Genomic DNA, 576,716 nt, shown 5'->3' with positions numbered 1-576,716 from the left:
CCAACACAAACAAAAGCCCATACAACAGACTACAATAAAGATTTCTGGTTCTATATTGAGGCATTAAAATCAATTTTTATTAATATTAATTACAAACATAGCACCTGGATATTCTTCTACAATCTTTGTGAACCTGGAGAGGAATTCTTATGCCTTGATAGCAAAATATCCTTTTATTTTATTTCTGGTAAGTCATAAGTGAGTCTGTGTAGGAAAAAATGCCATCTCACGACACAGCACTGGAGAACTGATCACGTCGTTTAATCCAGAGACTCTTTTTGCAGTAATTTTCCATACGATTTTTCCTTCTGGGAACATCTGGTAATAACTGTATGCTTTTCAAACCAGGAAACCATAAATGAAGAAGGCACTTGGCCAGACTGTTATGTATTATGATAAGTAATAGTCAGAACATGCCTCACGTTCATATAAATATGGTGTATGAGGGATGTTGACACAAAGCATCAGATTTGCTCTCTGTGTATCTAAAATGCGCCCTCGCAAATGAATGCAGAACCAATGAATTTGTTTTCGAAGACAAAAAGACTTCTTAAACATTCTAATTCCTCTCCATGCCAATAAAGGATTGTTTTTTGATACACTGTCACATGTGAGTTGTTGGTTTTTCCCTCCCTCCTTTTGTCTTACTTCACCTGTATGTTAAATATTTAATTAGCAGCAAGAAGCCTGTGAACCACAGCACAGTGGTACTGGAATGCAGCAGAAGCAACTCTGAATTTCCTGACTGTGCTGAAAGGAGCCCAGCTGGTCAGTCCCTCCTGTCCTCTTCCCTCCCGCCCCCTTCTCAAATCCAACCAGAAGATTCAGCCTTCACATGCCAAGATTTTAGTCTGTGAGCACACATAGGTTTCCAAGTAAAGCAATTCGAAGGAGAGACTGATGCAATTAACACAATTAACAGAAATCCATCAGAATGCTGACTCCCAGCCTGGGTCAAAGCCAATCTGTCCTTTCAGGAAAGGTCACCCCAGCTCCAGATGCAGCAGAGCAGTCCATGTGCTCCTGGGATTTGCCCTGTCACAGACAGCGTGGCTCACATTTCTGGATGCTGTGTGTGTCATGAGCAGGCTCACACTGGGAAATTGCCCAGAGCAATCAGTATCTTCCAGACACCTGACCAGAGCTGTTATAGCAACTCTGGTGGCAACGCCAGCAATGATCCTGTGTGTGAATGGGGAGTTTGGTCTTGCTGGGAAGCAGGAACCACCACGGGAATTACAAGGAGGGGCAGCATATCTCAACAGGAAAGTCATCCAGGAAGTCTCATTTCCAAGAACCAGCTGGTAAACAGTTCAGAGCACCCTGTTCACATCTGTAACACTCAGCAATTAATGAGGCACTCATGTACCTATAAAATAACCAATTCAATCCTGTTTATTTATATCACTGATTGTCACTGACTTTGACGAGGGAAAACTAGGCTGAGCCCCAGATATAAAATTAGGGAGTGCTGGCACTGTCTCTCCTGTTTAATAAGCAGTGGTTATGGTTTTAATTTAATGTCAAAGGTATTTGGAGTCGCCATTAACAGGTAATTAATAGCCTGAAATACCATAATCTATGAGATTGCTCAGGATTATACTGTAAAGTTAGTTTAGAGCTGCCAAAATATTTGTCAGACAAGCAATACACGTCAGAAGCCTTCTCCACCAGTTCTCCCGAGCCACGAGCTACGTGCACGGGGGGGAGCGAAGCTCCCACCCAAAGCACAACCCTGCACTGGGAAACCCTGTTCAGACTGTGAAATGAAATTTGCCTTTCCGTGCAGACCCGCAACCCTTGTAGTGTAGAGACAGGCAACCTTCTCAGGGGTCAGCGTAAGAAGAATACAGCTGCTCTTTTCTAACGGGGGGAAGAAGGAGGCTTTTATGGCTGTCCCTGAAGAGAGCCCTCTTACAATGCTTCGCAGTGTCTAAACAGACCTACGTGCTCTGATCCCACTTGGCAATAATGAGGAACTTGTATTCCTCCGGCTTCGGGGACCAGTTCGCCCATCGGGCTGCAGATGCCGGCTCCGGTTACAGCGGCGGCGCGTTACAAACCTGTGACATTTAAGCGGGGATGAAAATTAAAATTGTCTTTAGCCATTGTCCGTGTATTTACCCTTTGCTTTGCTCTGTTTCCATAGCAATGAGAAAAAAAAGGATCACATGCGTCCGTCTCGGACGGGGCGGGCGGGGGAGGGACGAGACGCCGTTCTGTGGGCAACCGCGCCCCGCCGTGGCTCCGCACAGAGCGCGGCCCCGCATCCCGCACACAGCTCCCCCCGCACCGAGAGCGCCCCGCATCTCCGCACACCGCCCCCTTCTCTCCCCCCGCATCCCCGCACACCGCACACCGCACCCCACCCGAACACCGCACACCGCTCCCTCTGCTCCGAGAGGGCTCCCCCATCCCCGCACACCGCACCCTACGCATTCCCGAACACCGCACACCGCTCCCTCTGCTCCGAGAGGGGCCCCGCGCCCCGTACACTGCTCCCTCTGCTCCCCCCTCATCTCCGCACATTTCTCCCTTCTCTTCCCCCGCACCCCCGCACCTCGTCCCCTCTGCTGCCCCCGCACCTCGCCCCCTCTGCTGCCCCCTCATCCCCGCACACCGCTGCCTCGTCTTCCCCCGAACCCCTGCACACCGCTCCCTCTGCTGCCCCGCATCCCCGCACACCTCACCCCCGCCCCGAGAGCGGCCCCGCGCCGTGCTGAACTGAGTGCACCGGGTACTGAGGATTCACTTTGAGCAAAGGGGCCAAAGGAATTTGCTCCGAGCATTGCCAGACAGCGAGGGAGTTTGTGTTGCACCATCAAATCACAGAATCATGGAATGGTTTGGGTTGGAAGTGGCCTTTAAAGGTCATGTAGTTCCAATCTCCCCCGCCATGGGCAAAGACACCTTCCACTAGACCAGGCTGCTCATATCTCTGTCCCACCCGACCACGAACACTTCCAGGGACAGGACATCCACAACTTCTCTGGCAATCTGTTGCACTGTGTCATCACCCTCTGAGTAAGGAATTTCTTCGTATTATCCAATCTAAACCTACCCTCTTTCTGTTTTAAGTCATTACCTTTTGTCCTATTACCATATGCCCTTGGTGCTTGGTGCCAGTGCTACATGATCTCCCTGGAGCCTTGTTCCAACCCTCTGATCATCTTTGGAGTCTTCCTCTGGACTCACTCCAACAGGTCCTTGTATTCCTTTTGTTGGGAGCCCCAGAGTGGGATGTAGTATCCCATAGGGTCTCACAAGAGAGGAGTAGAGGGGTAGAATCCCTTCCCTCAGCCTGCTGACCACAATATTGTTAACACAGCCCAGGACACTGTTGGCCTTCTGGGCTTCCCAAGAGCTCATTTCCAGGTCATGTTGAGCTTCACCCACCAGCACCGCCAAGTCCTTCTCCTCAGGGCTGCTCTCAATTTGTTCTCTGCCCAGCCTGTATTTGTACTTGGGATGGCCCTGACCCAGGTGCAGCACCTTGCACTTGGCCTTGTTGAATTTCATGGGGTTCCCACAGGCCCACCTCTCAAGGGTTTCTCTTTTTCCTGAGGGAGTTTCTGTAGCAATTTTGTACCTAGTGATTATTTACTATTATTTTTTGTCTGGGGCTGTTTCACTTGTTTGTAAACAGTTATTTTTTCACTTACATCTACTCATATTTAATTTCTCCTTATTGGTGGAAAGGGATTGGTTAAAACTTTAAGAGGAGGCAACTCATTCCACAGTGTCTACCTCTTGAATTGTCTTAAATGAAGACACTCCAGTGGGCCAAATTTAAAAAAAAGCTGTTGCCTGGCTATTAGTTCTGCCTTTGCCCTGAATATTTGAAGAACTCCAGGGAATTTCTACCTGTCTGAGGACAAACACAGCAGTTAGTCAAGACCAACAGAACATGGCAGCTGCTCCCCCATTATCTGTCTATATCCCATCAGGTATTTTATTGTAGCATCATAAAGGATAATATGTGGTTCCTACGACTTAGAAGTTAAACTTGATAGAGAAGTTAGAAAAAAGACTGTGAAACAAAGAAAAAATCTCCCCTGGAAATAGGAATTACAATTTTCAGAACTTGTTAGCATTAGTCATTTTCAAATTACTAATTAAGCTAATTTTACAACTTTGTTATTATAACTTCTTAGCAAAATTTACTTGGAAGAGACCTCAGGAGATCATCTAGGCCTGTACCCTCTCCAAAGCAGAGCTAATTTCCAGGCTCTGTCACATTGTCCAGGACCTAACATCCAGGACACCTCTGCAACCTCCAAGGGTGGGACTCTCAGGGCACCTGCTCCAGTGCCGAACCAGGCTCTTGCTGAAAAGCTTTCCCATTACATTCAGTTCAAATTTTCCTCTTGCAATTTGTGACTGTTGTCCCTCATCCTTTCACTTGCCCCATCTTTGCAAATCCCCTTTACGTCAGGAAAAGGAGCTCCTGGGATGCAATTCCTGGCATGCAGAACAGCAACAGGCATGGGCTGTCTTCCATTCCCTCAGTCCATGCTTTTAGACCAGATATTAGATAGACATAGGAAAGGAGGCAAACCAATTGCAGGTGTACCTCAGATCTGCCTTTTCAAACCCTTTACCAGACAAAATAATCAAGAAATAATGGTTTCTCCTAAATAAAAATGCTCCACGCATTGATGATCATTGCAAAGGAGTTGAGTGCTTTTATAGAAGAGAACAAAGACGCAGCTTTTCTCAAGATATGAAGGAGATTTAGCATAAGAATCAGAAAGCAAACTTTCCTAATGTAGAATTGTCTTTTGCCTTAGAGATATTCACATCATGGACAGCAACACAGTTGTCTCTGCTCACTTTTAAAAGTTTGTTTGGGTACCAGAATTGATAGACAACTGCCCTGATTTTGGCTAGGATAGAGTTATTTTTCTTCCTAGTAACTGGTTGTTGGGGTTTTAGTTTAGTCTTAGTTTTTTTTTCCTGTTAAAGGAATTTTCTCCCATATGCATGTTGCTAGGGGACAAATAGCTGTACTTAAGAAAGACAAAAAGGGGAGTGGGGCGGGCCTGGCTACTCCTTTGTCTACACCTGGGTGTGGGGTCAGTTCGCTCTGAGCGTCCGAAGAGAGAAGCTGCAGAGAAAGGAGCTGCTGCTTCTTTCTTTTTGGCCGTTCTTTCCTCCTGCTGGAAACAACGCCGGGACCCCAAAAGCCGCTTTCCCTGCCCTGCTGGAGACCGGGCTGTGGCTGCCCTGCCCCGCTGCTGCTTCGAGCTTTCGCTACGCTGTAGCCCTGCTCGCCCTGCCTGCCTGGGCCTCCGTGGGGTTCTCCCATCTGGATACATCTCGCCTGCCACCCGGGATTTGCGTCCGTCCCTGCCGTTCCAGCCTGCCGTTTCAGCCTGCTGTTCCTGAGAGCCCGGGATCAGCTGCCCAGGGGTTTGTGAAGCCTTTGTTCCATCCCTTCCCGGGATCCCAGGGCACCAGAGCCGCGGGTTTCCCGAGCTCGCTCCGGAGCGCCCCCTGCAGCCGCGGGGGAACCATCGCACCTGCCCTGCTCACCGGGAGCCGCCAGCGCCCCTGCCGGCTGCGAGCGGAACTGCACCCGAGGGGAAAGGGCCTGACAGCCGAGAAGGCTGGCACTGGGTTTGTGATTGCTGTTACTGCCATAGTTGTTGTTGTTTTGTTTGACTGGTTATATACATATATATATAGAGTAAAGAACTGTTATTCCTATTTCCCACATCTTCGCCTAAAGGCTCTTGATTTCAAAATATAATAACTTGGAGGGAAAAGGGGTTATATCTGCCACTTCAAGGGGGGCCTCTGCCTTCCTTAGCAGACACCTGTCTTTCAAAACCGAGACAGATCTTGGCGCCCAACGTGCGGCACGAGACTGAGGGGTGGATCTAACCATGGACAGTATCTCCCAGGTTATCCATGATTGTGAGACATGCGCTGCGATCAAGCAGGCCAAGCAGGTGAAGCCTCTGTGGTATGGTGGGCGATGGTCCAAATACAAGTATGGGGAGGCCTGGCAGATTGATTACATCACACTGCCTCAAACCCGCCAAGGCAAGCGCTATGTGCTCACAATGGTAGAAGCCACCACTGGATGGCTGGAGACCTACCCTGTGCCTCACGCTACTGCCCGGAACACCATCCTGGGCCTGGAAAAGCAAGTCCTTTGGAGGCATGGCACCCCTGAGAGAATCGAGTCTGACAATGGGACTCATTTCAAGAACAGCCTTATAAACACCTGGGCTAGAGAACATGGCATTGAGTGGGTGTACCACATCCCTTACCATGCACCAGCAGCTGGGAAGGTTGAGCGGTGTAATGGACTGCTTAAAACCACCTTGAAGGCACTGGGTGGGGGGACTTTCAAAAACTGGGAGATGCATTTAGCAAGAGCCACCTGGTTAGTTAACACTCGAGGTTCCACCAGCCGAGCAGGCCCTGCCCAATCTGAACCCCTACAAACAACAGACGGGGATAAGGTTCCAGTGGTGCACATGAGAGGTATGCTTGGAAAAACTGTTTGGGTAAAGTCTGCCTTGAGCAAAGACAAACCCATCCGTGGGGTTGTTTTTGCTCAGTGACCAGGTTGCACCTGGTGGGTGATGCAAAAGGATGGAGAGACCCGATGCTTACCTCAAGGGGACCTTGTTTTAGGGTGAACTACCCATGGCTCTGTACTTGTATCAGTATCAGCATGTATATTTGTATATAATTTGGGTAATGCATAGATTTATATGGTTAAAAAAGTTAAGTCTCATGTAACATGTTAGTATGGGAAAAAATTCGGGGTGGATAATGTTGGGGTTTTAGTTTAGTCTTAGTTTTTTTTTCCTGTTAAAGGAATTTTCTCCCATATGCATGTTGCTAGGGGACAAATAGCTGTACTTAAGAAAGACAAAAAGGGGAGTGGGGCGGGCCTGGCTACTCTTTTGTCTACACCTGGGTGTGGGGTCAGTTCGCTCTGAGCGTCCGAAGAGAGAAGCTGCAGAGAAAGGAGCTGCTGCTTCTTTCTTTTTGGCCGTTCTTTCTTCCTGCTGGAAACAACGCCGGGACCCCAAAAGCCGCTTTCCCTGCCCTGCTGGAGACCGGGCTGTGGCTGCCCTGCCCCGCTGCTGCTTCGAGCTTTCGCTACGCTGTAGCCCTGCTCACCCTGCCTGCCTGGGCCTCCGTGGGGTTCTCCCATCCGGATACATCTCGCCTGCCACCCGGGATTTGCGTCCGTCCCTGCCGTTCCAGCCTGCCGTTTCAGCCTGCTGTTCCTGAGAGCCCGGGATCAGCTGCCCAGGGGTTTGTGAAGCCTTTGTTCCATCCTTCCCGGGATCCCAGGGCACCAGAGCCGCGGGTTTCCCGAGCTCGCTCCGGAGCGCCCCCTTCAGCCGCGGGGGAACCATCGCACCTGCCCTGCTCACCGGGAGCCGCCAGCGCCCCTGCCGGCTGTGAGCAAAACTGCACCCGAGGGGAAATAGCCTGACAGCCGAGAAGGCTGGCACTGGGTTTGTGATTGCTGTTACTGCCATAGTTGTTGTTGTTTTGTTTGACTGGTTATATACATATATATATATAGTAAAAACCTGTTATTCCTATTTCCCACATCTTTACCTAAAGGCTCTTGATTTCAAAATATAATAACTTGGAGGGAAAAGGGATTATATCTGCCACTTCAAGGGGGGCCTCTGCCTTCCTTAGCAGACACCTGTCTTTCAAAACCGAGACACTGGTACAGTGTTGTATTTTGGATTTGGGGTGAGAATAATGTTGTTAACCCACTGATGTTTTAGTTATTGCTGAGCAGCTCTTAGACAGTGCCAAAGACTTGTCTGCTCTTCACCCACCTCAACAGCATAGAGTTTTGGGGGTGCACAAGCAGCTGGGAGGGGACAGCTGACCCCATCTGATCCAAGGGATATTCCATGACATAAAGTGTCATGCTGAACAATAGGACTGTGGGGAGTTGCCTAGGGGGTGGTGACACCATCAGGGGTGGGCTGGGCATCAGTCAGTGAGTGGTGAGCAAACTGCACTGTGCATCACTTGTTTTGCATATTCTTCTATCATTATTATTATTATTATTATTATTATTGTTATTATTATTGTTATCCCTTCCTTTTCTGTACCAAACTGTCTTTATCTCAACCCATAAGTTTTGCCTTTTTTCCAATTCTATACCCCATCATACTGGGGGGAGAGAGTAAACAGCTCTGGGGCGTTCAACTGCTTGCTAGGTTAAACCACAACAACAAAGCATCTGTAGTCATAAAATATTTTTTCTTGTTTCTTGGAGCATTAATTCAGCCTTCAGTGAGCTCTGTGCTGTCAGAGCTAGAGCACAGCTGGTTTCACAGCTGGCTTCTTCAAGGCTAATATGGGGATCTTTATAGTTCCTAACTTGTAGTATCCAATTTATGAAACATTCAATAAACCAAGTACATTAAGAACCAAACTTTGTATCTAATAGAAAAAACTTATAGAGACTGAATTTATAAGAAATTCTTGTTTGGAATGGGTAGAGAGTAATCTAGGTTTGGAGCATGTTTAAGAAATTTTTTGGTTTTAGAAGATACTTTCTGTAACAAACATAAAAATACTCTTCAAGAGCATTGTTCTCTGGTTTCAGATGCATTTCAAACAAACACCTTGTCAGCACTTATTTTAGTGAAGGGATATAGTGTAAGGGTATGAGGAACAGGGTATTTTCACTATTATTTTTCAAGTGGGGATCTAATAGAGGTATATTTGATAGTTGTGACTAGATCCAGAGCCCTTTATTAGCCAGAAGTCTTCCACAACTTAGAAGTGCCAGCAGTCATTTATTCGTCTGTATTTAAACAATAAAAAGAGATTCAAATTGCATAGAAAGCCCTTGACCTTCTTTTGAATAAATCAGTGGGGTTTTTTTTTTTTTCAGACAGCAAGAAATTTTGCTGCAGGACATGATAAAGAAGGGAATAAAGTTTATTGAAGCTAAAAATAAGTTTTATTAGTTGATCCAGTGTCTTTTTCCAAGGACTGAGAAAAGAAAAAAGCACATGGCATTCATAGTTCTGTGATTTATATGGTCATACATGAATGTAGACATCCTGAGGACCATATACACATTTTTTTGTCAACTCATGATGATATTTTCGCTTCTGCAGTCATATCTGATGCACACGCTGGCATCTCACATCAAGCTTATTGACTTGCTGTGCATGTCCTTTCAGGAAAATACCCAGTTCTGGTGAGGGCATTACAGATCTGTGACTGGGTCTTCTTCTGGGATGAGGGGAAACTCTTGAATTTCGTAAAACATCAACTCTAGATCGAGAGCTCAAAGAGAGATTGATGGAACAAGCAATACAATTTCAGAAAAAAAACAATGCAGGACCAAGGCAGTACTTGTTCCCCTGTACTCAGCACTGGTGAGGCCACACCTTGAATCCCATTGTCCACATTGAGGGGCTGAGACGAGTCCAGAAAATGGCAACGAAACTGGTGAAGGGTCTGGAGCACAAGTCCTACAAGGAGTGGCTGAGGGAGCTGGGGGTGTTTAGCCTGAAGAAAAGGAAGCTCGGGGGAGACCTTACCACTCTCTACAACTCTCTGAAAGGAGGCTGTCACCAGGTGGGGGTCGGTCTCTTCTCCCAGGTAACAAGTGCCAAGATGAGAGGAAATGGACTCAAGTTGTGCCAGGGGAGGTTTAGATTGGATATTAGGAGTGATGTCTTCACTGTTATGATGGCCAGGCACTGGGACAGGCTGCCCAGGGCAGTAGCGGAGTCACGATACCTGGAGCTGTTTAAAAGACATGTAGATGTGCCACTTGTGGACATGGTTTAGTGGTGGACTTGGCGGTGGTGGGTTAGTAGTTGGAATGAATGAACTTAAAGGTCTTTTGCACCCTAAACAATTCTATGATTCTACATTTTGAAGATGGTCAGTAACTGTTAGGTTTGGGACAGAAAAACCCCCACAACTGTCATGCCTACTCTGAAAATTTATATTGAGGAAAAAAAGACAGATAGACACACCAGGGTAGTCCAAAAAGTCTTTTGACTCTCGTGTTCAGGAGAAGGGAGAAGAACCTCAGCATTTTCTGCCACTTTTTCAGTTGGGAAATACCTAGTCAAGCTATTTCTGATCCATGCAAGACTGCACTTCCCATGACTGGGGACAAACCTACCTCTGTTTAGACGCTGCTGGCAATCAGAGGCCCTGGCACTGTGAGAACAGGCTGCCAGGAGTATTTAAGGGATTCTCCAGAGAAAAGGCGTTTCCTCAATGAAGGAAGCAGAAAGAGACCAAGACAGATAAGCCAGACAGCACGTCCAGCACTGTGGCCCATATAAACACCCTGCTAGACATGCAGCCAGATGCACTTTGATAATATGGCCTGCCTGTCTGTGTGCCTCCAGACCAGAGCACCCGTTTCTGAAGAGGGCCTCAAGTTTTTTCTCTTTTTGACATTTTTGTTCCTTAGGCCTTCTGCCATTTGTCTGAGGCTGAAAGATTCCTCTGCCTTGTCTGTATATGTGATGGAAACAGATGAGTCCCAAGGGAGAGTAGAGTGACCTTTGCACTCTGGCAGCTTAGCAGAAGCGCAGCAGAGCCCTTCAGATCCTCATCCAGAGTCTGGAGGAGCCCAAGGATGTTGACAAGGTTCACAGGGATTTTCTTTCCGGTCCTGCTTCCTGCAAAAAGAAAGTGCTGGTGATCAATTTAGAAAAAATTATGACACTCCCCATTTGCTGGCAAAACGCAATAGACAGATTAATAACTTGCTGGCACATTTTTCCTTCTTTATTTTCTTCCTTTTTGCTCATTCCTCAAACTTCAACACAATAGTAGAATGGAAGATAGGTGAAAAATTGTCTGACTGCATTTCTTTGCAAATAACTTGTTAAAAGCAATTTTTTCTTGAAAAATCCCAAAGATGATATAAAGTCCACAGCTGGTTAGGAAATGGGAGGGAAATTGCAGTAAATTCACTATAGTTTATTCCATCTGGGGTTCTTTTCTCCTTGGATATCAAATATATATGCACACTTCTGAAAAACTCCTGTTTCTTTAAGTTCATGGTCATTCCTGCGAGTTTAAGGCCATGTTTTTAAAACTGAAGACCAAAATGTCAGAAATGTGTCAGTAGAGTTAACAGAAGTTACTCCAAAAGCTCAATGTTCACACCCTATTTATTCTGTCACGAAGCACAATAAGTGCACTAACTTATACATGGAATAATTTTGGAAGAAGTTGTGAGACCCTTGATTCAATGGAAATAGTCCTGATTTTTGTGGAGAGTTGATCACATCCCTTCCTCAACTGTTCAATCAAATGTTCAGTGAAAAAAACTAAAGCAGATGGTTTAGGAGAGTTCTGGTACATCAGGATGTTGTCTGTGTAACAGAAAGCCTTGAAGAAAAGATAGAACAGAGCTCAGATTATTCTGTAATTGGAAGAAGTCATGACTGAAGCCAAGGTGCTCATGTATAGGTGTAGTGGGTTGAACCTGAGTTGATGGACAGACTTTTAGACTAATGACGCTTCTCACAATTTACATATTTAAACCACACGGAAAGGCGGGAATTGCCTTTGGTCCGAGCTCGCCTGCCGGAAGGTGGGGGGGGCTCCGAGCCTCCAGGCCCCGGCGGGCCGGGGCCCCTACCCCCCCTTTTCCAATGCCACGGCACGGACCCTGGGTCGCTGGGGTGGGAGAGGGAACTGTTCCAGAGCCGCAGGCCACTAAAACCAGCCATGGACTGCTGCACAACTGAACCCGTCTGGTGCAGTTTCCTGGGACCGGTGGGTCCCTCTCCTCTCCCTGCGGAGCCGGCGGAGCCAGCACACTTCGCACTGAACTGAAGAAGACAGCATGCAGCCAGCAGCACAAAGGGAGCAAGGCTTTCCCCACCGTAAAGCCTGAACAAGAGCACTCTTCAACATGGCGGCTTCAGAGTCAGAGAGAAAGAGAAGTGAGTCACGTGGGACGGAGCTGGAAATGGCGACGAGAGAAAAGAGGGCGGTGCCACGTTTTTCGCGCGCCACTTAAAAAACCTTCTTGCATGCTGTGGTAAGAAGCTGTAATATCACAAACTGTTTGTCTCTTTAATCCATTTGAAGTACATGGGGGATGAAAAGTTCACGTGAGGCCCGTGAAAATTGTGAAGAGTGCCTATACCAGGCTATGTAGAAGTATTGAGAGGCTTTTTAGAGACGTGTGGCGAAAAAAAATAAGCCTTTGTGTTCAGGCCAAAGTAACTCATCCTTAAAAAGATTAAGAACCCCATGAGATGGCCTGTGTTTGGCAGTGTGAAGGAACTGTGAGATTTTTCATGGAAAAGATGTTTTACACCACAGCAGATTGTTTCTTTCTAGGCAGGTCTGCTGTTGGTGGCAGTTTGGGAACCATGTGCAGCTGAAGAAAACTCTTTTTTCCTTAAGCACAAGAAAGAGACTTATCAAGAACTGCAACACTGACTAACATCCCATGTTCTGTTACCTTTTGTGTGAGTTGGGTAAAAGGAGGAAAGTGCTGGAAAGGGGGAGGGGGTTTGCTTTAATTTCTTGTTATTTCTCTTTACTTTTAATTCTAGTAGTAATAAAACTCTTTGTACTGCAACTGTTTAAGGCTTGTGCCTGCTTTGCTTTCTCCTAATTCTTATCTCACAGAAGGAAAATAAGTAAGTAATGGATATTTTGAACCAAACCACTACCTTAAATTGGTGTTTCCGCCCAGTTTATGAACTGAACCCACCACAATAGGTCCTCAAAGACTTGTGGAAACTCTGGCAGAAGTCAGTCATAAAAATAGGAGAATGTGTTTAATCATCTTTGAAGCTTTGAGTTAAGGCCTCTTAAAACTCCTCTTCCTCCAGTCCTGATCCTCACATTGTCAAGTAGCCTTGAAATAACATATAAAGCTGAACTTTATGGCCATTCATTTATGAATCACCAGCAGAGGGATGAATGGTGATGGAGAAAGTGCTCACATTAGAGGTAATGTAGGTCAGGATCCTCTTGTGTATTTGCAGCTTCTCTCTAATTCCTGTGCAGCCCAACTAAGATATTGATTCAATACATTGAAGTGTGGCTACTGTATCATGCACTAGATAAACATTGATCTACATGCTCCAGTTTTTCCTCCTGTCAGTCTTCTGCACCAGAGGAGGAGGGAAGGGGACAGGCTCTGAGTGTATATGAGCAAAGTCTCTGGTAGGTAAGAATCCAAGAGCACACGAGGAGACAACACAGGAGTAGAAGCAGCAATAAAGAATTACCATGTGAAGCCTCAAACTGTACTGAGTTTAGCTGGCATCCAGGCCACACAGACACAGCCAGCTTAGAGAAGCCCTTCAGCTCCCCCAGAAATTACAGTGGGCAGATCTTGTCAACAGCTTAATAGGAAATCCTGCCTGGAATGGAAATTCACTTTGCATTTGTTGGGAAGTCTGACAGAGCAGAGATAAGGTGATTTTAGCGTGTGGCAGCAGCTGGGCCAAGGCTGGACAAAAGCGAGGTTCCCGTTTCTGCAACAGGGAGATCTTTGGGACACTTTGGAGGACACTTCCTATGATATCCATGAAAGTCAATCCAGCTTTTCTTATTTAAAAACCAGAAGTCTCCATTGAGCTCTAAGAAGCCAGAAGTAGCTGTAACAACCAGGGTCACAAAAAGAAGGTCCTTCTTTTTCCTGGTGCTAAGAAGTTATGGGCTTTGTCTCAGCATCACCCATCTCTTTGTCCTGCCCCACCTGAATTCATGTCAAAAAAGAACCAAAAATAACTATTTGGTGAGAGCTTATGATACAGAAAAGAGGTCAAAGGGACTTGGATTTCTGCATTTGTAATCCAGTTTCTGTTAAGCCACTCAATGGAGTTGCCCTCCAGTTGCATCTATGGGCCAAGTGGTGACAGATGCCGTACAAATGGATTGAAAAGGACAATCCCTAACCAGTGCCACCACTACCCTTCCCAAAGTAAGACTGAATAAAGGGCAAGAGAGAACATCTGGGTACAGGCAAATTGCAAAGACAGCAAGACCTTCACACCACTCTGCTGAATGTGACATGGCCACCTTCTCCCATCTGTGCAACTACATTCAAGATTTAGGGAATTGGCTGGTTTGGGTGCAGGAGGGCTTCCTGATTTGCAAGAGGTGAGACTGAGACCAAGATGTCTGCTATTTTTAAATTCAAGCTAATCAAACATAGCATGGGGATTTTTTGGAAGCAGGAACGAAATTTAAAAATAATTTTAGAAACTTAGACTTCAACAGCTTTGCTAGTAATTCTTTTCGCCTTTTTTTGGAGAACAGGAGAATTGATGGAAACATCACAGTACAAAATCATGAGAGAGAAAAATTTATAACCTTAGAGGTGGGCAATAAAGGATGCTTATTTTCACTTATGCAGTGAATAGATAGAAGTAAAAATGTCCTGTGAGAGGAGTGATGAAGCAATGTGCTAGAAAGCCCAGGCTCTCTTTTGTCTAGTCCTGGGTGGTAGAAAAGTGATTTGCAAAGGTACAAACCATTGGTTTATTCTAGACAAATGGTTTATTCTGTGTTTATTCTAGCTGTCTAGATAGACAGCTGGTTTACTCTCTAGGAACAGCTGTTCCATATAAAATGTTATTAATTATGTCCTCTGGAAAAGGATGGCAACCTTTGGAAAAGGCAGGCAAGTGGTGTCGGGAGACCTCTGGGGTCGTGGCAGAGAGGGCTACTGAGGTACCACATGGAACAAAAGAGGGTAGATAGTGAAGGGAAGGGAAATGAGTGTGAAGAACACAGGGGCGGGTTAGCAGAGGTCTGGGAAGCTTACAATTTCATAACAAAAGGTGGGAGAAACATGAACCCTAATTTTCATAAACTGAACACAGTAATAATTCATCTCACTGACCTTTAGTTTGTGCTTCTGGGAGTGTTTGAAAATTTCTCACAGTGTTTCAGAACACAACAGATATCAGAGCACAAAACTGTACATAACAAATCCAGCTGAATCTTGAGGGAAAAGAAACAGACTCTTCAAAAAAATAAGAACAAAATCTAAACCATTACAGTAGTTTGAAAGTATTTGGAACAAATGAACCATTAGACCAGAGCTGAGGTATTAAAATGTGCATGGTAAATATAAACAAAATACACTATGTTGATGCTGCCTTGTATCAAGCCTATCTAATATCTGGCATATCTCTAAGACACTACACAGCTATGACAGAGAAGTTGCTCTGATGAACAGCTGAAAAGCTGAGAACTCCAACATGGGGTGCTGTTACAGCAACATAGCAGAGAGGACTGGTATAACTTAACACTGACCTTTTCACACTTTCTTACACTGAAGAATCCTACATAAAATACCACGAAGTGTCAAAAGATTGTTTGGCAAGTTTGCTTCAAGATGAAGGAAGCAGCTTGGTTTGAATGAAGCTTGTCAAATATTTCAGCAGTCCTTTTCAGAGAACATTGAGACCGTGTTTTCTGTGCAGTTTGTCAGTCGTCAGTGCATAGTAATATACGGAGAGTTAGGGCAAGATCAGTTTTGACACAGTAATTCCTGCTTTTAAGATGATGTTATTGCCCTACTTCTGGTGGTAGTTTGGAGAGAATCAATGAAGCAGCAATGAGCAATACCATAAACACCCAAGTTTTTTTACTAGAAGACAAATGACTGGACCACATGAAAAAACATACTCAGTTTCTATATCTTTTAAACCCCCATTTGTTTAACTAAGAGAAAGGAATTTGTCATGGCTATAACATGGTCCCTAGCAGCCATGTATCTGCATTACACAACCAGCAAGTTGGACACGTGGACTTTGTTACCTGAGGACAGATATTCACCTCCAGAGGCTGAGTAATTCCCAGTGAAGTCAACACATATCTCAACACATATCTGCTTATCTATCTTTCTCCAGCCATTGGAGAGACACGCATGAGTCTGACTGGTCTGAAAATGTACCACTGCCTGCTCTTACCACTGCCTGCTCTTAGCACTACTTCTTTCTCTCAGGATAAGTGACTCTCCCGGAAGTATTTATTTACTGACTATAGAATGGACAATGATCACCTTTGATTAGAAGACTAACTTTTAAACACTGAAAAAGGTCACGTGATTTCTAAGACTCATTAAATCTTCTGGATGTACCTGGAGACATCTTGTAACAAGCTTGAATGAGAATTGCCTAGCTTTTGACCACACAGACTTGAAACTAGTAGATTGGATCTATTGCACAAACAGCAACAAGGCCAAACAGTATTGGGAAATCCCATGTTGTACGGCATAAAATGTTCTCTCCATGTGGTTGTGTTCCTAATGGCTGTGTGCACATAACATGAATGGTCCTGGCTCAGGGTGTAGGATAGCTGATCCCATGCAGGAAGAAGGATGAGCATGTAGCATATTGAGATGTCATTTTAGCCCAGTCTTCCAAGAGAACAAGTCTTGTCTGATCAGACTCTGCGTGTGTCTGTCCCCACAGCTAATTTCTGAATGACTGGCCAATTTTAAAAAAACATGGCAGCAGAGTATTAGGTCAAAGAAAATTGACGTGTTGGTAGGATAATTCTAGGTGCAGAAAGGTTACAGCAGCACTTCAGCCCTTGTTAGTTATCAACAGATCCAGACAGAGAGCACACATTTTGTAGCAGACATGAACAGCTCAACTGTGAGAAAAAATCTGTAAAATATTTCCACTTCACTGGAGGAACAGAATAATCCAGCCATGAAACCAGTTGCATGTATGTGGACTAACTGGAGAGGAGTCAAATACAGGGCTCAGTATGAAAATACTCATGCCTTGAAGTTTGAAGGCATAGATGGCTCTTTAATCCATTGACAGTATGGTGGGAGTACAAAAGAAGAGGCTGTCATTGGACTTGTGAAGAGGAAGCTGTTATGGTTGATAGCTGCCAAACGCAGCTGATCATGCAGAGACTGCAGCACGCATCCTACATGATGCACACACATGCTTGCCTGCACATAGTGACTTTTCACAACTCTGCTGCAGAACCAACAAGGGAGTGACATGAGTGGTTATTTGAGATAAAGCACTTCTACCATCAGGCCTGAAAATTCCACTGGCATTTGGAAGTCATAGTGTATACTTGTATTATCCTGGTTCCTGCTGATGGACTGCTTCCAGAAGTGAAAAGTAAAAGATGGTTTGAGACAAATTCTAACTTCTGCAAGTCTTGCTTTGCTTTCTCATCTTTTGATCCGATCCCAAGAAACTTTCTGTCCTTGCAGAGGCCCAAGTCGGAAAAGTATTTGGCCTTGCATCTGCAACTCACTTAACAATTATTTGAACAACAAATGAGCCAAATCCACAATTTTCTTTTCTATAGTGTTATAAAGAGAGCTCTGAGGAGTTCACTCATGAGTACTAATTTCATAAGCAGAGTTGAGGAAATGCACATGCAGAGGAACATGCATTTTACATGGAAGTGTAACATTTCAAGCCACATTTTCCTTTAAACTCACAGCCTCCATTGTGTCCACAAAGAACTTCAAGAATCTGCAGAAAGCAAGGTGGAACAGGAAAATTACAGTTATCCCTACTTTACAGCAGCCAAAGGAAAAATCATTATTAACTTTGCCTTATTTCTTATTTTACACCTAAGACTAAACTGTCCATCCTGGACAACACTCAGAAAATGACAAATTATCCAGGAGTGGATTGTTGTAAACTCCTCAGCAGTGTAGAAATCACCTATCATTTGTTTTTGTCTAACAGCTTTTAATAGTAGCAACAACAACAATAAAATAAAAATCTCAGGTTTTAGTTTGATTTCTCTTACATCATAACGTTCCCTCAGAGACACCTTTGCCATTTAAGGTCAGTTGAACAGGAGAGAGTGGAGAAATGAGAGAGGTAATCAACGTCTGGTGCTTCAGATGAATTCAGTTTATCAGTATCCAGTTTGGCTGAGGCCATGGGGACAAATCCAGCCTAAGAATGTTTAAGTTAGGTCCCACATTTAAGATACTCCATAATAGTAGTAATAATAACAATAATAATGAGGATGATGTGTGGAAGCAAAATTCCACTTTCCCATTAGCACCTTCTTTCTTTTCTTTTTTCTTTTCTCTTCTTTTTCCTTTAAAGAGGGATGGAACCTACTGCTGCTCTGTTGTTTGTTGGTTGGTTGGTTGGTTGGTTTGGGGTTTTATTTGTTGTTGCTGTTTTACAAGTCAATCCACAAACACAACATCTGTTTCAGTTTCTCTAGGCCAGTAGTCTACACCAGTCCACATGTGCTAATAGTGCCAGACATTTATCACTGCTGCCTGGGACTGACTCAGGCTTTCAGTCCAGTGGGTTGGAGAGATCTGGGCTGAGATGCACCTCACCTTACTCTCCCTGCCAGCTTTGCCTCGACTTTTCTACTCCTTTGATGGACATGCAGTGTCAAGATGGTCTTACAGGAAAAGAATGGCTAGTATGTCAGGCTGGAGATTGCAGCTTTATACGAAAGCTGACCAATTATCTAGTTTTAACTTCTCCAACTAAGGGATTTTGTTGCATCCAAAATCTCCCTCTATATTCTTTCACTTTGTGGTTTATCATGTTTACAGAAATCAAATTTTAGATACAGAAACTTTCTATGAAAACATACACAGGCTTCAACATTGAATGTAACTCTTTTGGTGCCCTTTTGGTTTGGAGTCTTAACCAGAAAATTACATATCTTCATTCAACCATTCCCTCAGTTTTGTTCTATGATTTCACCATTATAAAACATTTTTGCAAAGGACCAAGAAAGTATTTTGCAGAAGTACCATTGTGATTTTTTGGACAGGTTTTCTGAGTTGCTCTGAGATTTTTTGGGGGGATATCAGATCAATTGTCTCTAGATTCAACTCATTAATATTTAAATATTTCAATTCTAGTGAGTTTGTCAGCTATGTAGGTCAGAATAAAATAAAAGTAAAATCAGGAAAACCACAGGCATTCTACCAATTTTGTCAGAAAAATTGTTTCTGATACTGTGGTTCTAGCTATCTACTTCAAGATAACTGTAGTCTCCACAGTTCTTTTTCTTTTGTGGAAAATTATTTTTAAATTAAATAAGCTTATTTCACAGTAGAGAAATTCTTTAAGACATGAACCACTTGTCAATCCTGTATTCATTTTTATTCAAAACAATGTTTTAGAAAGAAAATTGCACCACGCTCTGAATGGTTTCCTTCACTGTTTTTGCCATTATTTAGGTAATGACATTTAACAGGTGACACAGATGACCAGAAACTTTTACCTTTGGTGGAATGTTATCTGGTATATACACAAATTTTCCTTTGGAGGCAAGTCTTGGAACAAATTCCCAACATTTCTAAGTATTTAGTGAGACCCCAACGGAAGTTGTGATTCCTTCCTAAAGCACCACCTTCCCAAAACAGGAGATTAAACTGGAATTCCAGCATTCACTTACAAAAAGAATAAAAGAATACTTACATATCTAGATACTACAGTCACAGAGGAAAGCTGAAAATCTTGGCTCAAGGCAAGACAGACAAACAAGCACAACTGCTTGCTAATTAGTTCTTTTGTGTTGGCAATTCTTTGGAGCATAAACTCATAATTTTTAAGTAGCTGGGGCTGACAATACCAGTTTTGGGACACAATATAAACACGGCAAGTGTAAGGACTGTCTGCACCATGATGTTCTGGTTATGTTCATAGCAGCATAGGCAAAGAAAGGGGAAAGTATTTCAGTGTTGAGAGTTTTTGCATTATAGCCTGAAACATAGTTTGGGTGTGAATAATTGCAGTAGGAGGCACGAGCAGCCAGGGTAATAACCCAGAGGCCCACTGGGTTAAACTAGGGACATGCACAAGCATCTGCTGTGCAGATGGGAGAAAGGATGGGCCCATGCTCTGATCTTCCACAAATTTAAGACTATCTCTGGCCATTGAACAACAGCTGAAAGGATGTGCCTGTAGGTCTGAACCTCACTGCTTCCATAACCCATAATAAATCTTATCTGTAAAGCAAGTACAAGCAAGTAGTGTTTCCCAAAAACATCTATCTCCAAAAAGAGTAAAAGGAAAAGAGAGCAATCCAGCACAAGGTCATATGCCCGTTAGCCCAAAGATCTAGACTACCAGCCCCAGTTTACACCAGTAGAGAATCCAAGATGCCATTCCCAAGCCTTCTGTACCCATTCTGGAGCAAGCAGCAAATTTCTCCAACTCTGCAGACTTGAGTTTCCTGGTCTAAAATGAAGACTGTAATAGTGATATAACTTTTTTAGAGCCTCCTCTTTGAAAGAAACATGCTAAACACATCCATAAGAAAATCTCACCAACAGGGAAAACACTGATGAGAGAGCATGGCTGAAAACAAGGCAGAAAAATTACAAATGAGGATAATGCAGTAGGGAAATCTACAGCTGGGAGAGGGAGCAGGGTGTGAGAAGAGAAGATAGGTTTTATTTGAAACACATGTGTGCTGCTTAATCACGGCTGGAACCTGGGATCGGTTGAGACTCTGTAGTAGAGAGGGGGTGGCAGACACAGGGAAATTATTTTTTATTTCAAACAGATGTATTAACAATGGCCTTATGCTGATGAAACTCAATAAAGAAGATATTTAAAAAAGGGTATACAGTGATGGGAATTTGTAGCTGGGAGGCAGAAGGGAAAATGATCATTTGCAATAGACGTGTGTAATCACTGTGTGCTCTCAGTGGCAAGATGAGGGTGAGACTGCAGCTGCCAGAGCAAGTGAAAGGAAAAGCTTGGCTGCTGTCACAGCAGAAAATGGGAAGAAGGGATAGGCTGGTCCAGTTGTAAGGGAGGAGGAAACATGTGGTAAAGGATGTACGTATATATTTACAAATGACTCCTCACAAAGCTAAAATTCTTACTTTAATTTGCCACATTAAAGAAATGTTCTGCTCAGTCCTGTAACCATTTTCTCTCTCATTATGGGTTGTCTTATGCCTTAGCATTTATAAATTGATGCCTGAACATGATCCCTGTGTTTTCATAAATTCAGTATCTTTGTCATTCAATGTGAAGTTAGAATTTCACTTCCTCTTCACTTTTTTTTAATTTGCTTCCTTGTTTTTTTTAACACTGTGTTAGAAACTTATGTTCCTAATTTGGTTTAAGGTGAAAGCTGTTATCAGTTTTGCCTCCCTGGGGAATCTCCAATCACAAGCAGCAAGAGATAACATAAACACATATTACCATGAGCATATGAAAACTGAGTTCAGTACAGGCAAAACCTGAATAATATAACTATGACAGCAGTAGAAAATTGGTGAAAACCACAGTTATATAGGTAACATGTTCAAAACTAAATAAATATCTACACCTAATTTAAATTTTAACTTTAAGAATGCCAGCAGACGAAAGTGAAAAACTTTCCCCAAATTCAGAGGGTACCCAGAAGTAGATGTCCAGATGAGTGAGTACAAGGAGTCTCAGCTTTCATGACTGTCAGTGAAGATCTCAGCAACAATGTCACTGCAGACCAGGACAGGATGCCATGTTATCTGTAGGTGTTTAGGTTAGGATGAAATGAATCCCACTACATCCCCTTAACCCTGTTAACTTTTGCTTTCTCACAAAGTTGTATTTTGTGAGATAGGAAGACACACAACACTAACATTTTTAGGTACACAGGGTCTCAGATACACAGTCAAGTTTCAGTAACAAGGAGTACATGCTCAGCTACCATGGCTTGATGTATATGATGACTTGCTAGACCTACAAAAATCATTGCATCCCCAACTTTGTCATAAAAATAACTGAATTTTCAAAAACTTTCAGATAGGCCATAGCCTTAAAGCTGCACAAAAATAAAACCGTGATCCAATTAATGCTGCTTTATTCTCATCCAGGGGTGAAAAGTGCATTTTTTCTATGAATTGCCATCGACTCAATAAACAGAAGGAACAAGATGTGGTGCTGCCCTGGAACGGGAAATAGCTGCTCTGACCCTCCAGGGTGCAGACTCCCACTTTGGGGGCCCTCTGTTTTGCTCCATGCTCTAAAGAAAGATCTCTAAAGGCTTTTATAATGAAAATTTTTTCCCCATGCTTTTGGATGTCAGAGAGAAAGTACAGCTTATGAAAAAAAATCAGCATTTAAAGGAGATTTCTGTGATTGATTTTTGTCCTTTTTAAATAGTGCTGCCAGCTTGCAGCAGAAGGCAAAGTAGAAATCCATGGGAAAGCAAACCAAAATTACATTTGAGAAAAGCTGTTTGCTATCAGCTTCTGCTGGTTTCAATCCAGTGCATGACTAGAAAAAGGCCATTTTATGCTCTAGATTTTCCTTTCAAAATCCAGACACAAGGGAAGTGATTGTCAAAAAATTATTAACATCTTAAACAGGGTTTTCTATAGACAAAGACATTAAGATACATTCGAAAATGCCCATATACATTATAAAAGTTGGTGAAATGTGCTTTTTCCAGTGCTCTTTTAGGACAGAAATGAGAAGTGTGTTTTGCATGTTTCTCTTGGGACAGATTCACCAGCAGTGATTTGAACCAAAAGTCTCCTTCACTTCTGCAATCTATAATGTAGGAAAACTGAGCTGTAAGTTAAAGATGAAGGTAAAAGCTTGACCCCAATGAAATTCATGGGAATTCTGCCATTGATTTCAAAGTGGCCAGTGTTTCAACTAAGATATAAACTTGATTTTGTTCTGCCTCATTCTGGGAATTACTCAGGAGCAGTGCTATGCATGAAATTAATGATTTTTTTTTTTTGATGTTCTGCCCAAACTGAAAAAATTAAAAAGAAAATAATCTTCAGTCAACCAAAACCCATTGTTTATTTTGCTAAACCAACAGAAACTCACAATACATTTTTTGTCAGCAGAGGTATTTCTTCAGACACAAAATATATTGTTTGTGCAACTCAAATCTCTCAGTCTTCTGTCTTCATTTATTATCAAAAAACAGTTTTTCAAGCAAAACCAAATAAATGTCTTTGTTTAAAGAAGTCAAAACAAATTGTTTAGGGTTTTCTAAATCTTTTATCACCCAATGCTTTTGTCCAAAACCACTCACTAATGTCAAACGAGGTTCCTTTGAATTCTTCAGGAACTTTTTTGAATAAACCCCTTTTCTGGGACCAAACCAAACCAAACCAACACAAATCTCTTCAGGATTACAACACAGTCAGAACTGCAAAGAGAATCTAAATCAACTTTGAAAGAATGACCATATTAAAACTACTTACTTGATAATGAATTGCAAATAATATTTTCAGTATGAAAAGCTGGCATTTATTTTTTGTGTGGGTCACAAATAAGAGAGTGGATGAACATTTGATGCAAAAAACAGAATCAAGTACATTTGAGATCCTGGTGCCTCTAGTTCTGAAAATGTATTTACTTCTAGTTGTGTCAAAAACTTCCATAAAAAATCTCCCATTTCATTCAGTTATGGCCTTGAAGGAGCAATGTCACAGTAGCATGTGGACATGCACAGGGTCATAGCATCACTACATAACCCAACTGCGGACATGTGAACTGGCGTGGTTTCACTGACAGGGATTTTTGACCTTTTTTTCTTTTTTTTTTGGTTTGTATGTCAGTATAATGTAGGTTTGAGCAGTTCAAACTTTACACAGCTCTAGTAGAAATGGAAAGTCCTAACCACAGATTAAATCATCTGTATTGTATTATGAATAGTCAGCTCTGTTGAGAAAGGACATTTGACTTTGCAATGTGGTAGATATTAGCAAACACTTAAGAGAAACCACAAAACTTCATGTACTTGCCCGGAGTAAGCCTGCAACATCTGCTTGAACCCTTCTGGGTCTACACTGTTAAGAACATAAGTCAGCTTGTTGGTCATTCCTCTGAACTTGAAGCCAGATGAGCAAATCCAAGCCATTTCATGGTACAATCACTCTAATCATTTCAGCATGGTTACTAGGGTTTTTTGCAGAGGACATGAGCTTCAGAAAAATATTAGGCAGCATTTGCAACACTTCCCTTCCTTACGAAGTTTAAATTGTGTGAGTTGCAGGGCTCTGAGAAAAAAGCCCTCCTTATCTGTCTGGTTTATTATTCGTTTATTAGGTCACATTCCCAGGACTCGTAGTTCAGTTTCATGTATTTAGCACTACTGACTTTCTCCTTCATGACCTGAAATTGCCCATTTTGCATTTTCACTTGAAGGAATTGCTACTATACATGCATACAGATTACCATTTATAAGGATACTTTCTTATTGTATAACTGCTCTGGGTGTACAAGTGACTCTGCTGGGTGGAACTGGATATGTTCAGCTGGCAAGGTCAGTCCTGACAGGTGAATGAGAAATGTTTTCCTCAGCTGTTGGTATTTGTTGGATGCTGTTTCTAAAGTTGCATGGTAGACAGAGAAGCCAGAGACTACCACCCAAAACAACTGTGAACGTAGACAGCCACAATCATCTGGCCATATTTATACAGAATTACTGATATCCATGTCAGCCTGCAAAATTTTAAAGACAGGCTCCAGTTCTACATACCTCACAATCCAAAAAGGACACAGGGTGGTAAGGGATGATCATAGCCAGTGGTGTATGGCAGGAATGATAGAGAAGCATTACACTAGATAAAAAATGGCTTTGTTTTATATGGTTTCAGATGTCTTTTTAGCTATTGTTCAAATCTCCCCTTTTATTCTGCTAGTTTATTTTAGAACATTTATGTTTCTTCCTCACACACATATAAATTAATGGTAATGGAAACGAAGTTTGTTGTCCACTAAAGACACAAAAAGAAGTTCTCTAAGTGCAGAATGATAAGTTTTTCCAGTTCTGGGTCATTTTGGAAATAATATTTTCCATGTGTCTGCACACAACTTTCTGGTTCGAAGTAAGGTAGGCAAAGTGATGTTCTGTTTCTTGAAACCTGAGTATTAATGTATTGAAGATATATTCTTGGGGGAAATCTTAAAATCTGATCCAAACACTTTATATAGGAATTTGGTCAACGTTTCTACAGGTGCTGAAGTCAAATTAGAATTTGATTTGTAAAGAAAAATCTTTCTGTATTGATGCCATGATGATTTTTTGCCTTTTCTTTTATACCCCTGTTATACCTTTTTACAACTTCTGTATTCCTAGTGCTTTTTGCCTACATTCTTGGACTTCTTTGTTCAGCTAAGAGACTAAACATTTTAGAAGCTTCATAGGAAGGAGTTAGTGTGCCCCAGACCCCAAGGTCCTCTCCAGAACACATTCCGTAAACTAAGACAGAACCATCCAGGAGAAGGTTCCTTGGGGAGGGGGGCTCATTCAAGCCTCTCATTGGGGAATTTTTGATAGATATGCTAATTAGTAAGACCTATAATGTTATACCAAATCTTTTGGGAGGCATTGCAGTGTGCATTTCGGCGCATTCGACCTGGACGTGTGCACCTAAGGATCCTTAAAATAAATACCAAGGTAAAATCCCTTTTTCCCTTCTAACTGTGTTTGACTCTTGATTTTAAGACCAAGAAAAGGCATCAGTATGAAGTAAAAATTCCTAACCCTCCTTAAGTTTTCTTCTAGTATAGTAAAATTGAGAAAATTGGAAAAATTAAAAATACCTTTATTTTTCCCAAAAAGGAAAAATTGGGAGAGAAAAAAAGATGAAAACAAAAATTGAAAACTCCAGTATGTTTTAAAGATTCTCTTGTAACTAAAAGAATTAAGTTAATATACATTTCAAAAATGCTTTTCCTCACAATGACCACTTTTGGAGCTCTGCAAGCAAGTGGGTGTCTCATACAAACAATAGCAATGACTGGATATGAATGAAGTTGAATAAAAATTGTCTCTTCAATGTTCATCAAAATCAAAAGGAGTTCTTACTGTCGTACATGAAATCCCTATTTGTGCTTGGTCTTTGCATATTAAGTGCTTTAATTAATTGAGTTAAATATTTTTAAATTTAATCTTAAAATTAACCCATCAGCCCAGGTACAAAAATCAAGTTCCATTATCAGTGTTTTCAATTGTTCAAAGTAGTTTATTAAGAGAGTTGCACCCTTCCCAGTTAAAAATTCCCCAGTTAAAAATCACCAACTTGCTCCCTTTTCAAACTTCAAACCACCGGTACACCATAAGAGTTACCTTTCCTGTGTTTACTGTATACTTTTACAAGTGTTTTAAGATGTGTTGGATGTATTTGAATACTTTTTTTAGGTGTTTTTACTTGCACTTTGGTTCCAAGGCCAAAAACCCCAGTTCTAACAGCCAGCAGCTATTTTTAGCCCCATAGCCATTACTCTGTAGGCAAACTTCGTGGCAACCTGAATTTTAATGAAGGCACTTTAGCTCCCTTATCTCAACTAATACCACTCCTCTGACAACGATGAGCCATTGGTGGATGGTGATGATCTATCAAAGGGAAAGCACCAATCATTTTAAATGGAAGGGGCGGGCTGTGGGCAGACTAGGGTGGAGCAAAGACACTATAAAACAACGAGGCAGCGAGGCGGGCTCTCTTCCTCTCTCTCTCTCTGCAGGCTAGCTGTGGTAGATGTTGGTGCTGGGCATTCAAAGCCTGACTCCTTTTAAGGAGCCTTTAGTAATTTTTTTACTTTTGGACCAGCTAAAAGTCAGCCCAGCACTGCAAGTTCTTTTTCTCTACCTGAGGTCTTGTGCTGTCTCAGCCAGAAGATCTCAAATCCCTGCACTCCTGGGGCATACCATCTACCGAGCCATAGGATCCCAAATTTTTATATTTTTCTAATTTCTGTAATTTTTCAATTTTTCTGTTTTCAATAAATCAATTTTTTTTAAGAGTTGTCTCATTTCTCACACTTACAAAAAGTTCAATACCTTTCAGTAAAGTAAGAAATCTTATATTTTCCAATTATGTTTTGTCAAAAGGAGGCAATCAGGGCCATTTCTTTCAATGCTTTCCAGAAAAAAATAGTTTGGGCTCAAGTCTAAACAAATGGATTTTGCTGAAAAGAAATTGAGAGAAGCTGTGGTTAAATGAATATAAATTTGAGTTGAAACAAAAGAGATCTGGCAAACAATTATATCATTATACCACTGCAGTTAGTGACAAAAGTTGAAAATCTCAACAAGTACAAAATAAGGATCAGTATGATCAAATGGGAAGGTACATAAAGACAGCAAAGATCCAAATGCAGACAGTTTCCACATGTGCTGTAAAGCAACAGCAGCAGAACCATGTGCTGAAATGGTGGTGCTGAGTGACATCCTGCCAAGCACAAACCTTCAAGAGAATTTGCCCATTGTAGAGATTAAAATGGAGTGCACTGGTGGCTTCTGTACTGCAGCTGCCCTGGGGATGCGCTGAGGGCACCACAGGCGAAAAGCCCTCAGGAGGTGAGGCGGTGCAGGCTGTCCTTCAGTGCCCTCACCGATGGAGAGCTCCTGCCAGGCAGTGCGTGACTGTGCCAGAGAGGTGGCCAGGGCTTGCCTCATCCCATGGGCATTCATGCAATGTCAGGAATGGAGAGAATATTGATTTAAACTGTCAATCCTGTTGGTTTTGCAAGAGACTTGCATGATTTTTCCAGATGACCATCTGAAGAACTGAACACAAATACACATTCTGGTCAGTTTTGAGTTTGGTTAGATGTCTCCTTTTTTCACATCTCACACCCCATTTCTGTCAGCTGAGGGAGCGTATTTCGGCTATGACAGTTGTTCCTTGACCCTTCACAACTGTAGGAGGAGAAGAGGAGGCCATTTTATCCCCACATCATTCCCTGCAGAAGGTAATTCACCTGGATCATGCGGAAAGGTCCAGGGCTCCAAATCCTTTTGACAGTTTGCTGGAGACTCACACTGTTAACTTGTTTTTCTTCTGCATAGGAAAAGGATACAAAAATACAAGTGCAGTGAATCAAATGAACAGCTGTTTACTCTCCAGTTCTGAAGGCACCTCCCAGTTCATTGCTCATTGTTTCTGGACCACTTTTATCTGTTCTTATCACCCCTTCAACACCACAAGGGAATCATTGCAGACAGCGTCCACAACCCATACTTTCCATATTCCTCTCACAGCTTCAAATAAAGCCAATAGCTTACACAGAAACCTAATACATCTTCCTGCATGAAATAATCCTAAAATGCAGGTACTAGAGCTGGAGGTCTAAAACAAAAAGAAGTGAAAACTCCCCCCCCAGAAGGCAATGCAGAAAAAATGCTTGATGATAAAACAGGGTGGATGAGCAGTCTCCAAATTAGTGATTGGATCTGCTTGTTGATTGCAGATAGCCCCAGTATGATGTGATGCTGTGCTTGTGTGAGCAGCCCACAGCACAGCAGGTTATGAGGGAACATTGTGCACGTGTGTTGCATGCTGCAGAGTAAGTTACAGGCCATCTAATCATGCAATTGCTCTACAGTTAATGGCCCTCCTGGTCTCCTAAGGGCTCCCTCACTTTGGTTGCCAGCTACCACTTCACTCAAGAGCTGTTCCTTTAGCTCCAGGAGGGGTTTTAAGGGTACAGTTTCTTTCCAGTTCAACATGACTATCTCAGCAGGTCTCAGTTTAATTTGGCAGATCGGCTCTTTTTCAAAGAAAATAAGAAAGTTAACCACTGATGAACCGCTTTTCACAAAGCAGGCTATTCACTTAGAAAGAGACTGGAAATAGAGTTTATATGCATGAAGATCAGGCACCACCTTCAGCACAGGTCTCTCTCAAATATAGGACAAAATTTTGTAAGCACTTAGAGTCAATATAAGACATTACAGAAGTCTTTTATGCATTTTCACTTCTTCTTTTTTTTTTTAACCCAATAAAAATCAATCACTCAAACAGCCAAACAAAAACCTAAACAAAAACAAAACCACCATTTTGTTCTTCTTCCCCTCCTTCAGAATGAAGTTTCCACTGCCTGGTCACCAGTCACATGCGGCTTCCTACCTATGAGGCCAGGAATACAAATTGCCAGTTAAGGTTTTTACCATTGATACATTAATCTGCAAATGCTCTTTTGAAAAGTTTGCATTGCTTGTTACAGGAAACACGCCTTTAGACAGAACATGTTTTCTTCCATGCATACTTCTATATACTTTGCTTTGTTTGTGGGAAAAAATATAATTGGGAAGTCATAAAGACACTGCCCGAAAGGTTTCAAGGTCTTTTGCTGTAAATTTACCAGAAATCTGCTTCTCTCAGATATCTGAAAATTAGGTCTGAAGTTAGTGCCTGTGTGCCCTTTATAGCCAACAGAGGAGGAATGGCCTGCCAGTCTCCAGACAAGGACACATGCCAAACTTTGGTGCCTAAAATCATATATATTAAGGCCAGATTCCACTCTGGGCTTCTAGTTTGATTTTAGCCCAGCCCAGAGAGTTCATACATTTTTAGGATATAGTTAAAAATCAGAACTTATCCATTTTTTGCTTCATGTCCCATGTATCTTATCTTGCTGTAAAAGACCATTAACAAATGCATCAGCTTCCATTTATGTAGCATTAAAAGCCACCAGATTCTCAAGAAACTTAATGAACTTAAGCTTTAAGAGGAAAGGAAAAAACTTCTCTGGGGGATAGAGAGAACTTGTAAGCACTGAAAGTTTCTGTAACTTCATCCCTAAAGTTACATGTCTTACAGAAAACAATCAGAATCTTCTAAAATAGTCCAGTGCCATGAATAATTCATGGTAAGGAACTTGTCTGAACCCAAACTACCGTTTTCAACACACCCTAACTTTGGCTGATTTTGCAGTCCAACTGATCTCAATATCTGGTTTTGTCCTAATTCCAGTGGACTAAATCCAAACTTCCTTTTCTAAAAGGTTCCAGGTTACATTCTGAGGTTTAGGCTGCCTTTTACTTCCAATGCCTATGGCAGACTGAAAAATACCAGAGTACAAATCAGATTTCTTTAGAGGCAGACACGATGTAACCAAATGTTTAAAGAAACTGATACTCGAGCCAACAACATGGGCTTTACTTAGCGGTTTCATTTTGCTTCTAAACGTAAAAGAAATTAGGAGAAGGTCCTAAGTGAGACTTGGGTGTCTAAAGCAGAAGCCAGGTAGATTTTAGGTGCAAAAAGCCAAACTGTTTAGAAATTGCCTTTTCAGTTGGTGCTGTGTTAGCTACTGCCTTTGGCTGACCTGAGAGCATCAGGTCTGTGCTGCTCTGCACCACATAATTCCCCAAGATGTCTCTGCAAGCTGCCCCCAGGCTTGGGGAGACAGAGGGAAAAGCATCTAAAAATCAGGTTCCTCCAAACCACCCATCATACAGCTTTAGTCCCTCTCCAGGTGAAGACTGCAGTGAGGCAGAAAAAGCAGTAAGTATGCGTTTCTGAAATCAAGACAGTCCTCTGCATTTGGCCAGGAAAAGTGGGAATATTCTTATCTGCAGTGTAGTGCACTGAGCAGGCAAAGCACTTCAAATCCTTTACAAGTGTGTTCATTAAAAGCGCTGTCTGTAAAGTCCTGGTGCTCGCCAGTGCTGAGACTCAGCTTTTGAGATACTATTCATCTTCCAAACACAAAAGTCTCCAACCTTTTTTTAGTAAGTCCTGTGTCAGCAACTGAATTGGAGACACCTCTATGTGCTGGGAGCTGCAGCCAAGCCAGGCCTTTGTACCTAAAAAGATTTTCATTAGGAATTGAATTACTCTTGGACACATTTACTTGCACAGACTAAAGAGTCATGTTGTGCAATTTCCCCTTTCCAAATGGAGTTTCCACGCACAGCCTGTTATCAGAGAAGTGCTGACACAATTTCTGTTATCACAGATTCAGAGGAGGATTCAGTGTTGCATATGCATAAAAAAAGTAAGCAAATTACCAACTGGAGTGGCTGGGCTGTAATGTAACAGTTAATATTTAAAAAGTGGTTCTCTTTACCCAGTCACTTGTGAGTATCATAAGAGTCCTCCTAGATGAGTTTCATTATTTTAGATAGCCCTTTTCAGAAAGTAATTGGGTTACATGTATAAGCCCTGGGAGCATGGCAAGTACTAAGCATTAGTTCATTTGTTAAGGTTTTATACTTGCTTTAGAAGAACCAAGAGAATATCCACGTGAACTTCCTTGAGAAGGTTACTTTTTTTTTCCCCAGGCAAATGAAAATCTGCAAATGAAAATCTACAAATGTTCTGACACGCTTTTTGTGTGAGAGATTATTTGTTGAGATCCAGGCAAAGATAAAGCATTTGTTTATTGGGACCAATACCTGCAGTTTTGATAACCATAATAATCATTACAGGCTTAACAAACCTTCTGCTTTAGGGCTTAAATTAAGTGGCTCAGTAAAACCATCTCTTAATTCATTGAAAATATTTCCAGTATCTTCAGATGAAGTTGTTTAAGCTCCAAGCCAGGCAAAGACTTTTCTCCCCAAACTAAATTATTGCTGGGCTGAAGAGAAGCTTTACCACAAGAAAATGTTTCTTTATTTACAATTACCACTACTGATTACTTGGTAAGTGTCACAGGATTTTGATCTAGATGAAACAATGGCCATATTCAATACGATATATTTTCTAAATCAGAATAAAAAGATTTTATCTAAGGTAAATTAGGAAAATATATCAAGAAGTAAAGCCATTTTCTATTTCATAGCTTAACTTTTTTGGTAAAATATTTATTTCCCGTATATTAAGAAGAAATAATGAGTAAACAATAAATTTGCAACAAATTTTGAGCTGTGAACAATTTCTAGGGTAATCCAAAATTATAACCTTGTAAAAAAGATCAGCTATATTTTTTCATAGTAGTTGGACAGTATCATTGGACTATCAAATAATAGTATTTACAGGTCAAACCAGATAAAATAATTTCATTAGTACTCTCTGTATTTTTCAAACTACACTCTGAGCTCTGTTAATGGGAATGCCCCATACAAAGATGCTGAGGGTGTTGTTCATGGGAATCCAGGAGCTGATGTGGATAAACTGTGAGGTTACTGAAGAAATAAAAGCTCTTCAACACAGAGTCAGTTTCTGGCAGTGTCAATGTCTGGCTTGTCTCTGTTTCAAGCTGATTTAAAATTTCTGTGATTATAACACATGTTAATAATCCAAGCACTGCAGATATGTTTCCTGCCAAAATAGGAAAATGCTGCCTCTCTGCTGGGTATCAGAAGACCAGACCTTACCAGAACGCAGGAGGCAGGACCCAGGCCACCAGCCCCAGGCATCTCATCCTTCTTACCAATTTCTACATAGCCCTGTTATACTAAAATTAATCTTTGAAGACATTAAAATGGGATGTTTGCCTGGTTTTTGCTCTGCATTCAATACAGCAGGTTTTCATCGTTGTCTGATTAGGATCTGAATTCTTGATCACCTTAAATAGACATTTAATTTCCTTGTAGGCCACACTACGCTGTTAAAAAAGAAAAAGAAAAAAAAAGCAAAACCTAAGGAAATAAAAAATGAAAGCTGCAGATAAAACTTTTTACATTAATTAAGATTCATGTTCAGTTGCCCTGTAAAAATAATTTAATCATCATGGAATCATAGATTCATCAAATTTGGAAGAGACCTACAAGACCATCCAGTCCAACCATTCACCCAGCACTACCACTGTAACCCCTAAACCACTAAACCATCACCCAGCACCAGATCCAGACACCTTTTAAACACCTCCAGGGATGGTCCCTCAGCCACCTCCCTGGACAACCTATTCCAATGCCTGATCATGTTATATTATCCATAGAATGACAGAGATATTGCAGAGTCTGTAAAGTCCTCCTGGTAGAGTAGGTTTTGTCATTGATGTTTGACCAACAATTTTCTCTGGATTCTTTTAAGCAGAATGTAAAATGAAATGAGTAGCATAAACTATTAAGAAACTATTTATATTTAAATTTTTTTTCCATAATTTAAGACAGAGTAGCAAAAGAGATTCAGGATTTACCATGAAAGTGTTTGCAGGCACATCAGAAGCCAAAATAATCTATCTGGGTGAATCTGTGCATGTATGCAATTGATAAACCAGGATGTTTTCTGAAATTACAATTTTTGTAATCCCACAGTTTCTACCACAATGGAATGTGAGCACCTCCTAAAGTAGTTTTGCACCCAGAGAGGTGGAAAAAGGAAATCTTCATTCCCTGTGTGGCAAACCACAGAACAAACAGCTGTTTTCTGAAAGTGTCATCAAGCTGATACCCCCTTTTTAAATGTATATAATTGTAGGGCAATCACCTGAATATTTCCAAGAACATAGTGTATGTGACTTGCACCAGGAACAATAACAGCATAATACATATATTTTAATTCTTGACCCTTACCCTAGGAATTATCTTTGTGAGGTAAGTCTAAACTATGCTGTATTAACATCTCTTAACTCTCTGTTACAAGAAGTTACTGATTCAACATGATATTTTCAAATTATAAAATTACTCATTACTTTTATGATCCCAGATGATGGTATTTCCAGCCAAAACAAGTAAGATTTCTATCAGCACTTATACCTTAAGAAGCTCATGCCTGAACAAGATGAGTAGGAACCATTCATGTTCTCAGGAAGTGCTGTTAAAAACAACCTTCACCAACACAGACCCTTCTGCCTCCAGAATGGCTTCTTCTCTCTCCAGTCAGGAGGACACTTACAAAAAATTCTGAGATCCTAAATATTAAAAATATAATATTATTAAGAATTTAAATACTACAGCAATTACTGACATCCTAATTAAGAATAATTAATAGAAAATATTTAATATCTAAATTGAAGTTCTAGTCAATGATGCCAATGCACTGGGGACATTGGTCTCTGCATTTGAGTGCTCTAGACAGTTTGAGAAGAAACATCTCCAAATAGTTATGTACAACATGAACATATTTCAGTGCCTGACAGAGATTTGTGGTGCTGCTGCCCAGTCAAGGGTCAGACCCAGAGCAAAGTGTTCACTTACACAGAGTCTGAATTTGGTCCCAAGACTCTCTCAAGCACACATACAGAAATTGCAAAGCAGTTTACTAAAACAGAATCAACAACAACAAAAAAAACACACCAAAAAACCACAACCCTCAGCCCTGTAACTAATCAAATCAAGCAGAAATTCAAGAAGATGAATTACTTTCAGATTTAAAGAAAATGCAGGCAGAAAAAATCCAGACTCTTTAGCCTGAAGGCAGGGGGTTATTCATCCTCTGCATTTTAATGATAATTTCAATGAAAAGCCAAGGAAATTATTGGTTTTCAGTCTCTCTTCTATAGTACTTTGCAAAATTAGTATAAGTTTTAGAAATCCTTTAATAAAAACCTTCCTGCCACAGCCATAGTAACAGCCACTTTAACAGACTCACAGTTAGCCTGATTACTGTCAATTTACCAACTGGAAAAAAAGTTATCTAATATTAACTATGAATCACTCTCAAATATTTGTGGTGTGAAAACAGAAACACACTTATAGTCTGTGCTGGCTAATATCTGATTTTATGGTCAGAGAAAAAGAGTCAAGGGAGTTCCCCTTGTCCCTGCCCTCAAAAAGGCAATAAACTGCACCACAGCAGAACAATTATATGAAGTGATTTTTTTTCATTTTTAATTGATCTGTGAGGTCTACCTGGCTAGAGAGTGTGAAGATATTTTTGCAAAGGAAGTGTCTCACCTGGTAAGAGTTTTCAGAATGGAAATCTTTTGTGTTGTTCTGCTTCTGTTGCACTTGTCTGTAAAAATTCAAATTTTGTTTCAATTTTATACCACGGTGTAAACCCTCATCAGTTTCCTGCATAAGTAGAAAACCCACTGATTTGGGGTTTACAGAAACAGTGATCCACAGAGAGGACTGCCCATGCATTCTAAGGGTCACACCCTGAAAATCTTTGGAGAGAAACTTTTCCTTTTATATCTATGATATTTCAGTTTCCAAGTAACGGTGTTGCAACCTGTGGCTGATGCCACGGGGAAAGAAAATGACATATTTTGTCAGACCAGATGGAAGTGATATTTATCTGATTTAATATAATGTAGACTCTGTCCATCACCTTAAAATAACTAGATAATAATTTCTTACTATAGACAATGTCTCTCAGTTGACCTTTTCCATCCTCCTTCCATGTTGCCCATTATAACTCCATAGTTTGGAGTAATTAAAGTGTGTTTTCATTCCCCTTAGCCACTAGGATTTATTCTTACCTGTTTTAGGTGCCAAGGAGATCTTGGAAAATCACTGTAAAGAAGTGGAGATGATGGAGATGACAAACTGGAAGCAGTGGAGAGCTCCTCAGGTCACTGAAAAGGAAAGCTTGGCAATCCAAACATGGTGTGTGGAGAAAGTGCCATGCAGGGGACCTTCAGAGATACCAAACACAAGTATTAAAACCTTGGTTAGCTTTAACTGCTTAAGACTACAATTTCCTCTAGCAGGCATAGCCGAGGCAGTTCAACTTGAGCTCAGGTGTTTGTGCATTACAGTTTGCATTGTGCCACAGATAAAGCCACAAAAAGGCTTGGAGTTGGATTTTGAACCAGGACCAAAGTAAAGGTAAGTCTTAATTTCATGATAAATATTATTATTTTATTTATTTATTTATTTATTTATTTATTTTATTTAATTAATATTAATATTTCTGCATTAATTTGTCCAAAATTGTTGCTGGACTTGAGGAAATGGACACTGCCTATTTCTAAGCACTAGTAAGCTGCTCTGTAGGCACTGGCTATTGCTCCTTCTAGTTGTAGTTGTAACTTATGGAGACTTTACAAGGCCCAAGATATCCCCATCTTTGAGAGCACTCAGAAAAGAAGTGCCTTCACCTACCTGCACTGTGAGATCTGTCCTGAAGTTCAGGGAAACCATTTTCACTCCTTGGTGAAGGTTTTGAGCACTCCGATTATAGTCACCACTACATATTTTCTTTTTCAAGCAAGATGCAACTTCTCTGCTCCAGTTTTTTCAGCTTTGGTCATCCCTCCCACTCTTCAATCCTTTTTTCCTCAGGGTCAGTTAGTGAACTACATTAGACATAAAACTTTTTACTCTTCTTTCAGTGTATCAGTTCAGTGTTTTGTCCTCTCCTGGGTCCTCAGTCATAGAAGCAGTAAAGTCTTATTTTTGAGCCATATTAACACAAAAAACAAAAACAGGTGCCTTAAAACCAGCATGGTTTTGAGAATTGCAGAGAAGGTAGCTGCTTTCCACAGAATGTAGGCAATTGACATAATAATATAGCAGAACATGTTAAGTCTTGCTTATTTTCACAAGTATTGGTATTGAACAGCTAAGAGTATCTGTAAAAACCTTTCCAAACGTGCTGAGACAGCTGAACTTGCACAATGCTCTCTTTACTTGTCAGTAAACCCAACAAATGCGTAACATTCAATATGGAAAGGCAGGTCTCATCTTAACCAGCTGGCAAGCCAAAGCAGCAAACATGTCTGTTATTGCCCCAGGACATAATCTCAGCTTTCCCCCAAAACTGCGCTGAAGTCAGGAAAGCATTTGAGAAAACCCCTGTACTCACCCAAGGTCAGTTTACTGCGATCTCTTCAATCCATGACATATCTGAGATCTCTTTCAACTACCCTGTTAGGTAGAAGCCATGGACTTTCATTCAAACAGAGAGAAAATACAGTCATGAAAATACTAAGCTCGCATGAAATTTCCATTTCCTTACAGGAAAGACTCTGTGGGATCTGAACACTCTCCAAACCATGCAGCCATTCTGGAGTCACACTTGAACATTTGAGCTCAGACCTATCTGTCCTTGTTGAATATTTTATGTTGACACAAACCACATATGTTATGTATCTGCCTCCTCTTGCCCTTTTAAATTGGTTTCTCTGATCAGTGGAACAAAGATACGAGAGGAAATTAATCTGCTGCACATAAATGTCTTTCATGGTATTTAAAGTCTTTCCCAGGTCTTACTCTGAATGGGTATGAAGATAAGCCCAACATGAATTGCAGCATACAGATTTGGGAGGATAAATTTTGAGAAAAGGAAAACATTTCTTTTTTTGCCTTGTTTTCTGAAAATGAAGGTTATCAGCTCAGTTTACGAAGTTTAAGATATGTTCTTCACAATATCATTTATAGTCACAAATCTCAGATTAGAGGTAACATTTATTTTGATGGGGAACTAAAAATTCTGAACACTTTTATTTACAGTAAGGTGGTTGGGTTAATAATGCTTTATTAACTTCATATTTGTTAGGGTTTGAAACTTTTATGCTTAAGGTCTATTTTCACAAGTGATCCAAATCCAGAATAAAAAAAAATTCTGCTTTTCCCCAGGTTTTTGTGAAACTGATGGTCAAAATAATTATTTGCAAAATTGAATTGTTAGACAGAAATTATTAAAAATATAAGAAATGTATTATAATCCTTTTCTTAAGCATAGATTAGGGATGCCAGATGAAGAACTGAAGCTGTTCCTCTTACCTGTGTTCTCAATGAGCTGATATTAGAGAGTTTCAAGAACTGTTTTGATGATTCTTTGCTTAGAGTAAACATGGAGTTAAACACAGGAATGTGTGTACATGATATAGTCACTGGTTTGAGCAATTATTGAAGGATTTGTTAAAATGTCTGCAGGTAACAAAACACTTAAGAGATTGTTGAAATTTAGATGGAAGTTGTCACAGAGATCTTATAAATATGTAGAGTCACTAGATAAGCCAAAACAACATTCCATATTTACAGATACACATCAGTGACTGGAAAGAAGTGCTTTTCCTGTCGTTTCTGAAGCAATAATTTATTTGGAGACATTTCTCTTGGGGCACTCTACAAGTGCTTTGCAGCTAATTCGTCTTTCCTGTTTGTGAAAAATGAAGGATAAGATCAGATAATAAAGGCAGAAAAGAAGCACGAGTGTGATGAAATACCTGTTCTGTAATTTTCCACATTTTGTGGCAAAAAGCAAAGCTCCAATCTTTGGCAAGGGAGGCACAAATCACAGCACATAACTTTTATCCTAAGGTTTTAATCACAGAATCATAGAATTATTATGTTTGCAAAAGACCTCCAAGATCCTTGAGTCCAGCCTTTGAACACCACCATGCCAACTAAACCAGAGCCCTAAGTGCCATGTCCAGTCATTTCTAGAACACTTCCAGGGATGATGACTCCACCACCTCCCTGGGCAGCTGTTTGAATGCTTCATAACCTTTTCAGTGAAGAAATTCTTCCTGATGTCCAACCTGAATATCCTCTGACACAGCTTTGAGACCATTTCCTCTTTTCCTGGTGCTGTTGAAGAGGTTAATTGCCCAGGAGAAGATATGGACAATGCCGGGAGTGCTTTGATTTATTTACTATGCACGTGATAAATCTCGTTCCACCTCACATTTGCCAATTTCCCCATGTAGACAATCATTCCATAGCTTCACATAACTCTCTAGCTCCTGACTATCATGAGTGGATCTATGGAGATCCTGAAACTTTGGTCAGGCTACAGAAACAGGTTTTCAGGTAAACCACAAGCCCGGAAAACATCTTCCAGCTTCTGTTTTGTGACTACTGGATAATGAAGACCGAAGCCCTTGTTGAAACATCATGGCTCTTTCTGACCAAGGCAGGGCAGTGTCCTTGAGGCAAACCATGCACCTTGGCCAGAAAATGGAAGTGATGGCATTTGCTAACACATTATCTGAAATGTCTTCAGAAAATGATACAGAATAGTCTAAAGAAAGCATAAAGGTTATTCTAAAGCTGACATCATGGGCCATGCAGTAATGAATAAAGAGTATTAGCAGAACATAAAATAGACAGATACAGACACATTTGAGGTGTGAATGACACCAAGTATAGAGGCCTCAAAAATGTGGACTGATAACTAGACCTGTAAACGTAACTACTCTCTGTGGTTGGTTTTCTTGGCACATCTTCTAGAATTTGATTTTTTTACATTTAGTACTTAACACTTTGCAGATAATTCATCAGCATCAGCTATTTCTCCCCATCAGAGGCCCTACTAAATGAACTTGCTTGAAGTCAATAAAAAGCAATCTCTCCAGAATACAGAAAAACCAGTTTCTTGCTTATAAGGGACAAAATTATTTTTTACATTCCAAGTAGGCTGTCTTCCATTTTCAAATTGGCATGCATGAAGTTGAAATCATGTCTACATAGGTTATGTTCAGCTGCAGGAGTTTGGAAGTATTTTGTTAGGGAAAGGAAGACCAAAAGCAATTAAAAAATTATCAAATAGACGCTGTCCATGTCTACAACATTTGAGACAAGTGTGACATAAATAGCTGATTTGCAAATAAGCTCATATAGTGGGTTAAAAAAACACATGATCAGGAATCTCAGGCTATGAGCTTCGCTACATTCAGCTTTTCTTTATTCTTGCCTTACACTTAGGTACAAGCTCTGCTCACCTTTGTACTGAAAAAAAAAGATCTGTATTAAAACTGGACCAAGAACTAGCCCTGCAAAAAATAACCTTGCAGCACTTCTTAAAGGAAGGGTTTTTAGTTTTACACTAAGAATGGTGAACTCAGTCACCATGGCTAGGACACTAGGTACATAGAAAAGAATCATTTATGTTGCAAAACACCTGTAATATGATCCACTCCAATCCTTAAACCATTCATTGCCAAGTCCACCACTAAACCATGTCCCTAAGTGCCACATCTACATGTCTTTTGAACATTTGAAGGAATGGTGACTCTACCACTTCCTAGAGTGGCCTGTTCCAGTGCCTGACCACCCTAACAGTGAAGCCTTTTTTCCTAATATCCAGCCTAAACCATCCCTGGCACAGCTTGAAGCCATTTCCTCTTGTCCCATCACTTGTTACCTGGAAGAAGAGACCAACCTTCACCTGCCTACAGCCTCCTTTCCAGGAGTTGTAGAGAGCAAGAAGGTCCCTCTGAGCCTTCTTTTCTCCATGCTAAACACCCCCAGTTCCCTCAGTTGCTTCTCATCTGACTTGTGCTCCAGACCCTTCACCAGCTACACTGCTCTTCTCTGGACTCACTCCAGTCCCTTTCTATTAGTGAGGGGCCCAGAACTGAACATAGGATTTGAGGTGTGGCCTCACCAGTGCCGAGTCCAGGGCGTGGTCACTGCCCTGGTCCTGATGAACACAGTGTTTCTGACACAGGCAAGAATGCCACTGGGAATGGGAGGGAAGGGGAGGGGAAGGGAGGGGAGTTGTCACTGTACCTTCCAGTACCTTAGGGGAGATTTTGAAAAGGAGGGAGAGGGACTTTTTATACAGTCAGATAGTGACAGGACAAGGGGCAATGGTTTTAAACTGAAAGAGATCATGTTTAGATTAGGTGTTAGAAAGAAATTCTTTTCTCCAAGGGTGACAAAGCACTGGAACAACTTCCCCAGGGAGGTTGTGAGTGCCTCATCCCTGGAAGTGTTCAAGGCAAGGTTGGATGGGGCCCCGAGCAACCTGATCTAGCGGAAGGTGTCCCTGCCCATGGCAGGGGTGTTGGAAGCAGATGATCTTTAAAGTCCCTTTCAACCCAAACCTTTCTATGGGATTATTGTGACCCAATTGCAGGACCTGGCATTAGCCCCATAAAATTGACTTCAGCCCATCAACCCAGACTGTCCAGATTCCTCCACGGAACATTCCTACCCTCCAGCTGATCAGCTTGGTGCTGGCTGCAAATTCACTGAGGGTGCCCTTCATCCCCTCATGCAGATTGTTGATAAAGATATTATTTAAGACTGTCCCCAATACTAAGCCCTGGGGAACACCACTTGTGACCAGTTGCCAACTGGATTTAACTCCATTCACCACCATTCTCCGGGCTGGGTCATCCAGACAGGTTTTTACCCAGAAAACAGTGCACCCATCCAAGCCATGAGCAGCCAGTTTATCCAGGAAATGCTATGGGAAACAATGAAACACTACCAAGCAACATAAACAGCAAAAACAACTTCTGCAGATCTTGGGTTAGATGAATATCATGTCCTTTATCTGAGTATTTGTATACAGCAATTATTTTTCTTACTAGTCCTCCAACATGTTCATATTCTCTTTGACATTTACAGTCTTTTGTGTGTACAGGAAATGCCCATAAAGTGTGCATTTATAGATGCTGGATAGATGAGTACATTTCCACGCTATGCAGCTTTCCTTGAAATACGAGCAATTGCCATCAAGTAAAAGGACAACTGTTAAACTTTAACAGTGGAATTTGTCTGGTCAAAAATTGATGGTAACATTTGCATTACTCTGCCAGGCTGATTTTATTTAATACCAATAATATCCAATCCTAAGTAAGGGATAGTGGTTTTAAACTTAAGGAGAGTAGATTAAGGCTAGATATAAGGAAGAAATATTTTACTATGCAAATGGTGAAACACTGCAACAAGTTTCCCAGAGAGGTGGTAAATGCCCTACCCCTGGAACCATTTGTGGTCAGGCTAGACAGGGCTCTGAGCACTCTGATCTTCTTAAAGATTTCCCTGCTCATTGCAGAGTGTTGGACTAGATGAACTTTAAAGGTTCTTTTCAACCCAAATTCTTATTTGAGTCTATAATTCTAGAGCAGACACTACAGTAGGTCAGAAGAAATGTTTCCTAAGAGAGTGTTGTCCCTATATGGATCCCACCGGAGACAAGGCAGATGTGGAAAGGCACTTTGTAGGTAATCAAAATAAAGTGAGATTAATCCGGTACTGGTGAAAGTAAAATGGTGCATCTCGAGTCAAGATTTACATTAACAGAACTGTAAAGTTAAAATTTTGGACAAATATAGCTTCTAGAAAATCTTGGATGTGTCTTCCTGAGAAATCCAGCCAGCATTACTAGACACTCTTTAACAAGGATTTAATACAGCCGGCTCCTATAAACACTACAATGAGTTCTTAGTCCCTTGCGCACAAAAAAGAAAGAAAAGTACAATAACCTTTGTCAAACCTGGCCATGTTCTCTGCTTAAGGTCTCTTCAGGAAGTGATCCAAAGGATGACTTAAAATGTGGCAGTATGGCCATTGCCTGTTCCCTACCAGTATCCATGTGCAGAATTTCACAGAGCACCAGACTGATGTGTTGGTAAAGGTCAGCATGCAGGACTGACACAGAATTAGAATCTTTGTGGATGTGGTTTAGACTGTAAAATAAGATAAATACTTATATACTTATTTAGCAGTAGATCTTTCACAGTTTACAGTTCTGATTCAAGCGCAAAATCAGCAATTGTGGCAGTGACACCCTTTTCCTGGGGCAGAGAGGCCAAAGACCAGAGACTACTGGTCTTAGCCGTGAAAAGAACTTTCCACAACTATGTCCTCCATTACCCATTTTTCACACGTGTCAGGGGACAGAAGTTGGCCCTTGGGTACTGAAATACTGTCCTGAGGACAGGCAAAATTAAATCATGTTCTCTCAAGGAAGAGAGCCCAGAGGTGGCTGCTCCTGCCTAGGAAAGGGACCATAGCAGAGGGGAGTCATAAGGGGACAGCTTGCCCCTCTGAGGAGGGTGAAGACAACAACTGGTACTCTCAAGGACATGTCCCCTTCCACTGCAAAGTTCAGATTCAAAACAAAATGAGCTAAAAACCCAGCAGACTGTCATAACTTCACTGACGCATTTGGGTGCTGCACGGCTTTGTTCTGCCCCACTGAACTTGCCAGCTCATGTTCCCTCAGTTTAAAACTCTTCACTGTTATTGTATATAGTGCCTTTTGTCAAAGGATCATGAGTTACTTTGAAAATGCTAATTATGCCTTTCAGCCTTACCTGAAGAATAATCCTAGTCCAAAGTCATGAATTAGTCAATATGAGAGAGAGAAATGTTGTCTTGGTTCCCAGCCTCATGCATTAGACACTACTTAAGATCATAATTTTGTATATTCATCATTTAGACATGAAGGAGCTAATAAGAAAAAGTATTCTTGAACACAGCAAAGACTAATTAATGCTGACACTAGATAAGAGGAAACCATTTTTTAAAAAGAAAAAACCTGATTTACTAAAAGTCAAAATAATACCCTATTACAACATGTCAAATAAAGATAAATGAAGCAAATAAATGCATCTTAGTGGTTTTATTACTGTAGCCATATACTCATTACATATCAGAAGCTGAAAGAAATCAGTATGATTTAGAAAAGTAGATTAATGATGGTTTTGCCAATAGGCCACAGCAATAAATGGTGCTGGCAGTATAGCTGAGACAACATAGATCTCAATACATGCCAAATGTCTACCCTGTTTTTGCAATGTTTATGTTTAAATTAATGTATTTTAAACATATCTATGTACTATTTAAGATTTGTATTCTAAAAAGAATTATGAGCATGCCTACTTGGTGTGAATTATGTGATTTCTACTTTTCCAGAGGAAAAAAACTGTTGCTTATTGACTTTAGTGGGTGTCATTTTTCCCTTAAAGAATTAGAGGAAAGTAGGCCAGCATTAGAAAATGTAAAGATTTCTCTCTGAACTCCAGCAAACTTTTCATTCCTTGACTTTTGCTCCATAAATGAATCAAGTGTAAGTAATATGTACCAAGTCTTTAATCCCTTAATTTTAGCTTCTTACTTTCACAGGGCAGTCATTGCCCTTCAATTTACACCAAAACAACTTTTCATCACCATCAGGACTGCCTCTTGTGAAAAATTGAATGAAACTATTAATAAAACAAAAACTGAATTTTGGCCACCTTTCTATCAAAAATATCACTTCCTTACCGCATGCCACACAATGAGCCCACTCTTTTGGGTGAGCAGTTCCCATGCTACCCAAACTTTGTCAAAATTGGCAATTACGATGCCAATGGGGCAGATTCCAGCTGTATGTGGATTCCAGTTGTATGTGCCTCACGGCCAGATGTGAACTTTTGAATGTCCACTTTTGCACGTCCACTTTTGCACATCCATGATCTTTTGAGAACATATCTTCTGAATGCACTTGAAACACAGTTAAGGTGGGACAACTGATAAAGCAGCATGTTTGTGTTTTCACACTACGTTGCTAAGGAATGTCAGAACCAGGACTGTTATCTAAGCAGTCACTATGTTTACAAGAAGAAGAGCAAAATGATTGAGGTCTTTCTCCCAAGTACACTAAAAAGACGTGATAAGAAATAACAATGTCATTGTATGCTTTCAGTACATTAATCTCTCTAATGTTGCTGTTACGTAGACATTGAAAAGTTTATCTTTTCTGAAATTTACCATTTCAGTTCCAACAGTATGGACTTGATGAAAATTTGGTCATGAAATTGCCATTTGCTTTCAGTTACAACTACTTATTTAAAACAAATTAAAGCCTTGAACACATCTTTTTCAAATGCAGGTCACTTCAAAAAGATATATTGATTTGCAACCTGAAACATGATGGCCTGACATCAGTATTCAGCCACTTTGCATTCCAAAGCACTCCCTTTTGTGTTTAGAGACCTCATGATGTTATCCCAAACCACAGACCAAACACCCAATTTAAGATTTAAAAAATAATAACACATCAATTAATTTGGCAATTTTAACATATAAATCTACACATACAATCTGTAGTCCATAATGGAACAATAATCTTGTGATCTGTTGGACTAATTCCTAAAGGCAAAGGTTTTAGCTACAGATGAGAACAATAGAGAATACAGTTCAGAGGGATTAATGAAGTTATTGTTTTGTACAGATGTGAAATCTATTAAGATCTTCGTTACGGGCCAAAATATCAATTAGTGATTTTCCTTTTCACTGGCTCCTCTTTTCCTTCCCTTTACTGTACATAATACTTTCCCATGTTCTCACCAAGTTTTTGTCCAAGCAGAGCAAGAGAGAGGGTGGAGTACCCTCCGCAAGGAAACATCCAAATATTGTGTATACAACTCGCTGACCAGCTGGTAGCCCATAAACACTCGAGGTCATATCCAGTCCATGCATACATAACCTCAGAGCATCATCCAAAGCCTTTTCACTGATCCCAGGGCACTGGCTGGTGAACCGAAGCGTAGTATGTGTACATAAACCTCTGCCATCCACCCTCTGGCCAGATTTGACTCCTCAAGGCATATTCCCTCACCCAAGTCTCACCCAAAAGTCTGCAAGCCAAGAGAAGAAACAGTGTAATTAAACACACATCACACAAAGCTGATTTAGGTAATTTTCACATGGATTTTCAGGAGGGAAAAATTAAGAGTTGTATTTGCTGATTAGCTCGCACTGTGTACTTTACAAATAAAAGCTCAATCAAACTGGTCATTTCATAGAACAATACATAACACTGGTCAACAGGGCTCCTCTCTTGAGAAAAGCAGCACTGACTAGATGAATCTCTTCTTACACTGTGGAGACACAGCGTAGACAGGGAACACATGAGATCTTTAACCTTCCCTCCCAGACAACCACTGGAAAAAGGCACCAGGGACCTCAGTTAATAATAAACAACTCCTCCATATTACACTGCATCTAACAATGCACCACACACACTGCTGCTGCTGCTGCACTGAAATGTCATCATTGGTTACAAGCCCAAATCCCTCAGTGGGACCTGACCATCTGTTATGGAGATCAGGACACAGTTTGATGCACAGTGTTACCTACGGACAGGAAAGCAAAACCAGTAACAGCAGGATGAGGTGGTGCATAAACCATGCAGTGCCTATAAAGCAGGGATCTGCCATCTTGTTCTTTTATTTCATCACCTTTTAACTGCAAAGGCGAGATTCTTGCCCATATCCTCAAAAGGTGCCTGTGGCATCTTTCAACATTTGCACCCAAGTAATGTCAGCATATCCATATGTCCAAGTTTTTCACTTTCCCAGGCTGTTATCCAAATCCTTTGATGTGTAAGTGGTACTTTGAGAGGGCACATCCTCTTCCAGAGCTACTATAAACTCACGAAGCCAAATGAGGTAGAAAAAACTACGTAAGTTTCAGGCAAACTTGATAACTGCTTTCTTTGGATCTTTGGGGAGGAGGGAAAGGAGGTAAGGGTACAGCTAAGCTTGCTGAGTTACTGATTTGTTTTCTATGTTTAAATGTTTGTTTCTATGTTTTCTTTTTTTAAATCGGGAATTTTAAAAGCGACTTCGTAATAGTCATCTTTAACAGACTGGCAGCTTTTTAAAGACAAACAGGTAACATTAGAATAACTGCCAAGAAAATTTCTCTCTTGGAATAAGGAATGTTGACTTAAAGCAGTTTTTTCATGTAAGGAACAAGAAATCAGATTTCCTTGACCACATTTTCAAGGATATCTCCGTACAATTTTTCCAGCTCAGCTAAAGCCAAAATTGCAAAACCAGAAAAGTGTTATCCAGTGCAAAGCCAAGACAATGGGATGTGGAACTGCATCCAAATTTTGTGATGATTATGACACAGTAAATGTCAAATATGATGAAGTTTTACCACTTTACCATTAATTTGCATCCTGCAACATGAAAATAAAATACGCAGCTGGTTCATGTGGAATAAAGAAACAGCACTTAACCCTTATTTTTGTTTCATCAAGTTTGAAATAATTCTACTTTGTTCTTGGTCCATAGCCAGGGTGAATTCTCTTTTCAGCTGATTTGGGTTTTTAAATTCATTATTTTACTTGGACAGTAGCATGTTAGAGTTCATTTCTCAGCTATATTGCTGTATGTAAAAGCCATCACAGACTCTCTGACAGTGTATTTCTGAATAGGTCTTCTCTAGGCAGGCACCGAATGTTTATCAGCCCACCAAAAGCTATCTACTAGAAAACAGCATTCATTGGCCTGCTTTAGACATGATGTGCATGGGTTTTGAAATGTCTTTACTTCCTCTGCTTCAAATTTGCCCTTTTTAATCTTGCTTTTTCCTGTAGTAAACGGGCAAGAAATGTTCGAAGTCCCTGCCGGCCAAGGAAACTGCAGGACTCCAGCCTGTCATCCACCCCAGGAAACCCTTGCAAGGCTTAAAAACACATTCCATATCCCTCCAGCAGTGCCACAGGATTCATTCACAGTCTGGCAGGGGAAGGGGGGTGGGGCTGAGCTGATAGCAACAGCATAGTATTGTTCACACTGAGTATGCACTTTATTTATACAGACTGTCACAGAAGGGAAAGAGTCCTTGCTTGATCACAGTTCTGCTTACCTTAAATTTTTTCTTTATTCTGTTTCTTTCTTCACATTCATTCAATCAAATTATTAAAATACAAAATTGCAAAAAAATAAGGCAACGGTGCTGGCTTTCCTTCCCACATGATGTATTCAACTCAAACAGCAGACATTAGAGGGGAAAGACAAGTCTATTTTCTTTGCATTACTTCACTGAACACTTCAGAGTCTCCAAATTTTGTTTAGAGTCATCTGAAGTCCATCACCTCTGTGATATCCACCTTTTGTTCAAGTAGGTCAGGTCTTTTCAATCTTGATTTTTAATTCATAGAATCACAGAATCATAGAATGATTTATATTGGAGAAGACCTCTAAGATCACCAAGTCCAACCATAAACCTAGCGCTGCTCCACTAAATCATGTCTCTAAGTGCCACATCTATATATCTTTTAGAAGCCTTTAGGGCTGGTGACTGCACCACTTCCCTGGGCAGTCTATTCTAATGCCTGAACACCCATTCAGCAAAGAATTTCTTCCTAATATCCAACCTAAACTTCCCCTAGTGCAACTTGAGGAAATTTCCTCTGGTCCTGTCGCTTGTTACTTGGAGGAAGGGTTTTAAAACCAGCTTAAGATCAAAAGAGAATATTGATATATTAATGGCAGAAAACAGCAATCATTTGAGAGAATTATGGGCTAAGACTCAAGAGAGAAATCACAACACTGTGATTTGAACACAATCACATAACACCAGCTGTTAGCAACCTACACACTGCTAACCACTCATGTAACAAGCAGTAGCTGATGGCAGCAGAGACACACACCCACCTCTGCACACACCCCCTTTGGCCCTGGAGCAGCAGGAGGTGTGAGTGCTCCAGCCCTGTGCACACACTGATCCCACAACCTGGCAGGAGAGCCCCAGGAGGTCATGCACATGGGTCCCCATGTGCAGCCCCATCCCACAATCCCATCAGCTGGGTACAGGGTCCTGGCAGTGTCTCACAGGAGGATGCTGGGTCTGGCCGGGGCAGCACCGTGACACTGGTAGCCCATGCTGTGTCAAACCAACTGCTGCTGCTTCCTTTACAAGGACGCTCTGTCCATATCAAAAAAAGTTCATCCTTATTTCTTTTTGAGCTGACTTCTCTGTAAGGGTCCCTTCCCTCCTGCCGTGGGGTCCTGGGAGAGGGGCTCCAGGGGGGAGACACGGGGTTTCCCTGCCCCTGGTCAGCTTCGTTCCCCATTGGTTGTTTTGTGTTCCCCTGCGCGGGCAAGGACCCTCGGGTCCCATGATTGCAACAGTTCCTCAGCAGATCCTCAGCCATAGGGCTGGAGAAATAAACATCTCTCTGAAACATCTATCAAGAATCGGTCCATATATACTTCTTTTCCATGGGCCTCCTTGTTTGATACGCGTGTTACAGTATCCGCACTGCAACATAATGGTGGAGAATTGTGAGTAGAACGATCCCCGATCCCTAAGTGACTGATTTGTGAGTAAACTCTGGAAACTGGATTCTCTTCTTGTTTTTGTTTTGCTATTCCATATCTAAACTATGGAGGAACCGTGGAAAGACTCTTGGCTCTCAGAGCCACATATGGACATTTATCTTAAACTTGAAAAGATTCTGGAATAAAAATTTGTAAATTTTAGCTTAATTCAAGCTCAAAAGGAACAGAAACACTTCCTTTCATGGTTGCTTAAGAACTTTTTCTATGTTTCTTGGGATTTAATTCTTACCAAAGACTTTTGGAATACCGTTTGGACACAGTTAATTTCTGAGTCAAAATATATGCCGATGGAAGAATATTTTCGTGAATATTATTTAATTACCGAAACTGTTGAGCAATGTCAGCTGTGTCTTGGCAAAGGGGAGCCTGGCTCAGAGACCGTGCGGCCTCGGCCACGTGGACCAAGCCCTCTGCGAGCAGAAGCGAGGCAATTCCCGTGCGTGGGTGGAGCGATGCAAGCTGCAGTGTCGGCAGTGGAGCAACGCGCGGTGGGAGCGGGGTGACCCGGCGGTGCCTGCCCGACCCCATGCAGCGCGTGGTGGAGTGAGCCCCATGAACGCCCGACCAAGAGGGGTGGCGCGTGGGCGGCGGCTGGTGGTGGAATGGAGCCATGCCTAGCCGAGACGAGCTCTGGAGCAGGGCATGGGGGGGTCGTTGCTCGGGGGCCCGGCCGAGACTTAGGTGCGGCCCCAGTCAGCGGCACTGCAGCTGAGAGCAGAAGCGGCGACGCATGGAGAAATGAGCGGCGCAGCCCGGCCCGGCCCATGCGGCCCCGAATGCGACCCTGGAAAGAGTGTGCAGGCACGAGCAGCTCTGGCGGCCCTGGCAGCACTAGCAGCCCTGACAATTCCAACAAGGGAGCGAGTGAAAGTGAAAGAGAAAGCAAAATTGCAGCGAGACAGAAAACAGCAGCCACTCGGAAAAAGGAAAAAATCACCGTAGCTAAGGTTTTAGGAATAGTAAAATGGTATAATGTTAAACAAAATTATGGTTTTATAACGAGATGTGACAACCAGCAAGATGTATTAGTTCACAGAACTGCTATTAAAAAGAATAACCCTGAGAAATGCATCCCAAGCTTGGGAGATGGAGAGGTGGTGGAATTCAAAATTGTGCAAGGTAGAAAAGGGTTACAAGCAGCAGAGGTCACTGGGCCTGACGGTGTTTCTGTAAAAGGCAGTATACATGCTAAAAATCGTAGTCATGTTAGACAATATCTCCATTATAAGCCCCCCCTACAGTCTCCCTTTCCTAATCCCACCTTTCCCTTTTACCCTATATCCTATTACCCCCAGCGTATTCCAAATCTGTTTTTCACCCCATGGCTTCCCTATACAATTCCCTTTCCCTACAACTCCTCTCCGATGCCGAGGGGGGGATGAAAAGGGGGAGGGAAGAAATTAAACCTTCTCCTGCCTCAGTTTCCCCACAAAGCATGCCCAGAGAGTCCTGTCTCTCTTCTGTCAGCCTTAAGATGTTCCAGAGAATCTGTTTGGACATTTAAAGACTCAGGAGGGTGGCTTGTTTTGTTTTGAAACTGTTCTTGTTATGTTTATCCAGTTGTTTTCAATGTTAAGTTCTAAATCTCTTTTTGTTAAAAATAAACAGGTGAAGTGTTGGGGTTCATCCCCCCCTGCCATGTGGTCCTGGGAGAGGGGCCCCGGGGGGGGAGACACGGGGTTTCCCTGCCCCTGGTCAGCCTCGCTCCCCATTGGTTGTTTTGTGTTCCCCTGCGCGGGCAAGGACCCTCAGGTCCCATGATTGCAACAGTTCCTCGGCAGAGCCCCGGCCATGCGGCTGGAGAAATAAACATCTCTGTGAAACACCTATCACGAATCAGTCCATATATATTTCTTTTCCACGGAACTCGTTGTCTGATACGCGTGCTGCAGTATCTGCACTGTAACACTTCTCCTTCATTTAAAAAACAAAACAAAACGAACCCAAAAACCTCTTTGTATTTCCTGGTAAATCTTTTGCACACCACACAATCAGCTTCCTCTTGAGCACTATTGGGTTTGCAAGGTAAGGTTTTGGTAAGAGGAGGCTACAGGGGTGACTTACACGAAGAGCTGCTGGAAGCTTCACACGTGTCCCATGGAGCATATGCCAGCTGGCTCCAAGATGGGTCTGCCACTGGCCAAGGCCAAGCCCATCAGCAATAGTGGTAGCACCTCTGGGATAAGACATTTAAGGGGAAAAATCCCTGCACAATTGCAATCAAAGAGTGGAGAATGTGAGCAGAACAACTCTGCAAACACCAAGCTCAGAGAGGAAGGAGCAGGAGGTGCTCTAGATGCTGGAGCAGAGATTCCCCTGCAGCCCCTGGTGCAGCCCATGGTGAGGCAGCTGTGCCCCTGGAGCCCATAAAGGCCCACAGGGGAGCATTTTCTGCACCCCATGGAGAATCCACGCTAGATGTGGATGTCCAAAGGAGGCTCTGATCCACTGGAAACTTATGCTGAATCACGCTCCTGGCAGGACCTGTGGTGCTGTGGAGAGAGGAGTCATGTTGGAGCAGGTTTTCTGGCAGGACTTGTGACCCCATGGGTGACCCATGCTGGAGCAGTTTATGAAGATCTGCAGCCCATGGGAAGGACTCACATTGGAGAAGTTTGTGGAGAGCTGTCTCCCATGAGGGAGACTCCAGACTGGAACAAGGAAAAAAATGATGAGTCCTTCCACTGAGGAGGAAGGAGCTGCAGAGACAACATGTGATGAATTGACCATTGTCCCCATTGCCCATCCACCTGCACCACTGGAGAGAAGAAGGTAGAGAAAATCATGAACAAAGTGGAGCCTGGAAGGAAGGGAGGGTGGGGAGAAGGTGTTTTTAAAATTTGATTTTATTTTCTCAATACCCTACTCTGATTTGCTTGGCGAAAATGCAGTTAACTTTTCCCCAAGTCGAGTCTGTTTTGCCCATGATGGTAATTGCTGGTAATCCCTGCCCTTACGTCAACTCATGAGTCCTTTGTTATATTTCCTCTCCCCTGTGCAGCAGAGGAGAGGGGAGATAGAGTGGCTTCAGTGGGTGTTGGGGTCCCTCCCCCGCCGTGTAGCCCTGGGAGAGGGGCCCTGAGGGCACAGACACGGGGCTTCCCTGCCCCTGCTCAGCCTCGTTCCCATTGGTTGGTTTGTGTTCCCTGCGCGGGCAGAAGGACCCTTGGTCCCGTGACTGGGACAGTTCCTCGGCAGAGCTCCGGCCATGCGGCTGGAGAAATAAACATCTCTGAAACAGCTATCAAGAATCTGTCTGTCCACATATATTTCCTTTCCACGGGACTCCTGGTTTGATATATGCGTGTTGCAGGATCCCCACTGCAACAAATGGTGGAAAATTGAGAGCAGAACGATCCCCGATCCCTAAGCGACTGATTTGTGTGAGTAAACCCTGGAAACTTTGGATTCCTCTTCTTGGTTTTGCTTTGCTATTCCATATCTAAACTATGGAGGAACGGTGGGAAGACTCTTGGCTCTCAGAGCCGCATATGGACATTTATCTTAAACTTAAAATGATTCTTGAACAACGATTTGTAAATTTTAGCTTGATTCAAGCTCAAAAAGAACTGAAACGCTTCCTGGCATGGTTGTTTAAGAACTTTTTCTATGTTTCTTGGGATTTAATTCTTACGAAGGGCTTTTGGAAAACCGTTTGGACACAGTTAATACTGGAGTCAAAATATATGCCGATGGAAGAATATTTTCGTGAATATTATTTAGTTACCGAGACTGTTGAGCAATGTCAGCTGTGTCCTGGCGAAGGGAAGCCTGGCTCAGGGACCGTGCGGCCCAGGCCACGTGCACCGAGCGCTCTGCGAGCAGCAGCGAGGCAGTTCCCGCGCGCGGGCGGAGCCACGCGAGCCGCAGTGTCGGTGGCGGAGCGAGGAGCGGCGGGACCCGGCGGTGCCCGCCCGGTCCTGCGCAGCGCGTGGTGGAGCGAGCCCCGTGAACGCCCGGCCGAGAGGGGCGGCGCGCGGGCGGCGGCTGGCGGCGGTGGCGGTGGAACGGAGCCGCACCCAGCCGAGACGCGCGCTGGAGCCGGGCGCGGGGGAGTCATCGCTCGGGGGCCCGGCCGAGACGTGGGTACAGCGCCCGGCAGCGGCAGCGAAGCTGCGACCAGAGGAGGCGACGCACGGAGAACTGAGCGGCGCGGCCCAGCCCGGCCCGCACAGCCCCGAACGCGACCCCGGGAAGAGCGTGCAGGCACCAGCAGCCCCGACAATTCCAACACGGGAGCGAGTGAAAGTGAAAGAGAAAGCAAAATTGCAGCGAGACAGAAAACAGCAGCCACTCGGAAAAAGGAAAAAATCACCGTAGCTAAGGTTTTAGGAATAGTAAAATGGTATAATGTTAAACAAAATTATGGTTTTATAACAAGGTATGACAACCAGCAAGACATATTCGTGCATAGAACTGCTATTAAAAAGAATAACCCTGAAAAATGGATCCCAAGCTTGGGAGATGGAGAGGTGGTGGAATTTAATATTGTACTAGGGAGAAAAGGGTTACAAGCATCGCAGGTCACTGGGCCTGATGGTGTTTCTGTAAAAGGCAGTATATATGCAAAAAATCGTAGTCATGTTAGACAATATCTCCATTGTAAGCCCCCCCTACAGTTTCCCTTTCCTAATCCCACCTTTCCCTTTTACCCTATGTCCTATTACCCCCAGTGTATTCCTAATCCGTTTTTTCATCCATGGTTTCCCTCACAAAACCATGCTTTTGCCAATTGTTTCCCCAAAAATCCCTTTCCAATGCCGAGTGGGGGATGAAAAGGGGGAGGGAAGAAGTTAAACCCTCTCCTGCCTCAGTTTCCCCACAAAGCATGCTCAGAGTTCTGTCTCCCTTCTGTCAGCCCTAAGATGTTCCACAGAATCTGTTTGGACATTTAAAGACTCAGGAGGGTGGCTTGTTTTGTTTTGAAACTGTTCTTGTTATGTTTATCCAGTTGTTTTCATTCTCCTTTTATTAAAATAAAATGGGTGAGGTGTTGGGGTCCCTCCCCTGCCATGGAGCCCTGGGAGAGGGGCCCTGAGGGCACAGGCACGGGGTTTCCTGCCCCTGCTCAGCCTCGTTCCCATTGGTTGGTTTGTGTTCCCTGCGCGGGCAGAAGGACCCTTGGTCCCGTGACTGGAACAGTTCCTCGGCAGAGCTCCGGCCATGCGGCTGGAGAAATAAACATCTCTCTGAAACAGCTATCAAGAATCTGTCTGTCCACATATATTTCCTTTCCACGGGACTCCTGGTTTGATATATGTGTGTTGCAGTATCCCCACTGCAACAAGTGGGCACTGGGCGTCCAGCCCTGGTCAATCCACCACGCCAGCTTTGGACAGTTGTGGGTGTCCCGTTCACCTGTCACATCTACAAGCCCTCCTGCCTCAACAGCCACTGTTATCCAGGCTGTTTTGCCAAGGGCAGACCATAAGCCCATCCCTACAAGAAGCCCTAACTTCAGGAGCAGTATATTGCATTACACATACTCTTCCCAGGGCACTGCTAAAGCTAAGAGCACTGCTGTCATCCTCTAAAAAGCATTTAGAGGATGCTTTTTAGAAAAAAATGCAAAAAAGCATTTAGACCACTGTCAGAAAGCATTTTCTGTCACTTGGTCTCCAGAATAAGCTCAGCTAGCAGGAACAAAAGACAATTACCATGAGATTTAATGCAACAGATGCAGTTTTAGAAGTGTAGGAATATTTTTAACAAGAATAACCATTGGAACAGCTTACATACTGGTTGTGCATCATCCATCTGTTCATATCAAGACAAGCTGCTATTCTTAGAAGACACTGTAGGTCAAACCAAAATTAAAATGCAGGAAACTGACTTTTCTTGATCTTTGTTGAAGAAGTCAGATTAAAGGAGACTAAATATAATTGCCATATGTTTACATTTTCCAAATATGTGCTATAATCCACCTGTAATTTAAGTAAAATCATTTTTGTAATGAAAGGATCTGTGCCTCTTTTCTACCCTGCTGCACATGTAGAAGACTGATAACTTGAGCATGTCACATAAACCCAAAAGGCCCCATTGAATTACACAGCCCCAGGTCAGCAGTACCTTTTCTATACAGCCCTTCCCAGATGTGTCATGTTCACATGTGCTGTAGAATGCATATTTCTGCCTAGGAAATCCTAGCTAAAATTATGGGAACATTTATCATAACAGCTATTTCCACCTTAGGGTAACTGACACTTTAAAATTCAGTCCCATCCTTTTAGGATAAACTTTCCTGAGACTGCAGAAAGTGCTGTCAGACATAAGTGAGGGACTAAGAGGAAGTACGCTGTAAATTGAGTAGAAATTTGGAGGACAGCATGATGTCATTTATATAAGCATAAACCAGGGAAGTAAGATAACACTCAACAGTTTAAAAAACCCCGAACTGGACCACCTTCCTTTCAAGCCCCTTGCTCAGCAGACCACGTTTCACTTAATTTGCTTACTGATGAATCTTTCACCTGGCTCCATTTCCTCCTGGTTGGCCCTGGTCAGGAGAATGCAGAGCTCTCAAGAATAGGTGAGGGCACGCAGACAGCTCTGCTCCTCCAGAGTAAGTAGACATAGCTGTCTGACTGGGACTTCTTGTTTGCTTTTTGTGGGTTTTATTTATACTTTCAAGTTCTTCATTCCAGCTGTGCCTGAAAGTGGAGGGGACGGTTTAGTTCCATTTAAGCCAAGTTCATGTGTGGTATCCGCTCCTACTTTCTCTTCTCAAAATGGGAAGACAGCCAAGGGACATCCAATCAGTAGGAAAATGATCTTCAGGGATGCTTGAGTGAGGACCCATCAAAGTAAAGAGCCAACACAGCTGGAAAAAATAGGAGAGAGCAAGACCTCACTGAAAGCCAGATGTTCAGTGCACATTTTCCTTCCAATTTTTTTTTTGTTAATCAGAATTTTTTAACAACAACAGAAATATATCTTACTTTTTCATTAAAATACAGTCAGGAAAGGAGACTGCTTATGAGTTTAAATTCACGTGTTTTATTGCTCTAATTCCTTTGAAAAAAGTTTAGACATAAAATGATATTGATTGGAGAAGAAACATATGCTTCTTGGCTTGGCAATGCTCAACGCAGTCAATGTTGGATTTTTTTCTCTTTGTGTACTTTCACAAGATGTCTGTTGGTTTTGAATTAGTTGCATTGTAGAGTTAGATTTATATGATGGGATTTAGCAGACAAAACAAAGACCCTCTACAAAAAATGTTTTCATGCAGATTTTGATGGAAGAAGAGATATAAAATAATGGGCAAGAGTATAGTCGAAGAATAAGAAGTCTGTAGGGAATGTTTCCCTGCACAGCTTAAAAGCTTGGTAAATCCAGCACTGAACTAATTTACAAGGGACTGTGACTGAAGCAATGCCAAAAGAAAGAAGAAGGGCGGATCAAATGTCAAAAAACCCTAAGTCCTATTGAAGAAGTCAGTTTAGGGGTAGAATGGTAAAAGAACTTGGAATCAGAGATGCCTTGTTTGGGCCAGATGTCTCAGTGTCTCTGTACAGGTGTGACTAATATTTCCCCTGATGCACAACAAACTTGAGAAGAAAGAACACTCAGCAGGGATTTGAGAGTTCAACTCTTGTCTTCATTATTAACCTTTTCTGTGTATACATCAAGTCCTGACCCTCCCTCTCTATGTGAGCTGTCCTGGAAAGAAAGTGTGTCCTGTCATGTTTGCAGCTACTTGACCATAGTGTTCATGAGACATGTCTTCAGAAGCATTGTGAGCCGGTGAGCCTATGTTACAAGGGACAAAGAATCTGCTGGTGGGACAAGTCCCTAGTACCAAAAGAACCTCCTCAGGTTAGGGTGACCAGAAAGGCTTCTCCCAGGATGCATTGTTCTGTTATGTTAATCTATCCCAGTTCTGCTTCCCTGGTTGGCCTGTGGCCCCTCCACTGCCTTGCTACCTTATATATTTCCTGTCCTAGAAAGTTCTCCACTCCAGGTTCCGCTCATTGGCCCTTGCCCCATCGCCACTCCCCCAGAGCTCCCCTATGTGTCCCCATTCCCTAGTCCCGCCTTTGTACCGCCCCTGTGCCCTCAGATCATTGGTCCCTGGTGCTTGCCCCGCTCCTGTACTTAAACCTGGACCCTGCATTGTTTCTTGTCTTTGCCCCTGGGGCCATTCACAATGTGTCTGCAGTAAACCTCCATCCATGGAACTCCAAACGGAGACCCTTCCTGCCTCTTTGCCATCGACCCATATTGCTGAAGCTATCCGTGCGTTTGTGCGTGCACGCCTGTGTGAGTGTGTGGCTGCCCTGCCAAGCGGCTTACGAGACACTTTTGGAAGATCACAGCACCTCGCACTCCGGCAGAGAAGCCATGGAGCTCGGGATAGCAATAAAGCATGGCTAAACAGTTCTATTCAGAAGAAAATTGAAAATTTCACAGTTTTTCAGTCAAGATGCTGGCACAAAACTGGACATACTTCATCTACATGGATGTCAGTAAGCTGCTTTTAATGAGAAATTACTAGTGGCCATAGTAACTGAGGATTGTAGAGGAAAGAGCTGAGGGAGAGTGAGAAACAGTTTTGAAAGCTGGGAAAGGTAATCTGAAATGAGCATATTTTGAATTCAGCTACAAGTCTGCTTAATCACAGAATGAATTAATATCTTTAAAAATGCCAATTAGGAATTTTTTGTAAAATCTGCTGGTGAGACCTCAAAATTTTGTATAAACACAGTCATGACAAACATCACCCCAAAAGCTGGTTGAGAATCAGAATCCCAGATACAGACTGAAAGCAAATTAGGTAGCACAAAATGCATCATTTAGAAAGAGTTGAAGATGAGGAAATATGTACAGTTTTTTATCAGTGGATGACAGTGAGGTGGTGGGTCACTGCTGTGGAAAGGAGATGCAACCCTAGGACGAATGGATAAACTATTTTAGTCACACATAAGGGAGTATTAACAAAACTAATCTGCTAAAGACATCCCCTTTAGGAGACTAGAGGTATAGAATCATCAAGGTTGGAGGAGACCTTTAAGATCATCCAGTCCAACCATCAGCCCAGCACCACCGCTGTAACCTCTAAACTACGAAACCACATCACCCAGAGCCAGATCCAGATTCCTCTTAAACACCTCCAGGGATGGTCACTCCACCATGTCCCTGGGCAGTCTATTCCAGTGCCTGACCACCCTAACAGTGAACATTTCTTTTATAATATCTAACATGAATCTCCCCTGTCTTGGCTTAAGGCCATTTCCTCTTGTCCTCTCACTGCAGGCACAGCAGAAGAGACCGGCCCTCACCTCACTACTATCTCCTTTCAAATGGTTGTAGAGAGTGATGAGGTTCCCCCTGAGCCTCGTTTTCTCAAGACTTCTCAAACCCAGCTCCCTCAGCCATAAGACACATTTTCTAAACCTTTCACGAGCCTTGTTGCCCTTCCCTGGGTGTACTCCAGTGTCCTTAACTATCATCCACCTATTTAGAAAGAGATTTAGTGAAAAACAAAAGTAGAAGCAGGAACTTTAGGGATATAAGGAATATACAGCTTGCATGCCAAATGGCAGCTAAAGAGCTTAAGTTTGCTCTTATAAATGAAAAACCCAATTAACCAAATAACCCAATTAACACACACCACACACACACAGGGTGAAAAGACCTACTTGTATTCAAAGCAGTGTCATTTTAAGAGCAATGACATAGAGACTAGAAGAGAACTGGCAGCCAGAAATTGGAAGTCAGAAGAAATAGAAGTTAGAAGGTTCCCAACTGTTAGAAGAAGGAATTTCTAGCAAGCAATTAGATAGGTCATAGTGAAAATAAAAATTAAAAGTTATCATATATACATTATCTGCTTTTAAGATAGAATTCATTGGATTTATCAAATGGAATTAGGATGACTAGAGAAGAGAACCCAGGGGATCCCACCCCAGACTATCTTTCAGCTTCCTGTCACAGCTTCTTTTGTCTTCCAGGAAATGTTCCGCTATCTTTTTATCTTCAAATCATATCCAACTCTTAAATTATTATTGGCTTCCTTTCAGGATTTTTATAGCCCTTTCCTCAAGTTACACAATTACCATTCCAGTTTGTCCACCTTGAGATCTTCATAGCCCTCCTACTTTGGCTGAACATTTCCAAGTTCAACCCTTTAACCCCTTCACCAAGGAGAAGGAGCTTCTCGGCCCTTCCCCTGAGACTGGTATCCTGGCTGAGGCTTTTTTTTCCCCTACAGGGAGCTCTCAGACTAAGCTCAGATTTCCTTGAAGAAGCACCCATCCATTCCACACCTTCGGTCTGTCCCAGGTGATCCAGCTCCTCCAAAAAGCTTTTTTTTTTTTTTGGTTAAGAAGGAGGACTTTTTCAAGGCTTCAGGTCCTGAAGCCTTGAAAGTTTCTTCTACTTCTAAAACCCATCTTTCCTTTAGGAAAAAATTCTTCTTTCCCATGACTGCAGGTTTTTTTCTCCAAAGGCACTCCCAAAATAAGCAGTTTTGGGCTTTCATGCATTCTTCCATAACACAGGGAATGGCAACCATTGGTGTCAGACACCTCCACTAAGTTCAGAGAATCTGTGTATTTTTATGGCACATTAACTAGTTCATTTTATGTGAATGTTTGATTTAATGCTTACTAAACAATATTTTTATGTTTCAGCCTCTGAAAATGAAAATTTGAGGTATGTTTGATGAAGAATCACAAAAAATATTTTACCCCTCATCTCTTGATAAACACTTCTGGCAGATTCTAAGTGGCAACCCTACTAGAAATGAATGATATGGTTATCCTTAGAGTCTGGATTGTAATTATTTTAATTAAAATCAGTCATTTGTAGTAACTGGAATTCTGTTTTCTAGGGTAACACGCAACCAAAACTGTAACTTTAGAGAGCTTCTTTTATACATGCATTAAGGTGTGTACAGTGTTACAAGAGTTCTGAGATTATTCTGAACGAAGTTCTCCCTTTTAATCCCAAAAAATATTGTATGTGGTGGATACTGTGAGATTCCAGGCAAAAAAAAATAAGAAAAGACAGGAAAAAAATTACAGTGGGAAAAAATCTGAGGAAGAGCAATGGTTCTGCTGTCTCCTGCCTTGAGAAATAAACAGACTGTCCAAGGACTGACTGCAGATCTAACAGTGATGGAGAGTTTGCATAGATCACAGTCTCACATTCTCTGTACTGCATGTGCAATTTTGTAGATATTTGTCAGAAGTCTTCAGCATCCCCTTGCATAGCTCAGCCCTTTAATCAGACACTTTATGATATGCAAAGTATCACTGTCTTTACAAAGACTAATTTTGGTCTCAGAATCAATGTTCCCAGCCAATTTCTCCAAACCTTGTTTCTTGAAAACCTCTCAGTCATATTGGTGCTGCTGCCTTTTCATTACACTTGGCTCACCAGAGCTGGGATTCCATGTAGTGCTGTTATTTCTCTATGCTGTTCTTAAACTTTGTGTTTTAGTGAAAAGCATGTGCCTCACTCAGTGAAAAGCTAATTATCACCTAGAGTAAGAGAAAAGATAGAAAAGAAAGAACAAGATAATGGGATCAGGTCCACACCAGTAGGTAAGGCATGGCACAGGGATCCTTTTTGTCATCGCATGAAGGCTGGAACTTAGGGAAAGCCACCTCATTTCTCTGGATTTTATTGCTTCTAGTCTAGAAAACAAACATAATGTTATTCATAATGATACTACATTTTCATGACCCATTAGAGAAAAAGAAGGATTGTATAAGAGGTTATGATATACAGTTGTAAAAACTGAAAAATTGTTCATATTTTATTAGTATAACCAATGTAAAATCAACCATCCATACGCTACTCTGTAAAATATGGGACACAAAGGACTTTATCTTTTGCTTATGTAGCAGGTATAAGGCCTAGATTTGCTGTTTTAAGGAGAAAATAAATCTTCCCCTCAAGGGGATAGGATGAAAAGGGGGATGAGGAGGGAAAGGAATCAGTGGAGCCTTTAGCAAATATGACAAGCTTTACTAGAGACAAGGAGATTATGCAGGTGAAAGAGAGATAAACAAACCATCTGTCCCACCCAGCTAAGTGTTTCTAGAGTACCTGCCATTTTTCTTTGCTGGAAGATATGCAAAATGATAAATCTCTGCTGATAAATCCCTCTTGTGCTGAGTGGGTTCCAACCCTTGTAGGATTTGAAATTTCAGGGTTGTATAATTCAAGCACTTTACCAGACAGACTCAAATATATAGCTCATGTAAATTATTGTAAAATATAAGGGTGCGTGGAAGATATCAATAATTCTGTGCAACAATGCACACACGTGGCTTACCTGTGTGCTATCACTTTTAATGAGCAGGTCAGTCCTAGCACCTCCAACTACCCTGTATAACTCTGAAAGCTCAGACTGGCTTTTCCTACACCTCAGTCATCTTCTAAACCTGTTCTGGTTTTTTTTTCTTAATTAAAAAAATAAAACCAAAACCAAACAAAAACCCCACAAACAAACAGGTTTTTTAATATGTATTCACAAATCTCAATGTTCTGTGGGATTTCTGAGATGACTGATGGTTTCCCATATTAACATGTCTAGCACTGAACCATTTCTTCAATAATTCAATATATTCATACACTAGCATCGTAATAATCACGCCAGTTGGCACTAAGGGATCACAAGATAGCTCCAAATAGATTTCAAATGGTATAGAGATTTTTTTACTGGGGAAAAAATGCCAATGGTATCCTTTAAATGACAAAATATTTTAGTGTAGACAGGATAAATGTTTTCATCCTTCCCAAGCTACATGTAGTGCAATGTAGCATATGTGGGTAGTGCAATATTTCCAAAGTGCAAAATCATGAGTCACTGTATGGAGCACACCCCCATGGGTTGGCTCACTCATCCTGCTATAAAATTCTCCCTTCCAGCACTGAAAGTTGTCACTTACCATACAGATTTGGCTCTCTTCAGTGTGATCACACAAATGTCATCTGAATCATCACTTGAATGCCTGGAATCTCTGGTAAGAACTGCTGGTGATTGCCTTAGAAACCTCTCCTTGGATGGATAAGTGACCACAAATGATGAAAGAGAGGGCAAAGACAGATTTTCCTTTCAACAGGAGTACTTCCTGGCACATGTTTGAGGACATGGTAACATATTGTAAGCACTGCTCTGCTGAAGTTGGTGCTTTAAGCAATGGGAAAAAATTGCTCAGGCAAACAGCATGCTTCGTACTAGAATATCAGTTTCTCCCATAACCTGAGCTCGGCAAATCTGTACACGATCTAAGGTTCTTTGATGCCCACGATGGAGGTGAGGCACAACTGAACTGCAGGGACCTGTCAGGAATGAGGCCACATTCACTTTGAAGATTAAAAACTGATTTATTAAGCAAAACGGCCAAATTCCTTAATTGAAAAAATCTCACCCGGATCTGCAGCGATTGAAGGCACTTGTAGCCAAGAACAGGCTATAAACCCAAAGCAAAGACCCACAATGCTGGGTCTTGCCTGGGCTAGCCCCAAGCGAAACAGTTTTAACAAGTAGGCCTAAGATCCCCAGCACTGGGCTCTGCCTGGGCTAATCCCAAGAAAGGGGTTGCAGAGGCAATGGAGCAACCACCAATGCTGGCAAAAAGCAGGCAAAGAGCCCTCCTTGGTCTGTGTTCCAGGTTTTTATGCTCCCCTAACCCCTCCCATCACCACCTACCGTCCCGCCTCCAAAGTAGGAGATGATTGGTGGAGTTCTTTCAATGTCCAACTCATTGGTCCTGGTTCAGGGGATGATGTAAGGTCTTTCGACCAATGGCTCACTGGTTACTAGGGGTGCAGTCTCTGGGTGATGTCATCTGAGTTTCTGGTGGGAAACTTCTTCATTAAAATTCATGGTTACTATGGAGCTTGGTGACAGGTTAGTGGTCGGCTTCTAAATATAGCACCCTGGCTATGGGTGAGGGGCATTTTCTCTCTGGAATATAACTGAACTCAAAGATGAACACCATAGGATTTTTCAATGTAGTTTAAACTCTTAAACTCTGTTTAGAACTTAGAAGTCACATTTAACACCTAAACATCAAGGAACTTGAACTGCAAATTTTCTTAATTAACAACTTAATTAACAACATTCATATTTTGAGTTATTTACTTATTCTTTCATCAATGCAAAAGCCAAACTTTCTGTTTTATGTATAACAGACCATTTCACAGAATTCCTGCCCAACAGCTAGGACCTTAAAACTTCCCTGGAAAGCTTTATTGTGCTAAAAGTTATACTGTAGCACATTCCCAGAGATGCCATTATCTTGCTGAAGAGGTTTCACAAACTCATTAGACTCCCAAATCCCTGTATTTTTTGGACTTTCCATCCTCCCCACCAAGGAGCTCATCTTTGCCCACAAGAGGTGCCAGGAAGTCCTACACAATGATTTACAACACTACCGCATAGATCTGTGTTCCTCTTCTCATGAGACTGCAGCAGTTCTTTCAGCATAAGAGTGTAAAAATCAGTAGTCATTATTGTCTGCAAGTGTTCCTGCTGCCAAGGAATGGCTAATTAGCTTTAACTGCCAGCAGCAGCTCAGCGGTGTCACCAAAATTTACATTAAGAGTTAATCATTGTAGCTGAGTTTTGCCCTCTGCTACTCTGGAGGAACCAAAGTCTTCTAGTAATTATACTTGACCTGAGCTGTTTTTTAATTTAAACATGAAGATGTGAGGAAAATTGTGTGAAGATACATGAGCCAAAAGAGGGTAACACTTTAAAATTCTGGAAAGAAAACTTACGCCTTTGGTTCAGGATTGTAAAGTCCAATGCCAAAGCAAGACTGATGCAGCAGTGCTAAGGTTATTTTGTTCAAAACCCTTTATGAATCTGGATTTATGTGCCTAAGATTTGTCCGTAAACTATAAAACAGGATATTCTTCAGTAAAAGGTAGAGAAGTCTGAAGTTTCACCTTACTCTATACAAATGATGTTCTTCTAGTCCTCACAGAAAGGGCAACTCTTTCAGGCAATCTGATGTTAATGACCAAAATGTTTCATCATCCAAAGAAGAAAACCATAAGTGGATCATAATTAAGTAAAAATAGTCATTTACTACACCAGATCAATTCAGAGGTTACCACTTATAATTTTAAACTACAATTATCAATTTATAATGGAAAGTGAAGTATGTCTAAGTTACCACATGGGAGTATCTCTTTCACAGAGGACACATTTTTATAATTATTTTAATATGCAATAATGAAACGCGACTATGGTAAAAGATTCACAAAATAGAATATATATGCACAGCACTTTACAAATGGTATTTTAAACTCCATAAATTTCCTTGTTCTTCTTGATGCTCATTGTGTATCATATGCAGGGGACAATTTTGAATAAAATTACTAATGAGGAAAAAAAGACATACTGAGAGTTATTTTTGGCTAATATTTGAACAGGGCCATAAGGATACATTTGTCCTCATTTCCTAAGTAAAGTTTTAGTGGGTCATAATAATGAGGTTCATTACTCCAGGACTCATTTGTGCGCAGGGGGTCTCACATGCCCCAACTACAGCTGAGATCCTAATTGGACTACGTGCACAAACCAAGCTTCAGAAAGCTCCACAAAAAACGGAATTTCCTTTGCCCTTTATATTATTTTTCCCCTGCAATCTCCTCAGGCTTCCCCTCCTCTGGGCTCCTTGACTCTTGGCCTGGACTCAACTCGCTACCTGCCTCTGTTTTCAAATTTAAAAGCTGTAGGTATTATTTTCGGCTACTGCCTGTGTTGAGTATCACTGTTCTTTTTCCCACCTCTATCTGTAAAAGATTCTATACTTTCTGGGTTTGACCTCTACATTTTCTCTTGGGAGAGTTTCTGTCCCAGCAGGAGAGCTGGTGCAGAAATAACCTAACATTGCTAACACTGGTGTTCAGCTCTGTATTTGACTAAATAGTTCAATGATGATTATTTCAATCTGCATGAAATCCCTTTGGAAAAGCCCATTAACACTAATAAAGACTTGCTGTAGATTCAGTGGCCCATGATATAATTACTACAATTAGAGGGTATGAAATCTCTTCTTCAGGCTTAAAGATAAACTAGAAAACAGAAAATTTTCTAAATGATCACATACTCTCTCACAAACCTGATGAGGGCAGGGAGGATTTATCAAGTATTCATTGATATATATTTTTCCTGTATTTGGAGTCTAACTGCAGGTTCTTTTGATTTTTTTTTTCCTCTGGAATCCTGTGCAATTAACCAGTCTTGACATAAGGTGAAGCAGTGAATTGCACTGTGCTATGAAACATGCCAATGATAATTGCACTCCCTGTTAAGTGTTTCAAACCAAATTTACCCTTTTAAATACTTTCCTGAAAAAAAAAAATACAATAAAGACTCATTTGAAAAAGGGATGCAAACAACAGTGGTCACTTAAGTTTCTTTATTATCCCAAGCTAATTCCTCAGAGGCATTTTCACAAAAGAGTCAACAGACATAATTCATGAATGTGCAGCCACAGAACCACAACTGTACCAGAACTTTGAGAGCATCAATCTCTCTAAGTCAGGACCTAGCAGTCCTGGAGGAGCACCAAGAACACAACCTTTAATCATGACAAGAGATCACTTTTCTCCTCTTTCCTTGATTTTTCTTCTTTCAATGAAAAAGGCTGTAAAAACTCCACACTTAAGTGGAATTTTGGGAAAAGTCGCTCTTACCTTTTTTATTATTGTTGTTCCCAGTGCTTATTCTCCCACTATTAAAGGCAAAACAAATAAATAAATCAGTTAAAAAGTAATTTCAAATCAATCTTACAAACTTGGATATCTTTTGTCCTTCAAAACATAGTTCTCTCCATTGAGCAGAAATACTTATTAGCTATTTATACATATCTAGGCTGAAGAAAAGATAAAAGTAGATAACTTTTTCTCATTATTTTGCAACATATACAGAAAATTATTTAGTATTTGCCACTTTCCAAACAGTTATGTTTTCTGCTGTTTGTAAATCATTCCATTCTTATTCCTGGTTTTCTAGGGCTTTATGCTTAACTAATGCTGTTAGAAACAGGCAGCTAAATATAACTTGCCATATTGTTTCTCGCCATGAAGCAGATGACCTTGAAAGGCATCAGTAATTCCCTATTATAGAACTCATAACATTTTGATGCATCTTTAGGAAGCATCCGTTTATTAAACCAGAGTAACTTTTTTTTTAATATTATGTCTTTAAAAATATCAACTTTTGTCACGTACCATGATAGGATGTGTCTGTGTCATGGTTATAGGGCTAATAAATAACAATAACATACAATAAATCACATAGATATATGTGCTTAATAGCCTGTAGTTTCCAGTTTAGGGACTCTATTCCTGCCTGTTATTACTTCTGTTTCCAAAGGTTAGTAGAGAACATTAGTAACACTGCAAAAGGCTGATGGTTCAACTGCTGCATTGAATTGCACTTGATATTGTGTAGCTCCCCTGAGCACCTTTGGTGGCTTTGGAGCCATATGACTAAGATTAATTTGGCTCAGGTAATTTGGACCCTCACTTCTGTGCTGTCGTGTTAAAGGGCTATCTCAAAAGCGTGTAATGTGTGTGGTTAAACTAATATATATTATGTAAGGAAATGTTAAAATTTGTGCACTTTCTGAGAAATGTACTTTTGTCAAGCAGCCAACACCCAAATAGTGGAATAATAAAGTGTAATAGAAATGAATGTATATACAGTAGCTTAAACATGTTATTAGGTTTTTTTCCTTCTGAAATGATTAATCAAGGGCCAGTTCATTAAATGCAATTTAGTGTTAGTCATAATTTTGGTTAGCCATAAAAGCTAAAATATTTTCCTCTCAATACTTTGAACCAAACACATCAAATTCCCTGTTCCAACCTTATTAAAATAATTTTTGTCTGGAAAATTGAGGAGGCAACTAAATAATGAACACAAATGGTTGCAGCATGCTGAGTTATCATGGGGCACCTTGGCCTATTTTCACAGCCAAAGGAAAATCTACCTCTTGAAGAACAGGAAATGTATTGTAAAGAGAATTTGGGCACCAACACCTGCAAACATAATGCACAAAGGCCTCACTTACATTATAGGTCATTCAAAAAGGAATCTGTATCTAAAATTTTGCCTCCAAAATTGCATAGGCATTTAGCATATTGTAACAAAACTCTGTGCCTAAGCATGGATACAGCAGCTTGAAATTTGTCTTGGAAGTTTATCAGTGATGGCCTGAGCAAGGAGTGTCTTCTGATCAGTGATAAGATTAAGCAAGGAGGGTCTGCTCTTCTTTGTGCTGAAGAGTGCTGAGACCAGCTTGACCAAACCATCAGACCCCCCCATGGGGACATGCAAGACATGGTCCCTGACTGAGGCTGGGAGCAGCAAGGATATGCTGGCCCTGACACAGAACTGAGATCCAGGCATGTTGAGCAAAATAAACTAAAGAGCTCCTAACACCTTTTTCAGCACAAAGTGTATTTTTCTGATTAAATCTGATATCACATAATCTAAAAAAGGAATGTGACTGACAGTCAGTCATTTTATACTCCAAAAGGCCAGTCCCACTTTTGCACAGGGAGGACTTCAAACATATAACCCCAAGGTGTGTGAAGATCCTTTCCTGAGTGGGAACTCCCCTCAAGGTTACTCCTCAAGTCTGAGCAAAATATTTGCCCATGGTTGTTGGTATGGGGGGTGAGTAGCATCAAGCTCTCCTCAATAATTTTCTTGCTAGCTTTAATGTAATTGTTTCAATATTGCTTCAAAAATAGTGCATTATACTAGTAATTACAGCTATCAATACTGTGTATCAAATAATTCTGATTAAGCTCTTTTTTCCTAATCTTTATAATTACTGTTATCAATTAAAATAAATAATTTAATATATTTATACAAATAGATTAGGCTTGCCAACCTTAGTCCTGCGGACAAAATTGCACATAAAGGTTCAATTACACCTGTGTAACCCTTTTAGACATAAATGACAAGTGCAATTATGCCTAAGTTATCATTGACTCAAACTGGTCTTCTTGACATGAAGGCTGGTCTGAAACAAGAGGCAATAAAGTTCTGCATACTATCATCACAATTATATTATTTCACAAAGCATGATTTGCAAATTCTGCTTTTATATGCAATCTACAGTTTGCTGTGACTGAAAAAAATACTACCTTGGGATTTTCAAATTGCCCCACCTAAGAGAGGTTGACCCCACAACTAATTGACAAGCAATTTAGGTTGTAGCCAAAGAAGCAATCCTTAGCCAAAAGAACATTGCATTTCCAATGCTGAAGGTGGGAGACACAGAGCTTCAGGGCATTGTTAATATGCATTGGTAATAAATAAATGCTGAATAAGGAGGAGGAAATACATCCTGATTCTGAAGAGATCCCCAAACTTAAAGGAAAACATAATTTCAAGGTGACATCATCTTCTAAGAAAGCAAAGATGAAGGAGTTAGTTGAGGGGTAGCTCCACATATAGAAAGCTAAATAATATATTAATGCTTTTCAGCTGCAAAGAGACTTCTAAGGTACTTGAAGTGTTAGGGTGTGTAGGATACATAGTTTTCTCTTCATTCACTTTCAGTCCTCCCAAGACGTTTACAACAATGTCTTTTCTATTTCAATTTCCCTATTAAATACTTTCCCTATTTTATTTTACTCCAAGTTGCTCTGGGTTAAGGGTGCTTTTACGGTAATGAGGAAGTTGGGATAATGGAAATTCCTCACAGCTAGTCAGAAAAAAATCCCCTTAGGCAATAGGTAAAGAACAAAAGTTATTAAAAAGAAAGGGGCAAAACATGAAATAGAAATGGCAGGGTGGGTCTGATAAAATCTAAGGGCGAAGTAGGATTTCTGGAATTAAATAGACAAATTCAATGAATCTTATTCTAGCAGTCAATTAGGCAAAATGAAATTAGAATATTGGGAATGTTAAATGCAATTAGAGAGCTAATTAAAAATTAATGACGATAATAATTATTAGTAATTACCAGGATACAGTCAGCTAGATATTTACCTATCTCGTCTCTGGTTCTTTTACTTGTGAGTGACTCTTATTTTCCTGCACATATTCTTTTCCCACTTGTCTATTTCTGTCGTTTTGACTGAAAACCCTGGGCTATATTAGAGTAATGTAAAATGAATAATCCCACCAAATTAAACAAAAAAACCTGTTCCCTCTGTAGAAACAATATTTAAAAGGGCATTTAAACTATAAAAGGGAAGGAATTACTTTGTTCTGATTCCTTAGCTGTCAAGACAGAAATTGCCTTGTCTTTCAATAAAGCCAGAATTTCACTTCATTTACCTGAGCAGTAACTAGCTCTGGATTCACCCAAAGCATGGCCTTTTCATAAAACGATAGAACTGGGAAGCCTAGAAATAAGATCAGAAATCTCCTGTGTTTGTGTTTTCTGCAGACAGAAAGGCTGGATGAGGTTGCAGAGACCCCACAGTGTATCCTTGCAGAAATGTGGAAGCCGTTGGGGCAAAGGGCCGGGATTACTGACCTGTGCACTGCTGGAGTCTTGTATCTGCCGTGTTTCCAGGCTCCCAAATGAGGGTGAACTGGCCAAGAAGTTTCATAAGGGAGGGAATAGAAGTAGGATAATTTGGCCAACATAACTGTGATCTGTCTGTATTCATGTTCTAAATTACATTTTTATGTACGTGAGAAGACATAAAGGAATTACTGCTCCAGCAGTAGAAGTTACCCAGCTGGGTAACTTTTTCATCCCAATGTTATCCATTCAAGATTTTAAAACAGATTTGCTAAAAAAATTTGGAAGAAAAAGAAAAATCAAAATCCTAAAGAACTGGAAAACAGTAAAGACTAAAATATTAAGAGTAACAAACCCTAACATTAGCTCCTCCACCAGCTCACTTCTGATTTGCTGGCAGTCACCAATGCAGTAGAGACTGGTTGCAGAATGGTGATTTTTTATCTTACTGAACAAATTTCATTTGACGTGACAGTCAATTGTGAGCCATGAACACATCCAAAAAATCTGGATAATTTTTCCTTGTGACTAAATTAGTCATGATTTTTCCCTTGTTTTCAGTATTCAGCCAGTTTCCAGACCTATAAAACAAAAGGACATCATCAGCGAATTTCAAAGTTTACCTGCAGCTTGATTGTGGAAGGGATCCCAACAGGCCATCTAGTTCATTCCTCACTGCAATAAAGGCATCAGTTATCTCTTTGACTTTCCTGATACATCTAAGAACATGTCTAAGAACACTTAAAATCCTTGCATGATGGAAACTCCGCTATCTCTTTTTGTCAAGTAATCTCAGAGTGTATCTCAGAAATTGGAACTTTCTTTTCCTTGCTCCTCCTCAATCCTTTTTTCTTCATGTTTAATAGTATTTTTCTTCCCCATTTCTCACATAAAATATGGTTTTTTAGAGCTTTAATATCTCTGAACTGCTCAAATTATTAAAGTGAGGAGCTTCAAACTGAGCACAACATTCCAGCCACGGTCTTACCAGTGCTGAGTACAGCAGGATTACTTCATGAGCCTACAGGCGGTTCATGTTCTTTGCACAGCCCAAGCTAGTGTTTAATGTGCTTTGCAATAGCATGAAATTTTTTGATTGTAGAAAGTATGTGGCTTTCTGTAGCTTCAGATCATTTTCTTAAGACCCACCAGCTAATGAGTTGTTCCCATCAGCTTTTTATGTGCAAGAGACCATTTCAACAGAAATATACCACGTAGAAATTGCCCCTCAGTTTTTCATTATTTGGAGTTTTTGGATCATTGAAGCATTACGTCCTCTGCCGATTCATCAAGTTTCATCTCTGTTTTGTCACCTGTGTCATTAATGAAAATATCAAATAGACACAAAACAGATTCCTGCAGGTACCATTTTATATCAGGCTTGCATCCTAGCAGTGAACAATTTGCAATATTTTCTATGGTGCCATTTTGTAACCAGTTTGCCATCCACTTTGTAGCTGTTTCACAAAGAACACATTTTTATGTTGCTTTTGAAATAGCCAAAACTTTACAGAAGTCAACCAGGCCTGTTTGTTGAGGAAACAAAAGTGAAATACTGTCTTTAAAATCTTAGTTCCCAATGAACTTGTGTAGTCATCAATCATTCTTACTTCATATTTCCAAGTTTTTTACAAATGATTGGATCATTTTTTCCCAGAATTTTTCTAGGACATCAACTTCAGTTGACTGGTCAACAATTTCTTGGTCTATGTTCTTTTCTGTTTTAAAGATAAGCTCTATATTTGGCCACATGGCTTGGGCTGGGGCTTTTTTTGGTTTCTCCTAACCATTGTGATACCATTTCCAATCATCTCAAGGCCTAGAATTTTCTCTCCTCCTCCTGGTTTGCTATAGGCTCCAACATTTGCCATTGTTTGCTGTTCTCCCTTTCAGCTGACCTCTCAGTGGTGACCGTGTCCATACCTCCAGCTGTAGGATAATGGAATTACCCTTGCTTTGTTTTTCCTCTGCTCCCCATGGGCATATAGAATGATTCCTTACGCCCCTTGCTAGTCTTATCTCAGTTTTGTGCCTTTCTAGGTTTGTCCCTTCCTTCTCTTTTATTTTTTATTTTGTATCTTTTGCCTGATTAAGTTTTTAGGTTTTATATGCTTCTGTTTTGTAATTCAGGTCAACAAAGCACTCAGGAGTTAGCAAAACCGGTCACATAAGATGCTTTTGATACTCCCTTCAATTTGGGATGATTTCTGTTTATGTCCCTCACTTGGGGCATTACTGCCAATAATGGGAAAATATTAACAGTTGCTTGCTTTTATTTAACTTTCATGTTTGATCCAGTTTCTCTTATAAATGCAGCCTCTCCTCCTGAGCCCTCATTATGGAAGATCCAGTTAGTTATTATCTTTTAATGTATCCTTTTCCATATATATATATATTTGTGCGAGGGTTGGTTAACTAGTGAAGTGTCAGCCTGTTGATTTCCACTTTCCCATCTCTCCTTTCACTTCTTGAGAAAACATTTCAATCATCTCTTTTTTTATCAAGCAGTTAAGTACCCAGTGCCCTGTACCCCTCTGAAAAGTTGGTTTCAAGATACAGAAATGCATCCTGCTGGTATCTGGTGTTATCCTTGAACACTCAACAAGGCAGGAACAAACCTCAGTAATATTTTTAGATGTTTACAGGGTCTGACTCTGGTTCACTGTGACAGACTTGCTAATAATTTGGTTTCCCATGATCCAAGTGCACCAGCAAAATGCAGTCACCCACAGCCTGCCAGGCTGCACATAGCTCCGAAACCTTTGGGTGACACATGCAGTGGAAGAACCACACCACAGCAATTAGGTAGCTGAAACCACCCAAAATCACTGTCACCCTTCTCCCCAGGGAGCTTCTGAACTGCTCAGTAATAGAGTGTTGTTCTGCTTTGTTAAGGGATAGACATGGAGCCTCCTTCCTTTGACAAGCTGAGTCTTGAAGCGGGTACAGAAATGGATGCAAGATCAAGAACCTAGAAAGTATGGAGAAAAACATTTAAAAGAGAGGAGGATATAGAATGAGCAAATTCTGTGAGCCACAAACACACTATTTATAAAAGAGAAAACTTACAGGGCTTATGAATTTGTAGGTGTATTTCTAGCTGTAGATTATAAACAGGTTTTACTAAAACCGTAAGTATAGAAATAAATACAATAAATTGAACACTTTTGTATTTATGATAAAAACAGTGGAATTGACAGTACATTTCATTTGGATTCAAGAAAAATATTGGACCCTTGTGTCTCTAGAATGGGCACCAAGCACATAAAATGTCCAACCTTCTTCTCTTTGCTTCCCCAGCTTTTAAAGAGTGGACCAATTTCCACAGTCTTCAGCTGCCTGTTTCAGGACTCTCCCACAAAACTTGTCCTTGGTATAGTCATAGCAAACAAGCTCACAGATAGCAGTTATTCATTGATCAGTCCATCAAACACTAGGGAAGTGTCAGCCTGTTGATTTCCACTTTCCCATCTCTCCTTTCACTTCTTGAGAAAACATTTCAATCATCTCTTTTTTTATCAATGTCATACATGAAATCCCTATTTGTGCTTGGTCTTTGCATATTAAGTGCTTTAATTAATTAATTTCGAGTTAAATATTTTTAAATTGAATCTTAAAATTAACCCATCAGCCCAGGTACAAAAATCAAGTTCCATTATCAGTGTTTTCAATTGTTCAAAGTGGTTTATTAAGAAAGTTGCACCCTTCCCAGTTAAAAATTCCCCAGTTAAAAATCCCCAACTTAATGCTCTCTTTTCAAACTTCAAACCACCGGTACACCATAAGAGTTACCTTTCCTGTGTTTACTGTATACTTTTACAAGTGTTTTAAGATGTGTTGGATGTATTTTAATACCTTTTTTAGGTGTTTTCACTTGCATTCTGGTTCCAAGGCCAAAAACCCCAGTTCTAATAGCCAGCAGCTATTTTTAGCCACAGCCATTACTCTGTAGGCAAACTCCATGGCAACCTGAATACCTGAATTTTAATGAAGGCATTGTAGCTCCCTTATCTCAACTAATACCACCCCTCTGACAACGATGAGCCATTGGTGGACGGAGATGATCTATCAAAGGGAAAGAACCAATCACTTTGAACCGAAGGGGCGGGCTGTGGGCGGACTGGGGGGGGGGGGGGTGCGGAGCAAAGACGCTATAAAAAGAACAAAGCAGAGAAGCAGGGCCTCTTTCCTCTCTCTCTCTCTGCAGGCTAGCTGTGGTAGACGTCGGTGCTGGGCATTCAAAGCCTTACTCCTTTTAAGGAGCCTTTAGTAATTTTTTACTTTTGGACCAGCCAAAAGCCAGCCCAGCACTGCAAGTTCTTTTTCTCTACCTGAGGTCTTGTGCTGTCTCAGCCAAAAGATCTCAAATCCCTGCGCTCCTGGGGCATACCATCTACCGAGCCATAGGATCCCAAATTTTTATATTTTTCTAATTTCTGTAATTTTTCAATTTTTCTGTTTTCAATAAATTAATTTTTTTTTAAGAGTTGTCTCATTTCTCACAATCAAGCAGTTAAGTACCCAGTGCCCTGTACCCCTCTGAAAAGTTGATTTCAAGATACAGAAATGCATCCTGCTGGTATCTGGTGTTATCCTTGAACATTCAACAAGGCAGGCACAAACCTCAGTAATATTTTCAGCATTTCAATATATTCTTTTAGACAACTTCCTTAAGATGAATTACCATAGGAATATGCTTTTTAAACTGAGGGAGCTCTACTAATCCTATCTAAGCACCTAGTCCTTAAAACTCCTACCTTTGTGTTGCCAAAATTGTTACCAGCTTTATTACCAGCAATGTCATAGAACTGTCTTTCCTCAATAAGAAAGCCTTTTCTGGTCAAGCATTTTTAGAGTGCCTCTTCCTTTATTAGAGGGCAAGCTGTGAAACCATAGAATCTGCGAGTTAGGTTTTCATTGCCATCTTCTGCACTCGTGTCTTAATCAACGCACAGCCTGCTCATACTTGCCCATTAATACTCTGTATGCTAAACCTTTAAAAAACTCTTACCGTGTCCATATTGAGTACAATATGAAATTTGACATACTTCCTTGTATTTTCATGAGTTAAACTACCCTGCTATACTTCCCCATATTGCCTTTTAAAAACAATAGCTAAAATGGTGAATTTTCTCTTTTGTTTTCCCCAAGCAGTTAACCAAAACACACTTCCCAGCTAGAGAGAGTGCAGAATTTGCGCAGTTAAACTGCAGCTGTTTCTCATATGGGTGAGTTCCAGAGATGTTATGAGGGATTCAAACCCTGGGAGGAGTCAGGCACAGAAGGAGAAAGCTCTATCTTAAGTAACTTCCTGCCTTCCTAGTTATTAGAAAATCATATGAAAATTATAACAAAAATTCTTTAAGTTTTCTGTGAGGTTTTTTATCTGTGCTCTCATGTTTTTAATAGAAGAATTTTAAATACATGCTGATTTTTGGATTTTAGAAAAGAGGACAGAAAATGTCACACAAATATGTTAGCACATAATTTTGTTCACCTTATAAATTATATGTGCTTCATAAAATAAGAGACTTTTCAAACAATATGCAACAATTGCCATCTGTTTGCAACAGAACAAGCACTAGGAAAAAAACAAATTAGATGACTTCTCTTTTTTTCCATTGATTATGTTTTCCTAAGTACAGTTTTCTAAAATAAAAAGGCTGATACTATAACACTCCTTATCTCTCTCCTCAGTTTTGAACCCAGTGCCAATCTCAAATAAATTTAATAAAAAGAGAGAGGTTTCAAAGCTATCTAAGTTCCTTCAGGTTGAAGTGAAGACTAAAGTGAAAGAAGCAATGAAATGTATATAAAATTTGTGATGAGCTTTACCCTAGATTCCACTTCTGCAATCGAACACGAGGAAAGCTGCAAATCTGGGCTCAGAGGAGTGAAAAATAGCAAGAAGCTGAAGTGTCAAGCACAGCCCTTGTTCCTTGGGTTACAAGGAGGAAGGAAAAGGCATCCAGGTAGAGAGATGGGGTGAGAGTTGTTCTTCTTGGCTTATGCGTCATGCCCCAGCATAGGAAGGAAACATTCCTGGATGACACGTTATCGTGGCTTGACGCAGCTAAGTGTCGTTTAAATGTGTAAATTGAGAGAAGTGTTATTGGTCTAAAAGTCTGTCCATCATCTCAGGTTCAACCCACTACACACATCCAGCTTTCATCCTATAGCTATGAAATATTGGTTGAACTCTAACACAAAGCAATCAAGAATAGGACAGAAAAATCATCCCTTTGAGAGTGCATCACTTAGAATGGTTGGCTTTGTGAAGTTTTATTGTAAAATATTTGTCATCATACAAACTAATGATGGAAAAAGGCTCTTTTCCACCTCCTTCCTCTCCCATGACAGCTAGTAGAATTCTTTAATGAACACTTTACACACTTTTTTTGTTTGTAACAGGACCAAAAAACTGTTCTCCCTGAAGTAAACTAATGGCCAGTGGCACCACTCACCTGACCAAAGCAAATTTTGCACTGTTTTCAGCCTTCTTTCCTTATTTGTCTTCCATTAAAGTATGACAAATGTCTCATTTCCCATAACTTCAATTTAGCCCAAGGAATTAATTCGGGGAAAATAGGAGGAAATAAGTATTACTGATGTCAGAATCAGACTTATTTTAAAATTTATTTATTTAATATACAGCATAAATTATGCATGGAAGGCTGTCTGACCCTGGAGGTTACCAATATTTGAGACATCCCAGCAGAGCCCTGTTGAGGTCTATACTCTCTCAGTGCTTGCTGACCTACAAGAGATGCTTGAGGTGCTTTGCTGGCACCTACAACTTCCTTGGCATTTATCTCACATGCAAGCCCAAAGAACATCAGAAGAAGAATAATTCTTTCATCAGCCTCAGAGTGGAGGCAACTCAGATCCATAATCCATGTATTCAGCAGTTCATGCCCTTATCCAGAATATGGGAGTCAGCAAATCAAAAAGATGTGCTCTGACCAAAAAAAAAAAAAAAACCAAAAAAAAAAAACAAAACCAAACCAAAACAAAAAAAAAAAAAAAAACAAACAAAAAAAAAAAAAAACCAAAAAAAAGAAAAAAAATTGGCATGTCTTGATGTAAATGGCTAAATTGCTGTTGGAGCTTGATGTAGGACTTCCCTCTGCCCAGGCTGTTCCACTTGAACATTCATTTACTGGCGACTAAATATGCATCTAGGGGTAAGTAAGTTTATGTAGTGTTGCATTTGGCCCATTTACCAGGTGCTGTGGAAATAGTTTAGTCCCTTCTCCACTGACTTGGTATAATATTGTAAGATTTGTGCATGAACAGGGCCTCTGGCCCGTTCCTGGTGACTGTTCAGGAAAAAAATTAAGCAGAATCTTTTAGGAAAAATACAAAATCACAAAATCTCACCTTCTGGTTTCCAAAATAGCTAAGCAATCCATACAAGGCTGGAACAATTTTACCAGGATTACATGAGTGTCCGTAATCTCATATTTATGAAATATTTCAGAAAGATAGGAGAAAGTTTCCTAAAATGAGTCAGGTGGACAAAAGAAGGGGGAAGGAGACATTTCTACATCTAATGATTATTTAAGAAACTTGATCCTCTCTTCCAGTTGTCTGCATGCTTACAGAAATGGGGATTACCTTAGTAAGTCAGGTAGTCTACTTCCAGACAATGAAGGGATATCAGTGTTTTCCTTCTTGAAGAAAGGATTATTTGAGCTGATGGTTTATGGCAGGACTTGGCTGCTCATATTGTACTCCCTGTAAGTAAGAGGCCCCAGCACTGGACTGAGAAGGCACTGGAGAGCAAGCAAGGTTGAATTATGTCAGTCACCTCAACATGTTACATGCTAGCCGTTCTAACATTCTTCAAAAATCAACTAGGCTTCTGTACTCTCAGTTTTGGTCTTGGAAATTTTCCCATGCATATGTAGAAATCCCTGAAACTTCCTTTACTGTGTATTGCCCGCCTTAAATGTATTGAGGTACATAAAATTAAATGCTATTGAATTGCAATGCCAAAATCCTCCTTAGAGTCTATACCTATCTCTTTGAAACTTCTGCTACCAAATAATGAAGACACAAAACTGTACCTCTTATAAGTCAGACTGGTACTCTGTCAATTTTTTGGCCTTATGACAGCATGAAAAGCCCACAGGGAGAAGGCTTTTTTGTCAACTATTTCAGAAGCCTGAACAAAAAGCAACACATAATAGCAAAAAGCTGAAAAAAAAGAAAAAAAAAGGAAAAAGAAAAAACATGAAAAAAAAAAAAAGAGAAGAAAAACCAAGCCAAAATAACTCTGTAATTTAGCTATTATTTAAGACAAGGTAGAAGAAAACAGATATTATGAGGGAAGAGAATAATACGTGATGGGACCAAAGAGACAAAGGAGGGTGTCTTTGGGAGGGCAGAAGTTTCCCGGATGCAAAGTTGAAAGGCACTGGAGTGCTGGGCAACCACTGTCATTCCTTCCAATAGCATAAAGCATCCTTGGAAGAGAAAAATAAAATGGAAGCAGCAAGAGAGTGCAGGATTGAGACTATTCCATTATCAGTGAATTTGTAACACATTTTCATGAAGTTTGTTACTGCCACACTCTCCTGGAGAGAGTTTGTACATCAGGGATTCCTCTGAGCTCATGCCAGCACATGTGAGGACACAGCAGAGTCCCCCACAGCAGAATTGCCTCCCAGCCAGCAATGCAGCTGTTTGCTGGTTAACAGCTGTCTGTGCAACAATATGGTTGTTATTATTAATTAGCTACAAATTCAGTAGATGGCTTCCAAACAGAGTACAATAGTCTATGAAAATGCTGAATAGTCTCAGATCCACAACAGACAAAAGTCTGGAGCCTCACTGATGCACATTGACAGCAAGCTGTTGCCAATAATTTTCTGAGCAGATTTTTATCTAAAGACATACTATGGTTTTACCCAGACCAAATTTCTGCAGCTTGCTTGGCAGTGTATAATACAGGAGACCTGTCTTAAAAAAAGCAAAATGTTTAATATTAATTTCTTGGTTTTTTCCATCAAGCCTGATATTAAACCAATCTTAAGTCATGTGGAACAGTTTGACAAATCCATATGAAAGTATGTATCCCTTCCCTTCTTTCAGACAGGTTGTACATGGAATGTATGCAGAATGATTTGTGTTATCGACCAGTGCTGAAAGTGTGCTGGTTTACGCTCTGGTGGGGCTGTTTTGTGACAAGTGCCTTACACTCACCTTCACCTTGACAACGGCTCAGTTCTTTGACCCAAGGAAGGTTTTTGGGAACAAAAATCACCTTTGCACTTGAGATAAATTTTTAACCTAGACAATGAATAAAACAGATGACAAATTTCCCAGTAAATTAGAGCCTAGAGATCTTCAGTGCAGAAGTGCAGGAAGATTTGAATTGGTTAAAACTAACAAAAAAAAAAAAATTCTTCCTTCTTCTCTGGAGTACTTGCTTTGTGATAAAACAAAAGAGGAAGTGGTCTCATAAGGTTGCCACCACTGAAAGGGCACTGCCAGGGACACTTTAGGCATCTTCACTCTGAGGCTACGCAGAACCCTTGGGAGTTATTCAGCCCCTTAGACGGGAACAAACATAAGTAAGTAGCTGGTGACCTCAGCCAGTTTATGCCCCCTGACTGTCCTGTGCATGCATATATGTCTTACAGGGATCAGAAGTTCCCAGTGAAAAATTAAGCCAGTACCACTTCCATTGAGTCAGGTGGAGAAAGAAATATAGAAGTGCCCAGTTGGCTGATTCCTTAAATGCTTTGGTCAATTCGGTCAATTTTCAATTTTAAAAGTGTTTAAATGTATCTTGATACTTTCTCAAGTATCCTGTGTCCATTTATGGATATGTGAATACACCTGTAGGTCAAAATGTGAGTGGCTTAGAGGACACTTCAAAATGTAAAGACCCATCTAGCAAACGCATTTATCAGGCATCCTGGCCTGTATCAGAAACAGTGTGACCAGCAGGAGCAGGGAGGTCATTCTTCCCTTGTACTCGGCACTGGTGAGGCTGCACCTCGAGTACTGTGTCCAGTTCTGGGCCCCTCAGTTTAGGAAGGACGTTGAGATGCTTGAGCATGTCCAGAGGAGGGTAACAAGGTTGGTGAGGGGCTTGGAACACAGGCCCTATGAGGAACGATTGAGGGAGCTGGAGTTGTTTAGGCTGGAGAAAAGGAGACTCAGAGGTGACTTTATCGCTCTCTACAACTACCTGAAAGGTGGTTGTAGTCAGGTGGGGGTTGGTCTCTTTCTCCAGGCAGAACAACCAACAGAACAAGAAGACACAGTCTCAAGCTGTGCCAAGGGAAATTTAGGTTGGATGTTAGGAAAAAGTTTTTTACTGAACGAGTGATAAAGTTCTGGAATCATCTGCCCAGGGAGGTGGTGGAGTCACCATCCCTGAATGTGTTTAAAAAAAGATTGGATGTGGCACTCAGTGCCATGGTTTGCCTAACACCTAACATGGTGGTGTTAGGGCATGGGTTGGACTCAGTGATCTTGAAGGTCTCTTCCAACCTGGTGTTTCTGTGATTCTGTGACTCTCTTTCTTCCATTGCGTGATACTGCCTCTGCAATTCTGACCTTTGAAAGTTGCATTTCTTGGCTGGCTGGGATGAAATCCCCATGCCATTAGCCCTGCCCATACAATAGAGAGCATTGTACAGTCTAAATTATCTTAGGAATTTTGCTCCTGAGACAAGCAGGGAATATAGAAGATGTGATATTTATCTGTGCCTGGGCAGAGAGAAAGAATCAATAAGATTTTGCCATGTCTCATCATTTTGCCTTGTCTTACCATTTTGCACTTCCTTGCAGCTGCAGTCTGGAGCAGCCCCCTCTCCCTTGGGTAGTGTCAGCTTCTGCTGCATCCTCTGGGAGAAAAAGTGTTACATATAGAAAAATACAGTCCAGATCAGAGGAGGCAGAGACACCATAACTTCTGTTCTGATTTAATTTGTGATGAGTTACTACTTTGGGTTACAAAAGAGGTTTTTTGGCAGGAGCTTTGTGAGGGAGCAGGTGGGAGGATGTACGGGGTCAAACATGATCATTAGAATTCTCTGTCCTAAAAGGAAAAAAAAAAGGAAAGAAAAAAGGAAGAAGAAAATTAACAGGAAATAGAAAAATTCCTGTTCTTGAGATAGTTTAATTTACTTCTTCTAAAAGAAGAGGGGGAACAAAAAGAAAAAGAAGGAGCCCAGAGCAAATAGCCTACCATAGACTTGAAATGACAGCAAATAACCTCCATACGGATATAATATCATGTAATTGCTGGGGCAACAATTAGTGATTCTTTATGCAATACTTCAAAACCTTTTTTTAATTAAAAACATTTTTTTGTGCAAGTTATTTTGCTTTTCCATTTCCAATGACTTGGCTTCTCTGTGGCCCTTAGTGCGAGACCTGAATCCAATTTGTTTTCATCTGGCAACAAAGAGGAGCTGCAAAAAAGAAATCCTTTCTTCTGTGAGGAGATAGGAAGGTTGCTCCTGGATAAGTGTTGATGCAGAGAAGTGAACCAAATGCTTTAAAAACCCCAAAATACAGCAGAGATTACCATTTATTCCATTGGGGTTTAGTTCAGGATCCTAATGCTGTTGAAGTCTGCTCACCTGGAGTTTGGAGTTCCTACCCAAACCCCAACAAGGGCTCCATTCACGTGCTCTGTGAATGCTGTGGATGTGAATTCCTTCCACTGCTCTCTGCTATCTGTGACGTGTTCCTGCCTCCTGGGAGCACACTAGCCTGCCTTCAGGAGCTGTAGCAGGTTGGCTTGTAATCAGAGATATCCCCAGCACCAGGTACGAAGCATTCCAGGACCTAAGCTCCTACTGATGTGGGGAGATCTGCATGCTGGGAAACGTGTGTTAGAGACGTTCAGAAGGATGTGTGTCATCCCATACCATCTGGATTGTGCTTTGACCTGCTCAAGAGCAGCAATATATTCACAGTGGGAATGGGCATGAAGTGACACTGCTCTCAACTGGTCAGGGCAGAGTCCTAAAGGGAATTAGGGGGTTTGAGCACCAGAAGGGACAGTGTCCAGGTCATGATCACCACTGTGCAGTCTTTCCGTTTGCATAGGGGTGAATCCACAGTTTATGACTCCGAAAGTGTCAGTTGCAGAAGGAAGAGAAAAATGAGTACATCCAGGTGATCCGAACACTGCAGTGCTGGGACACATCACAGAAGGACCTGCAGATGGCTACTTACCTGGGTACCTGCAGTCTCAAGTCTGAAGAGCCAAAATCTTCCTGCTTTTGAAGATCTCCTGCCCTTTCCAAGATGTAGAGAAAGACAAGGATTATACTCCTGTTTGTAAAAAGTCTTCAATAAATATAAAATTGTGTTAGCTCCCTTACACTGTTTTTCCTTGGTTGTCCTATGTTTATTTCAGTGATAAAGAGCATGGCAAGGTGAGCTGTTAGAGCCCTGCAAGCACCAGCAAGCCACCCATGGCTCTGTCAGGGACCCTATGAGAACACCTGAAACAGCCTGACAGCTGCTTTGAATTGTATTTAGGCACAAATATCACTAGAAAAAAAGCAGTAGTCTCCTTTGCTGAACTTAGAGAGGTGTTAAAGTTGGGAAAGAATACGGCTTTTAGTTTTCAGCATAACTTAATAGTATGTAAGATAGGAACAAGCACAAAGTCAAGGTGATACTGCACTGAAATACAATGCTAAGACATGTCAGCTGTTTTCCTGATGTATGGTCAACAGGCCAGGACAGTTCTCATTTTAACTGTGTTAGAATGTAACTTTGTGGAAAAGGGTGCTTGGGTCCTGGTGAATAACAAGCTGTCCATGAGCCAGCATTGTGCTCAGGAAGGCCAGGAAGGCCAAGAAGGCCAATGGTATCCTGGGGTGCATCAGCAAGAACATTGCCAGTAGATCGACGCTGGTCCTCTACTCTGCCCTGGTGAGGCCACATCTGGAATGCTGTGTCCTGTTCTGGGCTCCTCAGGACAAGAGAGACATGGAGCTCATGGAGCAGGTCCAGCAGAGGCTACAGAGATTATTAAGGGACTGGAACATTTCTCCTACAAGGATAGGCTGAGAGGGCTGGGCCTGTTCAGCCATGAGAAGAGACAACCAAGACAGTCCCTTATCAGTGTAAGTACCTGAAGGGAGGGTACCAAGAGGATGGACCAGGCTCTGCTTGATGGTGCCCAGCAAAAGGACAAGAGGAACAGGTAGAATGTGATGCACAGGAAGTTCCATCTGAACATGTGGAAGAAATTCTCCACTGTGCAGTTGACCACACACCACAATAGATTGCCCAGAGAGGTTGTGGAGTCTCTCTCACTGGAAATATTCAAGAGCTGTGACCATAACTGGAGTGTGGCTATTGATGGCTGCAAGCTGCTCAGGAAAGACAGAAGAAGAAGTGGGAGGAGGGAACACCTGCATCAGGAGGTGGATTGAGTGTGGAGAGTTGTCTCTGAAGAACAGCCAAGAGTCAAAAGCCTGTGGGTAAGAATCAGAGACCAAAGCAACAAAGGGAATCTAGTGGTTGGTGTCTGCTGCAGGCCACCTGATCAGGAGGAGCCAACTGACAAATCCTTCTTGCTCCATCTACAGGGCTGCAGTGATCATGCATTTGTGGAGTTTGCATCCTGAGGGATATGAGTCAGGTCTAGAGTAAGGTTAAGCCACTGAGCCTTAGGAAAGCAAACTTCCAGCTCTTCAAAGACATAGTCAACGGGATCCCCCAGGAGACTGCCCTCAGGGACAAGGGAGCGGAACAGAGCTGGCAGATCTTTAAGAAAGTCTTCCATCACAAGAGCTGGCAATCCCCAGGAGCAAGAAATTGGGCAAGAAAGCCAAGAGATGGAATGTCTAAGTAGGGAACTGCTGGTCAAACTAAAGGGAAAGAAGCCAGTACACAGACAGTAATAACAAGGACAGATAACCTGGGAAGAGTGCAGGGATGAAATTCTGCTGTGTAGGGTTAAAGTCACAAGGTGAAGGCAAAGCTGGAACTGAACTTGGCAATGGATGCCAAAGAAGGGCTTCTACCGGTATGTTAACCAGAAAAGGAAGGTCAGAGGGGGTGTATCCCCTCTGACAAAAAAATGCTGAAAAATTGGTAACAACCCATGAGGAGAAGGCTAAGGCACTCAACAACATTTTTGCCTCAGTCTTCAATGGCAGCCTTTCTTCCCACACCTCTCAAGCGGATGGACAGCAGGATGGAGACTAGGGGAGAAAAGTGCTTCCCACTGTAAGAAAAGATCAGATTTGTGACCACCTGAGGAACTCGAACATACGTAAGTCTATGGGACCCAACAAGATGCATCCCAGAGTCCTGGGAGAATTAGCTGATGTAGTTGCCAAGCTACTCTCCATGATATCCAAAACATCATGGCAGTCAGCTGAAGTTCCATATGACTGGAAAAGGGGAAACATTGTACCCATCTCAAAAAACGGTAGAACTCCCAAGCCCTCAGCCTCATCTCTGTGCCCATAGAGGTTGTGGGTGCTTCTTCCCTGGAATGTTCAAGGCCAGGTTGGATGGGGCTCTGAACAACCTGGTCTAGTGGAAGGTGTCCCTGCCTATAGCATAGGGGCTGGAACTGGATGATCTTTAAAGTCCCTTCCAACCCAGACCATCTATGATGACCCACCTTGGTCCCTTCCAACCTTATCCATTCTGGGATTGTGTATTTTAATCCCTTTGGATTGTATATCATTGTGTCCCAAAGACATTTTTTTCTAACTTGGAAAAGCACTGTTTTTTCCAACTGTGGTAAGAGGATTTCTGGTACTATGGCATGGACTCTAGTGTCTTTGAAAGGAGTGAAAAGACAGACATCATATTAAAAAATGAGTGGAAAGATGCCACATTGAATATTCACAAGGTTAGGGTAATTAAAGCAAGAATTTAAAATCATGCCAGATGTTCAGTCACACCTGTGTATTCAGGGATTTGGGAGAGAGCAATAGGGAGTTAGGCACAATATATATAAATGTAATCCCTTATGTGGATATACTCCAGGTTTAGATATTTTGGAAGTATAAAGAATAGAACTGAGATTAAAGAATATGTGCAGAAGAGTCACATTGAAACTCAGCAGCCTCCTTATAAATTTTAGATCACAACTACAAACTTGTGTCAAGAGAAATGCTTGTCTGAGGTGTTGTTTGGACAGGATCTGAGGAATCACAGACTGTGATGTATGAACAAAGAAACAGATTACAGACTCACAACACTAATTGCCAAGGCCTCCGGTTACCATTCCCCATGTTTTGATGTATTCTGTAGATTTATAATGGCCAAGGGCCTGATTCCCATTTGCATCACCCAACAGGATAAAGTGAAATAACAACGGAATTAAAGGACGTGAATGCAAGTGAGAATCTGGCCAAATACCTATATCTTTTGAAGTTTTGGCTGGCACCCAGAAATAATCTGGAGACTGAATCTTCCTGGTTATTATCCAGTTGTTGTAACCCAGATGTGCTCAAATAAAGGGCACAAGCCTCCAGCTGGGGGAAGGACAGTCCCCAAAGGCATGACAAACCTGGCAGGAATTTATTGATTATGCTGGTGTTCAGCTGGTGAGCCAGAGAGATGGGGGTTAGTACCAGGAATGGGGGTGATCGGAAACAGCATGGTGCTTTGGTCCTTGGGCAGGTCTTCATCTCCCTTACAAGAAATCAGAAGTGATTTGAAAAACTGATCACCACATTTTCTCCCAGGACGACTGGCCTTCTGAGAGCACTGGAATCAAGCTGTACACATAAAAAATTTATCAAAAATACTATTACAAAAGCCAGTCTACAAAGTAGAAGCAAAGCTTTCTCCACATTTGTGAAATGCTTCCAAGCCAAATTGCTGCATATTATCCTATGCAACAACCTTTAAAATAATTGCCTGTTCAAAAGTTGCTTTTTCCCCATCTGTCCTGATGAATTCAAAAATTGAATCTTCCAATCTCAAATAGTAGCTGCATATACATAGTCCTGCTTACTTATCTCAGGAAAACAGAATATTTTCTTCAAGGTAAAGTTTTTATGAGTTAAAACCAACTCTGAGCTCATAACTATAATTGATAAAGTTCACATTACCCTTCTGGATGACCAGACAAATGCAGAAGATTTATATGCTCTACCTGGCTTGTATTTTATATCTGAAGAAGGGCCCACATATAGAAAAAAAATACTTTTGAGTTATATCCAATGTGGTGATGAAAGATCCTAGCTCTTTTTACAAACTTCTGAATTTTCAGATTGCTGCTGCAAAGTGGAAATTGAGGGCACCCTCAGTAAATTTGCAGACAACACCAAGCTGGGTGTGAGTGTTTATCTGCTGGAGGGTAGGAGAGCTCTGCAGAGGGACTGGGCAGGCTGGATCAATGGGCTGAAGCCAGTGGTATGAGGTTCAACAAGGCCAATTGCTGGGTCTGCACCCGGGTCACAGCAGCCCCGTGCGGTGCTATAGGCAGGGGACAGAGTGTCTGGAAAGCTGTTCAGCAGAAGGGACTTGGGAGTGCTGTTTGACAGCGACTGAACATGAGCCAACGTCTGCCCAAGTGGCCAGGAAGGCCAATGGCATCTTCACCTGTATCAAGAATAGTGTAGCCAGCAAGAATAGGGCAGTGATCAGCATCCTGTATGTGGCACTGCTGAGGCTGCACCTCAAGTGCTGTGTTCAGTTCTAGGCTACTCACTTCAGAAAGGTCATTGGGGTGCTGAGGCATGTCCAGTGAAGGGCACAAGACTCGTGAAGGGTCTAGAAAACAAGTCTTATGAGGAATGGCTGAGGGAGCTGGGATTGTTTAGTGTCAAGAAGGGGAAGCTCAGGGGGACCTCATCATTCTCTACAGCCATTTGAAAGGAGGATGTAGTGAGGTGGGGGCCAGTCTGTTCTGCCATGCCTGCAGTGAGAGGACAAGAGGAGATGGGCTTAGGCAAGACAGGGGAGATTCAGATTAGATATTAGAAAAAAAATTTCACTCTTAGGGTGGTCAAGCACTGGAAGAGGTTGCCCAGGCAGGTGGTGGAATGACCATTCCTGGAGGTGTTTGAGGCATTGAGATCTGGCTCTGGGTGATGTGGTTTAGTAGTTTAGGGATTACAGTGGTGGTGCTGGGCTGATGGTTGGACTGGATGATCTTAAAGGTCTCTTCCAACCTTGTGATTCTAGGAAAGCAAGACACTTATTAGTGTTTCTGAATGATCTGTGCTTTACCAGGAAGGAGTGCTCTAAGTCTTTCAAAATAAGCTACGTGATGTCTGCTAGACTATCTTAAGCACTTCAAGTCAGCTTTTTCCTGTTATGCAATGTTTGAGGATCACTTTCCGCTGCCTTCATCACATTCAGAGAGACTACAAGATGACACAGTTCTCTTTCCCCATGTAATGTCACAGGACAGAGACAGGAAGTGACCTTTCAAGAGCTGAACCCTGTCTAGATGCCCTAATCTGTCTGGGCCAGAGTCCCAGTCCCTGCTGGGACACATTAACACCAAACATCAGGCTACATATGTACACCAAAACTCATTCAAAATTAATTTACTGCTTAGTTAGTAACAAGTAAGAAAAACAGTGACCATAAGGATTTTTCAGGGAAAGTCTGGCTGATAGAGCATTTTTTTGCTCTCCTTGCACCCACTTCTGTGTTTACTTCTGTTATCATTTGCCATGGTGACACGTGCAAGCATGTGAAGCACTCCTTGTTGAGAACTTAGTTTCCAATTTGTCTATTTACTCATTTCCCAACTTTGGCCCTACTAATGATGAATTAATCTCAGCAGTCCCTGTAGGGCAGCAAGTATATAAATGTCTATGGACTGTATCAACCTTAATCCAGTGAAAAAACGTGTCAGAACCTTCATTCAGTGTCAGTGATGATAAAACTCTTTAATCTCATGTGGAAGGAGAGCATATTGTGGCCACAATCCTTAGCTTTGTTTAAACTAAAGGAAGAAATTAATATGTGTTTATGGGAGATTACAACAAATTGATGGGAATTCCTAGCACTAGTTGTAGTGACTCCTAATGTTCAGAAAAACTAAGTCATAGCTTTTGATAAGCAAAGGGCAGATGTTGTCCCTTAAAGTGGAGAATTTCTGAGACACTTTCCATGGTTTACACTGAAAAAACACTGTCTTAAAGGAAATACTGCCATACTTTTAGGAAACTAACCTGATATTCAGTAGACCTAATATAATGGAAGACCAGAAAAGAACTCTTCTTACAGTTCAGTAGGAGAAGGTGTATTGAGTAGTGTTTTGTAATTGCTACTAGAGCGTGACACATAACACCAAATGCTTTCCCATACCCTACAAGAGTATGGCCACAATTTCAAGTGTACTACAGTGCAGTGGGTGGACTGCATGGGACCCTACAGGCCATGTAACACCAGCTGCAGAGGAGAAGAAACATTCTGTTCTTGCTGCACTTGTCCAAGCAGAAATCTATAAAGAGAAAGCAGATGGCGATTGTGTTGAGAGTTCAACAACTTCTTCTACAACTAAACAAACATTAATAAGGTAAAGAGAGTGTATTTTCAAAACCTATTTCTTCATTTACATAAAAAAATATTTTTCATATGGAAACAAATGAAATTATGGAACATGGAATATATGAAACAGGACTTCCTTTTTGAAAATCCTGAGGATCTGAATGAAAGCCTTCTTTACTCTTTTGCAATCGCCTGACTGACTGTTGTGTTTAATAGATTTTATTTTGGGGATTGTTCTAGCATGGATTTCTGGTTTGACCAACTATACCTTATAAACAATGATGAATTGATTGGATACCATTGGGGTGGTAGACAAGTGAGTGCATATTCATATTTTATTTTTATGACTCAGGGACTCTTTACTAAATTCAAACATTCATAAATAACAGAGAAATTCAAATCTTGGGTTTTGACCACAGCCTAAGCCTTGTTTACAGGGAGCTATCACATTTGGAGAGCTGGACTCTGATCTCATGGTCAGAGGGGAAAAAGAGCAGCACTTCTTTTTGTTTTAAGGTAAGATCCATGTTCCTGACAAGAGTTGCAGCTTAGCCTTGACAGGAGGTGGGGTACCTTGAGTACTGTGTTCAGTTCTGGGCCCCTCAGTTCAGGAAGGATGTTGAGATCTGGAGCATGTCCAGAGAAGGGCAACAAGGCTAGTGAAGGGTCTGGAACACAAGACCTGTGAGGAGTGGCTGAGGGAGCTGAGGTTGTTCAGCTGGAGAAAGCTCAGGGGAGACCTTACTGTTCTCTACAACTCCCTGAAAGGTGGTTGCGGCCATGTGAGGGTTGGCCTCTTCTCCCAGGCAGCAGTGACAGGACAAGAGGACACAGTCTTAAGCTGCACCAGGGGAGGTTTAGGTTGGACATTAGGAAGTTCTTCACAGAAAGGATGATTGGGGTTTAGGTTGGACATTAGGAAGTTCTTCACAGAAAGGATGATTGGGTGTTGGATTGGGCTGCCCACAGAGGTGGTGGAGTCACTGTCCCTGGAGGTGTTTAAGGAAAGATTGGATGTGGCACTCAGTGCCATGGTCTGGTGAACAAGGTGGTGTTGGGTCATGGGTTGGTCTCGGTGACCTCACAGGTTTTTTTCAACCTAGCTGATTCTGTGACTCTGTGAACAGCAGTCAGTGTGCTGTCACTGAAGAAATATCTCCCTTGTCACAGCTGAATATCCTAACCACTGAATGTCAGCATATTGTTTCATCATGCTCTGCCACAGCATATTGTTTCATCCTTTATTAAAAGTGAGGTCTCCCATCTATCCATAAGTAGTTTTGAATAAAAAAATGTGGGCTAGGATGAACAGCTAGGGAGAGGCATGAGCTATTCAGAGTGCTCCAAATCCAGCAAGAAGGAGGAAGTGAATCCTTGTCCTTGCCCTTTGTCTTCCTCTAACCAGCAGGTCTTTGCACGGGCTGCACTGTGTTGTATGGATCACGCTCAGAGGCCCTCACAACACACTGCATCCAGACATAGTTCCAGGTTTTCCCATTACAACTAGATAGTAAAAAACTGGTGTAATCACACTCAGAGCAGAAGCATGTTCACAACACAACTGCAAAAAAATGCTCTCAGCCTGAAGGTCAGCCTTTCACATTCTCCTTTTCTTTTTAACTTCTCTGGTTCCCTCTGTTTCAGTCTTGAAAGAAGCTTTTACTTATGGTTAACCTGGCGCGCAGTTCTGTTCCATCATCCATCTCATTTTTTTCTCCACAACAGAAAGTAAAATCATGTTCAGTGTTCTCTCAGTGTTTATTAGCAGACCTCCCAGTCCTGTTTTTGACTCACATCCCTGATACAGAAGTTTTTCCTTGCAGACTTGCCCTGCACACATGGTGCTATTTTATTATTCCTGATGGGTTTGCTCTTTTCTTGCTCCTTACGAATGTCACAACATCCCTGTGCTCATTTCTTTCATGTGTGGACTGGGGCCAAGGCTGGCTCAGGTGCAGCCTCTCACAGGGCTTGCCCTTCCTCCTCCTCCAGCCTGATTCATTCAGATGTCACAATCCAATGTTTATGAAACATCGCCATGGCAGTGAGTCAAACGTCACTGACACTGCATCATGGAGTGAATCAGGCAGGAGAAGGATATAAAAAGGGAGAGCTACTATTTATACACAGGCATTATAGGAATTAGCAAAGATGAGAACGCACATGGAAGGCGCTCACTAGATGTCTTATACATCACCTTTGGGTGTTCTCCAGTGCTCCACTCCTGCTCATCAGACACCCCACACAGCCCTTTTTTAGGGAGTTAGTGAAAAAGTGGAAAAACAACTGACTCCAATACAAAAGCCACTGAGCATGGCTGAGCATAGGGAGCAGCTCAGATGGAGGCAAGTTGTGGGAGCACAAGGGAAGTGTTCTGCTGAACTCTTGGCTGCCTTGTTTCATGGTATCTATCTCTGAGACGTTTGCTTCAATTTGGAGTGCTTGCTGATTATGACAGAGGGACTTTTCTCTCTTTTGTCCTCAACATTGATGGTTAAAACATCAGAAGAGGAGGAAAACAAATGCCCCTTTCAGAATTTCCTTTTCTCACTTTAACTGGTGTCGTACTGGAGTAACGCCACCTGGCTCCGTAAAATTATTACCAAATTATACCAGGACAAGCCAGAACCAGGCCAGTTGCCAGTAAAAAGTGTTGTTTCAAATTTCATCCCTCATCTGTGATACACAACATGTTTCTCTCACAGTGTTTGTATGGAACACAGTGGAGTGGATGTGACAGCCCAGAGGCCCACCCTAGTTCCAGGTCTCCATGCTTGTTACCAGGTTTATTGATTAAAAAAGGAGATAAATAAAGAGAAGGAACAACAGTCAGCATCATACATAGCCAGTCTCATGTGCTCCTTTTGGAGCTCATCTTTAAGCTCAGAGTAGTCTCTCCTCCAAAGCAACTTTGACAGGGCTGATAAGTCATGCTTGTCAAACAAGTGTTGCTATTAGTTAAAAATATCAGTTAAATAGATGAAAGTTAACATTTTTTAAAAATCACATAGGAGGAGATTAAGACAGTCTTTTTGATGATTTGTCCTGATACAGACACTAAATTGAAATTACTTATTGAAATTAAGATATGACTTGATAATAGCGTAAATCAGAAAAGAATACACAATGTAATTATTCTTTGATTTTAAAAAATAAACCACATATGACCACAAACAAACAAGAAGAGTATAGAGCTTGAAAGGAAATAATTTTTCAACTCTGACATGTGCCAGTCAGCATAGGAGTGGTCCATTCTAAATTCAAATCCTCTATTTATTTAAACAAAATCTTTTTTGATAAGTAATGCAACATTCATGTGTTCAAGCAAACAACCTTTGTCCTGAATTCCAGGCAGAAGAGCTCATTGAGATACAGCACAAGCTGGGATTGTCTTGAATGGAGTTTTCTTTGTTTACAACAGGACTATAAGGCCTGTCCCCTCAAATTATATTAAATTATTTTAGGAAAAATAAGTCAGTTGGAATAAAAAGTCTTCCCTCAAAAAAGATAATGGAATTAGGCCTGTGGTCTTTAATGTCATTGGTTTCCCCCTTGCCCAGTCCCAACTATAATAAACTTCTGTTGTTCGTCCTGAAGTGGTACAGCAGAATGGATGCTAAATGGAAAGAAATCTGCCAGAAGGCAATTAAGTGCAAATGAAAGTGCCATGGAGAGTTACAAACACCCAGCTATGCCTCCTGCTGTGGACAGAGCAGGAACAAAGCCATGCTGGTTACCACTGAAAGTGCAGCACTAAGAAAGCCACAAGGTGCGGGCCAAACCAGCTCTGGCACCTCTGCAGAGGATGTGGGACATTCCCACCTGCACTCCCCATGCACCCCAGACTGCACCAGCCAGGAGCACTCCGGGGGGAGGGACCCTGAGGAGCCTCAGGCATGGGCAGGGTCTGCACTTTCAGCTTCACAGCTACACAGTGGAGCTGCAGAAGTTCCTGCCAAGGTGTGTTCAGCCAGAGGGCAATAACTGCATGAAAGCAGATATCATGCTGCTTTTTCATTCCATTATCTGACTCATGTAAGGCAGTGTGATGCTTCTACGAGCAGGTTTAGGATATATCCACATGGCAATTTGCGCTGTAGGTGAGTGTAAGCTCTGGCATGGAAGCCATGGGGCACAGCAGTGAGCCCGGTCAGTCTGCCCGACACTCACATGACCGGGGGACCACCACTACTCTGCTGTTGTTGGTAACGTTGCCGCAGCATGGCAGGGCATGGGAACTCGTGCTGTTGGTGGCTCTTTGTCTCAGTTCTTTAGGTTTTTCCCCCTAACACGGGACAGCCTTGCTAAAGCAAGTGGACAGGCAGCCAGAGAGAGTGAACCTGAGTCCATCCAGATATGGGTGAACACCTTGCTACAGGGTGTCCTTTTACCATCAGTATGTGTCAGTCAGGTCTCCAACCCAAAAAGGGACATCAGTGGAATTCATGTCCCCCACTTCTAACACTGTGGCTTGTGGGTGTGTTTCCAGGTACACACAAGAGCTTTCCTGTTTGCATTGCAGCACAAGGAATGTGTCTGGTGGAGACATCCTTCCTGGGAGCACTTCAGTGAAGGACATCCTATTTGACTGATTAGACAACAGAGGCTTGTAAACACTGGCAGAGATCTTGATCTTGAAGGAGGACTTGCAAGATCAGCTCCTGAGAAGGAAGTGAACTAACTCTCAAGCACTCAGGAGATAAGAGACTTCAGAGTCCTCAAAAAAAGTGAAAAGTGCACTCCAAAAAAGTAGATATGGATATTTAGATGTGTACAGTTCTTGTTCAGTGCTTGTCTTAATAAGGAAATTCCTACTGATATCAAACAACCTGAGACAACAAATTCTATCAGTAAAAATAAATCCATATTTAAAATATTTGCATGGGGGTTTCAACTTTCTAAAATAAAACGTCAAATGTTTCCATAGGAAATTAATCTCTCTCAGAAGCTGACAACAAAATGTAAGGTTTTTCTCAAATTCTGAGGCTTGGTCGCAGCTGAAGAGTATCTTCTACAGCATCTCTGTCTTTCCACAAATCAGCTTGCTCCACAAATAAAAACACAATCTGTCTTTTAGATCTCTGAAGGAAGATAACAATGAAGATTTTACTCAGATTTATATTACTATTTTACCAGGGTGCTTTCTACAGTGTTGGTCTCAAATTTTCAAGCTTTTTATTCCGCCATATTCTGGGTTTTTTTACATTGTTCAGTTTCACCAGTTCAGAGATTGTTCAGGTACATCAATTGAATCATCAGCACTTGGTCTGATGCTGGCTTCCCACTTTTCAGCAGCCAGAGAGAGGAAGTGCTCTGGAAACTATTGTTTTTCACTCTGTGTTTGCACTCCCAGAGATCAATTTCAAGACTCGATCTTCTGTAGCTGTCCTACACCTGATTCTAGAGTGAATCCTTCAAGCTCCCAGAAGGCCTTCCTTCTTCTACACCTTTTTCAAACCTAAGCTTTTTTTTTTCTTATGTGCTTTATATATAATTTTAGCACCATCTTGCTTTTATTTACCTGGAATAATTTTTCTCAGATATTGAAGAGAGGTGCAACTCTAAACCATTTTAACTAATTGTATAGGTTTTTCCCTTTTTTTCTCATGTAATAAATATTGTGATGGCTTCAATGAGAAACCATTTAAGTGTTCATCGCCATATTAATGAACAAGTTATCATAATACAAAAGCAGTGAATATTTTGCCTTACTGAATTTCTCACTAAAATTCAGAATTTTTAAAGACTTCTATGAAAACCACACCCATTATCTCTCTTCTAAGCTGAAGATTTCAACATCTTCCTATTTCAATTCTCCCAGCATGGAAAATAGTCTCTGCATCTGTACGTCTGCTATTACTTTTCTTAGTACCTTCTTTCCTGGGGACAGAATATTTACAACCATTCTCTGAATCCCAAATCCCAGTCTATTATAGACTTGAAAAACAATTTCAGGTTTTTTTGCCATTCATTCTTGAATGCTTTTGAAGTCTATTTGCCTTTATAATTGCTTATGCTTCCGGAAAATGACCAACAATCCCTTGTCAACTTCTTTGCCAAGCAATATTTGATGATCTCATGTTTGAATGTCAGTGGTATTTTTCTAAATGTAGTTTACTCTGTTTTGACATTCCCTCTGCTTGCAGACACTTATAATTGTAAGATTATTCTGCATCTTCTGACACTTTGCTTTTGGTTTGACTGTCCAAATCCACTTCCTAAAGTGTTTGTGTAATCATAAAACTGAGAATTAGTGGAAAGGCCTGCCACACCGCTTGAGACAAGAAGGTCTCAGAATTCACAGAGAGTGAGCACAACTGAGACACAGAAGTCACCTAAAAGCCAAACCATCAGCTTAAATTGCTACATAATAGCTATTAGTTAAATCTATTATGCTATGCCTGGTCTTTCTTAATTTGTTTATTTTATATAGTTGTTCTTCCTTTCTCTTTCAGGTAATTATTTTTGACTGCTTTTTGTTATATTAAATGCTTAACAGGTGTTACATAATTATGAATGTAATTTTCTATTAAAGATTTAATTATAACTGTTCTTCAGGAGTAATAGTGTAAACAAAAAGTAGTAAGGAAGTTTACATTTAAGAAAACAAAACAAAAGTGTTATATTCTACTCATATGTAGCAGATCATAACTTTACCCATAGAGCCTGATGTTCCAGTCAGATGTTTATGCCCATGTAGCATTATATTATCCTGAGAGTATTTTCATATAAACACAGTTCAGTGGATATCCACTGCCAAATTGCACACAGATAAATACAGTATGTAAAATATTGTCACAATAATTTGGTGATCAGATAGGCTCAGAATTTCTCCTACTGAGAAGCTCAGAAAAACCATGGCTGTAACAGTACAAACCATCCCTGTCCATCATAAAGCAGCGGAGGTTCTCCTGAAATTTTTCTATTTGCATGTTTTTCTCATTCTAAGAAACAAATGTCATGAGCAAAGTATGGGCATCTTCTATCAACCGATGAAGTTGATCTTTGTCTCCCTGGCTTTGCAACTTTGATTAGTCCAGTCATAGAGTTTCTGAGAACTGCAGGTTCAGAGTTAATTGGAGAAGCTGGTATAATCTGTTGTGCTTAATTTCTGCAAGGTTGGAGACATTTGCCAGACTATCAACCTTTTCTTTACTTGTTCACTGAGCAATTGCTCTCTTCCGTGATGAAGGATCTAGAATAGGCTGAAATTTTTTCTGTGCAGATCTGCACACAAATTGTATCCCTACAGGACTGGGGCAGGGAATATGCAGCACAAAAAGTTTGCTTCACAATGAACATGGACTGGCATGCACTTTCCTTGAACCTCACTCGGAGAAAGGAAGAATTTCAAAGCTAAGTTAACAACTCAGAGGAGGTGATGTAATTCGTTTTGGTGATATTTCTCAGTTACCACCTATTTAAGGCTGGCAGTTTTAGATGATTTGTGGTGAACAAATGGGCTTTAATCAAACTTCATTTTTAAAAAATAACAGAATCAGGTACAGCAAGATGACAGGGAAAATATATAAGTTTAATTCTCTGTGTATAATGCTGGCTGGAATACTAATTCACTTCTTAGGAAAAGACTATCATTTTTGTATAATGGTTCAGCATATAGAAAAGCTGCCAGAAAAAGCACATTTGAAAATGTTCATTTCGGAGAAAAAAAGATATAAACATATGTGTCCAAATCATTCAGCATTTACAAAACATAACTGAATTTTTTTTAAAGTTCAGAACCTACAAGGAACACCAGCTGGTGGACTCAGAGCCTCAGTTGTGCCATTTCCATATTTTAGTCAACTGTGAGGAAGACAAGGTTATGAAAACTAATTGCTGAAGTCAACCCCATTGCTGATCCAGTTGCTGAAAATCAGGGTGGTGGTCTGGAGCTCTCTGCTGTCTCTCCAAGGAGCTGCACTACTGGGTTCAGCTCAAAAGAAAGCTCCTTGCACGCTTCCTCACCTGCCCCCGTCTTGCTCTCAGTTGGCCCTTGCTCTCCTTTCTTGCCTGGGTTTAGGTCATTGTGGAACCCCACCACTGTTCCCTAGCCACCTTCCACTCCTGGCCCCTCTTTGGGACAGCTTCTTGGTCTTTTGGCAGGCTACATCTGACCACAGAAGAGGAACATTTTCTAACTGAAGAACTCATTACCTCCTTGCAACCTTTCAAGTCTCTGAAGAGGTGTATTCACAAAAGCACCTCTGTGTTCTATTATTTAAGACACAGTTGTGCAAGATTTAGATCCTCAGCCTCCAAATTTCCTTCCTCAACAGCTCCTCAATTCTGGAATTGCCTAAAATTTCATATGATTCTCCCAGTAAAATTCCCTGGATACTAAACTGTCTTTTGCCAGTCACACCCAGAATTGCTTAATTCTTGACAGTGCTGAGAATCCAGGCAGTGAATTAATGTCTGATTTTTGCCAGAATTTACAGTCTAAGCTTATCCCCCATGTCTAGCAGCACAGCATTACATTTTTTGGGTGCACACTGCCAGAGAGGTCCTAACACAATGCAGAGAGGTAGGAAGGTTCTACATCCCTTCTTCTGCCTGACCCCAGCAGTCAGGCCACTCAGCTAAGACATGGGAAGATTTCTCAGCAAACTACAGGAGCTGTAGTTTCTTCTACTCTGCAAAGAAATCCCCAGTGTTGTAGCACCACCCAGCACAGCGTAACAGCTTCAGCAACACGTGACGCTGTCAGAGCCAAGCAGCCACCCTGGTCACGCAGGCCACCTCTGACTCAGTGGTGCAATGCAAATCCTTAACCCCAGACAACTCACAAACTTCCCAAGTAACTGCAGCATATCAGAGCATAGGAAATTCTCCCACTGGCTGGCCTCAGCCTTTCATACCGAGTCACTAGCACAGTTCCCTGCCCTTATGCCTGACAGCCACAAGGTTCTGGACCACTTCTGCTCTTTTTCTGTCCCAATAAATATTTCATGGTTCTCCCTAAATTAAAACTGTGCGGGTCAGACAGTACTCTGACTTTAGCAGGGTAAGAAGTGCCTTGCAGCTAGGTTCTCCAAAGTCTTTGCCCTTTCATGGATCTAGGCCTCCATTCCACTGCATTAATGCATTTTGAAAATGATGTTTCTGTCTTCACAGGTGCAGTTTAGAAGTGGGAAATGGGGCTTAATCTCCTTAGCTGTTTTTGAAAACCTGACTAGGCTTGGACTTGGACTTGGACTTTTGCATTTTCACTCAGATTCTTCCAGGATCTGACTAAGGGGCATTTTTGAACATGTTGTCCATGCAACTTTTCACTCTGTAGACCAATTCCCAAGCATGGTGTGCCAGGAAAAAGATGTTCTTGTCCACCTAAGTGACTTAAAGTGCTTAAAGATTGCCATACCAGGCTGGCTTCAGCATGAAACCTCTGCTTTCTGACACCATTATCTTACCATGAAAGATACCGCACATCCATCTTTGCCATCAGTGCAGTTTCCTGCCTATTTCAGACAGATGTGATGTAAGCCTCAAAAGCAGTAATGCTTGCTCTTTGTTATGCAGATTTATGTGAAGACAAATGCATTAAATGCCAAATTAACACACTGAGTTTTATATACAAAGGCATGAAAATGAATGGAGGTGTTAAATTTTCACTACCAGGGCTGCTGTTCAAGCTAATCTGTGGACCTTCATGAGAGAAATGTTTCCTGCAGTGATAGTGATGTTCTTAATTAACTGATTTATTGGAAACTTTCCTCCTGTTTCATGTAGCTTGTTCTTCTGCCTTGTGTTTTATTTCTTTTATCTGCGTTTCTTAAGACTTCTCGTCAGCAGCCAGAGGGTATATTTGTCTGCAGTATGAATGAAATTCTAGTGTTAGATTTATCTATCTCTGTACTGCTGTGTATTTGGTCTGATTGTTTCTGGGGTTTAATATGTTTTTAGTTTGGTCTTGTTATCCAGTGCTTTATTATCCAGTGTTATGATATCTGTAGTCATCACATAATTATAGGAATGTTGTTTGGAAGAGGTGTTTGAAGTTCATGGTCCGACTTTCCCCTGGCAGCAGGAGTATCACCAATCTGATGAGGTCAGTTTTGCCTAACACAGCACTGAAGCCCTCCTAGAACAGATTTCACAACCTCCCTGGGTAGCCTGTTCCACCTCTGCTCTACCCACACAGCAGCAGAGGACAGTAGCTTCCCGTGATGTGCTGACCAAGATCCTCATCATGTACCTCAATAAGGAGTTTGCTGGGTTTGCAATGACAGCACAGCCGTGGCTCATGTTCAACCTGGCATCTGCCTCCTCGATCAGTCACTGAGCCAGAACTACAGCTGAGCAGGGGTTATTCCTCTGTGCTGAGCCTCACAGGGGCTTTGCTGGTGCAGCCAAATTTACTGAGGTGCGTGGGCTGAGGGGCCGTGTCCATCAGCCCCTCAGCCAGGTGCCAGCACAGGTTTGCTGAGGGTGTGCTCGCTGTCCAGGCTGCTGGTGACACTGAACAACCACATGCCTCAGTAGCACCCTGGCACTCTCTCCCCTTTCTGACACAACAAGATAGGCTGTGAGACTGCACCATGGTAACCCAATGAAAGATCCAAAGCCTAGTGAAGCAAAAGGGAATATTTTCAATGATTCTGCCAATGGCCCAGTGTTTGGAATTCCCAGATATAATTAAGCTTTGTCTTGTAGTTCCAAGCTTCCTGAGCGAAGGCAGAAGAAGTTTCAAGCAATTATTCTCATGATTGAGCCACAGACAAGAGTGTATAACATGTTGGGCCAGAAATTTTACTTCTCTGGGCTAAGGGCCAGGTATTTAGTGACTAGAGGCACCTTGTGCCAAAACACATCTCCACCTATTATGGAAGGTGATAGAACAAATATTACACTAGAGCTTTGCTATTCCTGAGTGAAGTGTGGAACATTGTAAGATTACATTTTGTTCATTACCAGATGAAGTTACAATCACCAGCGTCCATAAGAGTTTTTTCTACTCGGGTAAAAGAGCGAGCAAGATTGCACCATAAATTAATAAAGCAACAGCTAATGCATCATATTCCAAACTGTCCTACTTTATTATATAACTATATAATATATATAATATATATATAATATAACTATAACAGGTTTGTTTTGATTCTTCATATGTATAAATAAATCTGAATTAGTATATTTTGCTTGAAGTGATAAAATTTTACTATGAGCATATTGTTTAGACATTCCTTTACTTTTTCCTGAAAAGAAATTTTTTTTGTGTTGTGAAAAAATTCCTGCAGTAGGGACAGCTGTGTGCTGTTCTGGGGACCATGAGTTAGGTGTTGCACTTGAATATTCTCTACACTTAAGTTCATATGCTTTGACAAGATGTCTAAGTTTAAAAGAACAGGGCTCTGCTATTCTATACATGAAATAAATACTTACCTGTTACTCATTTGCCGTTAAATAGAACATGGAGTAGAGTGCAGCAACTCTGCACAAAATTGTGCACCTGCCCGCTTGCATTGTGAACTCCATTTTCTGTGGCAATTGCTTGATCTCAGTAACAGCAATTTTTCCTGTTCCCCTACAGGGGAACAGAAGAGAGGGGCACATCTGATAGTGGATCAGCAACATGGATCCTATCAGAGCCACCTTGAAACCAGGCCAGTTCTGAGGACAGTGATATGTTGGGATGAGTCCATCTGGTGGCTGAAATTCAGCTCTCTGAAAGTTCCGGAAAAAGATCAGCAAAACAGAGTTAAATTCAATAAGGGAATCTGCCTGATAAAACAGAGCAACTAGGCCACATGCCAGAGGACCAACCTGGAGGAAGAAAAAAGAGAAGCAAGGCCGCCAAGCCTAGGACACTCTCCAAGGAAAGACTCACAGGAAGAATGAGATCAGAATTGGAGCAGGATGTGCAGAGTCTAGGAAAGGGGTCTGCAATTTTTGTAGCACTTAAAAAAAAAATTATTAGTAAAAGTGAATGTGTTTCAGTATGGAATATGATGAAAATTGTGATTCTCAAGTTATTAATTGGAATAAAGAAAAAAGGGTAGCAGTCTCCCTACTTTTACCTTGGGTAGCCGCTGCTAAAGCCCTTGGTGAGCTAAATCACCCAGGGTGCTGGCTTAGCAAGCAGGCCAATGCAACATCTGCCGCCCTTAGCGATGTCCCCCGAGATGAAGAAACCACCAGACACGCGACGCCGCAAAACCAAGCAGCCATCGACTTCCTGCTCCTAGCCCGTAGACATGGCTATCAAGATTTTGAAGGCATGTGCTGTTTTGATTTAACATCACGTAGTGACTCCATCTCAAAGAACATTCAGCTGCTAAAAGATCAAGTCCACCAAATCAAGACAGAAGAAAAAAATCACATGAGGTCTCAACAACTTTGTCAGACAATGGGGACTCCAAGGGTGGGCACTTTCTTTAGTCAAGGGTGCTTTGTGGATTTTCATTGTAATTTTATTGTATTGCTTATGTTCTCATGTTTTTTACGCTGCTTTTAAAAGGCCATTGGGGAGGCATTCTTGGTAAAAAAAGAAGAGGGAGTTGTGGAGGGCTGTGAGCCCTTGGCACAAGAGCTCTCTGCACTCCCGGAGGAGAGAGGCCTGAGTGCAAAAAGAATCTCCCAGAGATAAGCAGCCTTCCTCTGGGTCATGGTGACAAAGTGAACCACCCCCAGCATGCCTTGTTTCTAGATGGTAATAGCCTGTACCCAGCTGGGTAATTGGTTTCTACCCCACCCCCTGCCTTTCTCATAAAAAGCCCCTGTTTCTGCCCCTGAGGAGGGAGTGTTTGTTTCTGGTCTTACCTTCACAGGGGCTGCTGGACAATTAAAGCTGCCTCTGTGGAACTGCCAAATGAGGCTCCTGTCTCTCTGTCCCTGAGTTTGCCTTGGGTGATTTCACAAAGAGCTGAATCACAAGAGCTGGAATCACTTGTAGCTGTGAAATTGCTACTCTTGCTAGAATCACTTGCTGAAATCACCTGCTGCTCAGGGAGGCCTGCCATTGCCCCTGGAAGAGCTGTTCTTTGCAGGACGCTCTCTGTAGGAAGGTTGTGGCACACTGGTGCTGACCAGCATCGGACCCCCCGCGGTATTTCAGTAACTATTCTGGTAGCTCTGTCTGCCTCGTATATCTGGCACACAACCACTGCTGATCAAGAACCAGGAGATAACCAACAAATCCTTGGCCTTAGGGTTTTAGAGTCACATTCCAAAAACACCTTAGAAACCTGGACTAAGCAAAACTGACCTGGCTTTTCCCAGGCCCACTTGGCTTACAAGTACATGGGATTCAGCAATGATTCAGAGCACTGATATTCATCCAGAGCCAAGCTGCAACTTCTGCACATCATGTTCCCTGGATGGATACACAATCTACTCCAGTCAGTTAACAAACTGAAAGCATCATTCAGCTCATTGTAACACTACAGCAAAGCTGGGTGAGGCTTCATGGACCCATGCCAGTTTACAGCCAATGCATTCTGGCCCCCCTAAGTTCACAAGGGTGAAAGATTTTATTCTATTGCTTCAAATCAACTAAATTAATGATTATTTTCTTATTAAAAATATTAATTACTGTGAACACTTGGGACTGAAGCTAAAAACTCTTGAAAAATATACCTAAACCAGAATATTTCAAATTGCTATATCAGCATCACAGACAACCAAGACTACACGAACATATATTCCTCTCTCTATGCTGTCTTTTCTTGGAATATATCTCAGCCTAAAGAACTCAGCATTTATCAAGGTTGCCCATAAACTGCTTCCTCAGTACTTTGGAACTTTTCATAGTGTGGTTCAAAGGGCCATGTTCTAAGTCATAACCAATATCATCACATCAGACTTTTTCATATACAGTAAGGTTGTCCATCCAGGAATGGATATTTCTCAGGAGCTGGTCCAGGCTTGCAGAATAAGTCTTGGGACATTCACTAAGCTGCAGGTACTCTAAAGTCCTATTCTATGGAGCCATTCACAGAGCAAAAAATTTGAAATTGGGTACAAGACTCACAGATCCACTTTATGAGAGATAGTGGGGTTGCTCAGAATAGTTTTATTGTGGTTTTCTTTTTCAGTTTTTATTTTGTCCACTTCCTTTGGAACATTGGCAAGGCTGCAAAATACTGCTTATATGCCACACAAGGAAAAATTATTCTGCTCTCTACATATTTTTTTCCCATTTTTAAACCCTCAGCGACATTAAAGTATGTCTGCAGCATCCAGGTGTTTCCTACAGCAACACATACCTGATACAGATCTCTGGTCCCACAGGCTGCCACTTTTATATCCGCAACGCAGAGGAAGGATCTGGACCAACAATACCATTTTGCACAATGCTAAAATCTATGCTCTGGAGAAAAAACAGCTGTAATATAAGCCTCAGCCTGGCTGCGCACTGGCTCTACTTGTTGAAACAAGAGCAAATCCTTTCCAGTGTAATCTTTACCTCAGGAAGGGTGGGAAAAAAAAGACACAACTAACATCAAACAGTGTGATGTATCCCTGTGTTGTACTTTTCAGCTAGCCAGGGAACAGCACTGTAAAGCTGGTTATCAACGTTTCAGATTTAAGTACACACTAAATTATAAGACTACAAGCATGGAAAACAAATACTTTTCCGTATTTCTTCTCTTGTCTCTCAAAGGATGACAGGAGTGATTGCCCTTTTCATTCAGAAGTAATCTACAATGGGCAATTCCTTACAGATAGCAAAAGCATCATGTTTCACAGGTGGTTTTGGAAGGATCTGAGGATGTTTATAACAGTGATGAGTAGCTGAAAATGGGGACATGAGTGCTGAATATATTTAATGGATTTCCATTCCAATCAGCTCCAGGCTGCCGGTAATAGCGGAAGCTCACCAGGTGTGCCCTCCATCGCCTCACACCCAGAGGCCACTCTGTGATGTGAAGCAGGGCTTGGTTTGCTGGGGCAGGCTGCAGATAACCCTCGAACCTGCACTCCTGACCCAAACTGGAATGCACTCAATGAGCAACTTCTGCTGTGGAATATGGCGCACAAACACTCTCATTTCCAGAGGAAGAATTTGCAAGAAAATTAGAAAGTGTATCTGTAGCAAATCAATGAAAATATTGATGAGAGGAAGCATTTCCTTGCTCCCCCCTTTATCATATTTTACTTCCACTGCTTTGTTTTCTTCCAATATGTCCTAACAGCAAAATCAAAGAATTATTTTTTTTTTACACAGGAAAGGACTGTGAAATAAAGTTTTGACAGATAGCTAGGTCTTCTTTTTGTACAAGGGAGACGCATGGCTAAGTGTGATTTTTAAACAAAAACTCATTTAAAAGATTGTACGCAAGGGGGAATGAAAATATTTTCTTCGAGTTAAATATTAACTATTTTTCTTTTCAGGCACTTAATTTTTATTTGTTTTTAGCAGGAAAAAACTATTAATGTCTTTGCAAGATCCTATACAAGCCATTTAGAGCTGACCAGAGATAGGTGGTGGCAACAGCAACTTTAATCTGTAATTGCTCAGGGTCTGACACCTCTCTGGCCCATTGTGGCAACCTGGCAGGAGGTCCAGGAATCCCTGAAAGCCCCAAGTCACAGATGATGGAGACAGGGCCAGAAATTCAGGCATTGATGAAACCAAAAAAGCAGCTGGCAGAAATCAGACCCTTAGGGGAATCTCGATTTGGAGTTATAGTTCTTCATATACCATATTTTGGGTTTGACAAATCCAAAAACCTCCAGGGAGAAAAAATGGATTTGTTTCCCTAGACCTATTACAATTGAAGAGCATTTTTAGCTATGGCATAGACACTTCTGCCGCAAGCAGAGAGAAGCAAAGAGAAGTCTGCTGCCTCTCTTCTGCTGCATTTTTGTGCTCTGATTTTCACCTTTTCAGGGCTTTTATTACCAGGAGGTTTCCTCCACCTTAGTGAGAATGAACACATAATATTTATCCCCGAATACTGAATGCAAATATAACAGAAGGTGACACTCATCAGTGATGCTCAAAATAAATTGAAGATTCATGTCTGATACCTATAGCTTGACAACATTTTCAGTGAATCCTCAGAATAATTTAAAAAGAGAAGACTCCTGACAAGGTTTTATTGCTGAATGGATTCAGCAGCAATGCCAGTTTAAGGAATTTCATTTTTCCTCCCACAAAGTTTCTCCCAACTCTTCTGATTTCAAAATAGTTTTGGAAGACATGGAAATGTCGGAAATAGATTTTGTTGCTAATTGTACCCCAAACACCTGTTAAAATTGATGAACTTACGTAATGTGAAATAGCCTGCCATGTGCAGTGCTGGATACTATTCCACTATATATTCATGCATGAACCCAGTTTCTTTTTGGAAAACAATTTTTCTCACAGTACTAACTGGTCAGTCAGCCACAGGGCTTGGGCAAAGAGTTTTTTTAATGTCTTTAAACAAAACTAAAAGTAGACTAACTCAATTTAAAAAAGAAAAGGGAAGGAAGAAAAATAGGAATTTGCCATCAATGCCTGAAAGATTTTGTTTTGTGCAACCTCATTGAGGTTATTGTATACTCTATTTTCATCGAGTTGCCTGACAGGGCTCTCTCCACAGTGTGGAGCTGGCTTTTAACAGGCCGTGTGATGCAGTTTCCCAAAATCTTAAATGCCATAACTATCATTAGTGCAATTGTGAGTTGGTAAGGTGGTAGTTATGAACTCGCAGCCCTTCCACCCTCTAACACAATTCAGATGTTCGTTTTATCAAGGGGATTCATTTCACCCTCTTGCAGCTTTATACGTATCTAAGCAGACAGAAGTATGGTCCTCTTTCCTTTAGCCTTTTAGTGCTGTTATACTGGCCAAAACCTAAAGTATCTTCTTGTTTTCAAAATACAATGGGAAAAAAATGGACAAAACATAAAATAAAATATAAAATAAATAAATAAACTTTGCAAGGCAGTACTCAGACTACATCCATCCCTTCATAATTCCTGGGCCACAGAACTGTATTGATTTCTTCTAGTCCACATGCTCACACCCAAAAATCTGCCTAGCTCAGTGAGGCTTCAGGTAGGTGTGGTCATGATATCTCCAACTGCTCCAGGAGAGCCCAAGATGACTCTGACCATCATAGATCATGACAAAGTAAACCTATGCCTTGGAATTAAAAGCAAATTTATAGTTTCTTATTTTTTCTTTTATTTTTTACTGGTTTTTTAGGATTTAGGGTCTACAGAGAAAAATGTCCTGCATTTAGGAAACGACGGGGGGTTATTCAACAGCTGTTTCCTACTGAGAACTTTAATCTGACTGAAAAAATGAAGCAATAAAAAAATAACATGCATCTATGGAAAAATGACAGAATCATGGAATTCGTGACTTTCCTGCTCGTCTGGTTGTGGCCACTGAAAAGCAATGGTACAAAGATGTCTTACTGGAAAAACATGATTATGACCTCAGTGTTCCTACAGAACACAGAATTGTTTAAGTTGGAAAAGACCCTGAGTCTCATCAAGTATAACCATTAACCCAGCACTGCCAAATCCACCACTAAACCCTGTCCCCAAGTGCCACATCTGCACGCTTTTTAAACACCTCCAGGGATGTGATTCCACTGCTTGCCTGAGCAGCCTGTTCCAGTACTTGGCAACACTTTCAGTGAAGAAATTTTCCCTAATATCCAATCTAAACCTTCCCTGGTGCAACTTGAGGACACTTCCTCTGATTCTGTCACTTGTTACTTGGGAGAAGGGACGAACCCCAACCTGGCTACAGCCTCCTGTCAGGGAGCTGTACAGAGCTCCCCTGAGCTTCCTTTTCTCCAGGCTAAACAATCCCAGCTCCCTCAGCCACTCCCCATCAGACTTGTGCTCCAGACCCTTCACCAGCCTTGTTGCCCTTCTCTGGACACACTCCAGCCTCTCAAAATAGCTGAGGCAACCAAGTCAGCTGGGCAGTTCCCCTCAGGCATAGCAGTGCTGTCTACTCCCATGGAGCCTTTGCACCTTTGCTTACAGAGATGCAAATGGATTTCAGATTTCAACATGAGCTGCTAAAATTTGACATGTTGTGACTTACAAGCACCAGAAAAAGATGCAAAAAAAGTTACATTTTAAGGGCATTTTTAAAAAAATTGATGTTGCAGGAAGAAAGAAGTACCAGAAAATCTGCACCTAGGAAGCTTATGTTCTCTAGTCCTGAGAGCTCTGGGGGAACGTCAGAAATTGTGAGCACATTTATGAATTCTTTTCTTGCATAATTTGGTTACATCTCAATTCTGCTTGCAAAGACTAGACTTCCTCTATCCCCCATGCCATACTCTTACACCTCCTGCAGCACCCATCTTCTAATGAGCACCTTCGACCCTGGGGTCATACACTGATGCAGAGCTGTGGTGTCACACACTGCCATGCACAGCCACCCTCAGAGCAGCCTGCTCCCTGCTCCTGAGTCAGCTACATGGACAGAAAATGGATGAAGCAAGTAGACAAAACGATGCTCACAGCTGCTCCAGGATCAACATGTGCACAGGTGGATGGTTGACTGCCGTAACATTGTGTTCCACAAGCACAGGAGAAAATATTGGTGAAACTCTCCAGCATGATACGTGCTATGTATGAGAAGACAGGGTCGCAAGCATCTTCTGACTTTTCAATGGCATCTGGGAGTCTTTTGGGTCAAATCAGCAGTGATTTCAAAGTTCCTAGTGGACTTCCCATAGTTGGAAAAATGGTCAGATTATCTAAGGTAGTAAAAAACTCTCATCTGTACAAACTTGATGCTCACTATCTTTCACTGGTGGGATACACTTTGGAATTTCAGGATGTGTGGTGTGATTTATGCTCTGCAAAAGCTGTAGGGGTATTCACTAGTCAACAACAATTTATTGTACTCCCATATGGAAAAATAAAATTTGGAAAGAGAAAAGAGAAGGATGACCTCAGAATGGAGCCTATTAGAAGATAAGGATCATAATTCCCCATTGTCCTCCTGAGGGATTTCATTCAGACCTGCATTTTGGACATAACTCACAGAATAAGCATGAAATTAGGGCCAGTGTGATTGGAGGAGAGGAAGAGGGAACTGGAGTTATATCCCTGGACTAAAATTCAGTCACTCTGGGCTTGTATAGCTACACTGTACGTGGCAGTCCCAGCCATCATTGATCCCAGCAGGAAGGGGAGGATGAGTATTTCAGAGCAAAAGGGGAAAGAAATCAAATCCAGATAGAACAAGATCACACATTTCAATTTGCATCTGTATCATCTTTGAAGTTGTGGTTGCAATTATTGAACGGAGATGACTGGAAATGTCTTTCATACCAAAATGTCTTGGTTGCACTGAGTTTCTCTTTTAGCATGTCAAATCAATTAGCTGGTGTTTGGACAATGCTTTGAAAAGAGGAAGCAAGATATTACATACACACACATGCACATGTGTAGCCCCACAATCTTCTGTGCAATTAGTATTTGTAAGGAATGGAAATTGATGTTTTAACTAGAAAGATACAAAACAGATATTTAAAGCTTAAGTTACTTTGCAGATTTTATTAAACTTAACAGGACAAAGAAATCAAGTCACTTGGGGAAAAAAAAAGAAAATAAAAACAACAAAAGGACTGAGAGCAATGTTCTGAAAAATAAAGAAATTTAAAAGTTTTCATTTTAAACCAAGTTTAAGACAGCACAGATACTGAACTAAATCTGCAGCTCACTGCAGAATTACAGGCATTGGAAAGTAGTGTTTCTGTATCTTATTTCATCATTCCATTGTGTTCCATCAATTTACTGGTTTGGTAGTACCAAGGCAAATGTATAATTCTCCTTTACTTACTATGTCATAATAAAAAATAAATGGCAGTGTGAATAGATATTAATCCATATTCAGCACAAGTCAAATAACAAAATAAGAAACATGTAACAGTTCTTGATGACACCTATATAGCTACATCTTTTTCCCCTTTCTGTTCTCCCCAGTTTCATCAACCATTCATGGCTGGCCATATAAGTGTCAGAATATAGCTAGGTGAAACCTGTGGTGAAATTTTGAAGGAATAAGATATTATAGTTCCAGATTGTGACAAAATACCCTATGATTCAAGAAGATTAAGCAAGTCTTTGAAATCTGTTTCATTCAAGGTGTTCTTGGATGGTACACTTTAATGTCTTCTACTGCAGGTTTAAACTAAACCTCTGATTCCAGTGTTGTTTTAAAAGTTTTTCCATAATGCTCCATTTTCTGGACTCCACAAAGCTACCTCCTGTCAGTGAGGTATACTGAAGGAAATAATTTGTCTCTTCTGACAAATTGCTCTTGACTGATGGACATAAATTTATAATTTGGATCTTAATCAGAAAAAAAAAAATTACCTTGGAGTAATATTTATTCATTTTGCTAATTTGATGTCATAATGAAAAAATTGTCCTAAAGGGTGTGCACAATGAGGGTGTGCCTACACAAGCGCTTTGGTTTAGCTCAGGGGACACATCTGATGTGAACAACCCAGTGCCCCCAACACCACTTGTGTTTCACATCACAGAGCAGTCTCAGAGAGCACACTGTGTTCCCCAAATGAAACAAAACCAGAAGGTGAGTTCCAGCTGCTAATGAGCTTCCAGATAATGGGGCCAGACTAGAGCTATCTGGAACCAGCCCTCCAGCTGGTACACGCCTCATGCAGCAGATCCTCAGCACCAATGCTCTGTTTATCAGCTCCTGCTAGGCACCACTACCAGTTAATGAGGAAAGCCCGAGGGTATTACTTTAATTCCTCTCACTTTCTCGTCCTTCTGCATAAGACTGTATTTACTAATTCATATTTTATTAATTTGTATTTTCAAAGAGCCTAGGATCCCCAGTGGAATCCAGTACATTTCTGCATTAACTGCCAACAGAGAAAACAAGAGCTTCTCCCTGGAGAGCTTCTAACCAGCTAAATAGAGGACATGGGATTAGATGGAGATGGATAGACCAGTGACTGTGAAGTGATAGTGCAAGAACATGTGTCAAACAGGGCTGATCAGAGAAAGACGACACTTTCTCAGCACTGAAAATCAGATAAGTGATGGAGATTAGGCCAAGAAAAACTCTGAGAAAAAAAAAAATTGCACTGGTGTGACAGAGAAGTTGCAGCAGAGAGGACAGAAAGAGGGGTCAAAGCCATGCTTTAGAAAAATGTGGTTTACACCACTAGTCCACATGGATATAAATGGTCCAAAGCTAAAAAAACCCCAACACTGTACCCAAAATGCTATCCAAGTTCTGCATGACCTGAGCTAAGGCACCAACCTTCAGCACATGATAACAATTCTTTCTTCTATCCACAATCACTTCAGAGATGGAAACATCCCCTTTAACACTTCCATTACCACATATATTCCATGTCAACAGTGGAAATATAATCTTAAAATAAAAATAGAAATTTCCCTTTTCACTTGAAATACTTGGACAGTGGTGCTTTCAGCTGGAGAAATCTTGTGACATAAAGGGACCTGTAAATACTCAAACAAAAAAGACTGTGTAGCAGACAAGTGAAAGAGGATATTGATAATGCTGTTATCACCACAGTGAAGTGATTTAGAAGGCATGAATTTAAAGTACCAGCTGTTCTATTTACTTTTCCTGCTTTCAACACAGCACACATAAGTGAGGACACTGGGGAGCTGTCTTCTGCCCAGAACAGGAATGTGTCCTGATCTATGAGAAGGGAAAACAAGAACTCCAAAGACACTGAGCTAGCTTGGGTTTCTTCTAGTGACTGAGCCTCCTTCAAATTCACAGCTATTCAGCTAAGGAGATCTTCAGCAAAATGAGCACTTGCTTCAAGTGCTTAGTATACTTTGAGACTCACACAAAAGAGCTTTAGTACGAACAAGAATCAGGACTGTAATTGCAAAGCACTTTACATGGTAGAGTATTTCTTATTTTCAGTGGGCATCAATGAAGAACCATATTATACTACACACATTCAGCACAGGAAACATTTGTCAAGTGGTCAGACAGCTGCCAAAAGGAAGTCACATCATTCCCCATTTTGAATCCAGACAATATATATGGTCTATCTTTTACATCTGCAGAACAAGATCATCAGCTTTATCAAATTGGGTTTATTGCTTTGGTTTTTGTTTAGGACTTTGTGGCAAGAACTATTGGATTTAATTTATGAGTTAAGGATGAAATTCAAGTTTGTCCTGTAGTGACAGTTGTGCTGCAGCTGGTGTCAGGATGCACACTTAGGCGTTAGTTCCCTGGATGGTCCCAGAACTAGATTCTGCAGAGGTGACATAAGGGACTGAACTGAGACACACTGATTGATCTCTCTGCCAGCCTCAAAGCAAAGCCTTTTCCTGATTTCTGCAGGAGGTGTCCAGGTGGGAATTTTGGACAGTCCCAGAGATTTCACCAGACTATTCCTGCTGTGTTTAGACCATTTGACACACACTACTTGTGTGCTGCAATGTGTTAGCATCCGGGATGGAGAATCTGGCCAGGCTGAGGGACTCCTCCAGGCAAATCCTGCTGTAGAATTAACAAAAGTGTACATAGATATTTGTAAATAGTCAATAGAAACCATTCCTGTTGCTGTAGAAAGGGTTCCCAGGGAAGTGGTCACAGCACCAAGCCTGACAGAGTTCAAGACACATGGTGTGATTCTTGGGGCTGTCCTGTGCAGGGCCAGGTGCTGGACTTCAATTATCCTTGTTGGTCCCTTCCAACTCAGGGTATTCTATGATCCTCTGTAGCCCAGCATGGTCACATGAGTGGAGCAAAAGAGGGGCAGAGAATCTCACGCTGTCTAGCTGAATGTACCCTTGCAAGGACCCTCTCAGCAGAGACTTCCATCATCATCTAGGCAGGGACTGGCCTTTCGGTTCAACAGATTTGACTTCTTGGGTGAGTGCTACCCTGGGCAAAGATCCCAGTGAATTAGTTTAGCAAATGTTTTGCCCATGGGTGTCTGTGTAACAACTTAGTCTCTCTGGCTGTGCCCACTCTCATCCTGGCAGCTCCAGTGATTCACAGGAAGTACTGCTTTCCCTGGCCTTCACCTTTACACAGACAGGCTCCACAAAACCTCTCTGGAGCACAGCAAAAAATATCAGATATCTTTCTTTTGATACACCCATAGGAATTTTCAATTCTTTTGTATGTACACAAAGTGTGCCACCCAATCCACTCGCTGACCCTAAATTCACATTGATGGCCATGGAAAGACACACATTGCCTGCAACCGAACTTTTAGCTCTAGTTCTGTGTTTTGGACAAAGATAATTATTGCTCTTACTGATATTTGATGAAGGTGTTTATCTACTTTATGTTGAAAAGGTACAGGACTATTAAGCAAGTTTCACCCAGTTCCATCACACAAATTCAATGAAAAATCCAATAGAGAATTTCTTGGCCAAGGTCTAATTAACATTATGCTGATTTACATCACTGCATTATTATAATTGACAAAGGATAATGGATCAAGTTTAAAAATTAAAGAGTAATCCTGACTTTCCTTGGCAGCTTTAGCCGGAACATAACAAACGTGTTTGTTGTAAACATTAGGATCACTATGGATTGTTAGTCAGGTTAGGTACAGATTAATTCATTGACTATTTTATAGGATATGATTGTCCAAAACAGTATTTTAGCTAAACTAATGCAGTAAGAGCCTGTTTGCCTGTGGAATTTTCCGTAGAGCAATAGCGTAAAAGAAATTATTTTGTGAAGCTGTCTGTGTATGGGAGGATTAGGTTTACTGCACCCATCTCTGCCACAAAATAAAGGCTCCCTGTCCAAAAATCTATCCTTCTCCAAAGCTCCCATCAGCCCTCAGAGTCTGAAGAACATAAAGCTTTCCCAGAAATGTCTTTTTGCCATCACCCTTGTTAATTACAGCAGTAGTATCACAGTAGGAGTTTCACAGTTAATAGCTGTATGTCTATTGTCCTGGCAGCTCTCATCAGCAGAAGTGGTTCTGGTTTCATGTTACACTGTCCAGCATGAGAAATCACCATTTTTAAATGCCAGTGTCATTAAAAACAAAACAAAACAACCCAAAACAAACAAAACACAAAAAACAACCCACAAGTTTCTCCGTTGTTGTCTTAAAGCACAAATATATGAAAACACACTCTACAAACATGATACAAGCAGCACAGAAATTCCACACCAATGGCTGAATTCCTTCTGAAATAAGGTTCACAAAACCTTTATTTACCATCTGATATAAAAATGACAGGCTTAATTTTTCTCTTGGGAGCCATCAAATTTGTCCCTGTGTTATTTTACATTTTAGAGGGTAGTCACACAAAAAATTGTCATTTAATAAGATGCAACATAAGCTTTTTTTGATATCTCTATACAGCATATCTTATCTTTCTGAGCTCTGTGCATTTATTATAGAAGGAGAAAATCCATATACTTCTAGAAGATCCTTTCCTATGTCAGTGTAAAGTTGCAATCTATTCGAATAAGAAAGTAAAAAGAACTGGGATCTGGTAGAAAAGCAGGAACCAAACGAGACCTTAAGCTCTGTCCTGTGAAAAAGACAGGATTGATATCAGCACAACTGCCACCACCACCCATGTACTAAGGGAGCGTACATACTTTTGTAACAATACCACTAATCACTGGAACAGCCAGTTGACCAACAATACTGTAATTAATAACAGATGATCTCACAAAATGACTATCACAAACAAACAAAAACTCCAGGGTGCTTGATACATGTAGCTTTAAAAAGAAGCTTTAGAATAACTACTAGCATGTCACAGTTTGTTTACCACTGAGTTTTTAACCCTTAAAAGATACCAAGTACTAAGCCAAAATAAAAGCTCAGAGTCATCTGATTTTTCTTATTACATTTCTGTAGGAAATAATTTTATCACTTTGAAAAACTAGTCAAATTTTTAATAAAAAATTTATGCACTCTGCAATGCGATAAAACCAGGATCTTCCACTGTGTTTAATGAAAACATAGGTATCTGCCCAAATAGCAGGTTACAAAGGAATTCACACTGGATTTAAATTAGCAGAAAATTCAAAACACAAACTTTCTTCAATTTTTCATATTTTCCTCAGGGTGCTATCTTCACTGGACCATGCTCTGTCCTATTGTCCTTATGTTACAGTCATCTCTGGTCTGGACCAGAAATTTCATCCTGAAAACAAGCACCTTTTCTCCCAAAATCATGTCTACATATTGGTCTATTCCCACACACAGAGGGGGAAAAAAGGAAAAGAGTATTGACTTTATTGATTTCACATTGCAAAGCAATTTCCTCAGAAAAATCTGACTAGTTCCTAGAATTAGTTCACAGCAGGTGATAAAATAGCGTCATCATCATTAACTCAGGGTCTTCCTCTGGGCTTAGCAAGCAGTCTGGCAGAAGTACACCCTTTTATAACTAAGCTATAAATCACCAAGGCAGGCAGCTTAGTAATTGTTTACAGCTGGTCATAGAAACTAGCTATTGCTCTGAAGAAATAGCAATTTTGTATTACTAGAGAAACAAGGAAAATGGATTTTTTTTCTACACATAAGACACATGGTGTGATCCTCTGAGACTTTAGAACAGTTTCATATTGGCCTAACAGTTTATGTCAGCTAGCTGACAGTGGTATAAAACTGGTGTGCTCAAAGTATGGCCTGATGGAAAAATCAACAGTAAATATGAGAGAAATTATATTTCTGTTTCTATAAATCAGCAAGAAAACTGTGGCATTCAACAGGTAAGGGAGCTGATGTGGGCTCAGAAATCACATGATTATTTACTGCAGTCAGATTTTATTATGGATACATTGGTAGAAGGAGGGAAAGGAGAACTTCTTTCACTTTGTGCCCCAGGGCACAACGTGTTCTTGTTGCTGATGGTCACTTCCAGGCTAGAGTGTAGGGTGTTGTCATTCTGGCCACTGTAACAGAGGATGGCAGCACAGTAATGAGCTTGAAGCACAGGCAACCCTGCTTATGGTGCAATTCCAAGCATCACTCAGGCCCTGGTGGCCAGATGCCCCTGCATGGTCTTCATCTTCCTATTTCTCCAGACCAGGGGGATGCATCTCCTCTTTAAAGGTGCCTTCCACACCTTCATGCTCCGTCACTGTTTATTGCAAGTGAAGGTTCAGAGGTGTTGGCCTGGGAAGTGCTCTCAGTCAGACATGCCTGAGTGTGTATCCTTGGAGTCCATTTCTCAGCGATCACATTTCTTCACTGCAGGGGAAATACAAAACAAACAGCTCTCAGGAGCCAAACAATAAGCTTTAAGGAGCTCATCAGCCACTCCACCAACTCTTACCTTCTTTCCAAATACGGTTCATGGTCTTGTGCAAAGATTGTGTTGTTTGCAACACAATCTCATTTAAGTAAGAGAGGGAACGCAGAGTGATATCTGCACTATGAATGTAAGTTGATGAAGAAAAGGTGTTAGATTAACTCACTGAAGACTCAAACATTCCCAGTCTCCAGTATGAGGTACTGCTAATACAAAAAAAATTAAATTGGCAAGGCTCAGAAGTTCTAGATAATTTGTTAAATAAAGGATGTGAAAGACAATCAGCCAATCTTTCTTGCTCATTGTGTCCCTGCATGGTAGATCCTTTACTTGTCTTTGCTCTGCACCCCATCATTTTTTGGTGATATTTTAGCTTGGATAAGAGTGACACAATCCTATCTGTGTCCCTAAGAAAATTTTCTCTACACAATCCATTTGGCTCAGTATGTTCTGGGCCCTTGTCCTGAAGGGTTTCCACTGCTCTAGGCAGATTAAGCAAAGAGGTAAAAGAGAACCCCACCAATGCATCTTTATAAGAGCATCCAGAACAGGGTACCTGTACAGCAGGCTGCAAAACAAGCCATAAAACAGCTACAGCAAACCTTCTATCTAATGTCTCCTTCATGTCATTTTAAAAGACTATAACCAAATACTTCAGTGGTAGCTGAAGGAATGCTTTCCTGGATCCAGGGTGGAAACTGAGATAATCTTACATTTTACACAAAGATGAAGCTCAGGTATGTTGCCCATTTGCAGTGATTTAGCGGTCATTGCAAATGACACCAATGGAAACCACTTAGATGTGCATGTCCAGGCTTGTTGTATACAAAATAATTTGATAAAAGCTTGCATTTAGGGAAAGAGAGTAATCTAAATCACATGACTTCATAGTAGTTTGTGCTACCTATGCAGGAATTATTACTTCTCAGCTGACCGGTAGTAACTTGTTTAGACCTGGTAACTTGAACACGTATCTAGGTTTCTACACAGCATAAGAAGTATGCAGAAGCTTGTAGTCCATGCTGATAAAAGTGTGAGGAAAACTACAGAAGTCACTAATACAAACACTCAGGAGTCATACTGAAATTTTACTCACTCTCCCATTGTTCTCCAAGCAGAAGCATGGCAATGACTACATCAGGATGAAATTAGGAATTTGGAATTCATACAGTAAGCTTTTCAGGGTAAAAATTAGATGACGAGAGAGATAGATAAGATCCAGTGTTAGTAGACAGTAAAATAGGATCTGCAAACATATAGGTCTGTAAAATAAACATTAAGAGTGTCTGCAAATATATGTAGCCAAATTAGACCCATTGGCTAAGCACTGGAGGAAGTTTAATACAGATAAGTTATTCTTTTAGAAGACAGGCTTTAGTAAACATATATTTACAATGAGTTCAAAATTCAGTTATGCAAGACCAAAAAAACAAATTAAGCCCTCACACACACACACACACAAACTATTCACCCAGGCAGGCTTTGCACTGCCGAAAAGATGTCCATTTTGGAGACTATCTGAATGCTGTCAGTGTAAGCAGTGTAAGCGTGTCTGTGTCCTAGAACAGATCCTATTGCTCCTCAGTTCCTCCTGCTTTCCAGATGTTTCCCTGGCTGTTCCTTCTGGCAAACTCCAAAGCAACACTCACTCTTTGCACTCTGTCTTGTGTGCAGCACCCCAGGCACTCCTTCACACAGCTTCCTGCCCAGCTCCTCCTGATAACCCAGCTAGCAGGGCAGTGGGCTGTAAGATCAGCTTGCCTAGAGGAGACTCTGTGGGCAGGAGGCTTAGGTGAAGCAGCACTGTGTCAGTAGAATAATATTGCTCCTGGTACATAGGCTGGTAGGGAATTCAGAGTTGTTTGGGGTATTTATGTGTGACACTGCAGTGGGCCATGTCACTCAGGGGTCACAGCATGCCTCAGGTTCATTGCCATCTCTAAAGAGCTCTTTCTCTGAACAAGGCTAAATGAAAGTGGTAATGTCCAAGCTGAAAAGTTGACATGGATGTAGAAAAAGTGCCTACCTTTTCAGTTGACTCTTTTCTTCAGCTCTGAAGCAAAAATGAAAACATCTACTTGTAGCAGGTTGGAAACCACTTACAGACAAGTTATCAAATAGAATGGACATATTTTAACAGCAAGGACAGCTAACAGCTGCTACAACATAGCAAGGCTGCTGGTGTAATGTGTAATTACATCACATATATAATGTTCTTAAATCTAGGTTTTATGAAGGCAGACAAGAATTCAAAGGAGGATTCATTCAGAGTAGCCTGGACCCTACTGTCCTCACTGTTCCTTGTGGCATCTCCTGGCCATCAAAATCCAAGATGTTGATTAGCATACTAATGGCAGAAGCTTCAAGACTCTGGCTTGAGTGTGGTGCCAGAGGAGAGGGAGAGCAGTTTAGAAAAGGGCAATGTGGAGTTTTCAAGGCACTCCCTGTAGAAAGGCAGGTAGGCTCAGGCTGACAAGGGGAGTGGCATGCAGAAATATTTCTTTGACCCCCCCAAAACTCCATGCAAAAGTTCAAGCCTTTAATCCAGTCCTTCCAGCAACTCACATGATTCTGGCGTTTGAGACACAGTTTTTGCTTTTCCAGGGATATTATGAAGTTAACCTTCTCCACTCCTTTCCTAGTTTTCTCTCTCTTTTTTTTTTAAATTTTTTATTTAAAGTTCCACTTTGAGATTTTCTTTTCTTCAGGACAACCGATGACTCCATCTGGCTGTGCCTTTTGACTACACTTCAAAATGAAACATAGTAGGCTGAAAATTACTTTCAGGCTCTCCAAGAATCAGGTGGCTCCAGTGCATTCAGGGGATTCTGGCTAGGACTGAGTCAGCAGAAGCACCCACATGTCTTCCTGAGGGGAATGCAGCTGCAAAGCAGAACACAAAAACAAAAACACCAACAAACAAGAGCTTCCATGTCAGCCAGCTGAGTAAGAGGAACAATTCCATAGCACACAGGACACTGCTCTTATTTACAGTGTCCAAGAAACACAAAATTCAACAGGTCTCTGTAATTACCATGTAGTATTTTTGCTGCTTGATGCCATTTTAAAGTCAAAGCAGAAAGTTTCTGCTGTTAGAATTAAAAAGAGTTCCTTAAAAGTGTGGGGGAAATTGTATCTTTTTCTTTAACATGTTAAGACCCTGATAAGCCAACCTCTGAAAGTTACAAGCAGCTCCTTTTTTAGTTAAGTTTAACTCAGATACCTTGATAAGTCTTTAAGGAACTTCTCAGTCCCAGAGAGGAATAATGTGATGAAGAACAAACACTAGTGAACAGCATTTGGGCCTGAAGCCTTGAGCTTAGGGAAGCCTATGTGAAACTTCTTTCTTCCCCCTGAGCCCTGCCACTCTTGCCAGCAGAAGTATTCTTTCCAGACTTGCCACAGGACAGCCCCTGCCTCCAGAGGCTTCAAATCAAACCTAGAAGTGCCTCCAAACTAAATCTATACTGAAGTGTGAATAGCTTGATTTTTTTTGACAAAGGCCAACCTTGTTTCTTTGTCCTCATATTTTTTGCTTGTCGTCTTATTGCCCCTTTTATTTTCTTGAGGAATTTTGGGAGAAATGTGTATACTCAGCTGTTTGTTTCTTTCCAGAAGCAGAGTAACTCCCCTAAGACATGCCCATTTCCTTCCTCTTTCTTGGTCTTCACAAAGTGGGCTGGCCAGCCAGCCGATGTCCAAGCACACAGATTCACCTGGGACCACCGCATGGGTCAGTATTTCATTCTCCAATGACAGTAGTCAGTAAATATTCATATAAATCCAATTATTTTTCCTCTAAAGCATCTGAAACTCCCATGACTTATTCATCAGACTAAAATTTCATATATATTTCATTATTTCTCCCATGAGAAAAAAAATTGCTGTCCTAAGTCCTTTAACTCCCAGTGAAGATCATCAGTAAGTCAGTGAAATTTATGACAAATTACCTGTTAATAAAATAATTTGTCTGACCAGGCTGTCAGCTTTTTCTGCCTAGACAAAAAGAGATTTCTCTGTCTGTCTCCTCACAAAAGAAGTTTGGTTCATCTAATGTTATAAAGCACAAGGTAAAGCCACTGCAGTGATGAGAATAAAAAGCAGTTGATCCAAAGGACTTACAACTGCAAATATTTTGACTGTCCCGTGTATTGCTAAAACCAAAGCAATTTCTGAAATCATCAGTTCTTTTATTGTGTCATTATCTAAACTAATATTTATTGACTGTCATAGGAGTATCTGCTATTCTGCATGTTCTGTGCAATAGAACTGAAAGTAGTTAAATATATGTGGATTAAATTCCTTGTAAAGTATTTCAGTGAGAATATTGAAACATTTACTGTTTGTACCATATTCTTGATGATGTTGGCAGAATAACGGCATACATTCAGGCTCCCATGAGCTATATGCATCCCTAAACTCCACTGATATCCCTGTGTGTTCTTTGGTGACAGAACTGTACAATAAATTACTTGGTTGTAGAGATGAAGCAAGTTAACCTTCCATGTAAGTTTGAAGTGCCTGAGAATAAACAAGGCTGCAGCACAAATGTTTGTTCAGCTCCCATGGTTTTCAAAAACATTGACCTAAAAATGAGGCGTTTGTGCTGGAAACAGCAGCCAAACCCCATAACAGAGCACAGCATACGCAGCGGTCGGACTGCGTGCTGCCCTTTGCATAACTGCAGGCTGGGGAAGCCAACATCTGCGATGCAAGATAGATCCCTGGAAACACAAATGGCTTTGGTGTATTTTAGGAAGAGAGAGACATCTCCTGGACAAACTGTAAATTCACTACTCACTCTTCTTTATGCTTAATAACAAGTGAAGAAAAGTTACAACTATGTGCAATAAAATTATATACCAGATAAGAGTTCTCCTGATTCCGTATTTTATGATTTCAAATTATTTCAAAGCACTGTGTATTTGATATCAAGGGGAAAATAACAGTGTGTCCACAAAGAAAAGGGAAATGGGTTTTAGGATCCCATATGGCTTCCTTGGAAGGAAACACTAGGTCCATGCCCTTTCTGAATTACCTTGTCTCATGGCCAGCATTACTGCAGAACATGAGGGTAATATTAATATTGGGTCTGGAGTCAACTAAGGAGCAACCATGAGAAGTTATTCTGCTGCGTGTGGCAATTACAGCAGAATTTCTACAGATTTACAATTTTTAAAAATGAACAGGCAAAGACATATGGACAACGAATGCAGAGTCATTGCTAATCAGTTGTGGATATCAAGGACCTGCACCCAGATCCCTCCCACCAGGGTTTAACAGAATTAAGTTACTTCGCTTTAAGGACCCTCAAAATTCAAGCTATCAAGGGAGACAGAGAGGCACGTCAGCCTACCTATGTATTAGCTTGTTTCCCTGCGGTGCACCAGTGTGCTCAATCATACTCCACTGACACCACGTCCTCTTCACTAGGGCTGTAGCCTGGGAATCCTCCCTCTGCATTAAGATATTTGGTTAAGCATCTAAATCATAATGTGAAAAATCTCAGCTTTTGCTGTCAGTCCAGAAACAAATACACAATACAGCTGCAGAGGGCAAGTTATTGCATTTTCTTTGATGTTTAGGTTGATAATGATGTTTATTTATATTCCCTAAAGCCAATGATTAGATAAAAACACAGTAAGACTAATGCAGTGGTATTCACACCACTCATCTGACCCAAGAAAATCTGGATTGTAGATGAAACTGTTTGCGGTGAGTTCAGAATATTATAGTGGGAATAATTTATTAAGTAACAACTTATTTTTCCAAGGACTTTCAAATTCATGTGTGCTCTCAAGATTGTTTTGAAATGCCCTGTCCCTCATCAAACTTCCAATCAGGCTTCATGGCCTTGATTTGTTACAATGTTTTTCAATGGATTTCCAAGATACTTCATCGGCTCAGTGCATTGGATACCAGTTGTCTACTTGTGGCTCAAATCTCTCCAGTTTAGTCACCCACTGTGCTTTGATCTTGGCACACACTGATACTTGTCAAAAGACTACTTAAAAAGTCACAAATGTATTGGCTGCAGAAGACGGCTTTCTAGTATCTCTTGCCACAAAATGACATGAGAGAATCAAGGCAATTTGTGAGGGACTGATCTCAAGGTGGTGTGCTGCAGCCTCTGAAAATTATATCCGTGTGTTGACAGGGCAATTCCTGCCCTGCCTGTACAGCAGCCTTGAAAATTCTACTTCTGAATACCACTTAGGTGGTACACCCAAGCAAGGGACTTTGGCGAGACCCTGCTGCCTGGTTGTAACTCATGAAAACCCCATTTCTTATGGCCTTTTATGCAAAACCAGGCTTCAGCATAACCAGGCTATGCTGGGGAACACAAATGAGACACATAATTTTCAAGAATCAGTCAGAATATGGCTGGGCACTGGAACAGGTTTTCCAGGGAAGTAGTCACAGCACCAAGCCTGACAGAGCTCAAGTGTTTGGACAATATCCTTAGACACATGGTGTGACTCTTGGGGATGGTCCTGTACAAGGAGTAGGACTGGATGATCCTTGTGGGTCCCTTCCAAGTCAGCTTATTTGGTGATTCTGTGGTTCTGTGACAGACAGTGCGGGACAGTTCTGTGTGGGCACAAGCTATGTATATATGTATCCTACAGGACAGAGAGGGCACTCCCTACTACCAGAACTCCTTGCCTTCCACTTTAGCATACCTCCAACCCTTCCCAAGGCCAAGATTCATACCTCTGCAGTGCTCATTTTCTTCCTACTATCGAGCTCCCCATTCCTAATACTTCTGCACAAATCTTCCAGAACCTTTCTTGTTGCTGTTACTTATCAGTCAGTAGAGAAAAATAAAGGTGTCATTCCTTATCCCTAGGACTTCAGTACTTTTAGATCTGTTTAATAGTAACAGTCCTAACAGCAGGTTTGCTAACTGCAGTAATTGTCAGTTTAGGGTTCTTTTGCTAGAAGAGTAGAAGTGTGAAGGATATTGTAGTGATGCTTGTGGTTTGCTTTCTTGCATAACCATTTATCATTTGCACTTTATGATCTTTTTGATTAATGATTTATTCTACTTGGCTTGTAAAAAGTTGCAGCAGTTTCCAGATTTCATTCTCTATGTTTCATTAAATGTCATGCTGGCTTTCCATTTCTCTGCCTGATAATGATGGATTATTATAGCAAAGCCTCACAGTGAATTAATGCATTGGCCATATTGGTTTGTAATTCTTAACAGGCCTGTAAATGCAACAGTCTTGGGTTTCAAGGCTTTATGAGTGACAGGATATTTTAAAACATCATGTAGTCTGTGAGACAGTGAGTTTAATAAAGCTGTTACACTGGACTGCAACATTTTCCTGATAGGTCCCTTCCAACTCAGCATATTCAATAATTCTATGATCCTGGTTCTGAATAGTCAATTCCTTTTCTTCTCTTTGGGAACGTACAATAAAAACTCATGTTCTGAAGATTTCATGGTCAGTCCTCAATAGCAGAGGAACTGCTGCTTTCAGTGATCAAGAAGGATATTTGGTATTGCACAGAATGGGGAGCAGCAAGCAGATCTCTTCTCTCAAAGCACTGTCAGATCTCATCCAGATGTGACAGAAGTTCAGTCACCTGAAAGCTGCAGTCCTTACCACCTAGGAACAGTAATGGCCTCACAACATTTTTCTGCAATGAGCTACGTTAATCTCACAGTGTGGCTGTGACCCCAGTCTTTTACTCAGCTCTGTACACTGGACTGACTGGTTTCCCGTGCACAGCTCGGCATACTGGGTACAGGACCAAGTAGCTGGGTAAGGCATTCTCAGTGTTTTCTCATTTTAATCCATTTCCCACGGAAGCCTCTTTGTCCAAGGGTCCTCTTGGAGAGCAGGTAGACTGCTAATTACTTTTAAACTCAGAGTTTAGATTTCCCACTAGCTCTCTCATAAACACTCACTGTACATACACTGTTGGGGTTCATCCCCCCTGCCATGTAGCCCTGGGAGAGGGGCCCTGGGGGGAGACACGGGGTTTCCCTGCCCCTGGTCAGCCTCGTTCCCCATTGGTTGTTTTGTGTTCCCCTGCGTGGGCAAGGACCCTCGGGTCCCGGGATTGAGCAGTTCCTCGGCAGAGCCCCGGCCATGCGGCTGGAGAAATAAACATCTCTCTGAAACATCTACCAAGAATCAGCCTATATATATTTCCTTTCTACGGCCCTCCTTGTTTGATATGCGTGTTACAGTAATCCCTACTGTAGCAAATGGTGGAGAATTGCGAGCAGAACGATCCCAGATCCCCAAGGACAGAAAATTCGTGAGTAAAAATCACTCTAGATCTCTCTCTTCTCGCCTTGGTTTGGATATTATCTCTGGACTATGGAAGAATTGTGGGAAATGTGGCTCTCTGAACCACAGAAAGAAATGTATCTAGAAGTTAAAGGAATCCTTGAACAGCAAAACAAGACAGTATTTGTTCTGGGAGATCTAGAACATTTTTTTAACTGGCATTTCAAAAATTTCTTCTGTATTTCTTGAGACTTACTTTTTGATATTAATCCTCCTGGAATTACTGGAATTAATCACGGGTGTTTTTGGCACGAGATCTGGGATGAGATAAGGGATCAAACAAAACATGCATTAGTGATAGAACCCCTCTGTGGATCAATTGTAATCAGTGAAGCTCTTGAAGAGCATTTGTATGGCCCCATTACCCCTAGAGCAGAGGATGGCCATAATCCCATGGCTGAGACCACATGGCCGCCATCCCAGGAGCACATGACTGCAGCCGTGCCAGTGGAGGTGCCTGCGCTGGATGTGCCCGGCACCCTCGGGAGCGTGCACCTTATCGCAGACCCCATCCCTGTCTCGGGGTCCCCGGCCGCACGACCGTGAGTGAGGGAGCGATGCCGCAGGCGCCGTGGGTGCCGTGGGCCACGTGCAGCAGAGAGGCGGCCCCACGAGCAGCCAGGAACTGGGGGTTGGCGTGGAAGCCCGCTCTGAGCACACGGCTCGGAGAGCTTTGTAGAGTGAGAAGCAGCGGTTTCCAAAGCGACACGAGAAGCCGCGCAGCTCAGCGCCGAGCCGAAACGAGGCTGCTCTCAAAGCAGCGTGGAGTTGGTGGAGCGGAACCGCTCGCAGGGCGCGGGGCCGGCAGCGATGGCAACGCAGGGCCGCGCAGAGCCCAGACACGCGCCGGAGCAGCGCTGCTCGGAGGGCGCGGAGCAGCCGCAATGCGGGGGCCCAGCCGAGACATTGGAGTCGGTGAGGCAGCAGCCACGCGGGACCAGCAGCTATGACAAACACACAAGCACGTGATAGGAGAAGTTGTAGCAACGAAAATCACAGGAACTGTGAAATGGTACAATGTCAAAAACAACTATGGATTTATAACACGAGATGATACAGGGGAAGATCTATTCATCCATAGAACTGCCATTAAAAGGAATAACCCTAAAAATTACCTGCAAAGTGTAGGAGATGGGGAAGTTGTACAGTTTGATATAGTGCAAGGAAAGAAGGGTTTACAAGCAGCGAATGTTACTGGGCCTGGAGGTATCTCAGTCAAAGGCAGCTGTTATGCACAAAATGATAAACAATATCCATCCCAGCAGCTTCCCTACCCACAACCTACTTTCCCCTTTTACCCTATACCCAATATGAGCCCTTCCCTAAATTTACCCCATCCCCAGTTTATTCCTAATCCATTTTTCACCCCATGGCTTCCCTATACAATTCCCTTTCCCTACAACTCCTCTCCGATGCCGAGGGGGGGATGAAAAGGGGGAGGGAAGAAATTAAACCCTCTCCTGCCTCAGTTTCCCCACAAAGCATGCCCAGAGAGTCCTGTCTCCCTTCTGTCAGCCTTAAGATGTTCCAGAGAATCTGTTTGGATATTTAAAGACTCAGGAGGGTGGCTTATTTTGTTTTGAAACTGTTCTTGTTATGTTTATCCAGTTGTTTTCAATGTTAAGTTCTAAATCTCTTTTTGTTAAAAATAAACGGGTGAAGTGTTGGGGTTCATCCCCCCCTGCCATGTGGTCCTGGGAGAGGGGCCCTGGAGGGGAGGCATGGGGTTTCCCTGCCCCTGATCAGCCTCGTTCCCCATTGGTTGTTTTGTGTTCCCCTGCACGGGCAAGGACCCTCGGGCCCCGGGATTGAGCAGTTCCTTGGCAGAGCCCCGGCCATGCGGCTGGAGAAATAAACATCTCTGAAACATCTATCAAGAATCAGCCTATATATATTTCCTTTCTACGGCCCTCCTTGTTTGGTACATCGTGTTACAGTAATCCCCACTGTAGCAATACACCTGGAGCCATCAGTCATTTTGTCTGGCAGACAAGGACAAGAGTAGGCCCACTAAGAGACACAGGCTGTACAGGATGGTGGCTGTTTTTGCAGGTACAGGCTGGTGACACTCCTGAGGCACTGATGTAATTTCTGTCATCCACCCAGCAGCGGCAGGAACAGCAATGCTGTTAGACCCTCCTGTCTCCCTGGTGGGAGTGGCTGGCCCCAGCCCCTCGTCCTTGTTAAACTCAGGAGTCTGAAGCCAGCTTCATTCTCCCCACAGGCAAGCCCTGACTCATTATGTATAATTGAAACCATTCTAAGAACTATAGAGTTGCAATGAGAAGTAGCCTGAAATATTTTACCAGTCACACTGAATACACTTTTTTGAAGTGGTCCACCCAGTAATTTTACAACGGTGTTTGCTCTAACTGAGCTGATTCTTGGTTGTTCTCAAGGCTTGGCTCATTAATTTAATTTCATGAAAAAAAATGGCATATCACATATCATAGAAAGAGAAAATCTCTTTCAAATCTACTTTTGAACCTATTGCTTAGCTAAGGAAATATTTTGTGGGAAAGTATTTCTTGAGACTTAGCATTTTCCCTCTAGGCCCAGCAAAATCCCATCAGAGCTGATGTCACTCTGAACTGATAAAGTGCATGTTCAATCATGCAGTTACAGACCCATCACTGAAGCCTCCCTACTGCTGGGTAAATCTCTGCACCATCTTCTTTAATCGTGCCTCATTGCAGTGAAATCTGCTTTCCAGGGCACACTTCATTTCTGATGGCTCTTTTTTGCTTGGTGTTAGATACAAAGGATAAAGAACAAGGGAGACCATGAAGGAATACTGCCCAAATCCTGCTCTGGCCCAGATCTGAGAATTTGACAGGTTTTCTAATAGATGTTAACTACTCCTATTCATTGCAAACTCAGAGAAACTAAATAGCACCTTCTACTTTTAAAATGCTCTCAGAGGAAAGTGAAGAACAGTGTCCATCTCTGTGTGTCAGTCAGTGGCTCTCTATAATGCCTCTCTAATATCAGAATCAATGTGCTATTTCACAGCTGCAGAACCACACTCATCTAACAGCCCAGATCCGTGCTCACATTTCCCCAGCTACTGTGCCACAGGCAATCTTGAATTTCAGGCACAATGTATCAAGATCTTTTTTCTGAAGTTGAAAAGTCTTAGTTATTTTTTATAACTTAACATCACCTTGGAACAGGAGTTTCTGGATACCCTTGACAAAATGTAAATAAAACCATGTGATGAAATATAGAAGAACAAATGTGATAGAAAGAAAAAGAGAAATTACCACAACCTTGAATTTGATACACAGAAACAACGCCAGACAATACTTAATACATCACCAGGAGTAAGAAATAAGAAGATTTTTTTTTATATATTTGACATATTTCCATATATATTTATGTCTATGTTATACATAAAAGGATCCAAGATGTCCAAGTCATGCAAGAACCAAGAATACAGCAGTTACAAAAACATGCACTGAGAATCATATTGCAGAGTTGTATTTGTTTCTATACTGTGATCCCCAGTGCTCCAGGCTTTTGACTGGCGTTCTAGTTCAGTTGAATGCTATATCCACACTCAGCCAAAGCAAATAAATCAAGCTGGGCCCAAGCTGCCTGTACAGAACCATCTGGAAGTCTCTTGAAGGTGTTCCCTTGTGGTTCTTTTCTTCTCTGGCTGTGTGCCAGGATATAAAGAATTACTGGGCAGATCACCTGCAATTCATGACATGGCACCTGAGCACACACCTCCTGCAGACCACACCTGACCCTGCACAAAGCCAATTTATGTTTTTTCATCTGCAGAAAATTGAGCCAAAGACTGGATAAACTGTCTGTTAGTAATCATATCTGAACTGTATGACAAAATACAATTACATCTTCTCTATTGATAGCCACCAGAGGCAGAGATGGAGCTATTTAGAGGGTTTAGGTTTCAAAAATGTTGGTACTTGCTAATAACAATTTTATTACTTACTTTCCCATGCTTGCCTCTGTCAATACAAAAGTCGAAAAATAACTTTGAACTCCTGGTAGCCTGTCTTTTTCAAGGATATTGAATATAAAAAAGCACATTAACTCTCAGATGTAATGTAGCTCTAGCCCAGGTCCTAATCTTCCAAAGAATCAAATAGTTTTGAGATGAGAAATGCCACTTTCTAACTGAGCATGAAACTGCAGGTTTGAGTCCTTGATAAAATGTGACTATCCAGGTGTGTCAACATCTCCCCTCTGCCCGAGGCAGGACCTATCAGTTCACAGTATCACAGCTGCCTGACTCACTTGCCTAGACAATAATATGTGTCATATCTGATTTAGTTGACATTCACAGTCACATTTCTGCTTCACTGCTTTGGACAGGCAACAGGATACCTCTGAGTAGAAATTATGACATTTAGTAATATATCTTTGCAGTTATTTGGCAATTTTAATACACAGTGTCAACAAAATTCTGTAGTGTACTGGAGAGAAAAAATAATTTTTTGTTTTCTCAAAGTTTTAACCACATGAAATGAATCTTTCATGAGAGTTTCTAAGGTATCTCTCACCATGGTGTGTCAGTATAATTTAGGAATTATGACTTAGGAATGAACTAAACTAAAATCATCTCAAACCAACAACTAATGCCTTCACATTGGCAATAACAGCCCCATCAGACATGTCAAACATTTAATATTATCACCAGAATAGTCTCAACCAAGTTTAGTAGAAACATTGCAAACTCTCCATCCCGCCATCTGGAGCTTCTCAATAAAAAAAAAAAAAAGAACTGAGCAAGCAATAATTCAGTAGGATGAATTTACATCTCATTATGGGTCAAATCTGGGTGTATTTTAGCAGTTTTCTTTAAAGGAGGCACTGGTATTAGTGTCCACACAGTGAAAGACTTGTTCCCTCTATCCCTTATAGAAAGAATTATGTCCACCAGATATTAGGAACTCTGACCACTACAGAAACCTGTCAAATAACCTTATTTACCAAATGATAAAAAAGATGGCAAAGATTTTCCATTTCCTTTTCAGGTGAACACAAATCTGGGAGCCCAGGAATACTGAGATAAGATTGATCTCAAGATGTCTTAGAGCACTTGGGTTAGAAATTTTATTTGTCATAGAATGGTTTGGATTGGTGTCTTGGGGTGACCTTAAGGAGCACCTAGCTCCAACTCCCCTGCCATGAGCAGGGACACCTTCCAGTAGACCAGGTTTCTCAAAGCCCCATCCAACCTGGCCTTGAACACTGACAGGGATGGGGTATCCACAACTTCTCTGGACAACTTGTTCCAGTGGCTCATCACGCTCAAGGTAAAGAATTTCTTCCTAATATCTAATGTAAATCTACTTTATTTCAGTGTGAAGACATTACTTCTTGTCTTAATACTACATGTCCCTTAAAAAAGTCCCTCTCCATCTTCCTTGTAGGCTTCTTTGGGTACTGGAAGGTGCTCTAAGGTATCCTTGGAGCCTTCTCTTCTCCAGGCTGAACAGTCCCAACTTTCTCAGCCTGTCCTCATAGGAGAGGTGTTCCATCCCTCTGGTCATCTTCATGGCCTCCTCTGGACCTGCTCCAACAGGTCCATGTTCTTCCTGTGCTGGGGACCCCACAGCTGGACACAGCACTGCAGATGGAGTCTCACAAGAGCAGAGTAGAGGGGCAGAATCGCCTCCCTTGACCTGCTGCTCACGCTGCTTGTGATGCAGCCCAGGACACATTTGGCTGTCTGGACTGCAGGAGCACACTGCCAGCTCATGTTGTGCTTCTAATCCGCCAACACCCCAAGTCCTTCTCCTCAGGGTTCCTTTCAATCCATGCTCCACCCAGCATGTATTTGTACTCGGGGTTGCCCCAACCCAGGTGCAGGACCTTGCACATGGCCTTTTTGAAATTCATGAAGTCTGCACAGGCTCACATCTCAGGTGGTGGTGGCGGCGGCTTGGTGTCGATGGCGAACTTGCTAAGGGTGCACTGGATCCCACCGTCCACGTCACCCACAAAGATGCTGAACAGTGCCAGTCTCAATACCACCCCCTGAGGAAGAGCACTTGTCACTATCTCTACTCGGACATTTAGTAGCTTCTCTCTTGTTTTTAATGCTAAGTGAACAAAACAGTCTGAGGAGCAAGGATTGGAATGAAGGTCTCTTTGGCATGAACCTGATGCTGTTGGCAGCATTTCAGCATGACTCAAGCAAGAGTCTAAGATGCTTATTTGAATTTAGATGATATCTGTGTATTTAAACTTCTAAAGGTTGAACAAAGAAAAAAGACAAGTCCTCCTCCTCTGGAGTATGCACCACTAGGTCAGTGTATCAGTGTCAGGCACAGCCCAACATTTTAAAAACAGTGAGTTATTCATCTAAATTCAGATCCCTGATTTAGACCCCAAAGTGCAGGAAATGCATTGGACTTACCAATGACAGTCTCCTTGAGACACCTAAACCATAATCCAGGGAACAGATGGACAACCTCTTTCCTGTCTGTGGTCAGTTAAGATATCTGTCCACCAACTGAATCCACTGAGACTGTTTCCGACAATTAATTTCCTTGCTGTGACAGCAACATAGTCAGCACTGCACAATTCTGCTGTGAAAGCAGGACAGATAAAATTCAGGGAGATCTTAGTTAAGCCAACAAACATTAGCAGAAAAAAAGATTAAAGCTGCTTGGCCACTCCTACACAGATCTTAATGCTAAGGTTCCTTCAACCAGAAGTCACACCTAGGCCCCCGGAACACATCTCTCAAACTTATTGTCAAGATATATGTGGCCTTTTTGATTCTCCCCATACTTCTGCTCAGCATCCAAACTTGGATGAAGATGTGTTTTCATTACGTTGGACTCCTTTCCATTTGCTTTCCAACCTTTGTCTTCTTTTTTGCATTGAGTTCAGCCAAAATCCACCATAAGCTACAGTGTTATCAGCTGGGGAAAAGTCATGTGGTGTAAATGTGTTGATGGTTCTGATGACTGTATCACATTACAAATCAATTTGCTTCACTCATGGAGTTGAAAAATTATGGCATCAAGTCTAAAACCACTACTGTCAAACACATCCTTGAGAGGCATGTAAATTTGCTATGCACTTTTACAGTGTTCTTAGTCACAAAATTATTTTAAACAATGGTAAGTACATTTTGCATCTTACATGGTACTTAAGTAAGATGCTAATTATTTGTCACAAACTAAGCCTTCAGACTTTTGCGCCATTTTTTCTTCACAACTGTAAATCTGATCACAGTCTACCAGCAGTGGGGCTGTGGCAGAGAACGTCACTGCAGTAAATTCATTATTTGCTCTTTTCCTTCAGTCTCTGTGAGGCAGTTACCTATCATCTCCCACTATAATCTGTACACTGTCTACTGTGTGCTTTGGGATCATTTTTTTGGTTTCATTACTTTGCATTTCTTCACAGTGCCTAAATTTGCTCTTGGTTGTAGATTAGGTCCTTCTCATTTTCCCACATTCTACCCAAGTTTCAGTGTCAAAAACAAATGTGTACAGTGGTTTTTCTGTTTCTTTGAATTTAAGTACATTCTGAACAAAAACACTCACACTGTGCCTTAGAAAGTTTTGTGCCTGGCATTTCCAATTGGCTTCCTTTACAAGTTTCAGTGGCACCTAGGGCTGCTGGGGCTGCAGAACCAGGAAAAGGCAATGTGCATATAGTCTGGTGTGGCTACAGAGCTGAGTAGGAGAGCTAAACAAGCTGTTTCAGATAGCTGCCACTACACTTGACACTAATACATGAAGGCAATTATCTTTGCTAAAACTGTGCCTTTGTGTCCCTACCACCATGCAGTAAAGGAACATGAACCTTCTGAAATACCAACAATGAAAGTTTCTAGGTCTCTCCTTGCATTCCCATGGTAAATGGGGGACAGGGAATTATATGACAGATTTCCAATGATTTGTTTTACCAAAATCTTTTACATGCTTCTCTTTCCACCATGGACGACATGACAAACTGACTGAAGTTTACTTCTCTCTGTTCCTATTTCTCTGCCAAATTTAAGCTGTGTGATATGCACTTAGGACATCTGAGAAATGCTTAGCAATATTATAATATGTTTGCATGATCCCTTAGAAAAAACAGGAATATATGTTATAATGTAGTCCTTTACAATTTCAGCATATTCTTCGCAGAAAATACACATCAGTATATTCATTCATTTCACTTCTTTTCTTCCAACACCATTTAACACAGTTAAAAGCACCAACGGTTTTTGCAGCAACTCCAGTAGGACATATATACAAATTTATCCCCAGTGTTCCCCACAACACAAGTGGTGAAACAGCCATAACAAAATTTTGCTCCTTTCCAGCGATGTCTATAGTAGTTCTCTACAGGCAGGATTAACAGAACTGACTCGGGTTCTCCCACTTAAATCTGCCCTTTGTGCTTTGGCATACCCTTGCAATTTGGGTCTGGGGTTGTCAGACAAAGGAGTTGTACATGTTCTGGCCCTTTATGTGAGCCTGGTGTGCCTGGACTGAAAATCACATGGGAAATGAATGCCTATATTCTTATGAAGAAATTGTGAAATTCTGGGCAAAGTTTTTCTCCCATCCTGTCTTGTCAGTTTATCTGGTGTTACCAAATGAAGAAGAACTGCAAAAAGAAGCTTGTATAACTTTCCAAATGAGGGGAAAAAGTCTCAAAGTCCAGGATGAATTTGGAACATCTGCAACAATCCAAACAGGCCAGGCATAAGCTGAAAGGAAGGCCATAGAATGGTTTATACTTCACATTGTTGCTACAGAGGACAAAGAAGGCATGTCCCAGCAGCTGGCATTGTGAAAAAACGAGGTCACAGATTTCTGCTCATATTCTGGTAGACTCCAGGAAAGGACTTTCCTCAGTCCATGTCAAACAGGAGATCCCAGGCAGGTCACAGAGCCTGAAATGGAAGCTTAGCAGCATGCCTGCACTTTCAGGAATCACAATAAAAGCACAGTCTTTTATAAAAGCTCTGCCCCAGCTGGGCAGTGAGTTAGCTGGACTCAGAATTTGTTATTCCTGCCGATAGCAGCTGTTCTCCAAGCAGCAGTGGGTAGCACGTGGGAGGCCACTCATGCTTCCCAGGTGGCCTCTGAGCTGTTTCTGGTGCAGTGGTGAAGCATCAGCTAATCTTCAAGCTGTGGCACTTCCTGCTGGTGGAAGCTCAGGTGGGGAATATTTTGGGGGATTCAGAAAGCCGTTTGCTAACTACATTTGTCAGGAATTTCTAGGGTGTAAATTTCCCTCGAGACATGCTTTTTAAAAATGCCACAACTTTACAAGAAGTGATAAAGTTATCATAGAACAGAACCCAGCTGCAATGGTACGCTCAGAGGTGTAGCACAGCATGGGCTGTAGGCACCAAACACAAGCAAAATACTTGGACCTGTATTCTAGCCATATAGTCAATAGTATATGTGAATATAAATTAACAGCTGCAGCCATTTGTCCTAAACAAATTGTCCTAAACAAATGAATTATTAGCTGTCCAAGTGCAAAAGCTACAGCAGCTAAAAGGACAAGATGAGAGTGATAGAAGAAATAGGCTGGAAGAAGAAGACTAACAGGATGTGGATTTTATCCTTTCCTTTATAAACCTAGGCGTGTTAGAGCAGGAAAAGTGAGAATTGCACCTTCATATAGGGAGTTTCCACTTAGTATGTGTGAGATGGCAGTGGTGTTTTTTTATAGCAGTACTGCAAGGCAAAACTTTAATTTGGTGGGGAAATTACAGGAAATGACTAGAAGTTTTCATTCTTTATGGGTAATTATGTTTTAGTTCTAACTTCATGATTTGGAGTAGATTTTACTTTTCACAGGAATCTCTGCAGTTAATGTTCCCACTCTGATGAAAAAAAATTACACTAGAAAGTAAATAAATAAGTGGAGTTTTGTTTAACTATACACTGAAGTATCATAGGGAGACTGTTCCCTGTGATTAATGGGTTTTGGCCTGCTGAATAATTCCATTAAACCACTTATCAGCACAACTCACTGTCACTTTTCTCAGCACTGGTTTCAGATGCATATGCAAACTAATTGCCATGTAGAACAACAGCTTGTGGTGCAGAAACTGAGCCTGTCTATCCCAATTCAGAAATTTCCATTTAATTTTTACATCTAATTTTTAAGGAAAAATCTCACTGTCATGAAGACCCTTAAGGTCCTACAGAAAATATGTTTAGAGAACTATAAAGAACATTTAAACCCATTTTTTGCACAAAAATTAAAAAAGTTTTAAAAGTATCCTCTACCCACTATATGGAAAACAGGAAATTAAATATTGGCCACAAGACATTTTTTAGGGTTTTACTGAAGTAAGAGTTTTAACAATGTGTTTAACTATGTAACACGTTCAGCAATTGTTAGCATGAAGCTCCTGCTTTTCTGCACAGCATTTGCTACCCCCACTTTAGAAGTCTCCACATCACAGGGGGTGTAAATGTTCTTTTTAAATTTAAATTAGGCTTATTAAAAGCTTCAGAATTGCCAGGAGAGCCACTGTGATGAAAACCTTCTTATATATTTTTCCAATAAGATTTACAACCTGCATTAGACACAGCACTCAACCATAAAATCAAGAGAAATGTGCAGACCCGACACACTTCCTCTGTGCAACAGAAATTAAAATATATATCCCATGAATGTTGTCATAGTAACATGTGGGAAACATTAAACAAAGTCAACATGATGAACAGGTATAATTTATATTTCTCTAAAATCTTACCCCACGCATTGCTCATAAATCATCCAGTGTGAGTCTGTATTACAGAGATGTTCAACTTTCCATCCTCTAATCATATTGTTCCAACTCACAAAATAAGTGCTGGAAAAAATGGCTCAGTATCAACTGGGTCTTACAATCTGCTCAGTAATAGAGATGTACAAACTTAAAAGCAAAACCAAAAAGGCTGATAGGAGTTTTATGGCATTCACATGTATGTGCAAGGGAGCTCCTGCAACAGGGGAACTCAAAACCTGCAGCACTTGAAGCCTAGGTGAGCAAATCTTTCCCAAATGGCTCAGCTAAACGATTGGTTCTCTTAGAAAGCCTTGGTCTAACTAGCTGTTCAAGAATTTCCTATTTTATGAAAGCCCTGTGGTTTACCCACCTGGAAAATGAAAATAAAAAATTAGTCAAATGACCTGTAGCCTCACCTTATAGGGAGTTCCATATAGTCCTATAAGTTCAAAATCAGTACACTGACAGGATCAAGCCGGGGTCTGTAATGGTCCCCCCTGAAATTAAAAGTCTACTACCTATTTTTGTGCCCAAAATAATTTAGTCCAATTTAATTTCAATGTATTTTATAGTCTATATTGACAGTAAAATAACTCTATACAGTATTTTACATAAAGACTACTTCCTAGACTATTGAGTGAATAAAAGATTTAAAAATATCCAGCCATTATTTCCCAGGCTGTAACAGTTCTTAAAAAACAGTCAAGCACTTGACACATATACAGAAGTAATTGAGCCGCTTTGTAGAGAGTACTTTGGGTATTATGTGATGTTTAATAACAACTATGACTATTTTTTTCAGTTTTTAAACCACTATGGGGCTTTAAAAAAGAAGAAAATAATACCACCACAGATACAGGGAAGTATTATAAGAGGTCTTCCTTAATCCAGCTGAAGTCTGGCAGTTCAAAGCTGAGCATGAGTCTCCAAATTCAACTCAACCCGTTTGAGTTAAGGTCATTTTTCAGAAACAGAAGGTATGTGGGCAGTGGGAAAGGCTCTGGGCTAACCTCCATTGGAGCAAGTGGCACAGCTATGGAGTATCTGCAACATGGAAATGTTGTGGAGCTCCTGACCAGGCACCGGGCCAAGGGAAGGTGAGGACAGCCCAGGCAGATATGGGGTCAGGAGAGGTTGGTAGTGGAGTCGTATCAGTTTTGGCCCAGTGGTATCTGGGGGATTCACACCAAGCTGTACAGTGAGCTCAGGTATGATTTTGCAAGGAAAGGACACACCCCTGAATTTTCTTTAAAATGGGAGAAGACAGGGAAATCCTACAAATTTGTCCAGAGCAACACAGGTTATGCTGCTGCTTACTTGTGGTGCCCATGGCACTCAGTGTATTCTGAATGCACAGACACCCCAAAAGCCATACCACAATTTTCTGAGGGTTCATCTGATTTGGGTGGGAATTTAAACACTGACCTCAGCAGGACCAGGAGGTCTCTTGTGCGGAAATCCACAGTAGTCAGATCAAGACCTATTTCATGTAATATCCTTTCTACAATAGTGGCCATCAGCAAACTTTAAGAAATGTTTATGGATATAAGAGTTTAGGAGTGTAAGAAGGGTATTCATAAAGATACTTCCTACATTGCAGTGATCAATTTTTTGAGTAAAACCTAAGTATTCTTGAAGAAGTTTTAGCTTAAGGTTGTAATATTTAATGTGACTATATCTTTAGATTACCTTAAAGGCCATTTTCTCATACAATATAAGGATTGCAAGAAGAAGTCAAGGAATATTTTTGAAAAAGTCTTGAGCAAGGTATCTCAGGCTTTTAAACATAAGTTTAACATAACTTTGGTCTTTCCAAAAAAAGCCTATACTAAATTAATCTGTCAAGTAATTTTGTCATTAAATTGTTACACTTCTCAACAGAGAGACCTATATTTCTCTTCACTACATTCTTTCAAAGTTTACAATATAAATTACTTCTACTGGCTCAGTGTATTAAAAAAAAAAGTAACTATAAGGTTTTCTCATGCTTTTCCGTAGCATCTATTAATATGACTTTAATGTTGTGGACAGTCTTTCATAAAGGATTACTTGTTCTGTGGAAGCACACAGTTCTGCTAGGTTTTTGTCATTTTTTTAAATGAGTTCTTATGCAAATGTCTCTGAAGAATATAGTTCTTCACACAGTGTTTTATACAAAAGTACAAGTTTTTCAAGTGCTGCTTGACCTATGCTCTCCAAAAGACCCACCTTTTCCTGGCAAACCATACTGAAATAAAATTTTTTCCTGTGAATTTAATTATGTTGAAAGCAATTAACCACAGCAATTTTCTCCCTATAAAGATGAAAATCCTAGAAGACCACATAACATATACATGATGCAAACCGTTAAGCTATAGTGATTTATATCATCTAAACTGCTTTGCTCTGTTTTGAATGCTTGTGTCCATTTTCAACAGGTTTACAATACTCTTTTGTTTTTCCATCAGAAAGAAACAGAATTATGAAATTCTAATTGCAATTCAACTAGATATATTAGAAAAAATAGTGAAATGCAAGGCATCTAATCACTGGGATCTTACCCCTTGTTGCAAAGAAACCACAGAATCTGGAGAATGTCCAGCCTTAAAATTAATGACTGAGTGTGATCCACAGAGAAATAACTTTAACCACAATTTGGCTAAACCTTAAAGTCTGCATATTTATTGGTTTTGGCATCTGGAACCTTATTTCTAATGGATTCACATCCCTTGAGATAAGCAGTGAAAGAAAGGTGGCTAGTCTTAAACTTGAATATTTTGTGCTTTCTTGGCTTTCTTTTCTGAGATTTCAATAGCATTAATTACAGTGTAAGCAGAAAAGTCAATTGTCTTACAGTCTGACAGGACTTGGGTTTGTTCCCAAGATGTGAGTCCTTGTGCTAAGAAGAAATTACATTCAAATGGGACTTGTTCCAACATTGACAACAGCCTTGGGATCAACGCTGTAATGGCTTTTGGCTCTCACTTCCCTTGAACGTGGCTTGTGTAGGCTCAAAGGACCTGTTGAACACAAGACAATCAGTACCTTCAGCAGCCATTGAAATGAATCAGAAGCAAATGAAGAAATCAGAGTAGTGTAGAATAACTAATATGGTCAAGCCTTGACCTTCTCCTCCAGATAGACAGCAACGCTGAGAAGGTGATAACTGCAGGTAACCTCCATGCTTTGTTTTCTACATCATTTTATGTAGCAACATGACCATGAAAAGGTCAAGGAGAGCTTTGAGCCAGTACCTCACCCATGAGAAATGGACTGCAACCACTGAGCCAACACACAGGGAGATCAGTGGACATCTGCACCAAACTTGGCACTGGATGGATGAAGTTCTTTCTTTCTCTACAGCAAACAGAGACATGCAAAACACAAGGCTTGGTGGTAATGGGACTCTTCCTCCAGGCATATGTGTGTCATTCTCACTCTTAAGTTGGGAATTCCTAAGATTCCTAGATATTTGTGGTCAAAAGGAATGACAAAAGTCAGAGGGTCAACAAAAGCTTTCAAAGTTTTATTAGTAAATTGTACACTTGGCACAGAAATTGGGATGTTAGTCCTTTATCTCCTAATATAAGGAAATAATATAAAGAACTAGCAACCCATGGCTTGCCTCGTACTCTCTGATGAGAAAAGCACACTTTTAGAGCATCATTCATTGATTCAGATGCCAGTTTAGGATGGCATGCAAAAAAAAATTACTATTTACAAGTGCTGCTCACTACAAATTCATGTTTAATACTGCCTTAAATACATAAATCCATAAAGAAATCAGACCATGATCTCTGCTTGCATTCATTTACTCACGTACATCTCTGTTGGGTTTGAGGAATCTCCCCCAGACTTCCCAGCAGGTGTTGTGGGTAAATTTTAGAAAATACGTCTGGAAAACAGGCTTGTTTAGATCTGCTTTTCACCAGCAGAGAAGTCATGAAAGTTGTAGGCAGGGGATTAGAGTGACTAGGAAGGGTTAGGGGGTCTCTTGTAGAAGATATATAGAATAAAATACTTCAGGAAAAGTCAGCAAATAATTTCAGGAAGCTGGCAGTTAACATTCTGTAGGAATACATGTAAAGGAAAGAGAAAATTAGAAGCATTGGACTGAAGTATCCTAAAGCAAAGACAAAAGCAGAAAAGGAACTAAAAGAGACACCTAGTTGAATCAGAGGTTTTCAATAACTTGAAGTATAAAGAGGAACCAAACAGCAAAGCATAGCTCAAACAGCTACAGACAAGAACAAAGCAGAAGCACACAAAGACATGAAAATCGACACAGATGCAATTAGCAAGTAGGGTAAGAAGAAAACTGTATCTATTACATAGTCCAAGGAAGGTCATGGAAATGGTATTTCTACCTTCAGTAAAAAGGAAAAGCCAGGAACAGAAGGTATCAAGAAACAATATCTGTATGGTTTGGCCTGCACAGCAAACCCATGGTCAACCACTGCAACTGACCTGGTGAAAGATCAAAGAAAGACCAAATCAGAGGGAACTCAGATAATTGAAGATTACATAGATAAATTAGGTTCACATAAATTATGAGTGATTAGGGAGGAACACACATCTGCCTCATCTGTTCTCTGAGCTGACTCATCACACAGCACCTGCAGTCTCAGAGACTCCATGGGGAGATCAGCTTGAGCTGTGAGCCCAAAACCACAGAGACCTAACCTGAGAAACACACCAACCCTCCTCCTTCTTCTTATCAAATATCCAGGAGGAAAAGTATGAATACCTCTCCTCTGGTTAGTTTTACCTTGGTTCAAAAATTCAAAGTCTAATAGTGCTTAGAAACACAAAATCTCTCTAAATATCTTAAATTTCTAGAACACTAATAAACTATTTACACCATCATATACATTCTAGAAAAGCTGTATTCAAGACATTTGTGTTAACCATCAACTTGAATATTGTTTATTGTTTAGAAATGCTTGGTCTTTGTGAATGTTGTCTTTAAACAGGAAACATTTTGTTGCCTGTAACCAGTTCCTATTAAAAAACCACCAAAACACAATACTTCACCCTTGCTAATTAAATACCTTGGGGTTTTTTAAAATCATATTCTTTTCTTTTTTCTAGAGTGCATTTTCTGAGTCTGCACTAGCCTTCTATCACATGCCCTGGCTAGAATAGGTAAGAAAAGTTTTGTTGAAATTCATTTAAAAAGCCGAGGTTTGACTGAAATCCTTCAAGTGAAACACCTCGAGTTTCTTAGGCTCTTGGTAGCCCTCAGGCATCTCTCCCACAGAAACTTGCATGACTTCAGAGAGTAATGGCAAGGACTCAAGGCTTCTACAAGAAGCTGGAGAGACTGAGGCACATATGTCTCCCCAGCCCTGCCCTCCAGAGCCAAGGCAGGGACTGTTTGCCCTTGGAGACCCTGGGCCCCCTTGGGTCTCCAGGGCAGGTGGGAGCCCCTTGGCCGTGGGTCCCTTGAGTAGTTCCTCTGGGATGAGAGAGGACAGTGCTGTGAATTTGGCATGGTTCTCAGGCCTGAACCATGAAGTCCTGGCTCCAGCCACAAGTCTCCACATGTTCAGAGGGCAGAACCAGGCTGCCGAAGCTGGAAGTAGCTGCACAAGCTCTGCTGGTCCATTCCAGGAAAGGAAATCAATTTCTTGATCTTTAAAGCTTCACAGTCTACCATACCAGCCTTAAAATCAGAAGACGGTGATCCAGGAACCAAGGAGCTTTTTCTTCTGCCCAGGGAATGTGGAGGACAGTCCATCTGGAGACCTCTGGAGCCTGTGCATTCAACCAACACTTCTCTCTGGGCAGTGGGAAAAGAAGCAGAAACGCCACTTTCTTTCACACCACGGGACTTCTGTGAGCAATTTTTGGTTCCAAAGTTCCAGCTCATTTGATATTTTCGAGCAATGATTATTATTGTCTGCCAACTTGAAATTCTGTAACTTGTCCAACTCTGGATAAACCTGAATTGATGTAATACAAGATGACTGAAGACATGTAAGTGACAAAATCTATCTAGACTGGCAACGTTAGAGTCATTCTGAAGGAAATGAATGGTGCATATGGTGAGAATCATGTCTACTAATTTTCTTAAAGCAATGGAAGGCTGGTAACAATAAATTGGGGTCTTCAAAGGGCACTGAAATTATTTAGAGGCCTTTTTTTCCACCCCTCTTTCACTTTTAACATCTATTCACAATATTAAGTGTCTAAATGGATGCAGAAACCAAATTATGTGCCAGAGTTCATCTACATCACAAGCAGCAGGCAATTTAGATCACCAGTTTGGTTATTATTAACAGTGCAAAATTGCTGTAAATGAGGCAAAGTAAAAATACTTTCACAGACTTTTCCATTTTATTCCATTTCCTGCATTTATTTTGGAGATGAATTCTGCTGTGTTTATAGCTGAATCTTATGGATAATTATATGCTGCCAGCATTTAGTTTCATTATTTAGGCACAAATCCTTCTAGCACTTATGCATAAGCATAACTTTATTCATTTTGAAGTTCCGTGGGATAACCCATTGTACATGAAAGCAAGCATATGAATAAATCTTCACAGGATCAGAGACTTAAGTTGTACAAGAAGAATTAGATGTTAGAGTAATCTATTGCTGGTTTAGTGAATTTTAAGTTCTTCCCAAAATACCATATGTGAGGAAGAATGCCCAAAGAACAAAGCAGACATGACATCACCTAACTGTCACTGCAGAAATAACAGCACGCAGGGAGAGTAATCCAACACGTGGCAGATATGGACAATTTGATTTAAACTTTCTGCAAAACCAAAGTAAAATGAATGTAAACTGTAGCTAAATAGACAACTCATTAGCCAGTGCACCAAGTCCATTCTTAAACAATGGCAGATTGTTTAAGATCAAAATTTCTTCTCTTAAAAGTGAGTTTCAATTTTCCAAATAAAACCAGTTTATTTCAAACCAGGATGCTGATCTTGCCCAGAGCCAGTCACACATGTTTTAGTGATCTGGCAGCCCAATTGCCCCCAGACAGCACCCCTTCACCCTCCTGGCTAGGAGCAAAGGAAAATGCTCCTGTTTAGAAGTCATGGGGCCACCTTGAACCCCTCTACAATCAGCCTCAAGTCCTTCTTCATAATTTTTCCCCTCCCAGTAATCATTGGAAGCATTCACTTTTCCTGAAGACTAAGCTGACCCCAGCACAGGGGCTGAGCCCTGTATGCCTGAGAGGGTTAGTCACGCTGCAAGTTCACCTCTCTGGACAAAAGTACTGGAAAATGCTTAATCTATTTCTAAATCCTAACTGGAATGAAAATATTTTTATTTGACATTAGCTTAGGATTTCAGAGGAGCCTGATGAGGTTTCATCCTATTTGCACTGAACAAATGGTAAAGTTGCCACTGATTTTGTGAGTGCAGGACTTAGCCTGAGGAACCTCTGTGCTGTAAATTACAAAGGAACAATGTAGCTATTACCCTGCATTTCTTTTCCAATGCTTTTTTATTTCCCATTTTAATTAATGGGTTGACCAACCTGTCTGATGTACTTTCCTTAAATCCATTATTTGCTCACTTGATTATATACCAAAAAGGTGAATAGTGACTGGTATTTCCCAGCTGAGATTTCAGCTAAACTTTCTTCTTTTTACATTTTGCATAATTTGGCAATATTTCATAGCATTTTGGAATTAAGAAATAAAAAAGACTGTATTGTTGTGATAAGAAAAATATCTGTTGAAGCCTTCCAGGCATCCAAAGTTGTTTGTAGCTCTTTTAAATCTTAAATAACAGGCCTCAGTAAAAGTAGAGATTTAAATTATTAACATAGTCAAGGCACCAAGGGTTTACTATTAGTCAGAATAAATTCCTGTGAGCAATGCAAAAGAGGTTTAAAGCTTTTTTTTAAAAGATGCATTTTAAGACTTATTTATACCTGAAAGTTTAACCTGTATCATAATGATGTTGTTATTTTTTTTTCAGTTTGGAAAAACATTTATTTATTAAATTATCTGTTGTGTTCTTTTCTTTCTCTGCCTCTGTCTTTTGGTTCCTTTACTCAGAGTTCGGATTGAAATGCAGGAGATGCTGAGTTTTTCTTTGGATTCAGGTGTTTATCATTTCTTGTCTATAGTACAGCTGCACAGAATGTGCCTCTAAGTTAACAAGGTGAAAATGACCCCAGAGTTCTACCTTCCAAGGTCTTTTAAAGCCCAAATTACCCAATTATGGAATGCCAACTAATTTATTTTTACTTGTAATCCAGTAACTAATCATTCATGTTCTGCACTGCGGGTTTTTTGTACCAGTACCAGATCACCCAGGCTTGTGAAGAAGAAGGAAGAAGAAGAACAATTAACCTACACCCAAAATCCTCCATCTTGTTACATGTATATTACTATATCCCAGAAACCTAAATGTTTTACATCTCTACATATTCCACCCAGTGATATAACAAACTTCTTTTTTAATTACACAGCAACAATCTCAGTGCTATCACATAATTTGGGAAGCCTTTCTCAAGGCCGCAGGTCAAATGCAGTGTGCTTTTGAGGATCACTGCCTGTCAGCACTGAAAGAATGAAATTCTCTGAACCCAGGGTTCCAACATTTATTCACTACAATAAAAAGTTAGAGGTCTGTATGTATATTGTGTATGTGATTACATTGAGGGCAAAGAAAACATGGCTGGAGTTGGAATTACAGTTCCAGCCTATAACCTACTGGGCAGATCTGCAGGGAGTTTGTGGTGGAAGTTTATTATAATTCTGGCTGGGGGATTGCGCCTGGATCAAGAGAAATATTTCTTCCCGAAGAGGTACAGATAACCCAGGGACACCATAGCAAAACCTGGTCCCAGTATGCACCCTCCTTGGACACCTGGCTGCCTGAGCGCTCAGTTCTGATGGTCACCCTTCCCGCAGAAAACACAAGTGAGTCTCAGGCAAACTTCTTCTCAATGTAAAAGTCAAATTTTGTCCAGTTTTCTCATTCTTTAACTTTATGTCATCCCAGATGAGTATTTTGCTGTTTAGCAATGCTTCCCTCCTCTGAGCACATACCTGGCCATAGGCAAGGGGGTGCAGTAGACACATCTGAGAGCACCATCCCCACAAAAAAAATGTTGCAATAAACAGCTTTCACAGAGTTCCTGTGCTGTCTGTGCTAGTCAAGGGCTGCCTAAAATAGCAGCCTCCCATTCTGAGAATCATCTTCATTTCTTTTTGGCTTGTTTTTTAATTTCCAAATACTTACGGAGATGTTCCTGTCCTTTGGGGAGGAGGCCTGTGCACATGCAGCTGCTGTGAACGTATTACACCTGTAAGAGATATGCTACCTCTGTTTAAATCAGCAATTTGACAAAGTGATTCTTTTGGGGGTTCTCTGAAGGTAATGGGTGATTTATTAGTTACTTCAGCAGCAGTAGGATCAGGCCTTTTGTCTTCATCAGGCATGTCATCCATCTTCACATGAACAGGCTGACAGCACAGGAATTGAAATTTCACCGTCTGCGATATATTTAGAGATTGTTTAGATTGCATTAGGCTATGGAAAATACTGTGCTGACCAAGATAATCATCCTTCAGATACTGATCTAACCCTTGTCTGCTCAAATTTGTTCTTCCAAATCACACTGCCTGCAGCTACCTACCACTATCTGAGAGTAATATTGCAGTGACACTGCTGGGATCCTTGGTTTTTCCTCAGTGGAAATCAACACTGAAACACGAGCTAATTTCAATAGTGAAGGATTGTGTGCTCTGGATATAATTTTCAGCACCACCTTTCCCATTAAAATGGGTGCATGTTTTCAGCAGCAATGCTGAAAAGCAGATGGTAATATCTCACCTTAGCCCAATAATACATTGTTTCGGTTTGGGGTGTAGGAAGGGGAATACATTCACAGAAGTCATACCTGCAAGGCTATATAGCACTACCTAGACTAGCTCTGAACAAATTAGTGGGAATGATGATGGAATGTGCCAGATTCCAAAAACATTGTCACAAGGGTAACATGCACGTCTGCAACAGAGCTAAGATGTCCCCAGGAGACCACTGTACTGCCATGGCTATCCTGCTTCCAGCACAGCATTTGCTTCTTCCAAGACAGCTCCAGTACCTCTGGGTGGTGCTGTCTTGCCACATTTTGATTTAGACACACTTTTAGTCCTTTGCTGTATTAGCTCTAAATATATACTTGTGAAACAGCTCCATAACCTGGATATCCATTACAACCATGCATTTGGAATGCAACTCTAAACACTTGGGATGGCTGAAAAGGGCACACAAAGTGAATGACTAACTACCAGCAGCCTGGAAAACTGGGGATTTTGCCAGCAAGGCATAAGGTGGAATAAGACCAACAGGACTCTTAAAGCTTTGCCGTTGCCTGTTAGGTATAAGGCAGGCCTAGAAAAGAACTAATTGCAGAAAGAAATAACAAAATATTTTGTCAGCTCTGTAAGAGCACTCCTTCAGCAACAAAGAGATACAGATCACAAGACATGGAGCTAACACAGGACCTCAGTGAACAGTTCAAAGGATGCTTTGAAAATTAAATTGTTTGATTTCCACAGTGTGCTTTGACTAAAATTTTATGTGAATTCAAAGCACCATTTGTCCTGAAGGGACAGAATGGAATTAAGGTGAACTGAGTTTCTTCTTTTGATACCTTACACATTGCACAAAATAAATGTAAGACTCTACAAAAGCTATACAGATTTGGGATTTTTCAGTATTGTAAATTACTGCCCCCAGATCAGAGCAACAGGTGGCCTGATCCTTCTTCCTACTTGCTGCTAATTCAAATAGCACTAGTCTCCTGAGTCATGTTACGTTTTTTAGAATCCAAAACTTCATGTTTAGCAGACCACATAAGAAACTAAAGATTCTTTTTTTTTTAAATTTAGTTTGTGCCAATCTCACAAACAAGACAATTCAGAGAGGCAACCAGGCAGTAACAGCTTTTGATGTAATATTTCTAGGTCTTTCCTGAGGTACTGTGCTTGCTCCAGATCTTGTGACCTGCATCTCTTTGTTGCTGGAGGTGACGAAGGGTTTGCTCTCTTTTGGCCTCTTATTCCACTTTGTGAGGTTCAGGGTCTATGTCAGCAGCACACACAGTGCAGTTCAGTACTCTGAGTTCAACAGGCTTCATCAACAGCTCATCAATACCTTTTGTTCCAAAAGCAGCAATATTCCCCTCAAAACTCCCAGCATACTCCTACCCAGCATTACTCTAAACTAAAAAACCTCATGTTCACAATTTCTGCTTTCATGGATTCCATGGCAAGGGTAACATATTCTGTTGCAGTGGGGATACTGCAACACGCATATACCAAACCAGGAGTCCCGTGGAAAGGAAATATATATGGACAGACAGATTCTTGATAGCTGTTTCAGAGATGTTTATTTCCCCAGCCGCATGGCCGGAGCTCTGCCCAGGAACTGTTCCAGTCACGGGACCAAGGGTCCTTCTGCCCGCGCAGGGAACACAAACCAACCAACGGGAACGAGGCTGAGCAGGGGCAGGGAAACCCCGTGCCTGTGCCCTCAGGGCCCCTCTCCCAGGGCTACACGGCAGGGGAGGGACCCCAACAATATTCCACCAAAACACAAGATTTTCTCCTAAAAGCCTTGTAAATCCATACAAAGCTACTACATTTTCTTATAATAAATAACCTCCTCTCTTGAATGATTCCTCTCCAAATTACTGATGGCTTGCCAATTTTCATCAACTCTTTTAAGACACGTCTCTTTAGCTTCTACATCCTCCTAAAGCAGTGGCAAGGAGGGAATATTCAGACAATCCTTTATCTAGAAAAAGCAGCAAACTGTCTATGTTAGGGTGAAGTAGATTTTAGAACACATTAATAACATTTTAAATAAACCAATAAAAGATCTATGATACTGGCCCACACTCATTTATGAGTTTGACTATTTCTGCATGAAAAATTAATCCAAATCAGTCATTTTGACATCAGAAAAAATTAAAATGGAAGTCCAGAAAGCAATCTCAGAAGGATAAAAACTCATATTGTATCAATTATTCTGAAACTGGGGTTTAAATACGTGTTATACTTTCCAAGTATACTCACAGTATCTCACTTCTGATATTTTTGGTTCTTAGATTCTGCAGTAATGTAACTAATTCCAAGAATTTTCTTCATTGGTTTATGTATTATTAAGTTACAAATTTGAGATAAGTGTAGCATAAAGTTTTAATTGTATGTATTAAAGAAAATGTTTTATTGGAATGTAATGTAGGAGTTTGCTACTGCTAAATAGATGGGAATCCTGAGGTCATAAAGCTGTGACAGGAGAGGCAGATACAGACTGAGATGAGAAGAGAAGCCAAAAATACGTAAACACCTATCAAATTAGCAATAAAAATGACATAATAATGACAATTATCTTTCTCCTAACTTGAGCTTTAGATGGGTTGGTTGTTGTTTTGTTTTGTTCTTGTACCATTCAGCTGTCAGAGTGCTGAATAGCAAATAGGCATCATCCTTCCTCAAAGAAGAGTGTTTGATGTCAGAAATGGATCTTGGTCTGTAGGAAAAGGTCCAGAGCTCCTGAGTGTGATGAAGAGAGACAGAGTGAGGTAATCAAATACTCTTGGGATGATCAGCATGAGAAGTTTTGTGCTGCAGAGCTCAGCAAGGCTTAGGTCAAAGATTTTGGAATTGCTGTCACGCCTTGCCTGTCACTGCTCCATCAGCCACGTTAATGTGGTCCCATACAAAGGATCCAACATCCAGCTCCTGCCACAGCCTGCCCAGAGTGAAACCAGACAGAGCTCCTCTCATTGGCTTTTCAGGCATGTTCAGGAGCTAAAAACTGACATCTCCTGTCCGCAGATCTGACAGAAAGCAGGTGGCTGTGTAATTCTGCCTCCCTCTGGGCCTCAGCTCCAGCATCCTTCACTGTTCACAGCCAGCTCACAGCTCCTCTAAACACACGGATAACTGTGCCAAGGTGAGGCCTCTCTTTCCTTGAAGCAGACACTAAGATGCAAAAAGTGTTTGAAGCCTCCAAGTAGTCATGCCAGAGTCTTTCTGAGCCAGGACCTAAGTGGCAGAGAGGCGAGGGCATTGCAATAGGTGAGGCATAGAGCCACACTGGTCCTTGGTGGAAGCACAGCTGGGCCTGGGGGGTGAGGAACTGTGAGCAGAAGCTGGAGGAGAGAAGGGGATGTGGCAAGTCCCCAGGTCATGGCATGACCACGTCATAACTCATCCACACATGGGTAAAGTGCCACCCCACAAAGCCTAGCTGAATGGGGAAGAGAGGTTGGGTTTAGGAGCTGTCATCCCTGACTAGGGTAAAGAAAAAAGCACTCTGAAAATTCAGGGACAGAGCTGAAGACTTCAGCAGGCACGGTCTGAAGTTTATAAATACAACCTTATCTCGTTTCCAGGCTCGAAGGTAGGAGTCAGATTTGAGCACTGACGAAGTTGCTCATGCTGTCACACAACATGTGTCCCAGCACCACTCTCCAAAAGGCGACACACACGTGCCCCGCAGGCGTTCACCACAGAACAGACATTTCACAACAAACAGGACTGCGGTTTTCTTCCCACAAGAGGGCCCTACAGCCTTACTTTCCAGGCTAAGGAATCTGGGCTGTGTAAGGCTGGTGCATAACTCATCCCACTCTGCCTGTAAGAGGCCACCGTGGGCTATGGATTGTCACACACTCAGCACGAGGACAGTCCTGCCTGCTGTGAGTGTGTAAGTAATCTCTGTGACTCCTTCTAAGCCATAGGAGCAGTACTGGAGCCACAGCAGGAAAGTAAGCCTTGAGTAAAGAGAAAGAAACTGTTTTCAGGAACCCCCATTAGAGTTGAAGGGTGCAATTACACAGCAGCCATTCCCCACGTGCCACGATGTGAAAGAGATCTGTCCCAGCTTGTTTTGTAGAGTTACAAACACAAGCAACCACAAGCTGGAAATAAAACACACAGCATAAGCAGGATTAATGTCAGCAAGGTGTGTTGCAGAAAGGCATCCACTGGTGGGATGAAAACCAGAAATGTCAGCCATGTGAAACAGATGGTGGCAGCCAGGCTCACGGGCAGGTTTCCTCAGCTGACAGTGCTGATGCTGTCACTGAATGAAAAATGACTGGAAGAAGCACAGACTCTGGCTGTCCCTCTCAGTTTCTCAGGGCTCCCTGTGGGAGACCTTGGCTATGAGGACTCCTGACAAGGGTTTACAGAGAAGAGCAGCCAGGCAGGGTGAGACACCCAGAGGAGACACCAGCCCCCTAGGAAAATTCAGTCCCAGGTCCTTGCAAAATACCGACATAAAACTTGGCTCCTGCTGCAGATCCTAGAGAGACCATAGAGGAGCAATGTCTTAAGCAGTGTAGTGCTGGTGAAAGCTTTCTGTTCCCCCAAGTGTTTCTTCAAACCAAGAGCTGGGTCCATGCCTTCCCACAGAGAGCTGTAAGTGAAAACCAGCACGACATATTTTCACCCTGTCACTTCTCATTGGTGTGTTCTGGTCTTGCTTTATCTAAAAGGAAGCAGGATCAAACTTCAAAAATAAGCTTCAAACCATGGAAATAAACTTATTTTTTTCCTCCCTAAGTGCACTATTTATATTACTTTTAATACCAACCAAGCGATTCTCCTACAATTACTTTTTTCTGTGCTGCAAGGAAATGATTTTTGACAGAAAATGTGTCAAAAACACATTTCATACTTTATATGTCAGATTCTTCAGCTACATCCTTAGTTTTTCTCCTTTAACTTCAGTAAACCATTAAAAATAATTTTAAGGATGACTGCCACAAGTGTAGTCATATGCAATCACCGGACATAAACCACCAAACACAGGTACACCATTAACTCCCTGAGCCCTCTTGAACTTCAGTAACTCCCTTCCAGAAAACCAATGGGATGGCACAGCCTCAATCACACTATTGAATTTCTCTTTTTGTCGTAACAATTACAAGGAAGATATAAAGGGAGCAATGATGTGCAGTGGAGAGCTTTGGGGAGTTGCAGCAACTCTTAGGAGCACAGATCAGAACAGATACTTAAGAGTGTTTGCACAACAGATGAACAAGAGACTCTTGAGGATTAAAACAAGCAAGAGAGCAGAACAATCAGCCACGTTCAATACCCATCAGTCCCTGGAAAAATAAATGTTTGTACAAAGCTGCACAACCAGCATGGCCAGTGGGGAGGTTTTTCCATCAAGTGTTTCGATTATTGACTAATTCCAAACATATTTTTCTTGGGTTCACTTCCAGGTGCAAGAATGAACATTAACTTACCTCAAAAACAACCAAGGACTCACCTAGGCATGGTTGAAAATGATCCCAATTATTAGCTTTTTCAAAGCTTGCAGAAGTAATATTGTTGCCAGACTATTTATGCAGTGCATTTGCCAACCATTTTCTGCTGCATTGCTGCATATCAAGTATTTATTTTGATTCTAAATATTTTTTGCTTATCAATCATTGAAATGTGTTTGTGGAGACACACTCTGGAAAGAAGTGGGCTAACAACAGCTTATAATGAAGTTATTTTAATGCACCATTTCCTTCAGACTCAGGTTCCTGTTTCTATATAGTTCCTTTTACATCAGCTACCCTCACAAGTCCTTGCTAAAGGCAAATAAAAAAAAAAAGTGGCAGCTCCCTCTTAGCATTATAGTCCAAATTTAGGAAGTCATGTCTGAACTACCTCTAACCAGTAATGAATTTAAGACATTTGATTCTAAATGCTTATTAATGTCCCACTGAAAGAAAAAAAAACATGTAGTTATGCACTGAAGTGGATTGACTATATGGCTACAGAGGGATTTGGCCACTTAAAATAGAATGTCAAATTTAAATTAGAGATTTCCTCAGTCATGAGGGGAGAGACAGTAAACAGTTCCCTTGACCACTCATCTGATCCACCTGCATGAGGCAGTCTGAGGGCTCCCTTGGATGTCCCTGTGTCCCTGGGAGACAGGCAAGCCAAGGCTGTCACTTCTCCCAGCTCTTGTCTCCAGTGTGGGGTTATGCAGTGGCACACATCTCTGCCCAATGCCTGCACAGGGTTATATTACACTCAAGACACTCCTTCTGTTAAAAACCAGAGGAGCCATAATAGAAAAAGAGCAGAAGTAACAGCTTGTTCCGTGAACTTCTCAAAGTGATTGTTATGCCAGGTTTTGCCACTCTTAGTGTCCTCTGGAGTTTGGATGCAGGGTCATTCCCACATAGGCAGTGCCTGCCACAGCCACTTCCAGCTCTCCTTCTCTTTTTATAGAAAGGACACGGTACAAGTGATATTACATTTGCCAGTACCAAACTGAAAATACAACAGGTCAGTTTTGAGACCACAATTTTAGTTCAGAGTTTTCTTCCACTTCCAATTTTGTCTTCAGCTCCTACTATTTTGACTAAGGTTCAGAATCCTACTGGAATAAATGTGTGGTAAAGACAGATTTCCCTGGCCCATGCTGATAGATTCAGAAGGCTATTAGAAGAAGTGGAATTGATTGGTATTTAGAATAAGTTTGCAAGCACTTCTGCCTACTTTGTTACCCCCCTGACACTTTCTGTCTACTCTAAGGTTCGCTGTTGGTTATTTAGGTCAGGTTTATAAGCTAGTCTCATTTAGTGCTTCTCTCAAGCATCCTGTGAATCTTGTGTAGGATTCAATTTGTTAAAGATTTATGAGTCCTTCTCGTTCCAGAGTCATATACATCATATGGAAAATATTGTGCAATGGAGAGCTTTGAGGAAGTCCCTCCCTGGCTGTCTCCAGAACGGTGTTCCAAACTAACAGCTTCTGAAAAGAACCACTATAACAGTACCATAATATTTGTTCTTGTGGATTTTTTAAAAGTTAATTTAGGCTCATTTTGTCTTTGTTTTTGAATGTTTTCTAACCAAGTCATTGAACATTAACAGGGAAGAAGGAGAGGGGAAAAAAAGATAGAAACTGTTCCTTGTTTTCAGCACTGGCTCCCAGTTAGAGTAAATGGACTGAAATGTCCAAAAATTGAACCCCCTGAGGTGGTAGTCAGGATACCAGGATGTGTGTATTCTAGCACATTGTCTCTTCAAAAAGGCACAGTACAAACATGGTTTTCAATTATCTAACTTCTTGTAACCAAGTTGTTACCTTGTCTGTAAAGATTATACAGTGCCAGGAAAGCAGCAGATGAACTGCATTCATGTGGAGTTTGTCCAGCACACAGGTATAAATACACACAAGTGTACACAGGTATAAATGCACACAAGTGGGAGACCCCCTGTACTCAGACAACAGACCCACCTGGTTCAGCAGCCAGCAGTGCTCACAAGCAGAAAGCACATTAGAAAACAGGACACATGTAAAGTGGTTATTGCCTGCTCTGCATTACAGTTTAAAGCATTCAAAAGGGTGATACCCAAACCATTATTTTTAGTAACTGAAGACTGGTGTTCAGTAACAGTGTTTAACCCTGCTTAAATTTGTCTTTACTCATCATCAGCGTTCATAAACATGTGACCTAAAGAAATGCATTTTCAAAACACTGTAAAATGTACATAGAATTCCATACTAAGTTATAGTTAAAAGTCTCTTAGATCAGGGATTTGTAGCTGAAATGTTGATTTTTCACAATATCTGAGTTACTTTGTGTAATAAGTACAACTATGACTCTTGTAGGGTTTGTTTTTCTTTTAAAGCACAACAATATCTCCTTGCAGTATTTTACCAGAATATTTCAAAACCTGTTTTAAAAGCAGAATTAAACCTTGTGAAATCACTGCATCTTTTTTATGTAGATAAAATTGGTTTTTCTCATTGCCATCTGATTCAGAGGTAAAGCAATGACTCATGCAAGAGCACAAGAGTCAGTGTCAGAGCCAGGAATAAATACAGATATCCCATCACTCAGGACCTTGCACTAGACGTAAGGCTGCAATTTCTTTCCCAGTTTATTACACTGCAAGATTGAAAAAAACTGGAAAGCCTTTAAGTGCATCCCTGTTTTAGAACACAGAGTCCTATGAGCTCTTCCTCATATTCATGGCTGTGGTCATGATAACTACACAAAAAAAACCCAACTACTTTAATTCCATGTGCACAGGACAGTCTTAATGAAATAAGCCCCCATCTAGGAATTGCTTTCTTTCCTAATACCTAACATTTTTTAGTTAGGCTGACCAAAGTTTACCTCCAGTGCTATCCTTACATATAGTTAATACTTCCAGCAAAGTTGCTTTCTGACTGAGACAGGATATGAGGTATTTTTGACCCAGACAAAAAAAGGGTGATATGTACCTAATGTGAAAAGTCTGGGACAAAATGGGAGACTCCCTGAGAATTAATAAATGGACTAGCAGCTCTGATTCTAATCTCGGTGCAAGAAGGGTTCTGATTAATCTCTCCCTTAACCTGGTCAGAAATGTGTTCTTACATGTGTTTGATGTACAAAGCTTATAACAAGAATTCCGTATTTGCTGAACAAGGATATTTGGCATTCTCTTGGTAATGATGCAGAACATGTGGAACAAGAAGTAGATCAGACTGTGCATTTTTTATTGGATTCTTCTCAATTTGACATCAATGAACTATTTACAAAATCTCCTTTGGTTTTCTTCATATGTAATTTACCCTGGAATTTCCAGATGCCCTCTCTTTTGTGACAGAAAGCTACAGGTGCTCTGCTGAGTGCTCTGCTCTTTTAATCAAGCAGTAGGTATTTACAACACATAGTCAAAATGGATGTATCATGGTAACTTCATACCAGAATTTCCAATTTAACATGCTGGCCCTTTTCCAAATGGTGCAGCAGAACAAATAAATTTCATATCAGATTTAGGGTTTGCCCACTCTTTACATTATTAACTGTCGAAATATTTTTGCCAGGAATAACAGACTGCAAGTAGCACTTGCACAACATTTCACATGCAATAACTTGATCCAGTACTCTGTATGGGTTTGGATATTTTCTTACTGTTCAGAGTACCAGAGGAGCTATTGCTTTTCTAATTATTACTACTGAAACCCTTTCTCACCAAGAGAAGTGAGGGAAAGGTGGGCAAGAGCACAAAAAAGGAAATTATTATTAAAATAGCTCTGCCTGTGTACATGCTGTACCCTGCTCCTAAAGGCTTATATTTGAAGGTCAAGAGCTGGTATGTCAAAACCTTTTTGCTTTTTCAATACTTGTAAACACTGCTCTGGTATCCCTGTAATATATGCACACAAAAGTTGCCAACTTGTGCAATTCTGTATCCAGTCTCATCCTATTCTGTAATTTCCTGCCCAAATGCCCCAGTGATAGAACAGAGATCTTCTCCAAGGCTTCAGCTTGGTAAATTTCCATCCCCCATGACTAGAGAAAAAACCCTTTAAGAGGAAAAAGAAGTGCCACCAAAGAATGGGGTCAGATTGGCAACTAAACAGAATTCAGAATATGCTATTATAAAATAATTGTGTGATTCTGCCAGGCTGGGTTTGCTCATGCACATGTGCAGAGCCCACTTGGCACCTGTCAGTCAGAGTGTGCCTCAAAACGTAAACAGTCCAGAGGTGTCCATACTGTCCTTTTCAGCAGAGAACATCTGTCTCTAAATTTATAGGGAGATAAACAGATTATCTAAAATATCATGTAACCAGTCAAAATTTGAAGAGCATTCAAGTTACTGGAGATAGATAAGGAACTACCTTCAAATGCCCCTTCTCACTTTAGGATTTTGGTTCATGTCTGTCATGTAGGTGGAAAGCAAACTTTTCAATCACCCCTATTTACTGCCTGTGGCTCAGTTGTTTTGGTGCACATGAACAAGACTCCTTCCAGGACAGGTTAAACCACACATACACCAGAGTTCTCCAGGCCCTCTTGGAGGTGGGAGGTGTGACCAGCTCTGCAGGCAGAACCAATTCCTGCACAGAGGACACCAGTCAGGCCAGACCACAAGACTGAGCCTAGTCCCAAGCAAAAGCCCAGAACCACAAGAAGTGCAGATGAAAAGCTTCAGCATCCACTGCTTTATACACTGAACCCCTCTCACTGCTCTCAATTATTCTCCACCACTAAGAATTACTGATTTAAAAATCCAACATATTTTGCCATTGACCATTTAACTCAAGGAAGGCAAATAAGCTAACCAAAAAACCCACAAAACCATGCTGATCCCAAACAAGCTTGCTCCCTTGTCCACCTGCTCCGGCCCTGGGGTCAGCAGTCTGGCAAGGGCTGCACTGTGGCACTCTCAGAAAATTGTCCAAGAAACACAACTTCACCACTTGGGAACCTCCAATGACTTCAGACATCTGTCTTTTGATAGCTAAGCCAGCCCTACCTGACTACTGTGACAACATTACAGCCATCTGGAAAGAAATACAGCTGAGATCTTCCTTCCTCACTTGGGGCTATTAAAAGAGTGGTTAATATTTTGTTACAAAGCTCTTACAGCACATGTAGTTGCCTGTCCCTCTGTGCCGTATGTCTCCAATAGTCCCACTCTGCCCTCCTGCTGCTTTATCCCTGCACTGTGTAGATGCACCAGGTGCAAAGTGGGGGATATTAGAGAACCAGACAGGAGAGAATCTGAGCCATTAACTCAGATTTTCTCTTCCAACATCGGAAGATTCAGCCAAATAATTACACCACACAGCTGGTGCCTGCTAATACACTTTAAATTTGATAATCTGTCCAGAAGCAAAGAACATTTTTATTCAGCGCAGGTTGGAAAGACAAGGCAGGAGAATTGAATGAGACAAGGTATTTTCAACATGATCTTTTTCATTACTGTGCTTCAGCTCTTTTGACTGTAAGACTAGAGCACCAACTAGGAACACAAAAGACTTCTCTCTCTTCTTCAGAAGTTACATAATTTAGCAATAGTGTCTCTTTTTTTTCTCCAGACTGGCAGAGTCTTAGCAACTCTTCTTTGTCAAAACAGTGTCTGCTCTCAAAACCAAATTTTCTTAATTGCCCCACCTGAAGCAGAAATGTGCCAATTACATTCTTGTCCTGATTATCAGACAACTCACTGGAATATGTTGTATCAAGAGAAACTGACTTCTGAAGACAAGCCTATGTGATGAACCTTTTAAAGATATATAGATATATAGATATAGACATATACATCTATATAGAAGAAAAAGTGTAAAATCAACAGTCATAGGAGAAGCTGGGAAACAGAAGACAAAGCAGCTCTGTTCTGGCATGGAGCTTGGTGCTCAAGGAGGATGATAAGGGCCTCCATGCCCTTCTGGAACCCCACCAGATCCATACCCTGCCCTCACAGCTACCAGAGGCTTCAGCCCTTAGAGAGGATACACGAAACAGAGATCCCAAAAGCCTTTGTACAAGCATTTATCCAGTGTCCTGCCATTGCTGAGAGATACAAGTGGGTGCCATGTTGCCCGCTGTACTGATGGGCAAGCAGCAGTCAGAGAAACAGAACCAAGAAATAGAAAAGGCAGCATTTCCCATGAAAGCAAAGACTCACACCTGCACAGTGTCCCTCTTTCTGTGTGACACACCCCACAGGATGGAGGTGCCCAGTGCTGAGAACCCCTGGTGGGGCTGAGAGGATCTCCTTGTCCTGAGGTTTCACACTGTTTGAAGGAATGCTGCAAAGAGAGTTTTGACATCAACTGGCAAACTTTAAAATTCTTTAGTAAACTGTGTGAATAAACCTTCTGGGACCATTTCCCCTATAAAATCAGCCATCATGTAGCTGTAGTTGCATGCATAGAGAGTGAACTATGTGTGTAGAGAGCAGAATTTACTATCCCGTTATTAAGGCAGTGCTGTTAAACACCAGAGTCCATATGAGAACACTGTCTTAAACTATGGAGAAGAACTAACCTTTATTTTGATACCCAGATGCAAATTAAATGTATTAATATCTCCACTTTATGTGAAGTGTCATGGGGTCATGTTGGGAACAGCCCAGTGCAGAGTCACTCTCATGGGAGGAACATTAACCGGCAACAAACCAGTGTTTCCTGGTGCTGATCCTCCCCAGACTGACCTGCCATGACTTCAGCTGCTCCTGCCCAAAATGCTACAGGATGAGACAAAGGTGAGGGTGAAGGCCATCCCCAGAAAGGGTGGGCAGGAGGTGCTGTCATGCCATCTGAGGCATCTGAGGGTCCGGCAGACACGCACAGGAGACAGGCGGCCTCTGCCAGCGAGGCAGAGGATCTGATGATACTGAGCATTGCCTTGCGTGGTAAGATGTTCATTCACTGGGAATAGTGAAGGAGCATTGTAAAGTATTAGCCTTTGTGTTCAGCCTTAGGAAATGTTTTAAAATAGATCAACAGGATATTAAATGAAAGTAGAAAAGCCTACTAAAATATATGTAATAAAATTGAATCTTTGCATGAGAAAAAGATTTGCAAAGTTGCAGTTATTTAAAAATGGACAATTTTATAGCTGCATGAAAAAGCTTAATCTACTAAGGAAAAATAAAATAAAGATATCTGACTTCATTATATGATATATTTAAAGGTTGATTATTAAACAGTCATTTAACTAGCCGTGCAAAAACACAGGATAGCAGATGTTACCACGTACAGACAATCTGTAGAGAGGTAAAAGACATCTCAAAGCTGCCTGGTTTTTGTTGTAATTGTTGAAGCCTCAGAACTGCTCCTGGCTCGAGAGAGCTGCTGACCCAGTGTTCCCCATCTTTGGAGGGTGGACCCCTCCTTAATGAGACAGTTTTTTTCCAAACACTTTTTATCATTCTTCTCTTCAGCACTTATGTTTTAAACCCCCAACTGCCAGAGATAGCCCATGTAAGGGGGCACGAGCCAGCTGAGAATGTTTGTGGCACAAACCAGCTGCGATGTGAAGCAGTTCAAGCCTCTATTGCTCTGGTCAGGGATATGAAGCTCAGTGTAGCACAAACACTCCCTGTTCTTCCTATAGCATTTCTGTACTTGAACCCAAGGAACCTGGCCCTGCACTTTGCCATGTACCTCCCCCACCATACAAGCCCCCAGACACACACACACACAGAATCCTCATTCTTCTTGCATTACAGAACTTCCATTAACAGAAGGAGCCCACAGAAAAAAAAGGAAAACTTACGATAGCAAACACATAAGCAAAAAAAAGGGATGAGCAGATGATGGCATGGAAAAATATTTTCCACAGAGGAGTGGTGACACCATTTGAAACCTGGGGTAAAAATGTAGTTAAAAAAATGTGACGCAAAATTGGGGAAGTCATCTTTGCAAGGAAGGAGAAGTCAAGCTAACTCCTCTGATCCTACGTGGCATGCAGGGACTAGCAAACCCCAGAAGAAATAAATATATTTTAAAAACAACTTATTTCAGATCACTTTTTCTTTTGCTTATCCATCATGATCAGAGAATGGACCAAAGGCTATCTATCATAGTACATAATGTGGTACATGTCTGAAGTAACGCCACAGGCTCTGGAAGAGCGCGCTGTACCGCTTTAAGTGTCAGTGATGGGCATGACACAGGTCTTGGCAACTAACAAAAATTTTCATTTGCTTTCCAGACATGCTTAGAAGTGAAGTCAAATGCCATTTATCCAACTATACAAGCTTCAGCTCTCTTGCTAGTTTCTCTGCTCCACTTTCATTATTTATTAGTATATATTACTGGGATATAAGAATGCTTAGCAGCTTGAACCAAGAAGGAATTCTCATTATAAGAGGCTGTACAAGCACAGAGCAACAGACAGTTCCTGCTCAGAGAGTTCCTGATCTGACCAGAAAAACTGGCATGTGCTGGGAAAGGCAAATTGACACAGGGTTGGAAAGAAGTTTGTTTTGCAGCAAAGCCAGGAATGGTGACTGAACAGTAAACATCGTTTTTACATTTAGGCACAGGGTTTTCAAGTATTTTCTGCCTTTCTGAGGCAATTTTAATGCAAAAGATCCCACCTGAGAACAACCGTGATTACGAACATCATTAGTGAGTTGGCTAAATGTTTCATCATTCCTCAGTGCATTTTTGGCCCAATATCCAGCTGAATTATGTCATAAATTTGTGTTTGTTGAACAGTCAGATCCTCCCAAATAGTTTTTGAATCCTTTGGCTCACAGCAGTCAAATTTAATAGAGGGATAAAGGTCTCAATATTATTAAACTTCTGACAAGTTCTGTAAAAGTAGTAAGTAATCAGATAGAGGGGAGAGACCTCATTAATACCCCACCAAGGGAAAGACAATACTGTGACCTCAGTTACTTTCAGAAACTGGGTAATTCCCAAAGAAGTTCAGCCTCAGAAGACAAACCCTTAGAAAATGTTTTGCCATTAGTTCTGCTGGTCTTGGGAAAATCTGGCTATGCACATGCTGATATTTGGATGATTGGGCTGACAAAAGCATAAGAACAGAAAAACCATGTCATGGTCATTGCAAAGATATGTCATATTGCCTTCTCTCCTAAGGGCCCCACCCTTTCTCAAAGAAGATACCATAATAAACCCTTCTTCTGGCTGCACAGGGACAATCAGAGCTTTCCAGCCATGTATCAATAGTTGATTTTTCCCAGCCATAAGAATAAATATATACAGTCCATATCCTCAGGAAAGCCCTCCAATTCCCAGGCTCTGAAGGGAAAGGGAAACTATGGAGAAAGTAGCTCTGCTGGGTATTGCAAAGCTGGAGTGGTTTGAGGTGCCCCCTGGGACAGGTCCATCCTTCCCTCCTCCCCAGTAGCTCTTCCTCATCCAGTCCCTCCATCAGGAGCCAGCCCCACTGCCCCACATGCCTCCCACCAAAGCTGGCCCCCTTTGCCTGCTGTGTAGGGGTGCTGGTGGGACAGCTGTTCCTTCCCACATTCCTTGTCTCATGCCTGCCACCATTTCCCTTGGCTGGGCTTGCTTTGCTGGAGACTGAACTGGTCCTGGGTGCAATCCCTGTAGGAACCAATCAAAGTATTTCAAAGTATAATTCAGCCTGATGTGGGAATACCTGCTCACATGGAGTTACAACCTGTACTTTGACTATTAAATGCCATATCTTGCTGCCTTACAGAGCACCCCAAAACACATCCTCCACAGTGACAGTGGATGCATCCCTGAAAGAATGATGTAAACACCACATGCAAACCACCTGCCTCCTCCTCCACAGCCAGAAGCGCTGGATACTGATGGTAGGCTGATGAACATCTGTTCAGTGCTTCCACTATTTTCTCATATGCTTCATGTGCAATGGTGAAGAAGAAGAGGAATGTTCTAAAGATGAGCCAGCTACAGATGGAAACTCCTGAGGGTCACAGAGTTTTCAGCATTTCTTCTCACGGATGACTGCACAAAGCATTTGGTGCAGGAAAGCAACAGCTGCTCTTATCCAGAAAAAGTCATGCCTTGTGGGTGAGGTACAGAAAAACTTTGTATATGGGAGCCTTTGGGAGGAAAACTGAAGGGTTGGTGTGGCTCAGCAGAGCAACAGAGACAAACAACATGATCAAAACATGCTGATTTGCTTAAAGCTACAGCCTTAATGATAAAGAAAACTTCAGAATAAAGGTATGTTCTCGTTGTTTCACTGTTCCGCAGTGCTCATTCCTCTCCCATCTGTGCAACTGGGAACCTGAAATCTCTGTGACACCAGGAAGATTTTGTGCCAGTGTTTCAGGAGAGTGGGACATATTCTGCACAATTTTGAGTGCAAAATTCAGTACACAGCACCAGCTTCTCAGCTCAGTTGACCTTCCTTAGCAGAGCATTGTCCTCAGCAAGCAAACAACAAGTTTCATTTCTGAAAAATAATGGATTACAGGTAGGGAAAGGATTATGAAAAAATGAAAGGTGGATGGATTTACTTGTACAAAATCTGCTCAGATGGGTATTATTTTTACTCTTTTTTTTTTTTTTTTTGACAGAGTTTACTTTAGCTCCAGTGTTTGGGCCAATCAGAGGGGCACTCTGGTAACTGAGGGATTTGGTGTGAGAAGTTCCAGCACTGACCTTTCTGCCAAAGGCAGCCAACAGCAAGTGAATCAGCCACTATACCAACAAAAATGACCAAGAATAGAAAGTAGATTTCCAGCCTTCCTGCTTTGCAGCAGTTTTGTTTTTCCTTGCAGAGGCAGTGGTGATTACCTTATCTGTACATACCAGCCAGCCGCACAATACAGGAAAAGCCACCATCCAAGAAATATCCATTTAATAAGCCTTGGCATCTTACATGCAGACCTGGGAAGGCAGGATGCTGCACAAGAGTATCTCCCTTCAGACAGGCTGCACGGTGACAAATACAAATCTGCAGATATGAGGTAAACCACATTCCCAGGAAGGGAACATAATGTAGGATATCTATCCTCTCTGGGAGTGCTTTACAAAAGTCCTATTTCTCCAGTGGTGGAAGTTTCTTTCCAGCCACTGTCATAGGATTTTTGTCTCCAAATCCACATCCCAAGGTTGTGGGTTTGAGTACCCATGGAGGCTCAGTAGATGGGTGTGTGAGCTGTGTCCTCCTTTCCATGTCCCAGCTCATCAGGTGTTCCCATGGCTATTAGTGAGCTGAGCGATGTCTTCCCCTATAGGATCTCCAGCTATTTTATGTATTTGGTAACCAAAATTTAACAGTACCAAGGGACCTAGAAAAGCTTGGCCAAATAGAGACAGATATTACATGATTGTGCTGTATAAATACATCAGCAAGTCAATTGCCAGTGGAGGGAAAAACCTATTTAATTAAAATAATATGTTGGCAGGAGAGGAAATGGTTATGAGCTATCTGTCCATTAATAGATTTAGGCTGGAACTTAGATGAAGGATTCCACTCATTAAGGAAGTAGGGATCCGAAACAACCCCAAAAAGGGAAGACAGAGATGAAAATCCCAAGACAGGACTTGATCCATTAAGGACGGGATTACATTAAATGACATCCTGAAAAGGACTTGTCCAGGAGCACACAAGGTCCCTCCCTTTCCTATGCTATTATGCTCTTGATTCCATTTTGCAGAGAAAAACATACACTCCTAACTTTCTAATCTCAGTTCTATGGATGTGCCCTGAAATGCACATACAGGACTTGCGTCTCAACAAGGAAAGCAGAGAAACACAGAGAAGTGCTGTCACAATCTAAAGATGTGCTGAACCTTCTCCTTCTGCTGGTTGCATCCCAAATGCACTTTGTAGTGACCAAAGATGACTGTGAAAACACACTAGAATGAGCACTCTCATTCCTGATTACTCTGTTTTACAAGTGACTACTTATTTATTGAGCTACAATGCCTGTATGTCACAAAGTGCTATTATCATATCATTGAAGTAGTCATTTTCCTTCTACTCCATTACTATTAATCTTGGTAGGATATTGCATTTCTATCACTTACCCTTTATATTGCAGTGGTATCTAGATATTCCCATTAGGTCAGGATCCCCTGTGCTGAGCTCTACATAAACACGAGTAAAAATTTTCCCACTTCTCACAAATGTCTAAAGCCTCTAGGATTTCCCATCCCTAACATTGTACCAGTTAAAGCTCAACCCTTGAAAACAGCTCTGCAACTGTGAAAATAGAAATATATCTATTTCTATTTCACAGAACTGCAGAATGGCTTGGGTTGGAAGAGACCTTAATCTAATGTATTTCACTGTGGTATGGCCAAGCAGTCACTGCTGCTCAGACAGTACACTGCTGAACAACTTTTGTGTTTCCCATCTTTGGAGCTGCTGGTCCCAGCAAAGCCTTCAGCAAAGACACTTTATTCTGCAGTGGCTTAGCTGTGTCATGTTGTCACTCAGCAGAGCACAGCACACAGGCAGCACCATCACGCTTCCAGACTGTTCATCTGACCTCACCATTGGATCTGGAGCCTTCCTGAGCTCAGGCACCATGTACCTCACAACTCAGTGCATGCACAGGGCTCCCACCTCTGCAGTTACATGTGTTTGCACTGATTAGAGCTGAACTAGCACAACTTTAATTTCTGGTTAGATCAGAAAAGACAAAATCAACGAATGCACAAATGCTGAGAGAACAGTGTAAAGGTACTGCTGGAAGTGAGATTCTCTGTCACCTTGTATCTTGCTGAATGTCTCAGTTGAAGAATGTCTGTCTCCCATTAGGCAGTGTTATGTACAGAATTTTGCCCTGGAGAAAATGACTGCATGAGTGGAGATCTGAACCCACAATGCTTTGTCCTAGCAGAGTGTGCCTGAAGCCTTTAATGCAGCCACTTAATCCCACCTGCTATCTGCTAGCAGCAGGTTTCCTCCCCACTTACTACAGAGGTGAACTTTAAATCCAAGCTAAAGCTTTACTGTATTTTTACCAGTGGTGATTATACCAGGAGCCACTGTCATCAGAAACTGCCTGCCTAAAGAGAGCATCTTTGAGGAACAGTGTCTGAGACTGAAACAAAAAGCACAGATTTCTTAGTGGAAAAAAAACTTAATGCAGCTCGTCAGGGAGACAGATGGCAGCTTCCCTCCCGACAGGCACCGTGGGGGCTGAGTTTGCTCAACTCCCTCTTGCTGCACTTTGATGTATTCCAGCAGCTGTATGAAATTAATTCCAACAAATTAAACCTCTTTCAGGGACAAATGATCTGGATGAAAACTATAGTGCTAGGGGCAATCAGCCATTTGAAACTTGGTGATCTCAGAGACAGAGAAGCAGCACCCTTGTTGGCTGTATCATAGGCATTTGCTGAGGCAGCCAGAAAAGGCTCTTTCAGCATAAAAAAGCAAATCAGGATCCAAAGCTCCTGCTCTATAGCCACAGTAGTGTCAAGTCACTCATTTATGGTGATAAAAAATTAGCCCAGCACATGCAGGCCCTGAAGGCTGACCTTCCTTAAGCACTTTGGGATGGCTCCATGCCATAAATTCACCCAGCCCTTCAAAAGCCACTCCATGACGAACCTCAGCAAGAGGAAGAGCAGCTCAACCTATTTGAAACACACACATCTAAGGCTGACACTCAGCTTAATTATTGCTAGTTTAACTTGGAGTGCACCATTGCCTTTATTGGGCTTATCCAGCTGGTTATGTCAGTTGTTTGCTCTGGTTTAGGACCACTCCAGTGAATATGACAATGTGCAAAGGCTCAAGGTGTTGAACAATGAAGGAAGAGCATCTGGAGCAGGTACCCATGTGCTGAAATGTCTGTGCTGTCAGCACCAATCTTTCCTCAGCCATGCAGCAGGCAACCCTTACACTCTGTAGGGATGTTGCTGGACGGCTTTGAGGAGTAGGACAATTTTTCAAGAATCTTGTGCCCACTAATTTCAAACTTGTTTTTTGTGAATATCATAGTAATGTGCCTAAGGATACCAAATCTTTAAAACAGGAAAGACTTTCTATAGATTTTTTTCCTAGTATTACTTAATATCTATCTGCATATTTAAACATCCTTTCATTTTTCACCTAGATGACCCTTTACAACAATAGAATTTTTTATATTTTATTGTATGAAATGCCTCAAATGGAGAATATATTAATTTCTCAGAGCAAAACCACTAATATAGTGATAGCACAGAAGGAAAGGATTGGAAAACTTGGGTACTGGCTGTCTTTCACCCCCCAGCTCTGCTTCAGTTTGCCTGACTATTAACTGGGTGCAAAAGATTTGAGCATCCGCTGATGGTATGATCTGTTCCTGATTATATGATATCTTAAGGTTCCTTGACTCCTACTGAGAATTTATTACTCTTTCCTGTTCCTTTCCAGGAAAAGTGAGTCAAATATGCAAATTACTTCTCCTTATATCCTCTCCTATATGGAGGAGATTTTAACTCTTTCCTTTCCTGTAAGAACTAAAACATAGAGTTGCTGGGAAAGCACGAGAGATGTGCTTCTCAGGGCCAAATGGCCAAATAAAGTAACCTGCCAGAGACAAATTTAGCCTTTACAGGAGTACCTAAATATAAACTCATAGGCTATTTTTGTTATAATTTATCACCAACAAACATGGCAGGAATCATAAACACGAACCTTTAAGAGGTAGAAAATGGGAGTTTGTGTATGTTAATATGAAAAAGCATTTGAACCCAAGACCCCGATGGGATCTATCTCTACTTATGGTACCCTGACCCACAATTTTCCAAAAGTCTAGACAGCAAATTACCAAAGTTTTTAAATGGGTCATAATTTTAAGCACCAAAGCCTAGGTTTCCTATATGGGTATGAATGATGTGCTTTTAATCATCTGTTCCTGTAACTCACTCAACTACTAATGGAAGATTTTATTTATTGGTATAAAGTGAATGTAACAGTCTTGTTCTCATTCAAGTGGTCAGACATGTCACCCTGAAATTACCATCTGAACAAGTATCGGAATAGTCTAACTGTGTGAGAAATGAGGCCCCTGGATTTTGAAACTCAACTATAATCTATTTGAAACTCCCCAGGCTGATAATTCAGCCCAGCTGCTCACTGGAGTAGATTCCTCTGGTACCAAAGGAAATGACTGCCCTTGGTGTTGCAGAGTCATACAGTGGCTGCAGACACAGTGGAAGAAATATGAATCAGAGGGACAGCAAAGATGACACATGATGGGAAATAGCCCTGTCTGATGACGTCCATGAACAATGAGTGTGCAGAGACCAGTGGGTAGAGTGTGCTTGTGCAAACAGCCACAAATTACACAACTAATTGCAGTGCCAGACAGGAAAGCTCTTGGCAGCACCTAGTCCCGTTCTGCAGCTCGTCCCCTGCTCAGCAGAGAAGTGGTACCAAGCTGCAAGGGATCACGTGCCTGTGTCCCAAAAGCAATGAGGTGTGGGCAAGACTTCCTTTCAAATCTTACCTATCATCTCACCATTCCTCTCCAAAAAGAACAGGAAAAGGTATAACTCTCCTTTTTTCCTTTACTTTCTATTTCTTTGTTTTATCCAAGGAGCCACTAGAACAGCACCATCCCAGCAGCAGGAGATTTGCTTAGTGTGGGACATGTTTAGGGAAACATTGTTTCTGGCAGGCAAATCTGAAATTTGGAATTCTCCTCAACTCCTCTCTCTGAGAATATGAGTGCCCCCCAGAAGTTATTTGACAGCACATATCCCCTATCAATGCTGAGATGATACCTTAAAAATCCGGGTATTTCATATCCTTGACATGGAGTGGGATCACCTGGTGTGCCAATATGGGCTGTATTTGACCCTAAGTCTTAAAGGATTTTCTACTCCACCAAATCTTGACCAAGCCAGGGTCTTTTAATGTTGTCACTAACACCTACTTGTGTATGGACAGTAAATCAACCCTGAATGCTGATGTTCATTTTTTCATCACTTCAAACACCATTGATGTGATGCACTTTCCCATAGATGTTCATAAAACTTTTTAAATCTCCTGTAATTTGTAACTGCTTTTACAAATAATCCATCTTCTTAGGACCCTGGTAGGACCAAGTTCAATAACTGAGTCTACAGGAATGAGATGTGAAGAGAAATTCAGAGATGGGATCCAGAGCACTATTCCCAAAGGCCCAGCTGGTATCTCCTCTTAAGTCTGCACATGGATGGGATTTCACTGTCCTGGCCAGCCTGCTCTCATCATCAACCAGGAATTTCTCCTAAAAAGCACCACTGGGTGTTGTTCTGCCATTTCTCAGTCTGAATGGATACAAAGCTGGCAGTCACTGCACTGTTCTAAAAGCTGGACACTGGAAGAGGCGGTGTCCCCTGTAACTCATAGCAGCCAGGTGGGCAGAGAGCTCACCAGAAAAATAGGATGTCACACAACAGTCACATTACCCATGAAACCTATCTGCATCCTGGTTATCAGATAAACACCAATGTGAGACCTAAATTATTTTATGAAATGTGACTTTTGAATAAAGGTACTGTGAAGAGTCTGGCACCAACACCTGTGTAATTCATCCTCTGACAAACTTTGCTACCAATAATTCCAGCTCGGTCTGAGGGGAGAGGTCTGAGAAAGAAATTGAAATGTTTGATAGGTTAATCACACATGAAAACAGGGAGATAGGTGGATATTGAGCAAGAAAAATTAAATCTGTAATTGCCTTTATTCCATTTAATTAATTCTGGGTTGCAGGGATATGAATATCCTTAATTTGATCTCAATTTGCTGAATTAAGTTAGACAATGAATACCCACTCAGAGAGGTATTGTGAATGATGAAGAAGAGAGAGAAAGATGGGGGAATGGAGGAGAAAAAAAGTCACCGTTTTCAAAAACTTACAAGGGTTCTGTAAATCTACTATTAATCCTCCTGACTCTTTCTTGTGTTTTGGTACCCAAATTCACCAAACCCTAAGCACTGAGTGCTGGGTGGAATTTAGGGCTAAGCAAGCCCCAGTGATGGATGTGGGGGAGGCGGAGGCAGAGAGCAAGACAGAATAAATACAGAAGGGTGGAGTCCAATTATCTTTAAAAGCCAAGTGAAGTACAAACAGGAAACTTTAGCCAAGTAAATATTTGATACAAGATTCCAGGATCTATCATTGAGATGCAGGGAAAAAATACAGAATGTATCAAATTCAGTATTTTAAAAAAATTAACAATAACCATTAAAATTATGGAACAATAAGTGTGGTCAAAGGTTCATAAAAGAACACAAATTCAAGATCCTTTTATTTCTAACAGCTTGTCATTGACCCTGTGAAAATTGCAAAATATGATTCAATTTACCAGCCTCTTAAATTAATTTTTTACTCATGCCTCATTCCCATACCTATATTATTTTGTCCCCCCTACTGGAAATACTACGATATTCAACTTACTGACGCAAACACAGACAATTTAGTGCAAATTCTACCGGAATAAAATCCTCAGGATTTAGCCATTTTGACAGCCTGACTATGGCATTGTAAGTTTGAGATAAAAGCTAAAATTATGTGGATGTAATCCATATAAATGATGTAATAACAGATGCAGGGAAAATAAAGGCAGAAGAAGAAACAGAAAAATCTCTGGGCTGTTCTCCAAGAGAATTCACTGTGAATGAAGCTATTACAGGAAAACAGAATTAAATGTGACAAATACATACTTTAAAACACTAGGAAACTGGAAGAACAGAAGTGTCAAGAAAAATAACTGAGATGAAAACATCGAAAAGGAGCTGTTAAAACCACCTCTGCTTTGCTGCAAGGGTGTCTATTTGGTCTTCCTGTACCTATTGCAACATGGATGATAATGTTTGCTCCCTGGATGGGAGTTGCAGAAGACAGACATGTGGAATTTCCCAGCCATCTTCAGGGCATCAGCCTGCCTCACTGCTTCTTTTTATTTTTTATAGACAAAGTGTGGATTAGTAACTTTGCATGCTTGAAATTGCCAAATTTAATCCACAGGGCCCTAAATCCATACATATTACACAGCATTACAAAGCCCTTCTTCTTTACAAGAGTATGGTGGTGTTTTCATTCCAGATGACTTACAGTAAGTAATTAAAGGGATCATTAGCAAAGAAGTGTACCAAAATCCTTAAGCCTCTCGTGAGCAGTCTGCTTTCTTATCAAGTGAAACTGACGCTGCCACTGCCCCATTTAATGTAGATTGTTTTGAGCATGTGCCATATTTTCTTCCTAGACTCAAAACCAAAACATCTGATTAGATCTGAGTGTCTCCATCTTGCTTGAGTAATGAGACTGTACTTAAAAAAATTGACAGCTTCATCAAGGACTTCCTGAGTTACAACTTTGGGTACACCACACATTTTTTCATTGTGGCAGTGAAGTACGATCAGCTTTGTCTGCTCAGAAGCTCTTCAAGGCAGGAACGGGCTCCCTAAAAGTACATCCTGTACATAGCAAATAGGAGTTTCAACATAGTTTGGGCCTCCGGATGCTCCTGCAATGCAAACAGTAATAACTGAACAATCTGCTGATGTGATAATAACAGCGTCTGCCATTTGCCTTAAAATAGAAAATTACGGCCTTGTCCTGTGTTCGTGAGAAAGGAATGAACAATCACACTATCCTTGTCCTGCAACAGTACTGCCATGTGTCCCCATGCAATGTCTCACAGCAGTTTCTCTGACTTCTAAGGACCTCAAAACCAATAATCTTAGTCTACTGAAGTTACAAACCCCCTACTATTAGTAGTTTCTTCAGGGTAGCCTCTTTCAAGTGGTTGAACTGTGGAAGTAGCCCTACCACATCTCTCCACCCTCTCAGCTGGTGACAACCACGTTGTTGCCAAGGAGGGGCCATGGAATATTGACAGTGGTTGTGAATTTTCCAAATTCTTTTATGTCTCAGAGTTTTTACTTCCAAAGCAAAGACAAGTTATTCACTCCTCTACAAGTGTGATCAATAACTAGGCTGCATGAAGGTTTCTGGGCACAGTCCTGATCACAGCAAGGTGCCTGTTCAGGATTTATCCCTCTCTTTGAGACAGAGCAGCCCTAGCCTTGCTTTCATTCCTGTCCTCTTCTCTAGAATTATCTCTAGTGATCCTGTCTGATCCCCTTGCCCCCTCAAATTTAGTTTAAAGTCTCTCAACCAGCCCTGTCAAGCCATGGGGCTAGAATCCATTTGCCCCAATTAGACAGGTGACCCCCATCTGTCTCCAGCATGCCTGATGCCATATAGATCACCCTATGATTGCAAACCCCAAAATTCCACCAATGGTGCCAGTCTTGGGTTTTCCAGGTTTTTTTGGCATTCATTACTGCTTACCAAAGGAATTAAGAACACTACCTGTCTGTCCAACCAGGCAACCCAGGGCCTTGAAGTTCCTGGGGCTATCCTGGTACTTCTCTCATCAACCTCATCGCTGCCAACCTGGACAACAAGTAGGGGGTAATAAACAGAACAGGGGAGCTGAAAGTCAAACCCGTTTTCCAAGGTGGACTCTCCTACGCAGAGGGGATCTTCAGTGGAGAGGGTGAAAAGGAAGGAAGGTCTGCTGCTGACTGCATGACAGAAGGGACATTTTGCCCATGGAAATTGCCCTGTAGGGTTATAATCTAGTGCTCATTCGGACAATTTCAATGGCCACACTGCAAAATCTCCCTGCAGCAGCAAGGTCTGACTGATGGGATTTTGTACAGTGTTGAGGGGAAGTGAAAACTTTGAACCGTGACAAAATGCATTTATTTCTTAACTCAGGCAAAACACCCACCCGCTCCCACTCGACCCTGTCTGACAAAGTCCATGTTGTCCTCACTGAGGGTTTCAGCTGAGTAAAGACCCCGTGCAAGCTTTAGCTCCCAAAGAGGGAGGAATTAATGACAGGCACTTTTCAATGATTAACTCATACAGTTGATAGTCATCTCCCATTCCTGTAATTAAAGAGATAAAGGTGATATGGTTAATGAGTGCTTTAGCATGAGCTTAATTGCAAATCCTCTCATCAATGAAGTGATTTATTGAAACACTTGTGGAGGAGTGAATAACTTGTCTTTGTTTGGAAGTGAAAACTCTGAGACATAAAAGAGTTTGGAAATTCACAACCACTGTCAATATTCCTATGCAGCCCCTCCATATCCTAGATCTTGCACAGATACCCATTGGGTACCGAATATATTTCTGCAATTATCAGGCTTTGCATAATGAGGTGAAGGAGAAAAAAGAAAAGAACTGATATTAAATTACTAGTGTTATTTCATTCCTATTACTGTCTTTCTACTCTTCAGTCTGAAAAAACATGGTTCAAACAAATTCAGAGCAAACCTTTGAAAAATCAGTATTAGCTGTGTATAAGCCTTTGGGAGAAAAACTAATTTTTTTCCCGGTTCTCACAGAACATACGAGATTCACTAGCTGTCACATTATATCTTCAGAATATCTTCTAGAAGCCTTAAAAGGTCATTTGAACAATCTCTGGTCTGATGTACATTTGAAGTGACCAATAAAGCATATATTTTTCATAAAGAAAGCAATCTGGAAATGAAGGAAAAGTATCTCCAGGTGACCACCTCACAATAAAAAACTAAGCAGGAAAGTTTAGACAGATTTCTTTTCTGGAAACAGGCAGCGGTATTTATATTTGTTTTCTACCAAAGGCTATTCAAATAGCTTGGCTAAGAAAATTTGTGTCCTGGGGTGATGTTATGAAGTCCCTTCATTCCTTAACCATCCGCTCAATGCCCAAGGACGCTGTGCCTTCAGGATGGACCCGGGGGCGGGGCCGGAGCCGCAGGACCCGAGTGCGGGGCGGTTCAGCGGCTCAGCCCAGCGGCTCGGGGGCTTGGGGAGCTCGGTGGGGCTCGGGAGGGAGCGCTGGGAGCACTGTGCTGCTTTTCTGGGTTTCCTGCGTGTTCCAGCTAGCTGGGAAAAGGTTCTGTTGGTTTTTCTTGTTCTTTTTCCCCTTCCCTCCCCTTGCCTCACTGCCTCCCTTCCCTCCTCGCCGGTCCAGGGAGCCTGCGGGGGTGGCCCCGGCTGGTCCGAGCCTGCGTGTCTGTTCCCTCTCTGGGAATTTGTTGTATTTTGAGGGGTTTTTTTCCTGTTCTACCCTGTTTTGTTTGGTGTTAATAAACAGTTTGGTTTTTTCCACTTTCGCTGCTGTGACCCACTTGTCTTACGTGGAGGAAAAGGGGAGGCCCTTTTCCCTTTGGAGGAGACACTCACTCCAGAGTGTTTCCTCCTGAAGTTTTGTCTCCAAAACCGAGACAATTTGTTTGAACACATTCAACCTGTGAGCTGCTTGCAGACTGAACATTTATTTCTGGTATTCAAGCTCTGTCCTTGGTCCACTAAGATACATGATATTGATTCCTTTTCCTGACTGGAAAACTTAAAATCTGCAAACTTTTACTATTTCTATTCAAAACAGATTTGATTTTTGTCACCAAAATGAATAAGAGCCATGATTAAACAAGTCCTGTCTGTGAGCTCAGGCTGCAGGCTTTGTCACGCACCTGTCCACACACAAAAGTCTCTTCACAGAAATGGCCATGAAAAGTAGGTGGTCTGAGTGAGAGCAGCCACCTGGAGCCTCCCAATTAACCCTGGCCAAAGACAGGCTTCCAAAAGCCTACTGAGAAATGGCAAAAATGCCAGTGGTTAAACTTGTATCCCTCGTACGGGAAATCAGGACAGCACTTACATGGAGGAGTTCAATTCAATCCAGACTGGAATTTTTGAGAAAAAATGAGAATATATCCAGCACAGATACTGGAGCAGTTTAAGGCTATTGCACATAAACTGCAATACAAAACTCTGTACAAAACTCCAACTGAGCCAGTATCCTTAAACCCCCTGAAATCATTATAGGAGATACATATGACCAATGCCTTTTTTTCTAAAGAGAAAGAAAAGGGAACATGACTGAACTGAGCAGTGGATGCTGATCTGAAATGGAAGAAAAAAAAGGGGAAAAGTTTAAAAAAAAGCAAGGGGATGTTTCACCAAAACCTTTCATCTATTGCAAGCAGCAGAAGCAGAGCCTACTGCCTTCAGCATCAGGGGATGTGGTTGGCCTTGACCTGATTTAACACTGAACCCAGTGCACCAGCTGCAAAACCAAGGCTCAGAGCTGGGGCTGCAAGTGGAGTTTGGGGAGGCACTGACTCCAGCCCAGCACCTCCATATTCCCGCAGGACATCTGCTTGTGGAAGACCACTAGTAACCTCCTCTGTCCCATCTTTGTCTTTCCCTTCTCTTCAACTTCTTGTGAAAGTTAGAGCCTTTCCTGGTTTAATAATGCGAGAAACAACCCTTTCAAAGCATTTAATTAAATGCTTTTAATCACTTGGAGGTTGCAGGATTTTCTGACCTGTAAAAGTATGAAAAAGGGGAAAAGAAGCATGTGACTGTCCTTTGACTAACATACACAGTAGTCTGGGACAGATGTCTCAGCAAAAAAAGGTCGAGCGATACTCCTTTCACTTCACTAAAAGGCATTTCACTAACCATGGCATCCACCACTGCAAAATGTCACCAGCCACAGTGCCCAGGGCTGAGCTGCTAGGTACAGCACAAGCTGTAACAATAACCAGAAAACAATAAACCAGGGGAAAAAAAGCCCTCTACTTTTTTTCTCTGGAGCCCATGGTCCCAGCCAGAAGCTGCTTGCTATAGAAACAGCAGCTGACAGCTCCTACTTCTTGATCCTGCCTCCACAGATGCTTCACTGCACAGACCTTAGCAAGCTGCTCAGCCTTTCTGCACCTGTCATTTTTCTTCATTTCTTAAATTTTAATTTTATTTCATGCCCGTGCTCCCCACTGTAAAAGCCCTGCACTACCCTGCTCATCCTCATCAGAATGCCCCTCCATGGCAGATGAATATCAGTGTTCCTGTTTCAATACGATGGAGAAATTGAAGCATGGAAATTAAATTACTACTCCACAGTCTCAGACCTCTCTGAATCAAAGCAATATCTTTTTGGTTTGTAGAAGTGTCCTCTGGCTACAAGATCATTTCTTTCCATCTAGTTCAGAGATAATAATATCTCTGTAACTAATCCTCATGGTTGTTGTTGTGAGAATCCTCTGTTCATTGTGTTGAAAATCTAAAGCAGTATAAAATATATTACTGATTAAAGATATATTACTGGTTAAAGTCACAGTGAAGGTGGAAAATGGGAGTTATTCCTCTTAATTTTTAGGTTTTCATCAGCAGCAACATGACATGCCTCCTGGACCCTTGCCCTCCATTTTGTTATTGCTATAATGCTTTTCCAGAGGAACTGCACAGGTGGACACTGCTCAAGGAGAAGACATTAAAAGATAAAGTGTTATTCAGAACAGGAGTGGACCATCACAACGATGTAAATGTTTAAGATACAGACAGAAGAAATGCATGTGATCAACTGGAAGGGACAGTGGAAAATTTCCATTGATTTGAAGTAATTCAAGAACAATGTTTCCATAGTCAAGAAAATCCTTTCCTGTCCTTCCCTGCTGAGTCCTTCAAGGGTTAAACCATCAGCACAGTTCTGCCAATAGGACCAAATTCCAGGGACCTTGTGTAAAACCCTGGGGATCCAAAATATTAGAGGCAATGGTTTCAAAATCAAGGAGGGCTGAGCTGTACCAAAATGAAGAGATGAGGGAAGAGACTGGAGCTCTGATTGGTGATTTTTAGATCCCAGACTAGAAATGACCCAGTGTTTTTCCAGATGTCAGCCAGCACCTGGACCTGCTTACAGCAGCCTGCTGTCCCTGTGGCCAGGGAGGGGCCGATTTTTGCATAAAATGTGGAGAAAATCAGGCAACTTGGTGTACAGATAGCAAGCAAACAAACACACAGGAGGTAATGTGAATTTGCTTTTCTTGTCAAATGGTGTAAAAATTGGCCTTTAAGACAGAGAGGTGTGTTAAACTTGGCTCAGAGTTCAAGACAGAGGTTTGTCATGTTTATGGCTAAAGTTTTTGCTGGCAAGAACTATGTTGTTTAAAAGCATGAAGAATTCATACCCCCAAACAGCATTCTATATTTGTATAGAATGTCCTTTAATAACACAAGTAATAAGTTATTTCACGGGAGATTGGACTTCTTTTTTTTGTTCTTCTCACTCCCCTCCCTTATTTCCCAAGTATTTCATTATGGCCAAGTACTGTCTTAGAATAAGAAAGTGTACAGGGACCTTGTATGCACCAGGGGAAGTTTGCCAATCAGTTGAACCATGTAGACATGCAAATCCTCTTAGTGGAGACACAGTTTATAAAGGCAAAGGAGATGTATATCTAAATGGCCTGCTCAAAACAGCAAACTCCTTCTAATGTAGACAAAACTACTGTTTATTTTGTTATTCTGATAAGCACTAGTGATAAAATACTGAAGTATTAAATTTGAAGATAATAAAGTTTGGCCTCTGGTTGCTCTGCCACTTGACAGAAAAAATCTAAGAGATGCCAATTAGGACGAAAAAAAATCAGGCACCAAAATGAGTTAGATTCCAAACAGTTGCATCATGGATGAGATAAAGCCTTTCATCATTTTTGGAAACTTCCCTTTTCCAATTAGAGAATACAGCTGCTCGAATAGTGTCGTGTCTGTTCAGCAAGCAGCAGGCACAATGTGTAAGCACTTGTAGCATCAATAGGGACCATTGTTCAGAAAATATTGCCATTGAAATCTTGTAAATGTGAATATAATTAACTTACCATTCATCTCTTGCTGTCACACTCTGTTTATTTTACTGCATTGTCTGAATGAACGCGCAGCCTCTCATACGCTCATAGGTCCCATTTCACCTAACAAATGTCTGATTGTATTCGCTGATCTTCCCTTCCTCCCCGCCAGGCTTCCTGCAGAGATCAGGGCATTAATGAAACCCCTCCCCAAGCTGTCCTTTTCCTGCCAAGAATGTAATGTAAGGCATAATTCTTCTTTTTGTTATTCTGTGCAAAGCCCTTTATATTACTCTTCTACTCAAGGAACAAAAGACACAGCAGAGGAGAATCAAAGGATCACATTCTTTCAGGTAATGGCACGTTTCTGCTGATTGGTTAGTTGGTTCTTGCTACCAAACATAGTAACCTGTCAGATCCCTGAAGAAGTTAATCACCGCTGACTAACTACACTCTGTTCTGAATTAGGAGTATCATGAAACAACACAGGTTGACACAACCAATATTCTTTAATCACTTCGTATCTTTTATAGCCTCAACCTTCCAGCTTTCCCATGGTGTTCTTGAAGATTTAAAACATTTTTGTCTGTAATGAAGAGAGTCTCATTCTCTTATTGACAGTACATATGCATCTCCCTTTTAATTAATTTTAGCACTGTAGGATTTACAGTACAGAACTACAGATACCACAAAGAAGGTTGCATGTGTGTGGGAACAAGTGTGTGTGTATCTGATGGAACGCTGGGAAAGGTCAGGAGAAAGTTCTGTATGAGCTACTATGACTTCTGCCTCTAATGCTGCAGCTTTTTTTAATCCTACTGTTTTTATGGGACCCTTATCAAATCCCATTATATGAGTGGGAATCTTACAATGCACTTCAGTGGGACGTCAGTTAGATCCACGTCACTAAACAGCGTTGACAGGCAATCAGTGTGGTTGTATCTATCACTTACTCATTTTCCAGTATTTGCTAAAAATAGGAGAGACACAGCGGAAGTGCACTGGAGTGTGCTCTGCTGTCCTGCTGTCTGCAGAGAACAAGCTGACATGGCTAGGAAAGCACAGGTCTTTCCTGGCTCTATCTTCCCTTCAGCTAAGTCAGAGTCACAAAATCACAGAACTGCTGGAGGTGTCTAGTCCAGCCTTCTGTTCAGAGCAGGGCTAGGGCCAGTGCAGCTCGCTCAGGGCTCTGTCCAGTTGATATCTACAGTATCTACAAGGATGTAGATTCACAATCTTTCTGGATCACTGTTTAAATATTTGACCATCCTTGCTGGGTTTCCACCCTGCCCCTTAGGAATCCTTACATCAATTTCCCACATTTCAAGTTGTGCCCATCACTTCCATGGGCACCCCAAGAGGAGTCTGTATGTGTCTACTCTACATCCTCCTATCGGGGGGCTGTAAACTGCATTAAGAACTCCCTGAGCCTTCTCCAGGCTGAACAAGCCCAACTCTCTCATTTTCTCCTCCTTACAACAAATGCTTCAGCCCCTGACCATCTCAGTGAATCTCTGTGGGACTTACTCTGGTTTGTTAATGTTTTGCTTGCTCTGGGGAGCCCAAAACTGGTCACAATGCTCCAGATGCAGTGTTAAAGATGCTAATTAAAGAGGCTAGAAATCACTTTCCTCCTGCTGGCTACTGTTTTGGTAACACAGCCCATGATGACATGGTTACAAGGACACACTCCAGCTAGACTCCCAGGTCTTTCCTGCAAAGCTTCTCCCTAGTCGGCCCCCAGCCTGTCCCGGTGCAGTGGGTTATTCTGGTCCAGTTGCGGGAAAGTGCACTGACATTTGCTGAACCTCACGAGCACCTGTCAGCTCACCTCTCCAGCCTGTCCAGCTCCCTCTGAATAGCAGCCCTGCTCTCCAGGTTATTGACTGCTTGTCCACAAACTCACTGAGAGTGCACTTTATCCCCACGTGCCATTAATAAAGACATTAAACAACGTTGGCTTCAACATCAATGCTTGAGATACACCACTAGTAACTGGCTGACAGATATTCCAGGTCATGGATCACTAATAATCTAATTTTCCACCCCCCTTGTCATCCATTCATCCAGTCTGTATCTCAGCACTTAGGCAATTTTAATGAATAAGTGATCATGGGCAACACAGGGAAACCTGCTGTATACAAAGATGTATGGGGAAAAAAATTATGGTGTTGTAGGCCAGGAAAGCACAGAAAGGGAATTTTCTTTATTTAAGATTTTATACTCCCTTTTGCTACACTCATCTGTTGGACAGTGGTGTTCCCTTCAAAGCCCCTCGGAAGTCAAAGTATTATTTCAAGAAAATTAGTATGAACCTTGAATTTTCTTTTTCTACTGGGGAAAACCTTCTAAGACTAATTCCAAGGATCAGAAGAGAAGCATAAATCCTCCGTGTTTCTTAATTACTGAGTTTCAACAAAAGCTGGCACATTTCTTATTCAAACATGTTAATGCACTGAGCCCAGATGCAAGGGCAGTTCACCACAACCAAAGTTGGACTTCAAAGAGAATTGAAAAGTGGTACAGTGACCAGGACAGATGCATTTATAGTCTCCCTGCCTTTCCTAACTCATTCTTAAACACACTGAATGGGTTGTCTTAAAAACAACCCCCAAGAAACTCTTGCAGCAAAATGATGGAAACAGAGATTTTTGTCTTGAGTTTGCCACTAAAACTGACCTAAAAGAGAGTGCAGAGACAGATTCTCGCTTCCAGAATCTCTGGTTCTTGTCCTAGGGTTTCATTTGTGACTTGGAAGCAATTTAAAATGCCAGATTTCCAGACCTCCTGCAATGGAGCCAGAAGCCCCATGTGCTTGTGAGCAATGGAATTTAAGTTATAGACATTCAAGTGTGTCCTATAGCTACTACTATGGTGCTGCTGGTGTCAGGGCTGCATCTGGGTGCACACCCTGCACATTTAGACCTTGGTTCCCTGGGTGGTCCCAGAGGTCTCAGGTAGTCTCTGCAGAGGTGACACAAGGGACTGATCTCAGACCAGGCGATTGCCTGAGCTCCTGGACATCCTCACAGTAAAGTCTTTGGCTAATTCCTTCAGGAGGAATTAGATGGGATTACTTATGGGAATTTTGAACAGACCCAGAGATTCCCTCTGGCAGATGCTGCTGTACCTAGATCATTTTATAGACACTATTGAATGTGTTGATGTGTTCTTATATGGGATGGCAAATTTGGCTGTGCTAGGGACTTCCCCAAGCAGTACCTGCTGCAGAACTGACAAACTTACACATTGATGAGATACTTCTAACTACTCACTAGAAATTTTTCCTGCAGTAGCAGAAAAGGTCATGCAGAACAGCCTTCTGCACACAGTAAAGGTAAACAGGGGATGTTTTGCTTACGGTTTAAGAAAATCTGTAGTAGATTGTATAGGACTGCAACACAGCTGGACTAAAGGAACTGAGCAGGATGGTGATTCAGGAAGAAGACCTGATCCAGGAGAAGACACTGTTGCAGGGACCCTCACAACAACCACTTCATTTGCCATGTGGATAGTGAGCCACACAACCCATCCAAGAGACGTGATTTCCCACGCGAGCATTACCCTAAGCCAAGAGCCCAGTAAGATAGAGATTTTCTTAAGGAAACAAACACTCTCCATGAGACAACAGATGTCTCACATTTGTTGTGCAGATGTTCAAGGCTTGAAGCCTTAGAGCTCTACGGTTATCCCCATCCAGACCTTCTGGTCCATTACTGCCCCAGGGACCATGGGAGCCCTGCAAATGTCAGTGAGACATGAACGCTCAAAGCTGCTGGCCTGTCTGCAGAAGGGCATGCAAAATTATGTGAGTCTTGGGTCTTTAGGAGCTGGGGGTGTCTGGTTTGTAAGAGAGCATTTACAGCTGTTTAGATCTATAAATGTTCACACTGATTTCACAACTGCTGCCACAACAGGGGGCCCAGAGATTTTCCTGGCAGTGAACGGAACTGGAATGCAGTATTGTACGAACAAAATGCTAAAAAAAAAAAAATTCTGCCACCAAATAATGTTGGTTTTCAGTAAGCTGTAGCTGTCACCCTCAGACTGAGCAGGGGAGAGCTTGAAAGACTAGCAGGAGTCAGACATTTGACTACTGACCAACAAGTGGATCTTCACTCTGCAGAATGTGGTGCATGTCCCCATTCAAGTGCTTCTCCAGGCCCTAACACTAAACCTCAGGACTCACCCTCCACTGCCTTGGACTAGTGGTATTGATCACCACATGGGCTCTTCCATGAGGCTAGAGTTGTTTTTCCACACTGCTCCCAGCTCTGCTTGTTGCAATTCCCTACATTTATTCTAACCCAGCCTTAAAACAACATGAAAGAGTCTGGATTAAAAAAATAAATTCATTCCCATAGGCTCAAAACAGCACTATCTTTAGGAATTTTGTGTTCTCTGGCCAAGTATATACTACAATTATACAAGCTTATCACTGTTATCATGAATTCATTTTTACTTTTATAGTAAATGTACAGCAATCTTGCTTTTACTGTTATGTTTTAATAATGGATTGCCACCCAGAAAAAATCAGAGTTGCTGTAGGCAACTGGGAAGCAGTCCAGAGTTACCCTCCTGTGTGTTCTTGGTGCTGGATTTCAGAGGCTCATGCTTATTTGTCTCAGTTCAAATCTAGTGAGAAAGTTATTCTGTATTTGCATTAGCATAAAAAAGCATATTTTGCTAAAATCACCCCCTTCTCCCCACTGTTCTTCGTCTAATTATATGTGGTAGAACCAGATTCCCAGAGGAAGTATACTTGGCTAAATAACTGTGCTGACTATCCCACCAATTGTTAAACACATTGTGCAATTTCTGTTACTACCTTCATTTTAACAACCTATTTTTAATTTATACTATATACATGCTAAATAAAACCCCAATATTTCAAAACCCACCCAGTCTTTGAAATTAAGTTTTCCATTAAGTGTGTTTCAGCACAGTCTAACCAATATCACCTACCAAAAGACCAAACTCCTTATAAAAAGATGCAAAAAATTCGCTTTCATTATAATACCAATTTTAAAAAGGATTCAGTCTATTCCAGAAGATTAGTCAATGTGTTCCAAACTAAATATGGGTTTTAATTCTGGAGTAGATATTAGTTCTGGGTTAAAAATACAAAAATAAATCTGGTTAGTATGTCACATCTATTAGTCATGTACTAAAAAGCTCCAACCACCAAGAGCTTTCCAGCTAGCTAGACTCTTTGGGCAGAAGCAGTGGCAGTGGCCACAGTGACGGGTCCACAGTATGGATAGGGTGGGGTAGGGTAGGGTAGGGTAGGGTGGGGCAGGGCAGTCTGTTCCCTCATCACACCACTGAGAGTGTGCACAGTGTGGAAGACGTAAAGGGGATGTGGTTTGGCAGTACTGGGTGGTGAAGAAGATACTACATCTAGAGGTTCCTGCATCCTCTGTGACTTTTTCACCCTTTAATTTCATCTTGAATATTGAGAAGTGCCATTGTGTAGCTCATATGATAATTTCCATTAAAGAAAGTTAAGGTACTTTAAAAAGAAATTCAGTATTATTGTATCCATTAATGGATAGAGAGCTAGGATAAAAAACAAGGATTTGTCCATCAACAGTGGCTGTCGGAGCTTGCAGGCCAGGGCTTATACACAGGAAAATACTGACATAAAGACAATCCACAACCAACCAACCAAAAACCTTTCTTGATGAATCTTTCAGAAGGATGGGAAAAGGGCTCAAACATCTGTCCTAGAATGCACTGTACACCAGGTGGGATTAACAAAGGATGCTTAAATGTCACATAAGCAGTGCCACTTAGTTTTCAGTGTCAAATACCTTCACAGATTCTTAAAATGGAACTTGAAGCAACTTTGTCTGTGATTTGTAAATATGGTGGGTTTACCTCCAATAGAAGTATCTGGTTTTACAAAGAACTGTGGTCCACTTTACAGTCATGGCAGCAAATGTGTGTAAAGGATCTGCTCCTGCCCTGCCTTGCTTGAGTCTGCCCCTACATTTCTTTCAGGTGATTCCTGACAATGGAAAGCTAACTCAGTCAGATTACACTAAAATAAGAACACACTTCCAACATTTTCCTCCTAGACCTGCCTTATAATTTGGTCTGTCATTAATGCCCCAAATGTGATGGTTCCTTCCCATCTTGATTACCTGTAGATCCTTTGTGTCTTATTTCTAGAGCACGAGAGAACCATCCAAGAATGAAAAATATAGTGAGGCTGATTCTCATTTCTCTGAGATCAGTGTTCCCTTGCCCTCCCTAGACTTACACCTGATTTACAATGCTGTGAGAAGACAACTAGCACAGATATCACCTGAAGCAAGAGATGCAACTAAGCCATTGCAGAGCTCAAAACTGAAACAAACAAACAAACAAACAAACAAAGGCAATGCCACACACACATGCAAAATAATATAACAGTATTACAGAAGACTTGGAGGTGAGCATTCCACTGACAGTTCAGTACTCTCTTGTCCCTTGGTGAAGCACGCTTTCTGTGCAGCACAAGGTGTTTCTTGGGAAATCCATTACTTCCCCTCTGAACAAGTCTGCCCTGCCATGGGAGGGAGCAAGACCCCAGTTTCTGGTTTGCAGCTCACACTCACTGCCACGGTGCAGGGCTTGAAGGGGCTGCCTGAGCTCCTTGCCATCTCTGGTGATGGCAGTGAGAAAGCCAGGTGCTTCTGCAGCACAGAGAATCTCTCCTACTTGGAGTATCAAATTGCTACTCCCACGAGGACAGGCAGGTAGGGGAGCCTTGCTGAGGTCCTGGAGGGCTCCTAGAGAGCTCTTCTTTGGTAACCAGGAGGGCCATGACACTTTCCTCTCTTGGGCTTGGGGATGCCCCTTGGAGACAAACTTCTGCTGAAGTCACAGTGTGAGCTCAGCATCATCTCTGCAGGACCAATCTTGGAGAACAGCCTGTTTCCAAATTGCAGACTCCTCTCTTCATTTCCCTTCCGTCCGAACAAACCATCTCTGTTTCTCACCACTGTAATAGGTTGATTTACGGCCTTGGGAGTTGCATGGAAAGGGGGACAATGACCTTATTTCACCTGTGACAGGGTACCGCTGGAGCAAACTAGCTTTCCTAGCTGAACTACTTTCCACAAAGGAAACAAACACTTCTGGCACCTGCACAGCAGCCAGGCTCTCTCCTTCTGTGGGCAGCAGGCTTCAGGCACAGATGTCTGGTGAATACTGCAGGAGAAGTAAATATCACAGGGGATCCCAGGGCAGGAAAAGTCCAAAGACCTTGTGGACAGTGTGTTTCACAGGCACCATGGCAGGAGAGGAGTGGAAGGTGGGGCACCACCAAGTGAGACTTGCAGAAACGTACAGGATTGGTCAGGTTGAGGTCATGGGCATGAAATCATTGGGCTGTCAGGTCAGGATCACAAGGTTGTACCACACGGAACATCTCACTTCTACAACATTAAAAAAACACTAGGTTAAGACCAGGAAAGAACAAGATGGTAAAAAATGCTTTTGTGGTTTTGACACCCAGCCAGATTAACCTGTTTCTGATGAAAATGAAAACCAGAGCTCATACATGTTGCATGATATCTGGAGTTCCAGCACCTTTTTGATTATTTATTATATGTTCAAGAATTACTGCAATGCAAACCTCTGATCTTGGCATTTAAAACATCCTGTCCTTAGCTTGCAGAGTGAAGGGAGATCAGTATGCAAGAGCTAAGAAACTAATTCAAGAAACTGCAGGATCAAAGTAACTTGGAATGAAAAAGTTAAGAAACTAATGCACTGAAAGAGATCTGCAAAGCAAGTGAAGGACATAAAACCAGGAAAAACTCTGCTATAGTGTAAACAATGTAGCTATGAAACTTTATTTTCAGAGTCTTTTGAATTTAGTTCTTTCATAACATTTCTTAAAGTCAAGGCAAAAGTTTCTAGAGTTCTGAGCTTGATCCTGTCTATTTTAAAGTAATTTTAATGGTAGAAGGAACTAGACTCAGATCTGTGTGCACAAGAGACCTGAACACTTCTGGCACCCTCTTCTGCATTAACTTGTGCCAGAGCTGTATTTGCAGAAGGGAGACGTTCATTTGCATCCTGGCCCGTAACTCCATGGCTGTGGGAACATTTGCTCAGTTTGCCTAGTTAACATGTGACTCAGGTAGGTGCACATACAGATTTCACACACATACTTCGTTCATGTACACACAAGTAGCTTTCTGCTTTGAAAGACTGAATGCATAAAGCATTTGCTGGAAAACAGTTATGCATTCATTTTATTTTCAAATGCCATAATGTGTGGAAAAACCTGGATAACTTCAAACTAGGAAAAGAAAAACAAATGCTCTTGTAATTTGGAAAACAAACCATAAAGCAACCTCCAGGTTATAAAGATCTTCAGGCATTCTTGACATCTTCATAACCCCCACCAGCACCAATGAGCAATGATTACTGAATGCTGACTTTAAAGCAAGCAGGCTCCCTCAGCACTGAGGAAGGGAGGATTACTCCTGGGGATTAGGTGGGCTGCCTGCCCTCCACCAGCAACGCCTGTTGGAAGGCGTGACACAGGCCATGTGTGATGTCCCCCCACCATGAAACAGGGACATCTGCATCAGCACTGGAGCTTGCCCTGCTGCATCCCATCAGGCATAGACATAGGAGGGGCTGCCATGGGGGAATGAGTAGTTCAGGCATATTCCTCAGAAAGGAACTTAAACTTGGCTGCTGCAGTGTCTGGGATCACTCAAGGAGCTGAACTCCCTTCCAACTTTCTCATTACTTGTCGGGTTTCCAGCACTGGCCGTCCGACACTGGACTTCCTTCCTATCCAGATCCGTCTGCTGAGCTGGTCGGTGTCAGGGTAACAAGATGGGAATGTCATTATCCAGACCTGACTTTGTCCAACCTCCACCATCTGAAACATGTTCAAGGATCACAGTCCTGTTGTTTCCAATCTAAAGGAGTTTTGGCTGAGCTGGCTTTGAGCTGTTGTAACACTGATAATGCAAAAAAGGAAGAAGAATGAGATACTATAAGGGTTTGAGCATGTCCCAAAAGTCCTTCAAAAATTACACCTCTGCTATAGAAAAGCACAGACAGTCATAAAGAAGCCAGAGCTGTGGAAAAGTTCTCTTGTGTCCTTACCTTCTCTGTCTGTGAGGGGAGTGGGAGCTATGTTCCCCTGTCTGAGTGGTGAGCTTGCATATGTGGCCTTGCAATGATTTTGCTATCAGAAGGACAGTTTACTTACATAAGATGTGAACACTGACCTCTTTGCCTTAAAAGAGGGGGCAAACCCCCCAATAACAGGCAGCGTCCTCATTCTGTCTCCCGTAGCCTCTGTAGTGAAGCTGAGCCTCAAGAACATCCCCAGTGCCATACCCACAACCCTTTCTGCACAGTTTTTCTTGTATTTTTGTTCTTGCACGCACAGACCCCAAATCCCTTGATCTTGCTTGGACACCCAGGCAGTTCTTGCTGCACTTTATGACCTGGACATGCTTTGGTGCTCCTTGTCCTGGGAAGCAGCTTCTGTGTTTTTCAATGCCCTGACTTTTTCCAGTTCACTGAACTGCTTCTTCCATTTAGGCCCTTGACTTTAGCTGAGCCCATAGGCCCCTGCAGGTCAACAGCAGCTATTAGCATTATCTTGCCTAGCAATTTGTTTATACAGCAGGAGTGAAAGGGACACTAATCTAATTCAAGCATTTAAGCACTGCTAAAATACAAAAATCGAAAAATTATTTTTTGGCTTGTTTGAAAGACTCCTTTTTTCACAGCAAACTCTTTCAGAAGGACAGCTGATGGAGAGAGAGTTTTGCTAAGCTTTGTCTGTGCTGAAAGCCTTTCTGGTGATTAGAGATGGAAGCTTGGAAGTATTGAGTTCTTTGCCCATCCCACCACACATCCCAGCTTCCTTGCAGAGAGTCACACTGAACCCTGCAACTGCAGTGTGGGCATTTACAGATCATGTCAGAAACAACACTGTCAGGAAAAGTTTGTAGTTGAAATTAGGAATTTGCTTTCTACTATGCCCTGGAAACCATTAGGGACCAGCAGCTGACATTGGCAAAACTGAGCATCCAACAGCTGAACACCCAAATAAAACACCTTTTTTATCTTCTGTTTCTGCTCCTGCTGCATAAACCCAAATTTCAGATACTACCCCTGGAGGTGTGATTGGCAGACCTGAGGCAGGACTGAGGACAATAATGTTGGCAGGGGTACAAGCAGAGAAGTCTCAAGACACCTTTTCTTTCTCATCCTCAATTCAGCAGCCTAAAGTTGCTCTTGGGGTACAAAAAGACTCAGGGTACAGAAACCCAATTACAAGCCTGCGCTCCCAGGACAGGGAACACAGACATCAGGTATCAACTGCAGTGTCTCCAAGAGAAAAGACAATCTGGGACACTGCTTGCCTTGGGCCTCTGCCTTAGCATCTCTTACACTATCTTTAACTTTATTTTCAAGACTAAAACACCACCTCAGTTTTCTTTACAGATCCAAGGTGGGCAGAAAGGGGAAGGAAGAAGCAGTGAAGGCTGCTATAAAGTCTTTTTTGTACCAGGGATCCATATCTCAGATGCTGGCCCTCGAAAACTTTATTATTTACCTCTGTTGGAATGGGAAAGGAAAATAGCTGGAACAAGCACAGCTCTCAGAAGCATAAAGTGCAAGTGTCTAAATGAGCGAGTTCCATGGGAATCCCACTGGAGCACCAGACACACTCAGCAAATGTGGCCCAAACACACAGCGTGTTGAAGAAGTGTGAGGCATTAAACATTTACTTTCCTTTCTCTATTACTTTTGCACAACAGGACAGAAACCACCTGTATATCTCTTCCTTGTAAATTTTCTGAAACTACTTTAAAAAGATACATTTCCATTAGCAGCAGCACTGATCCTTTATTAATTCATGAAGAAGAAACATGAAATAATTGGTAAGAGCTGATCGCTTGGGAAACAGATGTCTGATTTTATAACTTGGCATGGTCACTTGGGCTTGAAGCTACACAGGAATGTGAGCACTATGACAACTGGCACTGTGATACCTGATTTTTGCAAGCCCATCCTTTCCCTTCCATCCTTCTCTCACCTACCTGAAGCTGCTGGAACTGAAGGAGCACATTCATTAACTATGCTTTGTACCTGGGAATGGGACCTACAAAAACCCACCAACCCAAACATCCAGGGTATTGTACCTGAGCTACCGAAATCAGCAAGGCAGGAATCAGCTGGAGAAAAGGGTGTGTTGCAGCCTACTCCTGTATATGGATTAGGTGCCTTGTTCAGGTTTAGCGGGACATGCTTCTTTTCACTCTGGATTCACAGCCCTGAAAACTTAATTATAGCTTTTTACCTTGCATTGATTAACATGAGAAATGAAGAGATCTCTCTTCCGTCTGCTTTTTCTCCACCCACCCATTATCCTTAAATAACCCATTGCCTGTGGATTCCCACTCTCTGTAGGTGCAGGGCTGCATTCCTACTGGGGAGGAGGGACCTGAGTGCAGCCTGGGTGAGGCTGCAGATGAACCAGGGTTGAGGCCTCCTTCTGCTGCCTTTTGGAGGGAAGGGAAAGTGCAGCTTAATGTAGCTTAGTGCAAGCAGCATGGTCTGAGAGACCTACTAGACCAAGACAAACTTGTCTGAGGATGATCCCATATGTAGGTCCCATCCCACGCTGAGGAGGTGAGTCCCAAGTTGCCCAGCCCACATTAACCTGGGACATGTAGGTGTAGCTGGAAGCAAACCCCCAGTGTCAGAAATGAATGGCATCACTTTAAAAAGGAACAAGATGCGGCACTTAGGGGCCCACATGACTCACATGTCTGAAATGATTGGGACTTAATAACTTCTACAGCTATCCCAGCCTCCACAAAGTGTTGTTCATACATACACCAAACGGTCCGGAATCACTGGAGCTTTCATTCCAGCTTAGGAAGGAGGCAGAGCTGCTCTGCAAGGAGCAGAAACAAAGGCAGTCCTGGAGGTGCTTTGTGTCTGTACATGCTGTGGGGCAGCACCTCCAGGCCTGCTGGGGACACCTCCAAAAGGCAATGTGAAAGCGTTGCCTCCTCTGATGCCCGAGCTGGAGCTTCGAGCCCCTTGTCAGGCACCCATTGTTTCCTCGGGGGGAAGGGAGCATGGGAAAAACTGCAAAATGGGAAATGTAGCCTCCACAAGCCTTTAAAATTTGTAACCAAATGGCATAGAAAACAATTACAATATGTGCAAAAGTATCCGTTACAAGCACTTAATACCTCCATCCTACAAAGTAGAGAAATAACTCGTATTCTACTTCCATACAGCTGAACTGTAAGTACCTTGGGGCCACCCGTTAGTTTTAATTCACTTTATAGAAAAAATCCCTGGGGAAAAAAAAAAAAAACAGAGCTGGGTTTTCCTTCTCTTCCCTGCCGTTGGTTTCCTTCAGCTCCCCGCTACACCCCGCTGCAGACGGCAGCTGCCGGGGCTGGCACCGCCAGATGCCGTCGCAGCCCGGGCTCGAGGGGAGCCGCGGCTCAGCGAGGGGCGTCCCGCGCCGTGTCCCCGCGGGAGGGGCGGGACACCCCCGTCCCACTCCGCCCGCGGGCGGCGCCGCCAGGTGCGCCCGCCCCGGCGCGGCCCCGGGGGGGCGGCCGCGGCTCCTCGCCCCACCCCGCCGCGCCGGGAGCTGCCGCCCCCCGGCTGAAGTCCGGTGCCGCCGCGCTGTGCCGTGCCGGGGGTGCCGTCACTCGGCGCTTCCAGCATGCTCCTAAGATGGCGGTAGCGGCGGCGGGCGGCGGCGGGGGCGGCCGGGCGCAGCGCAGCGGCTGGCTGGAAGTTTTGGTGCGGGAGCGCTGGCACAAAGTGCTGGCCAACTTGGGCGGCGAGGCGCTGGTGCTGAGCGGCGAGGAGCGCCCCGACGGCGCGGCCCACAACGGGCTGGGCGGCGATGGGACGGCGTGCCGCGGGGCCGAGGGCGGCGGGGGGCCGGCGGCGGTGCGCACCGCCTTCACCGACCCCCCCGAGCAGGTGCCCGAGGCCATCTCCAACAAGAAGCGGTGCGTGAAGGTGCTGAAGCAGGAGCTGGGCGGACTGGGCATCAGCATCAAGGGGGGCAAGGAGAACAAGATGCCCATCCTCATCAGCAAAATCTTCAAGGGGCTGGCGGCCGACCAGACCCAGGCCCTCTACGTGGGTGATGCCATCCTGGCCGTGAACGGCACCGACCTGCGGGATGCCACTCACGACGAGGCGGTGCAGGCGCTCAAACGGGCCGGCAAGGAGGTGCTGCTGGAAGGTAGGGGGAGGTCCGGCTGTGCGCGCCCCGGAGCGGGAGGCTGTGGGGCGGGGCGGCTCGGCAGCCCGAGAGGCGGCGGAGCCCAGCTTGGAGGCGAGGGGTGACCCCGCGCGTCCCGTGCTGCTCCTCCGGGCGTCTTTCCAGCGGACAGAGTTCACACCCCGTACCCCGCGCCGGGACGCCTGACGGCATGTGTTGTGGACACAGCCCCTCAGGAAGGGGCAAGCGGGATGCCGGGGAGACGGGCTTGAACTTTCGGCCCTTCTGTCTCCCCACAGCCCCGTCCGTGCGCGGTCGGTGGAGCCTCCGCAGGGGTCCACTCCTGGGCTGAGGCTCCCGGTGGGAGCCTGACCGAGCCTCCTCCAGGGTGAGGGGTCTTCTGGATCTGCCATCAGGACGTATTTGCATCTTTTCAGCCCAAGGAAAGTGGGGAGAGTTTGGTACTGTGAGAGGATGGGTTAAAGAGGTAAAGGACCCCCCCCCCCCCCCCGGCATTAGAGGAATGGCTTGGGTGACTTTGCCCTCGTCATCTCGAAACGCCCGACACCACCGTCTCTTCAGTTCCTCCTTCCACCACCCTACTCCCGACCAGGGATGGGGGGTGGGGGCAGAAGGGTTTAAATGAAGCGGGCGGTGCCTCACGGACTCATTGGCCATCCCTGCAAAGCAGCGCCTTTTCCTTTCTCAAAGGTGACTGAAACAGTTTCGTAAAAACTAGCCTTAGAAATTGAGCCCAGAGAAAGGAGCAGACGCTGGTGTGCGTGGAGGAGACGTAGAGGGAGGGTGTCTCCCCCGAACGGGACGGATGTTGGGGGGAACAAGTAGAAGCAGAGCCAGGTTCCCCCAGACCGCGAGTTCATGAGGAGAGAGGAGTGCACAGGCGTTCAGTCCCTGTCTTCTCACAAGGACTAATTTACTCGCTCCACCTGAGAGAATGAACAGCTTCAGAAATGCCCTTGGCGTGTGTTTGATAAAGTGATTACATATTTGCCCAGAAGTTAATTTAACCGGAGGTCAATGGCATCTGAGGCATGCTGCAGCGCTGCCTTCCCCTGTGCCATCGCTTTCCTGCGAGCCACGGGCACTCCCACCTCGCTGTACCTGTAGCCCTCTCGGTACCGCACCTTCACGTGTGTCTTTTTGGTGGTTATTTTGAGGAGCAAAGGAGGTGCTGCTGCCGGCTGGGAGGTGCAGCCAAGGATCAGCCGTGAGCAACCAACTATGGCATAAAGTTACAGAAAAAGTTTGAAAGGGAGAGAAGGTGAGAAATGTATTCCGCAGTAGTGTGTGCTGAGAAACTCTTGTTGTCCACGTGACAGTGAAAACTGGAGGAGTTAGTGCTCCATGAGGATTTAAGAAACTGAGGACGGTTGTGTCTCCTCTCCCTCTGTGCCCTGCAATACCTGCAGGACCGAAGTGCATCTTGTCTTCCCTCACTGCAGCTGACTTGATTACAGATATACCTCTGAAGCATTAGTATGAACTTCTCCGGGCAGTCTGAAGTGAGACTGTTGCATCTAATTTTTATCACTGATTTTTTTATGGAGTTTAAGGGCTTTCCGGGGTGCAGGCCAGGTAATGGCTGAGCTGTGCTGTGACCCAATGAGTAATGTATATAGTGCTTGCAACAGCCTCCCTCCCTCTGTGTAGTGCCTGCAGCAACAGCACCTGAGCCACGGTGCTGCTGCACGAGCCTTTAAAACCCCTCGGTTTTCTTCCTGGCTAGGAGTGAAGATGAAGCGGTTTTGGTGGGGACTCTAAGCACCCTCCTTCACTCCTGACATCACAGCTACCTGGCATTTCTTTGCTCCGTGCTGAGGTGCCTCAGTAGCTGTTTCTGCAATTGAATTTGTAATTTGTAAAACGAGAGTCTATTTCAATAGTCATCCCTATGTAAAGTTAGAATATTCTGACACTGCACTCAGTATTTTGTCCTGCCTTTCTCTTGCTATTTCAGCAGAGTAACCAAACCAAGCGTTGGCTCCAGCATTGCCCGGGAGGGCTGCTCCCTTCAGCGGGGACCCACTCTACATGAATGGCTTATGTAAACAGGCAGCTTAAAACAATTCTCTGTGATTCTATTGCCCACTTTGAAGCTCATTCTTCAGCAGCAGTCTAAAATGGTATTTTTATTACTAAAGGAAGGAAAATCCAAAAGTTCTTTTTACCCTTTAAAGTATAGAAGGGCAACACTTGATTTCCCTTTCTTTCCAGACAAAAGGTATTTGCCATTTCCTGACTTCTTAGAGAGCTACATATGACAAAAAGCAGTCAGTGGTGGGGCAGGGCAAGACCCTTGCGCAGCTTCTCTCTGGACTCTTTCTCCAACTCACAGAACAAAGCCAGCATGTGTTTCCAGGGTCAAAACGTAAGATTTACATTTTGAGGGAGATTTGTTTGTGACTTCCAGCCCAGGAAAGCCGAATTTGCAAGGGCATGGTAAGGTGTAAAGCACAAGAAACACCTTTCATGGTGCAGCAGGGCTCTGAGTATTGCCCAATGCATTGTGCATTCCTGGAAAGGGTCTTACTATTGAGTATTTCCTAGAGGTTATGGCAGGGAAGATACGGCTCAATACTCCCAACATCAGAGTGCCAGAGCCTGCTTGTTATATAGTGTCCTGCCTAAAACTGCTTGCTCAGTGAAATGAGGCATTTACCAGCTCAGCACTAAACTGTAGTCTCTCCTGCATTCCTGTGCAGGGAGGAAGGGAGTGGAAAATCCCTCCCCTGGCCTCTTCACCCTGTGTAGGAGGCAGGGCTGGCACCCGGGTGGGTGCCCAGAGGAGGAAGGTCTGTGAAGAGAAGGGATCATGCAGTGCTTCATTTTAACACTTGCGCCTTTTGCTGCATTGATCACTGTCTCTGAGCTGGTGGAAAGAGATTCGCTGAAGGGTTAGGGGTGGCGTAGCTGCAGTAGCTGTGTGGGTGTGGGGGGGCACAGCTGTAAAGCTCAGTAGGAGAGGTGCTATTTTAACAAATTTAATAGCCGTGCTGCGTTGTTCTGTCTTCTCATTTTCCATCTCTGAAGGACATCAGTCTTCACTTGTATAATTCACCTACTAAGCTGAAGTTCCTTCTTATAGGTGTGGTCTGTGGAGCTGGCCAGGGTGCCTTAAATCCAGTAGAATTTGATAAATGTAAAGGAAACAAGGCGACAGGTGATACTGCATAGGGGGAGCTGTAAGGCAGAAGATTCAAGAGGAGATGGAGGTGATGGTGAGGAAGGACTTGAGACCATAGAAATCATTCTGTCTCCTCATCTGCAGGGATGGACCACTTCTGCCTGCAGGGTTTAATTTCCTGTGAGCTTTCTATCACGGTGTGGGTGTGGGGAGCAAAGCAGGTAGAGGGAGCAGGGGTGGGGGTGGCCCTGATGTTGGGCTTGTCATCCCTGGGTGGCTTCTCAGTTGTTCAGAACAGCAGGATGGGGCTTCTCACCAGCGTTCACGAGCAGAGAGAATTTCCCTATGTGAGAGACAAGGCAGCCTCCTTGTACAATACATATTTGCAGGTGTGGAAGGAAGCTAAAATTTTCCTGATAGCTATTGTTTGTACATATAATTTCCCTGTGGTTGTGTTAAATTTGGGCTTCTTAAATAAGCACTTTGGAAATACAAGCAGCCCCTCTCATGCTGTGTAAAGCACATTACATTCAAGTGACTCTCAAGACACAAAAGGTGTTTGTTTTTATCAAAGCATCCTGGATAAGAGCAGTCACTTGGCATGCTCTGTAACCAAGCTGGTTGTGCTTTACTTGTATTCTCTATGTGTTCAGTGAAAAAAATGAAAAATTGAAGTAGCCTGTGCTAATGTCAAACAGGACCCCCCTGCATGATGCTGTATTGGGATGTGAAGAAAAAAAAAACTGCATTAGTGACTTTTGCTATCTGTCTGCAGGGTATTTTTCCCTTACTTGTTTAATGTGTGTGGGTGAGCTACTGATGATGGTGGTGGAAGGTAGGTAGTGGGAAAAGGAGCATCTTCTTAGTGCTGTTAGAGTTTTATTGGTTTTGAATGATTCCCAGTTAACACAATTGCAAGGTCCATGGAGAAGTGGCTTTGGCAGCCTTCCTGGGTTTGTATAAATTTCCCACAGTGAGGCAGCCCCCTGCACAGTGAATTTCAGCGTATGGACAGTAGACTATAGTCATCTTCTGTGGCTCCCTTGAGACTAATACACAGCTTTAAAGCAATGTAAGAATAAGCACGAAGCAGTGTGTACTGTAGTAACGTGTATTATTTTCCAAACAGTATTTCTGTAAGAATTGTAAGGATTCTCCCCTTCCTACCCTTTTTAAATTTTCTCTAGGTGAAGCAAAGCAATCCTATCTGTGTAAATTACATGTTGAAATAGTGTAAAATTAGGTATGGGCTTCTTGTTGGCAGTAATTTTCGATCTTATCTTTGTTTTCATGTTTCTCTCAGTAAAGTAGTGATAACAGGAGATTTCTGAGGGATAACAAAATACAGTATGTATCCAAAAAGTGTGTCTCCTGCAAGTATAGAGGAAAAATGAGGCGCAGGGCACTTAATAAGTGTGTATGTGACATAACTACTTACTACAGTCAGGTCAGGGCTGTAAATCTCAGTGATTGCAAATTGTATGCATAGCTATTCTTTACACTTCCGGTATATGAATGGACAAAACACTTTATCTTTTTTTGAGGGGGGCAGGGAGGAGGTTGGGGTTTTTTTTTGTGCCAGCAAATATGCAGTTAGGGAAATGCTTTGTATTTAGAAGCTGTACGTTTCATGACTCGTGTCATGGCACACAAAAGTTTGAAAGTGAAATTGAAAGGGAAAGGTGCAGGTAATCTTACTCTAAGAGTTCCATGTCTAAGCAATTCCTGAGAATCTCAGTTTTGATTATTTCAGATGCCTGCAGCTGATGGGGAAGGTTGAGTGGCAACACTTGATGTGTTTTTCATTGATTAGATTACACGCTAATTTAGCAGTCCAGACAGCCTGTATCACCTTTCACAGATAAAAATCAGTACATCCTCTTTGCAGTAATTCTTGTATGAGTCCTCTTTCTCAGTTACACTGAGGAAAATAGGGCAGTTGTGGGCAACACATTGGTGAGTTTATTTGGACCCAGTGCAGGGTGCCCTGTCAACCCACACACCCTGGAAATCATATACTAAGCCCTATAGAAGCAATTGACTACCATCTCCTTAAGGATGCTTAGAAGATTAAATATGTCTAGAGACCTGGGATTCAATTGCACATAGAGATTATACAAGTATCATTAGAAAAGAAAAAAACATGTTTTAAAATCCCAGTAGTAATTTCTTTGTGAAAATTAAATTGAAATCTTGATATAACTCCTTGAAGAATCTTTAAACCGTGAGAGTAAAACTGAAAGCTGAAGGCTTCTGCTATGGTTAATAAAACAATGTTTGTGTCTTAATTTTGCTAGGGCAGGTGCCTGTTCACTGAAGGCCAATTCCACCCTCCCAGGAAGGCATTTTCACACAGGTGATGTGAAATGGCACTGGCCTCTTTCCACCCCTGCTGCCCACTGAGTTTGGGTCAGAAATACTCACTGCATGTCTGTTCTGAGGGAGCTGATGAGGAGTGTCTGTAATTCAAACAGTTTGGATTTGGGATAGCCCAGCTCAGGTGCTGATCCCAAAAGATGGATGGTTTTAGGTATAAGCTGGAAACGATTTTTAGCTTTTTTTTAGTCTCTTAATCTCACTGTTTTTATAATACATGGTGTGGAACTTGCCCTGCTAGTAATTTATCTGTAAATTTGGCTGTAAGTATAGCATCTATTTGTGTTCATTCAGAGTTTGTAAGTATTGGAGAGTTTGCTCCATCTGTTTGTAACCTGTACCAGTAGTCACTCTGCTTCCAGGCTTTAAGAACACATTATTTCCATTCCATTTCTCTAATTTAGATTTCTGATCATAGGATTATTTTTTCCTTTATTCTGCAAGATTATGTTGCCATGGCTACTTGTTAGAATTGATACAGCTACTTTAGTAGAAGGGAAATTGAAGGAAACAGTGGTTCAAGAGACCAATAGCATAAGTGAACAAAATGTGATGGGAACAAAGCTGTCCCAGTACAGCATGGAAGACTCTGGTTTTCCAAGTCTGAAACAATTCTACAAGCATCTCAGAAAAATACTTGGTGAAGAAGGGGTGGTAGCAGTATTTCTAGAATGTGCAAAAATTCTTTTAGCTGCTTATCATATAGAGTTTCTGAGTAGCCCATAGAACACAGCTTTGCTGACCTTGACATGGTGGGGGAAGGTGAGCCAGGGTCCTCTTTTAGCCCCTTCCAGCCCCACGATGGTGTCCCTACAGCAGCTGTAGCTGCTGTGAGGTGGGCTTCACTTGGCTCAACTGTGTCACCTCTTCAAACCTTAAACTATCGAGCAGAGAAGAATACTTCTGCCAGCATAAGGTGTGCCTGTGCTAAGGGTCTTTGCCAGGACATCTGTTCTTGGAGCAATCAGGGAGAGCACTGTACTGTTATGGCAGATTGGGAAAGAGCTAGGGCTCAGAATAGGAGGAATAAATTGTCTTGTTTTGGCAGAGGCACAAAGTTTGTTGTAGAGATGGGAAAGAACATCAGGGGAGTGGCAGCATTTGGTACATGCCTTGAGGAGTGTCACTGCTAGCAAGGAGGCAGTTTGAAGATGTTCAAGGTGAGACATGGCAGATTTGGGCTTGAGAAGTCTGTGAGAGACTACAAAGTATGTAGAAAGCATGGAGTGCTGCTTGTCATTCATGCTACGTGTTGGAAGGTGTGTTGTGAGCCTCCTTCATGCTCTTAAATAACTGTGTCAGCTGCTATTTTGCAGGACCAGGAAAGCTGCTCTATGAGACATATGTCTGGGCTTTGAAAGATGGTTAATAGCTCAGCCTTCTTTACCTTACGCTTCTGGGAGAGAGGATTAATTGAAATTATGACGTCCAGCATCTTGCAACATCTCAGAGTTCAGCAACACTGAGTAATGAACTAGGACACAAAAGTTTGCTTGCAGGGGAAGTTGGGAAAAGACAGAATTGGTTTGTTCATCATTCAGTTAGCAATCAAAACATAATTTTTTCCAGAACGTAAGTTAACAAACTTGCTTAAAAAAGGTTTAATCAGCTGTGACTAGTTCATCAGATTGCTTCAACACTAGATATTGCCTTGCTCTTAGGTTAAGTTTGTTCCTTCACATAAATTCAATTAAAGGACATAATTTCCACATAACTCTTTGGCAGATACGGGTTTCTGACTGCTGCTACTGTATACTTCTGTTCAGTCTGGCTTTAATTTTGTCTGTCTAGAGCTTGAACTACTGAACTGGTTATGGCTTTGCTGCACGTATGCGAAAGGCACAACAAAGTAGGTCACTGCCAAAGCAGCACATCTGTATTGTACTGTTGGGTAAAATGGAGTTTTTAATCGTAAGGAAGTGAGCCAGAAAAGTAGATGTGGAAAAACTGTCTCTGATTAGAAATAATTAACATACAGCACACTCCTTCTAAAAATGGTACACAGGTTTTTGCTGAACTGTTGTAAGCTGTGCTTGTTGGCGCAGCTCTAGAAGTCACCAGAACTAAAGCTGTGGCTGTTTATTCCTCTCTGCTCTGGGATATTTCCTTCTGAAGATGACATGTATTTGAACAGTGAGGCAACTTCAAGGCAGCACACAGGTGAGTAATGTGTGTGTGTGCATCTGTATGAACAGCTTCTGGTCACTTTAATGGCAGACTGAAAAATGGTATGGTGTAAGTACCTGAGAAACAGAATTTTTTCCCAAGTGTCGGAAAGCTAGAAATATAACAAAAAAATAAAATGTAAAAAGCCAGGATCAGATTCTGGCAAAGGAGACACAACTTACCTGATTTGCTTCAACAGATAACATGACCTCTTGGGAATATTTATCAGCCTCATGTGCCCTTTCAGAGAAATGGGACCATTAGTTAAGCTTTATGTTCCTTTTGCCATAGGCATATACAGCTGGTGCAGTACCTATTTTGGCTTAATTTAACATAATCAAGAAGTTATGAGAGAGCATGGAAAGCTACACCATGGAAATAACATATCTCCACTTTAGTCTGAATTATTTCAAGAATAGCTATTTCCAGGATGATTTACTATACTGACGTGTTTAAACTGCCGTTGGCTTTGATTCTGCAAGGGGAGCAAGAGACAGCTGTGTGAAGATGCTGGAGAGGTTTAGAGTTATCCAGCATGTATCTTATGAGGCTGCTTTAAGCTAATAGTTTTAACTGAGACAGTGAAAGTTTAATCTGTTTATCCTGGGCTTTGGGCTTTAGTCCCCATGAAACAGCCTGGAAAGACAAAGCTAGTAGAGGGAGTGGCAGGATTGTCGTGGCAGATGGGACTTCTCTCATAGCAGGCAGATTCCCTTTGGTCTTACTCTTCCCAGGTAGAAGCCAGAAGGATCCTGCTCTTGCTGATGTGAAGCCAAACAAGGTATTTAATTATTGGATGTTCAGAAGTATTTTTCAGGAATAAAGTGAGCAGGCTTTGCCTTGAGTACCTGCTGCTTGATTTCTTCGTGAGTTTTTTTGTTTGATTTATTTTGTCTGGTTTGGGGGATTATTATTTGGTTGGTTTGTTTGTTTGTGTGGGTTTTTTCGATTTTTGTTTATTTCGATGGGGTTTTTTTGTGGAGGATGCTGTGAACAGAAAAAGGTTTCTAAATTACAATTATTTTCCAAAGAACATATTCTTCCTGGTAACTACCTGTCCCTTTTAACCTACTTGTCCTGTCTCATGCAGTGATAGAACTTTCCTCATACCCAGCTTCCTTCCCCATGAGTGATGGGTGGCTGGGATGGAGAAGTGTCTGTAGAGACCCAGCAGGATTCCTACCACATAAATACATACTTGGGCAGAGAGACACAGATACAGACCATAAGATGTATTTATATACATACTTCTGTAATGAACAGTCCCATCAACAGGTATTCCTTGTCTGGTGCTTGACCTTCATGTGTGCTTAGGGCCAGTATGGAAACTTTAGGCTGCTGGGGCTTTGCCAGGTCTGGAGAGGCTGACCTGATGCCTGTTGTCCATTGGGTGTCTCTGTTTTCAGCATGTCATGGTGGGCTGTTCCAGCTCAACACTGGCAAGGTTGTGGAGTCTCCCTCACTGGAGATATTCAGGAACAGTCCGGATGTAACCCTGTGCAATGTGCTCTGGGAAGATCCTGCTTAAGGAGGAAGGTTGGACCAGATGACCCCACCAGTGGTCTCTTCCAGCCTTAACAGTTCTGTGATTCTGACTCTGTATCTCACCGCTGGGAAGACTTTTCCAGAGCTGGGGATGTGGCTGTTTGTGAGCTCTGTCATATTAAAGTCAGGAAGATGTGCTTACTCCAAGAGAAGGGAAGCAAGCTTCAAACTGGAATGACTTCAGTGATGATGACAACAGGCTCTTCTTTAAGAGCTCCAGGTGTTATTACTGTGTTTTGCCCAAATTAAATTCATCTAGATTTTAGAAGCTCAGGTAAATGGCCAGTCAAACAGTTAACATAGCCCAAATTTTTGAAGTCCTGAGCACAGTGGTGAGGAGTGACACAAGCAACACTTAAACCTGATGAAAGCCCAAAAGGTGCTGCAGATGCTTTAGCTAATAAGCTTGAAGCCACTGTTGCTCTTGTGGCTTTTGTCACCCTTTTCTTTGCAGGAGTAGTGGTTGGGTTGCAGGCTGATGCACTTGGGATGTTTTTTAAGACACAGCTCTCATCTAGCTCTGGGGAGGAAATCTCTATTCCTGCCTTGAAAGAGGTAGAAAACGTCGTGGTAACTTCAGTCTTTTTTATGTTTGTGAAATGGTGGAGAAGTGTCAGGCCAAAAAAGGCCATAAAAGCAAATAACATTTTAATACAGGAAGAATGCAAGTGAAAGCAGCTAGTTTTAAGAAGCTCCCTGTCGTTCAGCGAACAGCTGCCTGTATAAATAAACCAGACCTAGGTGATGTGTGAGGACAGGTTATAAAGAAAGCATTGCAGTAACAAACCAGTTGAATTTCCACTTAACACATTAAAATCAACCCTGAAAGCCTCCATTAAGGAGAGCCATAAATTGAAGTTCTAAGAGATGGCATGTAAAATATCCCTGAAACTAAAAATGATCCTCTGTTAGTTTTATGTTTCCCTTTCACTCTGTTATATCTATTTTAATAAACGTGTGGGTTAGACTATCAAAAGAGCAGCACTTTGTTTATGAAGTTTTGAGGAAATAAATAGTGAGTCTGAACATACTATAAATTACACCCAATAAAAATAACCCAAAATTGATTCTGGGCTTTGCCAGTGTAAGGACTTCATTGCTAGGATCATTCTGTGTTGATCTTGTTTTATATATGTATTGAGCTTTTCTTCTAGGCATACTGAGAAATGTTAGTATTTAATGCTTGAGTTTTTGTTCAAAGTACTGCCAGAGCTTTTCGTCTATGTGCATAAATAGTATTAAGACCTTAGAGAAGTTTCAGGGTTCACTCTCTTAACAAAAGACTGAGGAGCAAATACCTTCTGGTTTTTGAGGGAGGAAAGGAAGGGCTAACTTGAAAACACACAGGTTTCTGTGGGAATTTTTATGATGTTTTACTTTGAAATGGCATTTTATATCTAAAAATTAAGCAAATTTCTTTCAAAAGGCTGATTTGAACTTGCATTTAAACTTTTTATAAGTAGAATTTTCTGTGTGGAATAGCAGAGAGCTACCCAATGTTCCATCTCCTCATAGAAAATCTTTGCAGTCACATCATGTTTATCACAGGAAATTTTCATAGCCAAAAAGTTTTGACCAACTCAATGTAGTACTTTGTTCCCATTTTGTTAAAATAAATAGTTCGTTTGAGTAAGTGCACGTATTTATTCAGTTCTTTGGAAAATTGAGATATGCTGTTCTCCTTAATCACTTTGTTCTATTACTTTTTTATCAATATGCACACTGTATGAAGTGGATAAGGATGTATGTTTGGTATGAGCCAAGACAGATACGCTTCCAGTAGAGAAGTCACAAGTGATACATTATATGGATTCCTGTAAGACATTTACATTTGATCTTTTCAGTTAGTCATACTTCTGGGGGAATGCTTCCTTATTTCTCTGAAACTCACAGTGGAAACCTTGAATACAGGAGGAAATGAAGAGACTCCTCAAATCTCTAAAACTTGCATAAAATAGCTCTTCTAGGTGTAATTTTAATATCTTCTCAATGCAGCTGTAAATTAGGTTGGCTTCACTACCTTTTTAGCTTTTGCTGTATTAAAGACTTCATGTAGCACTCTGTATGTGAAGGAATGAAGAAGTGTTCAGGAAACCATAAAGGCTAGAAGGTTATTTCTATGGGGGAATATGCAATATATTACTTAGTTTCTTTATTTCCTCTCTGCTTTCTTTCTGTTCACTATTGCATTGGCTGATGTTGGTTTAGGAATGCCTTAAAGTGTAGCTGTTAAATCCAGAGCTGACCTAGCCCTGGTGGGGGCACAGCTATAAATGTCTGTCAGCAGTGTTACATAGACACAAGGTGCAAGTGGGCACACACAGCTTGCATGCATGTTGTACATGCACTTGCTCATATCTAAGACAGAACTTGTTTGTTGTCAGTTATGTGTAGATTAAGTTAATTGTTCTTTGAAAACAGAAATAAATAGAGTCTTGTTTATACCTGCAACTGAAGGAGTCTTAGGGTTGATTCATTTGCTGAAATGCTTTACAGGAGGCTGCACCTCCAATTTTGGTTTTTCTCAGGGTCTGTGTTCCCCGCCCAGACCCTGCTGTTCCTGTCTCGTTGTCTGTGGCCGAGTCTCTGATGTGAGCTGGTGATGGCCAGGCTGGTGGGGACAACCTGCCCTCTGCCAGAGAGTGCCAGGAAAGAGAGTGAACGTGGAGCAAGAGGTGGGAGAGTGAAAGCCACCTCCTCTTCAAGATGGCATGGATTTTCCCATTAATTTCCATGGGATTAGGGTATTTTTTAGCAAGCAATAATGGCATAAATCACTGATGGGGGAAAAAAAAGGTGCTGATACAGCTTTATCCTTTCCCCAACACCTACTGTATTAATTCCCCTTTAAAATAGTGCAGACAGATCTTTGGTCCTGACTGGGTGACTCCCTTGGCTGGCTTTCTGCATGGCTGGCAAGATCTGCTCCGAGCTTTCCATGGAGTCTCCGTTACTGTGGTGCTTTAGTGTGCTTAGCAAACCTTGCTCCATGCTCTGCTTCCCCAACCCTGTTGGCTTGTCCTTCCTCCCTTCCCTCTCCCTCAAAGACCGCTGAGCAAAGGCTTTGTAAAATAGATGTGGCAGCAGTTCTGTCTCCGAGTTCAGTCATTTTGTGCAATAATAATTGATTAAACAATTGTTGTTTATCTTCGGTTCTGTGCTAATCACGAAAGTTGAATAACTCTGCACAGTCACATCTGTTCTCAAGTTGTGGGTACTTGTATCAAATTAGAAAGTATCAAAATGTTTCTGCTACAAACCTCCCTGGTTTCTCTTAAATTCTGGGGTGACAGATACTGTATGGGCAGCTTTTCAAAGGACGTTTCAGGTCTTCATTCTTGTTCACAGCTAAGCTCTTCAAGAGCAGAAACACACTAAAAATAATGTTTCATTGGAGCAGAAAGCAGTCACTGTTTGTGGAGACAACAAAAATGTAGTTTCAGGTGGAGGCTGGTTTATGAAGTTATGTTTTTCCCAAAAAGCTGCATCCAGCAGAAAATTGACCCCTTTCCATTTTAACAGGAGATTTGTAAGTGCCCTCACGCCCTCTTTAAAGAACTGTCCATGCATGGATAATTTTCCAGGAGAAATTTGAGTTTGTTACTGCCTTGGTGCCATTGCAGTGTATAGTGCTAGACTGTGACAGTCATCAGAGGTGTTCTGGGTTTGCAGAGTACCCCAAACCCAAAGTGTCTGCATGGCTTGCCCCTTACCCAACAACACAATGCTTCTCTCCCCACTGGGTTTTCTGGGTATCATTTGCCTTCTTTCTGACTTCTGACTACATCATTTAGGATTAGAGGCAACACCAGAAAAAATTTGATGTTTATCAGCCTGATTATGCAGGAAAACCTGCAGTTGTAGCTGAACAAGTAATTGCATAATCAAACCTTGGCTTGCTGACTTTATCCTGGCCGGCTGCTTTGTGTATCTGAGCGCTGGCAGATTCCTGCTGGGGATGAGCTCTGCTTCCGGGCAGGCTCCATCAGCTGCTGATGGCTACCTGGCTAACAGCCAGACCTGATGGTTTTCCTTGTCTCTAAAGAGGTGCAAAGTTGTGACCACAGTTTACAGTGATTGCAAAGTGACAGAATTGGTATCCTCACGAGAAGTTTGAAGCTGCAAGTCTGCTGTATTTTGTGTTTGAGGTCTAAGGGGAATTTGGGTTAGCTCAGAAACCCTGAGGTCTCCAGGCATGGAATGCAGCACAATTACCTTGTGAGTTTTTTTCTTTTAAATTTAGGCGTCATTAGAAAACATGGAGGGTTGAAGCTAAGTTGTAATGTTAAACCTGTAATCATAGCTTTGGAGAGTGATGCAAAGAAAACTCTTACAGTATTTCCCAGAGAGTACCCAGTTAAAGTATAATAAGTGATTCTGAGAAGTCAAGTGAGACACAGCTCTGCAATAATAATGCCATATGTTTAGAATGTTATTTCCTTTATAAATGATAGAGTAACAAAAAGTAAATCTGATTCAACAGCACTTCAGCTACAGTGCCCCTGGCATTGACTCCTTTGGGGATCAGTTCTGGTGGAAAGGTCCCTGTGGTACAGCTTAAGCCCTCTGAATAGTCCTGCTGAAGGACACTTATGTATGAGCCACCATGGCCAAGGAGGCTGTAGAAAGGAGGTCTTGTTTGTCTGCTTGCTCTGGGGACGGGAGTGGTTTACAGAGTCACAGAACTGTTCAGGTTGGAAAAGACCCTTAAGATCATCAAGTCCAGCTGTTAAACTAGCGATGCAATATTCACCACTAAGCCATGTCCCTACATTCCACATCCACGCATCTTTAAATATGGCCAGGGATGGTGACTCCACCACTTGCCTGGCAGCCTGTTCCAATGCTTGATGACCCCCTTGCTGTGGAGAAATTTTTCATACTATCCAATCTAAACCTCTCCTGGCACAACTTCAAGCCACCTCTTCTTGTCCTCTCACTTGTTACTTGGGATAATAGATCGTCCCCTATCTTGCTGCAACTCCTTTTAGGGAGCTGTAGAGAGAAATAAGGTCTCCCCTCAGCCTCCTTTTCTCCAGGCTAAGCACCCCCGGCTCCCTCAGTTGCTCATCATAAGACTCCTGCTTCAGACCCTTTACCAGCTCCTTTGCCTTTCTTTGGACATGCTTCTGTCCCAGAACCACCTTCCATCATGTCCTTGTTTAGTATAGTCAGTGGGTTTAGTATAGTAGCTAGTGAAGGGGATGGAGCCTGGGAGGCACTGTCAGCCCCTCTCAGACCAGCTTTCCTTCCAGCTGCTTTGTGCTGTGGCTGGATCCATGGTTTCTACGCACAGGTACTTCCTGAAAATGAGGGAGTCCCTGCAAAGCAAAAGTGAACATACTCTGCTTTGTAGGCTGAAGCAGGGTGGGCAGGCAGCACGGCTGGGCAGAATGCTGTGACCTGCTCTGCAGTGTATGTGTTGGCTGAGGTTTAGTTTGTATAGGTTCCTCTATCCATGTCCTGATCCTGTAACTACATAGATGAGGATGACCTTTGCATATATAATGTCTTTCATATTGATTTCATTAAAGCTAAATTTGGGTATGGCTATGCAAGAAGAAGAGCCATGACTTTGTTTTCTTTCTCCAGTGGGCATGCAAGTGCTGATTGTACTATATAAAGCTGCTGGCTGTTGAGCCTGTCCCCGTTCAAGGTGAGGAGAAAAAGTGTTCATGTTTTTATTATCATCTCTCCCTACACTGCACCAAAACAAACAAGCAAATGGTAGCAATTTCCAAGGAGAGAAGCAGCGTTTTGGAGATCATAGCTTTTTCTGCTAGGAAACATGTAGCCATGTTTAGATTCGTTTTAAAGAGTGGCAATGTTGAATATACAAATTAAACTCCAATTTACACAGCTGAGATTTCCATGAGCACTTCGCACAAGTATTCTCAAAGTGCAATGTTTTGAAATAATGACATTTGCTAGGAACAGTCTTTGGGGAAATGGGACAAGCCTTGTGTTTGTACCCTTCCCCCTTCGACGCCAGCCTGTGTCAGCTAGTGCTGCGGCCAGCTCCGAACAGATCGGCCTTTGTGTCCCCAGCACAAACATCCCTCTTCTTTCTGAGGGAATGGGCAAAATGTGTTCTGGCCAGCACAACCAGCTGTTTGCAGCTTGTTGGGCAGCGGAAGAGAGACAAGTGGCTCCTCTGTGTCCCCGTTAAAATGCTGCTACAGAGAGAACTGTCAAGCAGGCAGTGAAACAGCTCAAATCTTTACAAGCCAAAGTTTAATATCGGCCATTACGTACTTCAGCTGTGTCACAAGACTCCCCAGCTTGGTCTGCAGAAGTTTGCTGCTCTGGTTAGAGGCTTGGAGCTGTTTTACCGCCCTGGTGCTCTGAGTGGTGCAGAGGTGCATTGGTGCCCAGCAAAGCCGCTGCTGGTTGTTTCTTTTCTTGGCAACTTAAATCTTCAAGTGTTCAGTGAGAATGCCTCCTGTGGGAGCAACTTAAAAAAGCCAGTACCAACCTCTGCCCTTGTTACTTCAGATGGTGTGCCTTTGTGAATTTCAGAGGAGATCTGGAATGATGTGAAGAGTCTAATTCTGCCCTTTTAATTTATGTGTTGCCTTACACTGATACTATTCAAGTGCTTGGTATTTTTACTATTCTTAAGTAAACTCAGACTTGAGTTACTTCCCCCAGCCCAAGACCTATTCACCATTCTTCCTGAGTATGATGCAGCTTGCAGCACCTTTTACCATCAGCAGCAGAGAGGTGGAGTGTGTGGGACTGTAGTTTCAGCCTTGCCAGTGTCATTTGCGTGGCTCCTTTGGCTTTATCTCAGTAATGCATCAGAAGAAGAGAAGGAAGAGGAAGATGCTTAAAAGCCATTGCTATCCAGAGCACTGCTCAGATGCTGCACAGGGTGGGATTCCCGCTGCCTGTCCTTGCCACTCAGCCTGGCACTTTGTAAGCTGCTGAGGTTAATGGGGCTGAGCCTCTGTAGCAAACTGTGGAGTGCTCCCATCACCAGGGCCAATGCTTTTCACACCCTACCTGTCATGTAGGGAGCGTGGTCTGATTTCTGTGTTCACTAGTTGTGTTCCAGTTCCTTCTAACACAGTGCATGACATGGAGGCAGGCTTGGGATGTGGGTAGCCATGAAGCTGGATTCTACAGAAAATGTGTGCATCACCTCCAAATGTCTGTGTTTTTATTTGCAGCAGGGATGATGGACTGTGAGGGGTGGGCCCAGCATCCGGCTCCCAGGGTAGGCAGTATTATTAACGTCCAGTAACTGAGTGCTGAAGAAGTTTGTGCTGGAGCCACGGTCCATTCTTTGTTCCTCTAGCTCCCTTATGCTGATCCTTCTCTGCTTCTCTGTGGTTTTGGGCTGGGCTGGGCTGGGCTGGGCTTCAGCAAATAAAGCCAAGTGAAACCTGTCTTTTTAGGCCTGGTGTGGCATATTTGCTTTTGGGTCATGGTTTTTGTTGTTCATGCTGTAGGGGTAACAACAGATCTTGATGCCTTGATGTGTGGGCTCCTGGCATGGTCTTCCCTCTGGGACAGAGGATCACTGAGCCAGCACAGTACAAGGCTGGATTGTGGCTGGGATGCTATCCTTATCCACTGGTGTTTTTATATCCTGTGGGGCAGGAGGGAAAATGCCCCACTGATACCATCCCTGTAGCACAACTTCCTGGAAGTCTGTCTCCTGGGTAGTTTCAGACCTTGTTGGGCAGCCAGACTGCAGCCCAAGCTTCTGGGTAGACTTTAATTTGAGGGGTAATGTATAGTATACAGCCTTTGCTTTTAAAGGAATGTTATGTAATTGCTTTAGGCTTTTGGTTGAAAGGATAAATCATTCTCCCTTTTCCTCCTTTCTTTTATTCCTTTTATTTATAAAATAAATATTTTATAAATAAATAACTTGTGTCTTTGAGTGTTTCCTTTATACTGTGATTTTTTTTATTGTTTGTGTAGTGACCTTTGCCACCCCCAAAATCTTAATTTCTAATTCTGAGCATTAGAGGTAATAGGCAGAGAAAGGTGCTTGTGATTCTGGTTTTGTTTTCCCCTTCCTCAGGTGTGTTGAGACCTTTAGAGAGGATTCTTCTTGCATTAGGTATTTAGGCTGTGCTAAGCATCTCATCTCTCAGGATCAGCAGCACAGAGAAAGACTGAGTGATGTTTAGGAAATGGCACTCTCCTTCCTCACTTACTACAGGGATACTGGCTTGGCTGTCAGTTACACATCTTGAGTGATTAAAGCTGTGTGACGTATATTCCCTCCCTTATGGTGTTTTCCAAGTTTTTCCTTTGCAACCCAAGGACAGTTCTGTATCTCTCAGTACTCATTCAGTTACATGGTTCTCCAGAACTGGAATTTTGTGTAAGGCAGGATATAATCCAAAGAGAATAAAGTTCTATATATCTTTATTACAATAATAATATGAAAAAAGCATACATACTGTTAGAGAATATTAGCATGTAATTGTGTTGTGTGTTGGCCTTGGCAAGAGACTTGCATGAGCAAAGCCCATCCCTGTGCTGCAGTGCTTCAGCTGCACTGAAGTGAGTGTGTGATGCTGTGCCAGAAACAGATTAAACTTACATGGGTTAAATGTATGCTCCAGAAAAGATGTCATCTCAAATGCTTCCTTTCTCCACGATGGAGCTTACAGAGCAGACTGGAAAGCAGTTGTGTCTGCAGAAGGGAGTCGTGAACTCCAGCACAAGGCAGAAGTGCTGATGCTGGAGGAAGAACCCAGCAGGATGGTTTTGTCACTGAAGCCAATGTGTTGTGAAACTGTAGCTGAGCTGTTCAGAACTTTCCTGCCATCCTCCTGGCCTTGGCAGCTCATTCCTGCTTCTCCACCTGAGCTCTGCCAACTGCTTTCCTGTGGCTGTGCTGCATGTTGTGTGTTCTAGGTCCCCAGGTCAGCTCTCTGGGTGGCAGCAAGGCCATGAGAAGTTTGAGTCATTGGAGGTCCCTTTTGTGGGACTCTCATATTTGAGATCCATGTAAAGCCATTGTGAAACTGCACTCATCATGCCGAGGCTTGTCTTGTTACTTTCAACATGCAGTGGATGAAATCCGGCCCCAGTGAAACCAACTTCAAATACTCATTGATGGAGCAGGGCCAGGATCTCTCTTAGTGTTGCAAGTTGTGCTGCAGCTGAGAAAAATGCCACCTTTATTTTTTTGGAGCGCTAGACTTCTGAGTGATAACCTTGACTTTTCAGTGTTAATTGTGTCACCTTAGGAGTTGAAGTGTTCTTCTCACCTGCTTTGTATTCTGCATATCCCAGCTTTTGTATAACCTTGTGTTGCTGTACAAAGGATGGATATAAATCTTTTATACAGAATGTCCCCTGGATTGTGTGTGGGAGTGGGAAATTCTGCAGTTAAAAGTACCTGTCCTGAACAAAAGCTGTGTTGATTTGATAGCAAGAGCAATGACCTTACAGTTGGAGTGAGGAGCAAGATCTAGAAAATCAGACACCCTCAAGAACCTTCAATGGGCAGGAAGAGAGACAACTGAGCCTTGTGCCCAGGAGCAAAGCACAGACTCAGCTGAGCCTCTGGAGTTGGATATGTTTAAGTGTTGATTTGCATCAACACAGGAGGGAAGACTGTATGCAGCTTTACTTGCATACACCTTGCTTAGGTGAGGATATAAAAATGCATCTTATTCTTGAATGGGTTTATTTGCCAGTAATCCCCTTGTTTCATGTTCTCACTAGCCATACATAGACATGTCTTAAAAACTGGGGGTTCGTTATGTTTCTGGGCATGCTAAATTTGGTTCACACTGTGAAGCTGGCCACACTTTTAAGTGTGGGAATCCTGTGATTTTTTTTTTTTTAGTGTTTTCATGGATGTCAATTCTGGATGACTTGTCCTGTGCTATACCCAGCCGAGCTGTATTTACTGTGCCTGGAGGCCATTTAAATACATTGACTTTTCTACCCATTTCAAAGCTGTTGGAGTTGTTTTTTGAGTTCTGCAGCCTTTCCCAATGCTCTAGTTTATTTATGTAAGGTTTTTTTACAACACTATTTCCTTCTGTATTCAGCCCCTGTCCATTTGTATCTAATCAAATTAGTAACAAATTCGATTTTTAAAACTTGTTACTTGTCACTTCTGTTGCTTATGCATTCTTATTTCTGAGTTTTGGTGACTCCAACCTGAATGTTCTGGTTCTTTGCACCTTCACCAGTAGTTTGCTGTATTGCATGCTCTTCCAACATACTAAATTAATCTGGCAACACTACCCATAATACCAGGTGTTTTAATGTTTAAAGACTTCCTTTCTTGAAAAAATATTTTTTTAACAACGAAAAAATCAGGAAGCGTCCCCAGATTTGAAAGACGCTTATCTTTAGTAGCTAAATTAGGAAATTGTGAAGGTTCCAAAGATCTGTGAAAAAAAACCCACAAAACACAACAAAAAGAAACCTAGAAAAAAAATAGGATTAGTAGGTTTGGAAAGCTCTGAAATGATCTTGGGAACTTTACTCACTGCTTGGATTGTGCAAAAGGGTAGTGACCCTTGGGTTTGGTTGCAAGACCGACTGCCTCATGCCCTCAGGATGGCTTTGAAGTTCCTTATTCAGGAGTTACAACTTACTTCTTAGCACGAGGCTGCTTTCCAGGTCCTTGGCATGGCTCTTCCAGAAGACTGAGTGCTGCAATGTGGAAATACAATTTTGCATGCTCTAAAGACTTCAGTGTATTGATCTGGTGTGAGTTAATGCACCTGTTAGAACTTGAGGTGTGGTTGCATTGCTCTTGAAACTTCTCAAATGGTTGCTACTGTTGCACTGATCTCCTTCCGCCCCCAGCTGTGCGTTCCTGACTGCTCTTTGCGTGGCACAGGCCTTTATCTGAGTTTCTAGGGGCCTAGCTTGGAGAATTAAACCAGCAATAATTTGGTATCTTTCTTGAAAAAAACAAAGACAGCAGGAGGTGCAAAATGTGAGGCTGACTCAAATTTTTACTTTATATTGAAATTAAGCATACTGAATCTGGAAAGGAACTAAAATATTAGTCTGTCTTAAATTGTTTTGGCAAAAATGTGAGCCCTCTGTAAACCAGTAATGGTCCTTGAGGAGCAGCATGGGCATCAGGAAGTGTGGTTTCACGTGCCATAGCAATTTAACCTTTTAAATTTGGGGCGAGCAAACTTAGCAGAAATGCTAATAAATGTGTTCAGTATTGAAGTCTTTGTAAGTACTGATGTTTACTTTTGCTGATAAGGCTACAAATCTCCTGAAATGGAGGTGCAAGTGGAGAGGTGGTAAATGTATCCTTCATACAAAGATGCATTTCTGAAAAAGTAAAAAACACATCTCCAAACACAATAAAAGTTGGAGATGAAGAGTCATCTGTCATCTAATCCCAAGGACCTGCCATAGCAGTGAAGCTAACAGCCCTCACTTCACTTCAGGATATTCCTGATGATATAGCTTGAAAATACCATTCTTAATTTCCATGACAGAAGAATGCTGAGTTTCACATATGTTTCCAGTTCACACATAAAAATAGATAAATGGAAATTTTTACCATCTATTAAAGTTTCAAAGGAAGTAGTTCTGTTTAGTTAATTATCTTTGCTGTTTAAATATCTACAACCCATCCTTTACTGGCACACAGATTTAGTAAAGAATCCATTACAGAAATGATAGCCCAGGGGGAGTATGTCTGTCCTGTAAACCCTTTTAGCTGATGGGTATTATGAATGTATGTGAAATGTCAGCTTTGTTCAAATGCAGGAATAAAGAATGCTTTTGTAATGTGCCTTCTTTTTAATCTGGTGCTTCATCAGAGGTTTTGGCTTCACAAACCAAAACAGCAGAGAGAGTGAAGAGGAAATAGTGTAGAAAACAAAGAGGAACCAAAACATGTTCTTTGCAGGAAGTTTGAGGCTGATGCCTGGAGAATTTGGCGGTGAGGGCATGTGGTCAGCTTAGCACACTGTTGTCTTCATGTGGTCTGTCTGCACCTGAAGTAATGAATACATAGAAGTATTCTATGAAGTGAACCTTCATCCATGTTGACAAGGAGCCCAACAATTCTCTGTTTGCCTTTTCTCTCTACTTCTGTGTCTTCTGGGTCACCATTCCTTGTATATTTTTTTCTGGTCCCTCCTCCTGCGTGTCACCTGGTGCAGTGTCCTCATTGCCACAAGCCCTCGTCGCCTCTTCCACCCTCAGACGTGATTACGCAGCTGCTGGAGTGTGGGGAAGCTGCTTGCACAAATGCGCTGGAGCTGTTGGCTTTGGGTTTTTTACTCAGAAGTTGAACTGATTAAAACACTTGTTATTTTGGCCCTACAGTTTAAGTTATGAATCTTCTTGCTATTTCTGTTCTGTGTTTGCTTCACAGTAAATACGTAGTTATCTCTCCCTTTTGCAAACCTACAGAAAGTGCAATTATGGATGCAGTCTGTGTTTAGGGATTGGGTCTTTTACAGGCTGGCTAAGATAGCTGTCCTCTTATTCAGAGCAGTGGTATTTTTCTTCCCCTGAGTGTCTCGGCTGCTGAAAACAATGGGGAGAATGCCTCCATTAAAGCAGCATATGACAAAGTCAGTATTAATTGAAGGCTGAAGTCGTGCATACAGGTGTTTGTGCATTTCTGTGCATAGCTTAATGTCTTTGAAGATGAGCAACAGAAATTTTCCCACTTTTAAAATCAGCAGTCGCTTTCAAAAATGTCCAATTTTAATGGGACTAAAGCACATTGGGGGAGAACAAATAGTGGAAAATGAAAGCAAGAAATGAAGTCTGAAGAAGTTGTTCTGGCAAAGCCTTGCATCCACTGTGTTTTTAATATTGAAACTATTCTTTCTTAAATGGCAAGGGAACAAATATGGTTCATTTCAATGGGATCTTTAAATATGGTTAGTGTTAATGTACTCTATTTGCTGTAAGAATGATTTTTTTTATTGCATCATTAGCAGAAGATCAGTTAGGTTCCTTTGAATGTGCTATGTCTGTAGGAGATTAAAAATGAAAGAGACCATATGTGTTTTCTTGAGTCTCCATCACATATTGGAACCTAATCCAAAGCCTTCTTAAGTTGCTAAGTAGAAAGGAATCTTTTCGTTGACTTCAGGTTTCTTTGGACAAGTCTTCAGAAGAAAAATTCATTTGGACAATTTCATTCTTGTTACAAATATGCAAACATAAGTACTGTATGGAATTGGATTTGTGCCTACATGTTTTTAAACATTTTGGTTGTTGTTTGAATGGTTAGGAGATGAGTAAGATTTTGCTTGTGTAAAACCTGTTTGTTCTTCAGGTGGGTACCTTTGCTGGTGAGTAGGATTTTGTACATTTTTTTGTGGCTTCCTAATAGACTCTTGGAATGGGACACTCTTGGCAGATTCAGTGCTCTGAACTTGTAACTCAAAGACCTAGTGAGACTGTTCCCTTATTTGTGCAGTTCTTAAACTGAAGCAAGTTTTGCAAACTTCCTCTATTTATTCAAGAGAAAGTTGTTTGAAAGTAGCCCATCTTTATGTGGGACTACTAAGGGTATTGGTATTTCAATCACTATTATAGTGGCTAGGAGAATACTAATAGCAGGGCCAATTTGATTGATTTTTTTCAGTACTTTTTTACCGCTTGAAGTAACAAAGGCTTATTTAGAGCTGTAGGAGAACTAAGAGAAAAATGTTCTGCCTTGCAATAGTTTTCAATGCTTCTGGGAGATGGAAAGTGTTTTGTTGACCCCCCAGCAGACAGGCCCGAGATGTATTTTGTCTTGATCTTGTTATTGTGAAGGTATGAGATTACCTCTGAGAGGAGGAGAGCTAGAGAGAAAATTAGTCTTGGGGCTTACTGAGAGTCATTTATATTTGTCAGTACAGTGTTGCCTTGGGGATTTTTTTGCACTTGTTAAAAATAAAGACAAACCTCCGGGGGGTGGGGAGTCTGGACAGCATCTCATCTGGGTGTGGGAACAGCGTGGGCATTTGGCTCCTTACAACATCCTGTTTCCCCAAGTTATCACAGCAAGTCTTTACTCTTTTTCCAGCCAGGCTTTGTGAGTCCCTCCTCTCACCATGCCCTCCCATCTTTAACTCTTTTTCTTCCTACCTTGGCTGGGAAGGAGGAGGACTTGACTGCTGTGTTCAAGCTGCTGTTCTGTGTGGAGCTGGATGATGGAGGTTGAGGAGCTTTCCTGGTGTGAATCCAGAAAATGGTGCCTGGGTCAGGCCGCTACCAAAGTGTGGATCCTTGGGAGAAGAGAGATCTCCTGCAACTTTGCTGGCTGTTGGAATCACACCTTTCTATAGGGCCAGCAGCTGGTGAGCATCCCTGGAGTGCATCAGTGAGTGAAGGCTTCACCCCTGGCCTGGGATAGGGTGGTGAGCACACCTCCAGCCACTGGAATGCTCTCTGAAGGATTTGTATTGGCAATGTGTAGGAAGCAGACAGGGCTGCTGCTCACGAGCTACTTTCCAAAGCTGTGGTGAAGATGTCCTCATTCTGCAGCTCCCCCTGGGCTGGGACCACCCTTTGATAAACTGTGTAGGTTTGGTCCTGTGCCTGTATGTAAACATCTGTATGGGTATGGCTGGATGCCTGCTGCCCCAGGATTCGCTCTTACACTGGCCAGTGACCTGGCATTTAGGGGTGTCATGGTCTAATCCCAGCCAGCAGCTCATTCTCACACAGTGCTCACTTATCCCTATGGGATGGGGGAGAGAATCAGAAGAGTAAATTGAGTAAACTCATGGGTTGAGACAAAGACAGTTTAATAGGTAAAGCAAAAGCCACACATGCAAGCAAAGCAAAACAAAACAAGGAATTAATTCACCACTTCCCATGGACAGTCAGGTGTTCCTCCATCCTGAGCAAAGCAGGTCTCCATCATGCATAGTGGTGACTTGGGAAGACAAATGCCATCATTCTGAATGTCTCCCCCTTCCTCCTTTTTCCCCCCAGCTGTATATACTGCGTGTGATGCCACATGCTACAGGATGTCCCTTGGGTCGGTTGGGGTCAGCTGTCCTGGCTGTGTCCCCTCCCAGCTCCTTGTGCACCCCCACCCTTCTCATGGGTGGGGAGGTGTGAGGGGCAGAAAAGGCCTTGACTCTGTGTAAGCCCTGCTCAGCAATGACAAAAACATCCCTGTGTCATCAACACTGTTTTCAGCAAAAACCTAAAACACAGTCCTCATAGTTCCTCTGGAGAAAATTAACTCTATTCCAGCCAAAACCACCATGGTGGGGAATGTATAAAAATCTGCCTGAGGGTGAGGTGCTATTCCCTTTGTATCCCCTTCTGCTCTGGACTGCTGGATCCAGGCATTGCGCTGCTGGACTCCAGCCACTGCACATCATAGCCATCACTGACCTAACCCCCATGGATTTGTTTGAAGTATTTTTTAAGCTCTGGAATACCCAAAGCTATTCCTGCAGTATCTTGCAGCATGCAAATGTATTACATGGAAGAAATACTTCTCTTTTAAGATGTCTAGCTGGTAATTTTACAGCATGATCATTAGTTCTCTGGTAGGAAAAAATGATGAATAGTTGTTATTTTCTCTGTCATTTCTATCATCAAATAGATTTTTTTGAACATGTCTTGGTATCCTCAGTCTTCTGATATGTCTGGAAGCTGGTACTTACAGCCATCTTTTTAATCCTCACTGCCCTCTCTTGTTTTTCTAAATCCTTCTTGAGATGGAGTGACCAACAGCGAAGGCTGTATTGGAGATGTACGTGTATTGTCAATGTATTTCTCTTTCTTGCAGTCCCCGATTTTGATGTTCCCTGAGCCTCTTTCACTGTCACCTTTAGATTTCTTCACTGACTTGTAACAGCTAATGTTAATCTCATCAGTAATGCCTTATGGGAGTATCCTGATGACTGTCCAGATTGGTTTAAAGTAACCTTGGAAGACTTCTTGTCTGGCATAGGACTGGGAGACTGATAGAATCTCCACAAAGAACTGAAACCACAGAGTCCGCAGCAGAGCGAAAGCAGAGGGATTAAGGTTGATGAGTGAATTTAACTGTCTTGTGAAGAATTGCTGCCAGCTCTGTTTGATAGACAGGCTACAAATAAAAAATTTTTTTCACTTCAACCCTGGAATAACTTCAGTGGCCATGGCATAAAGCACATGGAGAAGTTTTATCATTTCTCTGAGACTCCCTGAAGTACTTCTGTCAGTGATTCCCCAACTCAGCCCTTTTGCCTCTGACCAGATCCTTAAACCGTGACACAGACCCTTTCCCTGGTCATGTGGCAGCTCATTTGTCCTTCACCTGTATTTGAACACCTAAATTACACCAAGAAGAAACTGCTCTTGATTCATTGAGTTGCATGGCACAATTTCACCTTCTGTGTCTGAATTTCTAGAGGGACAAGGATAGAGTTAGATCTGAGATGAGGTGAAGTCCTTCGGCAGACATGGAAACCCTCTGAGCTGGTGGCCAGGTTGTGAGGGCTGCTGTCTGCTTTAACCTTCCAGCTGATTTCCAGCTACAACCCCAAGTCCAACGGCTTTAAGAGTGTTTACTTCAAACCTCCAATAAACTAAGTTTTTAAATTAATCAATCTAACTGGAGGGAGTTGAAGGGGAGAAGCAGGGCAGCCTCTGTGGAGGCCCAGGTGAAAGTGTTCTTTAATTGGAACAGGATTTTTTTCTTGTCTCTGGGTCCTCAATGTCATCCAAGCCAAGAGTGATACAAATAATTAATTTTAGTAATTAGAATATTTATGCTGTATCTATTTATCTGCTGACAAAGAGATAGGTACCAAATGTCACAGTATATAGCTGCATGCAAATATATTTTAATAATTCATCCTCACTGTTAGATAACTTTCTTTAAGAAAGTTCTAAATTTAAGATTTAACTTTATGAAAAAATGCAAAATAGGATAAAAAATGTTATGTTTATTTAAATCAAGGCTTCCCACTGCCTTCATTGCACCAGCCAACCTCTTCCCATCTTCTCAGCCAGTTGAGTGAAATAATCTTTAAGCTTGTGAACAAACTGTACTTAATTATTTGCAAGCTCTCCCTGGCCTGTACTGGTTTGTTTTGTAACATCTCTTAATTAATGAGTAAACCCTTTGTAGAGTCTCACTGGCTTATCCATTGACAAGCATCTGACCTTGTCTGACAGCACAGCCTGCCCTGGTTGGGTTATGGTGCATGGTGAAATTTGGTGTGTCAACATCCAAATATAGGGAGAAGTGTCCCTTCGTCAAAGTGCCCATAGTCTAAATAAACAATACCAGTGAGGCAGAGGGGGAAGGGGAACTGAAACAGTATGTGCTAACATACTGTGTGTTAGCTCCACAATTTTTATTTTTTAATCCTCATTTTATGTCTTTGCCCTTGAAGTCACAGACATCAGGAGCCCACACAGCAGCCAGTGCTCCAGCTGCAGCTTTTACTGGAGCAGGTAAGGCCACAGATGGTGCAGTGCCTGCAAACTGTGAGGCAGTCACCCTTCTTCTCTTCAGCCTGATGCATGCAGCACATACCTGCTTGCAGTGCCTGGGACTTTGCAGAAGAACCAGATGCTTCCTTTTCTGTTCAAGGCACATGAGTTTATTACTGGGCAGACTGAATGCCAGTGGTGGAAATATGTCTGGTTTGGTTTTTCTCCCCCCCTTTTCCCTTTCTAGTGATCTCAAAGTAATGGTTTGAAAATTGCATCTCCTTAAAACAGCCCTTTTCCTGGTAGCAGTGCTATTGAAAAAAACTTGAAAATAAGCACTCAAATCCTTGCCCCCAGACTTTCTGCAGTTGATGCAGGTAAATGCACTCATTAAATGCATCTTAGGCACTGCATAAGGTAAAACTCACAACTCCATTCCACTTACATTTCTGTCTATATGAATCCATCTAATCTTGCTTTTACTCGCAACTGGCAATTAGTTTTTTCTTCATGGGAGTTCTGCTGTGCTGGTGACTGTGGCTGTTTTGGGGGTGTCTGTCAAAATAAAGATATTTGAGTGTTCTCAGAATGGTGCATTGCCCCAGCCTCATTCCCAGAAGACTTGTGAGGATGAGTGCAAAGCCTGGTTGAGCAGAGGACTTGGATTAAAAGGTACTTGAGCGTCTGTGCTGGCAAACAGTTCTGATTTGACTGTCCAGGAAGATGAAAACTTTCACCCCAAAAACATTCACCTGGGACTGACATGGTACAGTCTTTAGATTTTTCCCTTTAGCATACTGCAGACTTCGTGTTCCCTAACCTGTTCAGTTCCTGGTATGCCAGCAGCCTTGACAGCATTTGGTGGCTTGTTCATGAAACTGAGAATACAAAAATAAGGCCTTCCACTGGTGTTTGAAATTCAGTTCATGTCAGGAATGACTGAATCCTGTTATCTGATGGTTGTTCAGTGACCTTTGCAAATTAATAGCTTGTTGGCTCTCCTTGTAGTTCTCAGTAGATAAATACTTATGTTACAGGACATGCTCATTTATGATACTTTTCTGATTTGTCTCAGGGTTTTGGGTTTTCTTTCTTCTCCCTGAGGGATTTCTCCTCTTTTACACTTCTAGAGAGAAATGTTCATTGAATCCCGTTTTAGGAATGGCTTCTCTGTGTGTGCTGAGAAGGCTTCCTGAAGTGCTGGTTAGATTAGTAGGGAGATGCAGCTATTTATTGAGGATGTGAAAGCTAATGAAAAAATATCATCCTGCTGAGCACAGAAGGCATCAGTGGGACAGTACCAAAACTCAAGTCTTAGACTAAGGAGTGCTTAAAGTTATGGTCAAATATGCTGTGCTAGGTTAGAGGCAGTTGTGGACTGTGTCACACAATGGGGTTTTTTTTGTTTCTTGGGATTTTTGGAGAAGACTACACTGTGGGTTTGAATCTGATGCATTTTTTCCCGCCAGTTGCAGACATGCTGCTTTTTTCCTGTCTTTTGAATACAAGAGGCACCCAGATGTTGAGTTCCTCTTCCAGTCCTGTTTGCAGCCTGTCTGCTGCCTGTACCAGCTCCTGGCCCCTAGACTGCTTGCTGGATTATTTGGAGCAGAGAAAAGCCCTGTTGTCAAAGTGTAACAGGTTACATAAGCATTTTGAAAGCATACCCTCTAGCACTTAAAGTCTTTTAAGTGTTTCAGAAAAAAAATTAAAATTACAGGCTTGCTGTATTTTCTGCCCTGGCCTTTTGTACATGGAAAGGTAGGATCCTTGGTAACAAGTTCTGCCCTCCCAAAAGGTAAGAGGTCTCACTCTGTCTGCTGCATTCGTCAGTGGCTTTATATTGAAAAAACAGAGATCAGGTGAACCACTTAGAACTGGAGTGGGTTGACAGATCATAGGCTTTTTAGCATTTCCTTTTTGAAGACAGAACTGGAAATATGAAAATTAATAAGAACTAAGTATTCTTTCCTTTTGCCTGTAAAGTTTTGTAGGAAGTTTTCACCTGAATAGAATTTAGAGTGTAGAATTTAAAATGTAGTTTAATTCAGCCTTGCGGCACAAGAACTGCACGTTGTATTTCCAACTGAGGAAAGTTTAGGAGCAGATAGACTACTTTGGTACCACCTGCCAAAAATAATAATAATGATAATAATAATAAAGCCCTTCAAAACTGCTTTAGTCATTTGATTACCTGCTGTGTATTTAATGTTTTATTCATTTTTTATGCAGTCTTCCTGTCTCAAGTACCAGACAATTCTACTCTTGTCTTGGCTGCAGATAAAACTGTGTTGGATTTTGGGGTCTTTTTCAGGGTTTTTCATGAGCTGTTAATATTAAGAGCATAAAGCTATCTGGTCCAATTCCTGCAGGCTGCATTACAGGCATTGTTTTGTGAGCAGTGTGAGGCCAGAAGGGCATGATGAACAGTAATCACAAAGTCAGAGTGTCTGTGGTGGCCATAGGTTTTCAAAATCCCAGCTGTGCCCTGAAAATTTGTAGGTCTCAGTGGATGACGAAATGCAGTTGTTAATGTGACTGAGAAACAAAGAAATGTCACGTGGAAGTCATGTTTTGCCTGTATCACTTGGGCATGCTTATTTCTCCCACTTTCCTGCTTTTCCCTTCATGCTGATGAAATGTATGTTCTCAGAAGAACTTTACCTGAATAGATTCACTGCATGTTCTGGCAGTTTTATCCTTATTCAGTTTAGTACTTTCGTCATACTACCACCTAATGATTGTTCTAGACCTACCATAACTTTTTTGAGTGCTCAATAATCTGATATCCCAAGGTTTATTATTCATGAGGATTAGAACAACAAGTCCAAAATCCATGGTTCCTGTCTCCTAACAGTCTTGACCCCAAAATATTCAGTTGTCCTTCTTGTAATCTACTTTGTTAATTTGTCTTGAGGTAAAGATGCATCAAGATAAATGTAATTAAGTTGATATCAGGAAGAGCAGTTCAGGAGATCCCAAGAATTTGTCCACCAAAAGCCAACATTTTGCATGTTTTTCATCCTAAAGAATGTGTTCTGCTGTTCGTATTTGCCTTATATCAAAAACTAAGAAGTTTTCTGGAAGATTTTCATGTCACTTTCATTTCTTGGTTGTAAAATTTTCAAGAAAGGTCTTCAGTGTGTCAGTTTATTTTGCACATTCTTCTGTACTTCAGTTTCACCTTAGGGTTGAACTTGTTGACTTGTCAGCATTTATAATCACGTTTTTTTACATGCACATCTTAATCAGAAGAAGAATCTAGACTTAGACAGTGATACCTTTGCAGACCAAAACCAGCTTGGTAGTGTTGTGCTAGTATTGTTGGAGTCTCCTGATGCAACAAATGGCAGGATGTGCATAAACCAGCAAGTGACTTTCCTGTGGAAGAGGGAACATCCCTATGCTGGTATGGAAAAGAGACTGTGGCCACCACTGAACTGAGTAAGAACTGGACAGGCAGCTTTTGGCTTTTAATTTTTTGTTTTGTAGGTGAATGTAGTTGTCATTTTTGCTTCAATAGGCAAATAGGATGACAGAGCTGACTGATCTATTAAAGGTTATTCTAAAATGACCCTCTGGTCTGACTGATCTCTGTCAGAGACAACTGAAAGAAAAAAGTAAGATCCTATCACATGCAACCTAAACGTGTGATACACAACTTGTGCTAGAACTTCCTGATGAAAATAAGGAAAGGGACCAACTGTCTACATCTGATTTATACAAACTGGCATATACAGTTTATATATTTGACGTTCTCCCTTCTTTGGGCTATAGCTTCTAATACTGTCTTTTAATGTTGCTTTCTTGCTTATTTTTGTGCTTACTGCAATGAAGACAAACATTTCCTTTTTTTTTTTAAGAAATGGTATTGTCAATTGGTACTGTCCTGAGATTTAAATATACATATATGTCATGTTTTACTTGAGTCAATATATCAGAAATTACCATCAAGTTGTACCTCTGACGTACAGGCTTGCAGCCTGCATAATTCAACAAAACTTTTGAACATGTTCATACCAACTCAAACATTTGTTCTGTCTGTTGTGCTCTTGACCAGGGTTTATTTGCTTTCTTTTTAAGTCTGACTTTTTAAAAAAAGAAATAGTTCTGCAGATGGAAAGAGAAACATCAGGGACAAATTTAACGGTGCAAGCAATTCAGAAATATTTCCTGAGCATTTTCACTGCGTCTGGTAATTCTCTTTGCATAATCTTCTCTTCAGAAATCTTATCTAACCAATTGTATCCAGGCAACATATTTTGAGCCTTTAATCTTCAAAATACACAGTGTGTGAAACTTGAAAATTTCCTAAAGAGTTGATTAGTGGTAGAATTGGATACAAATACAAACAAAACAGATGCTCCTCATGGCACTGACCTAGGCTCCAGGTTGGAGCCATGGTCAAAATCTCCTTGGGCCCTCGGCCTAAATACCTGGACCAGCTTTGGGAAAAGAGGGAATGACCGTGTGTGTGTGTCTCTACTAAACTTAGTTGATGCATACATTTTTTCTTCCACTTTCCTGTCTTGGTGCTGAGGAGTTGCAATTTGCCAACACTTGCAGTTCTTAAGGCTTCAGATAGCCATAGTTGATATTTTTTTAATTTTGCAGGTTGAAGCAAGGGAAATTCCAATTCAATATAGGGCAGAAATTCTTCAGAATGTGAGGTCAAACACTGGGACAGCCCTGAAAGTCTATGTAATCACCATCCCTGAAGGAATTCAGAACTTGCCTGGGCAAGGCCCTGCGCAGCTGGCTCTTAACCAGAGGTTGGTCCTGCTCTGAGCAGGGGCTGGACCGGGCAACCTCCAGAGATCCCTTCCAACCTCTACAGCTTTGTAGCTTTTGTTCAGTGATTAATTAAATTCTTCTGAAGGCTTTCAAAATGAGTCCAAGGTAAATGTAGATTCTTCGTAGGAAGGTAAATGTAGATTCTTTGGATTCATTTATCACTACTTTCATCAAAAACTGAGCATCTTACGGCCAGTCAGAGAAGATGTTTTCAAAGAAATATGCATGAAACATGAAAAGGGCGGAAATTGGTAGAAGGCAAAGTTTTTCTTTTGGTAATTTGCTGGTAACCACAGAATATTAGTGTAAATATTTAAAAGGGAAAAAGACTACTTTGTCTTCCTAAAAGAAATTGAATTTGCTGGCTTTATTCAGCCTTTTCTTGGGATTGGAAGTGTTTCTGTAAATAGATTGTGTATGTCCAGACTGGTTTTTATGTCTCTGATTTTGGTAAGCAAACCCATGCCTGGCAGCAGCCTGCCCATGGTACGCACTAGCAAAGCCTGTATCAAGAGGATATTCAAAGTCTTTAATCTTGTAAAGAAGTAGCTTACAAATGTATGCCCAAGAATTCCTGCATGCAACAGCAGCATTTCCCTGCAGACTTGTTTGTTGGTGGCAGCTAAGCCAAGTTCTACTTTCAGCTCAGGCTGTGACAAAGTTCTTCGTATTAGAAATGTATATGGGTACTTGTGACTTTCTCTGGGATTAGTGGTTTTTTTCCTCTGTGTACACCAGTTTCATGTTATTGCCTTTCAGAATTACAGAATCAAGGTTGGCAGAGATTTTCAATGTTTGTCTACTCCAACCATCAACCCAGCACCACCATAATCACCCCTGAACCTGGCAACCCAAGTGCCTCCTGAACAGTTCCAGAGATGGTGACTCCACCACCTCCCTGGGCAACATTCCAATGCCTGACCTTTCAGTGAGAAATCAAACAAAAAAATCTAATATCTAATCTGAACCTCTCCACATGCAACTTAAGGCCATTTCCGACTGACCCCCATCTCACTACAACCTGCTTTCTAAATGACAGAGGTGAAGGAAGGAAGGGGGTCAACAAAACTTCTGTCTTGGACTTGCAGAGGATGAACTTTGGACTGTTCAGGACACTGGTTCAGAGAGTCCCTTGGGAAACAGTGCCAAATAACAAAGGAGTCCAGGAAGGCTGGACATCCTTTAAGAAGGAAATCTTTAAGGTATGGAAGCTGGCTGTTTCTATGTGCTGAAAGATGAGCTGGCAGGGAAGAAGACCAGCCTGGCTGAACAGGGAGCTTTCTCTAGAACTCAGGGAAAAAAAAGAGAGTTTATAACCTTTGGAAGAAGGGTCAGTCAATTCAGGAAGAAGACAAGGATGTCATTAGGTCATATAGAGAGAAAATCAGAAAGGTGAAAACTCATGTAGAACTCAGTCTGGCCACTGCAGTAGAAGATAAAGAGTGTTTTTATAAATACATTGACAACAAAAGGAAGGCCAAAGAAAACCCCCATTCTTTACTGAGCAGGGAGGGGGAACATTGTCACCAAGGATGAGAAAAAGACTGAGGTACTTAATGCCTTCTTTGCTTCTGTTATGCTCAGGGAAACCAGCTTCCTGAGCTGGTAGACAGGGATGGGGAGCAGAATAGACTCCCTGCAATACAGGAGGAAGTTGTTAGTGACCTTCTGTGCCACTTAGATGCTCACAAATCTAGGACTGGATCAGATTCACCTGAGGGTACTGAGGGAGCTGGCAGAAGAGCTCGCCAAGCAACTCCCCATCATTTATCTTTAGTCCTGGTTAACCAGGAAGCCACAGATGACTGAAGGTTGGCCTGTGATGTCCATCTACGTGAAGGGTTGGAAGGAGGATCCAGGGAACTACAGGCTTGTCAGCCAGGGAAGGAACAGATCATCTTGAGTGCAATCACATGGCACATATGGGACAACCAGGGGATCCGGCCCATCCAGCACGGCTTTGGGAAAGGAAGATCCTGATCTTCTATGGCCAGGTGACTCGCCTACTGGATGAGGAAAAGGATGTGGATGTTGTCTACCTGGACTTTAGTAAAACCTTCAATACTGTCTTCCGCAGCATTTTCCTGGAGAGGCTGGCAGCCCATGGCTTGGACAGGTGCATGCTTTGCTGGGTTAAAAACTGGCCAAATAGCCAGGCCCAGAGCAGGGGGGTGAAGTTTCTAGAGAGTAAGTCATATGAGGAGTAGCTGAGGGAGCTGGGAATGTTTAGCCTGGAGAAAAGGAGACTCAGGGAAGACCTTATCACTCTCTACAACTACCAGAAAGGAGGCTGTAGCCAGGTGGGGATTGGTACCTTCTCCCAGGTAACAAGCAATAGGACAAGAGCAAATGGCCTCAGGCTGTGCCAGGGAGGTCCAGGCTGGAAACCAGAACAAATTTCTTCGCTGAAAGATTGGTTAAGCACTAGAATGGGTTGCCCAGGGAGGTGATGGAGTCACCATCCCCGGACATGTTCAAGAAATGACTGGACATGGCACTTAGTGCCATGGTTCAGCTAACAGGATTGTGTTTGGTCAAAGCTTGGACTTGATGGTCTTGAAAGGTCTTTCCCAACCTTAGTGATTCTATCTGATTTGCATTCATGAACAAAAAGGCTAAAAAGCCCAGAGAGGATGAATTAGTTTTGATTAAACCTTAGCAGCCATACTGGGTCCTCCTAACTACTGCTTGGTCAGCTCTGCTGTTGTCAGCAGGGCTTTTGGAGGGAGCACCAGGAAGGGGTACACGTTGTGGTTTGGCCAAGGCATGTAGCTCTCTGTTGGAGATTAACTGTGATCTTGTTTCTATTGTAACCAAGAGACTGTCTCAACAGAAGGGCTGTCTGGGCATGGAGAGGATTTACTTCATTGTTGAAATAACTTTTGGCCCCTCAGTGTCTCCCCTACAGCTACCAGATAAATTCCATGGAGCTCTGTGTTTCTGACCATTATTTTTACCACCCATCCTTGACTGAGATTGTGGCAGAGAGATCAGAGTCCTGGTTTTATTGCAAAGGAAATAAAAAATATTTTCTATGCAAACTAAAATATGTTTCTTCAGTTTAGACTTCTTTATGTATTTGGGTAAGGGACCTGGAAAACTTTGGATTTTCTTTTGGTTTTATTTCTACTGATACCTTAGGTTTTAACTTTTATATTTTTCAAATCCTATACTGCCTAGTGTGTAACTCTGAAGTTTCTTGTAGCCTGTTAATTTCTGCTCTCTCATGCCAGGTAGACATAACAAAGCCTCTCCAGGCCTGCTCTCCAAGGACACCCAGACCGTCCTAGGCCCAAAAAGTATAAGCCAAAATGCCTCTAAGGGGGGGCAAGCTGAGGGGAACTACATCATTAAACTGAAGCTTTAATTGAAGAATTAACCCTGAAATGCAAATGAACCAAACCTATAAACCAAATGAACCTATGAACCAAACCTATAAAAGTGTGAAGGACTCATGACCTGTCATCCATCTTGGGGTCCATCTTGGCGAAAGACTCTGGCTCCCCAGGGGGTACCTTTGAAGGCTTTTCAAATAAATACCTACCTTTATTCCCTGTCTAGTCTCTGTTTCTAGGAGGCCTCTTAAGGCATCACTACCTTGCCTGATTTAAGGTTGATTTCCTGTGTATTTTTTTTCCATAGCTTTGAATTTCTTAGTTGTTGTACATCCATGTAACTCTACTATTTGAAAAGTCAAGTCCTGTACTCTCCCCTTCTACATACCCATTTTTAGCATTTGGAAATGAAGGTCCCCAAAAAGCTATTGGTCAACAATACATATTAATGTGCCTTACATGCAGAAAACAAGTCCTGAAAGACCTCCACAGACAGCTTTAACTTCTAACTTGCACCTTAAAACTGTGCATATGAGACTGGAAAACATGCAGTAAAGTGAGCCAGGACAAAGACCTTGGGCATAGGGGCCAGTTGTTTAAAGTGGGTGTTCAGAACAAGGTTCCCATGTGGGCACATTTTAGTTTTTCAGAGGGTGAGTGAGTTGACCATGCTTTGAGGGTACTAGTCATTATGCTTGAATACCAATCCAGTCTAAATTCCTAAATAATTGTGTTTCAGATTAGTGCTTGCATTAGAGAAAATTAATTTATGGTTGCTGAAATGTTTTTGAATATGGAATACAGTGGTTCAGTTTCAGTTTCTCCTGTCCAGTTAAGACTAATTATTGTAATTTTGCCATAAAAATAGAATAAAGTAGTAGTTGATTCAGTGGTGAAAGAGGGTTTGGGATGCAGTTCAGATTTTAGTTGTATAAATAAAATATCTCTATTCTTTCAAACAGAAGAAAATATTAATTAAAACATAGGTAATACATTATCTAATTCCTGCAACCTTTTTTTTCCTTTTCTTGTTTTTTGGTAGTATTAGATTCTGAGTTTAATTCTTCCCTACAAATGGTCCTCACTGTTCAATGCAAATACATGAGTTCTTCAGTTTCAACAGTAAAAATCTTCACAATAAATATTGGTGGTAATAGTAAGATAAATTAACAGTCAAATTTGCAGGACTGTGTGTAATTGCATCGTGTTTTGACAGCTTGGCCTTTAGTTTTAATTCTTGTTAATGTCATTGGGAACCATCACTGAGCAGAGCAGTGGAGTGAAGGAAGTCAGAGGCTGAAAATCTGATATCCCCCAGGGGACTGGGGAGAATGCCTAGCAGCAGAGTTTTGCCTGTTCAGCTCATATATTATTAGGTGTAAATAGTACATTTCTAGTGCCTCACTTATGATCTTGGATTTATGAAGACAAAAAGCAGGACATTTGAAAACCCTCAGGCTTCCATGAGAGATTTCCGGGGAGAAGAAGGCATTGCTGCAGGGGCTGTGTGTGACAGCTGGTTCCTGAACTGTCAAGATGAATATTGAGTTGTGTAATATATTGCTTGGTGACAGGGATGTGTAGTTGTGTAACTCTATATGAAAAAGGACAATACTTAGTTTATTCTTTGATTGTCATGATCTTTTAAATTTATATTTCTATTTAGTTTTGCCTCACACAGTTACTTTAAAAGATTACTCAATTTCACACCTGCTGAGAACAGTCTTTTTTTATCACCCATTCCTCACTGTCTGTGCAAGATGCCATCCAAATAAACCTTCCCAGAAGAATTCCTGAATGTCTCTGTTCTATCTCTGTCAATCTAAGCTTCGTGTTGGAAACAGGATAATCCATACCTTTGATTTGGAATAGGTTTTGGAAGGAATGGGAAAAGGAGGGATGGATGGATTTGAGCTTCCTTTTTTTTTCAAGATCCATTAGTTGGGACTTGCAAAACTTAATGAACTGCCTTGCCATCTCTGATTATGGTGTGCAGTTAAAAGAATAATGTATATGCATGTGATTTGGGTATGGTAATGTAATCAAAAAAACCTTATGGAAACTCCAGAGCATTTAATTTACCCTTATTTTCCTGTCTCCCAGGTCTTTGCAGTACCACTTCAGCATTCACAAATTATAATTGGATGATATGACCTTGGATTTAGAATACTGGATTCGATGCAAAATCAAATATGGATTGATCAAGCGGAGTCTCTTGGTCTTTAGGGTGAAGTTCATCCCTCTGAACTTTAGCTAAGTGCTTGACATCTAGCTAAAACGATATACAGACTCTTCATGTTTGTTAACAAAGAAAAGGATAAAACCTGGCAGCTCCAAAAGCTGATTTCTTCCCACTTTACAATAACTGCTGCATGAATTGCCCTCTTGAGAGGACTGTTCATCTCTGTGAGCTATTGAGATTTCCAGTTTCTAACATAGAAATTTTAACTCAGTGGATACCTCCCATTATGCCACACTGTTGGCTGTTTTCATTTTAGATTTTAAGTTGCGTTAGATCACATTAAAGGCCTCCTTCTCCCCCCAGACTTCTCATTTTTAGTCATTTGATTTTGCTAACTTGATCACCAAGGGAATAGAAGCAGCATGTGTCTAAGCTAACTGTGCCAAAGCAGCAGAGACAAATCATCTCCTGAAGTCTTGGGAGCTCAGCCAGGCCTGGTTTCTGTTCTGCAAGAAGATTTCCTTGTCTTTTTCATCTTAAAAGACCAATGTCACCATGCTTGGTTAAGCAAGGGGATTGATGGCATTGGTGACTCAAATCCTCAGTAGGGCCAGGCTGCTGCACTGGATGCTCATGGTGCCCAGCTAGTGCCATGCCTCTGAGCTGAAGAACATGGGTAGAAAGAAGGGTTTATGGCTCTTCAGGCCTCAGTTCTCCACTCAGCTTCCATCAAGGGCTCCATCTGGCCCAGTCTGGAGCATTGCTAAGTGGGGATGACTCTTTGTTTATGGGTACTTTTGGTGAGGACTTGACACAAGCTGAAGGCAGCTGCGTGTCTTCTGCCATTCAGGCTCTTCCCATTGCAGGGGAACAGGTTCCTGCTCAGACAGACTGTTGTTTTGGGCTTGGATTCTCTCTGTAAATTCTTTGAGGAATCTAATGTTCTGGGTGCTTTGCTGTGCATGTAATTGGACTTTCTGGTTATTTGCAAAAAACATGAAGTCTGACAGCCCCAGAATTAAGAGAGCCTGGTTTTCAGTGAATCCTGTTTCATGGTTGATTTATTTCTTAATCTAATTAATCAACTAGAAATATTATAAGACTCTGGTGGGAACTGATGTCTTGTAAACATCAGAGTCCAGTGTCAAGAGTGAGAGTTGTAATGTCCTAATGCAGGAAACATTTTGCTGAGCTTTTATATCTCTTTACCAAAGAATCTGCAAGAGAAGAAAATATTTCATACCAGTTTTCTTCTGTAGATCTTCTGGTGTCTAAGGAGGGTTTGCCTCTGATTATCTCCTTTAGCTGGCTGCAGATAAAGTCTCTCTACTCTGCTGTGTTTGATCACTGTTTCCAAGGAGGTACAATATATTGTCTAAAGTTTGAGGTGTGTTTTCCTTCCTCCTGCCTCTCCAGCTTTTGCTGGGACTGCTTGGATGTCTGTAGTGGTAGCAACTCAAAAGCAAGACAGACTTTTTCGTTCTAGCAAACATCAGGATGATGTCACTGCAGTGCTGGGCAATGCAGAAGGAAGGCAGAGGAGACAGTGCTTTGATTGAAGAGATCAGCATTAAAGGAGAAGTTGTGACAAGTGTGTGTAACTGCTGATGAGAATAAAATAGGAATGAAAGGTGTGAATAACAGTGAAAGATGATGAGCTATTACACAGACTTAGTTTTGTGGAATTACTCAGCCCTGACTTACCTAATTGTATGAAACAAATGGTAAAATAGAGCTATCTCTGTTCTTCTCCTTAGTGGTTACCAGTTGGGAAAGCCCTGTAGGTTTTGTGTCAGAAACAGAGCACAAGCACAAAGGGGTGTCCTTAAAAAGGAATGTTGTGAGGACATTGAAAGCAGAGGATAGTAGGGAAAGGTCAATTTAATTGAATGCCTGTTTGAGGCTGAAGAAGGACTGTAGACTAGTAAACATCATGTTGTGCAAGAGAATGTGTAGGGAAAAAATCAGTGTACGTGCCTTTGCTTCTGCACTGATATTTCTGTATCTGTCAGATGATAGGAGCAGGCAGGATTGTGTGAGCAGCTGGGGCTTTGCTCCGTGCAGGATGGCCCGGCCAGCAGCAGGGCTGCCTGTGCACACACTTCCTTTTCTCCCACTGGAGGAGCAACTGTTGGATTTAAACAATGGTTCTTCTAGAAGTGATAGCCCTCACAAAGGAGCCTGCTTTTCATCACAGTGCGAGTCAGAGGCTTGGCTTCAGACAGCTGCAGTTACAGCAGAGGTCTGCTCCAGCACAGGGATGAGGGCCAGTGGACACAGCAGAAGGAGCCACCTGCTCCCTGTGTGCTTGGACCTGCTTTCCTCACCTCTCCCCTGGGGGATGAAGAGGCCCTGGTGCTACAAGAACATTTTAGGAGATTTGGGAAATGGTTTTTAGTAAGAAGTGTGGGACCAATGCAATAGCATAGCCATCTTTTCCTCAGCAATATTGTTCAAGAGAGTCTCATCTACTACGAAAACCCTGGTCACGAATTTTGAGGTAAATATATGAGGCTCCCTCTTGAGCCTCATGGGTACATGTCAGCCACACACTCCTAAATGCGTATTTTAAAAAATAATTATTTCTGTTCACAAGTAAGAAATAGCAAGATCTGGGGTGTCATAGGAGTGGGGGATGCACATCTGGGAGAGGAGCTGTTGGTGACCTATTGGGTTAGTCTTGCTGGAAGGGGGAATGTGACTTAATTGCCTGAGGGTTTCTGTTGGTGTTTTACTTCTCCTGAAGAGTTTCTTGAGCTTTCCATCTCCTGAGCACAGCAGGCACCTGCACAATTACTGCAGCATGATGTAAAGAGAAGGGGGGAGAAAGTGTTGACTGTGGGATCCTGACAAACATTATTTAAACCATTGGAGAAGTGCGGCAGATTGACTCCCTAGCTGTCACTGCTGATAATGCTGCTCATAGAGCTTGTCAGCATTCCAGCTCCACGTTTTTATAACCGTTTAATTACTGCCTGTATTGAATATGGCTGGAATTCACTATTGCAACTAATGCACAGTAGACTATAAGAAAGTGGAGAATTTCAAGGAGATAGACAGGCTGTAATGAGTTTGCTCATCCTGTTAGGTAACATCTCAGTAACAGCCCCAATAACCATTCTGTTTGTTTTGTGTTTGGATGGTTTTTGTTGTTTGGTTTTGTTGGGGTTTCTGTTTTTAGGATACAGTGTCCTTGATTTGATAAAGTTTTCTTTTCCATTAAAATCACGATCCTTTTCTCAAAACTTAATTTATTTTGTCTTTAACTTTCTTCTAACTCCCCATGCCTGCCAGGAGGTGGTGGTGGGCCATGCCATGGTCCAGCATGGACACCTCATTCCCATTTTATCCAAGGCTTCCCTTTGTAGGGAGTGCTGCAGACCTACTGCCACAACTTGAACTGACTGTGGTGGGTGATGAGCTGCTGTGAAGTGACCTGAAAATACAGGTTAGAGAGTGCTATGAATGTTATAAAGCTATTTTGTCAGGGAGACAATATTTCTGTGGTGGATAGAATTCCTGACATGAGCACGTTGGTGTCATTCACCATAGTGCAACACGTAGCTCATGGCATGCTCCTGCCCCTGCTGCTGTGCTTTGGAGACAGCTCTGCAAGCTGCACAGCTCAGCCTGGGAGCTTCTCGCAGCGCCTGCCCCAGCACAGGGCCCTGCCAGCGTGGGAGCGGGGCTGGGGTCCGGCATCAGCTGCTGCTCCCTGTGTGCAGCCTTGTGCAGGAGCGAGGGGGAGCAGGCAAGGGCAGCCTGGCTCAGCAGCCCTGGTTATCTCTGTGCCTCCTCTGTGCCCTCCTTCCCCTCCTTAGCAGAAGAGTTTAAAGGCTACTGCTGTGGGACGGAAATGGTAAAAGGGAAGGTGAGGTGGTTTTCTGCAGGGAGGGAAGAGATTGGCACTCAATGGGGTGGGTGGGAGGGGTGTGCAGTGTGTGCCCATGGGTGGGAGGCAGCGAGGGGGCTGGGGCACATACTGGCTGAAGGGGAGACTGCTGCTGCTGCTCAGTTTCTGACAGAGGAACAAATCTAGAATTGGTCCCAGGGGTTGAGGGGGTAGGACCACTGTGATCAGGTAACAGCTGCTGGACAAATGGGGAGCCAGAAATCTCTAGTTGCCTAACAGAACCCTAGGACATGGCACATGTTGAAAAGATGCATGTACATCTGTGTACATTTATAAATGTCTATGTATTACTGTATTAGCTTGTGTCTGTATAGTTGCTCTGCTGTATATCTGTTGCTACTGAATTATCTCATTAACACTTTTGTTGAAGAGGGCTTTCTGGTCATTGATCATTAATGTCCCTGCACGCTAAGCATAAATCTTAAAAACCTCAGAGTGTTGAGCCAGATCTAGTGTTTGTAATCTAAACTGAGATCTGGGGATTGTGCTGTCAGTCTGAAAGAATCCTACGAGTCTCCTAGTCCTGCCTCTGAAGGTGATGATGATTTGTCCCTTCAGTGGGCTAAGACAAGGCAGTGCAATATAAATAGAGTGAAAAACAGTCTGGAGGAGGCTGAAGTGACCTAGAAGTACTCTATTTACTGGCACTTCAGAACTTCAGGACTGGTCTGCCCCCTTTGCACTTGATAGGCTTGCACATTCTCTATCGTGCATTTAATTAAAGAGCTACAGAATAACCCTTTGTTGAACAAAGAGTGTATACAGCCCTCCACTATTCTCACTCCTAACTTGGGATAACTAGTGGGCCACCAGAATAAGTTTCTAACACTCCCTTTGCTGGAAGAGATGTGAATGTCACAGACATACCTCTGCCACCAGCTAGCTTAAAATCCTCTCCCATATCCTCATCTTTTTTTCTTAGATTCAATAACCAATCAGGCAGATTGGTCTTATATTGCTCGAAGGTTTTGCTTTAGGCTCTCAATCTGTCACCAACTTTACTTCAGCCTCTTACAGCCTCTACAAGAGGCACAATTGCAGAATTGGTCTTTAAAGAGTTGTAGATGAGTATGGTATAAATACTGAATTATCAGATTCTGATATTTGCTGAAATCCAGAGTTTCAAACTTGTCCTTTAAAAACTCGACCACACACCTACAATAGCAAGAAGCCCAAAGGTCAGCTTATTTATGTGATTGATCTCTTTATAAATATATGTTGATAATATTCTGATAGCCTTTGGTGTGCAAGATGAGAGAAGAGTCACCCTGACTGTAGGGACACAGACAGGCTGGTGTTTGCAGTCCGCACTGAGGTATGGTGTCAGCACTGAAGCTGAAGTCAAAGCTCTTTTCCAGTGGTTCCATTTGGAATATCTCATGTTGAATTGGAGTTCAACAGCTTCTCATGCAATTACCTGTCAGGGTTAGTTTTCCTCCCACTGCCCATTCTTTGCCTCTTATTCATACCTTCATCTTTGACCATTTGACCTGAGCTAATTCCCACTGATGATGAACCCAGTGACTTTGGCAGAAATTCTAAGTGACCTTTTGAGGCAGAAATTGTTCTTGATACATTCTTTCCCTCTCTGTGCCCATCAGTGCTGCTGCTGTTAAAAAAAAGATAAAGGCAAAAAAAAAAAAGCAGCAGCACTGATATAATCTGATAGTGCTCTCTGCAAGTAGCAAGAGAGACCTGCCCTTGAGCTAAATAAAGCAAACAAGCCTCAAATAGATAGTTATCCCTGTTGTGTATCCCCAAGCCTCTGTAAAAGCATAGACGATCTGGCTGAGAAAGCTGTGCTTTCAGCTCCTCATTTCAAAGGTACTCCCACACTGGAGCATAAAGAAAACCAGTTACACTAATAAAGCATATACTTGTACTATCCTTTGCTTTCAGTCTGCAAGCTTTGCAAGCCTGTTTACTTTTGCAACAGGATTATTCCCAGGTCTTACAGGACAGACATACAAGTGTGGTATTTTTTTCCCCTTTTGTGTGAATTGGCCTGAACATATGAGGCTGAGACAGAGACTGTGAGGTTTAGCAGAGCTGCTGTTAATCTGCATGTGTATTGAGGACTTTTCATTATATGTGCCTCAAGGCCAGCCTGCCCGCCCATACAGTCTCTGCTGGGCATCCTCATCTGGCTAACTGCTCCCAGTCACTTGAGCTGTCCTTGCTTTGGACAACTGCTTTTATATCTATATTTATATCCAACTGTAGAATTCAAGCTACAGCTCCAGTGTGAAACCTTTTATGCCTGAGGTGGTGCTGAAAGTTTATGTCTTGATGGAATCCCTACTTCGGAAGCAGCAGTGATAGCAACACGGAAAATTCTTGCCGCTATTAATTGTAAAGGCATCGTAGCAACTGTATCACCGCACTCATGTTTCCTTTTCTTCCCCACGTGTTTTCAGTGTTTTTACAAACAGCACCTGCTACTGCTGTCTCTGTTACAGGGAATGCAATACAGCTGTAACAACACGGGGAGATACATGCATGATTTTTACTATGGGCTCTTCTGCCTGCTTATTTCCTTGTCATGTCCCTATTGTCTTTTAACCTGTACTTGATTTCTAAGATCTTTGGGAGGGGACCAGCTTTTTGCTTTGTTTGCATAGCATCTGAGGCTGTCATGCACTGCTTCCTCGCTAATCTTGGTAAGGGCTCCAGTAGTACAAATGGCAAATAAATTTGAGGTACAAACAAATTAGCATTCTTCTCACTGATTAAACAAATGGTTTTCTCTGCGATGATTTGAACGGGGGTTGCATTTTATTACAGCCCTTTGAAGCTCAGCTTGAAATTGCCAGTTTCTTTTCCAACCTCTATCAGCCTCTTGTTCTAGTTGACCAAAAAGTACTTGGCAGGCAGTTTGCAGACTTTGAAAAACAATAGGTTGTACTATTTTAACCTGGCTTTGACCTAACCTGAAACAGTCAAAACTGGCATTTAGCAAAACTGGCATTTAGCAAGTGCTTTGATGTTCCGAGTCAACTTCACTTGCTGAAAGCAGCTGCTGAGAGCAACCTGTCTTGCCCTCCAGAGAGGTGGGGGGACTTTGCTGGCCCCAGCATCAGCACAGGGCCAGGACAGATGCAGTAGTTCTCTGTAATAGGGCTTGAATGAAGGAGGGAATTACTTTACCCTTAAAATGAAGATTAATGTGATTTTTTTTTTTTTCTGGGACAGAAAACATTGCTTGTTTTCTGGAAGGATAAAGTGTCCACTGAAACGGGATTATATTTACATTATTATTGCAGGGCGATCTGTGAAATTGGCTTTCTGTGCCTCAGTAAAGAGCCATGACCCCTCACAGAGTTATCTTTTAAGCTGCATATTAAACCCATGGAGGCTTATGGCTCAAAGCTAATGGGGATTTAACTTCGCACTGAAAGGAATTTGCAGCCTAACCCTATTTAGATGCTCTTTGCTCTCATTGATTAAATGCCCAGTCCACTGCAAGAAACCTAATAGAATCATAACTGTATAAATTTTCCAGCTGACAAAATGGATGCTGGGAAACTCTATGCAATATTTATTAGAAAAGGAGTTTGATCTTAAAAAGACATTTTAAATCAAAATGTCAGTTCACAGTTCTATTTGTAGAGAAAGAAAAGAATTTGAATGAAGATGTATTTTTAAAAGCACTTCACAAAACCATTTCATGGAAAAAAACCAGTTTCTGAAATCAGTATTTTTATGAGGATTTTCACTGCTTCCCTTGTTCACTGTGTTCACTAATTCATTTTTGAGATCCTGTCTGTAGAATAGTTTTAGATGATGCTATTTAAAAGTAATAAACCTGCCCCTCTTCCCAAGTATTTCTCACCCCAAATTGCATTATGCACTGAAGTTCCAGGAGGACCATATTCCTTCCCAGATCATTGGCATTTTTTAAGATACAGTAACTATAGCTCCTGGGGGATGAGAAGAGGAGAGCTGATATCTTGGTAAGAGACTTTGAGATGCAAAGAGCAGCACATGTTGCCATTCATGGTCCTATGGCAGCACAGTTGAGTTTCAGTCTCAGTCTCTTTCTGTGCATCAGTTCTGAGAATTTCCCATGCTCGCTCAAAGTGCAGGTGGTTCTGAAAATCTTTTATGCTAATAACTAGTGCGCTTATTCTTTAATTGTTGATTGTTGTAGTTTGTTGATAGGATTTTTAGAGGCTTATTCCTAGAGAAAACCATAATCTGTGGGAGAAAAGAGCTCCATTCAACTGGGAGCCAAAGAACCGAGGCACAAAGATATGGCTTAAAGTTTCATTGTCTGACTCTTTTCATCACCCTTCCTGCACATACAGTCCTGTTTCCTTTACCCCTTGGAATACAAAGGGTGGTGTCATGTGAGCTCTTCTCTCCCTTCCAGTGCCTCAGTGAGCAACAGTCTCTCTGCTTCAGGTAGTTTTCTGCTGGCCTGTAGATGAGCCAGGAAATAGGTGTAGAGCCAAACCTCATTCCAGGTCTGCCACGCTCCTGCTGGGTCATCTTGTAAATGACTTTTGGTAGAGCAGAGGCAGTGTGAGGCTGTGCTTGGACTTCAGAACCAGGTAAAGGTGGTCTTGAGCTGTGTAAAAACAGAGTTACTCCATTATGCCCATGATCAGAAACATTCATCCAAGTTTCCCATAAACACTTTGGGGACCTCCTTGGATTTGTGTTTCTTTGCCATTGAACTTAAATAGTGTTCATATTCCTCCCTTCCTCTCTTCCCTATATGGATAAGTATCCATAATCTCTGGCTCTGGAGTGTTCTGGATATGGCCATCAGCCTGTCCTGTTGGTGAGGTTTCAAACTAAAGGATTCCCAAAAACAAGGACTTGTATGGTGATCTGATGCCTTTTGGTGCACAGCCCAGCCACAGGAGTTACATCAAGTTCTTAGCTGAATGTGTGCCCTGAGTTTGTTCAAAGCTCTTGGTATTGTCCAGTGAAGAATGAAAAGGATGAACGGAAATTTTGCTAGTAAATGCAGCCCTGCTCTTCAAAATAAATCCTGGAGATCTTAGAAGATCTTCAAAGGTCTTCTCATAGGGAGGAGACAGTAGACATTGAGAATCCAGTTTTCACTGGCACTAGGATCTCTTTGAGTTGTTTAAACAGGAGAAGTCATAAAGATAGAAATTAAGTTTAATGCTGAGAACTCCATCACTGACTTACTGCGTGACTTTGAGGGAGGCAGTTTAGCTTGCCTGTGTCAGTTTAGCCATCTGTAAAACAGGTACAAGCATACACAGCATCATAATTTCCCTCTCAGTGAGTGCCATTTTCAGTCTACCCTGTACTACTTAATGATTTGTGTGACTGCTAAAATAACAGCATCCTCTGAAACCGTAATACCCTTATGTATTTTTCACATAATCACTAGCGGTTGAAATATTTGTTCTGACACTTGAGATTACTCATGTAAATAGAAAAATTATAGCATTCTGGCAATGCCAGACACCTTGAATTCCATCTGAGTGTGTGGGTGATGGGAGAGGGATCTATAAATACTGACAGAGGCAGGGAACAAGCATGAGCACCACACGAGAAATTCTGAATCAACTTATTCCTGAGATTTAGATAAAAGATTTTAAAATACAGTGTCAGTTTTGGGTAGGAGATGGCCCTTAGAAATCTGAATGCTACAGTTCCATTGAAGAAATGTATTTCACTTCATTTCTCTGCTTTACATGAAGATATATTTTTCTGTTGTACTTTTGAGTAGGGTTACCTACTCCTAGTATCATTTGACTAAAACCACTTTTTTTTTTTTTTTTTTTTTTTTTTTTTTTTTTGAAACTTAGGAAACATTCTGCCTTGGGGACAAGCAGAAGCTCCAGTTTGGTTATCAGTGAGTGACTCACAGGTCCCACAATGCTTTTTCTCAAAATGCGACTGCTAATTTCCATGTTCAGCTCCCAAATTGCCAGTTTCAGATGTTTTCCACTTCCATTATGAAAGATCTGCGTAGTTCTAATTGTAGAGTTCAGTGTCACATAACAATGAAGCAAATGAGCTGTGTCACATTTTACTTAAAAATGTAGTAAGTTAGATAGCTACAGCCTACAGGTTTTGGCAGTAGTTTTATCAATTTGTAGTTTATTTGAGAAGAGACACTTGTCCAATGTAGCTGCTCCCTATTCTCCACTGAGTCCTGTTTCTTTTCAGTACAAGCTCTTCAAGATAGCATCAGTGTCTCCTAGATCAAGCTATAAGCATCTTCTTTTTAACCAAACGTTGTACTTCTGGGTTTTATAAGCTAAAACTTGTTTTTCAGATTATGAAGAGAGAGATGTATCTGCATTTATTTTGCTGCAGTACATAAAATTTTTGAAAGATAGATCAATAGTTTATGGGACCTTGACTCTAGAATTCATGCAGTTATCCATAGTGACATATCAAAACTCTGAACTGAATACATCCAATTGATTGAAACAGAGACTTTGAAATTTAAAATAAACTAAATTACTTGAAGGAAACTATAGCACTTTCAGTGTACTAGGCATGAGTAATGGACATTATAATGGAAAGTATTGAGAAACACCAACTGGAAAGAGTCTGCCTTTAGTTTATTATTATTATTATTACTTTACCAATTTGCAATTTGTGTGTACCAGGTTACTGACAGCCTGTGACTGTTTTTAATCACTTCATCAGCTTAAGTGCTGATGTCACATATTTGACCTTTGATCTGGCCTCTGGTTCCACTGAGATCCTGTGTAACACAAGTTTGTATCTGTTTAGTTTCTGTTAATCTGTTTTGAACAGAAATACAAAAAAATCTCACCCCAGTGTTGAAATTCGTCCTGCTTCCTTGAGCATGCGTGCAGTTAACTTCCAGCATGGCTTTATTATTAGACCATGGAAATACAGCTCACAAAGGAGCTGAAAGGGGATGGTTAGTAGTGACCTGCCCCAAGTGACCTCGGAGAGAAGTGGCTGGGAAGTGCTGACTGGAGGTGAAGCTTTCAGGCTGGTGGGGTGTGAGTTGTGTGCTTTGCTCATGGTGCTCTATGTGCAGTACAAAACCATGGGTTTGTGGAGGAATGAAAATGGATTAATATTTAGAGGCTTTGCAGTTGACAAAATTGATATGCTGCATAAGATGGCACATAAAGCCTTCCCTCCCCAGAAAACATTTATGCTGAGGAAACTCAGAAACTGTTGAAGAAGTGTTTGCTAAAGGGGAACATCAGACCTAGGGAATCAGTAGCTGAATCAGCACACATCATAGGCAGAGTCTCAGGAAAAGAAACTGAGGATAAGTTACTGAAGAAATTTTGGTGTTATACAGAAGCATGGGATGGCCTGGGAATGTAATCTCCATTATATGTGTAAGCTTCACAAGTGCTAAAATCAGAGTGGAGGCCCCTGGTGCAGTGGGAAGGAGAAAGTGTCCACAGGGGCTGCCCATTGCTCCAGCCAAGACGTGTGCTGGGTTTTCTCCTGCAATTTCTTAACTTCTAAGACATTTTTGGTGGTGAGTTATGTTTTTTGAAACCTGATATAGATAACACAGTGTGGCTGATGACTGTGACCTATTCAGGTTTCACAAACTGCACCCTTGCATGGCTTCCTGAGTATAGCCTATTTAGTCCCATTTTCTCCTGTTTGATGGGGCCAGGACTGCAAATCTTCTTACCTTGTTGACAAAGAAATTCTCTTAAGAACACAAAATTGCTTGTTGGAAGGTACTGCCTTCATTTGTTGAGTGCAAGTGTGTGATGGTGCTTATAGCCCTGCTTAACATAGCTTCACCTTTTCTATAAAAGCAGCTGCAAATTTAAAAGGACACTGTGAAGTATTCTTTATAGTTTTAAAATGCAGTTGTTGATCTTTTTAACCCAGCCTGTTTGTACCCTATTGAAAACTCAAACTTGAAGCCTGATTGCTTACCAGCCACCTTTTGGGACCAGTTGCTAAGACGCTTCTTTCAGGTAAACTTTATCTTAAAGGCGTGCTTGTCGCCTGGATATTTCTGAAGTTATTATTTCAAAACATTCATTCTTGTCTTCCATATAAAAGTATAATAAGTTCAATGTATTTTAAAAAGGATCTAAAACCGGCCCCTTACGATTTAGATCCAAGCCTGTCTCTTTAAGAGATGAATAGACAAGACACTGAATTCAGTGGAATTACTTTAAAAACAGCAGAAAATGGGAAACTGAACACAGTCCCACTACAGTGTAAGAAATGGCCAAAGTATAAAGGGGATTTTTATTCTCACAAGGTGTTTATTTTAATTAATTTCTATCATCTCCTAGAGGTGGAGATCTGATGCTCTTGGCAGATCAAGAGGTTTACTATTTCAAATCCCTTTCAGCATGGGGGGAAGTAGATGATGTTAATGGATATTACTTATCCGAATGTAGTAACTGATGTTTCTGTAGGAAATGTAGTGGAAACACTGACAAGCAGGATTGTTGACTGGCTTTTTTTTATGCCCACATTAAAGCTGCTGAAAGGATCATGTGACACATCTTCATATAGATGATCTGATTCATAAACTCTTTTCTTTGGATCTTAGTTTTGGTGATGGCACCAGCAGCTCATCTCATTTTTATAAGGGTCTTCAGTATAAGGCATCTGGTTGGCTTGAGTTCAGAGGAAATTTGATCTCTCACATAAAGCCTAGCAGGCAAATTCTGGTATCATGCTAGAGGACACTCTGTGCTTTTCTGCTGCAAAGGGGAGTTCCTTGATCAACTGTCTTCAAGTAGATTTGGCTATGTTGTTCCTTTTACTTTCGTATTGTAAACCTACACATCCTGTCCTCATTCCTATAGTAACAAAAGAGCTTTCCTCTCACTGAGGCTTCCCCTCAGTGGTCTTTGTCTTCCCTCCTAGGAAACAGTTTGAATGTGTCAGAAGAGTCCCAATTTCGCAGAAAGGCGTCTGGCCAAGAATACAACCAAGTTGGTCTGTAGTACTTCTCTCATTAAAAGCCTGCTTCTTCCCCTCAAAAAAGATCTGTGAACAGTAACAAAGGATTAATTGTGGAGTCTTGGGACTTGGCAGAAGCCCGTATAAATGAAGTGCTTTTCTGGAAGCTACATTGCCTGTCTTGCAGATCAAAAAATAAATCCAGAATATTTCAATGCATATCAGTGGATTAATTCATTTGATTGCCTCTTCCCTTTGTGGGAAGGGGCACTCTGGAGATTGGAATTTTAATTGCTTGACCACAGTTTCTTATTAGTGGTGCAGCAAAAGGGTATGGATCATTAATTAGTACTGATATAAGGATATCTGAAGTTGAACTATAGCATCAAAAAAATGAGTTTAGACAACTCCTGACTAAACTTACAGTTTGTCGGTAAATTGAGTTATAATAATAAAACTATGAGAGCTTTTTCTGAGTCCCTGCATATTGTTTTCTCTGTTTGCAGAATACATTTTGATGGTCTTAAAGATTGTGGCATTTTTCTATAAATATATATTTAATATTTTCATCTATGTTAGACATATGTATATACTCTGAAGGTATATATATGCATGTATACATGCCTATAAAATAATTATTCATAATTCAGAGTTGTTATACAATGGCATGCTTTATTTACATTTATTAAATGTTTTGAGGTTTTAATTCATTAGGTAGTTTCATTGGCAGTATATAAACCCAGTGTTCTTGATAGTCACTTTCTTTTATGGTCAGTACCTGAATTTGTGCTACTGTATCCAAAAGGAAATCTAGCTCTTGAGTGTAATGCTCTGAAAACAGAGTATTATCCACATTATTGCTTTAATGTCCAATAGACTGTATCATCTTTTTTCTGATTTTAAAACTTGATGATGGAAGTGAATTGTATAACTTCAGTTTAACTTTGCTGTATCCATGAATCTCAGATAGTGCAGTGTGGAATAGAACTATGCCTATAATAGATACTGGTAGCAACTTGTTTTTTACTCTGTGGATTAAGAACTGGTTAGTGAACAGGCTGCAAAATGCAGACATGTGGGGTCACCCTAAATTGCTGTGTATGTAGTAGGGTTGCTGGTGCATTGTTATAAAACAGCATGTTCTGCAGTATTTGCATCCAGAATTTAGAGGTAAATAGGAAATAATTGCTGATAAAACTTATGAGTCATCTGAACAGTGTGTGCCTGATTTCAGCTAAATTCATAAACTGGGCTGTGGTTATGGACATATAATTACAGATGTTGATGAAGTAAATGGAAAGCAGTGGCTCTGAAATTTAAATAATAACAAAAAAATACATAAATGGATCAAGTTCTGCCACCTGTTCCACTCCCATATTACATTTGTGCTTTTATATGTATCCATTCAGGGGCTTTTAAAATATGAAACGCACCTGAATATGCAACAGCCATAAAGTCTGGGCTGTAAAACTCAGCAGAATTCAGCCATGAATCCAGAGAGCTGTACTTGTATTTAGTAGGAAGTGGGGTGTTATTAGTAGAAGCAAGAAAAAATACTTTTTTTTTTTTTTTTAATGGTGAGCATGTATTCACTTCATTTTTTTCATTCTACCGTAGAATTTCATATGAAGATTGTCTTAGCAGTTTATCAGCATTAATAGCTCTTTATTCATATCTCTGGGGCTGAACAACCATCTTCTGTTGAGATGTAGTAGAAGTTAGATGTCTGTGAGTTCAGAAGTTGGAAGGAATTTTCATAGGATGTACATCCTCAAGGTAGTTTTCTTGGCTTTTGCTGTGTTTGAGACTCAGTTCCTGGAAAGAGGGTTGTGTTTCTGTTCTCCCCCTACTCCTGCTTCCTTTTTCATGGGATTTTGTGAAGCATTGCAGCTGCCTGCCATGAATTCACCGGTACATCGCATGGAAACTTGGCTTTTGGCACATGGAAGGGCTGGCTCTTTTCTTCTGTCCCATCTCTGGGGAATTAAATTCACATTTTGTGTTCCTGCTTAGGTTTTCAGCCAAATTTTTTACTTCAGTTTCCTTCCTCTCCCGGCCCCTCTCTCCTTTTCTTAATTAAAATATGTCAAGGTTGAGTGCCTATAGCTGCAACTGAAAAAGGACAAAAATAGCACAGATGAAATAGCTACACTATTGAGTAGTGTAGGACTTTTATTTGGAATTGCATTTTCTGGCATGTCACTGTACCAGGGTTCAAAAACTGACTGGATTACTTTCTTTCAACAGATTAATCATTAATCTCTAATTTTAAAGGGAACAAAACTTGTGGTTGAATGTGATTTTCACAGCTTTAACTGTTCCACCCATCTAAATTAACAACAGAGTTGTGTTTGTTCAGTTAGCAGGAATAGAGTCACCACAGCTGGATGTGTTCTGTTTCTTGGCTTCCCTAAGGCTATGAGTACATCCAAAGTGAGATGCCGACTGCTGAAACCACTGTCTTTGAGGCTTGCAACAACTGCTTATTTTCAGCACCTTTGAAAATCCTGTGATTTTTGGATTACCCAAGGATGAGCACTGGTTTTGGGAGTTAGGTGATGCAGGTTTTTAGATAATGGACTTCAGGTAGATGTCTAAAAATGTTTTAAAAAAAATTCAATCTCAACTCTTTTTGTCTGGATAGTTTCTGGAAGCCTGGTGGAATTGCCAATTCGTTCCTGAGAAGGGAACAAATTAATTTAAAAAAATACTCAGAATAGGATCGGACAAGGAAATAAAAACATGAGTGTTGGGTAGGACAGCCTTTCTGATAAATCACAGATGGTCCTTCTCACAGAGGAATATCCTATAACATACCTAAACACAGAAGTCCTTGTGATTGAAGTTAACAGATTTTTTGAAAAGGAGAAAGCGAACAATGGCAAGATGGGCCCTAAGGTGTTTTAGAAAAAAAGTAGCAATAAGTGCTCACAGAGCCTGGATTCTAGTTTTGCACTGGTTTCTCTCTTGGTAAAATTTTTATGAAGTGCCTTGAAAATAGTGCTGCTGAAGTTAATCACCTGATCTGTGGTTTTGACAGGAACGCTGTTGTTCTTCTCCACTCCTCTGAATACTTCTCTTGCTTTCATTTTGAACTCAAAAACTTCATTTGGCTCTCCCTAACTTGACGTCCTTCACCACAATGCCCTTTTGTAATTTACCCACCTTTTTGGTTTTCAGTTATTCCCAGCCTCTTCAGCTGAGTTGACATGATGATCTGCACCATTTCCTTGAATGTTCTCTCACAGCATTTTAATAACTTCCCCAAATAAGTTCACGGTGCCCCTGCCCTTTTAGTTCATGTCACTGCTGTTTGAGTTGTGGCTACAATCAAGTGGCAGCAGCCAGTTATGCAGCCACAGATCTGTGCAGGGGGAATATTGTTTTAACCAGGGTGCTTAAATGGGACGTCTTGTCTTGTCTGAGCTCTGTCAGGTTTGTAAAGGGGAAGAAGACTGTGAGTGGCAGGTTTGACAAGCACATCAATAGCAAAAGCAAAAGTGAGCTTAAACTACCAAAACAACTAAAAAACAAGAGAAAAATGTTGCAGTATTTGCCTGCATAAAGAGGTGAATATGAAGTATACATGTAAAAAAGGTATTGGGTTTTAATACATTAAGATAATTTCAGAATCTTTACATTTACTTTTCTTATCCATTCTGGAAAAAAGCCTGGAAGAGGCTGAGATCTAATCTGACACCTTCACACTCTCACAAAAGGCTCAAACTTAATTTTGTTTCCCCAAGAGGAGGCTAAGAAGTGAATTGGTTTTTGTTTACTCCATATATATATGTGCAAGTAGATTAGGTAAAACTGCTTCCCAGCAAGCAGAAACAGCTGTTGAGATTAGTGGTGGGACACAGGCAAGTGTGAATCAGAAGAAAGATGTGAGTTGGAAGCACTGGAAGTATTGCTGGAACATTTTAGATAGGGGAATAATAGGTTCACTGTCACTTGGTTGAATGTCTTTCTTTAAAACATCCCTGTACGTCAGACAGCTCATGGCTTCTGTATGAAGCAATTGTTGCACGACTGCTTACCCACTGTCATATGAAGGTGGGATGGCCCTCCTGGCCTTATACTGGCTGTATGTTCTTACTTTGCCTGTTCTGGTCTTTTCCCTCGTTTAACTCATAGTACCATACTGACCCTGGCAGCAGGGTCTTCTTCATCTTCTGTATTTGCACAGCTTCCCATGCTGGGATGCTGGGTGAGAAGATATAATGGACAGCATTGAGGGTTAACACCAGTCCAGAGACCTCACATGGGGATGCAACTCCTGAATATTCATTTATTTATTGTTTTCCATCTTTTTTTTCTCTTTTCCATAGTGAAATACATGAGAGAAGCAACCCCCTATGTGAAGAAAGGCTCCCCCGTGTCAGAGATTGGGTGGGAGACGCCTCCCCCCGAATCTCCGCGCCTGGGCTGTGCCTCTGCTGACCCAATGTCGCAGCTTTCGCTCTCCATCCACAGAGACAGGAAGACAATTCCCCTCAAGATGTGCTACGTGACACGCAACATGGCGGTGTCAGACCCCGAAAACAGGTGAGTGGGGATTTGCCTGGGGCTGGGATTTCACTTTCTTGTTGAATGGTTGTGGACCTTTTCAGCATTGAGGTTGGTGAGCAGGAGCGGGGCTCTGGCCACACACAGCAACCCAGCAAGGGAGGTGAGCACCACTTTGGGAGGGGTGAGTGGTGGTGTCTGAACCATGTGAGGCTAGGCTCAGCTTTTGGGTTCTGCTAGAGAAACTTCAATGCAGTAATCCAGTACTTTTGTTGCAAATAGAGTCTCAGGGGGTTGTTTTCATCCTGATTAACTGTCTGCTTTTGAAGGAAAAGACAGTAATTGGTTACATCCTCCAGGCTGGCTAAGTCTGATTCCACTAAATTGCATTTTCTTTCCTTTTTTTGGTGAATATTGTTTTAAGAATGGTCTGTTTTGAGTATTCAGTTCTGGACATTAAAGTCAAGAAGAGGAGAAAAGTTCCACTTACAAGGCATTAATGGAGAGTTTTTGTGACTTGGTTTTTTCATAATGTTAAAAATAGGATGAGGTTTTACCAGCCCTTATTTATAACATATGTGGAACAGCTGCACTGCACCAACACACTCCCTGATCCCTGCTCTTAACAGCTGCTAACAAAAAAGGGAACAGTCAAATCAGTGATACAGACTGATTCTCCATCCAAATAATGGCCTTTTTGTTTTTCTGTGGTGCTCAGAAGCTGGGTGTAATGCCTTTGATTCCCAGCATTTACATATAGGCTTAAACAAAAGTTACATTTTCGTTTGCAGAGAAGGATAAGGAGAAGAGGGGAGAGCAGAAAGTGGCTTGGGAAGGATGGGTTTCTCTGTAATTTCTTGGACTGCAATTCAGAGACTTTATTAGTATCTGTGTAGTTTTCCATCTTTCCTTTTTATATTTATGTGCCCTTTTAGTTTTCCCCCCTCCATGCTTTATTGTTTAGTATGGCTTTACTTTGCCTCAGCTCTTCATCTCACCAGGTGGTTACCACCGTAGTCAGTGGTAACTGACTGCTGCAGAACTGCAATTTTAAACCAGAAACAATCCTAGCAGTTTTTCTCAGTTTAGATCAAGATGTTTATTGATACTGGCCACTTTTTTCCCCACATATGTCTGTATAGTTTAAGGTTTGACAGCTGTTCCACTTGTCTGAGAGTTTGTCTTTGCCATGGAGTATATTTTAAAAGTGCTCGTACAGGTCACATTTTTTGAATCAGTACAATGTAATTATACTTTGCACTCATTGACTTCATTTTCTCATAATTTTTACCCTTCCTTTTTTTACTTTATTGTAGTTTTCACCTTCTGTTGCTCTTCTGGCCCTCAGTTGGTTTGAGAGCTAGGACTGACTCAGAGGGACACACACTCATTGTTCATGGTACCTCTGCAATGGAGCTGACTTTTTTGAAGTATGCTACAAGTGTGTGTGTTCTTTGGGGTTATTAGGAAGTAATGTGTGGGAGAGTCATATTGCTTGTTATCATGGTTTTCATTTTGTGTTGCTGTCATTTCCTGTGGAAAGAGTGAGTTCTGATTTTTACTGTAGTCCAGCACAGTGCAGTCTAAGCTGGATTTTTCCATCCAAGCTTGCAGTACCTCGTGCTAGCTGCAGCATTGTAGTAGCACCCCATGGATTCGCATCTTTACTGGTTTCAGCGTTTTTTAACAGTTCTGAATACTGGAACTCATATTTCCCAGTATAAATGCTATTACAATGCATTTTCCCACTGGAATGCATTCCAAGATAGTAATCTGATTCCACAAAAATAATATTATCTTCACTCACGGCAGAGCCTAAGCCATGCCCTTACATGCTTGTAACACTTCTGTTTCACAACCCAGTGACCTGACACACACAGATTTTGTAACTGATGGTGTCACTTTGCTGGATGGCTTTAGGAGAGCTTTGCTGGCAGGATGCCAAAGCATATGTTGGCCATTAATGGGCTCCTTTGGACTACAACTGAGCTAATTTTCATTTAAGAACAAGCATGGGCATGGAAAGCCTGAGTTTTCCAGTGCAGTGATTTCTTCAGTGCAGGCTAGGGATAATGTCATACCAGCCTTGTGGGACCAGGATGGACTGATTTGATGTTCAGCATGAGAAGATACCTTTGTTAAGGGACCCAAAAGGAAATACTTGTTTGTTGGCACTGAATTATCTCCAGTTCCTAGAAAGCTGCAGTGAAGTATGGGTTTAATGGGCATGGAGGAGTATTGTTTTTCCCATTAGAGCTGGGAGCCCTGCATAGGATTTTTTCTTCTCATGGAAGACTGACCCCAGTTCAGAGACTCTCAAGTCTCTGTCTACTCTCAGATGGTTTGGTGAGCTTGTTATTTTGGAGCAGGAGTGAAGTATAGTGCTTTTAGAGCCAGCAGTTCTCAGATGTCTCCTTCACCTAATCTGCCTGTGGGTTCACTCTGGAGGAGATCAGGAATTGTCTTTTCTGTTACCTGATTAAAAAAAGATGTAAGATACCAAGGAGAAGTTCCTTAATACAAACCAATACCAAAATTAGTGTGTAGGAATTTTTTTTAATAATAAAAATATGGCAGTAGGAGAAAAGATGCAGAGCAGCTATGTCATTCTTCTCTAGGTGCAGGGCTCATTATATTTTAGGCTAGAAGAAACTGGTTAAAATAATTGCTACTCAAATCAGTTGTTTTCCTGTGTTTTCATTGATAAGTGACCTTCTTGGTGGCAGCAGCAAAGGTTAATGTCAGGCCTCACAGAGGAGCATCCCCTCCCAACGAAGGGATGTGGAAATGGTCACAGCTAGTAATGCCAATGAGCAATAAATCTTGCTGCAGTGTAGAAAGCTTTTCATCAATTTCTGGTGATGATATTAAGGAAGAGGATTAAAAAAAAGATCTCTCAGGTGAAATTTTTTCTTTTGGTGCTTTTAAAGTCTTGAGACATAATACAAAGGTACTTCTCTACACAACACGGGAGGCATGACATTCCCTGGAGAAATGAGACCATGCTGTGTGGACTGAAAAGGTTTTCTCATCTGCTTTTGAAGTCACCCTAAAATCTTGCTTGCACATGTTTCAGCCAAAGCCAGGAGCTGTGGGCCTGATCTGTCACTGCTTGGTATTCACACATCATGGTCTTCCAGTTCCAGGGTCCAGAGCAGTGTAATCCTTACAGGGAACTTCGTCAGGGTCCAGTCTGAATGATTGGGTGAGTCATTGGCAGGATTTGGCCCTCTGATCGTGAAGGTTTGCTTTGGTCTGGAAGGAAGGAAAAATGGGCCAAGATAGATTCATTGTCCATTTCAGGATTGGACTGAGAGTTACAATCACAAGGTAAAATTGACCAGGTACGTTCTGTAGGTGTGTGTTTGGTTTGCATGACCAGGTTCTGGTAGCAGGGGAGCTGCAGAGGTGGCTTCTGTGATAAGCTGTCAGAAACCTCCTCCATGTCCTACAGAGCCAATGTCAGCCAACTCCAGGATAGACCCCACTGGTCAAAGCCGAGCCAGTCAGGAATCATAGTAACACCTCTGTGATAATGTATTTTAAAAGCAAAATAAGAAAGTTATTGTGCAGATGTAATTGTGGCCAGAGAAGATTGGAGTGAGAATATGTGAGAGTAATGGCCCTGCAGACATCTGGGTCAGTGAGGAAGGAGGGGCAGGAGGTGCTCCAGGCACCAAAGCAGAGACTCCCCTAAAGCCCATGGTGCAGACCATGGTGAGGCAGTTGTGCCCCTGCAGCCCATGGATCCACCTGCAGCCCATGGAGGAACCTCCTGCTGAAGCAGGGGAATGCCCAAGAGAGTCTGTGAGCCTTTGGAAAACCCATGCTTGGGCAGGTTCCTGGCAGGGTCCTGTGTACCCATGGAGAGAGGAGTCACACTGGAGTGTGACATAGTAGAAAAAAGTCCTTGCATCAAAAGTCTTGAGTCATGAATGCTCACAACATAAGAGGTAAGCAGAAGGTTGTAAAAATGCAATAAAAAGACAAACATCTTGAAGTAGGTGAGGGAATGAAAGACCAAGGAGCTCCTGTACCTCTTCAAGGTCCTGCTTATGTAACTTAAGGGCAACTGGGGGGGCAAGGAGCCAAGTATTAGGCAGTAGAGAAGGTTCCTGGATATCTTGTTGATGAAAACATGGTCTGGATCATACCCCCACTCGGCCTGTCTCCTGCTTAGTGAACAGGACCACACCTTGGTGCTGCCAGGTATGAGCAGGCCCTGATGCTGCTGTGCAGAGCAGACGCCAAGTCTCCTCCAAGAGCAGTGTGGCTTAGGGGTGCACCTTTGCAGCCTGGGGTTTTTCTCTGCTGTTGGGGGAATGGTTTCCCTGAATCATGTACGTTTAGGGCTCACAGGGGGCAGGGCTCTGCCACAGAGAGTGACCAGAGAACCAGAATGAGTTACAGCTGCTCTTGGAGAGCACATGCCACACTTGGAGAGCACATGCGACACTTACCTTGTTTTCTGCCTCTTAGGAGGTAGTTTGATAGCACTGGGCATAGTCAATGACACTGGCAGTAGCAAGCACAGACAGAGTTAGGTGCTGGGCAAGGGCTGAGCCCTGGACCAAGGAGTAAGGAGGTGATGGCCCATTTCCACCACTGTGCTGGCACTGCTGACATGCTGGAGCTGTGTCATGCTGGGTGGACATCCACAGCTCTGTGGGGCTTCCTGGGGAGGTGGAAATTTTCCTTTCCTAGTGCATGGTACAGATTTAGCAGGACTTTTTTCTTCACTGTATGTTGTAGGTGGACAAAGGAAAGAAAAAGAACGTATGTTTGCATGGGGAATAGAGCATAGGTAAAGATACAGAATGGGTGCATTACCAGTGTTAAAAGTCCCCCTCCACACCTCCTCAAGGAATGTGTGCCTTGTTCCTTGTGTTGTTATTGAGCTGCTCTCTGGCTGTAGAACCTCTGTGAAATGCAGAGACCATGCTTAATTCATAGTGTTGTTGTGAGCTACAGCTTGAGATCCTTGGATGAAAGGCACATAGCAGTTAATTATCATTATTGGTACTGACATGTTTTACTGTATGAATGTCAATAAGTCCTTTGAAGAAGTCATTGAGCCTGCTCGAGTCAGTCTGATTTATTTCAAGAATTTTTGTTAGCATTTGGTTTTTTTTCTTGGTGGGCTGTGTTTATTATCTCCTTAGATTACTATATCAACAATCCAACATTAAAGTAAAGCGACTTGAAAGAGTGTAATTCAAATCCAGAAAAGAACAAAAATTACAATAATCAGGGTGAAAGTCTGGTTGACTCTCCCCTCATCCTTAAGTCACCCTGTTGTGCTATGCTATCACAGTGTGCATGACCTGTTAGAAACCTTTTACAGCCTTGCCTTACAATGGCTGTAAATTTAAAGTCATGATGAACATGTGTTTTTAACCTTAGCTTCCAGCTATTTTACTGTAATGGGTCCAAATCCACCTTTTGTGTGAAGTTGGATGTCTCCTGTCATGTTCCTGTTTGTTTATAGTACTGTAGCTGCTAATCTGCTCACAGAGTCTGCTCCTTATTGGAAAGGATGAACAAGTAGGCAGCACTTGAGGTTTATCTACTGTTGCCTCTTTCAAGCTGAGAGAAGTTAGGTAATTTAGCTAAAAAGGCATTGGCCACATCCCCTTCAATACTCTGAGGGTAGGAGAGGGAAGAAGTTGGGGTGTGGGGAACAGGAGTGGAGTTGTGGGATGGGTCATGGGAAAGGCCTCCTCTCCCTCCTCAATCATTGCATGGCTGTGGGACCCTTCTCAGTAGCCAGGGTCAATGCATTCAGGGCTAGGGTTGTCAGATGAGGGACCTGTAACATTGCATTTTTTCTCTCATAACAGTATTTTGGGGGCAAGTCATTAACTGCTACAATTAATAATTCATCAACTGATGGAATTAATAATTAATGGTTCTATAATTGGTTGTCTGCCAGTTCTCCGTCATCTACATCATCTGCTTTTTGGGCAGCTCTGCAATAGCTGATGCATTTTGCAAGCTGCAGTCATCAATCTTGATAAGGGACAGTTTTCCAAACCTGTAGGAGCTGGAGCTCTGAAGCCTCTAGGCAGAAATGGTGATTTTAAAATTTTTTCATTCATGCAGAATAGTTGTTTTCCATCATGTGTGAAACTCCCCACCAGCCAAACAGTTTTAGTCCAGGTCATACCAATTTTTATCTTAGCCTCAGTTTCTTCTCAGCTTTCTTGAAAGGCCACTGAGATCAGACACTTCTGTAGGATTATTCTTTCCATAAATATGAGCATTTTTGTCTTTTTTGAGACAAATCACCAAACTAGGGTGAACTTCATTACTTCTTTTTTTTTCTTCATGATATAGTTCTTGTTCTGTTAAATCATGTTAAGATAGCTTTCTAATGTCTTAACAGCCTGCTGTAGTCTCTGTGCAACAGTTTGAGAACTGGGAGATGTGCCAGGATTTGGGGACACAGTGGAAACCCCTGAGTTTTCCTGCAGGATGTTTGAGATGCCAGCATAGAACTGGATAGTTACAGAATGTTGTGGCTGACCTTCAATCTCTGCAGGTCCTGGTGAATTTGGGATTAGGCATGTCTCATTTTCTTGAAAAAAAAAAGTTGAATCTTTTCCCCTGACATAATGACATGGGGCTTTCTCCCTTCCCCATCCTTCTGGGCCAGACAGGTGAGCTCCTGGTGTACTTCCCATCTCCAGCATAAATCAAACAGGAATGGGTAAACCTCCTGCACATGTAAGTCAAAAGCAGTGTCTGTGCATGCATGCATATCTGTGACTATAAATAAAACTTTATGTATACATGTGTGTGTCTATGTGGGAGCTGGACTGAACGTGACCTGACAGGAGTAAAATGTGTCACTGTGAGCTGGGTGGTGAGGAAGGATGTGGGTGATGAGGAGGTGGCAGTAACTAAGGCTGGAAGAATGTTTTCAGCTGGATTTTTGAATAACAAACTATTAACCAAAGTCTTTCTTTCCTGTGAAAATATTTAAATAATGAAAAAAAAATGCTGATGGGTTTTTGTGTTTCATCTTGGGTTTTTTCAGCCATTGCTTCAGTTAGGAGAGTTTTGAAAAAGTCAAAGAATTTTGATTTTTCCAATCAGCTTCAACTGTAGAGGGTTGAGCTGAGAAATGGAAATAAGAGCAAAGGAACTTGAAATGAATGAGGTGAAGGAGAACGAAACAAAAGGAACTGCCCTGAGAAATGCACAGAGGGAAGAGAGGAGCACAAATTAAGAATAACTAATGGAGGAAGAAGCCAACCAGCAAGGCAGAGCAGCCAACCCAGAGAGTGAAGACTGCAGCAGACTTTACTTAACAAGCACATTTGTAAAAAAGGAAAAAAAAATAAAGCTCTGGAGAGATGGAGAAAGAGAAATGCTGCAAGAAATGTGTCACAGAATAAAGGGAAAGGAAGATCAGTGTGACTGCTGCAGGGCAGAGGAGAACAAATAGTTAATCATGTTCTTATGTGCATCTGTATGTAAAGGTATGTAAGTGCTGACATCCAAGCTCGTGCTAAATAATGGAAAAGAACTTTAAAGACCCTTGAGATCTCCCAAAGAAAGAAAGTTGATGTGCAAGGGTTTCAGTTTCTTGCTATGCTCTCAGGTCCCACAGTCTTTGTGTTATGGCTTGGAGAGAGTGACAACCTCAAGGCCCTTTTTCCTGCCTGGCTGTTGTCCTGTTCTCAGTGCTGGGCTTTCCCTCTCTTACCAGCAGGTCTGAAAATTGGATTTCAGTATCACAGCTCTGATCTGGCCTGATCTGCCATTAATTAAGGAGCAAGATTTTCAGCTGGTGTATTTAAAGCTGCTCCCTTTTGCACCTTGTGTAGTCACTGGTATGGCAGCAAATTACATCCATGGTGTGAGCCCTGGGTGGTGGGCTGCCATCAGAGGTGCCCCAGCTCAGTACTGGTAGATGCTGAGGCTGATCCCTAGTGCTTAGACTGTGTGTGGATACTTTGCCATTTTAATGCTCTCTGGTCACTTCTAGCTTGCTTTCACCTGTGTTTCTGCTGATGGAAATTCCTGTTTTTCTGTTGTAAGAGTTTTGCTGAAGTTGCTACTTCTTCTCATCACTTACATACAGCTTTTCCATCAGTCTCTGTGTCTATTCAGTGGGAAGATGGGTCTGCTGCCAGTAGTGAAGGTGTCAGGAGGTGACCCATGGACACTGTCCCAAAGAAGCTGGCAGTATCTCTGGGAGACTGGCTCCCAGGTGGTGGCTCTCCCCAGAGCACTCAGAGGCCAGTAATTGATGCAGAGGGGATTCGTGGCTTTGTAGTCATGGTTGTCTGGCTTCTGGTTTGCTTCACTTGGGTAAGCAGTGATCCCTGGGGTTCTTGATCGTGGGAGCCAAAAAGCAGGCATATAAAATAATGAGACATTGAGACATACCCTGCTAGATAAGGTGTACCTGCCTTTTCTCTATTCCAGCAAGACTATCTTCTATGACAGTTCATCCACAAGACAGAGTTGATCTGTCAGCAGCCCTACTAATTTTTCCTGTTTCCGTATCAGTTTTCACCCATGCTTGTGGATCACATCCTCTTCTTTTTCCTGGGTCCTACTACAGCACTTCCTAACAGCAGCAGTGGCATTCCTTCTCAGAAGGCATCTAATTCATCTCCAAACCCATGATCTCTTATTTATGCAGCAGCATGAGACCCTCCACTCTCTTCTCAATTTGAAGGGATCATTTACTACTATTACCAGCTACAGTCATACGCTCTTTGCCAAGCCCAGATGCAGCTCCAGCTGCAGAAGGTTTGCTTTGCTGCAGAAGATGCTTTGAATTTGGCTGTGGCTTTGCTTCAGGGAAAACAGCTGCTTCAGGGAGCTGTGGTCAGTGTATTGAATATACCAATCACATCTTCTGTTCCTAAAGTTTCAGCATCTTCTAAAGTTAAACCAAATTCCTGACATCTCTATGAAATAATGCTGTTGGTGGTTTTTTTCCCAAATAACTGACCCCAACTGCTCCTTGAAACAGCGCTTATGCTGAATCCGCTGTGAAGAAGCCTGGACTCTGTATTCCTGGATTACCAATATTCAGTACAATTACAACCAGAATATAAAAGAAAAATTCAAGAAAGTAAAAGATGAGAGGTCTTTTGGGCACTGTGGGTGGGGTAAGAGTCCTTCTCCTTAATATTCATATACATTTAAAAACTATTCAATTACTTTTGTGGTTTCTCTGGGTGGAGAAGGCAGTGTGTGATGTCTCTGCAGATTGGTCAGCATCTGCGGGCAGTGGTGTGAGCAAGTCCATTGCAGAACCAAATCCTTTCTTTACTTGCATGTGGCACAGCTCCACTGATATCCCTTTTATTAAAGCCCAGCTGGTGGCAAATAGAAATGAAATCAACTGTGACAGCTCATTAGTGATATATAAACCCTCTGGTTGGACATCAGTCTAGTCCAGCTCCCAAGAAAGTATCTACATTGTTTTTAGCCCTGTATGCTGAAAGTCACCAAGTAACTGTTAATGCAGCAAGTACCCTCCTGACAGCAAGGGGACCGAGAGTCTTTCACAGAGAAAAATTCCACTTGATTACCAAGTAGCGCTTGCTTGGTAAAATTGCTTTCACCTCCATTTAGGTTCATCAAATGAAGATGCTTCTTCAGAGAGTATGCTGGGGAATTCCTTGCAAGCCTAACAGTCTCTCTCTGGAATACTTTCCTTGCAGACTAAGCCCAAAGTTTCCATTGCTTAATTGTCATGTATTCTGTTCCTGATTCATCTCCTGATGCTACATGTAGAATTCAAAAGAACCTTAACAGTTTTTTAAAATTTATTTTATAACAAAACTTAAAACTATTTAAATATAAATCAGATTATGTTCTTCTAAATCCTCCCTTTTCCTGGAAAGGCTCCTATGTTTGTATTCTCAGAAAAAAAAAATTACTTACCTTGATTTCTTGTGTCGAGAGTGATGGAGGAGATAGAGTGAACAGTTTGGCCTTTGATTGATCTTTAAGTTTGCAAAGTCAGTGACAGACTGTTTTGTTCCTCACTGTGCCAGGGAAAATCAAAGTAGTGTGATGGACTTGAATAACTCTGGCTCCAGCTTATCATTAACTTCAAGGGATTTACTCCACACTTTTATCAGTCACTGAATACATAATCTGAGCCAGGAAGAGTCATGAACTGTAACTCAGTGCCTGATTTGGTCCTGAGCCAATGCTGGTGGTAGAAGTACTTTGAAGAGTTTTGATAAAACGTACTTCTTAGATAATGAACACTCCTGCAGAAAGAAGCTTTATCAAATGTGGAATGAGTAGGGTCTACCAAACATTTGCTTTCAACTTCTTGTGATCCTCTGTAAAGTAAAAAGTCTGATGAAGCAAGGGAGGGCGTTTTCCTCTTATGTGCCAGGTTACAGCATTTGGAAGCGCTGGGTTTTGTGTCACCCCTGTGTTCTGCGGGTGGAGAAGGGGATGCTGGAAACACTCCTCAGCTCACTGAGGGTCTTTGAGAAGGAGAGAGAAAATTACTCTTTTATGGTAAGGTTTGCCAAATGATCTCTGAGAAAATGTGATATCATTCATATGCATTGCCAAGCTGGAGGGATGCCGCGCATCTTGGCAGTCATCTAGAGCTAACATATAATTCCTTTGGGTTGGTATGGGCTTTATCAGAAACAGCTCCATATGCAGTATTTACATAACTGTGGTGGAGTGTGAGAATAAACACAGCTGTGGCATTGCCCTAAATATTTCAATTCAGTGGGGAATTAAAGGAACTTCATCACTGAACTGCAGATAAACAGAAGTCACTAAGAGGTGGTCAGTTTAGCCAAGGAACAAATCAAAACTATAATGGCTGGACTGCTGGAAACATTTAAGTGTCTTAGTCTTAGAGTTTATTAAGGTCACTGGTATTTTTTTGCTTTTCAGAAAGTATGGAAATGCCATCAGTCAGCTGCTATACAGAAAGCATCATCCAATTGGACTGGTGAATCAAAGCAGCGTGGGCTGAAAGGCAGAAAAGGAAAGAGTTTATAGGGATGCAGCACTTTCAGCATCTGATTGCAGTCAGAGCCCATGGCTTTCTGAGAAGATTTAGTTTCTTTTAGTATCTCCATCCCAGTTGACTGTTGTAGTGGTTTGGTCCAAAATACTCATTACTGTTTATCTTCTGTGAGATAAGAATTAGGAGAAATGCAAAGCAGGCACCAAACTTGAAAGAATATAAAGAAGTTTATTAACAGACCTAAAAGAGGAAAAAAAAATTATACCACCTTCAGAACTCTCCTCCTTCCCCCACCTTCCTCCCTTCTCCCACTGACAATGTAAAAAGACAACCCTTCAGTCTGTTTACCACTTCCATAATAACCTTGTTCAGTCCATTTAGAAAGAGAAGTCTCTTCTTGCTCATGCTATGAAAACATTATCACAACGAGACAGCCGCCCACTTCCAAATATTGTTCAGTCCATTTAGGAAGAGGAGTCTCTCTGCTCGCATGTGAGTCCCTTCCCCCAACTTGCAGCTTTTCCCTTTTTTTGGGGTACAATTTTAAGGTTGAGCTGTTCAGAAACAAAAACAGAGGCCCTTCTCCTTCCCTGGGAGCAAAGGGTCTTCATCATCTTCATCTTTAGGACTATCTCTGGGAGCATATCTAGGGACTGAGGTTTTCTCCTTTCCCGTGTGGATCAAAAGTCCTCATCTGGTCCATCTCTAGGGACTGAGGTTTTCTCCTTTCCCGTGTGGAGCAAAAGTCCTCATCTGGTTCATCTCTCCCTGTCCAAATGTCTCATGGAATTACAGCTGCGTCAGCATCTGCCTATCTCAGTGCAGGTGCTTTTGCTTACGAGTTGAACACTCCACCCCCCATATCTTCATGAAATTACAACGGGATACTCTGCTATATCATAGCTTCACAACAGAATTTCAGCTTTAAGCATCTCCTCTCTCTCTTCCCTCAGGTTTTCAGCTCTTCACAGCAGTAAAAGGGTTAATCTCACCTCAGCCTTGCAGCTTTGCAGCTGGAATGTTGAATTTTTCTTATCACAGTGGAGAGGGGGGAGAGCCGAGCCGCTCCGGCTGCCCACGGCAAGGCAGTGGGGGGGGGTTCCACGGCTGGAACAGGTCCATCGGCTCCAGGATGGCCGTGGCCTGGCCCGGCCTGCTGGCCCCTACATGGGCCCCGCAGCCACCTGTCCCAGCACTGGAAACGAGAGAGAGCTTGGGGGGGGTTTGTCTATTCTTAAGTGTGGATCACAGAGGCGATCACAACTTTAAGTGGCTTAAAGAATTGTCCATATTCAAACTGGCCACCTGATAGGTTCTGCCAGGTCCCAGAGGAAACTGTAAGCACCCCTTGGCAAGGACATCCCTTCCGGGACTATGCTTGCTAACCTATGACAACTGTGGAGACAGGAGTCCTGGATTTTTGGTGGAAATCTGCAAGCTCGGTTTCCTAAGGTTTTCTAGTCCAGATCTTTCAGCAATAGCCAGTAGTAGCAGAGTGCAGACAGTTGAGGATTTAGACTTTAAGGTGTATAAATGAAAGTCAGCCTACATAGCAGCTAGCTAAGGAATGATGCTTGCAAATGTATTTCTGTGAGTGGACAAGTGCCACAGATAAAAAGAATCATTTTCAGTGCTGTCAAAGTAACATGGATTCCTGTTTTGAACTAACTTTTGAGAAGTGTAGTAGTATTGTCCAGTCATCTTGTTACTCAGCTCAGGGAACGAGGAAGACTTTCTGCAATTGTTAGTGCATCACCATCAAACTTTGATGACTGGCAAGCATTCCCAAGCTAGCTCCATTAGAAGTCACTGAAGGATGAGTATTTTGCAAGCATGGCTCAGTACGTGTGTATGCATATGTATACTAGAATTTAGACTTTGATATCACATTTCTGTGTCTAGATATTAGAAAGAACATGCATGGTTTAGAACCCCTTAAACAGAATTTTTAAGAACTGTCTATATGTTCATTATTTTAGAGGATAGAACTCTTGTTCAAATACTTAAATAGTCACCATCAAGGAAAATACACTTTGATGAAGGCATAAGTACTAAAATACCTGTTTGTATGTTAATCCGCTTGAAGGAAGAATTTACAAATTGGAGGTAAGCAAGTTGCCATTTGGAAACTCTTTCAGCTCTCAATAATTTATTTTTAAGTTGAAACCTGCTATGACGCTAACTTATAAAGAAATCACACTAGTTTGCTGCTGCTCCTTTGCAACTGAAAAAGCAGCACTTTATTCTGAGTATTTAGAGCCTGTGTTCAGCACTTTGTGTACTGCATGATGTGCAGTGACCTTGTAGGTGGGAGTTCCCATGTAGAAACCGCAGGCTTTGTAAAGAGCACTGTTTCACACATTCTATATGGTGTGTTAACGTTTTTCAAATGCAGCACAATACTGCTGTGTTGTCCAAATAAATTCTGTTTTTAAAAGAAGTATTAAAATGGGACACAGAGGACTGAAGATCTGGATTGCTGCTTCTGGCCTGTTCCCTGCCTTGTCTGGGTTCTTCACTTTTCCACTTTTTTGGTAGTGAAATGAGGATGCTGTCAGTGGCCTCATTTTTGAAATGCTCTAAGATCTCCTGGCAAAAACTGTTCTGTAAGTAATAAGCAACATTTCACTGATTGCCACAATGTATTTTGAAAATCCAAGCCTGTCTAGTTTGGTTTTGGTGGTGCCTGCCTACAAGAAGATGCTCAAACTCCAGATTTGCAGTGGGACTCAGCAGTGGGAGAGTTTCTGATGAAGACAGACCAGGGTATGGTGGCTGTGCATGATCGTAATGATCAGTGGACTCAAATAGCTAAATCATAACCATGAAGGAGATGGCTGTTTCTAGCAGTTCAGAAAAAATGAGAGTGTGATTTGGAACATGCCTATCTATAAATATAGTTTTCTAGTTCACAAGACTGCCATCATGTATCAAGGAATTTTGCTTTGGTACCTGAAACTGAATGTTTGGTGCATCCTGGAGTGGCTAAATAAGAACATTAATTTTCAGACAGTGCTGAGCTGCGGCAGCTTTACTGAGGAAATATGCATTATTATGTTGGCTTAGTGCTTCCTGAAAAATCAAGCCACTTTTTAAGCTATCCAGTGATTTAAGACCCTGAACAGTTCAGCTGCTGAGTTTGGAAAATCATGACCTTTTCTATATTTAGAACAGTGTCTACGTGGAAATCTCCCTTTCCCAAAATGGACAAACATGAAACCAGGGATCCTTCCTCTCTGAGCCCCAGAGAGCTGTGCAGATCGAGTCACCCTCAGTTCTGGACTCTGCTCTGGTTTAACCAAATAATTAAAACCTATTAATTGTTAGTTAAGCTCCAAATTGCAGGATTTTGTAATTGCACAACAAATATTTGCATTATAGTACTGTTTTGAATAAATTCCACTGAACTAATTAATTTTCTGCTGCAGAAAGGAGTCATTGTGTGTCCCAGAGACTGGGCAGCCATACACAGGACAGAAGTACATGCTTAGGCTCAGATCCCAGGTCGAATTTGTGAGGGTAACTTGGGGCTGTCACTGTACTTTTATAATAAAAAAGCACAAATGTGATACAGGGTTGAGTGATGGGCAATGACCAGGGCTTTGTTTTATAATTGCCACATAAAGATAAAACAGGCTATTACTTTGTGGGTTATTTAACAGAAGTTCAAGTAAAATGGCCCACAAAGCTATAAAGAGCACACAAAGCCCCGCTAATAACTAATAACTTCACTGAGAACAGAGCTGAAATAGCTGCAGCTGCCTGTCAAAGCACTTTTGTTGTTGCTGTTTTTAGCAAAGGTGTTGGCACAGGTCCCATAACCACAATGAACAGGATTTGTTTTCCTGAAAACTGTGTTCAGTTGTACTTTTCAAACCACGGTGGAAACCCACAGGATAGTCTAGTAGGAATGTTTTCTTTGAAACAAAACTCATCTCTTTCCACAGGAGTTTGAAAATCTGTAAAAGGTGCCTGCCAGCAGCAATCACATGGTTGCTGTTAGCACTTTCTTGTTGCCACTCTTTGCAGGATCTAAATGGAGCATTGAGGATGCTGGTAACTCCTAGAGAAGGCCAGTTGTGCTAGGCCTCTGGTTAATGCACTGAAACCACAGAATCCTAGGAAAATTCCTCTGTTTGGGATGAGGATGGTTTTCATTTATCTCTGCATGTGTAAAATAAACACACTGAAGAACTCTGGTTGAGCCATGATACCCAGCTAAGGAAGGGAGCAGCTTATCCCTGGCTTCTCTACAGTCATCTTCCATGCAGTTTGCAGTTCTGGGTGGTGTCCATGTCAGTGAATTTTCGTCTTGCCTTTATAATTGAAACTCCTATTGACACGCTGTATGTGGGATTGCATCAGCACTGGCAAATCCCCTTCCCAGGGATGTTATCATAATTCCAGTAGAGACCTGTCCCCAGTTAAGATGATCCTACTCTATTCTGGTGTTGTAAAGGTAAGTTTTTAGTGCTAGGTCTCAATATTAGTATCCTAATTTTTAACTCATTGCATTCACTAAACGAGGTAATAAATTTAGCTGCCTATTAGTATATGAATGAACATAATGTTTTTCCCCCATTTTTCTAGAATTATTGAAGTTCATTCACCTGATGCCAAGCACACCGTGGTGCTCAGGAGTAAGGATTCAGCTACAGCCCAGGCCTGGTTCAATGCCATCCACTCCAGTGTCAATGAGCTCATCCCCAGGGTGATTGCAGAGGTCAGAGACCAGCTGGGTAAAACAGGGATTGCTGGAAGTCGAGAGATTAGGCATCTAGGCTGGCTTGCAGAAAAGGTAACAAAAACATTTTCATTTCTAAGTTCTCTATCTCTTATTCTCTGTTCCTGAATTCAGCCTTGTCTGGAAGTAGAGAGACTAAATGAGATTCTGGGGATTGATTTAACTTTCCTTGAAGACCTTTCTTTTCTTAATGTGCCAATTTTTGTGCTTTAAAAAACCAAGCAGAAAACTATAACGTCCCCGTAAGTCTTTTCTTCTGCATGCCAATTAACAAAGACTTTCCTGGGAGATCAAAAAGTCTCGCGTCAAGTTCAGGGATGGGACACGAGTCATAAAAACTGACACCAGCCCTTGGGTTCACCTGCTGTTACAACTCCCATCAGGTATATGAGTTGTCACCTTCCTACTCCCAGCTAGGGAGGTACTTAGTCCATGGGCCACCACTCTGCTGTGCCTGACCTCGATCTGGAGCTGGGCACGATCTGGAATTCCCATAAAGGCTGGTAGCTTGTTCTTTAATTGTAACCCTGCATTTGAGCTGAGCATCCTGTAAGGCTGAGCTTGCAATTGCAACTCTTGCCCATCTTCCAAAGATTGAGTCTTAAAAGGTTTTATGCATAGAGAAAACCTGGCGTTCAGTTTGAGAGTAGTTTGGGGTCTGTTGACCCATGGAAAGATGATCCATGAATACACAGGGGTGGTATCAGTATTAGATTATCTGATTTTAAATCAGTAGTCTCAGAATTCATTTTAGGCACTGTACCAACTGGTAAGTGTGGATTTGCTACATTAGCAGTGTTAGAATTGTGCCTAGAAATAATTCCCATCCATCTACTGCCTGGGCAGCTGTTCAGAGCATCTCTGCCCCTCCAGCTGGGGTGTGTGGGAAAATGGCCACTGTGTACACACTGCCCTTTCACCTTGTGCATCCAGCAAAGATGTGGAAAACTGACTGTAACTGCCCTGAAAAAAAATACTGTATGTTTTATCTCTTTTTGGGATTTTGTAGATGAAAATATGGAAGCCACAGGCACAGGTGCCATATTTCTATCTAGTGTCCTTTAAGAAGGCACACCATTAGTTTTTAGCAAAATGTGGTTCGCTCTACACCACTTGCAGTGATGCAAAGATTGCAAAGACTCAGCAGATTTTGTATATTTTTCTGTCCCTCCCTCTAAGCTCACAGAGTGGTGACAACAGCACAACTCTTTGGCTGCTGTAGAAAATGTAAAAGTTTAGGGGAATAATTTGGGATTAAAACATTGAAGCATTAGTAAGTAAATTTTAGCAGTATTAAACTATGCAGCCACAGAATCTTTAATCTTGTTTTCCTTTTTGTATATCTCTAAACTTATAAAAAGCTGAACATAAGAGGCTTCTTCTGTTGCAAAATCCTTTCCTCTGAAAGGGTAACTGCTCTGTAGCAGATCACATAGATCTCATAAGCATAATATTCACAGATCATCTTAAGTGGAAACATGGCTTCTGGTTTATGAATTTCCTCTTCTTACAGTTACTACACAATATCCCATTCACATGCTTCTCTCTTTCTCTTTTTTTTTTTTTTCTTTTGACTTTTTCCCCCTATGGGCTGAAATCTTATTTTGTGTTACTCATTATGGACCATTTTGAGGTCTGTCTAAATTTAGTGGTGAAACTTGTTTTGCCTTTGTTAGGGTCAGGCTGTGGCTCTGTGCATGTTCCAGTGTATTTATGGTGGCTGTTACCAAGAATTAGACATGAGAGATTTGCAGTGACATTGTTACTCAAAAGGCAACTTGGTTTTTTCACTAAAAACCATCCAGAACTGTGCAGTAGTAACTGAGGTCAAAAGCTCCCACCCTTCTCTCATGTTAGAGTCAGGCTGAAAAGTAGAGAAAATCCCTACATATGGCAAAAAGTGATGTGAAATTCCTTTTATTTTGTTACTGAGCTGTGGGCAGTAAAGCGTGCATGAAAGAATGATAACCTGCATATACTGTATATATGCCAGCTGTTTCTATACTGTTTCAGAGCAGGTGCTCAAGGCAGGGGGGAGGTGCTGACCACAGATGCTCCTTGTGCGAAACCTGTTTGTTAGTGGGAAGAAATTAAATTCTGCAGTGATTTGTGGAAGTGCACTGTGAATACCAGTGTGGTTGTTTGATCCTGCCTGGATGCCAGGTGCCCACCAAAGCCACTCTATCACTCCCCCTCTTCAGCTGGACAGGGGAGAGAAAATTAAACAAAAGGCATATTAGTTGAGATTAGGGCAGGGAAAGATAATTCACCAATTACCATCGTGGGCTAAACAGACTCAACTTGGGGAAAAATTAATTGAATTTATTACCAAACAAACCAGAGTAGGGTAATGAGAAAATAAAACCAAATCTTAAAAAACCTTTCCCCTGCCTTCTTCCCTTACTTGTGATTTTTCTCTACCTTTCTCCCCTCCCTGTGGCACAAATGGATGGGAATGGGGTTGTGGTCAGTTCATCACACCTTGTCCCTGCTGCTCCTTCCTCCTCAGGGGAGGACTCCTCACACTCCTCCCATTCTCCAGGGTGGGGTCCCTCCCACAGGAGCCAGTCCTCCATTAACTTGTCCAATGTGAGTCCTTCCCATGGCAGCAGTTCCTCACAAACTGCTGCAGCATAGATCCCCTGCAGCGTCACAGGTCCTGCCAGCAAACCTGCTCCAGGGTGGGCACCTCTCTCCACAGGACCACCAGTCCAGCCTGGAGCCAGCTCCAGCATGGGCTTCCCATCCCTCCAGCATGGGCTTCCCACCATGGTTTAATGGTGCATTAACCATTAAACATCTTAGACAGCTTTTATGGCATCATATTATATTACTCACGTAGCATATCCTTAAAGTGAATTCTCAGCAAAATGGAAAGACTGTGAGCTGAATTCCTCTGCTTGTTTGGGGAATGCAAAATGTAATCCCATAGAAATTTCACTGTAATTTGCTGTGATTACTCTCTGCTTCAATTAAGCTGTTTCCTGGTTTGATATTTTTTATATCACTCTGCTCTAAACTTAGCTCTAAATTTCAACCTTCATGATACTACAAAAATAGATTCATTAGGGGAGCCTCCCTCAGGTGGGTAACATTAAAATAAATAATAGGTTATCTAAGATACTAAGCCATTGCATGCTAACAGGATTCTACCACCTTAACTGAACTTCCCTGTGAAGAAAGCACTAAACTTGTGGTCTTCAACCTGGAACTTCCATCTTGCAAGTCCACCTTCAGGTTCTTGGTGGGCAGTGAGGGTCTGTCTGACGGTAAATAGAGAGCTCTGCATCACTTTAAGAAAGCAAATGTTCACTGTGGCCTTCTTACAGGCAAGGAGGAAAACAGCCAGAAGCAATCATTAGAGATGCCATATTCCCTCTTTTATTAAGGAAGTAGCCTTGTCCTGACCTTGGCCTTATGAGGAAGGTTTCTAAAGCTGAGCAAGGATTAAGGAGTTGTATTAGTCACCAGCGTCCTAAAACTTCTCTGTAACTAAGAGAAATACCAAGTACTGGTTTGTAATGAAGTGTGTGCACTCCTCATCACTTTGTGTTTCCTGTATTTGTCTTTTCACTTCAGCAAGACATGTGCATTTAACAGTTGTGCAAAGCATAAGGGAATAGTTACATGTGTGTTTTAATCCTTCTAGGTTTTGTCTTTTTATAATGCTCCCTGTAAAGATACTTTTAGCAACCAAATAAAAGAAAAGAATTAGTAATGTCATCTAAATTGAGGAATTTTTCCAAGTGTGTATTGTTTCTGTTTCTGTTCCTTCCAGGAATGCTTTCAATCCTTGTAGAAATGTCCTCTCTAGCTCCGCCCCCCCCCCCCCCCCCCGCCCCCCATTTTTAATGCTTCTGCACATCTCATGACTTACAGAGGAGCTGAAACAGGCATCGCTGCTCTTCTCCTTACAGTTACCCATCTACCACTGGGTTCCTTTGTGAGGAGCAAGTTCTGCTCTTGAACTGAAGAGCTACAACACTGAGGAAATGGTGGTTTATTTTATCACTCTGCTCCAATAGACCAAAATATCATTGGCAAAAGCTTTATCAAAATTTTTTCTTCTTTAATGCAAACACAGAAAGGTGTTCTGGCAAAAGGGGTTTTGCAAAGGTAGCTTTTGCCAATTCAGCAGTCAGCCAGCCACACAAAAGTATGACCGGCTTCAGGGGCAGCTGAAACTGTAGCCAGGCGCCAGCGTCAAGCTGGGTCAGTTAAGAAAAAAAAAACCCCAAAACTAAATGAAACCCTGAGCTGTGCATCTCTCTGTCCTCGCTGTGCCAGTGACACTTTTCATGCGGGCTTGGAAGAAAGAAAAAGCATTTCTGCAGCCAGGGACTGTTCTCCTTTCCAGATGTCAAATGTCTTACAGGCAGTGGACTTCTTAAAATTATCTCAAAGCTCCTTTGAGAAACTTAAAAATAGGAATTGCAGCAAGTTGTCTTTTAGAATGTTAATTTTTAAAGCTGCAGAAAAAGAGACCTTACAGGCTTTTCTCACTAGATCTTACCCCAGCACTTGGTTCCTGTTCATGTTGCTCTGCCTGTGCAGGGCGAGGGTGTTGCTGCTCCCACAAATCTGGTGTGGGTTTCAGAGGGAAGAAAAGACCTGAGGGGAAATAAGCAAAGCAGCATGGTGAACCAGTTGTTTTTCAGCTCCTGACACTATCTCTGAAATGAAAAGTGTGTTAATATATTCCAGGCTGTTCAGTCTCCTCAAACCTTAGATAACCATATCATTGTATTAGTGCTGAAGTGCAAGGCATGTCGCAGCAGAGTGATCTTCAGTATCGAGCTGTATATTGCAGTATTACATTTATCTCCCTGCTCTCACTCTAATTCAGAGGAGCTAGTGATAACAGGAAAATTGTGAGATGTGCAAGCTGTCCAAACAAGATTTAGGCAAATGACATGAGAGTGTATTTGAGGTTATTTTTTTTCCCCAGTATGAAATGCTTGCCATTTCCTTAGGAAGCATGTTCACAGGCTAGCAAAATAAGTAGACAGCAACAGAGCCATGTTCTTATTCTCATCACAGAGAAATGAGTTTTCAAAGAAATGGAGATCTTTAGTTAAAAAGTTTTATATCATTTCCAAATTGTAAAAGTGAGCTTAAAATGTCTTTACATGAGAAAACCACCAGCCCACCACATAGCTAAAACATGTTGCCATTATTTAACATTATGTATCTGATGGTATCTGATCTTATTTATTCATATATGACTTCAATCACCTTCCCATGAAGCACAGCATCTGCTAGGCAGCATTTTAAAAAATGTGGCACAGCCATGTCTGTGGTTGCAGCTGCCACTGTTCCCCTTAGCACTCTCAGCTCTTCCATCATGGTGGTGGCAGTTCTGGTAGAAAAGTCATTACTTTTGGAGGGACACCATTAATTTTCTGAAGGTTTTGTAACACAGGCAAATCCCAGTGCAAGACGAGTAGTGTGACCTGTTTGCAAGGAGGAGGGGATTGGGAAGCTTCATTAGGCAGTGTGTCACTGTTTCTCTATGGTGGCTGCCTCGTCAGGCTGCACAGTCTGAACCAGCAGCATTTTTAGGAATGAAATCCAGGTTATACTGATCCCCAGGTGTCTCTTCTGTGTCTGGAAAATACCTGTGCATGTTTAGGCTGAGCATACATCAAGCTTTGGGTTGTACTGCCTGTTAACCCAGTACAAATCATTATATGGTTTCACCAGATAAATAACTGCTAGAAAAATGGGTGTTTGTTAAAAAAACTATTACTGAAATGCCTAACTTATTTGCAAGGAAATTACAGACAAATTTGGAAATACTACCCACCTATAATGTCCAGGAAGAAGAGCAAGGCAATTTGGTCCTGGTCTCTTGATTTTTGTGGTTCAAGAAGGATGCAATTTCTCATATTGATAATATACATCTGGTAATAATCTTAAAATTGATCTGACCTTTTAGAAATTACACATACCTCAAATGGAAAACCTTCTCTGTGTCCTAAATTAGAAACTGCACTTTTAAATACTAACTAATGACTTGCTGTGGAGCACTTATATCCAAATGAAGAATCCTGCTTTTGCCCTGTGTCACTTAACCTTGCAGCTTATTAATTCTGCAACTTATTTGTTTGCTTTGTAAAGCACCAGAACAGAGTTGTTAATTACATTAACAGTCTTCATTATCTGGAATAACGATCAGCCAGTTTAGGAAAGACGTAAACCTGAAATAGCATGAAGAGTAGTTTCCTCTCCAAGCTTCAGCGAGGTTCCTCCACAGGCCATTTTTACCAGCAGCGACATCGTTCTCTCCTTGCTTTAGGTGCCTTCAGTAAATGGCTATATTAAGGAAAACTCAGGCTGAAAACAGCCTTTTCATTCACTGTACTGTTTTAAAGGCTTTGACAGTCTTTATCTGTAACACACCTGCTATTTCTTCCCATGCCAGTGAGAGACGAGCAAATAATAAAATGAAGTGCTCGTTGCAAGGGGACTGGAAAGAAGAATAGGTAGAAGTAAATAATGAAAAATTATGAGAATATGATGGTAAATGCATGAAGGACCTGAAATTGAAAGTCTGTATTTCTGCAGTACGGTTGGTTGTTGTAGAGAAGGAAAACCCTTCTGTCAGATAACTATAGAGCACAGTTAGATAGTGAGTGAGCACTCTTGTGCCTGTGGTAGCCTTCAGGTATTAAATTATTCCTGCAGAAGTTGAGCTGCAGTGTGAACTGGGCCCTGCATATCCCCGTGCCCTTCCCGTGAGGGCTGCATTAGTTTTGGTCAGATCCCAGCAGAGGTAATCACATCCTTCCTGCTGTCCCTCTGCCTCAGCTTTGATCTGACTCTCCTTGCAGATGACTTAACTTTCTCCATAAAATACAGTATATGTCTATTGCTATTCCTATGAACCCCAGGAATGATGAGAAAGGTCCTTTTTATAGTCATCCCTCCCCAGAGTTTTATTTAACTTCTCCCTCCCTGCACCAGGAGGAATTCTGAGCTCAAGATGTGGCTGCTGCTCTGTCAGCTATGCCTGCACAGGCAGGGGGACACCAACCACAGGCAGGATCCTCATGTCTCTGCTGAGACAGGGACCTGCGCAGATGTCTGGTCAGCAAACCCAGGGTAGGGTTTGAGGAGGGAAATGATGGGCTGTAGCTTGAAAGGAGGGAGAGGATGTTGAAAGGAAATGGGGAGTTCAGTGCCTTCCTGAGCTGTTTCTCTTTGTTTCTCCGACATATCAGGGTGGTGGCTGTGGGACCACATGCCAGTGTGGTCCAGAGCACATCCTGATGTGGTTCTGAGCACTGGCTACTTTGCACAGTGTGTCTGCCACAGCATGAATACTTAACTCTTTGTTCTAGATAAACCAAACTGGAACTGCTGTTTGTCTGGGTTGGACTTTGCTGGACAAGGAGCTTTCTAGATTTTAGTAGATGAGGTATTTTCTTCCTAGATCTCGCTAAATTTTCAGGATGTTGGGCCTTTCCATCTTTTGCCTTGGCAGCTGCAGTTGATCTGTCCAAAAGAGTCCAGCTCCCCTCGTGCACCTGCTGGGCCATCTTACCTTTTAGGGCTTCACAGGTTTGAAAGCCTGTGTTTGAACATATTTGCAGTACAGTTCAGTTGAAAAAAAAAAAACCAGCAAAGATACAGGTGTGATGTGAAAGAAGGCTTTGATCCCCTTCCTTCAGAAGCTGAGAAAAGGATTCCTTTTTTTCTCTCAGTCTCTGACAGAAAATATTGCAAGAAAGACAGTGAAGGAATTGGAGACAGTGATGCTCTTTGGTTTTCAAATGTGATTTAAATGCAACATGAACCTCCTTTATAAAACGCATTGCATACGAAGCAGAGACATCTGCTGAACCCATATCCAGCACTGCTGTCAGTGGGGAGTGGAGGGTGGCCTTCCTAATTATTTAAGCGCTTAAGTGCCAAAACAACTGATCTGCTTCTGCCCCAGTGTGTTTCTTCCTCCCCTCACTGATGCAAGTAGGGTGCCAGCAGTGGCGGGTTAGGAAATGGAAACACCTGTTCTTGCCCAGCTGTGGGATGCAGGGTGGGAGAAACCAGACCAGCACAATGTTTGAGGAAGGTGTGGAGCTCATCCTGGGCATTTGGAGATCTGTGGAGTGGTTATTCAGGGTGAGGAAGCTGCCATTCAGGCAATGTTTTGGGGCAAACTCAGCTGGAACAAAGAGCAAGGCAAATGCAGTCTGAGCAATAGGAAAGCTGTGAGCACTGACCCCACTGGCTGCACTGACCTGAGCAGCCCTGGGACACCCTTCAGCCCTTGGATCCCACGTCACTTCTATGGGACAAGCAGACTTATGCTTGCATCCCCAGGGCTGATCCACCCTGAGTACACATCTGTGCGATGTGGGGTGCTGGCAAATTCTGTTTTGCAAGAACTGTGCCCTTGCACTCTGTCTGTTTGCTCATTCGTCTGCATTTTTCTGCTTACAGGCTGCATGTTAGAAACTTGAAAAGAGAGGGATTGTCAATCTAACAGAATCCTGGATTTTTCAGGCATTAAGTTCCCATCAAGCTGCATTTTCTCTGTTCAAAGTTACCTGGTTCTCATTTGCTGGTTTTGCCTCCTGAAGTTAAAAATCACCTTCAGGGAAATGGAGGGGCCCACTAGGGGAGTGTTGACCTTCAGGCTTTGCCCAGTATGAATTCTTCTCACCTCAGTCATCATTTCTTTGTTTTTTTTTCTAGCATAACAATACTCCTATTTCAGCTTTTTGATTAATGACAGGAATAAATAGATCAGAAAGCAGCAGAATTTGCCATAAAAAAACCCTCTTTGTTCTGCAGCCCTTCTTTTCCCTCCAGGTCCCTCAGCTCATCTCCAGAGAAAACTTCTGGCAAAAGTAGAGCTATTCTTAGTAAAAATACCCTAATTTAGAGGGAAACATTTGGATTTTTTCCTCTCTTTTTGCATATTATTGCCCCATCATGGTCGCTCAGTCAGCTTGCAGTCAGAGGAGTGCTATCTCTACCCACAAGTGCTTTTAGGACAGATGAGCTGGTTAATGTTGGAGGGCTGTTGTGGAAGAGCAGAGTATCACTGCTGGTACAAGCAGGAGCCATACATGTCTTGAAAACTGTTTTGCCAAAAAACTGTTAACAGAGAAAAATAAACAGATTTTCTAAATATATCTTGAGGAGAAGTTGTGTTCTCTGTTGGAAAGAGGGATTGACCTTCAGAAGAATAAGAGAGTTTTCAAAATACAGTGAAGATGGAAAAGTTATATGCGCTACAATTTTCAGCATGGGAAGACAGTCACTCAGTGCCGCCTCTACAAATCCAGTTCAATTCTAATGCTCAACCTCTGTTTATGTAATAAGTTCCTAAGGCTCCTAATACCAGCTTTTTACCTTATTATTGAATCCTGTAAAAATAAAATTATACCCCATAACACCATGAGAGCCCTTAACAAAAATGTGCCATTAGACAATTATATTGCAACACAGCAACTCGGTAGACTGCAGGGAAGTATTTCTCATCCAGTCTAATTGTTGTATCAATGGTATTTTCAACACCTTTGGTTACTGAGGAAGAAAGAACATGCTGATACCATATGTAAAATAGCATATTTTGAAGTTCTGATTTCAGGGCCTGACTGTGGTAAAAGTGCTTGAGTATGAGTGAAATCCTTGTAAGAACTGTACTTGAAACAAATCCACAATTGAAAAGGTTTCATGTATCATTCCTCTTCTCTCTCCCACTCTTAAATTAATTATTGTTTTATTTTAGTTATTTTAAGATGGGAAATATCTTGACAACAGAGTTTTAACATTAAAAAAATAGTGCCGATAAAAAAAAAATCTTTTTATTCCCTTTCCCCCAGATTCTTCAGTTCTGACGATTTATTTTTGCCTGCAGAATTATCTTAAGTGGACAGTAATTGATAGTGCACATCATGATAATTAGTCTAACGAGTCTTCTAAATTCCAAGCCCCACAGCTATCTTTAAGCTCCACATTGTCTTTATTGTAACGTAAATAAAAGCTTTAGAGAAGTACTGGAAAAAAAATTTGATCGTGCGGGAGCCTCTTGTCCTCTCCTAGGGGTTTCCTCTACTCATTTTTAATGAGGCCCATATTAGTTGTCATTTGTACCTTCCCTGATGAATAGTTTGGAAGAAAAGCTTTCTCCGTGCACAGCGGAATTTGTGCCAAGTTGCTGACCTTTGCTTTTGGTGAGACCTCATTTGAGTCTTAGTCCCAAGCCCAAACATATTGTTGGATCAATCATGTTGATTTTTGGCTCAGATAGTAATGCAGGGCTAATGAGTTGTACTGTGTACACATTAACCTCAGAGCCGGCAGCGCTCATGGCAGGCTCGGAGCAGAATGCGCCGGGGCTGCAGGAAAGACATTCAGTGCTGGCATCTTAATAGAAGCAGACAATTAAAAACAGTAGAGCAGTATCACAGGTTCACTGCTTGTGGGATGTAGGATTTAATCAAAGCTGGAAAAACAAACTGCCTTCTGTTCTGTTGGGGAAAAAAAAAAAGCCTCAGTACCATAAAGGTGCTTTATGAACTGTGAAATAGAGAGGAAAGCCTGAATGTTTAAGCAGTAAGACAATGATTCTACTACCAAAAGGGAATCGGCTTTGGGGAACAGCCTTTGAATAACATTAGATTTAACCTTGTCAGAGCTTACAGTCTAATGGCTATAATGGCATTGCAAGGAATTTGGGATAATTGATGTATTTTTTTTATTAGTAGATACCTTATTTAGCAATACTTTAGCAAATTTCTCCTTTATTCATAAGTAAAATTCCTAAGACCAATTGTTGAATTACCACAAACAGCCAGCATCCCTGGCTTTGAAAGAAGCTGTTTCTGATAATTTCCAAAAGCAACACGTCACTCAAAGGACAAGATTTTGACCTCATTTTACAGTTGTAAAACTAGGGAGAGACAGTATTTTGCTAATCATCCTATGGAGAGATAGACAAAAATCCCAACATGCATTATATCCTTCTACTGACTGTTTTCCTCACTTGAAGAATTAGGAAGGGAAGGAAGAATTACTCAATGACTACTAAGAAAGCAACATTTTCAATTTTAATGTAAGCTCTAAACAACCACATGTAAGGGACAGAGAGAATAAATTTGATTTCTGCAGATCACACATAGTTTTGTGTCCTCCTCTTTGTGCAATGAAAACTGATCAATAAGGCTGAAAGACTGTTACTGCTTCAAATAGCAAATTCAGTGAAATCAAATGGAAAAACCCAAAGTACACAGAGATCCAATCTTTGGTGTTCACATTAGACTTTGGATGCAAGATAGGAAACAGCTGAAAGGGACAGGGGGAGAAGGGGGTAGGGGTATCCAAAACAGGATATGCTAGAAGAGCAAAATTCTCTCCAGGTGTGATAAGCTGTCCCATCCTGCCTTGTTGTGGTATTGTTGGAAGGGCGTGCTGGTTTGTACAGTGAGCCAGTTCAGTGGTCAGGGTACAAAAAGGGGGTCTGGAGCCAAAGTGTATGTCTGGGTGTATGTCTGAAGGACATATGCTTGGGGGTTTGGACCTTCTGCTCTCAGTGTAGTGACACTGCTGTTGAAGACAAATGGACTTGCCAAAGGTTTTCTCAGATGTTTCTGGATTCCCTGAGTTTCAGGTGTTCTTGCAGTATCAGTAGCCCTGCTGGAAGGAAGCACCTGGGTTTTAACCACTAACGACTATTAGCTGCAGTGAAGATTCCTGAAACTGTGTGAACACATTATTCTTGGAGATTTTTTTGTTTATACGTTTCTGCTGAGCAAATGCTGCTGTGCAAACATTCATTTGTTGATCTTGTGCTGAAAATAGTTGCAGACATTAGCCAGAGTAGCTGCCGATGTGTAGCGTGGCTAAAGCTGCTTTTTTGTACTTCATGCTGGAAATGCCAGTGATGTTTATGGAAATGGCTCTAAAAGGTTCCCTTTGAGGAGAAGCCTACTGCAGGAATAGAAGCATACCTATTTGCTTGTGGAATGAAAAGCTTGTACATTATTATGAAAGAAAATAGTTTATGGTGTTGTCTCTGGCTTCTGTCACCCCGGAAAGTTGAATGCAGGGCTCTTCAGGTGGGGGAATACATTAACACTTCATGTTTAAACACACATGTATTCATTCCACATAAAAATGCTTATTATTGCTATGTTCTTTGGATCTCTGAATCACAGGGTCAAGGAAAATATTAATGTTCTCCCACATAAAATTTCAAGAGAGAGGTTTAAATCTGCTTGCCCAAAACTGCAGGCATGTGTTAACAAGGCAAAGGCAAATGGAAGAAATGGAAGAAGCTGGAGGTGTTGCAAAGAGGAGCAGAGTGGAGAGGAGTTGCACAGCTTCTATGGGATAGTGTGGGAACCTTTTATGTGATGTTTTTGTCTGGTTTTGTGGATTTTGGGAAGACTGGCTGTTGAGGATGAGCTGACTAGCTCTTGGATTCTTCCTTCACTGTTGCAAGAGTTTGAAATGAGAGAGAGAGCAGCACTGATTCTGGGGGTGCTTGTTGTGGCTAATAACGTAATACTAATAATTATGTTAGTATGAGAGTGCCTAGGGTATAGCCAAAGCTGGAATGCCATGGCGTGAGATAGCAGCAGAAATAGTACTGATAGGGGCAGGCCCTGCTCCAAACCCTAACCATCTGAGCAGGCAAGAAGAGGAAGAAGGAAACATGGGACCACACATCTGGTGTGTCTCTGCTGAGATTTTTGTTCCTCTGGGACATAAGCCAAATGGCTTATGACAGTTAGAGCTGGGGAAAAGGGAAGAGTGAGACAGCACTGAAGGGATTGGAAGATGAATCTGAGCTACAAGAGCCTGGAGGAAGGTGACAGTGGAAGGAGCAGCTCATCAATGAACTGCGAAGAGCTCTGGGTGCAGACAGGTGTACAAAATGTTGAGTGGGTTGGAAGGTATTGGAATCTTCTGTACTGGCAAGAATAAGACCAGCCTTCTCTGAACCTTTCTTAGGCACATAAGATTAACTCTTCACAGCTGCAAGAAGACCTCAAAGAGAGGAATTTTACTTCCTCTCTCTTATTTTCCTTCAGATTGGACAGAGTTTGCACTTATCAAACATTATGTACATCATCAGCTTCCATTAGCCCGGATACATTAAGTAAAACTTCAGTTTCTAGCCTCTTCAAATAACTTGAAACAGCTGCTTGGATATTTGCAAGTGCAAGCAGAAGGAATGGGTTGTGGTTACAGGATCACATTCAAGTGAGTGAACAATTCTGAAACACAGTGGCAAGGGGGCAACCACTAACTGATAATGGTTACACACCTGTAGCCCTGTGTGGACCTGCAAAGGGGTTCATGGTTTTGGAAACAATAGCACTACAGGCTGCTCTGCTAAAAAATGAAATACAAGAATACCAGCCTCAGAGGTAACAGAGATCTCAGACTGCTTTTCTTCTAGGGAAGCAAATAGCCACCATGTTGCCTTGTGTCAGCCCCAGAGATTATGGGCTTAGTGCCCAGGATTCAGCAGCCGCAAAGGTTATGTGCACTTGCAGATAACAACAAATGAAGTTTGCTCCAGATCTTTCTCTTCCCCTTCTGTCACTCTGCAGCTCAGCCTCAGCATTCCCCCTCACTGACTGCCCCTTCCTCTGATGCTGGCTGGGCTATCCATGACTGCTCTCTGAGGATGTACTTTTGAATAAATGGTGCTTTTAAAGGGGTACTACTTATATGCATGAAAATGTTGTAATAGCTAGCCTGATTTCCATCTGGCATAATTTAGGAGTAAATCCGTTGACGTCAATAGAACTGCAAAGACATAAATATAATTGAAGTCAGACCCTATATTTTTAAGGTTAAGCCTAAAAAATGCTCTCCCTCTCCCCCCTCAAATCTTTTCTCTTTCAAGCTCTGTCACAAATGTAAATGTCTTAATTGGGATTTTGTCTATTTCTGCCCAGTTTAATCAAGGATCTGTCAGTAAAGAATTTTAGGAGATGCAGAAGTGAAGCTCTCCTGACCCCCTACCTATCTTTAGAAAATCTCACTGGCAGCAGCAGTTCTTTTCTGCCTTGGTCAGTTGTGTCAAGCTGTGTGTCTGTAGCTATGTTTAGTTCAGAGCACAAACATGAGGCAGAAATGGAAGCTTTTTGGCAAGCAAAAAATGTGATTTTCAGCCCATTCACACAGAATGGTGTTAATTAATAGATTGTTTTCTGACAAATAGTTAATTGTGCCTGACTGTTTTCCATGTGGCTAAGGAAATAAAAAAGCCAATGAGGACATGGTATTTAAAAATCCAGAAATTTGGTGTGAAACTGCTGATATGATAGCCAGTGCAATCCCATTTGCTATACTTCTAAAATGGGTTATGTGAAGATTAGCATATAACCATGTAATGAAATACATAGTTCCCAATTTTCTTTTTGCAGTGTTACTCAACTGAATTACTCAAGATTTTTTATACCAATATATAAAAGATGTTTAGGCCAGTACAAACTACAAAAGAGATTTCAATAAATAGACAAATATTTATCTATATTGTGGGAATAAAAGCAAGATAAATAGTTTGTAAAACTTCCTAGTGAAATTTTCCTTCAGGGCAAGTGTATTTCTAACACCAAGGGTGGAATAAAGTGTAGTCACTTGGTAATATTCACACGTGTTTGTCTTCTTGGAGTTTCCACTTTCTTGTAGTGCAGAAGTTATAGCAGCTCTGTGATGTTCAAGTTATCCTCAGCCAGCTTGTACTGTAAATGGCTGGCACTTGTTGGCTGGGGTGTTTTATTAGCCCACAGCAGGAGAGAAACTTCCATTGATCAAATCAGTTGGTTTGTGAGAACATATGTCTGTTGTGCCAAAAATAATTTCTCTTTGGATATGTGATATGTTTGTTAAGAGATCTGAAAGTCTAATGCTCTTACCAGCATTAGATTTTATTAAATCATGTATTTATAAATCATGTATTCCAGGGATATTTCTTAGATCTGAAATCTTAGTTTCTCATCCTGGCCGTACAGGTAGATAACCTGTAGCATGCAATTTGGTTATACTGACTTTGGAGATTAACTTTATTTCTCCCAAGTTTTTCTTCTAGAAGGATGTTCAATTCTCAGTAGAATTTCCTGTGAGTAGTTAAATGCTGTAATTATTTTAAAAATATGAAACACTGAGAATTAGAACAGATAGAGAGTATTAGCTTTCCAAATTACATAGCTTACAGCATGTAATTTGCTGATACTTGTAGGATTTGGGTCTGTAGATTGATGGCCCTAATTGTGTATTTTTTAGTAATCTAGATGAAATAACATGGCACAGCACTAAATCCATTTGTCCTGTGAGGCTAATTTAAAGCTCAGCATAGGTAACTGCCAAGCAGAATATTCTTTATTTGTCATCCTTGTGTAGCTCTGTTGAATATTCATAGTTTCTATTAACACATGGCCTTCAATATTTGCTATTTCTTTTTGTTTTAGATAGTAGATTTAATTAAAAGAGTTGTTGCTGTAAACCTCTGGGCTGTGATCTTGCCTGGTCTTCTAATATAAATGGTATCAGATCTGGGAAAGTAATGCCTTTTGAGAAGTGCCAGCTCACATCCTGACTATAGGTGCCAACCTCATAGCTTGAATACTTTTTACTTTATGGGTATTTCTTCTACTGCATCTTCTGAAATAAATAGGGTTTATGAAAGCTGAGCTTTCATTTTTATTGTATGTTCCTGGCCACAGAGAAAAGCTTGAAACTATGGAATGTCAGCAGAGCAAAAAGGCTTGTTGTATCAGCAAGAATTAAAAATGTATTTTAAATACCAGCCAAACCTCAGACTGATTTTCGAGCCCCAGTTGACATCCCCAAGGGAACTTTGGCTAGCTAGAGCTGGTAACAATGGTTTCCTATTAAAGCTGCCTTGCTGGTTATTTTTGCTTCATTAGGGATGTGTGTGTTTCTTCATCTGCCACACAGTTAGTGGTGACAGCTGTCCAGCAAATCACAGACCAGTGACAAACTGCAGTTATCCTCTAGCTCTGAACTTCCTCTCCTGCATTCTCCCACTTACCTGTTTCCCCTGGGTTACAGTAATGACCATCTTAAAACTTCTTTTAGCTAAAAAAGCAAATTCAAGTTTTGTATTAGTCTCCCAAGCATGTAATGATACCCGAACTCACAGTAACCCCAGGACCACAGTGGCATGTGCTCCAGTATGGGCAACAATTTCCTAATGGTGAAACCGGCCTAGGACAACCATACAGTAGGTGGGGATTTCTGTCAGGGAAGGTTGTAAAGAACAGGCTGGACAAATCTTGAGAACAAAGTCTGTCATCCCCTGAGCAGTGTTCATCTTTCAAGTCACCTAGAGGTTCTTGGAGTGACACAGCTGGTGAGAGAGCCAGCTCTGGAAGGCACCTGACTGGACCTGTTGTTTGGGAACAGGACCGGTGTGATGTGATGGCTGGAGGTTGTCTTGGGCCTGGCAATCACAAAATGTGTTTTCAAATTTTGGAGAAGTAAGGAGGGGAGTCAACAAAACCAATAGCATGGGCTTTTGGAGGGCAGACTTTGACCTGTTTGGGAGACTGGTTCAGAGGGTCCCTTGGGAAACAGTGCTGAAGAAAAGAGGTGTCCAGGAAGACTGGACAGTGTTCAGGAAGGAAATCTTAAAGGTGAGGGAGCTGACCCTCTGTGTGCTGAAAGATGAGCTGGTGGGGATGAAGATGAGCCTGGCTGAACGGGGAGCTTTGATTGGAACTCTCAGGATAAAAAGGAGAGTTTATGACCTTTGGAAGAAGGGACAGGGAACTCAGGAGGACTACAAGGATGTTACGAAATTATGCAGGGAGAAAATTACAAGGATGAAAGCCCATGTAGAACTTAATCTGGGTACTGTGGTAAAAGACAATAAAAAATGTTCCTATAAATACATCAGCAAAAAAAAGGAAGACTAAGGAGAATCTCCAGCCTTATTGGATATGGGGGAATACATAGTAACAAAGAGTAAGAAAACAGCTGAGGTACTTAAAGTCTTGTCTCAGTCTTTAATGGTAAGACCAGTAGTTCTTCAGGTACCAAGCCCCCTGAACTGGGTTAATGGTTGGAATCAATGATCTTAGAGCTCTTTTCCAACTAAAACCACTCTATGTTTCTATGGTTCTATAATTCTATCCTCGGCCCTCTCTCTATGAATCTACGCATTCATATTTCTGAACCAGTGGTTGGCTTAAGCCTTCTTGGAAGGCAGAAAAATAATATTCTCAATTTTTCAGTGGGGAAAGCAGTACTTTTGGTTAGATAGCATTTCTCTTCTCTACAGGTTCCTTAGGAAACTAACAAATACCAAATCAAACAGAACTCTCCAAAAGGGCAAAGATTTTAAATGCGGTTTTGTCTTGATTAAGTAGTGAAAGAAAGTGAATTGGATATTAAATGGAATAGCTGTTCATTTCTTACCTTTACTGGAACCCTGGGATCCACTCGTGCCAAGATCCACCTGAAGACGTACTGGATGTTCTCCCAGCTCTCCATACTGTCTGCCAGGGAGTAGCAAACTGAATACCTCTTTGGTGAACAGGGGTCTCTTGAAGCTCAGCTGGGTTTTCAAGGGAAAAAAAATCATCCTGCCCAAAAGAAAATACTGAATATGATAAATGAAGATGAAAAGTGCATGTTTAAATTTCTACCCCTCTCCCCCAAAAAAACAGGTATGTTGCTTGAGTATTTTAGATAGCTTGTGGAGATCTGTCATTGTGCTGATGGAGGTACAGACTTTGTAACCATTTTAAAAAAAGGTTTCAAATAATCGAATGGCTTTGAAACTGACAACTAGGTAAATAAATAAATCAGAAAAAAAGACAAGCATAAGATTTTTTTTTTGTGATAAATCTTAATAAGTAGATTTGGATTCCAAATTATGACTAATTTTCACCAAATTTTTCAGGCATCTGTGGCTGTTCCACATTCTTTAAAAATTAAGTGAAATTATTAAGAATTCTAATTGAATTTTTGCTTTTTCAATAAGAATGTCCAAATATTTCTCAGCACGTGCAAAATTTCAGTTGATGAAGCATAGCATACAGATATTAACGGTTTTTTGAAGGTAACACATTTTTGTGCCAGGCATGTAGGGAATTCCCTCATTTGCTCGAGGTCATTAGTTGCATTGCAGTCTATCAGTATTACTGAATATTGATCAATGACACACAGACTGAAATGACACAGTATTCTGGATCATCCTTCAGGCAACATAATAATGAGAACGAAACATCTTGTTCTCTCTGTATTGCTCCCCTACTATTTTTTCTTCCAGCATTTGTGATTTATTATGACCCTTGAGTAAAGTAGTCAAGTCTGTCAGTCTTCAAAAGGTACCAGTCATGATGGACCATTATTTCTGAGACTGAATATTAGGGAAGACAATGTGATAGACAAAGGCACAGAACATCTCCTGGGACAGATTTCAGTCACTATAGTTTTAATGTAGACATCAATAATTACCTGTCCTTCACCAAATAGATGCCATAATAATTTCAAATTGCATTTTTCATGTTTCAGCCATCATTAAAAACTACAAGCTGCTTTCAAATCAAAAGTCCACCTCCAGCATTCACATTTGATTGGATGATTTTGAAAAGTGTTCTTGAGCTGCTATTTAGAAATCCACACACTTTTACTGGATTGAAAGATGGCACTCTTGTATCTTCTGAGGCAATGTGTGTTATTACTCATTTATCCTAATGTGGAACCCATTTGATCAGCACCAGTCAGATTCAACTGTAAATTATAGACTCTTCAGGGACAGTTGAGTTGAAACTATGGTGTCTGCACATGGATTCTGCTCTTGTACAATTACCATTATGCCCCACTGATGATGATGAACTCCCTCAAAATGTGCTTCACCTTGGCTTGAACAGAAAACTCTGCTCACAGCACAACTCCAGCACACAGTAACGTGCAGGGCATAGCAGGGAGCAGTGGCTGTTCAGTGGCATACCTGTTTTCCTCATCACTGTTCTTGGGCAGTTGCACAGGAGATGTGGTAGAGCTTCCGAAGCCTCCAACACAAACTAGAATCCCTTTCCTTCTGTGGCTGACCCTGATGTGCAAAATAGCTCCATGGACTGAAGCAGAAGATACACAATCATGCTGTGCTTCTTCTGCATTTTTCCCAGGACAAGCCTGGCTTACTGGAGAAAGGGGACTGCTCCATTTTAAAGGGAAGTACGGGTTTTCCCCCCACCACTAGGGTTTTAGTGCTTTGGGGTCCAGTGGTTATTTTGGAGACAACACAGCTCCTCACCTCTCCCAAAACTAAGCTGCATCTTAGAAGTACAGTTTCTCCCAAATTTTAATTTTGTGATTTTTATTTCAATATTTATTCAACTTCAGGCAGCTGCTGTCACCAGCTTTTTGGTGATATGTTCATGACGCATGTTTCAGAAAGCAAGTTTACAGCCACTCTCATGTGCAGTCTGAAGAGCCCAGACAATGCACAAATAAGTTATGCATGAACACACAACATATTAAAAGGTGTCTGCTAATAGCATCTTCACTTCTATCCTGACTGTCCATGCTCAGCAGTGCCTGTAACTGAGGCTGTCAGTGTATTCCTGCTCGGGGTAATGCAAGAGTTGGATCAGTGTGGTCCCTGCTGTGGTTCCCACCTGACCTTCGTGGCTCTGGTTGCTTGCGCAGCACTGGTACCTTGGCCAGTTGTGTGCATCACTTGCTCACTGCTCACTGCTTACAGGAGGCAATATTGTGCCCTTTGGAGGATTTTTGTGTGTGCATCGACTTTAATCCAGATCTGATAATGGCACAAGCCACCTCTGAGCTGTCACTGAAGTCAAAGAAAGAGAAAAACAAGACCAGACAGATTTTCATTAGCTTTTTTTTTTTAAACCCTAAACAACGTGCACATTATTTTCTGTTTAAAACTACAGAGTTTAGCAGCAAAACACATCTCATCTGTGTGTAGTATGGGAGGTGTTGATATCCCCTGCCTACAGCTGTCACTTACACCGTCTCCTGCATTGCAAATTGCCTCCCATCAAATGAGCTCACAGAAATATCAGCGTTGTTGCATATGCTGGGGTTTGCAGGATGTATTTCTGCATCCCTGCTGTTCATCTTGCAAAAACCCTTTTCAGTCCCAGCTGTTATTTTCAGGAACTGACAAGTGGGTTTCTGTAAGTTAATCAAATTTATTCTAAACATGGATGTAAGCCTTCATCAAAAGACAATGAAAAGGCAAGAAATATGTAGCAGAACATATCCCAGCCTGTGTCAAATCTCAGCACAGAGAAGAGGTAAAATAGCAAGAAAATTCTTTCTTGGTTGTTCCTCCTGTGCTCAGTGTAAGAGGATAGTGTAGGTCTGGGATTTGGGAGGAGGTGTTGGAAAAGGGGGTTAAACCACTTACTGTAAACATAAACTTGCTGCCTACACAGTGGTCTTGGAAAAGACACATTTTAGATACTTGCTGCAGTGGAGTCTGCTGGCAGTTTATAATTTGTTTACTAAACAGGGAATGTAATTGAAATGTCCCCTTTGGGGTAACAAAAATATAAAAGCTTTTCAAAGTAGACCAAGGCCTCTAATTTAATTATCTGTGAGCCTCATAGATTAAAAGTATTTTTTCATCCATTCCTGGCAGCCTGAAGTAGATGAATAACTGAAATTCAAAGAACAACCTTTTGAAAAGGAGACCTGGCAGATGAAAGAGCAAAGGTCCAAACAGTTTGTAGAAGGATTTATCTCCACTGAGATGCCCACTGTCTTTATGGCAACTAATTATATGTGAAAACTCTTAAAGGTTTGGAAGCTGTGATACCCATTGGAGGAGACAGGGGTCCCCATCACTTCAGGCACAACAAGCTGGCTCCTTTGAAACACGGCTGTGTACCAGGGGAGTTACTCCTTAAGGGTACATTGTGAGCAGTGGCCAGAAAAGCAGCAGGAGCAGAGTGGCCATACGGGTAGTGCTGAGCTTGTGTCATTGCTTGCAGTCAGTCCTTCACACCGCAGATCTGGTCCCAAAGCAAAGCCTGGAGCAACACTGCAAAGGCATTGGGGGGCAGCCGGAGCTCGGGCCCTCCTCGGTGCCGTGGGGTCTGGCGTGTCCCAGCCCCGCGTGTGCCGCCTGTGTCCTGCACTGAAGCGTGTTTGCCCTTGTGTCAGCCAAAGGCTGATGGCCAAGTCTCCGTGTAGCTGCTGGAATACAGCAGCTGTTCTTGCACACGTTTTGTCTGCCCCCACATCCCCGTCTGTTCCCGCTGTGTCTGTCATAGGAGCTGCCCCAGCAGAGACTGTGGTGTCCATGTGGAAACACGGTACACTTGACCTGACTTTGCAGGGGATGTCTGTGTCTGTACAAGTCATGAACACAGGTCTCCTCTGGTGTCATCCCAAGCCCAGCCATCATGTTGTTATACGCAAAAAAATTAGATTTCACCCCTGCAGCACATTAAATATTTTTTTAATTTGGAAAGGTAAACCGAAGAAGTGCATATGGGAAAAAGTGGCATTTCCACTTAAGGGGGTGAGTAAATGAGGAGCAAAGAGGTTTGGAGTAGCAAAAAGGATTCTTCACTCCACTTGGTTTTTTTTCTTAGAAAGTATTCTCCCTTTTCAAGTTTTTGCTTTAAGACTTTGATCTAGAGACACAGTGTGTCTAGGAAAGAAAAAAATCAAGTTTGCTTCTGGTATAAAGATTTACAGCTTAATTGAAGTGGAATTTCACCTGGGAATATAAGCAGTGACCCCAGTGACACATAGAGAGGGAACACTGGTACCTGTTGCTTGGAGCTACTTGAGCAGTGCCCAGAACACCAGCAAAATATTTACTGATTCATTTTGTTGTGGAGTACTGATTTTTCTTTTCTGTAGTTCATCTAGATTTGATCTAACAATTTTGACTTTGAAAAAAGGTTGAGTTTGAAAAGTTTTTTAGAGTGGTGATTTATTTGTCTGCAACAGAGATCAATGCACTTTGAATTGTACATGCGCAAGTGGGAACTGGAGCAAAGAAACTGTAGTGCAAGTGCCAGAATTCTGCAAAATTCTGGCTAAGAATCTGGCCCTAATTATTATCTAAAACAGTGCCTCTAACATGTATCTCAAATGATATTTAAATTTTCTCTTACATAGGCATTTCATGTTATCTTTATGGTATGTCAGATATTAAAGCCTTTAAAACTTGAACAAATCCTTCACTTAGCTGGCAATAAGCAGCATGTTTTTTGCTTTTGTTTTGCAATTTGCTATTATACCCATGCTTGGTATGACATTGCTTGATCTGGATTAATTCCCCATGCTGTTTTGTGAAGAATGTGCCCTGTAGGCTAATGGTATATTTGCAGCCTCTCTTCTTCCTTTGTAAAATTTGCTATTACTATTTACAAGACAGCATGTTCTCTTTGACACCTTCCAGAAGTGCCAACTGCCTGTTGAACAGCATGGCATCAGCTGTTACAGCCTGACCCAAACGGTACAAAATAAGGGAACAGTGATACGATTCAAGGTTTTTAAGGAAAGGCTGTATCTTTTAGATCAGCTGTTAGAGTTGGGAAAAAACAGACAGGCTTTCAGGCCCACAAATCCTTCTTCAGGTCTGAGATAGCAGCAGTGTTGCTTCCAGCAGCATTCCTCATCAGTGAGGCAGCTATGGTCCCAGCAAGGTTTTAAAAATGTGCTTCGAAGTGTGTGTATTGCATGGCCCTTCTCACTGGGGAGGGCTGCACAGCAGAACACAGGCAAACATTGTTCCTCTCCTCGCCTCTTCCCAGTACACACCCGACAAACAAGGGATCTATCCGACAAGGAGAGGTAGTGTAAGGTCACTTATTCTTGAGAAAAATCTTAAATACCTTATGACCAAGCCACATCACCCTGCTGTTGGGAAGGACTGGGGCAAAGCTGTGGGCTTCACAGTGCAGGTCGTTAACTTCAGGGTTCATGCTGGAATTCTGTCTCCTAATGTTTACAGATGTCCAGCAAAGAGTAGTGGTACTAGCCACCAAAATTAGTTTTATTCTCTTTCTTGTGATTGCTTTACAGGGAACAGTGTTTCCTGAAGTTTCTGGAGTCACTCTTGACTGACCAGCCACGTAATAGCAAAACATGTGATTGAAAATGCTACACAGGCAGGATGGTTCTGCAGAAAAGCTGTGAATAGTTCCCATAGTCTTTGGATTGCTTGTGGTCACAGAGGTTTCATATTTATCTTCCTTTTTATTTTCTGGAAAACTTTGAGAGTATGTACTAAAACCTTTCTAGTTAAAGAACACAGGCAGGTGCTCCAAAATTAAATGTTAACATTAACTGTAACATTTACTTAACATGAACATTAACTGTGACACTCATTTCTATGTTCCCACGCTAGGAACTGGGGTGTTAACTGTAGTTAATAAATGTGGTATTAAGAAGCTGAGGATGCTTTTTGCTCACGTGAATATTTTCATGGTACATGGACTGTGAGAACTCTGGATTTTGCATTCTTTTGTGAGTGTAGTAACAGGTGTGTTAATTATGTGGCTTCTCTATTCGGCCCTATTTGAAAATGAAAGATTGTGTTTCAAGAAACTGTCACCACAAGAAAATTGTAAATAAGTATTAATGCTTCTGAAGAAATTGAAAGGATGAACTGTTTATGACTTCAAGAGAAATGAACAACCAGTGAAAAAGTAATGCTGTAAACAGGAATATGATTATTGGAAAAGCTTAATTCAGAGGGAGAAATACATCTTAAAAATTGCACAAGCCAAAAATCTTAGTTTAAGATCTGCTTTGGGCATTGGTGTTCTGATGTAAAGGTATGTTACATCAGTCTTGAAAGCCCTTGAAAGTTTAGAAATTTGCAGGAGCCTGGCTTTGTATAAAACAACTGTTTCAAATGTGGTTCTGAATTATCATACCTGGGTGTGCCACTCCCAGCCTGGCCAAACTTTGATCCCTTTTATATTTCTCCACCCAACGATGTGCCCATGGCAAGTAGGCTGGGGTCAACCATAGAACAGCCTTGATAGCTGCTTCTCTGTCCCCAAAGAGGTTTTAGTGGAGGAATCATGTAGATGACCAGATTCTCTGGTGAATTTCAGAATTTGTTTCATTCCTTTCAGTATCCAGCAAAGATGTTTGTGTTTGAAAGCATGGCTGTGAGTGTTACTATGGACCAGTGTTTCTTTTTCTTTATGTGCACCAAAAGGAAAATTATTAGTTTGTCAGTGAAAGGGCTTCATTCTTGCTTAAAACAAAGGTTCTTTCATATTCCCAGCTATTCTAAGACACTTCTATGCTGCCGGAGTAGAATATGTAAAAACCAGGATCCGTACTTGGTCCCCATAACAGTAAATGTGTTGCCATGTGGACATCACACATCTAACCTGCAAAGTATAATTCCACATCTGGATTCTACAGCCAGTAAAGGGCTCTGATGCCCCAGTCTTTAGACATCTTTGACAGACAGGTTTGAAATGTGAAGGCAGATCCATCACCAAGTCAGTGTTTGAGATCAACCCCACATTTAGGTTGGATCTCTTTATAAACTGGCACTTGTAAAACTGAAGGAATGCTATGAAGGAAGGAGAAGCAAAAAAAAAGTGAATTGCTGAGGAAAAAAGCGTCTGCTCCCAAACCACTAGTTTTTGCTACCTGACACTCTTCCTTAATAGTGATGATGTTGCAGCTTTTTTTACTCATGCAAACAGAAACAGCAGCAGCAGTGTCCAGCACTCAGGTTAATGTGCCAGCTACACATGAATGGTGCACATTATAAATATACATTTAAGGTCTTTCCATGCATACCATAGCTAAGTAACAGCCAGCTCCACCTCAGTGTTCTTCCAATACTGCATTTATGGAGTAGCCTGTAGTAAGGGAAGGCTGGAAATGGCAGTGCTAATGGGAGCAGCAGATGACTTTGCATGTTATTCCATTTCTGCTGCATCTGATTATAAATTCAGGTGGGAGATGTCAAAAAGCCAAAGAAGTAATACTCTCTTGTGTTCATCTTCTCACCCAACTCGATATGTTGTCTTATCTGGCTTTGCATGCTGGTAGTTTTGTCTCTTGTTGTTTCTATGAGACTTTGCTCTTTTCCAGGTGCCAGGAGACAACGAGAAGCACTGGAAGCCAGTGTTAGTGGTTTTGACAGAGAAAGACCTCTTAATATATGAGAGCATGCCACGGATGAAGGAAGCCTGGTTCAGCCCTGTGCATACCTACCCCTTGCTTGCCACCAGGTACCTGTGCTTTTTTATCATGACAGCTGTCAGGAGCAGTGGGAACAGCTGAGTCATCCAGGAATGTGTACGGCTGGTGCACAGCTGTAGCCACACTTGAAATGTTGTGGTTGGAGAAGCGGGTTCTTCTTCAGTGGGCCGATGTGCTGAGCTTAACTCCTCTCTTCTCCTCCATTTCAAGTTCTGGCTGAGGCTGATGGCCAGAAACTCACTGGGATTTTGGATGTGGCCACTTGGCCTGGATACAGAGGCAGGAGTGCTGAAAAAGCCATGATCTCTATCTCTTGAGATTCCTATCTCAGTGTGCAACCTGTGAGCTTGGCAGAAACACTGTGACTTCCAGCTGCTCCTTCAGGCCGAAAAAAAGTGAACTTGTTGCCCCAAGTTGAACATGCTGGTGTGGCAGTTCTGCACCACCAGTTTGGGGCTTTTGGAGAGTTCCACATGTGATGGAGACACTTTCAGCACAGCTTCTGTTCCTGCTCTAGCAAATGAATTCCTGGCTTTTTTTAGCTTAAAATGGTAAGCTTGGAAGACTCATTCTTGAATCTAGGTTGGAAATAACCATTGGCATTATTTTGAAGGTATCCATTAACACTAATTCAGAGAGAGCTTTCCCATGGTTGCCTTTATTAAGTGGAAACTGTTTGTGCTTCTCGATGTGAATCTTAATCATGTTTCTCTGCCAGTATGGTCAAAGGGATTGAGAAAGAGCTGTTGTTCCTTGTTTCAGCCTTGCTACAGAACTCTATTATACCATTTTCAATGAGTTCTCATTCAGAAGGGCTGGTTGCCCCTGGCCAGAAGCAGTGGGTCTTTTACTGCACTCTCATTAGTTGATTTTTGTTCTCTGTCTCTCCCCAAATGAACTGAGGCTTTGCTGCTAAGTCATTATGTTAAAAAAATAAAATTGAACTCACTGATTTACATTGATGGTTGTTTGTCCCAGTCTACCTACCCATGACAAAGCTTTCAGACTTCCTGGGAAGCCAGCTACTGACTTCCTCTTTGTTGCTGTAACATGCTGTGAGAGACACCAGCTTTGCAGCGTGCTTGCATGGTGTAGTGCTGGATGTTGACAATTCCAGGTGGTAAGTCCCAGTGAAAGCTGGGTAAAGTATTGCAGCTGGAGCCTGTGTCCAGGTGTGTCACTAAGCCTTAGAGTTTGAGAAGAAAGAGCGCCCCAGCAGAAGGTGATGCATTTTCTCCCCTTTTTTTCGGGGTTTCATTTTCATGTGGGCCCAAATCCTCCTTAAAGTGACTGGAGATCTTGCAGTGCACCCTGCCTCTTCCTGGCCACACATCGTCATGTGTAAAGATAACTCCTTGGTGAGTATCATCAGCCCCCATCATCAGTGAGACCAGTTTACTGCATCAAACAATCTAAGTCCACATCTTGGGGCCTGTTACTTAATTATTTTGTCTCAAGCGGTCACATTTGATTGCAGATGGGCTTGCCTTGGGTGGGGATGGTCATCTCCATGTCTGATGGGACACCTGCCTGAGGGGAAAAACATTGGTCTTAGTGCTGGAAGGGAATGAGAAGCTGTGCAGCACGTGTCAGGCTGCTGAAGGGTCTTTACACACTGGGAAGAAAGTAAGGCAGGATGGTCTGTAAGAAAGCCAGGGCACAGTTCAGAAAGGACAGGTGCAAAGTTCAGTGCTGGGGAGTAATCACCTCTGCTGTTTTGGCATGGAATATGAGCAACAAAGTAGTTGCTCTGCCAGGAAGCACCTGAGCACTGTGATAAAATTGCTTGACTCTAACGTGTTATGTTTTTGAGAGGGGAAAATAAAGACAATCAGCTTGGGTTATAAAAGAGGTGTTGCATTTTGGGCAGATGTAGTAATCATACCTAACTACAGAGAATGAGTAAGGCCTCAGGTGATACTCCATGTTTATGAGAGGCAATGCACTTCCAAAAAGATGCCAGTTAACTGTGGAAGGTCTAGAAGAAAGCAATGCAAATATATAACATAGATACACCATCAGTAGGTGAACACTTAAGAAACCCTAGTAGTTTAATCTAGAGAAGTCCATGGAACACATGTCAGTATTTTCAGGTATGAAGATAAGACACAATGAGGACAGAGGAGTATCTTTTCTAGATCTTTCCTGAACACAACAGGACATAGTTGACTGCACTTGTGCCAGGGAATTGGTGAGTTACTGGATAGGTTCTCTGGGAAAGGTGTGCAGTCCTGGGGACTTTGAAGGATGGGTGACACACAGCACAGTTAGCCCTGGTCTGTGAAGGAGGATGTGCTGGGTGACCTCCTGACAGCCCTGTTTCTGTGATTTCTTACTAATATCACTGAATTTAACACCCAGATAAAAAGACAGCAACTATACAGAACTTGTCATTCAGAATGGAGTCACAATGTGATAAATACACATATATGCATGAATCTCCAAGGTGAGCAGATTACATAAATGGACAGATTCCCTAAATCATTACACCTCCTGTTTTGGATGATTTTGATTAAAACCCTGCAGGGTCCTGCTTTTATGATCTGTCACACTGAGTACAGTTATAACAAAAAAATACAGTGGGTTTGCTGGTGGTATTGACTGCTGTGTTCATTCGCGGTCAGTGATTCCCCTCCTCGTGATGAGTTTTTTAATCCCCTCTGTGCATTGATCAGTGCAATTTAGAACTTTTCACCTGGAAAGTTTGCAGAGCACATGTTGTAATCTTAGCTGCTCCCATCTTTCAGATTTCTATGAGTCCTTGGGAAAACATTTTTGCTTAGCTAATGCATATTTGAAAAGCTGCTGAAACTGGAAAACTTTAGTGCCAGATACTGTACAGAGTCATGCTTAATCTACCCAAGACATAATGAGCAGAGAAAATTGGAAAGTGGTAGAAGGATTACAATTTTCTCACAGTCCTTTAACAGCAAAATTTCAACATGCCCTTCTTGTTTGTTGGTAAGTTTGCCTACAACCTATGGATGCCATTAAGACCTAAAAATATTTTCCCATCAGTCTTTTCCAGCTTTGTGTGGAATATAAATAATAGCTCAAATAAAACTGAGATCAGATTTAAGTTGTTCCTTTAAATCTCTGCACGGGGAGGCACGGGAGCTGGCACACAGCCCTGACTCCAAGGACCTTTTTGTCATTATCTCTGTTTCAGTGTTTCCTTATGCCTGAATAACAGTGCCTCCCTCTAGCATGGGAATGGGGCTTAAGTAATTACATCTTAAATGTTTGCAATCAAATTCCATTATCTACCATAGCCAGATATGAAAGGAAAGGAAAAAAAAAAAGCAGCCCATGTTGGGCTCTGATTAAAGATCAGGTAAGGAGCTTTTGTATACAGCCGAGATCTGTAACCAGAAAGTATTAAAGCAGTTTGATAGCTAATGACATGAAAAGATGGGGAAGGAGTTAGGGCACTGATGAGTCATCTGGTCAAGTGGGCAGAGGGACAGGCAGAGAGAACTGGGTGCCCTGAGAGCCGTGAGGTGTATGAGGTGCTGTGCAAGTTCTCTGCTTGTCTTCCCAAGGCAGGGAGGGGGATTGTGGTTCCCTCCATGCAGATGAATTGTGAGCATGTGCATAGGTTTCCAAGGAGTACAGCCATTCCAGGGCAGGTTTCAAATGCTAAGTCAGGGTGACATAGGAAAGGTCAGATGGCAGTGGTGTTCTAACCAGCAGAGCTGCACGAGTGTTGATGCATTTGTAGCGTGGTCTCTTCTGAGATAAATCTCAAGTGAGCAGCTGAAGGCTTCCTTTGAATGTCAGTGCTGGTCTCACTGTCCTTTCTGAAGAGGCCATTAGATCTGGCTGTTGCAGTAAATTGTTGAAACTCTTCCCATAGTATTAGGATGAGCAGCAGGTCCCAGTGCATCCCACCCTGCACCGGCACTTCATGTTGGACCATATCCATCTTGCTATCACACGTTTGCAAAGAATAGTTATAAAGGTCTCCGAAATATAGAGAGACAAGGGAGAAATGAGAGAAGATTAAAAGTGTCTCCCTGGCTGCCGGGAGCGTGCCAAGGGTTGCGTTTTTCAGCCGTGCCGGGACACCCGGCCGTGCCCAGCCTTCTCCTGCCCTCTCGCGGCTCTGCTGTGCCGGGCGGAGCCTGCGGCGCTCGGGGCTCAGTTCTCGGGCTCCGGTGCTCAGAGATTCCCCCAGAAACCTCCACGGAGCAGAGAAACCTTCAAAGGCTGCGGGTGAATATTACCAGAGCAGGGCCTGGGGTGCTTCTTCGGCTCTGGGGTGCAGCACACACCACACACACAACCTCCCCTGCAGTCAGGGTGATGGGAGGCAGGAGCGAGGGAAGCCTTCTGTGAGGTTTCTCAGGCTATTTTTTTGCCTTTTAAGGTATCTTTGTGGCCTTTTGAATAAAATATCTTCTATGTAAATGAAATGGCTCACATGAATACAACTCTATTAAAGCTTGGGAATCCTTTGACCTGTACCCAAATACCTCAGTACTGACAGCTGGTACATAAATAATATCAAATGTCCTCCTGCATGTTTGTCTAGTTCATGTTTAAGTGCATGACTTTCCAAAGCATGATCTGGAGTTGCTTGATGGAAAACCATTTTTAAATAGTGAGACTGGATTTTTAATAATGAGGAGATAATAAGAAAAGGCAGGCAAGAATCAATGTTCATGTTGGATGTGTTCACATACTTTAATTTGTAAAGTACATCTTCATTCTATCCATATGCTGAAAAACCTACAATAGAGTACTATGGATACAGCATGAAGGTGTGGGGGAGTGGGTAGTGGTGCTGTGTGTTTTGGAAGGAAATCAAACATTGGAACCATCTGTTTGTTATGTATTTGGTAACATAAATAATAGAAAATTATTTTTAGTACAGCTGATGAGCACTGCATAAAGGAGATGACCCAGGAAAAAGGTGAAATAGTTTTATTTCTAATGACAAACTTGTGATTTGCCAGGCTGCTTTTCCACAGCCCAGTAGCAGAAGGCAGCATGAGAGCAGTGGCCATGCCTGTGCCTGGGTGACCGGCCAGGGACAGACAGCAGCACATGTCACTGGAGATTTCAGTTCCCTGATTCCTGCCTTAAGTATCAAGATGTGGCTTCCCCTCAGAGTTTGTACCCTCTCACACCGAATGAAAGGGAATTAAAATTTTTGGTTTGTTTGTTTGCCACTCAGTCCCCAGCTGGAAAATCTGCCCATAGTGCAGATAGGAGGCCCTGAGTATCAAAGCTGAGTGGGGCATTAACTCAGCCTTTCTAGAGGGAAAAAAGCCCTTCTTGTCCTGCCCAGACACAGGGCAGGGCATGTCTGACCAGGATACTCTGTGTCTCACTTCCCAGGAGCTCTTGGGACCATAAAATCAAGTTGGATGCTCAAAATCCAAAGAAAGTTTCCATGAACTTGAGCATGAAAAAATCTTGCAAATCTTGTAGTGGGGTATGAAAGAGGGGTGCATCTGTTTGGCACAATGTGCATCCCAAATGTCAGCATGGACTGTCAGGGAACTGGAGAAAATTTCAGATGCCCTGTGGCTGGTGTTCAATAACTGAAAAGCTAAAGTTGTGCTTTTTCTTTCCTTTCTGCTTTTTTCTATTAAAATATTCCTGTTTGGTGGCATAGTCTTACAGTGTCAGCTAACAGAAACTGTTCGTGCTGATGCAAAACAATAATTTGAGGGTAAATTAGCATTCAGAAGATTAGTTTAATTTAATGTTTTATCCTTTAGCACAAGTGTTCTACTACCATGCCACATACTTTATAGATTCCTACAAAGTATATTGTTTGCCTATAGAAAGGGAAACAGAAGGCAGAAGACAGAAATAAGCTTTTCAGACAAATTCCATTTTGCAATTGCCTCTGAGGGTTAGTCTCCAAATCTCAGAGTGATGAGCTCCCCTGGATTATTCTTTTCAGATGAATCAGTGTTGCGTCCCTGAGTGAATTCTGTGTTGACTGTCCACACTTCTAGAGGGGAAAAAAAAAAACCAACATAAAAGGGCAGATTAAAGGAAGAATTAATTTTTATGAGGTATTGATTTTCTCACTCAAAAGTATTCCCTGCCATTTTTGTTTGCCCAGATAAACAAGCCTTTCCTGGCCGCAGGAGATCAGCTGTTGATGCTGGGCAAAAAACTTAATTGCAGACAAATGTGAGAGAATTCCAGATTATATGTAGCTGCAACATTTTGCCTTTTACAGGTTCCTTATGGGAAAAGTAAGTACAAGACAGTATTTTGGCATCTACATATTTTGAAGAGCTTCTTTACTCAAGAGTATTTATCACTGAGTTTGATGGCAGATGTTTAAGCTTTAGAGGAAATGCTGCTTCATAGTGGAAGCTGGAGTCAGCTGCCTCATCTGAGCCAGCACTCGTATCTGTGGACCAGACTCCATCACCACAGACCAGTCAGGGACGTCTCTCAGTTCCTTATCCAAAGCGGTGTTTTGTACAATTCATTAAGAAATTTTGGGACATCCATGTCATCACCTGTATGTCCAGCTGCTTCTGTGCTCACTGCCTTGGGCCTTCACTCTTCTGCATGAATATAGAGGAGATGCAAGTTCTCAGGCTCCCAGCCACATGTATTTAGGAATGTGCAGAGCAGATCTGTGCTCAGGTGGGGATTTTGGTGCAGTGCACTGTTGTTAGAATTCCCTGATGTGTTTTCATATCCAATTGCAGGTTGGTTCATTCTGGCCCAGGAAAAGGCTCACCAAAGTCAGGGGTGGATTTGTCTTTTGCAACCCGTACCGGTACAAGACAAGGGATTGAAACCCATCTGTTCAGGACTGAGACCAGTCGAGACCTCTCACTGTGGACAAGGAGTGTAGTGCAGGGCTGCCACAATTCTGCAGAGCTCATCACAGAAATCACCACATGTGAGTAACACCTGCAGCGCCACAGCTCCACACCCCTCCTGTGATGCTCGTGGCAGTTCACATTCCTTCTGCTAGAGGTGATTAATTTTAAAAAATGTGTGAGTTTAGGATTCTGTGTGTTTAAAATACTGTCAGGTTCTGAGCCAGTCCCAGCTGGTGCGGTACCTTTGTGCAGTGACACAGTCACTGTCATGCTGACTTTTGGATTTGTTTTCAGTTATGTAGTCAGCCATGGAGGCCTGCATGTCACAGAGGAGTGATTGTCAGAGGTTTGCCCAGAAACCCACAGAAAAGAGCATTTTTCTGATATTCAGGAGACTTCCATGAGCCCAGCAGAGTTTCTCCTGCAGAGGGAGGAGGCAGAAGAGGACTGGCACATTCACAAGTGTGAATCGGTCATTTATTCACCCAGCTCTGTACACTAGAGAAGAGTAAAAAACCAGAAACCAGTCTAATAACCTCATTTTGATGGGTAGTCATTTCCCTTCCTGAACATCAAGGTGTCACTTCTCAGCACTTCTGTAAATGCAAAATCAACAGGAATAAACATACTTGGCTGCACATGCTCTGCAGTGATGCCCTGTTTGGCCAGGTAGCTATAAGCCTGGGGTGGCTCTGGGGCTTGAGGCTGGGCCTTTCTCTTGAGTGCCCCCAGACTTTGCAGTCCTCCCCGTTAGTCCTACAGTTGGCAGGGCTGTTAATGTTTAATGTTATCTTCACTTTCCCTGAAAATGTGTGAGCAGGAGCCAAAGCACAAATCCACCCATGCCAAAGGGCAGCTCTGGTTTCTCAAAGCTCAGGTAGAGCCACGTGCTGCTGAGCAGGGGACTCCTGCCTGTCTGCTGTGAGGCCCCGTCCCCCACAGGGAGCTTAGGATGCTCTCTGAGGGCCTCCGATGTGCAAACCAACCAGAGAGCTCAGTGGGAACCAGCTCAAGGACAGGTCCATCTCCTCAGCACCATGACATGGATGCCATTCTTTCCAAAAGAAAGAGAAAGGCATCAGCCCCTTCTTTTATCACAGTGCTTTTATCCCAGTGCCAAGGATCCTTCTTGGCAGAACTGTTCATAGGAAGGTGATGGAATAGAGAACTTGGGATGTGAACACCAAAACTCTTCATTCTTTAATTTGGATCATGGCCTTTGCTTCAGAGCTGAGGGGAAGACACAGACTTTCTGCTGCAGTAGCTATTATATACAATTATCTGCACCCTTTTTCAATTACCATGACACTAATGAGGACTCAGGAGTGTCTTCATCTTTGTCAAAATACTTTAGGGAAACCCTTTACAGCTTCTAATTTTCTCATGCATTGTGTGCCGTGTTTATTGATTTTGGCTGTGTCTGTCAGATGCAACAAGAAGAGTAGCTGTGACTTTGCCAAGGTTTGGAAGGAGGAAACACCAGTCTGAGCCTTCTTAAACATAAGTACACTGGTTTTTGTCAGCATGTAGATGTATGCTGCAACATGAAGAACTGCTTTTAAGAATGTGACAGACTAAATTTTGATTTCTTCTCCAGCTTGCACATACAAAAGCCAGGAGTGCCGCTTGACCATCCATTATGAACATGGATTCTCTCTTACAACCGAACCACAAGATGGTGCCTTCTCCAAGACAATTGCACAATATCCCTATGAAAAACTGAAAATGTCCTCAGATGATGGGATAAGGATGCTTTATTTAGACTTTGGAGAAAAAGATGGAGAAATTGTAAGTACTGCATTTAGCAAAGGGGGATGCATGTTACCATCCCTTTGGTGGTCCTACAGGCTGTGGGGGTACAGAAGTTGGACTAGATGAGTGCTGTAGGTCCCTTCCAACTGAAATACTTTATTCTTTTTTGTTCTATTCTAAGAGTTGGCCAGTGCCAGGCTCCAGTACCAGTATTTAGACACTGTGCTTTCTAGTACAGCATGATGATTGGGCTTTAGAAGGAGATTAAAAAAAAGACAGTTAAAATTGTAGAACCATATAAAGAGAAATATTTGTCACATTTATGAACAAACTATACCTCTAAATAGCCAGATGTTAAAATTTTTGTATGTATCCATTTCACTTTTTAAATGATTGAGAGTGAAAGAACTTAAGAATGAGACCTTATTAAGTCTGAGGTACACATAGAGGCTTCATGTTATGACAACAAGCTGTGTTTTAGGTGTTTCTGAACATGTAGTTACTTAAAAAAAAGAAGCTACAGATGTAGTGCAAACTGTCTGAGTAGGCCTCTAAGCTGTCACAATGCCTAAAAATAAGGTGCATATTCCAATGAGCAGTTTAGATCCATTAATTATGAATGTAAATGGTCTTTCCTCACAGATTTTTTCAGCAATTCCCAAACATGGTGGGTGCTTAGTTCTAAACATCATCTTTGTTAGCACATACTCTGCGAACTGCTTATTGTCAGGCTTTTGAAGGGAATTTCTTACTAGCTGTCAATAAAGTTGATACATGATTGCTGGAAAGGTGTTACAAGTGTGTGAGATCACTTAAAAAAGCAAGGGTATCAGTAAAAACCAGGTTAAATATTTAGCAACAGCATGACAGAGTTCGTTGGCAAGATTCAGTCTACTACCTATAAGACAAGGCACACCAAGGAAAAACAAGCAACAACAAAACAAAACAAAATAAAATCCAGGCAATCAAAACAGAAATGAACTGAGAACTATCTATGGGGGTCGTGTGTGTGTATTAAGGTGCTTGTGACAAAAGGATGGTGAAGGCAAGGATAAAAAGGAATACAGCCTAAAGCTTAGCAGCACTCAAACTTTACAGTACTTTAACTTAACTTATACCTTAAACCTAACAATTTAACAAAGGAACAACACTTAACTTACACCTAAGTTAAATTATAACTTAACCGTAACAATTTAACAGAGTGAATAACAGCATTTAACCCAACTTAGAAGTTGAACGCAGCCAACTCAAAAGAAGAACAACACTCAGCAGCATTTAACTTAGCTTACAATTTATGACTTAACCTTACTTACAGTCCTAATGTACTGAGATATCTAAGCTACTTAAACATCTATGCAAGCAGCATTTCTCCCAGATTTGCCATAGCATATGCACAGGTGCATGCGCAGAGACAGAAAGAGTCAGTGCACGCAAGGTACCTGTGTAAAATTCCCCTCAGAGGTCAGTGAAATACTCACTTAAGATTCTTTTGCATCTCCCAACGGGTGAAGGGTTGGGCCTCGAGGAGTGAGGGCACCAGCCCAGGACTCATCATTCTTTGGTGATCCTCCAAGTACAGCAAACCTGAGAGTTCTCTGGCTCTGAGAGATCCCACTCAGAGGGAGGTGCTGGTCACAACTGCTGCACTTCAGGAGAGCTCAAAGGGTCTCATTTTGGACTGCTGTTTATAGACTCACAAGAGAGTGGGCTTTAGTCATAGCAGTGTTTCATCCTGGCCACAGTTTGGGTCAGCACTTTCTTTGAAAGCGTGAGAACAGGAATGTTATGCCATTCAGGCAAGGAGAATAGTTTCCAACGTTGTTCATAAGGAAAACGAGCTCGTTAGACAGCAGCAGTTCCTGGGAGCAGATGGTGTTTCTGATAAGCTCAAGAAGAGATGAGCCCAGGTGCTGCTTCTCAAGGCTGAGGCCTAAGGAACATTTCTCAGATTGCAGTGCAGCCTGGAAAAAGAAGGTGGGGGGCAGAATGCACCACCACGAAAGGCAAACGGTTTGTTTTGATGTGACCCTATTGTTGGGCTTCTGTGCACACTGACAAGCCTGTCATGCTTATTAGCAAGTGTGTGGTGAGATCGGCTGAACCATGACTGTGGAAAACAAAGTCTGAGTTCAGTCTCACTGCTAGCTGTGAGAACAGAGAAGCAACTGTGCAGCACCAGCTGAAGGTACTTCAGCTGCACCAACAGCAGATGCACTGGGCATCAGACAGAGCAGTCCCACCACATCCCAGGCAGAAATGGCCAAAAAAGATGGAGGGGTTGAGCCTCTTGGAAAGCTGCTTGCAGCATCTGATTCAGTTTTCTGCTGCTCACGCAGATGGATACAAGGCCAGAGGCACCAGGATCTCACCTGCTCCCAAGACGCTTATTAGTTTTAGTAACCTGAATATTTGCAGCTCAATGCAAAGGAAAAACAGTATGTTGTAAAGAAGGGTTGTTATTAATAGAAGCCTATTCAAAATACCAGACAGCAGTTTGAGTATTCAGTGAGTGATTTCTTGTTTGAGCTGTAATCTAATTAATAATTCTCAGCTTGATTTGTTTTTCTGTACTTTCAGCAACTGGATCTTCATTCCTGTCCAAAACCAATTGTTTTCATCATTCATTCCTTCCTGTCAGCAAAGATCACAAGACTGGGCTTGGTGGCGTAAGTGGGATCCATCTGTTTCTTCAAAGAGAGACTGGGTAACCACACTAATCTGAAGTACAGTCAACAGCAGCAACATGTCCCAGCTGGCAGCAGACACCAGCCTGGGACTCAGGACTGGGCCTTGGTCATTTCTGCAGTCCTCCCAAGGCCCAGGTATCATTTTGACCAGCTAAAGAGATTACATGACAGGGAAGACGAGGGATTTCATTGTAAATAATGGGATTTTAAAATCCCATATGAGACCGTAAAAACGTGTAGTACCATATGTGTAAATGTTTCAGAACCATAAATTGTGCCTATTTCAATGTACTTGTCTATAATAGAGTAAGTAAAGGGCTATGCAGACAAGAGCACTTGTTGGTTGTGATGCAAGCCAAGGTTGGTTGGGGAGAAATCCTCTAAACAAGATTGTTCCATTACCTAAAAGGTTTTTTCAGTTACAATCTGTGCACCTCTTACAGAAGATTTTTCTTTTAGAGCTCTGCCAGAGCCTGTTGCATGAATACCCAGCAGAGCCTGCAAATACACACCTTTGAGTTGGACACTGAAGCAATCCAGCTGTGGTCAGGGAACAGCTGGAGGGCCCCTGCCAGGGGACAGTTTCACATTAAGCAGTAACCACATCACCCACATTCCTAGTGATGGAGCCAAACAGGACCAGCCACGGGGATGGTACTGAGAGCCAGCTGTTAGGGGCACATAGGCAGGAGTGTCCTTTGTTAATGAACACAGGATGCATTTTTATAGTGACTTCCCAGAATAGCTTAATGAGTTTCAGCTATCTGGGAGCCCCAGCTCAGGTAAAAGTTACCTGAATCCATGCTGAGGCATGATAAAGCTTTTGCCAGTAAATCTCCAGGGCAGTTTTCCAGTAGAAAGCCATACTAAGCTTCCTGTCCTCCTACCCCTGCTGAGTCACCCCCTTTGCTCAGACAAGGGTGGTTGTGTGGTCTTCACTGAAGAACAAATGTAGGGAAGGAAGAAGACTTGATTTTATGAGTTTTTGAAAAATTTGAAAAGTAGCTTCACAACAGTAAGAAAAATGCACCAGGGCAGAAACATGACAGCAGCACTCCTTGACACGGAACTGTGCCTGTGGGCATGACTTGGCAAGACCAGATTTCTTGCTGGGGAAATACAAGATGTTCATCTCCATGCCCACAACTTACTAGTGACTGTTTTGCACACAACTTAACAGTTGTGACTCAAAACATGATTCACTGAGTTTCAGCCTTGTTCACAGCTACTTGAGCAGCACAAAGCAGGCAGGAACACTGACCTTCAGCACCAGAGATGATACAAACAGCTTGCACCTGGAAGTAATAAACTGGCATCATGTGATCTGGTAGTAGCAGGAAGAAGCAAAACAGGGATGCCATTTATGTTGTTCTTCCTTTGTAAAAAGAACAGCTTCACACAGAGGTGGGGTTTTGTTTGCTTTTAGAGTTTTGCCCTAAATTCACACTTTGAAGGACAGGAAGTAATATACAGTAATGTACAGGTATATATATTCAATGTTTGTGGATGTTCCATTTTCATACTACAACATTTATTCCTGAGAAAGCACATAAATTTCAACTTAGCATTGCTTGGCTGGCAAAGGGGAAAATTAAAAACACATTTTGGTTCCATGTTGTTTTTAAGCTAAGTTTGAGAGTTAAGCATAAGTCATGCTGTCTATTCATATCATATGAACATGGTGATTTCCAAAGGTATCTTAATCATCAAAACCAATTAAAATATTAGAATGATGGGCTGAATTAATAAATACAGAAAATAATCATTGAAGAACAGCTCAATGCCCCACTGGAAGAGCAGCCCCACTCCCAGCACCTCTCAAGAGTCAAAGCCACACCAGGGAGGAATCCACCCAGCTCTGCACTTTGGTTTTTATTGTCATGGTACTTGCACTTAGAAATTAATTCCTAGTGTAAATTAACAAGGTAGGAGGTAACATGTAACCTACCAGTAATTTCCAGATGGACATTCTCATTTAGTGACCACTGCCTTTCACCCAACTTTCTGTGGCAGTTACTTGGGACTCCTTGGGCTTGGAAGCTTCTAGGACAGATCTGAGAAGCTGAGAGCAGTCGGTACGCAGGGGACAGGACCCTGAGGAGGAGCTCACGTCACCTTATCAAGGAAACTATTGTGTGAAGTCTTTAAAAAACCAGTTCAGGACATTTTTATTGCTGTCCCAAAGTATAACTTAAAAATTTGGACAAAGATTCCTATAAAAGTTGCAGAGGTTGATGTGAAAACTTGCATTCTGGGGGTAGGTTAAATACATATGTAAACTATACTGCACTATTTCCTTATTCCTTTTAACACTTACAAATCACTGGAATGTTATACCTAACATGTATGTGCATTGTAAATATTACAAATTCCTATATTAGTGCCAACAATTAAATGGCAAAATGTAATCTAAGGTGCTCAGTACTATATGAAGTCTAAGTGAATAACTAAGCAGTCTGCAAAGAAAAATCATATTATATATATTTATAGAAAAAAAAAGATAATTACAGATGCTATTTCTTCATTTTCAGATTTTGGACTGATTCATATTTGGATGGGATAGACAAATGAAATATGAACCTACTCCACATTTATAAGAGTATAGTGAATATTTATATTTTAGAGGAAAAGAATATATTTAATAAAGTCATTTATTGGATTTTTGTGAGGTGAGCTTAGTTTGTCTGGGTACAAAGTATCTGGAAGGCTGTCCTTTGGTTTTGGGCTGGGGAAAAATATATTTAAACTTTAGAGCTTCTGTCAAGAATTTTGTTACTTGAGAGAACTGTTAATTGTATTGGTGGAATGACTTTTTAAAATATAAAATTTAAAAAAAGCCCTGAAATCCCACAGGGATGTTCCAGGGCAGGTCATTCAGACACCTCTGCTGAAGTTGCAATGCTTAATATTTTGCTTATACTGGACTAGGTGGTAACAGAAGACTTAGAAAAAAATAATGAAAAAGCAGAAATTTCTGCTCAAGCTTCTGCATTCAAGGACTGAGGAAAACATGTGCCTTTTTTCTCTTATGAATGGTTATGGGAAAAGAGATTTTTTTTTTTTCCCCTTTGATTTAATTCTTAACTTAATGGCCCAAATAGAAAAGCTAACTGTGGGAATTTAAGCCTGTTCTTTCAGTCTGACCCAAGTTATGATAGAAGAACCTCATGGAAATCCTAAAAAGGGGTATTCCAGAGCTTTACTCTTTTCCCAAAATAATGATTATAAATGGAGCGGTCTTATCAGAAAGTTTATATAGCAGCTTTATCATTAGAAAGATCTGGATACATATTGGAACATAAGTGTTATTGAAAAAATGTGATCTAAGGTGTTTGTTAAAAAAAAGAAAAAGACAATAAAGCTGATCTGATTGTGTTCAGGGAATCATACTGGTGTTTCTAGTAGTCCTGCCCTTCAAATGGAACAAGCATCTCCCTTAAGGTACTTAAAAAATCAGAACACGAGTCTTGACGTGCTACCAAGCACATCACTACCATAAACACCATTAGAATTGATCTTTTGCAAATAACAAAACAAGTGTTTTCACTCCACAGAATGTTAGAATTCCTTCTTCCCAGGACATGGAAGCACACTCCGTCCAGCTCTTTACATTGGGAAGCACAGTTGATTTAAGGGGAAATTGATCTGATTTCCATCTGAAAGGGTTCTCAGTGTCTTCTTACCCATGTGTAATTAATTGGAGCTTCTCTGGTTTCAGTGGAAGCAGAATCAGAGCCTAAAGAAATTATGTGCTCCAAATCATTACAATATCATTGATTTCTAAATTTATGTTATTTTTCATAAAAGTCAAACTGGCAGATTGATAACTAGCTGTTTAGTGAGTCTGTTTACTATACAGAGAGACCATTAATACAGTACATATTACATATTGATATATATACATACACTATTACCCTGTCTACTATGGACACTTTTGAATTCAGTGGTGACTTTGATTTTAAAGAGCAGATATTTATAATATGCTCACAAAATTCTGAGAAACTCAGCCTGCTAGCTACAAGTGAACCCCTCGACTAACCAGGGAAAAAGTTTAGTTTAAAAGAATGAGGGGAAAAATAACAAAGATGATAACTTCTTGTTGAACATAATCACCTGCTTTTCCCACATGGGATTACCTTCATTTTTTTTCCTTCATCAGAATTTCTGTGCTTGTGTAAATAATTAGAGACATTAGGAAGCAAATTTAGAAAACATATTCCAAGGGAGAACTGTGAATTTGGACAAAGAAGTTTGTGAATTTGGACAAGCATTAGTACCAAAGCTAAGTTCTGTGGTAGCCCAGTGATGTTCATCATGTAATTGCTGTAATATTACAAGTAATATCACCAAGTAATTCTACCATATCAACACTGTCTTACCCCAATCCTGTGGGGAATATAAGCACATAACATGGATGGATGATGTGCTTCTACATATAATACATAATGTTATTATATTATGCTATGTTATGTGCTTATTATATAAGATGGATGGATTATGAGTAAACCATAAATGTGTACTGGTGAATATGACTTATATCCTGACTTGCAAAACATGAAAGCAAGCGCCCAAAATATGCATAAAGCAGACTGGATTTGGGGTTCAGCAGCCACAAACAAAAAATATAATCTGAAGTTCAGAGGCAAAGGATGATGTTACATTCTGTATCACCAAAGTTACAGCATATTGGCTGAGCTGCATGAACTCTCAGTGTGGGGTTTTGGAACTACGACAGATGTAAAATAATTTGGTTTAGTGCTGTTACAGCAGACCAGGTCAAATTACTGTGCCTGCTTTTTTGTAGGTTAAGAGCATGGAAAGGGACAGTTATCACAACTCAAATAGGGCACAGTGTTATTAAGTCACAATAATAAACCAGCTACCACTTACCCTAAGAAGCCACCAACATAAACAGCAAATGAGGCATGGGGTAGCAATGTATTAGTTCTGCACTGGGAATTGTGCAAAAAACCAATACATCAAAATGCTTATATTTCCCTAACTGCTTTCCTGCTGATTATTTCAGGCCAGCCTTTGAGGCTACGGAATTAATTAAAACAATAACCATTGAGTTCTACTTGAGGTGCAAGAAAACCAGTTCAAAGTATTAATTACTTTCCTGAAGGTACTTACTTTGCTTATGGCAGCTAGCCTCAAGGATTTTATGAAAAGTACAGTTTCTGTACTTTTGCTTATCAACTTGTGTATAATTATTAACTACAAAGTTTTTCTAATTACAAATACATAAAATTCCCAAAATTAAGTAGAAAATACAACTTTCAGTGGCTTGCTTTAGTATTCAGACAAAAGTATCAGCATTCAGGCTGAAGAGGTAAGGCTATATCTTACAGCTTTTCTCTCTCTGTTTCGAAGTAGAGACTTTCTTGATTCACTATAAGATGTTAAGAAAGGTTAATGTCTTGATCACTTTCTTGTTTTCTATCTTGAATGCAAAGAAATGTGAGCCATACACTAGTAGTCATTACATTGGAGCAATTTTGTGCATGCACTTATTAAGTGATTATTTAAATACCTCTCTTCATTGCATTTCTATTTAACCAAATCAGTAAAACTGGGATGCTGTGGATGTGTGGCATTCTACAGACAAATGTAATGCATCTTCTAAGAAGTGATGTTTGTCCTGGGCTTACATGCACACAGTACTCACTAGAGCCCACTGTCACAGCAGAATAATTTCAGACCTCTCCTATTGCAGCTCAGAGTGCAGTTAAACCAAGTACACACCCACCTAGAAAAGGTCTTGTAGAGTTCAGGACAATGGTGAACTTGGGAACAAAGGAACAGAATAATTAAACTCAGGATCCTGTTAGAAATGAAAAACCTCCTTAGGGCTCAGCTTTACATGAAATAGAATTAAGCAAAGAATAATGTCACAAAATCAGGAAGGCTCTTTAGAGAAAACATAGATTTTATAGTATTAAGTCTAACCTCCACATGGTTTAGTTCAATTACTTTTTCACAACATTCCATTTAATTTATATTTGTATTGCTTAATCTATTTTCCTACCAGGAGAATATAGCAAACAATAGCCCTGCATCTCTATCAGTTGTAATCCTGTTAGTTTATATGATAAATAGGAAATCCTTATACAGAAAGCTGTAATGTACATTTGTTTTAGTAGGAACTCCTCATCTCAACAAAATACTAAGTTGAACAATTACATTAGTACAAGCCAGGTACATGCCTGAGACTTAAGCAAACTGAGGCCAAGTTTAGTATTTTACTGTGTTTGCAACACAGGTAGAAACTCTTTTTTCTCTTACATTTCAGCATGGCATGCCAGCTCTTTCCCAGCTCTCACCCAGCTCTCACCATCCTCATTACCACTATTGCTTTGATTTTCTCCTCCTCCAGGAAAAGAAATCTCAGACCTCTCCTTAGACATTTTTTTCTAAGGAGTGTTACAAAGAGCATGCAGGAAATTATACTGAAAATTCAGCTTGTAAAACAACGAAACTTTCTTTAATGGGACCTTGCATCAAGTTTCAAGCCATGCTTTTTTTCTTCCTTGTATTACAACACAAAGATAATTATGATTCAAATTCTAATTATGTTTATTTTCACCTGCAGAATAGGATTTGTTCTTAATTAGTGTATAAAATGTTAATGGCCAATGCTGTAAACAGCTGTTTATACAAGAGCAAGCTGTAATAAGTAGAATACAAGTCTTCACACGAAGAGGCTAAACAAAGTAGGAGTTATCAAAATTAAATATGTGGGGTTTTTTATTCACATAAAAACCAAATACACTGGTTGAAAAATATACAAAACTTTATACACCAAGTCAAGCTATATTCCTTTTAAGAAACATAATAAATATGCATATAAAATACAACCTCTTTTCATTTGCATTTAAAAAAAAATTAAAAACTTTTAGTATAAAAAGTTTCCAACCTTGCTTCTGTGCTTGAAGAATGAGTCTATACAATTACACTGACCAGAGTCCTCTCAGTGTGCAGATCTGTGTGTGCCATTAGGCAGTATAATGCTTCTCTAGTCAGAAGTGCTCTGTCTCCACAGCTCCTGGAAATGTGTGAATAGAATCCACACAGTGCCTCTACTTGCCAGTCTTCTCCAAAACCCATTCAATCACCTGGGCAAATAAATGAGAAAGCAAACAATTTACATAACTCCTGATTCTGAAAGCAACTTAAGAACATCTCACCCACTTCATCAATTCTTCCTTTAGTCCTTTGTCACCATCTGTGTGGTATTAAAAGCAAACTACTCAAGAGGAGAAAGTGGTGTTAATACACTGAGAGGAAACAGCATTACCCTAGAATTGTATTTAATCTTACAGAATCCTTTGTCTTTAGGAAAAGACATTTTTAGAACCTCTGAATTGAAATACTTCACCCCATTCTCTCCACATACCAGCAGCAAGATGCACATAATGCCAAACAGCTCGTGGTTCCAGCACTAAAAGTTCCTAATGCCAGAGAGGAAAGAATAAAGGATAATTTGTGCACTGCTGTATCTACCACCATTACCACTGCTGTTTTCCAAACAGGGCAGTTGTTTAGACCACTGACTGCTCCTTGGCAATTATATTTTTGTAAGGTAATTTCAAAATACTCTCTAATACAGGGAGAATTAAGTAGTTTAGGAGAACACCGATTTTAATGGCTCTTTTGCCAACACCAAACATACAAAAAACTACCAATTTTCTGCCCAAAGATGGTGGTGAGAAGTAGTGCATCAGCACAATAGCCCAGTTCAACACCAAACATCACAACCCATACAGTTTTTGAAACCTTATTATCCATACAGAGCAATCCACAAAGGAACACAGCAAATACTGCTCTCATAGAATAAATTCTGTGGGGATCTAACAGTTTTCCTTGAGTCTGTGTTCTATTACCTACCTCAGTTCGAATTCTTCCATTTAATTTATGATTATGAAAACTGTACTGTAATTATGCACGACACTTTTTTTCCCCTTTTTTATTTCCCAAATCATGGAGTCACTTCAGTGTGTTTCTCAGAATTTAAATCAGTTACTTAGTTTCTGGAGGAATATTTACTTCTGTCATTTGCTCTGTGCTGCTGTTCATGTAAGTCCCACCTTGCACAAAAATAACCTCACCTGATATCCCTTGGGATATCAGTTACTCACAAGCCTAAAATTACTGATTTTCATTACTTCTTTTAAAAATTTATGTCCTTTTATAGACCTGCTTATTACTTCCTAACCTTTGAAAAGAAATGTTATTTCCATCAACACAAGAAAAATTCCCTAATGATCCTAATTAAAGAAAAATCTCACCTCTCTTTTTTTTTGTTTCAGTGATTTAGAAACATTTATTGTCTTCATTTCCCTTTCTCACTGTGGCACATCATCTTGGCAGCTGTAACTAAAATACCATCCAAAACCTGGACATTTTGCCTTGGGACTACTGACTGAGAGAGAGTTTCTGTGAGATCAAAGGGAAATGAGACCCACAGCCAAGGGAACACACCTTTTCATCTCTTAAAGCTGTGGATTAAACCATCCTATGGCCAAGTTGCCACAGCAACATTTAGCCTTTGCTATATATAGGAACAAATAAATACATGGTCTTACCTGTTTAGCATTGCTATTTGCTGTTTTCTTCATTTCATCAAGAAGTCCTCTAGAAGTTTTAAGATCCTACATATGAAACAAAAAGCCACTGAAGTCAGCAAACTCATATGGTCACTTTAATTTGGGTTATAAGAGCCCTAATAACCAGGGAGGTGTTAACACTTCTATCACCTTGCTCAGAACAACACAAGAATTATTTGACTTTGCTTTTTTAATTTAAAAAAAATATATTATATCTATTCCAATGGGTTGCAGGTTTCCTTACAGCAGTCCAAACCTAGTACTCAATTATGACTGAGTCTTCCTAACCTTCTGCACAATTTCCAGAACTTTTTTTTTCTTCAATGATATTCAAAGTTCTTCTAGTCTTGATTGAAATCCTATTTCTATACAAACATGGAAATCAGCTGTGAGCTTACACTGCAATATGGAGTTCTCACAAAGAACAGAGAAGCAGACATTAGAAAAGAAAATGAGTGCAAAAAAGGGAAAAATCTAGAATGGCTTTTCTCTTTTGCAGTCCATTTAATGAGTCCAACCTAACCTATTCTTTTAAAAAAAGCAAGAATAAAACTTTGCCTGAAGAGAAAGAAAATTAATTTACTACTTGTCTCCAGAGGAAAATGATACCTATGTTACCATGCTTTTGAATTATGCAGCAAACAAAAGGATTCAAAGGGCTCCCACAAACTTGGAGGTGCAAGACAGTTCAGGAGAACAAAATCCTGTGACACCTCTCTAGCAAGGACAGGATCACTGCCATATTCTTCCTTTTCCTTTTCTACGTGGAATGGAACCACAAACCCTGATTTGCCATACTCATGCATCCCTGCATGCAGCCTTTTCTGATTTTGGATTAAGAGATCTTCCTTCAGGGTGTATTCAGGGAGATTTTGGGAGCACTTACAGAATGACTGCACAACTGTGTTCCAATTATTTAAGAAGTTAGCACTTATCAGCAAGATGTTCTGATTGTAAGCATCCAGTCCTGTTCAACTTTCATTTAGCTTAAAGCACCATTACTGAAGTTGATTAAACTGAGCTGGTTCACTGAGTGGTAGGTTAAACACATGCAAATGAACCAAACGGCAGCTCAGCTTGTGAACAATAGCTTTTAATCACCCCATACTGTAATTAACTCAATTTTGTGCTCAGACCAAGTAACATGGGCTTCAGCATTGACTCAGTCTCCTAGGTATTGTGGAAAGAATTCTCATCTCCCCCTAAACAGGAGGTTGATGCAATTCTGCAGGGTGCTGCTGAGCCAGTATGTGTTAGATAATAGTGCACATCATGTCAGGGAACTGCAATTTCTGAGTCAATTCTGTAAGCTACTTATTGAGCCAACAGCCTTAGAACAAGGGAGAAACAGAGCTGTCACAGCCACAGCTGGGAGATACTCTTGCTTCCTTAGCTGTTGCAGCTCTAAGTGTGACCTGACCTAACAGACCCATGCTTTAGCATGTTATTTCACATAAAAGGCTACTGCTTTAGAAGGTTTAAAAACAAGCAAAACCCCACCAAAATGTACTGTAAAACTACTTTCTGCATTTGACAACAAGTCCAAAGGTTTCTCCACACAATTTACACATTAGTAACACACTATTGGGAAATATTAGCTTAATCAACTCTGAATATCCCACATGCTATCTCAAGTTTTATTCAGGAGTGGCTTCACTTAACTAAGAATAAAGAACTGTAAGAGTGTGTCTTCTAATTACCTTTAAGTAGAACTTTGATATCTCAAATAGACGCTGACTGCACGATGCAAAGCACTTGTGATCCTCTGCAATTCCATGTTTTTGAAGAGTCTTAGCAACCACATCCTTCAGCATCTTGGAAACAGTAGAAACATACATAGAAGTTCATCTCAACTACTGACATGAAGAATTGTCCAAAGGAAGCAAAAAAGCCCAAAACAGAAAACCTGATCTTTTGTGATCTTGCCTCTGTCTTCAATCCACTGCCCAAATGCCATCAGCCCCCTACCTGAATTTGAGCAGCGTTATTTAACAATCTACTTCCATTTTCTTGATTTAAAAAAATTAAGAAAATGCTTACATGTCAAAGCAATGTAAAGGATCAGTGAATATTCACATGGAGCTTGGAAGATAAAAAAGAAGTCACTATTATCTTGGGTTTTTTTGTTCTCCAAAATAATATATATATGAAAAGATCACTTTTTTCTATACTGATATTCCCTTGTTTGATGCATCCATATTAAAAAAAACTCAAAAAAAAAATCTGACACTAAAGTCTCATTAGAAGATTTCCTCTGACATTCGTTATATCAGAGATGTTTAAACTCTGCTGTAGGTCTGAATGAGTCACATCAATTTATGCTTCCTGGGACCATTCCAACTTGCCTTTGACAGCACAACATTAACATTCTTGCAGTGTTCTCCTTGTATCCTGGGATTAATTTAAAATTAGTATCACCAAGCCAGAAACAGTTTTGTGTACTGTATTTTCAAAGAAGCATTCCTACTATATACAGCTATTAATTAAACATTACTCCACCAAATTATTTAACTGCTCTCAATTAATGGATTTTTAGAGCTACTGGAATCTCTTTATTCTCAGAATAGTCTGTTCCTCCACAGTGCATTTCACCCTTCCAGCACAGATATCTCTTTGGTGCCTTTAGGTTTTATACTAATCATCTGTATTTCATAACTCCTATTCATTGATATTAATTTCCACCTTTTTTATTCCTCATTGTTATCTCTCGCAGCCTCAATTCCCTGGGCATGATAAAATCTCCTTTACACACGTTTTCATTCTTTGTTTCTGCAGCACTCTCCTCAGTGCCTTCAGGATTCACTTACACAAGGGAATAGAATGAAATTTAATAACAAATACAGATGAAGATAGTTCACCTTTAGTTAAAAAATTTTTTTAAATCAAGTCCCATGAAAAGTTAAACAGCTGCTTCTTCACTAAGAGAACAAGGCAGATCTTTACCCTTGTATGTTTCTGGGATCTCGATTCCTTCTCTGGCTTTGAGGCCTCGGGCTCTGCAGCTGGGCCAGCCCTGGAGGTTGCTCTGGGGGCTTGGCCGGGCTCTTTCGCTGGCACTGCAGCCACAGAAACCAATCTTTCAGAGCATTTCCTCATCACAGCAACTGCACAGTGACTCTTGCTGCTTCCGCTTGCCTGAGACAGGAGGGAGTCTGTACTCTCAGATTTGGTTAGCCTAGAAAGAAAAATTAAAAAAACCAATAAAAATACCTTTCAGGTTTTGTACAGATTCTTTTAGTGCCACTGTTTCTGCTAGAGAGGCTGCTGCTTTAGAGCAGTAAGTACTGAGCATTCTTGCAAACAACATCTGAAAACAGCAGACAGGAAGACAGGATTCTATTTTGTAAAATTTTTTGTATTAGAAGAACACTCTGCTGAGTGGATTGGGCTCTGATATTGCACCTCTCATTAAAAAAGTCTAGAAACAAATTGAAAAAAATCAGATAACTAAGAAAATAAAACTCTTTGGAAGAGAAATGGCCTCCAGTCCTAGGATGAGACAAAACTTCTTGAAACTACCTAATTTCTTTTGGCCCTATAGGAACATCATAAATCATCTTTAACTACAGGAACTTGGGCATTAGAATTCTATGGGAACATTGTAATCCTTGATCCTTCAACTGTAAGAGCGTAATTCCAAACTCCAATTTCCAAAATGTTAAGTACAATCACATCTTCTTTTCTAACTATTCAGTAAGCTGCAAAAGATATGCATATTTCTAAAACCAGACCGCTGTTAAAGGCTTATTGTAATTAGATTGCAAAGGGTATCAAACTGGAAATAAGGAAGAAGTATTACAGTAAAAAGTGAATTTGGAAATAGTGTTACATAGCAGTTATTTTTCACTGACACAGAGTTTGCATCTTCAGAATGAGGACAAGGTACAAAGGGAAATCTTAAAAACTAAACTTCCAGAAAAGACTTTAATAAACAAGGCTGACAATAAGATTGAATTTTGGTAGGTCATCTTACGCCAGCAGTCCTTTGGATTAGAAATTCAATTATTCTGTTTGTACAATCCTTGGCTTTCTAAACCTTTAGTTGTTTATTTGTAGTGCAGCAGCACTGACAGTTCCAGTCCTAGATGAGGCTGTCATCTAGGCACTTGAGACTTTGCAAGATATAACCCCAAATCTGTTAAATAAAGTGTGCCTGTGCCACATGATTTTGATTAATCTAATGCCATCAATGAAGGATCACACTTGGGAAAAAAAGATGAACTGACAGAAGAGGATTAAACAACTAAAACATTTGTCTAGATAACTTCACTAAAACATTTTGAGATGACAGATGCAGTTCACAAAAGACTACTGAAATATTTCGTGCTAAAGATTCATTTTATTCAGTGCATTACCTTTTCTTGGGATAAAAGTAATCCAGGTCTTTTGATCTGCGTTTTAGCCTTGATGTCTCTGTTTTGAATTCGCTTTGTAAAGACTCTCCATCGGGGACACTTCCAGGCTCTGACAAGACTGCAGGGGATGGGAGAGGACTCAAGACAAGTGGCACAGGGCAGCACTCTTTCGTGCAAGTGGTCTGAGTTTCATAGCGAATCAGACGAGTTTGAAGTTCAGCATATCCCACATCTCTTTCCAAGGCTCTTCTGTTATCTAGACAATATCTGAAATTGAAATTGGGTGAGAAACCTGTGAAAGTCTCTGCTTTATTACAATCAGAAAAAACTTACTTTTGACAGTCATGCGAACTCCAAAACTTTTTTTTTTGTTTGAACTGGTGTACTATTTTGAAAGACAACTTTTAATAGCCCAGTAAATTAATGCTTGCCTGATGGATTTTGCTATACTTAAGTCCAACTTCAACAAAGAAGCTGAATCCTGTACTATTTCTAACTCTTTACTCTGTGTTCTTTGTAAGATTTCCATGGACATCAGTAGAATTTTTTCCTTGAACAAACTCTTTGAAATGCAACTTTTAGCTTTGTCTGAGATAAACACTGCTGTATGAGATATTCACATTTTTTAAGTGCTAAAAATACAAAAAAAGTATCACTGAACAAGCACAAGCTTCCTATTGACTACAATGAATAAGTGGTTTAATCAGCCAAATCAACAGAACAAACTGTATTAACTACAGTGGGGCTGAAAAATAACAAATGAACAGTGCTAAGTCAGTGAAACATACAGATAAGATAACACAAAATGCATCTTAACTAACTTTTCTCTGGTGTAAATGACCTCCAGGATTCCTTGCAAGAGAACAGTGTTTCATCACCCAGTAACTTACATTACCTGTACTGTGGCAAGAGGTAACAGTAAATTCAGTATTATTTCAGCCTCTTTGTTACAAAACGTTCTAAGCAGTGCGAGCTATTGCTCACACTCGGAAGACTAGAGAGCTTTCCCGGGGTTTGTTCGTTCTTAAATGTGGATCACAGAGGCGTGTCAAGCTTATTAAGTGGCTTAAAAAGTTGCCAGTATTCAAACTAGCCAATTGATTGGTTCTGTCAGGTCATAGAGGAAGCTGTAAGCACCTCTTTGCAAGAGAATCACTTCCGTGGCTGATGCCCTCTTTACTAAAAACCCTAACTATACTAAACCATGACACCCACCCTTCAAACTGCTCAGCAATGTTTCCTACTCTTAGGAATGCCAGACACATTCTTTACTTTTATCTCTTAACATGGAGTCATGTTAAATTGCTGGATCTGATGTTTCCACTTTCTTCAGAGTACTTTCATATTCAGGGAGAAATTAATTTCTCTAATAACTGTCTGATGAATCCATTTCTACAGTTGAAGAAGACTTTCCACTAGACATAAATTCATTATCTGATAAAAGAGTAAGTTCTCTTAACTTAAAAATTTCAAGGTATTTAATTTTTCTTATTTATATTCTCAGTCCCCTGAGTAGTCACATCCCCGACAAAGACGAAAAATCTATTTAACTTTAGAAGTTAAATTGCCATTTTACTCACTGCTTTAATGGCAATTGCTTTCTCTATGCAACATAGCCTTCAAGTGTCTGGCATATGCTCATTACAGCAAAAATTTGATTTAATCATAAATAGGAACAACCTCATGTTCACAAGTCCTGGTCTGCATGGGGGACTTCAAGCACCCCAATAATCTGTTGGAGGGACAATACAGTAAGGCACATGCAATCCAGCAGGTTCCTGGAATGCTTTGGTAACTTCCTTCTCCGAGTGAGGAGAGGTGCTATGTTGGACCTTGTTCCCACTAGCAAGGAAGGGGTGGTGGGGAATGTGAGGCTCAAAGGCAGCCTTGGCTGCAGTGACCATTAAATAGTGGAGTTTGAGACCCTCAGAGCAGCAACGAGAGCACACAGCAAGCTCACCCTTGGACTTCAGGAAAGCAGTTTGCCATTGACACTGAGCTGTGTGGTGTGGCTGACCCTGGAGGGAAGAGATGCCATCCAGAGACTTGTCAGGTGGCCCTGTGCAAACCTTATGAGGTTCAACAAGTGCAAGTGCAAGGTCCTGCACCTGGGTCAGGGCAATGCCAGCACAAATATGGGCTGAGTGAAAAATGAATTAAGAGCAGCTCTGGGGAAAAAGATATAGGATCCTGATGTCCCTGCACATGGCATGGAGCCTGCAACTAGATGTTCTTTAAGGTCCCTTCCAACTCAGAATGTTCTATGATAACTGCTACTCCTTGTTTTGTTGACAAGACTTTACCTCCAAATATAAATACAGCATCTGGGCAGATGAAAACTGCATAGTACAAAACACATCTGCCCCACAGCAAGATGCACATAATGCCAAACAGCTCGTGGTTCCAGCACTAAAAGTTCCTAATGCCAGAGAGGAAAGAATAAAGGATAATTTGTGCACTGCTGTATCTACCATACATGCCATGATACTCTCCTTACAATATGTTCTGGTCACACAGCTACATCTCACTCTAGCGCTTCCCTCCCATACTGCTGAGCGCATTACCCCTGCAATATTAATATGCCAGGATCTTCCTCCTCTCCACAATACCCAGGCCTCCCTGTGGTCTGTACCTGTCATATTTTGCTAGGAGAAGCAGCAGCACAAGCTGTGCTGTGCCTAATTTGAAATCTCAGGCACACTCTTTGCTGAGGTCAGGCAGGGCAGCAAGATACCACATAGCAACAGACAACAGACACGTGGTTTCTTCCCACACCTACCATCTGCATTTCTCTTATCTACCCAGTTGCCTCTCTGTGCCACTTATCACAGATCTAAAAAGGCTAACAGGTTCATGAGTTACCATTTAGAAAAAGAGATAACTAAAGAGATAGGGGTGCTTCACTGCCCTAGAGAACCTGGCTAAAATTACCAGACATTAAACACAGGCTTAACCAAACTATTTGTAAAATTTATAGGAAAAAAATACTAACAGAATTGTTAGTCACATTCTTATAATCTGAAAATGTGATTTTAGGAGGCAGCAGAAGTTTGCACAAAGACTGAACTGACTATGCTTGGTATCCACTGCATTTCTTAATATATACCACACGAAGACTGTCTATATGGAAGAGTTATGCTTAATTATCTACTCCAGCATTTCTTTTTCCTTTTCTCCTCAAAGTCAATATTTGTATTTTTCTTAACTACTTTTATACAGCCATATTATATGACAGTTTGCCTATTTGTTTGTTTTGACAAATAACTATTGCTGGCTGGCTGGGATTAACTAACAGCCCTAACCATATGGATCCTTTTGAACATTGTTACCACTAACATTTGCCTGCTAGTGTTCTCAGGTTCCCTGATCATACAGGTAGCATCACAGCAGGTCTCATAAACCTTGTGACTATTAGTCTGAAAGCGCCTACAATTAAATATCAAAGCAGAAACTATGTATGCACTTAAAGCATGTGCTCCCCTAGGAACTTGATATGTACTAATGAACTCTACTTCCCTTGCCATTTTTAGTTCTGAATCAAAATTTTCAGAGACACTGAGAATAGATACAGCAGTACAACTGAGAAAAAAAGACTTAAATGTTTCTACATTACCATCAAGGCAGGAATGCTGCAATATAAACTAGTGACTAAAATAAAGGTAAGAAAGGGAGAGGTGCAGTTGTTCCAATGAAGGAAAAGGATACATAAAATTTTCCGTAATTAACATACCTGTTGCTTGAAATGTTTCTAATTATATCTAGACAGGAAGCTAAAAAATAAATCTGGGAAAAGAAGCCAGGTAACTTACTCAAGTCCATGATAATGGCATCCAGCTGCTTTTTCAAAAGGCAAACCTCTGAGTTTTCGAGGAGTAAGCTCTGGTGTCAGAAGAAACACGTTTTCACTGAAAGGAGAAAAATACAGATCTCTTTTAACCAACTACTGTCAGGATAAATTATACTTTCAAAAATCAGAAACAAATGTCTTGACATAGGAAGACTAAAACAGCATGCCTTGCAGCTAAGCCCCTAGGATAAAGCATCAATGGAAAATTAAATCTGTATTGAAGAGAGAATTTAAGTTCAACTAATTCCTACTGAGCTATTATTGTTACAGAAGCTCTTAGACATTTCTTAGACAGTGAAGGTCACTGCTCCAAATAATTTACCAATAAAACCAGGCAAATATCACTCCATTTCACAATGGGACACCTGAGTAGTAGAATGAACTGAGAGGCACTAGGAAGTGACCTTCCATTTCTCAATCACACACTGTAAGTAGTGAATTCCTTCCCTTTAGCTTCAAATTGTTGCCTCACCTAACAGTCATCTTTCCCAGACTTCAGAACTAATGGCTTGTCTCCTGGGATACTTCAATTCCAGCTAGTAACTCCCTGCACCTAAATCATAGGGTGTATTTGTTTGAAGGTATTTCAACAGAATACGCCATAGCAAGACAGATAGCAAGATCTTGCAGCCAGATCTCAACATACCCTGAACATTTATCTCTAAAGAAGGGAAGAGATGAAGGCAAGATGTAGCAGAATCTGAAACTTAGACATTGCTTCAAATTTTATTCATACAGACTTGTCTCTGCACCATTTCCACTGGAATAATTATCTGAGCAAAACATCCAGGAAAGAAGTGATACTGAAACTAGCAAGAAGATAATTTGGAAAGACTGTCAGCCAAAACTGTAATCTATCAAACTTCTATTTAAAGCTCAAACATGGAAAACAAGTGAACATGCCTTTAATTCAACAGTCTCTCTCAAAATCCCTTCAATCCTTCTGTTGGTCAGGAAAATTCTTGGGGTCTGTATTCACTGTTCTTGATCACCTACTGTGCAAAGTTCCTCATTATTCCAGAGAATTTAGTCAGAGCATCTGCTAGGGGAGTGAGCAGCCCAGAGTACAGTGTTCTGCTGGACTCGATTCAAATTCAGATCTCACTCATCTGTAGCTCAAAGCAAATCATTCAAGAGACTCAAGGTATTCCATGTTATAGTGCTTCTCTGGAGGTTTTGAAAATAATCAAAGTCTAAAAAATAGATCTTTGTAGTGAAATACTATTCACTTCTTTCCCATACAACTAGTTGGAAGGAAAATATTTTAGCCAAAATTCTAAACCTTCTGCACTCATTAACAACTCAGTAGGAGATTCTAAATCTTTACTGCATATTTTCTAACTTGAATTCTCTGCTCAGAACATATTTAGGTTAGTTACAAAACTTCACTAAGTGTTTTACAGAAGTCTCAAAAATCCTACAGAAAATCCAAAATATTACAGAACCTTTGCCTCTCACAAGCACTCTTACTACCTATCATGAAGTGTGAAAAAAGATCAAGGACTATCAAATAACTGCATTACAGATTCTATTACTCAGTATTAAAAAGGTCAACAAATACAACTGTAGTGACTGCAAAGACTGTCTTGCCTACCTAGGAGTCTGTGACACAATGAACAAATAGTATAGGCTCTGCTTCTATAAACATTATCTGACTCTAATAGAGTCTGGTCTTAGCTCTAATAGATGTTCAGATCCTGAAAATTACTCCATTAACTCCATGTATGTAACTTCCTGCTGAAAAAGTAGTGGTTAATACAGCAGACACACTAAGAATGAATACTTGCAAAGCCACCAGTGTAGATAAGCTTCCTTTAAGAAGCACATAAAAAGCATGACAGGAGACAAACATAGTTAAATAGGCTCAGCTACTGCCTTTTCTTATTTTGTCTTCCCACCTAGACTCCCCTCCACTGAAAGAAATCACACCAATAAAATTAAAGTTTTGCCACAGGAACTTCTGCTTTGCTAGAAATACTCTTTTGGAAATGGACGCATAGGGCAGCAGAGGCTTGGCAAGGATCTACCAGCCCACGTTTGTGCTTCAGGTGATTATTTTGTTATTTAAATGCCTAGGACCAACATCATCATCTCCAGCCATTTCAGATTCTGAAAGAACTAAACAGCAAGGCTGACTGGAGACTGAAACAGTTGATTTCACTGGCAGGCATGTGATGTAAGGATGTTGCAGGTTATAAATTCAAATCCAGTTAGACCACTCTGTGACTCTCATTCCACCCTTATTTACATCCCCCTATATCAGCTCTGAGTCTGGTTTTCAGTGGCTTTAATATGCTGATCCCTACCGCTTGGGAACTTGGAGTGGCTGGAGATCCCCCACGGGCAGCCCTTCTGGAGTGAAATACTTCAGCAACTCTTTAGCATCGAGCAACGTCAGGGACTCCCGCTGGCTGTCTTTATGTCCCAGCAACTGCTCAGATGAATGCGCAAACAGAGGAACTCTAGAAAAAAGGAAGCAAGCAAAGACCAATCTAAGACTTTTTTTTTTTCCTTTTTTTTAATAAACTTATGGTATTTAAAAAGAAATTAAATCATTGCTACTCTGGAGTAATTAAACTAGTACCAAAGTAAAACAAACAAGGTTGCTCCTTGAGAACATTCACACGAAGTTCATTATAAAGAACATGACAATTGGTGCAAATTCTCTAACATTCCACTGAAGAAACTAATTTCTTCAAGAATTTAGAGCTTGGTTATGAAATACAACATGGGAAGATGATTATTCACCCCTTTTTTCCATTGTAGGACCAAAAATTGGTTCCCACTAAAGGAAAGGAACCATAAAGCCACTACTGCATGCAACCCTCCATTCTTTTTTTAGTGTCTTCAACCAAGTACATCGAAGTTCTCTCTTTTCTACTGTTAAGCAACATGTTGTATCCTGATGCAGGGTAAGAAAGATAACCAGTTCAGATTATGACCAATGAAATAAACACTGACTATGTAACAGAAAGGTCTTTCAGGAAGCTTTTCAACAGCTAATTAAAAGGAAGAAGTTTGCCAGTTTAAGAAACAAAAGCCAATAATAATAATAATAATACCACTGAAGTCTTTTCCTGGTCTTAAAATCAAGAGTCAAACGCAGTTAGAAGGGAAAGGGATTTTACCTTGGTATTTATTTTAAGGATCCTTAGGTGCACTATGTCCAGGTTGAATGCACCAAAATGCACACTGCAATGCACACCCCACACAAGATCTGGTATAACATTATAGGTCTTACTAATTAGCATATCTATCAAAAAATTCGCCAGTGAGAGGCTCGAATGAGCCCCCCTCCCCAAGGAACTTTCCCCTGGATAGTTCTGTCTGTTTATGTGTTCTGGATGAGGACCTTGGGGTCTGGGGCACACTAACCCCTTCCTACGAAGCTTCTAAAATGTTTAATCTCCTAGCTGAACAAAGAAGTCCAAGAATGTAGGCAAAAAGCACTAAGAATACAGAAGTTGTAAAAAGGTATAACAGGGGTATAAAAGAAAAGGCAAAAAATCTTTATGGCACCACCATTCATGAGAAAGCAGATATCTAATGTGAGGATTTCTCACAGGCAGAACTCCAGTCTAAGCCATGGCCAACTATGGTACTTGAAAGAGAGAAATGGGATGGAAGTGACTCAGAAAAGGACACTTGGACATCTGGCTCTCCAGGTCTGTCAGCAAGAACATTACCACCACCAAAGACCATTAAGTCACAAAATCATTTATTAGCTGAGTTGGAAGGGACCCACCAGGATCATCAAGTCCAACTCCTGGCCCTGCACAGCATGTGCCTTGAGAGCATTGTCCAAGCTCTTCTTGAGCTCTGTCAGGCTTGGTACTGTGACCACTTCCCTGGGGAGCCTGTTCCAGTGCCCAACTACCCTCTGGGTGAAGAACCTTTTTCTAATATCCAACCTAAACCTTCGTTGACAAGTCTTACATAAAGTGAGAACTAAACTGAAATCAACAGGCTGTATTAAGTGGCACAAAGATCTACAGGTTTCATTTGAACAGCACTGAAGGAAAAATATAATTAAATACAAATTTCAAACATAAAACCAATAGGTTCTTCGACTTTAAAATTACTTGAGACATGATACTAAGTACCAACTATTTAGGAAATATGAGGAAATTAGAACACATTGTACATGTTGACAAAAACTGCTAAATTACCTCTCTTATTTAGGGCATGTTGGGAGAAAGAAAAGCTTTTGTATTTTTTTCTACCATGGCTACTATTTTCTAGAAGTGCCATTTTGGGAATTTGGTTTTGGAACTATTCTACTTTTAGCTAGCTTCCAATTGCATTTAGTCAATAAAAATCAAAACAGTACTTCTTTAAATACCAAGAAAATATTCCTTTGGAAATTGACAGAAAAATAGTTTTAGCCTTAAGCAATATTTTCTTTGAAAGATATCAATATATTTGAACACAGTTTACACAATGGTTATCAACACATAAGGTTCCTCTACAATTATGTTCAATGGCTACTCCAAAGAAAATCTCCAGTATTTCATCATTACCTCATTCTTTGTTTGTTTTTTTCAAAGTTTTCCAAATTCTGAAGAACGTGTCTTTCTGGCCACTCCAATGGATTTGGCTCTACTAAATCAGGCTCTGCAAGAAATACATGTTGGATAACCCTTAATAAATTTCCTTAAAGAAATATATATGTACAGTCCTTTATATATAGATATTCCTCAATGCATATCTCTAAATGTATGTAAATAAAAGAAAAATCTATCTGGTGATGAAATCAGAAATGTTTTCCGGACAATTTTTTTTGTCAAGGAACAAAAAGGAAATAGGTAATGCAAGGGTAATTTCAGTTTGCAAAATAAGCCTAGAAAGCTACTTTACTTTCCCATGTTTTCCTCTTTTGGTAAAAAGACTTCACTCCTTCTAGCAAAAGACTGATGGCTAATATGAAAAAACATCTAAAGAAAATAATCAGCATATTTTGTACATAAAAACACTTACCACAAGTCACAGTGGTTTTATTGGAGACCTTCTGTAGAACAGGTGTAGGAAGACTAGTGCTGCACAGGTCCAAAAAACATTCTCTTGTAAGTTTTAATAAGCTTTTAAACTCATTGGTAGAAACAACCGCAGGCTGCTTGGCCAATTCCTTTCTCTCTATAAAAGAAAAAAGAAAAGGTACTGCACCTGCTAAGCAGTAAAGAAAAACTAGAAAACAATTAAACAAGGAAATCCCCACCCGAAACCAGTAACACAAGTAAGTTAATTTAACACTTACTGTTGTACCAGCAAGAAAGACACCGGTGGTTTATTCCACAGACAAGTGAAAAAACAGCAGTGAGAACAGCTGAAGTCACACGTGAATCATGTTTTTACAGTCCTTTAACTTCTGGATATATGCATTTCTGAGTACACCCAGGTTGAATCCCCCAGAGACAATAATCTGGACTTGCTGAGACTAAAAGTGAAGAGCTCCAATCTGCAGAGTCTCCCACCCACCTATTTTTACTGTTGTTGCAGGAGTGTGGCTCTGTTCTGGACCCTGGTCAGAATATCAAGGGTTAGGTAATTCTGGTATGATTTAGGACAATCAGTAAATCCCAACTGCTCCTATTCAATCTCTTAATGGAAATGGGTGACCCACACAAAAGAAACTAAAACACAAGCTCTAAAGCAGCCCCAAGCTCAGGGTTGAAGCAGACAAGAATCTGAAAATGACAGTAAATTAGCAGGGGGCAGGGGATGGGAGACAAGACTACTTACAGAAATCTTATTTTCTTTAAGCTGCTATTCTGTTAATGATAATACACTTAAACTATCTCCACAGAATGCCATTTTCAATAAGACAACCAATCTCTGTGAAGCATTTTTTCTTTCAATTGAGTCTCTTTAAGCAATGCGCTTACGATGGAAAAAAAATCAGGACACTCAAATGTACTTCTCTGCAAAGTAATAAAAATCTAAGCAGGGTGATCCCTCAGTTTTTATTATGAATGATGCATCATGATAAATCTAACAAATCTCCAATGCATAGTTTTCCTCTGCTGCTTAAGACTTTTCAAAGAAAGAATAAAATTTTTAAAAGCTGAAAAACCCAAACCAGAATTTCTATTTTTGTAGAAGGCACATCCAGCAGTAAAGGATTTTGGGGAAATCATCACAGAATTGCCACAGAACTATTTCAACACTATGCTCAAAAATTCAGAGTATTCATGTAACAACCATCAACACTAATTCAGTGTTCTCTTTTCCATTATCTGATAGATAATCAATAATATACTACAAAGTTTCTTCCTATACTTCTGCTATTTCTTCACAAAGCAATCAACACACTTTGGTTGTTAGACAATTTCAGTTTTGTAAGGTGAGCCATCACATCCAATTTGAAACAATGACCTTTTAAATACTAGTTTGGGAATTACCAGTGCTTTCCCATTACTTACTGAGATACTCCTTCAAGGCAAACACTTGGAGACGAGACAGTTTCGTTTCTCTCTGTACAATCTCCTCTCCACAATAGCGTGGCAGAGACTTTATCAAGTCAGAAATATGAAAGCCTATAGATTAGGAGAAAATTTTATTACGAATCTCTTTGAACTTTGGAGTCGTTACTTAATAGAAGACATAAACACAGGAGACATAAAAATTTCCCATTCAAAGGAAACAACCAGACTTTCAAATACGGCTAATCATTAAAAAACCAAACCAATCAAATCCAACTGAACACCAGGAGCATAATTTGGAAGAGGTGCCTGACTAGTATTTTTGAATTTCTGTACAAAACCAGTATAACGACAACACAATTAACATGACTAACATTAAAAGAAGGTAAAAAGATCCTAAGTTTGATACCAGGAAAGAGAAGTTTTCTCCCAACATACAGTCAAGGACTTTCAGTCTTCTGACACTGTACTAATGGGATTTTAATTAGGATAAATGGCAGAGTAGTCAGTCATATTGCACACAGATTTACTTTGATAATAAGGAATTAAGAGGATAAGATGCAGGTCACTGTGCTCTTTTTCTTTGCCAGTGTTATTGAAACAAATACAGGAATTGGTAGAGTTACCTAGTTGGTGTAGTTGTAACATGACAACTACTCCATGATAAATGTCTGCATACCTGCTCTTCCCTAGTGGAGCAGGTAGGATATGAGTGCCAGCTCATACCCTAAACACTCTGCAGTAACATGGACACCTGGCAAAGAAACTGCAGATGATAATGAAACTCAACTTGCCTACTGGCCTTGCAGTTTTTATTTTAAATCATCAGTGAAACAGGATTTTCAAGAGACATTTACCTAGATTTTTTGGCATGGGCTGTTAAGTTTTTATACCAACAATACACACTTTTTAAACTTTAAGCTTTCACAAATTTGGTTTGTATTAATATTACCTGTATGTCCCTTTACAATAAACAATTTTCAACTAATTTCGATTGTAAGAAATTACTCACTGTAACTTTATACAGTCAATTTAAAAAATACGGTAGCAGTAAATTCTGTGAATAAATAAGCTCTTAACGTATTTTCTTATGGATTTTGAAAAATACTGTTAATGGGCACATCATAAAAAATGTAATATTCCTTGTTGTTTTCTCCCTTTTAATACTGACTGGAGTGAATAAAAGGAACTTACGAAATTTAGTAGCATTTGCCTGCACTCAGATACTCCTTAACAAATAAGTCATTACTCTTACCTGACTCTTCTGCTTTTGCCTTTAGCTTTCCATTTATGGCAGAAAGAGTGGCCATCCCATTAATCTGGCCAGCTGAATGAATCAAGGTTGCTTTACATTCTCCACAGCCATTGCCTTGTAGCAAGAAATAATATCGGCAAGATTCTCCTTTCAGTTCAATTTCTGGAACTTAACAAACATCAGGACATAACTGTGAAACACTCTCAGGAAAACAGCTTTAAAACAAACTATAATCCACCATAAAAATTCTTCCATTTGCTTTCTTCTGTTCTGTGAGAAATCTTACTAATATCTTTTGAGGAGACACAGTAACTACAGGTGAAGTTCAACCCCTGTAAAGCTCCAAACTGAAGAGTAAAATAAATTAACTATAGCAGCAAAGCTCAGCTGCTCTATGCTGCTGGCTTAGAGCAGCACCCAAAAACCAGCACTGCACTCTTGTGATGAGGGGCAGCTTTCTAATGCAGACTACAAAGTACACCTGGAAACTCTAACCACCAACCAAGAGAAGTTTTTAACTGCACTAAGTAACAGGCAAGCCCTTAACTGGCAAAGTTACATTTTTACCATGGAACATTGAAGAGACCTTTTTGTTCTGCTAGGTAAAAACAGGCCTTTCTGCATATGTGCATTGAAGTAATGTAAGTGTTCAATGGAAGAACACACAGATGTAGAAGGAAATATTGTACACGCTCTTCCCAAGGACACTGCATTATTCATTAATAAAAGCTTCACTCCCTTCTTTACCCTTGTGCCTGGATAAGAGATAAAGACATTCTATTTTTAAACATTGGCATATAGTATGCAGTTTTGAAAGTAAATTAATGTGGGACCTGACAGTAACAGTGAAAGAATGGGTTTGCTATCTTTTTACACAGAAAACATTTTATAGCACCTTGATAGACATAGAAATCGAGAGAATGAATACTTTTTGATGTACTAAGTTTCAAAAGTAAATTAATTTCATAATTAAATGTCTCAATAATTAACTTGACAGGAACTTAACATTTATTAGTATCATAAATTTTTGTTAGCAACAAATACAAAATATTCCAGTGTTTCTTGAAAACTTTAAGTTGGACACAGAAGGGAAGAGAGGGGGAAGCCCCACTACCTCAATATATAAATTCAGAAAAAGAAAAAAGAGCAATAAAGAAAAAAAGATTCCAGAAATGTTTTCATATTGTCCTGTTCCCTCTGTCATTTGAAATATATTCCTTTTCCAGTTTATCTTGGCATCTCAAAGCTGATTCCTCATGGGTAAGCTTTTATTTCGCATTTTAACCTTAGCATTTGAGAACTACCAATTCCAAGAATTATACCTTCCCACAGATGGATGAGAATAAGGATTCACAAATCCTTAGGACCGTCAGATTAGTGGTAGCTAATAAAAAATCAGTAGTTCTCAACTAAACAAGAAAATACATTTAAACAGCCACATTTCTCCTCCTATACTAAATTTTACACAGGAGGCTTAATAAGAACCTATTGTGTGTTACTGATCACAGAATAGTTAATACTTGTACAAAACCTTTCCACTGGAGCACAGGACAAATATCCTGCAGACACTGGGGATCTTGTGCTCATTTGACTGCATCAGTAGTATCTCTCCAATAAATACAAATGCTGCTGCTATGACCAGCTCTATAATCACATCCTCTCTATCATTTCCAAACAGGCAGAGATAAATTTCAGTCTATATACTGCCAGCACCCATTTTATAATTAAGCTTCTTGTCCTGTCATACAACTCTTCCTAATTCCTCTCAATTTTTTCCTGTCCCTAAACCTGAAATAATATCAGTCATCAATATGAGCCATTTTCATCAGCATATTTGTTTTGAAAAGTTGTCTTGAGTTGGCAAGAAAAATAGTCACTGTTCCTTGCAATCTACACAGATTATATATTAGACCATGTATAAACAAGATCATGAAAGAAAGCAGAATCCAGCACCTCATCCTGTCCTAGATAAGTACTTAAGCACTGGGCTACCACCAAGTTCATTTTAGCCTGATGTTTTCAAGTGCCTACAAACCTCACAGCCACTGCTTGTACAGTGCCTCCACTTGGAGGGCACATTTACTGGCCAACTGAGAAACTTCCCCCAGCCTTGATCTGTACTGATTCTCTTCTCTCACTTTCTGAATCAGATTTCTAAGCACTGGCACAGTGCATAGGAGGAGACAGCTGCCATCAGTACAACCCCATAAGGAAGGAGCACGTTCCCAATCACAAGTTTAGCACACGGCTCTCAGGTGAATGGAGGCATTCAGCATTTCTTAATATTCTGTATTTTCCCAGGAAGAGATTGAAATTAAATGCAAGTGCACTGAAGAACCTCTGGAAATGCTTAAATGAGAAGGGAAGCACTTCAGTGAAGCACACTGGAATTCCATCTGCAGAAGTAAACCTCTGTGCCTGTGGATTTTACAATCACCTTAGAAAGATGTCTGGAAATTGGATCTTAACTGACAGAGAGGACACAAAAATGGTTTAAAGGAGATGCTTTGTTTCCCAAAACTTGCCACGATGTTGTTATTGTTTTTCCTCCAAGTTTGCATAGCTGAACTTGCATTCACCAAATCTTCTCGTGTCCATGAAGATTACAATAACTGACTTCATTTCATTGAACTTAAAAAGAGAATCCCAAATGTACAGAAAAAAATCACCATATATATATATATATATATATACACACATACATAAAACCACAACCAAATACACGTACCAGAAATGACCTTGGGTTTCTTAGCCATATATTCCTTCCATTTCTTGGTGCTCAGCTGGGCAGGAGATGGGATCACTACACTACTTACATTACATGGCAATGTAAATAAAGCTCCTACCTAAATAAGGAGACGAAATACAAAACATGCAATATTAGTGAAACCTGTTTTACATTTGATTCTTGAGCTACTGATCTGGTGTTATTTCAAATCTACTTGAAATGAAGAAAAATATCTCTGCTTAACACATCTGTCATTCACATCAATCAAAATGGAATTCCATTTAACACAAAAGCTGTAAAAATTGTGGTTAGTTTTTGGTCCAGTTGAGAGATCATTTCCTGCTGAATTTCCATTTCATACACAAAAAGGTATTTGTTATGTATTGCAAGTCTCTCAATAATCTGGCTACAAACATTTTTGTAGAGTAGTATCCAGAATGAAAAGAGAATTCAAAGGTAATAGTTGGCATCAGTGGCTCTGCATTCCTTTGAAAAAAATTCCTTTTCCTTTCCTATTACCCTTGTCCCTTAACCAGATACTGGACTATGTTTATGTCTCTAAGCAGACTTCAGGCTAATAAGCACTATCAGAAAAAAGGCACACATATTTGAATACTCAAGCAATAAAACAATGTTGTTGCAAGTATTGGAAAAGCCAACAAACATGTAATATTTCCAGCAGCAGACTGAAAAAAATCCGTATGAGACACTGCTGTTTTCAAAATATATTTAATTCAACATGTGCAGACTCTAAAAAGTAACCTGAGAACGTGTTGTAACTGTTTGAGCTTCTTCTTTAAAAAAATTAGTAGAAATGCAAGGCCTTAAATTGTAAAAGGTGTTTTCAGTGTTCCTAAGTAAAATGAAGATTACCTGCGATATTTACCAATATAAAACTATTTAAAAAGATATTTTTGGTACAGCATTAGATAAAAGGACCTTTTCCATTTCTGGCTAAGCTAATGGAGAATGGAGTAGCAGGGGAGAAAAAGAGTTACTCAAAACCCAAATAAACTGAAAATTAAACATACAGCCTGATAATGGGATACCATCTCCACAGGAAATAAAAAACATATGTTATTAATAATACCTGTATCAGCATTTTCAAATAGGAGGTTTTGTTTTGATTGGCATAGATTTATCTTATAAACACTAAAAAACTTTCCTAAACAAGATGCATTACCCTGTAAGTAAAGGTGATAGAACATTCAGGAAAAATATCTTCAAACTAATACTGTGGCTATGAATAATCTCACTATCCCTCCAAGGCAGAGGAGGGAAGGAAAAAGTAGGATTGTAAATGTTTCATGAACTCTTTTTATCCAAAATCAGAATAATCACATGTAAAATAAAAAAGCTTACCATTTCACAGTAACTAGATACATTTGGTAGGCTGCACACAAGCCTGCCTTTTGCTAAAAAAATCAATAGTTCAATTATGGTAGCAGAGAAATTATCTGTCAGGATAGGATTAAAAATTAGAAAATGTTTCAGGAGATTGAAATTTAGCTGACATAAAGAGAAAACTGTTCAGTGGGTATGTATAGCATGGACTTTAAAATCCATACTTGCTTTAGAACTAAATGTTCAAGAAGCTTATATAGAAACGAGGTTTAAAAATATTATTCCTGTATCTTTTACAGGCAATATACATACCTTCATTTTTCTGCTATACATAAATAAAAAGTTTTTACCTTCCCAGAGAGAAAAGAAATCTGCTCCAAAAGCAATGTAGACGTCTCCTTGGTATTCTTTCTTGACAGGCTCCTGAACAGAACAGTTTAAGGAACCTTATCTTCACAAAGAACTATACACCTCTGTTTTACAAATCAAGTTACCACCATATTTGAAAGAAGCATTGCAAGTATCTAATTTTTGATACTACAGTATCACAAAACATAAAAAGCTCATCTTTCTTGGTAAAGTGATACACTTGAAAATGTTACATGACAAAATACTACACTGACATCTCTATTACAGACTGACAGAAACAGATATTTATATATTTAAAATCATGGCAGACTTACACATCCTAAGGTATTATTGGTACACCAAGACTAGTACCAAAAGTCCATACTTTTAAAAATCCATAGTAATATACCTTGAGATCTCTGCAGCACACACACTCAAGAGAGAACTCCTCTGCTGTATCTTGCCACAGATTTTGCTGCTGCACAATAAAAACATGATTTGTAGACAAATGTTCCTATATTTTGAAGCATGCTACCTTCATTCATTAGAAAGGCTTGAGTTTTTTTTAAAACTTACACAGAATAAACATATCTCTATTCTTTTCCCACAAAGAGCATGCACATCAACAGACAAATTATACGTGCAATAATATCAACAACACCTGGTTATTGGTAGTGTAATTTAAATTTCAAAATTTAAAAATCCAGTTGTGAAGAATCACTATGACTATTTTGGCAGGCTAAAATGGAATGAACCCTTGCCTGTCCTCATCTATCTGTTGCTTCCATGGGAGATCCTGATTGTTTTCTTTCTGCTATAGACAATTATCAGTAGTAGTTTAGATCCTTAAAAAAAGGGATACAGCTCAAATTCCAGATCTGATATAAAAATGGAAGGTAGATCAGACAGCATCACCATCTGTAAAAATTCCAGCGCAGGACCATAGTAATGAAAAACCTGAAAAGAGATCAAATAAAAACCTATATATATTACACTACATACGATTCTATCTCAGGAGAACTTCCTCAAGTGGTTTGCTGGAGGCATTAGCCTTACAGATAACATCTGAAAGAGGTATAAAGAAATACAAAAACACTTCACAATATTATATTAAAAATAATTATATAAAAAACAAGGAAGGTATTTAATTTTGTTTAATAAATATGACTTTGTAGACAGTCAACAATGTGCATCAAATGAGTTCTAGCTCTCACCCAAAATAAAATAAGATCTACCAGGAACAGACAAATGCAGTACAAAATACACATGTTTTAACAATGGAAATAACAAACTTTAAACTGATACCAATTTTCATAATGCTCATTTTTGTTTTCATCAACACATATGATTGTGGAGTTCCCATCAATTATCTACTTCCAATAGAAAACAACAACAGTGAAACAGCAACAGTGTAAAAAAAAAACCCCAAACCCAAACAAATTTTTAAAATTAAGTGGAAAAGGTTATACAAATACAGAATTCATAATTTAGCTATTTTGAGTATTAAACTGAACAAAGTCTCAATTTTTACTTGAAAAAAATCTGGTATTGTAGTCCTAAAGACAAACAGATGAAATTTTAAGAACCTGTTTTGAGAGCACACATGAACAAAAGAAGTATTCCTCAATCTTACCCAATCATTACTTCTATACCGAACTTTCAGTTCCAACTAAGGTTTACCCAATTACTACTTTTCTCAGGAAAGTAAAACAGATTAATTCTAAAACTCAAAGTAAGATCAACAATAATACTTGCTTCTGGCAAAGTATCAGTATTCCTCGATTGCCACTCTTTTTTAACAGCAAAGCAAGAGCCTAAATTTGCGGTCCTGAATGTCTTTGCTGAAGTGCTCTTTATACAAAATTCTGGAAAGTCTACTCCTGATCCGAACTGGAAAAAAAAAGAAGACAATAATTGTGTCAAAAAGAGAGAAAAATTATTTTTCTTCAGCCAGTTAGATGTGTTATTATTTTTAACAATTAGTATTATATTTGTTTCCATCAGATCCATGAAACTAAGAAAAAATACTAGACTTAGATAACCAACTACTAAATCCAAAACTGTAACAGTGAAAATGTAAACAATGTCACAAAGCTCTCCATTTTTGCAGAAACATTATACATATGCTTGCAATAATGACTTACAATTACATGATAATGATTTGTGATAGATACAAAATTAGATTGTTTTGTAAGTTCTAAGTAAGTTCTAAGAAATATTTCAGAGGGGAGCATCTGGATTTCTGAAGTTCAAATCTTGATGCATTGATCTCATTTATTATTTCATCCTGCCACCCACCCAGACAAGTTGCACATTACCTTTGAATTACATGGTTGAAACCAAATTTGGCTTAAGACATAAAATGCACTGCACAATAAATGCTTTAAATGAGGTACACAGATGCTTTAAAAAATAACCACAGCTGAAAAAAGTAATTTTACCTTTCTTTCCCATATCTGAATCTTTCCTCTCCAGAGTTCTTTTAAATCAATAATATTCATGATATCATCTGAAGATACAAAGTCTGCTGATAGATAGTCTGCAATCTTTTGCCAGCTACTGTAAAAATACAGAAGAATTAATCTTACTGAATTTAGCATTACAAATGAACATACAGAGCAGTTTGACTGAATTTACCTATGACCCCTTAGCACTAAACAATCTTGTGTATGTCAAGACAGACAATAAAGCTTTATATTACACAAAGTAAAAAGTATTATAGAATTGCTCATTCAGGCTCTGTAAAGGAAGTTGTTCATATGCTCCACGAACATGACAGCAAAGAACTTTGACATCAAATAAGACTGGCAATGGCAAGCTGCAAGCACAACATAGTAAGGCTGGGTGCTAAAAGCTGTAGCAAAGCCTGGTAGCCATCAGTGGGGCTATCACTGGTCCATCTGGATGGTTTGTAGTTAACCTTCTACATGGAGACATGACTGCAGCACAAACATTATGCAAATTCAACAAGAGAGAGAACAGTCAGTATCTGTGGGTTCTGGTGGCCATCTGACTTCTAAGGGAAGTCAGCACCATCAGCAGAACAAGAAGAATAAGTGAAACAACTTTCATCAGAGATCCTCTATACCCAAATAACCTCATTTTACATAAAAGCCAGCAGAAAAATTTATTCAGTCAAAAGATGGTTCTACAGGATGATGTCAACAAGCACTGAGACCAAGTGTTTGTGGAAGTCACCGAGTAAGTTTCTTGTCCGCCACACACCTCAGGAAATACTACATAGTAGGCATATTATTTATTCTATCCAAGGACTGAACATTCACCTTTTTAGTTTTAAACAGTTTTATTAATTTAAGATTAAGCTTAAGCACATATTCTATGAAGCAAATTTGAATCTTTTGGCCATGGAGGGGAAGGAAAGTGCAGGAGACCTTGCCAAGTTATTCAGCCTCTACACAATCATTCACTGCATGGGATAAAAAAACCCAAACCACTGAGGTTTATATGTTGAGACATATCATGGCCATTATATGCCAATTAGAGGAGGATAGTAAGGAAATTACTGGACTTAACTTCAACTTGAATTAATAGTCTCAGTAACTCTTCATAATAACAGAATCTTGAAAAGCGTACGGGAAGTAATAGAGCATTTTTACTCCATTTTCAAAAGGGACAAATGAGACACTCTACTTTCCCTCCCTGAAATGTAATACCAAAGGTAATATAAAATTTAAAGTAAAACCAGCAGTAGTATGGATTCATTTAAAAAAAAAAACCAGTAAAACTACAATGTATATATGATTATGTAGCATAATACAACTTGAAAACATTGTATCACACTGAAGCCACTAGCAACGGAAAGGGAAAATATTTTACCCTTTGCTCCCACAGAAAACAAGAAGTGCAGAGGACTGGCTTTTTTGCCTGCTTCTCTGGTTAGAACATGTATTTACAATAAATCAGGTTAAGTAATTCCTGCCCTCATACAGTAACAGACAACTAATTTATGTATTTTCAAAATATACACAAAGTACTCAAGATGCTGTTTCTATTTTAACCCACTGATCTATGCTAACACAAAACAGAAGTGGCCTTGTTTTAGCCCTAAAATAAATGCCATACCCTTTAGCATCACTTGCTGCAATAGTGATATGTGCAGAGTGCCACTCTCTCAGGTGTTTCAGGGCACCGATAGCAGGTAAGCAGTCCCTTAACTTGGGTCCATCTCGTTCAACAGCCTGCAGGATTACATCAACCATTGCTCTGCCTATAAAACAGTTGTATATGACTCAAACTATCATGATTCAGTGAATCAGTCAGTCATTTAAAGATAGAATAGTATTGGTTATCATTGACTGCACTAAAACAGGCAAAAAGATCACATAACTTCAAGATTTAAAATACTTTTCACACATTTTAGCTCATCTCTTGCTGCTCCTCTTAGATGAACACAAAATATTTCACCATTCCCTCAGTGACTGTGGTTCAATACCCTTCGCTCTCACTCAGCACTGATAAATGAGATTTGTCTCCTGTACAACTAAGCTATGTCATTTTCCTACTTTTAACACTCTAAACTGCTATTTTTCATTCTTCTTGCATTCCTATGCTATTCCAAATCAACTTCTGCAACATTATATAACCCTAACATGCAAGGTGATCTGTATCTCCAGTTTACAAAATCCGAACCCAACGATTCTGATGCATATTCCTTCTCATCTTCTTGGCTCCCACCCACAAGCAAGCGGTTGTCAAATCAGATGTAAGCCTGATGTCAACATCTTCCTTTTTCATAATAAGAAACTTCCTATGTTGAGTTTTGTATTGCTTACTGTCTACGATTACTTTGGTACCATTTCAGATGGATAAATTTATTATACAAATAGCTATCTTAAATTCTACTGAACTACAGCCTGCCAAAGAAACAGGCAGCAAACTAGTCCTCAAGCTGACCTGCAATGCCAACCATGCTCAAGTTCCTAAACTACCTGCAAGAGCTGCATTATGTTAATTCAGCTACCAAATTAACACCCTCTGAACTTTTCCATTCACTATGCTTTTACCAGATGAATTTTTAGAGCAGTAACTAACAAGATAAACTCCAATAAGACACTTTTTAAAGACAGATTACCTGGGGCAGGCAGTTTATCAGCTAGTTGATGCAGACTTTCAGCAGCTTCATCATAGATACTGAAAATGAAGAACAACATGTTCAGAACCAAAATATAAATGAAGTCATTTAGAAACACAAGTTACAACTAATGAATAGTACCTGATATAAGTATCTTACATCTTTGAAACTCTGCACAAACATACCTAGGCTATGAGAAATCATCTCTTCTTTTACTGAGACAGAAGAAGGCCTAATGACATCAAAATAATCCGAAGGAAAACTGGAAGTAGGATTCAAGGCGAATTAGCAATAAATTTTTGTATATATGTTAGCTGTTAGGAAACTGTTCAGTTATCCTATAAAAATAACCTGTAACTAAAAAATTTAAAATTATGCTAAACAAAATTAAGTATTTTCAGTACTAGTAGGGGATTGTTCATAGTTAACTCTTGCTTTGGTAGTAACTCCCACTTGTTAAACTTCTTGATCCCCTTGAGTCATCACAGTTAGATGTCAGAACATTATACTTTAAATAAAAATACTAATACACATACTCAGTCAGAGACAGTGACTCCCAACTGTTACTGTCATCTTCCTCAAAATTTTGTGTGGTTCCCAGGTTCTCATCAATGCTTGTTTGGTATGAGTCTTCATTTTTCTGTGAGTCAACATTTATTTCCTCCCAGTCAGAACTGCAGAACTAATCAAACAAAAAGACTTAAATAAGCAAAAAGAATTTTGAACGTCGTGGTTTTAACTTGTTCTATAGAGAAGCAGACAGTTGAGGAACTTATACTCTAAAAGAAGTGTGTCTTACCTGATAATAACCACAAATAACATGACTTGCAAAATACCATTTCTTTGTGCCTGGAACACCAGCCACTGAGCATGCTGCAAAGAGATAAAACAATTATTTAAATTAATCAATTCACTACAATCTATTCTTCCTATTACAATTAACATCTCTGTTGAAAGACTCTGTAAGTCATTTAATATGCAACAATTACTTGAGTTCTACTTTCCTTTGGTACCGTAATTAAGTTCTAAACATATTAAGGAGTAGGTAAGTGTCTTGGCAAGTGTCTATTACTGACCCTCTGACTGTTAGTAAGTAAGAAAACCTTTGACCTCTTCTTTATTCTGGGTAATATTGCTTTCTATTTGCATGTTCTGTAACATACCTGAACTAAATGACAACTTTCATAAAAATGATTTACAGAGTTCACAAAATGAGACGCTCTATCAACATTTCTATGCAATAAAAAGCACAGAAGTTGAAAACAGCTTAACATTCCCATCTTCGTGAATTTTAAGAGCTTATAGTGGTTTTCCCACATGAATCCCAATTATATGACATCTGTGACAAGATGAGCTTATAACAGTAGATATATAAATCAAGTAAAGAAGAAAGCACTTTTTTAACAAAAAAAACCACAAAACAACAAAACACCAACACCCAGCCCCTAAGAGTACTACAGCAGATCTTAAGAAATCTATTCTAAGATGAAAAACTGATTTAATATTCATGGATTAATGTTCTGAATTGTTACCCAACAGACAAGTATTGCTTCTACCGAAAAAATCAGAAGACGTTATAGGAGTAATTAAAGTATTATGCTTCCCAGTGACATGAGAAACAATCGCTTTCCTACTCTTTGCTCAACTGGACTGAAATTTGTCAATTTTTCAAAATCCTTCCCTTTCATTTCTCGCATCCAGTCTATCTAATCATCTCCTAACACCTTAGCTGCTGACGTGAGTTCTCCACAGAAACAGGAGCAGCAGGAACAGGCCCATACTGCAGCAACTGGGTTTACTTAGATTTCTGCCTTGTTTCCCCTAATAAAACATGCATAGGCCAATTCCTTGATAACACTTGCCCTTACTGTCCATTGCTAAATTTACCTGGGAACGTGCTCGCATGCGCATTTATTGATGCATTACAGCTTTCTTTCAGGAACTGACACACGTTTGCAGCAGTTGCAGCTAGGAAAAAAAAGTATTTCTTAAAACTAATGAATTATGGAAGTTAAATCTTACTTTCCTGCAAATACAGTATAAATTTCAGTATGATTTTGGAAGGTGAGTTTAGGAGAGAAGGGGGAAAGGGGTTGGTTGAGTTTTTTAAGAGAAATGTCACCTGCAGATTTGCAGTTTAAAAAGCAAGTTTTCCTAAATTCTCCTTTAGGTCATGCTCAGGAACGCATTACATGAGAGCATCGCAATAAAGCAGGAACCCCCCCCCCGAAGTTTCTGCAGGTTAGAGGCACCAAAGCCTTGCAGCCTGAAAGCAAAGGGGTGTTCAGGAAGGCAGGCGCCAGGAGAGCCCAGCGGACACCAGAGCAGCGCCCGCCCGCCCTCGCCCAGCGCCCGCCGGGCCCCGCGGCCTCCAGCCCCGTCCCCCGGCGGTACCTGCGGCGGTCGCTGCTGCGGGCCCGCCCTCGGCCCTGCGCTCGCCCCAGCTCAGGAGCAGCACGTAGCGGTCCATGGCCGGGCCGGGAGCGCGGCCGGGCCGGCGCCGCTCCGGAGGCGCCGCTCCGAAGGTCCCGCGCTGCCGGCCGGGCACCGCCCCTCGCAGGGCAGCGCTTCCGCTTCCCGCGGCCCCGGCGCGGCGCTGCCTGCGCGCCGTGCGCCCGGCGGGATGGCGAGTTACACCAGGGCGGCCCAGGTGAGCGCGGCCTCCCCCTCGGGCCGGCCGGGGCGTTCGCTGCCTCTGGGACGGGACCCCGGGGCCGTGAGGGAGCGGGCGGGCACGGAGGGTTCCCAGGCCCCCAGTGGAGCGCCGCGGGGCTGCCCCCGGTGTTGGTCCTGAGGGTCCCGCTGGCAGGAGCCGCTGTGTGCGGCACGTCTGGGGGACAGGAACTCCCGCGGGCGGCGGCTCGGGCTGTGCGCGGTCTGAAAGGTGCGTGTGGGGGAGCCGTGCCCTTCCCCGGGAGGGAGAGAGACCTTGGGCGTTAAATATGCTGCAGTTCAAGTAGCGATAATGGAAGCTTGCAGCAGGAGATCTGCGTTTTTGAAACAAAGCCGTCAGGGCCGGTAACCTATCGGTGGTGTTACACATGTATACATCGCACTGCAGTGTGTGTATCGCAGTGCTCTGTCCTTTTAAAGGTTATTTGAAGGGGGTGGTGCTGAATATTTTTTCTAGTATTTTTGAAGGTAAAAGAAGTGTTGGTCTAATAAATGAAGCTAGATTATAGTAGCGTGAGCTTTTACTGTGATAAGTACTGACCCTCTTTCTTTTCAGCAATGGGCTACTTTTGCCAGAGCCTGGTACCTCCTCGATGCGAAGATGCAGCCCCCAGGAAAAATAGCAGCTGCCACTGTAATGAGACTCGAAGGCAGACATAAACCTATTTATCATGCACTAAGTGAGTATTGCAATGAATGAGAGCAAATTTGCTTTTTTTCACATGCGTTTTTTTTCCAATTTCAGTTTTAAAATCAAGCCTGCTATAAAGGTTTACATTTCTCAATTGTTTGTAAATTATAAATGAATCGGTTTTCTTTCTCATCTTTTTCCGTCATACCCCTCCACAACCTAATGTTGTTTCTTTACCAATATATATAAAGGATATTATGATTTTGAAATTCATTTTGAGTAGCTGAATTACAGTGGGCTGTTCTTTCATTTTTTTAAAAACCTCAGAACATGTTTTGTTAATCTTACGTGTAAAAATTTAGTTCACAGGGCACATAATGAAACATCTGAGTGCTACCTTTCAGTAGGTACACAGCACCATGGTCTTGGAGTGCTTCATTCTGAATAAGGTGCAAAGAAGTCCTGTTTTCAGGAGGCAGTGGGCACAAACTGAAACACAGGATGCTCTGAACATCAGATAAGATATTTTTTACTGTGAGAGTGACTGGAAGTCATTGCCCAAGAGGCTGTGAAGTCTCCATCTGTGGAGATTTTCAAAAGCTGGTCCTGCTTTCATCACGGGGTTTGGATGACATGACATTCAGAGGTCCCTTCCTGCCTCATACATTCTATGATGAGGAGATTGGTACCTGTCTGATTCTTAAATGGGAAACAATCATTGTTGAAAGATACCTTTCAATTTAATGGTTTAAATAAAACCATAATTTTGTTTTTCTGCAGATTAGAAGATTCAGCTATAAAGATGCATCTGTAATCTTGTTCATTACTTGTAATGCTGTAGTGCCTGTCTCATGGGGATAAGCATTTTATAAATAATAAAAAGTTGATCCTTCACACCACTGGTACAGTGTTTCCTGTAATATCCATGCAAATTTTTCCAGAGACATTGCTGAAACATAAAGGAAGCCTTGAAGTTTGCTCATACATGTAAAGTGTACATAGCAAAATTATACTCGATCTATTTCGTAATGGGAGGTAGGATTTGTAGTGTTGTGGAGACTTTTAAATGTCAGAGTTCTGCTGTTGTAAATTTTGCTGTATCCACAAGATGTCACTGGAGACTTAAGGCTGTCTTGAGAAATAAAGCAGACACTGAGAGGAAAATGTTTTGGTTGCCCTGTGCGAAAGAACTGTGAGACTTTTATGTCTGTGAAGTTTTAAAGTCTTGGAAAGAAGGACAACTTTATTTGGTTTAAAATATTCTGTAAATCAGTACTAATGCTTTACACAGGTTGGCACCAATTGGTTGGTTACTACTGCTGAGACATTTAGAAAGACAAAGTATGCAGGAACTTGTGGTTGATGTACCTGATGCTTCTTTTCTTCTTTTTTTGAACTAAGAAATATTTTAGCGTCTGTGAGATAACAGCTCCTTACACAGAATAACATCATGGGGATTTTTTTTTGTTGTTTTGTTTTTAAATGGTATTAATATTTGTTAATTCAGTGCTCATGGAAGTGAAAAACTGTTGGCCACAATTTTCTTAGATGAGCTTATTCTTTCATCTTTCCAGCCAAAAAACCAAAAAGTCATGAAGTTCAGTGTCAGTTCCCTGATATTTATGTAGACAGAGAGTGTTTTTAGAGCTGAACTGTCAGCAGTGAAAGGCTGCAACAGCAAAGATGTGTAAATTGCATTTGCATTTCAGCTGTAATTGAAAGTGGAGCATTAAAAGCACACAAGATTAAAAAAAAATAAAAAACCTTAAATAAGGTGTGAAAATTGCTTTGATTAATTGCTCCTATAAAAAATGCATGGTCAGTTTAAGCCCTGCTTTGTATAGCTGCTTTATTACCGACTCAAAAATGTTTTAGTCAGGTGAGCCTCTTCAAGTACTTGTGTTCTAATAGGGTGATGCAAATGGGACTGGACAAATCATTTTCGTTTTAGTTGAATGTGTGGTTACAGCTTATACAGCTGATCAAGATCATTACTTCTGAAATTAAAAACTACATCTTTTCTCCTATTTACGTGGTTTTTTGAGATAATACAGGTTTTCTTAGCACTTTATTAGTAAAGAAGATCCACTTAACTGTTTCTGGCAGGGTGTTGATGATAAATTACAGACTTTGCATGTAAAAAACTTCTGATAATAAAGTTACTGGTATATCTCTAAACATACATGTATATGCTGTAACATTCACTCCTGTTTGATAGATGAAAATGTGGGGGTTCTCCCAACAGAGTTGGTTTTTTAGGGTTTTCCCCCCTGCCTTTCCCTCAATGCAGTATTTTTGTTTCTCTTATATATTTAGCCTGAAAGTGTAACTACGTAATAGAAGTATTTTACTTACCCAAATTGTTCAATCCTTCAGTAAGCACAGATACTGTTTTTATGAAAAAGTAAAATTAAAAATATTTAGGATCATTTGGAATTAACCTTTTTTTTCTGTGGTTCTTTTTTTTTTTTAATATAGGTACATATGCAGCGTAATGTGTTGAATAGGATAGAAATTTGCCCATAAGCCAGATTTCCAGATTTTAGCTGAATAATTGCAATGGTTTAGTCGTCTGGTTTGATGGTATTTTACCTTCTCACCTGCCTTCTAAACTGATAGTGCTAAAAATAGTAATTAAGGTTGCTATTTAGATGCTGATTTGGATGTTTTGACTTTAAAAGCTCAGATTTTAAATTTGAGTTTTATGGAAGGTGTATTTATGTGCTACTATCTATGTATTGTACACATAATAGTTGTTTTGGTTGATTCCCTCTGTGGTTTTCTTCAATATTTTCCACTTATTTCTACCTTGTAGATGACTGTGGAGATCATGTTGTCATAATAAATACAAGACATATTGCCTTCTCTGGTAACAAATGGGAACAGAAAGTGTATTCTTCACATAGTGGGTAAGCTTTATAGTAAGTAAAGCTTCTGGTAATGAGCTTGTGGTAAATTTAATGTCATATTTTCTTAATAGTTGAAGTCCTTTTTAGCATATTGCTTTAAAAGGGAATGCTGGCTTAAACTTTTAGGGTTTTTTGTTTGTTTGCCTGTCTGCATGTGTTAAGATATTTAAAATGGCATAAACCTTTTTCTTCCTTTCTTTTTTTCTTTCTTTTTGTTTTTTTTTTTTTAATTTTTTTTTTTATTTTTTTTATCCCCAGTGTATGTTGCTAGGGAAATTAACTCAAAAGTAGTCAGGGAAATTGAATAAGTTAACAGAATTGGTGAGCCAGGTTGTGTCTTGTGTTAACCTCTGGACTCAATGATCTGGGCTATTCTGTTTACTGTGTAATAAAAGGTAATTTCATTGGCACTACACATTTAAGATATATATATTGTCACCAACTTCAATTACTTTATCCTATTAGGACCTATTTACCTTGCAGGAAATACTGAATCAGAGGATGAAAAAAAAAAATTGGAAAAACAATTTAAAAATGAAACGCTCTCCAGCTGTACTGATGTGCAGTACCTTGTTATATACAGTAGTGTAAAATACATTATTCTGGCAGACATAACTTGTTTACAGTAGAGAGTGCAATCATCAATGACAGGGTGTCAGTGATCAGTTCAGTGCTCCTGATCAGTAGTGTTACTACTACATAATAATCTCTAAATGTCACAGTGCATCCAGTTGGAAGATCGATAAATCACATTGAGAAAGCTGATTTTGCTAGTGCTAGTGGTGCAATCCTGAAATTGCTGAATTGCTGAGAAATTCTTGTTGAGAGCTGATGGAAATTATTGTGTGCTTTTTTTTTTCCTCCACCTCCCCTATGACTTAAAATTTTCTCTAAAATCTTAACATGTAAGTTAAAGCACTTGCATAAGTATCTAAGTTGGTTTTGAATAAGTAAAAAAATTGCACACTTAAAACTAATATTTAAGTCCATGCAGCTCAGTGGACATGTCTTCATGATGCTGGGCTTATTTTGATTTCACTTAGGCTGATTCCTAATGATGTAATTCAATCAAAATGAAACTCAGCTTTACCTGACTTCCATGTAATTTCTTACTGCATGTTATCAGGTCATTAAAAGCTTATGCATAAATCTGAATTAGTGTAGCTTCAATATGTGATATAGGCTTTAGAAAGATGGATCCATTGCAGTAAAACTAAAATTTTATTACTGTAGATATGCCAAGTCTTACTATAGCAAGAAAATAATAAATACAGTTCAAAATGGATGTGTCTTATGTCAGCCACAGACTGGTTGTGAGTCTTGATCATCTGGAAATATTGCAGAGTTCTGTATATCTTATTCCTGTTTTATTGTATAGCTGTTATGGTGTACTTGATAAGCAGTTTTAAAAACATACCCATCTGCTTGTGAAGCACAAGCTTTTTCATACTCAAGTGAATAAATAAGAACATAGAAGTGGTGTTAAAATTAGATAGTTGACAGGATAAATAAAATACAGTTTTTGGCCTCGTGAGAACATCTTCCTTTTCTGTGTCCCTATAATACCATTATACCATCGTTCAAGATGTAGTGATACTTATGTTAACATCGTGCTTGAGCGTGAAGAATTCAGCTTGTATGTTTGCTTTGTTTTTCTAGTTATCCTGGTGGTTTCAAACAAGTGACAGCCACTCAACTCCATTTGAAGGATCCAACTGCTGTAAGTGTTTTCCCCTTCTTCTCTTTCATTTGTGAAACTGGTTGGTTTCAAGTTAATTAGTTCTCCTAAACAAATGGGATCAGTTAGGTATCTAAAGTTAAATTACACACATTCTACTAATGGTTCTTAGAAGCTTGGCTTGGGACACCATTTTTGTAAACAACATTTCTGGGGTTAGATTGTAGGTTGTGTATTTTTGTCATTTTTCCATGCTGTCCAAAGGAGCAAATCAAGCTTGTTTGCTTCACTAATTTTTCACTTCTTTACTTCCTTTTAGTTTCAGGGGTCTGACCTTTCTCATAAGTGAGCTGCCATAAGTTTGAGTTAGCTAAACTGTACTTCAGCTTAATGACCCTACTGCTTTTGCAAGAGCCAGCAAGAATAATGCTAATCTTAAAAAAGTTAGAAAGTGCATCTGCCTCTTTTCCCAGTGAAATTCAACAGGAGGTTTTAAGTGATGATGTTTTTTTAAATCTTTTCTGCAATGCTGTGTATTCATGGTATGTGAAGGAAATGGAAACGATGGTTATGTTGAACGTAAGCATCTTTGTTGTCTATGTTAGACTGTTTAAATTCTGAAATGCAGTGTTCATGTGTTTGTACTGATAAAAAAAATAGGGATCCAGATTGGCATGATCCATTTTGACATGTTGACTTACACAGTTGTAGAATTACTTCTACTAGAGTTTTGAATGGACAGCATTGGAGGACTGAATTCTCGTTAAGTACTAATGTTTCAGAGCATGGTACAAGACCCACAGAGATTAATAGATACTTACATTCAGTTTTGACTTTGAAATGCTTTTATATGGGCCACTTTATGTATAATATATAAAAGTGTTTCTTCATTTTCCTAGATGTAGTGGTTTGGTTCAAAATATCCATTACTTCCTTATTTTCCTTCTGTGAGATAAGAATTAGGAGAAAGCAAAGCAGGCACAAAACTTAAAAGAATATAAAGAAGTTTATTAACAGACCTAAAAGGAAGGAAAAAAGTCAGACTAAACCTTCAGAACACTTTTGTTCCCCCCACCTTTCTCCCTTCTCCCACTGACAATACAAAAAGACAACCCTTGAGATTTTCAGTCAGGTTACCACCTCTATAATAATCTTTTTCAGTTCACTTAGGGAGAGGAGTCTCTCTTGCTCATGCTATGGAGACATCTCCACAAGAAGCAGTTCTCTCATGGCTTCAATGTCACAGCCAGACAGCCGCCCAGGTTGGTTCTCTGCTCGCGTGTGAAAGTCCCTTCCCTCGACTCACAGCTTTCCCCACAACTGTTTTCAAGGGTCCAATCTCGAGCTAATGGGGTACCATTTTAAGGATGAGCTGTTCAGAAGCAAAGGTTCTCTTCACCCATCTCTGGGAGCATCTTCATCTCTAGGAACAGAGGTGCCAGAGCAGAAGTGGGTTGTCCACCCCACCTCCTCATGTCACACAGGAAATTCCACAGCCACTTTGTGGGATGTACCTTCTCTCTGGGGAATGTCCGCATTTGGTAGCAGAGTCTCTGATCTGTACTGCCGAGATTTGGAGAAGGCACTCTTTCATCTCCTCCTTGAGCTCCTGGTGATTCTTCTCCATCTTATCTTCCACTTTCTGCATAGGTGTTTCCACAGCTGCAATTCTTGCAATATGTTGGGCCTTGGCATATGCCTATTGCACACTGCTAGGTACTGTAGAGCAGCAGGTAAAGGTAGAGGGGCAGGAAGATAAATCAGCAGCAACATATCAATGATTTGGAAATCCTGGTTTGTCCCAAGTCTGCCGTATACAAGTGCCAGTACTCAATAAAAAAGTGATCTGCCATATGAATTTGCCTGGTTTCTGTTTTTACTGTCACACCTTCTTTAAATAAAGTGAAACTAAATCCTACATTTCCATATAATGTTCTGTCTATAATTTTTCAAAACAAATGGTTTTGCAAGCAGCCTCCAAGATAGTTGTCATTCCTTTGGGAATTACTGGTAGTTCCATGTCTAAAATGGATTCTTCAATATATTTCATTTGAACTTCAGGCAGATGCTGAGCGCTGGGAGGCAGTGTAACACAACTTGTTAGGGCATGAGAATGGGATGTTCTCTCAATTACCTTCTGGCATTCATTCTGAAATACCTCTTTTCTTGCCAGACTCATAGATGAATTTCTCTGCAAACAGAAGAGGATTAAATGCATTGCCAAAAATGAGGCATGTTGAACAAAGGCTCAGGAAATGGTGATGTGGCTCAAGTCTTGGTCTCATTTAGCAAGAGACACTATTTTTTTTAACACAATGGTGGAGAGTCTTCAGCAATTAACTCTGTCATTCTATTGAAAATGAAGCATTCAGTTGTCTCATAAAGATATCTCAGACGTGGTTTTGTCATAATTAGTAGTAGTGGATGGTAATTTGGCAAGATACAGTCTGTATTTGTAGCTGTAACAGATTTTTATGGCTAGAAATATTTGTTTACTAGTTGAATTGTTTTGGTGTGAAATGCATTGGGATATGACAAAAATGGAAATTATGATGATGTTTTATTAACAGGTTTTATTTTTAGAACTAGCTTTTAAAACCTGAAAAAGTAGTACTGTAAAGAGAACAATGCCAGCCCGAGTAACATATGGATCTTCAAATCATAATCTAAGTGACACATCGTTATTGTGGAGACTTTTATATATCACTTTATTTCACTTCCTTTTTCTTTCAATTACATTAAATTCAGTTCCTGTGAAGCCAGTGGAATTAGGAAGATTGTAAGAAGCAGGCTGTATCTTCCTGTGGCATCCAAATGTTCATTTTGTAAAGTGTTACTTTTGTCTTGGAGGCTACTGCTGTTTCTCTGCCCTTGGACTTACTGACTCCTGCTAATTCATCCTGGTAGTGCTTCATTAGATGAGTCATCATTGCTTTTGGAAATAGTGCTGTTACAGAAATTAAGGCAGTAAATTAATGGAAGAGACTATTTCCAAGGAAAAAGATGTTGTAAACTTTTGTGGTGCTACATAGAGATTTTCCAGTGGATTTGACTATTTTCAGTTTATGTAAGACTTCCTGAGTGTGTGTGTGTATAGTAGGACTGTAGGAACGCTTAGCACTGTCTTGACTTACGTATATCTAAATTCAAATATACAAATCCCCAAGATAAATATTTTTCTGTTAGTTTTGTTTCTAGTATACAAAGTGTTTCTAGGAAAAACTGGTTCACAGCTAATGGCTGGTTAAAAAGATTGTAATTTGATGCAAAATGGTATAGTTATGCTTATGTGGGGGGGCTGAAAGCCATATGTGTAGTTGTCAGAATTTAGACAAGGTTGCTGTAGTATCATCCCTGACCATTTCTAGCTCCTTCTTAAGGTACCACCAAGGTTGATGATCTGATACTCTCACTTAATGGAGGCTGACCCCACTGTATCTCTCATATTTGGAGCCTGATATTCTTGCAGGTGGTAGTTAGTGCTTCAGAGGGGTTGTGCTGAATTTGAATGTACATGTGCCTTTTTTTAAGGGCCATAGGATGATTCAAATTGAACAGAACCTCAGGAAATCTCTAGTCCAACTTCCTACTTGAAGCAGTGTCACCTGTTAGGTCAGATAAGGCTGCTGGGGATTTATCCAGACAGATCTTGAAAGTTTCCCATGGCAACCATTTGTAATCCCTGACTTCTCTACTTCGTTGAAAGGAGTAAAAAACTTCACGTGTTTGATCTCTGATGTATAATTTTGTACCTGAGATTGGAAAAGTACTACTTTTTTTTTTTCCCACTGCTAAGTATGTTTTATGTTAATATGGGGCAGTGAATGCAAAAAGAAGTCTGCGTAGTTGATGTTTTGTACAGAGCTTAGAGTTTCTTGTTCATTTTGCCAAGTTTTTCAGGACTTCAGAAAAATTTGGGTTTATGCAAGGGTGAAAATTAGTGTGTTGACAAAAAGATATCAAAAGTACTGTCTAGCACACTTTTACCTTAAATATGTGTGAGTTTATTCAGGAGTCATGAGGAGAGGAGTGTCTCTGAATCTGTTTAATTTCTAGTGTTTTCAGTTGTCTGCTCTTCTGAAGAATAGCAGAGAATAGTACTCATCTATTGGAGTTGGCTGGGCTACTTTAAGAAGTGCTTATTGAAGAAAAAAACCCAGCTTGTTCACATTTCTCTGACTTAGATTGAATGTAAATTCTTGGACCACCCCTAAGCAAAACTGTTAAATATGTTCTTTAGGTGTACCATGAAACTTTATTGCTGTAGTTCAAAACAGCCACTCTGTTGTTCAGGTTAATATAATACTAATATTCTGTATGGCAGGAATAATACCTTAGGATATAAATGGGCAGGCAGCATTAACCTCCGTTGGAGGTTGCTAAAAAAATCTGATTGAAAGGTTTGGTGTGGTTTTTTTTGCCAGGACAATCTTTTGAAAATAAAGGAAACAGGTAAACTTTTTTATTTGAGGCGTAGGTGGTTGGAATGTGTAGAGGTTTGGGATTTTCTTGGCTTTTTTTTAAATAAAACTTGTGGAAGTTTTAGTTAGCTGGAAAACTGCTGATGCGCATGAGACCAGCTCTTTCAAAATTAGACTTCTAGGTACTTGATACAGAAAGACTAAAAGATGTAGTTTTAAATCTCAGATTTGAGAGGGAGCAAAGATTACTTGAAAAACATTCCTGGAAAAATCTTACGACTTTTCATTTAAATGCCTGCGAAGTAATATTGTCAGATCTAATCTATAGGAGTAGATAGTAATCCTGTTAGGACAGAGTTTACAATCAATTTTTCTTTGATTTCCTATTTGAAAGGTAGGCAAACTTGGCTTTTTTTTTTTTTTTTCTGGCTGCATAAGAAACTTGACCCCAGAAAAGAAAAAGAAGAAATTACATTTGGCTAAGACCACATGCTCAGTGAGAGGATTGACCTTTGCAGTATTCAGAGGCTGTATTGCCTGTGACCTGCTAGGGAAGATTATTAAGTGAAGCAGGGTAGCTCTATGTAAGTGTGCCCGGAGGGAGCCTCCAGGGGTGTCAGGGTTTTGGTTTGTTCAGCTGCTGGCTCTGATGTGAAGGAGTTTAAAATGTTCTCATTCTCCTTTTGAGTGCCCTTTAGCAACAGCTTGCACGTATAGACTTGCCATTATATCTGCCTAATAATGGTCTTTTGAAGAAAAGCTCAGACAGAAAACACAGTTAAATCTTGCTGTTAGTATTTGAGAACCTATTTTCTTTGCATCAGTAAGGAATAATTGATAGAATAATGTGTACATGCTAGAACAGTTAGTAGTAGCATTTTCTTCTATTACTAGGGAGTAATGTTTTTTAATTAAGTAGAACAAAAGTTCAAAGTCTGGATTAGTAGGTACACAAGTTAGTTTTGCATGGGGAGGAGAATACTGTTATGGGGCATGTTATCTGGAAACCTCTAGGTGATCTGAATAAGTCTTACAGCTGACTTGGTCGTTTTCTTCATAGTACACAAAAATAAATGCTTGTATTAAAAAGACTTAATCCATTCCTGATTTTTGAGTCAAGTTAATAATTTAAAGAAAACATGAGGCTTTGCATTTTTTTAAGTGCTAAATATAGTGGAAAGCCAAATGACATGCATGGAAGTTTAATTTTTCTGCGACCAAATGATTCTGATGGCAGTATTGAGTATATTCACTGTTGCTGTCAGAGGTAGAAAGAGAAAGGTCTTTGTGTTATATTTTATAATGTGTGGTGAAAAGAACCATGTTGTATGCAGAACAGAAAACCATGAACTGGTAGAAGGAAGATATGGTATCAAACTGTGCCTCCAAGTAACTGCTGTATCTCTTGAAATTCTTCTAGGGGTTTTTTGGCATGCCTTGTAATTAATCACTTTGTTTTCTCTGGAGCAATGTGTCCTTCCCATGTTCTAGAGTTGCTTCCTGTTGATTATTGGACTTAATTCAGCTGCTAGGGTAGACTTTCTTCTGAAAATTCAGCCAATTATTTTGTGCTTCTCAGTACCAGGAGTAGTATTGTTCTGTTGATTTTCATCTTTAAAGTATGTTTTATCTGGCAAAGAATCTTTCTCAGAACTTGTCTCCATCAGACATAGTCTAAAAGTTGCACGTAAGCCAAAGCCTGTCAAAAAAATTGAAATGTTTAAGCCTCACAGTGTTTCAAATAAATATATTTTAATTTATTTGTACTCATAAAAGGTATTAATGTGCTGTAAGGGACTGAAAGTGCAAGAGTTTTAATAAAGCTGCCTTCAGATTCTTTCTAATTAGCTCTTTAAATTGGAAACTAAAAGAATAATGTCATATAACTGTGTTATTAAGAGCATGTCTATGCTGTGAGTATATAAATTAGCCAAGCTGAAAAAAAAAAAGGTATTGCAGTATTCAAGATGACAGTTGCAATTAGAGCCAATAGGAATTTTGCAATTCAAAAAAAATCAGGGCAAACAGCATGCCAGTAGTATAAAAATCCCCAAATACTAATGCTGGGTTGGCTGTATACATCTGATGGTGGCTGTCTTTACCTGATGGAGAAACCATCATAGTCTTTAGGGGTAAGTATTTAAGACGATATGGAATTTAACACATTGCTGGTACTAAATATAAAGGACTTGGGGAGGAGGCAGTGGGAGTCTGTGAATAGCTGAATAAACTGTTAAGCTGTGCTAGTCAATTTTAAACTGACATCAAGGTTGCAGTGAGACCTGTGGATGGGTGGACCACTTTACCAGTCTGAAATCTCACAGAAATCACTAGGTTTTTTAACTTTCATGTAAAATTAAACTCCCACTATCTTAATAGCTCAAAATAAGCATAATCACATAGAAAGCAATAAGGTTTCTTTTACTAGAAGTGTATTGCAAGCATATAAAAAGAGTTTTTATTGTTAATTCCAGAAAGAAACATGTTCTGATGTGTGTTTTCAGGGAGCATTGCATCTGTGTTTGGGTTTAGAATGAGTTTAGTAGCAGATTTGCAGTTCCATACTTTTCTTATTTAGGGTTGATCTATTTTTTGTAAAACTTGATCAAGTTCAGATAACAGAAGAGCCGAGGGTTCCAACACCATTACTTAACACCCTGCAAGTATTGCTGGTTGGATCTGCCTTTTCTGTTACACAGCTGTACTCAAGGTGCAAAACCAGTCTGTACAACTTCACTTAAGCCTGTGCTTTATGCACTTCTTTGATTTGTCATCACAGCAGTGAAAAGGAAGTTCTGGCTGTAGGCAGAAGTTTGGGCAAGAAGTTGGATGTAAACTTGGTCTTTCCAGTAGCTGGGTTTGGATTTGTTTTGGCTTGTAGAAGAGTCTTTGAGGCAGAAGTTACAATGAAGGAATTTTTCCAGCCCTACCTTTTGTGTCCTGGCTCCCTGTTTAGCTTTCTGTTCTGTAGTTGGACTAATGACCTTGTAGTAAATCAGAATCCTGGGCTGCATTCAAACCAGCATGGCCAGCAAGGTGGGCGAGGCAATTCTATCCCTCTGCTCTGCTCTGGTGAGGCTCCACCTGGAATACTGTGTCCAGCTCTGGGGCCCCCAGCACAGGAAAGGCATGGACCTGTTGGAGCAGGTCCAGAGGAGAACCACAAAAATGATCAGAGGGATGGCACACCCCTCCTATGAGGAAAGATTGAAAAAGTTGTTCAGCCTAGAGAAGGAATGACTGGGGAGAGCTTACTGTGGCCTTTCAAGTGTATAAAGGCGGCTTACAAAAAAGATGGAGACAGACCTGTTACCAAGGCCTGTAGTGACAGAACAAGGAGTGATACTTTTAAACTGAAAGAGATTTGGATTGTAAATAAAAAAGAAATTTTTTATGTGAGGGTGATGAGACTGAAACAGACATCCCAGAGAAATTGTGGATGTGCCATCCCTGGAAGTGTTCAAGACCAGACTGGAGGAGGCTTTGACCAGCCTGGTCTAGAGGAAGTTTTCCCTGCTCATTGCAGGGGATTGGATGGGATGACCTTAAAAGGTCCCTTCCAACCAAACCATTCTGTGGTTTGCCTGCTAGTAAAAAATGGTTTGTACTTCATGTGAACTGAATTTTCTCTTCCAGATCTTGTGGTTATGAGCTTCTTGCATGTGTGAGGGGGCATGGAAAGGCAAATGAGTTCTTAAGCAGCATGGAGAATAGATGTATCACAGCATGCCTTGGATTATGCGTATTGCCCTTTGGATACTTACCTGCAGAACCTGTTATTGAATATACAATTATCCATGAACATTCATTATCCATTACCATTCTTCAAGTCCTGTTTTCATGATAGTTTGTTGGAACATGAATTTGTCAGTACTGCAGTGACTGTACACAACATTGAAAGTGTTTCTTCATTGTTAAAATCTGAGTATATAAATCAGTCATTCTTCACAGAGTGATTTGTTTTAATAGGCACATTTTTGCTACTGAATTGTTCTTTTTGTAATGTAGATAAAAGATTCAGAACACATTCACCAATCAGAAGTATCTACAACCAAAATAGACCAGCTGCTCTACCTCCCTGGTTTGTTTCAGCAGATGTGTCTGCCACATTGTCTTGGTTTGAAAGACAGGTGTCTGCTAAGGAAGGCAGAAGCCTCCGTTGGAATGGCAGATGCAACCCCCTTCCCTCCGAGATATAATAATTTTGAAATCAAGGGGGCTTTTAGGCAAAGATGTGGGAAATAGGAATAACAGTTCTTTACTATTATATATCTATATGTGTATAACCAGTCAAACAAACAGCAATAACTATGGCAGTAACAGCAAACAATCACAAACCCAGTCCCAGCCCTCTCGGCTGTCGGGCCCTTTCCCCTCGGGTGCAGTTCCGCTCGCAGCCGGCAGGGGCGCTGGCGGCTCCCGGTGAGCAGGGCAGGTGCGATGGTTCCCCCGCGGCTGCAGGGGGCGCTCCGGAGCGAGCTCGGGGAGCACGCGGCACCGGTGCCCTGGGATCCCGGGAAGGGATGGGACAAAGGCTTCACAAACCCCTGGGCAGCTGATCCCGGTGTCCGGCCGGACCCTCGGGAACAGCAGGCTGGAATGGCAGGCTGGAACGGCAGGCACAAACACAAATCCCGGGTGGCAGACGAAATGTATCCAAAAGGGGAACCCCCCGGAGGTCTGGGCAGGCAGGGTGAGCACGGCTACAGCGCAGCGAAGGCTCGAAGCAGCAGCGGGGCAGGGCGGCCACGGCCGGGCCTCCAGCGGGGCAGGGAAGGCGGGCTTGGGATCCCGGTGTTTCTCCAGCAGAAAGAAAAGTGGCCGAAGAAAAGCAGCTTCCCTCTCTCCGGACGCCGAGACCGACTGCCCCCACACACTCAGGTGAAAACAAAAGAGTAGCCAGATGCGCCCCACCCTGTAGGTAGCTCTTTTGTTTTTCTGAAGTACTCAGCCATTTGCTCCCCTGGCAACCTGGATGGGCAAAATTCCTTTAACAGAAGAAAAAAACCAGGAGAGCTCCTAAAACCCCAACACACATGCGACAGAGGAAGATCAAAAAGTCAAACGTGAACATTGGTTGCTTGAAGAAGTCAAGTATTTAACATAATGTTCATTAAAGTATTTTAAAGTCTCTTTTCATTGGGCTGAAATATTTAAATAACTAGCTCTGTGTATCTGTAGGTCAGAGGTCATACGTTGGACTGTGTGTTTGTGCAATTTATTAGTCTAAGAAATCAACACTGTTTCTAACACAGTCTGAAGTTAAAAGTAATTTTTAGATGAGAAAAAAATCCCCTCAGGCAATGTATTGTGAAGTCTCAGGATTTGTTGGTTTAGATCTGATGCATTTTGATCTTTCATTGGCAATAAGGAAAAACACTGGATAGAAAGAAAAATAAGCATATGCTATTAAAATTGTTAATGATAAAAGGGCTGTTCACATGAGCTGCTGTTAATATCCATATATTTTTTTTTATTGTTATGGTATCTCGCTTGATTTTTAGTATTCAGTGAAGCAAACCAGTGAAGGTTCATTTTCTGTTTTTGTCTTGCCCTTGTCTAGGCACATAGTATACTGACCTAAATAAATTACAGTTTGCTCTACAAGCATGAATAGTTTTTATCCCTAAAAAGCTTTAGTTTTCATCTTTGGTTTTTAATACATACCTATTAATTTTTATTAGAGAAAGTATCAAAACCGTGTATTAATCTGCATGACCTGATATATTTCTCCTGTCATCTTGATTTATTGCATTTGCCCACAGATTTGTGGTACTGGATGCATAACACCTGAAAATCTTACCTTAACATGGTTCCAGCTGGGAACTCAGTGATTGTCTCTAAAATTTCAATTGAATTCCCTTAGTTAATTTTATAAAAAGAAGCCACGTTGCTCAATAGACTTTGGAAAATATCCAGGTGTCTGGGAGATTTGTTTGTGCTTAGTGCCCTGCCTTTCAGTGTGGTTTATTGGCTTGAGCTTGATGTTGCTCTTAGCATGCCTGGGTAGTTTCTGATTTGGAGTTAGTTTATATCTGGGTGTCCTGGAGCAAACATTTTACTTATAAAATCGCACATAGGTCTAGCCCAAAATGCTTTGCTGTCCTTTATGAAACCTTTTTTTTGTCTCCTGCAGTTGTGTGCGTTGTTGTACATTTACAAATGTTCCCCTTCTGGATGAAGTCCATAACAATGTGTTTTGTATTTAAATAAAAGGCATCTTTGCTAGAGTCCAAGAGAAAATCCTGTTGAAATTTGTTTACTTTTCAATAAGCATCATCTAGAGTAGATGTACAAATTCTGTTCGTTCCTGATGTTTAGAAGTAAGATTGTTCATCTGGAACTAATAGCAAGGAAATATACATAGTAAGTTCATGAAGCCGTGTTTTGGTATGTTAGCTTTGCTTAAGGTACAAAGCATTAATTATAAAACTATTTTAAACGCGGCAAATTACAATGTTGAACTAGTTGGTGGGAACACTTGGGAAATTTGTTAGAGCATATTTTATTTTTTTTCCTAAACAATATATGTATGTAAATGTGCAATACAATACAGAGTTACCACAAGCTTCTCAATTCTTTGAAGGATCATATGCAGTCATCCACAATGCTAAATATAGCTCTTAACTTTCTAAGCTGAAGTGTTCTACATGGCTCTTAAAATGAGTGTTTATATGACAAGGAGTATTTATTTTTTTTAAAACTGATGTTTAGAGCGCCTTCTGAATGTGGTGCCAGAATTCTTCAGCCTGAAAGAAGATAACTGAAAAGAGGTTCAGTGATTAATGGAGTGGGTAGAGGGAAACACAGCTAGCCTATTTCATGTTATCTGTAACCTGTCTGATTATTTGTTACTATGTTACCTTTACTCAGATTGTTAAACTGGCTGTTTATAGAATGCTTCCAAAAAACCTTCAGAGAAGAACTCTGATGCAGAGGCTACACCTGTTCCCTGAAGATGTGAGTAGTCATGCAGTTACATTTTCATCCCTGTATTATATGGAGGTGGAGAGGGAGTGTTAGCAATGGCTCTCATGTCATGAAAAGGTAAATTTAAAAAAAAAAAGCTGCTTTTTTTCTATGTATATATATGTAGTTGGGTTTTTTCCATAGCATTCACAGAACTGTGAGATTCAAGACCTGAGATTGGTGTATTTGGGTGAAACACTTAGCATGAAGAACACAGTACTGTTGACAAATTTTGGTCTGGCTTTGTGGGCACAGGTGTTGTTTGTTAAACAATCAGATGGTTAAGACTATTCTCACCTGTCTCAGGTTATTCCAGAAGATATAGAGAAGAACCTTCTACAAGAGATTCCTCAGCCACGTGCAGTCCCCAAGAGGTTAGATGAATATACACCAGAAGAAATTGCTGCCTTTCCAAAGGTTTGGACTCCGTAAGTATCTTAGATGTTTTTAAGAGGACACATTGACTGCATATGTATTATATAGACTCTCACATTATCAGTAAGAAAAAGGTAGTCATCTTTCTCTTTATGTCATTTTTCTTTAAGAGAGAAGGTCATTAAAACAGCAATAGTTGCTAAAATTTTCTGTTTCTGGTCTTTGTTTTAATAAGTAAAGCTTTACTTAAAATCATGTTTTCAACTCTCTGCTTCATCCAAATGAATAGAGTGAAATGAATAGAATGAAAAGCTTCATTACCTGGTTTGAGTTGTATGTGCTCCATAATGTGTAACTGTTAGCCATAGCCAAAGGAAATGCCACACACGTCTGTAAACTTTCAAAAGCTTATTAAAAATCACTTGTACTTAGGCTCCTCATCTTAGATGATACTAAAATAGGTCTGTGCATCCGTGTAATGGAGGCACCTCTGTGTTACAGTCTCTGTCAAAAGGAACAGAATCCAGCAAATACTTTAAGCCCTCTTCTGAGCTGAAACAGGGAGTTTGGTTTTGACTTCTTCTAACCTATATCAGTGATAAAAATTGCTATATTTGCTTTTATCCTCACTACTGAATGGAGTTGAAATTCCTGAGACTTCGTGGTTTCTGTGAGATTTCAGTGGATTAACCCTGAAGAAGTTTAGATTCTGCACCATTGACCAAAATTCTGCAGTATATTAAAGTTGATAAGCCTGTCCTGTTGTATGGTATACTGTACTCTTCTATACTGTGTTTAGTATTAAAACTGATAAAGGTTCTCCACAATAATTTAGCACTGAATGAGGAGCTGGCACTTAGTTTTAGCTAACTAATTTGGAGTATCTGTATTGTCAAAGGAAATAGTGCTGTGCTGCCAGAGCTTTTGAAATGCATTTCTTTGTCCCTGCATACTACTGTAGTCTTGGTTGAGTTCATCTCCTTAGCACTGGGCCACTCTAATTCTGTTGACTCACAGGTGTGTGTGGCAGAGGACAAATAAACTTAATGCCATCTAATTTAGTCATTGCTGTCAAACTAAGTTTTGTAATATTTTCATGTCAGCATATTAACCTTGGGGAAAATCTGCAGGTAAGAACACTACTGCTGTTAGAATTCCCCTCCCATAATTTCTTGGAACCATTCCCTCTGGAGGAATTCAAAGCACAGAGAAAATAAGCATTCCCTTTTTTTTTATATTTCTCGTCTCTATAGTGTCATATGGATTGATTGCTGGTAATGGCTCTCTGTATACAATCTTTTTATTCTGTGCCAATTATGGGGGTTGGGGAGTACTGCTGCCTTAGAAATCCTGTAGTAGATTTGGAGGCTCTCAACTCAGAGGATCAGTGTTCCTCCTGTGGAAAGGCTGGGGAGCTCAAGTGGGTATTATGGTGAGAAAAAACAGGGAATAGGTGGGCCTGAGAGGAACAGAGTACTGGGTCTAAAATGGGTGAGAGAATGCTAGAGAGAAGTGGAGCTAGTGGGGTCTGGGTGGAGTAGGGAAAAACAAATGGAAGTTTGGGAGAATTTTAATGCTCTGAGTGTAGAGACTGGGGCAGAAGTTTCCCTTCACCCAACTACTCCACCTATGGCGACAGTTATAGGCCTGGAGACATACCTAACGCTTGTTGTGTTGGACTTTTGTCCTACCTTTTTTCTGCTCTCAGGAAGTGGTAAGATCTAGCAGAGGTATAAGAATGAAGATGGTTATCTACCATCTCTCCACTAACTGCAGGGCTCATCGCTGTTGTAATTTTGGCTTCTTGTCCTGGCTTGCAACCAGACTATTGCTGGTGTCAGATAAGTTTTAATTTAACCTTCAGCTCACATTTTTAGCAGTTTGATCTTGGGAAGAGTTTTCAATATGAAGTAACAGGAAAAATAATAATGTTTTTCTTGTCTGAAGGAAAAAGTGTATTTTGATTTCTCTGGCATTCAGATTTCTGTGGGGGGAAGAGCTTAGTTGGGAAATAAAAGATAAAGAATTGAGCAAATTTGGTAAAATAACTTTCTGATGTGATAAGTAAAATACAGAAGTCGGTAAAGGGGGACTTTAAATGAACCATAGTGGTTACTGTTCTCATCAAAATGCCAGGTGGAGTGTCTGAGAATACACAGCTTTGCACCAAACACATTAAAAGAAAGGGTGTATGAATATGCAGAGGTAATAGGCTCTGTGTTCTGAGATTTTTCAGTGTGTGAACCCATGGAGGAAGTAGTGTTTGCATTATTACAATATTCCTGTGAAAGACTGGAGAAGGAACAAAAATATATTTACAAATTCTTCTTTTTAGAGCCATGTAGCTAACACAAATATTCTTTTAAAAATAAGTCAAAAAAGGGACAGCTTTGTTCAGCATACCAAAGAGAAGTTAGGTTAAAGTATTGTTGTACAAGACTGATAATTCGAGATGTATTGAAGAAAACAGCCACCTGACATGAAAATTATTTGAGAAGAGAAAACATGAAGGGAAAGTGAGTTGTTTTGTAGAAATCCAAATATTGCAGAAATATGTGTATCTCAGAATGCCAAACTGACTTTCTGTTTGGGTTCCTTGTCATTTCATTCTTTGCAGCTGAGAGGCTGCCCAGGGAGGTTGTGGAATTTCCAGCCCTGGAGATGCTCAGAACTCACTGCGCAGTTCCTGAGCAACCTGATGTTATGTTGGTTAGTTCTTCTCTGAGTGTAGTCCTTTCAGATGCAAATTATTCTATGGTTTTTTTATATATGGGGAAAGTAAACAAACATAGTAAAATAGATTATTATTTTAATAAACTGTGTTTAAAAAAAATAGTGCATAGGTTGCTCATCTTATTAGTCCTGTTTGGCTTTTCCTTGGGCTGTTGCTTGTATCTGGGTGAGAGCACAGTGCTAAAATGAGTAGGGTTTTTTTGTCCTCTGTGTGTGCTGCATTCTGTAAATGGCATGTAAAAGGCTTGTTGTGGACTTGGATCTGTGAGCTTCTGCAGAACCCATAGATAGTTTCCATACAGTAAGAGCAGTCCTTACAATAAACGAGAAAGTGAAGGATACAGAAAAGCTTTAAACTCCCTTTTTTTTCTTCAGATGGTTTTAATAATTCTTCCTGCCTTATGTGAGTTTTGGTTTTAATTATTATTTCTCTTCCATGAAGTTCTGAGCCTGATGACCACCCTGTTTACCGAAAGGTAGAGGTTCCAAAGGGGATGAAGTATTTCTGTGAATGATAATAAAAGGGAGGAGTTCGAGGGAGACAGTGTTAGTGGTTCATCTTCTTTCTACAGAAAAAAAAAAAAGTTGGTATTAGCCCTTTGAGATAGCTGTATGCTTTAAGGGAAAAGATAAATGAAAAGCAGAGCTTGATTAAAGATATGGAAGGCTATAAATACAGATAAACACAATTATAACTAGTAAATGAATCTTTAAGGTTTTACATTAAAACTTGTACCCAAGAAATGTACCTTTACTGTATATAAACCAGACATAAGACAGATAATAGGGAATGAATATAAAGAACTGCATTTATGTGAGAACTTACTAATATCAGGAGGAAAATACCCTTTTTCTCTTTAATTGGAAATAATAATATAAATTTTCAATTGGAATGTGAAGAGGACATGCACAGTGCTGCTAATGATCTCATTGGATGTTTTGGCTATATTTTGTGTAAAAAATGTCTTGCTATAGATGTTTTTTTTAAAGGTTGTTTTGCTGGTAATTGGAGACTGACCCACCACAGAGAAAGACATGGTATGCAAGTGGAACACTAAAACAGAGAAACAGTTTTTAAGGAAAGCACAGGGTAGGTGTGGAAACCCAGAAAATCATTTGGTTTTCAGATTGGAGAGCCTTCCCATCACTCCTCCTTCCACCATGATAGGAACTGAAGAGGGATCGTGCTCCATGAAAGTGGAGAATTAAATATCAAAGTATTTCTAGTCAAAAAGACTTTCTTCAAGCATTCTTTCCTTTCATCCCTAACTGGAACCAACTGACTTCCCAGCTTGTGTTCTTAGATCCTCCATGGAGAGGCCTGAAGTGTGATGGAAAATCATGTAGATACAGGAAAGTAAATTATGTCTGTTCCAGACATATTTCAAGGGTACAAAGATAAAAAACTAGTTCCTTTCGCAGTTTGATTTTGTACCATGAGTGAAACGTTTATTTCAAGTGTGCTTGAATTGTATGTCTTTTAAATGACACTTAAACAGAAATCATTACAGAATTCACCAGTAACATACGACTAAGCAAACAATTCTGTTCCGTAAAAGCAAGGATACATCAGATTCATGGGTAAATTTTCCTGTTACATACCATTTGAAAGTTGTTTAACTGTCTGGGTGTATATATGTTTTGAGACAGTTTTAAAGGCAGGAAATTGTTTTTCAAGCAGTATTTAAATAAGAGTATTACCAGATATATAGAATAGCAGGCTTGTGTTGTTCCAGTGAGATGGATGCATTCCTGGGAGTTTCCCTTAAGAAAGCAGATCTGTCTGATTCCATGGAGTTTGCTCAGGCTGGTGCTGGTGTGCAGACTGAATGCCTGGTCCACTGCCAGCCCTCCCGGGAACTCCCCTCGGGCCAGACAGCTGCTTGCTTGTCATTGGGGGAACAAGTTCTTGTACACTTCTGAAGTTTTTAAAACCTGATATATTGTAACCTCTGAAATTTGGTTTTCGAAAACCAAACACCTTCTTAATGTTTCTGAGTAACTTGCCTGATTTCTGCCCCCATCTGTACATTCTGCTTTGAGGCAGGGGGTTGCAGAACCTGGTCTGAAGCTGTGATTTTGTTCCAGCTGAGCAGCATGGGTTAGGCAGGGTCCCAGTACTGACACTGCGTGTCATCCCCATGCCATGGCACACAGATTCCTGGAAGTTTATGAGCAACACTCTGTGGCTTTGAAAGCAGAAAATCACAATGTTCTCAGACAGAGAGGTTTGTAGGTGTTGAAACATAAGCATATTGGATACCTGTGAACTGCAGATGGCTCTAATGATCCTCTTAGGTATTCTGTGCCACTTTCAGTTCCTCTCCAGTTTTGTGTCCTTAAAGCTAGCCTTGCCAGACTCAGGCAACCAGAAGCCAACTGTGGTGTTCCCAGCAAACAAATTTGTGGGTATTGGTAAACAGAAAGGCTTTTGGATTAAGAGATCCTCTCAGCCACAGCTGCCCTTTCTGTTTGTTTGCTTACAAGAACTGCAGCACTAGTTGTCTTGCATAATTTCTAGTGCAAGTTTCTATTTTTAGTTACACAAATTATTTCTGGGATGTAGGAACAGAGCAGAAGAAGAAGCCAGAGATATCCTGGTTATGTGGTTGAAATGATGTTACAAACAGTGCTTTTATATATGCAAGATGCTGACAGACTTTTTTAATTAGGTTTTTTATCTGTTAATTTCTTCAGATAACTTCATAAGGAGCCAACACCAAAAGACAGCACACATTATATTGCATAGAGAAACTACATTTGGAGTATTTCCAGTGATGTGCTCTGTTACAAATTATAACTTGCAGTTTTTATGAAGTTTATAAAATGTTTTTTTCTCCCTACAATGAAATATGAGGTAAAATAAAGGGAAAATTGTTGGAGTGTTACTCTGGTTACCTTGAGAAGAGCAGAGGGAAAGCCACAAAGCCAGCTCCAAAGCTGGTGAGGTCTTGAGCTATTTTTATTAGGCCCATCTCAAGTTTATTCATTAGCCTTTAAAAATTTGGTACCAAATTAAATTCCTCCAGTATTTTTCTTTGTTGCTGCTTAGTTGTAGAGTGTGTCTGCAGCTTCTTACGATTTGAATTGTGTTTTATATCATGCCTCATTTGGTAATATTTAGTTCTTATCTTGGGCTAAGTACTGCCCCTCCAACTTAAGTGCTCGTCTCTCACAAAGCAGGGCTGGCATGTAGCAGTGTTGAGAGAAGACTTGGCCAACACAAACTGCTGTAAAAGACTGCAGCCAGTCTTACTTTTTCCCAAGCAACAAGCTGTATAAAGCAGGAAAAAGCTATCCTGCCAATACAGCCCAGTTCTGTTCCTATGTACTCTTTGAGGAATCCCTCTAGCAATTCATTTTCTGTGGCCTTTTTGCCCCTCGGTAGAAATTACATGAACTAACTGGAGATCATTAAACCCCAATCAAAGCTATCACTGGTAGCTTTTTTTTTTTTTTCCAATAGTAAGGGCATTAAAATGTCTCAGGATTCTGTTTAGCATTTCATTTAACAGGAGATTTGGAGGTAACCAAGGCTTACATTTCACACTACCAGAGGTGGATCTAAATTCCTGTGGACAAAAAGCCACACAGATACTTAAGAAGAAAATTGCTCTCCTCTACATTAGGTTTTTGCTGCAGGCAGCAACTGGACACTAATCAAGAAGGGTCAGTAACTCAATCATCTTAAAAATCCAACAAATTCATGTTCAGATTGTTTAGCCTATTGAATTGAATTACTGGCTTTTCTCTGGCATGCTTGAAACAGATCAGTGCTACTGATTCTCAGACGCTTTACCTGGGGGCAGCTTATGTTGTATCTAAAACCAAAGTTGAAGGTAAGAGGTAATTAAATGGGTAACTGGGCCCTTTTATTTGAACTGTGTGAAGAGGCTCCCAAAAAGAAAGTTCCAAAACTACTTTCTCCTTCCTTTTAAGCTGGTGTATTTCATATGTGAGAACAGAAACTAAATTAATGGAAATTTGACAAGCAATAGGAGAATGGTTGTATACGATACTGTTGAACTACTTGCCCAGATGAAATTAGAGTTAGATTATTTTTTAATTACTCTTTTATAAATGTCTCGATTTCCTTTTTTTCCACTTCTGTTCCTGACAGTAAGTCTGGAAAGTATTTCACCATTCCTTCACCCAGTTCTCTCTTTATTTGAAGAATAACGTAATTCTTTGTCCAAAGCCAAGTGTACAGTGCTGCTCTGTATACAGTCTTACAGTTTTTAGCAGAATATATCACTAAAAGAGAAACCTTCTATTTTCAAAAAGCATCATCTTAAGATGAATTTTACATGTATATTCTATTGATTTAACTTAAATAATTTTCCAGACAGAATTCATATAATCAAGGTCAAAATCAGGGAATTACAGTAAGTTTAAAAAAGCTTAGGTCAATTTTGCTTAATTTGTTTTTACAGAAACTGAGGTTATAACCACTTTATTTTAAATTGCAATAAGCCATTCTTCATTTTACTAAGAGTACCTAAATGCATATCAGATATCTTGATTTAAGGACACTTTTTTAAAATTACAACATGTGCTAGTTTTATGTAGAAAAAAGCAAACACATTGCAGCTGCAGACTACAAAATAAACATCTTAAGTTTTGTTTCTGCAGAAGAGGATTAGTGACTATAGCTGTACTGTCATAGCAGTATCACCCTTTCTTAGTCTTGTTACAAAATGCAGCTTCTGTTACTGTGGTTTGTTCTCCAAGTAAAGTTATACTTGTAGAAGTGCTTTTCAGGCAAGACAACAGTCTGCATGAGAACAACACCAACATGGAAACGATTCTTGTGCCCCAAGCAGAGCAGTTGATGGTTTAGAATAGGCCACAGTGTGAATTGCAAGTTTAGTGATAGTTGAAATACCATTAGCTATTTCATTGATTATTTTACCAGAGGCATAGAGCTACCATGGGGTAATAGGTACACCTTGAGCAGAAAAATGATTCATCTTCCCCTCAGCACCAAACTGTTGATGTTTGAGTGTAACCACATAATTTGGTTTTCCAGGGAACGATAGCAGTGTTGGTCCTTGGGTTTCGGTTTACTAGTGTCGATAGTGAAAAAGTTGAAATGTGTTCAGAAATCCCCTTTAGCTATAGTTCCCTTACCTAATAGCTATTGACTTTGGCACAACTTTTGAAGTGTTCCTGAAAAATACATATATTCCTCTTGTTTCAAAATTTACAGTAAAATTTATCTCTGTGTTGAAGTTTGTCTATAAAAACAAATCTTAAATACTCAAAATTTCATCGTTTATTCATAAAATAACCTTAAAATGTGTGCCAGATAGACAGCAAATTCCATGTTGTGTGTATTGCATGCTAACTTTAGACAAAACCAAATTATTTGGAACCTTTTGTTATAAGGCTAAAAGCTACCTATTGCCCTTAATAAGCAGATATGAAAGATGAGCCATAAAACCATTCTGTGTAAGCAGACAACTGTCATCAGTTAGCAATAATTCATGTGATGGTGATTTCCAGAGTTATGAAGAAGAGCATCACAGTAATACAGATCGAGTGTGCCTGCCAGTACAGAGTAATGGGATCAAAGAGTGGCTTAGGGCTAGTAACTAAGTGGCATGATCAGGCCACAAAATCTTTTCACTAATTGGTCTTCCCCAGTTTGTCATCTGTTCCAAACAGTGTTGTTTATAAACTCCCCTAAATGAGACTTCATGAGCTAGTGGATATCACTTGTTAAGTACTTAAAAAATAAGGGGTAGGTTAGAAGTACTTTAACATCAGTTATTTCTTTGTGTGTTCTAGTTTTTCAGCCAAGTTTGGAGAGATTTTATCCTTGTTGTTTCTTAAAATTCTTGAAACTTGTGTAAGAAAGTCAGGGAGAGCTGCTGTAAAACTACGCAGTCATGCTGAAGACTCCTTCAGCCTTTTGGGGAACTCTACACTGTTCAGGAAGCAGGATGGGGAAAGGGGGGAGGAGAAAAAGGCCTCTGAATAAAATCTAACATAGCAGCCACAGACCTAAAACCCTCTGGGATGAGTTAATCTTAGAACATGTTGATAACTGCGGGTTAAGACATACTTTTTTGGTTTTGTTTTTAATGGATAACCTATGCAAATGGGAATCCTACCAGACATAAAATTTTTCAGGTAATAGAAAGTGTTGTACAGACTGTGAATGGAAGAGACAGATGTGCCTTTCCTACAGGATGGTTATTAATTTTTAAGGGGGTTTTCATGCATCTGGAGTGGTTTCTCTCATTCATGGAAGCAGTAAAATCTTAACAGAATTCTAAACCTATCCTCTTCAGTTTTTGCTCTTGTACCACTGCTCTCATCTCTGCCTGTATTAGCTTGTGGCATTCCTTAGCCTTAAGGCACCGACCTTTTGCAGTGCTGACGCAAGAGTAAATCCTTTCTGAACAGTCCTTGTTACTGCTGCTGGGAGTGCAGAAATTCCAGGGAACCCAGGCTCTCTGCGTCATGTGCTCTAATGGTGAGATGATTACCCACAGGTGAAGAGAAGATGGCAATTTGAGATCTTCAGAGCTTCCACACCAGGTGTGCATTGCTGAGTCAGGAGCAGGTATTGACAGGTCACTTCTTGTGCAGCACTGACAGTCTTATTCCTCAGCAGAGGCAGGTTTGAAACCATTAGCAGTCATTAACACAGGCTTGCAAGCACACAAATGACTGTAACAATTCCATGAGATTTGACTTCATAAAACTTCCTCATAAAAAAGTCTCAGACAATGCATCATCAAAGCAGTGTGAGTAGGGATTGTTTATGGAGAGATGGCTATCCAGGATTTTGAGCTTGAAAGAAGAAAAGGTCATGTTATCAAGTGCTGTTTATCAGCATGCAGTAGAAGAAACTGGGCAGGTGTATAACTTCTTTTGGAAGAAGAAGGAAGGGCCATGTTGACTACATATTATATTGTTATAGATAATCCCAGTGCATTTAAAAGTTCTAAGAAATACAGTCATTTGGATTAAAATATGTAGTTTTGAAGAGGTATTCTGAGTTACTAAAAGTTAAGAGAAAATATTTTTTTTAATATTGCCTGGTTTGTAGAATAACTGCTGTACATACAGAATAGACAGTGTCATATATTACTCTACAGGCTTACTTATATTATTTCTTGGAGGTAAGTAATGCTGTTTTTCACCTGTCTGCTGTAAGATGTTACAAGGTTTTAGCTTGTTTGCCTAGAAATAATATGGTGAAGTTGTCCTGTGTATTTTTTGAAATCAAGTTAGTTGCAGTATAACACAGACTAGTGGTTACTTAGATTTGGCCTTTATAGAGTAACACACGCTCCCCTTATTTTATTTTTTCTGAGGCTGTTTTACCTACACAAAACATTGCTAAGCAAAGGGAAACATCATTGCTGGAATGTGCTGACAAGAATTTAATAAGGATGGAGCTGTGCAGCAAGTCTCTTCAGAGTTGATCGAAATAAATGTTCACTCCAGGAGTTGAGAGTGAGGATATTTCACATCACACTGAAAAAGAATATTGAATATTCTGTGAAGTGGGGGGTCCCATCATAGTTGTAAATATGCAAGTAGGTCTTTTTGTGCGGTTAGTTTCTATTTGTCGTCTGACATGTTGAGAGGCTGAGGTCATAGCTTTGTGAGCATTTTTTCTGGCAATGAGGCTCAGTTTTAAGAATCATCCATCACTTTTCCTGCCTCTCCATTCTGCTTGTGTGGCAACAGAATGGAGAATCAGAGAACTGACCTAGATTAAAGACAACCTTGTTTTATGCAGCTGCACAAAGTGGTGTAGGTTGGAGTTGGTTGGAGTTGCTAGGAAAGCACATGTATGATCACCAAATTTCAGTATTAATTAATGATACAGATGCCAGCTCTACGCTCCTGCAGTGCTTTTCAAACATAACTGCAGCTGTGAAATCTGCATAGACACTGAAGAGAGATTTACAATGGCAAGCTTTAGCCCAAGCACGCAAGCCTCTTCAAGTCGTCTCTAAAGTCCATGAAGAAATGCAGGACTTCCCCATGTTCTAGGGCTTAGTTTGACCTCAGTCTCATTTCTTGAAGTGGGCTACAGAGCAAAGAGGTTACTGTTATTCTGTAAATGGGAAAACTCTCACAGTCCATTGGTTTCTTTCAGCACTGCAGAGTGTAGAGCTGGTATCCATATCAAAAGACAACATTTATGTGAAATACATTAATTCTGCAGAGTTTTGGGAAGCTCTCTACCAATTACTTTTGTTTTCCATCACAAAGCTGATCTTAGGAACTGGACATATCCAGTTTATCTGTTTTGTAAGGTTCAGTGGCTGTAGATTGTCAGCATTTTATGTCAGCTGTATATCGTTTCTGATAGCTGTGAGTATAGATAAAAATTGGGAGAATTTACAGAATCACAGAATTGTGAGGGTTTGGAAGGCACCTCAGGAGATCATTCAGTCCAACCCCCCCAAGCAGGGTCACCTAGAGCAGGTTACATAGGAATGCATCCAGGTGGGTTTTGAGTGTTTTCAGAGAGGGAGAATCCATGACCTCCCTGGGCAGCTCTAAGAGATTTAAAGCTGTAATCAGAGCTTAGGACCCACTCTTCAGTCCTTTTACTTAGTGGTAAAGTATTTGTTAGGAGAGAAGCACTGAGAGGCCTGCTGTAATGAATGGGATGCTGATTTATTTTTCTGAGTATTTTGCCTAGAATTCACTAAACTGTTTTAATTCTTTTTATGTGGAGTATAAAAATGTTAGTGAGACAAATATTTTTAATATATTTTGGTGGCAGACATCTGCTGCACAGACTAACATTGCATATTTTTGGTGAACCCATAGTAGTTTGCCTTTCAGCATAGATTGCAGAGACACTGGTTCCCATATTCCCCCTATTTCCCCTTGTCTTGGAGTCTGCTGTTAATACACAGCAAAGCTTTTTTTCTCAAGAATATTACTTTAAAAAAAAAAAGAAGAGGAGCAGCTATGTGAAGTCTTGCCTTTGGGTGAATTTCTGAACTGTCTGTTCTAGGAGATAGCATTTCCTTTGTTCCAAGTGCATAAACTCAGGGCTTTGCTGAGGAAGGGCAAAAGCACTGCCATCAAAGAACACTCTGGCGTGGATTTATGTCACTTACCAATGAGCACATTGATGGTCACAAGTAGTTCATAATTCTCTCTGAGTAGACAACAGTTTTGTGGGTTCATATTCTTCGTCTGACAAAATGCCTGTAACACTTTTGCCAAAGGCAGTGTTTTCCAAGGCTTAGCTTTCCTAGTGCCAAGGTCTCTTCAAAAGCAGTCCAAAAGCCAAGTACTAGTGGGCATAAAAGCCTACTGTGGCAATAGAAAAGGCTTTAAAAACTTTTGTATTTGTTCACACAAGTGTTTCAGTGTGGAAAATCCTGCCTTTAAGCTTCATTAACTTCATAAGACTGCAAACTAAGAGTCCAGTGTTTTATGCATTTTTGTGCATTTAAATTTTAAGACAACAAGCATTAAAGTTGAAATGCAGATTACAAGGAAGCAAGGAAAAAAAATGGATTTTCACCCCAGAACACAGTGCTGTGAGACCTGTAGCTCTGCAGCACTCCAGCATAACCCTAGATTGAAGTCTTAAGTGAGCCATTCATAGAAAAATGCAAAATCCTCTAAGCAATGCACGAGAGGATGAATTGGCCTATAAAAAGAAAGAGTAATAACTATAAGCTGCAAGACAAGGATGTCTTTACTATGCTGTGTTACCTAAAATCTTTCAGCACTGTCTGCCTGTCTAGTGATAAAACTTCTAAGTCACTGCTGAGAATTTTCCAAAATCCCACACTCTTACTACTCCACAGACATTTTGATATAATGAAATACCTATTCTGGCATGCAGCATGAGATCCGAGCAAGAAAATGTGGAATGGCAGAGAGGCTGGAACCAGAGGATGTTTAATGTCCCTTCTGACCCAAACCATTCTGTGATTCCGTGAATATGTCCAAGTACAGATGTCCAGGATTCTAGGAAATGTGACTTGCCTTCCCAGTGCACACCAGCCATCAAACATTGAGTATGTTGAAGTTAAACATTAAGCAAGAATGTAAACAATATATATGGTGCTTGTAGCAGTTCTGTCATGCACAAAAGAAACAAGTCCAAATGTTAATACAGAATATGCTATTTAAATGGGAAACAAAGAAGCTTTGTGATTCATCACAGTATGAACACTAGCTCTTCTTTATAGTTGTTCCTTAAAATTAACGCAATTTTATATGCTACTCTTGAAATAATAAAAACTGAATTCCAGAGTTGATTTCACATGAGAACCTGTGGGCTCATAAGTTAATGACTTCACTTTGCAGTGCTATTGCTTGACAAATTCTGTAACTGCAACATAGGTCTAAGTAAGTGTTGGATTTCTGTGTGTCATCTCTGCAGCCATTTAAACTCACAGGCTTTAAAGTAAGCTGTCTGCTTCCATTTCTGTCTGCTTTTCCATTAATGAGCTAAATTACAGATAAGATTTACCACCTTTAGAAATTTAACTTTGTTAGTGTAGTGGTTTGCAGGTTTTCCTGTATGCCAGAATTTTTCATTCAACTTCACAGCAAATCTGGCCCTGTATCTCTTTAGATGTCTCCAGAACTTTTGTTAATATCTCTCTTGTTGAGTCCTGGGGCGTTCCCCTACCTGCTTGATTCACAGATGAGAGAAGCAGTGAGGAGTGCTGTGTTCCTCCAGGCTGCAGGTGTGTGGGGGGTTGTGAGGAGCAGCTGCTCCGGCTGCGCGCATGCTGGGCGTGTCCCAGGCACCTCGGAGACCACTGCCCTGCCCTGCTCTGGGGGTTTGGGGAGCGACTGGGCACAGCTCAGCGTGTGCAGCTTCTCTGCAGGACATGGTAGGCATGTAGATGTGCATCTAGTCTGCAAACTCTGCATTCTGAAAGCCATGAGCTGGTCTGAGCTTTGTAGTTTCAGGGAGAATGTGGTTCCTACAGCCAGTGGATGTGTGTCAGGCAGGAAGAGTGATGTGCTTGAATGCAGAGGATTGCAAACAGCAGTCTGCTTCTATCTGAATGTTTTCCATGTTTGTCATCCAAGCAGAGAGGATTGCAGAACTTTTAAGATTCAAATTAGTAGGTTTTTTTAAATATCAGTTTTAACTGTTTTAGTAGTGTTGTGGTGGACTGTGCTGTTAACTAAAACTCGCCATCTTATGCATGGATTATTCAGTTTTAAAAAGTGGAGACAAATTAGTGCCCATGTTTAAAACCCTGTGAGGCTGCATTCAGTTCAAGATGCTTTTTGTTTTGCTTAGGAAAGTAGGAGTGACCAGTTAGTCCTGATGTTTGTAAATTCTTAGAGGTTTTAGTAAATTTAATTTGTTCTGTCTTGTTCATGTAATCCAGAAAATATTCTTTGTCAAAAAACTTCAAGCACCAGAGTAAGGAAATAAAGCTAGACCAGGCTGCTACTGCAGCCTTAAAGCAAAGCCACTGTAGTGCACGTACATTTCTTAAAAACACTTTTTTTTTTTTCCCCCACAGACCTAAAGATTTTCGAAGGAATTAATAACAATAAAAGAAGCAGTGCCATCAGGAGTGTTTCTCCTCCTCCAAAGAAAATTCTTCTAACATGGAAGCATCTGTGCATCTCAGTCAACCCTTCTATACTGAATGTTTCTGACAGCTATTAGCAAACATGAGTTGGCAAGATAATAGAAATTACTGTGTTTGAAACGGCTAAGAATAGGTGTTATGTTAATACCATCTGTACTGTGCATCATATGATCTGGTATTTGTTAATGATATTTGGTTTGATACTATTATTAAAGAATTAATATCTTTGTAATGAATATTTGCATCTCATAGAAACAATACATTGACTGCTGCTATGAAGTAGCTCACTCTAAAAGTTGCAAAATTTGATTTCCATGCAGGAGGAGCAGAGAATAATTATGGTCACCAGCCATGATTTTTCATCCTCGAGCTTTGGCCATCTTTTGATACATTGTGCTCTAAAGAACAAAATGGCAACTACTTTTTTTTTAATAATCTTACTTTTTTCAGACTACTGGTCATCTGCATCTACATCTTGGGTATGCTGATGACAACAGCAAGGTTGACTCTACTTTCTAGCTTCCAAATGTCATTAAATGTATTCCTAATGATATTTTGTTCTTGATGTGGAGATGTTACATGGTTGTCATTGGGAGACTCAATATTCATATGGTTCTGTCTGCCTTGGAAAATAACCAGGCAGAGCACTGCTCCAGCTGGGCATAGGTTTTGGAGATGGCACCCTCTGGATTCCAGTGCTGTTACACCAAAACACCCACTTGGGGCTGTGCAGAGCAGTTTCTGAAGTGACTCTTCCTCATTAGGAGGAGGTCTGCTGACAACCCAGGGTAGAATAGATTTCAGTCAAGAGCTTGTTGAAATAACAGGCAGTAAAGGCAGATCACAGGGGAGATACTCTTCCTTTTATTCCCCCTTCAGCCTAAACCTGATTTTCATTCAAGTCACAGGAACATGCCTTACTTACTTTAGGGAACATATTACAGAACAAAGCAGCAACATTTTTATTATGAAAACCTAAATGAGGAAATCTAAGTTAAGGGTTGAATGATGCAAAAAAAGTCATAAAAATTATTTCACTTTTGCAAGCTGCTTCCCTGAAATTCGTTTCTGCTTTCCTGCATGGAAAACCCTCAAGCCAAAGCTGTTCTGTAAATAAGTGAAGTTTTCTGTGTTGTAGGAGATGCTGATACATTATCTGCCAAATTTTACAATGTTTGGTAAGGGGAATTTAAGTGTTCTACATCTGTTTTGTACAAGCATCATCCTGGAAGAAAACCAGTGGTTTATTTATAATCATATTTCATTACATGAAATAAAGGTTTGGTATTGGGCCTTTCTTTGACATTCAGAGGGGCTTATCCCAGGAAACATTCCTTCCTAGTGAATGTGCAGCCTTCATTTCCAGGTCAGTTCCTACACTGCATTAACTAGTGAAAGTATTTTGAGAAGGCCTAGGTTGCAGTAAATGCTCTTTCCTGTGCAAGGACACAGTACACAAAGTTTATTGGTAAGATCTCTGTGGCATCAGGTGTTCCTAGTGTGCTGAATACTTCAGTAAGCAACTTCAGTTTCTAAGGTGGTCTGGAAAAAATATAATACTCTTGATTATTCAGAGACTGGATTTTGGAGAAAATTTTGACTGTGTTTTACTATTTTTGGCGAACATACAATTCCTGAATAATATTTTTCTAATTGGGTAGAGCCCACTAGTTAGTAACTTTTTATTACCAAGGTATGTCGAACAAGTGATCATATGACCAATGATACCAGAAGCATTCTGGTCAGTATGTTGCCAGTAAATGGCACAGTAAATATAAAGTTAAAACAAATTAACTACTGCAATTGGAGCTTCTGCTTTAGCATATAAATTGTTATAAAATTGGAATGAGTATGGCCACTTTATTATCCCCAAGTCATTTGTTTAATTCACTACATGTGGTGTGAGGAGGGGGAGGTGTGGCAGTGGCAGCTGGTTGTGTGCATGTCCCACACAGGGGATCCCTCAGGCCAAGAGCACCCAAATTCCCTGTGGTCAGAGGGGTGTTGTGCTGCTTCCAGCTGCTTTCCCAGGCCGGCTGACTGGTGTGGAGCTGCTGCAGTGGCACGGCACAGGTGACACCAACTGCACACCACAAGCACCCTCAGGGATTTGGTTAGGCTGTTACGTGGACTAAATAAGTGATCAGTTTGACCACGCTGTGGCCCTACATCCTTGGTTTTGCCCTATCACTCTCTCTGGTTCCACGGGAACTTGAGATTTGGATACAGTGTTGCAGGACAGCCAGTCAAGACCAATATACTGTGCACTGTTAGCAGGATACTCAAAAGTCTTTCAAAGACAACACAGGCACAATTGCTTGGAGGCTGATTTTTTTTCCATCAGCGACCTTCTCGGTCACTTCCATAGGATGGGCAGAACTCTGAGCTGTGTCAGTACAACATGGATGGGAGTGGGCCAGCACGGGAGGGACACAGGGAGTTTGCAGTTGGGGTAAATTAACACAGGTGTTCTGAGCCTTGCCAGGCTCTTGTACCTGCTTGTGTGTGAGAGAGCCATGCTCGCATCAGGGCTCAATGTTCTGTCAAGTGGGGTTAAGCTGCAAAAAAATAAAAAGTCCATAAAGTGCATTATACTTTCCTACTTTCTATTTTAAATGCAAGTGCAGGTAAGGAAATGACATTCGACTCACATTCCATCAACTTTTATCACCTTTCCCCAAGAAAATGGTTGAAGTCAGGGGTGAAAGACGTAACGTAAGGGGAAAAGAGAAAGGCAACCTAGAAAGGTATACAGCCCTCAGCCAGAGCCTGCTAGTCACATGTGCAAATTGTGTGTGCTACTAATGAGGCTGAATTCTAGGCAAGATAGTTGGGGATTACACAGTAAAGGTACCCACTCATCTTCTTCCAGGTGAGCTAAGGGAGCTGCTGGCTAGAAGCCAAACCTAACAGGCTCTTCTTTACTGTAGGGTATGGATAGACCCCCTCCCAGTCAGGGATAAGCAGGAAGATGGTCCTGGGATGTACAGGACAGCCTCTCCATGTCTGTATCGGGCTAAAGCAAAAGTGTTCCAAATCTATGCTTCCAGCTTAAATGACCATGTTCGAGCTAAATCTTAGTCTCCAGTGCTGTTCAAAGCTGTTTATTGAGTCACTTTATAACTTACCTTGTTTGTAGATAATGAATTGCCCTGTGCTCAAGCTTTTGGGTTGGCATTTTGCCTTCCTCTCCTCGTTAGCTGACCCAAGTTGCCATCCCAAATACACCTGCCAGTCTTTTGACTTGGGCATGTCGACATGTGAAATCTCACATCCACAGTTGGCACAACTACCTCATCTCATAGTTACTCTCTGCATTTGCCCATATATAATTTTAAAAATAAGGCTAAATAATATTTATACTAAATAATGTTTATACTACATCCTTTAAAATAAAACCATTGCCCAAAAGTGGTGAAAAGAAGAAATGTATTTCCTTCTCATTGCATTCTGTCCCCTGAAGAGCTAATGCAATTGTTTTGAGTTAAAAATCGAATACAGAATTACCATACAAAAGCTTGCCACTTTTATTTGCATACAAAACAGAAATGAAAGAGGTTCACAATAAATTATCAGTGTGCTCCCATGGAACATTCTTGCGTATTTGTTTTAGGTGAGTTAAGAAAACAGTGGTCTGTTAATATAAGAAATCTTTGCAAAAAGATAATAAGCTGGGTGCAAGGACGCCTGATGCATTGTTCTCCAGTGGATTTAGTCAGGTTACTCTGCTAGTAAAATAATTCATCCAAAACAAACAGAAAGTAATCAACTGGGAAAAAATGGATAACAAGACATTAACTTTTAGCCGGATGTATTTTTTTCAATAGAGTTTGAAGAGTGAATGGAAGAGTACTCCAGAGAAAGATCTACAAGTGACCTTTCATCATCATCTAGCACCAACCCACTAACATACTAAACTTCTGGCATGCAAGATAATTACCATTATTTGTTGTGTCAACTGGCCATGTATACTTTTCCTTTTACATAAGAGCCTGTAAACATCTTCAGTGACAGGTGAGGCACCTGGACAAAAGGCCAAACACAGATGCACATAAAATGTTTCCCTTTTTTAAACAGTTCACTGAGAGGGGCTTTTTCCATCCTTTGTGCGTACTGGACTCTGGGCGCTCCTTTTGGCGATCCTCCTTGCGAAGCGACTGATTCCCGGGGATCTCAGCTCAACAGCTTCCATCTCTTCTTGAACAGGAGTAAACTCTGGTTGAGCAAGATGAGGTGATGGATAGGACTGGGAGTATGGTAAGGGGTAGGACCCGTGAACTACGTACGGCTGTTGCTCACCATCATAAAGGTCCTCAGGGTCATAGATTTGGTAGGAGTTATGTGGCAACTGCACTACTGGGATGTCTTGATCAGTTGGCTCACCGTATCCACCTTAACCCACCACCACCAAGAGTATTCATACGGTTAACACAGGAGAAGGGGAGTAGAAAATTAGAGCATTCATTAGGAAATTGACATTTTACATATAGATGCATTTCTATATCATGTGTGTGAGTATATATATATATAATCTTTAAATACACATCTTTTATTCACATAAAGGAACAATGAAAACATTTAACAAAATTAATAAGCTGGAGCAATTGGAAACCCACCAACAGACAGCCAAGTTAGTTGGAAACCACCACCACAATTTGTCAAATGTCCAGTTGTAATACTGTGCTCATTACACACTGCACACTCTGCCTGCTATAGCTTATTCCAATTATGGGCTAGAATACATGACTAGCAGGCAAAAATGGGTCAGGCAGTAATTTTTAGCAGTGCCAGGAAGCCAAGTGCATGTACAGCAGCTGTAAGTTCATTAGTGGTAGTCATTATCGTTGCTGGAAAGCACAGAGCAGTTCAGCATCCATCTCTGACCTTCAGCCCAATGAGACCTGAACCAGAATGAGCCTTTCACCTTCTGGATTGGTAGCCATTGTAAGGAATTGGGCCTTAAAACAGGAAATGAACAACGGGGAGGGGAAGTGAGGAGGAAAGGATAGGAAGAGACGACAACAAAAACATTCAGGTAAGTAAAACATACAAATCAGCTCGGGGGCAGATTAAACTGTAAACATCAAACAAATATGCCTTATGTGTAACATTTGTAGTGACTAGTGCTTTACTAATAAATTTTGATTTTAGGTTGGGTGATACAATATTTGGTAGTTGTGTTAACTTCTTCCCATGGCCTCTCCGTGCTATAACGAGGTGGGAAAGTAGGATACAGAGAAGATGTAGAAAGAATAATTTTCTTCAGATGGCTTCACTGGTTAATGATGGACACGTGCATTCCTGTGCCAGGTTACACTACTACGGGTTTAGTAAGGGTCATGCTCTCATGCCACTCAGAGGCACATGGAAGGGGAGGTTGAGCAACACGTTTGAAAAACTAGAAATGTAAAAACTCTGCTGTCACAAACATGAGGTGGTGGGGCTTCAGCACAGACCATTGAGATGGAGCAGGCTCATACAACTACACAAACAGGTACAGGACAAAACCCAGTAGGCGGGATCAGTTTTACAGGCTGGGATCAGACAGTGGTCACTTTCCTTTGGTCACTACAGTGGGTCACCTTCTCGTTGTGCTGCAGTCCCACAAAGTACAGCCACACTGGACACACAGATTTTTAGCGAGCTACCACATTTTAGTGCAAGGTTCACCAGTAGCCTCCATCTCACTTGGGCTGTTAGAAAATGCCACCCTCACCTCTGCAGCTGCCCCAACTCCTGACTACTCACCTCCCATGCCATACCCAGCGCAAGAGGACGGGTCACAGTACCCTGGAGGCCCAGCAGGACCCTGTGAGCCTGGGGATCCTGTGTGACCGGCAGGACCTCGTGGGCCTGGAGATCCCGGTGGTCCCGGGCTGCCTGTTCGACTTTCTCCAGGAGGTCCTGCATAAAACAGGGAGATGAAACATGAGCAGTGTCTTTCATGAGAGCAGGGATTTGAGGCCACCTTTCCTGGCCTGGAAAACATGACACTGAGAGTGCTATAAACACTTCCAGGAGACAGTTTGAGTGGAGGCACAAGGCATCCTGGCTCTGACTCCCCTGGGCAAGCTGAGGGAAAGACTTCAGCCTCTGGCAAGGAAGACAGAGCAGCAGCCTGAGAGGAGACCCACTCCCAGTGAGCCTCCTCTCTGGCTGCTGCTTCATCTTCCTTGCCAGAGACAGCTTTAAGCCAGAGCTCGAGCAAATGTTTCACCAAACATCAGACTTCTGGAAAGGGATTTTTGTGGGGAAGGGACAGCCCTGGATGCCTGCACAGCTCTTGATTCCTCCCATTCCCTTTCAATACAGTTTTGGGGTAATGCTGTGACTTGATACCAGTGCCTAATGGCCAGGATATCCTAATGAAGTCCCAGTTTTACTCCTGTTTCGACAGGACATGGATATCACCCTCTCTACTTTTTCAGGAGCTAAATATAAATCCATGTGATATAATGTGCTTAATTATTTTATGTTTCTCCGTCAACTCACATTTAGGTATGACCTTGAGTCAATGAGAAAACAAATTCAATTAGTCCAGATTAATTTTTCCATTTCCAGAACCCATGTCTGAAAAAAAAATACTTAAAACATTTTTAAAAGGTGGGCTTGGAAAAGCAGTTTATCATAGGGGAAATGAAAATACTTGTGTGATGGGTGACACCATCATGTGGTGTATCACAACATGATAATACATAGTAAGAACATTATGACGATTACGGTGCCTGAACTGCTACTCTTCTGGTACTTAAGGAGAAAGACAGAGCTGATCTAAGCTGCTTCACATATCGGTTGGAGTGGTCTAATCCTGATGCCTCAAATCTAAGTTTACCTGTGGATCCTGGTGGGCCTCGGGGTCCTTGTGTTCCAACACCTGGATTGCCTTTTTCTCCTTTCTCACCTGGTAAACCTAAGGAAATAGTACTCAGTCACATTTTGATCAAGAGTGTGAGCAGCGTTTATTATTTAAGCAGGATTATAGTTCCATATGTTATTTTTCATCTAAAAACAGATGTCAGAGAAGGAAAGATGTGAAAATTAAAAATTATTTGGTTCTTTTTCCATCCCTCCCCTAACAGCCTCTGAAGAGAAATGTCATTCCTGGGATCTTAAACATTCCTGCTGCCATGGTGGTTTCATTGAGATGGTATGCAGAGGCATCGGCCAGTTTCCACGCTGCACTTCCTATGGAAAGCTGCCTCTGGACTACACCAAGGTGCAACTATTGTAAGTCAAAAGAGTCTTCCAAGCCTTGTAGCTATAAATTACTGTGTGGCCCAGAAAAGTCGAATTCTTAGTGCTACAGCAAATTTTCCTTCAAACATTCACCCACCAAAGAGTGGTTCAGCACAAGATGGTTCTATGCATACATGGAGAAAGTTGTTATCGGTTATGGCAGTCTTGTTAAACATGAGAAAGGAGTTTCATCACACTCGAAATGTGACCCCCAAAGGAAGCCCAATCTGAGTGCTTCCCAGTCTTGAAACTCTGATATTCCAACATGCACAGCCAGTGAGTTGTGTTCCTACACTCGCTCGTGGCACTAAATTTCTCTCCTTGTGTCTGATGCATGGAGATCACAAATCTAGTCATTCAGAGAAAGAACTGCTTACTTCCAGCTTTCCATCTCCTTCTGCACTACCTCTATGGCATCCTATAAAAACACTTTCTATATGCAGCCATCACAATAAGCAGTGTTGAACTATAGTAGGTGTCAAAACTATAAATTCCAGACCCTGAGTTTCCACTGGTGACTTGAAAATTCTTGTAAAGTCTGTGTTTAATTTGGATGGTTCAAAGACACCAAATCCAGGCTGGTTTGTGGGACTTCCCCCCCATTTTCCAGACCTCCCTCCCAGCACTGGTAATTGCTCTCCTGATTCACAGCTTCCCCACTTTCAGAGTCAAAGCCTATGCACAGCACCTTTATCAACACAGAGCAGAAAGCAAACAGTTCCTGCCCTGGATGGGGCAGTATCTATAATTCCAGCTGACTGGGTTCCCTCCTTCCCCTCTGCTCAGGTAACTGCTACCTCTTAGGGCAAAACAGCTGGAGAACCCCTCATTTTTGTAAGGAATCACAGAATATGCTGAGTTGGAAGGCACCACAAGGATCATCGAGTCTGACTCCCAGCCCTGCACAGGACCATCACCAAGAGTCACACCATGTCCCTAAGAGCATTGTCCAAATATTTCTTGAGCTCCATCAGGCTTGATGCCGTGACCTGGGGAGCCTGTTCCAGTGCCCAACCACCCTCTGGGTGAAGAACCTTTTCCTAATAATCAGCCTAAACCTTCCCTGACACAACTTCAGGCCTTTCCCTCAGGTTCTGTCACTGGTCACACAGAGAAGAGATCAGTGCCGGCCCCTCCTCTTCCCCTCATGAGGAAGTTGTAGACTGCAATGAGGTCTCTCTTCTGTCTCCTCCTAGCTGAAGAAACCAAGAGACCTCAGCCCCTCCTCATAGGGTTTCCCCTCAGGGAGTCATAGAAGATCTTTTTCACCTTCTTAAGCTAATTTCTAATGGAAGCAACTAAGTAAATAAAAAGTCTAAGTGTAGAAAAAACAGTAATTAAAACCCAACGGTGGCAAAGAATTGCTTACATCGAGTTTATCAAATGAGAGTCTGAGGAACTGAAGTGGATTCAGTATCTGCTGAGGACTTCTGGGTCTTCTGCAGGAACAAGAGGCTTCCAGGGCGACATATTGTGTGCCCCAACCACATGGAAAACACAGGCCACACCACTGCAACCAGTAAATCCACACTGAGCATATAATTTTTAACTGAAGCATGATGACCCCTTTGTCTTACCTCTACAAGGTTCTTTGCCGCTGTCCTGGCATAGTTAAGGTATTGCCTGTTTCCCTTTTCTGCCTTTTATCTCCTTCAATTGCATAATTTTATGGGGAGGGTGGTGGTGTTTTTTTCCAGATGCCTAAAATTTGCTTAGCCCTTCTTCAAACATACACAGAAACTAATCTATGGCAATTCTCTGCCTGTGCTGCAGGCCTTGCAACAAGGTAAATGCATCCAAATTATCTCTTACCACACAGGACCTGAAAGGAAAGGCTTGCCGTTTGCAAAAGGCGAAGTCTGTTTGTGTGAAATGCTTTTTTCCTAAGAAGACTGACCCATTACAACCATCTGGAATCTAAACAGATGTTTAGTACAAGGACCATTGCTTATCCTACTGCATGCTAACATTACTTGGCAACTTCAAAGACAACAGCCACAATGTTGTACTCAATTATAATTATTAACACACACAAAACTACACAGCCATGTGTGATGTTCACAGGATAAAATGTCAGTAAGAAATGCTAAACGTGGAACAAATCTACACAGGCTAAGAAGAAAATGTTCATTCTGGAATAAGTGATGAATCTCTTGTGCAGGGCAAAGCTTCTTTAAAAGCAAACACTGAAGGCCAAGATAAAAGTCTGCATCAGGTTTCTCTTAGTCTGATTTCCAGTAAAGTTTACCCAAGTTAAAGAGAACATAAACACTGACGCAAAAATATCCTACTCCTAAGGCAAAATGCTTATGAGTTAAAGCCATGGGCTTCCCTGACAGACTTAAGAGACTCATAGACCTCTTGATTTGCTCCTAATAAATAGCAGAATATTCAAAATTCACCCAAGTCATCTTTGGTGCCAGTAGGACACAGCTTACAGAAAGCCAACCAGACAAGCCATCATTCTCGTAGGTTACTGCTTTGTAGGTTACTGCAATGGCTAACTGCCCTCAGAATGAAAGCATGTATCAAAACTTGCCGTTTGAGTTGAGTGCCTTCAGGTTCCAGGAACTGCTTTCATACCTGTGCTATGGCCATGCTTCAGCAATACCATCAAACTATCTCCCCCCTTCATGCCAACCATGGGTTTATATCTTGTCCCCATCCTCTTAAGTTCAGCCCCATGGAGATCACAAGCAACAGAAATCAATTATTTCCAACCCTTCACTAAAGATAACTCTGATAGCATCAGTTATTGAAAACAAAACCAAGCTCATGAACACATTTTCTAGCAAAGAAAATTAAATTTCCATGGTTTCCACACAAATGAAAATCTCAGGTGTTCTTTATCTAATTTTGTCTTTAAGAGAATACTGTCCTGTGAGAACTACCTACTGCATTTAAATAAAATTAAACTGCTACCAAAAATGTCTTCTTTTAAAGATGTTCAGCTGTGAGCATAGTGCATAATAACACAGGGTTGTGATTTTTTTCTTTTTTAATTCAGATGAAGCTAACATTGGAAATAAAAATATTTAATTGATGCAACTGGCAAAAGTTACATTTAATTCCACTGGAATTTTGCCATCACAGCTGTAAATGTGGCTTTTGATAACACATGTTTAACTGGCTCTTTCATATGAAGCCAGGAAGCAAATAAGGATGAAGCTGTGCTTGAGGACATTAAATTTCCCAGTGACAGCTTAGGTATTTATTGTACTTTAATCATAGTGGGATGGGCCAAGTAGCTGTAAGTTTTGTGTACCACTTCAGGCCACATAAGAGCTGAAGTCTATCTGGTAATAGAAATACTGCACTTTCACAACATCTGAAGGCTAGCAGTGCCTCAGAATAATTTTTACTATGGCCTTTCCATTTTTCCTCAAAGTTGAGAAAACTACCCATATATTATAAAAATAACTGGAAACCAAAAAGAAGAAAAAGACATGTTGACTCTCGGTTTTTATATTATTTTGCAGAGGGTCAACTACTTCCTGGGCACTCAGAAGCCAGACACTAGTTGTTGAAGTCCCAGTTCATAAACAAAACCAAAACAAAATATGTTCAAACTAGCTGAAAGAAAACCAGGAAACAGTGCTGTGAACTAGTTAAAATTCAAACAGAGATGAGTGCTGTGAATAATCAATGTTCGGGTTTTTTCCAAACCCCTATACTTATGCATATAAGCAAAGAGCAAAATTCTAGTAATTTATCTGGGATTATGTACTGTAGGGGCCTGGTAATACAACGTGGCCTCTCAGCTGGAAACAGACACTGAGAACTGAATCTGTCAAGAGAATGACTAGTCCTTTCTCACTGAGGTGGTCTCTCTTAGAAGGACCAGCTCAGTGTGTTACTACTGAGAGGAATTCCATCCAGGAATAGGACATCATTGACCTAGAAGTTCAAGTGGAGGTTTCTAACAGAACTCCAAACACTCTCTCAAACATCTGATTAATGCTTGGCAGAGTGACAAGGTAAACAAGGGAAAAGAAGCTATTGGCCAGGCAAGTTAGCAGGGAAGCCCACTGATGTCTCTCACTGCTGACATTTTCCAGTAAAGCTCTCTTTGCTGCACCATTTCTAACCAGTTCCACACGCTGCTTTCTGAAGTGCCCCCTTCTTACAGGCTGGGATTGAATAGGTGGAAGGCAGGAGAGGTGAGCAGGAAGAAACACCTGGCCTCCACCCACCTTTTATCTTCCCGCTCTACCAGCGCCTTGCCACTCAGCTCAGAGCCAGTAACAGGCTCTTGCAGCAATCCCAACAGTCTGAGGGGAAAAAAGCAACACTTCCGGATAAGCAAACTGTTGTTTTTTCCTTCTAATGGCTATTACTAGTTAGCACACTCTATTGCAGGGCATTTTCTGAACTTAGAGGTGAAGCCTGACTTTCAGAGTTGCTAATCTGGCACTGGGCTTGAACATAAAATTGGCTTCATACACAGCCAAAATGCTGATGACATTAGTGAAAAGAAACACATTGTTCATAAAGACTTCCAGGTGGCTGGCTGGAGATCTTCAGGACAAGACTATACATTGTTATACAAGTGAAATGCAAGCGGTGCTTCAGAACACAGCAAGGGATGGAGTCTGATCATTTACCATCCTCTCTGTAGTCACTGGAAACTTAAAAACTCTTCCTTCCACCCAGAAGCTGAACAATTTTAGTCTGCTACTTCCCTGTTTGATATGTAGTTAGGAGTTAAGTGAGAATTGGGAATGCACAAAAAACTTCCAATCATTTTCCACAAGCATGAAGCTGGTTAAATAATTTTTAATTTTCATTTTTGCATTTTGGGGTTGGCTTAGAGCAATTCCTTAGAAATGGATTCAGAAATATTCCAAGGGTCTGTAGCAAAAGGTATCTTCCTGCTCAATAAAGTGCTACTACATCAAACACACATCAGTCTAAAAATTCAGTTGCTTCTGAAGAAATTGAATCCTCAAGGAGTAAAAAATTATTATACACTTTTGCCTAGTTTCTGAAGGAGCTCCTTCCTCTTTCTTACAGATTCTGTTCAAGGCTCCAGTTACATGAATGTCCTAAAATCCATTTTCACTCCAAATAAACTAGACAATTATTTTGTCTTAAAGTTTATGCATGGATTCTTGTTTCTTGAAACAACCTCATTTTAATCTGCAAGTATGGTAAAACATTCCCAACATTTGGTATTTCATTTTATGAAAATCTGCAGAGAGCTCTGGCTGACTGTAGTCCTGAAGGATGCTTGATTAGAGCTTTCTCTCTACCAAGTATAAAACTCCTCACAAGAACTACCTGCCAAAATCATCAGTTATCAGTTATCCATATATAGAGAGGAAAAGGGTAATAGAAAGGAAAAGGGCAATAGTCTTTTTAATGTGCTTTTACCCTTTCTGTACTCTATTGCCAGTGCTGCTTCCCAGGCATTAACACTGTCTGCAGTGGGCTGACCCACATCACATTTCATTTAAATAACTGTATCTAATCACTCTGTGATTTCACAGTATACAACATGCATGTCTGGACCTCAGCACAGCAAATACAATAGAAAGTACAAGCTAAATGTCAGACATGTTCCTTTTTTTGTAGCCTGGCATTTCGGTTGCCCCATTCCCGAAGTCCTAGCTTGAACAGCCTCTTCCCAAGAAGCCATTTAAAATATGCTAGTATTAGCATGGAATCAAGTATCCTGAAATCTGCATTCAGCGTCTCCAGATCACTCTTTTTAAAGTCAGTTCCTCAGCTGCTGTCTCTTCCAATCTTCTTTTCTACTTGTCTCACGCTCCCTCATTCTTCCTTTCTGGACAGTGTCTGGTTTTTGCTCAGCTGGAGCAGGCAGCAGCATGACTGAACGGTCAGTACCTGAAACTTTGCCTCTTTTTTTCAAAATTACAGTCTTGAGGGCAAGACTCACAGGTTCACTCAAAGACTTTCTATTAAAAACAATGTTTTAACTATGGTCATAATGGCTACTGTGAACTGGAACTATTAAGTTCCTGAACAGCCTTCATAGCAATTAATTTTTAAAATCCTAGTCAGCAGATTTTGTAACAGCAACACCAATTCACTGCTTTTGAATATCACATTTGTCTCTTGGGTTTTTGGTCACCTCATGTGATATTCTTCAAAGCACTTTCGCAATTATAGATCTACTCAGTATTACCTTCTGAGGTTAGTGCTACTCTGGGACACAAAAGATTGCCAGGGTTGCACAGAGAGAGAGTAAATCAAACATGGAGCTTGTTTTGTTGTTAGACAGTGCTCATGGAGGAAAGGAGAGGGGGATCTAGCCTACATGTAAGAATACAGAAGAGAATTCTTGTAAATGTTAAGTGTATTACTTCTCGCTGACCTCACCATTTCCTCTTTTTTATCCTCTCTACTCCTCAAACTAGAAATTTTTCTCTCTTCTTATCAATATTGCTCCTTTCAGATGATCATGACTCAGAAATACCTAGACTGACACATTTTGTTATCAGAAAAGCTCAACTTTTCCCCAACATACACATCAGTTTTGCATCTAACTTTCTTCAGTTGTTCTTTTGCTTATTTAGAGATTCTGCTCCCTTCAGAGCCTCACTAAGATGAAACATGATGTGATGGATGTGCACAATTAGATTCCACCAATATTTAGCAGTTTAAACATTAAACCTCTGTCAGATTCTACCAAATCACACTCGGCAAAGCCTGCATGACCTTCATGACAGAGTCTCCAGAGCCTTCATTACAGTCTGTGTTAAGCTCACCAGTTAGCCAATGAGAAAACTGTTGCTTTCACATTTACACAGGAAACAAAAGCTATTAGACTGTATCAGGAAAGGGAGGTGTAATTTTGTATTTGTGAAGTATGCAGCCTACCTCTTTCTCCTGGTCTTCCTGGCTGACCGGGGCTTCCTGGAAACCCTTGCATGCCTGGTGATCCTTGCTCACCCTGTGGCCCTGGAGCCCCTGGCCGACCTGGCTCACCAGGAGGTCCCGCGATGGTTCGTGTTGAGACAGACTGGCTTGGAATCTGGTTCAGAATTGAGTTATATCTTGCCATATGACCTGTCAGGAAAAATTCATAATTTTCAAGTAGCAGTGGAAAATCTGGTTCAGCAAAGTTTGAACAGAGTACTGGCAGGTTGTCAAGGCTGTGGTCTGTCATGCTTTGGTATTATGAAGTTGTGCGCTTGTTAGGGGAGAAATAGTAGTTTAGGGAGGGCATAGAAAATGGGAGAACTATTGTGCAAGATTTTATTTTCTTACTTTGGTAAAGGTTTTGGGGGCATTGGTATTTTATGTCTATAAAAATTTAAAATTCTTGCAGCAGAAGCTTCTGTATAGTGTCACAGCTTGGAGACAATTCCAGCTTTTTTTTAGATGGCTGATGCTAATCAGCTCTAGTTGGACATAAATCCGGTTGAACATAAATCTAGTTGGAACATAAATCCCAGCTGTCTAGTATAAAACAAACAGGTCTCCTTGGATATTTTGAAAGGTGTCATATTTGTAAGTAACTGTGGCAGGAAAAGTTTCATTCTAGAGAGAGAAGCATATGGACCATCCATGTACTTGCCTTGGATGAGCTGTTCACACACTTGACGAGCAACAGCCCGGACCATTGCCTGGGACTGGAGATCGCCCTGGATAACAACAGCAGCAGTGTCATGAAACAGTTCCTTGACTCAGTTCTGTGCTGAAAGCACTTTGAGCAATGAAAGATATTTATTACTGCTGACACATTATATCCTCACAGATGAGAAAGGAAAGCCAAAGAATTCCTATTTCTCTTTTTGGCCAGCAATCAGAGGTCTGAGAAGATAACCCTAATAAGAGATTTGGAGACATGCTTACTGCCACATACTTCCCACCTTCAAAATATTAATGTAGCTATATATAAGACCATGTCTGGAAAAGAAGGAAAGTTTGCTTAATTGCAAAGAGAAAACTGCTGTGCCTGTAAACACAGAGAAACATAAATTGTCAGGAAAAGCTCTTTTTGAAACACAAGGCCAGGCAGGAAACAAACCACGGCTAACATGAACATAGACTTACCCGTTCACCCCTTTCACCCTTAGCTCCAGGAGGACCCTATGAAAAGATTCAGTACAAAATTAGTTCTCATTTTGTTCTGCTTAAAATTTTTAACACCTAAATATTGTCTTCCTTGCAGATTCATAGAAAAGGGAGAAAAAAATAAACAATAAACAAGCTTTGAGGAGGTTCTGTGACAGTAACAAATACACTCATTTCAGTACTCTACAGAATGTTCACCTTTGGCAATTACATGGGAACAATGACTTTCTCAGGTGCTTGTCACACACTGAATTCCCTTGTTCACAGTAGCAGCAAGGACAGGCCACCACATGATGCATTTCACATGGCTGAAACAGGTCTAATTTTTGCAAAATAGCAGCCTGAAATTTGCTGTAGTGAGCCTCTGCATCCACTATGAACAGAGTCAGCAATGGGATTAAACTGCACAGAAAATTACATATGACATTAAGGATAATGTAATACTGTAATGATGGTGAGGAGGATTATGGATTGGAACAAGTCGTCTAGGGCAGTTACAACTCCACCAATGTCAGGTTTTGGGGTGGGCTACACATTTCTCAGGAACTCCTAAAGCAAGGAAAGGTCTATTGGTCAGAGCCCTGTATGGGCCATCCACTTGAGAGCTGGACTTGATGATCCTTGTGGTTCCCCTCGAACTCAGACTACTCTGTGCTTCTGCATAGGTAACCAGCCAGCTGATACATGGTTAAAGCACAGCTTAGTCTATCCTTGGAGAGAAGAAAATCCTACAAAAACTTAAAGATTGTTTCTAAGGCCTCTATAACTCTACGTTTTGGAATAGATTGTTACTGAAGCTCAGTAATTTTTCAGCCACCTGTTTTTTTCTGCACTACTAGAGTCTAACCATGCACAGCAGAGCTCTTACATGACTCACAGGAATATCTACATTCTAGAAAATTTAGTTCAATATCTGGAACATGTGTTTGGACAGGAACTGCACAGTCAACATGTTATATATTGATAGTAAAAGTTCCATAGCGCCTCAAATCTCCTTTGCATCTTCCATGATCACACTTAGAAACTATGTAGAACTGGGCATTAGGTTATTATCTTCACTTATGTATTATCAGTCAATTTAATTTCATTTCCACTTAACCATAGGAAAATGCTTGCATTGGCCTAAATCTCCAAACCAAACTGGATTTCGGAAGAAAATTTTCTATTCTACAAATAGAGTCAGAAATGCACACTGTCCCATTCTGATGTCTTTAAAAATTAAATAGAATGTTTACTATAATAGATGGGAAAAAGCTGAGCAGGCTTCATAATTAAACAAGTAGTCAAATGTTAAAATATGAATACATAATAGTGTCTGAACTCTTACAGAAAAAAAGAAGTCCACTATAAATTTTCTCTTTTACATAATTTACACACTCATTTCATAGTTGTATTCCTTTCTTCCAGTCAAACTGTTTTGTTCTGGGTTTTTTTTTTTAATAATAATAAAAAATAATGTCTGGGAGACGAACTTAATATTGGAGGTTCCTAATACTAATTTTAGATATAGAGGATATAATTTTGCACACTATGAAACTGATAGTCAAATTTATAATAGCAATCTAGAAAAAGCCCTAGTCATTATTCATTTGTTCTGATGTAAACACCAAGCAACCACAAAAGACAGATTTTTATTCATATATTATTTTCACAGTTTGGAAATCAGAATAATATTTTGGAAATATTCATGTTAATAAATGGCATACTTGAATTTCCAGAGAGTCACTTGAAGGGCAAAGGGGAAAAAAAAGAAGAAAGTAATTACAAAAAGACTACAAATTCACATAGTTGTGTTTTTAACTTCTGTGTTTTAATCTTGTGTTTTGACTCTCTAATCCCTATATTCCAAACATTGTATGTAAGACCAACAAATAAATTTAATTAGAAAGAATGAACAAGGCAAGGTCAATATGATGTTTAACTTAGCCCCTAACTGTGAACAGATCATAAGCAATAAATATTGAGGAGTTCTGTCCAAGAGTGAAGCCAGGCTCAGGAACCAACTAATGCACAACAGCAGACAGAGAAATACTAATTAGTTTCACTTACAGGAGCTCCAATATCACCTTGTGGCCCCTGACTTCCAGTAACACCTGGAACACCTGGAGCACCAGGTATGCCCTATGTGGAAAAAGAGAAAGAAAATAGTGGTGATGGCAATCAACATCCATGAGTCCTGATGGGAAGTGCACAGACAGTTCTGTCAGTCAAAGACTGGAGATTCCCAGAGGGAGGACTATGAAGTACAGTTTGCAGGAAAAAGAGCACCAAAAGCACAGCTCTGAGAAAATCACTTGAGGAAAATAACTTGGGTTGCTTTCTGGAACGGGCAGAAGTTGCTGAACCACTGGACTAAATCCTGTGATGTCAATACTGTGTTCAGGGGGGGCAACTCAGAATGTTCTTTGTAAAAACAAAAAGCTGGATTGGAGAATACTCAGTACCACCAGTAGCTTCACCTAATCTTTTCAGTCTATTAAGAAGGCATTAACTTTGCCTAGCTGCCCTGAGAAGACTGAGACTGCTTCTGAAGGCAACATACATCCTGCGTTAGAGGCTGGATGTAGCCTCTGCTGTCTTCCTTGATTACTCTTTGAGAGCACCTGTGCTCACCTCCAGCCTCCGGACCAAGTAAAACTTGGTGGTTCACTTCAGTTAACAGTCCAAATTGGAATTTTTGACAAAAAGAAAGTCTTGTTTCAAATGTTAAGAGCAGTAATTCCCTCTTTATAGTGCAGTTACTTGACCAAGAACAAGTTATCAATCTATTGACAGAACAACTCTCTCCCCTTCCCATGGGAGACATTTTCTTCTTGAGCTAAGTAGGAGTGGAAAGAAATTACACTGGACAAGCAGCTCTCTGCCAACTCTGCGCATCGTGAGAATTCCAACTTCCCTTGGCCTTGCTCTATCCACTGTAGCATAGATAACAGTGTGACCTATGATCCCCCAAAATCCTGCTGACTTTTACAGTAACAAATTCTATGGGCAATACTCACCATTGGGCCAGGAGGTCCTTGTGGGCCTGTGGGTCCATCCTTGCCAGGAAAGCCCTATAGAAGATAAATAAATGCAATTTAATCAGCTTTTTATATGTACTTCATGAATCTGTTCTGTTCTGTTTCATCTAGAAGAAATATTTTACTTTTGTTCTTTAGTTTTGTTTTGCTTAGTTGTTGTGTTTGGTTGGTTTTGGTTGTTTGTTTTTTTTTTTTTAAATTAATACCTGTTGGTAGTGATTTCTTAGGAAAAAATTCCCTTATTTGCCCTGGGGAGGGTTTATTTCTGAAAAGGAGCCATAGTGTCACCAAGATTTAAAAAAAAAAAAAAATCCAGCTAGTCTCACACAATACTTTTGAAGTAAGAAAAAACAATACAAAATTCTTCATACTGGCAATTTTCACCTCTGAGTGAATTTCACTTAGAACACTTCTGTAGGGAAATAAATGAGAGGGTTTGCTGTCCAACCTCTCTACCACAAGGTCATATTTCTACATCTGCTCTCACTGGTTGCAAGTATTCACAGTCCTGCTGATGAGGTGCTGAAAGATGGCAACTGAGAGTGGGTCTCTCTGCCCAGCAGTGCTGTACATATGCTCCAGCTATCACTGAGGTCCTGAGTCAGGAAGCAGCAGGAATGTTCATGTGGTTTACATTATGAACGTGCCTCAGAGCTTCCAGAAATGAGAGCCAAAAACTAAAGATAACTTGGAAACTGGAAAGTGAGTACATCACAGAAAAAAAGACTGACCAGATGTAGAAGAAAATACACTATTTATTACTAAAGTATTCTTACAAATTAACCAATACATGCATTTTGTATCCACGTGCTATAAAGCATGGTTTTCTGACAAGCCTGGTGATTAGGCAATTCTTTAATTACTAAACAGCCTAAACAGGAGAAATATGGTTTTACCTCTGGCTCAAGACCAGTTTGAAAGGTGGTTTATGCGGGAAACTGTTTTATTGCTGAAAAGTTTGAAATGTTTATGGTGACACACAGAGTAAAGAACATTCCAGGCCTCAGTATCTCATGGAGCTTCAGAAGAAAAATTTACAACTTTTTTGCTTTGTACTTTTTTCCAAATCTTTGTTTCTGACATGGTTTTAGTAATGAATGTAACATATTCTACTAGTTTTATGCTTTGCATAATTTGGAAACTATTATTCAATTCTGCAATCATATGGCATGAAAAATGGCTGGAGAGTATTATTATCTGCCATATACCTGGAAAGTTTTTTTAAATCCTACTGGAAGGGTGTTTTGGTGGTAAAATAAGCCACACAGTCAATTCACATTATGTCATCCATGCATCCTTAGACTTGATAAGGAAATACCTTCCTATTTCACACTGTAGCCAGATGAAGTTGATACCTTCATATTTATGTTTCACTTTTAAAGCAAAGATGTAAAACCTACATTTATTTTTTCTCAGTTCCAAAGCAGGATGAAAACTGGTTTGACCATTTTAAGGGCTTAATGTATGGAGGAGGGAAATAGAGTGCTTTCCACTGACTTCTAGGATCTAGTGTGGATTCACACAAACTTTAAAAGAAAAATAAATCTGTATGTCCTTCCCTTCTCCCATCTCAGTCAAAGAGTAGAATTAACAGTATGATCAGAATTACATTTTCTTGGAATATATTTCACAATTTCTTTCCTCTGAGCAGTGTTCTTACTCTTGGCTGCTCAGTAATCACCTCCTGTCTATTCTCCTAGGGTTTATTTCTCTTGGCACTGTGTCTGTATCGTCCACAAAAGATCACCTCCTACTGTATTTGCTAGATGTGAAAATTGCTATATAGAAATTAAGTCAAAGAGAAGCCTGGTTCAAGAAAGAGTATGGCAATACCTATTCTCTCATGCTAAAGAAAGACTAAAGGTATTTGTTTGTGCTGCCAACAGGGTTTGAAGATGTTACTCAGACCACCTGATAGCCAGAATGCATCTGACACTCATTCTGAACTTCTGAGTAGAGAGCAGAGATTAGTAAGTACCAGGAAATTGGCAGGAAGACTGGGAATTTATTTATTCTGGCTCTTTCTTCCATAATTTTTGGGGTGTGTTATGTAGAAGAAAATAGAGCACAGTGAGAATTCACAAAGTTATATTCTGAGCACTGAAGCCTTATAGATGTTATTTAAACTCCCATTTATTGAATTCTCCTCTCTGCTTAACCATATCTAATCCAAGGAGGAATTACACAGCACAACAGCTCTTTCTCTCTGTCATCCAGCATAGAAATGACTCTGTACAAAGCCACTGATTCTCTCCCATGGAACTGCATATCCAAGAGGAGGATGGGACAGATTTTGATGTGTCACCTAGGATGTAGGTCTTAGAATCAAGGTGTATATAATTTTGGTAAGTTAACTTAAATCAAGACATATTTTGCTAATGGCATGAAAAAAAAGTTACAGAGAAACAGTGTAGCTTTGACAGAATTTTTATAAGGGATTTTATTTGCCAATATACAAATGGCATCACCTGTAAAACCTCAAGTCTGCTGAAGTCAGAAGTGCTGCTGACCTCATTATAAACTCTTGAGCTTTCTGTAGCCTGGAATTTGTTTGGGGGAACTTGTAGAGAGGTGATTTTTTAAGTAGGACTAAATACTGGCAAAAATTTAACTGAAGCTACTGAGCCAGGCTTGAAAGAGTTTCATGTAGAGCCTTTTAAAAAAACCCTGCAGCCTGGGACCCATGGCTGCCAATTCAAGCTCTGTCTTTCAACATTAAATGCTTGGGACTGTTGGCGAAACACAATCTGTTCTTTTTACTAAAACTCCTCTATACTGCTAGCTACAAATATGGAGCAGCAAGAAAGGACACCAAACAACCACAGCTACATCCATACGATAAAAAGAAATAATTTTATATTTGTAGAATCTTTTCTGATACTCTGGAAGCTGATGAGAGAGGAGGGGACTGTTCCTCATGTGGAGTCTGAGATGTAGATTTAACCACGTTACCAGACAGGTATAAAATATTATCATGCATATTCAGAATGTTGGCTTTACTATCAGAAAAAACTTTCTTTTTACTCTGATTCAACCTTCACAAGTATTTTTATTACATCCCATTCTTCTTCATAGGGAGGGTGTGTCATTATGAAAATGACCTTTTTATGAATTCACACAACTGACAGGGAAGATGTTCTATTTCTTTCTAAAACCCAAGAAAAAGCAAATAAACCAGGGACTAAAAACCAGAACTTCAGAAATACAAAAAGAAGCTTTACAGATTAAGTGTTGAATGACAGCATTAAGAAAGGAAAATCAAGCCCTTTTCTCAACTGATTTCAAAAATAAAATCAGAAAGTATGAACATTAGAAATCAAAACAAAAAGAAAGGAAAATGAACTGTAAAAGTGAAGTGATTCCAATTATCAGGAACTGTAGAAAAAAAATTGCCATTCCAGCATTTCATAAGTCTAATATCACATTATGCCCAGTTCAGCAAAGTTTTCAGAGATCGCCCAATAAATATCAGCCCTATGCTTACCTCTCATTAAAATCAGTGTGATTTAGCCATCTGCCTAAGTACTTTACAGCACTGGTACCACTATAATGAAAATACTTAAATGATCAATAAATACTAAAGAGGAAGGGATAACTAAACTAAGAATAACACAGAAAATGTCAGTTCTAGTAGTATAATACTTGCAAAACAGTTTGGCATCTTGGCTAACAGGAGGAAACCCAACAAAAGGAACATTATACAAAAAGGCAATTTACTTCTCAGGAATTTTCCAGTTCTACTTTGCTGCTGCAGTTATGCCCTTCAGAATTATCCCCTTTTCAAGTGCTAGGTCTTCAAAGAGACTGCGGTGAAATAATTGGGTTGGATCTTCGCCCATTAAAAGCAATTTTATGTTGTCATAACTTCACAGGAATCAAATGAGCTACAACACTATAAAAGCAGTATAGCATAATTATTTGTTGCCACAGAAATAATTACTGCTGGACAACATTGCATAAGGGTCGCACAGAGACAATACCAGGCTAACAGACCTAATTTTATGAGCTCTGGGCTGTTTATCCAGCTCCTGTAATTAACAGCAGAAGAAAGAGCACACATGAACAAAGCATTATTACCATATCTATAAAAAGAGGCTATTTATGTAATTGCCCTACCTTTTTATAGACAACAGTGGGGTATTCTACAGAATAAGCACCACATGACCCTTCCAGGCCATATCAAAAGCCTTTCATGCACTAGTCTTCCTCGGCTTTTCTCTGGAATGCCATCTCTCTGCAACAACCTGGTGATTCCCACATGTGGGAAAACTAGACTGCTTCTGAACTGCTGGCTGGCATCAAGGCATGGCATGAGGGTCCACTGCTAAATATGAAGTCAGCTACAGAATAGCATAAAAACACAAAGTTCTTTCCTCCTTGAACTGCAGGCACCTCGATATCCCTCATGATTAAGAATGTAGATGGAGGAGGCACATAGCACTCGCTTGTACAATGTTTAGCACCGTCACCTCAATCTATCCATGACCAAGACTAGACAGAACATGGCAAAAATCCAAATGTTCATCAGGGTCCAGGTCTCTATTAACCTGGAGATGAACAGGTGGCATGAAAGCTGGGCAATTTAGAGGGAAATAGTCCAATGCAGCCAAAAGGAAGACATAAAAGCATCCAAAATGAGAAGACATCACAGTATTATAAAGTAGAAAGAAAAGGATAGATTTACTTCCATATTTCAGCAAAATGTAATTGAAAAAATTAGAAGGCTATTCCTCCAATTAGGTTATTTATTTGGTAATAATGTTGTATATATCTTTATCTTAATAAAATGCCTTTCTTTTCTTGATTTTTAGAGAAAAAGTAAATCTATCTATTCCCTAAATTTTACAGTGACTTCAGTGGAATTACTTCTAGACATAAAGATATTGCCAATGTTTGAATTCATAATAGTGAGTTCAAATATATGTTTTGCCACAGAGATGAGGTTTTTTTATAACAAGGTCAGAAAATCAAAAAAGTTAGAAATTTCTCTGAAGTTCAAGTTACATTACCATATCCAAAAGAAAGGATCATGAATATGTAAATCTTGCTCAAATGAAACTGAAAAGTTATATTTCATAACGAACTTCTGCTGTAGACAGAAATGTAGTACTATGCTAACAATAACTTTCCAGTGCCTGACTAAGAATGAAACAAAAGTCTCCCCAAGGAGACAAAGAGGAGGACTTATAGGCTTAACTGCACAAATGAATATGAATTTTCTTTTATTGGCTCCTAGACAGACTGTAAGTATCTTCTGTTGTTTTACCCGGAGCAGAATAAGGTTGACTAAATTTTGGTATTATTTTTCACCTTTTCCTCATGTCAACTGTTTCTACAGGTATTTTTGTACATTCAGTTTTAAATTCCCTTGTAGTTGTCTCTGTTATTCATTAATTAGCTAGAAAGCAAATTTAGACCATTGCCTTGGATTGCATACTAATTATGTACCATTTGATAACTATCTAATTTTAAACATATAAGCAAAGACATTAATTGGCAGTGCTGAACACAAATGACATCTACGCCTATCAAATGCATAAAGCACAGGCGTCGTGCAGGCTTCCCCTTACACATCTCAACCCTCATCACCAGATAGAAGGATGTTCACCCTCCTGTGCTGATTGGCACAGAGAGATGATCTCCAGAAAGGACAGAGGCGGCATAAATTATAATAAATCAACCACGTTGGGAAATGTTTCTGTTACGGAATGGGAACAAAATGCATGTAAAACATACTCATTTTACCTTACCCTTTGACCTTGAGCTCCATCTCTTCCTGGTGAACCTGATGCTCCCGGGACACCCTAAGCATTATAAAGGGAGAGCAAATGATGAGATCAAATTAACAGAATCCAACTACGTAATCTTCCAGTGAAACTGTATGACGTGTTTTTGATAAACAGAACTAGGGAGCTCAATAATGGGTGGGGCCATAGAAAAGATTCAGTAAAGAAGGTATTTCTGTGAAATGAAAGATGGCTAAACACACATCATTAAAATGCAGAGGTGTTGAGTCTACAGAGACACAATTTAAGTGTTAAACAAGAAAGTAACCAGCTCTTCAGGGCCAAGTGAATTGGTCACTGCACACCAGCACACCTTGGATTCCTCCTCTTTTATAAATCCCTGTTCAAATTCACCCCAACAACACATTTCTCAGTGGTTTGGAATATGTGCCCTAAACTCACAATGATGTCAATTCAACATTCAAACTTAGTGACAGGTTATACAATAGGGAATACCTGCAGGCCAGGAAAACCAAGATCTCCCTTCTCTCCCTTTTCACCTGGTGGCCCCTGCAGATAAAGAATCACACGTAGTAAACCAAATATCTGGTTACTTTTCTATTTCTAATAGTTCCCTTCAGCTTCTTTAAAAAAAACCAACAAAGCAACCAATAAAAAAATAGACTATTCTTTCTACTGAAAGCAAACAGAGACCCTTATTTGCAAAAATGCAAATGTAGAAGTTACAAATATAGAAAATAAAACCCATTTTAAAAGATTTCATAAGTAACCTGACAAAACTATAGCCATTTTGTTACCAAAAAAAAAAAAGATAGCTAATTTCTTTTTCTCTTTGAACAATTTGTTTCACTTCAGGCCTCAGCAGAATCTCAATAATGGTGAAAAAAAGGGTTTTCTATGGAAACTAGACATGTTTCTATGGTACATATGCATGACAAAACATATACTTTTCTAGATAATAAACTAACTTTAACTTTCATAAAGAAACAATTTCTCTATAAGTGCTCTTATAATTAAAGTATTTGTATTATTCTCTGATGACAACATCATCAAGAATATACAGCTTTGGTAAACCATTTTATTGTAGAGCCATATCATATAGACTGGAAAAAAGATGAAATTGTATTGTAATGTAGTAATTTTTGAAAAAAAATCTAGCAGAAAAATACATCTATTACCACTTTTCTAGGCTTGTCTGTACCCATCTACTGGAGAGGTGTATGAAACAAGATAAGTGCTGCTGGTTCATTATTCTAACAATGTTTCTTTATGATGAAATTCTGTGACTTATTTCACAACAGCCTTGCAAATTCCAGGCCTAATCACTTCCTCTGATGATGGATTTTATAATGTAATAAATATTATTGCTTAATTTTGGCAGAGAATATGGTGTTCTTGCTTGGGTACACCTTTCAAGTCAGAACTGATCTGCAATGAGCAGTACCACAACCAATATAAGATAAAATATTAACTTTTTGGTCTGGTGCCATGTCACACCCCCCACTGCAATTTATTTTCACTTGACTCCAGGCTTGAATGTTAATACCCAGGTCATATTCAACCTGCGATCAAATACTTTCAGCTGACTAAAAATTCAGATCAAAATAAAAAACCAGAAATGTTGGCATTGAACCCGCATTCACTTTAGGTCAAGCCCACATCTGTGATTTCACCTCCAGTATTGAATTCAGATTCTGATCACAACACCAAAAGCTATTTCAATCTGTTCTGGTGTCATTTAATAAACTAAGCTATTTGCTGTTTAAAAGATCACAGAAAAAAGCCTATTCATTTTTTAAGTCTCACTGGAAGCCCTTGAATAGAAAGTCCACTGGGTCCTTGTGGTCCTGGGGGTCCTTGAGGTCCAGGAACACCAATTTCACCTCGAGGTCCATCTGGTCCCTAAAGTAGCGCAGGACATAAGTTAAACTCTTATCATATGGACAAAGGCAGCTTCTGTTTGAAGAATTAAATACCAATAGACTCAAAAACATCTGAAATATGAGTTAACGTGATTGAGCAGTTAGGGTTCAATTTAAAACTGTCTGGTTTCTTTATAAATACTGAAAAAAAAGGATGATTTATGCTGTGAAAGCAGCATTCTGGATTTTGTATCTTTTATCAAGGAATATACAGGACAAGTACTTGTTTGGAAAAAAGCCACAGCAAATGCCAATGACATTTCACTATGCTTTTTCCTCAAAAACACCAGAGACAATCTGGAATTCATTGCAAGGTTTCCAGGCAGCAGAGATAAACCAAGAACCTGTGCATCTGTCAAATGTAGGTTGGTGTACAAAGTACCTTTGGACCTGGATCACCACGATGACCTTTGGCACCTCTGACACCTGGACCACCCTGTAAAGCACAAGCACGGGACTCACTGAAAACCAAAACTCTCAAACAGACGTGAAATCCAGAGAAGTCCAAACAGATTCTTCCTGTTCCTGAATCAGCATTCAAGAATCAGTAAATATCCTGTCGATATCCTTCCACTGGAGTAATTAAACTGAGAACATACTTAAGTGTGGCCATACACAGGAACAGATTTAAACACAGATGTGACTACTTTTTAGAGCCAAGAACGCACACTACGTAAGAATCAAAATAACACTGAAAGCTACAATATGGATGGAAATGCAGTCATGGGTTCCCATCCAGTTGCTGAAACCTCCTGCACATCTGTCTGTTCTCACCAAAATTACATTATTAAAGTTTCCAGAAAAGTCACATTTCTGGAGGTCAAGAGCATTGTATCAGAAACAGTGTGGCCAGCAGGACCACAGCAGTGACCATCCTCCTGTACTCAGCACTGGTGAGGCCATACCTCAAATCCTGTGTCCAGTTCTGGGCCCCTCACTACAAAAAGGACATTGAGCAGCTGGAGCAAGTCCAGAGAAGGGCAATGGAGCTGGTGAAGGGACTGGAGCACCAGTCTGATGAGGAGCAGCTGAGGGAGCTGGGAGTGTTTAGCCTGGAGGCTCAGGGGAGAGCTTATCACTCTCCACAACTCCTGGAAAGGAGGCTGTAGCCAGGTGGGGGGAGGGGGGGGGGGGGGGGGGGGGGTCGGTCTCTTCTCCCAGGTGTAGTAAGTGACAGGATCAGAGGAAATGGCCTCAAGTTGAACCAGGGGAGGTTTAGATAGGATATAAGGAAAGATTTCTTCACAGAAAGGGTTGTCAAGCTTTTGAACAGGCTGCCCAGGGACATGGTGGAATCACCATCCCTGGAGGTGTTTAAAAAACATGTAGATGTGGCACTTGGGGACATGGTTTAGTGACAGACTTGGCAGTGCTGGGTTAATGGCTGGATTCAATCATCTTCAAGGTCTTTTCCACCATAAACAGTTCTATAACTCTGTGATTCTAATGACTCAGGAATAGTTTTCGCCAAGGACAACTCCAGAGTCTACTAGACCTACACCATGGTTTAATTTGGAGCTATTCTTAGGTAAAATGCTCTTTTGCACATTTTTCTCTTTTTGCTTTCTTCAGCAATGCCTACATCTGCTCATCATTTATTTACCAACTGTTGCCTTTTTTGTTACTATCATCTGCGACACTGGAGTACCATATATCTATGGATGGCTGCCATGAATGTGTTTTGCAAAAACATCTACATGTGCTTTCTGTTCTAGGACAGCATAAATTTTTTTTTTTTTTTCATATCAGTTTCCCTCTTCCCCCACCTGACTATACTGCATAATCTCTTGGAATATGAGCTTTACAGGTATTGTGCCCATCTTTGTACTCAGAAAGGACCTTGTACAACTAGACAACATAACTGAATAGGACTCTTTAGGGGCTACAATAGGTACTCACAAAAATAACAGCCGTTAAATAAAGATATAAAAATAGAAAATGTGCTTATATGCAGTATCTATGAGACTTTAAATACGAATGCCAATAACAGAAATGTCTGGAAATGCCAGAGCACTGTTGCTCTTCAGTGAAGGTATCATGACATGGTCTTTGCATGTGTGATCACCGAACAGTTGTCCACTACCTCTCCCAGCTCCCTCAGTCTTCTCACTTCCATCCCACAGCTCTATGGCCATGACCCTTTCCACCATGGCCAGCTCTGAACCAAAAATCTCATCCCATGTTCTCCATGGAACCAAGTTCCAATTGCAGTTGCAAAATTCCAGATACTCTGCATTCCCACCCACTGTCCTTTGTCCTTCCTCTGCCTTACTCCTAACTCTGAGACTAAAATTCCTCAGCACAATAACTGCAACTTTTTAACATAAACAAAATCACAGCTTTCTCCCATTTTGTTCTCAGAAACAGACTGCATTTTTACTAAGAATATATACTTAAAAATAGCCTGATGCTGAGCCATTAAATCATATGCTTTCAGATTCATGCTCGAGTTGGCACACTTGTCCATGTTTTGAACCCAGTAACCCTGCTGGGTAAAAGCACAATTTCCAGAACAGCATTTATTTAAGATGAAAACATCAGAAGAGGCCCTCTCATTTTTCTCATAAATTTGTTTTGGTGGTTATTCCCCAGCACTGCTAAGCTTGTGTGACTAATTTCAAATTTTTCTTTTTTGTGCTGCTTCTTTTTCTAGCCAAAAATTCATGTTATGCCTTCTTCCCTTATTTTGAATAACATCTTAGTAGCCAGTGCTTTCCCCCAGAAACGTGTCTTAATCAACTGTTATCAAGACACCTCCTTATTTCTTTTTAATATTCAAAACCTACAAAGCACAGAAAGATCTTTTTTTGCAATTAAACTTCTCCAATCCTTCAATATTTTTGTCTCCTTCGCCTTCTTAAATTCTGCAGCATTCCTTTCAAATGCAGGCATTCGTTTTCAGTGATATCTCATTTTTACTTAGCGTGGGGAACTTCAGACAGCAGGATCAAATTCTGCCAAAGATGAAGCCATAAAAACAGTATCCCATGAGGAAAATTGCCAGATAATCTTAACTCTAAACAACACTTTGTCTTACCCGAAGTGACGCATTTTCTTAAACATTAAAAATCCTTTCTGGAGTTACTATCCCAAACAAATGGAAGCATTTTATTTGGAGTTTTTTTAGCCTAATGTCTAAAACTGGTGACATGGTAGGATCCTGATCTCTTAGACAGAAGAATCCTTGGCTTGGAGAAAAGTCATGACATTTTAATGACTTGGAGCACTCCTGACCAGACACAGCACATGTGACTTTCTGACTTTTGGTTGGCGCAGAGATGAACACTGACTTTATTCTTTTGCTCTGCTTTTTCGTAGGCTTTGGATTTCTTTTTTTTTGCAGAGCTATGCCATCTAACTGTCTGGCAAAAAAGCATCACTTTTAACAGGCTGAGTTCCAGAATCACATATTTGCCTGCGTTGGCAGTGATTTTTCTGCTTGATTTTATGCTTCCTCTTGCCTGGCACTATGCTATTCAAAACATTGCTAATCCTAAATGTAATATATAGAAGTACATTATTTTACTGCTGGGTTAAGCCTTAGCAATTCCTGATCCATGTATCTTTTGAACTGTAGTAATACACATCCTTCCAGTCAAATAATTTTCAAACATTTTTAATTTTACTGTGATATGTGGTCAAACTACTCCATTTAAGTGACATTTTCATGTGAATTATCCCACTGTCTTTTTTAAAGAACACAAACCGGATGCTAAAATATGGAAATTAAAACTTTAATCCATACTTGATTTATAACCTATATTCAAATCAGAGAACAGAATAATTTCTCCTTGCTCAAGATGCAGCTCTTCAGTGAATTTCCTCTTGAATTTCTTTCCAGGTTTTTGTATAGGGCTTAAAGAACAGTTCTTGCAGAAAGACTAAACTCTGAGTTGTCAGTAGGATTAATGGCTGCTAGGACCTACTATGTGAATGCCTTATGTGCAAGTCAATTTTGTTGTTAAATATGCATCTCATGTAATTTGTGTACTTTAACACCAAAAACATTTTCCTTTACTTTCTTCCCTGACTCCTTCATTTAACAACATGCCCTTGGAGCATCCAGGACACAGTATGAGCAGAGATATACACAGTTCAAATTTTTTGCAAGAGAGCCTCATCTCAAACTCAGTTAGCAAGCAGCCCTAAAATGCCGATTAGATTTATCTAATTGTAACAGCAAAAACACATGATCATTCTACAAATATCCCAGTCAGGATTCTTGTTAAAGCAAACCAATAATGAACCATTGCAAACAGAGCCTGTGACTTTTCTAAATTGATAAAAATCAGACTTGGGATGCAAGAATGAGTTCTCAAAATTTAGTGGCCTGTATATCCATTGTCTGGTCTAATTCATTGTCTGAGTTTCCACACGCCAATAAGGAGAAAGGCTCCAACTAAGTTACTACAGTGACATGGAAGAAAAGTTAAATAACTGTCTTCTACAAGAGACTATCTAGTTCCACTGGTTACACACAGAACTTAAATATAGACTTACTTTACATCTACAAAGCAAACTCTCAATGAGTGCCATTAAAATACCACCACTAAGCATATGTAAAAGTTGTAACAGTGTACATTTCATCATTCACTGGAAAATTTTAAAAAAATGAAATTCTACTTTCCACAAAAGCAGATTATTTCATTCTCTCTTCCCTTCATTGCTCTTCGATAACTCTCTGCCTCTAAGAACTCTCAGAAGAACCTGTACTTCCATTCTACTTTCCAATAAATGCCATACTTAGGTAGGGCTTTTAAGACAGAAAAGTCTTCTTTCATCACATACTACACAAGTGGCATTGTCATGCTCCATATCCTTAATTGATATGAATACTGTAAACGGAGCATTTCAGAAATCTAAACTCCAAGCTACATTTAATGAACACGTGCTAGAGTAGACAGATAGCAGGTGATTAAAAATTTGAAAATAAATGGCACTACCTGTGACATATCTAATGCTACAGACAGGTAAAAGGGTTCCAGGTCCAAAAAATACCCCAACTGCTTCAGCATAATACCTCTTTACATAATTTATAGCATCTTTGATATCAATTGAATATATTTTATCTCTTTAGCAACACTTGAAAGCATAATTTAACCTTATCAGTTATACAATGGCAGTATATTCACATGTTTTGGAATAAAGGTGGCCAGTGGACATTTGGTACAGTTCACTGCAAAGCTGAATAAAACCTTACCGGTGGTCCAGGAGGTCCAAGGGGACCCTTATTGGCTTCTGAACAGGAACAAGCATGAGGAAGGGCAGGGCAATTTTCCTCATCTCTCTATGAAAAGATTAAGATAGGAAAGAATGATGTCCAGAATTTCAAATGTTGGGTATTTTATCAATCTAAGATACAGTACTTAGTAAAGTCTAAGACGTAGTACTCAAAAGCACCTACTTGATTTAGAAAAGTACATCTTATTGACTTTCAATAGGACAAGTAATCCAAGCAGAGCTGGGCTTTTTTGAAAACTTTTAAGCAGCCATTTCCAATAAAACATTTGTCTCAATGAAGTAGAAAACAAAAGGTAAATTCTACAGTTATTAAAAGAGGTTTCTTACCAAGCCAGGAAGTTCACAGCATTTGTCTCGACTGGCCCATGAGGTAGCACAAATAATGTCAAACATCTGTAACTGCAGCTGTTTCAAAACAAGGGTGATGTACAGTATGAGTGTTAGGTGTAAGATCAGTGAAAAACAGAGCCAACAGCAAGCAAAGCCACCTTGAGTCAAGCACTCAGATTAGACAAAGGCTTTTGACTTTGAGCAGCAAGCCACAAATACCTCACTTAAATGGCAAATCCACAGCTTTTACCAAATGTGTATCTAACCAACTCATCTGAACTATCAGACATTACATGAATTGAGCAAAGTTGTTCAAGGTTAAATGCTGCATGCATTTGTGGAATTAACCCCCACTCCTTGTTTAAATTCCTTATTTTGCCCAATGGTGCATTCCAATATCTTTTTATACCAAAGAAGACATCAAGAGTCAGGCGAAAGAGAGCTCAGCTTCTCTGAATAATTCCCCTTAACCCTCTGGTCTGCTGTTCAGATTTTATCTGGGACAAGGTCTCCTGTAGACTATTACTTATACTGGACCTGAGCCACAAATAATATTTCTCTTTTTTTCCAGTTTAATTTTACTTTAGAATATGCCCTCTCTTACCCGTATTATCCCCAGGCAACGATAGCTTAAGAATGGGGAAAAGCTTGCTCAACACATGACAACATTGGCCAGAAAAGAAAATTCCCATCACAGGTCTGGGAACATGGTTTGGACAAGAACTTAATCTGCAAGAACACACACATTTGCTAAAAATAGGGGCTGCTACATACTCAGAAACAATATACTAAGTAGGACTCAATGGTAAAACCAATTAACTCCTTTACAGCCTTGACTGAACAAAGGGGTCTAGAGAGTTGAAGCTTTCTTCTGTTACTATTTCTATTCTTTTTCCATGCCTTGTTTATGTGCATATTGAATAGAGAGTGGTATGGAACAGAACATCCCATTAAATTAACCCCACATGTTAAAAAATTCAAGGAACTGCTAGAGATAGAACTCTGGGTTTGTTCCCATTATTTTCAGGGGCATTATTTTGCGATAAGAGCAGAGGAATGAATTTAAAATTTTTCTTAAAACTGCATTGCTTCTAAAGCTGTTAAAATGTGCACATATGTGCACCTTTGGTTTTGCATCAATTTTTTTTATTAAAGTCAAATATTATATTTTTAAATAAAGGCATACTTTCATATAAATAGACATTCTTCTCACCTGCCACCAGATTAGCTGGTTTCTAGATTTGCTGTACTACAGGTGCAGACACAATGAGCTGGCACCATGCTAAACAGCTCAGACAGCTGAAGTGCAGCATGAAGGCAGCTTTTGGACTCTGGATTTGGCTCCACGGAGACTCACCCTGAGTCCAGCAAGTCTGTGTCCATGCCTCTGTCAAATGGAAGCTGGCTCCACGTGGAGCCACTTAGATGCCTCCCTCTTTGCTACACATCCCTCAGCTCCTAACTCCAGGAAGTCTCACTAGCTTGAGTGCAGCAGCAGATGAAAGTGCATGCACACACTGCTCTGGGACACAGAATACCTGAGCATTTGCATGATACTGCACTTAAGCAAATCAGACATCCCAGAAATGGGGTGCAGCAACACCTGAGCTGGTTGTGCAGAGAGCAGCTTAGGTTCAGAACTTAAGTTGTATTGCCATTTTCTTTCATAACCCAGTCCATCCCATGCTATTCTGTTATCCTGAACAATGGAAGGCTGACAGCAGTGGCAAAATTTATACAGTCCTTCACAGGCATGTACATGCATTCATTTTCTCTGGACTAGGCAATCTGGACATCCATAGCAATAAAGTATGTTGGTGTAAATTAAAGAGCAAACAGACATTTTCTGAAATGCTGTATTCATCAACCAAATGCTGGATGATTCAGTATTCTTTTTTAAAAATATTATGTGGGTTGCTCTGACTCAAGCTAAAACCCAAAACAAAGCTTTCTTTGCTACTGTTAAACATTTATTCATAACTCTCTGCATTCATATTGATTTTGCTTTCTAAATATCCAGCCCTGCAAGCAGAATCAGTAAGGTGGAAAAGTCCTCATCTAACCAAGCTACAGCTCTGCAAATGTTTCTCAATAGCAGCCCACGTTAGACAATACTATTAACAGTACATATACATGCAAGCAAACAAAATTCAAAGAGGAGGAAACATCAATAAAGAGAAAGTCTGTGATTGTAAATAATGTTTTGAAGTTGGACTTTTCATTAAGTTCTGCTGAAGGAATAGAAAACATGACTTGCTGCATGTCCCAATCAGGTTTCATTGCTCTGGCTACAATCTAATCCTGAGATGATTCATTCAAGAATGTTAAAAGGGTTAGGCACCTTGAGCCTAATCCCCTTTTTGTTCTATCTATCTATCTATCTATCTATCTATCTATCTATCTATCTATCTCTGCCTGTTCATTTTACCATTGCACACTGTATACACTGATGGCAAAAAAACCCCTGATACAATTATATTCTCTCAAAATTGAAATGTCTGGCAAAATCCAAATGACTACACTGTATTGATTTATTTTTAAAATACACTAAAAACATTCTGAGAATGCTAAACTGTTCAGTGTGAACACAGTTAGAACAGAACATCCACAATTTTATTCTGAAGTAACTGCCGGCTTACTTTTATTTTATGTAATAAGCATCTCTAAAACCAAGAGATCTACTAATATAGCAGCTGTTCTGAGAACCTCTATCCTGCCTCCTACTAGATTCCTTTGATATTCTCCAAACTTTGGAATAGGAAACCGACTCATTCATGTCTTAAATGTGACTATTCACAGAAGTACTACTCAATATAAATAAATTGTGCAGAATGGAGACTTTAGAGGATGGTATTTGGGTGCTTTCTTGATTTGTTTCTAATTTGGTGCTTGTGGTAATACTCAAAGACGGCTTAACACTACTAAAGAATTTTCATCTTCATCTACACATTTCTAATCTTATGTCAACTTTACAGTTCATTTGAACAAAATCAAATATTTCTGTGAGTGGGCAGTCTGAATTTTCTGAAGTATAGATTCTTAGGTTCTAACAAAAGACACATTTCTTTCTACTTCTTTACAAAGCCTTCTCTGATTCCAGGATTTCCTAAGTCTGTCTTTTTTTGTTTCTGTTGGAATGTGACTACAAAGGCTTCTCTGTGTAATTGTCTTTACAGGCTTCATATAATTATTATCCATCAGTTTGAGTCCTAAAAGCTCTTTTTTTTTGTACAGAGACATATTCTGAGGGCTTATGTTTTACTAAACAAGAGTATTTGCATAAATTAACAAGTATATACATATTTGAGATCTCATTCCTATTCAAATCAGGCCTTGGTTCAAGGTTCACGTTCTCTGCTAAACTCATTCTAAGGTCAAAAAAGTTCAAAGAAAATTACCAAACACTACTATACACCAAAAAAGTCAAAACCCCCCAGACAAAACAAAGGGGAAAGACTCTCATTGGTTGTCCTGCAAAAAGAATAATCAATTACTGCTTCTAGAAGAATAATTTCAGAGGAATGAATGAGCACTTAAGGTGGGGGAGGGGGGAGATCTTTCACACTTAAAATGTCTTATATTGTAAAAGAGCTAGGTATACTAAGATGGGAGCTTTTGGGGATCATATGTGCCAAACCAGTTCAATTTTTTAGTGGACAGTGGGTTAAGGGGCAAACAAAGAATCAGAGAGAATAACAGACATGGGGAATAAATACAAAATATTTAAAAAAACAAAGTTTAAATAACTCCAGGCAAAGGAGTTATACACTGTATTACTCTATGTAATTAAATTTGGAACACAAGTCATATCTGAACATATCAACTGTGTTTACATATTTGTTTGAGAATAAAATTTCAACAATGATGATCTTATGATTTCATTTATCAAAATAATAAAAAATAGATTTTGCCCAAGTTGACAACTACTGCAGGCTTTTGCAGAATTTCTGAAATGCTGGGATCTTATTATTTAAAATATGAATTCACTTGGCTTCAAGTTAAAACTAACTGCAAAGATCTCAAGCAGTTGTTTTTTAGGCCATTTTAAATGTTTGAAAGAATTGTTATTGTTCCACTCACTGGTGCAGAATTGTCTCTTGGTCCTCTGGATCTCACCATCCTCCCCAGCACTTCTATGCCATCAGAACTAATATTCCCCGCTGCATTAATGGTCTTCTCGCCCACTTGCTTGCAGTCAATAATTATCTTGGCCGTGGTCTTGCTGATAACAACATGCAACTAAGCAAAAGAGAAGATGCTGTAACATACAAAGGAGCATATGGGATATATGTGTCCTTTCCTTGGGGAAAGGGGGGCATTTTTTGAAATGAGCTCCTAACTCCATGTTTGCTAATGAAACTCAAAGAACACTCCAAAGCAAATAAACTAGATGACCTCTAGAGGTCCCTTCCAACCTGAATTATTCTATGATTGTAATCTATTTAATGAATTTAATGAGTTTATTTTTCTAATTCTGGAACATCTGCAAAGAAATTGGCAACTTACATAATTTATTCAGTAAGTAAATAATTTGTCCCAACAGAAGATCTACACAATGTTCATATACCACTCAGATCCCACAGAACCCTTGATTTGTGTGGTCATTCCTTGTAGAGAGCATTGGATTTCACCATAACAGCCATTATAGCCAGCCACGTGCAAAAGCCAAAACTAAGCAGTAAAATTTAGTTTGTAAATTATACATTGACAGCAAAAGCTGTCATAGTGAAGTTTTTACACTGAAAGAATCAGATCACATCAAATGCAGTACAGAAAGCAGAGCACAGCAACCAAGTTCTTTCCTTCTGCCTTGATCACACTCTGTTGTCCTTCACTGATGCAGCAGAGACACTCCCAGTAGGGAGGACTAGCTACAACTGTCCTGTCGAGCAAACGCTCAAGGTTTTTGTTTGTTTGTTTTGTTTAGGAAAGATCCAAATATCAGGGAAAAAAGTCTTTGACTAAAGTACCCCCACAACAAACAGGTGCTACAATCCCAGCACCACTTCATCTGCTTTCAGAAAGAATGTCACAAGTTCTCAAATAGCAAAAGAAAGTTCAATGTGGCATAGCTCTTAAAATATATACTAGAATTACAACTCTGATGAAAAAAGGATTTTTTTTTTCTGGACATTTTCTTTTTATTTTGAGTGACACTGCCAATCTAAATCTTAAAAGGAAAAGCTGATTTATTTCTAAATTACTTTTCAAGACCAGTATTTTTAAATGAACTACAAAACACAGGCAAAAAGTATGAGATGAAAATTGAACACATCAGCTTCATGATAAAAACTATGATTTGTTTAATGTTAATCTAATACTGCAAAGAGACTTATGACAGTAAGGTAGGTAATGCATAATACACTTTTTTTGGCAGCAGCTGACCTCATGAAAGATGATTTTGAAACATGAAAAACTCCCAAGCCTTTATTCAGAGTGCTTTTTTTCCCTACTGCCATTACTAACCTTATGAAAACTCCCATAAAATATCTTCCTTATTTCAGGGCCTTCAAAAGTCACAGTTTGAAAATCTCCTTTGTAGTCATAGTTAAAGAAAGTCAGAGTTTTACCACCATCTGTGTGATATCAAAATTAAGAGCTCTGGGTTAAATAAAAGACCTAATATAATATTTGAAAGAGTCAATTTGCATTTAACAACTCAAATGTTAGTAAAACACATTCATAAACAACATACTGACCTGGAAGTAACAAATTATATCAGAGAAAAGCTCTTTACTGGTTTGACAGGAAGGATGAACCAATAGTTCTGAGTCTACCTCCCCCATGTCTACCTGGTCCTACTCTCCCATTAGTTCTCTGTGGGAGCTGGACAAGAAAAACACTTCCTCAAGCCAGCTAAATGCCTCATTCCCACCTATTTCAAGGTGACAAACTGGCAGCTATGAAGAACAGCTATCACAGTATCTTCATCTTCTCAACAGTAAAACCTTGTAAATTATAATCCCTGTTTCACAGTTGTGAAAGTAAAACCAAGTAGAAATGACGAGCCATCAAGAGTTCATGTGTGTGGTTCTGACTCTGCTATTGCCACTGCATATGCTCCCAGTACCACTGCCTTATATCAAGACAGAGTCTATTGGAATCAGATTCAAAGCACTGGAAATTTTAAAAGCAGATGTGTCTCTCACATCAAATTACATCTAGTACAGATCTTCAGAATCCAGTTTAAAGCAGTTAACTCAAAATTTGACTCTAAATTCAGTTAAATTGAATCTAAAAACCATGCTTTAGAGATTATCCCCTGCCAGATATAGGTGGTTGTTCTGGTAGCAGATTGGAACATTGGCAATAATAAAACTAGACACAGAATGAATCATTTGTACAGTTAAAATCACTGATAAAACACAAAATACATACTATCTAAAATAACTCCAACCAGTGGTTCATATGCTTCATTTAAAATCTCCCAAAGAGCAAATGGCTCCTGAGGTGTGTCAGGGAGTATCCGAAAGAGAAACGTGATGGTGTAGTCAGAAGGGAGACCTTCAGGGTGCAAATACCTGTAAGAGAAATAATGTCTTTGAAACTCAAACAACATTAAATCTGGTGATTTACTCATCAGAATTTCCCTTGAATTTCCCCTTTCTATTACTCTATTTCCTGATAAATCAAGACTGAGAAATGATATAAGTGGATAAAATCTACTCAACTTGATGAGCCTAAAGGAATACTTATGAAAAAAGTAGAAGTTATAGTTTCCCTTGAAATTTACAAATCCGACCCTAAAAATTAACTTTCTTTTTATTTGAAGATCAAATCCAAGGCCAGTTGGAAGTAAAGCTGAAATTAATTATATTTAAAGCTTTTAACAAACAGCAGCCACTCTCAGGACCTTTGCAACTGTCTGATTTAAGAGACAATGAAAATGGAAATTGCTTGGAAGACCAGTCTCAATAGACATGTCCTTTGTCATTAAACAATTATAAATGGATTAAGATTAGGAGTGACAGACTGTTATAGGAAGCTTTACAAAATACAGAGAATGGAGTTTATACATTTCAAGGCCAATACAAAAGAAAGTGAAGTCAGAACAGATCACATACTGAAATAAAATCTGGTTTCCTAGAATTTTTGCAGAAGAGAGAGGAAGTTTATGATACAAAAGAAGTATGTTATGTCATTTCCAAAAATTCCCTATTTCTTACTTCCAATTTTATTTAACCTTTTGTTGTCAAATCCCAAAGTGAAACATTTGGACAAGTGTCTGAGATAACTGACTGTATGTTAAATATTAATTATTCTGATTCCTTAAAATCACATTAAGGGGATCTGAAACAAATCTCAAGAGTTATTCAAACAATTTATTTTCCCCAAACATGACCCATTCCTTCTTAAGTGCTTCTGGCACATAGATGTATATATATGAATCATGCTGAAAAGGGAGTTAAACATGGTATCAGTATATTCTGCACAGTGTCAGTAGATGATCAAATGTGATGTTACACTGCCCATTGCCCATAGAGAAAGAGAGGGAACTCAACAGGTAAAAGAAAAAGGCCTTTACAGTGTTTCCATTGTACAGGAATGAAAGGCAATTCAATAAGCAGGGTGGATTAAACACAAGGTTTGGGTATACAGAGCTCAGAAAGGAGAATAAAATTAATGGCATTCAGAGCACAGATGAGGTGACAAAGTCAAGTGGTATTTTTCAGACGTACCTGTGGATCATCAAAAGAAAGGTGTTCTCTGAACCGTGAAAAGGAGTGAAAGCCTAATGAAGCAGTAAGACTGGGCTGGGGTGGCAGCTAGAGCATAGCACATAAATGCAGCAGATCCAATTAGAAAGAAGCAGAAAGGGGAAAAAGAAGTGAGAAACACTAATCCCCTGACATCTCAGTCCATCTAGGCCCAGGAGGAAACAAAACAAGGAGAATGTGAAACAGCACCAAGACGTATAGCTCCAACTGGGACACAATAGCATAATCACACACTCAGATGTTATCTAATATAAACCTTCAATTTCCCACCGTTATTCTTTCTTATTTATCTTAGATAAAGAATATTTTTTGTTACACCTTCCCACATGTAATCCATCTGAGCCACTGCTTCTCTCTGGTGCCACTTAATACAAGGAGGGCGTCTGGACTGAGAGGAAGCCAACACAACATAGACACTGTTCACAGAAGAAACAGAGTTTCATCACTTCCTCTCTGAGGAACGACTATAAAAGTTCAGTCAGGGGGTTCTTCATTGTCTCTTCCATAACCCTCCCAAGATACAGTCCTTGTGACTGAAATATGTCTGGCCTCGCAGCAAGGTACTAGATGGGGTTCACACAGACCCACTTCAACACAAGGGGATAATCCTCCTTTGTAACCAATGGCTGGACACAGACTGCAGTGAAAGTGACTGAGGACAGCTGAAGCAGGTTCTCATTCTGACCTCTGTTTCAAGGACATGCTGAACTCCATGACTTCAACTTGCATTCCAGAGGCACCTCTCACAGAGTCCTGCAGACTGGAATCTGCCCAAACATAGGCCTGCGTGAAATTGCCAGGTGTTACACAGACACAAGACTGAAACTGGCTCGTGGGAAACCCAAAATAGCCAGTGGGCTTACCTGCCTTTACCTACAATTGCTAATTTTTGAATTAAACTGACTGAGGGCTCAGAACACCAAACACTCTTCCTATTCATCAGTATAGCACAGATATACACTAGCACCTCTGCTCTTCTGACTTAAAAATACTAGTCCCTGAAATAAATAATTGCCTGCACTAGAAAATTATCTCCATGTGTTTTGGGAGTATTTATATATGAGTACATACTTGGTAGGCTGGGACACCAGAGCATCCTTGTGCAGTCTATAACATGGGAAAACATTAAATGTACCAGGTTCCATGGAAACCCCTTCCACAGCTGAAAACTCCTTTTCAACCAAACCAAACATTTCCATCATTTTAAATCCTGGAAGGTATCAAAACATATATTTTATTAATTTAAATATTTAGGGGAGACCAAAAAAAAGACAAATCCAACTGTATCAAAGAGTTTCATTCTCTATATGTTTAATACCTGTTAGCATGAAGGGAAATTTGCCTAATATTGTGAAAATAATGTAATGAAAGTGATTCCATAAATCATAAACAAAAATGAACACAAAAATACTGTACCTGCAAAATTATTGCCATCTTTAACTACCAGTGGGCAGGCTGGAAAAGAAGAAAATATATATTTAAGACTACAAGAGATGTCCCACTGAGTCGGAACAATCATGCACTCAGCCCTAAACTCAGCACTCTATCCCTAAGAGCAGCAAAAGGAGATGCTGGTTAGGAAGGACATGCAAACCTGGCCACTTTCTACTTCATTCTGTTGATGCCTCTCAGGATCCCCAAGAGTTGTAGCAAAGATATTAAGGGATACATAGCTGTGTGCTCCATATAACATCTTTTTATGGATTTCTTGTCTGTTAATTTCTCTAATCTTCCTTATAAACCTGTCTTCGCAACCCCTTCAGAAATTTCAAATTTTTGGAAAAAAAAGTAACGAATTCACAGCCTGCTGCATAAAATAAAATATGTCTTATATTGGGGTTTAACCAAGTGTTCCCTAATTCTCTGTTTGTGAGCTTTTCCAGCCTAACCCCTCTCAAGTTCAAGTATTGCAGCTGACATTCTCTGTACCTTTTCAAACTCCACAATAGTTTTCATGAGCAAGAGAGACCAGAACAGTACTTAAGATGTGTGCTCACATTTTAAATACCTGTAAATCTGGTTTATATATTTCTTTTGGCAGGGAAGAAAGCTTACTAGTATCTTTCAGGGAAGGTGCCCTGGGAAATCAATAAGCATAAAGCAGCATATCAACAAAATATGGCGTCCCAGGATACATTTGAAGATCACTTTTAGAAAACAAGCACAAGTGACCAATAAATGTTACTGCTGAGTACTGTCAATGTTTAACATTCTCTCTACCATTGAAAGCAGAGCTCACAGTCAAAATCTCAGGTGGTTCACAAGCAACATTATTTTTGCTTACCAGCTCTGGTAACTCAGTCTCACATTAACTCACAGTCCTGTGCACAAGGACTCCTCACAATCACAAATGATTCACACAGTGCCTGCTTCCTGGTTTATACACAAGGAAACACATTGTGGGCACACACCTAAAAGCGTGTGAATTACTGACCTATAATCATTAGGTGTTGCTCTGGAATATCTATCGCTTAATTTTCATAAAGAGACTGAAGTGTGGCTTTCTCACACTTTTTCTTGAGTGTGTTTTATTCTTTTGCTTAGGTTAGCACTCGTCTACTTTCTCTCATAATACAAACATTAATGATTGGATGTCTATTAATAAATTAACCATGTGACCTGAGTAAGAATGAATGTAGCTAGTGGCACTCTTACAGAGGGGTCAAGTAGCCTAGAAAATAAAATACAATTAACTTTTATGATTCTGAAATGTCAACAACATCTGAAATGAGTTTTTGACAACCAATAGCTGTATTCTGGCTTTATAGCAAACAACCATTAATTATTTTGAAGTCACAACACCTTCATTTCCTTAATCTTCTGCAGAAATAACATTAGAATTATAATATCAGCAGTAAATTTTATTTAAAATATCAACAATATGTCTTAATTGAAAATTAATAGTTACAACCCCCCCAGTATTTAGCAGTTATTTTAGAAACAAACATAAATCAAAATGGCTAACTTGCTGATGCAGTTTCACAAACAAAAGTGATCAGCTCATCTTCAATCTTTGTAAAGGCATCAAAGTCATCCACAAAGAAGACATGTCTTTCACTGGGCTTGCTGCCAATATTAACTAACTCTGAATAGTCAGCATCAGCCACTCCAATAGCAAAAAAGCTAAAACCTGTAAGACAAAAAAGAACACTCTTGTGAGTCATTCATTTAGAGAGTGGAAATACAATATGAACACAACTATATTTGTACTGGCTCCTTTCCTGATTAAACACAAACCTGGACATTTTATTATTATCCTATAGCACAAGAAAATTCACTTATGTAATCTAAACTAAAGGTAATACAACCTCTGTGAAATATTTCTTCTTGCTATTTATGATTAATTAGTTCATTAAAGTTAAACCTTAAGCATTTTCTTGAAGATATATGACTACTCAGTAGTTTAAAGTTTAGTTAGCATACATTTAAATGCGTTTCTAATTTAATGTTATACTGTATTACACAAAAATATCCAAGTACATAATAAATACAAAGTAGAGAAATTAATTTCCTGTAGGTCCTTTACAGATTTTTTCTGTGCCATGTGTTGGTATAGATAGGATTTCAAGCCACTGCTGCCCCACGAGTGAACACTGAAATAAATGCATTCTCATTTCACCAGCAACTTAACTGCACTGGTTGAATCTGTTCTATATATTTAGCATGAATATTTTTCAAAATTTGAGCCTGACTTAAAAGGTTTAAATGAAATGGAAACTGTATCCTAAATGTTTGAGGAGCAACAAAAGAGCTGTAAGTTTTCCAACATTTTCCTTTCCATAAGAGATGAAGGGAAAGACCTCTCTACATCAGGCCGAATATAGTTAATGGATAGACTGTTCTAGCATGGCCCAGTCACAAAATTACTCCTGTCAAGCAATATTATGTTTAAGTTTGAATGAGGATCAGGGGCATTCATCACCTTCTGCAGAGCTTTTAGCATAACAAAACTTTGACTTAATACATTATAAAAATATCTTCATGTCTCATTCAAGATCAGCACCTCCTTTGTTCCAATGTCTATCACAGATGCCCATCAGTACCTGCTCCAATCTATCTGCAGCCTCATTGTACAGCCCACTCCAGAGGAAATGGGAGAGGGGAAGTCGTGCCACATCCCAGCAACCGAACCCTCACAAAGTACCATCTTCTCTGGAGGTCATTCCCAGTCTAGTGGCTGATAATGCAACTGCAAGACTTACCTGAGACATGGACGGTTTTTGTTCAGCTTAGACACAAACTCCAATTTATTCACAAATACACGGTTTTCTTGACTGCTACTTAAAATAAGTTATGCAAGCCCACTATTTTGTCATATACTTTATTTATGAAGCCACTACACTCAGCATCTAGCAACAAAACAAGGACGCAGCTAAGCTGGATGATTATGTTTGGTTTCAGCAATCAGTGCAATACACTGGGAACTTCATAGTTGTCAAAGCTAAAAGCAAATAAAAGGCACAAATGTAATTTCTCCTTAGGTCACCTCACATTTAGAGGAAGATAGCTTTTTTCTTCCATCCTTTAGTTTTGCCCCAGGTGGCCCACTGTGCCCTTTGGGTTTTGAGACAAACTTCTACAACAATTAATCCAGTTCTTATACTTAGACACACAACATGGTGCAGCTGCTTAAAGCTCTAGAACTGAAGGCTTAAAAAAATTCCTGGAGGTAATTAGTGTAACATGAGAGCAGGTCAGAAACAGTGTAAGCATTTTCAAAGGACTTCTTGTGTAGAAAACAAAATAGTTCAATTTGCTCATAACTACAAAACTACACTTCATAGATGACAACCCAGATTCTCAGGATCATATTTCCCAACTTCTTCATTCTGGGAACGATTCCATTGACTACTACAAGATTTTAGCACTGCTGCCAAAATGAAAAATAATTCCATTAATGACCAAAAACATCCAGAATTTAGTCATATCCTAGGAATATTGTGTCTTTCTCAGAAATTGCTGTTTTCTTTAAAATCGAAAATCTGGACTAAAAGTTATCCTTACCTCATGCCCACACTTACGTAGATGTAATTAACGAGAAAAAAAGAAAATGTGAATCGTTTTTAAAACTACACATTTTACCATCTAGTTGCATTTCTCTGGAGACTTTGTTCACATCATCCTGTGATCGTCCATCAGTAATGACAACCAAAACCTTTGGAATGCCCCTTCTCATGCCTGCCTCCCCTGTAAACAAGATTTCTCGTGCATGTTTAATGGCTCTTCCTGTAACACAAAAATTGACATTGAGTGTAATATAAATCTGATTTCTACTGGCTTCTCATATCACGTGTTAGACATACATAAAAAGATAAATCCATTGTGTCCTGACTAGTCTGTCAATTAGTTCATTCTGAGGTTACTAAAATCAAGATTTAGAAAAGTTTGATTTTGACTTTAACGTTTCAAGTTCTGACGGCTTCAGCCATCCATTTTTCAATCTAGAAGGTGAAGATCGCGAACATGATTCGTGCGGGTGTTCTGGTTTCAGCTGGGATAGACCTAGTTTTCTTCTGAGTCACTGGTACAGTGCTGAGTTTTGGACTCTGTAGCAGGCTAATGTTGATAATGATGTTTTGGTTGTTGCTAAGCTGTGCTTACCCTGAGTCAAGGACTTTTCAGCGTCTCATGCTCTGTCCCTGAGCAGCTGCACAAGAAGACTAGAGGAGAGTGTACACAGGACCACTGACCCAAACTGGCCAAAGGGATACTCCATACACAGAATGTCATGCCCAATATATAAACTGGGGGAGTTGGACAGGAGGGAGAGGCCAATCCCTGCTCAGGGATGGACTGGGCATCGGTCGGAGGAGCAATTGTGCTGAGCATCACCTGCTTTTCCTGGGGTTTCTCTCCCTTTATTTGTTATATCCCTTTTAATTACTATTATTATCATTATATACTGCTTTATTTCAATCATGAAATCATGTTGTCTCAGCCCACAGGTTTCACCCTTTTTTCTGATTTTCTTCCTCATCCCACCAGGGGTGGGGCAGGCAGTGAGTAAGTGCTGTGTGGTATTTAGCTGCTGGCTGGGTTAGAGATAACAAAACTTTCCTTTTCTGGACTGTAGGGCACTGTCTACATTAACAACTGAGAGTGCCGTTGTAGTAAATGGAAAATTATTTTGATAATGCTGAGACTGGGTGCAATGCAACAGCTGCAAGAAATTTCTGTGCAGTCTGAAAATAATAAAACATACGGTTTCCAACTAAAACAGATTTTAACCCTTTCAGCTGTCATCTATAATTTTTTTTGTATCAGAAAGCTATCTTAACGGATTAATTAAAATGCAACCTCATTCAGCTAGCAGACATCTTTCCCCATCCCAATCTTAAACATCCCACAGAGGATTAACTGTCCTAGCTTATGATCAAACAGACCTTGCACACTCTCCAGTTTTCTACAGGCTCTGCAAGCTCCCTCCCACCCTCTCCACTTTCTCAGTTTTCTGCCTGCTTGCAAAGCTGATTTCATATTACTCCCCATTCCACCTTCCATTACCCCCAAATTTATTTGCTTTTGGCCCCCTTGCTCCTCTCCCTGCTTCCCATATCCTTGTTATCACTTTGGTCAGTGGGGTGAATATGCTGCAGTAGGGGCTGAAGTGTGTAAACTACAGATTTACAAAGATTTCCTAATTTCAGAGCTCACATTTCATCTCCAGTGTGGAGATACCATGTTCTCACAGGTTTGGCAGTGATTAATTAAACTACTTAGCAAATGGGAAAGAAATACTGCACAGAGTAGCAAGGAGAAAATCTGCATTACAATCACGACTTCTCTCACCTGTTTTTGTGTTTCCTCCTTTGTAGGCTATTTGCTGAATAGCTTCAAGAAGAGTTTCTTTTGTTTTGTATGCATTCAATTTAAATTCTGTCCTGGGATCATCACTGTACTGAATTATTGCCACCTGTGCACATAGAAGATAAAAGCACCACCCACTGTATAAGCAAAAAGTAAGTGAATCTGACCATATAAAGCAAGGATTTATCTTGTAACTTTGCTTCATCTTTAAATTGAAGACAGATTTTTTTTTTTTCTCTTTAAGAAAGCTTTCACTAATAAAGTTTAATTTTACTCTCTGCAACCTTGGCAACTATCTAACACTTTCTGGTTTCATTTTGCAGCAAACAGGATGAGAAAAGTAATACCCACTTTGGCAGAAGCACTCTCAATCAAGCCCAAAAGCAAAATCCTGGTTACAGCTGCTCACACGTGTACAGTTATTCATACTCAGAACTGCTGGGACTTAATTCAGTCTCCACAAATTAATAACTGCACATAAGTAACTTAAGCTAGGGAGCAAGACTGAAGCAAGTAATAGAAAATCCAGGAACATATTTTGAAATATTGCCTCTGTCAAATATGACACTACATGAATTAAGACCCTGTATTACAATACTGTACGCTAAACCCCTACAACTCACAAAGCATATATTGAACTTCATATTCTGTAAGTGGTGCCCCTGGTTTAAAAGGAGCTCTTATGTTTAAACTTGTGACAAAGTTTCTGAAGCACCATTAACTATATTCTGGAAAAATAGCTGTATAGCAAGAAACAGTATTCTTCAGGGTTTGGACAAGTTCAAATTAGTTTCCGATGAGATCCCAAACCACATATTATACAGGTAACACTTAAAACAGTAACATATTTGCCAATAATCTGTTCTGGAGCATCTCTCTAAACAAATACATAAATGGAACCATCATCGTAAATTTTATTTCAAGCACTGTAGATTTTGTAGTGTGTGGTTTAAAATAACAGAACCTTTAATTTTTCTTATCAATGCAATTTTTAGCTTATTTATAAATAAACCTATAAACTCACTATAGTGAGTACCAAAAGAATTAAGAAACTTAAATATCATTAGAATTAGAGGAGACTGAAATGATATGTAGCCTTCATGGTACCAAAATTTATATTGTGAATTTTAACATACGGTGTGCATAAAAAGATATTGAAAAAAGATACTGACCTAGAGCAGTTTATATTTTCACAGGAGCTGTGAAATGATGTCAGTTACTTCTTGATTCATTTCACTTCTGGTCTAGTCTAAAATACCCTGTCAACTCCATGCGCCCTCCATGTCTGTACATGTTGATTACCTGTGTTCCCTCAGGACCAATCTTATCCAAAGCTCCCACAGTGCTATAGAGAAAGTTAATTATCTTATTGAAATTGTCATCTCCAATACTCCACGACCCATCCACCAGGAATGCCAGATCAGCTTTGGCTGCTTTGCACACTGAGGAAGAAAAGCAAGAATTTTGGAATTAGAGCAATGCCTCAACTCCTCATGAAATCTCATAAATCATTTAAGAAAATGCAACCATCATGAAAAGCCCTTGTTTAATGTCAGCTCATTATGCTTCAGCCAACAGACCTGCTGGCATTGACTTCAGTGCAGGTGTAGAGCCAGCTGAGCTCTGCAAGGGAGAATTGTCTGCACTGATAGATCCTATCACAGAATACACTTCAATGGTTCTTTAAAGTCTGGCTAATCGTTCCTATTTTTATAAATAGAAGTAAATTTACTTTTTTTAAAGTAAAATCACATATGAGCTTACACAATGCCAGACTCCTGGCAAGACACAGTAAGCAAGATGAGAGAATTTCAACTGTGGAGGTTCTCACTGGGAGACTATTCCATTAAAAAAGTTGCCCAAAGGTCTGCAGTGTCTAATGTCTAATGCACTTCAACTGCACTATGTAGGAGCAATGCAAGTTTCACCCATCTCATCTTATTCCAGCACGTTCTTATGCAAAAAGGCCTGCAAGAGCTCTACATTTGCTCACACAAGGTGCTCACTCTTTCCTGGGAACTGGGAACCTTCAGCACTTCACACAAATCCAAGTCTATTGCTTGAGGTCAGAAGCAAAGTGTCTCAAAGCAAAGTTATGTTTTTCAACATATTTCATCTTGAATAAAAATGTTCATCTAAATCCAGAGAATAGGACAAGAAAATACAAACCTGTATTTTTCATTTTCTGTTGATTACTCCTTGGACAACAACAAATTCTCATCATCTGCTCCTATGCAGTTCTAAACATATACACACAAGGTCTTTTTTCCCTGTGCTTATGGGTTAAATTCTCAATTTCTACATGTCAGTTTGGTCCACTGACTTCAAGCTGATGTATTTGATCCTCAGTCTCCACCAATAATGTTCCTCTCAGAGAAATATTATGAAACTCTGTACAAAACACTGCATGTTCAAATAATAATAAAAGGAAGTCTGCATTTAAAGAGGAGAGACCAAACATGGCCCATACTTTTCACATTACCTAAAGGAGACATATTTAAAAATAATGCTGCTTTTGAAGTTTAATTATCCTAGAATGTCTTCTTCAGTTGCAAAATACGTATGGTTTAGGAGTTTTGGAAAAAGGAAGTGTCACATGTATTAACCATCCTTTTGGCAAATTTTAACAATATTATAATGACAACAGATTTTTGGCTTACTAAATTTAAGCCAGCTGCCTTAACAAAATTTCTGTAGCAAATGCATTGTGAGATCTGCTCCCCACAGGTCTAAAATACCATCAGAAGCAGAAAAAAATGGCACCAACACCTTAAAATTACTAGAAACTCACACATGCACTCACACACTTACCCTCTTTTGCAGGTGGGATTGTAGGTGGTGGAGGTGGTGTTGAAGGCGTTGTTGGTGGTTGAGTAGGAAATGGTACTGGAGAAAAAAAGGAAAGAATATTCAAACATGATTAAAAGCCCACTATCTTTAACAAACACAACATTTTCTACTCATCTCCACATTAAAAAAATTCATCATCTCTAATCAACTAGTTATGCAATTGGAGATAAATGCAGGTGAGTGCATGCAAGAAAGGCCACCTGAAAAAGAATATTACTATTACCAAACAATTAATGGCTATATATTCAATGTGAATGATACAATATTACAGCCAAACTACTGGAACTGCCCCTTTTTGAGATTACCCAGTGTAGTAGACCACGTGGCAGCCCTATTCTTGGCCTAGAATCCTTAATTCAATTTAAAAAAGGTCAGTGTCCTTTTCCTTTCTCACCAAAACCAGTCCTCCGTAACAGAAAGTAGATCTCTATTCACCCTGGAAGGAAGAAGGTCTTAGTCCTGCAATCCAAAATGCAAAGACAGAGAGCAAAAGCAAGCCAGTGCCTGCGCTCAGAGCAGATCAGAATCTGCCCTGATGAAGACGTTTCTGAATTTGATGAAAGACCTTGTTACATTTCCAGACAGAAACACAGCTCTGACCACAACTCTATAGGACTGTGGCTCTGTTGCCTGCAGCAACTTCCACTAAAGTTACTTTATAGAGTTTCTGAAAATGTCCCTCACTCTTCTCCTGAAAACTGACTTTGGAATTTCTACCTTGCAGAGACCTAGGAGAATACCCAATTATTGACTGACATCTCTTCTGAATGCAAGAGCTTTATTTAGCGCCTTTCCATATAGCCCAGCTGAACTCTCAGAGATAAAATGCACATGCATTGACTTTCGCAACTCTACGGGACGAAAAGCTTCCACTTTCGTTCAAGGGGGTTTTTCCCATTTTTATTCAATGCATTTATCATATGAAGCCACAGGTGACAAAACATCAGTCCTTCAAGTAAGACTAAACTTGTTACTTGCTGTAACACCTAAGTTACATTTATAGGCAATGGAGAGAGTTAGATATAAAAGCCTGAGAAAAGGAACCTACATTTGGGAAAGATCAGTGCAAACAGGATTCATTACATGTCCACATCCCACTGCAGCTGATGGGGGTTTTCCCATTGGCTTCAACCACAGGAAGGGCTAGGACTCTGAAACACCTACAAGGAAGTAGTGCCCAGGACCAGACCCATTTAGAAACTGCTGTAAGGGGACTTGAAAGGCTGCTCTCAGCACCACCAGTCACCCTGAAGACTGTTCCCCTTTGAGGTGAGACAATAATTTGTCTGCATCACAAACCATCATTCTCAAATGGACATACAGTCCAAGGTGTGCTCTTCCTCATGTTTCCTAACTCCCTAAACTGCAGAGCACACTAAATGCAATTCCCCAAAATCCAGGAGAAGCTTGGCTTTTTGCTCACTGCTCAGAGAATGAGCCCTGGACAATGAAGAATTGGGAGTCATGCACCTGGGCAAGTTTTTCCTGTGTGAAACCACAAGTTGGGGATGAAAAGAGGAAAAGTATAAACACTTTCTACCTGAGAGAAGGGGAACAGAATTGTGGTGTATAGCAATATAGTATGAGAAGACAGGTAATGCTGAGATTGGAAATGGGCTCAAAGACAGATAAACTATTCATTCTAGTAGTCCCATGTTTTATTTTGCAGTATTTTGAACTCATGACAGCAGGATCTTGCCTTTGTAAACAGCTGTGAGGGGTCTGGGCTATTTTGTCTGTCTGGTGTAATAATAATAATAAAAAGGTCTGATTTGTTGGTATGTTTTAAAATACTTAAGTAAATTGGGTTTCAAGGTCCCATTTAACTGTAAATTATTCAAACACCAGTTAATTTTACTAAATAACAAGAACTGCAGGACACAAAACTTTCTCTGTTTGCTTCATTTTTCTGTATTTTTTACCCTGAAGTCACAGATATTCAGAGTATCCCTCAACAGGACTTTTTATGAAGAAAGCTAAACCATCCTTCCTATTTCATTCTCTTTAAGAAGTCCAACAGAGCTGTTGAATGTGACTTAACAATTAATTCACAGCAGTGGTGTAAGAATTCTGCACCTCTGTGGAGGAGTCACAATGCAGTTGAAAAGTTAATAGCTCAGCTAAAGGAAACTGAGTAGGAATAGCACATGTGTGGGCAAAGGGCAGAACACAAGAAGCAATTGAGCATTTTTGCTGCTGGCTGAACTCTGCTCTGTTTTACTCACACGTTGTCTCCATGATGCTCACAGCAGGTCCCTCAAGCTCCTGAAGCTGTGTATGAACACTGATTTTATATTTGGTTCCAGGCATCAACTCAAAGAAACAATGTCTAGGCGTCCCTCCACCAAGATTTACTTCTCGCTTTTTCCCATCTGGAATTACAAAAGAAACCACCTTTTTTTACTGTTTTATTGAATAGTGTAATTTAAATCATAAATAAGAAGGGTACACAACAGCATATGAAGGGTAAGAGGTTGACATAAGTTAATAAACTACATGCTGCCTTACTTTTGGCAACTGACCTCTGTGCAGAGGTCTCTGTAACAATTCATTCTTCATACTAAATAGGAGCTGAGGAATGTGTCAAACATCGTCAGGAAAAAAAGATGAATTTTGCCCCATGCAGTGAAGATAATAAAAATCACTAACACTGAGTCATGAATGGGCTTTGGATCTAGTCATAAATTATCAGAGTCTAACTAGGAATTGTTGCATTATGTAATTCTATGGCATTGTTTGTCTATGCCTCTGGTTCTCAGCATCTGTAATGTGCTTGGTCAGAGCAAAAGAGACTGAACTAGATATCATATTCCGGCTTTCACTAGTAATCACTTTGCAAAATGGTTAAGGAACAGCATTTACATGGTTCCAAAACTGATTTTGCTAAATTCTGAACTGGAAAACACATTGACAATAGAAAAAGGCTGAGTACTGGAAATAGCATAAGGCATGTTTTAATAACAAGAAAAATTTTATCACGATTTAAGATCTGCAGCTGGAAGAAGTGAAATACAAGCATATGATCTCACATTTTACAGAATACATAAAAAAGGACAGTCATTCAGTGCTTATCAGGTGTTACACTAGTATAAAAATAATTGATCACTGCCTGAACCAGACACACACCTGATCTGACAATCAAATCCCTTCAGGATAGATATTAATAAGAAACATTTGTTCACATTCTAAGTTGTTCTGCTCACATTTAGGTGCTTTCAGCTCAGCTAAAACAATTCTAGCAGTTCTATATGGAGAAAGTAGAATGTTGGCTAGCTCCCAGATGAGAGGGATGTCTGTGCTGCCTTGTGTGAGCCAAGATCTCTGCTATCTGAATACCTTGTCTGTATTCCAGGGCTTCAAATAAACCTTATCACCATCCACTTGCCATTCCACAGAAAGGTCATTACTTTTTTTGCCACAAGATTGGTATTATTGTTCATGATACCTTTAACATAGCCCATTAATTGTTACTAACTGCACTTCCCTCAAGTTATCCAAGGTTTTAACTTGCTGCCAGTCAGAACACCACTGATGTCTACTTGGGATATGAGAGAGAGTTGGTGTGAACAAATACTGACTTCTCCATAATGTCTTCTGGTTACACCTGAGAATCAGTGAGGCTGAAGAGGCTGTAATTTACCCTCTATAGAGGCAGTCCTAAAAGCATCAAGACACTTTGTGTGACTACATAAAACTGTGTCATGTTTATCCGTATGAGTAACATTACTACTATAAGCTATAATGAAGCATCAACAGAATGAGACCAAACAAAACTGGACATTGTTCTGATTCTGTGGGCATGGTCTGGATTAATTCAGAGCTTTCCTACCCTTCTGCCCTCTTCTCCTGTCTATCCTAATCCTACAGAGCTACTGCTGGTGGTATATTTACAAACTTTGATGTATTCAGTTCATCTTTTATCCGTCTTCTGTTCCTCACACCAATGAAAAACTCAGGTAATCACCTATCTTCTACTGACAGATGAAAGTCCCTTACATAAAAAGCACAAGTTATCAACACGTGTTTGACATAAAAGGACAGGGATGCTACTTCCAATCTGAAACTGTCAGTGTGTACACAACTCTCTTCTGTCCCTCATTTCCAGTATGTCAGGAGCCAGTCTACAGGTCTAACTGCATGCAATTTCTATGCAATTCAATTCTCTGGATTGGGCTGTAGCTGCATATTGAATTATTTAGTAACTTACCCACAAGTGACTCTATAACTACCCTGTATGAAGTAGCATGTCTGTGAAGCTGCCACTGAGCACACAGACTAGTCATGCGGACTTGGTAGGAATCCAGGTTTGTCACACCCAGAAACACTGAAAATTAAATATCAAAAAAATAGTTTTACATCTCTAATAAGACATACAAGAAAAAAAATAGACAAAATATTTACAGTGAAACCAGTGCCAATTCATTTTTAACAAATAATTTCCATAATTGCTTAAAAAACATCAAGAAAAGCTAAAGCAAGAATTTAAAAAATAAGTGAACCTTTAAAACAAAAGTTTAGAGCTGTAGGCAATTTACTTAAGACTAAATAATGAACGCTGCTAAAAAGTTCAGTTATTACAGTAAGTATAAAATTATCATAGTAACACCAGCATTTCTGTCAAAATCGAATTTAAAACTGAGCTTTAGCTATATAAAGAGCAAATAATCTTTTATATATATGGAGCTAGAAATATTACACTAAATAGACTTTTAATTAAGAAAATTTACATCTACTACTAAGCAAATATATTTTTGGCTGTTGAATAATATCTGCTTTATGATTCCTGTCTTGCTAATGTCCAGCAGATCACTTTAAAGCCTGGTATAGTCTCAAAGAAAGAGAGAATTTCATTTCAGGAAATCAGTTTGCACATAACTGAGAAAGTCTTCCACATGAAAATTTATTCAGGGAGCTGCAGAAAGCCATAGTTGTAAGGAAAGCTGGTCTGTAGAGACCTGAACAGCATGAAATCATTCTTACAGGTTTTGGCCACGCCTGTTAGGGCATCACTGAAGCCTGTTGAGTATGAAGCAAATACTTTAACACTGTACTCTGTTCCACTGAAGAGATTTAGAATGAGAATGGTATTAATATCATCTCCTACAAAGGTCTCCAATGCAGGACCAGGAGCTGCAAAAAATGAAATAAATCAGAAAAAATTACACGTGTTCCTAAAGTTACTGCTATATTTTGCTGGGGTTTTTTGGGGTTGGATTTTTATTTTAACCATACACAAATACAAAGACATACTCCTCAATCTTGCATGGATAGAAGACATAACACACTTGGGAAATTCAGCAGTGGGATTCATTAAGGCAGAGCTAGACAATGGCATCTGTTAAGACCCTTTTGTTCTGCTTCAGTGACTTACTACTGCTCTAAATAGGCAGCCAAATATCTCCCCAGTTTGATTGTGTGCCAGGACCAACAGGGGGGACAGCGGATGCCAGCCAGCACTACAGTCCCTCAGGGCTGCTTATACAACAGCATCATTTAATACTGTGCAAAAATGATAATGAAAATAGAAAAGAATGAAACTTCCCCAAATCAGAACAGCAAACAGCTCCTTCATCACCTCCCCTAGTTGTTCTGGATACATATCAGAAACCGGGCAGCAGTATTGTCTTTGGACAGTATTTTAGTCCCTTAACAGTCACACATCTGTGATTTGCTGTCAATAGAGGACCCTGTTTTTCTAAAGAAATTTGAAAGATTCGGGATGTCTTGTCTGCTACAATGTACAGGTGGGCAAAGGATGCAGCACTCACAAAATGGACAACGAATAAAATGTCAAGTGTCTGAGAAGAAATGAAAACCTTGTGTTGTGAGGGGAAGGAAGTTGAGTAGGAGAATACAGAAGACAGGAATATGAAGAAAGCAAATGTAGTCTCTGAAACAGAGTCATGGTAAAATGATGTAAAAACACAGACTGAAAGAGCTGGAATTAATCAGCTTTAGGATGGGAAGTCTAAGGGGAAATCTGCTGCTGCCTATACCTCCTCATGCAAGGTGGTAGAGAAGATCAAGACAGAATGTCTTCTGAGGCAAACAGGAAAATGTAGGAGAGAAAAGACAAATTTTGTAACATGGGAAATTTTTATTATATATTAGCAAAGATACTTCCAGTGACAGTAGTCAAAAACTGGAAGAGATTCTTAGAGCAGTTTTAAAATCTCCATCCTCAGAGATACTATAAACTTGACTAGATAGGGTCCAGCAAAACCTGTTTCAAGCTGGTCCTGTTTTGTTCAGGGAGTTGGACCAGATGATCTCCAGAGATCCTCTCAAACCTGCATCATTCTGTGATTATGAAACTTTCATATTCAAAAATGAAACATCAAAGTTAACACTTTCAAGGCTGTAACTGCAACTGATAAATTTAAGAACAAAATTGAGCAAAAGATGATGTCCACTCAGAAGTGATCACAGAAAAATTAGTCTAAAAACTCACTGTTGACAGGTTTGTAGACAACCCTGTAACCCATTGTTGCTGATGGTGGGGCATCCCAGCTGATACGTAATCTGTTGTACCACTCATCTGAGACACGTAAGTTCCTAGGAGCAGACAGGGGCACTAAAAGGAAACCAAACTGGGTTTTTACAAGTTTATCTCATACAAGCTCATACAGAAAAATCAAGATATGCAAATAAAAAGACTGTGATACCCAGTACTCTCAGATTTACAGGTAAAACTACTAGGATGAAACCCTTAATCAAATTCATCCTTTGCATTACTCAGTGGATTAACTACAAACTTTGATGAACAAACAATGAATATTTGAATTAATTCCAAACTTTGTCCCTACATTTTTTTTTAAAAAAACTTTTGTTTCCTAAAACTGCAAAATAACTTAGAGATAATTATACATTGTATAGTTTCTTCCAATACAAGTGCACTAAAGTTTTTAATGTACAAATCATGCTCTTTTGAACACTTAATCCTGTAGAATGGAATCAAAGGGATTATTTACAAGTGATTTAAGTCTCTGCATAAATAGCACTTCAATTAAGACAAATTATGTAAATTAGGAGAATAATTAAATAAAATTATACTATCATGACTACAAGTGCACAATGAAAGGATTTTTTACAACACACAGTAGAGAAAAAGCTTAAGCTACAGATGAGTAACCTTTTGGTACTTGGTCAGAACTCTGGAGATAATGCAATCACTTTTATAAAAAGTTCAGCAGCATTTCTAATGACCCTTAGAAAGTAATGATCTCACACAAAAGAAAATCTAACAGTACAATGGGTGGTTTGATAGCATCTCATCAGGCTTTGTTTACTTTACTTCCTGTATTAGTTGGCTTGCCCTTGGTGGGCTAGTTATCAAGGATTTACCAGCTTTATAACTGAACAAGTTTCTGCAAACTCAGAGTATTTGAATATAAAATACAGCTTGTCAGTTAGGAGAAACCCATTGTTTATAAATCAATCAACTGAGATTAATTTAAAGTTCAGGTCATATAAGTAATGCAAAATAAGCCCCCATTTATACTAAAGTACATTCCTACAGCCAAGGAAAAAGGGCCACAAGAGTAAGTCTTTATTCATGCATATCCTGGCCAAAGACAGGCGGAAAGTTTGTACTTACAGGTTTTTCCAGGAGCTGAGACACTGACTCCTTCCCCATCAGAATAGATGGGGGTTATTGTAACTTTGTATTCTGTATCAGACAGCAGAGGGTGAAGTACAAGAGTGTTTTGTCTGCCGGGCACCATTACCTGGAGGGTCAGAAAACAGAGAAACAATCAAGCTTAATGACTAGAGCCAAACCATTTTATCTTACGTAGTCAGTGACAACACATTCCACCGGCATTGCTGTATACCTTGCATTTTCAAATACTATTGATGCTCTGCAGTAAAATAAAATCACTACATTATCCACCCTTTTAACAGATCTACTGTTATACCAAAGCAAAATAAAGGAATTGTTCTTATGGTATAACACTGATTTATATTAAACCTATAAGCCGCTGCAGCTCCATAAACCACTGGTAATGTTTGGACCATGAGTATTTTAACTATTTTACTGTACAGACAAAATATATGCTCTTGTTATACTCATTCTAGACATTTTTAGATTTTCTGAAGCTCATTAATAAAGGTTGATTGTTTTATTCTTTGGAGACAACAAATCCTCCTTTCCTGGGAGGAAGGAAAATCAATTTATGAGATCGGGAAGCATTGAAGTGAGCAAGCAGGAATAAAACATGTTCGTCTTGTCTGCATCTAGTCTGGAGACAAGCAAATGAAGGTAGCTATTTAGGACAGGAAGTAGGATTACATCCCACAAATCCCACAGGATCCCAAACTGCCATGAAACATGGGAGATCTGCAAGAGAAGTCCAACCAGGCAACCTGGTAGTAGAGCAGCTGTAGAAATTCCTCTGGGCAGTTTTGGTTCCAGAGTATGTTTCAACCTGCTGAATTAAGCACAATGAAAGGTTTCCCTATATGCAGCTAGATCTAAAACTCTTCAATAGATTGCTGTATTTTAGCCAGAGCCTCAAAAACCAATATCACAACAGTGGTGGTAGGAGTGCCAAGCAAAGCCTTGCAATCACTTAACTTGCCAGTAAAATTTAATCTCAGAGAGCTTCCAAAGCCAGTATGGGAGCCACTTACAGCACATGCTGTGGGCATGGTAAAAAAGAGAAGCTAGTCCTATGTTTCCTGTGCAGAGACCTGTGCTCTGAAGTGATGCTGTTGGAAGCAAGTCCCACCAAAGTCACATTTTGGACATTCCCTGGCTCATGTCCATTGTGTGATATTACCTATCACCTATCACCTGAGCCAGCAACTACACATACTTGGCAAGAAGTTGAGAGAAGCATAAGCCCTTTAAACTCACAGGCGAAAAGCAGAAAGTAAGTCCATAAAAGTGTTTTGTTGTTTCAAAGAAGACTGATGCATGTGATGATGGCAAAGTTTTGAAGCATAGGCTCAAGAAAGTCTCACCAGTTTTAGCACTCCAGGATATATTCAAACTACTTCTAGTTTTGGCAAGTGATACAAAGAAGGAAACTTATCTAGTGCACCCAGGTGTTGAGACTTGTCAAAGTGCTTCATTCTTTGATCAAAACTGGACTTAAACCATTAATAAATGTTCATGAAAGATTTCCATGTTCCTCTTCCATACACATACATTCAAAACACACAAACTAAGTTTCTGAAAAAATCCAACCAATTTTTTGAGTTTTTTAGGATAGGGGATGCAAGCATTGAGAACTCTCTCCTCACCACATGTGCATAATCTTCTACAGACCACTACAGTTTTCAGCAGTGAAAAACATTTTTGGCTCTAAAAAAGAGAAAAAATGTGATCTTTGCAGCATGTACAGCACACCCAAGAACACATGCAATTTAGAGCTTGACCCTTCTGTATTCTATTACATTTTCTAGTCCCTGATTTTCAGCCAATTGCATCAAGAATTATACAGCTTATTAATATTTTTATGGAAAGGGAGGAATAACTGAAACTTATATCACTGAAATTAGAGCCAAAAAACTTAAGCATTCACCAGAGAACTGTCACGCTATAGTACATGTAAGCCCAAATTGCACAAAACTTTTGGGTTCTGCCTAAAAATGTACTTAAGTAAATAAACACTCCCTAAAATTGAATATCTGTGTTGTTTTATTGACATCTGTTGTGCACCTCTCAGGTACCTGACGCCACATGATAAAGTATATTCCTTCCATTAAAATGTGCTTAATTCTAAGTATAATCTTACATAATTCTTTTTTCAGCGAAGTATTTATGCACGTGATTAATTTCAAAGATGAAATGTGGTTAATCTGTTTGTTGAATTGTGACCAAAGATAATAAGGCTTGAGAGCGTACTTAAAATTAAATAATTCATGGAAATAGAGCCAAGATATGTACCTAATCATACAGTTTTATAATTTTCTTTAATGAGCTTTTTGAGTCAGCTCTAATATCCTTCTGACAGACACAATTTTAATATTTTTCCTACAGTTTTAATTTCATTTTAATATAATAGTCATTAAATACTAAAGCAGAATGACATTTATACCATCCAACTGAACTAGAGAGCTGAAACAGTAAATCTGGGATCTGAATTTCAGAAAATTTGGGTTCTTCTCAGAAGAATAGTACAGTTTGTACCATTATGCTGTGCAAGTTTTCCACTCTATTATATACTATACTAACATATAGTTGGGGCAAGTTCATAAAGCATGTTTCCTAATCCAAAAGACACCCTTACACTGGAAATTCATTTTCAAGTTATAATTGAAAGAGATTGTTAAAAAGTAAGTTTCCAGCAGGGTCTCATAAAAGTTGAACAAAACTAAAATGGAAAAAGACAGATTCATATTTTCCTAGAAAAAATATATTCAACTCCTCTTAATATTTTTTATTGAAATATTCTGATATAGGGCTAAAAAGTCAGCTGCTAGAAATCAAAAAGAAAACCCACATTTTTAATATGGGTTTTGCCCTATGGAAAGAAGTGAGTCAAGTGGCAGACACAGAAGGAGAATGATAGGGAATATTTTTGCATTCTGAGCTATTTACTAAAAAAATAACCTTGAAATACAATTTAATCTTTTAAATGTACCTACATGAAGACATCCAAAAATTTTATAACAGATTTTGTGGAAACCAAGCACTGTAATACTAAGTTTTCACCGACTTAAAAATAAAAAAAAATTAAAAAGGCACTTGGCTTCACTGACTTCTGAAAGTATATCAAAATTTGTGAAATCTTAAAATAATGGAGCTTGGGCTTCTTATTTTGGGGGGGAGGGTGTTTGTTTTGGTTTGTTTGCTATATGCTTGAAAGACATCATGCAGTACTTTTCATTCTTTCAAGTATTTTCCAAAATCTTGATGGCCAGATATTTTTCTGTGTAGGACAACTTTAATTTTGATCATCACATGGTATTGGAAAATGCCAAATATTCTCAGGCACTTAGATTAAGAAGTGCTGTCCTTATTGTGACAGGTTAACGAGAAGTATGAAAACTCTATATTTGAACTTTATTTACATTACTTTAGCATAACATGAGGGGAGGGGAGGGGAGGGGAGGGGAGGGGAGGGGAGGGGAGGGGAGGGGAGAGGGGAGGAGAGGAGAGAAGAGAGGAGAGAAGAGAGAAGAGAGGAGAGAGAAGAGAGAAGAGAGAAGAGAGAAGAGAGAAGAGAGAAGAGAGAAGAGAAGAGAAGAGAAGAGAAGAGAAGAGAAGAGAAGAGAAGAGAAGAGAAGAGAAGAGAAGAGAAGAGAAGAGAAGAGAAGAGAAGAGAAGAGAAGAGAAGAGAAGAGAAGAATTGCTGAAGGAAAACAAAAATTGCTTAAGACTGTCCTGTACAAACATTTAAGTGTCATTAAAACACAATCTCAAGATAGAAAAATGCCTAGGAGTAAATTAAAGTTAAATTAAAAATAAAAACCCCAACTTGTATGAATTAAAAAATACAGGAAAAAGAGGTCAGCCAGCTCCTCTTTTAACTGTGAGCTCATTAAACATCTGTGTGACTGGGCCTTGATCTTACATTTCTCTGCTGTTGCCTGCAGTGCCACAGGTGCTGTACGATTAGAACTTTGAAGTTCAAGCTCACAGTAATACCAAGTACAGATCCTTTACTACTTGCAACAAAACTGTCATATAAGAAGATATCATGTCTTAGCAACTATTAAATAAGCTTATGAAGGCAATTACAAAATCCATACAGACCATTCTTACCGCTTCCTCAGCACGGTCACCTTCTGCAGTGAGATAGGTCACTCTGAACTGCTGAACACTGTAGTCTGAAATGTCCCACGTCACCCTCAGACTTGAGGTTGTTTCATCATCTATGACAAGGTTTCTGACTCCTGTTCGAAAAACTAAATCCAGAAATATTTATTCAGTATTTTCTCAATTATTATTTTTAGATTTAATATAATTTTTATATTGTGCTGATTATCACCAAGCAGCTGCAAGCTCTACTGAAATCATGGTGGCTCTGAAGATCCATAGTGGGGCAAAACCATATAGTTCAGTCATATTTGGGCTTAATAATATAAAAACTCCAAGCACTTATTAAAATAAGAGTCATCCTATACTTCCATTAACATATATTATCCCATCTGCTTTGTTTATCTGCTCATCTTATGGAGCTTTAAAATAATCCAAGCTAGAATGTTACCGAAGAGAATCCAGAAATACTGCTCCTTCAAAGTCAATTGTCTAATTACAGGGAAAAGAAAGAGAACACTCAAAACTAAACAAAATTCTGAAGAGTTTCCAAGCTCAAATTTATAAAGGGAAAGAGAAATGCTAGGGGAATTTTCCAAAGTAGTCTCTGTACTCCTAAGTAATACCACTGGTACCATTCAGAGTCCCTACCCTGTGTAAGGGGTTGGCTCCTCACCCATGCATGGCTCATGCAGGAGGTTGGCCACACGCAGAACGGGGGTGCAGAACAGGACAGTGTGAACCTTACAGCAGTGATGTGCCTCCCCTTCAGGAACATCAGCTCCTCAGCAGCATCACAGCTCTGCCCCCAACCCTAGAGGTGCCTGTGGGGAGCCTTAGTGCTTTGCACTCAGCATTTCAGCTGCTGGCATTTGCTCTGCTTACCTGCTGTGGTGGGCTCGGAGGTTGAGACACTGGTGGTAGTCACCGCAGTAGGTACCGTGGTAGCACTTGCAGCTGAAAAACAGGGCTCAGCTCACTAACAGCTCGACAAAACATGGAAGTCACAGTATTTTTCCTGTATTTCTAACTATGACAATGACACTATGTGCTCACACCTGCAAGTATCCCACACACTTCAGACATTTCAGAGCCTACAAGGGAATTATTCATTTAGTTTACTTTAGGCACATATATTTGCAGGATTAGCACTTAGATGTGCAGATAAAACAATTATAAACTGTGTAATCAAATAAGAATGCATATATTTTCACAGATTTCTGGCTGAACTATGCACAATAGACTTCCACTTTGACCATTTGTTAAGGTTGTCAGATTAATTAAATTGAAAGTTTTTTAGAGGTGTTTTACTTCTGTCCAAGTAAAAAACACAAAGTACACTCAGCAACATTGGGAATTATTAGCATGATTTGGATGGGTATGGGCTTCTTGTCTTAACAGAAGAATTAGAATTAAGCCTGCAGTTAAATTACTAAAAAAAAAAAAAAAATTTAGAATTTATACATAAGAAATACAGTTGTTTACTTATCCAATTCATATCTATAAAAAGAGAATAGAGCAATCTTCCTGAAATACAGGTTAGTGTTTTGATAATAAACTATGAAACAAGCGGGACATGATTATCAAGTTTTATATTTGTTACTTTCATGTCAGTTTCACAGGAAGCCTGTGTAAGACTTTTGGACCATTATTTCAGACAAGAGTGAGTTCACCTCTAGTGAGTATAAATTACATAAATAAGAAAAGGATATATTGAAAATGCCAAACAAATGAAATTCCTGTAAATTACTTCCTTTAAAACATTTAACACACATCCCTTCCAAAATCTGATATATCTTCTCATAAGGAATCCCATTCAAAGACTAAATATTAAAATGCAGGATGGAGCACATCTACCCAGATCCAGAGGTTATTAATACCACAGCTCAGATAGGGAGCCAAATCAGTATTTCAATTCAATACCATCTACCACATAATTAAGTAAGAAAAGCAAAAGCTAGTCAGCGAATCCCTGGTGCTAAACCACCATGTTCTTCAATATTATAGCTACCCAAGAATGAACTGTGTTTATATATGTATAAAATTTAAATCACTTAAACATTTTTAAAAATTACAATCAAGAGTTTGTCTTACATGTAGCTCCAAGAATAGCAACAACTTCGCTTTCACTTTCATCATCAAAAACTGCCAGCAGAGAAACTTCATATTCTGTGTCGGGCAACAGACCCTCTATAACATGACTGTCTGCATCTCCATTTATGACAACCTAAGTTACACAGCAAGATTGAAGAATATCAGTCCTGCATCTCATTATTTTACATGAATTGACTGAAATGAAAGAAGGAAAATCGATTCTCCTTTAAAATAAATGAAATCTACACTCAGATCTGCCCAAAAATTTATTAATATCCCAGAGTACCTCTGGAAAAAACACTTAATAATATTTAAAATGTGTAGTATTATGCTTTCACCCACAACTAATTAATTGCTAAAGCTGACCATATGCTTTTTTTTTTTGAAAAATCACTACAATTCAAAACATTTATCAATAAGAACAGCATAACAGGATAGATTAACTTCCATTCATATTTCTGCCATTCAAACATTGTTATGACAAACGTAATCAGTATCTCCCCTGCCTTATAAAAGGCTGTTTCAATAACAAAACTGTAATCTCAGTTATGGTTCCACACTTCTGAATGCAACTTGGAAGAACACCTGCTTCAGATTTGAGGATTAGGAGAGATGTGCTGATGATTAGTTTGCTATATGGTGTGAACTTTTAAATAGTAATTCTCCTCATTTCTAGTTATGACAGCAGCAGAAGACTGACATGTGCAATGTGAACTGTAAGCAGGTTTCACTTCAGATTCTTGTGTCTTTCATTTATTTTATTGGAAGGGATCACCAAATGGCGAGGAGCTGGAATGAAAGGGACTAAAACAGGAGATACAGGAGCCTGAGCAGTAATACTGGTGAAATGGGCTGAGCAGTTTTGGGAATTGTTTTCAGGTTACACAGGCAGACACTACAATAAAACAACCTTTCTCTAGGTTAACCCTGACAAGTTTTTAAAGGTGGCCACTGTATACACAACATCAAAGTTAGACTTATAATGGAAATCAAACAATAAATATGTCCTGCATAAAATCTGCCACAGAAGTTCACAGAAACAGTGAATCACACTTCATTCTTTTAACCACCACAGGAGATTTCCTGAGTTGGTCTTGGGAAAAAGGGACCCATAACACCATCACAGACCTTCTGAACTCAAATACAAAAAACAAAAGCAGAAAGAAATGAACTGGGGCCCTGTCTTCTACAACTATCAAGTAATGAATCAGGCATCCCATGCTGCACACTTTCTGGCACAGAGTTTCTTGGGAAAATTTCAGGAACAAGCTTTGAGTGAATCTAGCTGTGTTCTAAGTAGATACATGTAATGCCTTCCTTTTCAATTCCCCAGTGCCTCTAGCTGTGTATCAAATCATTATAAAATATCTATGCATAATTACTGTCTTACAAGTAACTTTGGCATACTTTCTGAAGCATCACTTCCTTTACCCTCCCCTCCCTGCTAATGTAGCCTACAAAAAAACAACACAAAGTGCTGAACTTTTAAGTGAGCAAGACAAATAGCAGCAACAAGCACACAACAGCATGCATTCTCTACTGTAACCTAGAAATAAAAGGTCACTCTTAAATTTATTCTGGCTTTTTAGTGCTAACACCCAACTGAATGCTCCTCACCCATCAGCAGAGTGGGTGAAGTGAGATGAGAGGTGTGTAATTAACCACCATCCCCTGACCCCACTCAGCTAATTGGTAAGTTGGGTCTTGGGAGAAAGAGAGAGGGAGTGCATGTCCTTTGTCTGCATGACTGATCACTTAGCTGGGAAAGAAGCTTAGAGAAGCAACAGCCTGGAGGTATTGTGCTATCCTAGGCCTGACCCCATTAGGGAGGTCATGCAAGGAGAACAAGAAAGCAGCTCAGGCATTTTTAATATTTCAACATTCTAAAATATTAGAGCCTCCAGCAGTTCTTAGGGAATAAAATGAACAAGTAGAACCTTAGCAGTTCAAATATCTCTTGATAATTTATTCTCACACTGAAAGAATACAGATACCTCAAATCTCACTTTAAAAAGTGGCTTAAAGACTTTCACTGGCAGCTACTCACTGGAACCTAAATAGAAACAAATCAGTTCATCTACTAGAGAAGAAACTGCTAGTGGATGACCTGTGTCCACTCACTCATCTGCCAACTCCTTCTTTTCCCTGCTCACTCATCTAATTTCTCTCTTTCTTGCATGACTACCTCTCACTAGGTGAACGGGAGAAAAAGAATCAGGCTAAGCTAAATTTACAGAAAAAATGACACATAACCTAAGCTAAAATGACTACTTTCTGCCCTAATGGATGACTAAACGATGCATGAAACCTAGGGCCAGGTGGGAAATGTCATCTTTCCCCCTGAGTTCTGTACCCAGATAAACAGCTTGCAGACGTGGCCTCCCCACACACTGCTGATGCCAAGAGAGCAAGATATTTGTGAGTCTCTAAAGACTAAGTACAAAAGAAGCCAAAATAATGAGTTAATAAAGAAAAAGAAGAAATGAGACAGACTATGAAAATTTGGGAAAGGAGAGAAAGTGTCTGTCTTTCTACTTCCAAAAGAAAATTAAAAAGGAAAAGCTAAAGGGATGAAAAATAATTTTAAAATTTAGACTGATGGAAAGGGTACTGTGGACAAGACGTACTTGGGGTTAATGCAGAAAATACAGCATGAGGGGAAAAAAAGAGAAAGAAACATAAAGAGGAATAGATGAACAATTTAATAGATTTACTATGTGTACATATTTTCCCTTTGTAATGTTACATAAATAAAACTTCAGAAGCAATTTTGCTGTGGCCAGCACTTTAGATAAATTTGGAGCTTTATGTGAGGATATCACTACTCTGGCTCAGCTACCAGCATCATTTTCACATCAAAGTAAAGAACATGAACCTCTAAAAACTGAAGTGGCCCCAAACAACAGTGCTAGTTCTATGGCTGTTGGCACATTACAGATTAGAGTAATTTTTCACAAAATATCTCTTCTTTCCTCACTTTCTCTTAAAAAAACCCCTAGAATATTTGTTTAATTTTTGTTTAGAGAGCTTTGCAGTGGGACAGATTTATCTGTGAGTCAATTTGCCATATTTAATTAACAGAAGTTGCAGCATAAGTGTCCTGAGAATGGAATTCTCTCTTCCTTTTCACCACCTCAGAATGTCAAGGCAACCTACCTCCTCAGATTCTCCCCCATCCAAAGGAATCCATGCCAATCTGTAAAAAGCAATATCTGATGAGGTGGGCTTCCAGCTGACCCTGAAACTATCTGTTGATGATTCATCAATTTCCAAATGCTGGGGAGCTGGAACTCTTTCTGGAAAATATTACACACAAGAAAACTGAGAGTGAATTATCCTCTGAGACTTCCATAGATGGCAAGATTAGGCACATACATTTTACTTGCAGTTTGCTAAAAGAGTATAACATGGGAGGTAGAAAACAAAGGCACTACAGAATTCTTTGCCCTTAGAACTTATTTGTTCTTAGGAAAGTAGTTTTGTAGTTCAAGGAGGGGAGTTCCTCTTTATTCTAACTGGACAGGCGTCCTTGTCCTCTCTCCACTGAAGGAGCTGCATGCAACCCTAAGTCCATCTCCTTTGCTGAGAGCTCTGTGCACCAGGCTCTTTTCTTGTACCTCAAAGCAAAGTCCCAATCTCTGCCCTTTCCAGACTCTGCGCTTCCATTTTCACTTTGCATGTGTCACCCTCTTGGTCCATACATGTATGTTCTCCCTTCCTCTTCCACCTCACCTTTCTCTTTCCTCCCTTCCCTTCCTTCTCTTCCCATTGTTATGTTGGAAAGCATTAATATGTGTCATCAGCCATTCGTTTAATGCAGAAATACAGTTACAGAAACTATAACTGTATTAAACAATCTACAGGAACTTTGAATGCCTTATATTTTCTCCTTTTGATGTAGTTCCTCTATACATATGTAAGGTTCTACCCCCTAGAGCCTGGATAGTTCACTGGTTAAATGTATGATTCAAAACTCATCACACTTCATCTGGAGATAAAAATGCCATCATACTGAAAAATTCTTCAGAAAGCTGTGGAGATGTTTTCATGATGTCAAGAGATTACTCATGTGAGTAAAGAGGCAATTGGCCCCACAGTAAGGAAGCAAAGAAGCCAAAAACACCAATGAAAATAACAGAAAGCATTCCATATATCTGAATTCACACCCAGAGACATTTGCTGTAACTAATCTTACTTTCCAGTACTGTAAGAGAGTATAAAATTTCTTCTTGGAAAGCCTTCAGAAGTTCAGCAGTACTTACTTGTGGTAAAGCTGCCAGTAAGGGGTTCAGATTGTCCCTCCTCATACAGGGAGAAAATAGCAACAGTATACTCTGTAAGGGGTGCCAAACTTTTCAGAGTATGGGTTGAAACACGACCAACTTCAACCTAGAGAAAACATGATTTGCAGTAGATATTGACCATACAGTACATTATCAGTGTCTGAAATTCTTCTGGGTACTAATGATACAGAAAGAGAATGTCAAGCAATTAGTAGAGAAATTTGGTGAAACTACCAACAAATATAGACTCAGGTCCATAAAAGCTGACAAAATCAGTTAAAATAGACAAACTACAAAAGAGGAGAATTTTGCACTTATGGCAAACCATGGAAAAGGAGAATTCAGCCATGGTAAGCCCAACTCTCCAGCTAACATCAGCACTGCATGTTCAGGAACCCAGAAGAGGAAGGAGATTTTTGGGCTATTAAATCCAACCTCTTATCATGGACAATCACTGCATAAAACCCTCATGTTTAACATTTGTTTCGTCTGTTCTCTCTCCAGGCTGCAGTTAAGTGACTTTGCCAGGGACATAAAACTCAAAGATGTATAAACAGTTTATCAGTCCAGCTGTTCAGTGCCACATTAACTCAGCACCACAGGGAAAATGCTACCAGCGCAGAGCAAACAAAAACATGCCACCTGTTCTTTGAACAAACATAAAGGAAAAGGGAACTGAACATTCACTCACATTACATTCCTACCACAAGCCTGAGATGTTCAAATACCACTGTGGTCAGTACAGTCAGGCATATTATCTATACTAAGAGTAATCAATAGGAAGAAGTCAAACTACTTCTAATTTAAATTTTAAGGGGCCTAGCGGAAAGAAAGAAACAAAACATTGAACAGGTATGCTCCCTTCTAAAGCTGGGAACAGTTTCTTCAGGTTCAATACAAATATTCCACTTTATACAGATGAAAGGCCAGGTATGTTACAGAAGAAATGTAATTACAGGTAACTACTATTAAAGACTCCTTTTTACTGAGGGCCAAGTTATCTATGACAACTTGTTTCCTAAGGGATCTGGACTGTTTTAATAATCAAACTCACTTATTGCAATTGGGGTTTTTTTTAAATCTGTATTTTTTTAAATTTCTGTATTAATATTTGTATGAATCATTCCATCACATTTTGCATTCTATCATGGAATTTATGCTGCTAAAAGGTATTATAAAGCACCCTTAGTAACAAGGCAGAACTAAATATTGCAAATTATTAAATATAAGAGTCTAAGTTAGAATATCTTGGTATTGCCTTAGAACTTTGTTCAAGCCAAATCCTGTTTCTAGGAAGAGAGTTCTCAATACATAATTAAAGCAAATTGTTGCAAAAATGTGGCAGCCTTCAGAGTCTTTTTGAATGAGCTTGAGTCCATGATACGTGATACATCAAAAGTTTTATTATCTTAACTGAAACAATAAATATTTCCATACTACAGTATATTATACTATACATTTAGTCAAGATCCTGGTCCTAGCAAACCACTGTTCCCTTGAGCTGTCTCCTTCAGTTTACGTGCCCCAGACTGTTCAGACTACTGTCCTCCACATACACGCACATCCAATATTAAGGAAACTCTTATTTTATTTTATTATTTACACCAATTTTAAGAATTCTCTCACAAATCTTTTGTTAGAGCTTGCACAGTAGCTTTTGTTTATAAACATTACCCCTAATAATTACAGAAGCTTGGGGAGGTTTAGAGATGGCAAAAGTGGTACTAATAATTTACCTCATTGGTTTCTGTTCCGTCTGTTTTAACGTACATGATGCGATAGCCATTTACATTTTTGGAAGCAGGATCCCATGTTAGCTTAGCACTATTGTGCCCAACATCAAAAAATTTCAAGTTTGCTGGTGGACTTAGAGGCACTTGAAAAGAAAAGAGAGAAAACCATGAAAGTGATCCCAGGTTTTAGCTGTGAAATTTTTCATGTCTTAAAAGTAAATAGTATAATTTTCCACTCAAAAATTTATATCATCAGTATTTCTATTCAAAGACCTACATCAATGGAGCTACAAAAATACTTAAAGGCAGGTAAAAGAGCATAGCTCTTTGCTGAAACAGAACTTTCAGATTTGCTAAATGCATCTCAACTGATACTGAAAAAGAAATAAATTATGATATTGTTCATTGCAGATATCATATAAAGACATAGCCTACACAACACTTGCAATAAATTTGTGTTTGTTGTATTTGTGTATTAATTTAAGCCAGCTAGATCTTTATCCTATATGCATTTGGTTTTCACATGTATCCCAGCCAAAATACTTCATGAGAGTAGAATTTTGGCAAAAACCTTTCTGAATCCTAAAAGACCCTGACATAAGGGTAAATTTGTCCAAAAAGCATAACTAGCTTAGAAGATCTCCAAAGATGCTAATTTTTTACCTCTGTCTAACCTTTCTGTTTGGAAACCTAAGCTGTTTCCCAACAACAACCCCAGCTAAAGCTGTACTTTTATGCTATATATTCCTTGACTGTCAAGAGCTGAAGGAAAATGAGGTCATGCAGGAGACAGTCTCAGATTACATCCATTTCTGTCACACCACAGAAAGCAATTTGTTCTGTCTGTTACTCTCAGCAGTAGGTTCTGTATTAGTCCAACATCTGCTACTTTCCTCTGAATTATAAAACCTTTCTCTATCCATCCTGCCCTCACACACACACTCCTCACCAGTCCACGTGGACAGATAAATATCAGCACTTCAGAAGCTGCTTCCCTCACACAATAGCACATGGGAAAAAGCAAAGATTTTAAAGGCCTCATATATTACATGAGGTCTTTAGCCAGGCCATTTATCAATCCAGACACTGCAACCAGCTTAGGAACAGTGAAGTCAACTTGGCTCTGAGAAAAGAGAAGACAGGAATACACTGGAACTGTAGTAGATGGGTTTGCCACACATTCTGGCATTCACCATATTCCTCTGAGTCTAGTGAAGGGAGTATCACGTGCTGGCTTTCCTTTCTACTTTCTGTCAGTTGTGGAATGCACTTCATTCCACCATCCAGGTCATAGAACAAAATGCATCAGTCTCAGCTCTTTCCTCTTGGAACCAACCTCCTGACAACACTGCTCTCAACCAGACAGTCCTGGTGCCAGACTTACGTGATATTTACAGGGAGTCTTGGATGAATCCCGGTCCCAAAATGAAACTACACCCTAGAATGGGATTGCAGAGCATGTCTCTGTTTGGCATATGGAAGGTTTTGCTACAGTAACCAAGATGATACAGTGTGTAGAATATTATTCGCTAAACACAGATTATCAGATACTACACCTAATACTACAGCAAATTTGGCAGATCACTCTTCAGGCAGATACATGCTCCAGGAAGAAAATACCAGCTAGCCTATTCATTAATTGTAAGCCAGAAATAATCACACTGTAAGAAAAGAAAAGGAAAGGAAAAAAAATAAATAAGAGAAAGAAGCTTAAATCAGATTCTGGACAGGTAAGACATTACTGTTAAACACCCACATGATCACCAGGAGCTTTCTTCCTCCCAGACTGCCCCACTGCCTGATTCACCAAAGCCTGCTAGCAGAGGGCTTATTTGAATAGCTGCATATGACAGTATCAATCTTCTTTCATATTACAGTACTATAGACCAGAGATGGCTCCATTGTGTCATCCTAAAAATAAATGAAGGTTGCAGAGAAGTTAGGGTTTCTTTTTTATTCTGGTCTAGTAGCAGCAGTAGTGATGATGGGCTGACTAACACACGTTACAAGCTTCTGTGATCAGACAGTGTCATAAAAACCTCAGCTTGTGCCAATTTATCTGGAATCTGTTTGTGATCTTCCATCCAATGTGTTAGCCAGGTTTAGAGCTGCACGTTCTCCAAGATCATATGGTATGAAGTGAATTGAAGCTGGCACAGTCATCAACTACATAAACTACTTTTTAGGAGAAATAAAAATCTGATACTGAGTAGATATTGACCAAAAGCCAGGGTGGGGGATAAGGGCACTGGGGGCCATGCAAGATGAGGAGCAATGCATAAAGAGACAGAGAAAGGGAGGGAGAGATAAAGAGCCAAAGATTTGATTCTTTTTGTTAGGAAACTTCTACACCTGTTTCAAGTCAACAAATATGCCCAGGCTGCAGTAGTTTGCTATTGGAACTTGTCTATCTACAACCGTCCTCCTAGAGAAGACCCAGCAAACACCATTCCTAGAGCTTCTTCCACTATTGCTTCCTGACCTTACAAGGAATTGCTCTGGGGTTTCTTTTTCCTAGAATTTGCATGCCTGAACTTCTCTCACTTATTAAATGTAAGTCACTTTCACCCTGACTGGGTTACTCATGCCAGGAGCACAAATGAAGAGGATTCACTCACTTCCCCGCTGGGCGCAATAGAGATGTCACTCAGTGCAGTCCCAGAAAGGTCCCAGAAGCACAGTTGCTTATTTTCAATTCTTTTGTCTTCAAAATGCTGGAACTATTTAGAGAGCTGACATACAGTCGGTGTACAGTTTGTAGAGGACAGAATTTAGCTGGCAAAATTCTTGCTGCTTATTAAAAACACACCATCTATCACGACTGCACAGGCACTTTCCAACCCTCCATTTACCAGATGTTAGGCAGCAGGGGTTGGACAGAAATCTTCTCTTTGCTTCTTTTCTGTCTGTACTACTACTGAGCCAGAGGAATGACTCTCTCCATCTGAGCAGGCTCACACACACACCTGGTTCTCTAGCTAGAGGAGGCTAAACAGACAGTATCAATGTAGGTCCTACGTGGTGACTGTCATTCACCTTCAGCAAGTTCAGGAAACTGTCAGTAATTTCACCAAGATCAGTAGGGGCATTCATAGTATCACTACCAACAAGAGAGACAAGTTCACAATCCTGCTGCAAATTTTGTAGAAACCCTCAGCCTCTGCAAATTAAGTATCCACAGTGAGAAACTTACATAAAGAGCTTGCACAATTGTTCAAATCAGATAATCAGATGCCTGCTCTAATAAGTGCAAAGACCATTCTGAAGTTTTATTAACACTGAAGTGAATATAGATTTGTGCTACCTACATGTAGTTTCTTGTCCTGTGAGGGGATCACTAGCTTCTTCTCCAAACATGGCATAAACTGTGACTGTATATTCTGTATTTGGCAACAGTCCATCCAGTTCGAGATCTGTTGAGGTCTCCCCAATTTTTATCTAAAATCACCATGAATAAAAAAAGATGCGTTATTTCCAAATTAGCTCATAATGAGGAATAATACCAGTTAAACTCTTGAAATTAGATACATGATCAAATGTTCTGCTGAGCATTTGCGTGACACTGTGCCTGCAGTGCTTTGCCCAAGATTGAGATTTTGCATAATAATTAAAAGATTAAAACTTTCAAAAAGCCAAAAGCCAACACATAGATAAAAGGACTTTAAAAGCGACTAATCACATTAGCAATGACAAAATATGCCTCCCCAGAATGAGCAGCCTTTTCCTGTCTACATTTTGTTATTCCCATTCCCTTCTACACTTTGGTTCATCTTCAGTCACAGATCTGAAAAGCACATGAACTCACTGAGGAGTTGATTTCTAGGCACACTCAGGCTCAGATTTGTTGCTATTTGTATTTTCCTCCTCCACCTATTCATGGAGAGCCACATTAACATGGACTGTATTTATTTCTTTGGGGTAAAGCTCAGTCCTCCTGAAGCAGCCAGTTCTCAGGGAGGCCCCATTTTTAACAGAATTATGTGCTCACAGCCACTGCTTTAGCAGTGAGCACAAGTCTGTGCCGGCTTTCAGCAACTTCATGCCGTCTTCACAAGTTCACATGTCCCTGCATGCTTTATATTGTTCTTGCTTGGAGACAGATGTTGTACATAACCTTAACCACACATATAGAATCTTGAGCATAAAAACTTTCAAATCCTAGGGCAGAAGTTCCATTGGTTTTACTATGTTAGTGACAGAAGACTAGACTTTACCTTGTCCCACCTTCTTATCCTTTTAAAGAAGGTCTTCTAAAATCACTTTTGATGAAAGACATTATTTTTAAATTTAAAAATAAAGGTTGAACAGAACTAAAAGAAAACCAATGAAGGTTTTCTTTTAGACCTACAGATTTTACTTACATTTAAAGGCCCTGATGAGAACAGAGGCTAAACTTCATATTCTTCTGATAGCACACTTAGGAGATATCTTAGTTTTACTTGATATTTTCTTCAAGTGTTAGTTCCATATGATGATAGAGTATCACTTTATATAAAATTTCAAAAAAGTCACTTAAATTCAGTTAAATTTGTTGCATTTTTATGAAAATTACATAAAATAACCAACTGTCACTTGAACTTTATTCATAGGCTGTGACACATACGGTACTTAATCAAGTAATGGAAAAAACCCCAAGTATTTGCTGATCACATTGGAGGTTAAAGGACATGTACTAGTTTATTCTTTAAAAGACTGATTTTTTTACTAACTGCTATTCAAATCAAAGCACAATACATCACCTCCTTCTCATCTGCTGCCAATCCTTCTGTGAGGGGAGCATACAGGATCATGTAACCTGTGGCACCCACGACTCCATTCCACCTCACCCTCATGCTGCTCTGGGACACATCGTACAACTGCAGATCCGACGCCATTGGCAAGGCAACTACAGAGGAGCAAGAGACAGACACTTCAGTTGTCTCACTTGAACAACCAGCTGTTATTCAAACAGTTTGTTTTACCCAGGAAACACAAAGGAATACAGCTTTCTCCAGGCATGGAAGTGCTGTCTGTATCCTACAAAAAAGTGCATAGAAGAACTCAGAATTAAAGAAACATGGAAATGCTAACCCAAACCAATGCTAATGCCAGGGCAGATTTATGCCTCACAAAGCATTTCAGCACAGCTGCTATTAGGAACCAGTTGCAGTTTTAAGGGAGTCACATCCACACTCTTTCTGGGAGTAGCTCCCAAGCCAGAGTATGGATGTGACAGCCACGAGGTACAATACCCTGGAAAAACCCTGGATGAGCCCACTGCACACATCAAAATATTGTGGCTATAAACTATTGCCTGTTAAGGCCTGGACTGTCCAAACTGGCACCAAGGCCCATATCAGTAGGATTTTGCACATATGGGAAAGGTCATCCATTGCAAATCATGGCAAATGCTAACCTGGCAAGCAAGAGCAGGATGAGTGAAATTCAAACAATATAAGGAGGTTTACTTGTGAATTTAAGGCACTGATACCAGATCATAGCACCAATCTGGGTTTCCAAATGTTTCTTTGCATTTCTGTAACTCTTTAGAGTAGCATTTCGCACTTTTGTGGTTGTCCTCACTTTATTCCTCTCACAGAATAACATCCCATGGCCTCTCCACTGCTGGTACATCACTGATGAATCCCATAAAAATATTCAGGCATGAATATGGAGAAATATTCAGGCATGAATATGGAGAGATATGAAGAAACTTTGACTTCTTTGGAATTTATACACTGAGAATAGTCCCAAAAATGACTGAAATGGTCTGAAAAAACAGAAGGCAATTGCTAACTGATACAAAACTTTTCCTATTGGAAATTCTGAAGAATCTGACCTGCACACAAATATTCAGGAACAAATTCTAATTTCAGTCACAGAGCTTCTCTCATCTCCTCGTCCAAGCAAAAGCTGCACCCTGTCAAGTTGGTATCTCCAAGTATATCTCTTACATTACGTTCAACAAGTTCTAACAGAGCTCTAGCAGAACCATGCCAGCCTCATCCTTTCTTTTTCATTTAGGCTGTTCGCTCAGTCTGTCACTCATGTCTGTAAAGGGTGGCAAAACTTCGACCCAGACTTCTCTTTAGGTTTCCACTTCCAGGTTACCCCATCTACCCTTCCAAACCTTTTACAACCTATGTCCATCCTATTTAAACCCTTGTTCTTGTATTGATTTATATTTCCATGAATTCTCACAATTTCTCTAATTATGGGGAGACACTACCCATGAACATTTTCAAAAGTACATCAGTCTCCTTGCTCAGAGCTCCACTCACATTTCTGATACCTACAGTCAGAAACTACATGTTGAGATATCCTGAAGCTGCTTTGCATCACATTGTCTCATTCCTATTCAAACTGCCCCAGGGTCACAGTGAGAGTATCCATCACCTCTCCTTCCCCTTATCTTGATTCTAAAAAATCTATGGGAAAAGTATCCTCTAACTTATGACTTGCATTTTAATTCTCAATAGGAACTGGTAGATACTGTGGCAATATACATAAAAATTGACAAAGAGGTGACTGGAAATAAAATGTGGTGTTTTATACTGGAATTTTCAACCGAAGACCTCTGAATCTCAAACATAAATATCTAGTAGATAATGCTGGTTTGCATCTTGGACAGTTACCAGACTATCCAAATATTCAGGTAACTTAGGGATAAATTAAACCGACTAAAAATAGCTGGAGTAAACCAGGTAAAAATATGTTTTTAGCAAATTAAAATGTGAATACATTTCATATTTATTTCAAGTTAGAAGTGACTATTAAATCACAAAACGTTCTACTTATCTCTACATTATGCTATAATGTATATATATATGTGTATATATATATGCATATATATGCTATACATGCATATATATGCTATACATATATATATGTATCTGTTTAGATTTCACATGCCTGTAAACTATTTTCAATGTTCTGTATAAACAAATGCAATTGGTGACTATTCCAATCTGTCAGTATCTCACACACAGGCAGGAATGTAAACTACAATTTTCTATAATTCGCCATTAAAATAGTGAAAAAATACTTTAAAATTGCAGGTATTTTTATCATGTCCAGTAATTAACACTTGCACATGTCAGACTATTACTTCCAACACACTATCAAAGACAGCTGTACAAAAGGCTTGATGCTGCATGACCTTGGGGTGTGATCTGATCAGATCTCTGAAAGCCAGCAGGGCTGGCCTCCGTCAGAACTTGACTGGGTGACTTCAAAGGAATACCAGGTGCAATACAAAACAATCCTGTTGGCTCAGTATGTGACTGTTCTCTCAGCCTCGATAAATTAAACAGGTCCTAACACTGTTTCATGGGGTAAAACATGATGGGAGATGACAATTTGGGAGACTGAGACTAAAAGAAAAGTCCAAAATAATTTTATATGATTCTGTTTTGTTTTCAGATTGAGAAGATTAGCACTGACACAGAACCAAAGAAACAGTGAGGATGAAAGGCACCTCTTGAGATCATCTGGTCTAATTAACTTCCCTGTCCAGTCAGGGTCAGCTAAAGCAGGTTGCTCAGAACCTCATCCAGTCTGGCTTGAAATATCAGCAGAGAGGCAGACTTCACAACGTCTCTGGACAACTTATTCCAGTGTTTGACCACCATTACAATAAAACTGTGTCTTCTTCTGTCCAAATTTAATTTCATGGGGTTTTAATTTGTGCCCATTGGCTCTTGTCCTGTTAAAAAGCACCACTGAGAAAAGTCTGGCTCACTCTTCTTCTTCATTTCCTCATGAGGGATTTTGACATATTGACAAGATCACCTGAGCCTTCTCTTCTCCAGGCTGAACAGTCCAGCTGTCTCAGACTCTTACGAAAGATGTGCTAAGCCCTTCATCATCATCATCTTTACGGCCTTTCACTGAAGTCACTACAGTAAGTCCACATGTCTCTTGTGCTGGAGGAACCAAGCACAAGACCAGGCATCCAGGTGTGGCCTCATAAGTGCTGAGAAGAGGGCAAGAATCAGCTCCCTAAACCTGCTGGCAATAATTTTCTAATGCAATCCAGGCGGCTCTTGGCCTTCTTTGTGACAAGGGTGCTCTGCTGGTATACAGTCAGTTTGTTGTTTACCATGAGTCCCAGGTCCTTCTCTGCAGAGCTGCCTTCCAGCTGTCACCCCTCAGGGGTTGTCACTCACCAGGAGCAGGACTTTGCACTTCCCTTCATTGAAATGCATAATGCAAAACTTGTTTTCCTCCTCAGGTCGCTTGCCAGATTCACCTCCAGGTTGGCCTTGGCTTTCCTATACTTACCCCTGCAAGATCAGACAGCAGCTTAAACTTCTCCTGGGTCATTTGCCTCTTCTACATCTCTTATACACTTCCTTTTTATGTCTGAGTTCTGTTACAAGTTTCTTGATAATCCATGCCAGCCTCCAGTCACCTGGTTACCAACTTGTCAGTAGGGACCTTTCCTGAGCTTGTAGGATGTGATCTCCTCCTCCTCTGCCATCAGTTCTTCCTTGTTTCTAAGTATGAGCTACAGCAGAGCACCTTCTCTTGCTTGCTCCTTGATCACTTGGGTCAGGATGTTGTCAAAGCACTGCAGAAATCTTATAGATTGCTTGAGCCCTGCTGTGCTGTTCTTTCAGCAGATACCAGCTATTGATATATCACATACGGACTTCCAGTCTCCTAGTCTGAACTGTAAAGTTACTCTTTACTTCCATTCCTAATATCTGTCATATTTAGTAAAAAAATAACTGCACTTTGTATGCAAATACATGAAACTGTAAATGCATTAAGTCTTACAATATCCCAAGACACCATTTTACAGACAGAAAATTATTAAATCATTGAGAAAGAAACTTACAAAAGTTACCTTGAAACCTTTGGCACTGGTGGGAATTGTATGCAGGTATTTCTGGTCCCACCAAATCCTCCATTCATGAGATCATCTTCAGCTAAAAACCTAGTTTATAAAGCTTGGCTCCACACCCAAAACATTGGAATGTTCTAATTTAGGGTTCAATACAACCAACTTCAAAGTTCAGCACAGAGATAAAACCTTTCTCAGTGTTTAAATATCCACAGAGCATTTGGACTTAGGAGCTTAGCCCAGAACTAATTCAAACAACATTTAATTTAAGGCAAATGCACTAAAAGAAGGTAAATTGAAAAAGACTCCCTTCTGTGTTTATTTCTCATAAAGACTAATGCTTACACACCCTGATTAAATGCAGACAGTCAAATCTGCAACAAGCATGCTAAGGACACTCACGTGTGGTTTCCGTTCCCCGGAGGCCCTCACTCGCAGCATTGGAGTAGATTGCAAATACAGCTATCTGGTACTCAGTTAAAGACATCAGGTTTTTCAGAACTGCTGTTGATACACTTCCATCCACCACAACCTGTTTAAAAGAAAATTTAACTAAATATGCATAAAGCAAACAAACTATATAACCATCGCATCACTCAATCCCTCTTTCATCCAATTTTTGCACTGTATTTAAGTTCAGTTCATGCTCCATTTATATACAGTAAAGTGTCTGAAAAAAACAGCAACCTTATAAATAGTCAAAATGTTTATCTGATATAAATAGCCATTTGGAACAAAGGAAGATCTTAGCTGAATAAAGTATATCAGATACAGTTTAAGAGTGTGTATGTGGCACTTTTTGATATAATGTTATCATAAATATTCCTTTAGTACCACATATATATATACACACACATAGAGTACTCCAAAATTACATCAATACATATCCGTCCTAAACAAGTTTCTAGCACAAAATGAAACAAAATATAATTGTAGTTAAATCCTTTTGCTCTTCTACCTTTCCATTCAATTCGATAAGTTGTCAGCTGAAGTCAAAAGCTTGTTCCACTGCATTTTTTCCCATCTCCAAAATGCTGAAGTCTATCCAAATAAACAACTCTCTCCAAATTTTCACTGACCAATTGTAGATGTCCCAAAACACACACCCATATCATCTTCCTTTTATGAATGATTTTTTCTTAGAATTGAAATCTGGCTTATCATCAACTCCTACCTCTTCTGTTCCTGTAAACAGAATGGTGCAGGGGGTGTCTGTAGAACTGTTTCAAGTAATCATATGTGTAACAAAAAATGCAGGCACTTCACCCTACCCCCTGAAAGTGCTTATTATTATAGCACATTTACTTTAAATTGTATGACAGACACATAGCCTAGCTACTACCTAACCTTCGTCCCCATCCAGCATGACCAGCCTCCTTTCTGGAGCCCACAGAGGGAATTTCAGGGTGGATTTAAAATAAGACCATGGGTTTCCTGTCTGGTTAGTTGCCCTGTTGCATTAAACATTTCTAGGCAGCTTTTCCTCCTATTACCTCTTCTGGCTGTCCTCCTCGAGTGGGGTAGTACACAACCCTGTATTTTTCCACTTTGCCAGGTGCATGGGTCCAGCTAACCCGGAAGCCTCTAGCTGTTACATCAGATGTGACCAAATCTGAAGGAGTCCCAAGAGAAGCAATCGTTCCTAGGTTGGAGGAAATGCACATTTTTATTCCCTTCTGCATAATAGTTACTTGGTTTGTTATATTTGCTGAAGCTATAAATATTGTTCCTCATCAGAAAATCAAAAAATTGGTACACTTCTTTAGGCTATTCTCAATGGAAACAAAGAAGTAATAATGAGTACTGCACATGGAGTTTCACTGGGACTGAGCCTCCTGGTCTTTCATAAACCTTTATACGAAAAAGACAAAAATACAACACTAAGCCTTCCTCCTTCTTCCCATCACTATTTCCAGACCTTTCTGTTGTGGATTTTTTGTCAGGTTGCTTTCCTCCCAGTCATGAAAAACATACAAGTACATATACAGCTGTGATCTCCTGTGCTCCTCAGCAGGTTGGAAACTGATACTGCCTGAAGAGACACAGTGAACGGTCATCTCCTCTGGCAATCATTCTTTTCCACAAAGAGGTCTCATCTATCCATGGTTTTTCCATTCTCTCCTGCTCAAGAGAGCCTTTCCTACTGATATATATTGCATGTATCTATATATTATATTGAATATATATAATACATATTTTTATATAAAATCTTCCATATATCCATATATATTATGAGAGAGAGAGAATCACTCAGCATTTCTGTGATAATAAGGAATCACAAACCAATAAATAGAAACAAAATTCACTGAAACCTTTCAGAAAGAAAGGCCTCACAGGTAGGACTATATCTGGCAAATTGCAACATTTTTTCATAGCCATTTCTTCTTTTCAGAAAAGAAAATAATTGTAGTCAGAGGAGGCATTTTCATACAAGAACAATTTTCTTCACTGCCATCTTTTCCTGTGAACCAAAATATATTTTTTGTGTGTTTAATAAGAAAGAGAAAAAAAAATTCATCAAGAGGAACAGACAAAGCAATCTAAACAGTTGAAACTGTTGAGTACTTATGAGACAATAAAAACATTAAGTTAGGAGATGGAAAGCACAGCATGAACGTAACAATTCCATGTGCAGCTGTTAAACTAATTCATCCCCAAAACTCTGTATTACAAAAAGATTTCCTTACCCACCGCTTGGAAATAGTTACAGCAGAAAGACTGTACATTTTAAATTTTTTTTATACTACCAAATACCATAATATTTACCTCTACTAAAGACAGAGAGCAAAAGGTCAAAGATATCTAAGCAAGAATAAAAGATAGCTAGGAAGATAACTTCCCTGACAATGTACTTTCTTGCAAGAAAAAGCATTTATTGCATGAGTCTAGTGCCAGAAGCCAGCCTAGAACTGCAGGTATTTGATTTGCAGCTCTACATTCATCATAAGTTACATTAAATTTTGTTTCTGTTCACCTTTGATTTCCTTTTCCTGTTCCTCTACTCGTGAGCACACTGTTCTGGTAAGACCTTCAACAATGGTATGCATGAAGTTAAAGTCAGCCACATTGTAGACATGTGTGCTGTCAGGCTCAGAGGCAATCTCTTTGAGTTCATTTATATCTGCATTCTTTACACCTTTTATTGGAAAGAAAAATAAAGAAAATATTTGCAATTAAAAAGAAAAAATCTTGTTTACACAGGGATTGATAAAAAATTACTAATATCCAAATCTATTTGTTTTAATAACCAACTACAAATTGCTCTGTTTTTAGAATGTCAATTCAATATGTTAATTTCTGCCAGCATAAGTGGAATTTTTCAGCCGTCTCATGAAAATGTAGCATCCACGTATACTGCTAAATTCCAGTTATAGCAGCAATGTTATGAGCAATGCTTATAAAAGATACAAATTAATGATGATATTTATTGGATACAGGCAGAAAAGAACACTTCCTTAGTACAGACAGCAACTGATACAAATACTCCAGAGTACAATGGGACATGTACATGGATATGGCAGAATACACACCAATAGCAAACAGCTCAATGCCAGCGTCTCGTAGGTTTTTAGCGGGAGGGATAACATCATCTTGGGACTTCCCATCAGTGATCAGTATCCCAATTTTAGATACTCCAGGTCTTGCGCCTGCCTCAGGCTTAAAGCTGTTTTCCAAAATGTAAGTTAAGGCAAGACCTACAAAAGAAAACATTTTAAAAGACTTTTAGAGAGGAAAATGTCCATTAATTTTGCCAATATCACAGTGTTTGTCTACTCAATTTTAAAATTCTGATTAAGAATAAGTATAAAAGAAGAATTTATTTACTGAGAAATTAAATTCCAACAAGCAGCCTAAACTATAGAGAAGCTGAAATTTATTTTTAGCAGCCTTTGATCAATCAATGTATCTTAAACTGGCTATGAAAACCTAAATTGATCTTCCTGCAAATGCATCATCTTTTTTTTCTTACTCTACCAAGTCCTACCAAGTTAGAACAGGAAGTTCCTTCTCCTTCTACCTACATTGCTTATATGAAAGCACATGCTCTGGATAGCTTAGTAAATCTCCCATGCTACAGATAGCCTTACTTTTGTTTGTTTGTTTATTCTTTCTGATTTACAAGCTGGAAAAAAATCTTTATTTAAGCTTAGGGAGAATCCGATTTTAATAAATGCTAATTATTTAAAGGGAAAGAAGAACAACAGCTCCACGACAAACTTACATATCACAATGAGATCCTGTCTGAAAACTTGTTTAAGTCTCCCACAGAAAAGGTTTCTAACTCCCTTTCTTCTAACATCCATATAAAATAATTTAGATAATTTACTACTTCCTACCACCCAGTAATCTCATTCCTAGAATCATACTAGGGTTTTCTGTCCTTTGTCCCACTGTAATCACTTCTTCTACCAAAATATAGGCTGTTGCTCATTGTTTCTCCCATTCCTTACCCGCCAGAAAAAAAAAAATTTAAAAAGGCAGCAATTCACTTAAAGCCATGTCTGGGTCTTTGGATATATCATTCCAACATTACTAACTGCTGCTTTGATGACACTGGAATTGTATTCAGAGACTGTATTTTTCCCAGGTTGTCAGGCCTCCCCGCTTTATCCATCACTAAGCGTGTCTGGGGCTTCAGTGCTTTAACTACTAAAAGGTCAATGGAAATCTAAAAGCCCCAGGTGGTCATTTGTAGAGTTAGTATACCAGTTGTCAAATATTGAAACAATATTCTTTCCGTTTCCAGACTAAAGCTCTGTGCATGAACATCATAAATGGATTTTGCATTTTATTCCTAGTAGACAAGAGATTTTACTTACAGCACAGAGAGTTATGTACACTTTGTTTTATGAGACCCTGTCCTGATTCCCAGGGAAATCAATGAACAAGCGCTTCAGAAAAGACTTAACTGACACTGGATAAAGCCATTGGCAAGCTGCAAAACCCCTATCCTTTCTACCCTTCATAATAAGCACTGACAGTTTTTAGTCTGTACAGCAGAATATGGTTTTTAATAAAAGGCAAAAGCCAAAACATACACAGTACCTGTTAAGGTATTCCCTCCCTTATACGGCAGATTACGGACTGCATCCAAAACAGCATCCTTTGTGCCATAGGCATTCAAGTGCCACTCAATTCGGGGATCACCACTGTACTGTGCAAGACCTAAAGAACCAGAAATTAAGGTAATCCATCAGATAATAAAGCAGGTTTTTTTTCAAGTATGCACACTTTATGTACTTGGTTACCAGTATCTTACCACAATTAGCTTACTGCAAGTAGCTTTGCTACCATATTAGAAAAACTGCATTGGTTGACAACAAAAAAATAGTATGAAGTTGTTCTGCGTGACAACTCCTCAATTAACTTTCAAAGCCTTTTTCTCAAGTGATAATTAAATGAAAAGAAATACACAACTTTTTCAGAGTTACTAACATTTCAAGAATTTCTTTTTTAAAGAACCATTTTACTTAATATACCTTTGAACAGCAGCAGATCAGAAATATAACATTTCAGCCAGTTTAAAGCACAAGAAAAACCATCCATTGGCACATTCTGCCTGCAAAAATTAAACTGCAAGTGCTTGAGGCTATTGCTGACTGAAGTCAGTAAGACTGTTTCCACTGGTTTTTTTTCCACTGACATTGCATTAGAGTTTACCTAAGCTGAGGATCACAGTAAACTGTGAGGAATTAATACTACAAACATTCCAGCAGCATTACTCTGATGATAGAAATGCTAGTTCCAGATGAGGATGAATCTTGCACAAAAATAGTAGCACTATGCTGTTAACTATCCTGAAATGATAACATCTTTACGTTGCTACAGAAACGTTAGGAAGAAAGTGTGGCACCTTACCTACTCTTGTTTTCTCAGATCCCACATTGAAAGCAGAAACCAGGTTTTCCAGGAACAGTCGAACGAGCCTGAAATTGAATCTGCCAATACTCCAAGAACCATCTACTAGTATCACAATATCTGCAATTGCTGGAGTTTTACAGGTAAACAGGCTGCCTGTAAATCATTAAAATTAAACCAATATTATTAATTCAACAATAAAATTTTAACTCAATAAATATATGCCTTCCTCCTGCCACCATCTTGATAATTAAAGCTTTCTTCCATGGTCAAAGTGATAAATAAGCAAAATTACTAAATGTGCTTATTCAAACTTCAGTTATAGAATAGTCTGGCCATTATCTACTTCAGTTCTTTCATTAGGGTGTTCAAAATTACTTTTGGGAGGCCTATGAAAAGAAATTCTTCTTCTAAAAATACTCAAGAAAGAAAAAAATTAACTGTCATATAGAACCAAACCAACAGTTCATTTTCATTCCCAATGTACATATACAATTTCAGTCCCAGTACACAGTTCATGACATTTAGCCTTAGGCACAGACAATGCAGAGAGAGCTACCTAGAGATGCAGACATATAAAAGATGTTATCAAGGCCCCTTTTACAGTCAACAGAGAAAACCAGGTGTCTCCATACATCTCAAAAGCCCCATAGAAAACCACTAGGCACCACTGTAGACTTGTAAAGCTAGAAGTGAATCTCACCCCTGGGAGTCAAGCAAAACTGAAGGTCAATTGAAAATGCTGTATTAAACCTAAGTAGGAGGCACTCAATAGAGCAGAGGTAAAATGCAAAGACCTCAGATTCAGTGTCTATGAGAATGAGCGTGAGAATGAAGCTTTAGTCTTACAGATAAATGGAAAACACAAAAATACAAGATTTAAAAAAAAAAGAAAACAACAACAACAAAAAAACCAAACAACAGAAAAGATCTTATGAGAATTAGCAGAAGTACAGATCAATGGTCTCTAAGGTTTAACTAATCAATGGGGAAATCAGAGGAAAGGGAAGTAAAGATTAGACACAAATTGCACAATAAGCCAACTGAGAAGCCTAAATGCAAGTGCCACATTCAGTTTGAGAAAACACCAGGAAGGAAAGTAAGGGAATGCAAAAGGTTTTCAGAACCTCAGACAGAATTGCCATATTCCACAGAAGTGGATTTGTGACTGTGAAATTAAGGTTGCTGAAACAGTGGACTCATATTGTAGGGACAGAAACAAAGGAATGATGTTATACAGATGTAAGAAGATCTTATGTTTGAAGTACAAAAATAGCAAACTCACCACCAGATTGGCTATAGAATAAGGAGGGAAATAGGAAAGACAAAGCAAAGCAGGTATAGTAGAAAAGGTATGATGCATCACAAACCATTTAGGGATAAAAATCATGTCCCTGAATACAATAAAAAACAAACACAGATTAGTGAATTAAGCTGCAGCCCAGCTTTTATCAACATTTTTTTCAGAATCCACTGTATAAGTTATTTCACAAAGAATACTAACACCTAACATCGTACTGACAGGAATCACCAAGTACACTGCCAGAAATAAACTGATTTGAGCAGAGATGTTCAGCAACTAAGTAAGTAATTCAGTGAGAAATTATCTAAAAGGTGCTTGCAATAGCTCCCAAGAAACTCTCCTGATACACAGAGGAAATAAAACACATGGTTAGCAACTTAAAACTTTCACAACAATTAATGACAAAATTTTCATTAAATACAAAATTAAAATCTCCCAGTCAAAAACAATCTGATGTGCAGAAGGAGTTCAATTGGTATTAGTAATAATTAAGGGTTAGATTCATACTGGAGTGTAAATCCACTGAGCATTAAACCCAATCCATAAAGTTAATGTCTTAAACGTGTACTACAAATGTTTTTAGATGAACAGGGAACATTTCCTACGTGCAGCTAGCAGTGCAGAGTAAGTTCTAAACACATGACAAAAATTCCACTTACAAAGATGCCAAAGCAAATATTTTATTTTAGCTTTTACAGTACAAGACAACACTATTTTAATTGGCAACACATTTTAATGTATTGACACTGGGGAGCATTTAGTAAGCATCAGAAAAATGATCTTAAATTGGAAGATAAATCCAAAAGAGGTCCAATCTTTATGTCACTAAGTCAAAACTTCCCTTGATTTCAGTGGGAGTGGAATCTGTTCTGTGATTTAATAGGAATCTACTAGTCATGGCAAAATTAATGTTTTAAATACCTTTGCCAAATAAACTTCCTGCTCATCAGTCTGCATTACTTGCAGTATCTGTCTTCCATTAACACGCAGTTCATTTGTGCCATTCTCACACTGGCCATGATTAGTGTTGCAAGCTTCAAAAGAACTACTGGCAAAGTAAAATGCTACTCAATACCAGAAAGAATGAAAGCACAGGACCCCTGATTCAAATCCAAGCAGCTGTACAATAGCACAGATGTACCTTTTCAGTGTTATCCCAGCAGTTTAATTATATAGCCTAAAGAGGATAACAGGATTTCTGTGGCTGTATTTTCCTTCTCTACTTCTAAAATCCTGTGCTGAGTATGAAACCAGAGTTATTACCCTGGGTAATATTTCATATCATTTCATATCAACAAGTTTTGCCTATAAGGCTTCTTTATTCCTGTAGCGATGGCTTTGTAGTGAAAGCTTTTATCGGTTTTAGTAAATCCATACAGTGAAGCAAAATCCAAAGAATAAAGAAAACAATAACAACATTCCTTTCAATGTTTTATTTCCACATCATCAGATCAATGCAAATAGTATAATTCAATTATTTTTTGTTAAAGAAACATGTGGTTTGATCCAAGATTGTACTGCAAGGTCACAGTGTGAAAATTTGTTTCGTTCTTCGTTGGTAGGAGATACTTGTTGAATCTTTTCTGCATAAAACATTTAGGTTTTGTTACTTCTGTACACCCACTATTTTGCTTATGTTTTCTCCTTGTTGTACTTAATAGAATTGTAGAAAGTTCCCTAAAAGGGAATAAACAACAGTGAGATATTAAACAGAATAATGCGGTGATAGAAATCTTTAAAACCTGATAGGAACACAAACACCACTACATCCTAGTTAATAAAGTTAGTCTAAAAGACACAGTGTGTAGCAAATAATTTCTGCACCCCACTGTGCTTAGCCAGTTTCCACTGCCTGTTCTTGCAAATGTCTTTTTCAATAATCTTTCCATACAACAATACATGATCATGAATTCCTGTTTGAGGGTAATTTTGAACATTTTGACTATCTACACAATTTCAATAGCCAATTTTCGCAACAACCTTTCTTAAAGGAGGATGACAGCATATCATTCCATATAATAAAGCTTCTAGCACTCACTGTTTTAGTCTACTACAAGGTTCAGTAGTGTGATCAGGTCCAACAGTGTGCTTATTTCCCTTTTACTCGGTCATCAAGAAAAGAGTAGTGACATAGAAGGTCCCATTTCCCTCTGAGTTATGTGGTACTCACCAGTTTCAGAAGCAGGACAGTAGGGAAGAGACCAGTTACCAAATTTTGTATCATGTTTCCTAATGTTATATAGAAAGTATTATTCTGCTTCAAGTGCTGCATTCCACAATAAACAGTAACAGAGCCTGTGGTCTTTAGGTAAGCAGAAATAACAGAATTGCACATATTGTAAAGTCAGAATAACAGCCTATATATTTTACACCAGCAACTGTCTTCAGTTCACCCACTTAAAATTGGTGGAGAATTTTTATGGGGAGAAAGTAAAATATTAATGCACTTTCAGTAACAAATTTACAATCTTCCTAGCACTACTTGGCAGAAGGAACTTGCCACTCTGCCAGAAAGCTAACTGAGGAGGAAGGGACTTGGTCTGCTCATTTCTGCTTTCCACAGAAGGAGGCATAGGCTCAAAATTTCACCTTCAAAGGCTCCAGCATAGAGCTAAAGGCTACCAGCAACATTTTAGGGCAAGGTATTTGTACAAAACCTGCTTCAGTACCGCCAAAAATCAAATTATCATCAAGAATTTTGGTTCCTTTGTTTCAGGGAAATTTTTCAAAGAAGAGACACCATTGAAAGTTTTGCATCTACCAAATGAAGTTTCCTGGTTTTGATTCCTCAAGCCCCCAGACACTGACGTTGATTTGCTGGTACTTCCAATATGCAAGCGCTACAGCACTCTCAAGGTCATGTCAAAATTGGCTGAGAGTGAAGCCAATGATGGCAATGCCAACAGAAAGATCCAGACAGAACTTTCTGGGATAGAGGGAGTGTTATTGGAGCCTGGAAAATATGACCCTTAAGTCATCCACTGAAGGGAATGGAGTGCAGAGAGAGACCTGAGAGAAGCTCTGTGTGGGGGCTGCACAGAACACAGCAGGCTTGACAAGCTCCTGGAAACACTGACCACTTCTCCACGGCTGCATTCCTTACCTGAAGCTACTCTTCCACACACACGTTGTGAGCAAGTGAGCAATGTCAAAAACAGAAGTTCAACCAAAAAAACCTGAGAGCCTTACAGACATAGAAATACAAAACCATGATTTTTAATCTAGAGTAGGGTTCTTTGACTCTTGGGGTTAATACTACTACTCTTTGAAAGTTCCTTGAAAGGCAAAGGGAGAAGCAGCAAATACAGACACTGCCACACAGGAGGACCCAATGCTTTAGACAAACCAGTTCAATTTGCATGCAGTTATGATATGTTTTGCAGAAACACATTTGATATTTTGCCTCCCCTTGGTATGAAACTGTTCCCATTTTCAAGAGCCAAAACACACACTTCTTCTGCTAGAAGTTAAGACTATAATTCTTTCTGAGTCTGCAATATGTCGTTTCCTTTCTTACTCCCTGTCACAGTGGAAAGTCAAATAATATATGTGGAAGGAGAGGAAGAAAGTTCAAGTAGAGGTCAGTAATAATACTGTATGAATAGAAGACTCATTCATGGGATAACAAAGCACAAAAGGCAAGAAGTTTGATGACAGCAGTGAGTGAAAAATACCTTGTGAATAAAGCATGAATGACAGAGAACAGCCAGTCCTCCAGAGCGATTGACAGCACCACACTGAGCAGAAGCACCACTGAGGACAAGGGCAATATAAATCCACATCAGCAAAATGTCACTTTTTAAAAAAGGGTTAAAAAAATAAAAGGATGTGAGGCAGTGTCCAGCTCCAAAATTCAGCAACTCACTAGTCCACACTTCTGACATTGATATTATTGCTCTGTGCTGGTGATATCATCCTTGCACTTGGACCTCAGTTTAACACATCCCATATGTCAGGGCTATGGAGCAGACAAATGCATACAGCATAACTGCTGTTCTTTAAACTAGATCCAAACACAGCTTGAATTTGAAGGACTCAAATGTTGGAACATCATTAGGTTTAAAGAGCAGCCCAAGAAGGTTAGAAGTTTGTCCCTAGGCCCTAGGAAAAAAAAAAAACAGCCAGCTTTTTTCCATGTGCCTTATTGCTCTCCAGGAAACTAACATAGCCCAATTGGCAAGCCTACAAATTTCTTATTTGGTGGAGTTGGAATATTAAGATTTACTGAATGTGTTGCGTCTAATCACGTCACATTTGACTGTGAATGATGTAGTTCAAAAATATTGCTGCTTCCAAAAAGTACACAGCAGTAATGAAATGCTATTTATAGCATACCTTCTGAATTTAAGGCCACAAAACCAATCAAAGCACTAGTTGATAACACATCAATTGCCTATATATATACTGGTGATAATTCTCAAGTGTGAGAGAAGGAAGCATAGAGCCATTTTCTATGCACTTTTCCATACACACTCAATGACAGTTGTATTTCTGCAGTAAGTAGCTACTAGTTTAGAAAAACTTCTAGAACTTTCTTTCTAATTGAACTTTTTAATTTGAGAGACAAAAAAAGAAGTAACTATGAAAGAAAGTGCTGATGTCTCCTCACAGACCATTGTTGATTGATAGCACTGAAGAACCTGGTCTGCAGCAGCTTACCAAACAGCAATACTAAACACTCCTGGTCTGTGTACCTAGACAGAAAAATATGTTTTAAAATCCCCCCCAAGCTTAAACAGAGAGTTTAAAACATTTGTTTTAATTTCTTTTCCAACAGGCAACATGTCAACACAGAACAAAGCATGCTGCTGAAGTCTTTCCTGAACCTGAAGCTCAACATGGCAATATACTGTGTCCATTTAGCCACGATTTACACTGAAGATGATCTGCAGTCATTCTGTAAAGTACATAAAACCTAAGAAACTCTTCTGCAGATTATAGTGATAATTCTCTGCTTCTCTTTCCTCTCAGTTCTGCATCTAAGTGCATGAATGTTTTAAATTAAACAGCTGTCTCAAGGTCTAAATTACTTTTCAAGACAGAAAACTGTATTTCTTATTGATATGGTCATACTTATCCACCACTCCTATGTGACAAATATGCTAGGATTTAAAAGGCTTATTTCTCCCATTTCTTTAGTAAGGTATGAAATCCCTGACACAGTTTTCTTTGGCTATCTAGAATATAGTTAATCAGGGCACTTCAGACAAAAGCGGTACTCAGAAATCCTCCACATTAATTAAGGTGTATGTCTAAATTCCTCTAAACCATGATAAAGAACTGGTCTGTGCCTGAGCTTGTAACACAACAGGTAAAGTAATGGAAAAGAGCCTGCTTAGAGAACAGGCTGCATACCTATGAAAGTAGTTAACACAGAACTAATTAGAAATTAGTTGAAAAACAAACTGCTACAGCACTGTAAAATTACAGCTCAGCATTATGGATTTGGGTACATATGACTTTCTGGACAGTGTGTCTAGAAACAAAGCATTACAATTACAGTGCAGAAGAGTTCCAAATTCAAGGTCCTATATTACCTTCAAGCAGTTCTTGAAATAATGTTTTCATAATGTAACCAGTGTATATGCTTGTATAAATACAAATATGCAGTGATCTTTAGAAGCACCACTAATTTAGGATGTCACGTGTCAATCCACAAAAACTCAGGATGAAATTTGTGCCCTCTTGAATGTAGCTGGTATAGAATTAGCATTCTCTAATTACCAGAGATGTCTGAGAAATCTCAGCTTCCAGAATCACAGGGTACTGGAAGTGGGAAGGGACCTCTTGAGTTTAGTCAAACCGCCCTAATCAGAGCATGGGCAACAACAGCGGATTGCTCTGGACCATGTCGAGTCAGTTTAAAGAGTCTCCAAGATAAAGACTCCACCACCTGAGTTTTTAAAACAGAAACTCCAGTGTTTTATTGTCGTTGTTGGGGTGGTCATGACACACACAGATAGTGCCTCTTTCAAGGGCCAAAAAGCCATTTATTAAACAAAGCAGCCTCTTTTTTGTATGTTATCATTCGTGTTGCAGATTCATTGGCTGCTAAACTACTACAATAGACTCATTGGCTATTACTAACTACAATATACTACCATTGGCTACCTATAGCATAAGCATTCAAGCATTCAGAAAAATAACACGTGCAGATATGTTGCTGTTTTTCTCCTTCTGTGGTTTAACTCTCTTGTTTCTGTTGATACTACATTCTCACGGGTAAGAACTAATTGTTTTTCTTCTCATGGACTTTTCTCACAGTCCTTCTCTAGCCAAAGTGACAGGCCTGAGCCATAATTTTACAAAAGCAACAAGGCCTTCCTTTTATAAGGTTTTACTTAAATGCCATATTTTACCACCCTCATAGCAAAACAAGTGTTTTCTTTGATTAAATATAATTTACAGTTATTTTAGTTTGTGTCCACTGCCTATTGTCCTTTGACTGGACACCACTGAGAAGAATCTCTGCCTTCTTTACTCATTCCAGTGTGTATTTTTGCACACTGGAAAGATACCTCTCAAACCTGCTGTCCTCCAAGCTGAACACTCCAACTGTCTCAGCCTCTCCTCTTACGAAAGATGCTCCAAGCCTTCAGTCATCTTCATGGCCCTTCCAAGGACTCATTTCAGTAAGTCCATGTCTTTCTTCTACTGGGGAGCCAGACCAGCACCAGACACAGAATTCCAGATGTGGCTTCACCAAGGTTGGGCTGAGAGGAAAAATCACCTTCATCAACCTGCTAAACTTCCTTCCCAGTGTAGCCCAGGAGGTTGTTTGCCTTCTTTGTGACATGTGTCTTCTGCTGGCTTGTGGTCACCTGACTCCCAGGGCCTTTTCTGCCAAGCTCCATGCCAGCACGTGCTGGTGCCTGGGGTTACTCCTTCCCAGTGCAGGACTCTGTGCTTCCCCTTGCTGATCTGCCACAGTTTGACACCACCGCCCTGCCTATGCACTGAGTTAAATTTGGGAGTTGAGTTTGAAAGGTCTTGAGGGTATGGAGAGAAGAGATGAGGTATGAGTGGTACTTCACAGGCCACAGGAGCCACCATCCCTGTGCTCACAATTCACAGTTTTCCCTTTCTTTATCATACTAGAAAGATCAATGCAAAAGACCAGAAATTTCACCCCACATTTTTAACCACATAAACAAATCAAACACAAGCAAAGACCCATCTGACACCAGCTTTATTTCTGAAATAGCTGTCTGCACCACTATGCAGCCCTAATTCTGCTAACTTTCCTGCATAAATGGAAACTAAATATACTCGGGCATCAAGCTAGTGCTGGCGTTCCACAGAAGCTCTTTTGAGTATTCCAGGAGAGCAGAGTACAAGAATACCATGTCTCTGGAGAATAATGAGCCAAAGACACAACACCAAACTCAGCAATCAGATAAGGAAACAGGACTGCCTCATTACATGCAGAGTAGTATGATCACTACAGTTAAACAGACAGGTGAGAAGCCCTTTGAGGTAGAAAACATGGTCCCCACAGCCAGGTAAGTTCCATTTTAGCTACTACCTGGCACCTTTTAACCAATGGACATATCTCAGCTGTAACACCAAGCCTTACTCAGGACACAGGGCACCAGGCAAAGGGTGCTGACCATGAGACAGCCCAGAACCAGAGTCCTGCATCAACAGACCCAGAATGGACATGAAGACCTCAGATTATGCAGTGAAGGTGGAAATTACCCTGAAATCATCTCTCCTCAGTACAAGCTCATGCATGCTGTTGAACAACAGATGAATGAGAGAGACTATGACACAAGATTCTCCCCCTCTCACAGGGGGAACAGTAAAAAACAGCCTTGAAAGGGAACTTGTACAGCAGACAACTAAAAACCAAAAATTTATCTTGTAGTTGTACTCAAGGCCATCTCACAATATCAAAACTTTAACCTTTTTCTCCCATTTTTGCGGACCATAGCAAAAAGCAAAGAAGATTCTTCATCAGGATATGCAAATCCATGATGAGTTTGCTGATGAATGCATCAATCCTTTATGATTACAGTGTTCCTACAAGAGGTTCTTGGTCTTGCACTTCAGGTTTTTTTTAATGTATCTGTCTGCTACTACCTCCCCAAAGCTTTTTTTGATTCTTCTTTCAAGGTTGCCATACAAGTTTAAAAAAGTAGCCAGAGTTTCAACTTGCTACTATGCAGCTTCAAAGACGAAGTATTGTGTTATATCAAAGACAAGCACCACTCATGATATTCCAAGATGCTTACCTAGAATATATGTAGTCCTGAGCAAGCCTACAGACTTCAGATTATGAGAATTCCTGCTGCCAGATGATGAAGAACTGTTAAGGAATGTCTCAGCAGGGTAGTAATGAAAGCATTTCAATAATGGAGCATGTCAACACAGACCTTGAATCTGACTTATGGGAACATCTCTTGCTGCCAGCAGAATCCAGCCATGCCAGTGCACTGTTGATTGGATGATACTCAAGAGCTAATGACTTGAAGAAATGAAAAATCAGTCTGAATATAATGAAAGACCATTCATTCAGCTGAGCTTCCATTAATCCATCATTCAAAAATGTGAATAGCAGCCTCCCACTTCAACTATGACTAAATTGCACAGAAAAAGGTCAGTGCCTTAGGGAAAGCAACCGAAGGGAAAAAAAGAGGCCAGACAAGTTTTCAGTTGGTAATAGTTCAGATTTCTGAAGCATTATACATATTTACTTTGCAGAGATATGAGGACAAACATAACTCAAGGGTTATGAATATGAGGATAAGCATCTTTTAACTCAGGTTGTCAGTCTGAATGGTTTTGATATCAGGAGCTAGATCACTTTATGAAAAAAATGAAACTTCCATTTAGGTCCAAGAATGGAACCTGCCTTAGGTCCAAGATAGGTTAAGTCTCTTTTTCTACTCAGAGAGTAGAAAGAGAGCTAGAAAGTTGTTCTTTTTCCAAACCACAGATTGTCTAGATATCAATGTCAACACGGTGTCTACACTTCAATGAAGCAATGCATTCAAGGAGAGCTCCTAGGGAGGGACATTTTGGATGACAGAAGGGCAATCTGTGCAATCTCCAGCTTCTACCTGGCCAGGAACACTTATAAGAGGTAATACACAACCATAGCCAGATATTAATATGCTGACAGGAAGAAATGCATTTCCTCCTACAGAAAAGTGAGGCCAGGAGATAAGCAAGTGGAATCCCTGGGTAAGAATGGAGATTGGTCATAATTTCTAATGCCAAGTTTTCTATTTTCAAAACAAAGCAAGGGTTTGTCATCTGGAATATACTAATTGAAGAAGACATCCAGCAACCTCTTAATACTCACCCTCAACCTAGGCTAATGTAAATAAACAAAATTTTACACCTATCCAGAACAGACAAGGCAATTGCAAACACATAAGAGACTCTTCTTTATGTTAAAATACACCCCTTGCTCCCAATCTCTCTTTCTCTCTGTTCCTCTCTCTTCCCTGGGATTTCTTCAGTCAGGATCAAAGTGTACAACTCAACATGAACCCTCTTCCAATTCCAGGCTTCATAGTAACTTCCAGGTCTTCAGTTTCAAGCTTGCTTTCTCTCAAAAATATATTTTTCTCTTATTCAGATTACTTGAACACACTTGTGTGCTATTTAATTTGGCCAGATGGCAGATGTAAATGCTGCAATCTCTAAATGTAGCTTACTTGGTTTTCTCCAAAGCAACTGCCAAATGATGGCAAAGGAAAACACTTAATAATTCTGTCCATGTCGGTGCTGATATTTCCCATCAAGTTTTTCAGTCATGAGAGCCAGGAAGGAGTCCTCCAAATTACCCTAGCCAGGTCCATAGAAGTACTGCCATTGTAGAATGAAATCCAAGTTGCAAGTAGTAGTCAAAGGACAAAACCGCTATTTCCTCCAGAGAAATTCTTACAATGAATTCCTGGAATAAGCATTGATCATCCACAGCACAATGAGCTGAACTTTCTGGACAGTAAAGAGGAGTTTATACAAGAGCTTCCTTGCATCAGAGTCCTCCTGTAAGTCCTCCAGTGTTTAACAAGGAATTTCTAATATACAAAGCTCTGCACGGCAGCTCACAGGTTTACAGTCTATCTTGGAAACCTAATGAATGCCTGTCATCAAATTCTACCTTCTGAAAAGTACAGAAACCAACGTGGCCTGAATGCAGCATCCAAAGTTCATATATCAAAGAAAGGAATGGTGTACTCTGACAAGTCTACTTCATCTCCTTTTTGTAATATATATTTTCATCACCTGAAGTAGAGCGAGAGAAGTCCCACAGAAGAATGGAAAGCCATCACATTTTGCACAAATTAAAAAACAGTCACTTTCAAAAAAACCCCACGCTTGGACAACCTAACTTGGATAGGGACAGGATTTCTGGGCAGGTTCTATGTGGGGTCCAGTGCAGACATCTTTTAGCACACATCAGGATGGTGATCTGACTACCACTGAAACCACTGAAACTACTGGCTGCAGGCATTTAAGTGAGAGTCCTATTGGCAAAGATCAGATGGTCAGGTGCTGCTTTCACTAGAGAAAGCTGAGATAGGAGACATCATGGATTCCCTGTTTGGGCTAAGGCTGGACAGAACAAAGTCAAGTGAGTCAAAAGTCAAAGCAACAGTCTGAGAACAAAATTAAGTCTACGAAACAATTTCTGGGCTAAGCAACTTCAGAGTGGTTAGAAGAGCATGGTGAGGGGAACATAATTATAAATGCTTGCCAAAGCTTTGTGGTGGTCCAAAATGTTCTAATAATGCTGCAGCATGGTCCAAGTATCACCCAGCCTTCTCAAGGGAAGTGTGGGGATCTGGGGCCACCCCCCTTAAAGAAGCATAGAGAATAGATTAATTTCTATGTTAATATTACTTTTAGTTGATTACTAAATGCAAGAACAAGCAGGTATACACCACACACACGAGTTATTGACAACCAAGTCAAAGGACTGCATGTCACTGCAAATGTCACTGCAATTGTCACTGCATGCCACTCCGTGCTGAAAGGCAGCTTTTGCTAGAGACTATAAACGTATTTGTCAAGATGGTAAGCCCAGAACTGAACTGAAAAAAAATCCTGAAGTAACAGCCCGCCCAGAGCACATGCCTTCAGGCGTGAGGCAGCTAATGACAGTAGATGTGCATCCTGTTTCATCCATGTACAAGGTAATGCATCCACAAACTCTCTACAGACACTGCAAAGGGGGAATATTCAAGCCTCAGTATTATGTACAGACATCTTTTACGGAAATGTAGGCAGTAGCCTAGCATTTAGACAAATGCAATTAATAGTTCTAAACTTCACTATTTTCTGATGCAGGCTTTCATTTGCAAATGTCCAAAAATGAAACCTATCATAGAGAAGTACTCCACCAGGTTTAAATAACCTAACATATCTCCAAAGCAGGCATTGTTCCCACTTTGCAGCATTAAGAAACTGATGCGAAAGACTAATGGCCAGGGTTATCTCTACACTTTGGAATGAAGGATAAGCTAGAAGACCTTGAGCTAGCTACTTCTGAGTAGGCAAGTGCATTCACCAGGGAGAGTGCTGTACTGAAGAGTATCGCTGCACTGCTATTAGTTTTGAAGTAAACTTTGTTGCATCTAATTCAAGCACCCCTTCAGTATTACATTGCACTGCACTGGAACAAAAAAAACCAAAAGGTATACAGGAACTTTGTGTTTGCCTCTTGTGTAATTCCAGCATAGACACAGAAACTAAACAGTAAGTACACAGGTTTCATCCTGCTAGCATCTTCCGAGATCAGCAACACATTTTGGTAACTTCTACTTACTTCATAACATGGTCTGTATGGTTCAGACTGGTGGGTCACTGCTTAGGGGGTAATGAGACAGGGAATACAGGAATGAGTACCTGGGTATTGTACAAGATCTAATAGCGTATGTTTAGGAGAGGAACCAAAAACATTGAAAGGTAGTTTGGGGAAGAACACACATGGGAAAATAGGACAATAAAGGCATCAAGGGGACCAGTTCCATCTGCACAAATGGCTGATTAGTACTTGCTTGGCCAAGCCCTGCGCTTGATCGCCCCAGGCCTATTGGGACTACATGCTCAGTCTTGCTACTGGCTGGAGCTGGGGCATTGGGCTAAAAGGTTCAGTGGTCCCCAAAGCAAGATAGAGAAACAGTATTCAAAGTGGAAGAGCCAAGTACTTTCCAATAAACTTTGCTTTTACCCTCAGATTGCAGAAGCAGAAAAATGTGCAAAAGCTGAGAAAAGACAAAGACTGCTTAGGAAGAACACAATGGCACTGGGGGAAAATGCCCACGCAGCGTAGTTAGCATTTTTTTCTTCTGCTGCTCATACTCAAGACCTAAAGTGTCCTCCAGAAAGCTCAAGGAAACCCTGCTAGTAAGTCAAATTATAGGTTGTGTAAAGACACAGTTAATGAGTTCCATAGCCCAGGAGTTCAGCAAGTAATACAAAAAATCAAAAAACATCATGACTAAAACCAGCATTTGCAGTTATATTAGCCAGGATGAAGTGAGTAAAACTATGAAACACTGCCAATGGAGCAGAAGTTCAGAAGGTATTCATTCCTGTGGCTTAGTCAAATACCTCATAGCACTCATTTCACACTGTCTAGCAATACTTACTGAAGCATTTGACATTAACTAAACAGACAAGTTAATAAATTAGATAATTAGTCTCTTCTGCTGAATAGTATCTTAATATAACTCTCTGTGGATTTTTCCTACTCTGCTTAAGTAGTGCCATTCAACAGCTATAACGTGAACGTCAAATCTCATTTGCATCAAATGTAGTAGGAATGTTGAAAGAAGAATGCAAATCAGTATATTTTTTAAGCTTACCGCACCTCTCATATCTATCACTGTAAGAAGTCTGATTCCACCTCACTGCAAGAGCTATTAAAATAGAAACCTCAGACAAGTATACCATAGCATTTTGAGGAAGGATATGACTTTCGCATTATCTGATAGGTGCATAGCACTGAATGAAAAATACATTATGAAAAAAAAATCATTCAGAAACATTTACATTGAAAGATTGTACAAGTAATGTAAATTACTAATAAAAAAACTAATAAAAAAACCTAATAATGTAAAATACATCAGAAAGTTCAAGAAAACTATCAAAAACTATCCTACCACAAAACATAATAACTTTGGATATATCTACAGTTTTTGCAGGCAACTGAGCACTGGCAGATCACACTCACCTGAAAGAAACTGCAGGCATAGTTATTACTACTTAGCAGGTAAGTATCACATGACAGATGGCTTCAGGCCTCTTTCCAGGACACTTTATGATACTAAACCCTAAGAGTGGTAAAACCTCAAAATTTAGTATACAACCAAAATCTCTTCTCTGTGCAGCACTGAGTAGTGAAGAAAAAACAAGGAGAGTGGAAACAGCATGTTTCAGAAGCAGCTGTGACTGAATGAGCATCTATTCTTCATTATATGTATAACTTGTTTATGTATATTTCTGTGTGCATAATAATAATAAAAATAATATCAGTAACAATGTTAAATTCCCTAAAGGTCACTAATAATATTAAATTCTTTCAAAAGAAACATTTGTTTCTCCTTAAAGGTAATTTTTACCTCTTCCTCAGAAACTTTTTAATTTAAATTAATATACAAATGCAGAAATATTGATCAAGGCACATGAAGCCACTATTCACTGTTTTTAACATTAGTTCAGGTTATATTACTTACATACAATGTAACCTGACATCTGCACCTATTATTCTCTGTAGCAGACAAGGTATGGCATTACACAGCTCATTATACAGAGTTTCTGCTTTTCTATCTCTAAAGCCCACTACAATTTCTATGCTACTTTTCACTCACCCAGTACCTAAATTTTCCATTGCTGACTTGTCCTTCCCATACTCATGGACAATAGATTAGTTATAAATTCTCTGTTCCAAATTTCTGCCTGCTGGTCCCAGTCTTCCACAATGTGAAACTCAGATCTAGCTTTTATTGTGAATCAGTTTCTCCTAGAGCTTCCTCTATATTCTGTTTGGGCAAGGAACAAAGGAACAGGATGGCAACACCCATTTTCTCAGACCTTCCTGTTGGCTCCCCACCAGCTCAGAGAGCTCAAGTAATGTCCTACCAGTTTGGCTCCTGGCATCTGGTAAAAGTGACTCCCAACAGAAAGAGGCACCTAAGGGATTGAAAAAGCTGCAGTTCCCCCAGGTACTTTAGCTCAGCACCAAGCACTGGATTTTCATAGAAACCAGTGAAAAAACCACACCTGCCCCTAACGGACTTGCTCTGGGGTGAAACACGATTTTCATTTGGGAAGGTTGAACTAACCACTGTGTTCTGTGCTGTGCAGTGAAGATCCCTGGCCTCCCTCTCCAGTCATACCTACTGTGTGACTATATTACACACGCTTTGCAATGAGAAAGTAACTGTAACATTGTCATATATAAATCACAGTCTTTTACAGACATTCAAACATTCTCATTGTTTGAATGTCTACAGACTGGGTAAGGCTTATCCTGCTACACCTGATTCAGAAGAGAAATCGTACCCATACATGCTCTATGTTGTCCTAATTCATCTTGATTTGAGATTTGAGTAAGGGAATTTCCAAACAGGAAAGGTTAATTCTGTATCTGTGTAAATTCTTTACTCCAGTAAAGCACTAATGGAGCACCTTTGGTATTGAGTGTTTGTGGCCAGGTTTGGCAGGACAGAGGCTGCAGGGGCGGCCTCTTTGAGAAGAGGCCAAGTGTCCATGGACAAGCAGTGGCACCTCTGGGAAAACATATTTAAGAAAGGACAAAAAAATTCCAAGCACAGAGAGGAGGAGGGGGGAAAAAAGAGTGAGAAACAGTATAGGGAACTCCTAGGTCAGAGGAGAGCAGATATTCCCTGCAGCCTGTGAATGACATACATGGAGAAGAAAGGTATGAGAAGAAAGGAAGGGCAAAGAGAAAGCACTAGGCCCTGATCATAGCCTCTGAACACCCCTTTTGCACCACTTGCTTCCTCTCTGAAGGGACTTGGACTGAGTGTAACTTGCAGTGATAACAAGGGAGGAGGAGAGGAGTCTGGGAGGAGGTCAAGCTGAGCCTGGGAAAATGGGAAGGAAAGTTGTTGTTTTAATGTTTGTCTCTTTTGTTTACCACTACCCACATTAGCAAATTTTTTAACTGGGGATAAATTAAATCTTCCCCCACTTGACTCTGTTTGCCTACCATGGTAACTGGCAAGCAGTCTCCCTGTCTTTATCTCAACCTATGAACTCTTTCATTCCTGTTCTTCTTTTCTCTCCCATCTTGCTGGGGAGAGGAATGAGCAAGCAGCTAGGTGGGAGTTTGGCTGCTAGCCTATACTAAGCCACCACACCTCTCAACTAAAAACCCCCACAATCAAGTCAAAACGCATGCAGCCAAAACTGGCCTCAGTGTTTTGTTGTTTATATTGAAATGGGTAACTAAATCCTGTTCAGATACATGGAGAAATGCTCTGCAGAAAAAGATATACTCATTTATTTGCCAGAGGATATTGTCAAAACACAGTGATTCTCCCCTCCCCAAAGGGATTTGATTAGACAATCACTCATAGAGGCTCTCTGAGAAACTATAAAACATCTGAGAAGGCACAGAATGTATTAACCCCTGTCGCTGTACAGAAAAGAGCTTTGTACACGAGGGAGTTGGAGAGAAGCCAGGGTACAAGTACTCAAATATCAGTGCGTGCTGAAAGAAGCTGTGTCTGTGAGCTTTTTCTTAACAGACAGAAAGAGAAAAGGCTTCTTACATTATTAATATGAGTGTGCACAGCAGTGATAAATCACTAAGCTGAAAAATGACAGGTTCTCAAAAACATAGAAAGAAGATTCAAGACTTGAAAGTGGTCATGCAGAAGAGTTACAGAAAGTTTCTGGAAATCAAATATAAAGTGAACATTTGATGGATGAGTGCTAGACATTAAGCCTGAATTAATTTGGCACCATGACATTACTGGATATGCGCTGGAGGTTTGCTTGTGATAAGAGCACAATACTTACAGCAGGAAAGGAGTAAATCTTTTTAAACTACTTGAATGAGTAGGACAGAATAGATGGAAAATTTTAGTCTAGGTTGCTGAAGCTGCTGGAAAAATTTCTAGCAAGCCACACAAGCTGTTGACAGAGTTCCATAAAGACAGAGGAAAACCTTCATAACAATCTAATTTGAGGACAGAAGAAGAAAGTAGATTTGGGAGTTCAGGAGAAGGCATTTACACCTCCCAGCACAGCTCAGAGTATTAGACAGTTGGTAATTAAATAGTGGACAGTACTACATAATCAGTGCTCCAAACCACAGATGAAAATAAGAGTGAGATGCTCTGGAACTACCTAGAATCATGAGTACAGGTATTTACATGTTGCATTTCTTAGCAAAGAGCTGGCTTATAGGAGAAGAAGGGTTGTGGTGAAATCTTTGTCCCATTGAAATTGAAAGAGAAATTTCTGGGGTTTATTGTGTGACCCTGAAGAAGGTATATTAGCTAAGAATTTATAAACAACAAGTTTATACGATTATGTGCCTGTAGTGACTTTCAGGAAAATCAGCAGGATACATAACTTATCATAATGCACAAACTTGTAATATTGAAAGAGTTCACATGATTTTCATACTCACTGACAAGTACATTGCTGTGCTTTATTAGTTTTGTCCCAAAACAATGATTTTGGATTTTCTGGCCTACTAATGCCAATAAGCATCCTTACGTAACAAGTGGGGCAGATGTTCACAGAAGGCACTTCTTTACATCAAAACTTGACACTAATAACTGGTGAATTATGAAACTCTTTCACTTCAAGAGCAGAAGCCACAACCCCTGACAACAATAATCTGGACAATGGTTGTTTTCAATTTTTCTTTCGGGGCAAAGATTGCTCTTGTTCTCAGGTAAGATATTATTCTACCTAATTCAACCTGGCTGCCATCAAAAAGATTTAAAAAATTTTATAAAAACATGTTAATAACACCCTCAGTAAGTTCACAGACAACACCAAGCTGGGCATGAGTGTTGATCTGCTGGAGGGTAGGGGGGGCTCTGCAGAGGGATCTGGACAGGCTGGATCAATGGGCCAAGGCCAATGGTACGAGGTTCAACAAGGCCAAGTGTGTTGGGTCACAACAACCCCATGCAGTGCTGCAGGCTGGGGAACAGTGGCTGGAAAGCTGCCCTTGGACAAGGAGCTGGAGGTGCTCGTCGACTGTGACTAAACATGAGCCAGCGTGTGCCCAGATGGCCAACAAGGCCAACAGTATCCTGGCCTGCAGGCAAGCAGGACCAGGGCAGGGATTGTCCCCTTGTACTCAGCACTGCTGAGGCCACACCTCAAATCCTGTGTCCAGTTCTGGGCCCCTCACTACAAGAAAGTCATTGAGGGGCTGGAGCGAGTCCAGAGAAGGGGAGTAGAGCTGGTGAAGGGTCTGGAGCACCAGTCTGATGAGGAGCAGCTGAGGGAGCTGGGGGTGTTTAGCCTGGAGAAAAGGAGGCTCATGGGAGACCCTATCACTCTCTACAACCCCCTGAAAGGAGGCTGTAGCCAGGCTGAGGTCAGTCTCTTCTCCCAGGTAACAAGGGACAGGACAAGAGCAAATTGCCTCAAGTTGCACCAGGGAAGATTCAGATTGGATATTATGAAAAATTTCATCACAGCAAGAGAGGGTAAGAATGAGAACAGGCTGCCCAGGGAATTGGTGCAGTCACCATCCGCGGAAGTGTTCAACAGCTGAACAGATGTGGCACTTCATGAGATGATTTTGTGGACATGGTGGTATAAGGTCAAAGATTGGACTTTATGATCTTGCAGGTCTTTTCCAACCCTAATGATTCGATGATTCTAGTAATTTCTTTTGTACTGTTAGCTCCCAAGTCTAACCAACTTGACCACAGCCACAAGAATGTATCAGGGTTGCTATTAAGCCCATCAAATTTAGCCATACACTAAATGGTTATGAAACCAATTAACTGCTGGCCTGGATTCATTTGGTCGTACTCAAATAATTTCCTGTCAAACATCTGCAGAGGATCAAGTTATTATTCATAGTTTCGCCATAAAATTTTGCACTTATTTCTTTAATCCATTTATTTCAGACTGTTCCTTATTTCTTTGATCTGATTTCAATTTGAGGTGGAACGGTCTTTATATATTAAACTAGGAAACTTTTGGTACCATTACTGCCTGTGTATCAGTTCTGAATTCACTTCTACCCCTACACATTTCTACAACTACACATTTTTTGCTGATGCTGTTATTTTTGCCCAATGTTTTCACTTGGAATCTCACCCTACTCCCACTGAAGTCATTCATTTGGAACCTCCATCACTTTGAATAATCATCATATTGCGCAAAGCAAAGAAATATGCGATAGTTAGACTGGAGGAAAAAGGTCTGTTACTTTACAATAACATATAGCTGAGTTGGAAACAGGGCTAAACAAATTCAAGAATTTATAAAAACTAGCATAATATTTTCTTTTTTATGCTCAGGCTTGCTGATCAAGAAGTTTGTAAGTTTTGCCTTTGTTTCAAATGCATACCCCAGTTTTCAAGTAAAACCTGCCACAGTAAGTGTAAGGCAGTATCTTTTCACAAGTTCTGGATGGAGATGTATTTTGTTCTAATACAAACTGCCCTGATACAACTGACAAAGTTCAAGTGAGTAAAACTGGTGCAGGGAGGAGGAAGGTGACTAAGCTAAAGACTTCAAGAGTAAACATGAATCCTAAAAAGAGAGAGACTGCAGATCCAAGCTCCTCTCACCAATTGTATTTTTGCCCTTACTCCATGACAAAAGGATAAATTCTCTCCTGTAGTCTGGCAGACACTTTCCTCTGTCTGCATTTAATCAACTTTTTCCAAGTACAGGCCCAGTTTTCCCTCCTTCAACTTTTTTCACTTGTCCTTCATTAAGAAAGCAAATAACATTTTCCTTCTCTAGTTCTGTCATTTCTTCCAACTCAGCCTTTCTCTAGACACGATGCAGGAAAGATCACCTATCCACTACCCTGTCATGTGCTAGCAGGTACAACTTGTCTCTTTAGTGTTGCAAACACTAACATTCTTCCAATGAACCCACTGGAATTCCAGGGTGCTTTTGTTTGAGAAATGCTGTATGGAAACAAACTTGCATAGTGTTAATAAATACAACATGACACAACCATGTGTGGTAAGAATAAAAACCCACCGAAGAAAAATTTGCATGGGCTTCAAGAAGCTTTGGGTGAGGTCTTTGATACTTGCATCGCTGGAGACAGATTTAAATGGAAGGGGAAAATGGGATCCTTGAAACTGTCCAGCTTATTCACAGAGAGACTATTTAAGGTCATTCCAAGCTCTTCTTGTCTGTGCTTGTTCTGTATACCATAAATAACCACTGAAGGGAATAATCACTGTTGGGGTTACTTCATAAAGAAGATGCTATTCAAATTTTAGAATAACAGGAAATAGAGCTGTATATTAAGCTTGAAATAGATTTTCATCCATACTAGACAAACTTCTCATGGCAAGCAGTATCACATTTCACCAGAAGATTGGCTCCTTGCAATGGGACTGAATTAACTCCTTTTTTCCCCCCCTACCTCTAAGTGTTTCAAATGTTTTCATATATACAGCCTAACTAGGATAGACTTATCAAGTTATTATATAATATTATACAATGGCTAATTATACAATAGTATCAATTTGACTTTAGGTGGGAATTAATTCTGCCAGTCTGTCTCACAGCCAATATAATATGAAGTTATTATGTACACACACACCCCCACACAATTCTTTCACTAGCTAACTCAAAGTGCACCCAGTGGGGAAGTACAAGCAGTTTTTAATAATTTTAATATTATTTAAAATGACTTTTTAATAATTTTCATCTATTCATGGTGGTATTTAGAATTTATAAAAAAGCAAAGCAAAGCATAGAACTAAAAACAATACCTCTGTAGCAACTCTCCAATATTACTGAAAATACTGGTTTTCCCTTCTATTTAATTTAACACTGGGAACCAGATTTAAAGTACTGACTTAAAGAAAATCTCTAAAACAACCAAGTTAAATAAATAAGCTGATTATTTTCAGAATATCACATAAGTCATATGTGTTATGATCTGACCTTCTGGAGCTGGTTTACTCGCATTTGTTTTTTCTGGATCCTTCACCTTGGATTTACTTGTGTCTTTTCTTCTCTCTATATCTTTAACTGTAAAGTAAGGGGGGAAAAATCAATTAATCTAGAAACAATGCAGTTAGTAGCATATAATTTTCTTCTTCCTGATAAAGTAGTTGCACACAGCATCTGAAGATACGCTTAGGTAATGAGTGACTGTTTCTGGGTTTTCCCTCCCTCCCTTTGACTTTACTATTTTTATGGACCTTTCCCCATTCTATCATCATCAAAGTTCTCAAAACTCTCTTCACACAGGAGAGTCCAAATAGTGACATCAGCACCTAAGCCCATGCAGACAAGATCCCACACTGGAAATACAGTCCAGAAAATTGGCAAATCTAGCTGGGGAAAGTCCAGCACTGAAAAGTCCCACTCCAAGTCAGTCAACACAAAAGCACATCAGCCAGCTGTTACTATCCTCTTTACAGAATCAGCTTAGATCCCATGCCCTGTATTCAGGGCACCAAATACTGCCATGAGTTCAAGGCTGCTCCAGAGCTGAGACAGTTTCCTGTTCCACAAGTGGGTGGGATATCTCCCTTACTATGTCCCAGATCTCTCACAACAGCCAAGCAGAACCCAATTTGGTTAGCAATTCCTATATTACATTAGTAGCCAGTATTGCTCTACTAACAGTCTGAAAGGTTCTGACAAAATCATTGCTAAAGTCACATATTGGGAAGAAAAACCCCTTCCAGAATTTCCTTAGAATGGTAATTGGTATCCATACTCCAGCTGTCTGCAACAGCCAGGAAAAGCTTAAAACAATGAAATGGAGAATATCTTCCACAGAAAATAAAATTCTACCATAATTACACTTTTTATTTTATGTAAAATTGGATTATGACTGACATTCATCCAAGCAGGAACTGAGCCTCAGCCAGGACCAAAGTCTCTCTGTGCTACATCATTCAAAAAAACACTGTGAGGGCATGAAAGGAGGTTATCTGTCTCTTGACTATGCAAGAGAGACAGTACAAACATTCCGTTGTGCATTAGTGGAACCAAAGTCAAATGGAATTCACCAATTTACCCAACAGTATGTGGAATATCTGAATCAACCAGGAGTGCTCCAAGTTCCAATCCAAAATCAATCACAAGACTAAGTTCTAAGGAAGACAGTGAACCACTGCCAAACATCTGAATGTGATCTTCTCAGTATGACAACCTTTTGCAGAACCTACAGTGCTCACACTCCAGGTACAGAGGTGAGAACTAAAACCCTGAAGTTTTGACTCCTCTTCTTATTAATACAGCATGTGTGACTGTGTATCACTTCTGCCTTTAGCAAACAATTGTGAAACTGATTCAGGAGCAAATTCAAGTCCACAAGCTTGCTGGGGATTCAGTTTTTACCAAGGCAGATCTTGGTTATTAGCTGGGTTATAGATAATGCCACAATGACACCAGGTCTTAATTGGAAGTCTGGGTTTAATCCTTAAGTGAACAAGACTCTGACTAAGTCAAACGAGATGTAAAATACCAGAATAATATCAGCCAAAAAGGATGCTGTTGCTTATCCTTCTAGGAGCATTCCTTTGAGAAAAGGCCAAGAGCAAGGTCAAGAGCTGGCCTCCTCTAATGCTAGTGCTATTGAGAGGCTAGTCTCCAGAAAAATGGTACGGAAGTCTGAAAATATTCAAAGGAGACAAGTTGGTCACATCCTGACAGATTTCTGGATTTGGGAACTATCAAAATTCTAACCACAAAGAAAGAAAAGCCAAGACACCAGTTTTACTCAAATATTTACACAGACAAAGATTTTATCTAACACGTGTTTTTACATCTGCATTTTCAAAGGAAAAGAATCCCCATTGATCTTAGTTCATTAAACACTAGCACTAGAATAAGAATGTATAGCTGGCTATATAAAGAGAAATACTCTTTTGACAATAAAATTTTATTGTAAGCTTGAGAATTCTTAGTACATCAGTTACAACTCAACAGCATTAAAACCATACTTCCAATGCACTAAACCAGATGATATTCTCAAAACTCTTTATATATTTGACCTTTTTTCATCTCAAGAATTAGTGGCCACATGTCAGAGAACAGGAAAAAAAAACTTAGGAGAGCAAAAAAAGGATTTGTATATATACTGTATCTGGTTTTACTCATGCAAGGCATCATGTTTTTAAATGAAACTCCAGCCTTAAGTACATGTTTTCACATACAGCAAAGAGAATATACTAAATAGAACACAATCCCCATATTTTTAAATCAAGTTGCCAGCTCTACTTTTCCTAAAGGCCATTTAAAATACAGCTACACCTACTATTATAGAATTTACTGTAGCCTTCTGTGGGCTTCTCTTTAGTGCTAAAGTAATCTGTGGTTTTGTGGGTTTCCTACCCAGGACAGAACTTAAGGCAGTAAATACACAGTTGTGGTGATGAAAAGCTAAAAGGACTTTGATACACACCACATCAAGTATTCAGAATATTTTGTTTTGTGCTGGTTTTAAGAGAAAGGTGATTTAGCAATGACAGTGAGAAAAGTTCAGTGTCAGGGAATTCAGTTTGCTTTCAGCTGTACTCCTACACTGCCACATTATTGTATTTATCAACCAAATCTCCACTAATCATATTTAACATGTTTAGTATTAAGATCAAGATAAATCAGATAAGACATATATATATATATCACTATGATATAGATGTTAAGATCATATCTTGATCATATAAAAAATTAAATTTGTAAATATATTTGACCACTGAAGACCAATAAGAAATCAACCTTTCTAGCAACTAGTTGCCAGTTGGCACAGCTGTAATATTGTTCTAATAAAAAGGAAATATTTCAAGTATCAGAATATAGAAATTTCTTTCCACTCTCTGAAGATTCTTTCCATGAAATAACCAGCTAATTTCCTAATGAAATGAGGAAGAAAGGGATGCCAATCCAATGGAAACAAAGACAGCCCAATGCAAGAATGTACTATGCAATCAATTCAAGCCTCCACCTGTACTTATACCAGTTAAAATACATGGCTTTAATTTTCCTTCCACCACAGAAAAAACTGTTTTTCCATCATCCCCCTTTGTGTAAGACATGTTACTGTTTCAAAAGTTACATTAAATATCTGATAAAATGTGTGTGTCAGCCATAAAGAGACACGTACTTCTGAACTGGCCTTGTGCTGGCTTACTCTCCTTGTCTTCACTGAATGCAATGATCTGAAGGGCATAATTTTGATCTGGAATGAGACCTTGAATAATTGCTTTGGTTGCAGTATTTTGAAGAATTAATTGATTCGTTTTTCCACCTACAGGAGAAAAGACAAAAAAAAAATCCAACAAATACATAACTTTGTTTGCTTTTCTTATAGCACAGTAAACGTAAATAAATTAAACATAAAATTAAAGTAAACTACTTAAAAATACCATAACCTCTACCATGACCTAAGTATTCCCACTTTTTCCACTTTTGGAAATACCTATACAGCCAGACCAGAGACCATCCCAGAAAAGCAACAAGCTGGGCAGACTAACCAGTTTTCTTAAACAGAAACACTCTTAAGATCAGAATTTGTATCTGGGCCTCATGAAACAGCCATGGTGTCCAGCAAAATCATTAAGTAAGAAAAAAAGACACATTTTACAAAAATCTGTCAAGTTTGGTAACATCAAACCAACAGGCTTTTGCTCTCTGATTGGCTGCCAGTTTCGATCCTGCCATACCCACATCACCTCTGAACACTCTCTTTGCCAACTTTCTTTGGGCAAGGAAATTCTCATGTATAAATACAAATATTGAACATTTCTATGTCTATTTATATATAAAGACTGCATACAAATATGTACAAAGACGTATTTTAGCTGTATGTTAAAACTGTTTCTGTAGTTAAATTTGATTTTAAATGTATAGAAGTAGGACCTCTATAGCTCTACACAGCCACTTTGTGGTCTACTTTTTCAAGTTTTCATTCAAAAAATTTTTAAAGATTGCTTTTTTTTTTTTAGTTCTTTTTGATCTTTTCTGGAGAGCTCACTAAGGGATAAGGGACAGGGAGATCCACCTTAACAGCTTGACTGAATTAGGATTCCAATGCTTTCCCTTGAACACTTCCTAGACTTCCTTACACCCTACTGGAAGAAAGGTAAAGACAGATGATCAGTGACAATTCCCAAAGACTACACATGAAGCATAACCAGCATTGACCCACTTCTGCCACCTTAAGCATTCGATTCCCATTTTCTGTGCCTGACAACCCTCTAGTGAAATCAATCTCTCTTCTGTTGACCAGCCAATACTTCATTATCCAAAGCTTGCTCACAGTTTCTTCATCTTGGAGGATGACACTACACTCTGAAAATCTTTTAAGCCTTAGAAACACAGTTCTTTCACCTTAAAAGAGAATACACAGATTTTACCTGAACTTGGAGTGACAAGAAGTTTATATCCAGTGAATTGCCCCTTGGGGGCTTTCCAAGAGATCTGTACACTGTCAGGACTCACTACATTATATCTTAGTCTTGTTGGTGGGGACACTGCAAGTTTGGAAAGAAAACAACATTTCAAATTCAAATAAAAGTAACCCATTTTAAACAAACAAAAATAAACACATATAGGAAGACAACACAAAATTTTAATGGTAAAGGATGCGAGTTATTTAAAATGTCACATACATGAGTTTATTAGTTTGTAAAAGGACATCCCCAGGTGCACTACTTCCCTCAGACAGACCTTTTATTTATCTCTTTACAAAACAAACTAAACAACCTAACAGCAGAGGACAGAAAGACAAACAATGTTAGATGTTAAGACACTAGTTTAGCAGGCAAAGCTGGTAAAAAAAATGCTCTTTGTTAATATATGGGAATTTAAATTGCTCTCTTGCTTACACTGAAAATATGCATGATCTACACTCCTCTATCTCTCATCACTGTGGGCATTTCCCCATATTTAATGTCACCCAGGGCCAAATTTTCAAATCCTTGTGAGGAGAGAATAACCAAGAGAAAAGACAGGCATGCACAAAGCAAAGGGAACATCAGCTGCCCAATTTGCAAATTTTGGCTTAGGCAGCACAAAGCCTGGCAGCTGCAAACACTGCTTCAGTCTCATCAAGACCAGCAGGCATGCACGGGCAAGTCGAGACTTAGACAGGGGAAATCTGGATGGTAAGTAAAATTTGGCTTCTATTTATATTGTGCCATCACCTAGGTTTCTGGGTTTTAACTGAAGCAGCAGGTGAAATAAATAAAAGCATGAAATGACTGAGAAAGAGATGATAATCAGGGAAGCAACTCACACAAAAACAAATGGAAAAACTGCCCCATGTTGTTACCATAATATTAGCAACTTTGTATCTCTGCACATAAACTAGTTTTTCACAGTTTTGCATCCGACTGCTCAGTCAAACTCCACTGATGCTGGACTATACTCTATAAAACCTGCTCTGCTTCAGGGAGGCACATCCCTTCTTCACTGAAGAACTGCAGCAGAGCAGCTGGCAGTGCAGTCTGGGCTATCCAAGGCTGTTGACAAGGGGAAATCTTCATATATTTGAATATAATTTGGCTCACAGAGAAAAAAGTGATCTACAGGGAAAGGCAGCTGGGGAAGCTACCCAGAGGTTGAATAACAGAAGGGCTGGAAAACTTTAAACACCTCCAGCCTTACTCCTCCTCTTCCCATTGCCTCCACAGCCCCCTGAACAGTCTCCTTCATTTTCCAAACCCTTGGTGCCTCTGCCACTACATCCTTAAGGTTTCTCTTAGTAAGTCTAAGAAATCAGGGAAATTATTGGAAGCAGGTAAGTGGCAATTTCTTTTCCCCAGGGCTAAGATTGCTCTTAATTGACTATGCTCACACCCACAGTTTGTTGGTCCTTTAGGTATAATAAACCAACAGCCTCATGATATTTCTGAGATTTAAGGATTACAGCTCATGGAGCATCTGAGTCAATAGGCAGAATGTGCTGGCCAACAATCTCTGGCCTCTCCATTTGACCTGCTACAGCCAATGCAGCTCTGGCACCAGCAGCAGCCAAAGACCTGTACTGAACCGATTACTTTTTCCTACATGCCACTTTTTCCAGCAGCTTGGGGGAAGAAAGAAGGAACGAGGCAGGCTGTAGTTTTTTTGAGATTTGGGGGTGCATGTTTTTTCATGTCATCTACTATTAAATACATTTTGGATCTTAGAAGTAATAATCTGGAGGTTTAATACAAGAGATGTATTCCCTTGCATCCAGCCTCTCATTCAGCAAGCGGCAAGTTTTGTCAGACCAAGAGCAGGCTCTGCAGTTCTCTTCCTCGAGGGACTTAACACCAGAACATAGAAGAGAGAGTACATATCAAGAACAGCTTGGCAACACCTCTGCATTCTCAAAGACTTCAGAGAACAAGCTCAAGAGGACAGGCAAGGGGACAGAAGGAGCAGGCAGCACATGAACTCCACACACTCAAAGCTGTTCTGATTTGCAGCACTGGGCTTACACCCAACCCGTGCATTTCCTCAGTTGCTGGGCACAATCTTGTCAGACCTGATCTTCAGTCTGCCTGTCACCTCCATGAAGTTTAGAAAGAAAGAGGCTGTCAGCAAGAGCATATGCAGGAATCACTGCAAATACAACACTGGTTCTTTGAAAATTTGGCCCTCCTACTGCAAAATGTTTTGCTAGGCAGGTTTCTGCAAGAACATTCAGCATGCTATAATTGTAAAAACATGATAGAGACTATGGCAAAAAGTTTTTAAAGCCAAGCAGACTGTAATTATGGATTAAAGCTTTTAATTCATTCTCAAGATTCATTGTGTCTTTTGAGCTATACATAAATCACAATAAATTGGGGCTGAATGAACAAGAGTGACAAATCATACCTAGAAGTTTGCAAAAATACAATTTCTTTTATTATTTTACCTCAGGAATAGAAAATAAACTTTTAAATAATGACTGTATGCAAGTGCGAAAATGCTGCAGATTTTACTGGGATTAAGTGGTAAATTTGTATGGGGATTAAGAAGCAGAGCAGACAGCAACAAAGAGAGCAACCAAGGACTGACAAAAAACCACCCCAATCATGTCTTAGAATTTCAGAGTTCATTTTCTCTGCCATCTTCTTCCTTCCCCATCATGTCTTTCCATCCTACTTTCAACTTGACAGTTTATGAAAGCACCTTCTAACAAAGAAGCATAGTTCTGGCCTAACTGCTATTAGCCATCACCAAAACAGGTAAATATTTGAGCCCTTAAACAATCACAGATCTTACAAGCAAAGAAGGACACAATCACCAGAAGTTTTTTTGTATACTACAGAGTTACAATGTGAAAGACTAGAAAAGTTGTGCCAGAATAGTCTTTACATAACTGGTTCATTTTCACTGGGTACTTTTTGTATCAAAGGCAGCAGTGCAGCGGAAAGGACATTCCCACACAGCAATAAACCATAAGAAAGAAAATAATTATTCACTAGACAGATAATTGACTGTGTCTTAGTTGTGCAAAGACTAATGTTCTGGCATAGAAAAGTACATATAGCTAAGGAAGTTAAAAATCTAACACTCAAACAGACAACAAAATATTGATGGGAATTACTATGCATTCACCAACCTGAAGAGGATATCTTTATTTCTTTGGACCTTTATTGTCTGTGGAAAAAAATCTCACTTCTTGCAGAAAGGGAAAAAAATTAATCCAAGCTGAGTCAGTTAACTGATAAAAATCAGTAGCTAGATCTCATTAAGTGGTTTTACAGGAATGCAAAGAGAATGGCTGTCAGCAACATTAGAGCAGTCACCCAAAAGAAAACTGACAAGTTCAAGGCTTTGGTTTGTGCCACCAGGTAAATAAGCACTCCAAACACATAACTCCTATGGACAACTAGGGAAAGAATGCTTTCAACTCTTACGGGAAAGGAAAAATACAATAAATTGCTTATGGACAATTCTCCAAGACATCCAATAGTCCGAGTTTGGATACTAACTAAATATTGTGGCTTCCAATTTACTGTTGTCATAAGAATTGAACAACTTAAAAATTGCAATTACTTTGCAATTACAGTAGTAATACATGAAAATTATTGCTACATAAAGAAAAGTTTCTGTCTTTAAATACAGAAAAAGTCTCAAAGCAAGTTACTTTATGAATAAATCAAAAATTCCCAAGTGTTTTTCTTGCCCATCTCTATTTTCATGTACTATATAAGAACATAAGTAGACAAAAGATGGTATTTATACATTATATTGAATGGGGAAGAAACAGCAGTGCTGAAAAAATAATCGTTGTTGAGTAAAAACCAAACAGCACTATGTGGTTTATAAGGCAATAGGGCAAAAAATGAGACTGAACCACACAGCTTCTCTGAAAGGATAATTTGTAGCTTCAGGCACGTTGGCTTCAGTCTCACAACCATATTCTCCTTTCCAAGAAGTCACATTACACACATTTACCTGAGCATCTTTGCCAAAGGAAGGAAACACAAGCTGGAACTAATACCAGCTCTTCCTACACCTTGGCAGAGTGTAGTTCCTTAAAACAGACAAACAAACTGTATTAAATTGTTAATTGCTAGACAACTGCATGAAGAGCTTACTTCAAGAGGTGGCAACCTTGAGAAAAGAACGAATTGGAGAAACATCTTATTACTTTAAGTATACCAAGAGATTTTTTTTTCCTGTGAGCATGGAATAGAGACTTCTTATCACCTCATTCAATAGAATAACAGTCATGTTGGGCCACGGAAACAGTCCACTTAGCTTAGTATCACACTGCTGACAGCATTTCATAGCTGATGCTTGTTGGAAGAACCTAATAACAAGGGAAGTATTGTTCTTTATCCATCAAGAATAAATTCACCAACTCTAACTTCTGCTGGTGTGATTACTGTGGAAAAGAAACTCTCTCTAACCTTCATTTCATTGTATTGATATTAAAGGGAGAAAACTCCAACTATAACTGATTGAATCAAAGTTTAAAAAAAAGCAGAGAAGAACACAGTTTTCCAACATCCAGGAATTTTGCAAAACTTTCTGGAGATGGATCGCAATCCCCAGTCCTGTTTTGTAGATCTTAACCATCTGTATTAGGACTGAAATACAGAGAAAGGACTAACCATATGCTTTGCTTTATTGGCTCATTAAGTCACAAACATTCTGGACTTCATTTCTGACCAGAATTGATGCACTGAACATTGGGAACATACATTTTTTGATTCACCTCACATCGCCAACATCATATATTGCAGCTTACACGTGTCCCTAAGTTCTGGGAGAGGCTTGTAAAATGCTCACAGATTTCCAAACATCCAAGATGGTATGCTTCCCCAGCACTCAAGTGCCACGCAGACTGGACAACACTGCTACTTGCATTATCAGGATTTTAAAAGCCTCACGTCGCCAATAGTCTCTGAATATGTTCATGAATAATGCATTATACAAAACACTTTAGAAGACCCCAGGATCCAATTCTGCTCCTGGTTATGCCCATGCAGTCTCATATCAAAGGGATTACATAAATCTGAGGTTGAGAGAAATGCCTTTCTTTAGAAATCATAAAAACTCATTGGTATTCATCCTCCCTCCTTCCCCAAGCAATAGGATAAATTTTCTCTAGCAGTCAAGCCACTGTCAGTACAATCCAACAAGTATGTAAGCCTAACAATCCCAGCAGTATCCTTTAATACTCACAAAGGAGATTTTCATTTTAAAAGCTGCAGAAGTAGTCTGTGACATTTAACAGATCTGTGCAATATGGAATGATATAAGCACTACAACAGCTACTGTTCCAAAAGAGAAAAAAATACATACTCCATACAAGCTTAATACCATATCTGAGCCTTCAAACTTACTTGATTACACAGAGGACAGTAAGAGCAATTTCTGATAAGTGCTTTCATGTAAATAGGAGTAAAAAAAATGTTGCATATAACTCATTTTGAGACACACGAATTTGCACAAGTATTTATGCTATTTGAGATATTGGGTTCAAAGAGCACACATGAAGATATAATTCTACTCCCACCTGCTCCCCGAGATCAGCAGCAAAATTCCTGCTTCATTTCAGTAGTAATGGATTCACATCCTACTAAGATGTGAACACTTGCACTTGGAATAAAAAGTCTATTTCTGCACATCAGAGTGAAAAGCTCCATCTTATTTATGATTTACCTTGGCCCTGGACATCACTGACGAAAAAAGCTGTGACAGCTAGAAAAGCCAAGAGGAAACAGCTCTGTATCTCATATCGACAAAGCATCTTCTTCCCCTCGATACACACAGTATCAGCAGGTCTGAAAACACATGGAACAAAAAGAATTACTAAACAGGCAAAGAGAAGGCATACACTTCAATGAAAATTGTGGGGAAAATCTGGATTCGATCAAAACAAATAAAAAAACCTTAAGCAAATAAAGCAAACAAACAAAAAGGAATTCACCACAGACATCAGTGGAAACAAAATTTCCTGGCAGCAGTTTTATGTCCAAAGCACATTTTACCTGAAAGGGATAAAGAACCCCACTTGGGCTACTCAGCAGTTTTGAAAACTTCGCCCATCTAAAAAGAAATTCTATATTCTTTACTAATCATACACAAGCATTGGAAATAGAGTAAGCTGTAGATAACAAAGTACAACATTTATCTCTATACAACCCAGTTTTGTAAGAACCTTACCAAGATACCTGTGGCAAAGAACTCTGAAACTTGTTAAAAAAGGTAGAACTTAGTTCTGAAGGAACTCAAGTCCTCTTCTCATTGTCCTCTACAGCCTACTCTCTTTTTCCTTTTTCTACCTTATTCAGCTTATCCTGTGTTCTCTGTTGGACTATCTGCACTTACAGTAGGTAATATCATGGTCAAAACCATTTACACTAACTTAACCAGTTAGGAAAAAACAACCCTTAAGAATGCAGCAGTACATGAATACTAGAAGTCCTCCTAGGTGAATTAGCTGGTTTACAATTCTGGTGCCAAAGAGCAAGTTGCAGAATGGGTAATTTATCTGTCCATAGAAGTTGGCTTAAAAACAGTACCAATTTCATCATCTGAACATGTATTTTAACACTTTCCAGTAGATTTCAAGTTATACAGAAGTATCTCTCAAGATACATCAACATGTGCCTAGCACCATACTTAGAAACATTTGTCTTTCACTCAACTTCACTCAACTGCACTAGTTTTAGCCAATTTTCTGGGCCAAGAAGAAGATTTTTTTGCTGTCCACTCCTGTTAAAATTCTACAGGAGAAACAAATTAAGATAATTAATAGTAGAGTTCTTGCTGTCAGCAAAGAGCATCTGAAGGTTTACTTAAGTTTTGGTTTATGTATTTCCATTTTTCAGGTTTCTCCCATTTACCTCCTGTGTCCTTTTCTCTAATATTCCTGACGTACCATCACTGCTCTAGCTTTCCATGTTTTCCTTGTCTTGAAGGCACAAAGCAACTGGTTCATCCACTATCTAATATAAAACGCAGACTGAAGTACCTCAATCGTTATTAAACAGAAGAAGATAAGACCTACATCCCCTTCTCTCTTTGAGTATTTGCAACCTGCTATAGTTATCTGAGGACTTGGTAGGTCTACTGTCACAAATCCCAGTCATGGATGCTTGATACAACTCCTAGAAAGATATGTGGGGATTACACATTGTAAATTCCATCTCCACAGGAGGTTATCAAAGTTTCAACCAAATTATCAACAAATTTCACATTACTTAAACATACATTTGGAATCCATCTCTTACAGTATAAATCACTCAAGATAGAGGCAAATACCTAGATCCCAAAACAAATATGTGCACCAGGAACTTATATATTGCTACGCAGAGTTCTTAGACCCATCCTCCAGACAGAATTCAGAAACCAGTGGAAAGTTCCCAGGTTTCCTACTACATGAACCAAAGGACACCCAAGGACCACAATCACCAGCTGCCTAGTGACAGGCAATAGGAGGAACCAAGAGTATCTCAAAACAGGCTGAAATCCACCTCAACATTTATCTCATGTTAGGTACTGATGCTTCTCCCCTCACTCAGGAATACAACCTGGATCAAGTAAACACAGACTCTTCAAACGACAGCAAACAACTCATTCTTCCAGGCAGTTACCACTGATAATGCGTGGATTTCCATCCATAATAACCCAGACATTAAAATATTCACTCACAGTGGTGGCTCAATTCCCCATCTGCTACGTTTGATATAAACCCTCCTCCAAAGAAAGAGCTATAAATACTAATGGACCGGTAATCCTGTGATAGAAACATTCTCTACTGCTGCTTTTAGAGAAAAGCCAGAAAAATAAGATTTATTGGAATAGACACAACTGGTGCTGGATCAACTACACGCAAGTTCACCTCTGCAATGATCTGCACGTCAGGGTTCACTTAACCAGGAAAGGAAACCCCCCCTCTGCAGCCACCTTGTGGCTGACATCGTCTGGGACTAAAAACAAATATCCTATTCCTTCTGGTTTTTATATATTTAACCTTTTAGTAAGTATGTGGTAAATGAGTTATCTGCCAGACTAGCGCTGGGAGCAGACACCAAGCCCTCGCAAGTCAAGAAGCCTGCCATGGGGTGAGCCCGGCTCCCCACAGCATCTCTCCCAGCTGGGCTCCAGTACTTCTGGCACAGGCCTGGAAACAGGGCACCCTCTTCCGAGGGAAGGACGCGCCCTCGAGAGCTCCCAGGGGGACAAATGCGGCACGCACCCTCCGCACTGCCCCGGCTCCGCGCGTCCAGCCCAGGGGAGGAGGCTGAGCCGCCTCCGCGCAGCCCTGGCTCTCCGCCTGGGGACGGGCAGGTCAGTCGGGGTTTTTCCCCTATCTCGGTGTCTCGCTGCGGAGCGGCGTGGCCCCGCTGCCCGGGAACACGCTCGCGTTCCTTGGGTCGACGTCCCGCTGGGCAAAGCCGGAGTGCGACCTGCCCCGGCCCCGGAGACGGGAAGGAGGCGGAGGAGATCGGGGCCGCGCTCTCCCGCTCGCCTCTCCACAGCCCCGCAGCGCGGCCCCAGCCTGGCCCGGGCGGCCGCGGCTCACAGGCTCTGCTCCTGACCCCCGACTCCTCTTCGGGGGCCCCCCACCACCAGCACCCACCCGTGTGAAACCGAGTGCCCCCTGCCCCAGGTCAAGGGAGGGACAGCGGGGAGCTCGCTGTCTCCGCGGAGCTGAGGCGGGGAACGGGCCCCGTAAGAGCCGGGGGCTGCCGGCACGGAGCGGGGACGCGCTCGCCGGCCCGGGCAGCCCCACGAAGAAGGCACCGTGCGGAGCCGGGGCGGAGCGACTGCCCTGACACAGCGCGGCACCGAGCGAGGGAGGGAGGGAGGAGGCATCCGCGGCGGAACGCGGGCAGCAGCCAGAGCCTCCGCCCCACCAACAGTGAGACCGATTGGGTTTTAATTACTATCAGTTTTAAAAGTAAGGCCTTTGCAAGAGTTTCTAAAAGGGTTTCCCCGTCCTAGCCCGAGATCGCCACCTTCCACTCCTCCACCTCCTCCTCCATCGCCCCATTCTCCCTCTGGGGCCCCGCTCCTGCCGCCGCGGAGGTGACCGGGCAGGTGGGTGGGAAGCGCTCCGCTGCTGCCCCGACCCCTGCCCGCCCCGCCCCAGCCCTCCAGGGAGACGAAACGGAGCGCACACCGACCTGTGCGGACATCAGCCGGGGAGCGGCCGGCGGGGAGCGGCCGCTCGTTTTCACGCGGGGCTGCGGGTGCTAAGCCGGCTGCGGGAGAGCCGCTTCCCTCCCCACTGGCTGCTCCGCATCTGATAAGGCGAAAGGGTAGCGAAAGGAGGCGGGCAATTATAGAATAGAAGGTGGAAGGGGGGGGGGGGGGGAGGGAAGATGCATAAACGATGCCTGAGATCCCACCCTCCGCCCCCGAGCCCGACCCCCGCGGCGGGGGCGCGGCCAGGTACGCGGGAGGCAGGGCCGGGGGGCGCGGGCAGCATTCCATGGGCAGGTGCTGGTCTTGCCAGTGTCCTCGGTCCTCTGGGTTTGCTACCTGTTAACTGATTTTCCTCTCTCCCAAGTTTCTCATTCACTTCGTTTATAAATGATTTAGAAGTTGTCTACTCCTCAGTACGGCTTGGAATGCAAGTATTCCCCACGCCAGCTATTGAGATGTGTGGATTAGTGACTCATTGGGGAAATATTTATAAGTGTTCCAATACTTGTCTGGCTTAGTATAAACCTTGATTAAAAGTGTTGTAGTACATATGTACATTTTTTGCCATACGGATAGACACTGCAATGGTACATGGAATGGCAGAATCTATATTCTATATTTCCATAGAAATATGAGTTGCCCTGTGGTATATCCTACTGAATTTGCAATTAAGGCTACTATTCACAAAGTTTGTAAGTCCTGAGAATTTAAGAGGTGAATGAAAATATTCATTACAACATGCCTGGTCATCTGTGTAAAATTACAAACGAAATCACTGAAGGACTGAAGTTAAGAAACAGGCGTAGGTGATACAGAGATGTGCATACTTTCTTAATGTAAGTAGGAGCCCCTTCTAGGGAAGGAGAAGGCAGTGAGTCACAAGGAGATGACTAAGTGTAAAGTAGGACCTTCTGTTGCTGAGTAGGATCCCCAGTCCTGCGGATTCTTGTCCAAATTCATAGTTCATGGATATCTTTCCAGTTAAACTGCAGAAGTGTTTGAGCTTTAAAGAAACTCTTTAAGTCTAGTCGTTTTCTATAGCAAAGGTTCAAAAACATTCTTAGGTACAAAAAGCATCTACCAGATTCTTAGATCCTGTCATCGGCAGTTTTTCTATTACACTGCCAGCTGTGTGCAATGGCCAACACGCATACCAGTCAGGAAGAATAGCTTTCAAGATAACAATTCCTCTGAAGCAAAAAGATGTTCAGCTCATTGATGTTAAATATGACACAGTTTGTACCTCTTTCAGTCCCTAATTTATGTATTTAGCTAAACAGTAATACCCAGAAGAACAGGAAACAGATCATAGAATCATAGAATATGCTGAGTTGGAAGGGGCCCATCAGGATCATCAAGTCCATCTCCTGGCCCTGTGCAGGACTCCTCAAGAATCACACCGAGTGCCCGAGAGTGTTGTCCAAATGCTTCTTGAACTCTTTCAGGCTTGGTGCTGTGATGACTTCCTTGGGGAGCCTCTTCCAGTTTTCAAACACCCTCTGGGTAAAAAACCTTTTCCTGATATCCAACCTAAACCTCTCGTGACTCAGCTCCAGGCCATTCCCTTGGGTCCTGTCTGGTCACAAGAGTGAAAACATCATTACTTGATCCACTACTTAGCTTCACAAGGAAGTTATAACTGCAGTGAGGTATCCCCTCAGTCTCTTTTTCTCCAGACAGAAAAAACCAAGTGACCTCAACTGCTCCTCTTACGACTTCCCCTCCAGACCCTTCACCATCCTCATGGCCCTCCTTTATGACACTCTCTAATAGCTTAATATCTTTTTTATATTGTATCACCCAAAACTGTACCCAGAACTCGAGGTGAGGCCATCCCAGTGCAGAGCAGAGAGGGACAATCCCCTCTCTTGCCCAGCTGGCGATGCTGTGCCTGATGCCTCCCAGGTCAGGGTTGGCCCTCCTGGCTGCCAGGACACTGCTGACTCATGTTCATCTTTTCACTGTACCAGGACCCCCAGGTCCCTTTCAACAGCTCTGCTCCAGCCCCTCATACCCCAGGCTATACATACAGCCAGGGCTGTCCCATCCCAGGTGCAGAATCCGGCACTTGCCCTTGTTAGACTTTACACAGTTGGTGACTTCCCAGTCCTCTGTTTTGTCTCTCTGCAGGGCCTCTCTGCCCTCAAGGGAGCCGACAGCTCCTCACGATTCAGTGTCTTCAGCAAACTTACTGAATATTCCCTCAAGTGCTGCATCCAGGTCATTAATGATGATGTTGAAGAGAACTGGGCCAAGGATGGAGCCCCATGGAACACCATGAGTGACAGGTCACCAGTCTGATGTCACCCTATAATTCTTTTTGCCTGACCTGTGACCCAGTTGCTCACGTAACTCAGTTTTCCAGCTGTGTGCTGGACAATCCAGAAGGATTCTGTGAGAGACAGTATCAAAGCTTTGATGAAGTCCTAAAAGATTACATTTACTGGCTTCCCTTGATGCATCAGTCTATTTGCAGTGCCCCTGAAGACTTGGTAAATGTAGAGAGGTAAATCAACCCAATTCACGATTGCTTCCTGGCTCATGTATTTCAGGGTAGGAAAGGAACAGCCTGCCAAGGGGAGAGTCTGGCTCCCCCTCTTTCGCTATTTTTTTTTTTTACCCTCCTCCCAGATTTAAAATGTGGTATCTAAAGTCCATGAGCACCATCCTGTGGCTGCAGCTAGTTGGAGTATTGTGACTTAATAGAGAAAGGTCTTGAGGATTTCACTGATGGGTAAATAGATTCTGTAACTCTTTGTAGCCTTCAAATGTCTTGATACTTTAGTTTTTATTCACCTGTTTGCATCAGAATTTAAATTAATATTTTAAGATTATGCAAAGTGTGTGCTTTCAAGTGTAACTCAGCTGATTTTAGTATCCTTTTATTTTCCTTATTTACAATGCTATTTTAACATTATCTGACCACTTTTAGTGCTAATGATACTTATTACCATTGAGTTTACTCAGCTTTCTCTGGAAGGCACCATAGATCTCCTTCCATTATTCCAAGGAAGAACTATTGTTGTTCACAATTTCAAGGTAAAAATTATAAGATTCCTTGAAAGAGTTTGTATAATGTGCACATCTGGAAATAGAGTAAGATCACAGTATGCTTAATTTACAAATGATTTACCAATGTTTCCTTCTTGTCTTCCATTAAAAACAAACAAACAAAAAGCCTTTGAGTTTTAAGAATTAATTTACTGATTGTGAATTGACCCCATAAATTTACTTTCCACTATTTTGAATTGGCCAAGCCTCAGTGATTTCAAAAGCACTACAACAATTTACAGTCACCACATTTTAAAAGTATTCACATCAGCAAGATATGGATCATCTTTTGCTTGGCCATTGTAGGTTCTGCAACATTTCTATAAATAGGATTACATGGCAATGATATTGGAAATACAGCTGGAAACAATTCCATTACTCCATCACAGCAGCAACAGAATTAGTGCAGCCTCACGACCTCAAAGTGAGCTGGCTGAACATCTAATGGTATGATTAAACCAAGCCATGGATCACCAGCAGCAGTACTTGTGCAAACTGAACAGAAAACAAAATAATGGATGTTTTTGGTGGCTGTGGGGCAGAATTGCACTGTAATTTTCAATCCTTATCTTTTTTTTTTTCATATTTTCTGCTTTTTAGGATATACTTAGAATATTTCTCTGGCTTTTGTCATATACTAATGAATGCCATAAATGCCATTTTTCACTAGATTTTGGAAATGAGAATATCAAGTTTGGGGTATATTTTCAAATGGCAAATAATCCAAAATTAATTAGGTCTTGTATTCTTTTATTAAAATGATGTTTTTAAAGCTGACTAGCATTTTTAACTCCTAAACTAAAATATCTTACAAAGAAATTAACAATTTTAAGTGCCCTTTCTCCTCCAGCATCGAAAAGCTCCAGTCACATTCAAAGATTTGGACTATGGCACATCTATTTGAATGACTCAAATAACTCCCTAGGCCTAACAACAATTCATAGATTATTCTTTTTTTTGCTATTAAAAGAACTCCATAACACAGAGACAGAGATAATACTTGAAGTGAAGCATAACTGACTTTTGCTTTATATTTTGTTAAATATAATGGAACATTATATACTCTTTGAAAAGTGGTTTGCCAAGATCAGTCTGTCAACACTTGCAGTAATTAGGTGATCTGTGAAGTAAATCATGCACTGAGAGAGCAGAGGACTTAAGACCATATTCTGCCCAAATTAAAAATAGAGAAAAAATATTTTGTGATGTACCTTCTTTAACTTATTAGCCATGCATTCTTACTTTTTAATTTTTCTCTTCATTAGTTAAGGCAATTATTTTGTGATGTGAATATACAGTGAAATGACTTCTGAAAAGGGTAGGTGTTTTTTGTGAAGTTTTTTTTTTCGAGTGGCTTTCTTTGTGCTACAACTCTTTCTCTGATATCAACCCCACAAATGTGGCTTTTTACATCTCTGTTTTTAGGCAGGAACTGTCAAAATAGTCCAGCATTGCTTCATTATTTGTTGACATGTCTGATAAATCATTTTCATTTCCTTGATACTTTTTGGATTTCAGTGCTCTCTGCACTTTAGTGAGCTGCTAGGTCTATTCATCTGAAGCTTATTACACATAATGAGGTAAATGAAAGGGATGCAGAAGAAACCAGATTGATGCCATGGCCATTGAAGTGTAACTGTTCATGTTTAGAGTTGGTCCTGCTACTCCAAACATCCAGGAAAGAGAGCAAAACTGGGCAAAAGGACCATAGAGAAATGGAAAAAAAACCCCAAGTATTATTTAGTCATGTATTTTTCTGTTCTCTTCTCAGTATGAAGAAGGTAATGGCAAGAATGACAAGGTTAGTGTTTCATAAAGTTGGCTTTTCATTCTGCAGTCAAATTAGATCTCTTTAGATTTGTGAGGTGAGGTTATCTACCCTGGGTTTACATTTCAAATCTCAGCTAGTTTCTGAGCCTTTTTCTGGCCAGTGCTGAGGAATAAATATAGCTGTATGAGCCTGGCAACATGGTCAGGAGCTACTTTCATCCTTCTGAGCCTCTGACATGTGCAGCTTGTCCAGATCCATTTAGGGAGGGACTTCAGCCACTTATTAAAGTCCGTGAGCAGCAAGGAGGCTGAGTTCAGCTTGCTGAGATGCTGAAGGTGCAAATTCCTGCACCTGCAGCCTCCTCATGGCTGCAGTGAAAGGACAGAGCACCAGAGAAGTGGTGTTATCCTCTCTGACATGCTCACAGGGCAGGAGCCCATCTTACCTCACTGGACAACGAGGGCTTGTGTGTGCTCTTTCTCCCCTAGGCTGGAACAAGAAGGAGGTGTTTCCTCATCTGTTGCTGGGCAATGTTCTGGACCCAGCAGCATTATACAGGATCACAGAGTCTTTGGAAGGCATCTCTGGAGAACATCTAGTCCAACCCCACCCTGTTCAAGGAGGGTCAGCTAGAGTGGGTTCCCAGGGCCATGTCAAGTGGAGTTATGAGTATCTCCAGGAATGGAGACTCCACAGCCCCCAGGTGACCTACTCCAATGTTTGACCACCTTCACAATGAAGAGAAAAAAACTTACCATAACACAAATGTTTTCTTATGTTCAGAGGGAATTTAATGTGTTTCAGTTTGTTCCATTGCCTTTCACATTGTTGCTTGGTACATTGAAAAATGTCTGGCTCCCTCTTCATTCGTTCCCATCAGGTATTTATTTATCCAAATGGGTAAGATCTCCCTGAGCCTTCTCTTTATGAAAGATGCTCCAAGCCCTTAATCATCTTTATGGTCCTCTCTGGACTCACTCCAGTATGTGACCCAGCATCCAGATGCAGGGATTTAGCAGAGAGGAAAGATCGCCTCCCTTGACATGCTGGCAGTGCTTTTCCCCATGCAGGCTGTGAGGCTGTTTACCTTCTGTGCTGCAAGGGCACACTGCTGGCTCAGCAGCAGCTTAGTGTCCTCCACTCTAGGGCCTTTTCTGCAAAGTCAGTCAGCCACCAGTGTGTACTGGTGTCTGAGGTTATTCCTCCCAAAGGGCAGGAGCTTGCACATCCTTTTGCTGAGCTTCATAACATTCCTATTTTGCATTTCTCCAGCCTGGTGAGGGCGCTACAAAGAGTAGCAGAACCTTCTTATGATTTAGTCACTCCTCCCAGCTTTTTTGCTAGCTGCAAACTTGTTCAAGGTGCACTTTCCACCATAGACCAGTCCATTAATGAAGAGTCAAAGCAGTACTGGCTCTGGTATCAACCCCTGAGGTACACCTCTAGTGACTGAGTTCCAGTTGCACTTCATGCTCCTGATCGGAACCCCTTGAGCCCAGAAATTCAGCCAATTTTCAGTTCATCTCGCTGTCCACTTATTTAGTCTGTGCCTCAGCAGTGTGTCTATGAGGAAGTTATTGAAGAAAACATTACTAAAGTTAAGATGCAGTCATAATGTGATCACTGCTCCCATTTGCTCCCAGGCTACATGCTAAGACTTCATCAACCCTCCTGAGATAGCACTGCATCTGGTGGGTGGGTCCTGGGACACTGTCAGCATGGAGACAGGGTGCCCACAGTAAAGAGGAAAAAACAGACTTTGTGAAGTTGGATCTATCAGCAGCTGGAAATGGGTAGGTACAAATACAACATCAGCCTGGCAAAAGGTTTCACTGTATTATGCTGTGGTGCAGATTAAGTTGCAGCCCACCAATGGTACAACTTAACACAGTGAGGGAAGGATTCCCCCATATTTTGTTGAATAAGCATAAGAGTTACAGATTCTGGCTGTCTGTACAAGAAGTAATTTTCTTTGGAATGAAATCTTGGCGGAAATGAATGTTTAAACCAGTAAGAGCTGGAAGCAATACCGTGGTGGTCTCTGTAATAAATACCGTAAGTAATGAATGCAAGGGATATATGGAACAAGAAAGAATTCCTTTCCAAATAACACATATTTTAAACTATTACCTAAAAGAAGCAGAGCTTCTTGTCTTTCTCCTACTGAGCTTCTGCTCTGAGTTCCTACCCTGAACACCCTTGAACACTGTAATTATGCACCTCTGGTCTGCCTCACTCTACTCTAAGCACTTTCTAGTACATGTTTGACATGAGGAACAAGATTTATTCAACGTTGTCTAATGATCTGGTTTACCATCTTGTAGATTACTGAAAAACTGAATTTTCAGTTTTTCTAATCTGCAATTGTTAGGAATGCATCTGTTCATTAGACTCTAAAAAATAATTATAGTTGTCTCATAGAATAATATCACAAAGCATTTTTTATGCCACTGAATAAACACGCAAACCAAACTCTCCTTTAAGATAGTACTTTATATTTCTCAGCGTTTTTATTTACTAAACTGTTTCATTTGTTCAGTTTTTAACAGCCTTCTCTTTGCTGCTTTTGTTTTAAGGGATTTGAAGTGGACGATGAGATTCAGATATGAGTACTTTGTTCCCCTATTCATTTTTAAGCATTACAGTTGGAATTTTCAGGAATAGACTTAGTTTTCCAATATTTATTTAAGCATATGTTAAATATATAAAGTTAGCTTTCCCTGAATAAAATACTGAATGGACCTTAGCAGAAACTTTATGAAAGAGAAATGATCCTGAGATCTGTCTTTGCCAAAGAAAAGGCAAAAAAAAATTGTAAAAACTTTTTGTAAAAAATTGTAGCCTGTATTTTAGAGTAATTTTATACAAAATGCAAGTAGAGAAAACCCAAGAGAAATATTAATACTTTTATTTGCTGCAAACAGCTCAATAAAATTACCCCTACTCAAATACTCACTGAAGAAATTCGGTATGCATTCCATGTTTATATTTCAGGAGTATTTAACTTTTTATTTATGTTTTATTTTATTTGGATTTTATTTTTGCAATAAATACCAATACTAAAAATCAGTATACTGCAAATCTCACTTTATCAGGTATGAGAAGAATTTACAGCAGTTTGAAGCATTTTTTTTAGCTGTGAAGCAATAACAGAGGGGGGCAGTCTTGGATAAACATCTCTTCCGTGTATTCACAAACCTCTATCTTTTGTGCTTCTGCAGATACAAATTCAAGTACTGTGTCTGTTAAAACACAATTATTTTATCTACATTATAAGAGTCAAGAAATTATCAACTGTAAAGACCTGGATTACTGTGCAGAAAGGTTCCACTCAGAAAGGTTCCACTCAGCCAAAGCCAACCCCTTGAGGCTCCGAGGAGGAGGAAAAGCTGCTGCTGTGGGATGGACTGCAGTGCTGCTCAGGGTGACAGCTGAGGCCAGAGAGTGGTACTTGCACTGCAACAGTGCCTGTGCCTGTGGTCTTTGAGCTCTCCCTGAGACTGAGAGAGTCATTTTGGTTTGCTAAGAATTGCTATGAGAAAGAGAAGGAGTCCGTTTTGGTTCTGCATCTGTTGCAGAATTAGCTCTGGGCTGCATTGTGCTGTAACCGCTGGACTCTGCCGAGCAGGCTGCAGCTCCCTGTGAGCACAGCGTGGGTTTCCTAGGGCAGTGCGACTGGTCGCATCCCGGAGTCCATTTCGGACAGCCCCTCAGTCTGGCTCCAGCAGCTAGCAGCAATGCAATGCAATGGTAATAAAGGAGGTAGAGAAGGGTCTTCCATGAGGGTGGTAAAATGGCTTTATTCACACCTTGTCCCGGCACCCTCGGAGGCAGAGAGAGAGACCTTGTGGGCTGGGGGCGAGGTGGTTTTGTCAGGGCCCAGGGGCGGTCCCTGGGCGGGGTTGGGGTACAGGAGCCAATAGGGAGAAACTGAGGGAGTGGCCAAGGCTAGGGCAGGGAACAGAGGGAACATGGCATCATGGAATCAGGGGGTTAACAGGCTACCACAGAAATGCACTCGGGAAGTGCTTGGACACTTCCCACTGAACGTGATTTAAGCACCTTAAATATAAAGTCAGAAATAACAGGAAATTACACCGGAGGAAAACAAGTATATACTCTAGCCTTAAACAAAGAGCCATCAGAAACTGTGCTCCAAAGTGATCTGATGATTTAAAGAATTATAGGGTATTGTGACCAAGAATGAGAAAGTGGAAAAAAGGAGAGGCAATAGTCTACAATCACAAATAGTAGATAACATCTCAAAAGCTTTTGGGTTAGCCTTTTTTCTTCTCCTTCACTCACTCTCAACACTCAGAGACTGTATTTTATGCTGTTGTAAAACTTTTTGAGGTATTTGGTTCTTGCTCTAAACATCACCTCAGTCCATGTTCTCCACAAAACTAGGTAAAAATAGGATGTTTGGCAACACTCCATCCATGACTCTACATAATTTTCTAGTATTTTTTAATTAAAATGTAGTGACTGACTTCTCAGGCTTCTTGACCAAGTACCATAATCCACATATCCACTTTTTTGCTGTTTCCTTTTCATGATTACTGTTTGGACCCTTTTGTAATCTTTAATTTATTGGTAGCATCTTTCATAAATGATAGTTTAAATGTTCCTGTAATATTGGCACTGGCCACAGTCATGTTCTTTGTGTTATGGTGCACAGAAAACAGTTTATCTGTGGCCTGTTTAACACAGTGTTTGAGGTCAGACATGTTACAAAAAAATAATAAAAATAATGTCTTGTTTCTTACACAGTGTTTCTTACAGCATAATCTTCAGAGATAATGGTGGAATCGTAGATGTTCTTCACTGTCTTACACAATCAAAATCTCTGTCCTGATGTCTGCAGTCTTGGAAGAACAGTCAAAACATCTACTTTAGGCCACTGGGCATTTCACAATGTTGTTTTTTGTAATAATAAAAACAGTAGTTAATCATAAATCTATTATTGTTATTATTGTCCAGCACATGGAAAGGAGTTACTGCTGTGTGAGCCATCAGCCAGTCTGTCCCTTCAAATGCCAAGGTTTAACCTGACAAATTAGTCCTTAAAATCTGAAAACTCTGAATGCTTTTGCATTCAAAAGTTTGGGAATTGAGTGTGTGAGTCCTTGTAGTAACAGTCCATATGTTCACATTGCTTTTGCATATGCTGGAGCTAATATTAGCCTGTGTGAGAGGCTGAGTATACAGACAATTAGACAGCAGTTCAACTGCATCAAGATGCATCACAATCCTATCTCATCCTGATCAATTATTTTTTTCCAAAGACAGCTGAAGGAATAACTTGCCTTCCTGTCTCCTATATAGCAGAGGTAGCCCTCCAGGGGGGGAATCAGACTGTTATTTGACTGATATTAGTTTTAGAGGGCTCCCCGTCTTGTGTTCCCTGTGCTCTGTCACTGTTTAGGCTGCCAGCCTGGAAAGTCTGGGAAGCTGAACAGGAGGAGAATGTGGGTTTGGACAGTGAGACTTCTGCAGTAAAATAATTCTGCATTGGGCCTAAAATACGCAAGCTGTAGGAGTCTACAATAGGGACTTGAATCTGTGCACTGACAGAAGCAGCTTATTTGGGATTTGACTGTGTTCCATTACAATGAAGAGCAAAACTCACTGATAGGGAAGAGGAAGAATAGGATCAGCTTATTTCAAAGTGAGCTATAAGCACCTTGGATATTCTGTAATCTTCAGGCTCAGCTTGCACCCAGCAGCTCTCCTTGAGCAGTTCTCCACCAGGTGATGCAGAACCACCAGGTGGCTGTTGATTAGCTGCTCCGTGCTGTATCAGAGAAACGAACAGGCAGTAACAAGGCATTTTGTAACTGACATCAACTGTAAAGCATAAAGGTACATTTCCTAAAATCATGTTTCTGCCCTTTTCTGCAGTCTGAACTTCATTTTCTTTGCATTATATCTGCTGATATTTTTAAAAACTTGGGTAGTTATTGCCTGCACACTAATGAAAAAAGAAATAACTGGTAAAAAGTGAAGAACAACTTTGTTTCTCCAGTGTACCACATTCTTACTACATGTTATCTTTTTGTTAAAAAAATGCACCTATGGCAATTTGCCGTGTCCAGAAAGTATTACAGTCATAAGACAAGTAAGTTCAGATTGCTATGTATATATTCTGTTAATTTTCAAAACTTTTCATCATAGAAGTAATATTTCACAGGATGTGAAATATGTCAGCAGAGGAACACAGTAAGAGTGCAGTGCTGTGGCTTGTTTCTGAGTTCACAGGATTAGGTGAGAGCTTGGTGTGCCACACTGAAAGTGGCCCATTAAAACAAGGGCCCGAATGACACAGTGCTTTGGTGATGCTGAATCTCTACTCTGCATATCCGTGGAACAGGTTAATAATTTTTTACCGGCACAAGGAGCATCCAGTCTTCTTTTTGTTGACTTTTTTTTTTTAGAGGTTGATTTAGAAAATCATCATGGTCAGATCTGTGCTTCTCATGTTGAGTAGCATTTATTTTTAAACCAAAGCTGCATTTGGTGGTCAAGTCCAGTGCAGATTTAAAAAATAATGTCCTAAATATGAGCTGTCTTTCTAGTGTTAAAATTAGCCTGCCAGTAAGAAGCCAGGCTGTGATTTTGCTTCTAATCTTATAGTCAGGTGGTATTTTTGTACATTTAATGGAATTACTTCTGATTTTCCAGTAGGTAAATTAAACAGAAGGTCACCATAAATATTTATAATCGCTATTGTCATTTGCCTAACTGCATTCTCAAAGAATTTTCAACACTGTTTGTTGAACTAGCATTAATTTTCTTCACTTGCTTAGTGAATTTATAGGGCCTTCAGTGTGTGATTAATGTCAGTAACAAAATCAGAATTATTAATGGAGGTAAAATTAAACATCTGAACTCTTCATAATTGTCAGTCTTTTTCCAAGAATGAAACCCACATTTTACAGCTGTCATAGTTCAGAAGATGTTAACCTGTCATATTTACTTACAAATTCCCACTTATGTTATTGAACTGAAAATATTGTGTGAACTGTAGCAATACTCATTATTTAGCTATGAATTTATTCCTTTGAAAAGCCTGTGGGCTTCCCGAAGCTTTCTTTTAGCGACAGGCAGGAATGTGCTGGACAAATCCTGAAGTGCCCACGCTGCTGGGAGTGTTTTGTACTCGGCCCAGCTCCTCACAGAGCGCAGACTGTTTTTGTGGCTCGGTAAACACGGCCGTGGCTGCGCAGCGCGGGGAGTTGCGCAAGGAGCGCTTGGCCTCCACATCCTCCCACACGCTGCACCCAGAGGCCGCCAGGGCCGGGGCCAGCCCTCAGTGAGCTCAGCCGGCTGCCTCTGGCACTGGGGCTGCCTGCAGACGGAGCCTCTCGCCAGGACAGCCTGGGAGCAAGAAGAGCTCGGAGAGGAGCTCGAAGAGGACTGTGGAGCTGAGCATATCGCAGGTTGACCACACACGATGGGTACCTGGCACACTGGTGACAAGAGTCTGCCAAAACTGAAGTACAAGGCTGCAGATAACACATTTATGGCTACAGAAGACTCAAAATACATAAAGGGAAATATTTTTCCGCAGCCGTGGAGCCTGTGGGTTGCAGTCAATATGGGGCAGTGCTGCCTTTTGCATTAGGGAGTGTGTGCCTCGCTTGCTCTCTGAACAGCTGTCCTGCAGGCTGCACACTGGCCGAGGTTTTGAGAGACTGAGTTCCAGCTCTGCTCCTCTGCAGGCTTCCTTGATGGCTGTAGATACCCAAGACACCCACATGGATTTTCCTTCGTGTACATTGGATCTAGGAACTCATGTGGTAACACTTGGAGAGCGGTGGATGTGGGGGTGGGGGACCCTGAGGATGTCCTGTAAAACTATGAAGAACATGAACATTATGAAGAGGTATAAGCCAGCTAGTAATGCTACAGTCACCACATGTTAGGTAACTAGTGGTGAAATCTTCAATCCCAATGGCCCTCTAAACATGTGTGTGAGTTAACAGGGGTTTTAATGTTGCTGGGGTTTTTTATGTCAGCACCTAAATTCTCTATAAATTTTGCATCAGTTTCCTCGCTTGTGTTTGGATGCTGCCTGTGCCCCCTTCTGCTACAGGGGTGAGCAGAAACTCCCCTTGTACAAAGGCTGAGATGTCAAACACTGAGATGTGACTGACTGTGGTGCAAGGGACATAGTAGGGAGAGCCACCACTGGCGTGTAGGGTGGTATATAAATACCTCAAGGCACCCAAGAGCTACAATACCTGTCACATTGTAAGCAGTGCAATAAAAGCTAGGTTTATGTGGAAATACTCAGCTGCTGCTGCTGCATCTGTTCTCATGTGCTGAGTCTGTAGTAGCTGCTCCTCCTTCATAAAATCCCATTTTGCTAATGGGAGCAGTTGCTGCCTTGCTGTGACTCCTCGGGTGAAATTAGTACTTTTCAGGACAGCTTAAAAACAGTAACACCCAAAAAGCAGGACAATCTGTTGAACCATGCAGGAAGTAATTATATATGATCATTTATATATACAGATTAAAGCTCAGCTGACAAATGGCTCTGGTCCCCTTGACTGGCAATAGACAATTCAGAAGCGAAGTGATCTTTGGGTGAGAGGCCACTTTGCATCTTGACTAAAAGCATAAGAGGAAAGGAAAAGGAGACACATTTCTTGAGACATTTAATAACAGCACATCATCAGAGGCAGTTCTGCTTGATACAAGTGTGCAGCAGCTTCTCTGGGAATTGGCTGGATAGCCAGGATGTTCTTTTCCATCAGCATTGCTAATTGAATATACAGCTGGGTAACTCCAAAAAAACTACCAGCAGTGAGACAATTGAATTAGCTGATGTTAAGTGGTGATTATTAGGGATGTCATTCAGTTGTTCACACAGAGGTGTCCAATGCATTCATAAGTATCCTATAATATTTTAGATGTCCTCTGGGACTTAGTCTCTAGATGTGATTTTGAGGGGTCACAGACTTACCTGAGGGATCATAGACTTACCTGAAGGTGCTCTCTGCTACAGAAGAATGTCTCAAATACCCTAAAAGCATCTTCAATGGCACTTGACATTTATGTGTATGCAACAGAACCAAGCCCCTGGTTTCTGAGCTGCGGTTCCAATTAGGTAAGTAGAAGTAGATGCCATCACCCTGCTGTGATGTTTTGTTCAGTGCTGGGAAAAGAGCACTGCATTAACCCGTGTGCCAAAGGTCATCTTCGCAATCACAAGCCCATTGTTAGGAGTTAATCATGATAACTACTGGAAAAGGGTATCATCAAAGAGCCTTTAAAATGTGGACAATTTGATCCTAATCATGAAGTTTTTATTCCTGTATTAGATGACTTCCTGAAGCTCTGCACGTTAAGACAGCATTGTCTGATTTTTTTTTTGAGAAAGAAGCAGTAATCAGCAAGAGTTAAGGTAAATGGTTTTTGTGCCTTCATCTTCCAAATTAAAATTTCTGAACCAGAAGAGATTTTTTCTTTCTCTAACTATAGGACATGAGGTCCAGGGGATTTATATTTAAATGGAATACAGATGCTAATATAAGGAATGTGACTCAATAACCCCCAGAAAATAATCTCTTAGGAGAATGAACAATAATACAGTCATGTACAGTGGGAAATGAAACAAAAGTGTAACACACAATAACACACATTTTATCATGTAAATCAAACATTAAGAGGGTAACTCAGCAGTCTTTTGTAAATGCATCTTTTAAGCATTTAATAGACAATTCACCTGATGGAGTATAATAGAAAATGACATATTGAATATTTTAATATTCTACAGGATCTTGTTTATTCTGGCAAAACAAAAAAAACCCACACACTTCCCAGCTGCAGTAACAAACAAAAGGGTGCATAAAGTTATCTTCAAAAAGCATTTGAGCTGAAAATGCATATAAAACAAGACACCAGAAAAATGTAACATTAAGATCTTAAATACTTTCATGTTTCTTCCTTTCCAAGTTAAGCCATAAAAGCTAGTACATTCCATCTGCAATTTTTAAATGAGTTTTAAGGAAAAAAAAGCTTGTATCTTCTTTTTTTTTTTAAGTAATTATTTGAACATACTATGTATTTTCCAGCTACGATCTGGAAATACAGGCATCATAATGCAGGTTTTGCTCAGGTTTTCAGGAAATTTTCATTAAATTTTCCCAGAGGAGGTTTGCCTGAGAAGAGCAGGTAAGACCAAGTATTCCCTGAGTCATGCTTGAGTACAAACTGAAAAGTATTTCTGTTCATCACACATCCCACTAGAAACATAAGGGGGAAAAAAGCAGTATTTCTATATCAGATAGATGGAGAAATTGATTGTTTTTCTGTTTAATAAAAGAAACTCTAAATCCTGAAGTGGAAAACAAAATGGAATTATAAAAATCTGCAGTCTTTACAGTTAGCAGTGAAGACAAGAGTTTATATGGTTCCAAGCCTAGCTATGGTTGGGAGGTTGTGCTCCAGCTGATGTGGGAGGAAAGGAAACCATGGGTAGCTCATCCAGAGGCCCAAAGAAAACACCACACTTTGGAGGTCTGTCTCCTTTTGTCTCCATAATCTGAGAAAGTCCATGAAGGCTGTGGCCCATACTGTGTTATGAATCATATGCAGCTTTGTTAAGAGTAGATGTGGTAGCATTTTATATCTAAAATGAATATTATTCCATCATTTATGGTAACTTTTTCTTACTTTGTTCTCTTGCCTTGAGGCTTCGTTTATACGTAAGCTAACATTTGATCATAAAGCAGCAGCCAATTCACCTGTTTTCCTGAAATATTTGGCTTGATAAATAAGCACGGCTAATTTATGAAAAGCTAGTGATGGTGACCAAAACCAGACTAGTAAAAATATGAAGGAAGCAGGACCATCAAGATCTTCCAGAAACAATTTTTGAGCTGGAAGAATAGAGTAGGGCCAATGTCAACTATGCAGCAAAATAAGTAGTATAGGAAAGAAGATTAAATATATCCATAAATCACTGGTAAAGGCAAAACAGTCTGATGGGTGTGGGCTTTCCTTTTGACCGGTGTTCCTCACCTTGGCCTGCTTGGGTGCATGCAGCAGCAGGAGAAATGGGAGCATTTCCCTGGAGAGGAGGAGTTCAGCTGCTCAGGCATGATGGAAATGACTACTTGAAGTGGTCAGTATACCATTAGCTGTCTATGTACTGTAATCTAGAGAGCAGTTTGTAGACATCTCTGGGTAGAAGCACCTTAGGAACACAAGCAAGAGGCTGCACATAAAAAGAGAGATTTCCTCTGCAAATGACCCGCAAATTCTGGAAATAAGTTATTATTTGACAAGGCCATACAAAAGGAGACTGTTGTACTCTAAGTTCAAGGAGAGTTATGGTAGCACAGGATGGGAAACCTATGAGTGTATGGCAGCATTTTTGTGTAAGAGGCATTACAATGTGCTACCTACAGTACAGTGTCTGCTTCAAACCCCCGCTCTTAAAGCTAAGTGTTGCATTTTAAATGTGTGCTTATGAACCTTGAGTTTCAACAGTACTGGAAATGCACAGCTCCCATGGCCAATGTGAGAGTGGATACCTAACTGCAAAACAACAGCCATTTTCCTAGAGGACATTCAGTTTGACAGTTATAGCTACTCCCTTCTGAGTATTTCAGAATTTTCCTCAGGAGCTGCAAGTACAAAGACTAAGTAGCTATATGTGAAACACTGGCTTGATAGTATAAATTAATTGTATCATTGATTCCTGTGACATCCTTTGACATTCTTAAATTCTCTCTTGCATTAAGTGTCTCCTTTTAAAAATTAAGGTATAAATATTTATTTATGTACAAGTTTGTAGAGAAATCTAATGGTTTAAAATCACTCAGCCTATCTGGAATGTTAATGATATTTTTATCTACACTGTGAGCATACAAAGGGAATTACTGAATTAGCAGGTACTATTTCTGTTTTTATAAGTATCGCATAAAAGTGAAAAATATAAGCCACATCACTCACCAGATAAATACATTTTAAAAGGGTGATTTATTAAAATCCTTAATGACAATTTTATTGTAAAAGGTTGGAAGTTCTCTCATTTTGTTTGAAGAGTGGTGTGGTCTAACTGTACTTACATATGTGACATACACGTTTTTTCACTTACATAAGTGGTCTAGTTCCAATTACACACTGGGAAGAAAATACTCATAATTGCAACAAATGACTTCTCAGTCTGTCTTGCATTGGGCAAACACTTTTGCAAAACATACTGTTTCAGTTTCTCCTGTCCCTAAAATTAGAATAATGCTTATCTAGAAAAATTAACATTAAAAATTAATATTTCATTCCCAGTATTATCTGAAATTATTAGAGCATTACCCTATTTTATCATTCTCTCTCCATCCATAAGGAAACCACCATGCATCATAGCTGTCAGCACAGAAGAAAGAAGTCAGTTGCTTCTTCTTCCTAATCCTCAGAGTACTCTCTTTTGTTTATGTCCATGGTAGTACATCAAGTCAGTACAGAGATCTGAAGGGCAAGAGGCACAACAAATGTTCCCAGATTCAAATCTCATGTTATTCTCTGAACTACACTGGGACAAGTTTCTCAGAGATCCAGACCATGCTAAGGGAACAAGCTGACCATTAAACCGGTAATTCTGGGACAGAATTTGACACATCTCTAGCACTCTTTAGTCATTAGTGGGGGTAAAAGTGGAAAATTAAGAAAAAAAGAAGAAAAACACTTTGAAAAACAGTCCTACTGCATGACCTTCTCTTTCCAAACCTCTTTCTGAATGTAGTCCCATAGAAGAAGGTACAGCAGGCCACACCCACTAAGATTTCAGATGCTGCTATGACACCATGATGTCTTTTTAATTCTGAAAGTTTTATTTTCAGCTTCTATGCAGACTTAAAATGCAGACAATTAAGTTCTGATACACCTGAAGTGGGTTATTGCATCATTGTGTGAATGAAATGCCTTCCCTGGGACTAGCTGTGGAACCAGTTGTGTTCAATACTACAGTATTTGATCTTGAAAAAGATAACGAAAATGATGTATCTTGTAGGAAATATAACAGGAAAAGAAAAGAGAAATATTGCACTGATTTAATGCTCCAATTAGCTTAACTGCTACTTGAATTTAATTAAATATTGCATTGCTGTAAGATGTTCATAAATGATTTGCAAATGTACATGTACAGAGGAATGGCACTAATTTGAGTGATTAAGGCTCAAAGATTTATTAAAGGATTTCACAAGATCTGTAGTAACCAAAAATGTGATCACAGAAGAGAGTAAGTCTTACAAAAATGCCTGTCTTTGTAATGAAGCTATTACTGCTGATACCAGGGTTTGTATTTTAATTTCTGGTTTCTTGCTTCATTCTACACTGTGATATTCAGGCATCTCTTGAAATGCCTCACTTCTGTGAATAATCTTACATTTCCCCTGGCACTTTGCAGAAAGCAAGGTGCTCTGTTATTTTCAAAATTCTGTGCCCTCTGAAGTGCATGAGAGTTTGACACTGACTCCTGTGGGATGTCTCGGAGCATATACAGCACTGTGTGCAGACAAACTGCAATTTAATTGCTTACTTTGCGTCCTTTTCTCCAAAATACAAAATTTCAATGCAGACACAATTTGAATACCTTTGTCACATTGAAGAGAGAAAGAATTAATTAAATCCCAGATTGTCAATCAAGCTGAGAACACAATATGGAAATCCCTGTTAAACAGAAGGCAAGTAGCAGTGCTCAAATTGTGATAGAGACTAATGTATCTTGTGAATCAAGATGCCATCTCCAATCTGTAACATAATGAAATGCACAGATTCCTCCCTGCCCCCATTCCCACTCTTTTTGCTCCAGTCTGAAGTGCACTCTGTAATGCATTATTAAGCCAAATTCTGACCCAGTTTCTTAATTATCTGTAAGCTACAGAGAACTTGTAGCAGAATATTAACTAAGGCAAGAGATGTAATACAGAAGAATCCATGATGGCATTAGAGAAAATCATTAGCATTTTGCTAACAAAATCCTTCACATTGTAATATTTAACTTAGCCTAACATGCAGAATTTATATTTTAAAGGGGCTAAGCCACCAAAATAACCCAGGGAAAAAAAATAGAAATTAAATACAAATATTTGGAGAAGCATTCCTGGATTCACAAACTCAAAATACTTATAGCATACTGAAACATTTCTGGAACAAGAAGATTTTTTCCAACCGTTCTGAGTGGATACCATGGACAAATATTACAATCTCATATAACATTATGTGCCCAACTATTTATTTTAGCTGAACTGTAAAATGTAACCTGCTATGGGTTGTACATGTGTACCAAAATGTTGGGGAGTACAACTGGGATCAAGAACAGTCATAGCAGATGACAGTTTGAACAAACCCTCCAAACACTCTTGTGCATGGTTAGTATCAAGTTAGCAGCTGCAGTTTTATACCTCCCTGCACCGCTGCATATTAGCGGAATATGAGAAATTTTCTTGGTGAAAATACAACTACAGATACACAAAACCAGAAACAAAGAACACAAATACTTCTTCCTAAAAAGCTGCAGGCATATGTGAGTTTGAAGACTTGCTGTACCTCTGAAGTAAAAGTGTTTGAGTGAGTGAAAAACATACTGAAAGAGCAATTTATTTAGTGAGAACAATTTTTAATATAAAACATATTTCAAAATTATTTGAGGAAAAATACTTTCCCCACCCCATAATTGAATGATTTGTGGTATGTGCATATAGAAAGTCAAGCTTTAATTGTAAAATTTAGACAGCAGAGAAAGTCTGCAAAATATATTCATAATTGTGGAGCAGGATGTATTTATTCAGTTCAAAGATCAAAGAAAACCCATGTAGTCCCTTTACCATCGAGTTGAAGAGTCACCTAACTGCCGAATACGGAATTTTTATATATGTTTTTAAAAATATTTCTTCCATGAATTCCTCAATGAAGAAATTCTACTATTTCAGAAACAAAAAGAGTCAGTTAAATACGTTTTATTTGTAACAGTGTCAAATGCAGCTTGTGTGGGAAGTTGGTTCTTTGCAACACGTCAGATGATTGGAAAATGCTAGTAAGCTTAATGTACATTCAAGTACATTGCTTCAGTTTGAAGTGTACTTTCGCTACTGAAGCATCTGGATGCATCATTCCTTATGCTAACACTGTGAATTTTGCACTGCAACCTGCCAAATATTCTTCTTCCAGGAATTAAGGTGTCCAAAATTTCTCCAAAGTGATGAATAGCAAGGCTGAGGCACCTTTCACAGATACGGAAAAAACCTCAAAGTCAATATTTTATACTCAAGCACCTAGTCCAGCACACAGGCATTGAGACTAAAAGACCAATTTTCAAAGGCAGTTTCTGTAAAAGTACCACACATTTTTCTATTTTCTTCCTAGGCTAACCTGTGTATTCAGGCCCAAACATTCATACCAGACAATCCTCTACAGAGCACAGATGCCTTTTCTCATGCAGTTTGTTTGTGTTTGACTGTAATCAAGCCAGGATTTAGTCAGCTGTCCCTCGACCCAAGGAGAGAGCAACTGTGACTCCACATGCTCCAGCGACAAAGCTGGACACCAGGACAATGTTTACCAATGTCAATGTGTCATGCAAACCATCTGTGACATCCTGACCCCACAGTGTTTGGCTCTTTCACCTCCTGAAGTGCTTTGATCCACAGTGGTGGACTGTGAGGAAATATTCATGGCCTCTTAGGCTGGAACCCATTCTGACCAATGCAGCCATGGCTGGACAGACCACCTAAAGGCCCTGATCTTGTCTCTGTTGGGCATAGAAAAGTCTGTAGTGAAAATATGCTGGTATCTATTGTTCACATCTTAGCATAATCACCAGTGCTATTACTGTTAAATGAAAGAAAGCCCCCTCCCCTAAAAGAAAAATCATCTGTTTAGACACAGCAACATTCTGCTGCCTTGTGTCATGCCACTCCATGGTTGTTGCTATTTCTCTCACAAAAATGTCCAGTATTAGGGTTTTTTGACTTTTCAGGCCTCCATTTCTTCCATCACTTCCATCACAATTGTTCGAGGGCCGGTCAGGATGAGGTTGCTCACTGTCCTGTAATCCACATGGAGAACATTGAGGCCGTTGACAGATACGACAAATTGGCAAACCTGAGGCGAAAGCAAGCAGCAAAACAAGTTATGCATTAGACTTTATTTTGTTAGGTTAATTACACAGATGTACTGTCAACTCCTGGGCAGTCAAAACCCCCAGAACTCTTCACATCATCTCATTTGGTACTTTAAAAAGCCCCCACATTTCTTAGAATTAGTCTGGCAAGGTTAATTTTCCATAACTTTGAAACATCACTTCAACTTTCAAATCGGTGGAATTCAACTTTCAAATCTTTGGAATTTTGAAGTCCTACATCAATCATTTTTTCTTATAACAATGATATTTTTTCTTGTATCAGTGATATTTTATGGTATCAATGGTGCTTTGCAAACAATATGGGACATCCAGCTCTGGAGTCCCCAGCACAGGAAGGACATTGACTGCTGGAGCAAGTCCAAAGGAGAACACAAAGATGATTAGAACGATAGAACACTTCTCTTATAAGGAACAGCTAAGGGAATTAGGTTTGTTCAGCCTGGAAAAGAGAAGGTTTCTGGGTGATCTTATTGTGACCTTCCAGTACCTAAAACGAGCCTACCAGAAAGATGGAGAGGGACTATTTTCACAAGGGCCTGGAGTGACAGGTAAGGGGGAAAGGCTTCAAACTAGAAGAGCATTGTTTGGATTAGATATTAGGAAGAAATTCTTTACTGTGAGTGTGGTAAGGCACTGGCACAGGCTGCTCAGAGAAGCCGTGGATGCCCCATCCCTGGAACTGTTTAAGGCCAGGCTGCATGGAGCTTTGAGCAATCTGGCCTAGTGAAAGGTGTCCCTGTCCACAGCAGGGGATTGGAACGAGATGATCTTTAAGGTCCCTTCCAACCCAAACCATTCTATCATTCTATGAAGACAGCTCTGGCTATTGCAGTCTGTTATCCTTAGTTTGTCTTAAAAACTTTCTTAGAAATCATTTTAGTCAGCTCTTGGTAATCACAGTAAAAATATGCACCATGTTTCCAGGCTCAGGGCAAGGTCTGGATGATGACTTCACTAGATTCAGTGCCAAAAGCTCCACTGGTATAACATGAACAAAATGGATCCAAATTTTAAGAAATAATATCATGGAAGATGAAGTCAGTACTAGGACAGATTCAAATGTCACTGCCATGTGACTGGTTTTAATTTCCTTCACCAAGTATGGCTTATTAATTGATTTCAAATATGCTAGTATTTTGTTTGTAAAAGCTGTAATAAATACAAACGTTGGAAGTTTTGTATGATCATAGGCCATTTTCAAGCAAAATAGTTTTGACAGAAATATTCTGATGGACACCACTGTATCTCTTAAAACACTTAAACAGAGAAAAAGTCACACCAACATTGTAAAAAAACTGCAGGAAAAGAAAGATAATACTGATTCCTCAAAGACATTAAGCCTTCTCTGTATCTAATCATAATATTACAGTGTTTGGTAAAAAGGTAAAAAAATGTGTGCAGTGTCTAGATCTGTATTTTTAATGATAAAAATATGGAGCCTAAGTGAATAATAATATTGTGCTGATGTTTCAATGGAAACAATACATTCACTAGAAAGTTATCTTACTCATAAGTCACCTTGAGTCTGTAAGAAAGAAGCTATGAAATAAGTATTACCAGAAATTTTCATGCTTTATTTTATATGGACAGGCTGGATCAATGGGTTGGGGCCAGTTTTATGAGGTTCAACAAGGTCAAGTGCTGGGTCCTGCAGCTGGGTCACAACAACCCCCTGCAGCACTGCAGGCTGGGGAACAGTGGCTGGAAAGCTGCCCTTGGAAGAGGATCTGGGGGTGCTGGTCAACAGTGACTGAACATGAGCCAGTGTGTGCCCAGGTGGCCAAGAAGGCCAATGGCATCCTGGCCTGTATCAGAAATTGTGGCCTGCAGGACCAGGGCAGGGATTGTCCCCTTGTACTCAGCACTGCTGAGGCCACACCTCAAATCCTGTGTCCAGTTCTGGGCCCCTCACTACAAGAAAGTCATTGAGGGGCTGGAGCGAGTCCAGAGAAGGGCAACGGAGCTGGGGAAGGGTCTGGAGCACCAGTCTGATGAGGAGCAGCTGAGGGAGCTTTGGCTGTTAAGCCTGAAGAAAAGGCAGCTCACGGGAGACCATACCACTCTCTACAACCCCCTGAAAGGAGCTGTAGCCAGGTGGGGGTTGGTCCCTTCTCCCAGACACCAAGTGACAGAGCAAGAAGAAACAGCCTCAGGTTGCACCAGGGGAGGGTTAGTGCCAGGGTCTATTTGACGTGATAGGGTTCGGTCATAGCTTGGACATGATGATCTCAGAGGTCTTTTCCAACCTATTTGATTCTGTGATATGAGAAAAAATTTCTTCACTGAACAGGTGGTCAGACATTGGAACATGCTGCCCAGGGAAGTGATAGTACCACCATCCTTGCAAGTGTTAAAAAACCCGTGTGAATGTGGCACCTGGGAACATGGTTTAGTGGTGAATATGGCATGTCAGGCTACTGGCTGGACTCGATGCTATTAGACCAACCAGTCTTTTCCAGCAGTCACAATTCTATCAGTCTCTGATTTTTCACTTCTATTTAGGCAGAAGCACAAGACAGAAATGGATGCAGGAGAGGTGGGAAGCAGCTCTGGTGTCTTCCAATGCTACCTCTAAAGCAGATTTTCTCACATGCCAAGTCATTTAACTTTTGTGTGCTAGCTAACTTCCCTCTCAAGTAAAATGTGTGGTGAAACTCAATTCGTACTTGTGCAAAATGGACAGAATGTAGCTATCAATTTAAGAAAAATTATAGTGGAAGCAAACCCAATCGAAAAATGTAACATTTCATAAAAAAATATCACTGATGACTTTTAATCTCTTCTCCTTAGAGCCTCTGCACAGGAAGAGTGGCAGCAGCAGCCCCTGAAGGGATGGTAGACTCTTACATCTTACACCTTACCCTCAGAACTCCTCTGCAGAGCTGAAGATCCTGGAAGTAGCCTTACTGGTAGCCTAAATGATATCCAAAGTATGGCAATCAGTGATATAACTGAGTAAACTCCCATGGCAGTAATCTTTCCTATATATGAATATTTCAGCTGCAAGTAGCATTAGGGAAATGGTTCCGTTTTTGCATGCAGACAAAGCCTTCTAAATTTTAAGGATTTTTATTGAAAAGGTAACCCATCATCCTCTGCAGTGTGTCCAATTAGTATTTAACTGGCATGTCTATTTAGTTTAAAATGCAGATTACTGCAGTATCTGTAGGTCTCAACTTCCAGTGGTATTTCCTGATGCCTTCTACGGCTTTCCAAGATTGTATCAAGTTTTACTGAATTATAGCTCTGGCTCTAAAATAATATTTGGGTTGATTTAAAACAGACCTGCAGAAACAACATTGTCTCTTCTGGCTTAAAGCAATTTTTGGAAGTTGAATGGCTGATGTTTGTTTTACTGTTGCATATTCTCAGACTTCTTGAGTTACTGGAATCCCAATGCATGGAACTCATGTTTGGCCAGGTTCACGCATGCAAGTGTGCAACAGATAAATCTGCATGCTGGATCATGTCATGCATATTTGGGGCCTTTGGGGAATGCTCCTGGCAGAGGAACAGACTTTCAGACCAGCCAGTCACCCACACCAGGGCTGCTGCAATGGGGTAAATGCAGATGGTACAGGCACAACAGTAGTGAAAAGCAATCTGGATGCCAAAGAGTGGCTTTCCTGTAGAAGACAAGAGCTGACACATCTGCATTCTCAATGTATTTGTTTTATCATATGCCCTTGGCAGTACTATTAACCAGCAATGGGTATGGGCTGAGAACAGTTCCCTTCATGCCATCCTTTGCACTGGATCCAAAAGGCTTATTAGTTTCATCATTCCCAGTGGAGAGGATTAGATGCAAGAAGTCCTCCCAAGCCAGATGAGGAGAAATGCAGACGGGGACAATAGATAGAAAAGCACAGTCCCACCCTAAAACTGCATAAAAAGACCCATGAGGAACAGGAGATGGTAATAAAAAGCCAACCACCATGGGGGCAGAAAGCTCTCTCCATAGTAAGTGCTTGACCAGTGCCCCTGAGGGTTGAGTCTCTGCAAATTCCAACCCTGGCTCCCTCAGGGATGAAGAAATGTGGAGCCATTTGCTGTGTCCTCCAATTCTGGTGATGAGAAAGAGGTTTGCACAGTCCTGAGCCCTCTGTTATGCTGAGTGCCCTCGACTCACTCAGTTTTCTTCTCCCCACCCTGATTTCCCATTCAGCACTGCATCCAGCAAGGGGAAATGAAATGCAGAGGTGCTTTGTGCATTTTGGTCATCATCAATCCTGCCCCAAAAATGTTCACATCATGCATTGCTCTGCTGAAGCTAGAAAACAAGCAAGAGCAAGTGAGCATCCTCAAACCAGCCCTGACTGAATATATCAACCCATACATTATCATCTCAGGAATCTTCTTACGGAGACTGGTTTACACAAACACATTGATTTAATGTTACGTTTATAAAAACACATTTCAAAAAGCTGTAAGTGCTCAACTCATAGCTGCAGCTGTTAAGGGCTTTGTAATTACAAACATGTAAAGTATTTCTGTTGGTTTCCACACATCAGTAACTATAATAGATGATAAACTACAGTTAGAAGAGCCTCAAAGAACCTTTTATTGCACATTTCCTCATTGCTCTCCAAGGAGCTTGACAAGAGATAACCATCCCTTTTTATCCCTTAGACTTCAAGAAATGACACAGCCCAGAATAAATTCCAACCATTTTGTTGGTCAGGATGTGGTGATCTAAAAACCACAGAACTAATAATAGTTAAATAAAGCAACACTCAAATGAAAAAAACCCTCCCTTAATTGATTTCAAATATTTAAGTATTATAGCAATAAACATTTATTGTTGGGTATTTCAATTTCCCGCCACTGGAAACAGCAGCTTATGGAAGCAGGAATAGCAGAAAAGGCACCTCTGTCTTTCTGTGGGTTTTCCATGGCACATACAGAAGGTTTAACCAAATCCAGGTGTCCCTATAAAAAGATAAACTTCAAGTTTGGGTTTACATCTGAACAGAAAGGATCTGGGACTCTGTTGTTTAAAGAAGTTAGCAAAGATTCATCATGCCATTTATCATCGGACTGAAGATGGCAAGGAGAGGCGAGAATAATTTGTTACTGTAACATTTACTGGCCAAAATCAGGATTGTGCTGTACTTGGAACTGTACAACCCTTCCTCCCCCTCACTGGTAATTGCTCTTTCCTCCACAGCAATCTTTGGCTGTCTGCCCCTCCTCAGTCTTGCCAAGCTGCCCTGCAGATGTACATCCACACCCCTTGATTTTCCTGCTGGGAGAACTGCCTGCCAGCCAAACCAAAGCCCCTTCCCTTGCAGGGGGCTGCCTGCACCAGGGCTGGACAGCTGAGCTGGGGTTGATCAGGAGCTGAGATGAGGATGACTGTGGGATCCTTCTAAGGGATGTCAGAGACTGGCTGCAGGCATGGGTGTGGAATTGCGCAACTACCTTAAAGCCAACTATTAAATAAAAACATTGCATACCTGTCACTAATTCTTTGTTAGTTTTGCCTCAGGATGACCTTAATACTTATAAATGCCACAGGAATGTTCTTAGAGGATAGGCAGCTAGACTAGATCTTTGGATATTCAGATGCTGTTTGCACTGTAGGCTTCAGTTAGCTCTCCCTGCGGAGCCAAGCCTGGCTTGCTGGACTTTTCTGAATTTAATATATTAAAAAATCCTTTAAAAATATTCTTTCTTTTCCTAGGCACACTTTTTGAAGGGTGCTGTGAAAGATTATGAAGAGCTGGAAATTCCTGCTGCAGACTTTGACTTAATTGATCACTGCTGTTTGGAACAGCCCTAAAAAGACATTTAAATTTATAGATGCACTGAGTCCAACTGTTCATCACTGGTACAAAGCAAGTAACAGCCATGCACAGTCCACAGATAATATATCTCAAAACAGTATGATAAGACCATGATTACATGGCCACTTTAATTTGAGATAAATTTTTAAAAAACCCATCCAGATGAAGAGGAGCACAACCGCCATGAGGCAGCATGGCTGGGGACGGCGGGGGACTGCCTTTTCCACAGCAGCTAATGTGTGTGCCCCACTCGAGCAGCTGGGGGGCGAGGTGCTAATTCTCCATGGATTTATCATTTACATTTCAGTGCCAGTATCAGTGTCCAGAATCCACTCTGCTTTTTTGGTTTTTGTTTTTTTGTTTTTTGTTTGATTGATTGTGTGGTTTTGGTGACTTTTTCGTGTTTTATTTGTTTGTTAACTACTCTTTAAGAAAGTACAAACACTATTAAAAATGCAGATCAAATAGGTACCAAAGCAATCAATGTTACCAAATATAATGTAGGCTTGAATTCTCAAATCCAAAGCTAAATTATGCAATGAGACAGTAAAGATAGTGGCAAAAATACTGTTTCTCAGCAGTACTGATACTTTACCCTGTTATCTAGGCAGCAGTGGGAATATTCAGGGTCTAAAACTGCAAAGCATAAAGACTCTGCCAGTACACTGTAGTTTTCTCCTTCAACAGCAAAAAGGTCAACCAAACAAAAAGGTTTGATGGGCTGTTTGGTACTGATAGTAGCTCTGGCATCAGCAATTAACAGCATAAAGAGATGTTGAGAACACTGCCACTGATTAATTTCCACTGAAGGTGTGAATATTACTGTACACGTGGCAACTGTATGAAGGAAAATATTAAAAAATGCTGGAGAGAGTGTGAAATCCAGTCTTGCACTAATCTTCTCACTCCGGAGCAGCCAGGATTTCACTCCTGGATTCTATGTGGATCTGAAACAGATTTCTAGCAGCTGACAGCTCAAACCAGGACCATGTTCTGCTGCAAAGCACATCCCTTTGAGACCAAGGTAGTTCAGAAGTTATTAGCACATTGCACAGAAACAAGCCGTTGTTGGGAAAGCTGTGTCTGAAACGAGGCTGGCTCAGTCATCCACCATGAGACAGACTGGATTTAACCCTTTGCTCTGTTCATGATTTGTATCCACAGTGATTTACATACACTTGGATAGTTTGGGACAAACTTCCTTGACTACTATTCCTTCTTATCATCTGATGCGAAGCCAAAGTCACACAGAAAATTTTTACTTTAAGACAAACTATTCCCAAAATGCAGGGAGAAATGTATTTTCTTCTTGGTCTCTTTTTTTAAAAAAACCTTATTAGCATCAAGTAAAAATGGCAAATATAGGAGTTATTTTCAACCTTGGGAAGTTTTTCAGCAATTTTCCTAAGAACTAAAATAAAAGTTTCTAAGTATAACTTCTTTCAGAGCTGTTCAAAGAAGAGTGTCTTTTGACTATTTTACAGAGTAGAACTTGTACCAGAATTGACATTATAACTATTTCAAAAAGAAAAATATATCCCAATGGTAATATTTTTGCTTATCTTCTTGTTAGTGAAAATTAAGATTAAATCCGTTACAGAGACAGCCTGCTTACATATCTGTTATACAGATACCCTCAATAATTATAAAAAAATGCTTTTTTCATGTCCAGCAGGCACAAGGATCAGCTGGGAGGTTTGAGTAGCTCAAACTTATAATTGCTTCATTATGGTATTCTGAAACTCACTGTGATCTTCCAGAGGAAAGTCCTCCACATGTGGTTAGACACCCATCTGTTTTATACGTGCATGAGAGACCCACAAGATCCTGATTTCTATTAAATATCAGGCCATGCTGTCCGTAAGAATCCATCCTTTATGGGCACCCATGAAGTCAGGGCTGAAGGGTTTTTTGCAATTGTCAGTGACCTGGAGATGTCATCAGCAGGATACCCAACAAATCAAAATTTTCAGACTTTAGATACTTTTAAAAGCTCTAGGCCAGTTCTAATATTGAAAACGTAATGGTTGATTCCTGTGGTATGGCCACGGCTCTCATCTGGGAAGGTTACTAAACTCCTGGAACTGAGAATGAAAAAGCAAAGCAAAAAAAAAAAAAAAAAGAATACGCAGCCTTTACCATTGCTTGTTTCAAGAGTTGATACATCTGTTTTGGCATTTCTTGTCTTGATGACAGATTTCAGCAAAATTTGGGCAAGGCTTAGGTGCTACAAGAACATAACATCTGAAACACAGCTTTCCAGCCTTCTCCAAGGGAACATCCAAGCTTCCAACATTTTAAAGGTAGAGGTATCTTTCCAATGGGATCCTTTCCCCCTTGCACACCCCTTGCTCCTCTGCAGATGCTGGGAACCATTCCTCCCACTCCAGCCTCCCAAGCACCACTGCCCTCCAAGTAAACAGATGGAAATCAAGGTGTCAGTTTTTAAAATCTAATTTAAATATGAAATGTGAAGGAGTTGAGAAATGAGTGAAAGTAAACACTTCCACTTAAGGCTGTTATTTTGTCACGAAGGAACAAAAAACTACACTGTTTGTACTTTTCATTGCTGTTACCAACTAGAAAGAAGCTATTTACAAGTGGATAACCAGACAGGCTTGCCTTGCCAATTGGTATATCTCTTGAATAAATCCTACCAGCTAATTACCACATCATCACCTTCAACCTCACACACCACATCATGTGTTTGTACACAAAATCCTTAGTGACAACACCTTTTGTGACAATGAGGTTTCCCTCTCTTTAGGGTGTAAAAAACTAATTTTACTTTTAAAAGAAATGTGGAAAAAAGTGTTTGCTTATTAAAAGCTGGATCAGTAATCTGGTTCGGGGCCTCACAACTCCTTCTGCCTGTAGAAAGGGACATGCTCAGCCTGAATTGCCAAGGAGTCTGTGGATCCAGATATCAAACCCTTTCAAAGGGGAGGAAGGTTCATAGCAGGACTTGCTGCCTGCAGTCCCAAGAGGTGCTCCTGTCCCTTTGTGCTGGCTCTGGGAGCAGTGCACCAAAGCCAGGCACTGCTCCCTTTTCATCCTTTTCATCCTGTGCCAGCAAAAACAAATAAATGAAAGGACTTGTCTCCAGGCAAAGTTCCTTGACCTGCTGACATGGATGGAGGAAGGAGGCAATAGATACATATCTGGTTGGAGGCAAAGGGAAAGAGGGAGATGAAAAGGAGGTGAAGATAGGATCAACCTTCCTGGCCGAAACTTACACTTAGATCAGTAAACTGCACCTTAAGTTTTCAGATAACTGAAAGTCCCAGTGAAATCAATGGCAGGATGGATGTTATGGTACCAAGAACAAGTGCAGAGAAATCTGAGGCAGGGGAACAACAGTGGAGGAGAGAGGGTGCAGAGCTCAGCTTCTTTTACACACTTACACACATAACCTGCATTTATGCTGATACAGGATTTCTTCTATTTTAATAGGTCACCCATAGCCATAAAGCAAAGGAATCCCCATGCTCAGCAAAGAGCCCAGGCTACAGAGATGCTGAATGTGCTGCCACAGAAGAGCTTAAGACCTAAGACTAACTTCTACATAAAAGCAAACACAGGCAGCACTGAAGTATTTGCTCTCACTCTGCTAAGCTTTACATTGTCACAATGGAATGAGGACAAGAGATGAAAATCAGAGGTCCTAAGAGTTATGTTTCCAGTTAGATTTTTATCTTTGGCATTTTTTTTTAAGAGTTCACGCAATCTTGATAGGATTAGTAAAGTAAAGCTGGAATCTCACAATTCACAACCTACTGCATGTTGCTGGAAGGTTAAAAAAATCATACCATGGCCTTTACTCCGTAACTGAGGTTACTGGATGGAACAGAATAAATTGCAGATGTGTGTTCAGTTCTGTAAGTATCTCTAGCAAAAGTGTAATTGGCTGTAGAGTGGGTGGCGTGGGCGTAGGCAAGTATCCAGGCTTTGCATAAAGAAGATTTTTTCTCTCGAGAGATGTGTTTCTTGTTCAATCTTTACACCAGTGTGAAGCTGGATCCCTGTTCCATCAGTGGGCTAAAAAATGGGTACCAACAGAGCACGGTACAACTTATAGCAGAGAAAATTAACTCAATTTACAGAATTAAAAATATAAGTGCATAATTCTTGTGCTCCATCTTGGTCTGCGACTGCTGAGTGGTATGGATGGTTTACCTCAGCAAGGCTTCATTACATACTTTCATTACATACATATTACATACTTATTTTGTTTTTAAAAAAGAGGCTGAATTTTCTATAGTGTTCCAAACAAATTGGTCTCCAACTAAAAACAAACATTGGAATTTAAACAACATGTCTATTAGATGCATTTATTTTGTATTATGTAGTTTATAAAGTCACATCTATTTTATAACATAATACAGTAAGTCACATAATACAGAAAGTCATAGTTTCTCACGGGCTTCATCATTGGTTCAGATAGTCTCCCCCTCCCTCCCTCCTTCCCTTCCAAATGATGGGAATCTATGGGAATTCAAGTCCCTTTTTTTCACCAGGAAGAGAATTAAACCATTGCAGAGCAAATTCCACAAACAGAGTGGACAATTAGAGGAGGAAAAGAGCTGACCTAAGAGCCCATGAGAACAACTCTTGCTTTGGAGTGTGAGGCTTTTGGGCTGCACAAGTCTCAGCTCTGCAAGCTGACAGATCAGCTCAGTGGTCAGGCAAACGCCGACACAGCAAACGGGAATTACTCATGAAGGTAAATTAACGCTATCTGTACAGATCTGGAGAGTAATAACATAAGAACCTAATACCCTGAAACACAAACCATCCATAAATATGGAATAGGGGAATATAGGTCACTGCTTTCCATGGCCCTAATTGGGAATTGGTGTGTAAAATCACTGACTTAATGTGAGTCCCAGGGAAAAATACCCACAGGTAAAGCTGGCCCAGGCTGGGCCACATCAGGAAAGCAAACCAGTGACTGCATGTCTAACTTTATAAGCATTTTTATTGTATAGTGCAATTTGATACCTACCATAGAACAGCTCTGAAAATGTTAAATAACTCAAATGGCTAAAGATGGCTCTGGGTAAAATACTGTGTCAGTGTCAGAAGAACACAGTCTAAGCTTAGAAATGATGTCTTTTTATGCTTGGGTTGACCTTTCAGTGTCTTTTTTTTCCTGGTATATCTATAACTAAACTATATTTGCTAAAACAAAGCCACATATAATGAATAAAGAACTTTAAAACTATGTATCAGTCTACTTACATAGTCAAATATAATTATGCTGAACTGTAGTTCATTTAAGTCCCATATTGGTTAAAAACAGTCACTAAGAAAGAGCAAGGGAAATACAGGGGCAGACAGACTCATGCAGGGCATCCTCAGCACCCTCTAGTATCCAGCATGTCATGAGCACGAACAGTCTGCGCCATTTGAGACAAACAGCTGCTCTCTGTTTGCACAGACAAAAGTGCAATTGTTTTTCCATGTGTTTGGCTAGCTAAACAGAGCCTTGGCTTTAATGCAACATGTTTCCCAAATCATTCGCTTATACCATGAAAGGAAGCCACTTTGTGTCTTGAGCAGCAACAAGAAAAGAGACGAAGAAGTGGACAAGTGCAGGCAAGAGTCTGTAGAGCAGCAGCTGGGGAGCAGCAGCATCCTTGAAGTGCTCAGGACAGAGCGCTGAGATGGCCATGAACTTATAAAGCCAACAGCATCTGAGGAACTCTCCAAGCCGTCAAGTGAAATGAGTATTGCAACTAAACCAAGTAATACAAAATGCTTTTCATTCTCAGTTGAGAGCAAAAGTAGTTCAAAACTACAGCTTCTTGCTGTACTGGCCTCTAATTCTATGCCTTTTATAAAGCCATTTAGGATAACCTTTTTAAGATTTCACGCATTCTGCAGATCATTTTTCAGATGACAGTACTCTTTTTAGAGAGCCTGGACTACCAGGGAGTGACCTGCAATAGCCTACGACAGCTCGAGCATGGGTGAGATCCCAGCTGTTCTGTCAGGCACTTGATCTCGCCATTCAATGGGCTATAGACCACACAGGGATTTGGAAGTTGTATCAAAACAAGCACAGCCCTGTTTTACAGTGCAGCTGATACCAGTGCTGCTGTCTCTCTTTCTGAACAGTTACAGCTGTAAGACTCCAGAAAAAAAATCAAGAAAACACTTTCATAAAGGCAGGGTGTTCAGATATCTGGGTTATCCTGTCATAAAACACCACTTACTTGAAAAGAATTTTTAAACTACCATTTATTAAAATAATGTGACTAAATTTAGAAAATCCACTGATCTCCAATTATGAAGCTGCAGAATATTGGGGTTTTATATTTGTATTTGCTATTGATGAGAAGGAGCCAGTGTACAGACACAAGTGTAGTGGGTCACTTGTTGCCAAACAGCATTTTAGGTGACTGGCCCACAAACAAGTTCAATTCTAATGTCAACTACACTGCTGTGAATGCAGAAAAAAGAGCTCTGAAATATTATTAAACTTTCTGTACTCACATAAGGTTTCAGTTGTTGTAAAGAGAAAAAAAGTTATTTTATTGCCCAGTAAAACTCTCTGTTAAAAGAGTCTTTAGGAAAAATCACACAGAGGCATTGGAAAGCTAATACTACTCTGCAGGCCAAATTCTGGGTCTGGGATAAGCAAGTAAAACCTTGCTAAACTTGTGTCCTGTAAGTTTGGCAGGGGGGAAGATGTTAAAGGCAAAACTTAGACTCAAAAAGTTGAACTTACTATTTTTATATTTCACCTGGCAATTCCCACTGTCTTAATTCCTTTCTCTATAGTGAGTGACATGGATCCTGTTGTTCAAAACCAGGGCTGACAATCATAAAAAGAATTTTTCTCTGTTTTCTTTTGTGTGTGCAGTTTGCAGTTCACATCCTGCTGGTGTGACGTTTGCGTCAATGTTCCCAACTGCATGGGAGGGGGTCTTTCCCCTTATACCTCAGCGGGTGACTTTTCACATGCCAAGTTTTGATTTATCATAGAACAGTTCCAGATAGCCACAGCAAGCACCTAGTACAACATAAAGGTGGCTTATTTTTTTAGCCAATTTTATGTCCACTGGCTCAGAAGAACAGAGGCTCATGATCCACTGAAGCAAGCACAGTCCCAGACCCAAATACCTAGCAGTGACTGTGCACTCTGAGGCTTGTGCACAAGGGTGGGGTTCACTTAACCTTCCAAAACAGCTTCAGAAGTTCTGCAGCCTCGGAAGAGATGTCTTCAAAACAAACTCATCCTTATACAACTCTGTGGACAAAGAAGCAAGGTAAACCAAGGAAACAAGCAGGAAAAAAAAATGGAGATCCACTAAAAAAAGTAGGACTGTAGGACAAAATTCTGACATCAGAAGATAACAGGAATTTTATCATGGCTTTAAAAGAACTAAAATTTCACACTTAAGAGTCTAGTAATTTATTAGTGAAAAATTGAGCAAAACAGGAGAATTTTGGTAAAGATCAGCAGAGACTGGAGTATGGTAGCATTAGAAAGTGTCTGTCTGCAGAGTAGTTACAACCTGGGCAGGGGTGGCAGGGTGGTATGTCACAAAGAAAGTATCTGGAGTTAATACAAACACAAACTTCAGCAGGGGGAGAAGAATGGCTTAGAAAGAGGAGAGCTGTACAAACTGATGTTTGAAACCCAGTGGTCTGTAACATTGCTGCATGGGAGTTACTGGGCCCAGTCTGCAAATTCTCTGCTCTGAGACTGGAAAACCTGGACCTTATGCTGTGAACCATAGCTCCCACAAGGAAACAAAGAAACTTTAGCAAACTTCATCTGTACAGGTGCCAAAATGGATCTATTCACCAAATGTTTTGATTATGTTTGAGAATATGTCAGATTTTCTGGCATTTTCCATCTCTATTTAAACCCTAACTACTTCACAAGAATTCTGGTGGGAAATTGCCAGTATTGCACGAAGGGTTTGTGACAGGGGAAAGAGGAGAATCCAAATCCAAACTGTGACTTCCTTGTGGCCACCATGGGGCAGGTTCACCAGAAGCCCAGTGGCACAATGTCTCTAAGAGTCTCCTGACACAGAGGTTCAACAATGACTGGGCTTCCAACACAGAGGGGGAATAAAATGGACAGAGTAGCTGGTGCAGTGAAGGGGCAGAAGAGAGATACCCAAACCTGCACTGGGATTCCCAATAATGAGGAAAAACATTTCATTATTTCAATCAACCTAAAGACACTGTGCTAATGCAAAGGATGGTCAAGGACATAAAGACTCTCTTGTTGCATTTGTAGTAGCCTTAATGAAAGCAAAGGAGAAATTTGCCAAACCTTGTCTTCTTTTGGCAACTAACCAAAATTCTGGCAGTGACACACAATGCAGCTCTCAAAACCATGGTTTTTCTTCAGTTAGAGAAGCCTCTACTTTGGTGAGAGATCTGAATTCACGAAACTCCCAGACAAGAGGACATGGGTGCAATGCAGTTTTCTGCCCAGTACTCATAGAACCATGTTACTGTGATAATTTTCATGGCATTAATCCCAGTATAGTTAGAGTAACACGGTTTTAGGGTAGGTCCAACCTATCAGAAGTGGTAACAAGATTCACTCTAAAAATCTGGGAACTATTTACATTTACTATAACATTGGGTTTAATTAAATACACACATGGGAAGTGGAAACTTTGGGACAGTTACAGAGGCATCACCATGGCTCACCAGCAAACTACCTGAGCAAATGATGGCCACAGACCAAAAAGAGAAGGTAGACACAGAGCAGGAACACCAAGGCACAGATTCATTCACTGATCAGGAAAGCACAGTGAGAGCTATACATGTTGTTAAAAAGTTGCCAAGGACAACCAGCCAGTAACTCATTTTTCATGTTGATGGTAGAGCTGAGTATTTTCACATTCACAAATAAATTATCTCTTCCAACTTCTGTTGAATCATTATGCTACTGACTAGCACAGCATTACTAATTTTTTCTTTAGAGTCTTTCTAAAAGACTTCTGCTAAGGATTAAATAAATAATAACGAAAAAGCCATCCAAACTGTTCACCAAACTGTTCAACATTATGTTCACCATTGCTATGCTCTTAACATGTCCTAATGTCCTGGTCCTGCACCTGGGGAGGAATAACCTGATGCACCAGTACAGGCTGGGGGACAACCTGCTGGGAAGCAGCTCTCCAGAGAAGAACCTGGGGGTCCTGGTGGACAACAAGCTGTCCATGAGCAGGGAAGCCAATGGTATCCTCGGGTGCATTAGGAAAAGAATTGCCAGCAGGTCAAGGGAGGTGATCCTGCACCTCTACTCTGTCCCAGTGAGGCACATCTGGAGATCTGTGCCCAGTTCTGGACTCCTCAGTACAAGGGAGACGTGGAAAAAATGGAGTGGGTCCAGTGGAGGGCTACTAAGTCAGTCAAGGGTCTGGAGAATCTCTCTTACTATGAAAGGTTGAGGGAGCTGGGCCTGTTAAGCCTCAAAAAGAGATGACTGAAAGAGAACCTCATTAATGTCTATAAATATCTAAAGGGAGGGTATCAAGAGGATGGACCAGGCTCTTCTCAGTGGTTCCAAGCAGTAGGACAAGAGGTAACGTGCAGAAACTGAAACATAGGAAGCTCCACTTGAACATGAGGAAGAACTTCTTTACTGTGCAGTGACCATGCACTGGAACAGATTGACCAGGGAGGCTGTGGAACCCCCCTTACTGGATGGGCACAATCCTGTGCAATGTGCTCTAGGATGACCCTGCCTGAGATGGAAGGTTGGACAGATGACACCCTGTGGTCCCTCCCAACCTGACCCCTTCTTTGATTCTGTAATGTAAAAACCACTCTTCTCAAGCATGACTTCAATGCTGTTTGAGGCTAATGCTACTCACACTCCAATCTCTGTGATAGATAGTGGCACATAAAATCTGAGGTCCTGGTTACTGCTGCATAAAGTGCAAGACAGAGTTAAAACATCTTTGAATTTTCTTTAGTTTTGCAAAACCAGACTGATTTTATGGTAAACCATAAAATCTGATTTCTTAAAATTAGATTTTTTCAAAGTCACAGATGCTTGAATACAGCTTCCACATTTCTGTAGAGGAGAATGGACCTTTATACCACAGTTTATAATTAAATACTATCAGAAAACGAAGCACTTACAGAGACATGTTTGAAACTTATGTATACATTTATATTCAAGCCCTACAGCAGTGGTATTCATTGTGGGCAGTGCTATGCATGTTTAGCTCTCCTGCTTCTCTATTTATGGACAAGCTATGAAAGCAGTTTGTCAGCAACTTTTTTTGAGTGTTCGCGTTACCAAATACATCCATTCTCAGCTCACTCTAATGTAATTATCGAATTCAGCAGTGAGCTGGTAACACAGCTAGAGGAAAATCCCAACCTGCCTCAGTGTTTTCATGCTGTAATTGAAAACAGATGGCAACTCGTGTAATTTATGCTTTTCTACAATCAGTAACATGTTGGTATAAGATAAGAATTCTAAGACTGAATTGCATCTGCTTCAACAACACCATATGCTAGTGCACAGCATAAATATTTATCCAAGCCTACTCCATCTTCTCATTTAAAGCTCAATTCCATGAAAAAATGAAAGTACCTTTCAGATACCTTCAATTAGCACTGAAGCATCTCTGGAGTGCTTTAAAGAGCTAGAGGCCCAGCATCAAACACTGAGGTATCTTCTCTTTCCTAAACTCCACAGAGAGGGTTAAATGGAGGCAGGTACGTTGTGCCTTATTGATACAATATAAATCCCAGTTTTAAAGGTCCTTTTAGGTGCCTTTAGGAGTTACAAGGAAGTTTCTCACTTACAATATCAATGCTTCTCTACCTTTCCCACTATCCTGTAAAAGATCGGAAACTGGACTTGGGATACTTTTTCCTGGAGGAATTTTTTTTTTTTTAAGGATTTTTAGACTAATTCATCTTGCTTGCCGAACGGTTATGCAATCCTCATGTTTGAGGTCAGGTTGGCAAGGACCATCAAATGGGTTTTGTGTTTCTCTGCAGTGTGAGGTATGTGCAACTTCACGAGAATCTCACAGTTCAAATTTCTTCCAACTGCAGGAATATAAGGCACTGGCAATTCCTCTGACATCACATGCTTTTGGGTTGGTTTTCACCCCACTAGACACTTAAAATGTGTGCCTTTTAGTCTTCCAAGTTACAAGCCTGTAATATGTTGTTATTGTGGCAGTACTTGAATTCTTTGGACTAATCAGATAGTACAGATGTTCCTTTGATTGCATGGAATGGGCTTGATGACCTTGACATCGGTCGGCTTCTTGACACAGTGGAAACTCAATTACACTTGAGAGCTGGCTCTTATTCTGCTAGTGAAATCATTTGAGAAACCGGACCTGAAATAATCATTTGTGAATGCAGAAGACAAATGCACAGGCAGAAAATTTCTGAAGCTGATCTCCCTGTGCCACCTTTAGAGATCAGGAGAGCAGAACCATGCTGAAAGGGTCCTGGCTGCACATCACAGTTCCCAAGCTGAGCTCCTAACAGAAGGGGTTGGTACCAGTGACCATACGTGGTCCTTCAAACTCCCTGCTGCTGACTGAAATGAAGAATAGGCTTGAAAAGCTTGAACAGCCACTAGCAATTTGTAGGATTTGAAGATCATACGTGTAACAGCTATAAATACTAATTTGCCAAGAATCAGTTTAAGGAATCAGATAGCTTGCTTTAACGGTTGGAGTTGGGCACTGATTTCTCCAGCCAGTGGGAAGAATGGATGATCAGCAAAATGAGTGATTAATTTGTCCCTCTCACAAGCCTCATACTTTGCTAGGTCTGCTTGGTCCATCACACTCTGTCGCAGTTATGGCACACCAAATAACAATGTCATGCATAATTTAAGTCACTAGTTTGAAGCCAAGTTGTAACTTTTCAAGGAATATTTGCACCTTAAAAACAGAAATGAACTTACAGAATAAATCACTGAAAAAAGAGAAAAAGAGTTTTACTGATAACAGCTGGCAATATTTAGCAATGTCATCTGCAGAGAACCAGATTTTTCAGCCAGTCAATAATGAATATTAAAGCAACCCGGGAACTTCAAAATCCTGCTGTTCCTGTCTGCACTGCTGATGACAGCAGACAGCTAAACAGAGCTGCAAATAACTTAGAAGAACGCATCGCAACACTGACTCCTTTCATAGCCTTGCATCGCCTCCAGCTCCCACTTGTTAATGTGCTTACAGCAACCACTCTCCTCACAGGGCTGCCACAGGCAACCACACTTCAGCAAACCAGGTCCAAAAATACTCTAATAAAGCTAATTGACTAAATATTGATTGAATTATTTTCTCAACTTCACACCTGAAACCTCAGACTGTGAGTAGTAATCCTATTTACCAGCTCCAAGAGAGGTATCAAGTCCTAAAGCTTAACAGCCTCCCACACATCTTCAGCACACCATGCTAGTAGGGATTTTTGTCAGAAATAAATTGTCTGAAAATTCCCCCTGGAAGAGGATGTCACACATAAGGAGATGGCAAGTGCTGCCAGGCGAAGGTGCACGTGTGTGACAGAGCCCATGTGTCCCAGCCGCTCGCGCCCTGCCCAGCCCCAGCCACTGCATGAGGTCAGAGCTCTGTCCCGAGCTCATTGAGTTCTCTTCTCAGACTCCCAATTTACAGCACTTTGGAGCAGGCCAAGAGCCCAGCCAAGGTCAAACTGAAAGCAAGCCACCACTAAGTCCAGCAGGCAGGTTGAGCCTGCAATGTTTACCGCTTTCTGTGATACCTGGTAGAATTTTAAAACCAGGGTCCTACAATGAGATTGTAGGCAGCAGTCCTCTCTCAACAGTCTGTCCAGCATAATGCAGAGACAGGAAAACAGTGCTCTCCAAAACAGGCAAGTGCAAAATCACAAGCTTTACAAATAAAGACACTTCTAAAAACAATTACAGTGGATGCATCTCCTTAGGAGGAAAATCCCTGCTGCTACTGCCAAGAAGTTTTCTACAAACTGCAGCGCCAAGGCTTGGCTGTTCTTCAAATTCTTGCCCTTTTCATCACAGCCAACTTTCCTTGTTAGCGCTTCTCTGGTGTAGCACTCTTTTTGCAGACAAAAGCCTCTTGCACCAGCCCACCAGAAGTTACCGTGCCCAACAGCCTATTTTCAAAATGCCCTTCCTGCAGCTTCCACACAGGGAAATGTTTAATTTCCAGGAGCTGTCATCTAAAGCCTGTCATTTGATTCCTTTAAATTTGCCAGATTGAGGAGTTCTGTAAACAGATGGATTAAGCAACTTAGATTTTTTAAAAATTTCAAATACTGCACTATGATTTATATACTTATTGCCATGGGAAAATCTCAACAAAACCCCTTATTTTCAAAGAAAAACACCATTTCTTCACTAGGTTAAATGTATTCAGCATTTCCAAAAATGGGACAACAATTTTCGTGTCTGAAGAGGGGTTCATCTCATATAAAGCTAAAAATTTTTATGCGCAATTCCACTCTGAAAAACCATTTCATACAAAGACAACAGCTTTGACAAGAATCAGATCTGTCCTTGTGTAAAATCAAGGAAATACATCCCAGTTTTCCAACACTGTTTGTTTCTCTCAGGACAATGAACTATTTTGCATTCATCTGTCTTGAATGGTTCAGGTAGACCTCTGCAACCCCATGGGGTTACACATATGACACTGCAGTGCTGCTTTTGACAAGTCAGGTTTCAGAATTCCTCCACTTTACTTCTAGTGTCTATATTCAGAGAATAAAAGGTGTTGTAAAATACTAAACTCCCAAGTTCAGGATCTAGAATATACACATTAATTAGTCACTTATTTTTAAATTTAGGTCCTTTAAATTTTAGGCAGGATCATTATCTGAAAACTATACTCTTCATATAAAAATTGTAACTGCATATTATATTTAGGTGTTGTATAAAACATACAAAAAAAATTCCATCTCCCTCAGAATTCAAGCTGTTTGCCAGCAGGATGTGTCTGGGTGCTGCATGTACCAACAAGATCTGCAGCTGCCATTCCCTGTCCCAGGGGTTTTGCCTGCCTGCCTGGACTAAAAAAAAAATGTTTCAAAGACAGTATGTTCTTGAAAGATTCATTAAAAAAAGAATCAGCAGCCAGAGAGCAGAAACCCCTGTCATGCACTTGCTAAGGAGGGGCCCAAGGCAGGTCTGGCACCGTGCAGTGGGCAGGATGTGCATCCCTGGAGCTGTGGCCTACAGCTTGGTGGGTGTGAATACCCAGGTGAGAGGCAACTGGGATGAGTGTGATGAATTAGAAGGCTGGAAAAAATTCATGGCAAACCAGGGTGCATGTGGAATACACCTAAAACCTTCATCTGTGTTGCTGCCATACAATAAAGCATGGCATGAACTGGTACTTTAATCTTTCTGGCCATTGGAGCAGGTGTAGCAGCTACCTTAATTTTCTTGCTTATATCTGTACCTAACATAATACTTTGCCTTTATTTTTCTCTTTGTACAAGGCAAAGATTAATTCACAGATATATGCAAGATGTGATCCAAGCCCGCAGGTAAGTCAGCGGGCTCTGCATTAGCAGTGCAAAAGCTAAAAGTGGAAGGTGTATTTATTGATTCTTAAATCACTTATGAAACTATTTCATCTGTTTGTGAAATGTGAAAGTATCATCCGTTGTTCTTTCCAAATTGTGTTGAATCGTGACTGCTTTGCACTGAACAATGGGCTATGCTAGCTTCACTTTCACTAGGTATGTCTGACTTTGCCTGTTCCTATACAGGCAAAGTCCAGAAACTGCGTACCAGTAATCACATAAACTGGAAAGTAAAGAGGGAAGCTAAAATTGTGTAGCATTTAAAAAAACCATGAAAATAAAAAATCAATCAAAAAACCAGAACACCACCGGCACCAAAACCAGCCAACCATGTGAATAAACACCCACCTCAAAAAAGGAAAAGGTCTAAAAAGCAACTTGGAAAGGATAATTGAGTCTCATGTGAAAGAGAGACTTCAAGAATCTCGAGGACAGAAGGAAAGAAACAGGAGGGGGTGGAAAGGCAACAGAACTCACTGTGCACAAATGCCTGAAACTAAGACACTCAACACTGGAAACAAAAGCACCTCTCCCTCCCCAAATACAGGTAGCCCAAGACCTTCACTGAGCAGCACAACTTCCCCTGGGGAATCATCCCATTTTGAAAACCCACCTTCATCCCAGCTGCAGCTGCTGGCCCACTGGGGTCCACAGCCTGGATGTGGCAGGGTTTGCTCCCCCGCACCACAAAACCCCAGCCCACGGCATCGCCAACGATCTGGAAAGAGGAAAGGACATGATCACTTTCAAGCAGCTCCATGAAATTCTAGGGGGCAACTTCTAAATGGTCGAAGACGTAATTTCAACATTTCTATGCTTCCAACACATAGTAGAGTACAGGCTGCTGTGTCACTCATGGGAAAGGCTCTATCCAAATGATTCTTCTTGCTTTTAGTGAACTTCTTTTGTTGAACTAGGAGGCTGTAAAAGCAATGCTTCCAATGACTAGGTTCAAAAATGTCTTTAAAGAAAGGCTCTAATAATGTATGTCAGTCGAATTTTCTGTCCCATCATATAGAAAGACCCTGGTAGAAAGCTTCAGTTTGGGTAGGTGATCCACTCCTGCAGAGCAGGAGCACCAAGTCTGGATGAGTTTGTATAATACAAATGTTACTGTCTTTATGTAATTCTACACCCCTTTTAAGTCAGCAGTATCACACTGGCATAAAGACAAGATAAACAAATGCCAAATCAGACCTGAAATTTGTGGAAGTACTGATCATGATGTTTGGGATTTTAAAGTACAAACCTCAGCAAATGCAAATAAGCTCTAATTATCCCATCAGAAAATGTCTGTTTGGATTGCCCTATGCATATAACATGCAGAAAATAAAGAAAAATACTGAAGACATACCGTAAAAGTTTTTCTAACATATGGGGCTCCGGGCATCAAGAGCTCATCAGCAGTCACAGGTCTCTTTAATACTGTGGAGGTACAGAAATGAATATTTAATGAAAACATTCCTCTGGAGTTTCCCCTAATAAATAAGATACAGTGTCAGTATACCTCTTTTTTGGCCCCACTTCCCATTCATGCTTTCAGTTCTTGCAGACTTGCTTGAAATTAGTAAGAGAACCAAGGAAAAGCCTGCAGAATAACTCCAAGTATAAATGATGAGATCTTTGGAAAATTGGGGCATTTAGCCAACAGACTTTGTTGCCTGCAATCAAAATCCCCTAAACACTATCACAAAAATCAGAAGTGGCTTTTCCTGCATCCAGTGTTGAAACAAGTGACCAACCTTCCTGGCATGGAGCAGCTTTCCTTCCCAGGTTACTGTGTACTTGTTGGGTGCTCTCTGCGATTTCATCTGAGTCGGGTTTGAATCGCAGAATTAAGTAGCAAGAAAATCCTGGTCAGGTGAGTAATTATCTCAAGACATTTCTGCAGCTGTAGGCACAGACCTATAACTCCCATCTTATCCAGGGACAGACTAGGTAACCTACAGGTGTCTGGGATTTTAAATGAAAGGAAATACCAGTAAGCTTCTGCAGGTCCCTATTGCCTTCCTATATAATGGCATAATTTTCCTCTGAACAAAGTAAATCTAAAGTTCTGCCAAAGCAAAACAATACCATCCTGTGTATCATTTTTTATCTTTCCATAAATGCTTCACGATACAGAGGACAACATAAAGATATATGCTGTTCACCCTATTTGCCTGCTTCACCCTTAAAATTATGTCTGTTTTTCTTTTAGTGGTAAATAATTTTGACAATGTCTGTCTTTTCAGTCACAGGTGGGAGACAAAATTTCTCACAGATGGTATTTGAAGACATTCTTGAGTTTCTTTATGACATTCATGGGAACAGGGAGAATTCTAGCAGACAAACCAATACCTTTTTTTTACTTTCCCATGCATTTTGACAAACTGTCATTTAGCCAGTGTTACACTTCGCAGAGCCTGTCTGGTCAATGTTAGAAAACTGAACGATTGTGCTCATTTGACAAGTCAGAATCAGGTAAATCATCCATGCAGGGCTCCCTTATGTGCCTCCCTTCATTATACCTCCTGAAATTTTTTTTTGTTTGATGATTGTTTTTCTACATGATTGGTCAAGTCATGACCTGGGTGTTTTTTAAGTGCTTGCCTGCAAGAGAGCTTGTCTGACAATAAATACACCTCTGCCTTTTGTTTATTAGCATGTAGTTCAGCAACAGCTCAGGGTCTGGATAGCAGGAAGCTATTTGTGAACAAAGTCTCTTTATAGTCATCAGAGGATTAAGAATTCCTCATAACATTTACATCTGACAGCCTTATGTTAACCTATGTGAACTGACATGTGGATCTGTACTTCGGCTCTGGGAGAAATAACCCTACATTGCCAGTAACTGTATATTTCTTAAAAATCAGTTTATAAGCCCATTGCTGTCTTCTTTCAAATATGAGTCTGTTAAAGCTATTCAGAGTTTGAGAACCAGTCCTAAGGGAAAATTTCTTCTAAAAAATTTATGCAAGAGCAACATCAGCCTATTGTTTTTCTTCCAGTGTTGTGTAATCAGCTGCATTAAAATAAACTTGTTCTCACTACTCATGGGCTGACACTTCATATACAATCAGAACCATAAATGAACAGAATAGTTGGCATACTTCAGATAACAGACACATTTATGGATAGCACATGAATGCTGTTTTATCTGTCCCAGAAAATTTTCCAGGATGTAATTAATGTACTGGGGACAAACAGCTCCCCATACAAAAGCTACCAGAGCATTTCTGGAATGTATACCTGAGAGATATTCTGCCAAAACATGATACTGTATACCCTCTATACAGGGGCAAGCCCCCTGCATAAAGGTGTGAGCATATTGGAAGGTGGTGCTGAACACCCAACAACAACACATTCCGAGGATGCGATGGCCACTAGAACTGACAGCATTTCCCAGGCTGCTGGAGAGGGTTATGGCTTCTGAGCATATAATCCTACTGAGTCCTTCCAATTATTTTAGTTCAGAGCTTCATACTGAATTCCCAGCAAAGCTTAAGCAGAGGGAAGGAAATGTGCTAACAGGAGAGAGAAGGAAAATATCCTTCCCTTTCTGATGGCCACTCTGCACAGCAGGAATGATACGCACTTTAGTTCACTCATCTCTGAAGTAAATGGTCAATGTTTTGAACAGCATTCACCTAGTGCTTGAGGCACTCTCTTGTAATCACTTCAAATGCCAGCATCCTTCTGAAAGCAAAGATTACACATATCCATTTAAGCCTTACCCCAGTGAACAGTACTCCCCACACTACTGGCAGAGACCTTGTGAATTTGAAATAACAAGGAACTCAAAGGGCAGCAGGGGCTCTGTTTGATATTCAGGGCTGTTTCTGAGGGAAACAGAGAGGCTGAAACAATATCTATCTTGGTCTGTTTTTCCCTTTCCAGATGTACAGTAAGAAACAATTTTAAGCGAACTGTGGAAGAATGGGTGTGTTTAACCTTCCGGCATGGGATAGGAAATCCTTTCAAAAGGAAAATAAGCTTCAACGCTACTTCTACCTTCTGAACAGACCAGTGTAAGACTTAAAACAAATGAAAATGTTCGAATGGTCTCTAACAGGCTGAAACAATGCTGCCTCAGGTTTTTTTAGAGGCTACTGTTTTCTGAGAGGTGTTATTTCATGGCAGCTCAAGTGGTCACTGCATAGTTAAACTCACCTCTGACTTGCACCTAAGGAATGTCTCTAGGAGGAGATTTGAACCAGTTCAGAGCTTGGCAGTGAAGAGGCAAATCTAGGCCTCTGACTGCATGTCCTCCTAAGAGATAAACTGCAGCTCAAACCACAATTATGGACTTGATGCAGAGATTACTGGAGGCAGAAATCTGGCTTGTGTTCAACAGGACTTCAGGCAAGTAATTCCCTCTGACCTACAAAACCTGTGACACTGTGAATTTTTAGTATATTCTTGGAAACATAAGCTTAGGTGTGATGATTGGCATTCTTCACATAGCCTTCTCCCAAAGAGATGTCCACACTCTGGCTGCTGTGCATCATAAGCCATGCTGGTGCTCACCAGATTTGGGGTTGCAGAGCACGGGGGGGCTGCTGCTGAGCGTTGGGCTACTGCTGAAGTACCCGCTGCTGCCACAGCTACTCATGCTGCTCCTCCGCACTGCCGACACAATCTTTATCTCCTTCGTGGGACTCACTACAAGCAGAGAGAAAACAAAGAGAGAAGGGGAGCTCGTACCAGTTATTAAGCCATTTCCCTGTTTCTTTTTAGAAAAGCATCAACTTTTGCTTGTCATGCTTTCACTGACAACACTGGGAATGGGTTAGTGTGTCCTACACTGTTAGCAGAGTCACTGCATGAGAGTAATACTGTCACTAACAGGATGGCTGAACTGCTCCCACTGCAGTGTTTTCTAAGAGGCATTTTAATATAGGGAACTAGGTTTTTCCAGTTTTCCTTTCCCTTCTTTCAGTTCTTACTAGATATTGCTGTACACAAATTCTGCAGGGTCCCTTCCCCTCACTTTTAATCTTCTCGAAAATTTCACATAGAATGTATGACAAATTACTTTGAGTTTGGTCAACTTAACCAGTTCGGTTTGAACATGGACACCAAATTTTGATCAGCATCTGAAATGCCCTTGATACAGATACACCCCAGGGAGATATAGGTTTGGTAAACTGAGTGAATGGACAATCCCTATGAACAGGGACACATAATACTCAGCCCTGCATTTTTTTCTAACATTGAAACCCCTTGTCCAAAACCAATTTTTTAATATTCCACAGAGTCACTCTACATACAGCAGTATAATTAATGAATCACCTGAGAGAAAACTGGTGTGTTTCCTGTTGTCATGGTTCTGTTTGCGCAGGCAAAATGGGCTGTCATGGCTTTCTGGCATCAAGCGAGATTTCTCAGTGAGGAGCTCCATTAATCGCCGCCGCCGGCGGAAATTCATTCTGCACTGGTAGAGCAAACTGCTGTCCATAAAATGGTGCTTGTTGGACACTAGGAAAAGAAATGGATAGAACGTCTGTGCCTGGTAGGCACAGAAAGAAATCCAAGCCTACCTATGTGCAACCTGTGCACTACAGACCTTGCTGTAAGGAAGCAAAGCTCAGAGCTCTCCTCTTCCCCTGTGCAGATTCAGAAAGAGGAGGAAGGTGGTCAGCTTCACATGGGTGGCTTTACATGGGTGTATACTTTACACATGTGAAGTATACACCCTTTATAGCAACAGTAACAAAGTAGGAATTGTAGTGGCAAATGCTGCAAAGAATCTTTTACACCACTTTGATTAATGACATGCACTTTTTATTGCCAAGTGGAAATAGAAGTATTCACCTCTCCATGACAGGTTGCATAATGGTCCACCTCCATGCATGCTTCTTCTGTATGCTGCCTGCTGCTGCTGCTCACTACAGACCAGACTTAGCTCCTTATGTCCAGTTTTGTGTAAATTCATCAGTCTAGATCAGCCCCGGGAGCTCTGTCCAACTACCTTATTCAGAGCTACAGGGCAGGAAAGAATCAAGACCTGTGTATTTCCTCTGTCTTGTTCACCACAGATACCATGTCCCTGACATTTCCTGCAGGCCACTTCCCTCCTTCGCACGGATACACAAGGTTTGGGAACAGGCACCTGGCCAAAAATAATTTCTTACATAATGAACAAAAATCTTAATCACAACCTGTTTTGACACTGAGAACAAATCCCAGGCTGCTGGTGTCAGAGTAGGAGCGCCAAACCTACCCCCAGAGTGCAACATCACTGTAATGTCTGCGTGTTTGCTGCCACCGATGCTGCGTCTTAACAGCGATGAAAAACGCAGTAGTTGGATGGAGCTCTGTGCCAGGTCCTGAAAGTGCTCTGACTCCTGCAGGTCCTGATTGCAGGAAAGCCTTCTGGAGTACTCTCTGCATCACTACTGCAGCATCTAAAATAGCTGCAGTAGGTGTTTGGCAGCATTCTTCTCCATTTTCACCCAGCTTCTGTGATCACGTTCCACAGAAATAATTTCCCACAGTTGACCTTTTCAATGAAGAATCCAAATTCTGGATTTTCCTAGTTTATAAATTACATTTCTTGCAATACTCACTCGTAAGAACTGGTGGGCTATAGATATTTATGTGTAAAGTATAAACAACAACACAGGCATGCACTGAGGTCAGTCAAATCTAGGATTACATGACTCAGTCACTCAGCCTCCTACTGCAGACACAGAGCTTTTGCTCTGCCCAACATACGGGTTCCAAAAACCAGCAGAGTCCAAGGTGATACGCAAGGCCCAGAGCCTGGAGCCCTGCTGGCCTGCTTTCCTTTCATTCTCATCCCCAACCCAGTCTTTCTTGCTCTCATCCCTTCTTAACACCTCCTTGTGTCTCAGGTTATTCTTCATGGACCCCACAGAACTACACTACACATTACAACCTTGCAAAATAGGCTGTATTTACACGTAAACTGCCAGTAAGCCATCTGATGTTTGTGAGCTGAAGAAATAACCTCAAAGAGGAAAAAGCTGTCACCTTCTCCAGGTATGTCAAGTCACTCAGACAATAAAGATGCCAGTCCTAGATATGATCCTCAAGGCACCATCTTCTATGTGGATGCAGAAACTGCCTTATGAGGTCAGACCATCTTGAAAAGAAGCATGTCCCTTGCCAGCCTGGGCCACTGTAAGAGAGGCCACTGTCTGTACAAATGGACTTCTGCCTCTGGGACACAAGGAATAATCAAGACACAGGATTTCTCTGAACTGCACATGCTTGTGCCCAAGCTGCCACACAGGCCGTCTGCCCCAGAGTCACGCGGCGCAGGCTGTAAGGCATCCCTTAGATTGCCTGGTTCTGTCAAAAAGATGGAAAACATGGAAAAGATGGAAAAGTGGCAAAAGCCACTTAGCTTTTGTCTGCTTCATTTTGTTGCTGAATCTACTGTGTCCTCAGGGATGCAAAATGGCTTTGTTAAGTCCAATTTAGCATTGCAAGTTAACTCGTTACTGTGTTCTGACACGTTACTTAGTGCAGGTACACACTGCTGCTGTGCTCCCCGTTATGGATACGTATCATATGCACTACTATTAAACAACACTTACTAACAGTCACTATTTTTGAAGAATGGAAGTAGAGGAGGAGAGATTTGGAGATTTGCCTACATCCCCCAAAGGATTTGCTACCAGAGGCAGAGTTAGTACGTAGGTGTTCACAGCTACCAGTTTCATTTTAAGATCACTGACATAATAAGTAAAAGTAGCAATATCTATCAATATCTTACCACATTATTAGAATAACCTAATTTAAAGACAATTTTTTTTTTAATTTGAGGCCATCTCAAACTCAGTCTGAAAAAGGCAAGCTCTACTTATTCAGCACTACTGTGATTCATAATCTTAAATCAAAGAGGGCTCCACAAATGCTCCCTTGGAAAGAGAACTGCTGTGGACAACCATTCAGTGTAAGAAATACCAGTATGGTTTCTGAGTCAAGTTAAATATTATGACACCACAGTTTTTAACTAAAATTATTCTGTTGTTTGTGTTATTAACTGAAGTGCTCTGACAGTACTCAGAAATTACGATAATCAGAGACAAACACACACTCATGCTGCAGACATTGTCAAGCACTCTGAAATTCGGGAATTACTGACCGTGAAACTAGATAATGTAAACATTTTTATGCCAAGATACTAAACATATTTTAGAATAACAATACTTGTTTTGACTGAAATATTGTCTTATTTATATACTTAAAGCAGCAAAGCTTAGGTTTTCCATTGAGGTCATTAATCTCTGCTGTAACTACTTCAGTCCATAGAAAGGTAAATTTTTATACAATAAATGAGTGCAACTGGAAAAGCTAAGTCCAATGACTGTGTGTCGGAGAATATTTGTATATGATTTACACAACAAAGAGTTTGCAGCCAAAATGCTTATGACATGCAGCATCAGTATAGAATTTGGCGTGCTCCTTGACTTTCATATTTTTTGAGAGTTGGATGGATCCTCATTTCTAAGGATAGTTCACATATCATGTGCTTGTAGCATCATGTAATTTTTTACATATTTAAAAAGAAGTTAAAAATATAAATAGGAGTAGAATAGCTCAGACTGTCTCCTTATGCATACATCATCAAATAAAATCTCTAGCCAAAATTAATTCTGTGCCTCATGAGGCTCCTTTTTTTTTTTTTTAAATCATCTGACTTATTCGTGATTTGTGATTAAATGTCCAGGCTGTGACTCAGCCTAAGGATGAGTGTATCTGGAAAGGTGTGGAAAAGGGGATTTCCAGACCACGGATCAGAAGGAAGAGGTTGAGGAGGGGGAGGCAGATGTGGAAGCTGGCTGCCTCTGAAAGCTCTCCTCAGGTGCAGTGGCTGACTTTCAGCAAGAACCAGGAGAATCTACACATGCCCTTGTCCTCGGTAAATCCCAACTATGTGAATGCCGGATGCAGGGCACACACAGAAGGTTGGGTTTGTTGCGCTGGAAGCTGCTGGCTGTGAGGTACAGGTGCAGTCACGGGTGCTCAGCTCAACTGCTTTAGCAGCTCACATTTTGCTGCAAGCAGCAGAGGAAAGTAGGAGTGAAAAGCTTTTCCAAACCGATGGCAGAATGCTGAGAGGGTTGCACAGATTTGCCCAGGAGCGGTTTCTTTAAAGGTAATTTAGAGGTTGTTACCTCTGGGTGTTGACTCAGAGGCAGTAGCAGATAAACTTGCGGCAGCTCACAAGGCTCTTGCTCCAGGTATCTGTACCTCTCATGGAAGCTGCTGCTCTAGATAGGGATTGACATTACTACTCCTCAATTAGTTCACTGCTCTTCACAGTGCAGCATAGAAAGCAAACTGGCATCCATTTCACTTTAACAGTCAAGCCATGGCTGACGAGCATCAGGACCTGTATTTGTACATTATGAGGGCAATGCAAAGAGCAAGGTGGGGTGAATTCATGTTTCTCGTTCCAATTTAATTCATGGCTGTTCAGGTGGCAACATGTTTGTGTTACAATGTGCACCTTATGCAACAGAAAGAAATGTACCGAACAGAGTAAAGTAAAAATATGGTGACTGGCAACCTCCAAAACCATAAAAGCACACAAGAGCATTTATGGTCCTGGAAGGAAAGGCACCAACGCTAACATATACTCATCGATGTCAATCTTTGGAGGTACGGTCACAACCCACCAGTCTAACCTCCCACATACACAGGCCACAAAATTTCTCCCAGAAACAAAGTTTAACAACTATCTTTTAATCTTACAAAAAAGTTAGTTTACTTACACTTTAAAGCATTTATTGACCACTTCACTCTTCCCTTTACAAGCTATTCAAGCCTTCAGTCATTTGCCCTGCCAGACAATAAAGATTTAACTCAAAGCTGAATTTGCTTAACTTTAGCTGCTAATCCCTGGATGTTGTCACACCTTCATTAGAAAGTTACGTACAATCTGGTCAAAAATCTTTGCAAAGAAGTCTGTGAAGAGATGAAGCCAACTCTCAAACGTATCTTTTATCACCTGAATAAATACTACCCCCTAAATTCTGACCTTTTTTTAGCCTTCCTTGAATCCTCTTCAGAATTTCTTTATCTTTCCTAAAAACCCACTTATCTGAACTGCATGCCCAAAATTACAACCTCATTCCCCTTTTCGTACTGGCTGTTTTTCTTTTTGTACATATCAGGCTCACAGTTACTACTGCACTGTACTGCACAAATAGAATAAAATAGAAATAATTTGTGCCCCGCACACCTTCCTTTCCCTGCACAGCACTGCTCCACAGCAACGAGTGGAGCCTGTATTCTCAGTTCCTAGACGTATTGCCTTGTAGTTATACCATTAGCTATACAAAACCCCCATCTCTTTTGGGGTAATGACCATTTAATTGATAGAGTTCAATTATTTGTTTACTGCCTCATCAATCCCTAGAGTTTGCAAATTTCATTGGCAAGGGTTTTAGCTGGTCATTCACTATTTATGTTACTGTTAAGATGAAAAAAATCAGAATATTTATTTTGGATTTTCTCTCTTTGGGAGCACTTAATATTGCAGCTTTGGTGCTTCCTGTGCCTGGCTGCTTCACAGTTTCTGTTCAGATACATAAAATATAAATAGTAACATCCATGCAAATCTTCTTTCGGCTTCTGATTCTGACATAAAATCCCAGGATCTGCATGGAGCTCAAACAGCCTTTTCCACTTTTTCAAAGAGGATGATGCACAGCAGAGACAGAAATATTAGCTCTACACTGATTTCATAGAACTGAGGAAGCTTTAGAAAGTACAAAAGCCTATTTTAATAAATGGTATGACTCATGCCTGAAAAATCAGGCCATTTTCATAACTGGCTTTTCCCCCAAATCCCTCCCACCACTTCAATTTCCCATTATTTTTAGCGCTGATAATCTGTGTACATCTCCACCGCGGCGATTAATGCTTTCTACCAGCTGAGAGCTGCAGTCCCCAGTAGGACACATCCAGTGAGGCACTCCAGCTGCTCTGCACGTCCCCAGAAACAATGCTGTCACCAAGCAAGCTTGTGGCTGGAGCCAGGGAACAGCTGTTCCATGTTGAGGGAGGAGGAGGAAGGAGATCAAAGTTCCACCAGGAGCCAGATGAGCAGCTTTTCTCAAGAGAGCAGAGGACACATTGAAGTGTATGCTTGTTTGTTTGTGTGAGAGGGTGCTTGTACTAGGGTTAAGAGGAAGAGGTTATAAAACATGAGCAGAGTGTATGGATTTTTCAGTGTGGGTATGTCATATCTTTCTCCACTTAAAGACAAAAGCAGCACTGAACTCTTTCCAGCAGTGCACAACACATTTCCAAGCCTTCCACTGCACAAGGCAGCAGCCGAGTCTATTCAAAAGTATACTTTATCTTTTAATGAGGTAGTTTCCTCTATTAAAATGATGTGAAATGCAATCGGAAGTTGTAGAAGATCATTCCAGACCTTCACTATTACTGGCTGCAATAGTCTGTGCCCTCATATAGCAAGTCACAGATGACCATACCAGTTCTGACCTCTGGAGTAGCAGGATATTACCCCAAAAGAGCTGACGTCACGCCAAGAATAAACGCAGGATGATGAAACATACACTGACAGGCTGCAGGGGCCGGCAGGGGCTGGGGGATTATCTGAAGGAGAACACAGCTGGAGCTGCTTCCACCTGCACCCAAAGTGTGCCCAGGGAAGGGTCTGGCTCTCATTCCATGACATTTTGCTTTCTTGCTCCCCTCTCCAAAGCAGAACCAGTGTTTAACAGGGAAGGAAACAAATCAACACATAAAATACTGGTTCCTTAAAAAAATGCCTCTCTCTATGGATAGCACACAGCTTGATGAGCTAGCCTCCTCTGTGCCTCAGGCCTTTGGCCAGCCCAGTTTTGGTGCCCTGCCAGAGAAACAGTGGAAGTGTGTGTCCACTTTGGCTTTCACAGAGCAGTGGGGAGTCCGTGGACTTGGCAAACACCAACAGCTGCTGAGACCCGCGCAGGGCGGCTGCGCAGCTTTCGGCCAGTCCTCACCCCATGCTGCCCATCTCTGCCACACGACCCAGCCACTCCCGTGCTGCCCCTCATCCACTCCTGCCTTGCACCGACACACGTGTGGCTGGAGGAGGGTAACTGGCACTTTATTCAGCACTGGACAATGCTTTTCCCACTCCTCTCAAAGCCTTCCTGTTTTTCTGCTAATCTGGCACTGCAATGCATTTTAATAATGGCACCTATTCAGATGAGTTTCCTTTTACACATTGATGAATTCCACCTGCTTGGATCTCCCACAAATCCAGGGAGAGAGACTACAGATGTTTAGTGAGCACAGGGCCCTGGATCTTGGGTCTTGCATTCCCTGCACTGTGTAAACACAACACTTGCATTTCCACCTTTTATGAATGTTTATATGCTATGCAGACTGTAGATAAGCCCACCTGTGCATGTATTCAGCCATCACGTTAAACTCTCAGCAGTGCAGCTCTACCAAATTGTATTTTTTTCTTATTTGGATTACAAGGAATTCACTTTGAACAGACTGTGGGTCTAAGCTTGAACTTCTCCTGCTTCCACTGATCCCCTCCTATAAAACTGCAAGGCAGATTCTGGCCCTGAAATACAAAATCCAGAGAGCTGTTCCAGCTCATCCTACTAAGGGTGAAGTCAGCAAGTATGTCCAGAAATAAACAGGTCCTGGAACTGTAAGTAGGTCCAGAAAAATAAAGCTGTGCTATAACTACAGCTCTCTGAGCTATAAATAGGGAGGGCTTTCTGAGCTATATCAATGAACTGTAGTATATTCATGTAGTCCAAAAAAGGTCTAGACAACTTTTATACTGTCTTTAAAGCATCAGGATTACAGTAGAAAACTGTCAAAAGTTCCTTGGGAACTGAAATTCAGAGTATCCTGTTCTTATTAAAGTGGTATGTTCTGATCAGTGCATTAACATGTTATTTCTCCTGCCTTAAAATAGGTATGCAGATAAGTGTTTCTATATACATTTTGTCTTTCCAGCCAGTTTGCCATCTATTTGCAGTCTATTTTCAAACACACATTACTTACTCTAGCATGAAAAGCCAGTGTTGAATCACACACATTTCAGCAGTCTTTTTGGTCTGTATATGAGGATTTATCATCTTTAATTTAGTAAGTTTACAGAACATAGCCAACTGCTTTTCTTTGCTTCCAAATAAAGTATGGAAAGTACAGTCTGTGGCAAGGGAAGCAGAAGATGAAAAGGCCCATCTGGGTATCTCTTTTTTTTTGTTGCAAACCCATTTTGTTGAAACCCATTCTCTGTCAGAAAAATAGAATTCAATAGTTAATATGAAAAGAATTTTTCATATGTTATTTACATAAAGCATAGAGTATGTGGCTCTTTCAAAAACCAAATCCATTCCTGCTGTAGATAAAGACAACCGCAAGAAGAGCACAATGAGAAGCTGACAGACCAAGGAGCTGGGAGTTTATACAACTACATACAAAGTTCTTATTCTTTGACTTCTTACAAGGGCAAAATCATGAAAAATATGCAAAGTGGTCTCCAGATTTAGCATAAGCAGCTGAATTACCATGGGTGAGGTTGCTGCCCCTGCGGATGGAAACTGCCAGGGAAGAGCTGCCACACAAACAACTGAGTGCTTCTGCCTGGGGAAACAGGGGAAACAGGACTTAACAATAAAAACAAAATTGTATTGCAGGACATCACAGACTAACTGAAGGCTTGTGTTTTACTGATAAATATACATCATCTGTAAAAATGTGATGTTTTATAGTTTTTAGCAAAATGAAAGCTTGGAAATATCCAAGGGCTGATGTGATTCAGGTTTCAGATCAACTAGAAAAATTGTTTTAAAAAATATATGTGTTAATTTTGGAGGAGAAAGCCTATGATCAGTTAAGTCAAGGATTTACGGTATGCTTCAATGATACTTGTAAATGCTATCTGGAGTTGATATTTCCAAGAAAGGGGTTCCAAAGAGAAATCTTGATTTAAGGAAGTGTATATTTAACATACATGGCAAGTTTTCACTTTTTAAGTGAATCATAATCAGCTAATCTTAAGCAGTTGGACATCTAAGGTAAATATAGCAGCACATACTTCATTATTCACAGCAATTTTAGAAGAGAAGGAAAGCTTTTCAACAAAAGCAAGAGAAATAATGCTTTGTAAGATATTTAATCAACTCCCACAATTATAACAAACTTTCAATTGCATCATGTGTCTTGATACTTAAAACTAAATGCACTGATCATCTTCACAAAGGAAATTCTGCTGTATAAATGTACAGAGTCTTTGCAAAGAATAGGGAAAATTAAAATAGATATAAGACTTTCCTGCAGAGACACAGCACATGTCAACATTTACTGTTCTCACTAAGTCACTACGAAGTGTTTGTTTTCATCTCTGAAAGTAATTTGCACAGTGGAGTTTGCTGATAAAAGATTAACTCTTGAAAGCAGGTAAGCACCTGCTTCTGTGCTAAACCACCAGAACATGTGTCCACCCTGAACACACCAGGTCTGACCAAGTGCAATTATGTCAACAAAAGTTTTTAAAGTTGAAAGGTATTTTAAAGGAGGGTGGAGGCCAAAGATACTAATATCATGATGCCTAAGGCATCTTACCACCTATTTATTACCATCATAAAATCCTAGTGCTGACAAAATCATAAAATTGTTTAGGTTGGAAAAGACCTCTAAGATCCTGAAGCTCAACCATTAACCTGACACTGCCAAGTTCACCACTAACCCATGTCCTTAAGTGTCACATCTACACATCTTTTAAATACTTCTAGGGATGGTGACTCCACCACTTCCCTGGGCAGCCTGTTCCAATTCTAGACAACCCTTTCTGTGAAGAAATTTTTCATAATATCCAACCTAAACTTGCCCTGGTGCAACCTGAGGCCTTTTCCTCTTGCCCTGTCAATTGCTACCTGAGAGAAGAGACCAACGCCCACCTGGCTACAGTCTCCTTTCAGGGAGCTGTACAGAGCGATAAGGTCTCTCCTGAGCCTCCTTTTCCCCAGACCAAACACCCCCAGCTCCCTCAGCTGCTCCTCATCAGACTGGTGTTCCAGACCCTTCCCCAGCTCCGTTGCCCTTCTCTGGACTCGCTCCAGCCCCTCAGTGTCTCTGATGTACAGAGGGGCCCAGAACTGGACACAGGATCTGAGATGCGGCCTCACCAGTGCCAAGTACAGGGGGACAATCCCTGCCCTGGTCCTGCTGGCCACAATTTCTGATACAGGCCAGGATGCCATTGGCCTTCTTGGCCACCTGGGCACACACTGGATCATGTTCAGCTGCTGTCAACCAGCACCCCCAGCTCCTTTTCCAATGGGCAGCTTTCCAACCACTCATCTCCAAGCCTGGAGCATTGGATGGGGTTCCTTGCATGGGGCTGTTATGACTCGAGTGCAGGACGCAGCACTTCCCTTGTCGAACCTCATACCACTGGCCCTGGCCCATCAATCCAGACTGTCCAGATCCCTCTATAGAGCCCTCCTACCTTCCAGAAGATCAACACTCCCAATCAACTTCTTGTCATCTGCAACATCACCTTTTCTGCCCTTGATCCCTTGAAAAAGATCTCCTTAATAAAGATAATTAAGAGGACTAGCCCCAGTAATGAGCCTTGGCCCCAATACCAAGCCCTGGGGAATACTCCAGGCCTGGCCATCCAGCCAGCTCTTACCTAGTGAAGAGTGCACCCATCCACACCACGGGAATACAGTTTCTGCAGGAGAATGCCACGGGAAACAGTATCAAAGGCTTCACTGGTCTAGGCAGACCAGGTGTTTCAAAGAAAGTGCTAGCCTGTCATCTCCAAAAGAGACTCTTCCACCCCTCAGTCATTCAGGAAACCAAAACCTTTTGAGAACTCACCACGCCTATTCTGCTGCTGGTCTGAGCCTGGGAATCTGGATCCCAACCCCCTGGAATAGAGTGCACAGCCACGCAAAACGCTTCGTGCTGAACTGTGCTGTGGTCACTGCTCAGGGAAGGTGCTGGGGGGATGCCAGGGAAGAAATTACACCAAGCACATGAACTTGAAGGTCCAAGCAGCTTGGGAAACCACAGCAACAAAAGAGACAGAATGTTATCTGGCATGAGGAGTTCTGCTGCTCAGACCCCCATTTTTTGCAGGCTCAATGGTACACACTGTATCGTCTGTGGTACAAAGCAATCCCTGTGTGTTTACATTCTACAGTATATTGAAAAGTATTCATAAATGTGCTAAGGTTTGGTTGCTGCCATGAAGGAAATGCAAATATTCATCTTGCAAGTTGTAGATGCTATCCTAAGACAGCACTGGTTTCTCTTAACAGTATTAACCAGATTTTAAAATTTAAACTATTTATTACTGGAGATCCCAGACTTTAAAAATTTCTGCAAGGCAGGCAGATGTTTCTCCATCCCTCAAGCTTCCATACCCAATGAGTCCTTGGAGGAGGACAGGAAGGCTCTGCCTATCATATCAGCAGCACTCTGCTGCTGTGGCGCATGCAGCTGCAAGGTAAGTTCTGCAGCAAGGGCCATAAACAAGTATGAGCCAAAAATAACTCCATAAAGAGCTCTGTGAATACCCTCTTTCATCCTTGAACACCTCAGTATCTCTGTTTTCCAGACTGAGAAAGGGCTGACTATGTGTGGATGCTCCCATTGTCCTCTGTCTGCCCCCAGCCCATCTTCTTCTCCTGCTGCATGTGAATTTTGACCACAGCAGCTAATCTGCCCCACCATGTCCATTTGAAGAAGAACTAAGAAAGATCCAGTCTCCTGGATCTTTTATCTATTAATATTTCCAAGCTGTACATACCTCACCATATTAGAAACGGGCTTTTCTACAGCTGAGAAATGTGTTCTGTACACCTTTTGTCCCTGCCTTTAGTGTATGTGCATCACCAAATTTATAATTCTTCCCACAATCTTTATTCCTATATTCTGGATGAAGGCCATCAGTGCTCACAAACGCCAAGTAACTACTGGCAACTACAATCCCAACACATGCCTTCAAGAAATGTACAATGTTTATTCCATATTACATGGGGGTACCAATTCAAAGAAAAGGAAATCTGGGTCCTATTTGTGAAAATGGTGGTTTGTGGGTTATGATTTCACAGAATCACAGAATATTCTGAGTTGGAAAGGACCCACAAGGATCATTGAGTCCAACTCTTAAGTGAATGGCCCATATGGGGATCAAACCCACAACTTTGCATTATTAGCACCAGGCTCCAACCAGTGGAGATAATCTCAGTGATTTGTGTGGGCCAGTGAGATTTTGGCAAGAAGCAATTCAGCGCTTAAGTACATTTCATCATTTCATGCACAGCAGGGGAAATGTGTGTAGTTACATATGTCTAAAGAGATCAGGAAGATTATTTTAAAACTGAGAATTTGATGCTTTTACAACGTTTATACAACTCCTCTTAAACCACTGTTTTCCTTTTCAAAATTAGCATCGGTGTTTGTTTCCTGTGTGAAACCTGGCTTGTGTCTGACCAATTAAAGTGAAGAAAAATGTGTCAGGAAGCCATTTTGAATACAGTGCCTCAGCTGCAGAATAGAGCTTCTCTGAGTAATTGAAATGAAAGTCAGTATTAGTAAAAATGAATTGCATAATTTGGTTGTGGCTGGAAAATTACTACTGAGATTGGCAACTTGATGCAACAGTTTCTATTACTTTCCATGGCATTAGGTGGGGTAATAAATACTTCGTAAGAACAATACAGCAAGCTTTATTTCATTCTGTATTGTGGATATCAAACAATACTGCAAGGAAAAGATTGCCTTTAGAACAGGAAATGTTTTATTCTCCACTCCTGTTCAGTGGAGTTTTTCTGCTGGTTCTTGCCAACAAGGATGCCAATTAGTGTCAAGTAACATTTTGGTACTGCTGATGAGAGACAAAACAAAGGAAGCACAGTATGGTGAAATGAATTTACAGTACTAAGACACAGAAAAATATCTTTCTTTAGTTTTTTAATTGGATCTAGAACTCGGTAAGATGAGTGGGAGGGTGCCAGGGAGAGAATACCACTCCTACCATTTTACAGTTTATATCCCTAATTTTGTATTGGAAGTTCTCATTTAGAGCTCCCTTCTTAGAGGAAGCCAGCATTACATGAACCTTCAAAGTTCAGATCATATCCAGTTGCTAAGATGAAACCCAAACCAGCTCTGTGTTAATTCTGCTAGTACTTACATCAACATACCTAACACTATCTAGACAAATTATTGCAGTGAAAGGGATGAGATCTCCTTTCACACACTGAAAGTGGGCACAAAGCATGTTCACTCATAAAAGATAAATCTCAAGCACATCATTCAGTTTTACTTTACTTCCAGCTTCCCCATCAAGTCCTTGTGAAATCCCCACTCAGTTACTTTTGTTTTAATAAAAACTGGGTGAGGAAGAGGACTGTGCCTTGCAGCAATGGCCTGGTATTGACAAGTGAGAAGACCACTTCCTCAGCAATCAACCAGTTCCCAGAACCCTGTCTTTACTTCACGAGTTTCAAATCTCTCTCCAAGAAGGTGCTTTTCACATGCTCTTGACTACAGGAGCAGGACGGGCAAGGGACACATCTGCAGAATGGCCAGGGCTACCAGTAGAGGAGCAGGGCCACTGCTCCTCACTCTGAAACCTGGCCCCCTGAAACCTGGCTTCACAGGGACAAAATTACTTCCCTGAAAACATGGTCTGCTGAGTATTTGCCTCACTTAATGAAACAATGGTTGATCTGCAAGAAAAGCCACATCCTGACTTTCTTAGCTCTGCAAAGATTTCAGTAACTAAGAAAACCCAGCTTTGTACCAAATGTTAAGTCCTGACTTTATTTCCTCTGCAAAAACATCTGTATCAGCATAAATCTCACTTTTTCTTTTTCTTTTTCTTTTTTTTTTCTTTTTTTTTTTTTTTTTTTTGGGTAAGGAAAGTTTACCACATATGTAATATATGGAAAATGCTCAGTAAAAATAGGAATGAAATCATTGCTGCTGTAAAGAGGAGGGGTGGCATACCTTTCCTGTCCATCAAGCTCTGAGCAGTTGGCACCCTATAAATCATAGGAAGCACAGGAGTAATTATAGAACTGGAAGCTGATCACTGTAAACATTCAGAAGTAGCTCCTAGTAATTGCAAGTTAATGTGAACATGATTAGAACCATGACAGAACTGTGCAGGTCACTTACATGCCCATTTTTCTCAATTCATTAAAACTAGGTTTTCTCATGAAGAAACAAGCTACCTAGTCAATCTAGCACCTTGTATACTAACAGCCTGCTGATATCATCAATTTGCTCTCTGTCAGAATTAGGGTTGATGTAACAACACTCGGACCGCCAGGATCTGGTTACTTTCCCATTGTGCATTAAGTAATGTAGGCAACAGCTTCTGCCATTCTGTTGTTATCTCCTGGCACCCCTTCATTGCCCCCAGAGGCACTGCCACTCCTATGGTGGGAAATGCCTGCTCACAGAAGGGCAACGTGCACTGAGAACAGATGATGACAACATGTAAAATGGGGTTTAGTACCAGGGATGTTCATTTCTTCACCCTTGGGGCAGCAGAGAGAGAAAACTCTGTCTCCTCCACCCTTAACAGAAGGAGCTTCTTGGTGAAGGTGGATCTGCCAGACACATTATACTGGACCATGAACAAATATTTGATTCCTGCCTGAAAGAAGTTATACCACCAGGACAAATACAGTAACACTTCAACCAAAAGTGACATCCTCTTTCTTGCCCAAACATACTCTAACAACTCTGCTACATGCCCAAGAGGGAAAGTTGCTTGTCTGGCATCAGACTATGCTCTGTTCTGTCTACAAATAGGGAGATACAGAGAACCTGAAATTTTTATCCTGCATACAGAATTTAGCTTATTTATGTCTCTAATCCCTGTTTGATCCTTAAAAAGCTATTTACCTCAATTACACACATTGCAGATAGCAAGTTCTACAACGTAATTACTTCAAGCATAGGAGCACTGATTTTCATCCATATCCTTAAGTTTTTATTAAACAGTTTCAAATTCCATCCATATCTTGCATTTGAGGAAGCATTTTCAGAACTAATACAATGAGCTTTTGAAAAAGCCACCCTTTTACTAAATACAGTTACTTAGAATCCTATCTGAAACTATTTAGAACATAAACATACCATGATCAGGAAGACAATGGCCCGTCCACGTGATTTGAGCTAAAAAAAGTGCTACAGTAAGTGTAGCTTTTACTACTTGGCAGTAGATTGCTCACCATGCTGTATAATCCCATGCTCCAAAAGTCTGCGGCCGAGCTGCTCCGCTTCGCTCCGTGTGGTGGCCTCTCCTTCCTGGATCAGCCAGTCAATGAATTCCGATGCTACAAAGGTCCGCTCGTACTTGACTCCTTCCTCTTCCCTGGCTTGCAGAAGGGTATTTTCAGAACTCATCAGCCTGGTATGGTGGAGGGGAAAATCAGTAGGGAAAATGGTTCTTCAGAAAAGCAATTGCAAATCTATACTGGCAAATCTCATTGATATTAAGCAAACGTCTATGAAGCTTTCACTCACTTACTAAATCTTTCCTCAAGCTATCAATCTACTTAGGAAGTGAATTATAACTGCTTAGTCAATAAATTTAGGCTTTATATCCCTGTATGAAGTTAATGCTTTCTTGTTTTTTTCCCTAAAAGAAAATAAGATTTTTAGATTTTGCATTTCCCCTATTTAGTGTTTTACATTCTTTAAAAGTTACTGTATAATCAACTTTGAAAAAAAAATTAGCCTAAAAGCACCAGAAGGTGACTAATGTGTTTGAAGCTTCCTAATTAATATTTACAGTTAGCAGGACTATGCCCTGAAGTCATTTAGCTGACTTTGAAAATTCTCTCCATAAGCTCTAAAACAGCTGCAGAAAAATTCAAGAGGAGGACAAAAGGTAGTTTTGCAGTTTGGGGGCTGATAAATATTGTGCATCCAACATTTGGAGATGCAGCTGCAGTCAGTGAGTTGCACATGAACGTGAACACATTTTAACATCTGAGGCTCACAGTTCTCTGTGCCTCAGCTGGCTCTGTGTAACACCAGTCAGAGGAACATCATGAGATGTCCCTAAACCTCCTAGCAATTGGCATGTGAGTAGCTGAAGGATACTAATAAAATTCTTCTCTATTCAAGATATCTATGCAAATAGCACAGTATTTTAAAAAATAATGAAAAAGCCTCAATATTTTGTTAATGCAAAAGTCAGTTTGGAAGTTAGAAAGAGAAGGCAGTTTGAAAGAAGAAATGAGAATAATTTTTTTTTAATGCAGAATTCCACTTCTTTGGGGGGGAGACTGAGCACCACAGCATCCTTATTAGCCTTATTTTTTTCATAACTATTTTATTTATTATAGGCTAATAATAGGACTAGTGGTAAGACTTTCAGAGTAACAGTTCAAGAATGGAAAGGTTATTTTTTCCATGTAAGATTAACAGGTCCCCTCCCTTCACCAACTATTTTGAAATTAAGGGCACATATGAACTACAACAGGCATATTCTGGAAGTGCTTCATCTTTGCCCTTGTGATAAAGGAATTGAAATTCACGTAAATCCATATATAAGCCATCTGCTTCTTAACCTGACAGCATGTCCAGAGATTATGGAATATAACTTCACTTCCTTTGGGAAGCATCAGAAAAATCTGTGCCATAGGGACACAGAGAGAAGTTTAATTTGAAATTACAGTGAACAGGTTTAACAGGGTCCAGCCTCTGTTATTTCATCCAAAAGATTTCTTCTCTTGACTTTAATGAGCACTAACCTGAGGCCTGAACCTACTAGATCTGACCATCAGGTAGCAGATCATCAAACCAGGCAAAGGCTGCTCAGCCACAGCTTCATGTCAGTGGTAGCACAATGAACTGCTCATTTAGATGGTGTGTCATTGCCAGCACCTCTGAGCTGACTAAGAACTGAGAAAGTCAAAATTAGCTGAAGTCAGGGATTAGGTCAAAAGCAAGAGTATGAGCCACAGGGGACAACGTATTGACTCCAAAACTCTTGCAGACTTTATTCTTTCTTAATAGTTTAATTTACAAGCATCTCGTCTCACAGCATTTTGTCCCACACTAACCACATCTAATATAGACCGACCATGCTCCAAGGGACTATCTTTAAATGTGTCTTGTTCACCAGGCTTTTTACGCCTCAGAAAAAAAATGCAAACCCAAAGCTTGTGTCTTGTTGTACCATCTGCTGCATGGTTACCCAGAACTGGTTACCCAGGCTCTGCAGGCACCAAATAAAAAAATCCTTAGGATTACATTAATTGTTCTTTGATGAGTCTATAATTAGTTGACCAGCTCATTGAAATCGCAGATAGAAAGGTCCTTGAAAAGGCAATGCTAACTGTTAGACTTTTACAGAGACACAAAAGAAATCTGGAAAAATATCAAGTGGAAAAACACTCAGTTTGACATTTCACACCCTTCTGCATAAGCCCAGAATAGCACTGCAAAGGATTCGGACTTGTGAACAAACAGACACGACAAATTGCCAGTTTAAGAGGCCCAGACACAGCAGTCCATCGACTTACATCACTCACTGAAGTAAATCACTGTAACTCCATGGCTGTCAACAAAACTGTACCAATTTACATCAATCAAAAACCCAGTCTTTCATTAGCTAGAACTGGAAACTGCCTCTTATTCTTATATCTTCTCCTTGTTTCAAAAAAACATGAGGCTATTAATATCAAAACATATTATTTGTTAAAACTGGTGTTATCCTGCATTAAAGGAATGTATTTAGCCAAAGAGTGAAATTCAAACTCCTTTTCAAAGAAATCTTTAACATTGTTTTTATCAAAGTAATTGCACCAGAGGATAAATGCAACTTAACCACTGATGAGTTAAACTGGAAGTGATTCCAAGAATGCAGTCTCCAAATTATCTGAAAGATTTCCTGAAATTAAAACCATAAATCTGCACTTCTTTCACTGTGAAATCTGGTTCAAAAATCTCAGTTGATATCAGCATCATGAAATGACTTATAGCTCCTAAACACAACTGCACCAGAAACAACAATCTTGTGTGCCCTGACCAAACTCTACTGAGAATTGCAAACATCATAAAAATAGGATGCCTGCACAACGTGATTTTTTTTTCAAAGCTATGAAAGGTCTGTGCTGGATTTATATAAGATTTGCAGGCAGAGTTTTGTTGAACAGGAAACATGTTTATCTCATTCAATCTTTCTGGTCAGTCCTGTAGAGCTTGAAAGCAGATACCAATCTTAGATCTTATAAACTATTCAACAGTTTCAGACAAGACTGTAGGAAATCCAGTAGTTTTAATCTCTAGGTATAAACCTGAACCTCAAAGCATGATCACAGAAAAGATTACCGAAGTTTGCAATGATGTGCAGGCAGTCTGAACTGAATGATGATTTTCAGTGCAAATGAAGGGAGAATGCAATCAGAGACTGATTTGAAATCTTCTAATCCCACAGGTACAGCCACCAAAGATGCCCACAGTGGGTGAAGGGGGTAATGCCACAAGAAAGGAGAGTTCAGGTTACAAGGACCTTTATGGTCATGCAGAAGAGAGACAGGAAAGGGAGCTCCTCAGCAGAGGGACAGTCCTAATGGTCCCATGGCCCAGGGCAGAGAACATGGCATTTACCCAAAACAGCTGTCTGAATGCAAGAAACCTGCCTAAGACATCCATGCCTCTTCCCATGTAACAACCTGCTGATCCTCCTGAAATATTTTGTTCATTTTACCCATTGAGGGTACAAATCTGCATGGACTGGTGTTGGGTAACAAGTCTGCAACTTTGGCAAGCACAAACTAGGTTCGCTTCTGAACATAGTGCTACTCCAGCCCTAATGCAGAGAGTGGAAAAGAGCAGGAAATAATTACAATGTCCATCTTAAATTAGCAAAGCCTAGTGAAGATCAGCAAACCCTGTAAAATTAGACACAGATTTTCAAAATGTGTTGGATTGAGAAAGATTTCCTTTGGCATAGCTGCATTTCTCTTGCAACTGGGCCCATAGACATTTTGATAAACAAGTTGAATATGCTGGTAAGTGACTTCATGTTTGTGCACAAATACTTTTCTCCAGTTGCTGCCATTTAGTAATTATTTTAACAGCACTGAATTAATATTTTCTTTCTCAGCACTATCAGCAAACTGATAGAACAGATATATTACACAATCACACATTTCATTGCAGAGCTCTTCCTGACTTTCAGCATTAGATTTTGAGTTTAAAGTGTATCCAATGAAACAGTGAAGGTGTTGCTAATAAAGGTGCATGGACAAGGGAACTAACAGAATCTGAAATCTCTGCACAGTAGATTTGCTAAAATAAGCAAAGTGAAGTCCAGATTGTCCAGGTATGCCTTCTTATCTCCCATGAATATAAAATACTTCTGATGATCCATGGAGAATTTTGACTAGCTTTGACTGTCACATACTGGTTTTGAAATGCCAGGTATTTTTAATTTATACTATATTTAGCACTCAGGGCTGGTTTTAAAAGTTTCTGAACCCTTCAGATACGTTGCCTAGGAGCAAGCACCTCACGAGGATGCAGTTATATTTAGATACAGGTGCTGCTTTTGGCATTAACTCCTTTGCCAAGGTGGGAACAATCTCTATAGTTATGAACATTTTTCTGCTAGTACAGTGTTAGACAAACTGGATCACAGACATTGGTTTGGAGACAATTGTCCATTCAGAGAAATGGCGATGGAAGCAGACACTGGTAGAAGAAAGTTCTTTCTACCATGGCTCCTTTCATGCAGAAGACTGACATCAGCCTCGCCAACAAAAAATTATTTTTCTTATGGAAACCTGAAATAGAAATATAGACCAAAAAAGCACTGTAGACACTCTAATCTGCTTTTCAGAGTATGGGTCAGGCTTGTAGGCACTGCATGCTCACTGAGTCTAAAGAGCAAACATTCTGCTTAGTAAGGCACAGAAGAGTTTGGAGGTGGCTGTCCCAGTGCATAGAATAGAGGATTTTCTCCAGTGATGCATTTTCTTGTGTCTTATACAATTTATTATATTTTTATAATATAATAGTCACAGTCACTGTGTCTCGAGGAATTTTATATGATGGGTGCAACAAACCGAGTGGCATTTACAAGTATTTGTTTATATTTTGGTTTTACTGCTCTTTCACCAAACTGCTCTTCAGAGCTGGCTAACCTTGAAAATAATATTTATTATCAGCTTTTAAACTTGGGAGTTTCCTGAGTGCTTTATTCTAAGAAGGAAACAAATTCCCTTCAGTGAGAAAACACAGCATCTCTCCTGGCTGCTGCATGCTTCTGCTCCAAGCAAGCAGGAGAGTGGGTGGCATTCAGTCTAGAGCAATACTTCAAGCTTTTTGGTAAATAACATATCACAACTTTGCATTAATTTTTAGCATATGCCAGCATGCATTTTATTCTCTCTGCTTGAAAGTACCATGTCAAAATCTCTACATCCTGAATAAAAATGTCTTTAATTTTATATTAGGAAGTATGGTTAAGCTACCTAGTTAGTTGACAGAAATAATCCAGTGGGATATTCAGTATCTCAGCATAATAATCTGTTTAAAGTCGTAATTAGATGCTCTTGGTTGGGTTGGTGGTTTTTTTGAAATTACTTTTAACATAACTTTTCTGATGTTGAAACTTTGCAGACTGGAACACTGAGGATTCATCTCACCTATGATTTAAAATTGTACTCCTTGTGAAGCTGTAGATATGGAGTCTCCACAAACATGTAGCTGCTTGTTCAATGCATTTTGTACTAATGTTTTAGGAATTATGATTATGCTTTTCCCTGACAAATATTTACGTATTATTTGAATTATTTTGACAAATAATTCTGTAATTATTTTTACAGAATAGATTTCAAGGGCTTCAATTTACATTGAATTCTCATATAGGATGTATTTATAACCTGGGGCATCAGATTTTAAACAAAATGCCTCAAGTGAATATAGTAAAAAAGCAAAAGAAAAACAGGACAGGGAAGGACCCCTAACTAATGGAATTGCCCAGACCCATTTCTGCATGAATTGAGAGCCTCTGACTATTCAAAAACAGATTGACAAGTATAATTTGCTTCACATGGCACTATTATCAACACATTATGAATACTGAATGCAACATACTTTTCATACAGTCTTTGTCCTCTCATGAACACCTTCACCTCATTGTCCAGCGGAAACGTCCCGTCATCTTTTCTGAAGCGGTAGAACAGTTTGACATCCTTGAATTCTTTATGCTCATCACAGACTGAAACATAAAATAATTAAACAAAAAAAACCCCTTCACATACATGTTAAGTAGTTGAGGACCCTCTTTGCAGGGACCACTGCTGAACTTCAAAGCAAGTACACGTAGAGTCTAACCCCCTGTATTTCTGAGCACACAAACTTTACTCGGTTCTGTAAGAGATGGTCTGAAGATCCCTCATCTGCCTCACGATCATCACCGAGGACAGAGACTGAACACAGGAGTCCTGGCCTGGCTGAGGTGGGGTGTCTGCTAAGTGTTGCCTGTGGGTGTGCCCGCTGCGAACTGGTATGCATTCCTGAGGAAATTAGTGCAGGTCACAATGGACTGCGCCGTTCTTGCTGCCCAGGCAGGAAGGACTGTGCTGAAGCGGAAAGGAATGACCTGTCCTGTACACCTATCCTGTACACCTGTCCTGTACACCTGTCCTGTACACCTATCCTGTACATCTGTCCTGTACACCTGTCCTGTACACCTGTCCTGTACCTGTTTCCCAAAGCAACGGGCCCCATAACAATGGCTGTAGATTTCCCCACCTCTTGGCCAGCTGCCCCTCACTTCTGAAAAGGACTATAAAGGGACTTTCTGAAATAACTGAGCTCAAGATCTCCCCACGGAAAGAAGACAAATCTATTGGCAGAAGACCACGAGGACTTTGTCTCATCCGTTGGTAGCTATTGCCCCCTCTTTTTCTTCCTCTCTACTCTTTTACTTTGGTTTTTTTTTCTCTCTCTCTCTCTCTCCCCTCTATTGCATTACCATGTCGTGGGCACTTAATAAAGGTGCACTGTTTTGATTAAAACTGAAATCCCTTGTGTCCTTTTACACTCAGAGATCGATAAATGAACCATCACGACCCCTGCTTGTATTAGCGGATCGTGACAGGTTCTAAGAAGCTGGAGGAAACCTTCAGAGAGGTAACCAAATTTCTGAGTGAGGGGGTAAGTGTTCATTAGTTTTGTGAGTATTACTGCAAACATATAGAGCAAAAGCGCATCCATCTGCTGCATACCCAGAAAACCTTTTGATGAAAACAGTCTGTTGGCTTGTTTGTTTAAAAGGCCACTAGAGTAGAATGCCCAATAATTTAAGGTTTGCCAAACTTCTTAAAGTTATTTGTATCAGTTAGCAGTGCTGTAGGAAACCTGAGACTTCCTAAAGAAACAGTTAAAATCAAAGCCTTCTTCCCTCTTAAAATTGTCTCAATTGCTCTGCCATGCCAGCTAGCAAATGGTAGGTACAACGTGAGCACACTGAGAAATGCCAGATTAGGTTTGTAAAACAGCAGCTGATCATGGGCTCTTGTAAATGCGGAACAGAGCCCCATCAAGGGCATAAACTGATGGGAAAGCTATCCCAAGCAATCTGCTCCTAACAGAGTTGTGAACCCACACACATGGGGGACCTTCTGCACCACAGAAGCAGGAAGTGGTACCTCTTCCACTGGACATGGGACTTGAAAGAATGCTCTGAGCATCCTGCAGAACCTGATGGAACCTCTCTGAATTTACCTGCCCAAGCTCACTTCACAAACTATTTTATTACAGTGCAATACATGAACATTTTCAAGAAACACCTGTTCCATTTCTAATACATACACACACATATATAAAATTTTTTCTAGAGTTTGCAATTGGATCCTAGGGTAGAAAACGCTTGAAGGAAAGTTAGAACTTTCAACAAGCATTCAGCAATAAAACATCTATTGCTCAATTAAATTAAGTCACTCAGGCATCCACGCAACTCTTCACTGACATTTTCTCAATAGAGGATTAAGTAGACAGATTTGAATACCCTATAATTACTTTATTCTTTAACTATCTACCGTGAGTCCCAGTTTCCATAACAACCCAGAATTTTCATTTAATAGCCAAGCAGAAGCTGTAGAAGTGGCACTCACTCAATATGTGCATTTCTGACTTTAATTAAGGTGTTGTTAATGTACTGCAGACAGCAGCAGCACTGCTGCACATACAATGACCTCTGCATAAAGTCAACATTTGTCTGTTCATAGTCACTCAGTTTTCTCTTAAAAAAGCAACAAATGGTACATTTGCCATTTTGAAATGGGTAATACTATAGGCTTGAAATTGAGGCCTTGGATCTTCTTTGCTCTTGTGCTTCCCAGCCTCTTTGTGCCCCAAAAGGCAACTAAATGCTACCAGTGAATTGGAAGCCTTTTGATCAGCATGAATTGTTATTCAAGAAGCTGAAAGGAACAGATCTCAAACAGACAACAAGTTTAGGAGAAAATTAATTAGGGCACAGCCGGACCACTAACTTTCTTGCAGCTGTACCAGCACTAATGTTTGTGCAGCTGCTGTGAGGGCCAGGGCCAGAGAACTAATCCACATGAGAAAAATGATCTCTTTTTTTGCTGGCTGATTTTTCAGATGGATTTTTCAGCTGAAGAACTGTGCTCTTAAGAGCAGGGAAATGAGGGCAGCAGGGAGAGGGGGGACACGATCCAGCTGGAGCAGCTCTTGAGATAGGGAAGCTGCATCACAGTTTCCAGTCACTTTCCCCCTGCTATGGGGAACACCTCTCCACACCTCTTCAGGCTCTCATCTCCTTCAGGACACAGGTGACCTTGCATAGCAGTTCAAGGGAGATGCTCCATTTCTGGCAGGGAAAGGGTCCTACCTGTCCTATACCTGGCTGAAGAGCAGGAGTGAGATTTCCCTTTGTCTCAAAGCAGTCAATAAATTCAGCTTAGAACTTTTTAGCAGCTGATACTGCACTTACCATGGTGGATAATGCTGTGATCCAGTAATTTCTGCACCAGTTTAATGGCTGTCTCCCTGTCGGAGGCCTCTTTGTGGTCAATCAGCCAGTCAATCAGCTCTTTGGCAACGAAGCAGTTCGGGTACGTTTTGAGGTGGTGTCGCCGATCCTTAATGACCTTTTCTTCGTGCAGTCGGAGCCTGGGGGTCAGATCACCTTCTAAGTATCATTTGCAAAGAGCCTCTGTAACCAGCATGATTGGGGTTATATCTGCTCTGGATAACCACCAGAGCAGAGCAGTGGCACCCAAGCCCTGCTCACAGGATGGGCTTTGCAGGTGTTGGGCAGAAAAGGAAGAGTCCCAGTCACACATCCAGCGCTGGCATCTCACCACTAGGGAACCCACAGCAACCATTTGTTACAACTTTAAACCCCATAATTGGAAAAACTTGTTTTATGCCCTGTGGAGAAGTTTAAAAAACTGAAGAACAGCACAGAAGAACATACTAAGTCCCTTAAAATACTTCCCATAGGTCAATTAAACTGTCAATAATTTGGAATTAATTTTCCAACATTAACACTAATGTGTTCCGTATTATTTTATAGGATCACTGCTGTAGATTTTTTTTTTATCTCATTAATTTTTGCAGCTGTAGCTTCGCCCTTGGTTAGGTAACTGCAATTTGCCTCCAACTGCACAACAAGGATAGCATTTATGATTTAAAATTCAGGTGTGAAGCTGCTCCGACACAATGTTATCTATCATTAAAAGGTTGCCTCCTACTCCAAATAAAGGAAACTGATTTCCCTCTTAGGCATCTGTTGACAAATGCTCTCTGTTTGCAAAATCTCCCTGATCATCCTGAAAGCAAGTTGGTTGAGATGCTTGGGTCAGAATGCAAGATCCTGATTAGAGTAATACCTTGAGATATTACTGAAGTTCTGCATCTTCATGTTTAGTCATTTTTTCCCAAATAAACAAAATAAGCAACATTAGCAATAAATTGACAGAGGGTTTAAAAGTTGTTTGAATTTTTATGCTTTCCTGTTCCATTTTAATGAATCACATCAGAAAACCTGGGTTTATAATGTCTATACCACAGCTCTGAGGAAAGCACAGAAACCGCAGTGCTTGGGCTCCTATCACAAACAGAAACATTGCTGTTCATTTCCAAGTGGCCAGGGTCCTACCTTGTAAACACTCTAGCTGACTGCAAAGAGTCCTGAGTAATGCTATAATAATTGTAGGGGGTACAAGGGTGATAGCACAGAAGGGTGTTAACATGAGCCTCAAGAAGCACAGAACAGGAGTATGAGAAACTTCTCTCTCAATGAAATTCCAGTATGAAACAATAATTTCTTCTTAAAAACATAAAAAGGGAAAATACTTGGCTGAAATCAGTGAAAGAAATATTATTAGGGCATCAGACAAGACTTCTGTGGACTTCTACCTAAAAGTAGTAGCAAAGCAATGCTTTGTTCTGCAGCATTTAGCCTTGAACTACACTGGAATGGCCAATCTGGGATGTGAATTCAAAACCAGATTTGCAAATATCATAACAAAAAAAAAAGCAAGACTTATATATTAAAAATACGGATCAATCAGATCACTATTCTGGAAAGAAATGCTGGTAAGTATCTCATGCATTATGAAATTCTCTGAGCTAAAATACTTTTGCTTAAAGCATATTTTCCAGATGTGCTCTAACAGCTGTCACCATGCTTAGAAAATAAAGCATTCACAGTTTTAATTATAGAACATGCAATTATCAGTATGTCTGATGGAGCTTTACAATTAAAATACATTCCAGGTTCTGTTAATGTTCATCCAATCTTATGTCACACAATAACCTGCAAGAACAAAACTGGAAAAAGTGTGTAATACAAATGTAGACAGCTCAACCCAGCTTTCAGTCAGTGGTGTAAGTCTAAATGGATGGAGTTCATCTGATACAGGCGGGAAAATCCCTTCTACAAAATTCTTTGTCCACATGTTGCATAGGAGTATGCCAGTACTGTCATCTCACAGACAAGTCATCAGTCAAGAGCCCCAGAAATGAGCATTTATGTCTTAAATTCTGACTGCAGGCTTTCCTGCAGTTGGTGGGCTTATAAATATTTCAATTCCTCTGTCATGCCAAAAGACACAGGTTCCCTCTCTACAATCTTTTTCCTCACTCAGACAATTTATGGGATGTCTCTGTACACCTTTTTGTCTATATTCATAAAACTCATAGATATTTCATTATCTGAATTACTTTTACCTGCTTGCTAAAGTGGATCCAAATTTGCTGAGACACTACAAAATCATTAAGTCAAAGAAAACATAACCACATAACCCTTACCAAACCTGAATTTCCAAATGAATGTGGGAATTTCTTCTGCAGTCTATACCAATTATGTCCATACTGAATTATGTCCAGGCTTATTTATTTGGAATAACGAACACAAATGGAATTCAGATTTTCTCTTTGGTGGTGTCAAAAATGAAACTCTATGGAGGAGAAGTAGCTCAATAAATTAACACTGTAACTAGTGTAAACTACACAGAAGCCTCAGGTAAAGTTATTGAGCATATATTGCAGTGTGCCAATCAAAAGTTCAGGCAGGAATTTTAAAAATGCGTCTGTGCTCAGAAGTATTTATCAGGAGCCAAATCAAATGGAATAAAAAGGAATAAAATGTACCAGTGAATACAATTATACACTGGAACCAATGCTCAAGTGAAGTGGTAAATTCTTTATCCCTTGGCATTGAGAAACAGGCTTCTTGACCAAAGTCCTTGATGTTCTCCCTTTAAGTAATGTTAATCACTTTACGTCAGCTAGTCTGCATGATGACTGGAAAAGACCTAACTTGACATCAAACACATTTTTATCACTAGAAGAAGTTTTTCTCAAGAGCTGTTCAGGCGATTAGCTGACTGACAAACCCTGACCAGTCTGAGGGGAGAAGGGGGATAAGAGAGGCAAACAACAAAGGGTGATGGGGGGACACCTTGATTCAACAAGCCTTTGAAACATGGACCCACTTTCTGCAACTTAACAGCTTAACACCAGAAAACAATCTTGTGTGCACCAATACATCACCCATATATAATTCCATATATTATTCAAGATTACCTGCCAGACTTTGCATGTGGGGCCACAGTCTGCCCTACCTGAGGAAAACCATGTGAGTGGGATCCAGAGCATTTGAGCACTTGCCTGTGAAGGTTAACAGGCACACGCAAGCCTTTAATATTTACAAATTTATAGCCATGGCTCTTACTCATGCTTACAACAAATAAAGGCTGTATTTGCAAGCATGCATGCTTGCCAGAATAGTTTTCTTGGGCGTTTGTCTAAACAGGAGTTGCTCTAATTGACAATATGAAGGGACTCTTGCTCCAAAGAGAAGTGCCTTCCTCCTACATAGTGTGGAACAAGATAACTTGGAACACATTTCTCCTGCTTTGCAGTAAACGTGTTCAGAGCTATTTGGAACAATGTTATTTTTGAGATGCCATTAGGTACTTTCATGATACTGGAAAAATCTAAATTTTTGCCTAGAAATGAAGAATCAGGCACTAACTTGGGAGGAAATTGCTCTTGCAGCTACATGAAACTTGCATTTTGGTTTTCATCAACAGGGGCGTTTTTATTTCCACCAGGGACATTATACATTTTGAAGTTCCTTGCCTCTTTTCTGAAGCAGTGGGTAAGGATTTATGAGACAGTGCCTGCACAATTAGCTTTCCTTTTAAACCCCAGGAAAGGCCAACCTGCTGGATGAATACAGTAAGGATATCATTAACTGAACCACAGTCCAAATATCTCACCCAGCTACTTCCCTCTATTAAGTCCAGTAGTCTGTGCTTGGCTAACACAGATCTCACAAAGCATTATCCAATCTTGAGTTCTATGAATGAAAAAAACCTGAAAGCTTCCTGCTCTTCTTGATAATTTTCTGAATAATTAATCTGCCAGCTCCTAGTACATCCTATATAGTTCCTACGTTTATCATAGCAAGGCTTAAAATATGTGCAAGGAACAGGTTGGTCCCTGACACTCTAAACAGACAGCATTTTATGAACACTTTCACAATGCACTCCACTCATTCACCTCTTTTAACCTTCCTGAAACAATGACACACACACACACGAAGATGTACATATAATAGAACCATAGAAACATAGAATCGTAGAAACAGAACAATTTGGGTTGAAAAAGACCTTTGAAGGTCATCTAGTCCAACATGAGCAGGGACATTTTCCATTATATCAAGTTGCTCAGAGCCCCTCCATGCTGACCTTGAATATTTCCAGGGATGGGGCACCTGCCAGCTCTCTGGGAAACCTGTTCCAGTATTTCACCACCCTCATTGCAAAAACTTTCTTTATATCTAGTCTGTTTTATATCTAGACCTCTTTTAGTTTAAACCATTACCCCCATCCTATTGCAACAAGCCCTACTAAAAAGTTGTTCCCCATCTTTCTTCCAAGCCCCCTTTAAGTTTTGAAAGGCCACAATAAGGTCTCTCTCCCAGGCTGTACAGCCCCAACACTCTCAGTCTGTTTTTCTGTTTCCACAAGGGATGTTCCACCCCTCTAATCATCTTCAGGGTCCTTCTCTGGACCTGCTCCAACAGGTCCATGTCCTCCCTGTGCTGAGGACCCCACAGCTGGACACAGCACTCCAGGGGGGGTCTCATCAGAGTGGAGTGGAGGGGCAGAATCAACTCCCTCAACCTGCTGTCCACAATGCTTTGGATAAAACAACTTTTTTAAATGGAAGAATAAAACACCAGTGAAGAGATCACTGAAAACAGAAATTCCTATCAGAATTTACTAATTATTGAACAATGCACACTGATGAAGTAATTAGTCATGGCACAGTGCACATCTTGCCTCAGCATGCTCAACTGCTGCTGAGAAGTTCTGGCATGCTCATGCATTACTGCTGTGTTACATCTTGCATACACCCTTAGTTTCAGTGACTATCCCAGATTGAGCACTGCCAGGCAGCATTCACTGAACTATTACAATTTCATCAAATTTGGGTAAACTCTGAACAAAACTATACTAGATCCCTTGAAAATTAGCAGCTGTTTGCAGAAAGGCAAAGCACTGCAGGTGGTTCCTGCCATCTTAAAATTCTTTCACAAATTTCATATATATCTGTAAGAGAAAGATTTACTTATTTCCAAGGAAAACTAGTCACAACATCCTTTGTGACAAACATAAATGGACAAAAGAAGTGTTTTGCCAAAGATAAGGACAATTCATGGTGGCCAAAGAGCATAGGTTTTTCACACTTCTTCTCAAGGGACATCCTAGGTGCTCCACTGGCAGGTAGAATTGCCCCTTTCTGTTTGAAATAGAACAGTTTCATATCCTCCCAGAGGTCTCAAAGTTCAGTGTTTTATAACATAAGCACATGACCTGTCTACAGCATGGTAGACGGGCATCTTACTGAAAGATCACATTTTCCAAAGCATCTCAGTGACTTAGAAGCTTAAGTCCCACTGAAATTTAAAACTTACAAGTCAGTTACACACCCGATCTGTTACAAAACAAATGAGCATAAGGTGGCATTTGTGTATATATACACACCCAGGAAAACCTACTTAAAATGTCCTTTATATTAAAATTTTGCCTTTGCACTGTCAGCAAAAAAATAAAATAGGTCAGTGAGGATATCAACTTTGTACACAGAGGCGATCCTGAAGGCACTCTGTGAATGCAGTGTGTTGCTGGGACAAGCATTTCCAGCTGGGCTTGCCAAGTCTCACATGAAGTGTCAGCATTTCACTGCTGCCTGTTCCTCTTTCTATTTATGCTTCAGCTCTGAAATCACTTAGTTCTGTTACTTGATATTCACAGCAGCTAAATTACCCTTTAAAACATGGGGTCATACTGGAAATAGGATGAAGATATTTCTGTTTTGGTAGCTGTGGCTGAGGAGAAATTCTGCCATCTCAAAAATGTTTAGAAGGGGTATCTTCAAAGCAGCTCCTGATATCAGTTCTCATCACTGTGATAATCTCCAATTTTTTGCCCACAGCCATATCTGTAGTCAAAGTGAGGAGATGCCAGAACACAGAGCCAGATAGAAAGACTTCAACTAAACTCTTGGTGCACGGCAGAGGAAATCCTAAAGCTTCCAAAGAAGTGGTGGTTCAGCAGCGTCCCTGTGGCTTTAAATAAAATATTGTGGCTGCCTCTTTTATGAAGTCTTTTTTTATACATTCAGGAAGTACTAAGGCCACTAAGCCTGCAACCAAACGTGCACAAGGACATCCCCAATACCCATAACATCTTACTAACACTGTGAGGGATCAAAGCACACTCTGGGGAACAGACACAGACATTGCTCAGTCTGCGATGAAATCAAAATGATGTCTTTTGGAAACTCTCTTGCAGCCCACAAATTCAGGCCAGAAATTCAGAGCCACAGCCTCCAGAGTACTCCAGACTGCACAGGAAATTAGATCTGTGTGTTTGTATTGATCTGTCATAAAACTAGAGACCCCTTGTAAAACCTATGGAAGTTGTGAAGTGACTAATCTCTCTGCCTGCCAAGCCGTTTCACTTGCATTTCACTTTTAAGTAAAATGTGTACAAACATGAATAATATATCTAACTGCCTGTGCACTTGAATCTTGAGAGATTCTGTCTTGCTAGAAAGCATAAAACTGGGTATTATAAAGAGGAAAACACAGAATACAGACAAGTTTTTATTTCACCTGCGCCTAGTCATAAGGAAAGTGGAAGTCTGCCTGTCTCACTCTGGCTGCTCACTTTCCAGGCTGAAGCTGTCAGAACTCAGCAAATCACAGCCCTCCTTCTCTACATGGAAGTCAGACAGAATTTGAGCTTCTCACTCAGTTATGGATGAGCTGGGATGCACCATGGAACAAACGTATGCAGGTCAAAGTCTGTGGGATACTACTGTGTGGATCCCCAAAAGAACTGAGATACTTTTCACTCAAGAACAAGCCAGCTTTGCTTATATCCATCAACTAGGTTTTTTATCCACATTAATTTTCTGTGTCTCCACTGCAAGGATATTCTTAGGCTTATTAAATCAATGTGTACTGTGGGGATTAATTTTCTCAAGGACATTTTCCCAAATCTAAACTGAAGGCATCTACCATCAACCACCAAAATTTCAAAGTACAAACCAGAAACCATAGCAGAACTGTTATTACAGACATCTTTTGACTGGATTAACATGGTAATAAGCTCATCAACTCCTGTAGACTTGTGCTAAAATACCTCTCAATACAGGAATTCTTTTATGGATAGCATACTCAGGAAGAGGCAGTGAGGTCTCAAGGGAGGCCAGCAAAAATCAGTGAAATTTGTGTCAGGGTATGCAGGCCTGTTATCTCAGTAACATGGCTGGAAGAAGAGAAAGTTACTTTGAAATGCTAAATGGGCTAAACAGGGCAAATACGGGTCAGAGAGCCCAAACCCTACTGCCACAGATATTCCTGCTAGCACTGCCATTCAGGAACCTGGAGAGACAGACCAGCAACTGTGGAACAGGAGGCTCAACTACAGGCCTGCATCACTGGAGTCAAGAAGAGGGGCTGCACCAAGGACACAAACAGCTGTGGGTACCAGAAAGACCTGCTGTGTGAGAACTCCTCTCCTGGATGCACCTGGCATGCTAAGGAGGTAGGGGAACCAAAAAAGTTACAGGTTGAGGTCCCTTATGCAGCAAGGCTGACATCTCTTTTACCCAGAGAGAAAGCTGACTTTGGCCTTGGTAGGCACCTGCACTGTGTGCAGCAAGTTTCAGACCACCTGAGAAACAAGGTCTTTTCACCCACCCATCTCTCAGCACATCTGGGGAAGAGCAAATCCGTAACACCCAGAAAGCACCACAGTACTGAACAAGCCTGCAGCACAAACAGTAAAAAGGGTTGTTATCTGCCAGACATAACCCAAGAAATCCGTGGGAGAACTGAAATTAGTCAAGTGCCTAATCTTGAGTACAGTTTGGTATTTCTCTCACCCTGTCAATAAGTGACAAATAGTTTTGCTGGGAAATTATATGGGTAACTCGGAGCTCAAAGTCCTTCCAGGCATGGCTGCTCTCAGCCTGACAACCGTAGACCTGCAGGAGATTTTCTCCCTGATATTTTGCACTTCTCAGAGGAGTGCCAACCGTTTGGACTTCTTTCAGTGGTCCTTGGCAACCCTGCTGAAAGCAAGAAAAAAAAATCTGCCTTCATCATTAATAAAGCGTCATACTGCAGCAATATGTGAAATGCTTTTAGCAATTGTTTTCCATCTCTACACAAAACTCTTATCCAAATACTGTGCCGAGTAATCATGACTGTCATTAAGAATAAACATCCAGTACCTGACAGGTACTATAATGAGTAGTAAAATACTTAGTATTTTAACATACTACAGTTAACAAACTCGATTTTATACTGGGGCTACGATTCAAAATTTTTTATTCACTTCCAACATATACATAGGTCCATCTTAAAAGGAATATAGATGCAATACTATTTCAATATACAGTATATTGTATTAAAACCATCACACTTTGTTTATCTCTTCACATTCTAAATGAATAGCTTCCTTTCTTTCATGTTTAGTTTAACTGCATTGCCAGGATTTATTTTTATTTTGAAAGAAGCTCTGAAGGCAGTAAGTGCAAAAGTACTCACTAGGAAAAGGCACTTTGTATTGCATTTCTTTAAATAAAATTTAAAAAATCCTACCATGTTTTGACACTGATACATGCTTTTTTACCTCCTACAGCTGGCAACACCACAATATGCAGGATGCTACACTGACCCAAGACATGGTTCAAGGGAGTTCATTCCACTGTCTTCCAGAAGTCTATTGAAATCCAGGGGTTGACCACTAAACTGTAAAACAAAACTGGAAAACTGATGCAGATTTTTAAACGCTGAAAGTAATGATCCATTTGACTGGATTGCCTAGAGGCAATTAAATTGTTAGAGGATGACCTTCACAGTTCATAAATAGACATGGGGGAACAGGTAGGACTATAAAATGTAAAGCTGTGCACTAACAACAAAATGCTCTGCTGAAACTGAGAACTTGCAGGCTGAAAGCAAGAGTAAAAAACAGCCGAATATGCAGTAGTGAAACTTTCACTGAATACAGGCTGAGACCATACAAAAACCAAGGGCAACCTTACACTGTACTAACAGAGATGTTTCCAGAAATGATGGGAAATTCAGTTGTTTATGTCATTGTATATAATACTACAGATAATCATCTAAATACTGTGCTTTGTTCATGACATCTCATTCAAGAATTGTAAGCTCAAAAAGATGCAATGATGTAGCTCTACTCTGGTATGAAAAATGATGAGCCAGTCTCATGAGCAGAGAGAAAAAGATACTGGATTGGGAGTCTGGCCTTACCTAGACAAAAAGTGAGAGGAACAGAATTGCTGTCTATAATCTTTCAGGTGAGTCGAAAGCAGAGAGCAAGAAAAGATATTTAAGTAATGCTGAGGGATACTAATGTAAGAATTAGACAAAGTTTTGGAGAAAAGATTTCTAATTCTTACCTAAGGCAAGAATTTAATTGACTTTCAGAGAACTGTAATAAATATACCAAAGGATTATGTATTACAATATTTTTCAGATAACCTTCCATTCCTGTGTTTGACAATTACATGATTCACACTGCTATCTCCAAACAACCTCGGGAATACTGTAGGGTGGAAGAATATCAGAGGCTGGCCTTTGAATGCATTATATCAGGATTCAGCCTTTTTAAAGTCCTGGTTCATGTCAGCTGCAAATAAGAAAATGTTCAAATGCTGCCTATATTAAGACACTTGCTGTTTACATTGAAGCTTTTATTACAAGTGTATATGCTAATAACATACATTTTATGTGTGTTATTCTATGTTTGCCAAAGCTCAGGAGCTGTAGGTACAACAAGAGATGTCCCCATTTTGTGAGCATGCTTCCTTGCTTTTGCCACAGGGTGTTCCTTGGTTTTCATTTTTACTGTGCAAGCATACAATAGTCCTTACCTAGCTGACTGGAAGAATGGGGATTTAACTGGCCAGTCAACACCAAACTAGTGGCATGTTTTCCTCTAGCATCTGACGGAAACCCTACAGCCTTTGTGGCATACAACCGTGTCAAGACAGAGCTGGGGATCTACTGTGAGGAAACCCCTTCAGCTGGGTACCAGCAAACATAGAGGGCAAGGGTCTGCTTTGCTTCCTTGCTAAATCAAAGTGCAGAAGCCAGGAGGAACTGCAATGGCAGAGGATCCTTCTGCCAGCTCCACAGCCCAGCTCTGCATTTTACCCTTGACTGAAATCTCTACATATCTGAACTCAGTTGGCTCTCCTGCCTCCATGTGCAACATTCACTCATCCTCTTGAGATCCAGATCACCAGGTTTGCAGGAACCTCCAGCTTCTAACCTGAGATTTTGTGAAGTTACTGTGAAGAACCTTTCTATATAGTCACAGTCAGTTTGGTCTCCTTAGCCTGGAATTTGTCTAATTTTATACAGTGGCACATGACTATTTTATTTATTGAAATAATACAGAGTATGTAATTACTAAAGTGAATAAATCAAAATAGGTTAGAAGTCTAAATAGAAAGAATTCCCTTAAGTTGTCTTGTCTTTGAGAGTAAAATATAAGCCAGTATGACCTTTCCAGCCAGCTGGAGGCAACAAATCAGTATAATCCTAATTAACATTCTGCTCATTTATATGTTTTCTTCTTACAGAAAATCCTGTAACATTCAATAAGATTTCTCTGCAAGTGCCAAAAGAAAAAGAAAAAATAAACCACCATGTGCAGATGAAAAAATGAAAAATGTCTCAGAAATCTACTGACTACCCCAGACCACACTGAGTAAGTTCCAAACGAATGTACGCCAATGGTAACAATAATTTTACTCAACAATTTTGCAACATAACACTACTGCATTTATTTTTTTAAACACAGAAAGGATTGTTCTCTGACACAAATGTTTCAATGACAAAAACCCATCCTATCTGCTTTAAATCTCTATCTAGGTCATGCAAACACATAACAGCAAGAATTATGGTATGTGAATTGAAGGGGATTACTTAATGGCATGAAGTTGCTCACTGCCTACATTCTGGTAGGCTAATGAAGAACTTTATCATTAGGGAAAATCTATTATTAAAAAATCCTAGTTAAATACTGATTCTATTTAAAATATTTTCCTTTTGCAAAAACCTAGCCTGGGGATGGTTTTGTTTGATTAGCTCAGCATTTTTCTACATCTCATATAAATGATACGAACAGATACACAGCTGTGGCACAACCACTCTTTATGAATAGTTCCCTCTGTCAGGATGCTATCAAGGATCTTGTCTTGTTTGATTAGGCCTTGTCAAAAGCTCACAAGTATATAAGCTTTGAAAAGATAAATATTACAGAAGCATTCTTACTTTGCTCTTAAGATTAAATGGAAGTTTTCCTTTAAAGTAATAAATAAATCCCTAAGAAGTCCAGAGAAGTTCTGCTGCTCTACTGAACAGCTTGCTCCCATTGCTGGGCCATGTGTTTGCCATTTCTCCTTCTGGGCAAAATTCTCTCTCCGCACATGCAGAAAGCTCAGTGAACAGGTATTTATGTGCTCTGACAATAAATCCAAAATGTGACTTCTTACTGCTTTAATAACTCAAAACATGCACCCTGACCCTTATTCACCAAGTAACAGCATCAACTCTACACACGCATCAGCCCCAGTAGAATGGTGCTGTATTTAGATTATAACAGCATGGTTATATTTACAACATACTCCAAACTTTGTCTTGGGCCTCAACTTGAATCCAAAACACATGTTGCACAGGCAGTTAGAGATAGACTTTAGATGGGCAACAGGACAAGAGGAGCTGAGTGGTTCAGGCCTGCACTGTGACTTCACACAGACTCAGATATTCACCTATCATTGGTGTAAATGGCCCAATGTGTATTAACCCAATTCATCACCTCAGGACCAGCCCTGACATCACCTGTCTTGAAGAAAGGAAGATCTGTAGGAGCATGGCTATGGTTGCTCCTCAGATGGTTTGAACAAGCACAGTTGGTCAGACAGACCACAGGCAGTGCAGCTGCCCGGGCACATGGATGATGACTACAGCATGTGCCAAGGTTTAGTCCCTTATTTGTGCTGGCTATCAAATCACAGTACAGTGTTAATTACGTCTTCATTTGAACACAACCAAAACAAGTTGAATGAGAGAATCGCAGAATCATAGAAATGCTTATGTTGGAAAATACTTTTAAGATCATCAAGTTGAACCCTTAACCCTGGCAAGTCCACCACTAAACCATGTTCCTAAGTGCCACATCTACACATCTTTTAAATACCACCAGAGATGGTGATTTCACAACTTCCCTGGGCAGTCTGTTCCAGTGCTTGACAACCACTTCAGTGAAGAAATTTTTCATAATGTCCAATCTAAATCTCCTCTGGTGCAACCTGAGGCCATTACTTCTCGTCCTATTGCTTGTTACCTGGGAGAAGAAATCAACCCCACCTGGCTACAGTCTCCTTTCAGGGAGTTGTAGAGAGTGGTCTCCCGTGAGCTGCCTTTCTCCAGACCAAACACCTCCAGCTCCCTCAGCTGCTCCTCAGCAGACCTGTGCTCCAGGCAGACTCTTCCCCAGCTCCACTGCCCTTCTCTGGACTCGCTCCAGGTCCTCAATGTCTTTCTTGTACTGAGGCACCCAAACCTTAACCCAGAATTCAAGGTGTGGCCTCAACAGCACCAAGGACAGGGTGACAATCCCTGCCCTGGCCCTGCTGGCCACACTGTTTCTGGTACAGGCCAGAATGCCACTGGCCACCTGGGCATACAATGGCTCACATTCAGTCACTGTTGACCAGCACACCCAGGTCCTTTTCCAACGGGCACCTTTCCAGTCACTCATCTCCAAGCCTGGAGTGCCATATGGAGTTGTGAACAGAATGCAGGACCTGGCACTTGGTCTTGTTGTATCTGATGAAATTAGCCTCAGGCCACTGATCCATCCTGTCCAAATACCTCTGTAAAGGCCTCCTACCCTCCAGCAGATCAACACTCCCACCTGACTTGGTATCATCTGCAAAGCTGCTGAGGGTGCCCTTGATCCCCTCATCCAGATTGTAGATAAAGATATACAACATTTCAGTCCATATGTAAGTAGGCTGTGCATATATGAACTGCTGAAACTGCAAAAGGTTTGTGGCCACTGAAGACATGAAACCATTGATCAAGTGGCCAACACCTTCTGTGCCCTTTCCTACAGGTTTTTCATTTTTTGAGAGGGAATACTGATATTTTACATAAAAAGATGTGCTGTGTAATTTTCAGCCTGAAAACAAAATTTCACAATTTCCAATCCACTGGAACTTTTCCTTAGCCACTGTATGTTTAAATAAATTCTTCTTTCCATGTTTATTGTGCTTCTCCTGAACAGCTTATGCAATCCTTTCTTTCTTCCTTCTTTGGCCCTGTAATGTCTTTCCCAAGAGTACTGTTGTTACTGGCCCCATGTAAAATCAGATGTTCCATATTCATCAGAAAAGAAAGCAACACAGAGTACAAACATATTTCATGTGAAATTATGTAGGAAACACTGGAAATTATGTAGGAAACACTGTTCCAGCTGCTGCTGATTTACAGATTCAACCAAAAAAAGTAATATGAAATTCTTAATATATTCGTTTCGAGCAGCTCTAGCTCCTCTGTAGCCCAACAAAGTGAATGCAAGCAATTATCTTTCAACCACTGGTGTTTGATTCATTACAGTAGGCCCAAAGTATAGCACTTGGAAAAAACACCACTTTATAGAAAACTAAAGTGATTGGATTTTCCCCCATTATGAAATATTTTTAAAGGATCCAGTCCTTGCAACATTGTGATAAAGCACAATGGCATATAGAGAAAGCAAAAATTCCATGGTTTTTTGTGTGTTGGAAGAAATATTATTATTTTTAAATAGGTGGGATAATGGTTGGGCACATGGTTGATACAATCATGTCTTTGATGGCAGGATGGACTACAGGATGAGATGTGCCCCTCCAAGGGAAGAAAATTTTAATAGTTCAAATACCTTCTTCCCTCAATATGTGAATGAAAATCCTCTTTCCACAAGCAATGTTGGAGCTGCAGGACTACACTCAGGAACCTGTGCACACACTGTGCTCACAAATGAACTCCCAAACTGGTCCCTTTGTGCATAGTGTAATGGGATCTGAGAGTGTCATGCAGGCAGAGAGAAAGAAGAGCAGGTAGCTGGCCCTGAGATTACTGTTCCTCTTGTAAAGCCAGCAGGATTTCCAGCACCATGACCTACTGGCCTTACAGCACTTATTACTGTCAGTGTACACTGTCTCCAATCTTTTCCCTATTCTCATTCTTCAAGGATTGCTGTAAGACCAGCATGTCCCAAGTATGTACACTTAGGTTTCTGTACCCCAAGTTTTTGGATGTGAATCTACAGATCACAAACATCTTGGAAAGAAATCTTGGTGATGGGAAGAGTTGTGATGTTGACATTTGATGAATCTGAGGTAAAATCCTAGCCTAACTTAAAACATTGAGGTCAAGGGAGTCAGCTTGTCCCCTTCACAACTTCCTAAAGATCTGTTGAAATAGAGAGATTTCAAAAGGTCTTGGGATTCATTTGGAAATGGATATTTTTCTCATCCTTATATTTGCTTAGAAAGCTGGACAATGTGAGAGCAGTGGTACAAACAAATCTAGCTGATTTTGCACTGAAGTAGGTTAGGAGGCATTCCTGTAAGCCCTCTCACCAGTGTCACTGAGCAGATAATCATCTCTGATTACCAGCCAATAACAAAAAGCTGATAATATCAGCCACCACAGCTTAAAGAAGACAACACACTATGCCTTCATATAATATTCAGTTGGAAGGGATCTCTGGAGGTCATCTGGTCCAACCTATACTGAAAGTATAACCAGTTAGTACAAGTTGCTCAAGGTCATGTCCAGGCAAGATATGTATATTTCAGAGCTTCTCTGGACCCCTATTCCAATTTTTTACTTATCCTCCCAGAGAATAATTCTTTCCAAATATCTAATTAGAAAGTCCCTTGCAAATTATGACTACTGCCTCTTGCACCATCCCTGTGCACCTTGGAAAACTCTTTCCCCCTTTCCTCACATCTTCTCATTTTAGTAGTTGCAAGGCTGCAAGACAAGTTGCAGAAGTAAGAATCCCCCAGGCCTGTTCTTCTCTAGGCTGAGCAGACCCAGCCCTCAGCCCCTCCTTGTACATTGCATGCTCCAGCCCAACCCCAACCTGAGAGCCAGCCTTCCTTGGGGCTTGGGTCTTGTAGGAAGACAATTTTTTTTCCTTCTATTTTAGAGAGTTGCGTAATTTTGCATAAATTAAAAATAAATAAATAAATAAAGCTTATTAAAATAAAATAAAGCTTTTAATAAACCTCACTTTATTTCTCTGTTCAGTGAGTTTTTAAGAACCCATTTTCATCCCTTGTCTAATTAGACAGGTAGTGATATGATACCAACGGCTCCTATTATGGACCCATTTTTCTTGTCACAGAGATCTACTTATTAACCTCATTTAACCTCATCTATTTCTACCGATTCCCAAAAGACTTGAAAGGTCTGAGTTTGTCCAACATGCTGTGAGTTTTGAAAATGATTGTCCAAGACAAGTCTTTAAGCTTCTAGACACTCTCAAAATGGTATTTGTACAATTTCTTTTGGGAGTTGTACATAATGCTACTTTGAGCTTCTTCCCATGACAACCTCCCTCTGTTTGCACAGAACATGCAGCAAAATAGCAGTTTAAGCTAAGAGTTGCTTTTTCTACATCCAAGTAAACATAAATTAATTTCAGCTAGAGGAAAGTGTAAGTTAATTACATCCTGAGCATCAGGAAACAACAGCTTTCTATTATATCGCCCTAATTTCTGAGCTATACAATTATATGCTACTGCAAAAAAGGATGCATGATTATCAAGACAAGAATCTTTTCAGAAAAAAAAATGAAAGGAAATTGTTCCATTGCTGACAATCAGTGCTATAAATACTGTTTAGCTAATATCTTTTCAGAAGTCATTTCCATTATTTGCAATCCTAACTTCGAGTGATGTGTCGGCTGTGTGTTGTCAGATTCTCCTTTCAAAGAGGATGAGCATAAATGTTGGACTGACTCCTCAGATAAGCCCTCAAAAATTCAGCTTCTTGTGAATATTTTGCAATACTCATTGGAATTAAATTAAAAATCATTGTTTTTACTAACCATACTGTAATAATGCCTTGCGTTTGCTTTGCCTCTTAAATCAGGGCCAAGACTGGCTTGTGAAAACACATAGGGACTCGCAGGCCTGCTCTAAGCAGCCACAATGCCTTGAAGACACAAGTCACAACGTAAAGAGCAACAGGTAAGACATACAAACACTTCTTTTTAACTGCCAATAAACTCATTTGGCCTAATATGAAGGAAAGTGGTGCAGACACAGAGCGGGGGGTTGTACAGCAGTTCAGCTGAACGCCAACAGAAACACTACAGAAAAACACCCATCTTGGTAACAGTACTTAGTGTGAGAAGCAAGGAAGCAAACCCACACAAACCACCATGAACACAAAGTCAAAGGCTACTGTGCTAGATAGCCTGTGTGTTACTGGGGGTGGGAGAATCTTCCCAAATCAGGTACAGCCTATCAGATTCATAAGGGATAAATGTGATAGCTCTGCATCAGCAGAACTTTGGTCGCTGCAGATTCCTTGTGCAATGCCCCTTTCAGGACAGCTATACCACTCCCTCAGAAAGTTTAAGTTCTGTTTCAAATTCTCCTTCCCTATTATTTTCCACCTCAAGTCTTCTTCTACGCACTGTCCTCAACAAACGTCATCTTGTCTGAATCTTACCTAGCATTACAGCTTGGAAATGTAGTTCCCACAGCTCTTGAGAAGAATAACGGTGTCCATCTCCCCAATTCCTTCCACTGCCTTCTCCTCTTCTGTCATACCAAACACAGTATTACTATACTTGACTTTCAAGCTCCCACCTTTGCTATCACCATCTCTTAGGTGCATTGGCTTTTGCTCTGATCAGCCATTTAGTAGCAGTTTGTCATTTGATTTTTAACCTTCAAGTGAGCATCTCTGTGCTTGCTGCCTTAATAGAGCAGGGCCCCTCACCCAAATAGCCACAGACCTGTTTGGATGGAGTCACCCAAATCTTGTCTAGCATTGCTATGACCTCTACCAAAAACCTGACATGTAAACAAGCGTCGAGCGGGGCAAGAATGGATGAAAGGGGTGAGAAGGGGCTCCTGGACTGGCAGAGTTGTACTTTTAACATCAAGAACTGATTCCCTGAGAAGCCAATCCCACTGTAAGGTCCCCATCCCCTGACCTCAGGCCAGCAGACCTTATCCCTTACACTGTCACTGCTGCTAGTTTGACATGATGATAACCTGGCTGAGCCAGGTTCAGACTGTTCACCATGGGCTCAGACATGCACCAGCAGTGCACCAGCCATGTAGCAGAAGCCCCAGTCCAAGGGAATTGGGCTGCTCTTCTTTACAGCAGTAGCCAGACACATTGGACCAACAGCCCAATGTGTAAATGTACAAAACCCACAGCATGACCTACCCCTGGTTCCTCACAGAAACCTGAAAACTCTTACCTGCCTGCAAATCCCTGTGACATAGCTGTGGTAGCCCATGTACTCAACCACACAATTGCAAGGAAATGAGGAATTACAGCCTTGTGATGTGAAAACATGCTTCTATATTCGCTCTGAATTAGCAAGTGCAATCAGGAACATTTTTTAATTATTTGCAACTGCACCTTTGAGATCTGAACGCATTTACTGTATTGAGGCACTGCTAAGACGCAAACTATGGAAGCTGTAAAAGGCTGATAATTAAGGTCAGGGTTGCCTTCTGAAGTAGTGCTGTCACACTGGTGATAAGCTGGTCAGGCAAATTGCACAGCACAAATTTCAAAACACATGAAATGCCAGTATTTGAATGTCCATTCATGCATAATACTGTGACAAGAGTGCAGAAGGAAAGGTAAAAGCCTCAAAAGAAAAAAAACATTGTCAAACTTAGTCTCTGTTCCTGTCCAGTAATAGCATGTGCATTGGGTATTTTAAACTCAACAACACTTTTACAATCTGTCTTCTACTGGACTCTGAAATTTTTAAATAGGAATCCAGCCAATTAAGCCCTGAGGGGGTGGTCAAGCAAACCCAGCAATGGCTGCTGCCACAATTCCCTCTCCCTGTACTTGACCACGTGTTTCTGCTGGCTCCGTCACCCCAGTATTGGCACTGGTCTGACTTCATGCTGAACCTGTTTAGAAAGTTAGATTTTTCTTATCTGGCTTCAGCTGCTTCAGTTCCCTGCACTTCTGATCCCAGACAAATACCCATGCTAAGTGCAAGGGAAGTGATAAGAGCAGGGCAGGAGCAGCCTACAGCTAGATCTGCTCTATCAGTAAACCACAGCCTCAAACCACACATATTTCAGGGACATGGGTGAAGCCAGCACCCATTTCTCTCCCTGTACTTCTTCAGAGAAAGCTTTTTTGTGGTCATGTGGTAAATTGGTTTAAAAAACTGACTCAACTGAAATACCAGCCTCCCAAAAGCTCTGCTGATCACTTCCCCAGTGCAGGTCACCATATGGTGATGGTCCAGAGATGCTTAAGCTAGTCCAAAGGAGGGGAAGCACAGAGGAGGGAACCAGAAGGCAAGAACACCTATTTAATTGCAGTGGTTTATACATTAAAATTGTTTAAAATATATGGTTTACATATCCTGATCTTGCTTAAGAACAAAACCAAAAACCCATGATTAACATTTGAAATGCATCCTTCCCTCGACAAATGCCAGTGGTTCTGCTGAGACGTCAAGCTTTACACTTTCTGTCTTTATTAACCTTTAGAGCCTCAACACAGTTCTTCTTCAAAGACTATATACACAAACCAAAGCTGATTAGCTCTTGCTTCTTCCCCAGGCTTTCATCCTCTTTGTCAGTTCATCAGTTTAACCTCTTCCCACTTATTTTGAGGAGATGACTAGCCTTGAACATAGGAAAAAAGTATCTGTGAGTTAGCAAAGGGACCCACACAAGTCTGCTCTGCCAGGATGGTAGAAGCCAAGAGAGCTAGCAGAATAACAATACCAGGGTTATGAAAATAAAAAGCAGAAGAAGTAGCAAGAAAGTTAGAAGGCCCTGAGCCTCAGAAGGGAATGTCTTGTTTCTGAGAGCAGACCCCAAGCCCAGACCTACCACCAAGCTGGCACTCAGTGCCTGGACATTTAGTGACGGGGCTAAAGAAGTCTGTTTCAGGAGTTTAGCTGGACTGCAGAGAGGCTGACATTTGCTGCTGTGACAATATCCCTTCACTTTCTTACGTTCTACATCACAGAAAGCACTGAAATTCTGTGAGTCCTATGCTTGAAAAAGTACTGGAGTCTACAGATACAAGAAATACCTCAATTAAAATGAGATGCACTGGTTCCTCCCTCGTCCTTGTCCTTACTATACAATAGTAAAAGCTGGCTGACCTCCCTCCTGGCTCCAGTTTGGTCTCTTACTTTACTGATGTGATTCTGGGAGCTGAAAAGGGCAAGATCCTTTCCTGAACAGAGTACCCAGAGTTCCCTACCCATTTCGGTACACAGTAGCTTCTCTGCATCTCCACACTTGGGAGTTATTTCTCTCTGTGCTTTCAGGATGCCACTCCTGGTCTTGGGGTCTGACCTCCCAAACCAGAAATCCCAGTGCTGACGAAATCCCACTTTGGCAGCTTCACACAGACCATCCCTCACCATTCAGAACCCACCACTGCTGCAAGACACTGCTACCAACTGCAGCCAAGATTTGTGCTGCAAGGGCTTTATTCTTCTTCAGAGCATACAGCAGCTACCCCTGTTGGGACCTGATAAATAGCTCAAATTCCTAGGCACTATCACTACACAAATAGTAAATAATAATGACAAGTAATAGGAGGACTTCTCTGTCACAGTGCCAGCCTATGGCCACTGCTCCCACAGAAGCAGGGATCGTGTAGTAAACGCAAACCAAGATTGATTTTGGCACATTAATTCTGCCCTCCCTGCATGACCATCAACATCGAAACAAGTTTCCTTCACTTTTTCATAGGCAGCTCCTCTAACATGAAATATATAAAAAATATTATTGCGCATGCTATACACATCAACTAGCCTGCTGATCTCTGCTAACCTGAAACAAAAGTTAATGATTGACTCCATCTGGAATGGAATACATAAAATATACAGCACAAAGCACTCATACAACATTTGCCTTCCTATATACACAGTGAAAGAACGATCACTGTTTGCACATGCGTTGTTAACTACTTGATCTCTGAGCTGCACTTGAGGAAAGCTGCTGATGGCAACAACTGAATTATTAAAAGGCATAGCTAAAAGGAAAGAACTAAGGAAACAAAGCCTTACATCTTCATTTCTAGAAAGGTTGAATAGTCCCAATTTTACTGAAGAACATGAGAAATTGAAACTCCTGGCCCAGGAATCTCACATATATATATATATGTATACATATATATACACAGATGGGACTTGTCATTAGCATTAGTACCAATAGGCAAGATTGAAACACATGAAAGGGTGCATCACGTATCAAAGACTCTAGAAAAAAATGAGCATATAAATTTGAAACACTTTTTTTAAAATTTAAATCATATGCAGTAATAAAACTATGCAATTGAAATTGTTGTTATAGGGCAGAGTTAGTGGGAAACCTTGGTTTCAGAGCACTTCATTTTGCAGCCTTATCCACCTTCACTTTGACATCTTTTCTTTCAGTGTATCACTCTGGTGAAACCCCACAGAGAAAACCAATGATTTTTTGCTTGATTTTGGAAAACAAATTGGTGAAAGGGAAATTATTTGGACAGAGATTTCTGGAGGGGTCTGTTCCACAGAGATCTAATGATATAATCTCTGTGTTCTACCCACCCTGACGAAGTCAGCATACAAGGGTCTTCTCAAGTGAGACAACTGAAAACTTACTTTTTTCAGGGTTAGTTTCGAACCCAATCAGTAGCTCCTGGCTAAGGGAAATGCAACCACTGGTGAAGGAAGTTGCAAGAAAAATATGCAGGGGGTAGAAAAATAATCCTCCCCTGAAGAGGAAGTACAAAATTTGATTGTTTTAGGCAGATTACAAAATCTCATCTTAACAAATTCTGTCAATTCTTCAAACGGCATACATGTTTAACATCTGAGGACTTGAGAATAAGTGACCTCTAGACAATTGTATATCTCAAATCCTTTTAGAGTCAAAGCTTACACCAGAGTCTTAACACACTTTCAAACACAGTGATAGTGATTTAATAAAATCTGTAACTATACAGTTTATATAATCCTGCATCATAGTAATACATGAACACTAAGGGTCGTTTGATGGCATTGCTCTAGAAACTGTCACTTTACATGCCATGGGCTTTCTGCATCTTAGAGTGCCAATGAACTTTTCAATCCTACCACCATGAAAAAGAGTTGACTGTTTATTTCTCAGAATAAGAAAAAAAGTTATGGACTTGTAGGTGCTACCATCCTTCACAATTTAATGACTCTGAAAGTTATGCACTCTAATATGGCTTCTGAAAGTGATAAGGTTCCTGAAGTGAAACCTTTGGAAGACCAGTGAAAACTGGTTTTGTCTTACAGCTTCAAAATGTGTAGCTGTTTACCATGTAAAACCTTTTACCTTTGTAAAACAAAACTCATACACCAACTCTGACAAAAAGGCAAACAAATTTTTGTTGAATCTTTTGTCTCTTCCAAAAGAAAGAAAAATCTCTAAGAAACATGTTTCATATTTCTCTAAGTAGAAAGAAAAACAATGCTGATTATAAGAACTATTCTATCAAAATCACTGCCTCATCTAGAGAAGTCTCATAATTATTTACTCAACTAGTTAATAGAAGTGTGAATAGGGAAGGATGTAGGTTCTTGTGAAAGCTGGTGATAAAGATGGATCCAAAAGTCTGCAGAGACATTAATGTCATTCAAGTTACACCTGCTACAGAGAACTGCACCACATATACAGTGGCAATAATAGGTGTTTAAATATTGCTGCTCAGTCAACTGATGCCTGAGGATTCCTGAATTACTAGGCACATTTTCTGCAAGAAATGAGGGACTCTTGGGAGATATACAAGATTTTGGTGACAATCCAGCATCAAGAAACAATTAGCAGACGAGATTTCAGACACCCCTAACTTGTAAGTTAGGGAATCAGCATCTATATCAAAACATGCCCACTGAAACTTCTTCTGGTTGCCAGAGGGCAAGATCAGCTCTATCCCTGTCAGTGCTCCAACCCAGACATAATACTTTAATCCTTCTGCCAAACAGTGCTAAAATGGGCACAACCTGTTGCCTTCAACTGTATGGGAAATGAGCTTGGAATTGCTCTGCTTCTGATAAAATTCTTACCAACTTCGGTAGTGCAGTTATTAAGCTTCCAACAATGACTATCCAAAGCACTAAGGATGTGACACCTTCCTTCGAGCACTCCCAGCAAGGTCAAGGAAGCTCAGGGACATTCACTTCCCCAGGGCTGTACCACGCATGGATTTGCCAGCAGGGATGTAGCAGGGTGGAGGCTTCAAAGGGCTCTCCCAGTCCTGAGGAATCTAAAGGCCCCTTGATTGTCTCAAGCACAGCTCCCAGTTTCTTCAGGAGACAGTTCCATATCCATCACTTGTAACTTATGGAGCCTCTTAAGGGCAGTGCTGTTGCAACCTCCTCAGAAGAGAGAGCTCACCACTGAACAGCTTTAGGGTCTCTGAATCTACAGCAAAACAGAGGGAAAAGCTGAGATTTTGGGTGGTTGGAGCTGTCAGGCAGCCAGAGCCTCCACAGTTTGTCCCTGCAGGACCATCAGTGCCAAAGCTCACAGCCAGATCGTGCCCATCCCAGCTCTCACCTTGCTCTTGCTAATCTCCTGCATGGCAACAGAAGCTGACAAAGGGTCTGTTCTGGCGTGTCACACTGCTGAAATCTTCAGCTCTCCTTCACAGCTGTCAGCTTAATAATTTAAAGGCTTGCCAAGAGCCAAACTTCAGAAGTCCTCACTTTAAAAAATGTTTCTATTAACCATTAATGTTTCTATTAACTTAATGCTTCTATTAAGTAAGAGTCAGGCTTTTGCTCAGACAGCTACTGGATATAGAGGCAAAGGACACTACCAGATGTAAAAATTCACCATGCTATCTAACACATAGCTCAAGATCTTGGGTTTTTTTCCAAAAATCATCCCACCCATGGGCCAGGATTTACATGACAGCCTGTGCCAGCAGCCAGCTTCCTGGGTGCCAGCTGACATTACACACACCAGGGCAGAGGCTCCTGACCTTGCAAAGGCAAAACACACATCACAAGCAACCAAGAGACAGGAACAAGGAGAAGGAAAAAACTCTTTGTCCTACTCCTTTCCCTCCCCTAGCTACTGTGCACTTGCCTAGGGAGTGGAAGGGTGCACAGGGCTTCCATTCCCACCACAGGCACTGCCAGTGTGCAAAGCCAGGCTTGCCAAGGTGCTGCTCAGACAACTTTAACCCTCACTGTGTCAGATCCCTGCCAGAGAAGGACAGATGTGAAACAGCCCACGGGAATGAGAACTATAAGGCAACACATGAGGCCAGAGCAAGACAGGCACTATGAACTTCGCGAGGAATTTAAAGCAAGCAGCTCTGGTAAGTATTTGAGTTTAGACACACGTGCTGTTTGGTCTAGTACAAGAGTGCTTTAAATACCTGTGTTTGGTTGGGTTTGTGTAAGTAACACCATGCCCACAGTTTCATTTTACACTTTTACTCCTAAGTTATGTGCTCATCTTGCATGCACTTTCACCCAAATACACACATAATCACCTGTCTGGCTGCATCATTCCCACTGGGGGCTTATCGTGCAGTTGTAAGCATCACTAAGAATAGAGTACAGCATGTTTCCTTGAGTGCATGTGTGTGCTGGTTTTCTATATCTGTTTGCCTGCTCCAAAGGCTGATGATAGAGCCTGTCTTTGATCCTGAAAACACTCCACATTTTCATTTAGCATTAACAATTATATGCTTATCTTGGACAGGAAAAGGGAAACTTTAAATGCAGGGTTGGCTAAAAATTGTCTGCCAGCCAGTTTTCTATCACTTATTTTGTGGCTTTTACTGCCTGGAAAACTGAAGAATATAAATCCTTTACACAGAGTATTCCAACAGAAAAACATAATGAAGTTAAGAAAAAATTGGGGTAGCAGACAATTTTGGGCGTAGTTTCACAATACAGTTCCAGCTGATCCAACAGATCACTGCTATCCAAATGGAAATCTTCTGTCTTCTCCACCAGCTCCACTTCTTCCTCCTGGTTCCATATTCCCAACACCTATCTTCTGTGCCGTCTGGAAGCCAGCAGGTTAGAAAATTAACCTAACCACCAAATCACCACATTGGATCTGCTTTCAAGAAGTCCAAGAAGTTACATGAGCAGGAACAAAGAGGAGGTGAGACTACACTAGTGGGGAGTAGGAAAAGTGCCAGGAGGAGAGTGGATCTCCCCGTTCAGCAGTAGCCAGACATTATGCACACTGACTTGTTCAGAAACTCACCCTCCAAGAAGATCTAAGCTACTTCTTAGAGATTCATGAAGGAATGTCCATAAGTAACTTCACAGGATGGGCAATAATTATTTTATTTCTGCAGATCACCTTGCCCAGAAAGACCACCATGTTTCGATACCTTAATAAATAAAATCACAAATATCATTCTTGATTGCAACATTGATGAGCTGATTCTTGGAGCCTGATTCTTGGAGCCTGTTTCCTCAGTTTCTCCTTAGGGAAAGGTTGCAAAGCTTTTGCTTTTACATTTAAATATGAGGTATACAGAAAGATTATTGTGATCCTTATTTTGTATTAGCCTTAAATCTTCAACTTCTGGTAACATAAATAGGAACAGCAGGATTCTTACCTGGCACTTGGATGAACAACTCTGCACCAAATCCACCATGCAGGACCTGTGCCAGTGCACTCTGTCACCTTAAGTTTCACTTCAGGCTACTTTTAAGTAGAATCTCAAACTTGGAGCAGGCAGGCAGTGGTGTGTACTGGAGCCAGATCACCAAACTAACATTTACTTGCCAAACAGGAGTATCACTGGTGTGCATCACAAAGTGACAGTTCTCCTGACTTCGTGGATGAAAACAGTAACAGTGTCTACACTAGCACCAATGATGGTATCTCCCAAAGCAGAGAACATTTCTATCACTTTGTTTATCTGGCATCTGAGCAAAAAGTTTAAAAAAATTCAAGCAAAAACTACTGGGAAAATATTTTTACCATCTCCTTCTAGCTACTTATATAACACATTATAATGGGATTTTTCTTCCTGAATCAGAAGATGGTCCATCCCCAAACTGAAATTATTAAAATTACTTTTTCTCCTCTGTACTGTATAGGTACAGCCGGCACGCATCCAGCATTCATCACAGAAATTAAAAATTAACTGAGTCAGGCATTTTTGTTCAAGGCTCCTGTGCTGCTCACAACTCCACTCACACAGCACTGTTAATTGCTGCTGGCATTGACAGTAGGGATCCTCTTCCATCTGCTGGGACCAGCTGATGCAAAATAAAAACAATCCCTTGTAGTGAGGCGCAGCTCTGCAGGGTCAGTGCCCGGCGCCGGTGCCAGTGCCGGCCGGGCTGTGCAGGAGCGCTACCCTGCGCTCGCCTCGGCTCTCCGTGGGGTGTTGAGACACTTAATCGCTTACGGTTTCTTTGGGGTTTTTAATCTTTAAAGACGCCACTCTCCTGCACCGTTTGATGCCTTTAGTGACGCAGCAGCCTCTCCCCAGCGCCTCCTGTTCCACGCAGGGGAGCAGAGACACCCGCGGCAGAAGCCCCCCGTGCGGTGCTTCACCTCCCTGGGCTCGCAGCGCCGGCTGCGGCCCCCTCGTCCTCCTCGCTGCTGAAAGCGGGGCCGGAGCCCGGGGCCGCGATGGAAGCAGGGCAGGTGCGCCGGTGCAAAGAAAGTTCGCAGGCACAGACTCTCGCCCTCCGCCCCCCAAACCTCCCTCTCCCGCCGTCAGAGGGGCTGCTGCTGACCCCGGGTACGCGTCCCCGGAAAAGCGGGAGGAAGGCACCGCTTACCGGAGCTGCTCGCCGGTGAGCAGGACCTCGGCCATGTGCTCCAGCTCCGCCGCTTTCTGCTGCATGCTGCTCATGCCCTCCTCCATCGCCGCCGGCCTGCGGGCACAGCACCGCCGGGTGAGGGGGGACCGGGCAGCTCCGGGGCGCCTCCCCCCCGGCCCCGGCGGCCGCGGAGCTCTTCGCGGGGGTGCAGGCAGCGACAGCCACCTCCTGCAGCTCCAGCTCACCTGAGCGCCTCAGGTCACTTTTCCCCTCGGCAGGCTCGGATCCCCCCCGCCGCTTCCCGTGTTATTGTGTCACTGGCAGGCGGAGAAACACATGGCTGCAGCCGCCGCCGCCGCAGCCGCGCTCGCCAAGGCAGCAGCGGCCCCCCCCGGCTGTCACACGGCAGGGTCGGCGCTGCCCCCGCGGGAAGGGGCCGGCTCCCCGCCGGGGGCTGCGAGCCAAGCGGCTGCTGCCGCTCCCCTCCCCGCCCGCCCCGGCTCGGGAGGCAGAAGGCGGCCGCGCACGGAGGAGCGCAGCGCTCCCCGCCCGTGGCTCCCTTCCCGCGGGTGCAAAGTCCCGCGTCCTCCTTTCAACGCGGGGCTGCCGGGAGGACGGGCTGCTCGGAGGAGCCGTGCGCTCGGAAGAAGCCGATCCGACTGCACGGGCGGAGATGCGACTGCTGCCCGCTCAGGTAGCGCGGGCTGCGCCTTGGCAGTGATCCCTGGAGATGCAGCGCGGGGCGGACAGCAGAAAGGGAGGGAGCTGGTGATCTGGGGTTTCACCCTCAAAAACTCCTACTGCCCTCCTGCTGTTCACGTTTCTGCTTATCTGCCATCCAGGGGTTATTTTCAGACCCTGGTCCCCTCCTCACGTCAACTCTTTGTCTCCAGGCGACAGAGGATGCAGAATTCTTGAGGGCAGAGGAACATTTTGTCTTGGCAACGGGAAATAAATTGCAAGGTCAGGAACACTGTCAACATTTTTGATGGGAAAAAAAGGTCGGCTTTTTCTTTAATGAAGTCCAGGAGGAGGCATCTTCTGCAGTGGTCTAGCCATGGTTTTCACTTGCAAACACATGTAATACCTTGACTGCCTACTCATTGCCTTTATTTCTGCCTGCACATACTCTGTGTGCATGGAAATTGTGTCTGCTAAAGTACTTGCAATACTGTCATCGATTCAGAACCAAAATGATAGAACCACAAGAACAACTAAGAATGAATCAAGGGAACCTAGTAGTAACCAGAGTGCAGACAATGGGAAGAAGGTATTGTTTACATGGCCCATAGTAGACTTCTGGCATTTATTACCAAAGGTGACTCTGGATGTAAAAGAATGGACTTGGAACCAAGGAGAAAAATACTTGGAAAAGAAATCTACATAGGGTTACCAAGCTAACAGCAGCCACATCCAGCTCAGGGAATTCTCTGTTCTAAAAATAATTGTCTCACAAGGCAAGCACTTGTGTGACATTTCATATGTGCTTTCCCTGCTGCTCCCTAAGCATCTGTTTATAGCCACTGAGATGAACACAGGACTAGATGGCCCTTTGGTTCAATCCAGTAGAGTTTAATGCACCTTTGTGGGTCTCAAAGAGCACTAGGGTCTGTAAACGGCAAAAGGAGAAAAGCACAATCTGCCTTCGTTTCATTTGAGCCAGAGACAGGGACATCTCAGGACTGTAAGCACTACAGTTTGAGATTACTTTCTGTAAATTTGGAAGACACACATTTAATCTGAATACTTGCGAACACCCTCTAATTCCCCTCACACTGCAAACATACGAAGTACAGATTCACAGAGCTCGGAACAAAAAGGGAATTGAAACAACCATCTCATCTGACCTAATCTTTAGGACAAAGAATGTACACAATAATTTTTATCAAGCACTTTATCACATGAATGAAGGAAAGACAATTTCAAGGGAGCGTACATTGCAGACATTCCTTGGTTCTGTCACCTGGGTTTGGCTGATTTCATCCGTTCACTGTTGCTAAAAGGA

The 576,716-nt window shown here is 40.7% G+C and overlaps 5 protein-coding genes across 16 annotated transcripts; 2 read left to right on the top strand and 3 right to left on the bottom strand.

The window, feature by feature from the left end:
* Window positions 1-184,960: 184,960 nt before the first annotated feature.
* Window positions 184,961-295,255, top strand: SNTB1 (syntrophin beta 1). Its single transcript, XM_048286253.1, has 7 exons — window positions 184,961-185,564; window positions 239,560-239,776; window positions 255,303-255,510; window positions 280,516-280,655; window positions 287,313-287,509; window positions 289,030-289,220; window positions 291,762-295,255. The coding sequence occupies exons 1-7, from the start codon at window positions 185,042-185,044 to the stop codon at window positions 291,852-291,854; spliced, it is 1,569 nt and encodes a 522-aa protein (XP_048142210.1). The 5' UTR covers window positions 184,961-185,041; the 3' UTR covers window positions 291,855-295,255.
* Window positions 295,256-298,429: 3,174 nt separating this feature from the next.
* Window positions 298,430-328,409, bottom strand: LOC125316869 (MDM2 binding protein). Of its 2 annotated transcripts, none has more exons than XM_048286251.1 (22): window positions 328,260-328,409; window positions 327,753-327,833; window positions 326,665-326,738; window positions 326,402-326,547; window positions 325,866-325,924; window positions 324,857-325,001; window positions 323,215-323,332; window positions 322,529-322,663; window positions 321,636-321,730; window positions 320,776-320,848; window positions 319,082-319,199; window positions 316,354-316,521; window positions 315,099-315,212; window positions 313,657-313,812; window positions 313,200-313,293; window positions 310,986-311,141; window positions 308,642-308,737; window positions 304,833-305,099; window positions 303,421-303,652; window positions 302,178-302,291; window positions 300,457-300,522; window positions 298,430-298,986 (listed from the first exon to the last, which is right to left on the bottom strand). In XM_048286251.1, exons 1-22 carry the CDS (start codon window positions 328,333-328,335, stop codon window positions 298,951-298,953), a joined length of 2,619 nt encoding a protein of 872 aa, XP_048142208.1. In that variant the 5' UTR covers window positions 328,336-328,409; the 3' UTR covers window positions 298,430-298,950. The 2 variants fall into 2 exon arrangements, with proteins under 2 accessions (XP_048142208.1, XP_048142209.1); XM_048286252.1 differs by having other exon boundaries at window positions 323,215-323,329.
* Window positions 328,409-362,407, top strand: MRPL13 (mitochondrial ribosomal protein L13). Its single transcript, XM_048286254.1, has 7 exons — window positions 328,409-328,515; window positions 329,095-329,218; window positions 331,985-332,078; window positions 333,738-333,798; window positions 345,051-345,137; window positions 345,453-345,574; window positions 359,747-362,407. Exons 1-7 carry the CDS (start codon window positions 328,489-328,491, stop codon window positions 359,769-359,771), a joined length of 540 nt encoding a protein of 179 aa, XP_048142211.1. The 5' UTR covers window positions 328,409-328,488; the 3' UTR covers window positions 359,772-362,407.
* A 914-nt stretch (window positions 362,408-363,321) lies between these two features.
* Window positions 363,322-478,661, bottom strand: COL14A1 (collagen type XIV alpha 1 chain). 10 transcript variants are annotated; one of them, XM_048286244.1, is made up of 49 exons: window positions 478,282-478,432; window positions 474,809-474,930; window positions 469,072-469,188; window positions 467,820-467,963; window positions 464,645-464,731; window positions 443,236-443,391; window positions 442,423-442,542; window positions 440,907-441,071; window positions 440,351-440,512; window positions 438,870-439,018; window positions 437,779-437,908; window positions 433,289-433,434; window positions 431,858-431,987; window positions 428,553-428,692; window positions 426,796-426,922; window positions 425,690-425,829; window positions 422,534-422,666; window positions 421,325-421,396; window positions 420,437-420,588; window positions 416,330-416,459; window positions 415,184-415,306; window positions 413,713-413,862; window positions 412,940-413,056; window positions 410,958-411,104; window positions 408,694-408,768; window positions 407,185-407,324; window positions 405,865-405,988; window positions 404,158-404,301; window positions 402,041-402,205; window positions 400,492-400,530; window positions 400,147-400,285; window positions 397,736-397,878; window positions 396,824-396,933; window positions 395,438-395,596; window positions 391,355-391,432; window positions 390,987-391,073; window positions 386,169-386,222; window positions 385,671-385,766; window positions 384,360-384,413; window positions 383,868-383,921; window positions 378,097-378,150; window positions 377,147-377,218; window positions 375,077-375,112; window positions 374,598-374,664; window positions 373,898-374,086; window positions 366,651-366,728; window positions 365,567-365,722; window positions 364,118-364,210; window positions 363,322-364,033 (listed from the first exon to the last, which is right to left on the bottom strand). In XM_048286244.1, the coding sequence occupies exons 2-49, from the start codon at window positions 474,894-474,896 to the stop codon at window positions 363,897-363,899; spliced, it is 5,568 nt and encodes a 1,855-aa protein (XP_048142201.1). In that variant the 5' UTR covers window positions 474,897-474,930; window positions 478,282-478,432; the 3' UTR covers window positions 363,322-363,896. The 10 variants fall into 10 exon arrangements, with proteins under 10 accessions (XP_048142201.1, XP_048142202.1, XP_048142199.1 ...); XM_048286245.1 differs by having other exon boundaries at window positions 420,446-420,588; XM_048286247.1 differs by lacking the exon at window positions 363,322-364,033 and adding an exon at window positions 364,703-364,776 and having other exon boundaries at window positions 364,128-364,210.
* A 16,436-nt stretch (window positions 478,662-495,097) lies between these two features.
* On the bottom strand, window positions 495,098-575,062 carry DEPTOR (DEP domain containing MTOR interacting protein). 2 transcript variants are annotated; one of them, XR_007199925.1, is made up of 11 exons: window positions 574,957-575,062; window positions 574,730-574,825; window positions 548,572-548,750; window positions 545,703-545,826; window positions 539,819-539,997; window positions 524,886-525,071; window positions 524,121-524,255; window positions 520,966-521,036; window positions 520,225-520,329; window positions 512,190-512,316; window positions 499,112-499,235 (listed from the first exon to the last, which is right to left on the bottom strand). XR_007199925.1 is itself a non-coding variant. In XM_048286539.1 (10 exons), exons 2-10 carry the CDS (start codon window positions 574,813-574,815, stop codon window positions 499,107-499,109), a joined length of 1,194 nt encoding a protein of 397 aa, XP_048142496.1. In that variant the 5' UTR covers window positions 574,816-574,825; window positions 574,957-575,061; the 3' UTR covers window positions 495,098-499,106. The 2 variants fall into 2 exon arrangements, 1 of the variants encoding a protein (XP_048142496.1); XM_048286539.1 differs by lacking the exon at window positions 512,190-512,316 and having other exon boundaries at window positions 495,098-499,235; window positions 574,957-575,061.
* Between the last annotated feature and the right edge of the window lie 1,654 nt (window positions 575,063-576,716).

This window comes from Corvus hawaiiensis, chromosome 26 (assembly GCF_020740725.1).
Source record: "Corvus hawaiiensis isolate bCorHaw1 chromosome 26, bCorHaw1.pri.cur, whole genome shotgun sequence".
Lineage (NCBI taxonomy): Eukaryota > Metazoa > Chordata > Aves > Passeriformes > Corvidae > Corvus > Corvus hawaiiensis.
This window is presented reverse-complemented; position numbering and strand designations above follow the sequence as displayed.

Excerpts from the sequence above, each read along its gene's own strand:
- COL14A1 (XM_048286242.1), bottom strand. The coding sequence starts at position 474,896 with ATGCTTTGTCGATATGAGATACAGAGCTGTTTCCTCTTGGCTTTTCTA. Across the intron at positions 377,219-378,096 it reads AAGGACCTCCTGGCCCAATG|GGCATACCTGGTGCTCCAGG; the intron begins GTGAGTATTGCC and ends TTTTCCACATAG. Across the intron at positions 366,729-373,897 it reads AGGAAGACCAGGAGAAAGAG|GTTTACCAGGTGAGAAAGGA; the intron begins GTAGGCTGCATA and ends CTATTTCCTTAG.
- LOC125316869 (XM_048286251.1), bottom strand. The coding sequence starts at position 328,335 with ATGGACCGCTACGTGCTGCTCCTGAGCTGGGGCGAGCGCAGGGCCGAG. Across the intron at positions 323,333-324,856 it reads GCAGCAAGTGATGCTAAAGG|TAGCTGGCAAAAGATTGCAG; the intron begins GTATGGCATTTA and ends GTATTTTTACAG. Across the intron at positions 319,200-320,775 it reads TTTCTTTTCTCTCTGGGAAG|GTAGGAGCTTTATTTACATT; the intron begins GTAAAAACTTTT and ends CTCCTTATTTAG.
- MRPL13 (XM_048286254.1), top strand. The coding sequence starts at position 328,489 with ATGGCGAGTTACACCAGGGCGGCCCAG. Across the intron at positions 328,516-329,094 it reads GTTACACCAGGGCGGCCCAG|CAATGGGCTACTTTTGCCAG; the intron begins GTGAGCGCGGCC and ends CTTTCTTTTCAG. Across the intron at positions 345,575-359,746 it reads TTTCCAAAGGTTTGGACTCC|ACCTAAAGATTTTCGAAGGA; the intron begins GTAAGTATCTTA and ends TTTCCCCCACAG.
- DEPTOR (XM_048286539.1), bottom strand. The coding sequence starts at position 574,815 with ATGGAGGAGGGCATGAGCAGCATGCAGCAGAAAGCGGCGGAGCTGGAG. Across the intron at positions 548,751-574,729 it reads CTCACCGGCGAGCAGCTCCG|GCTCCGACTGCACGAAGAAA; the intron begins GTAAGCGGTGCC and ends TCTGACCCCCAG. Across the intron at positions 524,256-524,885 it reads ACACACCAGTTTTCTCTCAG|TGAGTCCCACGAAGGAGATA; the intron begins GTGATTCATTAA and ends CTCTGCTTGTAG.
- SNTB1 (XM_048286253.1), top strand. The coding sequence starts at position 185,042 with ATGGCGGTAGCGGCGGCGGGCGGCGGCGGGGGCGGCCGGGCGCAGCGC. Across the intron at positions 239,777-255,302 it reads GTGTCAGACCCCGAAAACAG|AATTATTGAAGTTCATTCAC; the intron begins GTGAGTGGGGAT and ends CCATTTTTCTAG. Across the intron at positions 280,656-287,312 it reads TACCCCTTGCTTGCCACCAG|GTTGGTTCATTCTGGCCCAG; the intron begins GTACCTGTGCTT and ends ATCCAATTGCAG.